This window comes from Lissotriton vulgaris, chromosome 12 (assembly GCF_964263255.1).
Source record: "Lissotriton vulgaris chromosome 12, aLisVul1.2, whole genome shotgun sequence".
Classification (NCBI taxonomy): domain Eukaryota; kingdom Metazoa; phylum Chordata; class Amphibia; order Caudata; family Salamandridae; genus Lissotriton; species Lissotriton vulgaris.
The window spans coordinates 628,540,239-629,093,128 of record NC_141700.1 but is presented as its reverse complement, the minus strand read 5'-3'; the positions used below and the strand labels follow the sequence as shown (position 1 = coordinate 629,093,128).

Below are 552,890 nucleotides of genomic sequence, written 5' to 3'. Positions count from 1 at the left end.
CAGTCAGTTAATGATTTGGCATGACTATGTACCGTGGTAATACAGTGAAATACACCAATATTTCGCAAACATACCACGTAAACTGATCTCACAACCTTTAAATAATTGATGAGTTATAAAACAGTTACACTATTTACTTGCACTACCCAAAATATCTGTGCACCATAATATCTAATCCAACCAAGTTTTTTGCAAATCCGAATGACGAATTTCGCAATACACACCTTGAAATAAATGTAAGCAATATGCATTGATTATAACCACCTTTTGGGACACCCTCCCCACCTTTACATGTTATAGTATATATTTTGGCGGGAAAAAAATCCATCTTTGCACACACTTTAACGCTACATTTCTTGTTTTTGCCACATTTCACTGTCTGTTTAGTTTAGGCCACTGCACTGTACGGAATTTACAGGAATGCTACTCCACTTTACAGCACTACAATATTAGCCACTACATTCTACGCTACTCCACTTTACGTCACTCTACTCGACCCAACAGGACTGCACACCTTTGCAATGGACACCACTTATACTCTGTGCTATTGTACTGTTCACTACTGTATTCTATTACACTTTCGTGTATGCCAGTTTACTGGATGCCCTACATGCTATTCCAGTATGGACCACTTGATAGTACACTATTCTCGGTTGCCTACTTCATGTGCTATATACTTTTCTGTATGGCAATTGTTTGTTTGTGGCATGTGTTGCTGTAGTTACACATGCTTTGCATACTACCGCCTTCTAGTGTTGTGAGCAGAAATTTGCAGGTTTTATCTTCAAAGAAGTCTTCAATCTCGAAAGATCTCATGACTCTTCCCATAACCCACACTGTACCAGGACAAAGAATCCACCTCAGATTGTGTTTTTTCCACCATTTAATTCACATAGTTCAGCTCATGCTCTGGGACCATCAACAAATTCTCTGTTTCTTTCGTTGCCAGATGTCGAGGATCCTGGCCCACTGATGAAAGACCTATCTACCACATCAGTGACTGCGCCACTCTGGCTCTAAACCAGTGTCCTTCCAAGGAATCACATGGAATAACAAGCATTTACAATGCAATAGGTCTCGCAGCATTAAAGTTTGAGTTACTGGCATTGTAAATGACAATGCTTTGCATAAATTTTTTTTTTATTTGCAATTGGTATATAAGCATTGTTTGTAAGAGAAGATAGAGTATGTGATGAAGGGAGGAAACAGGGAGAGGAGATCAAGCCCGCCACGGACAGAGGAAGAGTATGAGGGGACAGAGCATAGGATGACAGGAGGGTCAGGGAGATGAGAGACCGAGCCCACGGCGGAGAAAAGCATATTGCGGTTCTTTGCCGGTGTTACCCCAGTGCGTTATCCCCCCCACCGAAGCAGACCTAATAAAACAAGGCTAAGTAAGCTTGCTTTGCACAGTCTCAGTTCTGACGCACATTGGCGGTTAACAGACTAGATTTTAGACCGTTCATGATGAGGAGTCATGTCGCCTTCCACGCCACTTATTTGGAATTATATGTTGCATTACAACAATTAGTTTTCGAAATGCCAGATCCACTGGGGGCCGGTTTGAAAATGAGAAACTCTGAATTTAAAAAAAATAATGTTATCCCTGGACTTAATAAATCATAACATGTAAAATTAAACCTAAAGGTTTGCACACGTTGCACCCGCACAATGTGAAAGAAATAGTCAGAAGACAAAGACGGCAAGTTCGAATCCACATCAGTCAGTAATACAGTACTCATGCACTGCGCGACATTCTACACACCCCTAACTGTAAATTACTGGATTTTCGTGACTTAGAATGAAAGGACTGAGTTCACAATCTTCTATTTGAAATTGGCTGCAATGTTAAATAAGCAGGGGGGAGGAGGAGGCATCCGCAGCCCGAAGAGAGGGAGCCAGCGGCAGTACCAGGTGAGCCCGAGAGAGTAACGGAGATTGTCTGTTAAAGTTAAAGGTTCTGAGCCAGGGAAACGCTCATTGTCATTAAAAACAACTATTTAAAAATGCCAATTGTCTCGGCAGGGAGTGTGGAGTACCAATTTGAGCTGCTAACTTTCGAACTGAGTTTGAGTCTCGGCGTTGTCTCTCCCATGGTGAAACATGAAAGCGGGCGTGACCATTCTAAAAGCACACACGCTACCTCCTCGGAAGTAATATATAAAATGAAACATGAAACACGTCAATGAAGCTGTGCTGATAAAACAAAATAAAGTTTATTTACACACTAGTTGGAAAATGGAAGCGCGAGCACCGTGCAGATACACAAGCTGAGGGGTAGGGTATCCCTTCCTACCCCTCCGCTTATTGTAAAAGGATTTGTCTGCACTTGTATGGGCGGACAGGCATGACTGGTTTTTTTTTACATTTTTGGACGGAGCATGCGCAAAGTTGTTAACGTAACCAATTGTATCGTTGGTGCTGGAAGTACAGCTTTGTACGTACGATCTCATGTCGGTGATACTGTCCTGTAGCCATGCCGGTGAAAATACACGTTGTCTACCGGTAAGACGGCGCAGCTGTGGGTGGAACTGCAGCAGGGTGTGGTGTGAAATGCAGCAAGATTGGGTTGGGCGCGTGTGTGTGGGCAGGGGGGGGAATTGTCTGTGTGTGTGCGCTCGTGTGGCGGCGGCGCCGGCGGGGCGGGGGGGGCTGGGGAGGTGTTGGTTGGTGTGGGGTGTGTGTGTGTGTGTGTATATGTGTGCACTCGTGTATGTGTGTCTCTGTGTGCGTGCGTGATCCATTTTGTGCTTGAGGAGCAACTAAGACAGTGAAGCGAGCACAAGAGAAAATAATGCGTCAGCATGATAAACCTTGATACTGCTTACAAAGTAAGCAGCATGTTTGTCCCAATAGGTTCTTGGGCAGTGTGAAAAAAAACACGAAAAGCAAAAGGTTCAAAACTGATTTTAATGGTCCATTCAGAGTAGTTCAAGTGTCAAACACAGCCGTTAAATTAAGTAATAGTCGGTGGTTGAAGACAAATTTGAGTTTCAACGATCATTTCTAGAAAAATAACCCTCCGGCCCGGCCCACAACCCGCTTACTCGCAGCAACCCGGAACCCAGAATGGTTACCTGCGGCAGGGATTGTAGGCACTTGTGTGAGGCTCCGTGGGTCTCCGGGGTGTTAGATCCTTGCAGGCGCTGCCCGGGTGAGGAGCGAAGCAGCCCCTCCCGCCCGGCGTCGACGAGTCTTCCGTTTCCAGGCAACGGCCCCACCGGCACCAATCCCAGTGCGGCTCCTCGTCTGACGTCAGAGGAGCTGCGCTCGGGATTTCTGAGGCTCCCGAAGTTCCCGGGCTGCGGCGGTGTTTACGGGGAGGCAACTTTGAATTCCCCTACAATGCCGCTGTGGGAGTCTATACCACGCTGCCTTCCTCAATATGTGCTGGCACAGAGCTCCACAGTGCCTTCCCATGCGTAAGGGGAGAGGAGCCCGGTGAGAGTGGGGTTGAGGGTGGGGGTGTACGCGCGTGTGTCTGTTTGAGTGTGTCTGTGCGTGCGTGCGTCTGTTTGTGTGCGCGTGTGTCTGTTTAAGGGGGGGTGCGTGTGTGTATGCAGTGTGTGTGTGCCTGTGTATGGCTGTGTATGTGTGCATGCGTGAGGGTGGCTTTGTTTGCGAATGGGAATATGAGGCACGGCGACGTGCGACCTCCCGAGGTTAAATCTCGGCCAGAAAAAGCACGTGGAACTCTGCTGTCCACATTTCCCCAAAAGTAACAACATAAGCTGTCTCGCCCTAGACGCAAAAGCTTCGCTTTTGCTTCGTCTAGGCGAGACCTAAAAAATGACTGTAGACAAGTGTATTATGGAGAAAAAATCATTCCAATTGTGTCCAAACTATAATATAAAATACCCAGGTCAATCAAGATTGGGTATGTAAACTCTGCTTGTTCCCTGAGCATGGGTAGACAACATAATCAGGCTGGATGGCGTTTAAAAGCAAAAAGACTGTCTGGTATTGCAGCAAGTGCTGTTTGTCTCATAAAGTGCAGGATCGAGACCTATCCGAATTAGTGGATCTTTTTGGTGCTGAGTACGAGGAATGAAGCTCATCAGTAATCCTGCTGGTGCTAGGGGAGCAAAGCCCCAAGATCCTGTTCTCCCATGCAACAGAGGCCAAGGAGGTAGGGCTCTCATTGCAGCACACACTGGACAAAAAAAAACACACACTCAGAGGAACTATTTCTCCACACTTTTCACAAGAATGAGAGATCTGTTCAGTACCTACCTACCCAATGCTTTAAAAAAGTATGATCAAGTGCATATCTGAAAGTTTTAAGTACTCCACCCGAGGATCACAAAATCTAGAAATGTACCTCAGATGACCCACTGTACATCAGGGACATGTCCCACCAGACTCCATGGTTGTGCACACAGCCAGGAAAAAAGCTTGCACTGAGGCAACCTGCGATGACCCTCCTCCAGAGAAGCAGTGCAAGAAGGTGAGGCTGCAGGAAAGCGAGCAAGCGACAGGGAAGTGAGTAGCTGAAGGTGCTCTTTTGCTACCTCAGTTATCATTGAGAGGAGGTGTAGGAGTGAGTCAAGCACATACCAGAATAGTATAACAAAAGGGGGCAACGGTTTGTGGCAGAGAGGAATGTAATGTCTAATGTGAACATATAGTGGTCCAAATGTATCCTGAATTCTGCTGGTAATGTCTCCAGGGAAGAAATCTGCTCCATCAAACTTTGTTGATACACATGACTTCCAGTGTTTAGGTTCAAGCCAGGGGCACAACAGCATTTCATTAACATTCCATTCAACGAGAAGCAAGTATTTGGCCCTCAGGTGGGCAATATGCTTGAAAAGATCAAGAAGAACACAGACCCGGGTAAGGCCATGGACGCTCTGCAGATACATACACCCAAGTCTGCCATTAACAAGCATTAAGCAAGCGAGGATACAAACGTTGCAATCCTACTCCAGAATCAGCTTCCAATAACACCAGTCTTTTCAGGAAGGCAGGTATCCAAAGCTCTATCAGATGTGGCTGTCATGGAAACAGCAGAGGCAAGGATTGAGGCACCTCTCTCTCCAATTAATGTCTCTCCCACATACTACATATTACCTGTTTGAGAGAGACAAAGGTTATTCCTTCTGCAATGGGAGGGAATAACCTTGGATAAGTAGGTCCTTGTGGTATGGCAGAAAGTACCATGTGGAGTTCCACAGCACAAGAAATACCACCTTGTTGCCACGCAGTACGTCAGGTACGCCTAAGACTATTGAAGGAAAAAGTACAGGCGCTCTTTACCAATAGCGCCATTGAGCAGGTACTCCCCCCTCCGTGGGGTCAAAAGGTTACCCTTCCTGTAATATTTCATTCCCAAAAAAGAGGGTACTCTGTTGCCGATCCTGGACCTCAGGCTTTTGAAGCTTTTGCATCCAGTATCTAGTTCCACTCCCTCAGTTCAGAGGGAGATACCCACTTGCACCTAAATAGGAGAACCGAAAATTATGTTGATCTACACTATTTACTCACAAGTGTGCCTTACCACTTCACAACCTTATTTTACTCTGCACAGAAGACCACAATACAGCCCTTGACCTAAATGAAGCCTACTTCCATATCCGAATCCATGTAGAGCATCACATTTGGCTGCTCTTTGTTGTAAGTGGACAACGCTACAAGTTCAGGGTCAAAACAGTCCCAACAGTATTCACCAAGTGTGTAGCCGTGGTGCTGGTATACATGTCTCACAAATTGGACGAATGGCAGATAAAGAGCAGCAGCCAACAGCAACCAACGAACAGTGTCTCTGTTGTGCACAGTATGGTTCACCATCAAAGCGAAAAGTTGCATCTCCAACCCCTCCAATTCCAACCCATGTTAGAGAAAACCTGCCAAGACAACAAAAGTGCAATGGCATTTTCGAGGCTTTTGCCTCTTTTTTCCATACATCTCACATCATCACAGTCTAGATGGTAATGAAGGATTATGGCTTCATGCAAAGCAATAGTGCCTCATGTAAATTTGCACATGCGCCCATTACAGAAGTGTTTAGCGAGGCACTGCTCACAAGCAAGATCTGTTGTAGGTAGAGGAAAGTTTTAAGCAGACCCTAAAATGAGGAATAGGGAGAACTTACTGGGCAGTCTATTTCTTGACTCTCAACCACATGCTCCTCTTTTGTGGGCTTGAGGCACACGTCAAATACATTATGATTCAGCGTACCTGGTTGCCATATTTACTACCTCAAAATTACATTAATTCAATTAGCACTCAAAGCTTTTTGCTACTTTAATTTCGGATTAAACTGTTCTCATACAGACAACAACATAACCGCCATATAATATATCCAGAAAAGGGGCCAGGCCCATTCAACTCACATCTCAGCACCAGCCCAGAAAATTTTGCATTAGAGTTTCTTTGGCTTCTCTGGTTAATGCCTTCTTGGAGGCCCCCAAAATATTTATTCTTTCAGGAACTTACTTGGCTCCAACCTGGAACCTCAATGTAGTATTAACAAGACTTATGTGTGGGCCTCCATTTGAGCCACTATTCTCTTGTGACCTACAATTCTTGTCTTAGAAGGTAGCCTTCCATGCGGCCATTACCTTGCAAAGACATGTGAATGAGTTGCAGGTATTTGTAGTGGAGGCACATTTCATCCAAGTACAAAGCATTGATTGTTTTTGCAAACAATTCCAACATTTCTCCCAGAGCTGGATTTATCTTTGTAGCTGGATCAGATAGTAGATACAATTTTCTTCCCTCAGCAAGTCAGTGGTAGAGACAGCATCACACATGTGACGTCAAAAAGGCAATAATGTATTACATTGATTGGACAAAATCTTTCCAAAGATCTAAACCGCTATTAGGTTGCTTTTGTGAAGCCTCCTCTGGAAATACCATTCCTAAGAGGAGCAAAGCCAGATGGCATATCAAGTATATTTTTGAGTTGAGTAGAGTACTTTTTGAATGCTTCAGTCAGGGCCACTGGAATTATACAGCAGGGCTGTCATAATTATGCGGCAAGAAAAGGCAAATTATGCAGTGTAATGCGGCACATTTTCTCAAAGTATTACTTCATCATTTTGTTTTACACGTGTTAACATTGTCTGGGCATTGGTTGAACTCATTAGTACTAGTTTAGCACCCAAACATAGCAATACCAACAGAAAAGTGACCAGTTAAACTTTGCAAAGCGCTTTTCACTGCGTGGCAACACGTGTCACTGCATTTTTCGTAACTTTTCGAGCTAGAAACTTTTCTTTAGTTAAAATCAGCAGATTATGCAGCAAATAATGGTTTATGTGGTAGATTCCTAATTGTGCGGAAAAACTCAGCAGCCACACAATCGCATAATTCCATTGGCCCTTGCTTTAGTTTACTTAAAAATCTTTTGCAGTAAGAACATTGATTTTCAAATCGATTCTCAAAGTTAAAATGGTATCATTCCTGTGGTATACCTCTTTACATTGTACATGAATGAATATTAACATTTAATTTTTTTAAATAATTTTCTAATATGGCAAAAAAATTATTTCGCAAAACTAAATTTCTTTCTCCATAAAATACATTTGGACGACCATTCTTTAAAACCTAGGTTGGTTGCCTGTTTCACTGTTCTGATGCCACCCTCACAATATAAGGGTCGTGGGTATTAGGAGCATCATTTAGATCTTTGCAGACGGGTTACTCCGTCCCAACTGTGCCGGATATCCCATCCAACGAAATATAAATCCCATAGGATGTAATAGGATTTATATTTCGGTGGACAGGATATCAGTCACAGTTGTGACGGAGTAACCCGTCCCCCAAGATGTAAATCAGTCCTTAAGTCTTGTAATTTAGGACACAAACCTAAAATGTGATCAATTGTTTATTTGTAAGAGTGGCATAGCCTACGTAATATTTTCCTCCAATCAATATTGTTCCAATATCTTCAAATTGAAAGAGAGAATTGTATAAAAGTCTGAATATTAAGGAAAAAAAATGTGTCTGTGCATTCATGGTAGAGTCCAAATGCATTTTACATTTCATGTGACACATATATTAAAACATTTAGTGTTTCAATATTTGCACTATTTTTCCAAATCGGTCAGACTTATGCTTTTTTTAAAAAAGGTTGCTGTTTGTTGGTAATTCGTAGGTCATTAACAAGGTGGTTGCTTGTTGAGCATCTATAGATTTCAGTTGTCCAATTCCGTTGTACAATTTCTTTATGATCAAGGTTTTTAACGTCATCTTGTCTAATATGCTACAAAGACAAATGTAGCTAATACAGTTGGTATTGTTAATTACTATCAATCAACCAATCAGGGGGTTTGTATAGCACAAGCTACTCACCTGGAACGGGTCTCAAGGCGCTGGGGGAGAGGGGGGTGTGGGGGTGCTGGTTCCGCAGCTCCTGCAGGTTCACTGAGTTCCATTAATGAGCCAGGTCTTGAGGTCCTGTAAGAACTTGGGAAGTGAAGCAGTCTGTCGGAGGTGGAGAGGGAGTGAGCTCCATGCATTGGCCACAAGGAGGGAGAAGGAGCGGCCTCCTGTCTGCTTTTCTTGATCCGAAGTAAAGTTGCGAGCGAGAGCTGGGCCGAGTGGAGAGTTGCGAGCGAGAGCTGGGCTGAGTGGAGAGAGCGCAGGGAAGCATCGAACAAGAGGCGTTGGTTCAGGTTGGCGGGTCCGGCTTTGTGGGGGGCCTTGTGTGAGTGGGTGAGAAGCTTGAAAGTGATTCTCTTCTCAACGGGGAGCCAATGAAGGGCTGGTAGGTGTTGGCTGATGTGGCAGTGGCGTGGTAGGTTGAGGACTAGTCTCACAGCGGCATTCTGGATGCTCTGGAGTTTGCTGTGAGGTTCTTGTTGATACCGGCGTAGAGTGTGTTGCCGTAGTCCAGTCTGCAATTGATGAGGGCTTGAGTGACCGTTTTCCTATGTTTGGGGAGATCCACTTGATGGTCTTGTGGTAGCAGCAGGAGGTGATGGTGTTGACCTGGCGTTCCATTTTGAGGTCGGAGTCCTTGATGATCCAGAGGTTGCGTGCGTGGCTCGTGGGGGTCCCCGAGGGAGGTGGGCCATCAGGTGTCGTCCCAGGTGTTGGGGTGTGAGCCCATGATGAGTATCTGTTTTGTCCGTGTTGAGTTGAAGGGTGCTGCTTTTCATCCATCTGGTGACAGCTTCCATTCCGTCTTGAAAGTTGTGGTTGGTGATGTTGAGTTCGTTGGATAGGGAAAGGATGAGTTGGGTGTTGTCTGCGTATGATGTGATGTTGAGTCTTTATGCTGTGACAATGACTGCGAGTGGGACCATGTAGATGTTGAACAGGGTTGGACTGATGGAAGACCCTTGTGGGACTCTGCATGTGGTTGGAGTCGGTTCTGAGAGGAATGGAGGGAGTCTGACTCTTTGCGTTCTGACGGAGAGGATCCATTCGAGGGCCTTCACCTGGATACCTGTGTCGTGTAGTCTGCGTGCTAGGGTGCGGTGGGAGACAGTGTTGAAGGTTGCGGAGAGGTCAAGGAGGATGAGGGCCGCAGTCTGCCCTCTGTCAACGAGGACGTGAATGTCGTTTGTTGCTACGAGGAGTGTGGTTTTGGTGCTGTGGTCTTCCTGAAACCTGATTGGGAGGGGTCGAGGATGTTGTTCTTGTTGATGAAGGCGGCGAGTTGGCTGTTGACGGCTCAACAAAAGACGGGAAAGCTAATTGAAGGCTTAATCTAAAATGGGGTGTTAAATCTCTTAAGTTAAAAATGTCATGAATGCTTTTCATAAACAATGTGTCAAGATTGTGAACTTCCTGTTCTTTTCAGGCCAACGCTCCAAATTGAACTAGTGGTACCAACTTAGCTATGGTAGCAGTAATTGTTCAACCAATTGCTCTACATCCATATTGTCTTAGAAAAACTGTTAACTGCTCCTACTATATTTGATGTTTTTCATTTATATCTGTGAAATGTGGGCTTTCCACTTTAGACTCTAGTCTAAATCAACTTAAAGATGGGTGTAATTCATCACCTACACTATTTGCCTACCATCTAAGGGCCCGTTTTATTTTGAACTGGTACATCCAAAGTGTATTACTTCTAGTTTTAGCGTAATTGATGTTTACTTTTTTCAAATGGCAATACTCGTGGAGTCTGTTTAGTTGTCGTCGTAGATCATTTTGTTTTACAGATAAAATCTTCACGCCATAAGGACATGCAAGATGTGTAGCTGGTGCCCGAGCATTACCATCGCTGTATTTCTTGGAGTTCAGTCAAGGACAATAAAAATAAAAAAAGAGGAGGAGCCAGGATGCAATCCTGCTTTAGACTATTGCCTGTTTTATTCTGTGGAGCTGTGCATTTTCCATTACCCAGTTTTATTTGTCCATAGGTATGGGGTTGCAATTTGGCTATTTGATGGGGCAATGCTGGGTTGATCACCCAAATAGTCAATTTGGTCCAAAGCTTTTTCCTGCCTACTCTTTCAAAAATGGTTGACAGATCTATGTAACAGATGTACAATTTCTTCATCTTGATTTTCAGTGCTTGGTTAGCAATTAGAATGATCGCCAAGATGTTATCAACTGTTAAGAAGCATGAGCTAAAACCTGTCTTTGTTATCTGAAGCCCATTTTGTTATCATGTTTAAGAGACATGTAGTGAAGATTTTTCCATTGGCATCTAGCTGGGCAGTCAGACTGCAGCTCATGGGATCCGATCTTGGTCCCCATTTATCTATTGACTGTAGAATAGATCCTCTCTAAGAAAGATCTAGCCAGTAGCAAGCATGGTATAGAACAACCCTGTTAATGGGTTACTCCAGATGGCTAAATCAATTTTTATGTCTGTGATGGGAATGCCATTAGGATGGGGTAGATTGAGAAGTTTTATTTCCTTTTATTAAATGCACTGTCGCTTGCTCCCTGAAACTATATTGTTCAGAGTTTGCGTTATATGCAAGCTTATACGAGGGAACTCTTCCAGTCTATATTATTGGGCAGCTAAAGCTTCTTGTTCTTTATATGTTTTATGATAGTCAGCTTGTTTCCTGTATCTTGAGATGCCAATTTCTATTTGGGGCCAGAATTTGTGCATATCTTTAGTTTATAGCTTCCTGCAGTTCACTCCATAGTCCTTGTTATTTTCTTACGGTTGTATCCAGGATATTCTTTTTCAAATCACTTTTCAGTTGGTTGATTTCTAGTTCTCTTCGTATGTACGGGTGAATTTTTTTATCTATTATAATTTCCTCCAGTCATTACACTTTATTTTACCTGTTCTTTTTGTTGTGTTAGCAACCTCTCCGTGGGGCTTTTCATTTGAGTCCAAGGAGGATCCTAGGAAATTGAAGATGTTAATTAGCAGTGTTCTTCAATTGACTACACAAGAGCTTGATAACGCTTTTGAGGGTTTTATAAAGATCTTTGATTCACACTCTGATAGAGATGGAAAATTTTGTTTGGGTTTTAATGAAATATCAAGTGCTATACAGGTCTCTTTGTTAATGTTAATGTTAATAAAATGTATACAGCGCATGAATACCCCCAGGCGTCTTGGCGCTATCGCACCAAATAGTGCTGTGCACAACTATACTACTACTGGAATAACCAGGTTTTAAGCTGTTTCCTGAATTCCAGATGATGGGTAATTTTTCTAAGATATAGCGGGAGGAAGTTCCATTCTTTGATGGCATTAAACGCTAAACTCCTTCCACCCCAGTTCATCTTATGGATCCTGGCCGGCTGCATAAGGTAGGCATTTTCTGGCCACAGCGCTCTGTTTGGGGAGTACCATCTAAACAAGTTTTCTAAGAACCTTGGTCCTTCTCTATGTAGTGCCTTATGTGCAATGCAGAGAGTTTTGAATTTTATCTGCTGGCAAACTGGCAGCCAGTGGAGTTTTCTCATTTCTGCTCTTACTGATTGAAATTTTGGAATATCCAGGATCAGTCTTGCCGCTGCATTTTGTACTGCCTGCAACTTCCTAAGAAGGGCAGCCTGGGCCTTGATGTACGAACTATTACAATAATCAAGTTTTGGCAAAACTAAGGCAGTCCCTGCTGATTTTCTACAGGATTTAGGAATAAATGGCAAAACCTTCCTAATCGTCTCTATCATATAAAATGAAGAAGACACTACTTTAGAGACTTGGGTCTTAAAATTCAACTTTCCATCTATAATGACCCCAAGATATTTTGCTTTGTCCACAGGTGTTAGGGGGAGGTCCAGGATTATCCGGCCACCAGACGGGTGATCAGGAGGGGGAAAGATTTCCAAACATTATCACCTCCGTCTTACTCGAGTTTATCTTCAAGCAATGGGTGCTCATCCAGTGGCTAAGAGACGACATACAATTATAGAGGTTAAGTGAGTGATTAGTGTCCTTATCCACTGTAGAAATCACAAGCTGAGTATCATCAGCATATGACGTAGGGATTAGATTGAAGCTTCTAATCAGAGGTGCTAACTCTGCTACGTAAATATTAAGAAGCGGAGGGCTAGGAGGAGGAGCCAAGCTCGCGACCGTGATGGCCGCACTGTAGCTCGGCTCCGACAGCCTTCCTGCCCAACTCATATATCCTGATCAGTATCCTGCCCCGAGACGACATACTCGGGAAGACTCGGAAAGACGAAGGAAAGCTTGTACTCACCATCTGTCCCGGGGGCTCCTGCGAGCGGCTGATCCGAAGTTACACCCCTGCTTGGTCCGGGGCCTCCGCGGCGTAGAGACCGGGGACTTGCCTGTGGAGGTCAGCCAGCGAGATGGTGTCGACGGCGGCCCCCGGTGGAGAGGAGAGGTCGCCTGGGAAGGGCCGTGGTGCGGTTATGCCGATGGCAACGGATCGGGCCCGGTCCAGCGGCCGGAGGGCCCCGTGGTGAGGTGCAGCACGCCGTGGACGGGGGAAGACCGTGTAGGAGGCTCCCCCCTTTGTTGCCTTGTCCGTCCATCTTGAAGCCCTGCGCCCGGAATCGGCGTGCGGCGCCCACGTGGCGGTGGCGCTGGCGGTCCCCCTTTTGGTGGCTCTCCTTTCTGCACCCAGATTGCCATTCCTGGGGCTCGAGGGTGCTCCCGTGGTGGCCTTGCTCGAGAGCCCGCTCCAGGAGTTGAGGCGCACGGGGACGCGGCTGGATCTGCAAGATGGCGGCCGGCGCCCTGAGTCACGGACTGCTCCGAGGCAGCGAATTTGTGCCACTGAAGTGCACGGGGGTCTGGTCGTGTGAGCGGGAGCCCACGCTTGGCGATGTTCTTGATGCCTTAAAGACTTTACGCACGACCTTGGCCCTCGACACCTTTGTGCTGGATAGAAGGACGGCCGCCATTGCTGCCGGGCCGCCCCTCTTGGACGCGGCTCGGCTCCGAGTGTGTGCTGTTTCGTCCCCCTCTGTTGCCGTGAGGAGTGCTGTCACTGTGCATCGACAAGACTATACACCAGCGGCCCGGGATCCCGGAGTCGCCCTGATCGTGGCGGGCGCTGGCATGGGCACCACGTCAGGGCCCGTTCCGGCTCGACTGCTCGGGGAACAACGTGGACTGCCGATTCAAACTGCCCCGGCGAGACCCCGGTATTATCCTGCGGGGACGACTCTGCTTTCCTGGGCAGTGAGACTTTACCCACACTGTTTGTTGTTCCCGTTGTCGTCGCTGAAACGTCTAGACTGCCGCACAAAGTTCTTGCTTGGCCGCTGGTTGCTGGAGTCCTCTGGTTTGCTCCCATGGTCTGTCCTGTTTCTACCATACGGCCTCGCCACTTTGATTTGTTTGCTGCCCACTATTCTACCACGCGTGGTAGCGATGGCTAAGAAAGGACAGGGGTGAGCCGGTTCTGGACCCGGAGGACTGATAGTGGGCGGATGGAGATGATACTATGGACGATTCCTTCGAAGGTTTATGATACCCGAGACTATGTCGATTTCGTTTTGATGTTGCATTAATGTGGGTGATGGCGGGGGGTAGGGGCCGAATGATTCGATTGATGGCTCTTCTCTCCCTCTGGTTCCTTTTCCTTTTTTGTCTCTTTTGTTTCCTTTCCTTCTCTCTAACTTCTCCTATATTTCGGGTTCCTATTTAGAGCGACAGGCACGCTACTGGGGGAGTAGGCCGTAGCCTTCTGCAGGGGTGCAGGGTGGGGTGGGTGGGTATGGGTCTTTTTTTGACCGTTTCAGTTTCTATGGCTCTTTTGTGTCCCTTTCTTGGGACGCCGTGGCTGTGCCTGTTTCCCACGGTGTGATTGCTTGTGGGGGGCGGGGGGGGGGTGTGGTTCTCTTCCTTCATACGATATTGATTGCACAGATATCCTGACTTGAATGCCCCACCCCCCCAATAACGTTGTCCCCAGTCACTTTGCTCGCCCTTATCGCTGTGGGGGCGCGTACAGCAGCACGACGTTCCTTCTTTTCTTCCCTTTTTATTGTTCCCCTCTTTCTTATCTTCTGGGTCAGTATGGAGAATGACTGTAACTCCTTTTGCCGTTCTGGTTACTCAGTAAGATATAAGTACGTTAATTTGGTGGTCTGTGTGTACGTGGCGGACTACGGTGGGTACTGGTTGGAAAAATGGCCTCTCTATTCTGATTGCTGTAGACTATTGCTGATGGCCGTTTTTATTGATGCCTTAATGTCTCGCTGCTTGATACGTGGCCCGCTGTGGACACTCGGACGATTAAACTGTAACTGATCCTGTTATAATTTCTTATTATAAAATTACCCTTCTTTGATCCTGCGTCCGGTGGTCACACTCAGCTCCTCTACGATTGAACTACTGGTCCGCAATTTACTGGGTGACTGCCGTGAAGCCTCTTTACTGATTTACGTGCTTTCCAGATTGCTTCGTGGCCCGCCTAATTGGTTGCAGGCCCGTATTTGTATGCTACTATCTGCACAATAAAGGTTTAAAAAAAAAAGCGGAGGGCTTAATGAGAAGCCCTGTGGGACCCCACAAGGGAGAGAAAAAGGTGCCGACCTAAAATTCCCCAAGTGCACTGTTTGAGTTCTCGCAGATAGGAAAGATGTCAGCAGGGAAAGGGCTTTGTCTCCAATGCCAATCTCCTTTAGACTGCGAACTAAAAGAGAATGATCCACTGTGTCAAATGCTGCGGATAGGTCCAGCAGCACCAAGGCTGCTGAACCTCCGCTATCCAATGACGTACGTATTTCCTCTGTGGTCTTAATCGGAGCATCATATCTTTGGATACATACCATCTTCACACCTCAGATCTTCTGATTATAACTCTTCAGTTCTTGGGCATAGTACAGATCTCTTTGGTTTAGGCAGTTTGTCAGTAATAGTTTTAACTTTTCCACTTTATTTGATATGAGTGTACCTGTTTGTTTAGTAGGCCATTTTCCCCTTATAATTGGTGAATAGGGCAGAAATCAACTGTCATATGTTCCATGTTTTTATTAGCTTGATGGTGACTTACACCCTTGTGATTGTGTTTTTGTTGATGTGGATCGTTTCTGTAATAAGTGAAAAGTTGAATTTTCAAAGGCGTCCATCCTTCCTTATTTTAACTGGCTCATTTATGCTTCCTGTGTTCATTATTTTACTGTGCATCTATCTTCCTTATCCTTTTCCAACAGCATTTGCTATTCTTGATAATAGTTTATTACTACTGAATACATTTCTGTCGTCCATCACCAGTTTCCTATTGTTATCCTTATGTGTTGCCTTACAATAGGTGCTTCTTCATTTTTATCTGTCCCTTTCATTGTTACTTTGTATTATGACTAATAAGGCTTGTGAAGATTTGTTACTATTAAGAAAACTATAATATGATCATTGCTATCCGGTGACTTTCTCAAATCATCTGTTAATGCACTAACTGGTTTGTTGGTTTACAACGCGGGTTACTTTGTTTTTTGCAGTCTCGTTGTGCAAGTGTTCTATTTTTGAGTTGTTCGCACCCTTTTCCTCTTAAGATTGGAAATAATTTTACTTCTGGATCAGCCGGTCTTTTAGCAGGACTATTTTTTTTTACCCAACCTTTTGTTTAAGCTTTTTAGTCTGTGTTTGTTGCTATACCATTGAAAAATGCCATCTAGTTCTCCAGGGGCTGTAGCTTTTGCAGTTTACTTGGGGGATTAATCCTACATTAGTTTCATTAGTGTCCAAATTGAGTACATTTAGTTCTTCCACTGTTTCTCCATTAGTGGTTAGAGTGCAAGTCAGTGTATTTGGTATTATGTTTTCTTTGTCTTCCATTTGATATGTTTGTGTACATTATTAGACCATTCCTTTCTGGTTTTTAGGTGTTGCCTGCTTGTTTTGCATGAATATTCACAGTTTTATAAACTCCTCATTAGTGATCAATGTCCTGTTACCAACATATTTTAAAGCTTGATCTCTAATGACTTTGTTTTTTTTAAATCTGTGTTGCTATTTTACAAAGTAGTAGCTCAGTCTGGTCAGTGATATCAATAAGCAAAATAATTTGAAGTTCGTTTTCTGTATGTTTATCTGATTCTTTATTTTGATTATTCGCCCTGAATAGCTTTTATTTCTAGAGAAATATTCTTTAGTAATATTTCTTGACTTGCTGTTGTGTTGACTGTTTTAGTGTATCTGATATTTGTGTTACAATCATTGCTCTTAAGACCAGATAGGATGGAGGAGTGACATCACCCTTGGTATTGTCATCTTTACCTAGTTGTTTATAATCATTCTGTATGTCCTGTTAAGTGTGTAATTGGGTTTTCAATATTGCTTGCGCTGACAATAGTGTATCTAGTTCATGTAATAGCCTAGGATTGTGTTTGTGTCATTTAAATCTGAGACTATTGCTGTATAAATCAGTTGGTGTTGAGTCGTTTGCATAAATCGGTTCCAAGTCGAAATCAGTTGATGTCATGTTTAATCATACATTGAAGTGTAGCATTGTTATTTATTTGTACAACTACTGTCATTTTGTTGTTGAAATAAGAATTTGTAATGATAGTGTCACAATCAGCCCCCTGTCTTTGTCTTGATAGAGAGTTCAATGCTGCAAAGCAATCAGAGATTGTTTATTATTTCATTGTTTTTCCTCGCTGAGCTTTGAGTGATTGGTTTTGAGTAAGTTTGACTCCCTTGACATTACTATTCCGAAATCCAGTGTTTCAGTGTTTTCCCCTTGATTCATTATTATTTTAATCTCATTAACCTCATGTTTTGTTGGAAACATGTCATCATTTTAGACATGCTGTCCGGGATTAAATTAGTGAGATAAGATCAAAAGTCCAAAACCAGTTCCTGTCTTAGGTGTGTTTAATATTCCAGGTTGTATTTGCTCCATGTCGTTTATTGGAACTCTAATATGCGTAATGTAAGATGACTTAGTTGCCAATAGAGGCACACTAAACAATCAGTCATGAATAGTGACGTTGTCTCTGGCACTGCTCCTGCTTCTCCAGGTTAAGGTGGCCTCTTTAATCTCTGGTGTGTTCTGTGGCTCACTCACCACCTCTATCTTTCCATGGTTCAATCCCATGGCTCAATTAAGTTCCAGTATTATTGGGGCTAGGTAGGCAGCATCCTGGACTCAACTCCCTATGATGATTTCTGCAAACCTGAAACAGAAACATAGTTTACATTTTTAGGTCTGACATTACACCTCAGCTGTCTGCCAAGTGAATTCAAATGTGTTGTGCTAAAGCAGAGAGTACATTACATTCAGTAACAATGGCACGTTCCATTAGCAGACATCTGCCAAGCTGCTACATGGTCAAAATCACATGTTAAGAAAGCAATACTGTTTGGCTAGTCAAGGTTGTCAACAGGCTTTTTTCGGCCTAAGGTCTGAAGAACCATGTTTCAGACATCACTCTCTGCTCGCTAGTTACTGCTTATAGGAAGTACTGCTCTATAATTTATGCAAAGCATATATCTACAACAATGGCACTCATTAACGCGCGCTCCCTGAGCAAGCACTGCCAGGAAATAGCCGATCTCATCAGCGACCTCAACTTAGATGTTCTCTACATTACAGAGACATGGTCCGATGAGGCATCTGCCCCTGACTATGTTACGGCAGTTCCCCCAGGCTTTAGTGCCTATCGGCAGGACAGGCCTAAAGGGAAAGGTGGTGGGCTAGCCATTATAGCACGAGACCAATTTGAAGTCCGCTCCTCGCCTATACCCATTACTTCATGCGAAGCTATGCATTTTAATATAAAGTTGTCCTCGACTTACAACTTCAAGGGAGTACTCCTTTATAGACCCCCTGGGACCAGATCTGCGTTCCTTGCTAACCTTAGTAACATCACTGAGTCTATAGTTACAGAAGAGTCCACCACAATTATGGGCGATTTTCACTTCTATCTGGAGCAAAGCAGTGATAGGGACACTATTTCCCTTACATCAGACCTAGAAATAATGGGCCTCAGACAACTGGTTACGACCCCCACCCATCAGGCAGGTCACACGCTAGATGGAATCTTTTCAAATGTGGAAGGTCTGTGTATAACTTCAGTTCTCCCCATGACATGGACTGACCACTCAGTCATTCTTAGCAGCCTCACTATTAAAGACTTGCTGAGGAAAAAGGTTGCTCACACGAACAGTGGCACCTTCAAAGCATGGAAGGACATTAACTCTAATGACCTAACGTTGCTTTTAAACAATACCATCCCGGATCTATCCACTGACCCCAATACTGCTACCAACCAATTCCAGAAATGGCTGGGTGAGGCCACAACTCAGCTGGCACCTACCAAATCTCTCTCAAGAAACAGAAATTTGCCTAAAGCTCAGTGGTATACAAAAGAACTGAAAATTCAAAAACAATTAACTAGGAATAGAGAACGGCACTGGCGAAGAACTTATGACAGCGAAAATAAGGAAAAATATAAACAAGCTCTTGCTTCTTATAAAGCTATGATAGTAGCAGCTAAAAATCAAATCAAATTAAAGGCATAGTAAAATCGATTAAAGCCGGGTCAGCTCTGGATCCCTGCCCAACCTATGTGATCGCAACCGTACCAGACACAGTCATCCCCATCATCACTCATGTCTGTAACACAATACTGACATCTGGAACTTACCCTGACTCATTAAAAAATACGCTGATTAAACCCCTGCTAAAAAAGCCTGGTCTAGATAAAGGTGAACTAAAAAACTATCGCCCCATCGCGAGCCTCCCTTTTTTAGCAAAAGTCACCGAAAAGGCTATGAACCAGCAACTTTCGGAATTCATAGAAAGTCACAACTTGCTGGATGATACTCAGTTCGGTTTCCGTAAACACCATGGTACGGAAACCGCTCTCATCAAAGCAGCTGATGACATAAGAGTCATCCGTGATCAGGAAGGAACAGCTCTGCTTGTCCTTCTTGATCTCTCAGCAGCCTTCGATACGGTCGACCACAGGATCTTGGTCGACCGTGTCGAAAGGATGGGTATTCAGCTTACTGCTAGGGATCTACTTGCTTCTTTCCTAGCCAACAGAACCCAGGCGGTCACCTTGGGCCTTTTTCAATCAGCTGATTTGTCGTTACCGTGTGGGGTCCCTCAAGGCTCATCCCTAAGTCCGACACTATTTAATATATATGTGTCGGACCTTGCTAGTGTCATCAAAGCACACGGGATGAGCCTAACCTCATACGCTGACGACACTCAGCTGGTACTGGCCATAAAGGGCGATGGACAGGAGGTGGCAGAAAGATTCCAAAGGGGGATGATTGCTATCGGTGAGTGGATGGCAAGAAATTGCCTGAAGCTCAACTCCGATAAAACGGAGGTGGTTATCTTTGGCAACCTTCTGCCAGCCTGGTCTGCAGCCTGGTGGCCATCGGCTCTTGGTATCCCTCCTACCCCCACCGTTAGGGTCAGAAACCTAGGAGTGACATTCGATGACCAGCTCAGCTTCATGGCCCATGCAAATAAGGTGGCAGCTAACGCCCATTTTAATCTTAAAATGATAAAAAAGATCATACCTTATCTACCAGATTCAGCAGCCAAGACGTTAGTCACCTCCCTGGGCCTGACATCGTTAGATTACTGCAACAGTCTTTTGCTTAATGCACAAAGCAGAGTCACTAAAAAACTACAGACTGTGCAGAACGCAGCGGCACGCGTGCTGTCCAAAAAACCCAAATTTGCACTCATCTCGGACACTCTGAAAGGTTACCATTGGTTAACCATCCAAAATAGGGTAAAATTCAAATCACTGTGCATAGTCTATAAAACTCTGCAGGATCAAGGACCGCGCTTTCTTAAAGAGCAACTAATTGCTTATAATCCGCCCAGAATACTTCGCTCTACCTCGCTCAACCAACTAGTGGTTCAACGAAGCAGAACAGTCTTTTGGGGTGACCGCCGCTTTTCTATTGCGGCCCCTAAAATCTGGAACTCCCTACCAAACCACATAAAAACAAGTTCCACACTCCTTCAGTTTAGAAAAAAATTGAAAACGTGGTTATTCAACCAGTAAAACTAGCCTCCGAATTATCTGATCAGGGAGATACAGCTTTGCATACTAGCGCCGAGACGCCTACGGGTAATTGTACGCGCTCTACAAATGTCATTAAATAAAATAAATAAATAAAAATAAACACATGCTACAAATGGGAAATTTAACTTAACCCTTAACCTTCTATGTGTAGCTTATAATGCTATAGGTTCAGAGATATCCTCCCGCCTCCCCGAAGGCAATTGATAATTCAGACTTTTTCACATTAACTGTTGGTACTCACAGTGTACAGTGCATATATTCGATCTACCTTCACTACACTACTCTTATAATACTCACCTGCTAGGGGAAAACACGTGGAGTCTTTGTCCTGGTACATTGTGGGCTGTGGGAGGAGTAACAAGATATCTGAATAGTCAAAGACTTATTTGAAGGAAAACAACTAACAAACATCCACTCCCAACACTAAGGGCTCGATTCTGATCTCGCTAGGAAAGCCCTACATACGACTCTGATCTGGAGGGCTTTCTTAGCGAATCGTGCTGTGCGAGTAGGACTGAACTAATACAATGCAGCCATATGCTGACTGACTCAGTTCGCTCGGACTCCCATTGATCTCTGGGAGCCTGTATACCGCCGCGTACAAAGGCTCTCATAGCTAAAATGTGGTAGGTGGGGAAAAGCGTACACCCTGTTGCAGGCATCCCATGTTGCCCGCCACATTGTACATGCTTGGATCGGGGGGGTCCATGCTCATCTCCCGCAACCGATTCGGAGGGTTCCAGTTGAAGGGGGGCCTGCTACGGCCCCACCCCGAAGTTGGATTCCGACAGCCATTTCGTCTAGCTGAGACTGAGTAGATACAACTGTACGAATCATGCATCTTACTCCCCCGTTCGGAATCTGGCTCCATTGTGCAGTATAATTCAGCTCTGAACGAGTCGGATTCGGAAACGATTCGGTCGACACGGATGAGATCTTCACATCGTATTTGGTTCGGAACGGGGGATGATTCGGTCGGAAACATAGGCTCCGAATTGGATTTGCACATTCCGGAAACCGTCTGGAGGCCTTCTTAACGGCGTCAGAATCGAGCCCTAAATGTCAAGATTATGCAAAGCATGTGAATATCCAGCACTAAAAGCTACAAATAGATGGTTGCTGTGTAAGTAACATTTTCCTTTTCCCTTATACTTCAAGCTTTGTGTAATTTATTTGCTGCCTTTTTTTTTTACAATTTTAATGTTTATCATCTGTCTCTGTTGGTTGTGTTTCATATATTGACTGGGCTGTGGCTAGTTTTTGTTTTTGCCTATTAATTATAGGGCGTTTGCTACCTAAATTCATTATAGGACTGATACTTTGGTAAGCGGTGATTTTGTCAATATATTATCCTTTCTTTGTAGAATGGAGGGCTGCAGTGGACAATCATACCAGTAGGAACTAACAACTAAGATGGTATATGCAATGCTTAACTTAATTTCAGCCACTGGCATTCAGGCACATTGTTTTTTACCCACTGTGCAACTCTCACCTTTGTTTTCCTCCATATGAAACCCTAAGCGCACCTGTTGTGCCAAAGGTTTCAGTTAATACCTTAGTCTACACCTCATTGATGAGGCTTAACTAGTCCAAAACTGGTTTGGGGTTTGCTTGTGTTCCTGTTCGAAGAGGACCTGACCTTGCTATTTGCCTGGGCTGTTGTTTTTAGGAGGGGACCTAGACTCTGGGCCAGATGTACGACCCGTTTTTGCATGCACAAACGGGTTTGCAAACCCGTTTGCACATGCAAAAACCTTTTGGGGCATGTACATAGCCTATTTAGCGAGTCGCAATTTTTTGGCGACTCGCTAAATAGGTTTTGCAACTTGCTATTTGGAAGGGGCGTTCCCTTCCAAATAGCGAGTCTCAAAACCATGTACTAATGTTTTGCAACCGCAATTGAGGTTGTAAAACACTCGCAATTACCACCTACTTCAAGTAGGTGGTAATGCATTCACATTTGCAAATGCATGCAAAATAATTTTTTAAGGCAGGTAGTGGTCCCTGGGACCACTGCCTGCCCTTAAAAAAATTTATGAAAACCTTTCTTTTTTTTTTAAATGCATCCCGTTTTCCTTTAAGGAAAAGGGCTGCATTTAAAAAAAAAAAAAGCTGGCTTATTAAAAAGCAGTCCCAGACATGGTGGTCTGCTAGAGCCCGGCAGGCCACCATCCCTGGGAGGGCTGGCATTCGCAATGGGCTCGCAAATTGCGTGAGGCACATTAATATTAATGAACCTCGCAATTTGCAACCCCATTGGGAATCGCAAAACAGTGTAAACACACTGTTGTACATTTCATTTAGCACCTCGCAATTTGCGACTCGCAATGTGTCGCAAATTTCGATGCACTAAATGAAATGGTCGTACATCTGGCCCAAATGTGCATATAACTAACTGGTTTCTGTCTGCAGTGGCATCATGGGCAAAAAATGTTGGACTGCGATGTGGCCCAAGCTATTGCCAGTAGCTGAAACTTTTGCAAGTATTCCACACATCCCTTTTATGGCTTCTTCAATTTAAAAAATGGTTTACCTTTAAATTGCATGAAATTGACTCGCCCCCATGAGCACTTTTCAGCTTGATCAAGTATGTACAAAATGTAATCTCAGCTAAGTGAGGTTGCGTTTAGAGGTTTTTTTTTGGTTCCACATTTGCTTTACTTGTTTGCTTTACAGTGAATATGGTCCTCTAGACCATATCACTATTACCATAATCTTTCTCATGATTCACCTTGTTTGCTGTTTTTGTTTGCCCTTACAGCGATGCCAGGCCAAAGGCTTTGTGTGTGAACTCTGTAAAGAAGGTGATGTCCTCTTTCCATTCGATAGCCATACGTGCGTTTGCCAGGAATGTTTGGCTGTTTTTCACAGGTAAGTAGAGGCAACTACTGTGGAGTCTGTTAAGTGTGTAAGCTTTTGTGTTTTTAGTAATCTATAGCTTGAATGAGTTTTGATTTATGATCTTTGCTGAGACAGTCAGATAGGTGTGTGATCAGGCAAAAGGCCATAATTGCTCATTGCTTTCATTTAGGTTCTGGTGATTCCTTCTTTTAACTGCAATATTGCAGCTCGGGTATGATACATCTGGGCCGTTAGTACCATTTAATGAGGCCGACACCCTGATGACTTCATGGACAAAGTTGTGCTTAGCTCACCTAGTTAGTCACCTGGTAGCTAGGTGGCATAGGCCAGCCCTACGAGTCGCAGCCTTTCTAACTCACCCGAATACCTGAGAGCTTGGTGGTCCAAGTTTCACAAATAAAGTCACCTCTACTGCGTTCCCTTCTATGCCGCTAGTCAAGGAGTCAAACAGCACTGACGCTTTTGACAAAAGCATGCCTCTTATGCCAGCTTGGCCCTTAAGTCCCTGAATTTGGTCTGTCTCCTGAGCCTATACAGAAACACCCTTTTAAATATAGCATGTGAGATCTTGAAGCCCATGTCTGATGCATTCAGAAATTTCCTTGCATAAGCAATTCAAGCCAAACAGTACACTGCAAAATATGTGTTGAAGGCCAGCCTTGACACAAGGTAATGTGTTGGCTGTGTCATGGTCAACAGTGTCCTTATCGGACGTCATACCTTCATGTGTGTGACAGGCTTCTCCGGTGACATATTGGCAAGCCATAGACGTGCCTTTGGTGGCCCCAGACTGTTTGGAAAAATTCCAAATGTTGTGGGTCGTTTCACATTACAGTCTGCTCCATCCGATACCGGCACTGAGAATTACATTCATAGGAGCTATCATAGACACAGTGGTGTACGGGGATTTACCACCTCTGCAGCGAGTTTGGGACAATCAGGAAATGATCACAACATTTTGGATTCAATTATGGGTTCCAGTGTGAATGATTCTGAAACTTCTTGAATTTCTTGCTACATGTATCCTTCTTCGGCTGTTTGACTCATTAGACTTTACAGAGAAACCTCCGCTTCTAGAGGGCACAAAACCAGAACTGCCTGTCAGACAGGATCTGTATTATGAAAGAGTCAGCCAGGAACTTTCACTGGTGGCATGTGGACATCAATCTGCCATGCGGAAGGCCATTTTCTCTACTTCAACCAGAGCTTACAGCAGTAACAGATGCATTGGCTCTGGGTTGAGGTGGTCATCTGGGAGAAGTGGAAATCGGGGGTCTGTGGTTCCCATTGGAGAGAAAACTCTGCAGCTTTGTGCCCCTGAAAACCTTTAACCCATCCATGAAGATAAGACCAGTTTATATACTAACAGACAAAAATACTGCTATGTGTATTTTCAACAAGCAGGGAGTGGTGAGTTCTTGGATCTTGTGCCAGGATTCACTATGTCTTTTGACACGGCTGAACTGGCAGGGGATCTCCCTAGTGGTCAGCCATTTGCCAGAACTGCTCAATGTCAGGCAGAATAGCCACTTCTTCTGGAGGTGGCTCAGGGCTGTGATAGTGGGATGGCTCAGGGCTGTGATAGTAGGATGTATCCTGATTGTATTGATTGGATATTTTCCACACCGTTTTTTTCCACACCTGCACAGAATGTGCTCCGTCAAGATTGCAGGGCACTAGTGTCCACATAGAGGACAGCATCTGTAGTGGGATGCAATTATCCTGTTTGTCATTTCACTGCTACCTTTCCTGCCTCAAGTTCTTAAAAAGATCAGGACACATTGGGCTCCGATCATCTTGATAATTCCAGTTTGGAAAAGAAGAGTGTGTTACCCTGAACTTTTTTTTTTTTATAATTCTTTTTTATTAAACAAAGTCAGCCCATCACAGTACAAGAGTAATGTCTTAATTACGATAATACATCAGGAGGAAAAAGGGAAAGGCACATAAACATGTAATTAGGGACATCATGGGCAAGAGGGCACATTGAATTCAACATTTCTGGGTGGCACACAAATATCTCCTCTGTGGCGATTCCAGGGACCTCACACCTTTGACCATTTCCGAGGGTGACCCTCGCTAGATAGACCGTCTTTATCCTAAACATACACCAGTCTAAGTTATTTTCCCATACTTCCATGGTGGGAGGCTGCGCGGAGCCCCACAGCTGGGCAATGTTCCTTTCAGCTATCATGTAGCCCAACGTAGCCCACTGCGTCTGTGCCGAGTTTAGGTTGGTTGGCTCCCATATATTCAGGAGACACCTCCTCGCCTCCCGCAACAACGAAATCCCCAACACCCTACGCATAATGTCATGGATTTTACGCCAGTTTTCAACTATGTGTGTACATTCCCAAATGATGTGGAGAAAGGTACCAGTCAGACCACTCTGACGCCTACAAAGACTAGAATCCGACAGCCCCATATACACCAGCCGGGGTCCCGTTACATAGACCCTATGCAGCACCTTTAATTGTACCAGCCTCAACCGAGCCGGAATAGCAACCTCTTTAGGGGAGGACACTGCCATCTGCCAGTCCTCATCATCCAATTCTATCCCATCTTGTACCCACTTAGTCCTCAGCACTACAAGGGGATCAGCTCTATGATTAATTAGCTTCTTATATATTAGTGAAATCGTTTTTTCGGGGATATGGCAGTCGAGGATCCTATCTTGAAGCGGGGAAGCCACTTTGGGTTCAACATCTCTGGATAGAGCAGCCAGGAGCGAATGGCGGACTTGCGCATAACAAAAGTATTCAGAGTTCGTCAATTTATATTCCTCCTGCATTTCTGTGATCGATTTGATCTTCCCTTTAGCCCAGACATCTCCTATGGTAGAGATCCTTATTAGGTCCCATTTGTCGAATCTTTTGTACGGCAAAGCTTGCCCAGCTTCTCTGAGTCCAAGAGCGGGGTGGCCAAAGTTAGCTTATCTCTCCACCCTAAGGAACTGGTGGCATCATGCCAGATCCGGACGGCATGCTTGGTTGGTCCCGTCAAGTCCAGTCTCGTCGGCCTTGAGTACAGCGCTCAGCTATAACTCGTCTTCCCCCCCCACCCCCACTCCCCCGGGGGAAACCAGTTATCCATGGCATAGGCCGGGTCTGTCCCTGGAACGTACGTACAGTGATTAATCGCTGCCAGCTGGGAGGCCCAATAATACCGTCTGATATCCGGGAGGGCAATGCCTCCGTCATACCAGGGAAGAGTAAGCCTATTTAAGGCAATACGGGGTCTGCCCTCCCAAAGTAGACTACGCTGCAGCCCCTCAACCTCTCGAAAATAGCTGGCCGGCACGACATCCAATGTGTTCTGAAGGGCATATAGGAAACAAGGCAGAGCCATCATCTTGAAGAGGGCCGCCCGACCCAAAAGGGAGAGAGGAAGTCTCTTCCAGTTCGCAATATTGCCCCTGAGCCTCTGCAAGGGGGGAAGAAGGTTCTGGGCATATCTTGGTGCGGGGTCCAGAGAAATGTGGATTCCTAGATATTTTAACCCATCCTTATTGATTTGTATGGGACAGTTACGAGGGGGGACCAGTGGGTCTCCCTTCAACACAAACAACAGGGACTTCCCCCAGTTAATGGAGAGTCCCGAATTCTTGCCAAAAGCTGCCAAGACGTCAAAAACTACAATAAGGGACTTCCCGGGGCGAGGTCAGATATAGCAGAATATCATCTGCGTATAAGGATATTCGATCCTCCCACTCTGGGAATCATCTCAGACCCCGAATAGATGGCTCCCAACGCAGCCAGCCGCTAGCGGCTCCAGAGCCAGTGCAAAAAGGAGGGGGGAGAGGGGGCATCCCTGACGGGTGCCCCGACCGAGCAAAAATGGTGCCGAAACCCTATTGTTTACCACTATTTGGGCCATCGGTTTGGAATATAGCAGACGCACCCAGCTAATAAATCTGGGGCCGAGCCCAAACTCAGACAATACCGCCCACAAGTAAGACCACTCAATAGTATCAAAGGCCATAGTTGCATCGAGTGAAGCAATTGCCGCAGGTTCACTCAGTGTATGTGCTTTAGCTATTACCCCGTGTAGCCTTCGCAAATTTAGGGCCGTGTTTCTGTGGGGCATGAAGCCCGACTGATCCGGGTGAATCAAGCTGCTAACAACTTTTACCAGTCTGTTCGACAAAAGCTTGGCCAGAATCTTCGGCTCGGCATTAAGTAAAGAAATAGGCCTGTATGAGGAACAATTAGTTTTGACCTTACCTTCTTTGTGGATTACGACCACCGACGCCACCCTCTGGTCCACAGGCAAGGTCCCTCTATCCCGTGATTCAATATACATGTCTTTCAAGTAGGGAGCCAGCTTATCCGGCATAAGCTTGTAGAGCTCAATTGGGAGCCCGTTTGGGCCATGTGCCTTCCCATAATTCAGCTAACGAATTGCCAGTGCAACCTCATCTGAGGTTAGGGCACTATCCATGAAGTCCCGATCTTCCGAGGAGAGACACGGGAGCTGAATATCCCGGAGTAACAAGTGAGAGTCGTCCTCAGACCGAGTAGAGACCGCAGTGTAAACTGTCTGAAAATGAGCTGCAAACCTATCAACTATGGCCTGTGGGTCTGTAAGCGAAGTGCACTCCTCGGAGAGGAGGTCAAGGACAAGACGGCTGGCCCAGTCCTTTTAGTCAAACCATGCAATGAGTTTACTAGCCTTATCACCCAAGTCATAAAGCCTACCCTGCTGTTCCCTAACCAGAGCCTTGGCCCTGTCTGTTGCCAGCGATTTGTTATCATGCTGCTTAAGGCTGAGGAGATGCAATTTGGCCTACGTCACTCCGAGTTCTAAGTCCCTTTCAAGCAAACTAATTTCAGCCTCCAGATCTACCAGCTCTCTATTCTTTTCATTCTTTGACCCCGCTATGAGTGAGAGGGCCTGCCCCCTAAGAACCGTCTTAAAGCTCTCCCACAAGGACACCGAGGAGGAGACCGATTCCTCATTTATGAGGAAGTAGTCGTCCAATGCTTTAATAAGGTCCTTACGGATTTTGGGATTTCGCAAGTACCATGGATTAATAGGGGCTGCTTTACCAGCTGTTCCCCGATTAATAGTCATACGAACCCACAGCGGAGAGTGGTCTGAAATGCCTCTAGCCAGGTGTGTGACATCAGTGATGTAAGATGCTTGGGAGGCAAGAACTAAACAATAATCGAGTCTAGAAAGGCTATTATGTGCCCCCAAGTGAAATGTGTATTGCTTTTGATCAGGGTGAAGTAATTCTCAGCTATCGACCAGTCCCAACGCCTCCATAAAATCCGGCAACCACTGCTTAGCTCCTCCCATATCCCGTGGGGGATGCCTATTAAGAACCCCAGAGACAACCGCATTAAAGTCCCCCCCCCAGTATCAGGAGACAATCTGGAAGGTCAAGCAAAAGCTTCCCCAAATCTGCGAATGTGGTGCCCTGCAGCCCCGGGGGAACATAGATCGACAGGAGGGTAATGTTATGTCCTTCCCACATGCCTGTAATCCCAACATATCAACCCTTCTCATCATCTCACACAGAAGTAATTACCAATGGCAACGCCCTGCGCATCAAAATACCCACTCCTCTGGAGCCTGACGTGAAACCTGAATTTGCCACCAGTTTATACCCCATTCTATGAAGAGCTGTGCACGAGTTACCCACAAGATGCGTCTCCTGGAGCAGAGCCACGTCTGGCAATTGCCTCTTGAGGTACTGAAGGACCACCCCGCGCTTAATCTTGTCCCCCAACCCATTCACGTTCCAGCTCAATAGCCTAATTTCCTTACCCCCCCCATCAATTACATAGACAAATCGACAGTACTCTGTACGCTGCATAACCATCAAGTGCAATGTGCTGACACAGCTGACAAACCCCCAAACAATAATGCAATTAACAACCCACCCAAAAGGTGAAACCACCTTTCTTCCCTAACTCCCCCCCCCCCCCCCCCCCCACCCCGCTGCCCTGCCCACTAGGCTTAGAACTGCCCATTGAAAAATGCAGAGTGCCTGTTGCCCCAAACATTCAAAAGAAAGAACAAAAAAGGTACTTAGGGGGATAGAGTCCAGGAGAACCGATCTTCACCCACGTGTCCATAGTATTTAGTCCGAAGAAACAACCATTATGAAGCTACCAAGTCCCACACTCCTCCAATCAAACCTAGGATAAGTCACACTTCCCCCTTTCCCCCCCTCACCCCCCGTGCATCATCATCTTCCCAACCGGCTGCTCACTTAAGAAGGCTGGGCGTCCACACCACCATCTTTTCCCTTGTTCGCCAGGGCCCGAGCATTCCAATATTCGAGCCAGTCCATCACCGCCTCCGACTGATCAAAAACCCAAGCCCGGCCGTCCGCCTCAACTCTGAGACGGGCCGGGAACAGCATCGAGTACTTCATGCCCCTCTCACGCAGGTCTCGCTTCACTGAGAGCACTCTTCGCGTAAAGTCAGGGAAGAAAGAGATGCCCGCATTCTCGTACCTGATGGGAGCACCGGCCCTCGAACTCTGAAGTATAGCATCTCTGTCACGGTAGTTAAGAACTCGGGCCAACATGGGCCGCGGGGGAGCGCCCGGTCTGGGGCGGCCGGGCGGCCGGCCGGCCGGGATCCTGTGCGCCCTTTCAATGACAAAAAACTTGCTGAGGCCCTTTGGTTTCAGATGCTTAAGGATGAGATCCTCCACGAAGAGGTCCAGGGCCTGTCCCTCTGTCTTTTCAGGCACGCCCAAAATGAGGTTATTGCGGCGAACATTGCCCTCATAGTCATCCAGCTTAAGGTCAAAGGCCACTCAGGAGTCCCACAACTCCTTGACTTCCGCCTGCAACTGGGAGACATCATCCACAAGACTAGAGGCCGTGAGCTCAACCTGCTTAACCTTTTCGTTTAGTTTCCCCAGGTCCGGCCGGATCAAGTTTATGTCTATAGCCATGGAGTTACCCTGAACTTTTGAGCCTGAGCATTTGTCTCCCGATCCATCTGCCTCTTCGAGAGGTAGCCTGATCTCAGCAACAAGGCAGGGTCCTGCCCCAAATCTCCACAACCTACACCTTCATGCATGGAGATTTAGCAGCAACAGCTAAGCAGTTTTGTCTTAAATGCTAAAGTAGTTAACATGATTCTTGGAGCTAGATGCCCTTCTATCAAATCATCTATTCTGGTAATTGAGCAAAATGTGTGGCCAGGTGTGTGGACTGTCAATTTGATGCTCCAAGGACCAGTTTATCTGTTTTGTTGATCGACCCATCTGTGAGTTAGAGATTTTTGGTCTTTTACGTTTCACAGATCAACCTTTGTTATTCAAGTCACCTGTTGTGATGAGATTTCTGAAAGGACTGACATACATCTTCCCACTGAGGCCTTGCATTATGCCTCAATGGGACCTTAACTAGGTCCTTACATTTAATATGCATGATTCGAGCCCATTGACAGCTGTTTTGTGAGACTGCTCACCATTGACAATGTTTCTTATCACAAATACTTTGGTGCACCGGGTCATGGAATTGCAGGGGTTTTCCAGTCATCACCCATACACCACTTTCTTTCCTGACCAATTAGTGCTGAAGATTAATTGCTGTTTTTTCTTCTGAAAGCTGTATAGGACTTTCATGTGGATCCATCACTTGCCCACCCACATTATTTATCTCTGCCATATCTATGTAAGAAGAAAGAGAACTTTCAACAGTAGAACCAAATAGAGCTCTGGGTTTCCACTTCAAGTGTACCGAGTTGATGGCCAGCTTTTTGCGAGGTGTGTTTATGGTTAGGGCAAGGTGGTGTGGAAACTAATCTGGTCCATGTGGATTGTCCTGTGCACAAGAAGTCATGCTATGCCCTGGCCTAGAATAAGGGCGTAGGAGCTCAATCCACCATGCTGCTTTGACAGCATTGGCGAGGACTGTCCCAATAATGTATAAATTGCATGCTGCTACATAGGCATTTTTGCATTTGTTCACCATGCACTAATGCTTCAGCAGTCAAGTCTGCAAAGGCAGCCACTTTGCTTGCTTGGTCCTGCAGCACTTCTTTGTGTGAGTCCATACCTCCCGCATATGTGAAATATCTCAAAAATATCCCACTCCCGTCCATCTCTGAGCAAGAAAAGGCTAGCCTAAACTCTCCTTTCTCTTTGGAAGAGATAGACTTAGCAACTCGCTCGTTAAAAACTAACACGGCTCCCGGCCCAGATTGCTATACGGCCAATTTTGATAAATCCTTTGTCGATATACTAAAGCCAACTCTTCTGTCCATTTTTCAACCTTTTGCTGATTCCAGCACCATTTCCGGCACCACCAGTGAGGCCACTATAGTTGTAATCCCCAAAGAAGCGAAAGACCCGCTCGAGTAAAGAATTAAAGGCTAATCTCCCTAATTAACCTGGATGCAAAGATTTACGCCAAAATTCTCTGTAAAAGACTGGAACCTCTTCTTCCTCGACTAATCGGGAAATCTCAAGTGGGCTTCATGAAACCTAGATTATCGAATGATAACACCTGGCTCCTTCGCCATATTATTGAAAAGGCTAAATTTGCCCCCTCTGAAACAGTAGCGGTTAGCCTCGATGCTCAAAAAGCATTCAATAGGATCACATGGACTTTTCTCCGTGAAGCTCTTAAGCAATTTAACTTACGAGATACCGTCTCCAAAATGGTCATGGCCCTGTATAGTGGCCCGTAAACTAAGGTCAGGTCAGGTGATTTACTCTCCTCTGCATTTAACCTACAAAGAGAAACGAGGCAAGGCTGTCCTCATTATTCATCCTACGCCTCGAACCCTTACGTCACAAAATCATATCTAACCCCCACATTCATGGCATCTCCTTCAATAATCTCAATGAGAAAGTCGCTGCATATGCGGATAATATCTTTAGAATGTCTGAAATGGCAAATCTATCCCTTCCCTACTCCAAACCATTGAAGAATACGCCCACGTCTCTAACTACAAACCTAACAAACCAATACAGGTCTCACTTGGCAACCGAAATTGACTAAATACTTGGGTTTGGGGTGCAACTCCGATTTACTGGAATCCCTCAAACGCAATTAGGCACTTACTTTGAAGAAGATTGAAGCCCTTCTCGAGGGCTGGAACCCTAAAGTGCTGACTTGGTGGGGCCGAGTTGAGACTATCAAAAGGATGATCCCCCCCACAGTCAATTACCTTGCAAACATGCTTCCTTTAACCCTGTTAGAGTAATTTCTAAAAAAGATTGACAAACCATTAAACAGGTTTCTGTTGCCAGAACAAAAGAACAAGAATTTCGATAAAAAAACTTGGCCTCCGAGCCCACCTTGGCGGTGTTATTCTCGGGGACTTCAAGAACTATCAAACCGCCTTCCTGGCTAGACAGGGTTTACTTTGGTTCACCCAATCTTTGGACTATACTCCCACATGGCTAGTGGTAAAAAGGGAGATCTTAGGTGAGTTTCATGCCTTTCTCTCTTTCCAGCAATTCCAAACCCTTGTCCTAGGGCAAATACATCTTCTATAACACCAAAAGGGCCCTCTTGAAAATTGACAAAATCCTAGAAATCCCGATCTCTAATTCGAATATGGCCTCCTATGGAACAACTCTAAAATCTGAATCCAAGGCTCCCCAGCCTGCTGGTCTCACTGGGCTTCTAAGGGCATTCACTTCCTGAAAGACCTAGGGCCCTCCCAAAATCTGCTATCCTTTAGAGAAGTAAAAAAAGCGCTTCAACCTGCAAAATATAGATTTTTACTATTTTTTGAAACTTAAGGTTGCTCTATCCAAACTAAATCCTTCAAACAACGACCCTTCCCTCATCAAGATCATCCTATCCTTTAATAAATCTGGCCACCAGGCCTCCAAGCTCTACCATCTTATACAACCGAAATCCTCTACCACATCCTCTAGACTACAATTTAAATGGATTCCTAACGAAATGATCACACCACAAACTTGGCATCGGATTTGGAGATCAGTTGTCTCATATAAGACATCCCCATCCCTTGCACAGACGAAATTCTGACTTTTGCACAGGACCTTTTGGACCCCGGCATGCCTCCATAAACTCTCCCTAAGAGACACTCCAAGTTGCTGGAACTGTAATGATCCTATGGGAGATCTTCCCCACCTTCTCTTTTGCTGTAGAGCAGTTGGTCCATTTTGGGATTCAGTGTTTAACTTTATCCACTCTATCTGCGGAGTCCTTCTGGGGCGATCTTTTTTAACATTACTTATGGGTTTTTTAGATCTGAACATCAGATCCCGCAAGGACAGTCTACTAATTGATTTACTTCTTACGACTGCCTGCAAATCTATTTTAACTAACTGGAAGAATAGTGCTGCCACCTCCTACCGCCCTTGGCTAAATTGGAGAGGGGCTGATAACACCTCGTTACAAAACTCCCCATGGATTAAACGCAATACATCTATCTGGAACTCCCTTGATAACTATTTTGCCACTCCTAAACCACTGTAATTCTTTATTGTCGACCCCCTATACTCTTATACACCTTTCCACTGTCATATGGGTACAAAAATGAGAGATACTTAAAACTGATACCAACTCCTTTCAAAACCATGGGTTGGGGGGCGTGGCTTCGAGGGCGAAGATGGCGGACGCTGCTCTGTAGAGCTCCTGCCAGCCCGCTATTTATCCGCCTAATTATCCTGGCCCCGAACCCTTCACTCCCCTGGCAGAAGCTGTGGTGACGGCTGGAGACCGGGGGCGCCCGTTGGTGTGGTTGCTGGGGCCCCGGACCGTGCCTGGAGCGGCTGTTGGTGGCGGCGCCCGCCGGGCCTGCTCACCGCGTGGTGAGCCGGGATCTCAATTTTTACCCCGCCCGCCGGCTGGCTCTGGGCGCCGGGCGGTCTGCATGCTGCCGAGCCCGCTTGACTGGTACTGGGTCGCCGGAAGGGGGACGACGGAGCACCCTGCCGCTGGTACACCCGGCGGTGCTGCTGGGGGTCGCGGGGCGGCGACCCCATGAGAAGACTTCGCGGACCCGGAGGCGACACCGATCCTGCCAGACTGCCGGTGGCGGGGTGATAGCTGAGCCGACGGAGTCCTGCCGACGGGGGAAGGGAAGCACCCAGCCCGGTTTGTGGACAGCAGCGGGCCCTGTGGCGAGGCTCCGGGGGTGTTGATCCGGCAGATTGGCTGTGCCCTTGGTTTCCGCCGATTCAGTGGCTTGGGCGTCGGCGCCCTTCTAGCCCCCTTGACTCTCGGCCCGAGATTGGCGGCTGCTACGCCCTGGAGGAGCGGCCTTGCCTGGGTGCCGCGGCCTCGGGCCCCCATTGTGCCTGCTCATCGGCGGGGGCGAGGTGCCCGGCGGCCTGGAGGTGTCGGAGACGGCTGGCGTGGATCGGCGGAGCCCTGGGACGGTAGGGTGCTGAGCTGGCTGCTGCTTCTGCTACTGGAGCCCGGTGTCCCGCCCGGTGTGCCTGCTTGGAACTTGGCGTGCTGGTGGCAGGTGGTGAGGACCCGGGTACCCCGGTCTGGGCCTGAGTGGCGGACAATCTAGGTGTGTGGTGTCGAGACCTCCTATCTGGGTGTGTGTCGCCCCGCCGCAACTGCCGGAGCCGTGACTAGAGGCGGGGGTGGCACGAACGCCACCAAGCAAGGGCCCATCGATAAGTTCACTGGCCCCGGAGGAGGCGCGGGGACTGCCGGGGGAGGCCAAAGTGCTGGACCTGACAACGCGGCCCTGATGGCGGCCATCACGCAGTCCCGCGACATGTTGGCTGCGAAGATTGGCGCGGTCGGTGCAGATGTGATGCTGCTGCGTCAAGATCTCCGCAACGCGGTCGCCCGCATCACAGAGACTGAGACCAGGGTCACAGAGATGGAAGGCGACGTCGGCACCCTTAAGAAGAAGGTGGCGGACATGGAGAGGATTCAGAAGGGCCTGGCGCTTCGCGTAGAAGATGCAGAGGGGCGGGCGCGAAGGAATAACCCGCGCTTTGTCGGTTTTCCGGAGGATTGCGAGAAGGGCCCCATGGATGCCTTCTTGGCACGATGGTTGGAGGGCTGGCTTCCCCCGAACACCCTGTCACGTTGCTTTGTGGTGGAGCGCGCACACAGAGCCCTGACGCAGAAACCACCGGCCGGGGAACGGCCTCGCCCAATCATTGCCAAAATCCTGAACTTTCATGACAGAGATGTCATACTCCGGGAAGCACGGCTCAAAGAGACTTTGCTGTTCGACAACCACAAAATTATGATTTTCCCGGACTACACCAAGCAGGTCCAGCAGCAGCGACACTCCTTCCTGGCGGCGAAGGCCAAGCTGCGTGGCCTACAAATCCAGTACTCGCTGCTTTATCCAGCCCGTCTCCGGGTGATCTTCAATTCCAGAACTCACTTCTTCGACTCCCCGGAGGCCGTCTTCCAGTGGACGGATGAGACAGTCAAGATTCGACCGAACGCCCAGCCGGGGCTGAGCTCCGGGCCCTCACGCGGCTCATCCCAAGAAAGGAGCGACCCACCCAGTAAAGGGAAGCGTCATCGGAAGTCCCGCTCACGACGGAGGTCCTTGTCCCGAGACCCCCTCTTGGGGGACACACAGCCCGACACGGACCAGTCTGGCAAGGAATCCTGATCATCCTATAACATTGACACTTGTCGATTGCCCTTGGTCCATTGCTGTACAATGTGGCGGACCGGACCTTGATGGTGGAGCAGACATTGACTGGTGCAGTATGGACTTATGTTTTGGCAGGGTCTGAGGGCCCTCAGGGGGCTGGTATATATCTGCTGTGCCTTACTTGTGATCCAGATGCTTGTGGGATTAGGGTTTGGGGCACTGTTTTTGGGCTACCTACTCCTCTTGGGGTTGGGGGGTGGTCCTGGGGGCGTGCCCTGTTAGTGGGGGGAATAATTGGGATCCATTGGTATGGTTGGCTTTAGGCGCTCTGTTCTGGGCCTGAAGCTCCCCATGCCGCGACAGATACTTCAATGTTCTCTGAGGTATAGGGGTGGGGGGTGGGGCTGGGGTGTTTGGTTGTTTGGGGGTCGGGGCTGGTTGAGGGGGGTGGAGGGGGTTGGGGTTGCTCTGAATGGGGTGCACGTGATTCTTGCGATATGTGCTAATATGGTGTTGGTGACCTGGGTCGGGTCCTGGGGGTCGCAGAGACTTGCTCATCGAGACAATGGTTGATATCCCGCGACCGGTACCTGCTGGTGCCTCTATGCGGATTCTGAGCTGGAATGTCCGGGGGCTGTTGGACAAGATCAAGCGTGGGGCTGTGCTACGCTGGGGCAAAAGGGATTTGGCGGATGTGATGCTCCTTCAGGAAACGCACATGTTGGGTACTAAAGCATTGAGTCTACAGCGGTTTGGCTTCCACCAGGTGTTCCATGCGGGGTTTACTAGGGGCTCGAGGGGGGTGGCCATTCTTGTTCACAGGCGGCTGTCCTATACTCATGAGCGTCACTGGCTTGATCCTCAGGGTCGGTTTGTGTTTGTGCGAGGGAAGATTGGGGCAGAACCAGTAGTGTTTGGCAGTGTGTATGCCCCTCCCCCGCTGCAGTGGTCCCTGGCGGAGAAACTATTTGACTTGTGGACTCAGATTCCCCACTCCCTGGCGGTGATTGGAGGTGACTGGAATGATGTTGTGGACGTGAGTCTGGACAGGCAGAGGGTACAGGGGGTCGCGGTTGCGGCCACGCCTACGCGGCTGAATGCAATGATCGATGGACTGGGATGGGTGGACGCGTGGTGGCATTTGCATGCCAGGGAGCGGGAATACATGTATGTTTCAGCAGTGCATGGCTCCCTCTCCAGTTTGGATTGTGTGTTCGTGCCGGGGGCCTTCCTTGACAGGGTGAGGGGGGCTGCGATCCGGCCTCGCGGGCTGTCCGACCACTCCCCTGTAGCGGTACAGATTGACCTGTGCAAGGCACACCAACCGTTCCGGTGGCGGATGTCTTCGTGGCATCTGCAGCGACCGGTCTACACCCAGCATATGCGCAGTGCAAATGCCCACTATTGGCAGGACAATCTCACGGAGGGGGTTGACGCGGTGACGGTATGGGAAGCCATGAAGCCCGCCCTGAGAAGTGTTGACATTGCTTGGTGTGCTTCTGCCCGCCGGACTCGACAGGAGAGCATTGTTACAGCGGCAGAGCGGGTGGAGGTGCTGGAGACGCGTTACCGGGGAGGGGGTGATGACAGGGCGCTGCGACTGCTTCTACAAGCGCAGCAATCCTACGCTTCGGTGTTGATGGATGAGGCTCGCCAGGCGTGGCTGGCTACACGGAGCCGGGTGTACCAATGGGGAGACAAGTCCTGCACCATGCTTCATAGGCTCTGTCAGCAAACGATGCAACCGATCACCTTGCCTGGGCTTACAGACGAGGCAGGAGTGGTAATAACGGACCCGGCGGTTCTGGCGGCGAGCTTCGCGCGCTACTATGCGCAACAGTACGCCTCTCGAGAGAGTCTTACACCCGAGGCGATTGAGGGGTTCCTTGTGGATGTCGCTCCTCGCGCGGTCTCAGACAAGGTACGGGACGCCTTAGATCTCCCCCTGACGGCAGAGGAGTTGGGTGATGCGTTGGGTCAACTTAACGTAGGTAAGGCGCCGGGACCGAGTGGGTTCCCCAGCGAATTCTATAAGAAATTCCACTTGCAGCTTGGGCCGCACTATAGGCGGGCGTTGGAACTGGCGCGGAAGCGTGGCAGCCTGCCCTCAGACTGGCGTCAGGCCGAAATTGTGGTCTTCCAGAAACCGGGTAGGCCCGCCACGAGTCCTATCGCCCAATATCCTTGATCAATTTTGAAGCCAAGCTCCTGGCCAAAGCGCTGGCGAACCGCCTGCTCCCGCAAATTACAGACCTCGTCCACCCGGACCAGGCGGGTTTTATGCCGCACCGGGCGACGAGACACAACATCCGGCGTGCACAGGCCGCGATAGACGCAGTGGGGGCGACCGGGGATCGGGCAGCGCTGTTGCTCGCTGACATTGATAGGGCTTTCGATTCGGTCAGCTGGACCTACCTCTTTGCCCTTCTGCCGCTTCTAACTTGGGGCCGGTGTTCATCTCCTATGTGAAATTGCTCTATACAGACATAACTGCCTCGGTACGCGTCTCTGGGGCGGTCTCCAAGAGGTTCCCCATTGCCAGGGGCACTCGTCAGGGATGTCCCCTCTCCCCTTATCTTTTTGCGTTGGCCATGGAGCCACTAGCCGTATGAGTGCGCCGGGACGCTTTGTATCGGGGCTTTGTGTGGGGGGCGAAACTCTCAGATCGCATCGCTTTGTATGCGGACGATGTCCTTTTCTTCATGACCGACCTCCACCGCACAGGCCCTCGTATACTAGATATGATGCAGGAGTTTGGTGAGGCGTCGGGGCTCTTTCTCAATCTACGCAAATCGACCCTGTGGGTACTGGGGGATGACCCGGTGACATGCCCATGGGCCGCGACCCTACAAGTGGCAGTCGGTGGCCTGAAATATCTGGGCGTCTTCCTATCGGCCTCGGCCGCGGTGGCGTGGGACCGGAACGTGCAGCCGGTGTGGGACAAGGTTCAAATGGATGTTAAGACTTGGACACGCATGCCCCTCAATATATATGGTAGATCCGCCATTTTTAAGATGGTTGCCCTGCCACGGCTTCTCTACCAACTACAGAATCACCCGTACAGGATTGACCCACAGTGGTTCCGTCGTGTTAACTCGGTGCTTGGCCGGTTTCTGTGGGCCGGGGGTGCCTCCAGGGTGGCACTGCGGACATGCTTTCTCTCCACATACTGTGGCGGACTAGCTTCCACTGATCTTCTGTCCTATTACCAGGCCTCCCACCTCCTGGTGCTCAATGAGTGGTGGTATGGAGATCATAGTGACCCGGCTTATGCATTAGAGCACTCTCTGATGGGGGATGCCACGCTCCATACCTTACTATACTCGGCCGGGCGGAGGAAGAAGCTGCCGCGGGCCACCCAGGTGGTCTTCGCGATTTGGAGACAAGCTTTGCGCCGCATGGGTTGGTGGGGCAGACTGACCGCTGAGACTCCGCTGTGGCATAATGGACTGCTTCCGGCACTAGCTTCCCTGTCAGGCTTTGGGGGCTGGGACTCGATCGGGATTTCCTCCCTCGGTCATGTCCTCACCGGGACTACACTTAAATCCTTCCAGGACCTTAGCTCCGAATTTCATATGCCCAAGTCCCAATTTTTCAGGTACCTCCAATTCCGCCATGCCCTCGGCCCGAGCCTGGTGGGTTTGGACCAACTTCCCGACTTTAGCCCCATTGAAGCCAAACTTTTTATGGGGGACCTGGGCGACAAGAAGGTTTCTCAAATATACCGTTCCCTGGTTACGCACTGCTCCTCTTCCCTCCTGACACTGAAGGCCTCCTGGGAGACTGATGTTGGCCCCTTGGATGAGGATGACTGGCGTGAGGCCCTTGAATCCCCCCGTGGGGCTGCCATAGCTGTCCGCCTCAGATTTATTCAGTTTAAATACCTTCACAGGGCATACTACACTAGGGAAAGATTGTGGAGAGCGGGCCTTATTGCCGCCCCGGAGTGCCTGAGGTGTGGAACTGAAAGGGGGACACTCTTACACACGGTGTGGTCTTGTGGGTGCCTGACCCGGTTTTGGATTGGGGTCTGGAACTGCCTGTCGGAGGTGCTGGGGTGGGACCATCCTCGTACGCCTAGACTGGGCCTCCTCCATGTCCTGGAGAACGTTGGGGGCAACATTTACAAACAACATCTTTTGTTATTGGGGCTGGTGGTGGCTAAACGGGATTTGGCAAAGGCTTGGAAGAGTGTCCGTGCCCCCCCACTCAGCGCCTGGAAGGCGGGACTAGACTTTCTCATGGGGCTGGAATTACCTGTGTTTGAGGCCAGGGGGTGCCCCCGGAAACACTATAAAATCTGGAAGCGGTGGGCGGACTACAGGGGGCTTACCCTGGACCCTCCGATTGACATTGATGATGTGCTACCTCCGGATGTGGACCCTGGAACTTAGGTTGCTGACCGACACCTGCATTGCCTTACATCTGGCGTCGCTATTTTGTGGACACGTGCACTGGGTTAGGGTGGGATAAGGGGTGGGTAGTTGGGGAAGGGTGTTGGGGTATGTTTCAGGGGATTGGTGGGGCAGGGGTGGGGTGGTTTTATGTTTTCTAAAATTTGTGTTCCTGGTCATGCTACTACCTGCATATTACTGACAGTATCCTCCTGATTATGGAGAACTGTATTGATGCTTGCCTGAACTCTCAATAAATACGGTTATGAAAAAAAAAAACATGGGTTGAACCCTTTGTCTGATTAAATCTTATAACCTGGATCGCACCGGCACTCCTATACGCTACATCCTTTATGTAGTTTACAAACTATTACAAGTGCTCTGTCTCTATACCTACTAGTGCCCCCCGTTCTCCTTGCATTTACTTATTTTGCGTTACGCCATCTCACACATCTTTGGGTTTCTTGAATATTCATATTTTGTATACACTTATTTTTCATCAGTTTCCTGGATTTAGCTTTGCAACTTAGACCCTCAGATCACGATCGACCCTCCAGGATGTTATGCACTTGAATTGTAGATCTTAAACTGGACCCTTGTATTCTCTGATAGCTCTTTTCTCTCTGTTCTTTGTTTTTTGAAAAATTGCTCAATAAAATTCACATGAAATCAAAAAGAAATGCACTGCATGGGGAATCTGTTCAAAAGGGGAGGAATCTGCAGTTAGAAGTATCCCATCCAACAACAAGGTACTTATCATTGGGAACAGTCTGTCTGGTGGATAATCTAACTTCAGATTCCTCACCGTCTTCCCGCCTCCCCGTTTTGTGGAGTGGATTCCTGCGATTATAAAAGGTCCGAAGTCAGATTTGGCACAGTGTCATCTCCAGTCTGTCTGCGCATGAGGGGGTGAACGAGTTGATGATCCACTGACGTCAGTGTGCAGGGGTGGTGCCTCTATCTGGCTCCTCTTCTGCAATTTCTTGTTAAAATCCAGATCCAGTGTAGCGCATGGGAAGATTTACAAGATAAGGAGTCTGTGGTTAGATAGTGTCCATCAGAAATAGCTTAACTGAAGATCATTTTTCTGGTTATGATTTTGTGTTCTATTAAAATAGTTAATGTTGTTGTTATAAGCAAGTGTCACATCTTAAATGATTGGAAAATATTTTGTGAAAAATATTACCAGACACTTCTCTATCGGGTAAAATATTAATTTTATAAAAAAGGTTTCACCTCTGTAATAGACACACCACCAAGAGCTTTCGCCCCACATAGGGCTACGTGAACCTCTGATACACCCCTGTAAATACCTGCACATTCGAATAAGGGCAATATCGAAGATATCCTAACAATATATTTAACAAAAACACATAAGAGCTAAATTTAATAAAAGCCTGCGATCAGTACAGAATGGTAATACTTAAAATACTGTTTCCACCTATATGTTGAGCAAAACAATAAGAAAGTATTGTCTTGCACTCCATTGCCAGGTTGGGGGAAATAAATGACTATATAATTGAATATTCCAATAATCATTTGCCTATATATACTTCTTGGTGGAGCTTACTTTATGCTGCTGTTTGCAGGTGCTGTCCTTAGGCACTTATTTTGGGGGATGGGGACTTATTTCTCATCATCAGACTTTGATCCAGAATTACAAAGAGAAAGACAGAGAAGGGAGAAAGAAAGCGGAAGGTCCTAAAAAAACAACAAAAGAGAAAATAAGGATAAAAGAGAACCTACAATAGTTTGATAAAGAGTCCAGAAATTGTAGGATGGTGGAATAAGATTGAAAAAAGCCTTGATATTCAGTACCGTGGCATTTCCTAGTGCCACGTTAGATTCCCAAGAAAAACTCTGGGCCCTTCCACTTTATTTATTTTACAAATTAGGCGGTTCTGTAGGCAACTGCTTGGAGGGACAGATATGCTATCAGGGACATATAAAAAGAAAGGCAATATACTACCCTGCACTCTTACATGGTTACTATAATTGTCACACTCCTACCTTTCATGACCCCATCTTCTCTGACTTGTGGAATGCTAAATTGTGCTCATGTGAAAGACTTCAAACAAGGGTCATTTAAGGGCGCCAAGAATAAGTCTACCCCAAACTGCTTTACGTAACGTAGCCTGTAAATCAGGTTTACTTACGCTAAGGTACTGTGTTTGGTCATTGGAGACTCTTGCTCTCACTTTGCAGGATTTCTTGCAGGATTTTGAGTGATACTCTTGTGATGTGAGGATGTATTGCATACAGTACTGAGGGGCTAGGAGTTTGGGGGGTCAGCCCCAAGCTGGCAGCAGTTTATATCATTACAGTGATAAAAATAGGGCCTTCTTTCATACATTTTTTAAAAGGCTGATGCATGAATATTAACCTTCTCCTGCAGGAAAATAAGTATATATATGTGTGTGTTCAAATATGTGTCACTGAAAAAAGCATATGTAGTTAGTTGACAGTCTGTCAAAATAGCCCAATCACCACTCCGCTGATACATTAATTTAAACAAAATTCTTATTTGTGTTTATGCATTAGCTAATTCTCCCAAATTGAAGTTCTCTCTGAATATACTGTTGATCATTTGGAATTTTCCGGCATGAACTCTAATGCAAACTACAAATTGAAATTGTTAAGTGATACATTTGACGCTTATCGTGTTTCTTATCCTTTGTGGGCAAACAGCTGTGGTATTTCAACCTTTTATACCAGTCTAAGGTTTCCACTGTACCTGTCCAATGAGGCCACATCTTTTATCTAGAACAAATGGAAGGGATCCTTTCTCTCCCTCACCTTAACTTTATTATTACTTCTTGTAGACAAAACCATTTTTCAGTACTTTTCCATTAGTGTTGGCCTGTGTATTTTGTAACCGAGCCTACAGCAAGACTTATAGATAGTTTTTCAACTTAATACTAAAGTCCTCAGAACGTTGAAGAGAGACCCATACTCTTCCTGTTACTTTAAAAATCCTCTTTTGGTTTAACATCTACAGGTTTTTTTCTGTTGTGACCAGGCGGTATTTCAAAACTCCCATCTGTCTTCCACAGACAGTATCTGGCCTTAATGGCTGTCGGAGCATAACTTACCTTTTATTTTACCTTTCTTCCAAACTAGCAGCCTTATGTTTTCTTAATTGAATGATAAAAGGACACTCTAAAACTCAGAAGCGGTCTAAGAATACAGCACCTCTGATCCGGCAGCTGCTCTAAATTATACCACTACTTTAGTACCAGAATTGTTGGAGCCTTTTACAGATATTCTTAGCTCTAGCTTTCAGTATCTTGTCAAGGCTCCGCCTGTGGATCAATTTTTGTTATGAGATCATGTGCCAGCAGTTCATGTGTCACCTAAAGGAAAGGATCTTTGCTGGCCATGCATTCAGGACCTCAGCAGAAAGAGAGGACACCCCTTTCCGGATACAGTCAACAACTCAGACACTGCACTCTTACTTCTGCAGAAGTAGCAAGGATTAAGAACAATTTTAAAATAAAACTCAAGGTTACAGCTGGTAATCTATGAATGTACCAATATATGCTCTCTGTGATCTAGAAATTCATTGCATCCTTACTCCCGATATAACTCAGTTTATATGTTACATTATCAAATGGATTTTAATTGTGGGCATCCATGCAGTGTCTAGTCAGCCAGTTTTGTACCTTTATGTGCCTTTCGTTGTTCTTATTCTGTACCCAGAGATTCTGTAGGTACTAAACACGAGGATCTACAACCTTCCAGAGCACAGAAGAATGTACATCAAACTTTCAAATAAGCAATGGGTTTACAGGATCACAAATATCAAGGGAATTTGCTCTTTTCGTTGAAGATGTTGCAAATACTTTGTTTTTTATTTTTTGGTGAGGGAAAATCATTACATTTCGCTCTTGTTAAATCTACATTCTTTAAGATCTGTGTTTTATCTTTAGAAATATTACAATGGTAGGCATTGGTAATATGAAATTTGGAGATTTGGGTTCAGTTCTTCGTGCAATATATTACAAATGGCATTCCATGTTTTGCAATTACCTCTGTCGGGCATTCTGAAGAAGATTACAGTCTCTATCCTTTCTTGCTTTTCAAGATATTTTCACAAATCTAGTTTGATATTTGATTCACACATTCTGTGTGAACGACTTATCTACTTTTGAAATGGATTTCACAGCAGCAGCCCTTTCATTAGAGCGAAGGAGTGCCGCCCCCCCACCACATTCAACCCCCCCCACCCCCGCCACCACATTCAACCCCCCCCACCCCCGCCACCACACTCAACCCCCCCCCCCCCGCCACCACACTCAAATAAAACAGGTTTTAAACCTGTTCACCTGTTTTATTATCGGTCTATTTTAATCCCCCTGGACCCGCCCCCAGGACTCTGACGAGTCTTTAGCCGGTCCAGAGAATTACACTGTGGTGGGGGAGTGGTAGTGCACTCCCTTCACTGCACATGGCGGTTTGGTCGGCCGTCTCAGGCCGACCAAACCCTATGTGCAGTGAAGCTCTCTCCAACCCCAGCTGAGTTGCTAGAACCGGAGAGAGCAGGCACAGGCTCCCCGTCTGCCTGGGGGAGCAAAATCCCAGCGCTCAGGCCAATCCTGATGCTGCTTTCGTGCAGCGTCAGGATTGGCTGCAGTTCATTCTGGGAGCCTGTGCCCAGAAGAAGCCTGGAGGAGCGAGATGATCAGAAAAGTTTACCACCTTCTTACCCCCTGCCCAGCTCCCTCCTCTGGCACGCCTCACCACTTTGGCAGGGGACAGGCCACTACTCAGATTTTAATGTATTACTAACTACTTTTTCTTTGATTTAAAAAAAACACGTTTTCTTCCATACAATATACATTATTTGGGTCAATGAATTGCACAAGTTGTGGATGTTTAAATTTGTATTCCAAACAAAGAATTTGAGTTGCATCCTATCACACTCTAGATCAACAGCATTCCTTTCTCTCTCATCTTGTATTTTACCTTTCAGAGACTGCTACTACGACAATTCTACTGCATGTCCAAAGTGTGCCCGACTGAACATGAGAAAGCAGACGCAAGAGCCTGCTCCAGTGGCACTAGAATAGAAGATTGGGTAATGCACATACTATACCCTACTAACCTACAGGATCGCTTGTAGGACCTGAGTATTGCCAACAGTCTGGGGTCTAGAAGCAGAAAACATTTGGCATCCAGTTACTGGAATCTGCGAAGTTGATAGTGATGTTTAATAGACCATGGTGTATAATTGTAGCTTGAATCATGGAATGTAATTTCATCAATGAAGGATATAGACATCTGAGACCAAAGAGAATTATAAAGCTAGGATAACTGTAATCTTTGGGGCCAGCTAGGCACAAATGTTAGTCACCTCATTGTACTGGGGTGGCCTGTTTCCCCTGTTGAGATGGACAGCTCCTAACTTTGAGCCAGACCACTGCATCTCGTGAGTTGATCAGTTCCCAGTGTGAGAAGAGCGGCATCAAACTTTAAGAAAGTCACCTCCTAGAAAACAGATTGCAAAGTTCCACCACTGAAGGGTATAGTAGCTATTTTAATAGCTTTTTATGGGAACGGAGAAGTTAAACAAACGCTAGGTGCCTTTGTTGTGCCCTCTCCCTGGAACAGGCATTTGCAGCTATAGTGCCTTTCATTTCCTTTCGGATATAGGGATAATGTCTTGTCTCTTTGTCTTTACTAGAGAGCTTTAGAAAACCCAGAAGTGCATCACTGTCATTTTCTTGAATAGCTTGAGCTCTGTATTATAAGCCAGCTCATTTATAATAGCGTCAGCACTCCACCTTCATTGGTATTCATAAGTGTTAAAGGTGTTTTGGGATCTTGCTGTGCCAGTCTCAGATTCGCCTACGTTAAAAGATGCTTCTTGCTGGGATGGGTAACTCCTCTTTTGAAAATGTCAGATTCAAGGGACGTTAGTCTTAAAGCAGGCCTTGTATCTCATAAATACACTGGAGCTGAGGCGACTGTGATGACTGTGCCTTAAAATGTTTTCGGCATAGAAAGGCCTCCATGAGTAAAATCAAATGGACAGTAGGATGGGCATGACCTACCTGACAAAACAGTGGGGAACAGAATTCGGAGGACTCAAGAAAGAAGCTTGTTCTGGTTTTGATACATTGCTTGTAATTTTTCCAGCCCTTCAGTCCGCCATACAGGAGTACAAAGACGCTCACGCTCTAACCAGAATTATAAAAGAAGACAGAATTATTGCTGATATTTTCAAAGCTGCTGTGTGGAGATATGTTTACACATGTCTAGGCTAGCTGCAGGCCACATACCTAAGTAAATAGAACTTGTTTGGTTGACTGCCATTTATTTTCTCTTGTCCCCTTCTTGTTCACTGTCCTTTTTTTTTTCTTGAGACAGTGCGAAGGGTCTTGCTGTTCTGAGAATTAATGAGTAAATGTCCCATGATGGAAATGGAAGAATTAATTATTTGTAACCCTAGATCTTTATCATGGGAGGCTTCACTCAATTTATGACACCCTGTCAGCCTGCTTGGGAAGCCATGACAGTGCCCTGATTTTTAACTGCAGAGCAGCGTCCTTTGGAGTAGGAACACCGGCCTAACTAGCCTAAAGGCACAGACAGTTCTCCCCTGTAAACTTGTGCTGTCCACTTTCATTTGTTTCATTGTAAAGAATTACAAAAGATGCTTCCACTGATGTGTCATTTTAAAGGTATTCTTTGTTGCCCTTTAAAAATAAAAGAAAATGTGTGCCATTAAATAGACAGGTGTTAAGGACCAAGAGCTTTTGCTGTTAGTGTTGTAAGATGCCACACAACAGTCTGTTCGACCCACACTTCTAACAAATGAACTCAGTTGAAGACTTTGTTTTAGATCTTCACCTGGGATAAGCTACTCACAGTTGCCAAATGGGGACATTCATTCCTGCGAAGATTGCGCCTTGTAGGTGGTGTTTGGTAATCCCTTTGAGATCACCGAACTTCCTATTGGACATAGTGAAAATATTCTGGTATACTACCTAGTCTTATGGTGGTCTTGCTGCATTATTAGAGCCAATGTGTGTCTCTTGCTGAATGCAGTCAGTGCAGTCCTTTATAACGCCTACACTACAGATGCCATTACACAGTTCGAGGGAGTCCTTAGTCTTTAGTGGAAATACAGTCCAGGGTTTAGATGACTCGAATACGTTGAACTTCAGCATAAGCATGCTGCATTCCCAAGCACAAGAAACATAATGGTTCACCAAGGCTATTTCTATAGTGGCAGTGCAATCCTTACTGTCTATACATTGGAAAGGACACTACAACCCACGCCTTCAGGAGATCGGAGACTGCTGTAGGCAAGGGCAGAATGTCAATCTGTAAAATGTTTAATGTGAGTTTGTTGTATCTCCTCTTAATAGTTACATTCAAGCTGTTGCCACACTCTGTGTTTTGTGGCCCTCTTGCGACTCGCCAACCCATTGCCAACTGTATTATATGCTCTGACCACGTTCATTGGTAAGACCGCCTCTACCCAGAGGATAAACTTGCACAGGGCTACTTAGGAGAATGATGCAATGCAAAGTAACATGTACCAAGTCATTTGGCTTTCTTGCAACACCTTCAATAGTCTGATGGGCAATTTGTCTATTTCTGTTTGTTAAACACCAAACAGGATTGTATTTGTGATAGAAATTAATGTTTATTTAAGTTCTGGAGAAAAACAAACATTTATCTCTAAAGTATACATCATTCTAACCACCGAGCTTTGCAGCAAAACCTGGAAAAAGCAGTATTTGAGTGGATTGACTGCATGTCAGACCTTAATCGCCAAAGACAGGCTGCTGTCTGCAACTGAATCGGTCTGTGGCCTCATCACATTGTCTGGAGTTTGATATATCAGAAAAACTGGAATGTGTTGAAAAATAAAAAAGCATTGTCTTTGCGTAATAAAGACCCTCTTCTGACACCCACCGCTAATTCAGAAAAACATGCTTTCGTGATGTCAAACACCCCATGGTCTGTCCACTGTTACACAAGCATAGAGGTGTTTTGGAGAAGCTGTTAAAAAAAAAAAATCAAAGTATGTCAGATCACTTAAAAAAGGAGAAGATATCTCTGTTTTCCCTCGCGAATGGTGACTTTGGAAACCACTGTCCTGTCCCTCAGAGTGTACATTTAGCTCTTGCATCGCATGCTCTGGACATCAATCTGCCCCAAGAAGTGTTATATTCGCATTGAACTCTTCTTCTACTAACCTATCATAGGGACTTTTTCAATGAATTTGGATTTCAACAGTATCAAATCTATGAAGGAATACCAGCCTGACGAAGGATTTGGTGTGCAGCTCTTTTTTAATGTATTGTTGGTGTTAAATTTTAATTAATTTTTGGGACCATATATGAGTAAGAATTAGTTTACAGTGTGTAAATATGTTTATAAGTGGTGTTTAAGAGCGTCTCTCTTAATCACAGTCAAGACTTTCCAGTGGGACGTCACACGTGCTTATGGATTCTATGGGATGTCACATCCGATCACAGCTGTTGATGTCTCCTGCATAATGTCACATCGGCTTATAGTGCTTATGGAATGCCACAACCAATCACAGCTCCTGATGAAACAGATGCAATTTTGCATACTGGCGTAGCTGCTAACGTCTGTGTGATGCCAGATCCAGGCTGGTAGACGGTGAGCGATGTGGAACAAAAATGTTATGGGCCATCAAATCTTAATTAACGATGCTTGGGTCTGTATTCTGTTCCCCATATTAGGGGTATATTTGTAATGACAAGTGGATGCCTGCACAAAATTGTCATTCTGAATATCGTACAGAAGTGAAGTATACACAAGAAAATTATGTTTTAAATTATACACATAAATCACTGGCTCAGCTTGATAATCCTTACATTGAAAAGCTCTTAAGGTCCTGGAAACTGAAGCTGTAGAAGTGGGAATGATTTTCAACAAAAGCCCTAACACTGTGCTGCCAGTTTAAATGTGTTCAGCTGTCCAATTGACGTCCTCAAAATGCCAACACCCAACTGCATGACATGGCTTTGTAAAGCACAGCTCTCCCAAACAGCATTGTTTGCTGTTATGTATGTCACTTACTTGCTTAGCAGAAAGAGTGGAAAAGCAGAGGAACAGGGGCGTAACACAGGCCCCCGCAGCCCCTGCAGTGCGGGGGGGGCCCCCTAGCTCTAAGGGGCCCCCTCGGCACTGCACTCTGGCCGGAGAGCTCCTGATTGAGCCCGGAGGGGACCCCTCTAAGTACTGTGCAGGGAGGCCCCCTCACTTTTCGTTACGCCAGTGCAGAGGAAGCAGTATACCCTCTTACAAGGGAAAGCAGACTGATGACTTGCGGTAAAAGACTTGTCATTGCAGTGGTGCCCGCTTCTTTGGAAATACCTGCTAAAGCTGTGAGATTGGTTACTTTCTACAAGTGTACTACACCTATCACCAGTCCGCATGCGTGCACAGTCGCCATCTTGAGAATCTTGTGCTTGTAATGCCAGCGTACGCAGGGGATTGCCATAATACACCATCTCTGATCATAACAGCTGGTTTCAAATCTGTTGAACATGTCACTGTTCCATTAGGAAGTAATTCTTTTATTTTTGGCAGTCTGTCTTTTTATAACCTCCCCATCCGCCAGTGAAAATACATGCGGCTCTGTACGAGTATGTTTTTGGAATCCATTGCACTATTAAATAATCCCTCGTTATTACTACAGGGCACAAATCAACTTCCATGTTATTACCTCAGTACACCGCTACTAATTAGAGAAATCATTGCCTACTGTCTCACACTTTTCCCACTAACACATACTTAATGTATTTTATCTCACTGCACTGACTGAGCCTTTGCTTATAACTGGTATACATGGGAAAAAGCTTAACATTAACCATAAATGCAGATCCATTCATCAATTGTATTTATTGACATTGGACATGCTGTTCCACTTGAGGACCCACCTCTCCTGAGTTACGCCGGTCTCTGCAACATTAGAAATAAAAAGTGTATTAAATGTGGCGGGCACATTTGTACAGCTATATTACATGTGTTCTAATGGCAAATATATATTTCGCAATCTTACTGGTGCAAGACACGTGGGAACAAGCCTGTGATAATGTAGGTGGTTTTCTCACATGTAAGTACAGGCTACCTTCTGAGGGTATACAGGACAGTATAGCTGTAGGTTATAGCTATAGTTATTTTTGTTTCAAAACCCGTCACATGATTAAGCAACACATTTCAGCCTGGATCCTCAGAGTGCAGGCTGTATTTTTATATAAGAATGTCAGCATATTATCCCGGCTTGGTTTGCACCAGTCAGATTAGCTGTGCGCAAAAGACAAAAATCGCAATGCCAATTAATAGGTGTGTGTCTATATGTATGTTCCCAGGGATATAACGTATGTGTGTATTTATAAATGAAAGTATAAATCCTGCTAAGCTAATTTTTGTATATACAATGTAATTAAATAATATATGCACAGATAAAGATACTGTTTGTTACATCTGCATATGAGTTCAGCCTTTTAGCATTTGTCATGTATGTGCAATATTTGTTTCGAGATTTGTTTTTATTTTTTGAAGCTAATAAATATTTTTTTCCTATAAGCATCATCTATGCTGTTTCTGAAAATGCATTAGAGTTGCGCAAGTGGTATTTCATGTTAAACATTTAGTTTGGAAACGAACTTTAAGGCTGCAATGTTTCTAGGGATATTATGGCAAAATGACTGTGAAAACAGAAAATATTCACGGAATGTCATTGTGTGTGGTTATGACAGGTGTTCGTCTAGACGTCAACCATTAAGGTTGCATTTTCGTGGGTGAGGGTATTAGAAAAATGTAGTCAATTGACATCAATGATTGGGTTTACTTGTATGCATTCTGCTGGGGTCCTTTTGAGGCTGTCACTCTCAGAAGGCCACTATTATTGCTCCTTGCACGAAAAGATTGAATATCAGTCACACATTCTTCCTTTTGTAGTGTGGGGCTCCCCATCACTAGGGCAAGTCTTCTTCCTCTCAGTTTCTCTCCCCCAGAATGTCAAGAGGCAAGGATTGATAACTTAAAACAAAAGATGCTGCAAGAACCCGGAGCAGAGACCTAGTCAAAATACACTCTTCTGTGAACCCTCATCTATTCCTGACTTGGACTACCCTGGCATTTCCTTATGCTGTTGGTCCCCAGCCACACCTGCCTGTTGGGTTTCTATGATTATCCCTAAACTTCCCCTGATCCTGCTCCCAGACAGAAAGAGACTGTTCCAAGAATGCCTAAACCAGCCGGAACTACAGCTGCTTTCTTCCTTAGGTGACCGTCCCAATTGTGCGGCCATACTTGGTAAGCAGTTGTGAGCCAGAAACCCCCACTGCCACCCTCAAATCACAAGGAAGCCGGCAACAAACTAAGGACCTCATGATTGCGGTGAATCCGCATACTCTGGGCCGGCGGAAGCCACCGCCGGCCCAGAGTATGCGGATTCACCGCGGCAGACACACAAATGACCCCCAGCCAGATTAGGATGGCTGGGGGGTCATTTTTACGTCCGCCGCTTTTCCGCCGCGGTCGCCTTCCGACCGCGGCGGAAAAGCTCTAAAATGGCTGGCGGTGTCTATCAGACACCGCCAGCCATATTAGGATGTGAATTTTGTAATGGCTTTCCGCGGCGGCAATGCTGCCACGAAAAGGCATACAGACTTTTCTTTGGGGACCCGTTGCGGGCCCCCCGGGTGAAGGGGGGGTTGGGGGTGCACATGGGGGGTACCTATGGTACCCCCCTGCATTTGCATGCACAAAGCGGCAGGCACCGCTCGGTGCCTGCCGCTTTGTGCATGCAAATGCACTGATTGCATTTTTAACATTGCGGCGGTTGCTGCTTCAAGCAACACCTGCCGCAATGTTAAACATACTGGATGTGACGGCCAGGGTGGCAGTCACATCCTAATTTGTACGGAGGAACCACCGCTGCCCCTGCGGACAGTCCCTCCTCCAATGGGGTGGCGGACGGACGCAGGTCCCTCCGCCATCCTAATAGGGCCCTAAGTGTGGCATCCTAAATTGTGGCTCTTCCTCATGCTTCTCTGAACCTCTGAATCTTGAGGGATTGCTTTGGGCACGGTGGTAATCCGACAACATTGCTGACCCCCTTTTGGTTGATTCTCGTAAGCAGTGGCATCTGCGTTGAATGCTATCACTACTTTACATTTCACTATCTTACTGGGAATACTTTGGCCTCAAAATCAACTCCACTATTGACTGAAATACCGCTACTATGAAATTTTCTCTCCAGTATTGCTCTTAATCTTTTAAGGTATCTGGTATACAAGAAGTAAAAAATCAAGCTTCCTTAGCCGTTTAACCCATGCTCTTTTGTCCTATACTCATCATGGCTACCTTTTTCAGTGTTTTCCTTGCCCCATTGGTCATACAGCAGTACGGTTGTCTTACTTCATTTAAGGGACCTTTATTGCTTACTAGCCATTGTTGTTGTGGAGCAAATACAGGTTCCTAAAATATATGTATTATCTTTATAAAAAAAATGAGAAAGGGCTGGACACCATGTGTCGACTATTGGCAGCTAAACAAGATGATCGTTCAAAACCATTAAAAAACATTTACCCATTAACTTTGTTTCATGTCTTTTTGGAAAGATCCAAATAGACATCGTTTTGGGGTCATGGCTGGATGTCAGCCAAGATGCCTGTGTACAAGTGGAGCTCTGGGGCCGACACCATACTCTTGCATCATCCAGACTTCCCCGATCAAATAAGGGCCTGCAGTAGATCAGAGCGGAGGAAAGATAGAGGGGCACTGCTGAGCGGTGGAATGAAATAGAGGTTCTCCATTACTTGATTACATTACAAGTGACGTTGTCGGCCGTGGCCCCGAAAACGAAAATAAATGGCCATTTGATTTATTCCACACCACGGTCTCCAAAGACCTAACTGCTGAACACCTGAAATACCAAAATAAATGTAAAAATGTAAAAAAAATGCTTGATTCATCTCCGTCTTTGAGGTGGGAGCTTCATAGTATTATAATGAAAAGCAGTATACAGCTAAGCTTAAGCAATTGTGAGAGGCCTCATTGGTAGCCTATCCACAATTAAACTTTAGTCAACCAGAACACAGCACAGCTAACACCTCTCCCCTAAAGAGCCACTATACCTGATTATTTGCCACACACAGTGTGAAAGGATTCTCTGAGCTCAGCTCAGTTTTTTTTCATCAAGAAAGACATTTTGTACCTATTTGTGGTTTGTGTTTTAATTAACTACTCTACAACAGCTTCTATTTCACCTCCGTGTACGTTTTTTTCTGACAGGAAATATGTCAGACAATCCTAAATAAAAGAAAGCATTTCCAACCTTTTGGTTCTTGTGGGAAGATAGAGCTATACTCAAAAGATCCCCACAAGGGGTGTATCTACTGCTTACGTCCAAACCATAAACCCAAGAGTGCAAGATCTGTCGCACTTTCTCTACCAAGACCCTCAAGGACAGGAAACCTAGACTTTTACTTTGGCTCCAGAAGTCCAAAGCCAAGGACATTTCTTCTTGAGAGGTTCAGGATACTTCAAAGAAGTCTAAAAAAGCACACAAAAGACATTCTGAGAGTTACATTTCTAACGATGAGGTGAGAAAAAGGCACAGAGGTTCCTAGACCTCATTCTTCAACTTCTGAAGGTACCCAACGACATAAACCCAAAAGAGTCCAAACACCACAAGACTCATTCAGAACCTTCAACATCATCAGTATACCAAACTGCTGAAACATAGTCCATTTTTAAAACGTTGCAACAATGAGTTTTCATTAAGAAGAAGAAACTGATTATAAAGGATCCTGCAAGGAGCTAAAAGCAGTTGATGTGGAGAGATAACTCGTTCTGGGACCATCTGCCCCCTGTCCTTAGCTCACCCACATTTTGTACCCCAGTCAAAGCGGCTGCCATCCGATTCGATCACCATGTCCTGAACAAGTCCAAAAAGGGCCCTTCCGTTCCATGCCTCTCCGTGTGATTGAGCAAACACTAAGGTTTCTGGTGTACCTCTTATGACAACTGTATTTGGTCTGAGTAAGAGAGGCCTTTCCACAAGTATAGGATTTTAAATCTGTATAGCAAACGGTAGTGTAATGGCCTGGGACAAAACTGCCTGAATGGAGGAGGCTAGACAGCCTATCAGTGTGGCTACCCAAAAAAGTGGAGCTTTGTTCTTTGCAAGAACCTTCAGGATCTCCTTCCTGATGTGCAGATCTCTTGAACTGCTAAGACAGGGAAATTTGAAATGGGAGTCTATGGCAAACCCGATAAAGGTTTTCTGATTGGAAGGGTTTAGATCTGATTTGTTTTGGTTAATCATAAAACCTAGATTCTGATAAACAGAGATTGTCACTTCTAGTTGCTGTTTGAGAAGGAGAGGATCTTGATGCATAAGCAGGCTATCTTCTAGATAAATGATTAGCTGAAGCCCACGTGCTGTCAAAAATTCTACATCTAAATTCAGTAACTTGGTGAAAACCCAAGGCACTGAAGAGAGCCCAAATGGCAGTGCCAAAAGCTTGTGGGTTATCTATACCCATTGAAACTGTAGGAAGCAGCAATACAGGGAAAAACTGGAACAGCGAAACTGCCATCCTTGAATTCCAACCAGACCATGAAGTTACCTTCTCTTAAGGAGACTTAAAATAGTTGGATCCTCTCCATTTTGAAATGTCTGTAAATAATCCAAGTATTGAATTCCTTGAGACTGATCACCAGGCGGAAGCCTCTGCCCCCTCGTGTCCTCAAGGCAAATATTGACAATGTGGTCATTGGGATGAGTGGTGCTCAGTTTGATGGACTGTTTTAGAATCAGTAAAGAGATTTCTTGTTTTATGTTTTTTCTTCTGTGTTGAAAAAAGATCTGTTTGTGGGATTGGTTTGGATAGGAGTCGAATAAAAGAGACGGACACCCACCACTGTTTGAAGTATCCATGTGTCTTGTGTGATTTCCTCTAAGTTGTGAAAATAATGACTACTTGTCCTACCTCAATCAATCAATGACACTTATAGAGCGCGCTACATACCCGTAGGGTCTCAAGGCGCTGGGGGGGGGAGGGGGGGGGGGGGGGTGCCGCTACTGCTCGAACAGCCAGGTCTTCAGCTTCTTCCTGAAGGAGAGGTGGTCTTGGGTCAGGCGCAGGTCAGTCGGGAGGGAGTTCCAGGTCTTGGCGGCCAGGTAGGAGAAGGACCTTCCTCCTGTAGTCGCTCTTCGGATGCGGGGGACGGCGGCGAGGGCGTGGTTGGCTGATCGGAGGTGGCGTTTGGGAGCGTAGAAGTTGATCCGGCTGTTGAGGTAGCTCGGGCCTTGGTCGTGTAGGGCTTTGTGTGCGTGGGTGAGGAGGCGGAAGGTGATTCTTTTGTTGACGGGGAGCCAGTGAAGGTCTCTCAGATGTCCGGAGATGTGGCTGGTTCGTGGGATGTCGAGGATGAGTCTGGCTGAGGCGTTCTGGATCCGCTGGAGTCTCTTCTGGAGCTTGGCGGTGGTACCGGCGTAGAGGGCGTTGCCGTAGTCCAGTCGGCTGGTGACGAGGGCCTGGGTGACGGTCTTCCTGGTCTCGGTGGGGATCCACCAGAAGATCTTCCGTAGCATGCGTAGGATGTTGAAGCACGCCGAGGAGACGTTGTTGACTTGCCTGGTCATGGAGAGGGAGGAGTCCAGGATGAAGCCCAGGTTGCGTGCATGGTCTGTCGGTTTGGGTGCGGTGCCCAGGGCGGGAGGCCACCAGGAGTCGTCCCAGGCGGAGGGTGACCTAGACCTAGAGGACCTAGATCTAGAGAAGAAAGTTGGTAGCTTGCATTAAAGTAATTATTATAGGTCCCTCCAAAGAAGCCTCCACAAGGAATTGCCACTGTAACCTTGACTTCTTGATGGGGAGAACTTATTTACTGCCCGTTATGCTGACTGGCATATAGGGCAGTAACAAACAACCTCCCCTTCTGGTGTCTTGGGCAAGTTTCTGTACGATTATTTTATTTTCTCTAAAAACATGGGAGAGGCCTTTCGTTTAGCAAAAATCAGTGTAGAAATGCTGTCAGTATGGACACCTGTACAACTCAAACTCTTTCTAAAAAACTTTTCTCCCAAATTGAGTTATGAGACTGATCACTCCCACTGTACTAAACTCCCTATGTACAAGACTTATGCTGACTCTAAAGAATATAAGCAAAAACAGCCGTACTTGGAATATACTCTTACTCATGGTGCAAGGCGCACGATTATGATGTTGCGCTTGGGTATACTTCCCGTATTATCTTTTACCTCTTCCTGGAGACAAAACAGTTCCTCTCAATGTAACCTGTGTCAGGGGGGTAAACAGAATTTAGAGCATCTGTTTTTTATATGCCCAAATAAAAATGTCGTTAATGCAAGGTTAACATGTTTAGAGCCCATATATCGGTCTTGCAGGATTGTTAATGCAAAGGATTTTATTTCTGTATGTGTTAAGCCACCTAACGAATATGTCTGTTATAGAATTTTTAAATTTTTGAAAATTTCATTGAAAATTTATTAATTTGTATGTATTTTTATACAATTTTGTGGTCCTCGAAAGAGTACCGAAACAAAATAAAACACTTTGACTTGACTTGACTGTACGATGCTCAGGCTGTGTTTCAGAGACTTCACTTCTGTCTCCACGGTTAGTCTCAAAAAATGGTTGCCTCTTTAGTTGATATTCCAAGAGCCTCTGCAGCAAGGATTTACTCTTAGTAGCCCCTTGTAGGACAGGCAGCTGGAATAGTGGCCCCTGCCTCTCCCAGCCCTGGCGAAAAGGTGCGGTTGGAAAACCTTTTCAAGTACAGCCTGGGGCTTGTTGAGAAGTAAACATGTAAACAGAGTTTGCCACCTCTTTTACAAAGGCACTGTGGTAATGGGCTTATGTTAAGTTGTCATGGTAGAATGTAGAACATTAGTCTGTTCTCCTATTTAAGGTGGGGGGGGTTGAAATGTTCAGAGGAGCTGCAGAGCTCGAAAAGTACATTTATTTACTCATGTCCTTTGAGGTTGTATGTTAATGAAGGACTTGATTTACCTGGTGGTTCATCATTACTACGCTGAGTTTGTGACGAGCTAGGACAACCATGAGTTGCTGCTGCTGTTTCGACGACTATGCTTATGTCGAGCCACTGCAAGAGCTGTTTCCATTCTTCATGCTGTGATCCTCAGCAGTTGGAGGCGGGAACACCGCTGCCATCGTCTTCACCTTCTATCCTCCGATGGTGGAATTCCAGTTAGCAGTGGCGGCTGGGTGACATTTGAAAGTGGTGAGGCGTAAAAGTTTGGTGTGACTTTTATGTGGTGAAATACGCCACAAGCCTAATGGACAAATGTGGGGTCCAGGCTGGATCCTTCTCCAAAGAAAAAAATGTAAAGCAAGACTGGCAAATGGTGTATTTTAAAGCAAATTAATTTAGTGATAAAGCAAGGCTTATAAAGCAGTGGGGTAGTATAGTTTTGAAATACTAAACACAAAAAAACTGCCATATATCTTACTGCATTAATATGTTGAACAGTTACTGTAATGTGCAAATTGTACAACGCAACAACTTCAGCCTTTTAAAGTGTGTGCTTGCCCAGTGTCTTGCACTGCAAGGAGCATTAACTTTGGAAAACAATGCTCTAAGCAGGCTTCGGGAAGGACACACAGCTGCTGATTGCAATCAGTCATATAGAAATATGTGAGGACAGGTCTTCAAGTGGGATGGAGAATATGTTGACTCCCTAAAAGCGAACACTTACAATAAATTTCTGTGATTCCCATAGTGTGCTACCTGACCGGTATTTTGGTTTCTCTTTGAGATGCAATTGCATCCAGATATATAACACAACTGACCTACACCTAGAACCTGTCAGTACGGTTGGCTTTGTCAATGGTTGTTAACTGTTTCACATAAATGAGTAACAACAAGGATTTGTTATACGTAATTAACCTTAAAAAAATTCAATTCAGAAATTTCAATAGTATTGAGGCCTGTGGAAGGAGTTTTGGCCTTCAGTTATGTGCGCTTTATGTTAGATATATGTCCTTTTTCTTTGCACATTTCATCCATCTGTGCATCTTCAACCATCTTTCTTTCCTCTTCAGTACCCTCTTTTCACTCTTCCCCAAATGCACTTCCTTGCATCTCTCTCACTTCACCACTTCCAAACACACATTGCACTCACTCACATTTAAGCAATTTATTTACTTTTGCCCTGAAAATATTTTGCCATCTGTGCACCCGCTTCACACACATTTTCACAAAATTGCAATTACAACTGGAAAGCGTGACCATTGTTCTGTGTGCTCTGAGGAGAGGCCAATCCACTGACAGGCACTTTGCTTTGGCTTCAGCGTAAGCGCTCTCAATCAAAGACCCTAATAAACACTTGCACAGCTCAAAGGGAACTGAAAAAAAATATAGAAAGAAAGACAACATGATTAAATACCTAACTCTTGAGGGAGGCAAGATTAAGTAAAACTTGAAATTAGAGAGGAACTAAATCGCTGACATGTATTGGCTTAACGTTTGTAAATCAATCCATGTTTTTGGCATTAATGTTGTTAAGGGTATGAAGATAGGGCCAGTTTTGATGTCATACAGCAGATAACTATCTACAGTAAGCACATATCTTTCCTTTTGCACTTCACTCTGGTATTTGGGTCAATTTCACAAGCGAGCAAGAACCCTGGCCGGCTTGTCTTTTGGATCCAGTTTGCAAGGGAACAAATGTAGCAGATCCACTACTAACAGGGCCAGCGACGTGCAGCCAGGGCCTTGGGTGTCATAGATGAGGAGGATAATGTGGCGAGGGGTCTTAGAACAATATACATAAGAGAAGATTAGCATTCTAACACTTACCATTACTGAGGACAAGGCACCAAAACACACACGCTTGCATCCACTCCTATGTGCGATGAATGGGAAAGGGTGGATCTATGCCTGTAAATGACAGACAGCTGTTTTCACGGAGGGATGAATGTAATGTAATGATGTCTTGTAAAGCGCATGAATCACCCCACATGGGGTATCTCCGCGCTGTAGACCGCTGGGGAACCCGTCCTGGCTTTCCCTGTGAGATGGTCCCTACTGGGTATCTCCAAGGTGAAACCAGGCATCCCCGGCGTATGTGGGGGGCCGTTGTGGAGATGAGGCAAGCTAATGCCCAGAGTTGCCGAGTGTGATCCCTGGTTAGAGTAGGCACCGAGGCGAGAATTATCGAGTCCGCTGACCCTGGTCCACGACCCTGCCGCGTCGGGAATTGAACCCTGGTCCCGGGCCGTCCTCTGCTTGCGGGTCTGCCGCCTCTAACCAGTGAGCCACACCACTCCAATGAAGACTCCAGCGCCTGAATCCATGGGGTCAATGGCCTGTAGTGTGTAAAGGCAATGATTTATTATGAAGGGCCTTAACACAGTTAACCCTACGTCATGCGTCACAGTTCAGAAAATTGATTACAGTTTGGATTTCGTCTCCTGTTTGAGAGCGAGGTGGTGCAGGCAGCATGGGACAGACAGCCCAGACTTTGTTATGTTATGTTATACCGGGGTTTTATAGAGCGTACGGCTACTCGGAAGAGTGTCCCGACGCTTTGCATTGCGCACCAAACTCATAACATAACAGGAAAAAACAGATAAAAGGCAGAGAAAAAGGGAACCAGACAGGCCAGAGAACTAAGAGGTAAAAAGCCAGGTTTTGAGCCCCTTCCTAAAGGCCAACAGGTTTGGAGTGCTGCGCAGGGACACAGGCAGCTTATTCCACAACTGGGGCGCCAATAATTTAAAAGAGCGGCCTCCAATACGTGCTCTCTTCACACGAGGCACCGCCGCAAGAAAAAGGGATTCTGACCTCAGCGACCTGGCTGGATGGTAGAAGGTCAGCCTTTTTTGGAGGTATTTCGCTCCAGAGGCGTGCAAGGCTTTGTGTGCCAGAGTAAGGGTCTTAAAAATTATCCGCTTCCCGACAGGAAGCCAGTGCAGTGCTTCCAGGAGGCCCGAGGCTCTGGCACGGCGAGATAACCCAAAGATGGCCCGTGCTGCCGAATTTTGGACCACCTGTAACCGTTGAAGCAGGTATTCTGGCAGGCCGAGATATAGAATGTTAGAGTAGTCAATTCTCGAGCCTATGATCGCCTGCACCGTGATCTTCCTGTATTCCTCTGATAACAGCACGCACACGGCTTACGACACTAACCAGTCTGGGGACCGCACCAGGTTCTCATGGTATTGAATTGATGTGGCATACTTCTAACCAGAGAAGTTTCGAAAGTCTGATGAAAAATTTCGAGTGATTTCCGAGCCCGTCCTTGAAAGTATATACTGTCATAACAGATATACTAGGATTTTCACCGCTTCTGGACGCACTCACACTAGTGCTAACAGGGAAGGCCCGGCTGGGTTGGAATTATCACCAGCTAAGCGACCTTCGGATGTTGACACGGCCGTCTAGCCCTGATGAATCGCGAAGGCGATGAAACACGTGTCGGCTGGCTGTAATCTTCATTAAAGACGCCAAGATTTACTCATCTTGTGGAACTTGTCAACTTCTGTCATTTTGTGCTCTGGAACATGCTTGTATATTGTCACTGTACAAAACGTCTTTACTTTATAGAGTGCTACGGCAAACCAATTACGTATTAGGAGTATTTTCTTGCTCACAGGAGTGGTTTGGGTTTGTCCACTCGCCGTCTAGCACCTAAGAAACTCTTGTTGTCTGGAACTATATGCGTCTAAACAGGCAGTGCACCCTTTCACTGATAAAAAACCTTCGTTCTTCTAGAGCAAAGGCAAGGGAATCGCAATCTCTAATCACGTCAGAGGGAATGATGGTACAGGTGGCACTTTTGTTTACTATCAGTGCAACCCCACCTCCGCGCCCCTTCGGCCTGTCCTGCCTGAAGATGTTATACTCGGGCGGAATAGCAGTGGCAATATCTGGGTTGGATGCCTCACCGAGCCACGTCTCAGTGAGCATCAGAAACAGTAGTTTTTCTGACTCCAACAGGTCGTAAATATCCAGAGCATGCCGGCCGAGAGATCTAGTATTAAGCAGTAAGCCCAGATGTTTGACGCTATCTGCCGCCTTCTGCGGCGCCCCGACCAGATGTTTCTGCGGGCGCCAGCCACACTCAGGACAGCAATGCTTGCCTTTGTGGCGCGCAGGAAATACCGTACGGCATGCGCCATTACAATGCTGCCAGGAGCGAAGTTCCGATCCCGAGTAGTGGAGCATAGTGCCCACATATACAAGCACAATGCAATATGTAGCCCAGTCCTGCCCGCCGCCTCGTACGCCTCCGGGACGCTGACGGGCGCAGACGGGCAGGACTCTGGCACGACTCCGGCTAAGCGACGGCGTCCCACTGCGCGATCCCGCTGCGCGGGAGAGGACGACTTTAAATACGCGTCTCCCAAAACCACTCGAGCGTCGGGACGCTCCAAGATGGCGCCCGCGCACTAACACACTCACCCCAAACAAAGATGGCGCCCACGAATGATCAGCCCCGGGACCCGGACCCGCCAAATGGCGGTGAGTTTTCCAGAATTAAATGCGAGTGAGGGGACAGGAGCCCAGTGGAGCGGTGAGTAAAAACAGGGGTTAAAAAACCTAAAGGAACCAAAATAGGCAAAAGGTAGTTTTAAAATATCCAGTAGTCAGAGCCAGATGGCATCGCGACCCGCGCTAGTGCCGCAATGAACAGGACGCCTGATACATTGATTTGTTTAGAGATGCGATCGTATCTTTAATTAAATTATTCTATTTAATATTTCTACAGGAATGTGAAGGAATAGCAGGGGGGCGCAGCACCAGAGCCCTAATGGAGAATCCGCCCCTGACAGTAAGGGTGAGGAGCGGGCAATTCATTTTTATGAACAGCACATGCAATGGGGTCGAGAGAAGCTGTTGGGAAAGCACCGTCATTGCATGCTGAGGAGGTTTGCACGAGCGTATTTTGAAAGACGCTCACATGTGCACTTTCTACATGCTTTATTCAGAGAGACGCATCCTGGGAAAGGTGTCACTGACGCGAAGAAACACGCTTAACTCAGACAGACATCTTGGGAAAGGCGTCTCTCGTGAGAAGAACAACATAATGTTAGGTCAAAGGGCAATACCTCTATATGTGGCCATTTTGTTTACCTATCATCAATGTCTTCGGTCAACTTCAACTAAGAAGCACAAAGAAATGCACGGTTGTCGCAATTTTTGGTCAATTTCCTCCGAGTTTAGAAGATTCTTGAGAAAACTGACATTTTATATGTACTTTGATTGGTATCTAGTTGAGTGTTATGTAAGCGAGTGAAGCTGCTTAATCAGTGGGTAATTCTGCTTTACATCTCAGTTCTCCCAAGGAGTTTTTGGCATCCCCGGCGGGGACATGCCATTCAGTGGGTTGAATCGAAAGAGTATTTCCTCAATTCCATAGCTAATATGGAGGATTCTAATCAGGATTTGTCTCTTGGAAGGAAAAAAATAATTTAATGTACTGTCTAGGCCCGGAAGGTTTTCAAATGTACAACCAGTTACAAAAACACGAAAGGAGTGATGGTGATATGGATGTATGCAAGTCTGCTTTATTGGGTTTGGATGAGCACTTTTCTTATACAGTGTGTATAGCTGTTATACGACGCACATTATTCCAGAGTAAACTTTTGAGACCATTAAGGATAATGTTCCAGCCTCAAAGAAACTGGCTATTATGTGTAGATTTGGCAACCTGCACAATGAGTTAGTACAATATCAAATAGGTATGCATGCCAAGAACAAAGGTATACAGGAAAGGTTGTGGGTTGAAGGAGAAGTTAACCTCAAGGACATTGTGGCATTAGGAAAGCAGGCTGGCTGAGCTCTCTGAAAGGTGTGCCAATGCAACCCTATCTCAAGAGAGTAAGGAAAGTAGTGACTTGGTGAATACAATATCCACTGGCAAATCCCAAACTATTCAGAATACAGGGAAATACAACAACTAGAAGAAAGATAAATGTAAAAGTGATAGTACTGATCAAGCAAGGAATGTAAACTTTACTTATTACCATTGTGGCAGTAGTTTGCCTTCAGAAAGAAGCAACAAGTGTCCAGCAAAGTCTGCAAAATGGAAGCCGGGTTGATTGGCCATTTTGCAATAGTCAAAAGGAAAGAAATTTAGTAATGTAGTGTGTGTGAGGGAAAGTGAGATGATACCTCTTCTGATGAGAATAACGATGATTTGAGTGCAAAGTGTGAACATAGAAAGAAAACAGTTTTAAACATTTCAAGTGCGGGTGATAACAAACCACTATGTTGGGTTTCATTTGAGGGAATTTGTTTGCAGACAGCAGTTGACCCCAGGTCACCATTTACCATTATTGCAGAAGGTTTGTGGGGAAAGTATTTTTTGGCAACCACTGTTAACCATTTAGAGCCGCCAGATGTAAACCCTGAAAGTTACACGAGGCACAAGATTGATATGATTGGGTTTAGACATCTTATGTTTAGATTCGAAAATAGACATACGCTTTTCAAACTATATGTAGCTAAAGCAGGACCATCTCTTTTGGGATGGAAAGATAAAAAATGTTTATATAATTATGGAACCCAATAGTTTTGAGTAAGTGGCACTCGACGGGGAAGAGACATGAAAATTGTGTTGGATGAGTTCCCAGTCAGTTTTTAAAGGGAAAATTAACCCATCAAATTAGTAATGCTATTTTCAAAATGAATCCATCGTTTCCTTTATAGTGAGAGAAGAAGTGAAGAAAGAGTTGGAAAAACGTATTGAGTCCCGCATTATTGAATCTGTGGAGACATCAGAGTGGGTATCACCATTGGATGTAGTCGGACTGTACAATGGCAGGGTATGTTTACGCGTGGAGTTGAGGGTTAAACAATATTATTGCTGTGGATCAATTCCCTTTGCCAAGGATAAATTACATTTTTGGTCAATAACTAGAAAAGCAAAATGGTTTTCAACATTGCACATATCAGCTGCGCATCATCAGATAACCCTGGATCCCAACAGTAGACACCTCAATGCGATTTGTACATCGTTTGGCTGATACCAGTTTTGAACAATGACTTTTGGCTTAGCGTAGGCGGCATCAGTCTTTCAGAGGCTCATGCCACAAATATTTGGAAACATGTATGAAGTAACATTCTTCCAGGATGACATTTTAATAATGGTAAGATTAGGGAGCATCATGATGAGGTTTTAAGGAACGTACTGAACTTTCTCAAGGAAAAAGGATTGACAGATGAGATTACCAAATACAAATTTGCTGAGAGAAAGGTGACATCCCTTGGTCATGAAGTTAGTGACAAGTGAATCAGGTCTAATGAAAAACTTGTGGATGCCATCATTAAAGCCCACCAACCAAATAAAAAAATGAACTAAGATTTTTCTTGGGTTTGGCGGACTTTTATTAGATGTTTGTAGAGAATTTTTTAGAGAAAACATATATGTGACTGTTATTACGAAACAAAAGTAGATTTGAATGCTCTATTGCATGGCATTGAGCATTTTTAGAGATCAAACAAGCAATTGATAAAGTACCCATGTTACAGTGTTTTGACCCCACAGCAGAAACATTTCTAAAAACATTAGATGCTAGTGAGAAGGTCTTGGTAGTGTTCTTACGCAAAAGAACGAGAATGGAAAGGAAGTAGTAATAGCTTTTGCTTCCCAGTCTCTTTTGCCCGCAGAAGAGAAGTACTCCATAATAGAGAGAGAGAGAGAACTTAGCATGTGAGTGGGCATTAGAACATTTTAGAAAGGTTTTGTGGGGACACCCCCGCGCCGCACGGCCACCAGCTGCTGCGTGTGCCCCCAGTGCCTGCCTCTGCATCAGCGCCGTCCTCGCTGCTGCCCTGAGCGCTCCCCTTTGGTTTTTGGCCGTTTTGTCTATAATTTGTGCTTGTTTTTCCTGGTGTGTCCGAGATCGTGTTTCCACTGTTTTGCCCCGTTTTGTCCTGCATTAGTGCCTGCTTTCTCTGTGACGTTTCTCTTCGTTTTTTTGGCCGTTTTGTCTGTAATTGGTGCTTGTTTTTCCTTGTGTGCCCGAGATCGTGTTTCCACTGTTTTTGCCCCGTTTTGCCCTGTATTAGTGCCTGCTTTCTCTGTGACGTTTTCTCTTCGTTTTGCCTGCCTCCTTCCTCCTTGCCCGCCTACCTCGCCGCTCTCCCTCCCCGCTCCCGCTTCCCGCCACTGCCATTAGCCCCGCCCCTTTTTCTTCTGTACCCTCCCCGCTCCCGCCTCCCAGCTGCTCCGCCCACCCGCGCACTTCGCCTTAAATGGCGACCGTGCGAACGCGCAGCGGTCACGCGCAGCGGGCGCGCCGTTTGTGCGCCGAAGGCGCGCCAAAGGTAAGCCCGTCTGCGCCCGTCCGCGACCGGATCGCGACCAGCGCCAGGACCCCTGGTCCACGAAGACCCCGCCCGACCCGCCTGACGTACTCCGCCGCCACCCTCATCGCTCTCAACTCCGGCCGACTCCCTGAATGCCATCAAGCCACACCACGACACACCCACGGACCTTTCAGCTGCCACGCCTGCAAGTTCTCCTGCATCCGGACCAGCCCCGCACCAGCACCCGCCAAGTCGAACTCCAGCAGCACCCACCTCAAGTGCATCCTGCTCAACACCCGCTCCGTCCACAGACACGCCATCGAACTCTGGAACCTCCTGGATGCCACCGCCCCTGACGTTGCCTTCCTCACGGAGACCTGGATGAACGCCTCTTCGGCTCCCGACATCGCCATCGCCATCCCAGAGGGCTACAAGATCGTCCGGAGGGACCGAAACGCCAACCAGATGGGAGGAGGCATCGCCATCATCCACAGGAACACCATCCGGCTCACGACCTGCACCGACAACACCCTGTTCAGCGCCGAACACCTGCATTTCCAGATCCACACCAACCCGAACACCACCCTCAGAGGCACCCTGATCTACCGACCCCCTGGACCACGCACGCAATTCAGCGAGGACATCGCCGACTTCGTCAGCCCGCATGCCCTCCCCTCCGCTGACTACATCCTCCTGGGGGACCTGAACTTCCATCTGGAGAACAACAACGACCACAACACCAGCACCCTGCTCGACAACCTCGCCAACCTGGGACTCAAGCAACTGGTGTCCACCCCCACCCACCTCGCCGGACACACACTCGACGCCGTCTTCTCATCCAGCACAGACATCAACTTCAGCCACACCACAGAGCTTCAATGGACGGACCACAGCTGCGTCCACTTCACCTTCAAGAGAACGACGACCCACCAACACCAGCAACAGGCCGCCCGCAGAAGCTGGAACAAGATCACAGCAGACCAGCTAGCCACCTCCCTGAGCCAACACCCTCCTGCCAGCTCAGCGAACCCCAGCCAGGCCGCCGACAACATCACGAAGTGGATCAGCAACTGCGCGGACGAACTCGCCCCGCTGAGGACCCCGCCCAGCAGACCCGGCAGCAAGAAGGCCCCATGGTTCACCGACGAACTCAAGAGCTCCAAGAAGAACTGCCGAGCCCTCGAGAAAGTCTGGAAAAGGGACCCGACACCGGACAACAGGACCTCCTACAAACTGGCCACCCGGAAACACCACCAGCTGATCCGCGCCGCCAAGAGAACAGCATTCAAGGACCGGCTGGACAACAACGCACACAACAGCAAGGAACTCTTCAACATCGTGAAAGAGCTTTCCAACCCCAGCGCAGGAAACAACGACATCACCCCATCGCAAGACCTCTGCAACTCCCTCGCCTCATACTTCCACAACAAGATCACGGACATACACAGCAGTTTCAACAACCAACCAACGCACACCACGACCGACCTGCCACCCCCCCCCACCACCACCCTCCACGCCTGGACCCCGATCAGCACAGAAGACACCATCCGCACGATGAACTCCATCCACTCCGGATCACCAACCGACCCCTGCCCTCACCACGTCTTCAACAAGGCCGACGCTGTCATCGCACCCCACCTGCGAGACATCATCAACACATCCTTCGACACCGCCATCTTCCCCGAAAGCTGGAAACACGCCGAACTCAGCGCTCTACTCAAGAAACCAACAGCGGACCCCACCGACCTCAAGAACTACCGCCCCATCTCGCTTCTCCCGTTTCCAGCCAAAGTCATCGAGAAGACCGTCAACAAGCAGATGGCCGCCTTCCTCGAGACGAACGGATCCCTCGACCCCTCACAGTCCGGCTTCCGAGCCAAACACAGCACCGAGACCGCCCTCATCGCCGCCACCGATGACATCCGAGCCCTGATGGACAATGGAGAAACAGCGGCCCTCATCCTCCTAGACCTCTCCGCGGCATTCGACACGGTCTGCCACCGCACCCTAATACGGCGCCTCAGCAACATCGGAATCCGGGACAAGGCGCTGGAATGGATCATCTCCTTCCTCGACGGAAGAACACAGCGAGTCCGCCTACCACCGTACAAGTCAGAGGCCTCCGAAGTCATCTGCGGCGTCCCCCAAGGATCATCACTGAGCCCCACCCTCTTCAACGTCTACATGAGCCCCCTCGCGGCCATCGTACGCAAACACCACCTCAGCATCATCTCCTACGCCGACGACACCCAGCTGATCCTCTCCCTGACCAACAACCCCGCCGCCGCCAGAGCCAACCTGCACGAAGGGATGAAAGAGGTAGCCGAGTGGATGACGACCAGCCGCCTGAAACTGAACTCGGACAAGACGGAGGTCCTCATCCTGGGCTCTTCACCCTCCGCCTGGGACGACTCCTGGTGGCCTCCCGCCCTGGGCACCGCACCCAAACCGACAGACCATGCACGAAACCTGGGCTTCATCCTGGACTCCTCCCTCTCCATGACCAGGCAAGTCAACAGCGTCTCCTCGGCGTGCTTCAACATCCTACGCATGCTACGGAAGATCTTCTGGTGGATCCCCTCAGAGACCAGGAAGACCGTCACCCAGGCCCTCGTCACCAGCCGACTGGACTACGGCAACGCCCTCTACGCCGGGACCACCGCCAAGCTCCAGAAGAGACTCCAGCGGATCCAAAACGCCTCAGCCAGACTCATCCTCGACATCCCACGATCCAGCCACATCTCCGGACATCTGAGAGACCTTCACTGGCTCCCCATCAACAAGAGAATCACCTTCCGCCTCCTCACCCACGCACACAAAGCCCTACACGACCAAGGCCCGAGCTACCTCAACAGCCGAGTCAACTTCTACGCTCCCAAACGCCACCTCCGATCAGCCAACCACGCCCTCGCCGCCGTCCCCCGCATCCGAAGAGCGACTACAGGAGGAAGGTCCTTCTCCTACCTGGCCGCCAAGACCTGGAACTCCCTCCCGTCCGACCTGCGCCTAACCCAAGACCACCTCTCCTTCAGGAAGAAGCTGAAGACCTGGCTGTTCGAGCAGTAGCGGCACCCCCCCTCCCCAGCGCCTTGAGACCCTACGGGTATGTAGCGCGCTTTATAAGTGTCACTGATTGATTGATTGATTGATTGGGGAAGGAAATGCGTGTTTAAATCGGATCACAAACCCCTAACCAAACTTTTGACTACCGAAGGATTATCTAGAGCGTCGGCTAGAATTGCTAGATTATCCATATGCCTACAAGACATCTTGTATGAAGGTCAATATACACCAGGCATAAAAAATGTAGCAGCGGATTGCTTGAGCAGAATGTCATTGCTTCTCGAAAAATTGACCAGGATCACTGGAATTATTTTTGTGTAGCAGGTATTTTTCATGGTGAGTGATGTCAATAGCCTACAGAAGGATAAATGGATGGAGGCATACAGCAAACATAATACTTTAAAGAATGTTAAAGAAAATGTTGTGAGTGGATGGGGGAAATGTGTGAAAACCGAGCTGTTGGGTGAAATGAAAGCATATTGGGATATTCAGGATGAATTAAGTGTTGATTATATAATTGCACTGAGAGGTGATAAGATTATCCCACCTAGTGATATCAGAGAAAACTTTTTATCTATGTGCAATGAATGACACTCAAGTATAGCTCTTACCAAACAAAATGTGAAGAATGTATATGCTGGCTCATAGTGGATTTAGAGATGTAAAGATTTGTATGATCTTGTGTAAATGCCAGCGTGCTGAAAAGTCACAAGAAAAATGTAATCCTCCTAAGAGTTCTTTAGGATGTCCCAGTTTACTGTGGGAAGATGTTGCACTGGCTATCATGGAACCTATTACATGGAGTGATGGATCTTATAAATACATTGTGGTATTAGTGGGCAAGTTTTCTAGATGGATGGAATCAAAAGTGCACACTAGTACAGTGATCAAATTTCTAGATGACGTTTTCTTGAGAAAGGGTTTCCCTGTCCATTTTCACAGAAAATGGCGTGCAATTTAAATCTGAGGAAATGAACTTTATGAAGTTTTCAGGTATTGAGCAGAGATTCACAGCCTTCTTTCATCCTGGGGGGACGTGTTTTAGGAGAGAATGAACAGAATGATTAAAGGTATTTTACAGTAGACTAATGAAAGGAGAAAAATTGATATGTGGAATTAAGAAAAATGTTGTGGCCTTATAAAGTGACTCCATATTTCAATGGGTGACGGTCCTTCTGGGTTGATGAGAGGACGCACACTCCAATCCAAAGTGAATCCTGGTTGGATGAGAAGAGGGAAGAAGGTAGTCTGAGATACTGAAGAAGTAAGGAAAAGCATATTGGCGTCACAAGAGAAAAACAAGGGTTTACAGGTGCTAAACTTGAAAGTGGGACAATGGGTCTGAGTCAAACCAGTTGGAAAGATTACAAAAGGAAGAAGTAGATTTAGCGGTAAAAAAGATTGTGAAAGTTATACTGTTGAGTTGGAAGAAGGCAGTATTTGTCAAATGAGTCACATAGCACTCGCAAGACATAACTATAGTGGAGTTGAAGATACCACAAGTACGAAGGGAAATGATTATGCAGACAGGTTCTGGTGGTTGACTGTCTTGCCCAAAATGGTACATGAGGCGGACATTATAGAAGATGAAAGTTGCAATGATTGTGATAATTGAAGTGTTTCTAGGGGAGATTATAAGAGACAAAGAAGTGTTATTCACGAGGGTATTGACAGTAGACACACATAAAATATACATGAAAAAAAAAAGTTATAAAAATATGGAAAAACATATAGAAGATAGTCGGAAGGCATGTAGCGGTATTTTAAAAAGTATTAAAACATACAGGCAGTGAAATAGGAGGGTTTCAGGGCTGAATGTTCTAAAACTACTTGAGTTGGTTGGCGGATTCTACTTTGTCCACTTCTTTTGCCGCAATTTTCAAAAAGTTTATGGCACTGCAGTATTGACAGTAGTGCGTTGGGTAGTATGAAGACCACCACTTTTGGTAAAAGCATCAAGAAACCTAAGATTTTAGAAGATTATGATTGTAGTACTTAGATTACTCTAGTGCTTGGGGTTTAACATGTTTACATTTTATATTGTTTTAGTTTATCAAAGGGTGGGGATGTGAAGTAATGGGCTTATGGTATGTTGTCATTGTAGAATGTAGAACATTAGTGTATTCTCCTATTTAAGGTGGGAGGGTTGGAATGATGGGAGGAGTTGGAGAGCTGGAACAGGCCATGTATGACTTGTCTTTATTTATGGCCTTTGAGGCTGTTTATGAATAAAGGACTTTGCTTACATGGTGGTCCATTATTACTATAGGGACCTCTGAACAATGCGCCTCCAGCAGAAGCACCTGCCTCATTTGGTGACTGCTCACAGGGGTTGTGGTCTATTTGTAACTGGAGGATCTATGGCATTCTGAAGTCAGTGCACAATTAGCACTGCCCAGGAAACAAATGGTTCTCTGTACTCATCCTGCCTAACTTCTGGGTCAATAACGTGGCCTGTTCCTTGGCCAACAAGTGAACCAGACACATTAAGTTTCTCTTGGCATGCTTTCAAGGCCTTATATAAACACACAGGAGCGAAGAGGGAAAATAGAACCCAAGCCGTCCTCCACTCATAAAGTCATCAATACAATATGACCAGGTTCTTAAAGGCAATACTATTTAAACTCAGATGTGCACAACATATTGCAATTTTACAATTATCTCCCCTCTTCTTTATATTAGGGTTAGAGAGTACCACGTCTAATTGCCAACTACCATAAAAACCACCCCAATTAAGACAGTCTGTATGAATGTACACACAACTAGTGAGTATCTAATGTGAAAAAATGTGTGTTGGCAAGATGACCCCTCACGGGTGGACCACCATCGGGATAACTGGTAGGTACTCACCAGATAAGCCCTTTTATCATCATTGGCGGTCATCAAGCCAAAGGTAAACGTGTCCAAACAAACAATAAGTGCAGTGAGTGAGTGAGAAAATAAAATATTTCTCAAAACGTGTAGTAAAAATGAATCGGTATGCACGTCACTGTCACACTTTATTCTTTAACTTTGTGTAACCTATCTGTTTAAAAAGCCAGGCTGGCTGCTAAACATGCATACCTGGAGACACCTGGAGACAATATGCTTTGCATGGCTCATATCGATTTATACAACGATTGAGAACAGAACGGAGACTCACAGGAGGGGCTCTGTCTACTAGTTGTATTTTCAACCTTTCGGCCGGTAGGAGACACCGTGGCTGAGTACGGTCTCTATGGATGGTGTGTCCAACTTTTGATGCAGTGGCAAGATAATCTTGGCCCTGAAGAAATTGCCTAAAAGTTCCTAAGGCAATGAAACATGTTGGCTTGCGGTATTGGTATGCATGTTTAGCAGCCAGCCTGGCTTTTTAAACTGATAGGTTGCACGAAGTTAAAGAATAAAGTGTGACAGTGACGTGCATACCTATTCATTTTTAATACACGTTTTGAGAGTGTTTTTATTTTCTCACTCACTCACTGCACTTATTGTTTGTTTGGACACGTTTACTTTTGGCTTGATGACCGCCAATGATGATAAAAGGGTTTATCTGGTGAGTACCTACCAGGTATCCCGATGGTGGTCCGCCCGTGAGGGGTCATCTTGCCTACACACATTTTTTCACATTAGATACTCACTAGTTGTTTGTACATTCATACAGACTGTCTAAATTGGGGTGTTTTTTATGGTAGTTGGCAATTAGACGTGGTACTCTCTACCCCTAATATAAAGAAGAGGGGAGATAATTGTAAAATTGCAATATGTTGTACACGTCTGAGTTTAAATAGTATTGCCTTTAAGAACCCGGTCATATTGTATTGATGCTTTCAAGACCTGTCAATATTCTTTTAAGGGTGCCTAATAAACTTGATGAAAAAAGTGGTAAGTTGGACATCTATGTCTGGTGTCCGAGCTATCAGTCCCTGAAGAGTAGGACTAGGGCATTAAGCTCAAATTCTATTGCAGGCTTCTTTCAGGAATGATTTTCGAAGTCTGTTTGGGACCTTCAGAGACGTTCAAAGGTACCAAAGTACTGAAAACCATAAAACTGCACATCTGTCTCTCACACTTCATCATCCAATTTGCTGTGTTCCATAACTTGATAATCGCGCCTCAGTGATCACAGCCCTATCAAGTTTCCCCGGTTCCAGTATGATGTTCTACTTCAGGGCAGATTTTTTCTTTGAATAGGAGTCTTGTTGATTCAGATGCAGCCCAACCCCAAAACGACGCTCCATGGAACACTCGCCTACAGACCTCCTGGACCCCTCACCCCCTTTACCAATGCCATCGCCAACCACATCGCACCTTACGCCCTCGCCTCTACGGACTACATACTACTCAGAAACTTGAACTTCCACCTGGACAACCACAGTGATCCAAACACCACCGCCCTCCTGGAGAACCTCATCCACATAGGACTGAAGCAACTTGTCTTCACCCCCACCCACACAGCAGGACAAACACTCAACCCCATTTCTGCCAGAGGAAACAACTTTCGCATCAGCCACACCACGGAACTGCTCTGGACAGACCACCACTGCATCCATTTTTCCTTTACGAAACCCACTGCACATAAGTACATGTGCCACCTCCCACGCAGCAGCAGAAACAAAGTCTCCAAAGAACACCTCACCTCTGCCCTCACCTGCACCCCTCCCCCAACTACGACAGACGCCAACTCAGGGACAAGCAACTTCCAACAATGAATCGCCAACTGCTCCAACACTCTCGCCCTCCTCCAGAAGACCACAACAAGAAAGCCAACTGGTTCACCACGGATCTTCGAGAATCCAAGCGCTCCTGCTGACGACTGGTGAAGACATGGAGAAACAGCAAAATCCCGGAAGCACACCCAGCCTACAAAACAGCACTCACAGCACACCACCAACTCATCAAATCAACAAAGAAAAACTTCATCCAAGACAGAATCCTCTCCCAACGCCCACAACTCCAAGGAACTCTTCACCATCATGCAGGAACCGGCCAAACCCAACAGTGAAACAACCGATGTCGCCCCATCCCAAGGCCTCTGCAACAAACTCAGTTCCTTCTTTCACCTCAAGATCAAAACGCTCTACGACAACTTTGACGACCAAGACCAAGACACCGCCTCAACTCCCACCCCCAACGACGCCATCCAACAGACCCTTCTCACCTGGACCCCTCTCACCACAGAAGACATCTTAAAGAGAAGTTAAGATTATACACTCCGGAGCACCTTCTGACCCCTGTCCGCCTCACACCTTCCACAGGTCTGGCACTGCCATTGCATCCCAGCTACGCCAAACTATCAACTGCTCCCCTGAAACTGCTACATTCCCTGACAACTGGAAGCGCGCCAAAGTCAACTCCCTCCTAAAGAAGCCCTCCACAGACCTGACTGACCTCAAGAACTACAGGCCCGTCTCACTGCTCCCTTTGCCGCCAAAGTCATCGAAAAGGCCTTCCTAGTAATCTCTCAATCCGGATTCTGCAGCAACCACAGCACCGAGACTGCCCCCCTTGCCATCACTGATGAAAACTGCGCCCTCCTTGACAAAAGCCACACTGCAGCCCTCATCCTCCTGGATCTATCTGCAGCCTTTGACACCGTCTCCCACCGCACACTAGCCACCAGACTACACGACGCCGGCATCCAAGGAAAGGCCTTAGACTGGATAGGATCTTTCCTCTCAGGCAGAACACAGAGAATAAGACTCCCACCCTTCTTCTCAGAACCGACAGAGATCAGATGCGGAGTGCCCCAAGGATCCTCTCTTAGCCAAACACTCTTCAACATTTACATGGACCCGGGGGCGTGGCTTGGACACCGATCGGGATGGCGGCGTGAGCTTGCAGCTCCGCGCATGGTCCCGCTATTTCTCCTGAAAACTACACCTTTGGCGTTCCCTGCACGGCGATTTTTTCGTGCAAAGTGTTGAGGGAACATCGGAGAGCAGCTGGGGGCTTTCGGGAGACCGATCATAACGCTGAGACCAGATGGTGGAGGCTGGAGGTGCTGCGCCGAGAGGGAAGAAAATGGCGGCGTAGAGAGACGGCGATCTCTGCTAAAGGGGCGCGGCGGACCGGAACCGAAACGAAGTGTGAGCCTCTTTCAATAGGGCTGGTGAAGCTAGGGCCCGCCTGAACGGGTCTAGGGAGTGGACTTGGAGGTGCGGGGGCCCGCATTGGACTGGGGTACGGCTGACACGACATCCGCCTCTATCCTCCCCTGCCCCCCAACCTCGGCCTTGGTGATTGTATGACGGGCGGCCCCGGCTTCCAGTGGCTATCGGCACCGTCGGAGAGGGTCACGGCTCGGCAGCCCAGTTGAGGTGTTTGCACTAGGACCGACAAAAGAGTGCAAGGCTCCCGAGACGGGGATCACGAGACCAGGAGGAAGGCCTGCGGCGGCCGTATGACGACGCCCGAAGCAACTAAGATGGCGGCTGCTGGCGGGGCCGCCGTCGTGGAACAGGGCCGGGATGACTCGACTGCGCTGACCCGAGATGGCGAGGCCCGGGCCTCCCCGTTGGTGACGGAGCAGGAACAGAGGCTGCACCAGCGACTGGACAACATTTTGGATGCAATAACTGCGACTAAGGAGGCTTTGCATCAGGACATTGCGCAGGTCGCCACAGGGCTGGGTCTCCTGAGAGCGGACCATGCCAAGCTATCGGACAAAGTAAAAGATCATGAACAATTGCTTCAAGAACTGAAGCCGGCGGTGGTGAGCGCGGAACATAAACTGACGGATATCCTCAGCCGCCTGGACACACTAGAGAGACGAGCAGAGGATGCAGAAAGTCGTAATCAGAGGAACAACGTGAGGGTTGTAGGCCTTCCGGAGAAAATCGAAGGGGATGACGTAGTGGGCTATATGGAGAACTGGTTCAAAACGGTGGTGGCGCCAGAAGGTCTATCTCCCATCTTCTCCCTGGAACGGGCACACAGGGTGCCAGCTCGCCCACCGATGCTAGGCCGACCACCTAGGCCGATGGTGGTGAAACTCCTGCACTATAAAGATCGGGACCTGTTAATACAGAGGGCTCGCACATTGGGCCCCTTTCAGGTGGACAACAGCCGGGTTACGGTCTTCCCGGACTACACATAGGAGGTCCAAAAGAACAGAGCGTCCTTCCTAGAGGTGAAAAAGGAGCTGAGGGAGGAAGGCATTCAATACTCCTGGCTAAACTACGTGTTATCCTGGATGGGAACACCCAATTTTTTCAGACCCCGGATGAAGCGTGGTCGTGGCTTGAGTTGTATCGAGCCGGCACGGACCGGACTGGTAAAAATCAACAGGAGAGACATAAACCGCTCCAGATCCGAAAATCGCAACGAATCCGCTCACGAAACAAGCTCAAGAGAGCGGAACGGGAGGGTCAGATGGCCGCGGACAAGAAGGGGGCGCTGGCTGCAACAGCTAGTATCACGAGGTCGCAACAGGAGAAGGTGCTGGTTGAATCGGACTCTGGTGAGGACGGAGGCAGAACTGGAGAAGAACTATCGGAGGCTGAGAGTTCGAAGGGCCCAGCGGTTACCTCACAGACATCAGATGGACTCTTTAATGAGTGACTATTGATTGGGCTTGCCGATTTCGTTGTTTCTACGGGGGCAGGCTCTCCTAGTGGTTGAAGGGCCAGCAGGTATGGTGGTGCACAAGCAGTGTGGGATGGGAGGCGCGGGGCGGGGGCTCCGCCTGCCCTGGGTCGGCGATAAATCACCCCCTTGTGGCCCTTAAGGCCTTCTGTGGTGGCGACCACAGATTAGACTGATGTGTGTTGTGTTACAGGTTTGGAACAGGGCTGAAACTGGGTTATTCGGCTCTGTGCTGGGGAGTGGGGTTTGGGGAGTTTTTTCAACAGTTATGCTGGGGGGAAGCAACTGCAACGATGTGGGCGGCAACTGGTTGCTATTGAACTGGTACAGTAATGATTACCATGGGGACGTTACCTAATTTGAAATGCTTAACATGGAATGCCCGGGGACTGCGAACAATGGTCAAACGCCACAAGGTGCATGCTAATCTGGTGAGGCGGGGTGTCCAGATTGCAATGTTACTGGAAACTCACTTAAATAAGCAAGAATGCACTGCACTACAGAAGAGGTGGCGGGGTCAGGTATTTGGTACCACCTATTCAGCGTTTGCTAGAGGGGTGCTGATATGGGTAAGGGCGGGCATACCGTTCCAGGTTACGAACCAGTTGGTGGACCCTGAGGGTAGATATGTGGTGGTGGAGGGGAGGTTATATGGCAGGGATGTGGTTTTATGCAGTATATACGCCCCAAATGTTGATCAGGCTCACTTTTTTGATGGCCTTACGAGCTCACTGGCCTATTTCCTGGCAGGCCCCATGATCCTAGGAGGTGACTTCAACTCGATTACTAATGTGGCGCTTGATAGGTCGCACCCGCCGCTGGCTGATTCCCCGGTACGCAGGTTAGCCACACATAGGAAGGACTGGCAAGAGAGGTGGGGATTGCTAGATGTATGGAGGGAGCAACATCCTGATAGTAGGGATTATTCCTTTTTTTCGGCTCTCCATGCGTTACACGTCAGGATAGACTTGGTTTTGTGTAGTAGCTCCCTGGCTGCCATGGTCACCCACACGGAATACCTGACTAGGACCATCTCAGATCATAATCCCTTGGTGGTATTAGTGCAGTGGCAACGTGCGAGATCAGCGGTTCCAACATGGCGGCTACGGCCTGACACCTTAGAGGATTCGGTGTTTAGTGACACGGTCCAACAGGGCATAGACCACTACTTTGAGGAAAACAAGGGTTCAGCTAATACCAGATCTACAGAATGGGATGCGATGAAAGTGGTGGTGAGAGGAGTGTGCTGAACGACCGGACTTACAAGACCGGTTATTAGAGGCTAAAGAGGTAGTGGCGACCGAAACTGAACGGCTGCGGAGTTATGATTATAAGCAATACGCCATTAAAGCGCATGCAGAGAGGGATAAAGTGGGTACGCTGCTTGCCAGGATTGCCAACCCGGAACTTAGAGGCTGCCCAATTATGAGCATAAAAACTGAATCAGGGGAGATGGTTTATTCGCAGGCGGCGGTGATGGCGCGTTTTCGCTCTTATTACGCGAAGTTGTATGAATGCCACTTAGAGGTCGAGGCCTCGGAGATCAGAGCATACCTGGACTCAGTACCGCTCCCAGCGCTGGATGACGAAGATGCGAAGGAGTTGGGAGGGCCTATAACACTAACGGAAATTAGAGTGGCCATTAAACAAATGGCAAGGAACAAAACGCCTGGGGTAGATGGCTTGCCGATCGAATTTTATCAGAAATACGTGGATATTTTGGCGCCCAGACTATTGGTGGTGTATGCTGAGGCTGGAAGATTGGGGTACCTGCCCAGATCAATGAGGGAGGCGCTGGTAGTACCGCTGCTGAAACCCGGTAGAGAGGCATCTGATGTAACGTCCTATAGGCCTTTGTCCATGCTGACTGTGGACTATAAGATATTGAGCCGTATCCTGGCCACCAGATTGGTTCCACACATGACCAGACTGGTGCACGGGGACCAAGCAGGGTTCATTCCTACTAGGAACACGACGCTAAACATACGCCGACTGATCAGGATATTGGACGGTGCTGCGGACACTGATGGAAGACCGGCGGTCTTATCAGTTGATATTGAAAAAGCTTTTGATACTCCTGTTTGCTCTAGCACTTGAGCCGTTGGCTGCGTGGATCCGGATGCATCCCGACGTTGCAGGTATCACGTGGTCGCCGGGCTTTGAAGATCGAATATCGCTCTATGCAGACGACATCCTTTTATATCTTACCTCTCCCTGCCGGTCCTTGATTATGGTGTTTGATTTACTGGGCACTTTTGATGGTTACTCGGGCCTGGTCATCAATTGGTCCAAATCCTCCCTCTACGTGCTGTGTGGCGATACTCCGCGCCTCCCTCGAGGCTGCTCTATACAGATTACGCAACATGGTTTCAAGTACCTGGGCATTTATATTTCAAAGGATGCCCGTGCTCGTTACACTAACAACTTGCTCCCTCCTTTGGTGAGGCTGCGGCGAGACGTGGAGGGCTGGAAGAGACTGCCGATATCTCTGCTGGGCCGGGCTGCATTGTTTAAAATGATGTCCCTGCCGCGGTTCCTCTATGCGCTACAGAATACGCAAGACCCAGTGCCGGCCAAGTACTTTGGAGAGGTTGAGAGCCTGCAGCGTAACCTGCTGTGGGATGGCAGGCCGCGGATCTCTATTGCCAAGCTAACTATTCCATGGTATGATGGAGGCATCGCCTTGCCTGACATGCGCCGCTACTATTGTGTGTCTCAGCTGGCGGCAGTTAACCACGGTTTTTACGGTCCGGTGGTCAATCCTGGATATGCCATGGATCGCTGGCTTACGAATGATGGGAATTACTACAGGGCATTGTACTCTAGGTCTCTGGATCGGAAACTGACTGGACCCACTAAAACGGCGGTGCACCTCTGGAGGGCGGTGACCAAGACTCTGGGTTGGCAGGGCAAACTCACTATGGCTACTCCCCTGTATGATTCCGACCTGCTTGGGAAACTGTGGCATTCCAGAGGGTTCGACAGATGGGATCTCATCGGTATTTCAAAGGTGGTAGATATGATGGCTAGGGGGGAGGTTAAATCTTTCGAGGCGCTACAGGCGAGTTCCAATTGGGTACAACGGAATACTTCCGTTATGCACAGCTTCGGCACGCTCTCACATCTGCTATACCCGTGGGGGAGAAAGTGCCTGAGTCATCTCCGCTGGAAGACAGGGTGTTGGACGGCCATATGCCGGATAGCGCCACCTCCATGACCTTTAAAAGGCTTATTAATGTGCGGACTGACCTGCTGGTGAAACTGAAAGACCTCTGGGTGAATGACGGGATTGAGATGGATGAGGAGGAGTGGCAGTCAGCAGTTTCTTCCCCTAAGGAGGTGGCGATCTCGGCCAGGCTGAGACTCGTTCAGTTGAAGATACTCCACAGGGTTTATATCACGGGCCCAAGGCTGATACACATGGGACTCTCTCAGGATGGACTGTGCAGGAGGGGATGTGGCGTAGTGGCAACTTTTATGCACGTAATCTGGGAGTGTCCGGTGGTTGCCTCGTACTGGGGGCGTGTGCATGAAGTGATGAGAGCTGTGACCGGCGTGACTCTGCCTGCGGAGGCCCGGCGCTGCCTTCTGAACGTTTGGGGCCCGAACGACTACAATGTGGCTCAGACCCGCTGGGTCACCCTGGGTAATATGATAGCCAAAACGGACATTGCCCAGAAATGGGGTGCGTCCGCGCCCCCCACTGTCGACCTGTGGAAGACCAACATGGATTGGTGCATGCTCCGAGAAAAGACTGTTTACTTGGCTCTGGGCAAACCCAGGATGTGGGGGTCGATATGGGGAGCGTGGAACTCGTACAGGGGAGACATCTGTGCACCCCCTGAGATGACGCAGCCTGAGGTCCGCCTGTCACCGTAGCTCCCCCCTCCCTAGGTTCCAAGCCTTGTATCCTGAATTTCTGCTCCCCGTCCATCTGACTGTCATGCATCCTGTTGTTGATGGGATGTGCGAACCCCGCCCCCTCCCCGTGATATATGCCTAGAATATCCTCTTTGTCCTCAGCCTTGTTTCTTTTTTCACTCTCTTCTTCTGTTCTTTCCTCTTTTTCTCTCTTTACGTTTCTCTCTGTTGCCTTTGGTCATATTTATTGTTATTTTAGTATTTTCTATCGTAAAATTAAACCTGACCACTCCTGTGCCTTGTTTTTGTACATGTTTTCGAGTTGCAGTACTATGCTGCCTGGCCTCCGGGATGTACGGCTGAATAGCGGTGTACTTGTTTTGGTAAATAAAGGTTTTCCAAAAAAAAAAAAAAGAAAAAGCTTTTGATAGCCTTGAATGGGCTTACTTGGATGAGGTACTGGGAAAGTTTGGTATAGGTGAAGGGTTTGGCAGATGGACGAGAGTGTTGTACTCATCGGCCACGGCAAGGGTACGCCTGGGCTCGATTGTATCTTCGGATTATCCGGTCCGTAGAGGGACGAGACAGGGGTGTTCGTTGTCCCCGCTGGCAGTGGAACCATTGGCAGCGCGGGCTAGGTCGGGTGCCATGTATCAGGGGATCGAACGGGGTGAGCAATCACACTACATATCTCTGTATGCAGACGATTTGTTGTTATACCTAGCGGATGTGGAACAGGCTCTAGCGGGGGCGATGGACATGTTGTCCAGGTTTGGTCTGTTGTCGGGACTTAAGGTGAATTGGAATAAAACTTGTATCTTTCCGCTTAGGGCGGACACACAATGTCCCCCTCGTGAGTTGGGTGTGGTCTGGGAGCCATCTTGATTCACGTATCTGGGAGTTCGCATCTATCACGAGGTCGCGAATCTGTTGGAGGGTAACATAGGGCGTTGTATACGTTCACTGAGAGGTTGTATATCCTTCTGGGCCTCTCTCCCTTTGTCAGTGCTGGCCCGAGTGGCGCTACTGAAAATGGTGGCGCTCCCGAGGTTGCTCTATTACTTCCGCACACTGCCCATCTGGATTCCTCAGCGGATCTTTAAGGAACTAAGGATGTTGACAACGGACTTCCTCTGGGGTCACGGACGACGCAGAGTAGCATTGAATACTTTGCTTAGACCCAAGTTCGAAGGGGGGATGGCAGTCCCCGATTTTGAGCTGTACTATTTGGCGGCGCAGCTTCAAATATTCACACAACACGTGGCCAGGGAATTTAGAGGGCCGGAACACGAACGAGGGACTGGTATACAATGTCACGTCCTGGCCTACATAGTTATTCAACAGAAACTAGAGTTAAGGGGCCTTACTGTGGAAGAAAAGACGATCAGGTTGTGTTGGCACAGGACTTTGAAGAGAATAAAGAAGGCCCGGCCGTATGCCCCAGAGATATCACTGGGAATGTTGACTGCACTGCCGCATGGGGGTGATTGGTCCCCGCTGTCGGAATGGGAGGAGTTAGGTTTACAGATGGTGGGAGATCTGTATGTGGATGGAATGTTGGTCCCCTTTCAGACGTTGCAGGAACAGTTTGGTCTACCGGACGGGAGCTTCCTTTTACATGCGGCAGTGGTGGCGGCGATACAGAAACACTGGAAAGGAGGGCTCCTCGAGCCAGAAACGACCATGGCCTGCCAATATGTAGGGATGGCCGCGGGTACGTTTAAAGCGGTGACCTGCCTACATAACAGGATGTTACATGAGGGATTGGAACCGCTTCTGGTGCTGAAATCGAAATGGGAGGATAGTATAGGTAGGCCCATTCCAGACACGGTGTGGGGACATATTTTGAGTCGAACATGGAAAGGGACAAGGAATGCACGTTTACAACAAGTACACTTTTACATCCTACACAGGGCTTACCTGACCCCGGAAAAGATCAAACGGTACTTCCGGGTACCTGAAGCACTGTGCCCGAGGTGCCTGGCGCCAGAGGTTGACATAGACCACCTGTTGTGGGGTTGTCCAAAGTTGGGGACGTACTGGCTGGAAGTGGGGGAACTCCTGAATGTGGTGACTGATTGGGAGGTGGACTTTGACATGGCGGCGTGTCTATTGCTCTGGTTTCCGCACACAAAGAACACAAAAGTAACGAGCAAATTCATTGATCTAGGGCTCATATTGGCGCAAAGAGAAATTACCTGGCACTGGAAGTCAAAGGAGGGACCGTCGGTGAGGAGATGGGTGAATGAACTGCTGAAATGGTCTGAATGTGAGAGTGTGCTCCGGATGAGACAGGCTGTCAAGATTGATACTGACAAGAGTTTGGAAATATCGAGGGCGTGGGAGACGATAGTCCAAGCGTTGCGTGACCACATGGTGGAGGACGAAGAATAGACAAATTGCATACCTGGGGCTCCATGAGGCTTGAAAGAGCAAAGGCACCACTCGATCTGTAGCGTGCTCCACTGTAGTGTTAGCAAGACCAAGCCCACATCAGCAGCGGTTGCGGGGAGGGGAGGGGAGAGGGCGTTGTTTGGGGACGGGGTTAGGCATCGAGGCCATGTTCAGGGAGACACTGTAGTTGAACCTAGGGTTAGGTACGCTTCCAAGGGTACCGAGAGGGCCCAGACAGGCTGCGAGGGTGATAGTAGAGGTACCCTGGGTCGACACGATAGGCGTCCACTGGAAGATAGGTATGGGACCAGGATTACAAGTGCGAAGTCGCTCAAATGGATCGCTGGAGCATGCTGGCTGGTGCAAGGGGAGGGGCGGGAGTTTAGGGGGGTAAAATGCAGATACAGAATGATGTTATTGACCAGATATCCCTCCGGGGTAATCACTGTGATGTTCTTGCTGGAAGTACGGATCGATGCGCCGCCCGGCCTCCGGGTTGTGGGCTAAATGGCTGTGTACGATATTCTGCTTACTTTGTCTATGCATTGGAACACCATAAGTGTACTGGTTAATCTATTTTGTGAATTGGTTACTAATTCTGCAATAAAAACAAATTTAATAAAAAAAAACATTTACATGGACCCCTCGCAACCATTGTCAGAAACCACAGGATCAACATTGTCTCCTATGCTGATGACATCCGGCTCATCCTCTCCCTTACCAAGAAACCCAACACCACCCGGCACAAATTCCATGAAGGGATGAAAGCTGTTGTGACCTGGATGAGCAACAGCTGCCTGAAGCTCAACGCGGAGAAAACAGAACTCCTCATCCTCTGCTCCACCCTCTCCGCATGGGACAACACCTGGTGGCCCCTTGCCCTCGGAAACCCATCCACCCCACCGGACCACTCCTACAACCTCTGCATCATACTCGACTTTTTACTCACCATGAATCGCCAGATCAACGCCCCAGCCTCTGCGTGTTTCAACACCCTCCGCATACTTCGCAAGACGTTCAAGTGGACCTCCTCCCCGACTCCAGGAAAACCGTCAGCCACGCACTCATCACCAGCAGACTGGACTACGGCAACGCCCTCTACGCTAGAATCAACAAAAAACTCCTCTGCAAACTCTAGACCGTCCAGAATGCCGCAGCAAGACTCATCCTAGACATCCCACGGCACAACCACATCACCCATTACCTTTGAGACCTCCACTGGCTCGCCAACGATAGAAGAATAACCTTCAAGCTGCTCACACACGCCTACAAAGTCCTCCACAACACCCGACGCCAATACCTCAACAACTGAATTTCCTTCCATGCCCACAAGAGAAACTTCCGCTCAGATGACCTTGTCCAAGCCACCGTCCCTTGTTTCTGCAGGACCAGAGCAGGTGGAAGATCCTTCTCCTACTTCGCAGCCAAGGCCTGGAACGAACCCCCCCCCCTTCACCTCCAATCAAGCCTGACATTGCACCAATTCAGAAAGGTCCTCAAGACCTGGCTCTTTGAATTACCCCAAAGGAGCTGCTCCTCCCTCCACTCCCCCCTCAGTGCCTTGAGACCCTCACAGGTGAGTAGTGCCCTTTACAATCCTGATTGATTGTTCTGTTTAATCAGGCGAGCAGGCGAGCGAGTCGCTTCCACCCGCTTCACCCGCACCGCGCCTGCCGTGCATCGCAGGGAGCAGGGGGGGTGAGAGGCGTGAAGCAGCAGAGAGGGTGACCGCGAGCTGTATATACGGGAGCAGTGTGCTGCAGTGAACTGCAGCGAGCCGCCACCTCTGACCACTACCGGGAGCAGCCACTATCAGGAGCTGTATATTGTATACTGTGTGGTCGGCGCAGCGGCTCGGTTTCGGTCCTGCACTGCCTCCACTTTCCGCATCTGCTTGCTTCACCTTCACCACAGACGAGAGCCACGAGAAGGGAGAAGCCCCATGCATATTGAGTGTACGTGTAAACCCCATGCAGTGTAGATAGCAGCTGTTGCACGGTGAGCCCTCCTCCCCCCACCCCTGTTGCTGCTGAGCCTGATGAGCCTGTGTTGTGGGTCATCGCGGACTGCGTGGCAGGGGAGACACGGAGGGGAAGTGGGAGTGGGAGTGCGGCTTGAGGATCACAGTGCACAAGGCGGAGCTCAACCACCGCTGCTCCCAACACTGTGACTTAACCACCATTGACATTGACATTGTTTTACAAGGGGCAATTTCCCAGGAACTTTTCTAGGAATTTTGGCAAATCTTGTAACTGTCAGTGTGCTAGCGCTTGAGTCAGTGCAAGACTGAAGCACGTGAATCCCGCCAGGGCTAGAGTCAGAAGTCATAGCCAGAGCCCGAGCTGCAGCACCAGCACCGCAGCACCTATACCAGCACTGCAGCACCGGCAGCGCCAGCAGCCCCAGAAGCAGAGGCAGTAGAGGCAGCTCCCTGTAGCTCCCGGTAGCTCCTGGTACCCGACCTCAGCGAGGGCAGAACAAGGGAATCTGTGCTGTCCCACTGACCTACTGTTAGCTATTTCTGCGCTATCTCTGAGCTGTGGACGCGAAGCCTGTAACAGAGCTGCGAGCGGGACGTGCAGGGGCCTCAGCATCCATAGTTTGGTCTTTTGGAATTTTCCGGTGTGTGAACTGGAGCGTGAACCGGGGCATCCGGAGAGCCTGGAGCCTGGAGTTTCAGAGGCTAACCGAGTAGCTAGCGTGGAGGTAAGTGGCAGTGGCAAGCGCGGCAGCCATTAGAGGCAGCTGCAAAGTAAGAGCCGAGGGTGCGGACCAAGGGGCTGCTTGACTAGGTCTCCCAGCCCGCGGTCACCCTGTGTGCTCCGCTTGTAGCTGCCCTCCCCCCTTGTAAAAGAGGCTGCCCAGTATAGCACGGCTCACGAGGAGAGCTAGTAACTCTCCCTAAACTCACACAACAAGCTCAATAAGCTAAAGGTTCCCACAGGGCAGTCACCTCAATAACCAGGAATACAAGTAAGCGGACCCTATCACCCTCCCACACACACATCACACAGCCCCAGCTCACAGTGTCTAAAGGCGCTCAAAGGATGATGCCTAAAAAAATCAAGCTGAGCACGAAGGAGGAGGAGGAGGAGGTGGGGGCAGAGGCGAACCCTGAAAATACGGTATTAAGAAGGACCACTAGGAGCACTAAAGGTACCAACCTCCAAAAGTTTCAGGACTCAGTCCCGGGCAACTTCCTCCCACAGGGTCTCATCACCCAATTCTTCCAGGCCCCCAGTGACCCGATAACCATGGATATGAGTATACAAGGACCCGAGGGCAGTGGTACACCGAGGCTGCCAATATCGAAGCAAGATCATCCTTGCAGTTACTCTTGCGAGCCTGCAGACTCCGGAAAGGCCCAAAGCCTGGAAGACGTCCGGAGCCAGGTAGCCCTACTTCATTCCACTGCCAGAGCGAAAAGCCCGTTAAGGATCCTAGCAGAAGTTCACAGGAGCATCACCGAGGGTGTACAGGAGGAGACAGGTAGCGCAAAGCAAAACACGGGAACCGCACCCTCTCCCCCAACGAGCCCTGGGACGAACCTGTGCACGCCTGTGACACCCCGGGCAACAACGGAGACGACCACTCCGGGCAAGGCAGCGCACCTGTGCATGCCTGTGACACCCCGGGCAACAACGGAGACGACCACTCCGGGTAAGGCCGCGCTAACGGTATCGTTCTTGCAAAAACTAGAACACTCAATAGAGCGGACATTAGAAGTCACCCCCATATACTCAGCCAGAATTAATCCCAGGCATCCGCAGCAGACGGAGGCATGGAGCCCCTTGGGCCTAACACAACATCAAGACTCAGTCGATGAGGTCATGGTCAAAGAATTAAACCTGTCCATAATAAGAGAAGTGCAAGACACCATGGCTAGGGCCTTATTATGGCAGTCAACGAAGATGGAGGTTCAAGTTGATCTCCTGCACTCAATTGCCCAGCACTTAGTGCGCCAAGACGACAAACTAGCAAAGTTAGAGGTGCTATTTGAAACCCATGCGGCCAATATCAACTCGGGTGCCGCCATTATAGAAAAATGGGCAAGCCTACCCGAAGTTCTAAAAGATATGCTCGCATTAGCCAAGGGCCTTGGAGAGAGGCCCCCTCAAACACAGTTGGCGCAAAAGCCACCAGCTTTGACGAGAGTGCATGAAGTAAAGAACGATCCCTGCACCACGGTCACCAGCTCATCAAAAGGTTCGCTGGCAGTGCCATGTAGCAAGCTCACCATGCCAGAACAAGGAAGCGGGGACTTTGAGGTTTTGGAGCCTGACACCGAAAGCGACGATTCATCCGTCAGCATTCCTCTCTCGGAACAGGCCAATTGCGCATCGGCTGGTGCAAACGGTCCGCTGTCACGGAGAGCAAAAAAAAGACTAAAGAAACAACTAAAGAAACTTAAAACCAAAAGCAGGATCATACCATCAGCCATAATAACTTCTGCCGCCACCATAACTGAAAGTACTTTCAAAACACCCTTTCCTATCTTCACCTCAAACCGTGCACTGAAGTCTGTCAAGCCCAGTGACGCATCACTTGTCCCTAGAGAGGCTCCCAGACACTCAATCCCTCCTCCGGAGGGCCCCAGTAATGTGGAGGATCTTCCACGGCCCTCACAAGTGGTTTCCGGAGGTCTTTCCAGCACCAATGATCCATCTGGTTGGGTCCCCCAACATAAGACAGAATCAACCCGCCCCTCGTATTTGGGAGCGCAGCTGGGACTGCCTTCTCTGGTAGGTCCACCAACCAAGGTACCAGGTAGCTAGCAATTAGGAGCTATATACAACAACCTCCCTCCCCCGAACGCCATCAATGATGAGTGGCAAGGACTGTCAAGAGAGGCAAGCCCCCCATTCACGAACTCCGACAGACAGTGCCCAGGTGACCGTCACGCAATCATTGCACACCCAATTCATCAGAGGCACGTGTCCCCTGGTGAAGGGCACAATGGCGCTCCTCAGAAAATAACAAACCACTAAAAATTTACGAGCTGTTGTTCACCCCCAGATTTACAGCCATGGACTCCTTCGACATCCTGAACAGGTCCAATATCGTACGACTCTTCGGCCACATTGAACCCCTGGCACACATCACCTCGGGGATGATCGAGTGGGTGAAGTTCAAGAGCCTGGAGACAGATACTCACGGTGATTCCACCATAGTCGGACTAGCAAACCAGCATGCCCAAAAAGCTGTCCTCCAAGAAGCATCACAACTGGCAGAATGGGGTATAGAAGTCACCGCCCCCAGGGTTCCAAAATATCCGCACGTCCTCAGACCACACTATGGTCTACAACATGCCATCTCTGTTCTCAAAGGCACAAATTCCACGTGTTCTGATTGGGGAGTGAAATCCGGGAGGCCAAGATCCCCGCTAAAAATAAAACTCTTGCTAAAAGAAAAGCAGCGCATCGTGCAGCGTCCTCAGCAAGGACTGGCCCTTTCGGAGGACACATGGAGACGGGGCTCCTAACCCCTCCCACACATACGAAAACATCAGTCGCGTATGCCCACCAAGATGCCAGGATCGCAACCATAGCATCATCTCATGGAACATTGCAGGGTTAAATAACATCCGCAGGGTTACAGCCACCCATGACTATCTCGCACAGGGGGACATACTATGTATCCAAGAGACCTGGGCGAGGACCACTTCACCAATCGCTGGCTACCACGAATATTTCAAATCAGCAACCAAAAGGACGATCTTTGGTCGCCCGTCAGGGGGTCTCTCAATCTTTGTAAGCCACGCCTGCAAATTAAAAGTAAAAGAACTATCTCTGGAGCCACCGGACCTACAAGCTATCTCAATGGAAGGACTGAGAGCGGACCAAACAACCCGACCGCTTGTATTAATCAACTGTTATCTCAACCCTGCAAAACTTCACTCTCCACACGGCTTGGAATCATTCACCACCACCCTGGAAGATCTACTAATAAGCCGCTTGCACCATGATGTAATCATAGTCGGTGACTTTAACCTGAGAGGCCTGGATCTGCTACCCATGAAACCACCTAGCAGGAAGTCAGCCCAACTGATTGAACTTTTAACAAATTACAACTTGCAATCCACCCACAGGATACAAAAAATGCGCTACCCCGCATGGTCTGCCTATCCGACCTTCAGAAATGTCTCCACTATAGACTATATCTTCATCAATGCAGGACTGGCTAACAAACTTCGCAACTTCACTGTGGACGACAGAGTCGAAAGCGACCATAGACCCCTTCGTGTCACATTCAACCTGACACGAGAACAGGCGGACTCCTACGCCGTAATTGGTATGACAACAGGCGAAGAACACCATTTAGTCCTTAAAAGAATAAAATGGTCGACCAATCTTAGCCACAGTCTTAATGCATTCATAGCTAATAGGGCGACAGTACCATGGCCACAAGAAAGAGAATGTATATTACACCTATGGGAAACACTGACCAATGACCTACTGAAGTGCCTGGGCAATACCTACCAATCAAGAAACGGACAAAAAAATCTCATCCCAGGCCACCAAAAAACCCACAGTCTTAAGCTTGACAAGCATGCACTCAGCAAGGCAGTGAGAGCAAAAAAGAAAGGTATCTACCTGCCAGGGGGGCTCCCCATTGCTGTTTTGCGAGCCAAGTACAAAAAGAACATCTGGGATCTGAAAAGAAAACGGATCGAACAGAATTGGCTGACAGTGTTTTCCATAATCAAAGGCAAAGATAATAGCAAGCTCTGGCGCTACATCAACAGTTTGTCATCAGGTGGCGTACATTAGGTTAACAGTGTTGGAGGAAAAGTGTGGGAACAATATGCAAAGGGGCTGTATACTTGTGAGTCAAATCGGACGTCTCACGGTATCACCGGGTGGCCCAAGGCGGCGGCAGCTACCATCAGCCCTGAAAGTGCCTTGAACGATGTCTCAAGTCTGCCCGTACCTGGAAAATTCTCGGAGGCGAAGATAGCAAAATACATCAAAGCCATCAGAACCGACGGTGCCCCAGGCCCTAACGGAATCCCCGCACAGGTTTTTAAGAAAGATCCTGCATTCTTCGCTTCCAAACTTACTCCTCTATTTAACCACGCATTCGCAACTGCAACCCTGCCATTCTCCTGGAAAGGCTCAATTCTCTTTCCTATCCATAAAAAAGGTGACCACTCGAATCCGGCTAATTACAGACTGATAGCCCTCCTTGACATTGAAGCCAAGATCTATGCCCGCCTGCTACTTAAGGACCTGGAAACTTGGGTGGATAAGAACGGCATACTCCCGCCCTCACAGACTGGCTTCAGGGCTAACTGTTCCACGCTGGACAACATCATAGCGCTCTCGTACCTCGCTAAGAAGGCCAACATGCGGATTAAGCTGCCCCTGTTCTGTAGCTTTATAGACTATTCAACAGCCTTCGATCGTGTGAACAGATGGCGGCTCTGGGCAAAACTAGAGTCTTGGGGGATCCCTAGAGATCTCCTAAAGGCCATAAAAGCACTTTACGAGGGGACCTGGGTTCAGGTGAAACTAAGCGCCACATCTGTAACCTCAAGAATTGCCACTGACTCTGGATTAAAGCAGGGGTGTGTTCTGGCCCCCCTGCTTTTCAACCTGTACACTGCAGACATGGGGCACGCCCTGAAAGATGCCAACCTAGCACCGCCCAGACTGGGGAAGCTGGTTCTGGGTACGCTCCAGTACGCAGATGACACAGTAATTATGGACCACACCAGGGTAGGCCTCCAAAGAGCCTTAAACAGTCTTGCGACGTACAACAAGGAGAACGAGTTACACATTAATGTGAGCAAGACCAAGATAATAATCTTTGGTAAATATCCACACAAAACTAAATCTTCATGGTCTCTGGGGGAACACCGAATCACCACGGCCCCATCCTACAACTATCTGGGCACATGGGTATCAGAGAGGGCCACTGCTGTCAAACATCTGAAGGCGCTTAAACCAAAAATCGACAAAATAATTACATCTCTAAGACGTCTAAGCCACAGCCTGGTCAGTCCCTCTGCATATCCGATGCTGACAGTACTCAGGGCCAAATTGATCCCCGCTATCACGTATGGCCATATAGCCTACCCAGGGGCTTTTGAGAAAGTGGTCCAAGCGGCACAGGTGAAAGCATACAAGATGGTGCTACGGGCCCCCAAACAGGCTAGGAATAACAGGGTGAGACTGGAAATAGGCCTGAAACGTCCTGAACTGGTACTATTGGGGGAATTGCTAAAATACTACATCAGAGTTCTGAAGTCGCCCGAAAACACCTTAAAGCACGCGCTAAAAACCATCTTTGGCGAAGCAGGCTCCCCATGGCAAGTCAAGGTGGAACTAGCTATTGAACTTCTGAAGATCGAGGGGCGGAGTCTGCACTTACACGAAATCCCATATTCCGCCTGGGCAAAAGCCGTCAAGCGCCAAGTCCAGTCTATTTCCTTTGAGCTAGACCTTTCCTCGCTCCGGCCCAACCCACTAACGTTGGCCTTGGACAAGTCCTACACTTCCGGTAAACCTCAACCATACTTACAAGACTCACTAACAATCGAAGCAAGACAGAAAATTCTGTTTATGCGCCTCTTGGCCCTCAGGATAACGAACTTCAATCCACGTTGGGCACGCTCGGACGGAGCCACTGTCTGCCGACTTTGCAATTATCGCAGAGAATCCTGGCTACACCTGCTATGTTGCTGCACCAAGCTGGCCAGCGACCGACAGCGTCTGCTACGTCCGGCACTACGCATCTTGGGCCACAGAACTTGCAGAGAGGCTTCGGATTGGTGTTTCTCTGAAACCACAACATGTTTACTAGCTAGGATAGGCAAGTTCATCCATCAAATTAAAATGGCACTCGAAAACCAATTAAAGGATACCATCCCGAAGAGCCCTGTGACCCGCCGCCCCAAAGTTGGCAATCCACAGATAACACAGGGAGTCGCCGAAAAGAAAAGGGTTCCATCGGTCAGAGGTATCCAACCGGGGCCGACCCAGGGTCCGATGTAGTCCACAGTGCAACTGAGGATGTCGAACTTATATACGCCTTCCAGACTCTAGTAAGCAAGGTCTCACGATGACTCTAAATTTTTAATTCTTTTAATAATGTATAGCACCAGTGAACATAGTCAGCACCGAGAACAAATATCGGTACTAATGGGCCAGACCAGTGTATACCGAGCGGGGGGGCATTTTACTGCATTTTACTGTATTTTATTGAACCAAACTGTATTTTTCTATACTGTAATGATTTTAAGTAATCGCACAGTTCATAAATAAATAAAAAGACTGGCCTAATCCATTTTAAAACAGGACTACAAATCCCCAAATTCAAAGAAAAAAATAACTGTTCTGGACCAGCACTTCATGCGTGGACCTGGGAATATGGACAGCTATGTAATCATCTCACTTGATATGTAAACACTTCCCACATAAGAGCAGTACAAGGATAACATCCTAACAAGCACTCACCCTACACCGTGTAAAGTGCTACTCACGTAGGCAGGCGCTTCAGCACTCCCCTTGAGGGTAGTAAGCACTATATATATATATATATATATATATATATATATATATATATATATATATATATATATATATATATATATATATATATATATATATATATATATATATATATATATATATATATATATATATATATATATATATATATATATATATATATATATATATATATATACTGCTATACAATACCACCTGGTTTATTAACCACTTTGGTATAGTATGCTGTTGTAAGTAGTTCAGGACACTTTCATTTAAGTTACAAGTAGTTTTATTTAAGAGCACAGCTGAGCGCACACCTCGCCAGCTGACCAGACCATCAACTGACCAGGGTGGAGCACTCTAGTACAAGTTAGAACACTCACAGGTATTAATCAAGTATACTGCTATGAAAAGTACAATAAAAAAACTGGGACCCCAAGATAATCAAGTATACTGCTATCAAAAGAACAATAAAAAAAAACAAGTCCGCTTTTGCTCTCGCACTTCAGACTTGGAATCATTGGAAACAGGAGGCTTTCACGAGTCCCAAAGCCTCCCACACACAGAATACAACCCCAAACTTCATCTCACGCAGGCGGTGGGGAGACAAGCCCTACACAGGATCGTAGCGTTTAGATTACATCCTCTCCCCCTTAAAGAATTATACCCCTCATGTTGACAAAAACGGCAATCATGGGCGTCGGCTCTGCAAATACAAACGTGAAACCTTGGCCCATATCCTACTTTGCTGTCCGGCCTTGCGCCTAGATCGCAGTCTTTACCTCAGGCTCATCTTGCTACAACGGGGGACTAGAACTGTAAAGGAGGCTGTTCATCAACTGTACATTGGACACAGTGAGACATATGGCTGTGTTTGGTAAATTTGTACAACAGACTCGTATGAAGCTGATGGTCCCTCCCAGCTAAGCAACCGGGCAAGTACCTGCGTTGAGCTTCTATACCGTCTGGAACTAATGGCTTAGCTCAATGAGAGCATGCATAACTGCTGGCCGAGTTCAAAAAAGCTTTCTTGGACTTAATGATCATTGAATTTTAGACTTCAGATTTTATTCACAATGTTCATGATTTTAAATCTTTCAATTTTTTTTTATAAATAGAATGTCCTTTTTCTACTTCGTTGTTTTATTGTAATGGTTTTGAGTAACCACACAAATAAATGTATTCACTCACAGGTATTCTGGGAGGCTGAGGAGGTGGGAACAGAAAAGAAGGTCTAATGACTGCAGGTGGCAATGTTGAGAGAAGCACAAATATACATCTGCCCTGTTGTGTGAACTCATGAGAATGTTGTTGTGTCGTGTGGGGGTCCACAGGTAGGGCAATGGGTCACCCTACAATCGGGGGCACTCTGGGTCACTAATTACTTCGCACGTGGCGCAGGCCTAGAATAGAATGGACGGACACTGTGGGCTATGTTTAATTGCTGGTCACGTTGTCGCCAACTGGCGTACGTACGCTCACAGACCCCTTTTATTTGCAGTGTCACGTGGGTCCACGCTGTGCGCCTATTGCGCCACTAGCGTAGGACAACTAGAACACAACATTCCTCACCAACCATAAAATAAAGCAAAACAAAAAAGTCAGAAGGTTCTGCCTGGCACTGTTCAGGACACCATCGGGTGAGGCGTCTCGGTCACATGGGTTTCAGAACACAGTCTTGGAATGTTCATTTCAACAAGCTCAAAAACAAAACAGTGGAACAGTCTTACGTGAAGTAATCCCGCAGACGGCGGGATGGCTCTGGATTCTTCCTCAGTTGGTATCGGCTGTGACCCCTGTTCGGCGTGGCACCAACCCCGGCCGGGGAATGTTGTCGTTGGTCACTGGCCACAGGACTGTTCCCACTTTGGTCCACGACACTGCTCTCCGATGGGTTCTGATGAAGGTCTTCCCCTCCAGTGACGTCAGTGGGATCTTCTTCGTGGGGTCCCTCTGATGCCACCGGCGGGGGAAGAGTCTCTGAGTTGATTGACGTTGGGCTCGCCAGATGCTCAGAGTGAGAGATCGCCTCAGTCTCGGGATGAAAGATCTTGAAATGAGATACGTTGCGAGTGACTACTTCTCTACCTCGGGTGGCTATCACTCGAGTTCCTTTTACATTGATCACCTTCCAGGATCGTGCCTCGTAGGTGAGTCTGAACTTCCCGCTGGTGACCCGATTCTTGAGTAGTACTAGATTTCCTTTGACAATCTGCGGGACCTTGGCGTTTTGACGTAGACTAATCTGGGTGTAGGCTTTCCGCCATGGGGCCTCAATCTGTCGTTCATCGGACAGCGTTGGCTTCCAGCGAGGGTGATGAGGTATCGAGTCCACCACTACTCTACCCATGAGGACCTGTCCAGGGGCGACCCCCGTAGTCGTGTGAGGTGTTTGCGGATAGCTCCTTAAGAATGTAAAGATGGCAAATTCTATTGACTGTCCTTTCTCATGAGCGATCCGGATCACCTTGTTGAGGGTCCTCATGAATCGCTCGGCTTCTCCATTGGCTTGGGGCCAGCGGGGCGTTATCCGGCGATGCTGTATGCCCATTGTACTCAGATAGTTGGCAAACTCCTGCCCTTGAAAGGGAGGGCCATTGTCAGTTCGCAATTCTTTGATCAGACCGTGGGCTGCTATTAGTTTCTCTAGTTTAGGGAGGACCTCCGCTGCACTGGTAGTCAATAGGATTTCTACTTCGGGATACTTGGATTGGTCATCGATGGCCACCATGGTGTGCCTCCCGTCCGGAAGGCTGCCGAAATCCAGACTGACACATTCCCAAGGTGTTGTGGTCGTGGCTTAACGACTATGGGAGCTTCCCGTGGTGTGTCCCCTGTGACTTGGCTGGTGGTGCATGATCTCACTGTAGCCTCCACTAGATCGTCCATAAGGGGAAACCAGACCTTGGTCCTTAGTCGGGATTTTGTTTTCACTATTCCCTGGTGGCCCACGTGCGCCAGCTGTACCATTCGGGCCGTCAGAGCAGATGGTATTACCAGTCTGTGTCCTCGCAGCAGACATCCGGTGTTGTCCTCGTTGAGTTCTTCACGCACATGGTATAGACTTTCCAGGATACGCTGTGCTTCTGGTGTCAGTATCTTCCAACTTTCCCTGGCCCGGCGCCAGTTTCCACTTTGCAGGGCTGCTCGGGCCTTTTGCAGGCATTCATCCGCCTGGGTGGCTGCAGCGATGCTCTCCAAAGACACCGGCACGGGGCAGGACCTGGCTGTGACGCACCTCATGTAAGCTTCGGTGTCCGCGGCATCTTCCATCTCTTCTCTGGTCGCAGCTCTCGGGTGTCGGGATAAGTAATCCGCGGGATTCCTTGATCCTGGCTAGTACTCCAGCCGGCAGTTGTAGTCTTGGAGTTGAAGCATCCATTTCTCTATGCGCGGGGGAGGTTTTGCGGATGTTTCGGAAAAGAGTGCTACCAGCGGCTTGTGGTCCGTGGCTACTGTGAATGGCTTTCCATATACATACAGATGGAAGTGCCGGCACCCCCAGTGAATCGCTATTGCTTCCTTCTCGATTTGCGAGTATCTTTGTTCAGCCTCGGTGAGAGAGCGACTCGCGAATGCTACTGGGGTCCAATCTTCATCCGCCCTTTGTCTTTGCATCAAGACTGCTCCCAGCCCCACTGGGCCTGCATCCACGGCGACTAGTGTTAGTTTCCGGGGGTCAAAGAAGGCCAGAGTTGTGGCGTCTGAGAGGGCTTCCTTGATGTCATGGAATGCCTTTGCTTGTTCGGTCCCCATTTCCACGGCGTGTTGTCTTTGGTGAGGTCTCTTAGCGGCAGTGTGAGATTAGCCAGATCTCGGATGAACCTCCCGCAGTAGTTGACCATCACCAGTAAGCTGTGGACTTCAGTGACAGTTGTGGGGGGCAGCGGCAGCTTTAATGTCCTTTACCTTGTCGGGTCCGGATTGACTCCCTCGGCTGAGAATGTGTATCCAAAGAATTGCAGCTTGCGTTTCAGAAACTCACATTTCTCACGATGTAGAGTGAGGCCCGCTTCTCTGAGTCTTTTAAACACTTGTGTTAGTCGGGCATTGTGTTCCTGTCCCTTGCTCATTGCACCATCAGGTTTCAAGCAAGCCGGGCCGAAGACGGCTGTTATGCCAGAAACCGGTCCCCGGAAGCTTGTTTCCTTCCCAGTATAAGAATAGGCTTGGTAGTTTGGTCTGCCCTGTTCCCATGATGCACTGGGCCAGGGACAGACTAATTTGCATGTAGCCAGGTTCTGAGCTGGGATGGTGCAGTGAGCTAAAAAACGGTGATGGATCAAGCCCTGATCTGTTGACTGGGTATGAGTGTTCTGTTTAATTCAGATACTCTGTCCATCACCACCCCCTTTTCTAAATCGTTTTGTCCACCATAAGCGTGGAAGGGTATACTCAGATGTGAGTCCCTTGCTCATTGCACCATCAGGTTTCAAGCAAGCCGGGCCGAAGACGGCTGTAATGCCAGAAACCGGTCCCGGGAAGCTTGTTTCCTTCCCACTATAAGAATTGGCTTGGTAGTTTGGTCTGTCCTGTTCCCATGATGCACTGGGCCAGGGACAGACTAATTTGCATGTAGCCAGGTTCTGAGCTGGGATGGTGCAGTGAGCTAAAAAACGGTGATGGATCAAGCCCTGATCTGTTGACTGGGTATGAGTGTTCTGTTTAATTCAGATACTCTGTCCATCACCACCCCCTTTTCTGAATCGTTTTGTCCACCATAAGCGTGGAAGGGTATACTCAGATGTGAGTCCCTTGCTCATTGCACCATCAGGTTTCAAGCAAGCAGGCCGAAGACGGCTGTAATGCCAGAAACCGGTCCCGGGAAGCTTGTTTCCTTCCCAGTATAAGAATTGGCTTGGTAGTTTGGTCTGCCCTGTTCCCATGATGCACTGGGCCAGGGACAGACTAATTTGCATGTAGCCAGGTTCTGAGCTGGGATGGTGCAGTGAGCTAAAAAACGGTGATGGATCAAGCCCTGATCTGTTGACTGGGTATGAGTGTTCTGTTTAATTCAGATACTCTGTCCATCACCACCCACTTTTCTGAATCGTTTTGTCCACCATAAGCGTGAAAGGGTATACTCAGATGTGAGTCCCTTGCTCATTGCACCATCAGGTTTCAAGCAAGCCGGGCCGAAGACGGCTGTAATGCCAGAAACCGGTCCCCGGAAGCTTGTTTCCTTCCCAGTATAAGAATTGGCTTGGTAGTTTGGTCTGCCCTGTTCCCATGATGCACTGGGCCAGGGACAGACTAATTTGCATGTAGCCAGGTTCTGAGCTGGGATGGTGCAGTGAGCTAAAAAACGGTGATGGATCAAGCCCTGATCTGTTGACTGGGTATGAGTGTTCTGTTTAATTCAGATACTCTGTCCATCACCACCCACTTTTCTGAATCGTTTTGTCCACCATAAGCGTGAAAGGGTATACTCAGATGTGAGTCCCTTGCTCATTGCACCATCAGGTTTCAAGCAAGCCGGGCCGAAGACGGCTGTAATGCCAGAAACCGGTCCCCGGAAGCTTGTTTCCTTCCCAGTATAAGAATTGGCTTGGTAGTTTGGTCTGCTCTGTTCCCATGATGCACTGGGCCAGGGACAGACTAATTTGCATGTAGCCAGGTTCTGAGCTGGGATGGTGCAGTGAGCTAAAAAACGGTAATGGACCAAGCCCTGATCTGTTGACTGGGTATGAGTGTTCTGTTTAATTCAGATACTCTGTCCATCACCACCCCCTTTTCTGAATCCTGTACTGTGCGGGCGTGTATCATGATATCGTCACTGACGTTAATTACTCCGGATATGTCAGTGATCAGCTCCTGTATTACGTTTTGGAATACCTCCACGGCACTGGACACACCAAAGCTGAGGCGTGTGTATCTTCTGAGTCCCACATGTGTAGAGAAGGTCGTAATGTTACGCGACTCTTCGTCAAGCACTAGCTGGTGGTAACCAGACCAGAGGTCTAGCTTTGAGAACCAACTTGCTCCCGCCATTTCACCTATCAGATCGTCAATGGTGGGCGTTATGTGGCGCTCCCTTTTGATGGCGGTGTTGGGGAGGCGCATATCCACACAGATTCTGACAGCTCCTGGTTGCTTCGGTTTCCGTGTGACCACTATCGGAGAAACCCAGGGAATGGGACCAGTTACCTTTTCTATGATGCCTGCTTCTTCTAGTTTTTTTAGTTCCTCTTCCACGAGCGGTCTGAGATGAAACGCAATCCAGCGATGCCTTAAGGCTACAGGCTGGACAGTGGGGTCAATTTGGAGATATACTTTGTTTCCGGTGAACTTTCCAATGCCCTTGAAGATGTTGGCAAAATCCGTGGTGAGTTGTTGGATGGATTCCTGGTGTACCCCAAATGCAAAGGTGACAATCCCCAAGTCTTCAGCCGCCCGGCATCCAAGCAGCATGCTTTGCCCGTCTTCCGCCACAAAGAAATTGGCCGTGATGGAGCGATCTCCGTGTGAGATGGATGTCCTGAATTTACCTCGGATTTTCAACGGAGTGTCTTGGCCGTACGCGAAGACGGTGATGGGTGACGGGCTGAGCAGAGGGGGTGGATCCATGGTCTGGTACAGAGAGGCAGCCAGGAGGTTGATGGTCGCTCCGGTGTCTACCACAGCCATGAGTTCCTGTTCTCCCACCTGGATGCCACATTGCGGTAACCGCCTGGTCCTGCTGACGGCCGTGCCAATCATATGTACTCGGTGGACGACCCTTTCTTTGTGTTGGGGCACACAAAATAGTTGAAACACTAGATCACCTACAAGAAATTTCCAGTGTCAACAGCGTGTGTTATGCTAACGCTTTCACTCCGCCGCTTAATACACACAGACATTTCACTGAATAGAAGGTTGCTGCACACCGACACGGCTGGTGCATTCTTGCCTCTTCAAAAGATGCGAGTACAGCCAGGCTCAGATTGGCAAGGGGGGCAGCAGTACATGTGCCGATGGACCTGTTGCTAAGGCCAGTTGGTGGGCCGTTTTTTTGGGTAGTCTAAGCAGTCAAATCAGCCTGGGCCATCCCTGCCTCCACTACGAGTACACAACAAAAGTCTGTTATTACAGCCATATTCTGATCCTGACCCACCTCAGGCCGCCTAATTGTCAGAGGCAGAAAGACAATGGGCTGCTCCTTCTGTCACAGCATGAGGTGTGCCCCCCTCCCTTCCAGGTGCGACAGAGGCCTCAAGAACCTGCTGATGGGTAGCCATTAGCACTCGCTTTGCTGATTGGGTAAGGAGGAATGTAAAGTTAGGGTAGTGGGGGGCTGGATAGGGCCAGCGAGGGTGCTCCTATATTTCTGTCCCTCTCTACCCTCATGAAAGGGGGTAGGGACATAAAGCAGTCTCTGTTGTTCTCCTCCTTTCCCTGCCAGTATATACAACAAAACAAAAAATGTTCGATTCTGGAAAGCGGGCCACTTTTTGGGGGTATGCCGGGGCCTATTTGTGATCCCAATCCGACACTGGGTGCAGCACTGCCTACAAAACTTGCCTAAATTCCAATTCCGTCCACGATGCAAAAAGACTTTGTTTCCAATAAAATAGCTATTCCATGGATTCTTTGGTGTTTCAACTGTGCTCGTCGGCAAATTGTAAAGATAGTCTACACAAGTTATACGTAAACCAAGATGTATTCATAGTTGAAACAGATGAGGAATAAAGCGGATCGAAGATAAATACAGCCTTCCGTGCACCATCCTCCCGTCGTACCTCCAACAGGAATCTAGAACACAATGAGAGGCACACACTGGGGATGCCCCTTTAAAAATGATAACAATGTACCATATTACCATAACAACATGGCATAAGCATGTTGTGGCGTCTGTGCATCATTTCTCAGTTCACTTACTTTATATAAAGATGTTAGAATCTTACTTTGTACTTGTCAATGTATTCCATGTAAGTACTTTTTTATAATGTTTGGGTCAGGCATTGGAATTGCTTCACAGGCAGTTGGAGCTACCACCTTGAGCCCTCTATACCTGTATACCTGTGTATCCTGTTGACTTCAAAGATTGAAGGCTCCTAGTCCATTCGTTGCTGTACAACTTTATTGAAGAGACCACACTTCACATGTGCCAAAGAATTACACTAAATGGCATAAGCAATTGTATTAGAATTACACTAAACACTACAGTAACGAAACGAGCAGTGAAGAACTACACGAACTGTATGAAGTTTCATGTACTACCGGTCGCATTCGGGTCCTGGAATGTCTGAAAACGAAGGACCTCTGGCGCTAGTAGCTGCCCAGCGCGCGCCTGTACAGAAATATAACTATTAAAAAAATCTAATGAAGCTATAACACCTATCAGAGGATAATTCAAGCATGGAGAATATGTTGTACTCTGTAACAGCGTAGCACAAGGGCGGGCGGAGGGTGAGGCGCTGCAGGGGCAGTTTTCCGCACTGGCACTTGTTTGGACAGCTTTCACGCTAGTTTCTCGAGTGAATGACATTGAATATGAGCAACACTTGCCACTTACTTGCATAAGATGCACGATGCAGTGATGCAAAGGAGCAGGAAATAGATGAACTTGCAGAAGCATACGACCGATGGGAGCACGATGCTCTGACAGGAAAATGGACCAGTGACTGGTGGGCCCGGGTCTGCAGAGGTCGCTCGGGTGCTAGGTGGGGCCGGAGTTGGTGGACCTGCAGCCCGGCAGCACGAAGCCCTGCTGGAGCCGTCATGAGTTACCGGTTCAGGTGGTTGGTGGCCTCGGGTGCCAGGGCTATAAGGCTGCCCCTGGCGTCTCCTCTCCTGAGCGGTCGTGGCGGGCTGGCTCTTTCGGTGGGGACACGACAGGTGAGCGTGGCTACTGTAAGATGTTGTTGAAAAGTGGGTGTCTCGTGTGGGGGCAGGGGTAGGAGTGTGATGTTTCGGGGCAAAATACCTCGCACCTCTGGCAGGGCGTTAATGTGAGGCTGGGGGTGCTCTTTGAAGGGCAACGGGCACAGTTGCCCACGTTTTCTGTTTGCTTATGTGTGCATTTTTATGTATTTTGATTATGCCTTTGTGTGACATTTCAGTGCTGTGTTGTGTCACAGGAGTGGAGCAAAATGGTTATGTCCACGGAATGAGATAAATTACAGGAATGTAACCCTTTTGTTGGATGGAATGTTGTAGAAATCGCCTTGGCACTGTTCAAAAGCCAAGAAGTGCATCTGATCAAAATCGACTTGGCTTTTTAAAGGGGCCAAAATGATTATTGTTTTTGAGATCGGACGTTAGTGGTTTGTGCCCCTTTCCCCAGAAATTGTCCTCTAACTGATGCAGTATGGGGGCACAGAACTTAAAGGGTTCCCACAGTAGAAGTATTCCATAGCTGACAGAACCACAGAGAGTAGCTTTAAAAAGTAGAACCATTCCATGGGGTACAAAGAGCCAAGACTCTGCCTTTACACAGTAGTACTATTCCATTGTTTCACAGAACCACAGACTTTAGCATTACACAGCAGAATCATTCCACAGGTGATCCAGAACCAAAAGCTCTGACTTTACATTGCAGAACTATTTATTCCACAGGTGACACATAACTGGAGACTCTGGTTGTACACAGGAGACCGTTCCACAGGTGATCTATAACCACATACTGTGATTGTACACAGCAGAACCGTTCCACAGGCGATGTATAACCACAGAGTCTGGTTGTACACAGCAGAACTGTTCCACATGTGATGTATAGCCACAGACTCTGGTTGTACACCGCAGAACCGTTCTCAGGCGATGTATAACCACAGACTCTGGCTGTACACTGCAGAACCTTTCCACAGGTTATGTATAACCACAGACTCTGGCTGTACACTGCAGAATCGTTCCACAGGTGATTTTTAACCACAGACTCTGGCTGTACACCACAGACTCTGGCTGTACACCGCAGAACCGTTCCACGGGTGATGTATACCCACAGACTCTGGTTGTGCACCATAGAACTGTTCCACAGGTGATGTATAACCACAGACTCTGGTTGTACACAGCAGAACTGTTCCACAGGTGATGCATAACCACAAACTCAGGTTTTACACAAAACTGTTCTGTGAGTGACATATAACCACAGACTCTGGTTGTACACAGCAGAACTGTTCTGCAGGTCACCTAAAACCACAGACTCTGATTTTACACAGCAGAACTGTTCCGTGAGTGACATATAACCACAGACTCTGGTTGTACACAGCAGAACTGTTCTGCAGGTCACCTAAAACCACAGACTCTGATTTTACACAGCAAAACTGTTCCGTGAGTGACATATAACCACAGACTCTGGTTGTACACAGCAGAACTGTTCTGCAGGTGACGTATAACCACATACTCTGGTATTACACAGCAGAACAATGTCAAACTCATCAGCCTTCACTCTTATTAAGCTTCCTTCCCTACCCCCATATGAAAAAGTGGGAGAGGTGAGAAGAGGAATTGCTGCATCTTCCAACCTCAGACGCTTTCCTCTTTCTCTACACATGAATGCCACATAGTGGTTGGATTTCCAACCTCTCCAATCCAACCCATTCATTTTGCAAAGCAGGTTTCAAGATAGCGCATCCAGAGGTTTAAATATTATCTCCCCCCCCCCCCCCCCCCTGCATTGGTACATGATTAGTTCCGCAATTATTTTTGAACACTGCTGCCTACTACTCTGTTCCTTTCTTCCTCACTGTTTCACTTCATCATTACATTAAAATACCTGTTTAATTTTCCCAACGAGCACCCCACCAGTGTTAACTCAGGTCACCAGCTGCCAATGTTCAGGACTGCATGATTTGAGGTTCTACAAGTTCAGAACCTCAGGCACAGAAATCTCTACAGCAGTCTGGCTATTGAGGTTGCGCAGAATCATACCATGATCCGAAATGCTGTTGCAGACGCCTGGGCTCTGATGTGGATAATTATTTCAACTGTGGCCATGATAATATTCTAAAAATAAAGGAAAACCATTGATACATAAAGACATTTAAAGGTATGCTGTAGAAGTATTTTACGAAGAAGGCTGTCCTAAACTGATGCTGGTACGTACTGTCTAGCTTTTGGGATGGTAGATCAACAAGTGGAACTGTTGATTAATCTATTTGTTATAGCCCTTTGGTTTTGTATTGTGAAATTGATGGACACACCTGTTTGTTTTGTATACTTGTTGGGCATTGACTAAACAGCAAGCAGGAGCGGCATGTGTGTAGCCACAAGCAGATTACTTCACATTAAGTGTGTTAGCTTGGAGCGTGGCTGCAACACTCAGTTAGTGATTTAGTTAAGAGTTTGCTAACAGCAGATGTGGCAGTTTTTTTTTCTTTTGTGTGAAACAGTCGATTTATGTGAGACTCTCTGATTTAGGGATAAGTAACGGTGGACAGGTGGATTTGGGTAAAATAGTAACACGCTCTGCCCCCCAGATTAGAGAAGAAACACATTGGGCAAGAAAATCAAATATTTATTCTTACCCAACGCACATACAAATTGCTTATTCAACGTTTTCGACCTAATTCAGCAGCTAATGGTCTCATAATTCCCATCATTCCTTAATCAAAATATATAATTTTAGGGAAAATGTGGCTAGTAGGTTACTATTCAGATGATGGTTTTATATCTTTTTAAAACTCGGCAATCAGTTTAAATGGTAGTCGGCTTTAAGGAGGCTTGTTGATGTTAGTTTGCTTGGAATTAAATGTAAGATTAAAGAAATAGGAATCAAAATCACCCTGGGCTATCACAATTTTTATTGATTTGATTGATCTGCACATTAGTCATCAGCAACTTGCTTTGGTGAATGTCTATTGAAGATTTGAAAATATATCTGATGAATTGTATATCCAGAAAGCTGATTGAATTCTGAGGGAGATCTAAATCTAAAATTAGATCTTAAAGAACTTGAAGACTTCTTACAGAATTGATGGCAGCCTAAGTTCCCCCCCTCCCCAGCTGCATTTCTATAAGTTTTTTAAAAATCATTTTATTATTTTCATCAACATCAACAAACGTGTAAGGTTGAGCACGGACTTACAAAGCATAATTGTCTTGTATAGCTGACCAGTTACGATCCCTTCAAGTCCGTTACCCAGGAGTAATCAGCAAGAGTATACAGCTCAAGTATCCAATATATTCATCAATATAACTTTCCAGGCCTTCGCAGAATAGAAAGTAACAAGCGTTCTTGACGGAATATTCCATGCAACAACCCATCCACCTCCCAACCTGAGCCCTCCCCTACCCTCCCTCCTGCCGGCGTGGTCTAAGATAGTGATCGGAGCCATAACAAAGATATATTTGTACCAAGGGATCGGTTGTTGACACCATCAGGGCGTCCACGTAGTTCAGAGTGACAAATTACGGAATCAGGGAATCATAACATTGTTCCTATTCCAATCAGCTAGGTGAGTGGCCCACTAGTCTCCCTCCACAGTCATGTCACTCAGCTCTGAGTCAGTAGCCTCATCCTCCTTCCTCAAGTCCACCACCAATGCCTCCCATGCCCGAGCTGCTTCTAAAGCCCTATCGTTGTGAGACCTATGAGCCTGCTGCATACGCACCGCACCCTCACTACTGGCCCACTTAAGCATCTCCGCCCTCCATCTAAGAAAGCTAGGCCCTACCTTATCTTTCCAGTGGGACGTGATTTCACGTTTGGCGAGCAGCAGCCCCAAATCTAAGAGCTTGTTTGTCACCTTTTGTTTTGCTTGTGTGTGGAAACCAATGCAAGGGACTTTTCCAGGTTAATCTGCCTCTCAGTCGCCTTGCAGAGTGAAGTGAGGACCTCCTCCCAATAGGTACCTAGTTGTGGGCGATCCCAAAGCATATGCACTAAATCTGCATTTCTCAATCTACATCTGGGGCATTGCGCAGAGTCCGTGTGAAAATACATATTGATCTTTTCTGGTGTGAGGTATGCTCTGTGTAAAATAAAAAATTGAATTAACTGCAATCTAGCGTTCCCAGTACCTTTCCATGCCCTCCTTAACACATGTGACCAGGCTGAGTCCGGGATCTCTCTGCCTATATCTGCCCCCCACTGCGCCTGCAGCTTCTGCAATGGGGTCGACCCTTCCCCCAGCATGCGTCTATATAAACAAGTTACGGCCTTAAAGGTGCCTGCCGCCATCGCTACGTACTGACACGCTGCATTTACCGGAGGCTCCGACAGGCCCGCCCCCCAGTGTTTCTGAAAGGCAGTAACTAGGGCTGCATGAATTAGGAAATGCCCCCTTGGGAGTCCAAAAGTCTCCTGTAATGCACCGCACCGTAGAGTAGCAGTGCGCCGTCAGCGAATAGGTCCCCAACCATCTGCAATCCAAGCATCTCCCACTCCGCTAGGGCTGAACAATCCCCCCCATGTGGTAGAGCTGTGCACATACCTAACGGTATCTCTGGAGCATAAGGTCTCTGCACCCCTATCCTGTTGTGATAGCGTTTCCAACAGTGCCTTAACGCACATTCTTCAACAGACAGTCCATCAACTCTCAACCTGAGCTGTAATACCACAAATGACAAGACATGCCGCGGCACATCAAATGAATGAAATGAAATGAAAATTGCACTTATATAGCGCGTAACTACCCGGAGGCCTCGCAGCGCTTTAGACTGAATACTGGTGGCGAGCTCAGGGTGGATCAGCACATCTTTGCAAACAAGTGCGTTTTTAAAGCCTTTCTGAAGGACAGGTGGTTATTGATTTCTCGAAGGAAGAGGGGGAGGGAGTTCCAAAGCCTAGCCGCGGTATGAGAAAAGGAGCGACCACTCCAACGGGCTTTGTTAATTTTGGTGGCGGTTACCAGTTGCAGAGAACTAGAGCGTAAGGCTCAGGAAGGTGCATAGGGTGTAGCTATAGGGTGAAGGATTGCTGGGCCAGTGCGGTGAAAAGATTTGTGCACAATGCACATGGCCTTGAACTGCACTCTGGCCGCTACTGGGAGCCCATGAAGCTCTTTCAGAGCTTTCTTAGCTGACTGCCAGCGGGGGATGTTGTACAGTAAGCGGGCAGCACAGTTTTGTGTGACCTGGTTCAAATTCCCGCTCCGGGCCATGAAATTCCTGCACCACTGCCTGGGTGAAGCACTGAAACTGCGCAGTTAGATAATACAGTTCAAAGTCAGGGACTGCGAGGGCCCCCCTCCGCCCTAGGCCGTATTAGCGTGTCCAATGCCACTCTGCGCCTCCCCGCCCCCCAGATAAAGCCACCCACCGCTGAACGGTGGGTGGCTGTATTTCAGTGGTTCCAACATTAAAGCCTCAAGTGCAACTCTGACAAATCCGAGGTCCTCTTTTTTGGGTGCAGTTCGGATCCGGACTGGAAAGTGTGGTGGCCTGAGAACATGTTTCCACCAGCAAGTTCGTCCCAGGTGGCAAAAAACCTTGGGATTAAGATCGACAACGGCCTCTCACTGCGCTCACAGATAGTCGGCCTCACGGGCACCTGCTTTGGTTTGCTCCGGATGCTGCGTAAGTTTCTCCCTCTGTTATCGGAGGAACACAGGAAGATCACAGTGCAGGCGATAATTGGCTCGAGAATTGACTATTCCAACGTTCTGTATCTCGGCCTGCCAGAATATCTGCTTCAACAGTTACAGGTGGTCCAGAATTCGGCAGCACGGGCCATCTTTGGACTATCTCGCCGTGCTAGAGCCTCGGGCCTCTTGGAGGCATTGCACTGGCTTCCCGTCCGGAAGCGGATAATGTTTAAGACCTTAACTCTGGCACATAAAGCCCTGCACGCCTCCGGAGCGAAATACCTCCAAAAAAGACTGACCTTTTACCACCCAGCCAGGTCGTTGAGGTCAGAAGCCTTGTTTCTTGCCGTTGTGCCCCGTGTCAAGAGGGCACGCATTGGAGGCTGCTCCTTTAGACTGTTGGCGCCCCAGCTGTGGAATAAGCTACCAGTGACCCTGCGCAGCACTTCAAACCTGTTGGCTTTTAGGAAGGGGCTTAAAACCTGGCTTTTTACTTCCTAGTTTCCCAGGCTCTGTTGGTTTCTTTTCTGTCTTTTGCTGTTTTTTTTCTTGTTATGTTATAAGATTGGTGTGCAAATTAAAGCGTCGGGACACTCTTAGAGTAGCCGTACGCTATACAAAATACAGTTTAACATAACATAACATAACGGAGTTGACGAAACAGTGCAACAGGTATTCGTATTGGCAGGGTGCGGAAAAAATGCAGCAATCGTGGGAGCGCCACCATCTTCAATAGCGCCACCCGACCTGCCACAGAAAGTGGTAAAGTACTCCAGAAGTGCATGCTGCCCTTGAGCCCCCTGAGCGCCCTACCAATGTTACCCTAGAGTAGGTCGTCTTGTATATGGTAGATATGCGTCCCCAGATAGGGGAGGCACCAGGGTTCCCACGTCACATCAGGCATGTGCAAAGGCGGGTCGCGAGCCCTGGTTACTAGAAACACGCAAGTCTTTGCCCAATTGACTCGCAGGCCTGAAACCTCTCCGAAGCGAGAGAGCAGTTCCCGCGCTCCTACCAAAGCCTCATTCGCATCGTTCAAGAAGAGCACCAGGTCGTCCGCATACAATGAAATATAATGCGTCCGCCCACGAAGCTGTATGCCCGGGTATGCACTCCCCATCCTAGCACGCGCTGCTAACAGCTCTATAGCCTGAGAGCAAATAACAACGGAGAGAGCGGACAGCCCTGCCTGGTGCCTCGTCCCACTGGGCACGAAGCGGAAATGACCCTACCTACCTTTATCCTAGCGCTCGCAGCAGAGTATAATATTTCTGTCCTGTGGATATACCCTTCTCCAAGACCAAACCCCCTCATAGCCGAAAACAAATAGGGCCATTCTAAGCTGTCAAACACTTTCTCAATGTCCACAGAGAGGACCACTGCCTGGTCAGTGTCGCCCGCTCACCCCCCAGCACTCGTATAAGCCTGCAAATACTGCCAGCAGTGTTACGGGTAGGGATAAACTAAGCTTGATTGGGGTGAACCAACTGCGTCATAAAAAGAAGGAGCCGAGTGTCCAGCACCCAACATAGGATCTTATAATCCGTAGTGAGCATTGACAAACGACGTTACGCCGCTGGATCCGTGGGATCCTTCCCAGGTTTGAGGGGAACGATAATATCCTTCCTAGTGGACGCCGGTAACACCCCCAGCAACTTGGCCTCGCCATACATCGAAAGCAGTCTAGGAGCCAGCTCATCAATGTAAGCCGAGTAAAATTCCACCGGCAACTCGTCTCCTCCTGGGATCTTATTCCGCGCCAGCTGTTTAATTGCACATCGGATTTCGGCGAGCGAGATATCCCGTCCCAGGGAGTCCGTCTGCTCCTCCTCTATCATAGGCAGCTCCAGATCCGCCAGAAATGCTGAATGTCAGCCTCCGCAGCGGGCAGGCGACTCGTATATAGGTCCGCATAGAAAGAGCGGAGCCGGTCATTAATTTGATGCTGCGTATAAACTAGGTTCCCCAATGGGGACGCCAACGCCAAGACTGGGATGCATCTAGGTATAGGATTAGCCAGCCACGCCAACAACGTGCCAACCTTATCTCTCTCAGCATGCGCACGGGTCAGATATGCTCTATGGTCAAAAGACCTTAAACGCTCCACTACAACCGCCACCGCTTCCTTCTTAGTTTGGACCTTGTCTCGCTCATCAGAGTTAACCGAAAAGGCACGTTCAGCCTCCCTGAGGGCTCTCTCCGCAGCCTCAATGTCCTGCAATAACTGCTTCCGCACCCTGACCCATGAGGCGATGCAGAACCCCCGGGTCACCACCTTAAAGACATTCCACTCCAAAGCAGTCGTCCCAGCCATGCCCTCGTTCTCTGCAAAGTATTGTGTAATACCCGTTCCCAGCTCCGTTCGGAAGGCAGAATCCTCCAGTAATTTCGGGCGCAGTCTCCAGGTCGAGATAGCCAGGCGCAACTCAGTCCAGCAAAACCCCACCAACAGGGGGTTGTGGTCCGAGATCGTGCGGGATAAATATTCGCAGCTTGATGCCATAGTAGCCAGACCAGGACTACACAAGATCACATCAAGTCGTATATGCAGCTCATGGAGCGCCGAGAAAAAGGAATAATCACGTTCAGCCAAGTGCTGTGCTCTCCAAATGTCCACAATTTTATTTATTTATTTTATTTTAAGAATTTATAGAGCGCGACTGTCACCGTTGCAGGCATCCTGGCGCTAATAGAATCCAGACTACAGAAGGCAGCGAAGTATGCCTGGGGAGCGAAGGCTAGCCAGGGAAAAGCCAAGTTTTTACCTTTTTCCTAAACTGCATAAGTTCATTAGTGGCCCTAATCTCGATGGGGAGAGTGTTCCAGAGTCTGGATGCAGTCACCTGAAAGGATCTGCCACCAGCTCTGAACTTCTTAAATCTGGGAACAACTACCAGTTTAGCATCCGATGAGCGAAGGTGTCTGGAAGGGGTGTACCAGACAAACTTGGACCTGAGGGGGACTGGGCCGCATCCGTGAAGAGCCCTAAACACAATGCAAAGGGCTTTAAATTGAATCCTCTGTCTAAGAGGAAGCCAATGTAGTTTTGCAAGGGCAGATGGACCATGAGATCTCCTAGGCAGCCCCAACGCCAATTTAGCCGCCGCAGATTGAACCCTTTGGAGTCTGTCCAGTAGATACTCAGGGGACCCGAGCAGGAGGGCATTACAATAGTCCAACCTGCTCAGGATGGTACATCTAACCACCTGGACGCGGGCATGAGATGGTAGCAGGGGCAGAACCTTCCTGAGTGAGCGAAGGATGGAGAAACAACAGGCCGATGTTTTCTGAACATGGGTGTCCATACTGAGCCCATGGTTCAATGACTCCCAGGTTACGGACAGAGTCTGAAGGCCGGACGCTAGAGCCGGATTCCGGGGGCCAAAAATTGTTCGGAAACGGGCGAGGGATCCTTGTTCCAGCGCTAAAAAGCACTTCAGTTTTCCCGGCATTAAACTGAAGCGAGTTTGCCTTTAACCAGCTGGCCGTATTCCTGAGGCAGTTGTGTAAAACCTCCACAGAGATGGACTCCTCTCCTTCCAAGGAAAGGATCATCTGCGTGTCATCGGCATAATTAATAATTCGAATGCCAAAGCCTTTGATGAGCGAGATTAGTGGCCTAAGGTAAATATTAAAAAGGATAGGGCTGATGGCAGAGCCCTGGGGCACACCATGCAGGACGGGGGAGAAGGGGGATTGAAAAGGAGGCATAGAAACCGCCTGCTGCCTGCCCTGCAAAAAAGAGTGGAACCAACTCAGAGCCGAGTCTCTCACCCCTGTCTCAAACAACCGCCTTAACAAGATCTTATGATTAACCGTGTCAAAGGCGGCAGACATATCAAGCAGAATCAAAAAAGAAGCCTGATTTCTGTCTGCACGCCTCTGAAGTTCATCCATGGCGGTGATGAGGGCTGTTTCGGTCCCATGGGCCGGCCGGAAGCCAAATTGGTCCTCGTCAAGTAGGAGAAGTTGTTCTAAGTGGGTGGAAAGAGTGTTACTAACCACTCGCTCGACTATCTTGGCGGGAAAAGGCAACCGTGAAATGGGTCGGTAGTTTTTTGAACACTCTGGGTCCAGAGAGGGTTTTTTCAACAGGGGAGAGACAAGCGCACGCTTCCAGTGGGCAGGAACGGTGCCGGTTATCAGAGATTGATTGCAGATGAGATGGAGGGAGGGAAAAAGCTCGACAGCAAACCCCCAAAGATCTTCCCATTGGGCTCTAAATTTAGCTAATCTGTGGATCGGAGCACCAGGCAACGGCGGGTGCGATCTATCCATGTCCACGTCCGTAATGGAGTTGAAGTCTCCCTCCCAGCAACACCGGCCTCGTAAAATAGTCCACCAGAGCGTCAGACAAGCGCTTCAAGAACGGTATCTGCTCCACATTGGGGGCATAGACACTACAAAGGGTTACCTCTCGTTCATTCAGGCGGCCTTCAACCGCCACATAAGTCCTTCCGGGTCAACTACCTGCACGGTCATCTGAAACGGGACCCCAGCTCTAACCCAAATCAAGACCCCTCGCGCAAAAGCAGAATAAGTAGTGTAGTAAAGTTGCCCTCGCCATCTTCGCTGCAGTGCTGCCCCCTCTGACTTGGTCAAATGTGTTTCTTGCAGGAACGCTATCTGCGCGCCCCTTCTAACTAAATAGCAGTGGACCTTATACCTCTGCTGCATTGAGTGTAATCCCCGCACATTCCAAGTCACACATTTCACGTCAGGCAATGGACCCATGCTATAGGTGTGAAATCCCCCCCAGAACATCTCCTTCTTCTGCTGCCACGCCGGCAGGTTCTGTAGTAGGGGATCTCGGTGTATAGTCATAATCTAGTGAATAGTCCCGCCCATGTGCGTGGACCCCGGCAATCAAAAATAATCTCTTAAGTTGTCAAAATAATGCAGAAACTGCAAAGACACTTAAGAGAGAATTTAAAGACAAATAATGCAGCCTATATCCACAGGCTACACTGTCCAGTACTTCAACTAGAAATTCCACCAAAAAAACACCACACACAGCACAGCCTGCTAGTTTCTACCATAGAGAAACCTGCCTCCCCCAGTCAAAGACTCAGGAATGATAGAGAGGAAGGTAGGGACAGACAAGCCCCATAGGCTGCCATTATGTGGCTTAAATAGGATACTGTGCCTTTAAGAGAACTTTTCAGAACTTCTCCCAGTATCCCAGAATGCATAGCAGGTCCCTCTACTTTCTGTTCTTTTTTCCGGCTCCTGCTTACAGGACCCTGGCATTGAGCTCTCCCTTTTTCAAGGGTTTATTGGAATTTTTTGGCACTTTTGAATTCTAAAAGTGTTGCAGTTTACTTCTTGGTGTTCTCTTCTCCTGTTTTGTGCTGTTTTAGGCGTTTTAGGGCTCTAGAATGCCTGGCCTTTTTGTTAAGTGCCCAGCATGTGAGAGGAAGAAGGCCAAGACTGACCCCCATGATGTCTGCATCGTGTGCCTCCCAGAAGATCATGTCCCTGAGGATTGTGTCATCTGCCAGCAGCTTTCTGCTCGGACTCTGAGGGACAGATTGAAGATCAGGCTGGCTGGCCTGGAGGAGAGGCGTCTGCAGGCTGCAGGTGGGTCTGGGCAGGCTGGGAAGGTTCCCTCTGCCTCTGCTGAGGCCCCTGGGGGGCTCCCCAGGGGCAGGAAGTCCAGCAAACGGTCCCGGTCTCCGTCGACGTCGATTGCATCGACGACGACGTCGAGCGGGATGACGGCGGTGTGCTCCCCTTCTCCCCGGGGCTCCGGGTCGAGACGGCGTGACGGCTCGACGTCTAAGGAGAAGCCGCCGTCGACGTCATCGTCTTCGTCGAGGTCTTCCTACCGACGCCGAAGGCAAAGTGACAGGCATCGGCGCTCGCCGTCGAAGGGACACCGACGCTCGCCGTCGAGGCGACACCGTCGATCGCCGTCGAGGCGACACCGTCGATCGACGTCAAGGCACCGGTCGACGTCGAGGGGCTCCTCGACGTCGAGAGCATCAAGACGACGGCGACGTTCGTCGTCTAAGACGGAATGCTCGACGTCGAGAAGGCGGCGTGCGACGTCACGGAAGAGGAGATCGACGTCGAGGAGTCGACGGTCGACGCCGAGGAAAAGAGGGTCGACGGCGAGGAGACGGCGATCGACGCCGGAGTCGAGGAAGCGTCGTTCGACGCCGGAGAAGCGTCGCTCTGCGTCCAGCAGACAGCGGTCAGCGTCTAGGAGTCGGTCAGCCTCTCCAAAACGGCGCAAGAGGGATTCTAGTCCCAGAAGTCACGCTGCTTCGAGTGGAGGACGCAAGAGGAAGCGGACACCTGCTAATGGGACTGTCTCTCCGCACCCTTCGCCGAAAGGGTCACCGGGCTCGGTGTACTCAGAGGTGTACACACCATCTTGGCCCAGGACTCCGACTCCTCCTCCTGTTCCTAAGGAGGATCCTCCGCCCAAACCGCCACTGCTTTCAGGAGATCCTCCTCCGCCTCCGGTCCCTCCGCATGGGCCCACCCCGCAGCCGAAGGTTCCTCCTCCGAGGTCCACTTCCCTGCCGTCACTACCTGTTCCTGCTAAGGGGACCCCAAAACCGAAACCCCGTGAGGAACCGACGAAACCCCGTGAGGAACCGAGGAAGACCCCTCCACGACAACCGAAGGAGCGGCCACGTGCAGGCAGGTCTCGCTCTCGCTCTGGGAGGAAGGAGAGATCGCGACGCAGATCATCCACGAGGTCGAGACACCGCCGTAGGAGGCACGAGTCTCGCTCACAAACGAGGTCCTCTGGGACCAGGGACTATTCTCCCACCCTATCGGGGTCACCGGACACGAGAGTGTCCCCGATAGATGACCTGGTGGCGTTCCATGACGTCCTTTTACGGGGCGCGGCGAAGTTGGGCATATCCCTGACGGTGCCTACTCCGAAAACATCAGTCATTTTTGAGACTTTACATCAGAAACATCTGTCTCGTCCTCTCCTGCCTCTGGTGCCGGGCCTGGAAGAACCGGCTATGGCCCTGTTTCTCACCCCTGCGGTGACGAAGGCGGCCCCATCAAGATTACTGAAGAAGTACCGGGCCCCCGATTCGGATCCAGCCTTTTTAAGAACGGAACCTCCTCCTGACTCGGTCATTGTGACGGCGGCCCGCAAGCAGCATGCCACCACTCCGTCCTCCACGGTTCCCCCGGATAAGGAGTCAAGGTGGATGGATTCGGCGGGGAGGAAAGTCTGTGGCACTTGCGCTACCTCCATGAAAGCGGCGAGTGCCACGGCACTGTTGGGCCGATACGACCGCGCCCTCTGGGACTCCCTCGAGCGCTTTGCGGAGCATTTACCTCGGGAGCAGCGGGAAGACTTTGTGGAAGTACTGAGTGAGGGGATGTTGGTGGCCAACCAGATTATCAGCGCGGCAGCGGACTCTTCCCTGTTGGCTGCTCACGGATTTTGCCACGGAGTCAACCAACGGCGCCACGCATGGCTCCGGCTTACGTCCCTGAAGCCGGACGCTCAGCAGAGGGTAGCCAATCTACCGTTCTCCGGTGAGACCCTCTCCGGGAAGCATGCGGACGATGAGATGGCCCGCATGAAGGCGGAGGCCGAGACGCTGACGGCTGTAGGCCTGGAGAAGCCTAAAGAGACCAAGAAGCAGTACCGCCCTTTCCAACGGCGGATCGGCGGACAAGGCCGAGGACGGGGACAGGCTTCGGGGCAATCGCAACAGCAACACCAGTTCCGTAAGCCGTTCCAGAAGCGCCAGAAGGCCAGGGGAGGCCAGCAGTCGGCCCCAGCGCCCAAGGGCCAGGCGGGGTCTAGGCCCTAGGAACCTACTTCCCCCGGATCTGTTACCCACTCCGGTAGGGGGAAGTATTCAATTTTTTCTGGCAGAGTGGAGAAAAATTACTCAGGACAAGTGGGTGCTGAATATTGTTTGCAATGGATACAGTCTTCGGTTCACCAGCCCTCCTCCAGCTATTCCCCCGGTCAGCTCGCGGTTTCAGCTGCGCGAGCTTCAGGCGGAAGTGGCTATCCTGTTGGGGAAAAGGGCGATAGAAGACGTACCTCGGTCTCAGAGAGGAAGAGGTCTGTACTCCCGGTTCTTTCTGGTTCGCAAGAAGGACAAGAACGAGTTCAGGCCCATTCTGGATTTGCGACATGCAAACAAATGGATTCGCAGAGAAAAGTTTTGCATGCTGTCGTTGCATCAGATTTACCCTCAGTTGCAACAGGGAGACTGGCTATGCGCTATAGACCTACAGGATGCTTACTTCCATGTGCCCATTGCACACAAACACAGGAAGTTCCTGCGAGTCGGCACCAATCACTATCAATACACAGTACTCCCATTCGGACTGAAGTCTGCGCCGAGAACGTTCTCGAAGTGCATGGCGGTGGTAGCAGCGCCCCTGAGGAAGCACAAGGTGTTCGTCTACCCGTACTTGGACGATTGGTTGATCAAGGCATCCTCCTTCTCGGAAGCGCGAGCACACTTCCAGAAGACGTGCGTTCTCTTGAACAAGCTGGGGCTGCACATCAACATGGCCAAGTCTGTCCCGACTCCGGTCCAATGCATACAGTACTTGGGAGCCTCCATCAATACGCTGTCAGCAAGCGTATCTCCTTCGGAAGAGCGACGATTATCACTCCTTCGGAAGGCTCAGGCTCTTATGACGACTCCATCTACAACAGTGAGGACGGTGCCTTCTCTACTGGGATCGATGGCCTCTTGTATCGTCCTGACGCCACACGCACGGCTGCACATGAGACCGCTGCAGGAGTGCTTGGAGGACCAGTGGGATCAGAGGAAAGGATCTTGGGACGACAAGATTCGCCTGTCACTGCATGCTCTTCAGTCTCTGAAGTGGTGGTGTTCGGCGTAGAATCTCCTCAGAGGGGTTCCCTTTCACAAGGACATTCCCACGCAGACTGTCGTGACGGATGCGTCTCTCCTGGGATGGGGAGCGCACTCCGGGACTCTACAGATTCAAGGCACGTGGTCACCGATGGAGTCCACGTATCACATCAATTTCCTGGAACTCAGGGCTGTTCACTTGGCGCTGAAGGCTTTTCTTCCGTCCTTCCAGACCAACTCTCTGCTTGTACAGACGGACAACACCACCACGATGTATTACCTCAACAATCAGGGGGGCTCGAGATCGCGCACTCTGTCACAGGAGGCGCAGACGATCTGGCACTGGCTCCTAGCCAGAGGACTGACGATAACGGCCACCCATCTACCAGGTGTGCAGAATGTTCAGGCAGACGCACTGAGCAGGCTGCTCCAGGAAAACCACGAATGGGTCATAAACGACGAAGTACTAGGAGAAGTCTTCGCAAGGTGGGGAACTCCAGACGTAGATTTGTTCGCCACCGCCGAAAACAGCAAGTGCAGAGACTTCGCCTCCAGGTACTTCCAACAAGGGACTCTGGGGAATGCGTTATGGATCAACTGGACGAACAGCTTTCTGTACGCCTTTCCTCCCATTCCCCTGATACCGGCGGTGCTCATCAAGCTGGCCCGGTCCAGAACTCGGATGATACTCATCGCCCCGGAGTGGCCCAGGCAGTGGTGGTTCACGGACCTGCTTCACCGGTCTCTCCTTCCTCACATTCGGTTGCCGTGCAGGCCGGACCTTCTCATGAAGTTCGGGGGACGGATGTTACACCCCAACCTCTCGTCTTTGAGTTTGGCGGCATGGCTCCTGAGATAGTGCAATATGGCCATCTGAATCTGCCCGATGATTGCATGGACATACTGAAGGAGTCTAAGAGACCTTCCACTCGGACTTCATATGCTTACAAGTGGAAGTGGTTTTGTATCTGGTGCCAGTCTAAGAACCATGATCCTACGACCTGCAAGGAAAACGTCATCCTTCCTTACCTTTTACATTTGGCGCAGTCTGGCCTTAATGTCCATTCCATTAAGGTACATCTTGCTGCATTGACTGCCTACAGGAAATGCCCTTCACAGACTTCCTTTTTCCAGATCCCTGTGATCAAAGATTTTCTGGAAGGTTTGAAGAAAGTATTCCCTCCTGTCAGGCTTCCCTCGCCTTCATGGGAGTTGAATGTGGTGCTGTCCAGATTGATGAAGGAGCCTTTTGAACCTATTCATAAGGCTTCATTGCAGCACCTGTCCTGGAAGGCGGCGTTCCTCGTGGCCATTACATCGGCCCGCAGGGTGAGTGAAATTCAGGCGTTGTGTTGTAATGAACCGTATACTGTATTTCATGCTGCTAAGGTTGTTATGCGTACTCACCCTAAATTTCTTCCCAAGGTTATTTCTGATTTTCATGTCAACCAGACTATAACTTTGCCTACGTTTTTTCAGAACCCTTCATCCCCAGCGGAGAGGTCTCTCCATTCCCTGGATGTTAGGAGGGTGTTGAAATTTTATCTGGATAAAACCAAGGTTATTCGTAGGTCTGACCAGTTGTTCATCAATTATGGGTCGGTCAGGACGGGTCTTGCGACCTCGAAGCAGTCCATCTCTAGGTGGATTGTGTCCTGAATACAATTGTGTTATCAAAAGGCTAATAAGACCTTAGGAGGTAAGCCTAAGGCTCATTCCACCAGGGGCAAAGCTGCCACGACGGCTCTGCTCCGTAACGTGCCGATTGCTGAAATCTGTATGGCAGCCACTTGGAAGTCTGTTCATACCTTTGCTAAGCATTACTGCCTGGACACTGACGCCAGGGCAGACGCTCAGGTTGGCCAGGCCTCGCTGCGGAATTTGTTCGCACAGTAGTGGCGTTATGTATTTATTCTCCACCGCCGCTTTGGTGTGGGGATGGGCTTGCCATTCTATTCACTAGATTATGACTATACACAGAGATCCCCTACTACAGAAGGAGTAGTTTCTGTCCTGTAACTCCAGTTCTGTAGTAGGGGTATCTCTGTTATAGTCATAAGCGCCCGCCCTCCTCCCCGGTGGAGATTTTTCATCATGTAAAGAATGCGACAGGTCTGGCGTGCTTCGCCTTCAAAAAGAACTGAAAGTAGAGGGACCTGCTATGCATTCTGGGATACTGGGAGAAGTTCTGGAAAGTTCTCTTAAAGGCACAGTATCCTATTTAAGCCACATAATGGCAGCCTATGGGGCTTGTCTGTCCCTACCTTCCTCTCTATCATTCCTGAGTCTTTGACTGGGGGAGGCAGGTTTCTCTATGGTAGAAACTAGCAGGCTGTGCTGTGTGTGGTGTTTTTTTGGTGGAATTTCTAGTTGAAGTACTGGACAGTGTAGCCTGTGGATATAGGCTGCATTATTTGTCTTTAAATTCTCTCTTAAGTGTCTTTGCAGTTTCTGCATTATTTTGACAACTTAAGAGATTATTTTTGATTGCCGGGGTCCACGCACATGGGCGGGACTATTCACTAGATTATGACTATAACAGAGATACCCCTACTACAGAACTGGAGTTACAGGACAGAAACTACTCCTTCTTCCCTGTAACCAAAACAAACCCTTCCCCCAACAGACCCACCCAACCCAGCACGTCACCCTCCCAGAACAGGCACCAACATAGTAAATCCCATCCAAACCAACCCAACAATTGCCTCAACAAAGCTAAGGAAGATAAACTAGGACCATCCGGTGGGGCTGGATAGAGCCTAGCAAGTACTCAGTAGTAAATCAGCACATCGCCCTATTTCCAGCTCAGAATCCCCCTGAAACGAACCCCCCCCCCCCATCCCCCACCCACTCAGTAGCTCGTATAGCGAATCATTATGGAATCCCATCGTGCCACGCATCTAACTGTTCTTAGGAGGTACTACCAAGCCCTGCATTGTCCCTAACTAGTGCCAACCCCCCCACATCACGTTAGAGTTATCAAGTCTACTCATCTAACAGACCATCCGCCGTCCCAGGAGTAACTAGTGCCAGATGTAAACTGTCCGATGCAGACTAGTCCGCCTCCGATTGCCCCTTGTCAGTGTCCAAGTCTGATCCTTTCGGGGAGGACTGCAGATCTCCGTCACCGCCTGCAATGCTCCCCTGCGCTCCAGTTCAGTCTGCGAAGTTGATGGTCTTTGCAGGTCCCTCCTACGGCGCCTCAATCGCCGGGATCGACTGGGCAAGGAATCTCTAGCCAGTTCTCGTGCTTCCGCTATCTGTCCATCTGTACCTGCCTTATAAGATTCCAGTCATGTCCATGCCTCCTCCGGTGTTTCATAGAAATGAATTTTCCCCTCCAGAGCAATGCGCAGCTTGGCCGGGAATAGCAAGGAGTACTGAATCCCCTCCGCGCGGAGTTTCTTCTTGATGGCCTGGAAAGACATACGGCGCCGCTGCGTTTTAATCGAGTAACCTGGGAACAGAGTAACTCTGCTATTGTCTACCTGGAATGGGCCATCCACCCGGGCCTTCTGTAGCAGCAAGTCCCTGTCCCTAAAGTGCAGCAAACGCGCCACCACAGGCAGAGGAGGGCGCCCCTGCTGCGATGGTCTTGCGGGAACTCGGTGCGCACGCTCCAGGGTGTAGAAGGAAGATAAGCCCTCCGGGGCCACCACTGTTCGCAGCCAGGTTTCCAAGTAATTCACCATGCCGGATCCCTCAATATTTTCCGGCAAGCCCACCACTCGAATGTTATTCCATCTATTCCTCCCTTCCGCATCCTCCACCCGCTTTTCCAGCACTGCGATCCGTTCCAGAACACTCGCCATGCCTTAAGTTAGTGCGGCTTGATCTCCTGAATCTTGATCTCTGCCTGTTTCACCCTGTGTGCCAACTTCGAGTAATCTACCTGTAGTAGGCCCAGTCCAGTCGCCACCTGTGCAATGTCCTGTTGTAGAGCAGTGCGAGATTCCGATATGGCGGTCAGGATTTTATCGAGCTGTAGTTGAAGTCCCTGGTCTTGCGATGGCCCGGATGCGTCTTGTTCGTCTCGGGCTGAGCCCTCTGCATCGGAGGGTTGCGGGTCACCATCTTTCCTCCCTCTGGGCTTGCCCATATCAGCGGCCTCCAGGGCCCCTCCGCAGCCCATCGGGACGCAGGACAAGCTAATGCGTAGCAGGCCCTCAAAATGGCCGCCCGGTCCGTCGATCGTAGGCCCCACCGTTCCAGCACCTCAGGCTTCCGGTTGTCGCCAACCCAGCGATCACACGAGCACTCTCTCCAGTTATCGTATGCACCTAGTTGGTCCTCGAGGAGATCTGCCCCACACTCTAGGCCAGCATCGTCACTCACTACTCCGCCGGTTGAGTGGGCGCTTACGAGGGTAACGCCGCCATCTTAAGTCTTCTATCCACGGCCGGCACCGGTCGAAAATCGCTCCATATCTCCGGATTTTGCCATCCAAAAACACTGGTTCCCTCCAGGGCAGCTACCAGTCACATTCATGTCCCCCATGGCTACTCGGGGGGGCCAAGGGGGTCGATTTACAGGATAATTGCGGGGTTCACGAGCGGAGCTCGGCGCTCACTCTGCCATCCGCCTCGGCATCCATGCCATGCCCCCTGAATTTCTATCAGTGTAGTCTTCCCTGCTGACTGAAAAAAAAAATGGGGAAAGTCTTCCTAGATCTTTACTTGCTTCATACGAATGGTCAGTTGTTGAGTGACTAGCCACAGGCACTTGCTTAAAAATGGAAGGATCTGTACCCAATTCATTTTGTGCTGCTTCCCCTTAAATGTTTCTCCTTTTTCTACTTAAGTGACTTTGATGATGGTTACCGTCTATCTATCTATCTATCTCTTTCTTGTCATTGAGCTGATACTCACTGGTTACCACAGTTTATACCCTGAAGCCTGGGGTACAATTCCCAAAACACCACTCCGTGCAATACTCTGAGTCTCATATCAGAATCTGATTAAAAGATATTTAGTTGGCGGGGTTATGAACCATCTAAGCTGGTATGCACAAATAATATTGTTAGTTGTGGATTGCTTTTAGTGACAATTGATTAGTGATCAGATCACTTATCACTTGGGTTGCACTCCTGGCAACAGGCATAATATTTGCTTTGACAAAGCGAGAAAAGCATTAAAAAGAGCAAAAAAAGTCAGACTTCAAGGATGTTAGGAAGGGGAAGCAAGCATTGGCAAAGCCAACAAGTCTTGCCCAAGCGAGAGTGATTGGCTGTGCCAGTATGTTGTAGTCATGTTGTACACGAGCATGGCTAAAAGTTAGTGGGGTAAAGGGGAGTGGAGTGTCGTAGAGTAGTGTTGTGGAGGGACTAGAGGGTCAGAGTAAAGTGGAGTGGCATATTGTCGTGGAGTGGCGTAGAGGGTGTTGCGTGGAGTTGAGTGCTCTGGATCGGATTCAATTGTCGTGGAGTAGTCTGTTGCAGTACAGAGTGGAGTAAAATGGTATGGAGTGGCATAGAGGGAGTTGACTAGAGCGTCGTATAGTGGAGTGGTGTTTGTAGAGTGGTATATAGTGGAGTGGTGTTTATAGAGTGGTATAGAGTGTAGTATCTTGGAGTGCAGTGGCCTAGAGTGAAGTGGCATAAAATACAGCGCTGCAGAGTGGTGTGGCGTAGACTGCATTGATTTTGAGTTTAGTGGTGTAGAGAGAAGTGGGGTAGAGCAGTAATGTAGAGTAGATTGTTGTGGAGTGGAGTGGAGTAGGGTAAAGTGCGGAGGTACAGAGTAGAGTAGCATAGGGTGTAGTGGTGCAGAAAATATTATAGTGGCGAAGAGTGGCGCAGAGAGCCGTGGCATAGATTATAGTGGGGCAGAGTAGAATAGAATGGTGTAGAGCTGGATGGCTTAGAGAAGTGTGTAGTGCAGTGGCGTTCAAGTGCAGTCTTGTAGAGTGCTGTGGCATAGAGTGGTGCAGAGTAGAGTGGCACAGGGTAGACTAGAGTGGTGTCGAGTGCAGTAACTTATAGCTCTATGGTGTAGAGTGTTGAAGAGTATAGTGATGTAAAGTGCAGTGGTGAAGAGTGGTTGGCGTAGAGTGAATTGGTTTTGAGTAGAGTGGTGTTGAGTGAATTGGCGTAGGTTACAGTGGTTTCGAGTAGAGGAGTAGGACATAGCAGAGTGGGGCAGAGTAGAGTGGCGTAAAGTGGTGGCACAGGCTGGAATTCAGCGACTTAGAGTGCATTGGCGTAGAGTATATTGTTTCAGAGTGGAGTGGTGCAGGGTAGGGTGCAGTGGCATAGAGTAGTGGCATAGAGTGCAGCAGCGTAGAGTGGAGTACAGTGGCATAGAGAAGATGGTTTCAGAGTAGAGTAGAGTGAAGTGGAGTGCAGTGCAGTGGCGCAGGATAGAGTGCATTGGCGTAGCTTGCAGTGACATAGTTTGGTGTATAGTGCAGTGACCTATAGAGCAATGGTGTAGAGTGTTGCAGAGTATAGTAACGTAGAGTGCAGAGTAGTTGGCATAGAGTGCATTGGTTTTTAGTAAAGTGACAAGGGCACTGTCATAGAGTACAATGGTTTAGAGTAGAGTGGCGTAGGGCACAGTAGAGTAGAGTGGCTTAGAGTAGAATGGGGTAAAGTGGAGTGGCGCAGTGTGGAATGCAGTGGCTTAGAGTGCAGTGGCATAGATTAGATTTTTCAGGGTAGGGTGCAGTGGCATAGAGTAGTGGCGTAGAGTGGCGCAGAGTGGAGTAGTGATGTAGAGTGAAGTGGAGCACGTAGAGTGCAGTGGAGCAGGATAGAGTGCATTGACGTAGAGTGCAATGGCATAGATTGCAGTAGAGTATAGTAGAGTGGAGCAGCGTAGATTGCATTGGTATAGAGTGCTGTGGTGAAGAGTAAAGTGCAATGGGTGTAGAATAGTGGCGTATAGTGCAGTGGCATAGAGCTTTTCAGAGTATAGTGGCGTAGAGTGCAGTGGTGCAGAGCAGATTAGAGTAGAGTGCCGTGGCGTAGTAAAGTTTGATTTTGAGCAACGTGGCGTTGAGTGCAGTAACTCAGAATGGAGTGGCATAGGGTAGATTGTAGTGGTGTAGAGTGCAGTATTACAATTCAGCTTATCCAATGCACTACCGTATTTCTCACCCTATACTTCTCTCAATATGTCTTCTAACCCAACTTTCTGACTCATCGCAAACTTCTTTCTACTACTCTTTCCAATGCACTTACCTATTTCTCACCCTATACATCTATCAATATATCCTCTACACTCACTCTCTCATTTATCCCAAACCCCATACCTCTACTATGATCCCCAAAATAACCCTTTCTAGACTCGCCCTTACTGTACCCCTCCTTGCATCATCTGACACCTCTTTTACTATACCGATCCCCAAAACAAACCTTTCTAAACTCTTTCCTCTGACTCTTCCCCTCCACAACCCCTTTTTACTCATCCAAAAGCCTCCTCCTACTGCTATGACCTCCAAAAGCGTGCTACTCGACAAAAAAGCGCTTCAACACCTCATCAGAGGTAAGAAAGCATTATATAAATGCAAACCTTTTTCCCTCTTCTATCCCTCCGCTACCTTTCTCTATCCAACTAACATATCCACCACTCAAATTACTTCCATATTTCGCTATACTAATTCAACACTAATCCTTATGGGTTCCAGAGTAGCGTGCTACTCGCCCCAAAATGTGCTTCAAACCCTATCGGGGGTAGCAAGCGATATATAAATACAAACCTCTTTACCTCTTCTATCCTGCAACTACTCTTCTCTGTCCAAATAAATGAATAACCTATCCTCACTCAAATTACTTCATATTTCACTATACTAATTTTCAGCACTAATCCTTTATGGGTTCCGGAGTAGCATGCTACTCGCCAGAAAAGCGCTCCAACACCCCTTCAGGGGTAACAAGCGCTATATGAATGCAAACCTTTCTCCCCCTTCTATCCCTCCGCTATCCTTCTCACTCCAAGTAACTGACTAATATCCACAACTCAAATTACTTTCATATTTCACTATACTAAGTCATCACTAATCCTTTATGAGTTTACGGAGTAGCGTGCTACTGCTCCCCCACCCCCCAAAAAAGGCGCTTCAACACCACATCAGGGGTAATGAGCGCTATATAAATACAAACCTTTTTTCCTCTTCTATCCTTCCGAATCCAAATAACTCACTAATCTATCCACCACTTTAATTACTTTCATATTTCACTAAACTAATTCAACACTAATCCTTTTTGGGTCCTGGAATAGCGTGCTACTCAACGAAAAAGTGATTTGACGCCTCCTCAGGGACAGTAAGAGCTATATAAATGCAATTACAATACAATGCAGAGCCGATTAAAGTGGATTGGTGTACAGTGTATTGGTGCAGAGTGCAGTAAAGTGGTGCAGAGTAGAGTTCAGTGATGGAGATTGCAGTGTTGTACAGGGAAGTAGAGCAGGGTAGAGTGTAGTGATGTAGAGTTCAGTGCCAGAGAGTGCTGTGTTGCAGAATAGACTGTCTGCGAGTGCAGTTGTGCATAGTAGCATAGAGTGCATTGGTGTGAAGTGTAGTGGCGTAGTGTGGTGTTGAGAGCAGTGGAGTAGAATACAGTGGTACAGAGTAAAATAGAGTGGCGTATTTAGAGTATAAGCGTAATGTGCAGAGGTGCAGATTAGATCGGAGTAGAGCGCAGTGGCCGAGGAGATTGTTTCTGACTAGTGTAGTGGTGCACGGTAGAGTACAGTTGCGTAGAGTGGCTCAGTGTAGATTAGAGTGGCGTAGAGTAGATTAACATTGAGTGCACTGGTACACAGTGGAGTGGTGTAGAGTGCAGTAGAGTGGAGTGTTGCTGAGTACAGTGGCATAGAGTGGAGTGGCGAAGAGGGCAGTGGTTCCTAGTAGTGTAGTGTAGAATACATGGCGCAGAGTAAAGTGGCTTGGAGTAGAATGGTGCAGAGTAGAGTGCAGTGACGCAGTGTGAAGTGGTGCAGGGTAGACTGGAGTGGTACAGAGTGGAGTGGGGTAAAGTGACATATGCATGGTGTGGTAGCGTGCTGTCATTTTAAACAACCCATCTTCAATTGAAACAACCATTACAATTGCACAGACATACAGTTTTATCGGTATACAGCACATGAATGATAATTTGTGGAACTTGCATCACCTAGTGTATTGATTTGTTTGTTCGTATTAAAATATTTGTTTCCAACACAGTTCAGAATTACCCTAAATGTGCTTCATTTGTGCTTTTATAATTCTAATATATACTAAAATATCAGCAGAATTCATTAACAGACAATTAAATTTAGTTGTGTGCCTGAAAAAAATAACATCATACAGTCTTCCTCAAAAACACCCCAAGTAGCCAGCATGATTGTCACATAAATCATCTCACTTTGAAGTCAGAGAAAGAAAAGTAAACACCAAGCTCCCTGGAAGATTTAAAGGCCTTTATTCAGAAATCCAGTATCAGTGAAAGAATACAATAAATAGGGTTTGGAACGGAATGGACAAACTCAAGCTGGACAGCCTAAAACAGATGGAGCCAGGAAAAAGAAATCAAGCATATGTGAGATACAAAGCAGTGGTTGGAATGCATTCTGAGGAAAGCTTTCCGAATGTCCCCAAGATGTTGCTAACAAACCAGACAACTGTGCTGTCTGGCAGGCTTCAACCTAAAAATTAACCAAATATTAAACTCTTTATGGAAAAAAACAGTAGTGGTGCCAAACCATAAAAACTAAAAGGATAGTTTTTTTAAAGTAGAAATTGGAAAGAGATGATGCTCCATACTGTTCGATTATGGATCCTGGTTTGCCCTGGGACAATACACATATGGCTATCCAATCACTTCATGTAACAATGGAGTGTAACATCCATTAATCCATATATTTCCAATATCTTCTCTCCAATATTGGGGGTTTGGAGCGTCCTAGGCAGATGCCTAGTTATGTAACTATAAAGGCGGTCTTTAAACATATAACTTTATGAACCTCTTCAGAGCAGCCTGCTTTGATTGTTTTCTTGCTTTTGTGTAAAGGAAAAACCCTGGTTGTCGGCTCAACACTTGTACATATTCTATAGATGGATTATCTTGAGTGGAACAATTCCCTATTCTTGCAAGGGTGCTGTAATCAAACCCTTTAAAAAAATAGAGATGATCCTGCATCTTAATATTTCATCTCATTAACAGATGTGTCCAATAATATTTTTCTTTTCTTAATTTGTTCAGAGAAGTTTCAATGATTGGCGTGCTAAAAAGTGCCTGATGCCCTTAACAACAAACAGGATTTCAGTAGGACCAATTCACAGTTGGCCAGTGTTCTTGTAGCTGGGTATGGCTCAATGATTTACATGTCTAAGCACCCTTATTTTGGTTCACATTACAAAGGTGGTGCATTCCAATGGGCTTTTGGTAATTTTACAACTGTTTATGTTCAAATAATGGGTCTAAGCAGGAGGAATTGAATAATGGGAGATTAATTGATGACATGACAATCATAAATGCTTAAAACAAAGTCTTCTTGTTGGCTCCCAAAATTGTTCTACTTATTTTTGGCCAATCTTCCACCCACATTTGCTAAATCACATTCTTTTTCTCGCAAAGTTTAACGTTTTCAAATTGGACGTTCCGTTTTTGTTGATAATCCAGTCCTAAATCTCAGTAGGATTTCATAAGAAAAAGTATGCTCTAAAAATATACTGTGATATCAACAAAACATTTTATTTGCTGTGGTCATAAATATGCCATAGGCTCTTGGAGGTTAGCAAGAAGCATACTGGAAGGAATTAAGGAGTTCAAATATTTTGGTCTGACTTTGACTTCTGTCTCTTCCTGGTATTCACAGCGGAGGAAAACAAAGATGGGTTTCTAGTATACTGACAACTTTGATCTTTTTCAATATTATACATGGGGGTTATCAATTAGCCCTCTTTTTTTAAAAGCTATTCCCGGTAAAGTTGTACCAATGGTGTTATATGGTTGTGACATTTTAATGCTGAATGATAGATTTAAAGTATTCCGAAGCTGAGGGTATTGAAAAAGTATTGCTCCCAGCCTTGACAGTAATACAAACCATTAGGTTAGAGTTGTAACTATCCTCTTGAGATATACTAGCAAAAGTCAGGCGCTGAATGTTTTATTAAATATAAAGGAATTTGATCAGACTAAACTTTGCAAAACATTCCTTTTGGATAGGGACCTAATAGTGAATATGATCTAGGACCTAAAATAATAAAATCCTATTGTGACTGAATATCACTTCTTTCCGGGATAACTGGACTCTCTAGAAACTAGTTTGTTGAAGGGATAAAAGGATTACTGGAAACTTTGAGTTTGGATCCCACTTATTTGATTGATAAATCCTCCTGGACCCTGACACAAGATTATCTGAGACCTCCAAATATCTTAAAATACATGATGTTTCCCAAACCTATCATTAGGAGATGCCATATTTAGGTTAAGTATTCAGTCAATATAGGGTGTCAAGTGGGTAATTTTATGTCCATATTTTTTAAAAGTCTTTTTGTTCATGTCAACTGTTAAGATTAATGAAACCGTTATTTCAAGGTGGCTCATATCAGGCTGGACTGTAGTTTGTTTTTTTATATATGCTGTATGTTTTTACTTCCTTTTGTTTTTAAAATAATATTAACTAACACTGAGCAGGTTTAATGTAGTTACATGCCATAGGAAAGTTTATTTGTACAGTGAAAAAGAAAACACTATGATGGGAGTTTTAAGAGATTTCTCTATAAATAAAACATATTGCCACTTTTAAGCATGTCTTAAAGAGAATATCTTTTCTAAGTTGTGTTGCAGAACTTCATCTAATGTGTCTGTGTGGTTTCTGCATAGGGTTGTGTTGGAGCAAGATCACTGGAAATGTATCCTGCCTCCACCCCTTAGATTGGTTGTTTTTAGGGTCCTTCTCTCATCTGAACTATGTAATGCACAATGACAAGTCATTGTCATCATAATGCAAGGTCTCACATTCCGCTGTAACCAATGGTATAGTTCTGGAAGTTTGAAACCTGTAATCTACTGAGTTTGACGTATGACCTTTTTAATAAAAAGCTGTTCGGATAAGGTTGACAAATTCGGTGAAGCAGTGTAAACCCATGTAAGTTACTGTCCTTTTATCATCAGTAATGCTTCAGCCCTAAAAACACATGTAGTCCTCTGTTAGCATTTGTCTATCTTGATGTACAGTTACAGGTATCTACCTAGATTTTACTGTTTGTTGCTTTATCTTGAGAACGTCTTTCGTTTCTCAAATTGGTTTTCTCCAATCTCTAAAACCCAGTTTATAGGACTGCCTAAGTCTTTGCACAACTTGTAAGTTCTCCTATTCTCCTTAACTTTACGCATTGGAGCTTGGTTGGACTGTAGTACACCTACTGTGATGTGCTGAAAATGAATATTCTGACTAGCCTGTACGCATTTTTCCTTAGCACTATCAATCTCTGTTTCTCTTTATTCCTGATGAAAGCCCACAGAGACCTTTTGCCACACCTATTGCTACCATTGGATTTACATAGAGCATTGTTCCCAATTAAGTGATATCAAAGCTTGGTTACTTTGCATGGAAAGATAATGCAGCGGCAGGTTTGGAGATGATTGTTTCGCTAATTTAACAAGTGGTTATCCCAGGGGCGGGACAAACAAATCTCCCTCAAGCTCTCTTGTGTGTTAAACATGCTGTGAGAGATTGAGGTAATGCCAAAATTCATCACATTTTCAGAAGTCAACGCCAGGGAGATACTACCCCATGTGTTTTTATTGCAGGACCAAATCTTTGTGTGAGGAAGGGAATGCTAACTTGTATCACCTGTTTTACAGCATTGCCAACTCCTCTAAATAACTTGGCCCTTTAATATTTAATTTTATTTTGCTCTTCAGTATTTTAGAGGGAGAGGTCCATTACAGTTGATTGACAGATGGAAATTGGCACCATCCTCTGTGTGGTTCTGCGCCAATCAACCAAAAGGTGAGTCATTTTTTGATGTTTCTGAACAGTATGTGTTATGGAGGAGTGCCATCTTTATAAGTGTTAAGAATTGGATTCTGAACTTGATAGAGCGAAGTAGGATTTTTACTTCTCTCGCTCTCCTTCTCACTATGCTTAGAGTCAATGATCATTTGCTTCCTTCTTTTCAATATAGATTTTCCCTTCTCTTTTCAACTCCTATCTCCACTCCATCATAGATTCATTTTCCTCCCCTCTGTCTTTGGAATGCTGTTGACATTGGTAATAATTCCTTTTTTAATGTAAAACTTCATCAGCAAAGAAGAGTTGGAGAGAAAATGAATATGCTGTTTTTCCCCGCATACCATTACCCCCGCATTTTGTTACAATGCAGCCATCACAACGACCACGTTGTAACAACGTATTCCATTACCCCGCAAGTCGGAGCAATGACTTGCGGAGGGGGGGGGGGGGGGGGGGGGGGTTGGCGCTAGGTGTTGCAATAGTAAAATGTACTATTCCAACTCCAGTCTGTGCGGACTGTAGGGAAGATGTTGGATTTTATATCCAACACCTTCTCCCCCGTCCGCAAGTGATTGTAATGACTTGCGGGGTAATGGTATGTGTTGTTATAACGTCATTGTTGTTACAACGGCGTTGTAACAGCATGCAGGGTTGCGGATGCGGGGTGACGGTTGTTTACCCCAGAAAATATGTACATTTGCCAATGCTTGTTTTTGTGGGCGATAGTCTTCCAATTATTAGGTGAGAGTTGACCCTGAGGTGCTGCCGTCCTTTCAATTGATCTAATCTTCCTTTCACAACTTTCCGTGGGAAGATTATCATTTGTTGTTAAATGTGTATGGAAATGGTGGCTCATCAAGTTTAACACTTTTTATTTGTGTAATCGAAAGTTTGCACATTTTAATGGTTTCCTGATCTTTTCTTCTACCTAGCCTAAGGTCTAGTAAAAAGAAATGATATGCTTTGATGTCTGACTGGTTTACTTCACACCTACAACTTAAGTTTTTTCAAAAATGTATTCTTCCCTCTTAAAGTTCCAGAGTTGATACGTTTGTGATCTTACTTGTGTAGTTTGTACCTGAGGCTGGGACCATAATTCAGCCCCTTTGACGATTATGGAGTTAGCCATTGCTTGAAATAGCTAATTAATTCACTTATTTCCCAAGGATACTTTGAGAAAGATGTCTTAGTCAGTAGTTAGGCAATCCTGAACAGCACTGACTAAACCCAACTGACTAAAACCCCATACATGTTCAGTTAGAAGTAGTAAAATTCAATTCTGAGTAGCCCCGGCTGAGAGACTAAAGTAGCGAAAGTAGAATGTTTGTCTGGTCTCATATGACAAATGTTAAAATCAGTTGCAGCTTGACCACCTACTTCTTGGAGAGTGCTACAGAAAGGAACTACTGCTAGAGTTGTTTAAACCACTTGGCAGATCAGACCTGCCAACTCACAAGGCACTGCGGGGTGTCACACGATAACCGCTCCTTTCACACTGTCAAAGAGTGAAGAGCCGATATCACATGGTGGTAGACAGTGTGACACACAAATGGTATTTACTGAGCATAAAGAGGTTTTGGGCGAGCTCAGTGTAAGATTTGTATCTAATTTAGCATAATAGTAGATGGAAAGTGGGGACTGGCTCCCCTAACGCAAACATCCTGGATGGTGCCATCTTCAGAGACTGAGGATCAATAGTTTTAACACCCAATGGAGACTTGTGAGCTCGGCCAAATAGTTCCCCTATATTGTCAATAAGCTTCAATACAACCAGAGCAGATAGGAGGTTGTTAAAAGACTTCTTATAGTTTCTGAAGTTCATTACTTCTATGATGAATGTGGTGCTAGACGGTCAATGACCTATGAATCCTGGCAAAATTAGCGAAGGGAGACTTTTTTGGGTGACCTTGAGTTTAAGAACTGGGTGCATGCTTTAACACAATAAAAGGTATCGGTTGCACTCCATTTCATTGTTAAACATTTAACATCCTCATGCCTTCAGTTGTTGTGCTCTAACTTGGAAATTCTAGTGCAAGGACGTTCCCACATCCTGCAGTACTGTGACTTCCAGGATGCGTGTTTCTGGTTCAGGGAAGACCTGGCTTGGCAGTTCAAGCTGGACTGTTACCCAGAGGCACAGGGTCAAGACTGATATGCGTATTACTGGGTCTGAACTGAGGTTGCGAAGTGAGCTTAAGAACGATGATGGATTCAACCCAGATCTGTGACTGTGGGTAAGTGTCTGAAAAGTTTCAGCGCTCTGTCCATCATCTCCTTGCGTTTGCTTATTTCGCCCTAAGTTGGCAGGGTATGCCCAGATGTGGGCCCCTTGCTCACTTTGCCACTGGATTCAAGCTAGCCTAGCTGATGAGGGGTGTTACCCTGAAACCGGTTCCAGGATGCTTGTTTCCGGTTCAGGGAAGACCTGGCTTGGCAGATCAGGCTGGACTGATACCAAGAGGCACGGGGTCAAGACTGATTTGCATATAGCTGGGTCTGAACTGAGGTGGCGAAGTGAGCTTAAGAACGATGATGGATTCAACCCAGATCTGCGACTGTGGGTAAGTGTCTGAAAAGTTTCAGCGCTCCGACCATCATCTCCTTGTGTTTGCGCAGTTCAAAGTAGAGCCAGCTTACTTTCAACTTGCTTTGTTTAAGGAAGAAATCCTTGAATGTTGCAGTGGTTCGCCAGAAGAGAGCTTCAGGACATTATATGCAGCTGTGAATGAAAAACAGAATGTTTTGAACCTCAAGCCAGTAGTACTGAAAGAGCTAGTCTATGGTTCCGTGCAAATAAAGGGGCGATTACACAAAAATGTAACCGACTCGTACATAAGTGGAGAAAAACAGACAGATTTTACCACTAGATTAAGCCTGGAGGCAATGAATTGATTCATTACTTGTGAAGTCGTAGATGATAATCTCACACAAGAACTAATGTTACAATTCTACAAATCTAGAATGGACTAGGTGGTCCCACCAGCTGGAACTGTAAAACTCAAGTACTCCACTACTTTCAGACCTTATATCATACTTTCAGACCATATATCATCTCCTTACTTAAGTGAACATAAGTGAATTTGACTCAGAACTCCGAAATTAATCCAGTATTATGAATGGCACCCTTACCCATGTGAATTCTGTATCTCCATTATGGTTGCGGATGTCCATTTTAAGGCAAATGCCCCAGACCCTGTGAGTAGTTCTTCACTTGCTCTCTTTATCACAAGAACATCCGGTTTGATCCCAGTCTATTAACCAGTAATTATTTGTGACAATGAATTATAGATGGACTTATTAGCACACACTCCAATAAGTTGACAATTATTTCAACAATTTCTACCTGTAGTGACCTGAGTGCACTGCACCTTGGCGCCTGTACTTCATTTTGTGATCTTACAGACCCAATCTGGCAACCATATTTATCTAATCTGTAGAGGAACTTGTAGGTAGCACACCCTTTAGGTTATAAAATAATGCTTACTAAAATTGTTGCGAGCCTCCGCTCTAGTACGCCTAGCAACATGTAATTTGCTAATTCTATAGTAGTGGAACATCCTACAGGTCACAGCATAGATAATGTTAAAAAGCTTCTTACAGTTGAGTATTGGATTATAATTCCCAAATGTATGCGTACTGTCAGATCCAATCAAATAATAAATCTTCTATCTTCACTACTTTTATGCAATAATATGTTCATAGTACTGCTTGAAAGTATATTCTTTGTGTTTTAAGTTCCATTCCCATATTTATCATTAGCCCTTTAAGCTACGTTGCTATCACTCTGTGGGTTAGGCTAATAAACAACTAAAACACAAACCCAAGGAGGTAAGCTACATCTTCCCATAGAATAGTAAAATCTCAGTAGTCAATCTTAGTAATCACATTATGAATACATGTGTCTACGTTGATGACCAAAGAAGTGCAGGGACATGCACAAATCCTGATTTTAGGTAAATACGTGAAAAAGGTTAAAGTTATGGTGTTAACCATTCAGGATCAAGGTACTGCTAGAGAATGCTCATTTGTCGAAACACCCCACAGGACCCTATTTATTACTATTGGAGGAGCCATAGACTGAACCTCTATGAGACCACACTTACTAACCGATTCCGCTGCACTGTTGTCAACACCATGCTTTTCTATTTGCTTACAAAAAGACCTTGGGGATTGAAACTTGCTAACCTGGAGGCCCGTGACAATGTTGGGGATGAATATACATATAAATGCACAACTCTTCCCTCACACTTATGAACATTCATGGTTGAACAAAGTGTTACTGCATGCTAGGTAGGACAGTGTCTTGAACCTTCCTTCCAACACTAAATCATTCCCTCAAAGACCACACACTCGTACACTCTGACCTCTAATTGTGTGTGCTTGCACTGATCTGCAATAAATAGACAATGTTAAGGACACAAAAGACCACACAAATGGTAGCAATATACTGTACAAATGTTTAGTAACTGTAACACAGCAGGTATTTTTTTTGTTCTGATGAGTTCAGAAGGGAATGTATAAAAAAAAACCAGAAAATAAACTTTGAGATCGGAAACAAAAAGGTGCATGGATATGTGCATTTGTAAATGCAAAATGTTTTCTTTTGTAGGTTTTGAGAAGTATTTTAAGAAGAAGAGTGAAAAACCAGACCCAGAATCAACTCCTTCCAAATCGAATGGTAATAATTATTTTCTGGTGTTCTTCTGTGGAAGTTGCTTTGCATAACTTATTATGATACTTCACATTATGCATTATATAACAAAATAACATTTTCTACATGCCTAGTTAGTCTGTCCAAGCCATTTGCTTACTACATCCGTTAGCCTGTGAAATAACTGCTGATTGGTTATTGAACTGGCATCTCATTGCATCAGTTCAGTTCAGTTCAGTTCAGTTTCACATCAAGTGAAGTATCACATCAGTGTAAATGCTGCCAGTAAGTTTCATTGCTCAGTGCACCATTAATCGAGTTGAATGTGATAGTCGTAACTCCTCTGGATCCTTGTCAGCTATAGCAGTACATCCTTTTTACTGATATTCTTTTGCACCCTAATTCCAGTACTTGAGCCACTATTGACTCCTTATTTTAGATTTTCAAAACTCAGGTAGTTCAGGTTGTTAATTCCTTGTAGCTCTGCCCTTATTTCTCACTCCTGATGTCTACTAGACATTGATATTTCAATGCTGTGTCCCTAAATATCTCATTATTGCAACTGAATACTAACCTGCTATGCACCAGCCAGTGTAGTGCTTGAACCAATATACTTGAGTCTGAATTTACAATAATCCGTAACACCTCCTTACTCCTCTTCACATATCTTTCTCCTATATGTTAATATATAGTATCTCATACTTTGTATTGGAGTTCTGACCTTGAAATCCTGATTTTAATGTACTGTTTCTCTACTTTTATCTGTTGGTACCTGTTGCACCAAGCAGCTGCCTCGCCAAGTTTACAAATTCAGTTATTTACGCTGGGTTAGTCCAATATTGCATTTCACAAAATGGTGTACTGGCTTAATGGTGGTGCCTACACCTACCAAGGTATCTGATGAGCCTGCTGTTGTCTGGGTAAGGAAATCTCACCCGTTTTTTTTGTGCCATTATCCATCAAAGGCAGGGCACACGTATCCTATGCTTGAGGGACTTGCCTTTTAAGATACACAGGATCTCAATGACCAAGCAAGTCAACGCCGTCTCCTCCTCCTGCTTCAACACCCTCCGCATGCTCCGCAAGATCTACCGATGGATCCCGACAGATACAAGAAAGACAGTCACCCAGGCCCTCGTCAGCAGCAGACTACGGAACAACCCTCTGTGCAGGAGCCCCGAACAAGCTCATCAAACGACTACAAAGCATCCAAAACGCCTCGGCGCGACTGATCCTCGACGTACCACGCCACGGCCACATCACCCCCCACCTGAGAAACCTGCACTGGCTCCTCGTCAACAAGAGGATATCCTTCAAGCTCCCCATCCACGCTCACAAGGCACTCCACAAGACCGGCCCAGCCTACCTCAACAGACGGCTCTCCTTCTACATCCCTAACCGCCAGCTACGCTCCGCCGACCTCTCAGCCCCCTGAGCACGTAGAAATTCAGGAGAGATTGTTGGAAAGGGGCGTTCCCCAAGCAAGGATCCGCCCACTAGGCACCAGGGAGGGGGAGCGGCCCCTTGGGCAAGGGCCTTTGCTCCCCCATAAAAATGTTGGCATAATTAGTCTTTCTGCCCATCTGCCCCCCCAGGGGGGTAGCAAGCCCACTAGACACCAGGGATTTTTTATGGGATATTTATTAAGGGTGGGGCTACCCAAAACGGGCATGCCGATGCCCCCACCCCCCAGGCCACAAAATTACAGTCTTTCTGCCCGCCCTGGGGGTAAGATGGGGCAGTAGCCCACTTGACGCCAGGGATTTTGTTTTTGCACCATTTTTCTTAGAGTGGGGCTGCCCGGCTGGCATGTCAATGCCCCCGCCCCCAGCACCATTACAGCCTTTCTGCCCCGCTCCCCCCCCCCCCTCGAGGGAGTAAAAAGCCCACTAGACGCCAGGGTTATTTTGGGGCAAATCTAAATTAGGGTGGGTACTGCCCAAAATGTGTATGCCCATGCCCACACCCTCTCCCTGTCACGGGTACTTGGGCCTCCCACACAAGTGAGGCACCATTTTTATCGGGAGACCCGGGGGAACGCTGAGTGGTAAGAAATTTGTGTGAGCTTGGTGATGCCACACTTTCCCACACAAAAATGTGTGAAAAAAGAGATATTTTTTTTCCAGCTAAAATTAAGGTTTGCAGGGGATTCTGGGTAAGGAAATGTTCGGGGATTCATGCAAGCCATACCTCCTTGGAAGCCCCGGGGTGTCTAGTTTTCAGAAATGTGTGGGTTTGGTAGGTTTCCCTAGATGGCCGCTGAGCACGGGGCCAAAAATCCAGGTAACCCCCTTGCAAAATCAGGTGGTTTTGAGATAGGCAATTTTGATGTCGCCTCACTACGTTTTGGGCCCTTGCCTGTCGCGGGTACTTGGGCCTCCCACACAAGTGAGGCACCATTTTTATCGGGAGATCTGGGGGTACGCTGGGTGGTAGGAAATTTGTGTCAGCCCAGTGATGCCACACTTTCCCACACAAAAATGTCTGAAATAAGTGATTTTTTTTCAGCTAAAATTGAGGTTTGCATGGTATTCTGGGTAAGGAAACGTTGGGGGATCCATGCAAGCCATACCACCCTGGAAGCCCCCGGGTGTCTACTTTTCAGAAATGTGTGGGTTTGGTATGTTTCCCTAGGTGCCGGCAGAGCTAGGGTTCACAAACTACAGCTAGGCACTTAGCTAAAAACAAGTCATTTTTCACTGCGAAATTAAGGTGTGACCACGTTGCGTTTTGCGCCGTTTCCTGTTGCGGGCACTAGGTCAACCCACACAGTGAGGTGCCATTTTCCTCGTAAGACTTTAGGGAACTCTGGATGGGTGGAAATTTGTGGATCCACGCAGATTCCAGAACTTTCCACCACAGAAATGTGGGGAAAACGTGTTTTCTTTTGACAATTGTTTAGGTTTGCAAGGGATTCTGGGTAACCGAACCTGATGGGAGGCAGTCAAGTCACACCATCCTGGATTCCCCTGGGTGTCTAGTTTTCAAAAATGTATAGGTTTGCTAGGTTTCCCTAGGTGTCGGCCGAGCTAGGGTTCAAAAACTACAGCTAGGCACTTTGCCAAAGAAAGGGTAATTTTTCACTGCAAAATTGAGGTCTGACCACGTTGCGTTTTGCGCCGTTTCCTGCCGCGGGCACTAGGCCGACCCACACAAGTGAGGTACCATTTTTCTCAGAAGACAGGGTGGGTGGTAATTTGTGGATCCACGCAGATTCCAAAACTTTCCACCACAGAAATTTGGGGGAAATGTGGGTTTTTTTGACCATTTTTTAGGTTTGAGAGGGATTCTGGGTAACAGAACCTGGTGGGAGGCAGTCAAGTCACCCCATCCTGGTTTCCCTGGGTGTCTAGTTTTACAAAACGTATAGGTTTGCTAGGTTTCCCTAGGTGCCGGCAGAGCTAGTGTTACAAAACTACAGCTAGGCACTGCGCAAAAAAGGGTACATTTTCATTGCTAAAATGTGGTGTGTTCACGTTGGGTTTTGAGCCATTTCCTGTCGTGGGCACTATGCCTACCCACACAAGTAAGGTACCATTTTTATCTGGAGACTTAGGGTAATTCAGATTTGTAAAGCAACTGTTATTACCTATTGATTTTTGATGCATTTCTGCCTTCCAAATGAGACATTGTGTAAAAAATAAGTAATTTTGAAAAATGACGATAATTCTCATGCTAGTAGGAGTATTCCCAATTTCGAAAAAATGCAAATATGTACTATTTCTAAACTCTATAATTTGTTCCCATTTCAGAAATACATAGGTGTTTTTCATACCGATTTTTTTTTTTTTTTTTTTTTTTTTTTTTTTTTTTTAAATGTATGCATTTTCCCACAATAATTGCTATATACCCGGCACATAATGCTGCTCAGTTTTTGACTCTGGGTTCGTCAGGTTCTTGGTGAACCTACTAATCCTATATATCCTCACAACCAGGAAGGTCCAGCGGATGTAACGGTATATTGCCTTTAAAGAGCTGTCATTATTATAAGAAGTTACAGGTGAAAACGTTGACACAAATGCGTTTTTTTTTTCAACTAATTTTCAATTTTTCCTATATTAACTGTTAGTTTCTATAAAGACACCTTGATGGATCTACACAAATGACCCCTTGCTGAATTCAGAATTTTGTCTACGTTTCTAAAATGTATAGCTTTCCAGGATCCATTATTGCTCTCACACCCATTTCTACCATTAACTAAGGAGGTTGAAAGCACAAAAAATAGCAAAAATAGGCTATGTCCCAGAAAAATGGCAAAACGGTATAAAAAATGTTGGTTTTCTGACAAGTGTGTCATTCCCTAAACGCAGGGAAAATGGTGATTTCAGCCCCACAACCCCTTTTTTGATAACATTTGCAGGGAAAAACCCAGACGCTTTAATTTGCAGCCCATTTAAAAAAAAAAAAAATGTTGCTGTACTTTTGCTAATTTCTGGGACCCCTCCAAGGGAATCCACAAACCCTGGGTACCTTTTAGAATCCTCATGATGTTGGAAGAAAAGGAAGCTAATTTGGCGTGGATACCTTATGTGGTCAAAAAGTTACAGGGGCCTAAGCGCGCACTACCCCAAATAGCCAAAAATAGGCTTAGCACAGGGGGGAAAGGCCGAGCAGCGAAGGGGTTAATGCGATGTTTGGCATGTTTGCCAGGGCATCCTACCCTACAAGTATACCCTCTGGCCCCATGGGTCCTCTTGCCTTTAACTTGGGCATCCCCCAACAGAATGCCCAGGCACCTTTTGTACCTTTTATGCCGACCGCTCCATCTTGGTAGGTCCCTGCGCCGAGGTTTTCGACTCCGATACCTCAGTCACTGGGGCCGTCTGGTGTTGGATTGACGTTGACCGGGATTCGATTGGCGCCGCTCCCCGCGTTGGAAGGCCCTCCTACGATACTGGCGCCGTTGTCTCCGGTGCCACGGCTGGCGACGCTGACACGATCCGGAAGCAGTGTTCCGAGAGGGAAGCGCAAAGGCTGCTGGACGAAGATGAGTACCAGCAGGAGCAAGAGGAAGGAAAGATTCTCAACTCTGTAGACTAATTTGAGGGGCTGCGTGAGGCTAGTGGACTGGACACTTCCCCGGAGTGGGAGCTTTCGTCACCAAAGGCTCTACCCTCTCAGGATGTCACTCCTTATCATGCGGTTATCAGGAAAGCTGCAGAATTGTTGGCATCAGCTGAGGTGAATGCTAACGAGAACAATGGTCCCATAAAAGTTAAATTAATACAATATCACAATTTAGTAATCAGAATTGGAATTGCGAATGTATCGATGAAAAATAAACAGTTAAATTAACAATTAAGTTCAACGCAGAGATAATATACAAAAAAGTGAGTGAGCAAGGCGTGACAGGGTAAAGGTAAATCAGCCAATTTCCTTACCGCAGGCAACTGACTTAAAAAGTGACTTTTCAATTTGTGAAAATGTAGGTAAACAAAGTCATAATCAGAGTTACATCTCTCACTCTTTTTCATCGATACATTCTTAATCCCAATTTTGATTACTAAATTGTGATATTGTATTAATTTAGCTTGTATTGGGCCATTGTTCACTTTAGCATACGTCCACCCTTGGTCCCTTCAGGATCTTCTTGTTCCTTTTCTGAACATCAGCTGAGGTGAAATCAAATATCCTGAGTTGCTTGATTCTACTTCCTCTTCTAGTGAACCACTGCTGCCTTTTAATGTGGCAATGATGGAGCCAATTATGGAGGTGTGGAAGAAACCCTTGTTTGCCTGCAGTTTCTAGATCAGTGGCAGGGAGATATAGACCTGCTCCTGGTGATCCATCTTTCCTTTGCCCATCCATCTCCAGAAAGCTTGGTGGTTCAGGCTTCTTACTCCAAACAGTCAACTGGATCCTTTCCTACCACCCCGGGGGATAGAGATTTGAAAAATGAAAACAGTCGGACAAAAAGGTGTTTTCCTCAGCAAGTATGGCTCTCAAGTCTACAAACACCACATTCTTGCTTGTGAGGTACATTCATGCCCTTATGGATTCTGTCAAACAATTGGCCCCTAAACTTCCTGAGGATGATAATTTCTTGAGGCACTTTCAGATTCAACAAGTGGCTGCCCGTCAGGTCATCCATTTGGGTTTAGACACTGCAGACTCAGTTGCCCGAGTAATGGGTTCTTCAGTTCTTACGAGAAAACATGCCTGGCTTAGATCTTTAGGTTTCTCGGTAGAAGTACAGGCTACCTTACTGGATCTAGTGGAAGAGGTGTAGCGCAGGTCAGGTCACGGGGTTCACGGTTCGATCCCCGGTGTCCGCGGCAGGTCAGTCCAGCACCATGTGACTCTGGACAATAGCTCGCTTAATCTTCCTGAGGGCCCCCAGCGCCGGAAAACGACTTCAGAGGTAGCTGTGCGCTTTACAAATTTAAGGTTATTATTATTATTATTATTATTATTATCTTTCCTTCGATGGGTCAAGATTGTTTGGAATAAGGCGGACTCTGCGCTGCAGAGATTCAAGGACAGTAGGGCTTAGGCAGATCCTTGGGCCTGCAGTCCCAGCCCAGGGGCTATGGATACAAGAGGTATTGAGGTTTTGTGAAGGCGGCTTACTTTAGAGTACATCAGCAGCTGCAGCAACAGCAGCAGCAGAATCCTCTGTACCGGTCGTACAGAGGAAGAGGTAGAGGCCGTCTTCGGGGAGCTTCCCGGCAGCAGTCTTCCTCCTCCTCCACCCCTGTCCCCACCACTGGTACCACGGAAAAGTTGCTCTGTATCCCCCATTTTGGAGCATGTTGATCCCGTAGGGGGTCGGGTGTCCCATTTTCTCCAAGATTGGAAATCTGTTACCTGAGACCGTTGGGTTTTGAATCTTGTGGAAAATGGGTATGCGCTACCTTTTCTAGGGTTTCTACTTCCTTACCCGCCTCGCCAAGTCTGGTGTTCAGAGGATCATATGCTGCTTCTGCTGCAGGAGGTTCTCGACGTACTGCAAAAAGGTGCGATAGAGGTTGTTCTGGAGCGGGAAAGTAGTCCGGGCCGTTACTCCCGTTATTTCCTGATTCCCAAGAAGGATGGTCGGCTAAGACCAATTCTGGATCTCAGGGTTTTGAATTTTTACCTCCGGCAGGAAAAGTTCAAAATGTTGACCATGGCTCAGGTTCTTCTGGCGCTGCAGCAGGAAGACTGGATGGTGTCGATCGACTTACAGGATGCATATTTTCACATTCCCATCCTGAAGTCACATCAGAAGGATCTTCGTTTCACGGTAGGGTCACAACACTGCCAGTTTGCATTCCTTCTGTTCGGCCTTACTTCGGCACCTCAGGGTTTTGAATTTTTACCTCCGGCAGGAAAAGTTCAAAATGTTGACCATGGCTCAGGTTCTTCTGGCGCTGCAGCAGGAAGACTGGATGGTGTCGATCGACTTACAGGATGCATATTTTCACATTCCCATCCTGAAGTCACATCAGAAGGATCTTCGTTTCACAGTAGGGTCACAACACTGCCAGTTTGCATTCCTTCTGTTCGGCCTTACTTCGGCACCTCAGGTTTTTACAAAGGTTATGGCGGTGGTGGCGTCTCAGGAGATCGGATTCCTGTTTTCCCCTACCTGGATGACTGGCTGCTCAAAGCAAAGTCGCCAGAGATGGTGCTGAGTCACTTGCATGCAACAACGCAGCTGTTGTTCAACTTGGGTTTCTCGATAAATGTGCCCAAATCTCACCTGGTGCCCTCTTAGTGCAACCTGTTCATAGGGGCAGTACTGGACACTACTGTGTCTCGAGCTTTCCCGCCTCCGCAGCTGATTCTCGACATTCAGGGGATGATTCCTTTATTTCACGATGGAGCATTTGTTCCAGTCCTGAAGGTCCTACGCCTGCTTGGTCTGTTCGCTTCCTGTATACTGTTGGTCATCCATGCACGCTGGCACATGAGGGCAATCCAGTGGTGCCTCCACAGGCAGTGGTATCAGCACAATGGGGATCTCGGGGAGAAGATCAGAATCTCCAGAGAGACTGCAGTGGAGCTGTCTTGGTGGAGTGTACAGAGCAACCTGTCTCAAGGAAAGCTCTTTCAACCACCTCAAACGGTGGCCATAGTGATCATGGATGCCTCCACTCTAGGGTGGGGTGCTCATCTGGGTGATCTGGAGATCAAGGGTCTTTTGTCTCCAGAAGAAAGGTTGTTTCACATCAACCTTTTGGAATTGCGGGCAATATATTTGGCTCTCAAGGCCTTCCTTTCCTCCCGTCATGGTCATTCGATTACAGTCCTGACGGGCTACACTACCGTGATGTGGTATGTAAACAAACAGGGAGGGGTAGGGTTGTATCATCTCTGCAGAGAGGCTCTGCAACTCTGGTCCTTGGCCGAGGGCTATCAGATTTTTGTGATGGCAAGTCATCTGGCAGGTGTGCTATATGTGCGTGCAAACAGTCTCAGTTGGCATTACTCTGCCAATCACGAGTGGCGGCTTCATCCAGAATTGGTTCAACACATCTTCAGAATGTCGGGGTTTCCTCGGGTGAACCTCTTTGCCAATTAGGAGAACGCACACTGACCGTCGTTCGGCAGCCTTCAGTTTCCATTGCAGGGAGCGTTGGGGGACGCGTTTCAATTGGATTGGAGCTTGCAACTCCTTTATGCTTTTCCTCTCATCCCTCTTGAGTTCTGAGGAAAATTCGCCAAGACCGGGCCCAAGTTATTTTTGTTTTTTTTTGGGTCCTCATCCTGTCAGTTAACTTGTAGGCGATACTCCATTTCCAAAAACGGAGGGCAGGATGGAATGAAGTCTTTCCAGACAAGAAATAGCTGCTTCCATTCCCACCCTTCATATCACACGAAAGAGGGGGAACAGGACCAACAACCATAATTGACTTAATCATTGAACCCCGTTCTCTGGCACCAGTCAACCAACAAGGCCCAAACCTTTTCCTGACTTCTAGGATCACATGCTATATCTTATTGGCTGGTTCGTATGATATTTTGTTTACACTCAGAGAAGAGGGGTTGAGCAGCCAATTTCCAAGCTTTACATATTTCTCGTCTTCCCAATAGGTTAACATAAAAAATTATGCTAATGGCCCTCTTATCAAATGTTGATACATTATCCTGACATAAACCAAAAAAAATAAGTAACGGCGTATCGTCTAACTGAATTCCTGTAACATCCTTCAGAAAGTCAACAATATCTGACCAAAATTTAGCTAACACTGGGCAGGTTAAGAACATATGGCAATCATTCGCCAGAGGATCCTTACACCTTGAACATACATATTGAGTTCCAGAAAATGTTGTTAACTTCGCAGGGGTCCAATAAACCCGGTAGAGGGTAAATAAGTGATTGCGCTTAAAATAAGCTGGTTTGACTATTTCACGCAGCAGTGAAAAGGAAGCCAGCCAGGCATCGTACAAATCAATTTCTTCTAAAACATTTTGCCATAACTTTTGAATATCGTCCTTAACATTGTCCACTGCTCATTCGATACCACCAGGCAACCTCTTTATTAATTTTCTCTATTTTCATAGCCTAAATTAACCACATATCATCCTGGTGTTCTACCCAGTGCTGTCTGGCCCACCAAGCGGAAAGTTGATAATATTTAAATCGGGTTAATTCTCCTTGGGTTCATAGAGACAAAGATTCCCACGTCATCAAGATGCTACCTGATTCAGGACTCCCCAACGGAAAAAACCTGCATGCTTCAGTGGCAAGCTAAGCACATCATCCAAACATTCTGGCATACCTGGTGAACCCCATATCGGAGAATAATACGTTACTCCCATCTTATTCCGTACAAAAACCCAATTTTTCACTGCCTGTAACAAAATCTTAAGTCGAACCTTTTAAAAGAAATTTGGATCCCCAAACTTGAACAAAAATTGACACTGGTCATACCCATGTTCACTCAACATTGCTCCATAAATAGAACCCAATACAGAATCGTCTGGCTTCCTTAATAACATTCTAAAATTTTTAAAGTGAAAGACATGCACGTAAACCCATAGATCCGGTAATGCCAAGCCCTCCTTCTCCAACCTCCTTCTAAGCCTTTTCCAAGAGATACGGGCACCTTTTGATGACCATATAAAACTACCAATCTTACCCTGTATCTTAACAAGATCATTCTTTTCAAATGGAAGAGGTATATTATTGAAAATAAACATTATCTTTGGAAGGATGATCATTTTGATCAAGTTCACCCGCCCATATATATTCAGAGGGAGATCTGCCCACCTATTCAATAGTTTCCCAACCTCATTACTGATCTTTCTCCAGTTTATGATAGGAACATCTACTAATTTTTGAGTAATTTGAATACCCAAATATCGCATCTGGCGTTTAGCCCCTGGGGTCGCAGATGTTTGATTCCACTCCATTACTTCAGTTTTATCCCTGTTCACACTAAAGCCAGAGACCTTCCCAAAAATCTCTGCTCTAGCGAGGAGCTTAGGAATAGAATGTGCAGAATTTTTTGTTTATATAAAATGAGATCATCTGCATCTAATGCCAATTTAGCCTCCAAATTATTATATGTAAACGGGAAAATAGTAAGATCTTGTCTAATTGATGCTGCGAATGGTTCAATGTAGATATTAAATAACAGTGGAGACATCGGACATCCCTGCCCAGTCCCTCACATGATCTTAAACTAATCAGTTGGTTCCCCATTAACTAACACTGCAGCTGTAGGAGCTCTATAAATTACCTGGAGGGACTTAATAAAATTCTTAGGGAAACCAAACTTTTCCAAAGATACCCATAAATATGGCCAATGAACTTGATCAAATGCTTTGGCAGCATCTATTGCCGCCATAGTTACTGGAAGTTTATAGCATTCTGCCAAATCTATTATTCCCAACATTATAGCAGTGAGGTCATTGAGCTGTCTTCCAGGAATGAATCCCCTCTGATCCGTTTGGATAATGTTTTTTATAATTTTGGCCACCCTGGTCGCCAATATCCCCATGTACACCTTGTAGTCCGTGTTCAAAAGGGATATAGGCCTGTAAGATTCGGCTACGAGTGGGTCCTTATTTAGTTTTAAAACTAAAACTATTGTTGCCTCATCCCATGATGCCGGGGGATCATCCCCGTCCCTCAATATGCTATCAAAGAGTTCTTTAAATACTGATATTAAATTATCCTCTAATATTAAATATAACGCTACCGGAAGGCCATCTGGGCCCGCTGCCTTTCCTCTTGCCATCCTTCTCAACTGTGTCCGAATTTCTTCCTCCGTTATTCCAGAAGCTAAAGAAGAGAGATGGAATCCCCACGCTTTCCAAAAATTCCTTAATTTTTTCTGCCTCAGGGTTGATCTCATTATGTAATTTGGCCATATATCTCCAAGTCTGACCCGTACCGCCCTCCCTCAGAATACTAATTTGATTTTGGGCTCTTTCTGTTTTAGCCTTCCAAGCTAAGAGCCTTCCACTCTTCTCCCCATAAGAAAAGTTCTGAAGTTTGCTGACCTTCCATCTATTTACTAAGATATTATCCAAGAAGCTCTTATATTCTACTTGAAGATTCTCTAGCTTCTTGGTAAGAAGTGGAACCTTAGAAAAAGGTTCTAAAGAAGCCCTTTGTAATTCCTGCTCTTTACTTTGAATATTCTCAAGGAGGGCCTTCTCTCCTTCTATGGGTGCGATTCTTCCCAATCACAATAGATCTCTGACCTTAAAAATGCCTTAAAGGCGTCCCAAATAAGCTGCGTCTTAGCTGACCCTCTGTTAACCTGGAAAAACATCATAGCTTCCTGTCGTAACTTTTTCCTTAAAATTCTTTTTATTAACATTTTCCAAGACATAGCATGTCTAATACGAACAAACATACAGACCATTGTACTACCGCATCCCACATCCAGATACAGTAATTGTGCATTGTCATCGTACAAATAAATTACCACACATAACAAAGATGGTGAAAACAGGTGATATACGTAGTTAATCAATCTGGTTTGTGCACGGATATTCAACCAGATATTTCCAGTAGTCTCTTGGTCGTGATCCATCCGGCAGCTCTTCTTCTTAGGTCTTTAAAGTGTCCTGACAATATGCCATATCACGGAGCCATTGACAAACCTTAGGAGTGTCCTTACTATCCCAACATAGCAAGACCCTACGTTTAGCAAGAAGTAAGGCAATCATGCAAAATTTACGTTTAGTTGCTCGAACATTGTACAATAGCCCCAACAGACATGTAATACTTGAACAGTCAATTGCAACACCTACCATCTCACTCAGTGTCTGAGTAACCTTTTCCCAGTATTCCCGTATTGGTGAACAGCACCACGCAAGATGCAGGATGTCTGCTGATTCAGTTCCACAACTTTTACATTGCGCATCCTGACGTAAACCATATCTATGGAGCCTAGCTGGAGTTAATCGGTTTGATGCAGGTATTTGTAATGCAGTATTCTCAGATTTGCATTAGGCGTCCACATTTCTGTAAGAGAACATGCTATCGACCACTATTCCTCTGTGAGCAAAGGATCCAGTACCTCGTTCCATCTCTCAAGTGCTCTGTGTGTCGTGTCGGCTATTTCCTCTTGGACTATATTGTATAGTCGAGATACTAAGTGTTTGTTACTAGGGCTAGTTATTATCAGTTGCAGTGCATTTAATTGCGGTGGTTACGCCGGGTATGTGGGATATAATTTCTTAATCGCCCCTTGGAGTCTGTGGTACGTAAAACGAAACAATAGTGTTTGATTGCTTACATAAGCAAGGTCATTTGGCATTTTAAATACCCCATCATGATAGAGATCTCCCATAGTGTCAATGCCCACCTGTCGTAACAGTCCCATGCCCACCTCTTCTCGTGTGACTGACAATTCGGGATGATCGTGCAGTGGGAGAGCAGGGGCATACAACAGTAGTTTACGTGCCAATCTTCCCAATTTACACCAGGCAGCGTTTGTTGTGTCTATAGTATTAATATCCTTAGATTGCAATGGTGGCCTGTGATGAGTGATTACCACTGTTAGTGGGACAGGTAATGCGTCCCCTTCCTCTATTGCCGCCTGTGTGAGATGGGGGATCTGGTGGTACCAGTAGCGTGCATACTGCGCTTGCGCACATAGGTGGTAGTAGAGCAAGAAATCAGGCACCTTGAAACCTCCCCTGGAATAGGGTAATGTTAAAGCTCGCAGTTCTATGTCGGCCTGTTTCCCCGCCCAGATAAGTTTGGTCACTAACGACGATAGTCTTCGAAAAACTTCTGTTGGAGGAGGGATAGGTATGTTATTAAAAAGGTTGAGGAGTTTTGGCAGTATTACCATTTTAACTATAGCTAATCTATCCGCCAATGATAGGGGCAGTTGGATCCAGCGACCAATTTTCTTTGTCTAGTGTACTTATTGCTCTACCATAATTAGTGCGAATGACAACCTCCGGATTACGATGGTACGATACTCCGAGATATTTCACCGGCTCTGACTGCCACTCTAAAGGAAATTCTGTAGTGTGATGGTGTGTGGAATCTGTAAGAGGGATAATCAGAGATTTTTCCCAATTGATTTGGAGACCGGATTGCCTCCCGAATTGATATATTCACGCAAAAGGGGGACCAAATGTTGCTCCGGGTCTCCCACATAAATCATCATTTCATCCGCGTATAAGGAAATATGCAAGGGGCGTTGCGGGAACTGCAGAGCCAAATAGTGATGCTCTTGTCGAATTTTACAAGCCAGTGGCTCAACACAAATAGTAATGGGGACAAAGGACATCCCTGCCTCGTCCCCCCTGCTATGGGCATACCATCAGAGATATAGTTATTGACTCGGACACTGGCCGTTTGTTTAGTATATAGCAACTGGACCCACTGTAAAAAAAACATGGGGGGGAAACCCTTCCTCTGGAGCACCGTCGGTAGATATGCCCATTCTATAGAATTGAATGATTTGGCAGCATCTAGCATAACTGCGGCTGCTTTGGTTCTAGGTATTAAGAAATGGGAGAGCGCAAAAAGCGTCCTGGTATTGTGTGCTGTTGACCTTGCCAGTATGAATCCCGACTGATCCGGGAGGACCAAGTTGTCATGAGGGGCTGCAATCTAACTGCCAACAATTTAGCCAATATTTTGGAATCTATATTAAGTAGTGACAGTGGCTGCTAGGAGTCGCAACACTCAGGAATTTTAGCGAGCTTAAGGAGGGCAACCAGCACGGCTTCTCTTAAGGAAGGAGGAAGTATCATCTTATCAAATGCATCACCATACATAGCAACCAAATGCGGAGCTATCAAGTCCACGAATGCCTTATAAAACTCGCACGTAAACCCGGGGCCTTACCATTAGGCAGCGACTTAATAATCTCTGTGACCTCATCTACAGTAATTGGCAATGATAGCTATTCTCTTTGCGCATCCGATAGCCATGCTACAGCTGTGTCTGCTAGGTACTCCACAATCTCCTCTGGTAAGGCAGTAGGTTGGGATTCATATAATATGCCATATGTTTTCACAAATTCCTGCAATATACCCTGTGCGTCAGTTCGTACATCCCTGTTGGCATCTCTGACCTGTCGGACAGTTTCAGGGGCACGGCCGTCACAAATTTTCGATGCGAACTCTCTACCAGGTCTTCCCCCTTCACCAAAGACCCTAGCATTAGTGAGCCTCGCCAATTTAAGTTCGTCCTCTGCAAATGACTGATATTCTGACATGACAGTCCTAATGTTCCCCAGTATCTGTGGGTTCTGTGTAAGTTCATATTCACACTCTAGTGATTTCAGCTTGCCTCACACATAGATAGTTGTCTGCGTATATCTTTCAAGATTCCTACATTTGTACTTATACATACACCTCGTAACGTAGCTTTAAAAGCCTCCCACAGTAAACTAGGGTCATCAGTGGTAGGCTCATTTAGCAGAGAGTAATCTGATAAGACAGTGGTAATCGTTTCCAAGTACACAGAGTCCGACAGCGCTTTCGCGGTGTAGCACCAGCTATAGGGGGCGGCACATAATACGGTATATTAATAGATAATAGTATGGGATTATGTTCAGATAGAGTCTTGGGTATGTGTTTTATAACCTTGGTCCAAAGCAATATGTTGTTGGACCTTATCCAATAATCAATACGTGACCAGCTATTGTGTACAGCAGATGTATGTGTTGCTTCCATACGCGCCGGATTTTGAGCTCTCCAGATATCATTTAATTGCATTTCTGACATAATATCTAGCAATTTAACCATCTCCTTCCGGTGTGGCTCTGTGATGGAACCCGATCTGTCGAGGCACTCATTTAGTATTAGATTAAAATCCCCTCCCCATAGCACGGTCTTACCCACCACACCATGTAACTGCTGCCAGATCTCATGATAAAAGGTCAGGAGCATCCATGTTTGGGCCATATGTATTGATAAGTGCAATTTGCTGCCCCTGAAGCTTGCCCGTAACAATGATATATCTTCCCTGAGAGTCAGCAATGGTAGCATAGCATCAACAGCAAAATGTGTTACCTATTTTATTAAGACTGTAACCCCTCTAGAATACGAAGAGTAATGTCGAATTATGAAAAGTGTCAGCCCATTTACGACCAAAGTTACTACCTGAGTGCGGGGCGATATGGGATTCTTGTAAAAGAGCAATGTCAATATGTAATCTATCAAAATAGGCAAACATTTGCCTAATTTTTTGGGGGTTATTGAGCCCCCTGATAGTCTAGGTAAGTAAGTTTAAGTGTGTAGACCTCGATTCAGCCGCAGCCATTTCGTTTATAGACCATCATACTCCAGCGCATTGTAACTATCATAAATTGCACTTCCCCAATGTGAAACAGTTTGTGTGGAAAAGTATATACCATGTTATGTATAACATAATCAGTGCAGATCGTAGCGATGCATCTCAAGCACTCTGGTCTGCATAACAGTTTCCCTCCCTTACCCACCCACCCACCACCCACTTTAGCATCCCAATTATGCCAAAGACAAATCCCCTCCCAAAAATACAACCAAACCATAAACTTCATGGGGAACTCCCATGCGAGGGTCCGCCATGGGCACACAACACCTTCCTGACGTAACTTTGATTGAACCACTTCGTCAAGTAAAATCGTTCGTTCTAATGTCCATCTTATAGCTCCTCTCTTTCCTTGTAGTTTCATGGATAATAAAACAGCAGAGTGAACAGAGAGGATAGCAGGCAAATGGTCAACTCTATCAACTTCTCCATATAGGCCCTGATCAATCAAAAAGTAATCGATGCAGGAATGGTGGCCATATTTTTTGCTGTAAAAAGTATAACCCTTCTCATTCCCTTTTTTAGCTCTCCAATTTAATTCATGCTTCAGAATTGTAAGTGCATTCATAGAATTTAAAGGGGTCTTATGAATTGTCCCAGAGGTCCTATCTAACTCTGAGCTTTGAACCAAATTAAAATCCCCTCCGATAACTACTGGAACATTAACTAACAGGAGGGCAGTCTCCAATTGAATCAAAGAGTCTGGGTTATCCTGATTTGGTCTGTAATAACTTACACATACCATAGCCCTATTCTGGATTTTAATTTTAGCGATTACCCACCTCCCAGATGAGTCCGTAGAATGAACTTCTAATTTAATACTACAATTAGATCTTATAATAATAGCAACTCCTCTTGTGCTACCTCTCTGTTTTGAACTGTCAATGTCCTGGACCCAAGACCATTTTGTAAACCTATTTAAATACTCCTTCTCTTCCAAATGTATTTCCTGCAATAGTATAATATTAGCCTCGGATTTTTTAAGGAACTTCTTAACACAGGGCAATTTTATCCTGGATCTCACCCCATTCACATTCCATGAGATGAGATTTACTAAGTTCTTAGACATTTATTATTGTAAAGACTCTGACCCTCTCATTATAAACCAAAAGCAAATTAAACATATATATATTAATAACCTGACAGGTAGAGGACCCTACTTTTTTTCCCTATTTTCCCAAATGCTCCCAAAACCCGTGCCCTCCCCCCCCCCCCTCCCCCCCCCCCCCCCGGGAACCCACTCAACTATCTCTTAAGGCGTAAGCGCCGTTCGAGATATCCCCATACTAACAAGGTGAGCCGGGCATCCTAGCACATGATTCCAATATTAACATATTTACACAAATAACCACTATTAGTTTGGCTTATAAATCGTTATTAATTGCCACCTTTGCTGCAAATAACCTATTACTCTGGGTAGCTCTAAATAGCTCTCATGGCTTGGCCCCATATCTTGACTTATCTTAATCTTTTATCATACCCCAAGACCATCTATCTATACATATAACAAATTACATTCTCATGAGGGCCTGAGGGAGGCACCCTCTACGAAGCCCCTCCCATCTTACTTAACAGGGCATCGACTTCCTCAGGTTCCCGGAAATTATACATTTTGTTGTTCCACATAACTTTCAACATAGCCGGAAACTTCATATGCACCTGCGCTCCCTTAAGCCTTAATTCATAGATCGTTGAGCCTAGCAGCCACTGACGTTCCGCTGTTCTTATACCTATATCTGAGCGAATTGAGTATGTACAATCCCCATACGTAGATATCCTTTCTTTTAATGCCTTAGTTAGGACAAGCTCCTTAATTGTATAGGTATGAAAAGTGACAAGGATCTTCCTCGGGGCTTTCCTTCCCGGCTGCAACCTATATGGATCTCTATGCACCCTTTGAAGTTCGTTCGCCCAATCAATCTCCGCCCGATCTCAGAGTAACTCCCCCAATAGACGAGACACAAACCCCTTTAAATCTGCCCCTTCAGCATTCTCCTCAATACCCAAAATACGTATATTATTTCTCCTAGCCTGGAGTTCCAGTCTCTCCAAATCTAGCTGTTGTTCCTTGTTTCCTCGTTTTAACTTCATTTCACTGAGATTAGAGGCTGTGGTCTCTCCCAAGACTTTCACTTCATCTTCAAGAGACTCAGTTCGTTTGGCCAATCCGTCAATCTTCTGCTCCAAGATCTCCCCCCTATCCTGAATTTCTCTCTGATTGTTTTCAGAAGTCACAAATTTAGCTAAAATCTCTTCTCTGAAGCTGGCTAGAAAGGCCCCCAATTGACCATCGGAGGGAACTATATTTCATCACCTTGCATAGGCTGCAGCTCAACAGCAGAAACGGCAGCATCAACATTTACTAGTCGGTCTGATATGGGGAAGTTAAGCTGGTTAGTCTCATTGGCCTCTTTTTTAGAAATAATCTGGGGTGTCTCCACAGACCCTTCTGATCCACTTGACCCATCATGAGGGGAGAAAAAAGATTTTCCAATGACAATGGTGCCTCCAACTGGTCAGAGGGGGCGGCATTCCCCACTTTCTCTGCACAGTTTGATAGAGATTTATAAGCTCCACCTATTCCTTGATTTGCTTCCTCTGTCAATAATAATTGGGACCCAGCGACCTGCTCCATTATCTTAAGATAGGACCTTAAAGAGGGTACTGGTTTTGGAACTATTTGAGATTTATTCCCACCACACTTTTTAATTGATGATTTCTTAGTTGTTTTTTTTTAAGCGGAATTTTAGGAGATACCACTCGAGGAGAAGCAAATCCTTTCTCCTGAATACTGTCTTTCTTAAGTTTTTCCAGTTCGGACAGGAGTTGATATCTACTTCTTACTGTCACTGATCTTCGAACTTTTGTGTTTAGGCCGGTGTCTCCTTGATTAGGCTTTATAACATCTGATGAGAGAGAAACATGGACAGGTGCCTCTCTATCCTCTCTTTCCATCCCAGGTAAGTCTACTGAATGTTGTACCTCGATATTCGCTCCCCGGGAATGAGAGTCATTATCCATCCAGCCCTCCTGATTTAAGAGGCACACCTTAGGTCTGGCTCTGTTTAAATTACGCCCGAGCAAGGGGGCATTACTCTTTTTTGTCTTCCCTGAATCCTCCAACTGACCTTTGAACTCGGGCCTTTTAAATATCACCAAGTTATAAGCTCCGGAGTTATTAAAATTGGTATTCACGGGTCCCTTCTCAAAAGGCAATTTAGTAAGGATCCTTCTATTATTACCCGTATATAGCGCTGTAACCCGAAGTCTCCTCCAAAACTCAGCTGCCCGGCTCCAACACCCTAATGGGGTGGAGTCACGTCTCTGAACGGGTGATGTAGCGAAGAAATTCTCGGAACCAGGACCCATATGTCCTTACCGGTCCTAAATCAATGTAATCCTCGGTTCCCAAAAGATGTCAAAGGAAAAAAAAACTGTAAAGGCAGAAACAAGTTTGAAAATTCCACCACTTTTTCCCAATTACGGGCAGAAAGCCACTGATAAAATACCGATAGAATTCCTCTCCTTGATGAAAATAGCGCGCAGAGAAAGCGAAAGATGAGGAAAACCTGTCAGCGATGGAATTCTGCCAGCAATGGAACAGCAACAGAAGCTTGCGAACCGCCGACTTTATCGTGCGTTCGACGCCCATGACTAAGGTTCTCCTCCTAACGGCGGGTTTTTCTGATCGCAGGAGGAAAACCGCCGATCAGATACCTCTCCTCGATATAAAAATAGCGAGCAGAAAAAAGTGTAAAGTGAAAAAAAAACTTTACAGCGGAGGAGCAGTGACTGGAGCTTACAAGCCCCCAACTACATCATGCGTTCGGCGTCCAGGACCAAGGCACTCTCCTCCTCACACAGGGTGTCTCCCGAATGGCGTTAGCCAGCCGCCATGTTCCCGGACCACGTGGGCCCAAGTTATTTTGATCGCTCCGGATTGGCAAAGAAGGGTGTGGTATACAGATCTATTTCACGTCTCATCGCACCCTCCGCTCCGTCTCACTTTCAGGGCACACCTCCTCTCGCAATCGCAGGAGCAGGTTGTACACCTCCACCTCCAGAGCTTGCACCTTCATGCCTGGAGATTGAACAGGGTAATCTGAGTTCTTTCTCTCTCCCACCAGATGTGGTTGATGTCATTTTATCATCTAGGAGACACTCCACCAAATCAGTTTGTTTATCTAGGTTGTCCAAATTTGTGAAATGGTGTGGAGAGAGGCTCATTGACCCTTTGACAGCCCACTTACCTGACCTTCTAGGATTTTCACTTTCCTTGTCCCAGCAGAGTTGTGCTGTGGCTACAGTAAAGGGTTGTCAGCTTTCCTCTGTTTGCCTGCCAGCCGTCTTTATTTAAGTCCCCCATCGTTTTGAGGTTCATTAAGAGACTAACCAATACGTTTCCTCCCACTCCCTTCATTATGCCTCAGTGGGATTTATTTCTAGTTCTTACATTTCTGATGGGTTCTCCTTTTGAGCCTCTTCATATTTTATTTTTATTTTTAATTTTTATTGTATTTATTGAGTTTTAGGCACCAACAAAACATAGCAATCATATAACCCACCCTCCCCCCCTCAAAAGAACATACGCAGTACATCACTGAGGCGTCAAGAGACGCGGTACCTTCTGTCAGCCTATACACAGCCTTATAGCCAACAACCCAACCACGGGCAGGCGGCGCACAATTCACTCTTCGTTATCAGTTCTGACAGATGATATAACCCACCCCCTAAAGCCACCCCCTCTCGCACACCCCTCTCAGAACTACCCATGCATCCCTTCACACAGCCCCCCTCCCCATCCCAGCCCTACTAGTGTGTAACCTCTCTAACCCCATCTCCCCCCGCAGGAAAGAACTCCCTTTGGGCGTCTCTGTGCGCTGCCAATACCTCGCACGCTAGGGGGGAGAGAGCTCACTCCCCATCCTCTAGTCGCTCTTCCTCCTCCTCCCGCTGGCCGACTTCATGCCACCGCCACCCCGCGAGTCAGATGCGTCTGAAACAGCCCCCAGAAGTTTTTCGGGCGGCTTCTAGGTGGTAATCAATCAATCAATCAATCAGTGACACTTATAAAGCGCGCTACATACCCGTGGGGTCTCAAGGCGCTGGGGGGGGGGGAGCCGCTACTGCTCGAACAGCCAGGTCTTCAGCTTCTTCCTGAAGGAGAGGTGGTCTTGGGTCAGGCGCAGGTCGGTCGGGAGGGAGTTCCAGGTCTTGGCGGCCAGGTGGGAGAAGGACCTTCCTCCTGTAGTCGCTCTTCGGATGCGGGGGACGGCGGCGAGGGCGTGGTTGGCTGATCGGAGGTGGCGTTTGGGAGCGTAGAAGTTGACTCGGCTGTTGAGGTAGCTCGGGCCTTGGTCGTGTAGGGCTTTGTGTGCGTGGGTGAGGAGGCGGAAGGTGATTCTTTTGTTGACGGGGAGCCAGTGAAGGTCTCGCAGATGTCCGGAGATGTGGCTGGTTCGTGGGATGTCGAGGATGAGTCTGGCTGAGGCGTTCTGGATCCGCTGGAGTCTCTTCTGGAGCTTGGCGGTGGTCCCGGCGTAGAGGGCGTTGCCGTAGTCCAGTCGGCTGGTGACGAGGGCCTGGGTGACGGTCTTCCTGGTCTCGGTGGGGATCCACCAGAAGATCTTCCGTAGCATGCGTAGGATGTTGAAGCATGCCGAGGAGACGTTGTTGACTTGCCTGGTCATGGAGAGGGAGGAGTCCAGGATGAAGCCCAGGTTGCGTGCATGGTCTGTCGGTTTGGGTGCGGTGCCCAGGGCGGGAGGCCACCAGGAGTCGTCCCAGGCGGAGGGAGAGGAGCCCAGGATGAGGACCTCCGTCTTGTCCGAGTTCAGTTTCAGGCGGCTGGTCGTCATCCACTCGGCTACCTCTTTCATCCCTTCGTGCAGGTTGGCTCTGGCGGCGGCGGGGTCGTTGGTCAGGGAGAGGATCAGCTGGGTGTCGTCGGCGTAGGAGATTATGCTGAGGTTGTGTTTGCGTACGATGGCCGCGAGGGGGCTCATGTAGACGTTGAAGAGGGTGGGGCTCAGAGATGATCCTTGGGGGACGCCGCAGATGACTTCGGTGGCCTCTGACTTGTACGGTGGTAGGCGGACTCTCTGTGTTCTCCCGTCGAGGAAGGAGGTGATCCACTCCAGCGCCTTGTCCTGGATTCCGACGTTGCTGAGACGCCGTACTAGGGTGCGGTGGCAGACCGTGTCGAATGCCGCGGAGAGGTCTAGGAGGATGAGGGCCGCTGTTTCTCCATTGTCCATCAGGGCTCGGATGTCGTCGGTGGCGGCGATGAGGGCGGTCTCGGTGCTGTGGTTGGCTCGGAAGCCGGACTGTGAGGGGTCGAGGGATCCGTTCGTCTCGAGGAAAGCGGCCATCTGCTTGTTGACGGTCTTCTCGATGACTTTGGCTGGAAACGGGAGGAGCGAGATGGGGCGGTAATTCTTGAGGTCGGTGGGGTCCGCTGTTGGTTTCTTGAGTAGGGCGCTGAGTTCGGCGTGTTTCCAGCTCTCGGGGAAGATGGTGGTGTCGAGGGATGTGTTGATGATGTCTCGCAGGTGGGGTGCGATGACAGCGTCGGCTTTGTTGAAGACGTGGTGAGGGCAGGGGTCGGTCGGTGATCCGGAGTGGATGGAGTTCATCGTGCGGATGGTGTCTTCGGTGCTGATCGGGGTCCAGGCGTGGAGGGTGGTGGTGGGGGGTGGTTGTTCGGTCATGGTGTGCGTTGGTTGGTTGTTGAAGCTGTTGTGTATGTCCGCGATCTTGTTGTGGAAGTATGAAGCCAGGGAGTTGCAGAGGTCTTGCGATGGGGTGATGTCGTTGTATCCTGCGCTGGGGTTGGAAAGCTCTTTGACGATGTTGAAGAGTTCCTTGCAGTTGTGTGCGTTGTTGTCCAACCGGTCCTTGAATGCTGTTTTCTTGGCGGCGCGGATCAGCTGGTGGTGTTTCCGGGTGGCAAGTTTGAAGGAGGTCCTGTTGTCCGGTGTCGGTTCCCTTCTCCAGACTTTCTCGAGGGCTCGGCAGTTCTTCTTGGAGCTCTTGAGTTCGTCGGTGAACCATGGGGTAATAGCTCATTGTAATGTTCGGATTGTGTGCAGCAGTATAAAATATCTCGTGTCCATCGTTGGATCGTGGGAGCTGGTCCTCTCATCCAGCAAAGGGCAACCACCCTTTTGGCTATGAGCATACCCATATCCATTAGCCTTTGAATAGCCCTGGGCAGCTTCCTAGAATGACCCAGGAGCGCCAGCGCAGGGTCCTGGTCCAACTCGACCTCCACTATCCTGCTCAACTCTTTAAGAATGTCCTACCAGTATGCCTGCACGCCCGGGCACCCCACGGCAGGTGTATAAAGTCCGCCATTGGCGCATGGCACCGCTCGCACTACGCTACAGCGCGGAGGCCGTATCTGTGCAGGCGCTCGGGGGTATAATACACCCTGTTAATGAACTTAAAATGCACCAGCCTATGTCTACCGTTTAGCGAAATCCGCCGAGTGTTCATACAGCAGTAGCGCCACATATCATCATCTATCACAGTCTGCAGGTCTCTTTGCCATGCCAGTCTTGCCTTCGTAAATTGATTCTCCCTGTGGGACATGGCAATTTTATAAAGATTGGTCAACATCTTGCAGGGGGTCTCCGTCTTAACTACATATGTGAGTTCCGCAACCTCCGGGGGTTCTGCCAGGTCCTCACACAGCTGCTCCAGCAGGGCTCTACGCACCCTGTGAAACTGGAATCTCATCAGTAAGTGGGCCGCTCCCTCACTCTGTGACCTGGCCCCAGGTCTTAACCTTCTCGTCCCGGAATAGGTCCCCTGCCTGCCGGAGGCCTAACTTGTGCAATGCTCTAATCACTGCTTCATCTCTGCAGGGCGCCAGCCATTGGGCCCACTCCACTGGCATACTGGGCGAATACAGCAGTGCTCCTCCCTGTAGCTGCAAGAGGCAGTGCCATGCGTGGTTGGTAGACGTGAAGGAGTCTAGAATCCCCGTTGTGCGTTCCGCAGGCAGGAAAATCGTTGCTGGAAGTGGATCTGCAAACGCCCTTTCCATGCGGACATGGGAAATCCAAGTGCAAGTGTGACCCCCTGCGCCACCCGGTAGTAAAGCTCTAGATCTGGGGCCCCAAGACCCCCCCATACTATACGGCAACGTGAGAACCTTCCATCGCACCCTCGGTTGCTTACCCGCCCACGCTAGTTTTATCATGAGTTGAGACAACCTTTGGAAGAATATACAGGGTAGCACCATCGGAAGGTTCATGAACAGAAACAGCATTCTAGGAAGTACTACCATTTTCATGACTGAGGTTCGGCCTAAACACCATCTCAGAGTCTGTATGTAACCGTACTCCCAGATATCTGATCGATTTGGTGGTCCACTGGAGCGGTAATTCCATGTCAAATTCCTGTGTGACCGGAGTTGGGGGAAAGGCAAGGGACTTCGTCCAGTTCACTTTCAATCCAGAGAGAGCGCCATAGTGCACTACTTCTCTGAGCACCGCCGATAGATTATTTTCTGGGTCCCGGACGTATAGCAGAGTATCGTCTGCGTACATGGAGACCACTATCCTGTAAGTGGGGAAGTCTATGGCCTCGTGACCGTGGTATTCCCGCAGGGTGCACGCCAAAGGCTCCTCCACTAAGGCGTACAGCAGAGGGGACAGCGGGCACCCCTGGCGGGTCCCTCTGCCTATTGGGAAGGAGTCTGTGACCTGATCGCCAAGGCGTATTCTCGCCCTAGTTCCATTGTATAGTGTCCCGATCATTTGCAGGAACGGCATAGCCAGACCCATTCTCGTTAGCACCTGTCTCGTAAACGGCCATTCCACAGAGTCAAAGGCCTTCTCCATGTCAAGGAACACCGCTACAGCCTTTGTGTCCTGTTTAACATGTTGCATGGTGCCAAAGACTGTACTTAGATTATATGTGAAGTTCCTGCTTGGTATGAATCCTGCCTGCTCCGGTGCCACTAACAGCGGGGCCAGGAGCGCCAGCCTATTCGCCAGCACTTTAGAAAATATCTTTGTGTCAACATTTAGTAATGACAGGGGTTGGTACGAGCTACACTCATCAGGCGCCTTTCCCGGCTTGAGGATGGTCACCATGATCGACTCTCTCATTGACTGTGGCATGCATCGCTCCACGCAAAGGTTTCGATAAGTGAGGAAGCAGTAGGTCAAGGAACGCTTTATAGAAGCTGACTGTAAGCCTATCTGCTCCCGGGGCACTACCTGACCGCATGCTCGCAAGGGCCTCCACAATTTCGTCCTTTTCAATGGGAAGCATCAGGAATTCCCTATGTGTGTCCGTGAGAGTGGGGAGCGCTACATGTTCTAAATATTCTAATATTTCGCTGTCTAGATTGTCACTCTTGGAGGAGTACAAGTCTGTGTAGTTGCTCCTGAACCTCTGTGCTATGTCCTCTGTAAGGACAAATCCCGCTTCCGACTACACATCTGCGATCTGCCTCGACCACCCTTTAGGACTCTAGCTAAAACCGAGCTCGGTCTATCTCCCTCTCCATACGTGCGGGCTGTTGCGTATTTCCCCATGTATTTGACCTCCCTGTCCGCCTCCTCGTAGAATTCGGAAAGCAGTGTTTTAATTTCATTGTCCAGTGTTGTGTCTAGGCCCCCCGTTGCAACTCTTCTAACTGTGCGAGTTGTATCTCTAATTCAGCCAGCCTTTGTCTGATGGACTTAAGTACCCCTGATTGCTTGGGCATTGCAACGCCCCTGATGTAGACTTTAAATGCCTCCAATATAGTTTGGAAGCTGTCAACAGATCCTACGTTTGTGTCAAAGTACGTGTCAATAGCCTCCGCTAACTCCCCCCTAAACAGCTGGTCCAGGAGCGAGTAGGGTGGGAAACGCTATGTGAATGGTGGTATCCTTTTCTTAGGGGTAGCAAGCACCAACAAAACAGGCGAGTGATCAGAAAGGGTGCGCGGGAGCACCCTGCAGTCCCTGATCTGCCCCATCAGTGGTTAGGACGCTAGCCAGTAATCCATGCGAGTGTGGATGTCGTGGTAGGCGGAATAATGTGTGTACCCCCCCCTGCGTTGGGCTGTGCGCTCTCCATAAATCCTCAAGGTCCAGGGTGGTGATAATACTATTTAACATTTTCGTGGCTGCAGCAGGTCCACGGGACATGCCCGCCGATCTGTCCAGCATCGGATCCAGAACCAGTTAAAAGTCCCTGCCCCACAAACTGTGCATTGCGGAGGGCGCGGGCCACTTTCGACAAAGAGGCATAAAATTCTGGACAGTCATAGTTTGGGCCTTACACATTAACTAATGCTAAGTCCAGTACCCGACCCCTGCACTTTGCCATCACATACCGGCCTGCTGGGTCCGCGCTCACCAACTCTTAACGTACATGTCGATTTAAGGTTAACCCGGGACAGTACCCCCTGTGCGTGTGTCGTAAAGCCCGCTGAGACTGAATTCCCCTCCAACCCCCTGCAGCGCAACATTTTACTCTCTTGTGGGAGGTGGGTCTCCTGTAGGAGTGCCACATCCACGTTGTGTCTTTGTAAATAGCTCAGGACCTTCCGTAGCTTCTGGTGGTCATTTAGACCATTAACATTCCATGTAAGTGCCCTCAACGTGTCCGCCCTCTTCTGGTCTTCTAACTCTGCCATAGCCGGACTCTTTTAGCTTCTTGTGTGCATGCTTTCTGGGTTGTTCTGCGCTTTGCTCTGTGTACTCATGCCAAAACTGTCCCCCCAAACGTCCCCACAAACTCGCCCAACATTCAAACACCCCACCCCAACCCTCCTCCCCCAACCTGGCCACGCAGAGTCTAAACCCCCCCCCAACCACTGCCCTTGGCCCTTGACAGCTTGACCCCCTGAGGGTCATGTAGGTGCGTAGCACGCGGGGCCGAGGTTGCTTCGCAACCAACCTGTAGTGTGTCATCTCAGGTTGTTGAGCGCAATCCTCCTTCCAACTGTTGTGCCAAGCCTCTCACATCATAAGGACTAAGTAATACTGTCCACCGTTACTCTCTTCCATCCTACATTTCTCCATCTTGCACTATTACTCCTCCGCTATCTGAAATGCCCCAGGCGAACGAAAATGTCCTCGCGCAGCATTTCATCACCTATTTACACATTTAACTAACGCATATTGTGAAGATGCACTGCCGAGCTACTCTCTCAAGCCGTCAGTTACCTCTTCTGACCATCTCTCTAAATCCCCCTCCCCGGCATAACATCACAAGCCCATCAGTGACTGCGACTCTTCACTCAAAACCTGTCCAGTCAAAGCAGCTCTTACCTCCTCCAGCAACCAGAGTCTAAAAGGTCAGTCCTGTTTGTCCTGCTGGCTCACACTTGCGTGTGCTTGGCAGCGTCTCTGCGTTGCTCCTTAGACCACCCCTTGAGCGCTAGTTGCAGTGCCTTTGGGTCCGTGAACAAATGCGACTTCCCTTGTCGGTTAACACGCAGTTTTGCAGGGTACAACATGGCTTAATCCAGGCCCAAGTCTCTCAACTGCCGCTTAAACGGGATGAAGTGTTTCCTAGCTTCCTGCACCCTGGCAGTGAAGTCTGACTGGAGTGATATCTCAGAGCCTTCAAATTGTAGCGACTTCTTTTCCCTTGCAATCCTCAGCGCCACATCCCTGTCTCTATAGTTGAGCAGCTTTGCGATTATGGGGCACGGCGGGGCACCTGGACGCGGACTCGGACCCAGTGAGCGGTGCGCCCTCTCCACCACGAACATTGGCGAGAACGTTCCCCACCCAGCAGGGTAACCAGTAGCTTTTCCACAAACAGTTCCGTGTTCCCTGTGGGGGTCGTCTCCGGCAATCCCGTGATGCGCAGGTTACATCGACGCGAGCGTGCTTCCAGGTCTTCAGTCTTGTCCTGCAAGGCCTGCATTAATTTCCCGAGTTTCTTGTGGTCAGTGTCTAATTCCGTGTGCGCATCTTCCACTTCGGTGATCCTCCTTTCCGACATGTCTAGTCTTTCCGCGTGCTTGTCGATCCTTTCCGCCATTCTATACATCCTATAGGTCAAGGCGTCTATCTTCATGCCTAGGGACACCATACTGCTCTGCAGGCCTTTCTCCATAGCCATAAGCAAACTTTTTATGTCTGCACCTGCTGCGTCGTCTTCGTTGTCCTGCGTGCTTTCTCTATCCGCTCCTGCCGCATTCTGCGATTTCGAGCGTCGTTGTTCAAAAGAGAGCTTGCTCTGCATCTTGTCTTCTCTGCCCATGCTGCCCAAGAGCCCCTGCGGGACGGCTTCCAAAACACCAAGGAGAAGCGTATTAAGTCTGTCTACGAACTCCTGGGGCCCACCAGTTAGTGGGTGTGCGATAAGTGCGCTATTGGCTGGCTGCCTCTATTCTGCTTCAGTACAGCTGTAAAATTCTCATCGCCAAGAGGTCGCTCACCAGCCTCTGACTCTGTGTATCCTCGTTCCCTAGCTGTCGAGTCCGCACCGCCGGTCGGACTTCACTTTTGCTTTGTTACCCAATGCTTTGTGTCTGTGCCTCAACCCTCCGAGCACCGCCACGTGTTGCGCGGCTCACACTAGTAGCCCACCGCACAGCTCAGTCCCCCCGGCAGCTCAGGTATTTGCAGATTCTCTGTTCGCCCCCAACTGCGGGGCACACGTTATCACGCCGCGGGGCACAGCGTCTGCCTCGGTTGCACAGTCCGCAAGGCTATGTCCCCCACAGGCTGTCCGGTGTCTCCTCTCCTCCACCACGCTGAGTTTGCCCCCACGTAGCCTCTCTGCCTTGAGCGCACTCTCCTGCAGACGTTACGCACCCCACACGTCTAGGAAGCTCCCAGCGTCCGCAGTAGTCTCCCAAGACCGCTCTCTCCCTGCTCCGCAGCTCACCACTCACGCCCGTGCCGGGCGCCCCATCGCACCGTTCTCAGTCTCCCGACCCCGGGGCTGTGGGGAGGGGGGGGCGATCGTGAGGTCTCTCACTCACCGCCGCTGCCAGTCGATTATCCGGTAGGGCTCTCAGCCCCAGTCGCACAGGCTCCGTCGTCGGGTCAGCCTCAGCCTCTGCCGTCTCCCTCAGGCTACGGTTACGTAGCGCCGGCTCGCGCCTCACTTTAAGCCGCGGTCTTGCGGCCCTCCGCACCTCCCCTCTCCTCCTCTGATTTTCTCCTGGCGCAGGTCACCAAACTCAGTCCGCCAAGCACCCGTCCGAAGCTCCTTGGTTTCCTTCGTCTCAGAGGTGCATCAGTTTATCAGTGGAGTTGTTATGATGCAGGATAATTAAAGGATCTTTTGCACAACAGGACAGAGCCCCAGGCTCAGGCGGCCATCTCCCTCTTCATAGTTGTCAGTTGAGGCTTCTTTCTTTCAAAACTGTCTTTCTGATCGCTACTACCTCGGCCAGGAGGTTAAGGGAGCTGCAGGCTCTCGGTTCTAAACCTCAGTTTTTAACCATTCATGCAGACAAGATGGTGCTCAGGACCAGGGCTGCTTTACTGCCTAAGGTGGTTACTCCTTTCCATTTTGGACAGTCTGTTACTTTACCTACCTTCTATCCTCCCCCTCACCCTTCCAAGGAGGAGGAGAGACTTCATTGCTTGGATCCTAAGAGGGATGTAAGCTTCCACCTGGGCAGAACTAGGGAAATAAGGCTGGATGATCAGCTCTTCGTGGGCTACATTGGAAGCATGAAAGGCAAAGCTGTGCACAAGCAAACACTCTCCAGGTGGATCATCTTGTGCATCAAGATCTGCTACGCCCTGGCAAAGAAGGAGCCTCCTGAAGGTATTCAAGCTCATTCCACCAGAGCTAAGTCTTCTTCTGCTTTGGCTAGAGGTGTTCCTGTTGTAGACATCTGTAAGGTGGCAACTTGGGCCTCCCTCCACACCTTTGCGACGCATTACTGCTTGAATTCGGAGGTTAGGAGGGATGGCCATTTTGCACGCTCTGTTCTGCAAGATTTTTTGATATAGGCAGGTGGACACCCTCTTCTGGGAGAGACACAGCTTTGGGATTCAATTAAAAAGGTGAGGAATCCACAGGCAGATGTATCCATCAGAAGAAAAAGTTACTTACCGTCTGTAACGTTTTTTCTGGTTGCTACAGTATCAGCCTGTGGATTCCTCAATGACCCATCTGCCTCCCCGTCATCAGGCTGTTTGACATATTCATTTTCTATATGTCATTTTCATGAATACAGTTTGTTGCTAGGAAAGTCTTTGGTTATTGGCTTTTCCTTTCTTCTTATGTATATACTATTTGTATATATATCGTGAAAAAGCAGGTTTCACCTGCGAAACGCATCGAGAAAAGCCGTTTCTTGGATTAAAAAACGCGTTGCAACACTCAAAGTGGCCCGGATTTCTTTCTTACACTAGGAGAGTGTTTGGCTTGACGTCTTCTTATGGTTCCGATGATGTCATAGGGTGTCGCAAGCGGAGACGTGCTATTATGACTTACTCGTAGACGTGGAAGAGCGAAGAAAAGAATTTCCGTGGAATGCTGGTGCAGGGATAATTCAAAAGGTGAAGCATCCACAGGCAGATACTGTATCCACCAGAAAAAGCATTACTGAAGGTAAGTAACTTGTTCTTCCTGCCCTATGGGCACTTAGGGCTTGCATTAAACGGACTTAAGAGTATTAAATTGGAAAAAAGTTAATTTTTCAGTTTTAAAGGGGCACAGTTGGGCTGCAGTGGCAGGCTTAAAGTCATATTTAGGTCTCGCCTGCCGATGCGCTTGCGCATTCGAGCTGGCAAGAGATATAGGGGCTTATCCAGAGTTTAACCAAACTGGCGATTTGATGCTGTGCCCGTGCGCTTTTAGGTCAATGCGCAAGCGCATTGAGCTAAAATGCGCGTGTACAGCATCAAATCGCCAGCCATCTGTTCCCCAGCTTAGCCTTCTACGTCACAAACCACCATTTGTCTCTTCAAAGGCTCCGCTCCCTGCCCCCCCACCACTCTCCTACTTCTCCTCCCACGTGCCCCTAGCGCTTACATCCCTATCACTCCCCCCTCCCAAACAGCATCGAGCCAGGAAGACAGTAAACGAGGCCCCATCGTCTCTCAAAGCTGCTACTAATAAGACTACGTGTATGTTTTCTATCCTATATTTCCATGTTTATTTCCCTTCAATTTACTGAAACTCAGTTCTTCCAAGAAACACACGGATCACAGGTCGCTCTCCTTTCATGTACCGTGTGACGCTTTTCATGTGCCATGTGACGCTTCTAGTTAGTACAAGCTCGGTAGGAAAGGCCTAGGAGGCATTGTAAAACAGCACACTTTAAATGCGCCTTTTGGTTTAAAGAACTTGTCCCGCACAAGTGCACTTAACTTATACAGCTGACACATGCAACATGTAATCATATTTTGTAACCTAAAAAAGGCACTTAGGCACTCTGCCCGGCGGAGTTTGGGCAATCTAAACACACACTCAACGGCTTTGTTACTATCAACGGGTGTGAAAAACACACTTAGAGCTTGAACCGCGATACCCTGTTGCTGTACAGCATCCAGTCCCAGCCGCATTTTGCGTGCTTTGTAGTTTACACCAGTTTGTCATCGCTCTGGAAATAATGACGATATATGTGGGCGGTATAATGTATTTTATGTAAGCACGCACACTGCATGTGGTATTCATTTCGATAGTACGGGGTCCACATTAGATATTAGAGCCACTAGCTGGCCAGGTTGACCTAATGCGTTTCAGAGAACTTTTATGTAAAACAGCCCTTTATATCACAGAGGCCTCCTTTAAGCTGCAGCAGTAACTTCTAGCCGCAGTGGATTAATGCTCTGTGCACTGTGGCCTGCCAAGAATGATGGCTTCCGGTACAGTTTATTGACATTGTTTGGAGTAACCTCGGAAAGTTCACTTTGTTTATACATGTAATACAACCCATAAACGGTGTAATGGGTTTGAGTAGACTCGGAATGAATAGCTCTGTGTTTATGAAATGCGTTTATCTTTTATTTCTGTGTTTTAGGTAATCATATCATCGTGTATTTCGCATTTGTTTCTTAGTTTTTTCTTAATAAACAATACTGCAAACGTGTTGATAAAGTATAGGTTGGCTCGGTGTGGGGTAAATACGTTTCATTATCAAAGATTTTGAAAACTGCATTACGAGTACAGATGGTCCTTTGAATGATAAAGAACCAAAGTATGAATATATTTTTATTCTTAAATGTCGCGAATAGTAAATGTAGGATGTTGGGTTGACATAATGAGTTACTGCAACTGTGTGCACATTTAGACCAAAATTACAAAAAAACTTTCTTTCCCAGTTTTATATAGCGCGAACTCGACCCAGAGGTATTGGAGCCTTTACATGAGCATCAGTTATATTACACAAGTCACATTTTAATTTAGGCACGGGAGATTAAGTGGTTTCCCCAGAATCGCCGAAAGTTGAGCCGGCGCCTAAACTCCAGGCTTGTTCATCTGTTTCAAAGTCGACAGCCCTCCCCAACACTTCAGAATTCGTTTCCAGTCGGATCTTTTTTTTTTTTTATTTAAATCGAGCAGCACCTCACACATTTCATGGTGGGAATTAATTAACACCACTTAGGGGGAGTTCGAGGCACCAGGCTGTTAGCTCCAAAACACAGCAGGCTTATTACGCTAACCCAAGTAAGTACATGCCCAGTTCGCCAGTTACAAAGGGTCTCTGACATTCAGTTGTGGCATACAGGCTTTGGATGCTGGCTCATGTACGTTCCTCATAGTTAAAATAAAAAAGTCTGAAACTTTGCTGTTAATTACCTATTGTAATCAACAGATACCGCGGGTCATAATTAACAAGCATCGAGGAGCACTTGAATCAACTAAAACGTCCCTTTAGAAGATCAGTTGTACTTCCAGATTCCACGTGCCACTCTGCACCACTAAACACCACCACTAAACACCACCACTAAGCACCACCACAGCACCACCACAGCAGCACCACAGCACCACCACAGCACCACTCAGCACCGCCACAGCACCACTCAGCACCACCACATTATCAGTCAGCACCAACACAGAACCACTCAGCACCAATACAGCACCACTCAGCACCGCCACAGCACCACTCAGCACCACCACATTATCAGTCAAAACCAACACAGCACCACTCAGCACCACCACATTATCAGTCAGCACCAACACAGCACCACCACAGCATCACTTGGCACCACCACAGCACCACTCGGCACTACCACAGCACCACTCGGCATCATCACTCGGCACCACCACTGCATCACTCAGCACCACCACAGAGCACCACCCAGGACCACCACACAGCACCACCCAGCACCATCACAGCACCACCCAGCACCATCACAGCACCACTCAGCACCACCACAGCATCACTCAGCACCACTCAGCGCAACCACAGCACCACTCAGCGCAACCACAGCACCACTCAGCGCAACCACAGCATCACTCAGCGCAGCCACAGCATCACTCAGCGCAGCCACAGCATCACTCAGCTCAGCCACAGCATCACTCAGCTCAGCCACAGCATCACTCAGCGCAACCACAGCATCACTCAGCGCAACCACAGCATCACTCAGCGCAGCCACAGCATCACCACAGCATCACTGGTTCAAATATGTTCTCTCAATGTTTCAAGCTTTATTACAAATGTAAAAAAATATGTTAATATTTCACTTCTGTTCTTGGATTTTCGTCACAATAAAATACACTGAACATATTCTTCACTAAAGTTATTTACAAAAGTTTAAGCTATTGCCATTATAAATTACAATAACTTTTATTTAAGTATTAATTATTTTAAAAAGTTAAAAGCCATTGTTATTTGTAATATCAATACATCTAAGTCACGTAAATACAAAACACGTTGCATTACAAATGCTATAGGTGTCACATTTGCGAAAGTTATAACTATTGGCATTGTAAATGACACGCCTATTAATTTAGCTATTTTAAAAAACAACACATAAATAAAAAAAAGTCATTTATAAGACCAATAGCTCAAACTTTCCTAATGCGAGACCTATTGCATTTCCAATGCTTGTTTTACTTTGTTACTGTAGTGGTGGCACAATCAGTACTGCAGTCCACTACTGACATTTAACTTGCAGGCCCTGGGTACACTGAGTTCTACATACTAAGGATTATAGGCCAGTTAAATATGCCAATCGGGTATTAGCCAATTGCACACGTACTTTAGGGGTCAAAGCACCTACAGTGGGTGCTTAACGTTAGTGCCTCATCGTTCAAAGTCCATGAACCAGTATTATAACTAGCAAAATAGTGGATGTGATCATACATAATGGGCATTTCTTCAAAGGGAGGGAAAAACTTGCATATGATCCTGCAATTTCTCATTTCTAATCTTGCTATCACAAGAAATCTTATGACTGCTGTCTTATAACCTTTGGTAAACCCTACATCTAATTCTTTACTAGTAATCCATTGTTATCTGTATTCTTTAACTAACATCCTTGCCTCCTACAAGTGTTTGACTACAGAGCGTATTGCATCAAGCAATGACCATGTGGACCTAAATTTCCCTACTGGGAGTACTTAGTATTAGTTAATGTGAGTGTGGCCAGTTTTTTCATGAGTGCAGAACTGTTTTCCCATGTTATCACCCTCTGTCACATAGGAAACTCACATATCACCAGTTTTGAATTACTGTGTTAGTAGTGCATGAGATACAGTACTTTTATGCATATCTTCTAATAATGTATCTATTTAAGTTCCTAGTTTATTCCTTTAATAAGGTAGGAGATCCTTGCATTTGAGAGTCCCATGTATGAATATATAAATACACCATTCAGTTGGTGATCTGTTACAGCCCGTATGAAAGCCTCTGACCCTATGGTAATTTACATTGACTAAAGCGTGTCTGCACTCATGGGGATGTCTGATCATTTTACTTTATATCCATCCCCGTTTTATATTTTAATCTTACCCCTGGTGCCTGCAATAATAAATAGAAGTATTCTTGGGTACAGCTAGAGATACTTTTAGGAATCTGGATCTCTTTGTATATCCAGTAATTACATATAAGGTACTCCCTCAAGTAGAGGTTGAGTCTACCCTGATAGTATTATCTTTTCAGGATTGGATAAAGTTGCCTATGATAAAGCATGGCGTAGGAAGGTGGAATCTGACTGCATGGTTACCCCCACTTTTTTCCTGGTGTTTTGCTGGTTTTCGACTTAGTTTGACTGGGATCCTGCTATTCAGGACCCCAGCCCCAGCCTATTTGCGTTCTCTTCTAAATTGATTGCATGTACTTTAGGTACACTCCAGATTGGATTCTGGGGTACCTTTATAGGTCTCTAGTTGGTATACTATGTACCTAGGGCATAGGTACCCCAGAGGTCTCCCTCCCATGGGCGGCAGCATGTATTGTGCCACCCCTGAGAGGTCACTCAAATTGACACCACAGGTCTGCTACCACAACGTGTGTAAGGTGGTGCATGCACCCCTTACTTAGATATAGGTTCACTAGATCTACCTTATCACTGCACATATAAACCTATTAGTCACCCCTATGGCAGGCCTTATCAATCCTGAAGGCAGGGTGCTGGGTTTTATGTGATAGGGTTCCCATGCATGAGCAGAGCCCCTCTGCAGCCTTCGGAATCTATTCTCCAGGGTTGTTCTGTGATGCAGCCAACCATATACTCTTAAGTGCATTATAACCTCGAGGTAAATGCTAACTTTAAAACGGCTGCACAGAAATCTGTCGTGTTTGGTGTCAAACACCTTGGAATCATACCTCAACACCAGTAACTAGTGTGGGAGGTATGATTCCACCCTCCTAGAGGGAGAAATATAACTACACCGGTACAACTGGTACCAACTTTACAGAACCCTGGCATCACAAGATGGATGCTGGCAGCCTCAGACACAAGTCTGCCCTCCTGCTGCTGGTCGAAACTCCGGCAGGGGAGGCTGGACAATAGGTTTCCTGTCACAGGGAGGTGTAACCACCTCCCAAACAGGCTTTAGTGTTTTGGGGCTGGGTGAGTGCACTCTGAGTGCTTTGATGTCTGCACTGGGGGCACATTTGGTGTCCCTGTGTATAGTCCAGCTCAAACCGGTTGCAGGGGCCATTTGCTCCTGCTCTGGCGCAAAACTGGACAAAGGACATGGGTGCAGCCACCCCTCTGTCCTGACCCTCCCAATGGTGGGTCCCCAGAGTTTGTCCCACCCCTTCCTTGGGTATAAAGTAGGAAGCCCTGGCTACAGGACTTTAGATTTACCTGGACGAAACTCTGCTACAGAAACCAAGTACTTTGACGATCTACACTTCACTAGATGACGGAAGAATCTCCCTTGGAGTAAAGGAGTTACTTCCCTGCTAAGGAGGCACCAAAGATGCGTTTGATTTGTTTGCATCTCCGAAAGCTCCTGAGGACTCTGAAGTCTTTTGCAACACAGTAGGTGGGTATCTAAGTGTCCCCAAGGTCGACAAGTGTGCTCAGCAAACCTGAGATCCATATCCCTCGTGGGGACCGTGCAACCCGAACCCCTGGGCACCGTGTACATTTGCCGAAGCATCTGGTTTCTGGCGACCCCTGAAGCTGTGCTTTGGGCTACTTGTAGTCCAGACCCCGAACAGTGATTCCGCAGAAGATTACCGGCCTACACTCCACGAGTGTTCCGTGGGCTAGTATTTTGTGATTCCTCTCGAGGTCCCTTCGCGATCCCTGGTCCATTGGCCTGTGGGTCCCTGTGAAGGCAACTTTAACTTTCAGTTGGCTTTCCTGGTTGCTCCAGACATGCCCTGACTCTCCATCACTTGGGGAGTCACCAGGACCTTGCTGGTCCTCACCAAAGCATCTTTTCACTGACCGCATGGGTTGCAGTTGCCAAGGCTTCTTGATGTTTAATCCGGACACTGACCCCCTGCACTTAACATCCTTCAGGGGACAGCTCGCCTGCAGACTTTGGTCATCCTCAACGTCTCCTGGTCCCGTGGCTGCAGAGTCAAGCTTCACCTCTTCTCACCTGAAGCACCTGACATCGGTGGGCATTCGTCTACCGAGCCCCTGGTCACTGGCAACTGACCCAGACTCTGTCCCTTCTGCTTTCAGGTTCTTCTCCGCTTCAATCCAGGCATTGGATCACACCCGACACTTTTCCACTTCATGGCAGCAGCACTTTTCAGCATTACGCCATTGAAAACGACAAAGATTCCAGATACCATTTGACACCTATTCACCCGGCTTCCCTGGGTTAGGTAACACGAGAACTCCGGTGCTAACATGGGTGCTGGCCTTAGAACCTTCTATGTTTAAACGGGTTTGCTCAAAGTCCTCTCCTAAGTGTCCTTAAACTTTAAAATTCCAACCGCAACCTTCCCATAGAGTTGTACGGAGCTCGTGGCTGTGTTCTCACACTGCATGCGTACCCTGTGGGTCCCCTGTGTCACTACCTTGGGTGGTTCCTTGGGGTCCCAGCAATTCTACGTGCTCTAGGCACTGTCTAGTCAAGTTGTGGTTATTATAACACTTTCTTAGTATATGGTTTGGTCTCCCCCTGGAGCCCACTGTCTATTGTGCTCTTTACTGTCCTAGTAAATTAATATTGTGTGCTTTGTTCTCTAATCTCATAAAGAGGTTAGTAGAGAGTGTTAAATAATAAATACATATATTTTTTATATTCCTTGTGTGGTTCTCCTTTCATTTGTTCATTCAGGTGGTTATAGACTGGTAAAACAAGCTGCTTTACATTCCTTCGAGACTTAGCCTGAAGGCTGCTCTCCACAGCTACCACTAGGATAGCTTTCTTTAAAGTTTGTCATTGACCTAATCATCAATAAGAGTCGTTTGGACTCGTGCAAGGTGCCTACTTTAATTAGTGGACAGCGTATAGCAGGCCAACTTCTCACACATGGCTCAAAAATGTGGGTGAGTTTTTGTATTCCAGTAAATGGGTATTTCGTCAGATACCTTGGTTAGTGTGGGTACTACCTTTGGGTTAGTGCTCCTTTTTGTGAAATAGTGTCTTCATAAGGGAATGTGCAATGATTTCTTTTCCCCTCTCATTTGCTGTATGAGATATATATGCTCTTGCACCTCAATTATGTGCGGTTTTCTCACACCTTTAGGCTGTCTCTTTGCCTATCTCATCCACAAGGCCTGATAGTAAATCTGCCAATCTGTCCATTATGGGAACTATTCCTACTATTGCCTTTGCTCTTCAAGTCTAATCCAATACATACAGCTCTGTTCCAGTATTAGGGTGTAGGGTGGCTTGAGGGCATCATGGCTCCGAGTATGGTGCGTCAATTCTGAAAATCAAAAATATTATTTTTTGATTGGTCCATGTTAGGCACGTTGTTTATATGCCATTCCGAGTCTTGCCATATGTTGACAACTTTAGCAGAACCTGTGTCAACTGCAATCCTCAAAAATGGGCTTAGATGTTTCTCATCAATGAAATGTACTGCACTTTTGGAATCATTTGATTGTAAAATTATTCCAAACCAGTATTGTCTCCTTATGCTGTATATAGACTGAATACATGAATGTTTAGTTTCACCTCTTATTCCTGGAGTCCCTCATCTGCATATCTTTGTGCTGCTTTGCAAAACTTCAAGGCATTTACATGGTAGCTCTGTCCTTTCATCTCGGCTGTTAAATTATGTGGGATATACTGGATCTGTACTTCCCATTGGGGTCCTGTTAGTTGAATTTTATTTTGATTTGTCTTCTTAGTCCAAACGTGATATGGATAGAATCTGCATTTCTAGTAGTTGTGCAAATGGCTCTTTCTGCTTTTACAGCAGTAAAGGCCATCTGCTAGTTTGAATGTTTGAAAAATGTTATGTAGCACACTAGTGTTTGCCTTTGGTTGTATCTACTTTAATTTTCACTATGCTTGTTTCAGTTTTATGAATATGCTCATTTCATTACTTTAAGTGAAACTTTGTTATTCCTGCAGATGCTCAAGAAACCAAAGATTCACAGTCCGATGGGACAGGAGGAGGTACAGGAGGAGGAGGTGGCAGCAGCAGCAGCAACAACAAAAGAGGAGGGAGGAGAGTGGATTCTCTTTGGTGGAAGCGTTTGCAAAAGGTTTGTTGATTAAGCCTCTTTAAGATATTTAGTAAATGAACACCACTTGCACAGCCATGCTGAGTTTTTGATCTGCTTGACGAAGATACCTGTTCAGATTTTTGAGTTCGGAATATACCCATATACAAATAGATCATGAAGCAAAGCTTTTGGCCCCTTTTTAGTAAATAAAATGATACTGCTTGATTCATTTATATTTTTCCAAAACCGTACTATTGGTGGATTTTGAAACATTCACTACACACCTTTGTGTACAGCCTCTGTGTGTGATGGACTCAAAAACTTAAGCAAAAAATGATTTAAAAAAGAAAACAATTTATAACATTTAAAAATTCAATTAGTTTGATCATTTAAATCTCAATCAAAATCAACCAGTAATTGTATCCTAGTCATTGAAACTGAGTGGAGTGATGCTTGTTCTTATAAGGAAAAGCAGTTGTAGATAACTTACACATAAAGTATATTCCAGTGCCATTTAATGTCTGTAGCTGAGGAACACATAATATGGTTGTCTGGAACAGGATAAGGGTTACACAATCTAGAGCATCAAGCCTCTGGCAGCAAGGGGGGAACGGGCTCCAAAGAGATCTGGCAGGTGTAGGTTTCAGATTTTAGCCTACTTGTAAATAATTAGAACATGTTCTAGAGGTTAAGTATTTGAGGAAGAGGAGCATGCTGTGGGTAGTTTGAAGTATTTTCTGATCCTGCTTCAGATCTCGGCATGAGAGAATCCGAAGATGATGCTATTAAAGGTTCAAACTACGTACTCTCTTCAGAGAATGTGAGGATAGTAGGTTCCAGAGGCTTTACCTACTGCATGATGGAATGCTGTTTGTGTGGTAAATGGGTAGGATGTATTGGGGACTGCTCTAAATCTGTAATTATAGAAAAGGTTCTCCGTAGATTCTAGGTCTAAAGGAAACTGCAGAAACAGGTTCTATGTTTAAGTTTATTAGTAGGTACCCTACACAGATTCTGGATCTTATGTAAAACACTGTGACCAATTCTACATGTAAGTGTATAAATTAATAATCCACCCTGGTTTGTGGTATGGAAAGAAGTGGTATAAGCCTGTGCTTCAATTTCTAACCATCACAGACTTGGAATGTGATGTAAAGGCTTATGGTCAGGGTATAGGTACTTGTGTTGGTAGATGAGCAGCTTTGTTTTAAGATCAGGAAGTGCTTTTTTGCCTATGATGTGGCTGTGTGCAGAGGTAGATGATCCTATAGGCTCTAGTCTTAAGGAAAGAATCTGAGACTGTGTGGATACATAATAGTCAATGGTTCTGCATTTTCAGATGTAACCCCAAGAGGTTGTAGGCTTTTATGTCTGTGGTATGACACTTGGCAGGTGATATGCTCTGTTGAAATTGTTTTTATCTGTTGAACAAAGCCAATTTTGACCATGGTCTATGTTCTGTCAGGAGTCGAATGTTTTTCCACAGAAGAGAAAGCCGGTTTCTTGTTTATTTCCTTGGTGTGATAACTGTGCATGGCCCTTTTTTGTCTTATCCTAAAATCGACGTTATTCTTAACGCTTAAGCCAAAGCAGCTAGTTTATTTATTTTTACAAAAGAGATGACTGCCATATTTGTTTTGCAAACTGATAGTTTGTCCTATATTTCTATTTACAAACAATGTGCAAAGGGATTTCCAGAATTTAGCTGTAAATTTAAACAGATAAGTAACCTGCTATCTATGTGGGGTTCTCATTATCCAGTCGCATAGCGAATAAGAGTTACTTTTCTATAGAAGCCAACCTTCATAGTAGGCCCTTGTAAAGTGAAGTGTAAACTTGTAAGTCAGAAGATATAGGCAAAGGAAATCATTTTCTTACTAGGGACTGAATACGTAAAGCTCCCATTTACAGAGGCTGCTCTGTATGTGAATCCATATGTGTGGAATTTATTTATGCTCCTCTGTGTTGTAGAGATAACTACAGGTTAATACAATATAAAGCTTTGTTCACCATGAGCAAATGTAAACACATTGTTCAAGGCATTTGTAGCTGTAGATACACATGCTGTGCATACTCCTGCCATCTCGTGTTGAGCCCATATGTGTGCGATTTGTTTTTCTTCAAAGAAGTCTTCTCGAGTCACAAGGCAGTGTGCCTCCACTTCTTGCTGGTAATGTGCATGGGCATCAGCTCCATTGTTAGATTGTTTTCTTTCTGCAGCCGGGGTCAGACTTGTGTTCCAGTGCTCCAGGTTGACTCCAATCTCGATGTCTATTTTTCTTTCCACAGTTACTCTTCCTCAATGAGGGTTACTGTGAGTGAATTTTCCTTCGTCTTAGGTTGACATCTGAAATTTCGTCAGGTCAAATCTCTGACCAACTTACACCCCGGATGGGGGACCTCGCCCTTTGGGGCCTTCCTCTGTCTGCTTGCTCCGCTCTCACCGAATATATGATTTTACATCGCATGAAACGACTCGGCAGACAATCGCAATTCATTTTTTAGTCCGCAAATACCATGACTCCGCATTTTTTTATAACGAAACAAATACAACTATAAATGTATTTAAACATCCAAAACTACATTTATCACACATTTCTTAACGTTTGCTTTCACGAATAAAATAAGTCAAACAAATGCTTTTTTAAAATTGTCACTTAAACGTTCTTTATTTCTAAATCAATTACTGTAGATAAAACCTAACTTACCTTATCGCAGATCTTTCCTGCATCCGTTCCCGTAGAAGTCACTCTGTATTGTTATAATGAATTACTGCTTTCGTCAAAAGTATTACTAAAGATAAAAAAAGAGACTAATTTTATCATCGGTGCCCTACGCTTACCTTATAAACTGCTTCACCATCTGTAAAATTCTGCAGCCTCTCCACTTCATTTTTCTCTCGCTCCGTCTATTTTTTTCAAGAAATACGTTTCGTCCTAGTTTTTTTTTTCTCATGCAAATAATTCATATTCGCCATCTTCTATCGTGAATGCAGTGCACCGTTCAGAGTCCAGTTTCACCCTCAATTAATTCAGTAAGTCTCTTTTTTTAATTTTGTTCTATTGCCTTTGTTTTTGAAAAAATGTAAAGCCGTAATCCTCATGCACTCTCTGTCAATAACAATCACCCACCTTGCTCAATCCGTTGTGATCAATGTAAACGAAAAGTTACATGTTTTTGAGCACAGAAAGGTTTCTCCGTCGACTTTAGGCCCGTAGGTTTCTCTTGCTGATACCTTTACAAGGTTTCAGGAACACTGACACAAACTATGGTGGACTCTTGAGAAGTTCAACTGAGAGGATGGACCTCCGTTCTGGACAAGCATCCGCATGCTGTCTTCAGCATATAGGTTGGTGGCAGTACTGTTGATTGGGCATTACGTAACACTTCTGTCAATTCCTTCTGGGCTGCTTACAAACTGTGTAAGTAAATTAATGTCACTGACATCCAATTTTACCTTGCGGAGTGATAGTATTGCATGCAGAAAGTATGCGGAAGGAATGTGGTTGCGGAGTGAAAGTATGCGGAATGAATGTATTTGCTGAGTGAAAGTATGAGTGATAATAGTATTCGTTATGAAAAATTCGTAGTGAAGGTTGAATACTGCTCTCACCATGGTTTGACTGTGATGGAAGAGATGCCCTTTAAATACTGCTCTCTGTATCATTTGAAGTACCCCTGGGCCGACCAAGTCTTCAATCTTTCTCTCTCCTGGACATACTTTAGTTCGATAAAGACTATGAGATGTCTAAGCCAGTCATCTCGAAATGTTGCACAGGAGTGGAGATGATACCCCAGACCTCTACGGCATCCAGGATCTCGAGGGGGAACATCATCCAAAGCCATCGGCTGCTGATGATGAGGCCTACTTTCCTGATGCCAGCTCCAGCTCCCACCTTGAGATCAAAGACATACCGGTTGCTCAACTGATCTGGAGTACAGTCCTCCCTCCTTTTCCCCCTCGACACCGCTCGCACTCCGAGGGCCTACAGCTGCTCTGAACCCACAGAGACAGACTTTCAGGTCACCACTGCCTTGAGGTCACGGTTGACACTGATCGTCCACTTTGGATTGCATGCCTGGCCTGACCTTGGCTCGGAGCCGAAAGATATTGAAGCCGACCCATTCCGTGCGGACTTGACTGTCTTATCCAAAGCCATCAAGACCGAAATCGGCGTAAGTGCTGACAGGGAAGTTGATCATTGGTTCCGTCGAGCGGGTCCTCCAAAAACTGCAAGACAAATTGGACGCAGGCTAGAGGCAAATAGTACTCCACCCCCACATGGGCCAGATCCTCACGCAGTCACTGGCATCCGCCACTTAGACTTTCAAGAGACTGCTTAACTTTGAGTAGGGCTCCCACCACTGGCCAAGCAGAGGATAAGACACAACAAGGCCACCAGTTCGGTTTCTGAGCCTCAACTACCTATCCCCTCCACAGCACTTCAGGCCTTGAGTCTCTCCATCTACACCCACTTCCCCTGCTGACCCACTTTCGTACACACCATATGGGTCACCACACTCTTGAGATTGAGGAACATTGCGGAAGGGACCCATATGACATGCTCACGCAGCAAGACCCTTGGTATTCCTTGGACGTGGACTCTCCAGGGGATACAGACCTTGACCTCTACTCTGCCTTTCCCTCCCGTCCTGACAACACAACCTCCTACTATGAGGTCCTAAGTAGGGTCCCCTCGTACCATAAGGTGGACATGTACAGGGAACGTATTGAGGAGGACTTCCTCTTTGAAACTCTCTCCTCTGCCCACTGCTCTATGCAGTACTTGGCCATGCTGAAGCACATGCACAAACCAGCCACTGACATTTTCGAGGAGCTGGTCAAAACTCTAGTAATCACCGTAATAGAGGGCATGAAGTAGACTTGGATGGAAGCTCATTTTGAATACTATCCTTCGCTGTTCCCTTGATGCCGCTGTCACTGTCACGCTTGGCTCTGTTTCTGGCTTCAAGCTGGGCGTTCAATACCATCTCCTCAACCGGATCTTTGATGAGGAACCTCTTTTTGGGCCCGAGGTTGATGAGATGTTGGAGACAATAAAAAATGACATAGTGACAGCCAAAGCAGTGGATGCCCTGCAAACACCAATCCCTCATGAGTCCTTTCTCCAATCGGCCTACTATGGAGACTCCAAGACCACCTCCCTTGATGGCTGCACATCTGCCCAGCTTCAGCACGTCTCCCAAACTTCCATAAGAGGTTACTTCAGAGGTTCCTACCATGGTAACAGTATCAAGGGTAGAGGCAAAGGCGGTTCCCAAAAGGAACAGTGCCCCGCACACACCTATGCCACCATCCACCTCCTATATGACCTGGGGTTTACAGTACATGCCGTCAAGTCCCACCTCCAACCCATGCAGATACAACCTTACCTAGGGGTGAGTCTCAATTTCAACGTGGGCAGGGCCTATGCCAGCCCTGCAAGAGTGCAGTCCTTTTATGTGTTGCTCCCTCTTTTCCAGCCAAATCGTCATGTCACAGTGCGGACAGTAATACGCCTCTTAGGTATGATGGTCTCATGTATAGCCATAGTTCACTCACGTCAGGTTACACATGCGCCCATAGCAAGAATGCTTAGAACATCAGTGGTCCCAAGGATAGGTTTACTGTGATGATCTAGTGTTGATCTGCCACTACATTCATCGCTGTGTATTGTGATGGAAAACCAACAACTTGCTGCAGGGTCGGCCTTTTCTCGGTCCCGCTCAACAGGTAACAATTACAACGGACTCCTCTCTCACCTAGTGGGGCGCACAACTAGAGGACCTGACTGTCAAAGGTTAATGGGAGCCAGCTCACCAGGGTCTCCACATCAACTAACGAGCTGGTAGACCTCTATCTAGCGTTGAAGGCCTGTGAGAAAGTGAGTTTCTATTGCAGTCCCCCCCACTTTTTGCCCTCCTGATGCACTTTTCCTTGGTGTGCCCTGGGTCCCTGCCTATCCGGTACCCAGGGCCTCTGTTCCTTCCCTAAAAACTGCACTAAAGCCTAACCCAATTGGCATCTCTGGCCACATGTCAGCCTCTTGTAAATGGTACCCTAGGTACCCAGGGCATTATGACCAGAGAAGACCCCTAAGGGCGGCAGCACTTATTGTGCCACCCTTAGGGGCCCTGTTCCCTAACACACACACACTGCCTTTGCAGGCTGAGTGTCATGGTGCAGAACTAAACAAAGAGTCGACATGACACACATCCCTGTGAGCCATGCCCACAAACCCACTGCACTGGCATACATCAGCCACCCCCTAGCTGGGTGCCCTATGCCAGTGGTGTGGGCACAGGTGCATGAGCCCTGTGCCCCTACAGTACCCAGGGCCATTCCTGGGTACTGTAAGTGCAGAGCTGCGATTAAGAGTATATGGTGCTGGGAGGTTGTCATTACGAACTCCACAGCACCATAATGGCTACACTGAAGGCTGACTAGTTTGATAGCAAACTTCTCAGCACATTAAACTCCCACTGATGCCAGTGTGGGATTTAATGTAAAATGCACTACAGAGGGCATTTTAGAGATGCCCCCTGAAACCTAACCTACAATCCACGTCTTGGCTGAGAGGCTGCCTAGGCTGCCACACATCAGACATGTTGCTGAACCCCTGATTGGAGCGCCCTCGCTCTCCTGGGCCTGCAACCATGCACATCCTGGGACGTGGTGCCAAGCCTCCTCCCCCAGGGTGGGCAGGGGAAGCTTCAAAGGCATTCCGCCTCTGTGAACTTCTCCAGACCACTTGCTGTACTCAGCAACTGGCCCCCACCAGTTCTGACCCCCACTCTGGCAGGAAGACTGGCGGGAAACCCTACGTCAGAAAGGGGGGTGTGCCAGCCTGTGCCAACTCAACACCTCAGGTGGGAGAAGCGAGGTGAAGCACGACCCAGGGCTCCGGCCATCTTGAAGATGGGGAGCCCTGCCCAATCACAGCTAGGCTCCTGCCCCCCTCCCACAGGAGAGAAGCAGGCTAGGGGGTGTACCCACCCCAGGACAGGGACCCATTAGTCCCTGCCCTTGCCCTACCTCTAACGCCCCTAAACGTAGTATGTAGGGGCACACTGAACCTTCCTTCCTTAGATCCAGATTCCGAAACAAGAAAGAACAAGGAACAAGAAGACCTGCCGTGCAGCTGCTAAAAAGAGGAAGACACCAACTGATTTGGCCCCAGCCCTACCGGCATGTCGACCCTCGAACCTGCGCCTGCTAAACCCTGGCGTCTCCAGTGGTCAGCAACCTTAACAAGCATTGGAAATGCAATAGGTCTCGCACCATTAGAGTTAGTGCTTTTAGAATTGTTTATGGGTTTTTTTTGTAAATGTTTAGCATTTTTGTTTCCTGTAGCCAATGCTAAAGAATTACAAATAAAAAAAGCCATAAACATTTCTTAAAGCTGTAACTGAAATGGTCTGAGACCTATTGCACTGTGTGAGGGTGAGGGGTTGAGGGTGAGGGGTCGAGGGTGGGTGAGGGGTTGAGGGTGAGTGAGGGTGAGTGAGGGTGAGGGGTTGAGGGTGAGTGAGGGTGAGGGGTTAAGGGTGAGTGAGGGTGAGGGGTTGAGGGTGAGTGAGGGTGAGTGAGGGTGAGGGGTTGAGAGTGAGGGTGAGGGGTTGAGGGTGAGTGAGGGTGAGTGAGGGTGAGGGATTGAGGGTGAGTGAGGGTGAGGGATTGAGGGTGAGTGAGGGTGAGGGATTGAGGGTGAGTGTGGGTGAGGGATTGAGGGTGAGTGAGGGTGAGGGGTTGAGGGTGAGTGAGGGATTGAGGGTGAGTGAGGGTGAGGGATTGAGGGTGAGGGGTTGAGGGTGAGTGAGGGATTGAGGGTGAGTGAGGGTGAGGGGTTGAGGGTGAGTGAGTGAGGGTGAGGGGTTGAGGGTGAGGGGTTGAGGGTGAGTGAGTGAGGGTGAGTGAGGGTGAGTGAGGGTGAGGGGTTGAGGGTGAGTGAGGGTGAGTGAGGGTGAGGGAGGGTGAGGGAGGGGGTGAGGGTGAGTGAGGGTGAGTGAGGGGTTGAGGGTGAGTGAGGGATTGAGGGTGAGTGAGGGTGAGGGATTGAGGGTGAGTGAGGGTGAGGGATTGAGGGTGAGTGAGGGTGAGGGATTGAGGGTGAGTGTGGGTGAGGGATTGAGGGTGAGTGAGGGTGAGGGGTTGAGGGTGAGTGAGGGATTGAGGGTGAGTGTGGGTGAGGGATTGAGGGTGAGTGAGGGTGAGGGGTTGAGGGTGAGTGAGGGATTGAGGGTGAGTGTGGGTGAGGGATTGAGGGTGAGTGAGGGTGAGGGGTTGAGGGTGAGTGAGGGATTGAGGGTGAGTGAGGGATTGAGGGTGAGTGAGGGTGAGTGAGGGATTGAGGGTGAGTGAGGGTGAGTGAGGGTGAGGGGTTGAGGGTGAGTGAGTGAGGGTGAGTGAGGGTGAGGGGTTAAGGGTGAGTGAGGGTGAGTGAGGGTGAGTGAGAAAAAAATAAGAGCAGACAGTGCTGGGGCTTGACTGGCTATTAGCAGAGAGCGCCCGAGGGTCAGATACAGTGCCTGGAAGCGAGGACATCACAGCCTGCTCGACTTCAAACCCAAACGCAGCGGCAGGCTTAGCATTAGACTCCCACTGCTATATGGTGACCAAAAGAGGAAACTGTATGTTCCTGGAAGCGGATGTCCGAAGAGATGGGAAACCTGTGGAAGAGAGCGACGGTGGGGCGACAACGATTATGGCTTCGTTTGCTTTTGGTATCCGACTGGCTGCTGCGTTCCGGTTCTGAGCCGTGGAAGTTAAAGGGGTTCTCGCAGAGTCAACGAGGCAAAACGCGAAGGAAAGAACCATGGCTGAAGACGGGTAACATTATATTAAATCTACATCCGTTTGCAAGCGCTAAACGAAGCCTGACATGGGCGAGCAATAATTCAGTGCAAATACTGTAGCGGGGCAGCCAGGATTGGATATAGTATAATTGAGCACGTGTTTTTTTTATCAACAATGACGCGAGATTTGCTACGTAAATTCAAGAGGCACGCGCTGTAAAAGTTACAACTATTTGCGTGTGTGCGCGTGAGTGAGCTCTTCTTTGCTTTAAATCTTTTGGCGCGATATATTTAAGTTGGAACGTAAACGACGACAGCGCGTTCGCCTCTTTTAACTCTGCGCCAGTCAGACAAGGATTTTACTTCAGGAAGGTCTGGAGTTGTGTTAGAGTAAGTTTGCTCTCGTTTGCATGTACCTGACAAAGCCCCAGCATATACTTAGTTTCCAGCTAACTTCGCAAACCGTGTGAAATCCCGAATGTGAACTGTAAATCAATTGGTCAGAATAAACTGTTAAACAAACACAAGAAACAGTCGGACAGGAAGCAATCGCAGGAGCAGGCTCATGTGTGCAGCAGTTACAGAGCGCACACACACACAACTGGAGACCAGTTACAGTCAACGAACAATCGCAGGCAGGAGCAGTCACAGGCGGAGAGAAACGATGCGGTCACAGACATGGAGCAGTAACATGTAAGGGAGGGGTCGCCTGCAGGAGGCAGTCGAATTCGGAGAGCTGCTGCAGGCACGCGGTACTCACAGGCAGGGCTGGCGCAGGCAGGGGCTTCACTCGAGGAGGCTGCGGGGACCAGTGGAGGGGGGAGGAGAAATGCGACACGGCGGGAAGGGGAGGGACAACCAAAGAAGACGGAGGGAAGAGAGGGGAGGGGGAGGAGAAATGCGACATGGCGGGAAGGGGAGGGGGCGGAGCGGGTAAACCAAGACGGACGTGCACGCGCTTTTAAGCTCAATGCGCATGCGCATTGAGCTTAAAAGTCACGGGCACTGCAAGGAATCGCCACGATTCCTTGCAAGTTAGATAAAGAGTAGATAAGTCCCAATACTCTCGCCTTGCTCGATGATATTTGATTGGAGTAGATCTTCTTAGCCGCCTAAGAAGATCTACTCCAATCAAATATCCTGAGCAGAAAGGGATATTTTTAAAGGTATGCAATCTTACTGATTGCGTGGCATCTTAGTTGAGGGAAGTGAATGGATGCATGAGTAATTGAGCTAATATACCCTAGTCCATATTGATCATTAAGGGGGGCTGGCTCCAAAGGTCACCATAGGGTTGTAAGTGCATAGTGGAACCACAAACAATGATGTACAAGCACAGAAAAGATCGATAAAGAAGGGATAAAAAAGAGAAAAAATTGTTAATTACACTATGAATGTATTCTTATATTGGTATTTTCTGTTTACAGATAGATGTGTACATCAGAATTGTCCTGAGGAAGGTGGGGCACATTGCCACAACCACCGAAACGTGTCGACTACCCCGTAGGGGATGTATTGATTCTGTACATTTTATAATTATGTGCTAATGCAATTGATGTCTTTGAAAGTATGTTGACCTTTGTATTTTTGGGTCTATAGATCTGACCAAAAAAAACACTGCAATCTAGGTACCAGTGGGTAGACTGATATTGTTTTTAACCAATTGTGATGAATTCATGTTTTATAATGTTTCAAATACTTTTTTAAACAAAATCTGATTTTATAATAAAAATTCTGATGTTTTTGTACATGAAATAGCTTATGTCTTTGTGGTTCTACTAGAGCATATTATTGGTGAACAGGCTGAATGAAATCTGGTTGTGATGAGTGAATGACTTAGTTCCCCATTGAAATCAAGAACCCAGGGAACATTCAATTCCTTTTTTTGCAGTTTCCCAATGTACACCTCTTCTCCATAGTAGAAAACGCCAAAAGCCCAAACTTTGCCTCTAGGTTCCCACAATGCACTATGGATGAATTGATCAGGGATATTTGCCTATGCTTTTCTGCCTCTACCCTCTCCTCCTGTTTGTGATGCGACGGCTTCTGCAAATGTCTCTCACGCTCATCCTGGTCAGTCCCTCTTGAGTTTGCTGGCCTTGACTCGCCACTCTCTCATAACCTCTTGGTGGTCCTGCACAAAAGGCTCCCCCACAGGCCATACCTTCTCACAGTGAACCATGGAGAAATTGGGCACTCCATCCCAGGCCGCTCAACCTTGCAATCTGGTGTGTGAGGCTGTAGAATTTGGTTACCTTAACCTACCTCCTGGGTGCCTTAACATTAACAATGAAGGATGCAGGCCTACTACTCACGCCTGCTATGCTGCCAAAAGGAAAAGTCAGTTCACTACTGTCACTCCATACACATTGGTCAATTGGCAGCCAGTGTCCAAGACACTTTTACCTGTTGCACTTGCAGACTTGTAGAATAGCCTCACTCCCATCCACCTTCACCTAGCCGCTATAGCTGCCTACCTCCAGAATAGGCAACACGTTTCCTTCTCATGTCGTTAAAGACTTTTGGAGGGTCTCAAGACTGTCATTCCTCCATGGGTTCCCCAGCTCCAGTATAGAATCCCAACATTGTCCTTTCAAGACTTATGGGTCCTCCTTTCTAACCCCTACATTCCTGCCCCCTTCAATTTCTCTCCTGGAAGGTAGCGTTTCTTGTTGCTATCACTTCACTCAGGAGTGTCTGTGAGCTTCAGGCTTTAACCCTGAAGTGCCTTTCTTTTAGATCCACAGGGATAGAGTTGTACTGCACACTAACCCTAAATTCCTTCCTACGGCGGTCTCTTCATTCCACCTCAACCAAGTTATAGAACTCCCAGTTTTTCTTTCCCCAGTCTCAATCCGTTGCAGAACAGGCTTTCCGTACCCTAGATGTAAAACCACCTCTATTGTACTATATAGATCGGTATAAGCCCTTTCGAAAGACACAACCACTCTTTGTTGCCTTTTCCAAACCTAAAGGAAGGGCTCTGTCTAAATCAGACAGAGCTTGATGATTATCAAATGTACCCAAATGTGCTACGTGTAAGCCAAGAGAGCTTTGCTTACTCCTAGAACCCTCTCTACATGGAAAAAGGAGGCTTCTGTGGCCTTCCTTGTAAACATTCCAATAGCTGATATCTGCAAAGCAGCAACCTGGTCAACACCTCACACTCTCACAAGACATTACTGTGTGGACATACTAGCCTGCCAGCATGCCAACGTTGGCAAGGGTGTATTCCATACACTATTCCAATATACTGCGACACCCACAGGCTAGCCACTGCTTAGGGAAGGACTACTTTACAGTCTGTGTACAGCATGTGCATCTACAGCTGCACATACCTCGAACAGAAAATGTTACTTACCCTGTAAGGAGCTGTTAGTGACTTATAGTGCTGTAGAGTCTCATTCGCTGACTCTCTTCCTTGGAAGCTTTTGGCCATGGCAGTAATGTTCAATCCTTAGTCTCACTCTCACATAGTCCTCTCTCTCCTGTATCACTTCGCTCCACCTCCTTCCTCAAACGCTGTGCGGGAAAGCAATCTAACAATGTAGCTGATACCCATGCACACTGCCAGGAAGAGGTGGAGTCACACTACCTCGTGACTTGAGAGGACTCTCTCAAAGAAAAACACCTTGCACACATCCGGGCCCAACACTAGATGGCAGGAGTGTGCACCTCATGTGAATCTACAGCACTACGTGCTTCGAACAGATGCTTGCAGGAAAAGAACCATTTTCATTGTATATTGTCTGCACCAGTGCAGAAAGGCACTTGGGTTCAACACATAGACAATCTTCCTTTATGGGCAAAGATAGAGTGCATCGCCCCTTGTGTAGGAATGCATTGGCAGAGTATTGACCTGCTTCTTATTCTGTCCAGTTAATCATAGGCACTACATAAAGAAGGCTTTCCTTCATAGGTCACAGCTATTTTGTTATCTTTACAAGTTCCAACAATTTGCATACAGTCATTTGCAGATACAGAGTACAATAACTGACCCCTCTTTTGGAAGATCTCCACAGGAAGATCTAACGTGTTGAATTAAGCAAACACAGAATTTAGTGTCATTTGCATTGCACTAGTGCATTGGTGCTTTAACAAAAAAAGCAGCACACATTGGTATTACCTTAGGCAAAGGTCTGAATTGGAAACCAAATCCGACCCTTGCCAAAATGTTTAAAACAGTCCCTCAAACAGCAGAAAGTGTAACTAGATTGGGATGGGAGGGGGGATTGGTATCCTGGGCCATGGTAGCCCATCGTGCTCCGAAACCAGTCCACTAGCCTGCAGCATACCCAGAAAAGTGCCAGAGAGGCAAAGTTGCCCATCGAGCCCTGGCTAGGTAGCCCCTGTCTAGCATCTTGGTACTAGTTATACATTTACTTTGAAACAGTCACTCTAATGGTGAGCAAGCGTTGTTGTGAAGGAGTAGTGGCTGCTTCTACAGGTCTGTTTGCATATCATATGACAAAACAATTCCTAAGTTTGAAATATAATATATGATTTCTCTGAAACATATGAATGATAAATCAGTTTTGATTCATTTCGAATGGTATTTTACCCCCTTCGCTGTTTCTCTTTCAGGGAGATTTCCCGTGGGATGACAAAGATTTCCGGTACTTGGCTATCTTGGTTGCAGGGTTTGCTTCAGGATTTCTCTATTTGTACTTCCGAGACAATGGCAAAGAGATCACTTGGAAGGATTTTGTACATTACTACCTTGCCCAAGGACTGGTGAGAGAGCCATTTATTATGTTTTGGAGTGTAAGAGAATGGTTGAGGTGGTGCATAATGTATAGAAATTGTGGGTTTCTGTTTTTATTAAAATATCCTTCTGTAAATGATTTAGGGAAGCAATGTATGCTACATTCTTTTGTGCTGACAAGGTCCTACTATGATTATTATAGCCTAGGGTGAAAACCTGTGACCTAAAAATTGAGCTTTTCATTTAGGTGGTTTGTGCTGCTGTTTGTGATATCTCCAGTTACTAAGCTGGGATTATGCACCCTGGACTTGGGATCCCATGTACATGTGATGTGGTATCAGCACTATGATCCTCTCTTTTGTTCATTAAGGGAACACTCAGCTGTATATCCTTGAATTGTCTCGGCATGCGGCTCAAGATTAATACACCTTTATGAAATTCCAACATTTCCTTTAGACAAAGAGATCCCACATATATATTCTGTATGAAAGAAGAGTCTCCAAACCACATCCTCAACTCTTGAATGAGTCTAGCTTATCAGAACCTCCTTGGCAATAAGCGCATTAGGAGATCTGTTAGCGCATGCACAGACCTTCTTCTGAGAGATTTGAAGCAAGCCATGTTGCACGACCTGCACTATTTTTGGGTACCATGTAATAAGCTCAGCAGGCTCTGAGACTACAATGGACTTGAGGTGCACACATGTTGACGGTCAGTAGTGCTAGCCAGCCTTCTAACAAAATTTTATATCTGAAAGAGACAGTTAGTGATAGATTCCTTACCTTAGAATATCCCCAGGCGTCAGACTGGATCCGGAAATTTTTGCGTAGCAGTACCCTTGCGCGTCGGTAGGCGTCGTCTGCGGTTCCGCGTCCGTCATTGGCGTCGTGGGTGCCGTGATGACGTCATCAGAATACTTAGACTCCGCCTCCGCGAGCTGACGTCTGTTCTTCTTTTTTCCGCGCCAGCAAGCGCAGATCTGGAAAATGCAGTACTTTAGTCACTTTTTGACTAGTCTTTTTGAGCTCTTTTGATCATCTTTTCTTGAGTCTTGCGACTCCGGACGGTGCCTAGGGATGCCTGGCTTCAAGCCCTGTGAGGATTGCGACAGACTGATGTCGGTCACGGACCCTCACCATCTGTGTCTCCACTGTCTTGGTGTCTACCACGACGAGAAGGCCTGCCTCGACTGCTGGGCCCTTACTTCGAAAGCTAGGCGGGAGCGGTCCCGCAAGCGACTCGAACTCCGGCAGTCGGCCCCGCGTCGTGAGAGGTCCCGGTCCCACAGGAGGTCGAGGGACAGGTCGCGGGGTCGGAGCCATCACAGCTCCAAGAGTCGGCATCACTACTCCGGGTTGAAGTTGTCGTCAGTTAAGCACAAGAAGTCGAAGAGACGTCATCGCTCTTCCGACTCCCCCCCGACGCTCGCGCCACGACGGGTTCCTCGGCACCTTCGGGCCCAGCGGACCCGTCTGGGGCCCCTAGCGGGTCGGGGGCTTCGACCCCGACGCCGCAAGGCCCCACTGGATTCGCTTCGGGATCCGGGTCGTCGCCGGTTGACCTAAGGACTTCACCGGCGCCGGTCCCTCAGGTGTCACCTCCGGCGCCGTCCTCGGGCGGCGCCGTCCCCGATGCCTCCCTCGCTCCGGTTCCGGCGTCGGAACGGCGCCGCTGGGCGCCGCTTTCAACGCCGCTTGGGGAGTTTAGCTTCTATGAACCGGCCTCATCGTTTGACAACCCTGACTATCAGGGGATGGGTGAAGAGGAGTATTGGGAGGGGTCTGAGGACCCTCTGACCCGAGAGTGTCAGTCTCAAGAGGACTGGACAGGTGGACTTGGGGATGCCAGTGGTCTGGACACATCACCAGACACTGGCTTTGTCTCGCCTCCTACCGTGGCTACGGAGGAGGGGGCAACCTACAGTGTGGTGTTGATGAGGGCAGCCAAGGCCTTGGGCCTTGAGCTCCCCGTCGCGGCTGTGAGGACTAACCTCCTCACTGAGGTCCTTAAACCGCAGTAAAGCTCGGCCGAGCCTCTGCTGCCGTTTAATGAGGCCTTGACCAACGTTCTTTTGGGCACTTGGTCCAGGCCCGCTACGGGTTCGCCCGTAGATAGCAACATGGCCAGACGCCACCGCCCGGCCCCGGGCGACCCATGTTTCCTGTCCACCCACCCCACCCCGAGAGCCTGGTCATCCAGGATTCAAATTCTCAGACCGCATTCCTGTCGGCTCCGCCGGACAGGGAATCCAAGAGGTATGAGCAGTACGGCAAAAAGGTATTCTCCTCCCTTAGTCTGGGACTGCGGTCTTCCAACACCGCATGCCTCTTGGGCACCTACACCCACTCTCTGTGGGATACGGTCGCGGAATTGCTGCCCGAGTGTCCGTTGGAGGTACGGGCCAAACTCGGCCAAGCCCTTGTGGAAGGCCGGGATGCAGCAAAATATTCTATCCGGTGTGGGCTGGATACCACCGACTCACTAGGTAGAGCGATGGCAACGACAGTGGCGATTCGTCGGCACACCTGGTTGAGGTCCGCCAACTTTTCGGCCGATGTCCAGAATACACTGATGGACATGTCCTTTGATTGCATTCGCCTTTTTGGCGACAAGGCAGACCATGCGCTTTAGCGCTTTAAGGACTCCAGGGCTACGGCCAAGTCCTTGGGCCTCTCGGCCCGCGCCAGCAAACGGGTGCCTTTCGCTCCTTTCGTGGCCAAGGAAGGGGCGCCCCCACACGTGCTGCCAGCCACGCACCGCAGACTGACGTCCAGCACGATGTCGGCCGTGGAAATCGCCGTGGAGGCGGTCGGGGACAACGGCGAGACCAGTCCACACCCTCCCCTTCAGCATCCTCCTCAAAACCCTCCTAGTGAGAGGAGGAGCCAAGACGGCGGCCAAAATGGCCGCATAGACGCCCGGCTCCGCAGCTCGCCCTCACCTCCGGAACTATCCTGGCGATGATCCTACACCCCAGCCACGGCCCAGTGAAGCGGAATCTCGGCGGAGCTTGACCGCGTTATTCTGATCTTTTTGCGGCCTCTGACGGCCGAATAAGACCGCCTGCAAGTTTCTGGCCTTTCCTCCAGCACGAGCCGGGACCTCGCGTAGCGAGGCAGCCGTCCCGCACAGCGTCCACACCGGCCTCCATTGGCCATTGATACCCGGCGACCCGAGTGGTGAAACCGAAACCGCTCTTCTATGATCCTGTGACTGTCGCCGCAACGCAGCACTGACTAACGCGGAGTGCACATTCTGCTGGCCCCAGCAACCTCGCGCATAGGATCGGACAGCAGATTGGCTTGCCTGACCGGACTCTGACTACACCGTGGTGAGAGGTGTGTAGCGCTTCACATCTGAAGGAACCTGAGTGTGCCTCATTTTGTTTCTCCACACACCGCGACTTGCTGATGTAGCCGTGACACCGGTAAGAACGACTTTCTTTGGTGTGTGTGGCTTGAAGTCCTTGGGCGTTGGAGATACAACATGGCGCCCACGCTAATGGATGTTTGGCTGGCCCTCCGAGACTGGCGCATTGAGTGGCAAGAACTGCGGACGGCTGCACATGTTTCTCACCCTACTATCTCTCCTGCTGCGAAAGACTTGGATGCGGTACCGTGCATTGTGGACTGTGAGCCCGAATGCTCCCCGTTGTCATAGCCGAGGTCTCCCAGGCGTGCAGGAAGCGTGTTGGAGGTTCCGGGGAGCACAACGACAAGATCAGTGACTCTGTTTATCCCTTTTCCTTCCTATTGCCAGCCTGCCTGCCTGAATGCCGAAACCCTGCCTTTGTGTGGAACGTGATTCTACCTCGGGGGGACCCTCCTGGACTATTCCTTTGGTTCTTGGCTCAATCTGAGATTGCCCCTCCGGGTACTACGTGTTTGCTGATACCACCTGTATGCAACTGTGACTCATTTTTGACTCTTTTCCGTACTGGCCAGGGCTGACTCTTGCTCACTCATGTCGCTTATTCGTGAATTGGATGCTGGAGTGGATTATGGATTGCACTGGTGACCGCGGGTGGCTGGGGTGATTGTATATTGATGCCCGCGTACTATTTCAGTGGGCCCTTGCTTCTGGGGTTGGGGGTGTACGAGGGGCTGGTGCTATGGCCCTCCTCCGCTTCTCCCTCTTTTGGGGTTTCTTGGGGCGACAGGCATGCCTAATGGGGGGGGGGGGTGGGCCGTGGCCTTCCGCTGGTATGCAGGGTGGGGGATGGGATGTGTTGTTTGTACCTCTGTGTCTCCATGGCCTTCTATCTTCTTCTTCTTTTCTTGTTCTTTCTCTTGTTTCTCTTCTTCTTCTTATATATCTTGGGTCAGACGGGTGGTCAGGGTTTAGTCCTTTCCGGGACGATTTTTGCGCTTTGCGTTTATGTCTTTATCGCATGGTTTATTGATTCTATGGCTAAGATCTCAATTTTACTCCATATTCGCTGAATGATTGCATATTCCGCTTTTCCTTCCCTCCTATACTTCTGTTTGAGGGCGCATATTCTGTCTACGAATTGTTCCACGTAATATATGCTTTTTATAGGTCGTTAGATCCTTTTATTGATGCTATAGAATGAACCCTTTGTCCATCCTCATATACCATAGACTTGTTAGATCGCTACTCCTGAGGTGATATATTGATTGGGCGGGCGCTAACTGGGGCGACATGTACTTCCGCGCTTGTGTATCCTGTTTGTAATGACTTGCGCCAGTATTTTAATAACGCTGCTTCACTTGTGGATACCTTGCTATGTGGCTCGCCCTCTCAGCTACCCGGTCTGACTTTAGGACGATTCGCCAAAATTACAAAATGAAACCCTCTTTATCCTTTTCCTGTAGTTCCTTGCCAGTACATCGTAGTGTTGTTACTTCTGTCATTGGTTGCAGCGCAAGGTAACCTGGAATGTTTTACAGTGTCATAGCGGCCGGCCCGCAGTGGTTGTAGGCAGACGCTGTGTACTATATTTATGATAAATAAAGGTTTAAAAAAAAAAAAAAAAAAAAAAATACCCTCCTAGTCCGTGCTTTTCGGTCCATGTGACGCCAGTAGGGGGCAGGGTTCGCCATCACCACTCCCGCTGGCGCACTGTCACGTCGGACAGGTGGGTGCTGCAAATCGTCCGAAGGGGCTACTCCCTCCCCTTCGAAACAACCCCTCAAGCCATGCCACCACACCACCACCACGTATCAGGGGATCATTTGCGGCTTCTACAGGAGGAAGTTACCGCCCTCTTGGCCAAGGGGCCATTGAGCGCGTTCCTGGGCCAGAAGTAGGATGTTGATGCAACTCCCACTATTTTCTGGTACCCAAGAGGGGCAAAGGGGGCCTACGCTCTATCTTGGACCTACGGAACTCCTCCGGAAGGAGAAGTTCAAAATGCTGACTCTGGCTCAGGTCTTAGCTGCTCTGGACCCAGGAGACTGGATGGTAGCTTTGGGCTTGCAGGACGGTTATTTCCACATCCCCATCCTGCCGGCCCACCGGCGCTCAGGGCCGGCCTTAGGCATGTGCAAGGTGTGCACCTGCACAGGGCCTCCAAACCCCAGGGGCCGCCACGACCAGGATCGGATACATGAATCATACATATTTGTGGCGGCCCCTGGCAGGATTTGGCGGCCTCCGACCCCGGCTTCCACTTTTACTAACAGTTCTAAAGCCCTGACAGTGAGTGCTGCCAGAGCTCACTCAGACCCAGCAGTCAATAAATAGTAACTTTATTATTGTCTTAAACTAAGTTTACGGATAAAACCACCGATCGTCTTCACAAGAATGACTGTAAAACTCTTCAAAACGTGTCAGCGGCGCCGGAATTCATATCATGTTTTATTTGATATTGTAATCCATGAGAGCCTTTGTTTTTCCTACATGGTGTGTTTCTGTAGCTGTGTCCGTGCCACATATGACTCTTGTAGGATGCACTCTGAACTGAGTCTCCGCTAGGTCCCTGGGGGAGCTCTGGTTCTGGGTGGGTGTGGGATGAGTGGGTTTATAAAGGGCCACGACTGAGAGCTCTGGGATGGCTGAAGGCAGAGCGAGTGTCTCACCGGGCCTGCCAGTGGAACACAGGTGTACAGTCTCAGACGACTTGCTCATGCAATCCTTGGCCTCTCGGCAGAGCGTGCTGAGCGATGGTTGCGTATATACATTTAAATGTAATTCTAAAGGAACGTTTGAGAAGGAGGTACAGCAAACGAAAATAAAATGCTTTATTTACAGGTGAGGAGGGAGAAGGCATGAAGAGGTCGGTCGTGGCACACGCGTGACTTGCACAAGAGAGCAGAGTGATGACGGGGACGGTGTCACACACAGCGAGAGTGCACAAGGCAGTGTTGTGAAGGGGGGAGTGATTGTGTGATGTCTGGACGCACTGGCACAAAACTCTGCTGCTCTGCAGGGGGCCTGCGTGTGTCGAGGAACAGGACTTCAGGTCTTATATTGTATGTAAGCCATGGCATGAAATGCACAGATCCAGCCTCTTGGGAAGAATTTCTAGTAACGCTTTTTTGGCCTCGGCCGTCTCACGGACACCCTCCCCCCTTTTCAACCATCTTTAGGCACCGAGTGAGATTGCACCCAGTGGGTGAGCGGGCAGAGGCAGTGAGGGGGGGAGACCAAATTTACCACGCAGACTTTAAAACCACCAGCCTTTACAACAAGGTTACAAATGCAAAGAGAACAATTGATGGACAGCCACACTCTCTGTCCCTTCACACACGTGTACAGCACAAACTCTGCCCCCTCAAGCTGTCCAGGCTGATGAGGGATGGCCAAGTCTAAACCGGGGTGGCATGGTGAGCAAAAGAATGATGGGCGCCTGCTGAGAGACTGCACAAGATGCTGGACAGTGGCAGCGCAAAAGCAAAGGCAGCGCTCCTTGCAAGTCGCTCATGCAGGCCATGATTGTGCCAGTCGAGGGTAAGAGTGACCTACAGCTTTGCCCTGTGAGGTATGGTGTTTCGGCAAAGGGGGGGAGGAAAAGCGTGGCACTGGCAGACATCAAGCACCTGTACAAATCCCTACAATCACCCGCTAGTAGCAGCACCCATCATGTCCTTTACCGTCCGTCATCTGCATGAGCCTTGCCAGTTGCTGCAGTGCTGAGCCCCGGCCCGACAGTCACTTGTGAGACAACAGGAAAAGTGTATCAGCACAAGCAATTATTAAAACACCTTCCTGAGCTCCGCCCCGCCCGGACCCCCTCTTCCGGGGCCCCCACCTACCCTCCCTGCACAGGGCCACCATGAGCCTAGAGCCGCCCCTGCGGCGCTACCTGCGGTTCACGGTAGGCCACAAGCACTTTCAGTTTACCGTGCTCCCCTTCGGCCTTACCAGCGCGCCACGGGTGTTCACGAAAGTGATGGCGGTGGTCACAGCTCATCTGCGCAGGTTAGGGGTTTCAGTCTTCCCCTACCTTGACGACTGGTTGTTGAAGGCGGGCTCGCCCCAGACAGTCGTCAGCCACCTCCAGACGACGGCAGACCTCTTGCACCAGCTGGAGTTCTCCAGCAATGTGCCGAAGTCACACCTGTGCCCCTATCAGAAGCTCCTTTTCATCGGAGCGGTTCTCGACTCGGCGCAGTTTCAGGTTTACCCACCCGAACAGCGGGTTTGGGATGTTCGAGGCATGTGGGCTGATGAATTCATATCTGTGCATAGATCGCTGCCTAGTGTTGGGTCCGGATGATCGCACATTGTTGTCCTGGAAGAGTCTTCGAAGTATCACGAGATAGGTGGCTCCTCCCCTGGACTACAGTGCGCATGGGCATCGACTCCATCCTCAGATTGTTTTTTTCCGCCATTGGGTTCGGATGTATATTGGTTCCCTCTAGTCGGAATCGATAAAAAACTTTCCTAAGGCCAAAAGGTCTTTAGTTTTCTTCGGTATAGTCTTGCGTTCGGTGCCTGATTCTTCCAGCTCGGTTCCGAAACGGATTCCATAGAACCGCGTGCTTTCGGCGCGGAGGGCCCAGTCGACGCCACAGACCTTAACGACTACTCATCATGGAACGGAGCCCGTTCAAGAGATTTCCCGTCTGCAACTCCAAGTATCCCCACATCGACGTCCACCCGGTGTGCAACAAGTGTCTGTCGCCGGATCATGATGAAGCCAGTTGCATGGCTTGTTCCCGTTTCAGGTCCAAGAAGACGCTTAAGCATCGACGCACTGCGCGCCAGGAGGCCCAGCAAACTGCACCGGCGCCTGTGGACATCTTCGATGCCTGGGACGATCAGGAGGGAGCTGACCGGGAAGTTGGTGAAAACCTGTCGAATCCCGCGTCGGAGGTCGACTATAACTACGACGCGAACGCTGAAATGTTCGAAGCTGAAGAAGTCATCGACGAGGTAGGAGACGACGACGGGGCCTTTGGGGCCATGGAAGATGGCTCGAGCGAAGAGCTAACGCAAACTGACGTTGGGGCCGTAACGCTTCAGAAGGCTCAGGTCGAGGGATCGCCACTAGGCCTTACCCAAGATCTTACAATGGGTTCTACGGCCCCGCCTTCGGGCTCTGCTACGGACATTACTATTGAGCCGCACCCTGCAAAATTGAAACCGAAAGTAAAACCTACGGTCTCGACGCAAGCAAAAGCACTGGTGCCACCCTCGAAACCGAAAGTGCGCATTACTTTGGTTGGATCGAAGGCCTCGGAGCCCTCAGCGCCGACAAAGCAGAAGGGTGTTGTGGATCCGAAGACACAGGTCAAGGGCGTCGAGACAAAGTCTGCCACGCCGAAGACAAAGGTCAAGATGGTCGAGCCGAGTAAGACGGCGCCGAAGACGGTCGACACCAACAAAGGACTCGTGATCCGAAGTTTCTCGAGACTCCGCGTCAACAAGACAAGGCCAAGAGCGGCGCAACCCGTGAGTCCACACCTAGTGGTGCCTCGAAGGATCCCGTTGGCTTGACGCAACCGTCCGCCGCTTTCTCCAAGCAAGTGGCGGACTCCCTAAAGTGCATCAAGGAGAAGGGCTCGGCTGTCGGCCCGAGAGATCCTCCACCTTCGAAGCCGGTCGAGAAACCTCACAAAGCGTCGATGCCCATTCACTTCACGTTGCCGCCGAAGGTGGCGCCGAAGGCTTTCACCCCTAGGATGGGCGCCAGCGTGCCCGAGAAGCTGCCCTCGGTGCCAAAGTCGACGACGGTGGTCCCCACCTTGAAGCATCGGCAATCTTCATTGAAAGAACAACAAGAACACTTTATCGATGCCGAAACGGGCAGACTTTCCCTCCATAAACGGAAAATTGCCCCGGAACAGCCAATGGAGTCCTACAAAATTCCTTTAAAGAAAAAGGATTCCACTTCGACTCCTGTTCTTGTGGAACCACTTTCTCCACATGCCCATGATGTCTCACCCACTTACTCTGACGTGGACGCTGGGGAAGGCAATGATGAGGATGAGTACAGCTATCCCGTCTACACAGACCCTTAAGATACTAATGAACCCTGGGCAGCTGGTGCTGACCCAGGTGATCCTCAATCTGCCCCAGACACTCAACTCTATTCTGTGAAAACGTCGCCTACAGAGGATTCAGCAGCGTTTTATGCCCTCATTGAACGGGCGGCTAAAAATCATGACGTCTAGCTCCATGCTGACCCCATTGACGTGGACTTTCTTTTTGATGCCTTTTCCGTCTCAGAAAGAACTGTCAAGACTCTACCAATGTTGAAAGGTGTCTTAAAACATGCTGGGGAGATCTTTAAGGAGCCTACCAGAGCCAGGGTGATAAACCCTAGGATTGAGAAGAAATATAAACCAGCGCCTACTGATCCTACTTACATCAAGGGACAGTTGCCTTTGGACTCTCTTGTTGTTTCAAATGCCTGGAAGAGAGCCAATTCTCAAACAACGGGTGATGCTCCTCCCCCCGACAAAGAATCTAAGGTGTTTGAGGCATCAGGGAAAAGGGTGGCAGCCCAAGCGGCCAATATCTGGTGCATTTCCATAACACAAGCACTTCTAGCGAGATATGACAGGGCACACTATGACACACTGGAGACCCTGTTGCAGCACCTGCCAGACGAATACAAGGAGGCAGCTGAGATGCTCTTTCAAGAGGGGAAGCTGATATACAGTGCTTCAATTAAATGTCCCCTGGACGCGGCTGACACCGCGGCCGGAGCAGTCAACACTAGCGTCATGTTGAGACGACATGCCTGGCTCAGAATCTCGGGGTTTAAGCCAGAGATACAGACCACCATTCTTAATCAGACAGTAAATCCTGATCATCTGTTTGGCCCAGAGGTGGACACCACCTTGGAAAAGATTAAGAAGGACACTAAAACTGCTAAGTCCATGGGGGCCTTGCAGTCCCAGCAATTCGGGGGTGGGTCTTTTCGTCGCTCAAGCACTAGAGGCGTTTCCAGAGGCCAGCTCTCCCAAACCATGCAGTACTACAAAGGCAACACGCAGTCCACATACACCAAACAAAGTCGAGGTGGATATCGTGGTAACCGCGCCAAAGGCAGGGGTCGTGGAAACAACCACTCCAGATCCTCTGCTACCAACAAACAGTGATGCCTTGTCACTGCCCCCCGACCACGCAACACCGGTCGGGGGGAGACTTCAGCAGTTCCTGCCGGTCTGGAAATCCATCACCACAGACAGGTGGGTCACACAGCTCATACAGTACGGTTATTGTCTGGACTTAACATCCACTGCACCCAACTTGCCTCCAAGACACCGTCCTATGTCCGACGAGCACTTGCACTTATTGCAGCAGGAGGTCATCGTCATGCTGCAAAAAGGGGCAATCGAGCTCATGCCTGTGGAAGAAAGAGGCACAAGAGTTTACTCACTGTACTTCTTGATACCAAAAAAGGACGGGTCCCTCAGACCCATACTGGACCTCAGACCCCTCAATCAGTACATTCTGTCGGAGCATTTTCATATGCTGACCCTGCAGCAAGAACTCCAGTTGCTCAGTCAGGGGGATTTTCTCGCAACTTTAGACCTAAAGGATGCGTATTTTCACATTCCGCTGCACCCGTCACACAGAAAATACCTCCGGTTCACCATCCAAAACCAACATTACCAGTTCAAGGTTTTGCCTTTCGGGGTCACCAAGGTGTTTACAAAGTGCCTGGCGACGGTGGCAGCGCACCTAAGGAGACAAAACATTCACGTCTACCCTTATCTGGACGACTGGCTCATTCAGGCAAAGTCAGCCCAGCAGTGTGCCGCCCACATGTCCCACACCATTCACCTTCTTCACGATCTGGGATTCTCACTGAATTACCCAAAGTCCCACCTGCAACCCGCCCACATACGGCAGTATCTGGGTGCGACGATAAACACTCTGGCAGCCACAGCACAGCCAAATTCAGTGAGGGTCAACAGCATTCAATCGCTGATACAAAGATTCAGACCCCAACACTCGCTTCCAGCGCGAGTGTTCATGCAGTTGATAGGCATGATGGCCTCCTGCATCTCCATAGTCCCGCACGCGAGACTACATATGCGTCCGCTTCAGGAGTGCTTAGCACGTCAGTGGACTCAGGCTCACGGACAGTTGAAAGACCTAGTGTTGGTGAGCGGTCGGGCATACAACTCTCTGCATTGGTGGAATCCACAAAACCTTTGCAAGGGACGACCGTTCCAAGAGCCTGTGCCACAGATCATCCTGACGACGGACGCTTCTCTCCAGGGATGGGGAGCTCATGTACTCCATTACACTGTGCAGGGACTATGGACACCACAGCAAAGGAAGATGCACATCAAGGTTCTGGAACTGATGGCGATCTTCATGGCACTAAAAGCCTTCAAGGTACATCTGTGCAACAAGGTCGTGTTGATCCGGACGGACAACATGACGGCCATGTACTACATTCAGAAGCAGGGAGGAACACACTCTCCACAGCTGTCTCATCTGGCTCAGAGCATGTGGAAGTGAGCCATTCAGAGAAACATCTTCCTCATGGCAGAACACCTCCCAGGCAAAGACAATCAGATGGCGGACCTGCTCAGCAGGTACAGCCACCAAATGCACAAGTGGGAGATACATCCATCGGTACTCCACCCGTACTTCCAAAGGTGGGGTCATCCAGAGATAGACCTGTTCGCCACAAAGGAGAACGCAAAATGCCGAAGCTTTGCCGCCAGGTTTCCACACCCACAGTCGCAAGGCAATGCGATATGGATGAACTGGTCAGGCAAATTTGCGTACGCTTTTCTCCCAGCACCTCTAATACCGCTGGTGGCACGCAAGCTGAAGCAGCACTCGATGACTCTCATCCTGGTTGCTCCGACGTGGGCTCGCCAACCATGGTACACCACGTTTCTGGAACTGTCCGTGGTACCGCATCAAAGGCTGCGCCTCACACCCAGGCTTTTGACGCAGAGCCATGGCGACATTCAGCATCCAGATCCGCAACAGCTCCACCTGGCGATCTGGCTCCTGAGGTCTTAGAGTTTGGCTACCTCAACTTACCTCCTGACTGTATGGACATCATCTGGGAGGCAAGGAAGCCCACCACCAGAGCATGCTATGCGGCGAAGTGGAAGCGGTTTGTCATTTATTGTGCAGACCACAACATTAACCTGCTGGATGCATCCATTCAAAACATCATTTGTTATCTCTTACATCTGTACAAATGTAATCTGGCCTATGCTTCCATTCGTATACATTTATCCGCAATGGCTGCTTATGTCCAAAACAGACAGCACCTCTCACTTTTCAGGGTGCCTGCCATTAAAGCCTTTCTGGAAGGACTCAAACGAGTCATTCCTCCGCGGACGCCACCAGCTCCGGAGTGGAACCTCAATGTGGTCCTCACCAGGCTGATGGGTCCCCCTTTTGAACCACTGCATTCCTGCGAGATTCAATTCTTAACATGGAAAGTGGCTTTCCTTATAGCGATTACGTCGCTACGACGAGTTAGTGAACTCCAGGCACTAACTATCCAAGAGCCATTTATTCAAATTCATTCTAATAGGGTGGTGCTTCGCACTAACCCTAAATTCCTTCCTAAGGTAGTGTCTCAGTTCCATATCAACCAGACTATAGAACTACCTGTGTTCTTCCAAAATCCAGAGTCACTGGCGGAGAGAATGCTCCACACACTTGACGTCAAAAGGGCCCTAATGTATTACATTGATAGGACCAAGGATTTTAGTAAGACTAAACAACTCTTTGTTGCCTTTGCGCCACAGCACAAAGGTAACCCCATTTCCAAGGCTGGTATAGCCAGGTGGATCGTTAAATGTATTCAGATCTGCTATCAGAAGGCCAAGCGCACTCTCACCATTCCACCACGGGCCCACTCCACCCGAAAGTTGGGGGCCTCCATGGCTTTCCTTGGAAATATTCCTTTGGAAGACATATGTAGAGCAGCCACATGGTCTACCACACACACATTTACAAAACATTACTGTGTTGATGTGCACTCCAAACAGCAGGCAGCTGTAGGGCAGGCTGTTCTGAAAACACTTTTCCAAACTGCTGCAGCTGGCACGGGCGGCCGCCGTTAATGGAGGGACTGCTATGTATTCTATGCACAGATATGAATTCAGCAGCCCACATGCCTCGAACCGAATATGCTACTTACCAGTATGCATCTGTTCTTGGCATGTAGGGCTGCTGACATTCATATCGCCCACCCTCCTCCCCGGCGCCTGTAGCGGCTGCAGCATTCACACATACTTCTAGCATGGTCATCATTCACTTAGTTTCACTCCATCTTGGCCACAATGGCTAAAAACAATCTGAGGATGGAGTCGATGCCCATGCGCACTGTAGTCCAGGGGAGGAGCCACCTATCTCGTGATACTTCGAAGACTCTTCCAGGACAACAATGTGCGATCATCCGGCGATCTATGCACAGATATGAATGTCAGCAGCCCTACATGCCAAGAACAGATGCATACTGGTAAGTAGCATATTCGATACAGGCTCTGATTCCAATCTTTCAGCCGTTATCCCGAGCCTCACTCAGGTTGACGCTGCGGCTTCTGGGGCTGATGGCTTCCTGCATCCTTCTGGTGTATCACGCCCGTTGGCGGATGCGGGCTCTGCAGTGGGACCTGAAGTTTCAGTGGGCCCAGCATCAGGGCAACCTGTCCGACCATGTCCTGATCTCGGAGGGCACTGCGAGACAGCTGCAGCGGTGGCTCACCGACCGCGATTGGGTCACCGGCAGATCCCTCTCCCTTCCCCAACCGGAGCACGTAGTTGTGACGGACGCGTCCCTCCAGGGCTGGGGAGGCCACATGGGAGAGGCGGAGATCAGAGGCCTCTGGACTCCGGCGGAGTCCCGGCTCCATATCAACCTTTTGGAGCTGCGGGCGATTCGTCTAGCACTGAAGGCATTCCTCCCCTCTGTCCGGGGGAGTGTAGTGCAGGTGTTCACGGACAACACTACCGCCATGTGGTACTGCAACAAACAGGGCGGGGTGGGGTCGTGGAACCTCTGTCAGGAGGCTCTGGGCCTTTGGCAGAGGCTGGAACATCAGGGTGTGACCCTGGTGGTTCAACACCTGGCAGGTTCTCTGACCTCCAGGGCGGACGAACTCAACCGCGGGTGCATGATGGATCACGAATGGCGTCTGAACTCGGACGAGGCGCAAGGCCTCTTTTAGCAGTAGGGAGAGCCTTGGTTAGATCTATTCGCCAACGCGCAATGTCATCAGTTCTGCGCGTTGGAACTTCCAAGCGGCACTCGCTCGGAGACGCTTTTCGTCGCGAGTGGAGTTGCGGTCTGTTGTACACCTTTCCGCCTATACCACTTCCGCCCAGAGTGCTGATCAAGCGCGACCGGGCACAAGTCATCCTTGTGGCTCCGGACTGGGCACGAAGGTACTGGTATCCCGAGCTACTCAGTATGTCAGTCGATCCCCCGGTTTGTTTGCCTCTTCAGGAGGACCTTCTGTCACAGCAGCAGGGGACGGTCCTCCACCCGAACCTGTCCAGTCTCCACCTCCATGCTTGGAGATTGAGCGGCGACAGTTGAGGCCATTTGACTTGCCTCCTGAAGTCTGTAACCTCATTCTGGCAGCCAGGCGTCCCTCCACAAAGTTGGTATACGCCTCCAGGTGGAACAGATTTGTGGCATGGTGCACAGCAAAGGCTGTGGATCCTCTCTCTGAGGTTCTTCTCTTCCTTCTTTTTCTAGCCCAGCAGGGCTCTGCTCTGGGCCCTATCAAGGGCTACCTTTCTGCCCTTTCAGCCTTTTTAAGGCTGCCTGATCAACCTTCTTTGTTCAAGTCCCCTGTTGTTAATCGATTCCTGAAATGCATCACACATACGTTTCCACCTGTTCCCTTTGTGATGCCTCAGTGGGGCTTGAACCTGGTTCTTACTTTTCTGATGTGCGCTCCCTTTGAGCCACTTCACAATTGTCCTATCCGCCTTCTTACATTGAAGACTGCCTTCCTGGTTGCCATCACCTCTGCCAGGGGAGTGAGTGAGCTCCAGGCTCTATCTTCTAAACCTCCTTTCCTTTCGGTCCATCCGGACAAGGTTGTGTTGAGAACGAGGCCCTCTTTCCTGCCCAAGGTAGTCACACCCTTCCACATCGGGCAGTCCATCACCTAGCCCACCTTCTTTCCGCCTCCGCATCCCTCGAAAAGAGGAAGAGAGGCTCCACCGTCTGGACCCAAAACGTGCGCTCTCTTACTATCTGGATCGCACACGCCACTTCCGGGTGGATGACCAACTCTTTGTTGGTTATGTGGGCGCTAAGAAGGGAAAGGCGGTACACAAGCGGACCATCTCGCGGTGGATCATCTTGTGTATCCAGGCGTGTTACTCCTTGGCTAAGAAGGAACCCCTTGTTGGACTGAGGGCTCATTCCACTCGGGCCACGGCGACAACCACTGCCCTGGGCCGGGGAGTGCCCTTGCCGGACATTTGCCAGGCGGCTACGTGGGCCTCGCTGCACACGTTTGCAAGACACTATTGCCTGGACAGCCAAGTCCGGAGGGATGGGTTCTTTGGCCTCCAGGACTTTCTGGTGTAATTATTGGTTCGCAGACCCTCCACCGGGGTTAGTATTGCTGGGGTATCTATTCTAAAGTAAGGAATCTATCACTAACGTGTCTCTTTCAGATGCACAAGTTACTACTTGTGTAACGATATATCTGTAAGAGACATTAGTTAGTGATAGATTCCTTACCGACCCACCCATCCTCCCTGTTCTGCGAACCGATATCTAGGGTTATGGTCATCCCCTTTCAGGGCCCTAGTTTTAATGGCAACAATGTTGGTTTTTAGCATAGCTCTGCATTTCTGGTGCGGAAAAGCTGCGTCTAAGAACTGACGTCAGCAGGCGGAGGCGGCGTCTAAGTACTCCGACTACGTCATCACGGCGCCCACGACGCCGATGACGGACGCGGAGCCGCAGACGACGCCTACCGACGCGCAAGGGTACTGCTACACAAACATTTCCGGATTCAGTCTGACGCCTGGGGATATTCTAAGGTAAGGAATTTATCACTAACTAATGTCTCTTACAGATATATCGTTACACAAGTAGTAACTTGTGCATCAGCAACACATGGGAAAAGAGTGCACTACTGGTTTGTTGAAGGATCTCCATAGTTTACCCAGATATCGGATCAAAACTAAGACTGCTTTACGAGTTGCATGTTATATTTGGTGCAGTGATATCATGGGGCAGAAAGAGGATTATGCTATTCTTTCTTCACTTTATTGAATAGCAGCCATTCAAAGAACTGGTAAAAACTTCTATTCCCATGAAACATAGGGAATAACCAGTTTTAACAATTAACATGTAGAATCACCAAACGCAGAGTTCCATGGGTGTCATAGTCCTCTGTCAACCTCTATTCCTCCCTCTTTCGTCGCTCGTGGTCAGCCAGGTCGAATGCTTCAGGAATCCTGTTTGTTGCAGTCTCCTGCTGGAAGCAAACAACATCATTAGGTGACAGCATTGGCTAAGGATTAGCTCTGTAGGGGAAAAAACAGGAAACTGCATTTGACAGTATGTGCAATCAAGTCAAACCTGAGACCGCTAAACAGTTTACTTACTCTATTACGGGGGAGGGAAGTTACAAGAAGTTGTACCCTGGGCGAGGATTATGCTTGTTTAAAGCTTACTCACCACCAAGTAAGCCATATCAATCACCGGTTTGAAATAAAACCGCTTGAAGGTAGTCTGAAGACCAATCTGCTGCATTCAGAATGTCTTCAAGACTAGCTCCCCGGGTAAAAGCTTTAGAGGCCATAGCCCCCCTAGTAGAGTGAGCGCTGAAGGCTCTAAGGTCAATTCCAGCCTCTTGCATCACCCACCTTACCCAACGGGCAATGGTGGGAGAGGAGACCGCCTCATGGGGTTTCTTGAGCGCAATAAGCAACTGTTGTTCCCCTGGCGGGTGGAACTCCTCCGACATTTCCTCGTACGCTTTGAGGCACAAGACCACAAATAGCTTTGGAAAATCCGGGTAAGAAATAGACGCCGTTCCACACTTCATCCAACAGCGAATATTGAAAGTAACCCCGGAGGGGGAGAATATCCTGCTGGTAATATCCAGGGCTCTAACATCAGAAACCCGTCTGACGAAAATAAGGCAGAGAAGCATGGCCAACTTGGCCGACAGCTCCTTCCGAGAGAGGAAACTGTTCGGCTGCCAAGGCAGGAATAAATTCAAGACCTGATTGACATCCCAGAGCTGAGAATAACGAGGCTTGGGAGGTAAGGAGAGGCGGATGCCCCGAAGAAGACGGCAAACCAAAGGATGCTTACCCACTGGAGAACCATCCACAATAGTATGACCCGCTGAAATGGCGAAAGGGAAGGTATTGATGGTTCTATAAGCCAAACCGTCCTCCGCCAAAGAGGTCACTTTCTGCCCAAACCTTGGACATGGATTTCTCAGCCGCTCCCGAAAGGCCTGGGACCGCCAATCGTCCCCTGTAATCCTCCACGCCATCAAGGTTAAGGAGCCTTGGGTGATCAACAGGTGAGGCCCTTGTCCGGACTTAGAAGGAGGGTTGGAAACTAGGGCAGTGGGATTGGAGAATCCCAAGAAAGTTCCAGAAGAACTGGAAACCACACTTGAGATCTCCAAATCGGCGACATTAGAACCACGACCGCTCTTGGGCGACGCACTTGAGCCAAGACCCTGGTTATCATGGCGAACCGGGGAAAGATATAGCCCGTTTTGCCCAGCCAATCCTGAAGGAACGCATCTGTCCATACTGCCAAGGGATCTAGTCTCGAGCTGAAGAACCGGGAAGCTGGTCGTCTAGACGAGAGGCAAAGAGCTCCACCGAAAAGGGGCCCCAGACACTCTGCAGGTCCCCAAAGATGCCCGGATGAAGCTTCCAGAGACTCGTGTCGTGGAAATGACGAGAGTGGAAGTCCACTACCTGGTTGTCCTGACCCGGAAGGTACTCCGCCGTAACAGAAACGTGGTGATCTAGGTAGTACTGCCAGAAATTTGCTGCCAAGTCCGAGAGTGCTCTTGATCGCGTGCCCCCTAGATGGTTGATGTATCGGACTGCCGATACGTTGTCCATCTTGAAGAGGACGCAGGACGCAGGACCGGATCGAGTCCTTGGTCCAACACTGAATCGCAAATGATCCCACTTAGAGCTCTAGACAGTTGATGTGCAACTGTTGTTCCTGAGGTGACCACACACCTCCTGTAGTGTAGTCTCCACACCTCGCGTCCCAGCCGGACCTGCAGGCGTCTGATTGGATAACAAGATCTGGCGCGGAACCGAAGATTGCACTTCCATTCCAGGCTTCCATGTTGGCGAGCCACCAGTGAAGTTCCTCCCTGGGGTCCGCAGAGAGGCTCACTTTCTGTGAGTACGAGAGGCCTCTGCGTGAACTGTGCGCCTTGAGGAGCTGTAGGGCTCTGTAATGGAGCGGCCCCAGGAAGATAGCCTGGATTGAGGCCGAGAGAAGACCCACTATACGGGTTAGCGGTCTGAGAGAGAGTATGGACTGTGTGAGAGCTCTTGTGACGAATTTTCACCAATTTGCGAGCTGGGAGACGGAGAGTAGCGTTTACAGAGTCTATTGAGAAACCGAGAAAAACGACCTTTTGGGATGGCACAAGAGTGGATTTTGCCTCGTTGATCACAAAGCCCAGACTCTGAAGAAGGTTGACCGCCGTCTAGAGCTGATGTGCTAAGGAATTGGGGCACTGGGCCATCAGAAGGATGTTGTCCAGTTAAACAATAAGTCTCATACTGGACGTCCTCAGTCGCTCTATGACTGGCTTGAGAACCTTGGTAAAACACCAAGGGGGCAGAGGAAAGGCCAAATGGTAGAATGGTGATCTCGAACACTTTCCCCTGCCAGAGAAATTGCAGGAATCTCCTGTGAGGAGGGTAAATGGGTATCGTCAGATAAGCGTCCTTGAGGTCGAGGCGCGCCATCCAGTCGTTGGGTCTGAGAAGATCGCGAAGGAGATGGATCCCTTCTATCTGGAAATGGCGGTAAACCAACCACTTGTTGAATTTGCGCAAGTTGATGACGGGCTGTTGGCCCTTGTCCTTCTTGTCCACGACGAAGAGGTTGCTGAGGAAGCCTCTGGTTGCAATGGTTCCTAGTGAAACTCTATGTGGAACCCTTGGACGGTCTGTAGGACCCAGGCGTCCTGTGTGACAGAAGTCCAGGCCTGAAAAAAATGCGCCAGACGGCCCCCCAACTTTAGAAGGGAAGAAAAAGAAACACTCACCGGAAGAGTTGGAGGTGCCACCGCCGCCTCTGTTCTTGATCCGGCGTCCTCTTGTCGGATAGAAATTTCTGAATCTGGCCTGATCTTGATATTGTCCATGGTTGGAGCCTTGCCCTCTGTGCTGATTAGGACAGCCGGACGAGCGGCCCCTGCCTCGCCCAGCCCCTCCGAAAACCCGAGTGTAAAACTCCTTTCTGATGGAGGCTTAAGCCTTATCTAAAGACGTGAAGGTGTTAACGAACCTTCCTAATCTTTAATAAATAGCTCGGCAAAAAGGCCACATTGCGCCATAGCACCCGTTTCAGATTCGGCTATATCGCCAAGTTTAGGGTCCACCTTAATCAGCAAAGACCTGCGCCGCTCGTTGGAAATTGGCAGTTGGCATTACCTAAAAACACCACCACATGCTGGGCCCAGGAGAGGTGTTCGGGGGAGATCAGGGACCCTGGCCGCTTGGCTTCTTCTGTCATGTCTAGGATTTTGGTTATTGGTCCTAGGATATTAAGGAGCTTGTCTTGGCAAGCACTCCAAGACCTGTCTATACCCTTCTTCGGGTCCTTGATGAATTTCTGAAGAAACGTCGCCCTCCGGGGGTCAATCTCGGGGGTGGCAGCTACTTTCCCCTCCAAGGAGGGCCGGGGGCATTCCACCCTAAGGCAGTTGCGGGCTGTAGCCTCTTACAGCCGGCAGATTCTGCTTGCAGCATATTGGGCAACCTTATCCGAAGGGGCCCAATCCAAGGATCTAGGATGAAGAATGTCATCTGGATCAAACATGTGGGCACAGATGTTTTGGGTGTCAGAACTAGGTGCCGGGTGGGAGGGGCGCCATGAACTGGAAAGGCCAGCGGCGGCGTCCTGATCTCCTGTACTGTCGTCCCCTGAAGCAGTGGGTGTCGCTGGTGGGGGATTAGCCTGCTTAAGGGAATTTAAAAGCATCCATGTCCACCCCAGTGTCCCTAGGACGTTTAGGAGGAGGTGGCTGGGGTCGGCGGGGGATCCGCTGGGTGGTGGTGAGTTGGTTTGGAAGGCCTGAGAGGCCTTAGCAAGCTTATCACTTGGCTGCCCAATCCGGCGGGACAGGCGGTCTTCTAGGGGCACCATAGCCTGTTCCACTGCCTTATGAATGAACGCGTCTACCTTTTCCTAGAAGTCCTCGTCCCGTAAGGGGATCCTCCTCCCACTGGTCATCCTGGTAGGCATCATCCTGGAAGGACTCCATTAGGGCAGGAAAGATAATGCCACACAGGTAAGTGGTTAAGTATAGGGAGGGTGTACCTCCAGGTATGGGGGGCTGGGTGTCAGCCTATGCTTTATGCGGGCAGAGCTCACGTTAGTTTGAGCAGAAACCCTGGGACCAACAGCCCTGGTGCAGAGTATTAAGAAAGGGCAGCCTTCCAGAAGAAGGTCCCAGCAGGAAGGACACCTGCAGTGCAAGACTCTGGTCCAGAGCATAAACGATGCCTATACAGACCCCCAGGCAGTTATAACAGCTCAAATCACTGCCTAATGGCAGGTACTGACCCACTGCAGCGTGGACGTTCAAGAGGGGGCGTACGCCAGGAAGAATTGCCTAACAGCAGCGAAAAAGACCCAGAGTGTGTCACCGGCAGACAGGGCTCTCTCGGCAATGCTTCTTGACTGACAAAAAATGCGCGGAATGTCAGGAAGCATGTCGCCGTAGCGAACACACAACTGCGCCCTCTACCAGTGGGAGGTGAGCACTGCGAGCCCGCACCACAACGTAAGTGGCTGACTCGCGGGAGGAAACCTAAAAGGGAAAAACACAGCGCACAGCAAAGTCCGCACAGAAAGACTACAGGCAGTGGTCGAAGTGGGGAATAAAAAGTAGGGGAACTGTGAGTGGAGAATCAGGGGGTGGGAATAACCGAAGATTGGATCAGTGGGCGGAGTCAGGGGTGTGGCTAGAAATTGCAAAACATACCAATTTTTTGTACGTTTTACATTTCACTGACCAGTTACAGCTTATAACGTTATTTAATTCAAACAATGGATAAACATTTTATTTGAGGTTTAATTCAGGAAAAAGCAAATACTCATAGGGAATACAGGTTTATGTGAAGCGTGCAAAATATAAGCAGGAACAATGGCATAGGCGCAAATTCAGGATGGTGAGTGTAAAAATTCAGGACAAGGGGTCAAAATTCAGGACAAAAATTCAGGACAGGAGGTCAAAATTGAGGACAAAAATTTGGGGTAACAGGTATGCTTTGCAAACACATCAGTGGATGTCATGCAATAGTATATAAATAAATAGGCAAGGAACATAAGTACAAGTCACTTCTCCTACCCCCGTCACCGCTCCTTTCCTGTAATTTCCCCTGCCCCGTCATCACTCCTGCCCGTTCACTGCTTCTGCCCATTCACACCTCCTACTCGTTCACTGCTCCTGCCCGTTCACTGCTCCTACCCATTCAGCACTCTTGCTCCCGCCCAGTCACTTCTCCTGCCTCGTCACTTCTCCTGCCTCGTCACTTCTCCTGCCTCGTCACTTCTCCTGCCCCGTCACTTCTCCTGCCCCGTCACTTCTCCTGCCTTGTCACTTCTCCTGCCTTGTCACTTCTCCTGCCTTGTCACTTCTCCTGCCCCGTCACTTTTCCTGCCCCGTCACTTTTCCTGCCCCGTCACTTTTCCTGCCCCGTCACTTTTCCTGCCCCGTCACTTTTCCTGCCCCGTCACTTTTCCTGCCCCGTCACTTTTCCTGCCCCGTCACTTCTCCTGCCCCGTCTACCGCTCCTGCCCCGTCTACCGCTCCTGCCCCGTCTACCGCTCCTGCCCCGTCTACCGCTCCTGCCCCGTCTACCGCTCCTACCCCGTCTACCGCTCCTTCCCATTCACCGTTCCTACCCATTCACCGCTCCCGCCAAGTCACTTCTCCTGCTCCGTCACTTCTCCTGCCCTGTTACTTATCTTGCCCCGTTCACTGCTCCTGTCTGTTCACTGCTCCTGTCTGTTCACTGCTCCTGCCGTTCACTGCTCCTGTCCGGACAGCGCTCCTGTCCCGTTCACTGCTCCTGTCCCGTTCACCGCTCCTGTCCTTTCATTGCTCAAGTCTGTTACCGCTCCTGCTCATGCCTAATCACTTCTCCTGCCCCTCACTTCTCCCGCCCCGTCACCTCTCCTGCCCCGTCACCTCTCCTGCCCCGTCACCTCTCCTGCCCCGTCACCTCTCCTGCCCCGTCACCTCTCCTGCCCCGTCACCTCTCCTGCCCCGTCACCTCTCCTGCCCCGTCACCTCTCCTGCCCCGTCACCTCTCCTGCCCCGTCACCTCTCCTGCCCCGTCACCTCTCCTGCCCCGTCACTTCTCCTAACCCGTCACTTCTCCTGCCCGTTCTCTGCTCATGCCGTTCACTGCTCCTACCCAGTCACCGCTCCTGCCCGTTCACTGCTCCTGCCCGTTCACTGCTCCTGCCCGTTCACTGCTCCTTTCCCATCACTTCTCCTGTCCCATCACTTCTCCTGTCCCATCACTTCTCCTGTCCCATTCACTGCTCCTATCCGTTCACTACCCCTATCCATTCACTGCCCCTATCCGTTCATCGCTCTTGCTCGGTTAACGCTCCTGCACATGCCTAATCACCGCTCCTGCCCTGTCACTTTTCCTGCCCCATCACTTCTCCTGCCCCGTCACCTCTCCTTTCCTGTTGCTTCTCCTGTCCCATCACTGCTCCTGATCCTTCACCTCTCCTGCCCCTTCACCTCTCCTGCCCTGTCACTTTTCCTGCCCCGTCACTTTTCCTGCCCCGTCACTTTTCCTGCCCCGTCACTTTTCCTGCCCCGTCACTTTTCCTGCCCCGTCACTTTTCCTGCCCCGTCACCTCTCCTGCCCCGTCACCTCTCCTGCCCCGTCACCTCTCCTGCCCCGTCACCTCTCCTGCCCCGTCACCTCTCCTGCCCCGTCACCTCTCCTGCCCGTCACCTCTCCATCCCTGTTGCCTCTCCTTCCCTGTCATTTCTACTTGCCCCATCACTTCTCCTGCCCCACACTTCTCCTACCCGTCACCTCTCCTGTCCCTTCATTGTTCCTGCCCAGTTCACTCTGTGTATAACATTGACACATTTCACATGGTGGCAAGTTCCCCACAGTACTGTGTCTGGGGAAAGCTCTTCTGTAATCACTAACTCAGCATGATATGCTAAAGGCAGAAGGCGGCGCATTGTCATTCGAAAGGCGACAATCAGCCTCAATCGGAATGACAATGGAGTTGCCCTCAGCCTGTGAGAGCTCAGGGAGGGGCTGCTGCAGCCTCTGACATTCAACAGAGAAGTGCGAGCCGCCCCTGGAAGCTGAAAGAAAAAGTTATCGTTTTTAAGTTGGACTATTCTTGCCTTCCCGGGATGCTTTTTTGAATGAAAGAAGTAGGGAAACGGACTAAAATTATTTTTAAAAGTAGGGGCACGCTGTGCCCTTCGGATCCCGCCCACTTTTACCACTGAACTGACTCCAAGTGAAAACGGGGACGGGCGGGCGCCGGCAATGAAACGTGGCACACACGCCCAATCCCGAACGTTCGTGAGGCACAATGTATTTACAGAAAAACACCTCAGCAAATGCAAACAGGCAATGAAAAATGACTTATCAGTGCGAGTAGTGGCCAGAAGGCGGCAAAGTAACAAACGAAAAACCAATAATGATACAAACTGCAATCAACTGTGAGAGAGGCAAAAACAGTCACTTATCTGGCTGCAGCAGCGAAGAAAGAGGGGAAATAGAGGTTGACAGAGGACTATGACACCCAGGGAACACTATGATTGGTAGATCTACATGGACACTCTGTACTTGAAATCTATCTATTGTTAAAACTTTGTTATTCCCTATGTTTCATGGGAATAGTAGTCTTTACCAGTTATTTGAATGGCTGCTATTCAATAAAATGGAGAAAGAATAGCATAATCCTCGCCTCTGGTCCTGACATAGAATCATCAACTCTGGCTGGCATTCCAATGGGTATCACAAGATAATCTATCCCGAGTGGGTAATAATATACTGACCTGGAACCTCATGCCCTTTTCCTCTTCTCATTCTCCATACTAGATAGAGTAGAATATGACATGGGGAATATTTTAGGTGGAGAGGGTGTAGGCCATACCACAGCAGGACAGTTATGGAGTGAGGGTTATCTTTTCCTCCGAGTGGTGAAGAAAAGGTGCATTAAGATTTCATGATACACTATCACGGAACGTGTCAGATACTCAATGTACGGTTGACAGGCTATTACTTTCTGACGGGGTGCCCCCCCTTTCTGTCCCCTTCCACCTCCCTTCCTGTAAGGTTGGTCAGGTGTGGATGTCATTGCAGGTGCAGCACACCCTCCTTTGGGTTGTTCATTTTAAGAAGTAATAGGTAACACTTGGAATAGTCTCTCACTCTTGGTTTTGTTCCATAGCAGGACTTGTGTTGAAGTCCTGCTCTTCAGTCCAAATTTCGTTCCTTAATGATGGAGGAGGTGTGCTGGCTCTAGTTGGGTCAGTCAATTACTCAGTTCCTGATGGGCAGACATGGGCCGTACAACAAGTTCTGGAGGCAGTGGTAGGCTGTGGCTGTATTCGGACAGAGGTCATCTTCTGAATGCGCATCAGGCCTGCCAAACATATTGCGGCCTCACACTGCAGCGCCACCATCCGGGATTACGGATCCCTGGTGGTTGCGGCAGTGCCATGGAGGTCTGACCGTCACAGTTGTAATACGGCTGTCGGACCTCTAGTATGGCAGCCCCTGACCGTCACCGCACCTCCACAACGTGGTCCGGCGGCGTAATCAGGCCATTAGTTTTCACCAAACCTCTATATTGCAAGTTTAAGTTGGGTATGACACTGATTAGCATAATTTAGTACTGTACCTGTCACAAATATTGGAGACTTTGGACTACAAACCTCATAGACTCCATGCACAACTCAAAGGAAGTGAAATATTTTGACTTGCTCCCTTTAGGTGTCCTGTAAAATTTGAAAAAGTACATTCAGTCTGACTCTTCTGCTGCTTGAGTTTTTTTTTTTTTTTTTACAAACTCAAGTAAAAGACATCTGCCTTTATACACAATACCTGGTTCTTTCTGTATTAGTTCAATATTGGGATCCAGTCACTATTTTGTTAAAGTTACTAAAATATCAGATTAAACAGATGTGTCAATGTGGGGAACATCGTTTACAACACGGTGTTTACACCGCACTACCTTCACCATGCGGCCATTACAGCGCAAGTCGTTACTACGACTTGCGCTGGATGGCGCGGTTGTAGAAACCGCGTTGTCAAATATCGTGATCTAAAAGATCGCGTAGTACTGACATACATCCGTCAATGTAGTTTCATATATACTGAAACCTGAGATTTACTTTCAACCGTAACTTCAACATGTATTCCTCACTATTTAGCAAAATGAATATGTTTCTTGCACTATGACAGGAGCAGCTCTTGAATCCTGCTAGCTGGATATTCGGGTGATCTAGTTCTCTAACATTTAGCGCCATGCTTGCCGGAGTAATGACTAAGGAAGTTGGTAAAAGTTTCTGCTTTGGTCTTTAGCAGCAGAGGACCATTCTGTTGCACAGTGCTTCTTTTTTTGAATAAACCCGTAATCTGTTGAAATGTCTGAAAGTTTTACAGTTTTTTCTTCCATGTTCTCCTATAGGTAGATCGTCTTGATGTTGTGAACAAGCAGTTTGTGCGTGTGGTTCCTGCTCCAGGAGTCTCCTCTGATGTAAGATCCATGAATAAGTTACATTTTGCATATTTGCCCTCTCAGAGAATATTTGGTTTAAAATGTCTTGAAAAATAAATACTTGGGGCTTTATTTGAGCTCTTTCTCTGCTTTTGGAAGGCTATGTATAATTTATTGTTTTCATTGTTCATACAGAAATATGTTTGGTTCAGTATTGGCAGCGTGGACTCATTTGAACGGAATCTGGAGACTGCTCAACAGGAGCTTGGCATAGAGGGATCCAATAGAGTATCTGTCATTTACTCTACCGAGAGCGACGGGTATGTGAGGCAGAAATAAAAAACATCTGTACAATAGACATGAGCATGATGCTAACTTGGCCATGGCACAAAATCGATTGACATTGTATTATTTTTTTAATATTGTTTTAACCGTATTTGTATATAATCTCCTTCACATACTTTTGTAAATTTGCTCATTTAGACCTTTGTGCTAAAGTTGTCAAAAACATGATTTGCCCCATTTCCGCACAAGCACCTGTTGAGGTAAGACCGGTCCTGCTGGTGGTACTTGCCTATACAAACTAGAATGCTAGTGGTGGCAATGCACGCAAAACTGGCACAATAACATTGGTGCACATATTTGCCATTTTCAGGCCGTATCTATAACTTGATTTGAAAACCCTTGGGAGCATCTGCCACAGTTGTGATGCTTTGTGGATGATATTACCAGTCTGGCTCTAAATGACCATTACAATTGCAAGACTAACTTGTACAGTCAAATATAAAGAAAAGAAACTATGCCAGTCTAGTCGTAGTGCACACCTACCCTTCAGGCGCTCCAATATTGATTGAAATACTGTTTTTCATGTGTGCTACTAGCTTCTACGATTTGCGGCAGTCTTGGACTTACTAATCTGTGCTAAACATTTTCTAGTAGTGCAAGCATATTGGATCTCGGGCAGGAGGAAGTTTTAGGCCTGTAAGACTGTCTACCTATTTCTGAGCCCGATACAGCATCCTCCGTCTGGGGATGTATAGCCTTAGGTCTTAAAATGAAGTCAGACAAAGTTTTTATCTTTGGTCTTCTCCTACGTCAGCATTCAGAGCTCTTTGAGTTAAAAAGGTGAGAACTGGGGGCGTGGCTTAGCGGGCGATCATGGCGGACGTGGCTTGCTAAAGCTCCCGCCGGCCCGACGATTATCCTTCGATTTTTCCTGGCCCCCGGACCCAGAAAGCACATCTTACCTGGGGCAAAGGTGGCGGACGACTTTGGGAGCCACCCGGTGCCGGGACCGGCGCACCGTAACCCTTCCAGGCGGCGAGACGGACTGAAGCAGCGGGCGGCCTATTGCAGCTCGGACAAGCCGGGGCCTCAATTTTGGCGCACCCAGACCAGTGAACTCGTCCTGGGGTCTGCGGCGCCATTTTCGGTCCACGATCCGGGGCTGTCTGCTGCGGGCGGGCCGCTGCGGGCTCCCCTGCCTTTCCTCGTCTTGTAAGCGAGGCGGGCCAGTGCCCCGGGGACGCCTCGGAGACCCTGCGGCCTGTCTGGCCTTGGCGGAGCCGGGGCCTCGAGTTTGGCGGCCCCTGCCCGGAGACACCAACGCAGATCCTTGGGCCCGAGGTGCAGGAGCATAGGAGCACCGGGAGCTGGGGGATCGGTCGTGCGCCCGGCCCAGTCGGCAGCCTTCCCCATCCCTGAGGTCGCCGGAGCGGTGGTCGGAGGGCCAGTGAACTGGACAGGAGTGGACCGTGCAGAGTTGGGGGTGCCGGGGGACCCGGTGTGAACTTGGCGCCGACCCGCGGTGGGGTCCTACGAACTGTGAGTGTTGCCCCCCCCCCTCTCAAATCGAGCTGCGGTGCTGCTGAGAGACACTGTGCCGGGGGGGGGGGTCATTGGGGGCCCGGGCAGTTGTTGGGACTCGCGGGGTGCACCGAAGCAGGCAGACATTTAGGGAGAGATGCCCCGGGCGGAGCTAGCACGCGCTGGGCCTTGGCCTGCGAGGGTCGGTGGAGACGAACTTGGGGACCCCCCCCCTCCTTATCCTTTGGAGTGAGGGGCGGCGAGGGGTGAGAGGAGGCCATTACTTGTGAGGGTACCTTGTCGGTGCCCTGCCCTTGGTAGCTGTTGGAGTGAGGGTTGCCCTACCGCGGGGAGCAGCCTGCGCTTTGAAGACGCCCTCGCCGGACCCAGCCTTGACCATGACCAGAGGGGGAGGTGGACCTGCTAAGCAGGGGCCCATCGACAAATTCACGGAGCCACAGGGCGGCCCCGGAGCGCAGGGAGGCCAGGGGCCGGGGCCGGACAACGCGGCGCTGATGGCAGCTATCACCCAATCGAGAGATATGCTGGATGCCAAAATTGGGGCTGTTGGGGCTGATGTGACACTCCTGAGGCAGGACCTGCGCAACGCAGTGGCGCGCATAACAGAGGCTGAGTCCAGGATTTCTGTGGTGGAGGATGATGTCGGGACCCTGAAAAAGAAAATGGCGGCGATGGAGAGTGTCCAGAAAGGTCTAGCGCTCCGGGTGGAGGATGCCGAAGGACGGGCGCGCAGGAACAACCTTCGCTTTGTGGGCTTTCCGGAAGACTGTGAGAAGGGGAACATGGGACGCTTCCTCGCTTGATGGCTGGAGAGTTGGCTCCCTCCGGATACCCTGTCCCGATGCTTCGTGATTGAACGCGCGCACCGGGCCCTGACGCAGAAACCGCCGGCAGGTGAACGACCCAGGCCGGTGATCGCCAGAATTCTAAATTTTCATGATAGAGACACTATTCTGCGGGAGGCAAGGACCAATGACTCCCTTATGTACGAAAACCACAAAATCATGATCTTCCCCGACTACACCAAGATGGTGCAACAACAGAGACACTCCTTCCTGGCCGCCAAGGCTAAACTTCGGGGTCTGAAGATACAGTACTCCCTACTCTATCCGGCCCGCCTACGAGTGGTCTTTCAGTCCAGAACTCACTTCTTCGAAACACCAGAAGACGTTTTCAGATGGACAGATGAGGCGGTGAGGGTCAGGCCACATCCCCAACCGGGCCTTGATCCAGGTCACTCGAGTGACTCATCGCAGGCCCAGAGTGACCAACACGCCCGGAGCCAAAGGAGTAGGAAGTCCAGGTCCCGGCGCCGCAATGCCTCCAACGCAGGGCGTAAGAATGCTGAGCCAGCTGATCCGGACAACTTGGGTGGAAGTGGCTGAGGTGCAATGGGTGGTCCAGCCCGCCTACGGATACCGACCGCTCCAGCAGTGGGGGTTGGTCCGCCGGTGCCTTGCATAGCGGATGACTACATGCTGTGTTAACTGTTACGTTTATTGACTGTCCCATTACAGGTTCGGACTATGGGACAGGTTCGGGGTGCTCCGATATAGGGGCTGCTAGCCTCCTGCATGGTTAGGAGTGGTTAGGGGGGGGGGGGAGCTTTAGCGTCAGTGGGTGTTCGGGATCCATTGGTATGGTAGGCTCTGGGCGCTCGCTTTTGGGCCCGGGGCCGCCCATATCGCGACAGATACTTCAATGTTCCATGAGGTATAGGGGGGGGGGGGAGGGAGGCAGTTGGGGGGCTTGGTTGGGGGACAGGTTGGGACAGGAGTTGGGGTTGGCGGGGTAGCTGGAATGGTTGGGGGGGGTTGGGGACGGGAGTTGGGGGGAGAGACGGTGGGGGGGGAGGGGGAGGGTGGCACAGTGTCTGCGCTACATAGGCAATTCTCTTGTGTGGGTGTGTGGCTTCAGAAGCACAGGACCTTTTATCTCCTCCCTATTGACAATGGTTGATCCCCAACGGTCAGGCCTACCAAGGGCAAAGTTACGAGTGGTGAGTTGGAATGTCCGGGGGATGCTGGATAAAATAAAGAGAGGGGCGGTACTGCAGCAGGGGAAGAGGGAGGGGGCGGATGTTCTCCTCCTCCAAGAGACACACCTTCAGGGCACCAAGACCCTCAGTTTACAAAGATATGGCTATCAACAAGTATTCCATGCCGGGTTTGCGAGGAGGTCCCGGGGGGTGGCGATCCTGATACATCGTAGGATTTCCTATGTACATGAGACGCACTGGGTCGATGCTCATGGTAGATACGTGTTTGTCAAAGGTCTGGTGGGAGACGAGCCGATGGTCTTTGGTAGTGTGTATGCTCCGGCCCCGTTGCAAGATGCCCTTATTGAGAAGCTGTTCGAAGTGTGGACTGACGTCCCGGATGTGCTGGCGATTGTGGGGGGGACTGGAATGATGTGATGGATGGACGGATGGACCGATACAGGCCCGGTAGGGAACCCCAGACCACGGCGCCGACGAGGCTTCATGGCCTGGCTCAGGGCATGGGTTGGATTGATACGTGGCGCTACCACCACGCCTTGAGCCGAGAATACTCTTATGTGTCGGCGGTGCACAAGTCCTTCTCCAGGCTGGACTACCTGTTTGTACCGTCTCCCTGGCTGGCGAGGGTCGCTTCCACGGCCGTACTTCCCCGTGGCATCTCTGACCATTCCCCTGTGTCCCTGGATTTGCTGATGGACAAGAGGCGACAGCCCTTCCGATGGCGCCAGTCCGCGTGGCACCTACAGCAGGATAGCTATCGTTCACATTTGCGCGAGTCCATCTCCAATTATTGGACTGAGAACGACGGGCCGGAGGTTGACGCCGTCACCCAGTGGGAGGCGATGAAGTCGGTGCTCAGGGGGGTGGACATTGCCTGGTGTGCGGAGTCCCGCAGGACCCGTCTGCGCGAGGTGGATGAGGCGGCGGGCGGGTTCGGGACCTGGAGAGGGACTGTGTCGTGGGTGACACGGACGAGGCCGTGGGACAGCTCCTGCAGGCTCAGCAGTCATATTCCTCCCTATTACACAATGAAGCGCGCCAGCTTTGGCTGGCCACCCAGAGCAGAATATATCAGTGGGGGGACAAATCCAGCACCATGCTCTATAGACTCTGCCAGCACACCTTCCGGCCTCAGGCTCTACCGGGCATTCTGGATGGCCAGGGAGACCAGTTGGTGGCCCCTGAAGACATAGCTGCCAGTTTTGCACGGTATTATGCGGATCTCTATGCCCCCCGGGAGGTCCTCCCTGCGGAGGAAGTGGAAAAAATGTTGGCGGACATCCCGCCGCGCGCACTTCCGGATGAGGCCAGGGATCAGCTGGACCTTCCCCTCTCATTGGAGGAACTAGGCACGGCACTTGGGGAATTGAATACTGGCAAAGCCCCGGGACCAAACGGGTTTCCGTGTGAATTTATGAAGACCTTTCACCTCCAGCTAGAGGGGCGCTATCGGTCGGCACTGGAGGCAGCCAGAGAGGGTGGTCGCCTACCAGCGGATTGGCGACACGCGGAAATTGTAGTTTTCTGTAAGCCCGAGAGGCCCCCGGAACACCACTCCTCGTACAGGCCGATATCCCTTTTGAATTTTGAGGCGAAGATATTGGCCAAGGCCTTGGCTAACCGCCTTCTCCCATATATAACTGATTTGGTACACCCTGATCCGGCAGGGTTCATGCCCCATAGAGCAACTCGACACAACATTCGCCGGGCACAAGTGGTGGTGGAGACGGCCCGGGCCGCTGGGATCTCGACGGCGCTCCTTCTGGCCGATATCGACCGGGCATTCGACTCTCTCAGTTGGGTGTACCGTAGGGCACTATTGTCCCGCCTCAATCTCGGGCCAGTTTTTCTCTCGTACTTGAGCCTGCTCTATACAGACCTGACCGCGTCGGTGCGGGTGGCGGGAGCGGCGTCTGCGCCCTTCCCCATCGGACGAGGCACCAGGCAGGGATGCCCTCTCTCCCCCTATCTATTCGCTCTGGCCATGGAGCCTCTGGCGGTGTGGGTGAGGATGGATGCACAGCTCTGGGGGCTGGAATGGGAGATGGGCCCCTCTGACCGTATTGCGCTCTACGCCGACGATGTAATGTTCTTCCTCACGGCCCTAAATAGGTCCGGACCCAGGGTCCTGGAGATAATGAGAATTTTCGGGGAGGTTACAGGATTGCATCTGAATGTGCGGGAATCCAAGCTGTGGGTCCTGGGCGACGGCGAGGAGCTGGGCGACTGGGCCTCGACGTTACAGAGAGCGGCGGGTGGCCTCAAGTACCTGGGCGTCTTTATTACGGATGTCCCGGCCTTGGCATGGGAGCGCAATGTGGTGCCCGTTTGGGACAGAGTGCGTTCTGACATTAGAACCTGGTCCAGAATGCCACTTAATATATATGGCCGCTCGGCGATCTTTAAGATGGTGGCCCTGCCGCGCCTTCTATACCAGCTGCAGAACCACCCATGCCCTATAGCGCCACAGTGGTTTCGTCAGGTGAATGCCGCACTAAGTCAGTTCCTTTGGGCCGGGGGAGTGGCGAGAGTAGCCCTCCGCACTTGCTTCCTCTCTACGTACTGCGGGGGCCTGGCCACCTCAGACATTTAATCTTACTATCAGGCGGCGCACCTGCTGGTGCTTAACGACTGGTGGTATGGGGATCGGGGTGACCCGACCTATGCCCTGGAACGGTATTTGATGGACCCGGACACAATCCACACCATTCTTTATTCGGCGGTTATCAGGAAACGGCTCCCCATGGTCACCCAGGTGGTCTTCCGAGTGTGGCACGCCGCCTTGCGCCGCATGTGGTGGTGGAACACGTTGACGAGGGAGACCCCGCTGTGGCAGAACGGACGTCTCCCGGCGCTGGCGTCCCTGCAGGGATTCAAGGGCTGGGATGATATTGGCATCTCCACGCTCGGCCACGTCATGAGGGGCACCACCCTTAAGTCTTTCCAGATGTTGAGGGAGGAATATGCCATGCCCAAAACCCTAGCAGGCCACGTGGCTGGGGGAGCTAGGCTCCTGGTCACTTGCTCAGGGCAAAGGGGGGGAAGTAAGATGGGGCAAAGGTTGCACAGCCAGAAGCACTTGGGCGGCTGGGTGCAGGGTGCTTTTGAGCCGTTGGGTGCTCAATGTTATTCAATTGGAAAGGCATAAAATGAACAAAGGCTGCAGGCTCAGGAACGGAGACTCTTAAGGGGCGACCACCACTTCAAGAGGTAAGTTGGGATCTTGGAGCACAGGTAGGTACCCCAAAGGAAGGCACAGGGGGCTGCAGGGCGCCAGGTGCAGGGGTGTCTTTGGGCATCGGGAAAGCTTACCCTCAGCTGGTCGGGGTTGGAGGGGCCCCTGGTTCTCAGTCTGCAGAGCTTCTGCTTAAGGGAGTTTCAGTCTTTAAAAGGGTCAAGGCAGGCAGGTCCTCCGGGTGTCCCAAGGTTGTTGTCCGCAGGAGTCGCCAATATTAAGCAGGAGCAGGTTCCAGCATCGACAGGCCGGTAGGGCTGGGGCCAAGTTAGTTGGTGTCGTCCTGTTGTTAGCAGCTGCACGGCGGATCTTCTCCTTCTTGATCTTCTTTCTTCGTTTCTTATCGGGATCTGAGGAAGGAAGGTTGAGGGTGCCCCTAAATACTAAGTTTAGTGGCATTACAGGTAGATCATGGGCAGGGACCAATGGGTCCCTGTCCTGGGGTGGGTACACCCCCTAGCCTGCTCCTCTCCTGTGGGTGGGGACAGGAGCCTAGCTGTGATTGGGCAGGGCTCCCCATCTTAAAGATGGCCGGAGCCCGGGGTCGTGCGTCACCTCGCCTCTCCCACCTTAGGGGTGGGGATGGCACATGCTGGCACACCCCCTTTCCTGACGTAGGGTTTCCCGCCAGTCTTCCCGCCAGAGTGGTGGTTAGAACTGGTGGAGGCCAGTTGCTGAGTACAGCAAGTGGCCTGGAGAAGCTGACAAAGGTGGCATGCCTTTGAAGCTTCCCCCTGCCCATCCTGGGGGAGGAGACCTAGCCCCTCGCCCAGGATGTGCATTGTTTCAGGCCCAGGAGAGCGAGGTGCTCTCCACCCAGGGGTCCAGCAGCATGTCTGCTGTGTGGCAGCCTCGGCAGCCTCTCAGTCCGGACGTGGATTGTAGGTTAGGATTCAGGGGGCATCTCTAAGATGCCCTCTGTGGTGCATTTTACATTAAATCCCACACTGGCATCAGTGTGGGTTTAATGTGCTGAGAAGTTTGATACCAAACTTGTCAGTCTTCAGTATAGCCATTAGGGTGCTGTGGAGTTCGTAATGACAACCTCCCAGCACCATATACTCTTAATGGCATCATTGCACTTACAGTGTCCAGTAATGGCCCTGGGTACTGTAGGGGCACAGGGCTCATGCACCTGTGCCCACACCACTGGCATAGGGCACCCAGCTAGAGGGGTGACTGAGGTATGTCAGGGCAGTGGGTCTTATGGGCATGGCACACAGGGATGTGTGCCATGTCGACTCTTGGTTTAGTTATGTACTTGGACACTCAGCCTGCAAAGGCAATGTGTGGGTGTCAGGGTACATGGCCCCTGAGGGTGGCTCAATAAGTGCTGCCGCCCTTAGGGGTCTTCTCTGGTCACCATGCCCTGGGTTACCTAGGGTACCTTTTACTAGGGGCTGACAGGTGGCCAGAGATGCCAATTGGGTTTTAGTTTCAATCAATCAGTCAGATTTATATAGCGCGCTACTCGCCCAATAGGGTCTCAAGGCGCTGGGGGGGGGGGGGGGGGGGGGGGGGGGGAGAGGGGGGGGGGTCTGTTACTGCTCGAAAAGCCAGGTCTTGAGTTGCTTCCTGAAGGAGAGATGGTCCTGGGTCAGTCGTAGGTGTATGGGGAGGGAGTTCCATGTCTTGGCCGCCAGGTAGGAGAAGGATCTTCCTCCGGCGGTGGCTCTGCGAATGCGTGGTACGGTGGCGAGGGTGAGGTTGGTCGATCGCAGCTAGGGGTGGGTGTGTAGAAGGTGAGGGGGTTGTTGAGGTACTTGGGGCCCAGGTCGTGGAGAGCTTTGTGTGCGTGGGTGAGGAGTCTGAACGTGATCCTCTTGTTGACGGGGAGCCAGTGCAGGTCTTTCAGGTGGGCAGAGATGTGGCTGTGACGGGGGATGTCCAGGATGAGTCGTGCAGAGGCGTTCTGTATGCGCTGGAGTCTTTTCTGTAATTTGGCAATGGTTCCTGCGTAGAGGGTGTTCCCGTAGTCCAGTCGGCTGGTGACGAGTGCCTGGGTGACCGTCTTCCTAGTTTCGGTGGGGATCCATCGGAAGATCTTACGGAGCATGCGCAGGGTGTTGAAACAGGATGATGACACAGCGTTGACTTGTTTGGTCATCAAGAGGGAGGAGTCCAGGATGAAGCCCAGGTTTCGTGCGTGGTCCATTGGCTTGGGGGTGGTACCCAGGGCAGGGGGCCACCAGGAGTCTTCCCAGGTGGAGGGGGATGATCCCAGGCTGAGGACTTCCGTCTTGTCTGAGTTCAGTTTCAGGCGGGTGTTCTTCATCCACTCGGCGACGTCTTTCATTCCTTCGTGTAGGCTGGCTCTGGCGGTGGGGGGGTCGTTGGTGAGGGAGAGGATCAGCTGGGTGTCTTCGGCGTAGGAGATGATGTTAAGGTTGTGTTGGCGTGCGATGGCTGCGAGGGGGCTCATGTAGAGGTTGAAGAGGGTGGGGCTGAGCGATGATCCTTGTGGTACTCCGCAGATGACTTCGGTGGCCGCGGATCGGAACGGGGGGAGGCGGACCCGTTTGGTTCTTCCAGCGAGGAACGAGATGATCCAGTCCAATGCCTTCTCTTGGATTCCGGTGTTGCCGAGGCGCTGTATCAGTGTGCTGTGGCAGACTGTGTCGAACGCTGCAGAGAGGTCCAGGAGGATGAGGGCAGCTGTTTCCCCGTTGTCGAGCAGGGATCTGATGTCGGTGGCTGCGATGAGGGCGGTCTCAGTGCTGTGATTGGCTCTGAACCCGGACTGTGAGGGGTCGAGGGATCCGTTCGTCTCGAGGAATGCGGCGAGCTGTTTGTTGACGGTCTTCTCGATGACTTTGGCAGGAAAAGGGAGGAGCGAGATGGGGCAGAAGTTCTTGAGGTCGGTGGGGTCTGCTGTCCGTTTCTTCAGGAGGGCGCTGAGTTCTGCATGCTTCCAGATCTCCTGGAAGGTGGCGGTGGTGAAGGAGATGTTGATGATGTCTCGCAGTTGGGGTGCGATGATGGAGTTGGCCTTGTTGAAGACGTGGTGGGGGCAGGGGTCGGTGGGGGATCCGGAGTGGATGGTGTTCATCATGCGGGTGGTGTCTTCGATGCTGACTGGGGTCCAGTTGCAGAGGGTGGTGGTGGGGGGCGTTGGTTCAGTGGTAGGGTGCGTGGTCTGTGCGTCGAAGCTGTTGTGTATGTCGGCGATCTTGCGGTGGAAAAATGAGGCGGGGGAGTCGCAGAGGTCTTGCGATGGTGTGATGTCGTTGTTTCCGGCGCTGGGGTTGGAGAGCTCTTTGCCGATGCTGAAGAGTTCCTTGCTGTTGTGGGAGTTGTTGTCCAGTCGTTCTTTGAATGTTGCTCTTTTGGTGGTACGGATCAGCTGGTGGTGTGTGCGGGTGGCGTTCTTGAGGGCTGTCATGTATTCTGTAGTCTGGTCGTGGGGCCATGTCTTTTCGAGGGTGCAGCAGTTTTTCTTGGAAGTTTTGAGTTCGCTGGTGAACCACGGGGCTTTCTTGCTGCTGGGTCTGCTGGGTGGGTTCTTCAGGGGTGCGAGGTCGTCGGCGCAGTTGGTGAGTCATTGTGTGAAGTTGCGGTCTGCTTCGTTGGGGTCTGTTGTGCTGGCGGGAGGGTTCTGGCTGAGAGAGGTGGTGAGCTGGTCGATGGTGATCTTGCTCCAGCTCCTGGGGGGAACCTGTTGTGGGTGGTGGTGGGTGGTGGTTCTTTTGAAGTTGAAGTGGACGCAGCTGTGATCAGTTAAACGAGTCCGGTGGAGTGGCTTCAACACAGTTTTAGGGAAGGAACACAGGCCCCTGGGCACCTGGTTGGCAGGAGCCCAGGGCACACTCAGTCAAAGCACATCAGCAGTTCAGCAAAAAGTGGGGGCATACCAATGCAAGAAATATGGCACTTTCTCACATGCATCTAAAGTGATCACCAGGTACATAGCAGTGGTGTCAGTACATCTCAAGAAGTAGGAACTATTCATGTGTCCTTATTTGGATTTTTAGTAATTGAAGTGAACTACTTGCAAAGGGACTTGCAAGTCTATGTGGATTACAGCGTTTCTGTTTCAGCTGTCAGGGGTCTCGGTCAAATGAAATAAGGCTGTTCTTGTTCCAGCGTGAAGTGGAAAGAGCATTTCCTCTGAATGAGGAGCTTTCTTCCCTTGTAACCCTGTATCACTTTAAGGGTTTCTGGTGATATCGTAAGACACAAAGCCAAAGGCTAAGTGGGGTGCAAAACTCACCGGAAAATTGAGATGGTAATATGAGTATGTTACAGGTTACCCGTTGCATATTTTTTTATTTTCTTGGTTATTTTGGCTTAGTTAACGTAAACATGATTTTCCAAACATGGAAATGTTTATTGAAAACAGTAATTGGCACACAGCTGTGCTGTTTAGTTGCCTATAGCAAACTAAAGACAAGTGTTTAAATATGTAGTTACAAATGTATATCTTTTACAAATACACTTTCCAGAAGTGAGAGTTTTATTATATCTGCTGCCTATATAAAAAGCTAAAAAATAGATCCTGATTCGAGTTTGAATATTCAGGTTCTGATTACATTTCAGGAAGGGGAAGCTGATTAAGCAAAATATAATGAAAAAGCTTAGTTGAATGGATGGGACCGGTCCCTAATAAAATATCCCACCATGCTTGGAGACTAATTAGCCAATGGCAATAATCCTGCCATGTTTAGAGACTAATTAACTGATGGCAAGAAAATCGAGTGGAGACTAGGGCTCATAATGGACAGAATTAATATTTCATAGGAATAATGTAAAATTTGAGGAATACATTTAACAAGGTATGCTGGCATCTGTTATATATGGGGCTGGAAATTACTGCTTTTTGTTTAAAAAGAGGAGCTAAACATTCAGTATGTTTTTTTGTTTTTGTATCGTCCTTCCTGATTTGCTCAGAGACCATTGTTGTAGCCCATGATTATTGCAAGTGGGGTAGGAAGACAGTGGTGAACTACCTGAAATGTTAGGCACCTAGGTGTCTTAAGTTTGAGCAGAAGTTTGACATTTTCTTCCTAAAATTCTTTTTCATCCCTGTTCTTGACAAAAGACTGAAAAATAGTGGAGGAGAAACCAATGAAGAAAGATCATTTAGATGTAATCCTCATTGTAATAAAACACAGCAGTAACCAAATTAGGTCATGGACATCAAACAAGGATTTACCAGGCTCACAGCGGTCATGTAGTCATTATAGTAAACTGCATTACAAACATATTTTTAAACAGTAATGCATGAAATCCAGTTCTGCAAAGCATCTGCTGTTTGGGGCAGGAGGAGGGGTTAATTGGTGTTATTAGTGCAAAGCCCTTTGTATTCGGGGTGAATAACACTTCCAGGGTCGGTCCCTGGTAGAACACTGGTCTTCCCTGACCTGGATACCACCTTATTTTACCCTTCAAAAACAAAACAAACATAGTTCTGCACATGGTCCATGATCTACCACAGTCTGTTTAAACTCTTCATGAACGTAGAGGCATTTCAATTCTTAAGCTTTGCTTTTTTGCATGTTAAGGTCTTCAGAAAAAGAGTCGTTCCATCTCCAAAACACTCAAATGTCAAAGTGCCAGAGCCACCTTTTTATGATGTGATAGTGGCCACACATAAGCAGTTTTTGCCCTTTACCTCCCCAGCAGGGATTTAGGTATTTTGACTAGATTAAGAGAGACTATAGACTGCCAAAGAGTGAGACGTATCACTACTGGCAAGTCACACTGGGGGATGCAGTCTGGAATCATTTTGAGTGCCAGCCATTGCCTGATGAAATTCGAATGGTGGCTCATTCTGTAGGAGGGTGACACAGGGTTAATCTCAGACATCTGCGAATTTCATATAGAATCTTAAGATGTGGGGAGATGCCCAAATCCTAGCAGATGGGGTGAGGGTGGAACTGGGTAGATGCCGGTTGGATGAAGAGTGTGATTTAATCCACACCAGAAATCTTTAATTGAGGCCTCTACATGAGAGGCCAGGCTAAAAGTTGTTAGCTAGTGGTGTCCACATGCAATACATTTCACACTTGGGAGGTAAACAATAGTGGTAGATGCTGGAGGAGATTTAGGAAAGTTGGAACACTGTTACATTTGCTCTGGCAGTGTCCATGGCTTCGGGATATTGAGAGCAAGTCCTCGCTGTCGTGCACCTGATGTTTCATCCAACTATCTCCAGAGATATAGGCAATACCCTTTCTAGGTTTAGCTTGCGGAATATAGTATGCCAACAAGCAAGTAGGAACTCTGGGTAGTTCCCAGGTTTTAGGTGAAGAACAGCTCCTTTATATGGAGTACAGCACCACTGTCACTTTAAAACTGCTCACCTCAAATGTCTGTCACTTTTTGAGCTCTGCATGAATGGCACAGTTTTTCCCCCTTTATCCATCACTCTGTTGCCCGATCGGTGCTTTCTGTTGTTCTGTCACCGTCCCACCCCCCCTTTGGGGTATGGCTGTGGTATCTATTCTAAGTTAAGGTATCTGCGGCTAGATGTCTCTATCCGATGTACGAGTTAGTTACATTTGGTAACGATGTATCTTGTAGAGACGTTGTCTAGCCGCAGATTGCTTAACGCTCACCCAGCCTACCCGTTCTGCAAGGACCTTGTCTAGTGGTGTTCTCCACTGGCCTCTTCGGTTGCCATTGGGTTATCTCTCAGGGGTGTTCAGATTGTTGCACTCCCCTGAGTGTTTCCATATACAGTTACATTTTGCTGAGGATCTTCTTTCCTGTTATATGATGCCTTTGATTCACAAGGAGGTTTGTTTTCCTCTCCAGTTCCCTTCCCTTCATTTCGTCTTCTCTGCTACCTCAGGGTCCTGGTCTCCTCGTGGTCATCCTCTTTGAGGGTCGGTTGTGCTCGGTTTCCTACCTCTGTTTTTAGAGGGGAAAGGCCAGTCTTTTCATACTTTCCTAAAGTGGACTCTTGTTCTTTCTATGTTTGGGAAGGGTCTTCGCTTAGCTTGCGGGGCTCTTTCTCACTGCTTCCACTTATATGTGGGCGATGTCTAATTCTGTCTTTTACGATCGTGTCTTCCACCATCCTCCTCCTTTATTTTTCGGATTTTCATCCCTTGCACACTGTCTCCATACTTTCACAGACATTTGTTGGTGGCTCTGAGTTGTGCCGCGGAAATGTTTCTCTGAAGAAAACTGACGTCAGCGCGCCGGGAGGGACTTATATGACCTCGCTGACGTCACATACGTGGACGACGTCAAGGCGGGGTCGTGTGGCACCGTCCCTCAGCGTGCAGAGGAGCTGCAGCGAAAAATTCCGAATCCAGTCTCACGGCTGGGGATATTCTGGGTTAAGGAATCTGTAGCTAGACAACGTCTCCACCAGTTACATCGTTACCGAAGGTAAGTAACTCGTACTACGCTACCATGTAAAGCATCCGGGTTCAGCTCTTCATTAAGCTGTTCAATAATTGATGTAAGTGTGAAATGATCAATATTACTAGATGGATCCAGGAAATATGGATTGGGTGAATAAATAGAAAGAGAGGTGTATATATAGCAGCCGTGGATTTACCCCTCTTATGCCTTTTTTCAAATTTTATTTTTGGCTTTCTACGCCAGCTTCCAAGCTGTATGCATTGGTATTCGTACTTGAAACTCAGTAAACATATTTGATCCATAATACATATGGCATAAGAGCTAGTATTAAAATAAAACGGGAAAACATTGTGATGGACTGTAAAATTTATTTAGCGGGTCTTTTTATTTACTATATATTAGGTTGTGTACTGCCCATAGGCTCAATGTTGTCTACAGGGGCTTCAACATTGCGTACGTGATGCAGCAGTTGGAGCCCTAGGCTCCTTAGCATATGTAGTGTACTTTATACACCTTCTACATTTTAAAACTTTAAAAAAAATTCAGTCTGATTTTTTTTTTTTTTTTTTTTTGTCACCCAGTTATTGGTTGCACATGCTCATTGTTGACGTTAATTGACTTAAGATCTAGATTTATCTCCAAGGTTTTTGGCCTGCTTGATTAGGATGAGTCTAGAGGAACTTTTTAGTGTCCCTTTTTTAGCTGTGTGTTTTATCAGACTGTGGAAAATCATCTGTCAATAGTAGGAAGTAAAGAACATCAACCATCCGCCAAACAAACATGTAGCTATTTGAGTGGCAAGCAGGAAAGCTCTAAAGCCCAACCTCTCGAACAACACGCTAGGTAGGGAAAGGTTCACCAGGCCAGTTCCTTATTTTCAACTGCAAACAACACTGCTGTAGGTCTACCTTCATCACCACTTAAGGACATTGATTGACTGTCTGGTAACCACCCGACCAGCCCTACCACAAATGCAAGGATTGTTCCCTCATCGAACTGTTAACCTGTTTAACAAGCACATTGTGCTGATGATATTCAAGATAAAACATTATGTCCATCACTGGTCCCAAACTTGGAAGGAAAATAGAGCATTCTATCATGGAATGTTGCTGGGCTAAAAGCCAAACTCCTAGATACAGGTTGAGGTACTTTTATTGACCACTATGGAATCTGGGCTTTCCAGGATACTTGGGACCCTGAGACTTGTTTTAGATGTGTCTCATTTTTGCTGTCCAGCACAGGCCCATGCAAGAGGACGCCCTGTGGGGGGTTAATAATATGGGTGAAGAACTCTTTAAATTGTACTATCAAGGCATTGCCAATCTCCTCTCCGGACATACATGGTCTTTCTCTCCAAAAAGGCAATAATTGTGTTTTTCTTTATAATGTTTATAATAGACCCTTGGGTGTGAATAGGGAATCTCCTACTTTGGCGATTTTAGATAACCATCTTCGCTTACTACCCCTGGAAGTCCTAGTGATAATTGCAGGCGACTTTAATGTGACGTACAAACCCTTGGATAAATATGACCAGTCCTTAACTGAGGATGAAGATATGGTTTGGCAGGTTCCCAAAATAGGCATAACCTCCGTAAAGAGAATCTCTAAGCTGGCACTCCAGCTTTATGGTATTACTCTGCGATCAGGATTGAGGGCATGCAATGGGAGGTCCCAGTCAGATCAGGATGGTGCCATGACCTTCAAGTGCCCCAATAGTGCAAGGATAATCGATTATATATGATTATCTCTGCATGTTTGGTCTTTCATGGTCGACATGATGGTAATCGAGAGGGACCACAGTGACCATAATACACTGAAACTGGTTCTGAAAGGCCTTATTGGACTGAGGAAAGAGGTCATTAAACCCTGTTTACTGGGAGATTTAGCGATCTCCCGCAACAATAAGGCCCTTAAGTGGGAATTTGTGGAAGCACCTCCAGATCTCTTGAAACCAGTCTACTTAAGAGTGGGACATGCTTTGGAAAACATGAGCAAAGACATAGAACCCAACTCTGTAGTAAAAAATCATGAGAACCTGTTTAATAGCTGAGGGAGTTGCTCTATTGCGAACCTAAAAAAGTGAGAAGGGAGTGCCCCAAATCACACTCATGGTTTAACACTAGTGCAGGGCAGCAACGTTTCTACTCTTGTATCATATAAAAAGCAGAGATCAGCATAATATGCCTGAGACCCGTAGGAAATACAAGGAAGCCCTACTGTAAGCCAAAGCTGATTGGGAAGAGGAGGTTTGGTCTGATCTGACCCAAGCAGCAAAATCAGGAGTTACAAAAACATTTTGGAATATTATACCACATGGTAGTTGCCCTTCAGCCAGCCATCTAGGCTTCAGTGTCCAGCCCCAATTTTCTTTGATCATTTTGGGAAGCATTACTCTGCCTCGTCGATGTGGGAAGTAGGCAAGACTGTAGTGACTTCAATCATATAAACGTTTACAGCCAACTAGACCACCAGGAACTAAAAAGTCTACACCATAGGGGGCATGGTTGGAGGAACGGCGATACCGGCCCCATTAGTACTCTAGAATACCAAGACCTAGCCTAGACTCCCTAAGGGCCTTGAAATTGATCATCCAAACAAATGCCCCGGGCCCAGACTGTATTCCATATGACCTCTATGCAGCTGAAATTGATATCTGGACAACTTATCTAAACCTCCTAATGAGGGTAATTCTCAAAGGGCGTGACGTAAAGCTGAAATTGTCCCAATCTATAAAAAAGGGCATTGTGATGAGACTGCGAATTAAAGGCCAATTAGCCTTTAAACGGTCTCCAGAAGCTTTTTTGCCGTCAAGTGAAACTGAGTAGGCCGATTTAAATAATACGTTCTCAGACTTATAAGCAGGTTTTAGGCTAAAAACTAGCACCCTTGACCACATTGTAAGATTTTTAACAATATACTGGAAAAACATAGTCCTGAATGTCTGTCATCTTCGTAGACTTAAAATTTACTTTTGATATGGTTCCACCAAGAAAACTTTGGGAAGTCTTAAAAAACATGGTAGTCCCATCTAATAGTTTGGCTATTCTTATTAGAATTCACGAGAATAATACGGCACGAGTTGGGTACGGCAAGAATGGGGAATTAACAGATGCACTTAGTATAGAAAGGAAAGTACTCCAGAGGTGCGTGCTAGCTGCAACTTTCTTTGCAATATTTGTAAATGATCTGGCTGACTTTTAAATGTCCAAAAAAAGGATGCCCCAAAAATTGGTTTTATAAAAATTCCGGTACTAATATTTGCAGACGACATGCTGTTAATTTCCGAATTCACTTGCGGCCTGCAAGCAACTTTGAACCGCTTTCTTCAGTTCTCTACTGATCGGGGTCTAGCAATACCATAAGTAAAACAAAATATATGATATTAAACTCCCATGGGACTTCCCAAATGAATGTATTGGTAAACAACTCCATCCTTTAGCGAGTTTTTGAGTTTGTTTACCTGGGGATAACTCTGTCCAACAAATTAAGCTGGAAGGCCGAGGTGAGCAAGTGTGCTCTTAAACTCCAACAACAGTCTGGGGCAATTCTCAAGCTGGCCAAAAGACTGAAATCTAAAAATCTAACCCCAGCTATACAACTATATATATTCAGTGCATAGAGTGCAGCGCTCTATGGTGTGGAACTGTCGGATCATTCAAACATAAGGGAATTAACTGTGGCTGTGAATTGTTTTGCTTGAGTATTTACTCAGTCTCCCCCAGAGTACCCCAACACTTTCTCTATGGATGGACCTGGGTCTGTATCCCATTTTTCTATGATACAATTGAGGCCCTTATTATTCTGGTATAGACTCTGAACAACCCCTGAATTGGAGCCTTATGGACTAACCTTCAAGGGTCCTTTGAACACACTAGGCCATTAGAGGATATTGTGGCAGTTAGACCTACAAAGCATGTTTAAAACTCTTGCCCTGGATTCCCTGTGGGACAAAACAGAAAAAGCTTTTAAGATATCAAAATGCCTGATAACAGTGGTGCAGAGACTACCTATGGGGTGAAATGATTAAAAACCATTCCTCGGGTTGTCTAACAGACAACTTTCTACATCTTAAGATCAACCCTAATTACGAGACATGCCTAGAAGTGATGCAAGGCTCTTTGTCTAGGCAACTCTATTGAAGTTTAGATATGGTACCCTCCCCATAGCAGAGTTTACTGGGATATGGCGGACCAATACTAGTTCTAGCAAATGCTGCCCAGTGTGTAACATAACTCCCGATAACATTACTCACTTTGCATTCTTCTGCTCTGCCTACAACAACCCCTGTAATAATTGGATTATTCCTGTATTTCGCCTTAGGGGTGTAAGAACAATTGGGGGTAGCCTTAAGGATATTGAAATCTGACACAAGGCAAGTGGTTATGGTCGCCATGGCAAAATTTCTCCATGCAGCTTGCTAGGCTTATACGTATACGGACTGTAAGCACCACTTGGCAACAGGGAACGTGTTGCAATTTTTACATCGAGAGAAGGGGTGTATAAAGCAAACTAAATGAAATAAAGGCTCCCAAAAATAATAATAATAATAATAATAATAAAGACATTTGTAAAGCGCCTGGTTACGCCATCTCTGCTTGTCCCTGCGCTGTGGAGAGAGGACTGTCAGAAAACAGATCAAAGCTTAACAGAAACTAAATAGTGAACAAATGTGTTTTTAAGTAATCTCCTAAAATTTGTTTCCGACCTTTCTAGACTTGGCATCTGGCTAGTATACTTTAAACGGTGGGTAGTAATATTAAAGATCTTATATAAGAGAGGAGTATAGTAGTGGTTGACCTGATTCCGGATGAATTATGATTCAGAGGGGAATTGTAACAACATTCATCCCGTAGAAAGAAGATATGCATCTGAAGGGTCATTACCCCCTCCCCCTTATTTTCTCTAATTTAGTTTCTTATGTGGTTTTACATTTAAAAAAAAAAAAAGATAAATTAAATTTTCAACTGACAGAAATGTTAAAGTGACTCTTGTATATAGGAAATGTTATTTGTAATAGTTATGTGTTTTATGGTTTTTATCCGAAATAAAGAATTTAATAAACTGTGGAAATGATGTTCTGATCTGCCGTAAATTTGTTGTAACAATCTATTGTTGCTTGTTTTTGCAGCTCGTTCCTTGTAAGCCTTGTGCCCACTCTCCTCCTGGTCGGCTTTCTTCTCTACAGCGTCCGGCGGGGACCAATGGGAGCTGGGCGTGGTGGACGAGGCGGAGGACTTTTCAGTGTTGGTGAGACAACAGCAAAAATGCTGAAAGACAACATCAATGTGAAGTTCAAGGATGTTGCTGGCTGTGAAGAGGCCAAGTTAGAAATTATGGAATTCGTAAACTTCCTGAAAAATCCGAAGCAATACCTAGATCTTGGCGCAAAGATTCCCAAGGTAATTTGTGTAGGAGTATTAGATTACAGCCTTGTTAAACCGAGGTTACCCGTTGAAGGCCAGTGTCCAAGAATTAATTTACAGATTTGTGTACTTGGGCATGATTTCTTAAGCATATTAATGACTAAATGTCTGCTGGCCCATTTGTCAGACCTGAATGGTGATATTGCCCCTGTCCTGCCTAATCCCTACCAACACTCTCAGGATTCCCCTGACACGCCAGCAGTGGTAATTGTCCTCTGTTAACAGACGGCTGGCCCATTGCAGTAGAAATGTGGAACGGTGCAGGCTGTTTACAACAAAAACCACTAGGCTGAAAGTAGTTTGTAAATGTCAATAGAATCTGGATTTGGCAATATAGAACTATATTCAACATGTTTTATATATCATGCTTATTTTGGGATAGCTTGAAAAAAAATATTTTGCAATGTGTAAATAGTAAGTGGTCTGCAGTAAAAAGAGAACACTATTTAATTATGGAAAATGTGGAATTTTATAAGAAAATTCCCTTCATTAAACCCGTAACTGCTGAGGCTTTTCCCACACCAGTGCCGGGGCTTTATTTGTAATGTTTCGGTCACTACATGCTTAAGCCTTCGTTACTTTTCCACAGAAGGTATTCAGACCAAACTTGTTATTCCCACATGTTCTGGATTCTAAAGGTGCCCCGGGTTTGTGTTACCCCGAGAAGTGAACTGAGAAAAAGCTAAATTATAGTTTAATGTTGGAGTTTTCTGTATTTTGAAAAATGGTAAAGAAATGCTGTGCAAGAGTGTGTATGTTTGTTGAGCTGCAATTAGAATCTTCCTAGTTCCAGGAACAAAGAGAGATGTAAAAACCAACCAACTTGGGGGAATAGGGAAAAATAGAAAGGCTCTCCCCATATATGTGGCTTGCTTTGTCCTTGGACCCTGCCAGCGAGCACTGGGAAGATTCCTTATGTGTTGTCTGGCAGTTGTAAAAATGCACAAGTGTGCAGAGTTTACTGGAGGACCTGTCTGTGTGGTTGGAAATGTGTAGGTTTGTAGTATGAATATGTGAATAGTAATCAGTGCAGTGTTCTGTGTATCGCTCCTGCTTTGACCATCTGTTTCCTACCTACACAAGATCTCTATGAAAACGAGCCTAGGATAAGCTTTTATAATCTCTTCATGTGTCTCTCACTTGGAGTTCTGACTAATACTGTGAGGGTGCTAGATGAACCTTTACTAATTGCTCTCCATGGCAGCCTGCTTCGACTCTGGAAAGCTTGTCTTTCATGCGCCTTTTGTGCACTCACTGCAATAAATATTGCTCCTTCTATTTTGTCTTAGTAAGTTGGGGGGTGGGGAGGGGGGTCTAATGATGTCTTGTAACCCATCTGTCTCACAGTGGGAGTATAACTGCATTTAAAAACTATTGTGAAAATGTTGAGATAGACTCTCCTTAGTTCCCTAATGAGCACTTTCATAAAGGACCTTGCAGAGAAGGGTACTTTGTCAAATTGTGGCTGATGTCATGTCTTCTTTTAAGTGCAGTGCATTAACTGTAATGCATTTGAAATAAGGCAGGCAGAACATCATCCATGTTTTGACCGAGGATGAACATGGCAAGGAGGCCACTCGTGAACAATATGTACATATTTACTGGAGTCACTAAGGACACAATAGGTTAATAGTAAAAAAAATGTAATTAAAAAAAAATACAAAAGCTCTCACTTGCATGTATTGGCTGTTGATTAAGTGTTTACCACTTTATTCATCATTCTGTCATTGAACAGGAACATCACCAACAAACAAACCCTATCTCTCTTCGGCCTATTTTCTGCCTTTTATTGTGCAATTCACAAATAGTCTTTCAGGGTGTTGATCCTACAGGATAGATGGAATTCTGGACAGTGCAGTCACAAGTGGAGCAGTATAACTCATTGGCTGCAACCTTTGCAGCACCTGTCAACTCTGCACCTATCATCTTCTGTGCACTTCAAGTGTGTAGTTGGTATGGTATATAGTACCACTATGGAGAGATTCTTTGTATTACTCTTTCGCCGAGGCTGACTGAGGTGTTTTGGTAGCTCAAATACCAATATTTCTCACTCCATTCCTTCTCAGAAAAGCTTCAGTCTGGTTCCTGCTCCCATCTTTACTGGCCTGGTTTTCGATTGAAGGACTGGGTGTTGTTCATGTTTTATACATTTAAATGTCTGTTTATTATCCCTTTTGGTGAATAATCCCCTTTCGTAAGTGGTGAGATGACTAGTAGTGTGTGGATTAATGAAGGCCTGGTGTACCCAGTGCCATATTTGATTGTATTTGAAGCTGTCTGTTTCTTCAAGCTTGTATTCTTGTTTTTGTGTCTTGAAATGATATAATGCCTGTGATGGGTTCCCCTAGCCTCAATTTCTGCTGTTGTTTCAGTTTCCTAATTGAAAGGGTTCATACTCAATTCTAATTTAGGATGAAAACTAGTGTGCAAGGGATCAAAGTTCCCACCTAAAAGTTCAGGGTTCAAACCATGATGTTCTTTAGAAAACAGATGTCTGTAACGGACACGCACACGGTGTGCCTTTGGTGTTTGCACTCAAACACGACTCCAAGTTATATGATGTGTGACCTCATGCGATTCTGGAGCCTGAAATAAAGTTGTACGTCACTGAACTTTGAAAGAAGTCACCCACCTTGTTTCCATCGCATTCCTACTATAGGCCGTGAATTCACTCCTGCTCCAGAGGCCGTTCTAGTGATGGGTCTTTTTCCTGGTTAAAGTCATCAGGTAAGTCAAAGTCCAAATCCAAGAGGAAACCTAAGAAGGTGAAGCAGGACTCAATACATCTCTAAAGATAAGTCCTGCGGGCATGCAGGTGCGGATCTTGCTCCTGATCCCCAATCGAGAAGCATATTCCGAAATTGATTCCAAAATGCCCTGAGTTCCCTGGACCATTTTCAATGCAGCAGAAGGCCGAGGCCTTTCAGGCGGATATGCTGCATATTTTGGCAAGCATTCGCAGGTGTCTCCAATTGGGTTACGGCTGGCAGATGGGTGCTTGGCGCCATCTGAGCCCCCTGAGTCCTTCTCGGGTTCCTCATCGACTCTGGTGCAGGCCTCCATTCTGGCTCCAAGATTTGCGCGAGTCCCTCTTCCAGTGAAGCCAGTCCCACCGGTGCTGGTCGGGGATCCGATGTCTTTAGCCAAGTCCATCTCAACCAAGGTTGTGCTCTGACAGTATTCATCAATTACAACTATGTTTTAACCATACAGAGCATTTACAGCATATGTTTTTACCTCTCATATACCTTTACTACGCACCTCTCATATACCTTTACTACGCATGGTAAGTATAGTTAAGGTAAGTGTGTGTGTGTGTGTGTATGTATGTATGTATATATGTATGTATGTATGCGTCATGGCGGCGTGTTCTATGCACGAAGGATGGAATAAATTATAAACTTTTGCAAAATATCCATGTGGGTCCGGTTTCGTTATTTTCCTGGAGTTTTCTTTGGGACTTGGCGGAGTTCGTGGTATGTATATATGTATGTATGTATATATGTATGTGTATGTATATATGTATACGTATATATGTATATTAATGTGCGGGTATAGGGTGATATGGGTTGTTTTAAGGTTTAGGGAGGTGTGTAAGAGTTTTGGGTTGTAAGAGTGTTTTTAGGGTTAAGTGGTTGGTTGAGGCTTTGAATGGGAAGGGTTTCGGTGTGGGTAAGGGTATTAGGTTGTAGTGGTGTTTTTATGGTTTTGGGGTGGGTAAGGGTATTGGTTGTAAGGGTTGTTCTAGGGTTCAGGGCTGAGTAATGGTATAGGATGGTAAGGGTATTTCAGGGTTTAGGGGTGGTTAGGGATATAGGGTAGTAAGGGATTGTTTAGGGGTCAGGGGTGGCTTGGGGCATAGGAGGTAAATATATTTTTTAGGGATTAGGGGTCGGTAGGGGGTATGGTGTGGTAAGGGTATTTTAAGGGGTTAGGGGTAAGTAGGGGCATACGTTGATGAGGGTAATTTGGTATTCAGGGATGGGTAGGGCCATAAGGTGGTTAGGGTATTTTTAGGGGTTAGGGTGGGTAGGGACATAGGGTGGTAAGAGTAATTATTAAAGGGGGTTGTAGGAACTGGGTTCGCCAGATCCCCGGGGGATAGCATGGACCGAGCCGGCAGGCACCCGAAGCTTAGGTGTTAAGTGACTGCACAACACACGCATCCACTGAGACAATAAGTGCACGCAGAGACTGAGACCACACCAGTGGGTTTGATTCAAATAAATAAGTTTTATCTAAGATCAAGATCAGGGCAATCAAAAATCACAGTAGTAATAACTCATTAACTTTCCTTACAACTCATATTTTTCAGTACTTGGCCATAAATACATAAATAAATAAATATAAAATAGTGAATACTGTAGGCCCTTCAGAAAATACTGCCTTTAGACAGGACTAAAACATTTCATGAAGCGTTGGTAAAATCTTCCAGTGAGCATCTGCAAGGATTTTGTTAAGGAGCCATGCACATACATTTCATTTCGCAGGAATAAAACATTTCCTTATACCCTTGTAGGCATCTGGTCAACCTTTCCTTATGTAGGAATAAACATTTCATCGGAGGGATAACGTTTCGTTACTCAGCAATAACATTCCCTAGCTGCAGGAATTAGCAGGTCATCAAATGAAGGTGAACATTTCATTGAGCGCAGGCAATGTATTTCATCAAGCCAAGTTAAACCCTGCATCAAGCAACAATAAACAATCCCTCAGCCCATATACCTAACCTCTGGGCTGGCCTAGGGTGAGTGGAAGCAACTAGTTCTCCCCAATGGTTGTGGAATGAGGATTGCCGGATCCGGCCCAGTTTCGGTGTTTTCAGGGTCAATTGGTGCCAACGGGGCCCAGTCTCAAGTTCTCCAGGGGAGCGGGGCGGTCACGGGCCTCCCCCTCGCTCCTGGGAGGTCCCGCGTGTGTGGATTCTCAGCCCTCCCCCGGGGATTTACCTGTAGTCTTCGGGCCTTCCCAGGGCCCCTTGCAGTGATCTCGGCAGGCAGAAGAGGGCTGCGGTCCACCGGGGCCTCACTCGGCCCAGTGCGGTGTGGTGGCGGGTCGGGGAGGCTCTCGACTTCTGAAGAGCCCCACGCTCCGCGATGCAATCGGTCCCGGGCCTCGTGCTGTAACCTCTGCAAGGGCGCGTCACAACGGGCCAATGAGGGTGCGGTGGGGGTGGAGTCCAGGACGCGCCCCCGTCACGTCAGGCTGGTGTCGGGCTTCTTCGGCCTACTGAGGCCTAGGGTTGCCTCCCGGGTGCAGCGGCGGCCCTCCCCTGGCTCTGAGGGCCGCCGGGGTAAGGCGATGAGGCGCGAGGATCTCCTCGAAGGGGCTCTGGGGCCGCGGTCGTGAGGACCGGCCTCCAGACACAGTTTGTATGATGCGAACAGTGCCGGGCCTCGGCGGTGAGTTTCGCCCCGCTACCGCACTTCTTCACCTCAGCGCCTTGGAGGCCGGTCAGCGCTGCTTCTCTCTCCGGGCGCAGCGCAATGGGGCAGAATGGCGCATGGCACCTTTAGCGCCTCAGGGGGGTCACCGCGCTCACTCGACACCGGCGCATCAAGAGCAATGACAGCAGTTCTTGGCAGGCTACAGCACTCAGGGGGGAATGTAGTGCTTCAGAGCACAGTAGGGGAGCACTGGGCAGGTGGGGCAGGTCCGTGTTCCAGCGCTAAGGAAGAGCGCTTAGCAGGCAGGTTATCACTTCAGGCAGGACAGCACTGGGGGCACAGGTTGATACGCGGGGCGCAGAGGTGGCAAGGCCCAATACCTGGTTGATCTCCATTAGTCCTTGGGGGCACAGAATGGGGTTCTTCTCGACGCCAGTTGAGTTCTGCGCCCTTCTGAGGTAAAGTTCTGGTTTCCGGAGGGGGGGTGGGGTGGTTGTGAGTTGAAGGCTTTCTTCAGCAGGTCACTTCAGGTGGTCCCTAGGTTCCCCTCCCGCTGGGCCAGATCAGTGGGCTAGTTCAGTGTTCCTTACTCAGCTTGATGGGCAGCGCCTAATCCCTGTCACCCCTAGTGGTATAGGTTCCTGACTAGGCCCTACCGCCTAAGTCTCCTGCATAGGGTCCCCCAGGTCAGTGATGCCCCAACTGACTAGAAAGTTTCCCTCCCTTTTCTATTATAGTGGCAGTTGGCTGTTGGCAGTGGGCAGTTGGTGACCACTCCCCTATTCTGGAAGGTTCCAGGAGCTTCCTCACTCTAGCTATGGGCAGGCAGGCAGGCTGGCATTCTTACAATGTTTAGAGGTTCCAGCCAGCTCCTGGCTACTAGAATTCGTCTAAAAAGACCACGCTGCAGTAGCAGGGGTCAGTGGCAGCCATGTTGGGGGAAGAGAGCACCTGCGCATTGATTAGCAATGGGAAGGTGCCCAGAGACCTAAGGCCAACCAAAAAGAAGGTGGGAAAAATGAGGCAAAAGCGAAAAAATAGGGAAAGAACACCCTAAGGCTGACAGTTCTAACAGGGGTTTACAGGGATTTCACCTAAATAAAAATTCAGTGTAATTATAAAAAAGTGTGGGGGGGAGGAGTTTGAGGGTCACCCCCAAAAAGTTTTTAAAATATATATTTTTCTTTATGTAACTTATTTATACTTAACCTGCATAATAAAGGCATATTTGTGGTAAAGACATGCATCGTAAAAAATGTGTGGTAAAAGCAAGCACTGTAAGGTCATACAACCTGCTCTGATGCCACTCCAGCACACCATGGTTTCTGTACAGCCTAATTCAGACCATATACTCCCACTAACACAAAGCTATCCTCCGAGGCCCCATTGTTTTGGTTCTGATTCAGACCAGAGTTTGCCACCACCCAGACATGACCATGCAGATTATTTACCCCCACATTATGATGATGAAAATGTATGGGGATGATTTCCTATCCTTGGGGAACCAACGAAAGAGAGTGCTTCCATTGCTTTGGTAATTCAACATGCTTCTGAGTTCCCAGACTTAAAATTGCCTTCTTCTGAAGTTAAGGCAAAAGTCCTGATTGAGGTCCTGCATCCTTGTCTTGTGTCCTTTGAGCCCTTACTACCATTGGAGGAGTGTGGCTCACTGATTAGAGCGGCAGACCCTGATGCAGAGTATGGCCCGCGACCAGGGTTCAATTCCCGACGCGGCAGGGTCCTGAGCCCAAAATGTCCACGGACTCGATAATTCTCGCCTCGGTGCCTATTCCAATCATGGGGTCCCACGCTGCAACTCTGGGCAATAGCTTGCTTAATCTCCACTACGGCGGCCCACCCGCTGCGAGATGCCTGGCTTTCACCTTGGGGATACCCAGTAGGGGTTATCTCACAGGGAAAAGCCAGGACGGGTTCCCAAGGCAAGCGCCTTGATGCCTTCGGGTGATACATGCGCTATATAAGTCGCAATACATTCAACAAAGCTGTAACTGATACTCTGATGGGTACTTGGTTTAAGCCGTGTTCTTGCCCATCGGTGAACAGGCAGGTTGTTAAACTCCACACACAGACAGCCCCTAGTGCCCATAATTTTATTAGGCAGCATCCTTCTGAGCATTTGGTGTTCCGTGCTTCCACCATCAGGGTGAATCCTAATTAACTTTCCTCGTACAACTCCGCATTCAAGCTGGTTTAGTTTGCCCTTAGTGTAGCACAACTGCCCTGTGGGAGGCATGATCTTACACTTTCTCCCAGGGGGCAATCCATCATATCAGACAGATTGCAGACTATTTGCAGGACTATGCGCAGCCATTCCTTTCAGACCTGCAGCAGTGTCTCCCACATCAGAGCAGCTGTCAGAGGCGCACCTGTCCATCTTTTTGCAAGAGGTGCAAGCTCTACTGTCCAATGGGGCCATCAACCGGGTTCCAGACTTGGGAATATGGATGGGTCATTATTCCTGCGCTTTCCTCATGCCAAAGAAGGTTGAGGACCCTAGTCTTATTTTAAATCTTTGTTCTCTGAATGCCTCCCTGCGTAAAGACAATGTCAAAATGCTGAAACTGGCCCAAGTTCTGTCTGCCCAGGATCCAGGCTACTGAATGAAAGCTTTGGAACTGCAGGATGCTTACTTTCATGTCCTGCAGTCCAACAAATGTTACCCGCAGTTTAAAGTTGGCCAAGAGCATTTTCAGTTTACTGTGCTCCCCTTCTGCCTTACCAGCGTCCCTTAAATGTTCACAAAAGTGATGGTGTTTCCTGGCCATTTTAGAAGGTTTAGGACGCCAGTTTTCCCCTACCTTGACAATTGTTTGTTGAGGCGTGCTTAAGGCTGCTCTCCACGGCCTGTTGAAGAACACCTCCAGATGACTGCAAACCTGTAGACCTTGTTTGGGTTCTCCATTAACGTGCTGAAATCACAAATTACTGCTTCGTAGAGACTTCCTTTTATAGTAACAGTCTTGGACTGTAGTGTAGTTCCTATATTCCCAATAGGCTCTGCGCATTGGAATAATATATTCAGCAGTGTAGACGTAGGACTGTGGTCGACTAGGTCTCTACTGACTATATTAGACTTAAGGTTTGCCAGCTAGCTCAGAGGTCACTAGAAACTTTCTCGAATAAACGAGGAGTTTAACCTCCCTGGATAGACAAGAAGGGATTAGCTTCCGACAACCATATAACATGACAACTTTGCTCCCCCAGAATAAGAGTGTATCTCTAGAGTCGTGTGAAAACAATAGACAGCTATTTCACTCAGTCATTGTGCGTTCTTAGTTTCACCAGAGTGCAGAGAAGAGAGAGACGGGCGTTTTCAATAAAAGGTATAATTTATTGAGCAGTCTTCCTTCTCATGCAAGAGAAATCAATTGCAATACTTAATGTAAAGTAAAGTACGTACAGTAAAAGGAGTATTATGAAATAATACTGTAAAAGCATTGATATGGTTTCTTAGCCATAAGACACTTTAAAATGGATAAAATATATACATACATATATACATTGACTAACGTACTCAACTGGTGCTTCTAAAATACGCCTACCCCGGTTTACCTGACCTAAGCCTAATACGTGGGAAGGAGTAAGTAATAGCAGTTTAAGTTAAGTTGGTTTTGCCAAGAATCTGACTCAAGAATTCTCTTTAAGGGTTTAGTCAGCACCGTACCTTGGGAATAGAATGTAGGAGGTCTGGTATCTCTTTCCTCAGGACTCGATATGCCAGCAACCCGCAAGGGTAGGCTGGAAACGCCGGAGCTGGATTTTCTCGGCTGGAGAAAAAGACAGCGTCTTTCTCAGCGCGTCAAAGAGGAGGGACAGCGTCCGTGGGCTCTCGCATCAGCTGGGCTCTTGGGCAAGTAGATAGCTGCTCTGCTCCAAAACCACCACCGTGTGTTTGCTTAAGGCAACGTTGGTATATTTATACCTGAAAGGTGCTGAGTTTGACGTAAGGTTTGGACATAAGACGTCAATAAAGATGTCACTAAGAACTGACTGTTCCTTTAGTGTTCGCAGGAGTTTTAATGACAAATCAAAACAAAAGCAAACGGGGATTTCCCAGGTTGCTGGAGGTTTGGTGTGTCGAAAGAACTCGTTGTGCTTTCTAGGAATCCAAGGAAGTAGCTTCTGCTGTGCTTTGGACTGCAAGGGCTATTTACTAAATATGGATCTGATTCTTTATGCCATTATAGGGATATTATTGATTATAGCCGTACAAGGGCATAAAATAGCAATATTGATTCGGGTTTCTAGATAAAACACATCAGGACACAGTGCCATTCAGGTCCTTTTCTCCATGCAGTGAGTCTGGGACAATTGGACTATAATCCCTATGTTGGGTCTTGTTCCTGGAACTCAGTGATAGCAGTTCTGAGGCTTGTTGACCTTATGCATCCTGCTTGTCTACTTTGACAGGTGACACTTGTGCTCTGCAGTGGGATCTGAAGTCTCAATGGACCCAGCACCAAGGAAACCTGTTGTATGTCATACAGGTTTTGGAGGCGGCTGCAAAGATCTGCAGTGGTGAATGCTCAACCACAATCTGACCAGAGACAGATCCTCTCTCTTTCCCACCCAGAGCTGATTGTGGTGATGGATGTGTCACGGCTGGATTGTGGGGGGTTGTCTGTGAGAGTTGAAGGTCAGAGGACTCTGGTCTTCAGCGGACACCCGGCTTCATAGCAATCTGTTCGTCTGGAGTAGAAAGATTTTCTATCATCTAGGACAACACCACTTTAATATGGTAGTGTAATAAGCGGGGCGAAGTTGTGTCCTAAGCCCTGTGCCAGTGTGCCTTGCACCTTTTGAGGTAGTTGGAGCGAAGTGTCATCTTCCTTACTGTGAACCGCCTGGCATGATCCTTCAACGTCCAGGAAGATAAACTCAGCTGGTGAATCACAAATGGTGGCTGCACACCAAAGTGGTGTAGGGTGGCTGTGACCATGGGGAGAACCCTGGCAAGGTTTTTTCGTCCCTGTCAAATGTCCAGTGTCCAAACCTTTGCATGTTGAAGTTCTCTTGAAGGCTGTCCTGCACATACATCCGAAGAATTTCAGGCACTACTGTGCCGAAGTCCTCCTAGAGGCCATGGATTGGGCCAGGAGAGTGGGTACCCAGGCCATCTGAGCTTGTATGTGTACCATCCAATCTGGCTACCACTTCAGGAGGATCATCTATAGCAGCAACAGGGCAGAGTTCTCCACCTTAACATGCACAATCTACACCTCTATGTATGTGGATCAAGTGGCCGCGGTTGACTGTTTTATTTGCCAACTGAGGTTTTAGATGTCATCCTGGCTGCCAAGCACCCTTCCTTGAAGTCTATTTACGCCCAGTGCTGGGACAAGTTTGTGGCCTGATGCGGAGTCTGCTAGACAGCCCCTTTTCCAAGCTAATCTCTCAGCTATATTGATATTTATTTTGTCTTTGGCTCAGCAAGACCTTGTAGTGAGCACTGTTAAAGATTATGTACAGGCTCTCTGCGTTTACTGGACCTTGTTTAAATCACCAGTTGCTTTTTTTTAAAGTTTGAAGGTTTGACACATTCCCTCCCAGACCGTTTGTGATGCCATGTTGTGTCTGTAATGGGGTGGGAGGGGCAGAAGGAAGGGAGTCGGAGGTCTTAAGTAGGGATCTCAAAGAAGGCTTTATTTTTATATAGGATTTTCTCTTCCGGCTTGTCAGTCTTTCCCTGGCGAATGTTGCTGGATCCGTGTTGATATCGGGGCAGAAGCCACGGGAGGTGAATGGCTTGGTCTCTGGCAGCACAGATGATAACAGGTTCTCCGCTCCGTCCGGCAACCAGGAGAGAAGAAGACAAGTGGAGGTATTAGAAGGGAGACCGGGAGCTTGTGAATAAGACCGTGGGTGAAGGAAACCCAGTGGAGGAGTGCTATCTACAAACTCAACAAGTGCTCAGAGTGCTCGTGAAAGGGACGGGTTGTTAGGCAATCTGTACACGGAGTTTTACACTATTTACACTGGTTACTGGTATCAGGCAGGCTGTTTCGCCCCACCCAACCCGCCACTCTGCCCCGTACCTGTTGGAGCCACGCTCCTCCTGTGGGAGCGTGGTGGGGTGCCTCGTGGTGACGTTGGCCTCCGGGCTTGCTGGTATCACCGCGGGGATCTTCTACCGTCTCGTCCTCCTTCGTAAAGTTTCGCTCCTCTCCTGTTCTCTGCTCTCTAACGCTGCTCTCGTCCTCCGGGGAAACGCCGTCCGCCGACTTCCTGATTCCGCTCGCATTTGTTGTCAGCAGCGTGGTGACGTCATTGGGAGGAGTCTCGTCCTGTTCAAACCCTCCATTAAAGGACCCGTCTTTGATAAATATACCGCTGGACCAAAGGGGCTCGTTTTCTTGCTCGCACCATTCATCCTAGGGGAATTGAGGGGACTCCTGGTGAGAGGGGACATAAGCAGGTGAGAGGGGGGTAGCTAGCCACCAGTCTCGTGTTTGCTCCACGTCCCCTGCAGGGGTATTGAGTCCAACACCATCACAGTGTCCTTAATTAGGCCCTGAAATTTCTCATGTGTACTTCCTTCGACCCAAAGCACATCTGCTTGTTGCGTCATCTGACCCTAAAGACGGTCTTCCACATCGCAATTACTGCAGCTGATCGCATGAGTGAGCTGTAAGCTCTATCAGTGCAACCGAACACCACTGTTTTCCTGGCAGTTAAGTGCTGAAGACAAGGGAGGCCTTCTTGACAAATGTGACTCCTATTCACATTGGACATCCATCCCCTCCTGACGTCCTTTGACCAGCCTCTCCACTCTAAAGAGGAGATGAGACAATATTGGCTGAATCCCAAAAGAGCTTCAAGGTTTTACATTGATTGCACCAAAGACCATTGGGTGAACGATCAGTTTACTTTTAGGGTTTCTGGGCCAAACAAAGGTGAGGCGGTGCAGAAAAATGATTCTGTAAAGTTGGATTGAACTCTGCATTAAGATCTGCAACACCTTAGTCAAAAAGCAGCCTCTAGCAGTACGGAGGGCCCAGGGGCATCAGTGCACACATTCACTAAGCACTAGTGCCTTGATAGCCATGTCCAGCAAGAAAGTAATTTTCCCTTTGTGGTCCTGCAGGACTTTTGGGTCTGAGCACAGTCCACTCACTGCCCATCCTCGTCACCATTCTGTGGAGTAGTCTCTTGCCATCTAAAAAGATGCCAAATTTGAGATCTGTAACTTCAGTCCTTCTGAACTCTGTATTCGAGGGCACGAAGGTAATCTCCACCTTTAGCAGTCCTCTTTTGCAGGAGGGTCTGGCAGCTGGTGACTAATTACAGGATACATAAGGTCTGGAAAATGTGTTGCTTGAAATTTCTGCAACTTCTGCTGATGTCTCACTTCAGCACTTTTCAGGCAGCTTTTATGCCCTCTGATGCCGTGCCCTGCTGCTGGTGTGACTGGGGGGCCTTCGACTTCTGTTTCTCCTGCATCAGCACCTGTTGACCCTCCTCAGAGCTATAAGACACCGGTACTTCTGCCCTTAACCTAGTCTTGGAAGTTCCTCTGCACTCTTTCTCAACTGAGCTGGTTTCGGCTTAGGTTTGAAAAAAGGTCCAAGCTTCTTATTAAGCACTTTCCAAGACCACAGTAGATTGCTCACTTGCAAGCTTTTTTAGTTGATACTCCGATACCTTTGCCACGATTGAGACTGAACTCCTACTTAGTGAAGATTGGGAAATTGAGGCAGACAATTTGTGTTCGAGGCATGTGTGCTGTGGATACACATGCTTTGCATACTCCTGCCATCTAGTGTTGGGTCCGGATGTTTGCAAGTTGGTTTTTTTCAAAGCAGTCTTTTCAGTCACAAGGTAAGGTGACTCCTCCTTCCGGTGATAGTGTGCATGGGCATTGACTCCATTGTTAGATTCCGTCATCCGGTTCAGACGTGTATTGCTGGGCTCCAGTTCAAAACAGTTCTCCAGGTTCCCCTCGGTGCGTAATCCACTCTACCCTCAACGGTATTCTTTCGTACACGTTTCCTTGTTCCCCACGTATTAAATCGCTTGACAAATCATCTAATTTTCGATCAAAAACCTCTTGAGCGGCCATCAGGCCAGCCTTCTGCCGATGGAACGGACTCCATTCCAATTCTGTCCTAGGGGGCCACGCCAAGTGCCCTTGCACCTACCTACATCAAGTCTGTAACTTGTGCGTGTCTCCGGAGCACAAGGAGGAAGACAGCAACGTTTGTAAATTGTTTGGATCCAAGAAGACTCTAAGCGATTATTGGGCTCGACGATGAGAGATGCAATATCAAAGCATCCAACATACTCCGGATATCTTCGGGGAAGAATCCAAACAAGAGGAAATTGAAGCGTCCGCCGTAGAGGATGAAGAGGCCTTACCTGTTCCAGATTACGAGCTCGAGATCGATCTGGAGTCCGAAGATCTGCCTCCGGGACAAGGTGCCGTTAGTACCGAAGACCCCTTTCCCCCTAAATCTTCCAAAACGCATATGGCTACGGCACCACCTCTGACTTCTGGCCCAGGTCGGCACCCAGACAATGCTTTCGACTCCCCGCCTCTCGGCTTGCCACAAAACAAACCGTGAAGCCTTTCGGCTCTGGACCAAGTTACCCGAAACTTCCTTCGGATCTGAAACAATTAGGCTCAAAGGACAAATATAGTTCAGAGCCAAAACCCTCGGCTCCAGAACAAAAACAGGCTTCAGAGTCAAAACCTAAAGACAAGTCCATTTCCTCGCCGAAATCTAAAGACAGAGTCTCCGAGCCTCCGGAACAAATTTTAGATGTTTTTAAGGCCAAATTGGATCCTAAGCAGAAAAAGATTTATATTAATCCTGATACTGGACACATTTCTACTAAAACAGCAGCAAAACACTAACTTCCTTTACATGACCGGCCAAGATCCCTCTAAAGAAGAAGAAAGACTTGGCTACCAACCCTGTTTATCTTGCCCCACAACCCTCTCCACCTTCTTCTCCATAGTTAATTGAGGATCCCTTGCATATAATACCTCAGGGATCTCCACATACAGATCCAAATGGAGATCATGGTGATGATGATGGTTCTCATTTGCCTGTAGACCCATGGAATGATTACACCATTGACCCTCTAGTAGACAGTGACCCAGACCTTTACAGTGCAAAACCGTCCGCACCAGGCGATAGCATGGCTTACCAACAGCTCATTGCTAGAGCAGCAGATTATCATGGGGTGGCCTTGCATAAAGACACATTATAAGAGGACTTTTAATTTGAAACGCTCAAGACCACACACAGATAAAGTCACACACTCCCTATGATTAAATTCATGATGAGTCAGCAGATGATATTTTTAAAGACTGTGTCCAAGCACGTATCTTAACTCCTAGAGAAGATAAAAAATACAAACCCTTACCATCAAATACTTTATTTATCAAAGGACAATTACCTCTCGACTACCTAGCCCTGTCCACTGCTCGTAAAAGAGGTAATTCACAAACCTCTGGGGATGCACCTCCTCCAGACATAGAATCTAAACTTATAGATGCCTCGGAAAAATTAGTGGATGTTCAAGCTGCTAACAACTGACGCATCGCAAACAGACAGGGCCTACTAGCCAAATACGACAGGTCACACTGGGATGAGATGGAGCAGCTGCCCCAATATCTCCAATATGAACACAAAAAAAAAGCACAGCAGTTAGTTGAAGAAGGGAGACTCCTCTCTAACTCCTCAATCAGATGTGCTTTAGATTCCATACCAGCATTCTCCTTAGAAGGCATGCATGACTTAGAATCTCTGGGTTTAAGCCGAAAGTCAACAGTCCATTTGGAACACCCCTTTTGACAAGGAACACTTGTTTGGTCCAGTAGTCGACCAGTCCTCAGAGAGAATGAATAACACTGAAGTAGCAAAATCCATGGGAGCGCTCCACTCCCCATCCAATAGAGGCTTCTTTCGCTATTTATTTTACAGGGCAGGGTCCAAAACAACGTCCTCTGACCCAAATACTTCCTCCTTTAAATGCAACGATCAATCCTCTCCCTCTAGAGCTTTCTAAAGAGGAGGATATAGAGGAAACAATTCCAAAGGTATGGGTAAAGACGCCACAACTTGTAACACCCCTTCCCCTAACAAACAGTGACTTGCCCACACTTCTACCCGATCCCTTACGACCTGTTGGGGGAAGACTTCATCCGTTTCTCCCCATTTGGCAATCTATAACAGACCAATGGGTGCTCGACCTTGCCTGGAGTTCCCCACCATTCCACCTAAAATTCCACCCCGTGTTCACAAACTGTCGTCAGACCGCTTACAGTTACTCACACAAGAGGTGCAATCTCTCATAGAAAAGGGAGCTATTGAACCAGTTCCATTACCACAACCAGGTTCAAGGGTTTACTCTCTTTATTTTCTGATCCCCAAAAAGGACGGATCATTAAGATAAATTTTAGATCTCGTAGAGTAAAACCGGTACATACTATCAAAACATTTCCATATGGTAGCGCCTCAGCAGGTCCTTCAACTTCTACAGCAAGGCGATTTTATGTCCACACTAGACTTAAAAGACTCCTATTTTCACATTCCCATTCATCCAGCGCATCGTAAATATTTCAGATTTGTGATAGCAGGAAAAAACTATCAGTTCAAAGTACTCCCATTTGGAGTAACTACTGCTCTCAGAGTGTTAACAAAATGTCTGGCAGTAGTGGCAGCTCATCTCAGGAGACAAGATTCACGTAACTAGACGACTGGCTCCTCAAAGCCAGCACACACCAAAAGTGTTTAAAAGACACTCAGACCACACTAAACTTACTCCACAAATTCGTTTTCACAATCAATATTCAAGTCTCAACTACAGTCTTCCCAGATACAATTCTATCGGGCAGCCACTCTCAACTATCACACAGCTCTAGCCTTCCCCAGTTTAGCCAGAATTTCCAATATCCAAACTCTATTGCTGCGGTTCCAAACCAGCCAAACCTTGACAGCCAGGACTTTCATTCAGCTACTGGGAATGATGGTGTCATGCATTGCAATAGTGCCTCGTGCAAGACTACACATGTGATATGATATGATATGATATGATGTAGTTTTTGTAAAGCGCGGCTTACACTCCAAGGAGCATCTTGGCGCTAGTGGTGAGAGTGTCATTGGAAAAGGAAAAGGGAAAGTGCTGACAGAAAGAACTAAGGAGAGTTAGGTTAGATTAGTTTTAGGACTAACGTGTCAGGCGCATTAAAAATCCAGGTTTTGAGGGCCTTGCGAAATAGGATTTCAGAGGGGATCTGACGCATCTGGGAGGGGAGTTTGTTCCAGGCTCTAGCTCCCAGAAAACCTAGCGATTTGCCACCTTTGGTTGCGAGCCTGAATCTAGGGACCACCAGTAGGTTCAGGTTGGAAGACCTGAGTGAACGAGAGGGGGTGTATTTTCCAAACCTTTGGGACAGGTAGGAGGGACCCGACTGGTGGTAGGCTCTGAAGGTGATGAGCAGGATTTTAAATAGTACTCTCTTATGAATGGGCAGCCAGTGTAGGGTTCTAAGTGCAGCTGAGGCAGATGACCTCCTGGGCAGCCTTAGTACTAAGCGGGCTGCGGTATTCTGCACCATCTGCAGTTTGTGCAGGACGCTTTTATTGGAACCTGCATAGATGCTATTGCAGTAATCCAGGCGGGATGTGATGAGGGCCACAGCGATTGTCTTCCTGGCCGCCAGGGGAAGGAGGTCGAAGAACCTTCTTAAGCCCTTGATGATGTTAAAGCAGGACCCTGCCACGGTACCTGCTTGTTGCTTGAAAGAGAGGGCTTCATCAAACCTAATCCCGAGGTTGCGGGCTGATTTGATTGTGTTTGGCGGGACCTCAGCATCTTGGGGCCACCACTGTTTCGGGCAGAAGAAATTATCTTGACCGAAAGGGAGGATTTCCGTTTTTCCTGAGTTACACTTGAGGTGGTGGGTTCTCATCCATTCAAAAGTGGCGGTAAGACAGGCTTTCAGATTTTCTTCAGCTGAGGTAGTGTTGTCTTGGACCAGGATGAGCTGCGTATCATCAGCATAAGATATTGTGCTGATGTTGAAGGAGCTGATGAGTTCTATCAGGGGGGTCATATATAAGTTAAAAAGAATTGGGCTTAGGCTAGAGCCCTGTGGCACCCCTGTGTTTAGTGCCTTCTCGCCTGACCGATAGTTTCCCAATAGGGTGACTTGCTTTCTATGGCTAAGGAAGTTTTTTAGCCAGTTTAGGGCGGTTCCTGCAATTCCCAGGTTTGCCAGGCGGCCAATTAATACGGGATGGGAAACCGTATCAAAGGCCGCCGACAGGTCGAGCAAGATCATGACGGCTTTTTTGCCTTGGTCCATTGCTGTCTTGAGGGTCTCTACTGTATGTAGGAGGGCTGACTCCGTGGAGTGTTTTGCTCTGAAGCCTGCTTGGTTAGGATGTAGTAGATTGTTTTCCTCCAGAAATGCAGTCAACTGTTTGTTTACAGCTGACTCTGTGAGTTTAAACAGTAGAGGGAGCAGCGATATAGGGCGGAGGTTGGAAAGTGTGGTGGGGTCGGCAAGGGTTTTCTTTTGAAGGGGTTTCACGGCAGCGAGTTTCCATTCAGAGGGAATGGCAGCGGTAGCAAGGGAGGAATTAATAATATTGTTTATAGTGGGATTCACAGTGTCCACTATGGTTTGGAGTAGCAAAGGGGGACACGGATCAAACGGGGAGCCTGACTTGGTAGAGAGGATAGCTTGGCGAGTTTCCTCCATGTTGACCGGGGCAAAATTGCTTAGCTGCGGGTTTTTGTTGGTTGTTGGTAGGTTTTCGTGTAAAAGGGATTCGGGGGGGTCTGGAAAATCTTTAATTAGGTTTTGAATTTTTTGTTCGAAATAGTCTGCAATTGAGTTGCACAGGGCGAGAGAGGGTGGGATCTCTTGCCTAAGAATTCTGGGATTCATGAAGTCATCGACTATTTTGAAGATTTGCTTTTGATTGTTGTTAGACTTAGTGATGGCTTCAAGGAAATGTTCTTTTTTGGCGATTTTTATCATTTCGTGATAATGTTTCCTAGCAGTTTTGTAATGTAGGAGTTCAGAGTCGCTATAGGTGCGACGCCATTTCTTTTCGAGGGTTCTAACCTCTGAGCGCTTGTCTTTGAGGTGGGGGGAGAACCATGGGGCACATTTTTTGTTATGCTTTTTTCTCACTATTTGCGGATTGGGGGGTTTTCCGAGATTTGTGATCCATGTGCAGAAATTGCTGTAATCTGTTTCAGTGCAACCAGTGGGGAGGGGTTTTAATTTCTCGGCAACGAGGTGCAGATTGGGGGAGTTTGCTAGTTTTTTCCAGTCTGTCTGTGCCTGAGTATCAATTCTTGGTTTGGGAATATTTGTCCTTTTTTTAAGAGCGAGGTTAAAGGGGATTAGCCAGTGGTCAGTCCACGTTTGCGGCAGAGGAGTTGCTGTAGTAAGGGTAGTGAGATTGGTGCAAATGCAGTCCAGGATGTGGCCTGCTTTATGCGTGGGCTTCTTGGTCCGTATTTCCAGTCCCAAAATATCGGTGAGTTCATTGAGCCATATTGTGTTAGGGTCATTGACTTTGTCCAGGTGGAAATTTAAGTCGCCCAAAACGGTGAAGTTGGCGTATTTCATGGCGAGAGTGCTGAGTGCCTCTTCAAAACTAAGTGAAAAACCGTTCTGTGGTCCTGGTGGGCGGTAGATGAGGGCACCGGCAAAGGTGTTTTCATCATTTATCTGGATGCGAAAACCTATGCTTTCTGCTCCCTTAATTTCCGATATCTCGAACGTGGAGCATTTTATGGAGTCCCGGTGGATAATGGCAAGGCCACCACCTCTTTGCTCCTGTCTGTCAGCACGTTGGATGAGGTATCCATGTGGAACAGCCTGGGCTATAACAGGGTTGCACCATGCTTTTAGCCAGGTTTCAGTTACAAATAGTAGGTCAAAGTCGTTTTCTGTGATGAGGTCATAGATATGAGCTCCATTTTTACATATTGACCTAGCGTTGATTAGGGCTCCTCGGATCAGGGTCAAGTCTTCCGTAGCGGGTGACCATTTCTCTGGGGTGAGAGTGGTTTTACATGAGTGGCAGCTTAGAGGCCCTAACCAGTTTTCGACATTGATCACATTATGACAGTTTTTACAGTTGTTGTTTAGGGAGAGGATTTTTTCTCTCGTTAGTGTAGGCATTGGGTTGGTACATACCTTAGATTGGGCAGCGTGGCGTGCCCTAGGCCCGGTCGTGGCGCGGACGGGCGCAGACGGGCTTGTCTTAGGCGCGCCTTCGGCGCGCAAGCGGCGCTCCCGCTGCGCTCGTCCGCTGCGCTTCCGCTGGCAACACATAATATAGGCGGGGGGGCGTGGCCTCGAAAGTGGGCGTGGCCTGAGCGTCGCCGGGGAGGCGATCAGGGGGTTGTTGCAGTCGTCCAAGGACGCTGTTTGGGTTTTAGGGATTAAGGTAGCGTAGGCAACAGGCTACTTGTAGGTTACACACAGGTAAAATCAATTTCACACAATTTTTAAAAACGAGTCTCCCGGCGTCTGCCTGCGGAGCTCTGACACTTCAGGCGGCCGCTTTCCAAAGCGCGCGCTCTAAATACTGTCACGGAGTGGGCGTGGCCTCGAAAGTGGGCGTGGCCTGAGCGTCGCCGGGGAGGCGATCAGGGGGTCGTTGCAGTCGTCCAAGGACGCTGTTTGGGTTTTAGGGATTAAGGTAGCGTAGGCAACAGGCTACTTGTAGGTTACACACAGGTAAAATCAATTTCACACAATTTTTAAAAACGAGTCTCCCGGCGTCTGCCTGCGGAGCTCTGACACTTCAGGCGGCCGCTTTCCAAAGCGCGCGCTCTAAATACTGTCACGGAGTGGGCGTGGCCTCGAAAGTGGGCGTGGCCTGAGCGTCGCCGGGGAGGCGATCAGGGGGTCGTTGCAGTCGTCCAAGGACGCTGTTTGGGTTTTAGGGATTAAGGTAGCGTAGGCAACAGGCTACTTGTAGGTTACACACAGGTAAAATCAATTTCACACAATTTTTAAAAACGAGTCTCCCGGCGTCTGCCTGCGGAGCTCTGACACTTCAGGCGGCCGCTTTCCAAAGCGCGCGCTCTAAATACTGTCACGGAGTGGGCGTGGCCTCGAAAGTGGGCGTGGCCTGAGCGTCGCCGGGGAGGCGATCAGGGGGTCGTTGCAGTCGTCCAAGGACGCTGTTTGGGTTTTAGGGATTAAGGTAGCGTAGGCAACAGGCTACTTGTAGGTTACACACAGGTAAAATCAATTTCACACAATTTTTAAAAACGAGTCTCCCGGCGTCTGCCTGCGGAGCTCTGACACTTCAGGCGGCCGCTTTCCAAAGCGCGCGCTCTAAATACTGTCACGGAGTGGGCGTGGCCTTGAAAGTGGGCGTGGCCTGAGCGTCGCCGGGGAGGCGATCAGGGGGTCGTTGCAGTCGTCCAAGGACGCTGTTTGGGTTTTAGGGATTAAGGTAGCGTAGGCAACAGGCTACTTGTAGGTTACACACAGGTAAAATCAATTTCACACAATTTTTAAAAACGAGTCTCCCGGCGTCTGCCTGCGGAGCTCTGACACTTCAGGCGGCCGCTTTCCAAAGCGCGCGCTCTAAATACTGTCACGGAGTGGGCGTGGCCTCGAAAGTGGGCGTGGCCTGAGCGTCGCCGGGGAGGCGATCAGGGGGTCGTTGCAGTCGTCCAAGGACGCTGTTTGGGTTTTAGGGATTAAGGTAGCGTAGGCAACAGGCTACTTGTAGGTTACACACAGGTAAAATCAATTTCACACAATTTTTAAAAACGAGTCTCCCGGCGTCTGCCTGCGGAGCTCTGACACTTCAGACACTTCAGACACTTATGCTTAACACGTCGGTGTATCAGTCACAGGGTCAGTTAACAGATCTAGTGTTGGTAGAGTGCCGCACCCATCAGTCTCTGCAGTGGTAGAACCCACAAAATTTATCAAGAAGGCGGTCTTTCATAGACCTTTTTCCACAAGTCGTGTTAACAGCAGACGCCTCTCTCACAGGTTGGGGAGCACATCTCAAACATTGCACAATTTAGGGTCTCTGGGACGACAAACACAGACTACTCCACATCAACTATCTAGAGCTTCCAGCAGTATTTCTAGCACTGAATGCTTTTCACTCTCATCTCACAGCCAAAGTTGTCCTAGTCCGCACGGATAACAAGACAGCGATGTACTATGTACAAAAACAGGGGTGTACTATGTACAAAAACAGGGGTGTACTATGTACAAAAACAAGGGTGTACTATGTACAAAAACAGGGGGCAACACACACTCTTCAATTGTCACAACTGTCTCAGATAATTTGGAAATAGGCAATCCATCACAAGATTCACCTTCTGGCAGAACACCACCCATGACTGAACAACCAAATTGCCGACCTCCTCAGCAGAAAGAGGCAACAAATACACAAGTGGAAACTTCATCCCCAAGTCCTCCTTCCATTCTTTCATCAATGGGGAGATCCTCATAGATATGTTCACCAAAGCAGACTACGCACAATGCCCAAACTTCGCCTACAGGTTTCCACACCCTCTATCCAAAGGCAATGCCATATGGATGAATTGGTCAAGGATATTTGCTTACGCTTTTCCGCCTCTCCCTCTCCTTCCATTTCTGGTTCAGAAGCTCAGGCAAACATCCCTCACACTGATTCTAGTAGCTCCCACATGGGCCCCTCAGCCGTGGTACACCACCCTGTTAGAGCTCTCAGTAGTTCCACATCAAAAGCTACATCTCCCTTCCAGTCGCCTCACTCGGAACCATGGAGAAATCAGGTATCCAAATCCCAAGGAGCTCAACTTGGTGATTTGGCTCCTGAAGTCAGAGTTTGGATATTTAAATTTGCCACCAGACCGTATGACTATTCTGAAGGAAGCCAGAAACCTAATACCAGAGCTTGCTATGCAGCAAAATGGAAACGATTTGTTGTCGATTTGTTGTCTACTTTAACAACAACAAAATTCTACATCTGGATGCTTCTGTTTAGAACATTGTTTGTTACCTTCTGCACCTACAGTAATGTGGGCTAGCTTACACATCAATTCGGTTGCATCTTGCAGCAGTAGCTGCGTATTTGCAAAACAGACAGCATTTGTCTTTGTTCAAAGTTCCTGTCATTAAAGCCTTTATGGAAGGCTTAAAGAGATTTTTACCACCAAGGATACCCCCCGGCACAAGTTTGGAATCTTAATATTGTACTTACAAGGCTTATTAACCTTACCATTTACCTTAGAAGAACCCTTCTTTCAACTCCATAAAAATAGGGTCATTCTTCGCACCAATCCCAGATTCCTTACCAAAGTGGTTTCTGCTTTCGCTAATAACCAATCAGTTGAGTTACCTGTGTTCTTTCCTCAACCTGATTGAGTAGCAGAATCAGCTCTTCACACACTTGACGTCAGAAGAGCTGTATTGTATTATACCAAAAGAACAAAAGATTTTCGTAAAACAAAGCAACTGTTTGTTTTATTTACACCACCTCTCAAAGGCAATCCTATTTCTAAATCTGGCATTTCAAGATGGATTGTGAAGTGCATCCAAACTTGCTACGCAAAAGCTAAAAGAACTTTATCTATTCCCCCTAGACCGCATTCCACTCGTAAAATAGGGGCATCTATGGCCTTTTTTGGTAACATCCCTATAGCCGACATCTGTAAAGGAGCGACATGGTCTACGCGGATCACTGAAATAATATCGACTGACAAAATATCGACTTGCCAAAATATCGTGGACAAAATATCGACAGTCAAAATATCGAGTTTGTATCTACAAACAGGTAAGTACAAAAATATCGAGTACAAAATATCGTTAACAAAAATATAGATGTAAAAAATATCGACTTTATTAAAAACAGTGTTAAATTAAATTAATATAACATTTTAATTACTAAAATATACTTACAACGACTTAAATTAAATTATAATGATAAAATAATAAATGAAAATAATAAAAATAATTTTTTAAAATCTTATTTGTTGACCCTGAACCCTAAAAATACCCCTTTACCCAAAAACCCAAAACTGACCCTGAACCCTAAAAATACCCCTTTACCCAAAAACCCAAAACTGACCCTGAACCCTAAAAATACCCCTTTACCCAAAAACCCAAAACTGACCCTGAACCCTAAAAATACCCCTTTACCCATGACCTGAAAACTGACCCTGAACCCTAAAAATACCCCTTTACCCATGACCTGAAAACTGACCCTGAACCCTAAAAATACCCCTTTACCCATGAACTGAAAACTGACCCTGAACCCTAAAAATACCCCTTTACCCATGACCTGAAAACTGACCCTGAACCCTAAAAATACCCCTTTACCCATGAACTGAAAACTGACCCTGAACCCTAAAAATACCCCTTTACCCATGAACTGAAAACTGACCCTGAACCCTAAAAATACCCCTTTACCCATGAACTGAAAACTGACCCTGAACCCTAAAAATACCCCTTTACCCATGAACTGAAAACTGACCCTGAACCCTAAAAATGCTCCTTTACCCAAAATTTATCAATATTATTTAATTACCAATTAATTATTAATTAACAATAACAATAAAGTAAATATATTAGAACATTAGGTGTAATTATTTTAATAATTAATATTATTTTATCAAAATTAATTACTTAAAAATAACACAAAATTATATATATAAATAATGTACTCTAATTAATGTAATTAACTAATTACAATTAATTAATTAACAATTATTTACTAATACAAAATATATTCAAAATTATATTAATTAATTAACTAATTAATATTAATTAATTATCAGTTAATTATTAATTAAAAATATTAACAAACATATATTAATTAATTAATTATTATTAAATTACTTCCCACCCTATTCCCCTATAAACCCACAACCCGCTACAGAATTACATTACGCAATTATTATTCATGTAATAAAATATTTAATAACATTAATACACACTATTCACACATATTATTACATAAAAATACACTATAAAATATTATATATTATTAAAAAATCGATATTTTTGCTATCTATATTTTATACAGTCGATATTACTTCACTTACCTGAAAAACGATATTTTTGTAGTCGATATTATGTCCAGTCGATATTTTGTCCAGTCTATATTTAAAACTCGATATTATGTCCAGTCGATATTTTGGAGTCGATATTTTGTCTCTATACCGGTCTACGCCATACACATTTACCAAACACTATTGTGTTGATGTATTAGGACGCCAGCAGGCAAACGTAGGCCAAGCAGTGCTAAGGATACTTTTTCAGCCAACTGCAACATCTACTGGTTAGCCTCCACTTTGGGAGGATACTGCTAAATAGTCTATGCAAAGCATGTGTATCTACAGCACACATGCGTCGAGCGGATTATGTTACTTACCCGGTAAGCATCTGTTCTTGGCATGTAGAGCTGTAGATTCACATGTGCCCACCCGCCTCCCCGGGCAACTGTAGTTGTTGCACTTCTTCATTATATATTCATATGTGTAGAAATCTCTATACTACACTTACTTACCCCATTCTCACCCTCTTGCGGGAAAACAATCTAACATTGGAGTCGATGCCCTTGCGCACTATCACCGAATGGAGGACACCTTACCTCATGACAGGAAAGACAAAACAACTTACAAACATCCGGACCCAACATTAGATGTCAGGAGTATGCAAGGCATGTGAATCTACAGCTCTACATGCCAAGAACAAATGATTACTGGTAAGTACCATAATCCTTCCTCCTCCGTATACAGATGCTGGACTTTATACATCCAAAACAGTAGTCGTTACACATCCACTGAGAATGATGTAACATACTCTACTAGTTCCTTATTGTTAGAAAAGCGGAAGACCTACTTGAACTTCACCACCATTATTGGAGGTCAAATCTAAATATAATATCATCCTACCATCTCTGCCTGTTGCAGTGCTATTGGTCCAATTTAACCACGCTCTCTTAGATCCCATGTTCACTGCCATTAATAGACACGTAGTAAGGTGTCATAGCCCCACCTCAAAAGACTCAAAATGTTTGCTGACCCATCTTTTGTCTTGCAGTTAGACCTTGGTTGTCGAAGATTCCGCTACTAAGCTTTGTCCTAATTCCCGATTGACTAACCCACCCAATAGAGAATCCAAACACACTGTGCAATATAGTTTTGCCTCTTTGCCTTGTGAACACCACCTGTCCTCTTACCTGTTACTTGCATGTCTCCACGACTTGTGTAAAATGATCTTACTGACTACTCCTAGCCTAATGGACCGCATGATGAGACTGAACGCTCAGTTAATCAACTACAGCCTTACGTTTGATCTTAATTTAACAGACATACTTGGATGCATTTCACATGGTTTTCCGGAAACATACAGGCTATACTCATGGACATGTTTGATGGGGAGCTGCTTCTTGGTAAAAAGGCCAAATGCTCATTGTAATGATTCAAGCAAAGCAGAGACATGGCTCGATCAATGGTCTGGCCACACCTGCCAGATGATTTTCTCTGAACAGAAGTACTCTACATTTTCGGTTACTTTTGAGTCTCTCCTACCAGACAGAAACACCTTTCCAGCTGTTGCATTTCCCACAACAGAGGTTTTGTTTGCTAGAGGGAGACCGCAACAGCAGTGGTCTTCCTCCTAGCAACACTTTCATCCAGTAGGCAGTTAGTTTCTCCATTTTCTGTATCGTTGGAAGACCACAACTAGAGATCAGTGGGTACTGCAAGCTATCCAACAGGAGTATACTCTCCCTTACCTGGCAAACTAATTGCCTCTGGTCTCTCATTGTACTGTAGTGCAGTCGCTTGCTGTTAAAAGTGCAATCTCTTGCTTTAAGTATGGTGCAATTTCTATCTGTGTTGTTTTTTTGGCTCAAACTTCTGCTGTTCAGGTCCTCTCTCTTCCATGGCGTGGTCTCTCAGTGCAATGTTTGATGTGTGCCAACAGTGCACTCTGTCATTGTGCAAAGTGGCTCAGTCAATCCCTTCTCAAGTAAGCTCTATCAATGGCATATTGAAAGAAGTTCCCATGGCAAAAAGTTTGCTGATCTTATTTCATGGAAATGTAGGCCTTGCTGCTCTGATGGTACATGGTGACATCCTGTGGCAGTATCTTTCACAAGGAATAGGCAATTCCTTTGTCATTGTCCGTCCTTGGTGGAGAGCAGCATATGAGAAAGGATGTCTCTTCAGTATATCCCAAATACACCCAAAGTAGCTGTCTACTCTTGTGTTTATTTTATTTGAGCGCTCATAAAATAATGCAAGGTCAATCAATTGTTACATGTGAATGGAACATTGTAAATGGAGATAATGATTTTTTAAATGTTCTCTCCCTGTTGCACATAGTGGTCTCTTGTACACAGTTGAAATCTGACCTAACTTTCCTTTACAGTTAAGGGCTTATTGTAATTTTCTTTTCACCAGGGAGCAGTTCTCACGGGTCCACCTGGAACAGGAAAGACTTTGCTAGCCAAAGCTACAGCAGGAGAAGCCAATGTCCCATTTATCACTGTGAATGGTTCGGAATTCTTGGAAATGTTTGTTGGTGTTGGGCCCGCGAGGGTAAGCAAACTGTGCATTTGATGATGTGTTACTCATACACACTGAACTACAGTAGTAAAACAGATTAACATGTTTTAGGGATGGATTCTCTTTTACATTATTATCCCTCACTGATGGTGGTTGAATTGCCAAAATACATTTTCATGGGTACTTTTGGTTGAAACATACTTTTTGAGTTTTACAACACCATATCTTTATTTTACTTATAGAAAATTCCTTAAATCTTACTTACTCTGTATAGTCCTCTCAAGACCGGCCTGTGCTTGCTCCTCCACCTTAATTGCTAAAATAACATTCATGAGCAAGAAAAATTAGATTGTATGGTCCCGAGGAACAATCTGGGTTATAAGATGAGGGTATTAATAGGGATGACTTTGTTTTTTTAACTACTTATTTCAGATTGTGAAGCGCTTCCAATAATCCAGTAGTGTTTTTGTGGCTGGGAAAATATTACTGGCCAACATTCAGTGATGTGCAGGAAGCCATAACAAAGGGAGCAGAGTATAGCCTGGTGAAAGGATTTTACGGGGCTGCTCTTAATTTTCACAATGGCCATCTTGTGGAGAAATACAGGCTTGAAGTTGTTCTTCTTGGAACTCTTTTAGTATTGGGGGAAAGTTATAGCTTATGGTAGATCTATTGGAGTCTAGCCCGGCGAACAGGAAACATTTGTTTTGGGTCAAGGACATCAAGTTTTCACACTTATTTTGTCCTTTGAACAAGTAGGCCCAACCCTCTGCAGCACAAACCCTTTGGTTGCCAGTTTATAGTACCGCATTATGGATCAGGGAAGGGCATTGTCTGAATTTAAGGTAATATTTGTGTCCATATTTTAATGCTGAGTGGACTTGTATTTATAGTTCTATAATGCAAAGCTTTTATTATTAGGGTGAGCAAAGTTTAATAATATGCTGCTACATATAATGCTCCCAGAATGCTCTCTGATTAGATGTAAACATTTTCAAAAGCTTGAAAGCAAGATTGCAGATTCTTTGCTTTAAAAATTAAATTTTCACAAACAATGCAACTAGGAAAAAACATTTTGCTAAACTACTGTGAAATTTGAGGTACCATTACTTTGAAGCATCATTTAGTCAATTATGTTGATGCACGCTAGTATTTAACGAGCATTGAAAATGCAATAGGTCTCGCCTTTGATTAAGTTGAAGCCATTTTCTTTGCTAATGGTATTCTATAGCAAAGCAAATGGCTTTAACTTGATGAAAGGCGAGATCTATTGCACCAGCATACATATTGCGCGAATAGAGCCACTGGTTGTGCAATGCACTAGCCCTGCGTTAATCTCCAAGCTGAGCACAGCACCAATGGCAGAGCCCGATAAACAGCAGACCAATGAGAAAACTGCAATGTGTTAGCGGTGCGAAGCAGCCTTCGGGGCACATATGTGTGCAGGTGGGACCTGGGGAAAGGCTAGGATGAAGATAACAACAATAACGACAAACCTCTCCCTATAAATTAATTAGTACATTGGTGGTGCATCCTAAATTAGAAACCACATCATTGTCCCACAAGCCATTGTTTTTTTCATATTTTATTTTATCAAACAAGCTCTTTTTTTAAATAAATTTGTATATAAATGCATTTGTATAAAAAATCTTTACTGTACAAAATTCAAGTAGAACAGCCCCAAAGTAACATTGAAAACGATATGCAGAGAAAATGACACCACAAACACACGCATCAATCATACCATACATCACTCAATTGAAAAAGACAAAACTACACACAACTATATTGCATAAACAGTTATAAAGCATGCAATTCACAAATCGTTTTGAAACAGAAAACAGCGCAGACCTGCATTTCGGAGTTGAACTTTTGCCAACAGTTCCTTCATCAGGGCACAACAGATACAATTCACTGGGGACCAGTGAATTGTATCTGCTGCTGGGTCTAATATTTTTCAGCCCACTCCGCCAGGTGTTCCGTCACTTTCTCTTTTCTTCTTATCAACTTAACACGCTGTTCGTCTGCCAACGTTCACTCCTGTAAATCCGTGTGCCTCTTCCCAAATTCAGGTGGGGTTGGTGCTGCCCAGTGAATCGCTATGCGATGTTTTGCCAATACACTCCCCAGCACTAAAATTTGCGACTTCATTTTATGACTTTTCTTGACAGAAAGTACAATCATTAAATATTGTTTTGACCCATGGCTCAAGTGCCACCCCAGTCACATTTGAAAGACTTGGTCACAAAAAGTCACTACACTTGGGAAGCTCCAAGCAACATGCAGAAAAGATGCAAATAATCCTCTTCATTGACAAGACACATCCAGCTATTTATGGTCCATTTCAATTCCTACTAATTCTGCTAACTACTTAGTATTATCATCCTCAAACTTTTATGTAAAACTTTTTTTTATATATAACTTGTTTCACAGTGGGTACTTTATAGTTCAGTTATAAATAAGAGCAGCTTCTAACATAACAGTAGCACTTACTTAAAATCCTCCTAGTTTTTAAAGCTCTATACAATTCTGCCATCCTCCAAGTAATAACCACAATACATAGCTGCAATATAATAACGAGCATTGTCATTGGTATTAGGCTTTTTTATAGTGTCAAGACATAACAAGCATACTAAGTGGAAGAAAGTTTTTCACATTGTGCAACATGAACTTAAAGAAATTGCCAGTAAACCGATGATGTTAGAGTCTAGGTGAAGGTAAGTGAGGTGTGCTAGACTGATCCTTCGTCCTCAAACTCCACCATTGCCATGGATTTTTACCAAATGCAAGTTATAACTGATGGATTCAAATCTTCACATTTACGTGGACAACCATCTTACAAATAAACCTTTGGTTTCATGTTGTGAGGCAAGCAAATTTAGTTGCTCTACCTCTTTTCGAGATCTCAGGGCACTTTGCAAAGAGGCCCCATCGATTCAGATTCAAAGGCACATGGATGAGAGAACGGTGTTGGTAGCAGTGTCCTCTTCAAGTATTGGGTTTTGGTGTTTTGATTGATGCCCAGGAACTGTGCTCCAAACTTGATGTGGAGGCTTGTGAGCATTTTTTTCTTGTGAAAAGCAAGTGTGGTTTTGTAAGTCTATACAAACCTGTTAGGTTAGCTTAGGGGGTACATGTGTCTTATGGGAAAATCCAGAACCTTTTGGCTCTCTGAATTGCAAATGATAGCTGATGATTTAGACTTGTGTGCCAGTGTATCTTGTATTTAATATTTTTGAAGAAAACTAACAATTTCCTATATATATTTTTTGAAGAAAAGAAATTATCAGCAGCGTGGCCATCAATCGAGGTTCTCCTTTGATTGTGTAGTTTTATTTGTAGGAAGCCAGGTGTCCATCCGTGATTTTCACAAAGCGCAATGCAAAGAGCTTACCAGGGATATCATGGTAAGCAGGTAGTGTGTTGCAGGCAGGTGTAATATGATGCAGTTAATTTAGGTGGAGGACTTGTTTAGCTTCATTGTCCTGTTTTCTTAGTAGCTTGCTGATTCTTTTTTAAATTTTGTATTTTTTTTATTTGGTCAGACCAACTTAGTGTCCTTTTTAGGTCTTGCAGACCTGAGTTGCAGCGCGCACGCACTGCTCGCTCTGCAAGTCTTTTTGTAATCGAGCAGATTCCCGAAGTGGAGTGGAAACCTTGTCCATTATTTTCATTGGCTGGCGTCATCCTTTATGCTAAACGCTGGCCTCCGATTTAAAATTAGGCTTGTTTGTTCCCGCCCTGTCTCCTTTTGGGACGGCCCATCCAGACTTGATTGTTTGCGGCGTGACACAGTCTCCTTCAAGATGTCAGTAAGCACTATATTTTTTAAGCTGGCTTCGGCTCAGAGGAGCTCCCCAACCCGCCATTGCCTTCCGTAACGACCTGGGCTCCAACATCAGTGTCCTCAAGACCCTCAACCTGACCTTCCGCTGCTTCCTGGCCAAAGTACATGAGCTGTACCGCCGAAACAAGCTCCTCGAAAAACAGCTGGCCCAAGCGCTAGACGAAGGTCGGCACCGGCGCGCTCTCACCCGGGACCAGTCGGTCCAGACCAGCTTCATTGGACCCATCCGGCCGCTTTTTCATTACGGTTGTTTGTTAAAAATATGTAGTTACTTTCGGTGTGCGTTTAACATGTTTAGTTACTGTTTACTTTTAAATGGAATGTGTAGTGCTGCGCACAAACCCCACCTCTCCCACGCGCACAGCTACGGACGTCCCGGCGCTCGCAGAGAATTGAGAGGCGCAAACATTTAAAAAGATCCATGAGCCTACTAAAGCTGGCCCGTTTGACGATTTGAATGGGTGATCCCGGACACCATTGATGTATGCTGCTTCTGAGCACAGTCATGCACATCTGCTGCACTCGGTAAACAGACCGCCCGAATGGCCTCCCGCCGTTGTCCATGTTAAGTACCCTGTGTGCTGCCTCCCACCCGCAGAAAACCTTAGTGGTCTCACATGCCTAGCACGGATTGCTTTTTATCAGCCGCGCAGCTGTTGTCCATGTTGCCCGTTCACATGTTGCCTTCTGTTTTCCCCCGGTGTCCTGCCAATCACCAGTCACCCCAAAAACACGACTTTTCAAACTAAAGACATCATCCTACCCATAAACGTTGTTGAAAAAGCACAAGGGGCTACCTAAAACTAGCACTGTCCTTCCGTGAAGAGCCCTAAGTACCTGTAAATATCAAAGTGTGCCCATGCTTGTTGAACAAGCATTTGCAATGCAATAGGTCTCTATTTTAAGCAATTATAAATGACAATGCCTTTTATTTATCTGTTTTCAAAATCAACACATAGATAAAAGGTTTGTCATTTACAATGCCAGTAGCTCAAAGTCTCATGAATGCTAGACCTATTGCATTGCAAATGCCTGTTCCTTAACTGTCTAGATATCCATAGGGAAAAATGTGCTTCCTATATGAGAGCCATAAACGGCAAAATATATCATAGGATTCTCATAAAGTGGAATGAGCCTTTTGTTGCCTTATGATTGATGAGAGAGATTGAATTTCATTACCACTCCAGTAATAGTGATACGAACAAGTCTGCACTATTTGCTAGGCCAAAGAGTGATGCGGTGTTGTAGTTTTGCTACGAATCATAAATGAGTATTTCTGTTTCTGAGGAGTTGATTTTAAGAGGATTCCCCATTATCCATTGGTTTACAGCTAATAGGCATTGGCTGAGCCTTGATGTTTTTATTTGTTGGGCATGTTTGAGTTGTAAGATGATCCCAGCCTTGTTGTAGCGGGTAAGGCTGAAACAATTCATGAGCTCCAGAAGAAAGACTAGATAAATATGGAAGAATTAAGGTTAAATAGTTGAGCACAGGGGACACCTAACGGACTCAAGTGAGATGAAGAATTTAATGACGGTATGGAGACTTTACGCACATGTCCATAAGGACGGATTTTACTCAGTTAAGTATTTACCCTACCCTAGAGCCACATTGCCCTTGGACTACCCTACCCTAGAGCCACATTGCCCTTGGACTAGTAGCAGGTGGTCATTTGTGTCAAAAGGTGAAAACTGGTCAAGTAGTTGTTAAGCAGCAACTCCATTGTTGTTTATAGCCCTTATGTTCACCCCCAATAGAGATCACTGCTGCTTCTCTGCTTCCTCGTGGTCTGAATGCATTCTGTCTGTCTGACAGATTGTTTTGTTTGATGAAAGTTGATACCTTACTGAAGTCTTCCTTTGCAATTGCTTAACCTAAGAAAGGTCCATTAGTTTGGTCTATATTTCACTTGGAGCTGGATTTCTCAGCCAGAGAAAAGACAGCGTCTCTCTCAGTGCGTCTGCTGGAGGGTCGGCTTTCTTCGGAACTTGCTGTAGCAGGATGAGTCGGGCAAGTAGATAGTCGAACAGCTCTAAATCACCATGTGTTTGCGAAGGCAAGTGTGGGCATATTTATACCTTGAAGGTGCTGAGATTGACGTAAAGGTGGACATAACATCATCAAAGAGTCTCAGTTCTTTGAAAACTCCATGAGTTCTTCGATAAATCAATATTCAAGCACGGGGAAGTCACTAGCTGCTGAAGCAGTTTTCAAAGAAATCATTGTGGATTTTCGGAACTAGTGGAAGTAGCCATGCCGTATTTGGACTGCATGAGCTATGTCTAAATATGGTTATGATTTCTATGCCTATATATGGACATGGTGATTTATACCTATATAAGGGCATGAATCTGGAAAATTACACTAGGGTCCTAAAATATTCTACAACAACGCCACTCTATGACGCTCCCCGTGCGTCACTCCCCCGTATACCACGCCACTGCATGCCACATCACATCACTGTACTCTACTACAGCCTACTCTGCTCCACTCAATCCACTGTATGCAACTCTTCTCTCGCCACTACAGTCTACGGTATTCCACTTTATGCCCGTCCATTGTACGCCACTCTGCTATATGCTATTCCTCTCTCAACACTACACTCTGTGCCACTACACTGTACGCCATTACACTATGTGCTCTACGCCACTCCACCGTCCGCTATCCCACTGTACAACACTCCATTATACTTCACTTCACTCTACGCTTCACCACTGTACCCCACTCCTCTATACGTTATTCCACTGTACGCAACTACGCTCTACGACACTCAACTCTATACTACTCAACTCTACACTATTCCACTGTACCCCACTCTAAGCCTCCGAGGGAAGTAATTAGGCTGTACTGAGATCGTAGAGAAGAATTCTGTTCTGCGAGTATTGAAACTCTTGTTTTTGGAACTTTGACAATATGGAAACAGTTGTATTATACGCTGCATTTGTGTAAATAGCCTTGAGAAAGCCCCGGCGCAACTCGCCATCAGGGGGCGAAACACGTGTCCACGTGTCTGCTGTCTATGTCTCACAACACAACAATAAAGATGTCAAACTGCAACTCGAAGTAGTCGTGTCTTCTATATGAAAATCTGAAAGACCGGGCATTCATCCCAAAAAGCACAATACTGACTTTTCACGGATTACACACTCCCCTTTTCTCAAACAATACTCCATTATACTTCACTTCACTCTACGCAATTGACTCTGAATCACAGCACTTTACGCTACTACATTCTGCTACTTCACTGCATCCACTGTAGGCAACTCTACACAGGCTACTCCACTATGTGCTTTTCCACTCTATGCGATTGTACTGTATGCCACTAGACTGCACTGTACTCCACTCTACTCAACTATACTCTACTACTCTTTACCACACTCTACTCTACTCCGCTCCACTCTTTTCCACGCTATTCTACTGCTCGCCACTCAACTCTACAGCACTCCACTGTACCCCACTCCACTATACGCTTGTCCACTACACAAAACTACACTCTACACTACTCCTCTGTACCTCACTCCACTCTACGCCACTCCACTGTATGCTGTTGCAATCTACAGCACTCCCCACCCCTCTAATGTATGCCATTTCACTCTATGCTACTCCACTGAACGCATTTCAGTGTATGCTAGTATACTGTATGCAACTGTATGCCATTCTACCCTATGCCGCTTCCCTCTACGCTATTCCACTGTATGCTAGTCCACTGTATGTTATTCCACTCTGCCACGCCCCGCTATGCCATGCCACGCTCGGACCCGTCCTGCGCCGCTCCACTCTGCGCCGCTCCATGCCATTACACTCTCTTCACTCTATGGCACTCCACTCTACAACACTCCACACTACAACACTGTAATCTACAACATTCCACTGTATGTCACTGCACTCTGTGCTAATCCACTCTGTGCCATTCCATTCTCTGCTACTCCACTCTGTGTCAATCCACTCCACGCCACACCACTCTGTGGTAATCCACTCTACGCCACTCCACTCTGTGCTAATCCACGCTACGCCACTCCAATCTTCGTAATTTATCTGTACTCTGTTGCTTTGTATGCCACTCCACTCAACCTCACTTCACACCAATCCAGTATGCTTCGCTCAATAATACTATACTCCATAACAGTCCACGCCCGCCACTGTACACTATACTACATTCTTCATCCATCTACTGTTCTCAATGCAACTGTACAGCACTCTGCTTTACTGTAAAGCACTTTGACACTCGACCTCACTCTATGCAGCGCCTTCTACTCCACCCCAGTTAATATACTCTCTTCTATCACACTACTCCACCACTGCTCTCTATGCCATTCCACTATACACTGCAATATGCCACTCAACTGTAAAACAGTCTATCCCACTCCACTCCACCAATAGTGTAACACACTCTACTTCACAATACTTTAATCCTCTATGTGACACTCTACTGTACTCCACTCTGAGACACTTTTGAAGTCACTACAACACACCAGTCCACTCCGCTATAACACACACCGCTCCACCGTATTCTACGCCACACCACTCAACTCCACACTGTGGTACTCTAGAACACGCTATTCGCCTCTATGCTACGCATCCCACTGGGCTCTACTATATTATACTTAATTGCATGACACTTTACCCCCACTCTACCATGCTGTACTCCACTCTAGGCAACTCTACTAAACTCTGACACTATACAACACTGTACTCCACTCTGTGCACCTATTTCCCAGTGTACTACCCTCTACTCCGCTTTATGCCCCTACTCCCTGGGGTAAAAAACTCCACAATGCTTTCCGACACACCACTCCACTGTACTGTACAAGGCACAACCCCAATTTATAAGTTTATTCAACTCTACACTATGCCTGTCTGCTCCACGCCATTTTACTAGATACAACATGCCACTACACTGTATAGCAATTCGCCAGCAGCGGCTCCTCCATTATGGTGGAAGAGCGTAGCACCCCTTCCCGCGCCAGCAGATGTAAAACTTGAAAAATAAAATGATAATAAAACAGTTTATCATCATTTTATTTTTCTTCATAGGGTCTAGTCTTTGGGGTGGGGTAATCACAATACTACATGGTACAACACTCTTCTCCACTCTGCTGTACCACACTCCACTTAATGATACTCCACTCAATGACATTAAACTCTACAATTTGAAACAAACAATTGAAATTAAATGGAAAAAACGTAAATTAAACCTTTGTTATAGTTAAGAAAGCTTTATGTTCGAGGCGTGAGAGTTGTGGATCACATGCTATGCATAGCCTGCCATCTCGTGTTGGGCTCGGATGTTTGCACTTTGTTTTTCTTTGAATAAGTTTTTCCCAGTCATGAGGTACGTGACTCCTCCTTTCGGTGATAATGCACATGGGCATCGACTCCATTGTCAGATTGTTTTTTTTCTGCCATCAAGTTCAGATGTGATTTGCTGCGCTCTGGTTCTGCACCGTTTCTCGGGGTCCCTTCGACGCGCAATCCACTACCCTCGAGGGTATTGTTTCTCAATCGCATTCCCATTCTCCGCATATCGTCTCGAACCAAGAATTTTTGATCAAAAAACATGTGGAGGGGCGTTGGGCCTAACCGCGATGGGCTCGCTAGCAGTTGATGGAACGGACTCCATTCAAGCTCTGTCCCGGGTGTCGCGCCAAGTTTCCGCACCTCGACCTGCATGAAGTGTGCAATCTCTGTTTGTCCGTGGAACACGACAAGAAAGCGTGCAACGCATGACGATCGTTTCAATCAAAGAAGACGCTTCGTGACCGTCTGCCTTGATGTCACGAGATGCAACACCAAGGCAGCTCCATACTGGACATCTTTGGCAAAGATTCTGACCAAGAAGAAACACACCCTCAAGGAGCCGAGGAAGAGGAACATGTCTCTCTGTCCGAGGCTGACTCAGACATGGAAGAAGAGGAGCAAGTTACACTGGGTCAGCGTACCGTGAGTACAGAAACCCCCTTGCCCCAACAACCAAAACCGAAATAGGCTCCAGTCCTTCCTCTGCCTGCGGGGCAAGGTCGGCACAGAGAAAAAGTTTTGAGCTCCCCGCCCGTGGGCCCGGCGCTGAAACACAAAGAACAGCCTTCCGGCTCGGACTGTAGTCATCCCCATGCCGGCGCCAAGCCGGAATCCAAACACGTTCATTTTCCATCTTTATCGAAGCCTAAATCCTCGGTGCCGAAGAGTTCGGAGCCAAAACCTTTGACGTTGAAAACTGTAAGTAAAGATAAAAAGACTCCGACAAAAGAACCTCGGTCCGATGTTCCACCGTCTGATCCGAAACAAAAAGAACTGGTTATTAACCCAGATACTGGACATATTCATGCCAAATTGCCTGAAAAAAGGAACTTGCCCATCAGGATGAGCATCACATACCCCTGAAGAAAAGGACTTTGGGTACAAACCCATCGCCACCTTATGTGCCACCTCTTACACCTACTAATCCTCAACTACTCATTACACCCACTAATTCACCACCACCATTGTCACCCGACCCACAGGATGAAAGGAATGGAGATGGGAATGAGGGTAGGCCACATGATGTTGACCCCTGGGAGGGTTATGATACTGATCCATGCACAGACACTGACTTATATCCGTCCAGGCCATCACCTCCTGACAACAACATAGGTTACATTGAGCTTTAAGTACACATACATTACCAATGCTTAAGGGGATTCTTAAGCATGCAGATAAAGTTTTCAAGGACCCTGTCAGGGCAAGAATCATCACGCCCAGGTCTGAGAAAAAATATAAGCCAGCACCTACTGACCCTGTCTACATCAAGGGTCAACTGCCCTTAGACTCTCTTGTGGTCCCTTATGCTCGTAAGAAAGCGAACTCATAGAACACATGTGAGGCCCCTCCTCCTGATAAGGAGTCTAAGTTAATTGTTGCCTCTGGTAAAAGGGTAGCCTCAAGGGCAACTAATCAGTGGCGCATTGCCAATGCTCAGGCTTTGCGAGCCAGATATGATAGAGCTCATTATGTTGAGCTGGAAAAACTTTTACAATTTCTGCCTGAGGAGCACAAATCTATGGCAAATGATCTGATCCAAGAGGGAAAAATTATCACCAATACTTCCATCAAGTGCACATTAGATGCAGCAGACACCGCAGCACTCGCAGTAAACACCAGCGTTTTGCTACTCAGACACGCATGGAGAATTTCAGGTTTCAAACCTGAGGTACAGGCCACCATTCTCATTCAGCCCTTTGATAAGGAACACCTCTTTGGTCCAGCAGTTGACTCGTCTCTGGAAAAAAAAAAAGACACAGAGGTCGCAAAGTCCATAGGGGTTCCTTTTGCCGCTCCTTTTAAAGGGGTGGCTCCAAAAACGTTACCGCAGAAAATCCCTCCGCCTCCTACAAGGGCAACAACGAATTGCCCTCATCAAGAGGATATTTTAGAGGACAAAATGGTAAGGGAAGAGGCAGAGGCAACTCCATGTGTACTTCCCCGCTAACAATCCGTGACTTCCTTCTGCTACCACCGATCATTCCACTCCTGTCGGGGGACGACTGTCAATTTCTGCCTGTCTGGAACAATATCACCTCAGACAAATGGGTTTTACAAGTTATCCAATATAGTTACTGCCTGGAACTTACAGACACTCCCCCAAACATTCTTCCAAAATCACATGCAATGTCACAGGAACATCTTACCCTTCTAAATAAAAAGAAGTTCTCTCTCTGTTAGAAAAAGGAGCATTAGAGATAGTCCCATTAAAACATCAAGGTACCGGAGTATACTCCCTGTACTTCTGAATTCCCAAGAAGGACGGCTCTCTCAGGCCTATACTAGATATCAGAGAACTAAATCTATACATTCGATCGAACCACTTTCGCATGGTCACTCTCCAACAAGTTCTTCCGCTGCTTCAACAAAACTACTTTCTGTCCACTCTGGAATTAAAGGACGCCTATTTCCATATATTTCCATATCCCAATAAATCCTGCTCGCCGCAAATACCTAAGGGTCGTAATAGCAGGACAGCATTATCACTTCAAGGTGATAATGCCGCACCCGCTCTTCCAGTTTCAACCTCATCACTCATTACCAGCTCAAGTGTTCATGCAGTTACTAGGAATGATGGTGTCTTGCATACTAATAGTCCCTTACACAAGACTTTCAAGAGTGCTTAGCACGTCAGTGCAAACAGGCTCAGGGTCTCTTATCAGATCTAGTGTTGGTGGACGGCCGCACCCATCGATCTCTGCAGTGGTAGAATACACAAAACCTTTCAAAAGGGCAGCCCTTCATCAACCCGTTTCCACATATAGTGCTGACAGCAGACGCATCGCTCACTGGTTGGAGAGCTCATCTCCAGACTGATACAATTCAGGGCATATGGAGCCTGCAGCAAAAGCAGCTCCACATAAACCATCTAGAGCTGCTAGCAATTTTTCTAGCGCTCCAAGCGTTTCAAGTTCATCTAGTAGGCAAAGCTTTCCAGATCCGTACAGACAACATGACCGCAATGTACTACATACGAAAGGGGGGACACAGTCTCCCCAGCTGTCACAACTTGCACAGACCATCTGGAGATGGGCCATACATCACAGAATGTTTCTCCTGGCAGAATACTTTCCAGGAGTCAACAATCAGATTGCAGATCTGCTCAGTCGTCAAAGACAAAAACAACAATTGATGGTGGGGTGGCGTAGTGGGCAAAAAATCGATGGATTTAACCCAGATCTTTTGACTGGGGAAGAATGTTAGGCATTGTCAGCATTCCGTCCATCAATTGTTTGCTGTAACACAGTCATGAAAGACAACAGACCCACGAATGGGAAATCCACCCTCAAGCTCTCCTCCCATTTTTTCAAATGTGGGGCTTTACAGACCTGTTCGCCACAAACCTAAACGCAAAATGGCCAAACTTCGCGTCCAGACATCCACACCCATTGTCCAAGGGCAATGCACTTGAATTGGTCAGAGATATTTGCCTACGCTTTTCCGCCTCTCCCACTCATTCCATTAGTGGTTCGGAAACTCACAGGTGTACCTGACATTGACCCTAGTAGTTCCCATATGGGCTCGACAACCCTTGTTCACAACCCTGTTTGAGCTCTCAGTAGTTCCTCATCAAAAACGACACCTCACTCCCAATATGCTCACTCAGAGCCATGGAGAAATAAGACCTCCAGATCCCAGCCATCTCAACCTTGCGATCTGACACCTGAAATCTTAGAGTTTGGCTACCTTCTGCCAGACTGTATGAATATTATCAAAGAGGCTAGACGTCCTACCACAAGAGCATGTTATGCAGCAAAGTGGAAACGATTTGTGATATACTGCAATAACGAACAAATAGATCCACTGGACGCTTCAGTTCAAAACATAATTTGTTATTTTCTACATCTGCAGCGTTGCAATTTAGCGTACTCTTCCATACGCTTACATCTTGCTGCAATAGCTAAATACCTACAGAAAAGACATCTGTCTCTTTTTAGAATGCCTGTCATCAAAGCATTTATGGAGGGACTTAAAATAATCATTCCTCCAAGACTTCCGCCTGCTCCAGTGTGGAATCTCAACATTGTCCTCACCAGGCTAATAGGTCCACCCTTTGAACCATTACATAAACGTGAAATACAATTTCTTACTTGGAAGGTAGCTTTCCTCATAGCTATCACATCTCTGAGGAGAATGGGTGAGAAGAACCATTCTAACAAATACACCAAAACAAAGTGGTTCTGCCGACCAACCCTAAATTTGCTACCAAAAGTAATTTCTGCTTTTTATATCAACCAAGCTGTTGAGTTGCCTGTGTTCTTCCCTCAACCAGATTCTGTGGCAGAGTGCTTTACACACTTTAGATGTGAAAAGAGCTATTCTTTACTATGTAGAAAGGACAAAACCTTTCCGCAAAACAAAACAACTATTTGTCGCTTTTGCTCCACCAAATAAAGGCAATCCTATTTAAAAATTAGGCATTGCAAGGTGGATAGTGAAGTGCATTCAAATATGCTATGCAAAAGCAAAAAGAACTTTAACAATTCTCCTACAGCGCACTCCACACGCAAACTAGGGGCCTCTATGGCATTCTTAGAAAATATACCCATAGATGATATATTCAAAGCTGCAACATGGTCTACACCTCACACATTAAAAAACGCGATTGTGTAGATGTTAGCAAGACAGCAAGCTAGTTTGAACCAAGCAGTTTTACGTACACTATTTCAGATCACTGGAACAGCTACAGGTTAACCACCGCTTTCGGAGATAACTGCTTTTTAGTCTATGCACAGCATGTGATCTACAGCTCACATGCCTCAAACAGAAAATGCTACTTACCCAGTATGTATCTGTTCTTGGCATGCAGAGTCACATGCACCTACCCACCTACCCGGGTACCTATAACTGTTGCAGTTACATCTTATTTGGATACATATATACATGGACATCTCTTACTAACGCCATTATCGCCCTCTGCGGCAAACAATCTAACAATGGAGTCGATGCCCATGCGCACTATCACCGAAAGGAGGAGTGACCTACCTCATGACTGGAAATTACTTCTTTGAACAAAAACAACGTGCAAACATCCGGACCCAACACTAGATGGCAGGCTATGCACAGCAAGTGACTCTACAGCTCTATAAGCCAAGAACAGATGCATACTGGATAAGTAGCATTTTCCTTATTCTTTCTATACAAGCCTAATTTAAAATACATACACGTTGCAAATTCTTAAATTATAGTTATACCTTAAATGTGCCATTTACACACTACCTTTAACTTAATATAACTCTGTTTATTCTTTATCTGCAAACCAAATGTTAACCACACAAAAGAAAATGTATAAACCTTTGATTTATAATTTACGCCACACCTTCATATTCGTGCACATCCATACACAGTGTATTCACCTCTGTAGCCACACTACATTAACTATAATTCGCCACTCTACCGTGCACTGTGTTCTTACAAAGATTTGATTTGTGATGGCAAAACTGTTCTTGTAAAAACACCTAATTTACATGGTATTAAGTGAGATAATATAAAACGGTATAAGACATGCATGGAAAAGTCATGAGTTATAGTTAAGTAGTATGGAACCAAGCCTTCTTTTCCATTGAACCGTATCTCAGGTTTCATAGAGACAAAGCATTCCTGAAGACTAATCCCCACTTCATCAAATAAAATTAAACTTACCATTTCTCTGATGGACACTACAAAAAGTGGCACAGTCTATTCAAACAGTAGCATACTCAATCCCAGCAATCGTCACACCTGCCTTAAGAAAGAAATATGTGAGACCAATTTTTAAGGAAGGCCAAAGCACATTCCAACATAGTAATGGCGGTATTGATGGAGCTTTAACTTCTGTATTAATTTGAGACCTATGGTAAGCAGCAACATAAAAAAAATCATGTCATATCTTCTCAATGAATGTATGAAAAACCATTTGTATAGTATGATCAGCTGCTTCCAATGGCAATTTCCAGGCACTAGAGTTATCACCCTGAGACGATGCCTGCTACCTGGACTTCCAGACCATTTCTGGTTGTTCAGTAAGTTTGTCTAATAAGGTGAGTCCTATTACCCCCCTTCAAGTGTTCTTTTTGTACTGCTTCCCAGTCCACTGCATTTGTATCGATGAATGATCCCTTGCTGGAGAAGAAAAAAGTAGCTTAACCATGACTGTGTCTCTCCGGCATTGACCTCTTTCAAGGATTTAGATTAGACTCCCCCTCTTCATCGAGGCTTTGTTATTCCTCACACCCATTTGGTATGTATGTCTGAGCAATAGTAGACCTTTTTGGGAGTAGAGCGAAAACCTTGCCTAGTAGACCACAAACTGAAGAGGCAGACTCCTGGCAAAGCTGTTTTAAAACTATGTATTCCAACACTGTTGATTTCATGTTTACTCCCACCATGAGGGAGCAAATCAAGCATGTTACTGTAAGAAAATAACTGGAGAACTCTAGTTATGTCAGATAGGAAAGTTTCTTAATTTAAGTGGATTTATGATTGCATCATTATGTGCAGGTCCGTGACATGTTTGCAATGGCCCGCAAGAATGCTCCATGCATCCTGTTCATTGATGAGATTGATGCTGTCGGCAGAAAACGTGGTCGTGGAAATTTTGGGGGTCAAAGTGAGCAAGAGAACACCCTAAATCAATTGCTGGTAGAAATGGACGGTAAGAGAAGTTGGCTGTTTGTGACTCATGAACTTCATTGTTTGTACTAGTTTTGTTTGTGGTCTAAATGTTCACTGAATGACACATGTAGACCCATTCTATCTCCCTCTCTTTCTCTCTACACACGTACATAAATATATATGTATTAATTTCCCTGAAAAAAGCAAACATTAAAGGGATGTTATAGTTGGGGGGCGGGGGGGAGGTCAGTTAAAACATACCATTTTAAATTAACAAAACCACCAAAATTCACCAGTTATAGTTAGGTCAAGTAACTAGAGCTCCCACAATGCACAGTTTTATCAATGATGTTGTTTCAGATCTTGCAGTGATGTTATCAATAATGTCATGGAACATGTAATGCATGATGTAATATGTGAGGTAAGTATTAGGGCATGGCGATGCCTCGAGTTATAGTTACTTTAAGGCACAAGTTATAGTTAAATGGTATGCTTTAACTGACATTTTCGCCAAACTAGGAAGTCCCTTTAACCTTTTTCTTCAGTGAATTTCTAAGATTTTGTTTTTTAAAGTAAGATATTATTTTCCTAATTATGACATTACTTTGACCTTTATATATATTTTCTTTAATTCCTATCTTTAAAAAAAACTAAAGTAAGATGTCTATTGCCATGCATGGCGTGGGGTTGAGTGTAGGAACTGTTGCCAGGCCCAGCTCCCAAATCCCCTGCGGGCGCCCAGATGCACATTTATTTATTTATTTATTTATTTATTGAATTTATAGAGCGCGCAATCACCTGACAGGCATCCTGGCGCTAGAGAAAGGGTGGGACGGTGATACAGAGGGATCAGAAATGACAATACCACAAGACACAACTGCTGAGACTAGGCTATAGTGTGGGAAATAGCCATGTTTTCAAGCTCCTCCTGAACTGGAGGAGTTCACTGATTTGCCTGAGTTCCAGCGGAAGGGTATTCCACAACTTGGCTGCTGCAACTTCGAAGGACCTACCACCAGCTCTGACCTTCTTAAATCTTGGTACCCTCACCAGCTTTGCTTCAGCCGAACGCAACAGTCTGGTAGGAACATACCAGTCAAACTTGTTCTGCAGGGGAACCGGGCCAGCTCCATGCAAGGATTTAAACAATATACAGAGTGACTGAATACGCTGCTTCACTGGCAGCCAGTGAAGCTCAGCAAGAGCCCGCGAAGATGATCTCCTAGGCCAACCAAGCGCCAGTTTCGCCGCCGAAGACTGGACTCTTTGCAACCTATCCAAAAGAGTTCTAGGAGACTCGAGCAGGAGGGCATTGCAATAATCGAGCCTACTGAGGATCGTGCTCTGAGTAATTAGCTTACGTGCGTCGGGGGGGGGGGGCAGATGGAGAATCTTGCGCAAGGATCTGATGATGGACAGACAGCAACCCACGGTTTTAGTCACTTGCACCTCCATGGTTAACTTGTCATCAACCATCAACCCCTAAATTGCGCACGGTCTGTACAGGCCGGACCGCATTGGGGATCTCCGATGGCCAGAAATTGGAGGGCAACGTCGGAGGGATCTTTTGCGTCGAGCAGTACAACACCTCCGTTTTCGAGGCGTTAAATTGCAGCGAATTTTCCCTCAGCCACACAGCCGTATCACGCAGGCAACTATGAAACTCCTCGACCGAAGTTGAATTCTCTCCTTCCAGGGAGAGAATCAGCTGAGTATCATCAGCATAGTTAACAATGTTGATGTTATATTGTTTAATTACCGTGATCAAGGGTTTCATGTAAGCGTTAAAGAGAATAGGGCTGATAGCCGAGCCTTGAGGCACTCCATGCGAGACATTGGAGAATGCCGACTGAAACGGAGGAAGAGATACCGCTTGCTGTCTACCCATCAAAACCGACCCAAGCCATTTCAAAGCACAATCCGTGACTCCCAGTTCATGCAGTCTATCTAGCAAGGTGAGATGATTTACCGTATCGAATGCGGCAGACAGGTCAAGCAGTACAAGTACCGCTTCCTGCCCTTTGTCTGCACGCATCCGAAGATCATCCATTACCGTCACCAGGGCTGTTTCTGTGCCATGAGCAGGCCGAAAGCCGAATTGGACATCCTCCAACAACTTATGATGTTCCAAGTAGTTGGAGAGGGTACAACTCACAGCTCGCTCCACAATTTTCGCTGGAAAGGGCATCTGAGAGAAAGGCCTATAGTTCATGGCACATTCTGGGTCCAGGGAGGGCTTTTTCAACAATGGCGTTACCAGAGCTTGTTTCCATTGTATAGGGACCTGTCTTTCACTAAATGACTGGTTACAGATCCGAAGAAGAGAGGGGAACAACTCGTCCTCGAATGCTTTCCATATTTTGCAAGGTAATGGATCCAGTTAGGAGCCCGAGGATATAGCCATCGCAAGGCTACGGAACTCTTTCATATCAAGCGATGGAAAAACATCTAACTGAAAGTCCTTGCCTCTCTCGGCACTGGTTACAATGTTCGTTGGGTTGACTGCTACCTGGTCACCCACTTCTAAATTAGGCACCCTTCCTTCTTCCTTACACCCTTAGGTACTCTCTAATTCCTCAATAATTTTATTGACTTTCTCCTGGAAAAAACCCCGCCAAATCATAGCTGATTATGTCATGTGGCAATATGAAGGATGCCATTTTGAGGCAGACAGATCTACTGGCTTTGTCAAAGGGTCAAAATACAAAAAGGGGCGGGCCACATGGCTTTATCAAGGGGTCAGCACATAAACATATATAAAACAGACCTATTGGCTCTTTCAAAAGGTCACCAGTAATTATAATTACATCTATATTTCATAAATTCACATATTGGAATGTTTAATAGTAGTGATTATACTTTTAATAAAACATTTTTAATACAAAACATTACTATATGAATGAATCAAAGGATTTCTAGAGTGCTTGGCTACAGCGAGTGTCCCAGCATTGAAGCAGACTGCCATCAGGAGGATAACAACCAACTTACCTTTTAAACATATGGGTTTTCAATTACCTTCTAAACAAATAACTTTTTTATCCGGGATGCATCTGAGGGGTCGGGGCGCTTGTTCCAGTATTTGGCTGCTAGAACTGAGCAGGTTGATCTTCCCCACTTCTTCTATTTGGTGTAGAGAATGATTATCAGTCAGGCAGACTGTGAGTGCAGAGATTTTTAGGTCTCGTGGCGTTAACCGCGCGAAAGCGCGGTCTCGCCAGAGACCTATTGTGAGCGACGCAGCTTTCGAGGAGACGAGATGGCCATGCAAATCTTCAAAATGCGGATTGGAGCGGGCCGTGCGCGCGAACGCGCTCGCTGTGGCCATCTCCTATCTCCTGGGAAGCTCCAACACACATGCATGCGCGCACACAGACACACACGAGCGCCCACGCACGCACACATACAGAGAGGACAACCCCGCCGTCGCACACATACACACACACGCACACGAGCGCACCAACCCCCCCTACAATTAAGGCCCACTTACCGCCACTTCGGACTTCTGCAAGTCTCTTCAGTGTACCCCGTCTAAACTGCTGTCAATCGCCTCCCTTGATGTGTACTACCTCTCCGTTGTCACCCTAATCCTACTGTCCGTCTTCATGTTTACCATCTGAAAACTGCCAGTCAATTTAAAAAAAAGCCCAGAGACCGACTGGACGACTTGAATCGATCGTCTCGCCCACTCCCAGTCAATCGTCCCCGCGTCACCTGTTGATCCCCCAGCACGCGCATGCTGCCTGCAGGCTTGTCGGCCGCCCGTCGCACTGCACCATGGGATATGTAGTCCGAGCTCGTGCGAAAACTGGGACTACTCTCTGACTCATGAACAACCACTCCCGGCAAGCCCTGAGGCGGGGAGCGGCGCACTGCTAGGCTGTGTTCCTAAGGCCTGAGAGCTGCGGTGGTACCTGAGGGGCAGGAGGTAAGGGAGAAGGGGCACGAGAAAAGGTGGAAGCTGCCCGGGTCTGTGGGGATTGCAGGGAGGGGCGCGGCTGTGCATGGCTGGCACCGAGCGGGGTTGGCACGGGGCCCCACTTCCAGCCTAAACCGCTGCAGAACGGCATGTCCCTGGGTGAGGGCGGCTGCAAAGCCCGGGAAGCAACACGTAGGACAGTTACACAGACAGTCATTGCAATACCATGGTAACCCTTTAAAATGAATGCACTCTGTGCATGTCAGTTTATTATTTCTGGATTTAGTGCAGGGCGATATACTAAATGTGCCTGCCGATTTGCAGTGTTTTGCTGCAGACACACTCACTTTGCCCAACTGTATCAACATTGTTGAATTTAATTTATTTTTGCTTCATTCTTATAACGAGGCTGTACATGTATTCGAATTTTTTATTGCTTCAGTTGTACACAAGATAAACTGTAGAATACTGTGTACACAAGCGGGTAACCTAAAGTGTGTGGTTCCATTCCTTTCCGTTCGTTAATATGCAAAGTTGTGGTTTTAGACGCGATATCTGTGCAGCGTGTCTAGCTCAGCTGTTTCAATATTCACTGTTGCATGACAGTTTGTTATTGACTCTGGAAACTATGTAGACGTTTAGCTGAAATACAGGCACTTTCAGGAGGCATCAGCCCCGTGCGTGAGGTGCAACATCAGAGCTGTGTTAATAATAACAGCTGTAAGCCCCGTGCTGAGGTGCATCATCAGAGCTGTGTGAATAATAATAGCTGTGAGCCCATGCATGAGGTGCATCATCAGAGCTGTGTGAATAAGAACAGCTGTGAGCCTGTGCCGGAGGTGCATCATCAGAGCTGTGTGAATAATAACAGCTATGAGCCCGTGCCTAAGGTGCATCATCAGAGCTGTGTAAATAATAACTGCGTCAGCCCCTTGCCTAAGGTGCATCATCAGAGCTGTGTGAATAATAACTGCGTCAGCCCTGTGTGTGAGGTGCATCATCAGAGCTGTGTGAATAATAACAGCTGTGAGCCCGTGCCTAAGGTGCATCAGTGCTGTGTAAATAATAACTGGGTCAGCCCCGTGCGTGAGGTGCATCATCAGAGCTGTGTGAATAATAACAGCTGTGAGCCTGTGCCTAAGGTGCATCTTCAGAGCTGTGTGAATAATAACTGCGTCAGCCCCTGTGCGTGAGGTGCATCATCAGAGCTGTGTGAATAACAACTGTGAGCCCGTGCGTGAGGTGCATCATCCACATTGCTCAGGTCACCCAAATTCCTGCACTCTCTACCACACTGCTTTCAAGAACAGCATACTCTTGCACACACTCTCACTGCTCACCAATTCAAAGTTTGCTAAAAAATTTATGTAACGCATTGTCCTACACAATGCCAATAACTCAAACTTTAATGCTGCGACACCTATTGCATTGTAAATGCTTGTTTAGGCCAATAATTGGCCATCCTTTTGTGGAGGTATTTAGGACCTGTCTTCTAGAAGGCCGAATATGGCATCATCAGGGCTTTAGAAATTTCCTTTTTTTACACTGGTAACCAGTGCAACTGCTTATGATAATGGGAGATTGAGTTATGTTTGGAAAGATTGAACAGAAGCCGGATTGCCATATTTTGTACCATTTTCAATTGCAGGATAAGGTAGTCTGGGACTCTTAGTAACAAAATGTTAATGTAGTCCAGCCTTGAGAAAATCGGTGCATAGACTACTATTTTATGGGCTTCTCGGGACAGGAGTTTAAAGAAATTCCTTATTATCTTTAGTAGTATGCATGAGGTCTTAACCACAGCTTAGATCTGGAGTTTAAAGGATAGTTGTGTGTCGATAAATTGCCCTAGGTTCATGACTACATCTGCAGAGGGAGGAGGTAAAGTGCAGCTGGCTGACCAGGCCCCTGACCATGTGGGCAGGGGTCCAACACCAAACAGTACCTCTGTTTTCTCTGGGTTACATTGTGAATCGTGTCTGAGTCTTTTAACAGCTTTCAGGCCACAAAGAATAGCCATAGAACCAACCACAAGGGGGCTTTGCACCCCAGCTGAAGAGAATACTGCTCCAGCTTGGAGTGCCTTTAAAAATTGTGTTAATCTTTACTGGGGTCATGAAGTCAATGAGACAGGAGATTTACTGTGTTTTTTTTAAATATTGCTGTGGGGGCTGCTGCCTTCCCTGCAGCCCTGCCATAACATGAAAAAATCAAATGAAAGTTGGTTGTGGCTCTTCCCCTCCTTTGGGCACCACCAGGAATAAAAAAGAATATTGAAAAAAGCCCTAGGGCATTGTGGGGGCACAGCCAAGTTGGAGCAGTGAAGGTGAAATGAGGGGCTACTTAGCTCATATCACATTCACTTTGCTTTTTTAAATTTATTTATTTGCATTGGGGGCGCATGCAACCCCTTCCCTGAGTCTTCTATAGGCCACTGGGACCTCATCTCCTAGGCCCAACGTTTATTTTTTGGGCAAGTGCATGTGGCCCCCTCCCCAAGCATTCTGCATGCCCCAGGGACTCTATTCCCCAGGGCTGTGTTTTAATCATTTGTTTTTAATCTTTTATTTTTTAAGGGGAAGGGTGTGTAGGGACATCCCTAATCTAGCCACTTGAGTGCCCTGGGAACCCCATCACCATGGGCAGATTTATTGTTATTGGGGAGAGTGGCATAGGGTCCCACTCCCCAAGCCTCTCATGGGCCTCAGGGACCACATTCCCTGAGGCAGTTTTTGTTTTGTTCGGTAGCAGGGACTTATGCTGCCCCACACTTCACCTTGCCATCCACTAGCCCAGGAGATCCCCTCCCCTGGGGCTGATGGCAGCAGTGTCCCAGGGACCCCAAACCCCAGAACGCTGCATTTCCCTGCCTGTGCCTGAAGTTTTCCCTGCCCGGAAGGGAATACAAGATTGCTGCAGAAGAGAAAACACTTGACATACACCACACACAACCAGTTAGTTGGCCAGACCAACCTGACACACAACCAGTTAGTTGGCCAGACCAACCTGATAAAGAAGTGAGAGTAAGAAGGCCTTCATAGAGAACCAGGAGTGCAAATTCAACAAATATGTATACCTGTAACATAGGCCTCTGGTGTGGTCTGCTATGCATAATTCTATCTGTGCCTGTCAACTGAATAAAGCTTCCAGACAAACTTCAAGATGTCCTTGAGTTCCTGCTCTACTTGCCTGTCAACATAAATCACCACATCCTTGCTCACCCTTGCACATATCTCCAAACTGCCCACATTTCCCTCCACTGTCTGCTAACCTAGACTGCACTTTTAACCCTCTAATACCTCCCTGCCAGATGACACTGCCACCTATCATGCAGCCATCCAGGGGGCATCTCACCGCCACAATTCTAGGATGCACATGGAGCAGGAGATTAAAGGCTACCTCATAGAAACACTGTCCAAGATAGAGTGGTCAGTGCACTAACTCTCTATGATGATGGGCATGGTGAAAACTGTCACCCAGAACTTCAAAGAACTAGTGAAGGCAAGGGTGGTTACTCCTTTGCTGGAATAACAAATTCAAGCCAGTGGCTGAAGATCCCATATACATACGACGTGAAGTTCCACCTGACCCCCTTCTAGTTCACAGAGCGAGGAAGCGTGCCTCAGTGCTGGCAAATGGGGATGCCCTCCCACCACCCTCTAAGGGAAGGAGAGCAGGAGCTGTGATGCAACAGGGAAACGTGTGGCAGTTGGGCCTCAGCACACTACTGAATTGCCAACTCTGTTGGCTTGCTCGCCTGACATGACCTCCACCATTATGAACACACAGGAAAAGGGTCGGGAACTGATAGCCAAGGGAAGGTAATTTCAAACATAAATATGTTGGAGGCGCTGGACTCCTCCTTCCATTGGATGAACACCAGTGTCTGAAAGAGACAATTAGTTATAGGTTCCTCACCTTAAAATTACTCCCAGGCTTCAGACTAGATCCGGAGAATTTTTTGCTCAGCAGTAGCCCTGCACGTCGATAGGTGGCGTCGGTCGACTCCACGTTCGTCGTTGGCGTTGTGGTTTCTGGAATGATGCCGCCCTCTCGCGTTGACGTCAGTTCTTTCTTTGTCCGCGCCAGCTAGCGCAGATCTGGAGAGGGCGGTACCTCGAGTAACTTTTTGACTCTGTTTTTGCAACTTTTGTCGACACCTGTTTTGAGTCGCTCGACTCCTGGTGCAAGGAGAGATGTCACGTTAGACCGGCTTCAAGGCTTGCTACTCCTGTTCCAAATTGATGTCGGTCATGGACCTGCACTTCGTGTGCCTTTGATGCTTGGAATGCGACCACGACCCGAAGTCGTGCTATGACTGCCTGGCCATGAATCCGAAGTCTTTGTGGGAGAGGTCCCGAAAGCTTCTCGAGGCCTGGCAGTCCGCTCCACACCTTTCAAAGTCCTGGTCCAGAGGGAGGTCGCGGGACTGGTTGCGGAACCACCACCACCACTCGTCATCGAAGTCTTTGTTTTCGGGTAAGTCGAAGCACAAGAAGAAGGCGAAGAGGCATCGGTGCTCTTTGCGTTCTCCCCGTCCGTCGGCTGGCGCGGGAAGCGGAAGGTAGTCATCCGGCTCTCCCTGCGGGGCCTGTTTGGTCGAATCTGGCCTTCCTTCCCTTTCCGGGAGCCGAAGCGACCGCTGCCCAGCTTTGAAACTTTTAGGAAGCCTTACTTTCCATCTTTGGGCAGCCAGACTCCGCTGGCGCACCCTCAGACCCCGCGGACAAGCCTGGGGGCAATAGGGCCTTCAATGCTGGTGGCTTCGGCGCTGCAGGACCCCCAAGAATTCAGGCCAGGATCCAGTTTGACCTGGTGACACCTCCTCCGATGCCGAATCCAGTGTGATGACACCTCTGCCCCCTCCGACCCCGGTTGTGTCAAAAGCCGACGTCGACCCTAGCCTCCCCCTCGATGTAGACATGGAACCGGACCGACGTCAGGGCCAGTGCAGACCAGTACTTTTGTACCCTTGTTCTCCCCTGGTGTTTCCTAGCGCCCTGAGTGGCTACCAGAGGAGGGTGAGGAGGACTGGGAGGGGGGTGTGGACCCTCTAGCAGACCAGTCAGAGGAACCGGCCTGGCGAGAGGAGTTTGGTGATGACCGTGTTCTGGACACCTCCCCAGACCATGGCATGCTTATTTATTTTTTATTTTTATTTATTTAAATGTTTATGTAGCGCGCAGTTACCCTTGGGCTTTCTCCCCCTACCGTGGCTACGGAGGAGGGTGCATCTTACGCAGTGGTGTGGCGTAGGGTGGCCGAAGCCTTAAACCTTGAGCCTCCTACGGTGGCGGTCAGTACTAACCTCCTGACCGAGGTGTTTCAGCTGGCAGCTGCCTCTTCGGAGCCTCTGCTTCTGTTCAATGAAGCCCTCACGGACATTCTTTGGGCACTTGATCCAAGCCCAACACAGGGGCTCCTGTGGATAGGATGATTGCCCGTCCCCACCGCACTGCTGACCCTATTATTCTCTCAAACCCCCCCCCCCCACCCCAGAGAGCTTTGTAGTCCAAGCCTCGACTTCCAAGGGCACATTCCCTAATGCACCACCTCATAGGGAATTCAAGAAGCTGGACCACCTTAGGAAGTAGATGTTTTCTTCCTCCAGCTTGGGACTGTGGTCTGTGAACACTGCATGTCTATTAGGCCGTTAAACCCACTAGGTGTGGTACACAGTTGCGCAGGTGCTGCCACAGTGCCCGGAGGAGGCCCATGATGTGCTCTCCCGTGCAGTTGCTGAAGGTAGAGACGCAGCGAAGTTCACCATCCGATGAGGGCTGGACATCGCCGACTCACTAGGCAGGACAATTTCCACGTCGGTAGCCCTTTGACGCTATGCCTGGTTGAGGTCTACTGGCTTTTCGGGTGATGTCTAAGCTACGCTTTAGGACATGCCCTTTGATGGCCGTCGCTTGTTTGTGACAAGGCGGACACCACGCTCGAGCGCTTTAAGGACTCCAGGGCTACGGCCAGGTCCTTGGGCTTCACATCCACCTCCCACCCAGCGAAGTCTGCCTTTGTGGCTACAGAAGGGGTGCCCCACCGCGTCCCGCCCAGAGCCACAGGCCTGCGCATGCTGTCCAGCCTCTGTGCGGCTGGGGACATGGGACCCACCGTCGTGGCTCTGGGGGCCAGTGGACCGGTCAGCCCACCAGCGTCCCCTCTGCAGCACCCTCCAAGCCCTCCTAGTCCAACCTTTCAGGGCCACCTTTTGCCAGTGGGCAGCAGGATTCGCCATCTCCTCCCCCACTGGCTCAACATCACGTTGGACAGGTGGGCTTTGCAGATAGTCCAAAGGGGCTACTACCTCCCCTTTGAGACTACCCCTCCATCTATGCACCTCAGACCCATTGCATGTCAGAGGATCTTTTGGCCCTTCTCCAACAGAAAGTTACGGCTCTCTTGGCCAAGGGAGCCATCAAGCGCATTTCTGAAGCGGAAGTAGGTTGTGGTTGTTATTCCCACTACTTTCTGGTGCCCAAGAAGGACAAGGGGCTGCGTCCTATCTTGGATCTCCGGAACAGCAGTTGCTTCGTCCGGAAGTCAGGTCCTGTCTGCTCTCAACCCTGGTGACTGGATGGTAGTGTTGGACTTGCAGGACGGCCCATCAGCGTTACCTACGGGTCATGGTAGGCCATGAGCACTTTGTTTACCGTGCTCCCCTTTGGCCTTATCAGCACTCCTCCGGTGTTCATGAAAGTGATGCCGGTGGTTGCAGCTTACCTGCGAAGATCAAAGGTTCCAGTCTTCCCCTATCTCAACGACTGGCTGTTGAAGGCAGGCTCGCCCAGGCTGTCTTCTCCCACCTCCAGACTACGGCTGAACTCCTGCATTTGCTGGGTTTCACCATCAATGTGACGAAGTCACACCTGATTCCCTCTCACAATCTCCTTTTCATCGGAGAGCTTCTGGACACAAACGCAGTTTCGGGCTTATCCTCCTGAGCAGCGAGTTTGGGATAGTTGGGCTATGATTCGGATCTTTCAGCCTCTATCCCAGGTTTCTGTCAGAATGACCCTAAGGCTACTGGTGGACTATGCCAGGTGGCGTATGCCGGCTCTGCAGTGGGACCTGGTGTTCCATTGGGCACAGCATCAGGGGAATCTTTCCGATTGCGTCCAGATCTCGGAGGGAACTGCATGTCAATTGCAGTGGTGGCTAACAAACCGGGATTGGGTCAGTGGCAGATGCAGATCCCTCTCCTTGCCCCAACCAAAGTTCACAGTGGTGACTGAAACATAACTGCTGGGGTGGACCGACCACATGGGAGAGGCAGAGATAAGAGGCCACTAGTCTCCGGCGGAGTCTAGGCTCCATATCAACCTTCAGGAGCTTCAGGCAATTTGTCTTGCACTAAAGGCACTAAAGGCATTCCTTCTTTCTGCCAGGAGAAGAGTAGTGCAGGTGTTCATGGACAACACTACTGCCATGTGGTACTGCAACAAACAAGGCGGGTGGGGTCGTGGACCCTATGTCAAGAGGCTCTCCGCCTTTGGACCTGGCTGGAACATCCGGGCCTATCTCTGGTGGTTCAACACTTGGCAGGTTCTCTAAACGCCAGGACGGACGAACTCCGCCGCAGGTGCATGATGGACCACTAATGGCATCTTCACTCGCAGGTGGTGAAAGGTCTCTTTCAGCAGTGTGGAGAGCCTTGATTAGATTTATTCGTCTCTGAAGAGAACGTGAAATGTCAGCAGTTCTGAGCATTGGAATTTCCAAGGTGGCACTCGTTAGGCGACGCTTTTCGTCGCAGATGGAGTTGGGGTCTTCTGTTCACCTTTCCACCTATACCATCTCTGCCCAGAGTGCTGAAAAAGATCAAGCGCAACCTAGCCCAAGTCATTCTTGTGGCCCCGGATTGGGCACGATGTGTCTGGTATCCCGAGCTTTCACACATGGCAATCGATCCTCCGATCAGACTGCCTCTTCGGGAGGATCTTCTGTCGCAGTAGCAGGGGATCATCCTCCACCCGAACCTGCGTTGAGATTGAGCAGCGACATTTGACAGCTTTCGACCTTCCTACTGAAGTCTGAAAGGTTATCTTGGCAGCAAAGCGTCACTCCACCAAAACGGTGTACACCTGTAGATGGAACAAGTTTATGGCATGGTGCTCTGCTCTGGCCACTCTCAAAGGCTATGCTATCTTTCGGCCATTTCGGCCTTCCTTCGGCTGCCTGAACAGCCTTCTCATTTCAAGTCCCCTTTTGTAAATCACTTCCTTAAGGGCATTACTCACTAGTTTCCTCCAACCCCTTTCATAATGCCCCAGTTGGACTTGAGCCTGGTTCTCACTTATCTTATGTGCGCTCCTTTCGAGCCGCTACATAACGGTCAAGTCAGTCTTCTGACCCTTAAAACTGCCTTTCTGTTTGCCATCACCTCTGCTCAGAGGGTGAATGAGCTTCAAGCCCTTTCTTCTAAACCTCCTTTACTATCTGTTCATCCAGACAAAGTTGTCCTTTGCACTAGGCCTTCTTTCCTTCCCAAAGTGGTTACCTCTTTCCACATAGGACAGACTATCACTTTGCCCATCTTCTTTTCGTCTCAGCATAATCTAAAGAGGAAGAGAGGCTTCACAGTCTGGATCCAAAACTTGCGTTTTCGTTGTATCTGGATCGCACAAAACAATTCCAGGTGGATGACCAGCTCTTTTTTGGTTATGTAGGCTCCAAGAAAGGTCTGGCTGTGCAAAAATGGACCATCTCCCGATGGGTCGTTCTTTGCATCAAAATCTGCTAAGCCTTAGCGAAAAAGGAACCTCCAGTGGGGTTGCATGCCCATTCCACCAGGGCGACGGCAGCATCTACTGCTTTGGGACGTGGAGTCCCCCTTCTTGACCTCTTCCAGGCAGCTATTTGGGCTTCACTGCACACATTTACCAAACACTGCTGCCTGGACAGCCAAGTCCGGAGAGATGGCTTCTTCGGCCGTTCATTTCTCCAGGACACTCTGGTGTGAACTTGATTCGCAGACCCACCACCGGGGTTGGTATTGCTGGGGTACCTATTCTAAGGTGAGGAATCCATAACAGTCTCTTTCAGATGAACAAGTTACTTACCTTTGCTAACAATATATCTGTGAGAGACATAGATTAGTTAAGGATTCCTCACCGCCCCACCCATCTTTCCCGTTCTGCGAACTGACTTCTAGGGGAAGGGACTTCCTTTCAGGGCCCTAGTTTTTTGTGCACCAGTGGTCAGTGTCTTGCATGGCTCTGTGCTTCTGGCATGGAATGTCGTGTAAAGAACCGACGTCAGTGTGCGAGGACAGGGTCTAAGTAGATACTGCGACGTCATTCCTGCAACCACGACGCCAACGACGAACGCAGAGTTGACTGGCGCCACCTATCTACGCGCAGGGGTACTGCTGAGGAAAAAATTCCCTGGATCCAGTCTGATGCCTGGGGGTAATTCTAAGGTGAGGAATCTATAACTAATCTGTGTCGCTTACAGATATATCGCTACCGAATGTAAGTAACTTGCTCATCCTTTTACCACTTCATGCTTGGCTCTGGACTTCTCGCTTCTGTCCATAGTGTAACACTTACTTAATGTGCCCTTCGATAGGGAACATCTTTTTGGCACACAGGTCAATGAGATGTAAGAAAGGATTAAGGACACCGCAAAAGCAATGGGTGCCTTTCAGACATCAACACCTAGGTCTACTTTCCATAAAAACCAGCATTTGTGCCAAAACACCATCATCTACCTGGAGACAGGGCCCTCATCACCAACAGCAGTCCTTCAGGACACACAACCCTCCAAGACATTTATTTGGCAAAGGTGGATGCGGAGCAACTGATAAGGTAAGCTGCACGGTGGCTTCAATCAGGCACCTCTGCCTTCAAACAGTGACTTTCCTCATTCCCCACTGACCACATAACACCTGTCGAGGGAAGACTGGGTTTTTCCTCCCCCAGTGGGAGGTAGATACCTCTGTCAAATGAGTTCTCTTGTGGTACAGGAGAGGGGTACAGCCTAGCCGTCCATCCCCACCAGACATTCCACCTTGATGCAACGTTCATACTTGTGACTATCTTCGGCTGCCCAAGGAGGAAGAGCTGGCGCTACTGGCCAAGTATGCCATCAAGGTGGTACCCCGCACCAGCATAGCAATGGTGTGTTGCCTCTCTTCTTGACCCTATGGCTAATGTTAAACCTCTAGCCCTTAAATCATTAAATCCTGTCGGAGTACTTCTTTATGACCACCCTGCAGGACATTATCCTGCTGCTCAGGCAAGTGGATGTCCTGCTGGCCTTCAATTTAAGAGACCTACTTGCACATCCCTATACATCCAACTCCCCACCACTACCTGCGCTTTGTGGTAAGTCAACAGTACTACCAATTCAGAGCTGTGCCTTCCAGGTCCCTCCGACTCCAAGGAAGTTCAGGGAGAGTTTGGCGTTGCATTGCCACTGAAATACCATTTACCTCCTTTCTGTACCTAGGTGGCTGACTTATCAATTATACGTAATTGTATAGAGGAACATATATTTCTAACAAAAAAATATGGAGATGATTTTGCCACTAGAATCTCATGGCTACTACCATACCAGCATAACAGTCTACAAAAAGCCATGAAGGAAATCAAGAAAAAGAAAGTTAATCAAAATTCTGAAGCCAAAAGCCAAAGCTTGCATCCCAATCATGATACTGTGCGTTTTATGACGGAGTTTCACAATGGTCAACAATACATCAGAAGAACTCTGCCTGGCCATTGGCACTGACTAATACAGAACCCCAGCATATCTCACTGCATCAAAACCCATCCAGTTATTGGCTTCAGAAGAGCACGGAACCTGCATCGCCTACTGTGCAAGTCTGAATTAGTTAACGAGAGAACCTCAAAATCAACGTTCCTAGACAGACCACAGGGCTTTGATATGTCACACCGGCAACATTTGCAAACTAGGGCCCAGCAAATCACAAAACATCACCCTACCAACTGGACCGACAACAAAAATTCCAACCTGGATAGACTGTATTAGCAAATGCACTGTCTATTTCATCCTCTGTCCTTGCAACCTACCTTACATTGGTAGTACAGTGAGAACATTTCGCACCAGAATCCAGGAACACTGCGGACACATTATTAAATTCACCACTGGACATCCCTTAATTGAACACTTCCAGAATATCCATCCACACAATGAAACATTTTTCTTTGCAGGGATCGAGATTATTGTCAAACTACCTAGAGGATGTAATAGGGAGCGACAGCTCCGCAGAAGGGAAAGTAAACTGATAATTAAATATCCGACAACCAAAAAAGGACTAAACAAAGATGCTGAAATGCACCACTGGCTCCTTGGGGACTAATTACTTGCACTGACTCTCTCCGTTTACCCCACAGTGTGGTTTCTGCAACATCTGTAGTTGCTAGACAATCTCTGGTGTGTCTATTTATGCATCCTTCAGCCTATATGATAATTAGTGAGTCCTTTGTTGCTTGATCTATGTTTGCATAATCACATTTCCACATAATCATGTAGAATTGCATATGGGTTTTCTCGACAACTACTATGGGAGGCCTCGTAATTGCCTTTCGAGACATTCCCTGTACCTGAGACAGATTTGGCCTCTGTTCCCCGTATAGTCGTATTCTCTATATGTCAGGCCACAACTCTGTCATGTTTAATTATACAATTGGAAATACATTTACTGTCTCAGGCACATACGGGTGCAGTTGGGATTTATACCAGCCTGTACTGGGTTTTCTTATCTTTCTTTTAGCACGCACCTGACAGTATTTAGGCTATGCCCGCTGAACTCTCACGGTGCTTCCCTTTTTGAATCTCCTCTTTAACTTTCTTCTTATATACACCGAGACCTATCATCCATGCATCTCCCCGCCATTTTAATATGGTGCCTAATCTCACAATGATGGCCAGATATTCTATGTTCCAGGGCACGACCCTGCATATTTATTTATTAATTAGAGGTGCTATTACTGTCCTACACTCGCATGCATTTGGAGCGTATGCTAGCCTCCACCGGGTTTCCTTTCTTTTCTATTTTAGCACTGACTAGACCGCCTTTCAGGCGGTGCCTGCTGGACTCTTTGTGCTCCTCATTTTAATGTCTTCTTCACCTCTCTTTATACCCATTGAGCCCCAACGCCCACACCAGGGCCGGCGCTAGGCATGAGCAGTGTGGGCAGCTGCCCAGGGCCTCACACTCAGCCCTCCAGCATGGGACCCCCCACTGGTGGTGTGTCCTGTTGTTTCCCTGGCGATCCATTTTAAAGAAAGATGTCGCCTTGCAATTAGGGTCCATGGGAGGGCCCCCCTCGCTGGGCCTCTCAGGGATGGTGTCTGGAGGCATAGAGGAGGGAGACGCTTCCTCTTGTCCCTATTGCAAAGAGACCCATTCACAGACACTCCTGTAGGCCCATTGTCAGCACTTTAGCGCCCCCACGGTTTTCACTTTCAGCCCCAAGCAATTCTCACACGTATTGGACTGAAGGTGTGAGACTTGCTTGTGGGCTAAAAGTTAAAACTGTGGGGGCTCAAAAATGCTGGACCATGGGCCTCCCACAGTGTCTCTGAATGCTCTCCTAGCAAGGGGCCACTAATATAAATCGGAGGGGCCTCGGCATTCCCTTTTAGCCCAGGGCCTCACAAATCCTAGAACCGGCCCTGGCCCACACACCCCCTTCCGTATTGTAATATGGCGCCCAACTTCACAATGACAGCCTGATTTTTCAAACCTCACTTCACTTTCAGTTGAAGATCTGGCTTTTTTTCCAACTGGTTAGTTAGGCTGCTTCCAAAGTTGTTTTTTATCTTGTGGGAGGTTTTTATGGTCCTTTTATAGCACAACGACACCTTCGGATAATTGCGCGCTTTATTAAGTTATTTCTTTCATTCGTTGTGTCTAATCATAGGAGCACTTCCGGCATGTTCACAACCTTAACGTCTCACTCCCGGCTGCGCCTATAGAGACTGCAGAGACCTACTAACGAGCAACCTTGCAGACATACTCTTTGCACTCTAGGTATGATTTACAACCCTTGAAACCACCAACCCCGCAGCTCTTTTGTACACTCAAACTCTACATGCTTGTTGTGTTTTATTTCTTTTATAGCCCAGGTCCGTATTTCCGCTCCTCCCAATTATTGGGGACGGCACACTTGTTGCTCTCACATTGAGTACCCTAACGCTACATTACTTTTTAAGCTGCGACCTAGTTTTAGAATGTGGTACTTATCAATTGTACCTTACAGGTTAATAATTTCTACAATTACCTATGCGTGAGCCCTACTGTATTACACCACCTATGGGGGCGTGGCCAATGTGATTAAGGGTGGGGCACAAAAACACGTAAGCTAAAAATCTGTGCTTAGCATAGTGCGTCGCCCAACTGGTAAATTGCCGTTTGTGCTGTTTCTCTCATTGCATCTAGATGTATGATACAAGTAACATCATGCCTACCACGACTATTGCCTTTGTTAATGGTTGTTAGTTGCATAAGCAGCAACTATGGCTTGTATATAATTTTGAAAAAGCTTCGATTTAACCACATCACTGCTGTGGTTATTTTTCCCCTGTGCTGGAAATTGTTATTTTGCTTTATTCATGACGAGCTGAGCTCGTCATCAGCATGGAAGGGGTTAAAGCTGTGGTGACACCACAACAATGTTGCTGCTCCTGAGTTTTAAAAAGAGAAGGGAAATCCAGAGAGAAAATGTCTCTCTTTAACCCCTTCCATGCTCATGCCGAGCTCAGCTCGTCATGCAGTACAGTGCTCCTGTGCTCATGACGAGCTCAGCTCGTCATGACCACACCCGTTTTTATTGCTGTCCAGCACAGGAGGGTAAACTTGCAAGCAGCGATGTGGTTAAAGGATTTCCCTTCCTCTACAGCGCTCACCTGGCATGACGTCATGACGTAACTTCTCCACCAGTGAGAAGAGAGCAGTGTGAGCAGCGCCCATCGATGTGCCTGCTGTCACTGCAGTCCGGGAAAAAACGGACCGCCTGTGCCAGGGCACAAAACCGAGCCCGATAGAGACCCGTTTCGAGGCCCCCTTTAAAACACTTCCGGTGCCCGGCCTCCTTAAAGCCCTGACCTATGGTAATTTCCAAGAGCGGCCCGTGCAGGTAAGAGCGGTTATGGGGTGGGGTGGGTTGAGGGGGCATGGGGATTGAACAGACTATGATGAGGGAAAATTAAATGATTAATTTTCTATCTGTTGAATCTCGCCCACCGCTCCTATATGCACTGGCTGCTCCTGCTATTTTCCCTTTGTTTTAATCATATTTAACGTTTATGACACCAGTCGAGGTTAGCCCAACATACCCTCTATCACTTGCACCCTAAGCTCCATCTGACACTAATGCCGAACTTTGCGGGGCATGTTTTTCTTCTCTCTCTTTTTAGGTCTCGGGTGGCGATAGCTGCTCTTGGCATTCAAGAGCTTCTTGAAATCACTACAGATTCAGAAGTTGTGTTTCTTCTCCGCCTGGAGTTTTCATTCGTGCGCGTCATTTGGCGTCGCAAATTATGCAAAGGCGGGTGCAATGATTGCACCCGAGGTATTTCAATCCCTCCTGGTTGCCATCTTGTCCACTTTTGGCCCGCCACTCGAGACTGGATCTTTTACTGGCGGCAGAACACAGTGGGTTTTATAATGACTGTTGGCACTTTTTTTTTATCTTTGATTGCGTGTGGGCTGTGCGTTTACTCGGGGTGACATTTAATAATGTGCTTTACATGAGTACCAGTTATCTTACATTGGAGCGCTTTACATGAGACCCAGTCACGTTACACAAGGACACATTTGATTTTGGTAGGCACGGGGTACAAAAAAAGTCATGCCCCGCTATTGGTGTAGTTTGGCACATTACCCGTTACCTTTACTATGAACGTCACATGGTTCTTGACCAATTGGAACAATCTGCCTGAAAGAGGCACAAAAGCACCAGTAAACACAGTTTGTATATACAGTGTGACATACATTCAGGATACAAAAGCACTCACAGCGCACTCAGAGCGGTCATAAGGGCTCGCGGGCAGCCATACAATCGGTGCTCAGTGAGACCAGCAACACAACAATCCATAATGAATCGCGCACGGCCTCTGAAGGTTAGTCTGGGCGCCAATACCGCACTTAGAAACTGAACCATTTTAGCGAATCTATAACCCTATTCTTTCACTCCGTCCACCACCACCACGTCCACCACCCCCACCACGTCCACCAACACTCCACCACGTCCACCACCACCACCATGTCCGCCACCACCAACACATCCACCACGACGTCTACCACCACGTCCACCACCAACATGTCCACCACCATGTCCACCACCACCATGTCCACCACCACCATGTCCACCACCACCATGTCCACCACCACCATGTTCACCACCATCACGTCCACCACCAGCACGTCCTCCACCATCCCGTCCTCCACCATCCCGTCCTCCACCATCCCGTCCTCCACCATCCCGTCCTCCACCATCCCGTCCACCACCATCCCGTCCACCAACATCCCGTCCACCAACATCCCGTCCACCAACATCCCGTCCACCAACATCCCGTCCACCAACATCCCGTCCACCAACATCCCGTCCACCAACATCCCGTCCACCAACATCCCGTCCACCACCATGTCCACAACCACCACCATGTCCACCATCACCATGTCCACCATCACCATGTCCAGCACCACGTCCACCACGTTTACCACCACCATGTTTACCACCACGTCTACCACCACGTCCACCACCACCACCACGTCCATCACCACCACCACGTCCATCACCACCACCACGTCCATCACCACCACCACGTCCATCACCACCACCACGTCCACCACCACCACCACGTCCATCACCACCACCACCACGTCCATCACCACCACCACCACGTCCATCACCACCACCACCACGTCCATCACCACCACCACCACGTCCATCACCACCACTACGTCCATCACCACCACTACGTCCATCACCACCACTACGTCCATCACCACCACTACGTCCATCACCACCACGTCCACCACCACCATATCCACCGCCAACAGCACGTTCACCAACAGCACGTTCACCACCACCACGTTCACCACCACCACAACGCCCACCACCATGTCCACCACCATGTCTACCACCACCACGTCCACCACCAACAGCACGTCCTCCACCACCACCATGTCCACCACCACCAAATCCACCACTACCATGTCTACCACCACCATGTCCACCACCAAAACGTCCACCAGCACATCCACCACCGCCACCACGTCCACCACCATAGCGCCCGCCACCACTGCGTCCACCACGTCCACACCCACCACGTCCCCCACCACGTCCCCCACCACGTCCCCCATGTCCACAGCCACCATATCCACAGCCACCATGTCCACCACCACGTCCACCACCACCAGCACATCCTCCACCACCACCAGCACATCCACCACCACCATGTCCACCACGTCCACCACCACCACGTCCACCACCACCACGTCCAGCACCACCACGTCCAGCACCACCACTTCCAGCACCACCACGTCCACCACCACGTCCACGACCATGTTCACCAACACATCCACCACCACGTCCTCCACCACCACGTCCTCCACCACCACGTCCTCCACCACCACGTCCACCACCACGTCCACCACCACCACGTCCTCCACCACCACCACCACGTCCACCACCACCACGTCCTCCACCACATCCACCACCACATCCACCACCACCTCTATCACATCCACCAACACGTCCCCCCCCACCACCATGTCCTCCACCACCATGTCCTCCACCACCATGTCCTCCACCACCATGTCCTCCACCACCATGTCCTCCACCACCATGTCCTCCACCACCATGTCCTCCACCATGTCCTCCACCACCATGTCCACTTGCACCACGTCCACTTGCAACACGTCCACTACCACCACGTCCACTACCACCACGTCCACTACCACCACGTCCACTACCACCACGTCCACTACGTCTACCACCACGTCCACCACCACCCCGTCCACCACCACCCCGTCCACCACCACCCCGTCCACCACTACCACATCCACCACCACATTCACCACCACGTCCTCCACCACCACGTCCTCCACCACCTCGTCCTCCACCACCTCGTCCTCCACCACCTCGTCCTCCACCACCACGTCCTCCACCACCACGTCCTCCACCACCACGTCCTCCACCACCACGTCCTCCACCCACCACGTCCTCCACCACCACGTCCTCCACCACCAGCACATCCTCCACCACCACCAGCACATCCACCACCACCATGTCCACCACGTCCACCACCACCACGTCCAGCACCACCACGTCCAGCACCACCACGTCCAGCACCACCACTTCCAGCACCACCACTTCCAGCACCACCACTTCCAGCACCACCACTTCCAGCACCACCACGTCCAGCACCACTACCACCATCACCACTTCCACCACCACCACGTCCACCACCACCACCACGTCCACGACCATGTTCACCAACACATCCACCACCACGTCCTCCACCACCACGTCCTCCACCACCACGTCCACCACGTCCTCCACCACCACCACCACGTCCTCCACCACCACCACCACGTCCACCACCACCACCACCACGTCCACCACCACCACGTCCTCCACCACATCCACCACCACATCCACCACCACCTCCATCACATCCACCAACACGTCCCCCCCCACCACCATGTCCTCCACCACCATGTCCTCCACCACCATGTCCTCCACCACAATGTCCTCCACCACCATGTCCTCCACCACCATGTCCTCCACCACCATGTCCACTTGCACCACGTCCACTACCACCACGTCCACTACCACCACGTCCACTACCACCACGTCCACTACCACCACGTCCACTACGTCTACTACCACGTCCACCACCACCCCGTCCACCACCACCCCGTCCACCACCACCCCGTCCACCACTACCACATCCACCACCACATTCACCGCCACGTCCTCCACCACCACGTCCTCCACCACCTCGTCCTCCACCACCTCGTCCTCCACCACCTCGTCCTCCACCACCTCGTCCTCCACCACCTCGTCCTCCACCACCTCGTCCTCCACCACCACGTCCTCCACCACCACGTCCTCCACCCACCACGTCCTCCACCCACCACGTCCTCCACCCACCACGTCCTCCACCCACCACGTCCTCCACCACCACGTCCTCCACCACCACGTCCTCCACCACCACGTCCTCCACCACCACGTCCTCCACCACCACGTCCTCCACCACCACGTCCTCCACCACCACCACGTCCACCACCACCACCACGTCCACCAACACGTCCACCACCACCGTGTCCTCCACCACCACGTCCTCCACCACCACGCCCTCCACCACCACGCCCTCCACCACAACGCCCTCCACCACCACGCCCTCCACCACGTCCACTTCCACCATGTCCACTACCACCACGTTCCCCACGTCCACCACCATGTCCTCCACCACTTCCTCCACCACCACCACGTCCTCCACCACCACCACGTCCTCCACCCCCACCACGTCCACCCACACCACCACGTCCATCACTTCCACAACAACCACGTCCACCACAACCATGTCCACCTCAACCATGTCCACCACATCCACCACCACGTCCACCACCAAAATGTCCACCACCACCAGGTGCAACATGCCCACCACCACCACGCCCACCACGCCCACCACCACCACACCCACCACCACCACACCCACCACCACCACACCCACCACACCCACCACCACCACCACACCCACATCCACCACCACCCCCACATCCACCACCACCCCCACATTTACCACCACATCCACCACCACCTCCACCACCACCCCCACAACCACCACCACACCCACCACCACCACCACACCCACCACCACCACCACACCCACATCCACCACCACCCCCACATCCACCACCACCCCCACATTCACCACCACATCCACCACCACCTCCACCACCACCCCCACAACCACCTCCACATCCACCACTACCCCCATGTCCACCACCACCACCACCACCATGTCCACCACCACCTGTTACAGGTAAAGTGTAACTGGAGGGCAGGGGTAATAGGAGTGTCAACCCCGGCTGTACATGAGACATTTAAGGATGCATTGGGTGCGAGAAGACGGGAATAGGGGCTAGAAGTATTACACCAGGCCCAAGATATATTTTGAAGAGCCGCAATGTCACAGGGGCTCCTGTAAAAGCACTCGCAGCATCTCTACCTCACAGTGGCATACCTGCACGAGCCACTCACTCAAAACAAGCATTGGCATAGCCAATATGTCTTGTTGTTGCACAAAGGGTATTGTGTTGGATAACTAAACACTTATAAGATCCAAAAGGCGAGACCTCTTGGCTATGCCAATGCTTGTTTCTCCCGCTACCCACACTACTCTCTGACTTTATGGTACGCTTGCTTCTGGCGCGGTCGCAAAGGACTCTGTGGGGACTCATTCCTCTTCACTATGATGATTTGCATCCACTAATTGAGAAGCCTCTTTGCACCTTTCAAACTCCACAGCTTTTTAGCATTGGTTATACAGATCTCGCAAGGCGCCATAACTAAGCTGCCTTTCGTTAACCACGCATGGCTTTACACCGCAAATATTACCACGTGTACCGTTAGTTCGTATTTGTATTTACTCTAACGGAAAAATACTCCACTGCGCAAACAACTAGCACGCAAACATTCACCACACATTATTGCATCTATTTTTTCGGGAAATAGCCTTTATTTCGAAGTTTTTACTTCGGAGTACATTTACCACGCATGTTTTCCTTCAAATAGACTGTTTCCATGCAAGTCTAGACAGCGAAAGCCTTTACCACACATTTGAACAGTAGGTGGCAGTGTTTCTCTATGTAGTGATTCTCTTTTTATTACAATCTTAGTGCGGATAGAAGATTCTTTAGTGAATCAATTGGGCTATGTGCATCCGGGTGGCTAGTGCAATAGTACAAAGATAGTAGAACCGGACATCCATCTCCTTGCTTGACCCCCCTAGTGCTTGCTGTTCAAGTGAACTGGCTCAGCTTCTAAAAGTCCTTCACCAGGCGTTGACTATTTCGTATCGTCTTTGCGTGTCTGCTGTTGTATGCATTTTAGTGTTTTCGTGGGTCGTGTAGCTTCTTCTAAACACTTGTATCCTCTTTCTGTCTGTAGTTCTGTGAACCACCCCTGATTCCTGTAAACTGCTCTTTAATCATTTCAAGTGACCCGTCCCTTATTCCTGGGTACTGCCTCTCATTTGCGCGAGCCCCCCACCCCTCATTCCTGCAAGCTCCTCTTCATTCCGTTAAACTGTCCCTCTTCCTCGCGAGCCTCTCCTCAGATCTGTGAGCCGATTCTCATTCCTGTGAGCTCCTCTTCAAAACTTGGAGCGTATTCTCATGTTTTCCAATACAACAGAAGAACAAAAGTAAATTAGACATAAAATTAAATTTTAAAAAACGATGTAATGGTATGTGTGGTGAATGTTTGCGTGCTAGTTGTTTGCGTGCTGTTGTTTGCGTGCTAGTTGTTTGCGTAGTGGGGTCTTTTTTCAATAGACTAAATACAAACGCGAACTAACGGTATGCGTGGTAAACTTCCCGTTGGACAGCAATGCGTGGTAAAACCATGCATTGAAATGGCATACAACCGTCATTTCTCCCCTTCCCTATTGCTTCTGCTCTCTGAATTTATTACATATACCGTGATTGGACCACTCGACATATCTGTGAAAAACCCTGGACTATCCATACACCACCTGAATCCTGGATGCATCATTTTATACAATTGACATATATTTACTGACGGTTCCATATTACTGACCTCACCATATGCTTTAACTTATTGCTTGTTAGGAACTCTAATGTGACTACTGTTGCTGAACATGCAATGCGTATTCCAAATTGTACTGGTTGTAGTTCATGTTGTATGTATCTTCTTACCGTGCATACAACTAACCCTGATCTCGCCATATGGATGCTCATCTCCTTTGGAACTGTACTTTTTTGTTGTTCTTGGTTTCAAAAGTTTAATTTGCTTTTCTGAATTAGTATTGCATCTGGGTGTATTCTGGCCCCTTGCCCAAAATGTCTACATGGCTGGTTTAGTTTCATTATTTAGGCTATGATTTCTGTTCCTTTTTTCACTTTGATAATCTTTTTTTTCTCATTCTTTGTTTCTTTTGGTTTTTCACTTATGATGCACTTTCTATGTATTTAACCTTTTAAAACTGGTGACCTAGGAGGCTGGCATGATTGTGGTATTCAAACTTGCTAACATTTTCAGCAAAGGCGAAGTATGGTTTATAAGGAACTGTGGGCTGCTTCTGATGTCACAAAATGTATTCACACAAAAACAGCAACCTCCGAAAGCTCATAAGCTCCAGAGGAGACATTTTTCCTACTTTATTTGTTATCCCCCTTAAAGGATATCCCTTATACATAGGCTCAAGTCGCTTGGTGGATACTCTCTTGCAGTCCTTCCATAAGAAGGCAATGTACAAGGCAAGGAATAAGAGTTAGAAAAAGATAATCTGTTCTTTGCGCTTTGTCTTCATTTACCAACCATTCTTCCATGTCTTTTGATCCTCACAAGGCATATCATGTTAAAACTCTAGAATCTAACATGCATGTCCTGTATACTGGAACCCAGGGTAGAGAATTTGGGGATGAAGAAAGGGGTTTAGACCTGGGCGTGAATGCAGAGTTCTCATCTGTAACTGACCTATATGTGGTTATATACCTCCTATACAGAAATTGAAAAGATCTTGGCATAAAGAGAAGATGAGTTATTAGACCGTGGTTAACATTACATTTTCATGCACAGGTTTTAACACCAGCACAAATGTTGTGGTGCTTGCTGGTACTAATCGACCAGACATCCTGGATCCAGCATTAATGAGACCTGGCCGCTTTGATCGTCAGATTTTCATAGGTAACTTTTAATATCTACAGCTGTACTGTTGAATCTTAAAGGTATGTCAGATGAACACACTGAGTGAATCGGTGAAATAGTATCTGAGTTTTAATAATGCACTGTATTATAATAATTCACTGTATTACGTTCTTATTTTAAAATATTGCACAGTAGAATTATGACACTGTCTCAGATTGCATCAGTGTGATGCATACTTTAATCTTCTTTTTGTTCTTTCCCACTTTCTGGTAGTGGTTTTCCTGTGCCACTGTTGAGAGGCAAATCTTTTGCAGATAGACTTGTGCTCTTTTCCAGACAGGGCTTGTACCATCAGCCTTCTTTGTTCTACCAATTTTCTGCCTCACATAGGACATTATCCTGGTCACTCCCCCATACGTGTTATTCAGTATAAGGATTTTACAATATTACATTCTCTGTATTTGATTGCATTTTTTTGACAACCCGATGTATTGTACTCCTGCAGAAATAAACAATTTAACAAAAATGTCACTTTTCTCACATTTCTGCTCCTTTGTAGTAGTAATCAGCATCATAGTAGCATAGAATACAGTCCAGTTCATAATTCGATGTGGTGTTTAGTTGGTTATACTCCTCATCCGTGTTTAACCTTTTTCCTCCCTCTTACTAGGACCTCCAGATATTAAAGGTAGAGCATCGATCTTCAAGGTACATCTGAAACCTCTAAAATTAGATGAAAATATTGATAGCAATGCACTGGCAAGAAAACTGGCAGCTCGTACCCCGGGATTTACAGGTGACTCAAAATAACAATTTGTAGCTCCTTTGAGGCAGAAATAGTAAAACTGTTATCTTTTGGAAACAAAGTTCATCCAAAGTACTGCTTCTTGCAAAACAAAGCTGTAACTGTTGTTTAAAGGCTACCTTTACTGTAAAAAATGCTAATGCTGTGAATAGAAAAGGAGAGCCATCTTTTCCATCCTGAGATCTTCCATGAAATTGTGTGTGGGGTAGCATGTGTACTTTGATAATACTAAACCCCTTTTACTTTTTCCTAAGAGGCAGTGGTTGAACTCCATCTCCACTGTAAATGCCCCCATCTAGCCAAGCCTTCTTCTGTGTCTTGTGTGGACCTTAGGGACTGAAAAGGAAATTTTATTGAACAATAGAATTAACCATTTGGATGTTGAAAGTGCCAACCCCAGTATCAAGGCTCCGCCATTAGCACACCCAGTCTTTCTCAGCTAGTGGAGGGTTGATACAGAGTTAGATTCTTTTTTATTTTGGTTTGTGTTTTTGGAAGGGAAAAGTACAAAATCACTACACATTAAATACATAATTGATAATTTAAAAAGAGAACTTCAATACACATAGTAGTCGTTGAGTATTATTATTAGCAACTTGCAGTGCTCACAGCTACCCAAGAGGGTTTACCGGCGCAAGGCGGTCGCAGAGAAGCTGTCCCACTAATGCAGATTCGGAGAAGCTACGTTTTCTCCATCTTACTGAATGTGAGAAATGATTTACAGTTTCTCAGGTCGTCATGTAACGAGTTCCAGAGCTTAGTAGGACCCACGTAGGCCAAGGAATGGCCCTTCATACGGGTTAATCGAAACCTGGGGATACCGGATGGGGCCTGGGTTGAGGATCTTGGTAGCCGACTAGGCTGATAGGGAGATACTAGTTCCTGAATGTAACGTGGTTCGAGGCCAAATTTGGCCTTAAACATATAGCACAATGCTTTGAATTCAATGTGTTCGGTCACCTTAAGCCAATGTTCTTTTAGTAAGTGAGATGCCGAAACATATCTGGGTAAGTGATAAAGCAGCCTGGCAGTGGCGTTCAGGGCAGTTTGCAGGCACTGTATAGATGACTAATCAGTGCCTAAATAAAGCACATTGCTGTAGTCCAGGCAGGAAATAACCAGTGCCTGAACAACGGCCCTCTGCCACTAGCGGAATAAGCAACAGAATCCTTTTCAGTGATTTAAGAAATGCAAAACAAGTGGCAGTTACCTTAGCTAGCTGCGGCTCATCCTCCGTAAGAAAGCCCAGGTTGTTTACCTTTGATACTAGAGAGGGAGGGGTCCCTAGCAATTCTGGCCAGTGTTTGGCACCTCAAAGGGACGAGGAGTTACCTAAAACTAGGACCTCCGTCTTGTCACTGTTAAGCTCGAGAGTTTCAACCAAGTTGCAATTTTCGTCATATTCATATGCACAAAAGATGGATCATTTCTCTGTGCCAAAGACAAGGAGTTGATGATCTGGGTATCATAGACGTATGAAAAAAGAGGAAGTCCACAACTCTTTATTAGGTTCGCCAGAGGGCGTACATAGATGTTAAACAGTAAGGGGCTTTGAATGGATCCCTACGGGACACCAGAATACAAGGCTTGTGTTTGGGACTTCACATTGAATGAACAAACTACGGTCCTTTAAGAAGGAGATAAGCCATCCAAGGGCTGAATCTGTTCTGCCTTTTCGCTCCAGCCTATGAACTAGGATACAGTGGGACACCGTGTTGAATGCTGCGCTCATGTTCTCTCACCCCCAGAAGGGTGGATTCATTGCTGAAGACAATAGCATGCTTCTATCTCTCGGGTACCAGCCCCTCTTCTAAAGATGTATTTATAACCTCCATAATTGACATCATGATAGGAGGGTACATCAGGCAAAGCTTCTCTGGGTGAAGAGAGTCAAGTGGCGAACCAGATTTAATTGATCGCAAGGTACCAACAAAGGATGATAAGTCCAGAAGACACCATTCGCTGACGTTGGCAGTACATTCGGTTTTAGATGCCAAGTTGTTGGGAATTTAATTTTTTGTCCATCAGGAAGATCGTCATTGGAGTTCGCCGCTAGCAGCAGCAAGTCTTTTGCCAGCTCAGGGTGAATATTTTCCACTTTGTGAATGGAAGAAGAGAGCTAATTAATCACGTTGTTTTGAAAGAGAAGGCTTGGGCAATGTGTTACTGACATCCGAGAGTTCTTTCACCACTTTAAAAAGGCTCGTCTGGTATTTCTGGGCCTTAGTGATTTTAGCTGTATAATAAAAAGAACGGGCAGACTTACAAGACGATTGGTGAGCTTCAAGTGATTCTCTATATTCTGACTTCGCATCTGCAGCGTACAACTTCCACCAGCTGATTTCCAACACCTTGCAGTGTTTCTTGTCAGATTTAAGTGACTCATAGAACCAAGGGGCAGGATGGTAGGTTCGAGCCACACCTTTGGTGGACCCAGGAAGTGCGATATCAATTGCTTCCTCCAGCTAACAATAAATAATAGTTTGAACCGAATCAAGATGTTGTGGGAGGATGGGCTTAGTGCTGAAAAGCTGCTTCAGTACTACGCGGTTCAGCTTAAACCTAGTTCATAGCTTTACATTTCTGGGAAGGCCATGTGATGGAGAGGAAAGAGGCCACCCTAATCTTAAATGGTACTGCAAGAGAGGGTTTGTCAGTAAACTCTTGATATTAGAGCAAATGGGATCTAAGAGGTGCCCCAGCATGTGCATGGGTGAGGCGTTGCGCAGCGTCAGATCAAAGACACCAAAGTCCTCGATGACGGATCTGGTGCGAATGTTATCCAGATCCTCTAGATGACGTTTGAGGTACCCAAGCAGAGTAAAATTAGAAGTACGTAAGATATGGGGGAGCCAGATGGTCTGGTAAAGAGGTGCACCATTTTCCAGGGTATCCAGGGGAGCAGTAACTCTTCGCCGCAGAGAATGTGAACTTGGGAGTCTGAGTAAGTGTAAATGTCAAAGCTTCACAGTCCGGAATTAGAAGTTCATCATTTTTGCAAGTGTAGTCTTTATTAAAATAATAGCAGTCCCTCCACCAAGTTTGAGCTGTCTGTTTTAACCAGGGAAAAATTCGCTGGCAAGGCCGCAGTAATATCCAACGGGGAGCCTGCAGGAAGCTAGGTCTCAGTAAGAAATAATGCATCAGGTTTGTAGTCACTAAGAAAATGTAATACATGTTGCTGTTGTTCGGGAAGTGAGTGACAATTCAAACTAAAAAAATGAAGTTTTAGCAGGGTGGCAAAGAACAGGAGACCTTACCTCAAGAAGGTCATCAATACCTGTATTCTTTAGAGAACTGTGTTGGGCCGCATCAGCAAGCCCTACATTAGGGGAACTAGAGCAGGCAAACTTACAGCAATTACAGGTCAGCGAACCAGCCCCAGGGTCAATGATCTGACAGAAATTATTGGTTGCAGTGATAACAGAAATGCTGTATTGTAACGCTTACCCTTAGTCTCTGGTTCTTGCTGAAAAGTATCAGGGCCCCTTTCTCCGGACGGGCGCAGACAGGCTTGCCATTGGCGCACTTGCGGCGGGTCCAACCAGCCATTTCTTTTTATGTGCCCACACCTGCGAGAGACTAGCCTGCTAACCGGGCAAGAAGTGTAGGAATGACGAGAAAGTTCCGCCTTTCCTCCGCTCAATCGACAGAAGCTATGTCGGACCAAGGAAGGCGTGGAAACGCAGTGCGTAGGGAGAAAGCAAGTAAGTGGCAGTGAAAATTAAAATTAAAATTCAGAGCAGTTCGTAACATTAAAATCCAAAGGTTGAACTAAGGCTGTCGGAGCAGCATCCCGGCTAATGGCCACCGTAACAATCTGTATGGATTTAGTCATACATTAAACTATAATTGATCAATCCACTGTTCTAGAGGGCCCGCATATCATTTACCCTTTCCCTTGCCGACTTCCCCCTGCACATATAAATTGATGTTTCCAAATGAAAGGTAGATGGAGAACAGACTTTCCAGTGTTGAAATGTTGGGGTTACAGCATCCAGCCATGCTGATGCTACACAAATACTGGCAATAACTATGGCCACAAACAGTGAGTTGTGATGTGCAGGTAAGCCGTAAACTGTGTTATCTATTCCAGTTATGATTAATTCTGAGTTTGCGGCAATCTGCTTATGAAGCAATGTTTCCATAAAGCCCAAAGATTTCATTGCAGTATGTCTGCAGTTTAGAACAGGCCGCAAACTTGAGTACGATGTCCGCAGCTGGCTCTTGATAACTAGGGTAGTTGTCATCAGCCCGATGCCCCCACCTAAATAGTTTAACAGGAATGTAATAAAGTCTATATAAAGTTTTGTAATGCTAACTTGTTAAGTTAAAAGGGTGCTGAAGCAAATTCTTTAAGAGGTTCAGGCCAGAAGCTTCTCTGATGTATTCCAACTTGCTGTTGATAGAACAAGGCAAAAATAGCTGCCCATTCACCAAGTGACCTTGCAGTGCCCTTCATGTCACGGAACAGAGCCCAATGCTAGATGCTTTCTGGAAGTGCCGGTGCCTTAGAGGGGCATATATGGCTGGTGTAGAGTCAATCAAATGGCAAGATTGCCCCATTTTGTTAGCCTGTAAGACTTTCTATATATGCCTTGGTGGACCATTCAGCGTGCCATCTCCCTCCCGCCACTAAAAAGTTCTTGATACTTAAAAACAAAAGTACTGGTGTGAGTCCAGGGAGAGAAGGGAGTGAACAGAGAGGAGGTCCCACCAGTTGTCTTTCGGAGACAGTTTGGTCACTAAATGTTGTAACAACTTTAAAGGCAGGTTGCAGAAGTCTAACGAGGAGTTAGGTACCCACAAGATGCCACACTGGCTTCAGGCACCCGGTTCATTCCAAAACTGTGCACCCCAAATTAGGATTCCTTCCAGACCCCAGCAAAGTTCGCTTACCTTGCAGCAGTCCGGGTTGTCAGTAAACATAGGCTGGAGGCTAAAAACAAGGGTAAGAGCTGCTCTGGTTCACAGACACCACACGGTGCAAACATTACAGGGAGGAAGACCTCTTTTGCATTTAACGTGAATGTCTTCGAGGAGTGGCAGGGGCGGCTATGGACCCAGAAAGAGACTCTTCCCGACTTACTAGCCTGTGGCCAACCTCAAGCAATAGCAGGAGTAGGTGAAAAGTTACTTTAGATATGTAGAAATAATGAGCTGTAATTATACAACAACAAAAATTTGCGTGCAATTAAAGTTCGGCAAACCCAGACAAGTTTGAAGACCTGGGCAAAGTGGTTAATTTAGCATGGCCGCCCACCTTCCAAAGCCCCCGGTAAAGTTAACTTTCCTTATATTAGATTTTTGTCTCTACTCAGGTGATCGAATGGTTTTGGGAGTTCAGTGCAAGACCTATTTATCTGTTTTTGTGACCCTGTTAAAATGTAACATACATTCAGCACTGTTTGGTATTATGCAAGCTTGAATTAGCAGGAAATGGGTAATACAAGTAAAATTTGTTCCCCACAGGGGCCCCCAAAATAAGTATGCATAAGGAATTAAGAAATAAATCCTTAAATAGTGACAACTTTTTTTGTTGTAGTAGGTCTGAAGTAGGTACAATATTGTGTATTTTGTTGGTGTGAGAAGACTGGATAGCGCCCTAGATACACTTCTGACCTCCGATGACAAGATACGAGATATGATACTTGTGGAAGCTTTAGTTGTCTTTTCCTTGATTAAATATTCAAATCGAGGCTGTTTTACAGTTCGGATGTTTTTATTTGATTTTGAATTAAGGGGAAATTGTGTAAGAAAGTGGACACTAAATTAAGACTTTTTTTAGCAATATAATGTAATAATGAATTTGTGTTTGTATTGTGAATAGTTAATGTGTGCATTTGCTTAATGAATCAAAATAAACTACCTTATTTTCTGGAGCTCCTAACATCTTATTTTTTGTGTGTAGATGTTTTGCTTGGCAGTGCCAACTCCCTTGACTGACACTAAGCATTTATCCCCATAGTGTCCAAAAGTGATACCTGGTAATATTCTGGTAATTTGAAACGTTAGCGAGTGCCCCAAAACCTTTGTGATCGTGTCATTTTTTTGTGTACTTTTAGTTTAACAAGTCAGGTAATATGTTTGGTTATAGGCTTTACTGAACAGTACTATTAAAACCACCATTTTTAATGCCTGGTTTTAATTGTGTATTGTTTTGGTTGTAGCCGATGCAATATAATGAAAGGCACTATAGGACAAGTTAAAGGTGCCAAAGTAAAGATCTTGGATAACCGGTAGCAATGGTAAGTGTTTTCTACTTGCTATCCATGAACAGCAAGCACATTATCTGATTGACGTATTGTGTAGCTACTGCAAAGCCATTTTACGTTTACGATAAACTGCTCTTTAGTAAATTTAAGCACATTAAAAGTCTTGTTAACTAGAATCCTGGTTTGGGATTGTTTTATTCCAAAATTCTACAATGTGTGAAATTGAACTGGTCCTGATTCCATTGAGTGTAATAATTAAAGGGGATCACGAGCATAGTTTCTTGTATTTCATTTCAGAAAATCTGTATCGGAAAGAGACCCGTTAGTGATAGATTCCTTACCTTTGAATATCCCCAGGCGTCAGACTGGATCTGGAAAGTTTTCGCTAGCAGTACCTCTACGCGTCAGTAGGTGGTGTTGTGCTGCTCCTTGTCCGTCGCTGGCATCTTATGCGCCGAGAGGACATCACAGAGACTACCCAGGCTCCGCCCATGTGCGCGGACATCAGTTCTTTTTCCGCACCAGGAAGCGCAGATCGGGTTAAAGCACGTACCTTAGTCACGTTTTGACTACCTTTTTGAGACTTTTGTCTCCTGTGAGTCTACTCTGGTGCACGTAGGGATGCCTGGGTTTAAGTCTTGTGGGGCCTGCCGTCGCAATATGTTGGTGTATGACCCCCAAGGCGTCTGTCTCTACTGCCTGGAGTGCGACCATGCCTCTCGGTCCTGTATGGACAGTCTGGTCATGGCCCCGAAGGACTTGAGGGACCGGCGCTGGAAGCTGCTTGAAGTCTGGCACTCATCCTGGCAACGCTCGTGGTCCAGGGGCCGCTCCAGGGAACGCTCGCAGGGCCACCATCATCGCTCCTCGGGCTCCAAGTCTTCACCCTCGGATTCGGGTAAGAGACGACACAAAAAGAAGTTGAAGAAGCGTTGTCACTCTCCAACGTCCTCCTGTCGGTCCCCGGAAGTGGACAAGGAGGACAGGGGTTCTGCCCCTGCGGCTCCTCCGGAGCCCGGGAGTCCCGCAGCCTACAAACCTTACCTGGGTCAGTCGGCCACTCCCGCACAGGTGCAAGAGTTTCTTGCTACCATGGACCGCGTGTTTAGGCCTTTGGCTCCTGCTGGCACGCCTTTAGGCCCCGCGGTCCTGTGTCAGGATCCTGTCAAACCTTCGGCTCCACCGGCGGCTCAGGCGCCGCAGAATCCTGCGCCGCTGACTCCCGCCTCGGCGCTACAAGGTCCCATGTTGCCGGCTCCGGCCCCAGCGCCGCCCTCTGCTCCACCTCCGGCGCCGCAGTGGATACCGTTTGTTCCACCCCTATCCCGGTTCCAGGACACTTTTGTTCCTACCTGGGATCTGCATTGGGACACGGCGCCTTTCCGGCCCCGTCCAGCGCCGTTACCGGTGCCATTTGTTCCTTCCCCAGTCCCTGCCCCGCCGCCACAGTCTGTACCACATATGGCAGAGGTGGAGGACAATTGGGAGGGGTCCAAGGTTCCTCTTGCTCGTCAATGTGACTCTGAGCAGGACTGAGCGGACGACTTGGAGGAGACTGGCGGCCTTGATGTCTCCTCTGACCCAGGGTTTGCATCTCCCCACCTACCATGGAGGTGGGCGCTTCTTACACAGTGGTACTCAGTCGGGCAGCTGAGGTCCTCAACCTTGATCTCCCTACCGTGACTCTAAAAACTAACCTCCTCACTGAGGTGCTCCAGACGGCGTCCACCTCGTCGGAGCCCCTGCTGCCATTTAATGACGCCCTTACTGACGTCTTACTGGGCTCTTGGTCGCGGCCTGCCACGGGGGCCCCTGTGGATAAGAACGTCGTGCGGCGTCATCACCTGGCACCGGGTGACCTTCCTTTCTGACTACTCATCCTACGCCCGAGAGCCTAGTCCTCCAAGCTTCATCCTCCCAGAGTGCCTTTCCAACGGCTCCGCCGGATAAGGACTTTAAGAAGCTGGAGCACTTCGGCAAGAGGTTGTTCTCTTTGGCCAGCTTAAGGCTGCGGTCGGGGAAAACCGCATGCCTATTGGGCGGCTATTCCCACGCGGTGTGGGATACAGTTTCACAGGTGTTACCTCCGTGTCCTGAAGAGATCATAACTGTGCTGTCCCAAGGTGTTGCCGAGGGCAAAGATGCGGCTAAATTCGCTATTCGGAGTGTTTTGGACACTGCGGACTCACTAAGTAGGGCAATCTCTACTACTGTGGCGCTTCGTCGCCATGCCTGGTTGAGGTCTACCGGGTTCTCGGCAGATGTGCAAAGCTCACTCATGGACATGCCCTTTGATGGCACTTGCCTGTTTGGCGATAAAGCCGACAGTGCGCTGGAGCGTTTCAAGGACTCTCAAGCTACGGCCAAGTCCTTAGGTCTCTCCACCACGCGCCCGGCCACGTCTACCTTTCATTCCTTTTGTGACCATGGAAGAGGCGCCCCTGCCCGCTCGTTCAGGCAGAAGCCTGCGCAGAACCAAACTCAGCGTGGGCGTGGAGACCGCCGTGGCCGCACAGGGGGCCAGCGTGCGGGTCAGTACACCTCCGCTCCCGCAGCATTTCCCTCAAAGCCTAGTCCGAGCTTTGGGATGCATCCCACGCCAGTGGGCGGCAGGATTAGACATCACCTTCCCCACTGGTGTTCTGTCACTTCCAACAAATGGGTGCTGCAGCTCGTCCGAAGGGGTCACTCCCTCCCCTTGGAGTCTACCCCTCCAGCCGTGCCACCTCAGTTCCACCGCATGTTGGGGGATCACTTTGCGCTTTTCCAACAGGAAGTTATGGCCCTCTTGGCCAAGAGGGCCATTGAGTGTGGTCCTGGGCCAGAAGTAGGACGTGGTTGTTATTCCCAATACTTTCTGGTCCCCAAGAAGGACAAAGGGGGCTTGCGCCCCATCTTGGACCTCAGGAATGTCAATCGCTTCCTCCGGAAGGAGAAGTTCAAGATGTTGACTCTGGCTCAAGTCTTGGCTGCCTGCGACCCTGGAGACTGGATGGTAGCGTTGGACCTGTAGGACGCGTATTTTCACATCCCTGCCCTGCCCAGTTTGTCGTCCTCCCCTTCGGCCTTTCCAGCTCCCCTCGGGTGTTCGCCATAGTGATGGCAGTGGTTGCAGCTCACCTGCGCAGGTCAGGGGTGTCAGTCTTCCCCTACCTCGACGACTGGTTGTTGAAGGCGGGCTCGCCCCAAGCAGTTGTCACCCACCTTCAGACTACGACCGACCTCCTGCATTTGCTGGGATTCTCCATCAACAAACTGAAGTCGCACTTGAGTCCCTCTCAGAAGCTCCCCTTCATCGGAGCTGTTCTGAATTCAACGCGGTTTCAAGTTTATCCTACCGAGCAGCGAGTCTGGGATATTCAGGCTATGATTCCGATCTTACAGCCTCTATCCCGGGTTTCAGTCAGGATGACCCTCCGGCTCCTGGGTCTGATGGCCTCCTGCATCCTGCTAGTGCAACATGCCAGATGGCACATGTGGGCTCTGCAGTAGGACCTGAAGTTCCAGTGGACGCAGCAACAGGGCAGCCTGTCCGATCACATCCAGATCTCAGAGGGCACTGCACGACAATTGCAGTGGTGGCTCACATATCGCGATTGGGTCAATGGCAGATCCCTCTCCCTTCCCCAACCGGAGCACACAGTGGTGACAGATACGTCCCTCCTGGGATGGGGAGGTCACTTGGGAGAGGTGAATATCAGAGGCCTCTGGTCTCCGGCGGAGTCCCAGCTCCATATCAACCTTTAGGAGCTTCGGGCGATCCGACTTGCACTGAAGGCATTCCTTCCCTCTGTCCGAGGGAGTGTGGTGCAGGTGTTCAGGGACAACAACATCACCATGTGGTATTGCAACAAACAGGGCTGGGTGGAGTCGGGGACCCTATGTGAGGAGGCTCTGCGCCTCTGGACATGGCTGGAACATCAAGGAATCACCTGGTGTTTCAACACCTGGCAGGTTCTCTGAACGCCAGGGCGGATAAAATCGGACGCAGGTTCTTGATGGATCATGAATGGCGTCTGAGCTCGGAAGTGGCGCCAGGTCTCTTTCTGCTCTGGGGAGAGCCTTGGTTAGATCTATTCGCCACCGAAGAGAACATGCAATGTCATCAATTCTGCATTTTGGCATTTCCAAGGCGGCACTCGCTCGGCAGCGCTTTTCGTCACCAGTGGAGTTGCGGTCTGTTGTACGCCTTTTCACTTATACCACTTCTGCCCAGAGTGCTGAAGAAGATTCAGCGCGACCTGGTCCAAGTCATTCTTATGGCTCTGGATTGGGCACGAAGATACTGATATCCCAAGCTACTCAACATGGCGATCAATCCCCCGATCAGACTGCCTCTTCGGGAGGATCTTCTGTTGCAGCAAACGGGGATGGTCCTCCACCCGAACCTGTCCAGCCTCCACCTCCATGCGTGGAGATTGAGCAGCGACAGTTGACAGCTTTCGATCTTCCTCCCGAAGTCTGTGATGTCATTCTGGCAGCCAGGCGTTCCTCTACTAAAACGGCATACGCCTGCAGGTGGAACAAGTTTGTGGCATGGTGCACAGCAAAGTCTGTGGATCCCCTTTCTGCCCCTCTTTCCAAAGTCCTTTTGTTCCTTCTTTCTTTGGCCCAGAAGGGCTCTGCTCTGGGCCCTATCAAAGGTTATCTTTCGCCATCTCCGCCTTTCTACGGCTTCCAGATCAGCCTTCTTTTAAGTCCCCGGTTGTTAACCGTTTCCTGAAAGGCATTACGCACACGTTTCCTCCCGTGCTGTTCATTATGCCTCAATGGGACTTAAACCTTGTCTTTACATATCTGATGTGTGCTCCCTTCGAGCCCCTTCATAACTGTCCTTTGCGTCTTCTCACTCTCAAAACAGCTTTCCTGGTAGCTATAACCTCTGCCAAAAGAGTGAGTGAGCTCCAGGCTCTTTCTTCCAAACCTCCTTTCCTTTCTGTTCATCCGGACAAGGCGGTTTTAAGGACCTGTCCTTCTTTCTTGCCAAAGGTTGTCACGCCCTTCCACATCGGGCAGATCATCACTTTGCCCACCTTCTTTCCACCTCCACATCCTTCAAAAGAGGAAGAGAGGCTCCACCGTCTGGACCCAAAAGGTGCGCTCTCGTTCTATCTGAAGAGCACACAACAGTTCCGGGTGGATGACCAGCTCTTTGTTGGCTATGTGGGCGCCAAAAAATGTCGGGCCGTGCACAAACTGACCATCATCTCTCTGTGGGTCGTTCTCTGCATCAAGGCCTGTTACTCGTTGTCTAAGAAGGAACCTCCTGTGGGGCTGCGTGCCCATTCAACCAGGGCAACGGCAGTCACTACTGCCTTGGGACGTGGCGTTCCGTTGCAGGACATTTGTCAGGCAGCTACGTGGGCCTCACTGCACATGCTTACCAAGCATTATTGCCCTGACAGTCCGGTCCGGAGGGATGGCCTCTGTGACTGTTCAGTTCTCCGTGACTTTCTGGTGTAATCTTGTTCGCAGACCCACCACCGGGGTTGGTATTGCTGGGGTATCTATTCTAAGGTACGGAATTTATCACTAACGTGTCTCTTTCAGATGCACAAGTTACTACTTGTGTAACGATATATCTGTAAGAGACATTAGTTAGTGATAGATTCCTTACTGCCCCACCCACCCTCCCCGTTCTCCAAACTGATTTCTAGGGTTAAGGTCCTCCCTTTTAGGGCCCTAGTTTTATGCACCAATGGTCAGTGTTTGCATGGCTCTGCGTTCCTGGCGCGGAAGGTCATGTACAAAACTGACGTCCGCGCGCATGGGTGGCGTCTAATTAGTCTCCATGACGTCATCTCGGCGCATACGAAGCCAGCGACGGACGCGGAGCCACATGACGGCACCTACTGACGCGCAGAGGTACTGCTAGCGAAAACTTTCCCTATCCAGTCTGGAGCCTGGGGATGTTCTAAGGTAAGGGATCTATCACTAACTAATGTCTCTTACAGATATATTGTTACACAAGTAGTACCTTGTGCTTCACCGTGGATATCTAAGTTATCTACTTTTTAGTGTAATACTCTTTCAAAACCCACTCTTGAAGTTCTGTCTTTCACAAAACCTAAACTAGAAATCGTTTTTTTTTTTTATTAAAGTCTTCAAGATATGCCTTCGATTGTTATGTTGCCACTGTTTGAAAATCCATCTACATGCTGAAAACCAGGCAACTGCACAGTTACGTCTTCCCTTTTACTTTTTTTTTTTTTTTTTTTTTTAAATCTGTTTTATTGAAACTCTTGGTATACAAGTACAGTTCATTATGTGCATAACTCAAAGGGGAAACAACAATCGGAGTGGTCCGTACAGTATCAAAGCAAATACAGTCGATGGTTAGAGGTCCGATAATTGTACATATACATATAAAATCACCACTTATCGCCTCTTGGGTGGGCGCTGTATGCGTCAGACCATTCATTCCAGTGTCCTGTCTCGGAGTGCCTCGCAGCGTCGTTCCCACCTGGGCAGCCAATCCTGCCCGCCCAGATGGGCAGCTTGGTGTCCAGCCTTCCCCCCGTGTGCGTAGCCTTATGGGCAGTGGTGAAGTGTGGTGATTCCCTACAGTTTGGACAGCCATCCAGGTCTGACTCCGGGCGGCATGTACGAGTGTTGTGGACCACTAGACTGGTCAGGATATAGGCACCATGGGGTGGAAGGTCCCGGTAGTGGTTCGCCTATGTGCTGCACTCCTACGTGTAACCTTTGTATGCTAGTAGCGAGGGTGCGAGTGGGAAAGGCAGGTCTGGTGTGGTCAACTGGGGGGCGACCTCTGCCGTGTGTGTCGCTATTCCGATCTAGGGAAGAACAGGAAAGAGTGTGCGGGTGCAACTAACCTAAGCATAGGGGGGGGGTGCTGCAGTGTGGGTTTTGTCTCGTTGGTTACGAGCGGAGTAGCCGCATAGGGTGCTGCTCCGTGGTGCTCGCATGAGGGTGCTACAAGTGGTGCGTGATAACTTTGAATCCCGGGGTGGGAGTGCATTAGCGGGGTCGTCTGTGTGTGTGTGTCCCCCACCGGCAGGTGAGGGGGATGATGATGGGGGGGGCGCAAGGGGCGGAGCGGGTGGGGAAGGGGAAGCGGGGGGAGGGGGGGGGGGTAAACCGGGGGGGGGCGGGAGAGGGCGGGCGTGGGGGGGCGGAAGGGGGGAGGGCGGTGGATCACGGGGGCGGCGTTCCTCGTTTATCTGCGCGCGTCATTCGTTGCTCCCCTTCCTCTCTGCCCCCCTTCTACATCACCCCTTTGTCATGGCAGGCCCTGGTGAAAGCTCGAAGGAAACCCTCCCACATCTGGGCTATCGGTATGGCCCTCCGCCCCGCTGTTTCCTCCCTGCTTAGTACCGTGCCCTCTGCGGTCGCCCAGTAGGTGAGGGAGGCACTCCAATGTTTTGTCAGCGGTGGTGCTGCTGCTTTCCAGTGCCGGGTTATGAGTCTTTTGGCGGTTATCAGCCCTAAATCCCAGAACCTCATATGCGGTTTGTTGTGTTTCGTCCTGGCGAGGAGGCCCAATACACAGGCGTCCCAGTCGTGTCGAGCACTTAGTCCCGTTCCCTTTGCCAACAGTGTGGTGACATCATGCCAATACGTCTGTAGTTTGGGACATGCCCATAGCATGTGTAGGAGATCCGCATTCAGTAGCGCGCAGCGTGGGCATTTGGACGTGTTCAGGCCAAAATAACGATTAATCTTGTCTGGGGACAGATATGCCCTGTGTGTTATGTAGAACTGTATGATTCTGAATCTCGAGTTGCGAGGAATGTGTTGTGGCCCCTCTAAAATCCTTTCCCATTCCTTATCCGACCAGTCCTCCCCCCTGTCCGTTGTCCACCTGTCCCTGAGTGATCGCAGGGAGCATGTAGTGTGGGATCTCAGCGCCTGCGTTAGCCAATGTACGACGTGTGTGCCCGCCCCCATTACGTGCAGGTATTGTATTAAGAGGTGTGTCTCGGGTTCCGCTGTCATATCTCCCCAGTGTTCCGTTAGGACCCGTATCATTGATGCATGCGTCAGGAATTGACCCGCTGGCAGTCCTGGATTCTCCACTAGTCCCTCGAACTGCACCAGGGCCCCATCGTCATAGAGGTCCGCCATCGTTTCAAGTCCCACCTGTGCCCAGTCTTGCAGGCGCGCTGCCGTCACCACTCCCCCTGGTCTGGGCAGTCCTTCCAATGGTAATGCTGGGGCTTAGGGTGTAGTCTCCCTGGTTAACGTCAGTGCACGCTTATAGCACCTCAGTGCCACCACTACATGTAGTTGCGTCTCACGTGTCGCGCCTCTGAGGGGGTGGAACAGTGCGAGAGCCTCCGCATGGGTCAGTGCCGGGGCTGTTGAGGCCGTATCGCTTAAGTTTCTGCCCGCGAGCCACGCCACCACCCACTGAAGCTGTGCGGCGAGGTAGTAATGCTCGTGGTTCGGGACCGCTAGTCCCCCCGAGGCCGTTGGAGCATATAATTTTTTCAGGGCCACCCTCGGTCTCCCCGCATTCCATATGAGGGTTCGTGTTAAGGACTCCAGGTCTTTGAAGACCCGGGCTGGGACATATACCGGCAGGTTCGAATAGTAGTACAGAAGTCTGGGCAAGACTATCATTTTGGACAGGGTAATCCTGGCCGGGACATTAAGCGGGAGCGTGCCCCAGAATCGGATTTGCGCCCGCAAGGAGTTTATGGCTCGAACCAGGTTGCCATCCAGTATATCCGCCGCGTTCCTGTAAATGTGTATGCCCAGGTACTTAAAGGTGCCGGCATACCACGTCAGCGTCGTGTCTCCTAGCCGTACTGCGCATTCTTGCATATCTGGGTGAAAGGGGAAAACCCCAGACTTACCCCAGTTGACCCTTAGACCCGAGTGCGCCGCGAATTCGCAGAGGGCACTGCTGAGTTCCGGGGGTATCCGCGTCAGGTCCCGGACGTAGAGGAGTAAATCATCGGCATACAAGGAAACCGCGTGCTCCCCGTCTGTCAATGGAATGCCCCACTGGGCGCCCTGCATCCTCAGAATCTCCGCCAGCGGTTCCATGGCCAAAGAGAAGAGTAGGGGCGATAACGGGCAACCTTGTCGCGTGCCCCGCCTCACCTTTATAGTATCCGAGATCAGGCTCCCTATTCGTACCCGGACGGTGGGTGTCTGGTATAGGAGTCCTACCATTTCCAGATAGTCGTCTCCCAGACCAAATTTTTGCATAACCGTCCTAAGGTACGGCCACTCCACCGAATCAAATGCCTTTTCCAGGTCTAATACTATGCAACCCGATCGTGGCCAAGGGTCTCTCGCGTACTCTTGCACCCTGAATAACCGGCGGATATTGAGCCATGTGCTGCGTGTGGGTACGAACCCGTTCTGGTCAGGGTGGACCAGGAGGGGCGTATATTGGGCCAGTCTCCTCGCTAAGGTGGAGGCTAGTATTTTATAGTCTGTGTTTAGGAGGGCGAGTGGCCTGTATGAGCCCATAAGCGTCCCCTCCTTACCCGGCTTCAATAGGGAGATCAGTGTGGCCTCGTTCAGTGAAGGGGGCAGGGAGGAATCTTCTAGAGCCGTCTCATATAATTTGACGAGTTCAGGAATCAGGAGGTCCTGGTAGGCCTTATAAAACTCCGACTTGCACTGAAGGCATTCCTTCCCTCTGTCCGAGGGAGTGTGGTGCAGGTGTTCAGGGACAACAACATCACCATGTGGTATTGCAACAAACAGGGCTGGGTGGAGTCGGGGACCCTATGTGAGGAGGCTCTGCGCCTCTGGACATGGCTGGAACATCAAGGAATCACCTGGTGTTTCAACACCTGGCAGGTTCTCTGAACGCCAGGGCGGATAAAATCGGACGCAGGTTCTTGATGGATCATGAATGGCGTCTGAGCTCGGAAGTGGCGCCAGGTCTCTTTCTGCTCTGGGGAGAGCCTTGGTTAGATCTATTCGCCACCGAAGAGAACATGCAATGTCATCAATTCTGCATTTTGGCATTTCCAAGGCGGCACTCGCTCGGCAGCGCTTTTCGTCACCAGTGGAGTTGCGGTCTGTTGTACGCCTTTTCACTTATACCACTTCTGCCCAGAGTGCTGAAGAAGATTCAGCGCGACCTGGTCCAAGTCATTCTTATGGCTCTGGATTGGGCACGAAGATACTGATATCCCAAGCTACTCAACATGGCGATCAATCCCCCGATCAGACTGCCTCTTCGGGAGGATCTTCTGTTGCAGCAAACGGGGATGGTCCTCCACCCGAACCTGTCCAGCCTCCACCTCCATGCGTGGAGATTGAGCAGCGACAGTTGACAGCTTTCGATCTTCCTCCCGAAGTCTGTGATGTCATTCTGGCAGCCAGGCGTTCCTCTACTAAAACGGCATACGCCTGCAGGTGGAACAAGTTTGTGGCATGGTGCACAGCAAAGTCTGTGGATCCCCTTTCTGCCCCTCTTTCCAAAGTCCTTTTGTTCCTTCTTTCTTTGGCCCAGAAGGGCTCTGCTCTGGGCCCTATCAAAGGTTATCTTTCGCCATCTCCGCCTTTCTACGGCTTCCAGATCAGCCTTCTTTTAAGTCCCCGGTTGTTAACCGTTTCCTGAAAGGCATTACGCACACGTTTCCTCCCGTGCTGTTCATTATGCCTCAATGGGACTTAAACCTTGTCTTTACATATCTGATGTGTGCTCCCTTCGAGCCCCTTCATAACTGTCCTTTGCGTCTTCTCACTCTCAAAACAGCTTTCCTGGTAGCTATAACCTCTGCCAAAAGAGTGAGTGAGCTCCAGGCTCTTTCTTCCAAACCTCCTTTCCTTTCTGTTCATCCGGACAAGGCGGTTTTAAGGACCTGTCCTTCTTTCTTGCCAAAGGTTGTCACGCCCTTCCACATCGGGCAGATCATCACTTTGCCCACCTTCTTTCCACCTCCACATCCTTCAAAAGAGGAAGAGAGGCTCCACCGTCTGGACCCAAAAGGTGCGCTCTCGTTCTATCTGAAGAGCACACAACAGTTCCGGGTGGATGACCAGCTCTTTGTTGGCTATGTGGGCGCCAAAAAATGTCGGGCCGTGCACAAACTGACCATCATCTCTCTGTGGGTCGTTCTCTGCATCAAGGCCTGTTACTCGTTGTCTAAGAAGGAACCTCCTGTGGGGCTGCGTGCCCATTCAACCAGGGCAACGGCAGTCACTACTGCCTTGGGACGTGGCGTTCCGTTGCAGGACATTTGTCAGGCAGCTACGTGGGCCTCACTGCACATGCTTACCAAGCATTATTGCCCTGACAGTCCGGTCCGGAGGGATGGCCTCTGTGACTGTTCTGTTCTCCGTGACTTTCTGGTGTAATCTTGTTCGCAGACCCACCACCGGGGTTGGTATTGCTGGGGTATCTATTCTAAGGTACGGAATTTATCACTAACGTGTCTCTTTCAGATGCACAAGTTACTACTTGTGTAACGATATATCTGTAAGAGACATTAGTTAGTGATAGATTCCTTACTGCCCCACCCACCCTCCCCGTTCTCCAAACTGATTTCTAGGGTTAAGGTCCTCCCTTTTAGGGCCCTAGTTTTATGCACCAATGGTCAGTGTTTGCATGGCTCTGCGTTCCTGGCGCGGAAGGTCATGTACAAAACTGACGTCCGCGCGCATGGGTGGCGTCTAATTAGTCTCCATGACGTCATCTCGGCGCATACGAAGCCAGCGACGGACGCGGAGCCACATGACGGCACCTACTGACGCGCAGAGGTACTGCTAGCGAAAACTTTCCCTATCCAGTCTGGAGCCTGGGGATGTTCTAAGGTAAGGGATCTATCACTAACTAATGTCTCTTACAGATATATTGTTACACAAGTAGTACCTTGTGCTTCACCGTGGATATCTAAGTTATCTACTTTTTAGTGTAATACTCTTTCAAAACCCACTCTTGAAGTTCTGTCTTTCACAAAACCTAAACTAGAAATCGTTTTTTTTTTTTATTAAAGTCTTCAAGATATGCCTTCGATTGTTATGTTGCCACTGTTTGAAAATCCATCTACATGCTGAAAACCAGGCAACTGCACAGTTACGTCTTCCCTTTTACTTTTTTTTTTTTTTTTTTTTTTAAATCTGTTTTATTGAAACTCTTGGTATACAAGTACAGTTCATTATGTGCATAACTCAAAGGGGAAACAACAATCGGAGTGGTCCGTACAGTATCAAAGCAAATACAGTCGATGGTTAGAGGTCCGATAATTGTACATATACATATAAAATCACCACTTATCGCCTCTTGGGTGGGCGCTGTATGCGTCAGACCATTCATTCCAGTGTCCTGTCTCGGAGTGCCTCGCAGCGTCGTTCCCACCTGGGCAGCCAATCCTGCCCGCCCAGATGGGCAGCTTGGTGTCCAGCCTTCCCCCCGTGTGCGTAGCCTTATGGGCAGTGGTGAAGTGTGGTGATTCCCTACAGTTTGGACAGCCATCCAGGTCTGACTCCGGGCGGCATGTACGAGTGTTGTGGACCACTAGACTGGTCAGGATATAGGCACCATGGGGTGGAAGGTCCCGGTAGTGGTTCGCCTATGTGCTGCACTCCTACGTGTAACCTTTGTATGCTAGTAGCGAGGGTGCGAGTGGGAAAGGCAGGTCTGGTGTGGTCAACTGGGGGGCGACCTCTGCCGTGTGTGTCGCTATTCCGATCTAGGGAAGAACAGGAAAGAGTGTGCGGGTGCAACTAACCTAAGCATAGGGGGGGGGTGCTGCAGTGTGGGTTTTGTCTCGTTGGTTACGAGCGGAGTAGCCGCATAGGGTGCTGCTCCGTGGTGCTCGCATGAGGGTGCTACAAGTGGTGCGTGATAACTTTGAATCCCGGGGTGGGAGTGCATTAGCGGGGTCGTCTGTGTGTGTGTGTCCCCCACCGGCAGGTGAGGGGGATGATGATGGGGGGGGCGCAAGGGGCGGAGCGGGTGGGGAAGGGGAAGCGGGGGGGAGGGGGGGGGGAAACCGGGGGGGGGCGGGAGAGGGCGGGCGTGGGGGGGCGGAAGGGGGGAGGGCGGTGGATCACGGGGGCGGCGTTCCTCGTTTATCTGCGCGCGTCATTCGTTGCTCCCCTTCCTCTCTGCCCCCCTTCTACATCACCCCTTTGTCATGGCAGGCCCTGGTGAAAGCTCGAAGGAAACCCTCCCACATCTGGGCTATCGGTATGGCCCTCCGCCCCGCTGTTTCCTCCCTGCTTAGTACCGTGCCCTCTGCGGTCGCCCAGTAGGTGAGGGAGGCACTCCAATGTTTTGTCAGCGGTGGTGCTGCTGCTTTCCAGTGCCGGGTTATGAGTCTTTTGGCGGTTATCAGCCCTAAATCCCAGAACCTCATATGCGGTTTGTTGTGTTTCGTCCTGGCGAGGAGGCCCAATACACAGGCGTCCCAGTCGTGTCGAGCACTTAGTCCCGTTCCCTTTGCCAACAGTGTGGTGACATCATGCCAATACGTCTGTAGTTTGGGACATGCCCATAGCATGTGTAGGAGATCCGCATTCAGTAGCGCGCAGCGTGGGCATTTGGACGTGTTCAGGCCAAAATAACGATTAATCTTGTCTGGGGACAGATATGCCCTGTGTGTTATGTAGAACTGTATGATTCTGAATCTCGAGTTGCGAGGAATGTGTTGTGGCCCCTCTAAAATCCTTTCCCATTCCTTATCCGACCAGTCCTCCCCCCTGTCCGTTGTCCACCTGTCCCTGAGTGATCGCAGGGAGCATGTAGTGTGGGATCTCAGCGCCTGCGTTAGCCAATGTACGACGTGTGTGCCCGCCCCCATTACGTGCAGGTATTGTATTAAGAGGTGTGTCTCGGGTTCCGCTGTCATATCTCCCCAGTGTTCCGTTAGGACCCGTATCATTGATGCATGCGTCAGGAATTGACCCGCTGGCAGTCCTGGATTCTCCACTAGTCCCTCGAACTGCACCAGGGCCCCATCGTCATAGAGGTCCGCCATCGTTTCAAGTCCCACCTGTGCCCAGTCTTGCAGGCGCGCTGCCGTCACCACTCCCCCTGGTCTGGGCAGTCCTTCCAATGGTAATGCTGGGGCTTAGGGTGTAGTCTCCCTGGTTAACGTCAGTGCACGCTTATAGCACCTCAGTGCCACCACTACATGTAGTTGCGTCTCACGTGTCGCGCCTCTGAGGGGGTGGAACAGTGCGAGAGCCTCCGCATGGGTCAGTGCCGGGGCTGTTGAGGCCGTATCGCTTAAGTTTCTGCCCGCGAGCCACGCCACCACCCACTGAAGCTGTGCGGCGAGGTAGTAATGCTCGTGGTTCGGGACCGCAAGTCCCCCCGAGGCCGTTGGAGCATATAATTTTTTCAGGGCCACCCTCGGTCTCCCCGCATTCCATATGAGGGTTCGTGTTAAGGACTCCAGGTCTTTGAAGACCCGGGCTGGGACATATACCGGCAGGTTCGAATAGTAGTACAGAAGTCTGGGCAAGACTATCATTTTGGACAGGGTAATCCTGGCCGGGACATTAAGCGGGAGCGTGCCCCAGAATCGGATTTGCGCCCGCAAGGAGTTTATGGCTCGAACCAGGTTGCCATCCAGTATATCCGCCGCGTTCCTGTAAATGTGTATGCCCAGGTACTTAAAGGTGCCGGCATACCACGTCAGCGTCGTGTCTCCTAGCCGTACTGCGCATTCTTGCATATCTGGGTGAAAGGGGAAAACCCCAGACTTACCCCAGTTGACCCTTAGACCCGAGTGCGCCGCGAATTCGCAGAGGGCACTGCTGAGTTCCGGGGGTATCCGCGTCAGGTCCCGGACGTAGAGGAGTAAATCATCGGCATACAAGGAAACCGCGTGCTCCCCGTCTGTCAATGGAATGCCCCACTGGGCGCCCTGCATCCTCAGAATCTCCGCCAGCGGTTCCATGGCCAAAGAGAAGAGTAGGGGCGATAACGGGCAACCTTGTCGCGTGCCCCGCCTCACCTGTATAGTATCCGAGATCAGGCTCCCTATTCGTACCCGGACGGTGGGTGTCTGGTATAGGAGTCCTACCATTTCCAGATAGTCGTCTCCCAGACCAAATTTTTGCATAACCGTCCTAAGGTACGGCCACTCCACCGAATCAAATGCCTTTTCCAGGTCTAATACTATGCAACCCGATCGTGGCCAAGGGTCTCTCGCGTACTCTTGCACCCTGAATAACCGGCGGATATTGAGCCATGTGCTGCGTGTGGGTACGAACCCGTTCTGGTCAGGGTGGACCAGGAGGGGCGTATATTGGGCCAGTCTCCTCGCTAAGGTGGAGGCTAGTATTTTATAGTCTGTGTTTAGGAGGGCGAGTGGCCTGTATGAGCCCATAAGCGTCCCCTCCTTACCCGGCTTCAATAGGGAGATCAGTGTGGCCTCGTTCAGTGAAGGGGGCAGGGAGGAATCTTCTAGAGCCGTCTCATATAATTTGACGAGTTCAGGAATCAGGAGGTCCTGGTAGGCCTTATAAAACTCCGCTGGGAGTCCGTCGGGGCCAGGGGACTTGCCGTTCGAGAGCGCTGCTATGGTCTCCCGGATCTCCTCAGGGGCGACGGGTGCCGCGAGGATTGCTCGTTGGGCGTCGGTGAGTGTCGGCAACGTCAACCGACGGAGATATTCCTCCGTGTCCGGGGCGGGTGTTTGCAGGCAAGAGCGATACAGCGCCCCGTAATGAGTAGTGAATGCTCCATGGATCTCTGACTGTGTGTGTAGGGGCGTCCCATTCGCATCTAGCACCTTTGTGACCGGTTTCGTTCGGTCCTCACTGGCGATGAGCCACGACAGCAACTTTCCGGGTTTATCGCCCCTATCATGTGTGCGCGCCGCATGAGCCGCAAAATTCAGACACCGGAGCCTCTCCAATAGTCGTTCGTGGGTCGCCTGCGCGTGTCGGAGGCCAGTGACATTTCCTCCCGTCGAGTCCCGCTCATGTCGACTCAGTTCCTCCTCCACCCTCAGTAGGTCCCTCTCCACCTGGCGCTTGAGGTTCCCCTGTGTACCTAAACACTGCCCCCTAATGACCACCTTAAACGCCTCCCATTCCAGTTGCAGAGAGGTGGCCGAGCCTGCGTTGTCCTCAAAGTAATGTACGATATGTGCAAACAGCGAGTCGCGGAAGGGTGCGTCTAGGAGGAGGTCTGGTTGTAGCCTCCAAGTGGGGACAGGGGGGCGGGCACTCTCCCTAGTGATGGTTAGCATATGTGGGTTGTGGTCTGAATGTGTCCTACCCATGTAATGCGCGTCCGTCACTAGCGGGAGTAGGTCATCCGTGAGCATGAATCTGTCCAATCGGGTGTGTAAAGTGTGGGCTCCCGAATAGTACGAATATATCCTGGCCGTGGGGTTCCGATGTCGCCACACATCATGCAAGTTCCAGTGTGAGGCCCAGGCTATAAGAGCTTTCATGGCGCCCACTACTGGCGCAGTGGGTAGTGGTGGGAATGAGCGGTCCAGTGTGGTGTCCAGTACACTATTATAATCCCCTCCCAGCACCCATGGGACCCCATGCCAATGTGCCAGTGCCGCGGAGGCCTTCTCGAGGAAGCCCTGTTGGTCCGTGTTAGGGGCATAGAGCGACGCTACCACCAGTGGTCGCCCGTCTAGGCGCCCCTTCACCGCCACAAACCTCCCCTCCTTGTCTATGTGGGAGTCCTCTACCTCAAACGGGAGCCCCGGTCTGATCCATATCAGTACCCCTCTAGCGTACGAGGAGAACCCAGTTGCATAAATCTGTCCGCGCCATCGCCTGCGCAGGGTGTGTACCTCAGGGGCTGTTAGGTGTGTCTCCTGGAGGAGCGCTATCTGTACCTTGTGTCTCTTTAAGTAGGAGTAAATCATGTATCTGCGTGCAGGTGTGTGTATTCCGCGCACATTCCAGGTACACAGTACTACTTCAGCCATCAGCATATAACAAGTCAGTCACACCCACTCTCCCCCCCACACCAAGCGCCCCCCCAAGGAGCCCTCCACCACCCAGCGTCAGAGCATCCGCAGCTTTTTCTCGAGCAGCACCCAGGAGAACCCAGTGAGCACCCCCGTAGGTCATGTATGCAGCATTGCACAGTAGGGAAAGGGGGAGTAAACGTTAACTGGGAGGAATACCATCGGGTCGGCTGCCAAACGTGCAGCCGTCCAAACTTTTTGCAAAAAGTACGAACAGTCCATGCTGGGGGGTTGCTGCCCATCGCGCAGTCCAAGTGCCCAGTGAGAGTTCGTCGAGCGTGAAGGCGTGAGTGCCCTCCCAGGGGGGTGTGTAGTGTAGGCCCGATCGGCCCTCTGGTCAGCCCACGGGCTGGATAGTTATATGTCCAGAAAGTCATGGGGTGTCCGCCCCAGCTGAGCCTGGAGCCGCCAACTATCTCCCACCTATAGGGACCCCGCAGTGTAGCGGCCCACGTGGCAAGGGTGCCACTGGGCAGCTGCTCCGTAACAAGTTACTGCAAACATGACATAGTCTCAACTTACTGCGTGTTCCGTGTCTGTCTCCGCCAGGCCTCGCTGCGTCTTTACCTCTATCACTGGTGGCCCCGTGGCATGGCACTCCTCCGTTAGCCAAACAGGTCCGATGTCTGTGGGGTGATGTCGGGCAGTCCATTCGAGAGCTGCGAGTCCGGGAGTCCATAGATCGCTTCGTCGTCGCTTGGCGATACTCTGGGGCTGTGGGTTGGCGGGGAGCGTTGTGAAGGGGAGCCGCTGAGCTCCGAGACCATTCGCAGAGCTTCCTGTTGTTCCCTGCGCACCTCCTCCTCTGGTGGGCTCGCGCTGTGTTGGGTACTGCTGGCCGCTGGAGAGGGTGATCTAGCTCCACGTCTCCTGTTAGACCTCCTGCGTTTCCTTGGCCTGTCCGGGCGTCTCGACCTCCCGGTGTTTTTATCCGTCCCATTGTCCAGCCAGGCTTCCACCTCCTCCGAGGAGTCAAAGAAGTGCGTTTTCTCGTTCGCTACCACCCTGAGTTTTGCTGGGAAGAGGAGGGAGTACGTAAGTCCCAGCTGTCGTAGCCTCCGCTTCACCATTAGGAATGATTGTCGTTGGCGTTGCACCTGGATCGTGTAGTCTGGGAAGAACATTATATTTGCGTTCTCGACCTGTATGGTGCCCAGTTTCCGAGTCTCCCTCAGGACAGCATCCCGGTCCCTGTAATTTAGGATACGGAGCAGGAATGGGCGCGGGTTGGAGCCGGTGTGCAGTGGTCTTGACGGGACTCTGTGCGCCCGTTCCACCACGAAGTGCGGTGAGAGGGTACCTTCCGGCAGCAAGGTGCGTAGCCATTCTTCTACGTGGGTGGTCGGATCCTTGCCTTCCCATTTTTCGGGCAAACCCACTATGCGGACGTTGTTGCGTCTCGCCCTCCCTTCTGCATCCTCTGCCCTGTCCTCCAGGATCTCCACCCTGTTGAGGAGATCTTTAATCTGCTTGTCTGACTGGGCAACCCGAGGTTCCATGCCCGTCACCGTGGATTCCAGGGTTTTGGTGCGCTCAGCCAGTTTCTTGTGATCTTCCTTCAGGTGTGTTAGGTCAATGGCGACTCCGTCTATCTTCGCCTCCAGGGACGTCCGGGTGGACTGGATGGAACTTTCCAGGCGTTCCATGGCTGCCAGCACCGAGTCTAGTTTAGTCGCCACCGGATCCGCGTCCGATTGCTTCTGCGCCTTATCCATTTTTCCCTTTTGGGACGTGGTCCCCGCTCCTGTGCGTTTTCCGGCACCTCCGGACATGGGCGGGCGCTGGCCTTCGGGGGACCCCGGCGAGGTGTCGGTTTATGGTCGTAGTACTCGTCAGTGCCACAGGCTGGGGTTCCGGCAATGTTCCTAGGTCGGGGAGTGAAGGTATGACCACCTTGGAGTCTTCCGTGAATTTGGGCGGGTCGGATTCCGGCCCAGGCGACGTGTGGCTCCCTGTGGGTTCCGCTTTGTCAGGCGCGGTGAGCCCCCTCTCTGCGCCTGTCAGGTAGGCACTGCCGTGGCTACGTCTCGAGGGGAGCGGTGTTTCCACACGTCGTGTCCGCCGGGCATGTGTGTCTCCTGGGGTGTCTCGCGCTGCGGCACTCACCCTCAGGGCCACAGCAGGTGGCGTCGGGGGTCCGGCCTCCAGTCCGGGGGGCAGCTCGGGTTCCTCCGGTCTTCGCACCGCCTGAACCCGGTGGGGGGCAGCTCAGCAGGCGATCCGGTCACACCCGGGTCCGGTAGGCGCAGCGCCGGGTGGGGGATGGGCTCCAGGTCCGCCGCAGTAGACCCGATGTCGGCCTCAGTTTACCGGTGGTGCGCCGCCTCTCAGCCCCTTGCGCGCACTTGGTTGGAGCGGTGTGCCCACGCTTAGTGCCCGCTGGGCATGCGTCTGCAGTTGGGGTGCCTCGCGTCGCGGCACTCACCCTCAGGGCCACAGCAGGCGGTGTTGGGGATTCGGCCTCCAATTCAAGGGGCAGCTCAGGGTCCTCCGGTCTCCGCTCCGTTGGGACCCGGTGAGGGGCAGCTCAGAGGGTGCTCCGGCCGCACTCGGGCCGCTCCGCAGGTGTAGGCAAGGTGGGGGATGGGCTCCAGGCCCGCCGCTGCAGTCCCGATGGCGGCCTCAGTGTTCCGGCGGTGCGCCGCCTCCCAGTCCCTCGTATTGTAGTAATGGGGCCAGGTACTACTCGTACGCCGCCCGTTAGGTCCCCACTGCCTCCGACGACCTGTTGGGGACCTGTCCGTCGTGGTGGGTCTCAGCGCCGCTTTCTCCACTCGCGCCTCTCGGGCGCCTCGTCCCCGCGGCCCTTGCTTCCGGTCCCAGCACCGGGCTTGCCTGTCGGGTCTCGCCGGGCCTGTGTCCACTTCCCCGGCCACGAAAGCCCCGTTGACGTCGGTGCGGTCCCGGTGCTCGTCGGAGCGTCAGACTTGGTCCGATGCTGTGTTGGCGGCTCGTTGTCACTCGCTGCGAGTTTGAGTCGCCGATGTGGCCATTTCACCGGATAAATTAACCCCTGAGTTGGGGATCACGCCGGAGCTCCGCTAGTGTGCAGCCAGTCTCGCTGCGCGCGTAGCCACGCCCCCCTTCCCTTTTACTTTTATGGTACACTACTCATTTACATTTACTATTAATAAGAAGCACACAGTATAGTCGCTATGAAAATCCCATTGTTGTAAGTCAGTCTGTGCAGTGGCATATCCAGTTTTTCCTCACTCGGGTGGATCCAAAGGATACAAATGGCCGGCTCTCCTTCTAGAGTGATAAAGTAATTCAATCTCACCAATAATTGACAGAATAGATAATCACAAACCTATCTGAAATCGATTTCCTTTATCAATTACCTCACTTACTGTCTGTTACCCTTTCAATCCAATACAAGCAGGGTCAATGATTTATGTCCCATTAAAATGGGTAGCATATGGTGGAGCTTAAACATTCTTCATTTGCTGTCACATTACAGCACAGTGTAATAAAGAGAAACACACTTGTGAAAATATTTTAAGATCCGAATAATGTATTTCGTCCTGTTTAGAGCTTTTTCACTTAAATTCGAATCAACTTAAGTGGAGATGTATGTTTTCCGGTCCAGCATAAATAACACTTAATCTACCTGGGGAAATGAAAGTTCCTTGCACTCGAGCCGGGTTGCCTAGCAAGGGTCTTGCAGGCCCTGATGCAAGCCCTCCTTACCCCATATGGAAGGGGTAGACTTAATTGCAGTACATTGAGTCACTTACATTATTAGGCGCCAGTGCCATAGAATCTGCTATGCCCTAAGGCCAGAAGCCTTTTCCTTGTGCCCAGTAATTCTCTTGGCCTTATCATAGTGCATGTTCAAAGGATATTGTCATCTAGTGCTTTGAAAGGGGATCTGACTGTTTGATTTTCCTGGACACCACTTTTTGTACAGTATTCTCCTTTCAGACTTAAGTTCCGTCTTTCAGGTTGGTTTTTGTGAAGTAAAACTAGCTATATTATTTTCGGAGGCATTTTTTTTTGCACTAGGAAGTTTTGTGGAAGGTGCCATGTAAGGGGTGTTGCCAGCCTTCTGTCACCCAGTGTAGTGCCTGATGGTGGAGACACAAAAGCTAATCATACATTAGATGAAATGCTAAGAGAGGGCATTATTAAATCGGTCCTTGCTCTACCTGTGGAATATGGCTTGAATAAGCGAGTGTTGGAGAAAAAGTACAGCAGGCACACTGCTTAGAGGGTGGCTGGGTCATGTCCCCTGTGCTTTACTGATTGCTCAGTACTCACGTACCTGGATGCATAGGTTCAAAAAAGTGGTGTTGTGCCTGGACTGCATGGCGCATATAAGCAGATCAAACTACTCACTTTAGCTGTCAAACCTAGATCTCGCACGACTACACCGTGAAGGAATGGTCTGCTTTTGATATTTGATGAAGGACTGGGAAAGGGAGGCCACATTGATACTTTGCACTTTCAAAAGGGTTCATGTCTGGTGTTGAACACCACTTCTGCATGCCAAGGGTTACTACCAAGGGGTACTACCCTGAGTCGAAATGCTCGAGATGTTATTCGCCAAGCAGTGACAAGGCCCACACTTGCTATTCTATATGAACTTTCTGGTGTGGTCATCATGTATACACAATGTAAGATATGGATTTCAGTATTTTAGGCTGTGGAAAAGATGTGTATCATCAGACGCAGGAGGTTGCCAAGTGCCTGAATCACAGAAATTGGCTAACTGTTCTGCTTAGCTTCATATAAAAGACAAATTTACATACTAAATGATTTTCGCTGTCACACAGCATAAACACATTTTCACACTCCATACCATCCATTGTTGGTGGGTCTCTGCCTGGTGGATAACACAATACTGCATTCATTTTGCCATGTTTCCCACTTTTGTTTCATTTGTTTCTGCCCTCCTACTCCCCCTTTTTATTTTATCTATATTCCTTTTCCATGTCCTACATTTTCATTTACAGGATTAGGGTGGCATTGTCTCATGTTTTAACACGATTTAACATATTGATTTATTTCTCTGTATTTGTTTTGGTTTGGCACCAACAAATCTGTCTTTTGCAGTATGTTGTGTAATATGAAGGGTTATTTAATGATGGCCTCAGTTTGTTTTCCCCATCAGTAAATCAATCCTGACTTGGGGTTTAAATGTTCCTTTCAGTTCACTGATTGCTAGTCCTTTTGAACCCGTGACCTCCAGTTGAAATTGCGGCAATTGATATTAGCTGCTTAGTAGTGGTTAAATTAGGATTAAACATTATGAGTATTAAATCCACTCTCTTCTAAATAGCAATCAATCAATCAATCAAAGCATTTGTATAGCGCGCTACTCACCCGTAGGGTCTCAAGGCGCTTGGGGAGGGGGGGGGGGGCACTACTGCTCGAACAGCCAGGTCTTGAGTTGCTTCCTGAAGGCGAGGTGGTCTTGCGTCTGGCGGAGGTGGGTCCGGAGGGAGTTCCATGTCTTGGCGGCCAGATAGGAGAAGGATCTTCCCCCCATGGTGGCTCTTCGGATGCGGGGTATGGCGGCGAGGGCGTGGTTGGTCGAGCGGAGTTGGCGTGTGGGAGTGTAGAAGCTGAGGCGGTTGTTGAGGTATCTCGGGCCTTGGTTGTGTAGGGCTTTGTGTGCGTGGGTGAGGAGTCGGAACGTTATTCTCTTGTTGACCGGGAGCCAGTGCAGGTTTCTCAGGTGTCCGGAGATGTGGCTGTGACGGGGGATGTCGAGGATGAGTCTTGCTGAGGCGTTCTGGATCCTCTGGAGTCTCTTCTGGAGTTTGGCAGTCGTTCCGGCGTAGAGGGCGTTGCCGTAGTCCAGTCGGCTGGTGACGAGGGCCTGGGTGACAGTCTTCCTGGTTTCGGTGGGGATCCACCGGAAGATCTTACGTAGCATGCGCAGAATGTTGAAGCATGACGAGGAGATGGCGTTGACTTGTCTGGTCATGGAGAGGGAGGAGTCTAGGATGAAGCCCAGGTTGCGTGCGTGCTCCGTAGGTTTGGGTGCGCTGCCCTGGGCGGGGGGCCACCAGGAGTCGTCCCAGGCGGAGGGTGATGATCCCAGGATGAGGACTTCCGTCTTATCTGTGTTCAGTTTCAAGCGGCTGTTCTTCATCCATTCGGCTACATCTTTCATCCCTTCGTGAAGGTTGGCTCTGGCTGTGGCGGGGTCGTTGGTGAGGTAGAGGATCAGCTGAGTGTCGTCGGCGTACAAGATGATGTTGAGGTTGTGTTGACGTGCGATGGCCGCGAGGGGGCTCATGTAGACATTGAAGAGTGTGGGGCTGAGCGAGGAGCCTTGAGGGACGCCGCAGATGACTTCGGTGGCTTCAGATCTGAACGGGGGTAGGCATTCTGCCTTCTAAATTCACTTGCCGCTTTGTGCTCTGTGTCAGCTAATTAAGCAGCTTTAGCTCTGCCTTGCTTTGGACTCTATCTGCCATTGTTTGTGGTCAGTTTGCGCGTCTGTTTACCCCCCAGCGCTCCGCTTCCATTTTGATTGTTGTTGTGCTTTGTGAACCCGCCCCGCCTCCCAGCTGAGACGCCCTCCCACAAACTACTTCCAGCGCTCGTTCCCCTCCATGCGCTGTGACTCGCTCTCAGCTCTCGAGCCGAGTGGTCGCTCCCCTGCATTTGGTATTGTTAATTGCATTCTGCCTTCTAAATTCACTTGCCGCTTTGTGCTCTGTGTCAGCTAATTAAGCAGCTTTAGCTCTGCCTTGCTTTGGACTCTATCTGCCATTGTTTGTGGTCAGTTTGCGCGTCTGTTTACCCCCCAGCGCTCCGCTTCCATTTTGATTGTTGTTGTGCTTTGTGAACCCGCCCCGCCTCCCAGCTGAGACGCCCTCGCCCCTCCCCCTCCACTATCCATATATGACAGTAGTTCCCGCGCGCAGCGTCCACGCGCAGCGACCGCGCCCAACCCGCGCCGAAGGTGCGCCAAAGGTAAGCCCGTCTACGCCCGTCCGCGCCTGGACCGCGCCCAGTGCCAGACCCCCTGCCCCTCACGCTGCCCAGCCCCCCGCGTTACCTACGATGCCGCCACCCTCCTAGCCCTTAACCCCGGTCGCGCCCCCACCTGCGTCCAAGCCGCTCCTGGACGCACCCATGGACCGTTCTCCTGCTTTTCCTGCAAATTTAGCGGCACCGACAACATCTCCGCTTCGACCACACCACAGATTCCCGACCCCAACCACCTACAATGCATCCTTCTCAACACCCGCTCGGTCCACAGGCACGCCATTGACCTTTGGAACCTACTAGACACCATCTCTCCTGACGTCGCCTTCCTAACAGAAACATGGATGAACGCTTCCTCCGCCCCTGACATCGCCATCGCTATCCCTGATGACTATAAGATCACACGCAAGGACCGCACCGACCATACAGGAGGTGGAATCGCTATCGTCCATAAGAAATCCATCCGCATCTCTACCAGCTCCGACGCCAACCTCGCTAACTCCGAACACCTTCACTTCCAGATCCACATCGACCCCAAGACAACTCTTAGAGGCACCCTCCTCTACAGACCACCAGGACCCCGCGCAAAATTCAGTGAAGACATCACGGACTTCATCACCCCACACGCGCTCCCCTCCAAAGACTACATCCTTCTGGGAGACCTCAACTTCCACCTTGAAAAGATCCACGACCGCAACACCGCCACCCTCTTAGACAACCTCGCCAACCTCGGCCTTAAACAACTGGTCACCTCCCCCACCCACATCGCAGGTCACACACTCGACCCCATCTTCACCTCCAGCAACCATGTCGCCTTCAGCCACACTACTGATCTCCTCTGGACTGACCACAGCTGCGTTCACTTCACCTACAACAAGCCGAACCCCATCATCCACCTCCAACCAACTCTACAAAGAAACTGGAACAAAATCACCACGGATCAGATCTCCACATCGCTCCTTCGAACCTCCCCAGCCCTCTCTTCTAACGCCAACGAAGCCGCCTCCAACCTCACCCTTTGGTTATCCAACACCGCCGACACCTTAGCACCACTGAAAAAACGTCAACACAAACCTGGCAACAAAAAGGCCTCATGGTTCAACGATGATCTCAAGAAGTCCAAGAAACTGTGCCGCTCCCTTGAAAAGGCCTGGAAAAAAGACCCATCCACCAGCAACAAGGACACCTTCAAAAGCGCCACCCGTACTCACCACCAACTGATCCGAAAAGCCAAGAAAACAGCATTCAAGGATCGACTTGACAACAACGCCCACAACAGCAAGGAACTTTTCAACATCGTCAAGGAATTTTCCAACCCCTCGGCCAACTCCAACGACATCACCCCCTCTCAAACCCTCTGCGACTCCCTAGCCTCTTTTTTCCACAACAAGATTGCTGACATCCACAACAGCTTTGACAACCAACCCGGAAGCCAACCCACCCTACCATCTGCTGACCATCTTCCCCCCCGTAAACACCCTTAACGCCTGGAACCCTATCTCCACTGAGGACACCATCCGCCTGATGAATTCCATCCACTCTGGATCCCCCACAGACCCATGCCCTCACCACATCTTCAACAAAGCAGACTCCGTCATAGCTCCGCACCTCCGAGACGTCATCAACTGCTCCTTCAACTCCGCTACCTTCCCAGAAGACTGGAAACACGCTGAACTCACCGCCCTTCTGAAAAAACCCACAGCAGACCCCACCGAACTCAAAAACTACCGCCCCATCTCGCTCCTTCCATTCCCGGCCAAAGTCATTGAGAAAGCCGTCAACAACCAGCTCGCCGCCTTCCTCGAAGCCAACAAATCACTCGACCCCTCACAATCTGGCTTCCGAGCCAAACACAGCACTGAGACCGCCCTCATCGCAGCAACAGACGACATTCGAACTCTACTGGACAATGGAGACACAGTCGCCCTCATCCTCCTCGACCTCTCTGCAGCCTTCGACACAGTCTGCCACAGCACCCTTTTACAACGCCTCAGAAACATCGGAATCCAAGGAAAGGCACTGGAATGGATCACCTCGTTCCTCACCGGAAGAACGCAGAGAGTCCGCCTCCCACCATTCAAGTCCGAGGCCTCTGAAATCATCTGCGGCGTACCACAAGGATCCTCACTCAGTCCCACCCTCTTCAACGTATACATGAGCCCCCTCGCGGCCATCGCCCGCCAACACAACCTCAACATCATCTCTTACGCGGATGACACTCAGCTAATCCTCTCTCTCACCAAGGACCCCAGCACCGCCAAAACTAACCTACACGAAGGAATGAAAGAAGTCGCCGAATGGATGAAACAAAGCCGTCTGAAACTGAACTCAGACAAAACAGAAGTCCTCATCTTAGGTAAATCCCCCTCTGCATGGGACGACTCCTGGTGGCCGGAAGCCCTCGGAAAAGCACCCATCCCGACAGACCACGCACGGAACCTTGGCGTCATCCTGGATTCTTCACTCTCAATGAACAGACAAGTCAGCGCCGTATCCTCTTCCTGCTTTAACATTCTTCGCATGCTCAGAAAAACATTTCGCTGGATCCCCTCCGAAACAAGGAAAACAGTCACCCACGCTCTAGTCACGAGCCGACTGGACTACGGAAACACCCTCTACGCAGGTACCACCGCTAAACTCCAGAAGAAACTACAACGAATCCAAAACGCCTCAGCCAGGCTCATATTAGACATCCCACGCAACGAACACATCTCTGGTCACCTTAAAGACCTCCACTGGCTACCCGTCAATAAGAGGATCACTTTCCGACTGCTTACCCACGCACACAAATCACTTTACGACATCGGACCAGATTGCCTCAACTCTCGACTGTCCTTCTACACCCCCTCCCGCCAACTTCGCTCTTCCAGCCAAGCCCTCGCCACTGTACCTCGCATCAACAAAACCACCATGGGAGGCAGATCCTTTTCATACCTGGCTGCCAAAACATGGAACTCACTCCCCGCTTACCTTCGCCTCACCCAGAATCACCTAGCGTTCAGAAAGCAGCTAAAAACGTGGATATTTGACAAATAATCCTCCTCCCCTTCCTAAGCGCCTTGAAACCCTCTGGGTATGTAGTGCGCTATACAAATTTTATGACTTGACTTGACTTGTGTCCCTCCGGCGAGGAAGGAGATGATCCATTCTAGCGCCTTCTCTTGGATTCCGCCGTTGCCGAGGCGCTGTACTAGGGTGCGGTGGCAGACAGTGTCGAATGCCGCGGAGAGGTCCAGGAGGATGAGGGCCGCGGTCTCCCCGTTGTCGAGCAGGGCTCGGATGTCATCGGTGGCTGCGATGGGGGCGGTCTCGGTGCTGTGGTTGGCCCGGAAGCCAGACTGCGTGATGTCGAGGGATCCGTTCGTCTCGAGGAAGGCGGCCAACTGCTTGTTGACGGTCTTCTCGATGACTTTGGCTGGAAACGGGAGGAGCGAGATGGGGCGGTAGTTTTTGAGGTCGGTGGGGTCTGCCGCTGGTTTTTTCAGTAGAGCGCTGAGTTCGGCGTGCTTCCAGCTCTCCGGGAAGGTAGCAGTGTCGAAGGAGGTGTTGATGATGTCTCGTAGGTGGGGTGCGATGACGGCGTCGGCCTTGTTGTAGATGTGGTGGGGGCAGGGGTCGGTTGGAGATCCGGAGTGGATGGAGTTCATCGTGCGTTGCGTTTCTTCGGTGTTGATCGGGTTCCAGGCGTGGAGGATGTTGGTGGGGGGTGCCGTTGTGATCGTGGGGTTCGTTGGCTGTGTGCTGAAGCTGTTGTGTATGTCTGCGATCTTGTTGTGGAAGAAGGCGGCGAGGGAGTTGCAGAGGTCTTGTGATGGGGTGATGTCGTTGTTACCGGCGTTGGGGTTGGAGAGCTCTCTGACGATGTTGAAAAGTTCCTTGCTGTTGTGTGTGTTGTTGTCCAGTCGTTCCTTGAATGCAGCTTTCTTGGTGGCGCGGATCAGTTGGTGGTGTTTTCGAGTGGCGAGTTTGAGGGAGGCCATTTTGTCTGATGTTGGGTCTCTGCGCCAGGTTCTCTCGAGGGCTCGGCAGTTCTTCTTGGAGCTCTTGAGTTCGTCGGTGAACCATGGTGCTTTCTTACTGCCGGGGCTGCTGGGTGGGGTCCTCAGGGGGGCGAGGTCGTCGGCGCATCTGCTGATCCACTTCGTGAGGTTGCTGGCGGCCTGGCTGGGGTTCTCTGAGCTGACGGGGGGGGTCCTGGCTCAGGGATGCGGCGAGCTGGTCGGCTGTGATCTTGTTCCAGCTTCTGCGTGCGACCTGTTGCTGGTGGTGGTGGGTCGTGTTCCTTCTGAAGCTGAAGTGGATGCAGCTGTGGTCCGTCCAGTGAAGACCGGTGGCGTGGCTGAAGACGACGTCCTTGCTGGTAGAGAAGACGGGGTCGAGAGTATGTTCGGCGTAGTGGGTGGGGGTGGTCACCAGCTGCTTGAGACCGAGAGTGAAGAGGTTGTCCAGCAGGGTGGTGGTGTTGCGGTCGTTGTTGTTCTCCAGGTGGAAGTTGAGGTCCCCGAGGAGGATGTAGTCAGTGGAGGGGAGGGCGTGCGGGCTGATGAAGTCGGCGAAATCTTCGCTGAATTGTGTGCGTGGGCCCGGGGGTCTGTAGATGAGGGTGCCTCTGAGGGTGGTCTTGGGATCGGTGTGGATCTGGAAGTGCATGTGTTCGGCGGCTATGCGGGTGTCGTCGGTGGTGGTTGTGATGCTGATGGTGTTCTTGTGGACTATGGCGATGCCTCCTCCAGTCTGGTTGGCGGCGCGATCCCTCCGGGTGATCTTGTATCCGTCCGGGATGGCGATGGCGATGTCGGGAGCTGAGGAGGCGTTCATCCAGGTTTCCGTGAGGAAGGCGACGTCTGGAGATGTGGTGTCGAGGAGGTTCCAGAGTTGGATGGCGTGTCTGTGGACGGATCGAGTGTTGAGAAGGATGCACTTCAGGTGGTTTCTGTTGGTGCTCTTCTTTGCGGGTGTGGGTGTAGTGCAGGTCCGGATGCAGGCGAACTTGCAGGCACGGCAGCTGAAGGGTCCGTGGGTCCGTCTCGGGGTGGCTCGGTAGCAGCCCGGGATCCGGTCGGTGTTGAGTGCGTAGAGGTCGGTGGCGTCGTAGGTCAGGCGGGTGGGTTGGCGGCGGCGGAAGGCAGGGGGGTCTGGCGCTGGGCGCGGTCCAGGCGCGGACGGGCGCAGACGGACTTACCTTTGGCGCGCCCGCTGCGCGTCAACGCTGCGCGTTTGCCACTCTTCCATATGAGGAGAGTGGGGGAGCGGAGCGAGGGAGGAGCCGCTGGGAGGCGGGAGCGGGGCTGGCGAATGGGAAGGCTCTCAGGTGTAAGGGGGCGGGCCGCAGGGGGGGAAGCGGCGGGGAGCGGGGAGGTGGCGGGAAACGCGGCGGGGTCACAGCAAGGGAGAACAGCGGCGAACAGTTACAGGGCAAGAAGGCACAGAATAGCCGCATATATTTTCATTAAATGTAGGGAAGGCTTCAGAACACACACCAATGTTTTACCAAATGTTGTGATGGAATTCCATCTATATCAGGAGAAATGTTTCCTTAATTTCTTTGTGAACCTGTTTTTCAGAGTTTGAAAGGGCCCTTCATAATCTGAATATTGGGACCTCGCGCTTGTTCTGATCATACTGTACTATGGCCCATTAATTCCCTAGAACCATTTCACAAATGGCAGCCCTCCTCCTGGCTAGGAGGCAGTGGAAGGTATACTTGCTCATTGTTTACATTGGAGTGCTACACAGTGCAGGAATCCTTCCTCCATTATTATTCAAGGTTATGCTGTGAGGGCTGCGTTAGTACCAGTGGGCTGAAGAGTCATATCCTTATTGACCACCTGTGCTGTTTCACCTTCCTTTTGTTCACTCCATTTATTAGAGGGCTATTTCAGGACTGAACCCCAGTTCAATGAGCCAGTTTGCTTCAAGTCTAGCTGGACTTTCAGCTGCACCGCCTGTGCTGCAGGTCCATCTTGGCAGGTGTTCTACATAGATGATTGAGAGAGCCTAGCCACAAGAGAAACTTCAAGGTACTCCTCATATTTACTGTAGTAATCTGTTTTTGTTATATGACCCATCTTCCAACCCTATAAGTGTGCTTTTAATAGGAACTAACTAATGTGGGCTGAGTGGGAGTTTGGGGGTGGAGTTTTTAATGTGTGTATTTAGTACACTCTCCCGCCCAGGTCTCTTTATGCTCCCAAACCGCTGTGCGCCTGATATCTGTAACATTAACTGATATTTGACCTTCCCTGACAATAATAACTGACTGCTTCATTTGAGCTTCATTGATCAGGTCTGGTCATCAAAAGAACATTAAGTAGTTCCCACATGTTGCTTTATAACCATGGGGTTGGGATGAGAATGTCCCCTGCAATAATATACAAGTGTATATGACTTCCCTGAATGCCCAACTAAATGTGAACCTGGTATTCTGACTTTTATTTTGGCCCTGCCATCACATTAAACTAACGTGAGGACAGAGACTTAGGCATGTTCTAGACTATGGGAGGTCCAAGATCTGTCCTATAATCTGCAGGAATGCACCGTAAGTGCCCTCATAGTTGACAGTGGACTACGGCCCTTGTTGTCTAGGGTATAAACCTATAGCATTGGTGGCAGCCTATCATGTTTTGTGAATCTTTTGTCTGACAAGACCTTTTTCTGTGTCACTGGGAGAGTGTGGCGTAATGACCCCTGTTGTGTAAAGTGCCACTCTTATGTAAAACCCAGAACCTTGTGCTAACATCCTGTGTGTACATGGAGTGTGTTTGTATAGTGAGACTGTGGCATGGGTGGTAGTTAGACTTGTGTTGTGTGTGAGTGAGAAAGGGAGAATGTGGGTACTGAAATCAGTGGGATCTATTGTGATACCCCTGTTGTAGCATGGCATACAATAGAGGATGAAGATGGCTTCCTAAGACAGTGGACATCTATTGTGTGCTTTCCTGTGGCTAGAGGATGAAGATCTAGGCTCTGAAGTGAGTAGGATAAAGACAGCTCTACTATCACAAATTCCATGAGCACTGCCATTAGGCAGAGAGTTTGAGATGCAGTTTCTGTAGTTTAAAGATGCTAGGCCATGCATGTGCTTCTATCTGTCTCTGATTGCTGTTCAGGAAGGCTGATGACAACCAGGTGCAGGAAACTCACACCACTTTGCTTCTGTGTTATGGGTGCTCTTGCTTGGGGCCAGCCTTAGTTCTACCGGTTGTGAGTAGCACCAATTTACGCAAAGTCTATGTCTGGAGAATAGCCCTAGAAGTATACGTGAATGAGAAATAACCTAAATAGGTTATGTATGAAACTTGTGACAGTGGATCCACTTCCCCCTGGATAGAAAATTTGTATAAAAGTGGGATACAAATCCCTCCACTTTGCTAGGGTCCCAAGTTGTTCTTTTTGAATGAGGAAGTGCTCGAAGAGCTGCTGTGAAACCAGTGCTGGTGTCTTCCTGACAGCCAGTCTCCCAGAGATGGGAGGACATCACAGGAAGTCGGCACTTTCAGTTCGAGGAGCTGAGTGTCTGCTTTAAAGGCTGAGACGGCTGTTTGAGAGAGTGAACTGGTGTGTTTGGCCCTGTACAAGGAAAATGTGCAGAAGGAGAGGCTGTAGTGTGTCCATCTGGTGAGGGGAACTCCAGAGAAGGCTGATGACCCAAGAGAGTGTTCCAGGAGAGGCTGTGAAAGGGTGTCTAGGTCTCCTGGAGTCAGCTGTGACAAGTTAATGTCAGAATCTCTCTACCCTGCAGCCAGCCAGGGTTTGATGGAATCTGGTGCTGCTGCTGCTAAAGAGTGAGTGAGTCACCGTTGAGGAGAGTTCCCGATCTGCACATGGGCACGACTGTCCAAATTATTACGGTCATAAGATTTGGCCTGGAGGCTCAACTGCCCCACTGAGGGCCTACTCTCAGCTGACTTCAAGAGTTGATACTGCTAAGCAGGGGACTGCCATAAAGACCCACCTTCCTGGGTCCCCCCCTAGCAAGCCGGAAAAGTCCCTGTCTTGTCACTGGCCCCGCGAACATGGTCCGACACCTAGCATATCAACACTTGCAAAGAGGTTGTCTCACTTATGCTCTTGCATAGAGATCTTTTGAAGTACATAACTTCCTATGGTACTAGAAGAGCATTATGTCTTATACTGACCATTTTATCTGAGAGCGGGACTTTTAATGTATCAGGTGTGACAAGATCCTCACTGACGTAACTGTTATTATAATTGTAGCCCCACTCTCTTGTACTCTATAATTTACGATTACACGCTCATTTTTGTATTCTTAGTTGAAAAGGTCGCATGGCATCATGAGCATTTAGAACGTTTGATATTGCAGTTGGAGTCTCTTGCCTTCGAGTTTGTTGAGTTGCAACAGTTTCTTTCACTTTTCTACGGTCTGCCACTGACAGCCATGTTTCAGGTATCTGAAAACTGAGTAGATTTAAGATTCCAGTTGTAATTTAACTGAAAAAATACATAGGCCCTCATTATATGAACTGATGAAATCCTGACTTGGGCAAACGGGGGGGTTCCATCAAATCTGGATTATGAGTGTAATAGGAATACCCAGACCTCTGGTATTTTCCCCCTTCACTTTTAGTCAGGGAAAAAATGGCTAAATGTGAATTTGGAAAAGTGCCCACATGTTGGCGAAAAACGCTAGTTAATAAAACTCTTCCTCATTCCAAGCACTCATATTTGTATGGCGATAGACCTGAACACTCTGGAATTACCTCTCAGTAGGATATTAGCTCATATGGTGTGCAGGAATTCTGACCTGATTAGTGATAAAGCTAGGAGCATTTCAATAAGTGTGCTTTGGCTTGCACACAGAGAGATTTTTCATGATTACACGTTTGGAAACAGTAGCTTGCTTCTTTTTTTATATTAAGCTGCCTTTTAGCTAACTAGAACTTTTGTAGTACATTTCTCAATTTGGCCTGATAGTGATCTTAATGTGAAGGATCAATGCACTTCAAATTGGTATTTCTTTTTTAACCTTGTGTAGTTTGTCCAGGAACAAGTGTAAGTGATGCTGGTGGTACAGTTTTTCCTTAGAATTTTCTGAATCCATGAAAAATTAACATTTGTACATTTCCCTGAGGCTTCATTCCATCCTTAAAGAGGTTTCTTAACCTCAAATCAAAAGCACTCATTTCCTGCACTGTTTATTTTATATCTAAATTGTATTGTGTTTAGAAAAATACTGTTCGGTATGCACAATACAGTTACAGTATGAATTCACCTGTTGCTACTGACATGCGTTAAGATTCCTTCACATTGTCTCAAACTATAAGAAGCCCACCATTTCTCTCTAACTTTGTTTTTGCTGCCAGCCCCTTGCCCAGTATATAACCCCTCTTCTTGCTTGGCATCCCAGTCCATTCCCCGAGCGCCACGGAGGGAAGGAGGGCTTACAGAGTTCCAGTGCTTGGCAGTGCATCATTTCTCAATCCGAGTTCTGATCCCAACCAGCTTGTGTTTTTTAAGGCAGCCCTCCCCCCAGGTCTTCAACAATACCTAACAATGCAAACCAAGGCAAAGGGTTTCTTGGTCTCCCTAGAGCACTCTAGGGAGAGAGAAGTATGTATCCCTGCTAATATGTTGTTATGACTGGTATGAGGTTCATATCTTTCAGAGCATCCTCTATCTCTGCCTTTGTTAAGTGTTGTTCAATATCCACTCAATCAGTGGGAACCAGCCTCGTCAAGGAAAAGTCCACATTGAGAGTTTCATTGTATTTCCAAGTAAGGCACCCCCTTTTCGCCTATAAGGAACAGTAATAGTCCAGAAAGAGAGCTGCAATATTCTATGCAGCAAAGACTTGTCTCCCAGTGCCATCTGTGAGGTGGGGAACCATGCGATCCACAGAATCGTTTTCTGGTAACCAACATAACAAGCTAGCCATCTTATCCTCCCACTCCTAAACTCTTCTAGTCCAGGCCATCCAGCATTGCCTTACGTCTTCCAAGGAGAGCTGTCCAAGGGAAGCCTTGTCAATTTCCAGGCAGAGTCTCAACTGTTAAGTCTGATGTCCATAATTTCCACTCATTAGGGTCAGAATATTATTTTCCAACCTAATGGTCTGGCTGTACTTTGACCTCTCTATACCTTGCAGATAGAACATAATGATCCCCACATGGTAGGCTTCCCAGTGGTCCACAGTGTGACAGGTGAGTCTACCGTTCCTTTGTTCAAGTCTACGAAGGTCTGTAGTTCTTTCTAGGAATTGTGTGAATTGTTTATCTGCCAGTTACCAGGTGTTGTGGTGCCATAATAGCCAGTGGCACTCCCCATACACTTCAAACCTCAACGTGACCGGGGCGTGGTTGGCTATCCCTTGGGTAGGATGTGTACAGCCTTTGTGTGGAAGTCATTGGCAGGGAGTAGTAACGGGTCAGTTTAGGATATTTCATATGGGCTGCCAATACAGATATATATATATATATACACCCACAAGCCTGTGGATTCCAGACTCTCCCGCCAATCCCCTAATTCCTCTACGTCTCATCCTCAGGGGCCCAGTGGAGTCTACTCCAGCCATAATGTCATTTAAATCACCCCCGTAAGGATGATCCCGTATGGTAGCCCTAGCAAGAAAGAAGGGACCCCCTCAAAAATTGATTTTGGTCAGGGAAAAGAGGGGAATGAGTAAGAACAAACATACAGAATTTCCCTCATTGATTATAGCACTTCACTAAAGAAATGTATCACAATCCATTTTAAAGTGCACTTGTGACAGCCAAAAAACAGTATATTCTATTTTTCATTTTATCAAAACATTTCTTTTTTTCATTTTTGTAAGAAACTTTTCTTGTTAAAATATTTCTTTCAGTCTTTTTCTGTATCAAAAAATTATTTCTTTCACATTGTGCTATATTCCATCATAACTATATATACTTATGATGGAATATAGCAAAATGTAGCCCTACCACGAACCCTCAAAGGACCTCAAGGTTATGACGTGGCAAGAAGTTGGGCAAAGTAGACTCTCAACTGGTTATACCGGTGGTCCAGGTTGGTTTGGCAGCCAACAAAGTGAAATGCTTTATGCAGGAGGCTCTCCACTCCTCTGGGCCCTCTAGTGTGCCCCACACTTTATACCCTATCGTAGCAAGGAAGGAGCACCTATTATCCATGCGATGTGTATTTTGTGGCATCAGGAGAGTTGGTACATGGTGGTTCGCAAACCTTAGGACTGCTTCTCTTTTAATGTGGTATCAAAAACAGTGGTCCAACACCATTGATCATGTATTAAACAAATTCACACTTTCAATCAGTATTTACAATTTTTTTAAACTTCTAAACAGTAAGTTCATATCGTATATATCAAGGTACTTGGTTATGGACATATGCAACAACCGACCAGGGGTAGTGTTACAGAGATGGAGTTTATTGAATCACTCCCTTCTGTAGGATCAATTATACGTAATTTATACTTGTTAACTTTTTAATTTTTCAATTATCGGTACAAAAACGAACATAGTGTGTCCAGGAAAGTGCAAAAAGGGGGTGCTTAAGTGATCAGAAGAAGTGGTGTGAAGGCATCAAAAACATAGTGACATAAGGAGAGTATTTACAATCATTTTGTTTTAAAAACTGGCCAAACACTTCCAGTTCTGAGGGCACCTGGCCACTGGACTCAGTAATATCAATTCAGCATCATTGATTTACAACAGAAATAAATTCATTATTTGAAAATTGGCATGTACAGGGAATGGTCCGGGCGCAAGGAAAAAGTGTGTGTCGACGTTTCGACCCTTTTGGGCTCAAGAGTAATTGAGGACTTCTGCCTGCGGGTCTTCTTCGGGCCGGGAAATGGGGTAGCCTGGGTATCGAAATGTGGCTTGATAACATATCTGAGGGTAAATTAATTGAATGCGGTTCAGGGTTGCATATATTACATTTATAGTAGCCCATCATATATATCAGATGGCTACAGGGTAAAGCTTACCCGTATGCCTTCATGAGGGCCAAGAAGATCCATGGAGAATAGTTGTGATGCAGCCGATCACCGGGGGGGCATCACGTTTAATCTTCATCTAATGGGGAAGGGGAGGTATGATTGTAGGAGCAATTCGCACAATTAAAAACATTTAAAAAGAGGTCTGTCTCTCCAACACCCGCAGGGGTGTAGGCCATGACGAACACTTACCCGGAATTCGTGGGTAGCGTTCAGAGCGGGAGTTAATCGGTTGTTCCTTCCTCCCTCGGTTGGGGTTGCCAAACTGTAGGGACAGGACAACATAAGTATGGCCGGGGCCACTGTTTGAGGCAGAGAGGCCGCGCTGGTTGCATGGCGCTTACCTATCCGATCGAGGCAACGGCGTCAATGGATCTCTTGAGCCGAGGTGAGGGGCTCGTTTACCGAACCGCGAGGACGTTTTAACGGAAACATCCGACGCATGGCGCACGTTGTTGGCAGTGAAGAGAGACTTACGTGGGAAGTGAATTAGCTTGTTCCCGATGGGTGGCATTATGATTTATGGATTACCAGCATTAGAGATTTGAGAGGCACAATTAAAGTATTAGAACATCGTAACAGTACATTAACATCTTTCCAACAATTTGTCAATTGAAAAGCAGTGTATAAATACATTAAAAACACAGACATAGTTAGACTTTGTGTGTCGATGTGGAACGAAGTACAACATAAAATGCAGTTCTAGTGTAAACATATCTACAGTAGCTATGTTCCTATAGCAGGTCTTAATTCATGTTGCACATAGACTCATATATAGTAAGTACAGTGGCTATGAGCCTATAGGGGATCCTAATTCATGTTACACATAGACTCATAGGGCACCTATTCTAATTGGAAACCAGAATAGGAAGTTGCCATATAATGGCCTGAGGACTTACTCATTGGAGTTATATACGATGTAGCTGCAATTTATCCATTGGTCACTTCAGCTACATGTTTGTTGATTTCTTCATATTCATTTAGCCCTTGGTTAATGGTGTTAAATAGATGGATATATTTGCACTCCCTAGTATTCAAGATCTTACTGAAGTTCCCACCCCTGGGGTTGGGTTTAACCTCTTCACCCACCATTTCAAACTCTCTGGTGCATGATTGAATCTGGTGAAGTGGTCAACCAGTGCGGCGCCAAACTTAGCCATTATTTTTATGGATGCATTCGAACATAAATATGTCTTAACTAACACCAACCCCTATTTTTAGTGCATAGACATTTGGCATCGGTATATAGACGATATCCTCATAATATGGAAAGGAAATGAGGAACAACTTCTGGCTTTCCACACTTGGTTAAATATGTGCTCAAGTGACATTCAGTTCAGCCTTTAATTTGACAGATCCACCATTCATTTTCTTGACATTATCATCAATGCGGAATCTGAGACCCTATATACCGGTCTCTTTCTCAAAAGCAGTGAACGTAACACCTTACTAAGTTATACCAGCCATCACCCACGCAACCTCAGGGACAACCTCCCCTTCGGGCAATTCCTGAGGCTGTGGAGGAACTGTTCCAAGAAGGAGGATTATTTTAATGAATCTGCAGGACTAGTAAGCACGCCTTCATGAAAGAGGGTACCCTGTCAGAATGTTAAAACAAGCAAGAAAACGGGCATGGCATAACCACAGGGAACATCTACTTGAACCCTGAACAGACAAAAATAGGAATGAGGAGCGTCTAGTATGTGTGACAACTTTCTCCACTAAAAGCAATGCAGTGAAGAAGATTATTAACCAATACTGGCACCTCATCTCAGATGATATAGGAAACATACCACCACCCATCCACGCGTTCAAGAAGGCCAAAAATGTATGAGATCATGTGGTTAAGGCACTCCTTCTCACAGTAACTACTCCTAACTAAACAGTACTCTGGGGCATCCCCCCCAAATACAGGGCATGTGAAATGTGGCCATTGTAAAGCTTGCTCCCTAGTGCAAGAAACAAAGCAGTTTACATACAATAACTACACCCATGTATTACAGGATCACTCTAACTGCAATTCTTCAGGGGTAATCTATGCAATCAGCTGTCCGTGTAACTTCTTATACATAGGGCAAACCATCCAAAAGGCAAAATGCTGCATGCTGCAACACTGTAGCCGTATCAGATGCCGGACACAGGGGGGCCCCACTGGTTGACCACTTCACCAGATTCAATCATGCACCAGAGAGTTTGAAATGGTGGGTGATAGAAAAGGTTAAACCCAACCCCAGGGGTGGGAAATTCAGTAAGATCTTGAACACTAGGGAGTGAAAATATATCCATCTATTTAACACCATTAACAAGGGCTAAATGAATATGAAGAAATCAACAAACAGGTAGCTGAAGTGACCTATGGGTAAATTGCAGCTAGATCGTATATACCTCCAATGAGTAAGTCCTCAAGCAATTGTATGGCAACTTCCTATTCTGGTTTTCAATTAGAATAAGTGCCCAATGAGTCTATGTGTAACATGAATTAGGATCCCCTATAGGCTCATAGCCACTGTACTTACTATATATGAGTCTATGTGCAACATGAATTAAGACCTGCTATAGGCACATAGCTACTGTAGATATGTTTACACTAGAACTGCATTTTATGTTGTACTTCGTTCCACATCGACACACAAAGTCTAACTATGTCTGTGTTTTTAATGTATTTATACACTGCTTTTCAATTGACAAATTGTTGGAAAGATGTTAATGTATTGTTACAATGTTCTAATACTTTAATTGTGCTGCTCAAATCTCTAATGCTGGTAATCCATAAGTCATAATGCCACCCATCGGGAACAAGCTAATTCACTTCCCACGTAAGTCTCTCTTCACTGCCAACAACGTGCGCCACGCGTCGTATGTTTCCGTTAAAACGTCCTCGCGGTTCGGTAAACGAGCCCCTCACCTCGGCTCAAGCAATCCATTGACGCCGTTGCCTCGCCATTGACGCCGTTGCCTCGATCTGATAGGTAAGCGCCATGCAACCAGCACGGCCTCTCTGCCTCAAACAGTGTCCCCGGCCATACTTATGTTGTCCTTTCCCTACAGTTTGGCAACCCCAACCGAGGGAGGAAGAAGCAACCGATTAACTTGTGCTCTGAACGCTACCCACGAATTCCGGGTAAGTGTTCGTCATGGCCTACACCCCTGCGGGTGTTGGAGAGACAGACCTCTTTTTAAATGTTTTTAATTGTGCGAATTGCTCCTACAATCCTACCTCCCCTTCCCCATTAGATGAGGATTAAACGTGATGCCCCCCATGAATCGGCCGCATCGCAACTATTCTCCAGGGATCTTCATGGCCCTCATGAAGATATACGGGTAAGCTTTACCCTGTATCCATCTGATACATATGATGGGCTACTATAAATGTAATATATGCAACTCTCACCCGCATTCAATTAATTTACCCTCAGATATGTAATCAAACCACATTTCGGTACCCAGGCTACCCCACTTCCCGTCCCGAAGAAGACCCGTAGGCCGAGGTCCTCAATTACCCTTGAGCCCAAAAGGGTTGAAACGTCGACGCCCACTTTTTCCTTGTGCCCGGTCCATTCCCTGTACATGCCAATTTTCAAATAATTAATTTATTTCTGTTGTAAATCAATGGAGTTGAATTGATATTACTGAGTCCAGTGGTCAGGTGCCCTCAGAACGGGAAGTGTTTGGCCAGTTTTTAAAACAAAATGATTGTAAATACTCTCCTTATGTCACTATGTTTTTGATGCTTTCACACCACTTCTTCTTATCACTTAAGCACCCCCTTTTTGCACTTTCCTAGACACACTATGTTCGTTTTTGTACCGATAATTGAAAAATTAAAAAGTTAACAAGTATAAATTACGTATAATTGATCCTACAGAAGGGAGTGATTCAATAAACGCCATCTCTGTAATACTACCCCTGGTCGATTGTTGCATATGTCCATAACTAAGTACCTTGATATATACGATATGAATTTACTCTTTAGAAGGTTTCAAAAATTGTAAATACTGATTGAAAGTGTGAATTTCTTTAATACATGATCAATGGTGTTGGACCACTGTTTTTGATACTATATAGAACCCAGGTCCAAACCGGATATTGGGAAACCCCATTTTGATAATGGCTCTCTTTTAATGTGGTCATTCAGACCATTGACATTCCATATTCTGCACTATTTTTTAAATTTCATCCCACCACCTCTAATGCAGCCTCAGTGGTAGTTCCATGTCTTTTTCTTTAAGAGTGTGTTTTTTAGATTATTCTTAAGTTTATTTACAATCCTAGAAATCTGTTTCTACAAAATTCGAACTGTATATCGCAATACTATATTTAAAAGCCAGTCATTAAGTTAATGTGGCGCATTACAATATTGCATGAATTCATTTTTGTTCATCAATTCATTTGTATTAATTGCCCAACATATAAGACACAATCTTGACAAAGATAATACCTGCCAAACATCAGCATGCAGCATCGAAAAGCATTGTTTCTCTTTTGAAAAATGTTGAAGAAATAGAACATGTAGGTAGTTTAGATAAAACTGGAAGTAAGTCACTAAACCAGTTAGGTCCATTAAAATTCATCTAAAAATGTCCGCATTGTAAGGAAAGGGATATATTTGCATGTTCACCTCCCAACTTTTGGACTGATGCTGCTATCTTTTGGACTCTGAAGTGCCTTGGGCCCTGCTGACCAGCGCACAGTGCTTGTACTTTGGATCCCTCAGTATGTATCTGTAATTGGCCAATCCCTGTCACCAGTGGCCGCCAGATAAACCAGAAAGTGAGACAGTACGGTTTTCTGCAATGTTCACCTATTATCGAATAAGAGTGGCATGTGGCAAACTACACAGCACTTTTCCCACTCTGCCGCCCACACCACAAGCTCTGGAACACTTAATTACAAACACATCGCTGAGGAAGCTAATCACTAGACTATATAACACAATGCAGACATCCACGCCAAATATTAAGCCTAAGGCATTGTCGGGCTGTAACTCCAAACTACACCCACAGCTTACAGAAGAGCAATGTACATTCTGCTGTGGACAATTGCAACTACTATCCCCTTATTATAAATTGCTTCTAATTCATTTTAAATTTCTGCATAGATACTATAGGACGGCAATCCAAATAGATCGCATGGGGCGCAGGTCAGACGACAAATGTTGGAGATATAACATAGACTCCGCGACATTTCTCCATATGTCATGGCATTGATTGCCCCCCCATAATGAATTATTGGGCAGACATTTTCAGTAAGATAAACGCTGTATTGGAAACGCACACAACCCCATCACCAACAGTTAGCATATTGGGTTATGTCAAAGACACACCTGCGGAGGTAAGGAAACTACACGCACTAATGCTCCTGTTAGCAAAGCACAGAGTAGGAATACATTGGGGAGATAAACGAGCACCCTCTATCAAGGCATGGGTACAAGATATTAGCTTCAGTCAAAACCAGCTGTCACCAAAAGACACATGGGAACCAGTTCTAAATTGGCTCCGTACACTTCAGCCCAATAGTAATACTCCCACAAGAGGGAATGTGGACCACATATAGCTATACATCCCATTTTCAGATCAGACGCTCCATGAGTCAGATTCAGAGAAACTCAGAAATAGGGGAAAAAACCGAAGGAAATGTAACCAACAGCATAACAGGCCTTGAAATGTCAGGTTTGTCGTCCTCCCGAGGCCCGACTAGGCCCATTATAACAGGATTGGGACATACAGGTGCGATTCGGGTATGGAGGCCCATTGGCAGTCTCGATATTTAATTCTTCAAAATGGATGGTGGTCATTCAATGTCCCTAATATCATAACGGTACATACATGTATATGTGTGTATTACTCCTGTATATTAATATAAGGCTGTGTTGCGAACATAGCTAATCAAGATTTTAACATGCCGACCAGTTCTTTTTGTGTTCTTGTTATATGGTTCTAAATTGTAAGGAGAGTCCTGTACGTTTGATACAAATGTATAACCAACGTGTACATTTTGATGTGTGATTATGTACATATTGATTAATGCCAATAAATAAAATAAAAAAATAAAAATGTCACCAGTGGACTGTAGCACTTGTGCCACCACTGCTGTGACAAAGGGAAAATGTGGCTCTAGGTCTGACATTTAAGCCTAGTCGGGCAGCCTTTAAATTGCCAATTCGACATTGCAAAATAAACGTTTTGCCATGCCCACACCTTGCTCCTCCAGCAGGATGGACATAGGACTGGCTCTGTCACAGGGAAGAAGGGTCCCAACAACGTTGATTTGGGCAGAGATGCACTTTTGATTTGCCTAATGCCAACCACACAGGAAATGATCTACAAGTGAGTAGGGTTGACCTATGTGAATGGTAGCCCCATTGGCTAGTGAGTCCTCCCCACCCACAAATATGAAAGTGGCATAAAAGTGGCACCCCTTGCTTAAAGCCTCAGAACACTGCTGGACTCAGAAAGAACAGAAGGACTGCACCTGCTAAACCTATGGACCTCAGAAAGAAAGGCTGCACTAAAGAAGACTGCACCTATTAAGCCAGCAAAAGACTTTGAAAGGAGATGGTCTGCTCCTGTTGTTGAACCAGTGGAGAGAGACCCCAAGGGCTAGACTTGTTCCTTCGTGTCAAGGACCAGTGAGTGGCCTCCAAGGTCTAGTTGGCCAGACTCCTGTTTAGCTTCAGAGACTCAAAAGCTAGAAGCCCTGTACAGTGCCGAGCTGACAAGTTCATCCTATACTTGCCCTGGGTTCAGCTGGAGTAGCCCGAGAGATTCAGTTCTAGCCCCCAAGAGGTACCTCTCTGGTCCTGGACGCTTGCTAGTGCTGGAGTGTACTCTTTCTCGCCATAGAACTGCAGCTTGACAACTTAAAGTCAAAGATAATGGTTCCTGAGCTAGAGGCTCCTAGACTACCGCTACTTGCGGGTTTGTAGGTAGCTTTGAACACTGTTGAGAACCAAGGCTTTCATTGGAACCAAGGACTTTGCTAAACTGTTTTCGTCAAACACAAGGGTGAACTCGGGCTGCAGCAGACCCTGCTGACCCATCCTTCAACAGTAAAATCTTGACTGGGACAAACCCCTTCACCCCCCATCTGACCCTGACTTCCACCAGGCGGTCTGAAACTTTGACTTTGCCCCCGGACCCTTGAGTTTTCTCTCTAAGAGTGAAAATTTGTGATTTACAAACTTCCTAAAACTCTTCCAAACTGTCTGGAATAAAAAGCAGTGATTGATGAAAATCGTAACTCCAACTCCCTTCATGTGATTTTTGAGATTTTAGTGTCTATTTGATGATAAAATATGCTCTATTTTTATAAATGGGAGTGGAGTTTTACTGTCTAGTTTTTAGGTCTCGCCTTTACCATTCCGCAGGAATGGGAAATGGGGAGAATTCAAGTCGGCAAAATCCTCTTCAAACCAAGGGCTTTCAGCCCCGCGGTTTTCTTGCAGTTCACGTGAATCACGTGAGCAAACATGCACGAGCATTCACGGCCAGGGCTTCTCCTCCCCTAGCAGCACTCCTCCCACACCAGCAACTCCCCCCTCCCACACCAGCACCTCCCCTCTCTCTCCCCGCAAACACAGCCTTGCCCTAGCAGCACCCCTCCCACACCAGCACCTCCCCCCTCCCACACCAGCACCTCCCCTCTCTCTCCCCGCAAACACAGCCTTGCCCTAGCAGCACTCCTCCCACACCAGCACCTCCCCCCCTCCCACACCAGCACCTCCCCTCTCTCTCACACCAGCACCTCCCCTCTCTCTCCCCGCAAACACAGCCTTGCCCTAGCAGCACTCCTCCCACACCAGCACTCCCCCCTCCCACACCAGCACCTCCCCTCTCTCTCCCCGCAAACACAGCCTTGCCCTAGCAGCACCCCTCCCACACCAGCACCTCCCCCCTCCCACACCAGCACCTCCCCTCTCTCTCCCCGCAAACACAGCCTTGCCCTAGCAGCACTCCTCCCACACCAGCACCTCCCCCCCTCCCACACCAGCACCTCCCCTCTCTCTCACACCAGCACCTCCCCTCTCTCTCCCCGCAAACACAGCCTTGCCCTAGCAGCACTCCTCCCACACCAGCACTCCCCCTCCCACACCAGCACATCCCCTCTCTCTCCCCGCAAACACAGCCTTGCCCTGAGAGCAGCTTCCTGGGGTTCAGAATATGTCACCCGTCAGCCTCTGCCAGCACAGTTCTCAGACTTACAACCGTCAGGGGGAATGGGTAGCTATCATCACCCTACCATGCAAGACGGGCATGGAAAACTAAAGAAATATGGATTCATTTCTACTCTTTATTACCATCAGAGACTTGGGCGGGGGCAGGACTGTGTAGCTATCACCACCCTACCATGCAAGACGGGCATGGAAAACGAAAGAAATATGGATTCATTTCAACTCTTTATTGCCATCAGAGACTTGGGCGGGGGCAGGACTGTGGCATTGTTCCTGCGCGCACAGCTGCGTGTGTGTAGTGCAGACTCAATAACTAGATCATTGCTGCTTCCAGGGTTTCCGTAGCTCGCATTGATTGACTGTTCTTGGCGCTCCTCAGACGTGAGTGCGCGGGATGCACCACGTCGAGCCGCGAGACCGCTCTACAGGGTGAATGAAGCGGTGCCAGACGTCAGCACACGCAGCGTCACTGATAATCGATAGGTCCAGTCACAAGCCTGTGACAGTGCCCTCCTCCTATCCATTCATACCGGGCCTTCCCGAGACCAGGGCCAGAGCGCGCGACGGGGACAAAACACAGCCTGCCCGAGGGCAGGAAGCGCTTCGAGGCGGAGCCACGCATGCTGCGCAGAACTTTCAACTTCCCCTCGCCCACCACTGAGTGCCCCCGCAGCAGACCTCGATTCTCTACTGCTATCCACTCTCGAAGCCTCCCGCCACTGGCAGTATCCTCCTTGTGCAGCCCTGGGCAGTGAAGGGTTAATGCTTATCTCCGGGACGCTGGCACAGCTCATCCACAGCAGTGACTCATCTGCCCATCACCGGCAAACCCCTCCAGGCCCACACTCCCCACCCTCGGGCCATTCCGATTTCCAGAGTAGGTAGGCAGCGACACGGCCACATACGATTTCATGACACCTGCACCTGCCCGCACACCTACCAACCAGATAGAGGCCGGTATCTATGCATCAACCACACCAACCACCTCCTCACGCAGGCTGCACCCCACCCAGAACTCCACATGAAAGCCACACACACTTCAAAGGCTCCACTCCCCGCCCCCCCCCCCTGCACTTCGCACTTTCCGACTTCCCCTCCCACCTCCCACGGCTCTTCCCATTCACGCGCTCGTTACCATTTGCTCCCGAGCCGCATTTCTCCTCCCTCCCCCCCCCCCCCCCCCCCCCCCCTAATCTTAGCAATGCCAAGAGCTTGTTTTCCCCAAGGTCTCTGACTCGATTTCATCTTGTTCTCGTGCTCGCCAAGGATGTTTCACCGTGATCAGTTTGTGCCTTTGATTTCTCCAAAGAGAGATCCGAGTCCAAGGGCTCCCTCATAGTATTCTGAAGCAGGCAGGGATGTCTTTCGTATAATCCTGCAGCAGCAGCTGAATGACCCCTTAGTCGGCGGTGCCTGAAGATCTGCCAGTGTGGGGAAGTCAACTGTCCTTTGCTGTGCTGAAGAAGCTGACTCAGGGCCGCCTCTCTTTTCAGGGTCTTTCTAGAGCTTTATTCTTCGCAGACGTGTATTTGTTGTTGTCTCATCATCTGTGCAGCACCCACCACAAGTGAATTAAATTATTAGCATCTTACACAGTTGTTTTTGACACCAAGACTCAATCAGCCAGTGTTTTCGAAACACCACCAGACCTGGCGCTCATTCATCGTAGCACTGCATTTGAAATAAAACCTATGCTGGGAATATATGTTTATATGCCAGAATTAGGAGGGAACTTCACTCTGCCTTATGTAAATATAATACCACCGAACTTCCAACTTGCCACTCACCCACGCAACGCCACTCACCCACGCAACTCACCCACGCAACGCCACTCACACACGCAACGCCACTCACACACGCAACGCCACTCACACACGCAACGCCACTCACACACGCAACGCCACTCACACACGCAACGCCACTCACACACGCAACGCCACTCATCCACGCAACGCCACTCATCCACGCAACGCCACTCATCCACGCAACGCCACTCATCCACGCAACGCCACTCACACAACGCCACTCACACATGCAACACCACTCACACATGCGACGCCACTCACCCACGCGACGCCACTCACCCACGCGACGCCACTCACCCACGCGACGCCACTCACCCACGCGACGCCACTCACCCACGCGACGCCACTCACCCACGCGACGCCACTCACCCACGCGACGCCACTCACCCACGCGACGCCACTCACCCACGCGACGCCACTCACCCACGCGACGCCACTCACCCACGCGACGCCACTCACCCACGCGACGCCACTCACCCACGCGACGCCACTCACCCACGCGACGCCACTCACCCACGCGACGCCACTCACCCACGCGACGCCACTCACCCACGCGACGCCACTCACCCACGCGACGCCACTCACCCACGCGACGCCACTCACCCACGCGACGCCACTCACCCACGCGACGCCACTCACCCACGCGACGCCACTCACCCACGCGACGCCACTCACCCACGCGACGCCACTCACCCACGCGACGCCACTCACCCACGCGACGCCACTCACCCACGCGACGCCACTCACCCACGCGACGCCACTCACCCACGCGACGCCACTCACCCACGCGACGCCACTCACCCACGCGACGCCACTCACCCACGCGACGCCACTCACCCACGCGACGCCACTCACCCACGCGACGCCACTCACCCACGCGACGCCACTCACCCACGCGACGCCACTCACCCACGCGACGCCACTCACCCACGCGACGCCACTCACCCACGCGACGCCACTCACCCACGCGACGCCACTCACCCACGCGACGCCACTCACCCACGCGACGCCACTCACCCACGCGACGCCACTCACCCACGCGACGCCACTCACCCACGCGACGCCACTCACCCACGCGACGCCACTCACCCACGCGACGCCACTCACCCACGCGACGCCACTCACCCACGCGACGCCACTCACCCACGCGACGCCACTCACCCACGCGACGCCACTCACCCACGCGACGCCACTCACCCACGCGACGCCACTCACCCACGCGACGCCACTCACCCACGCGACGCCACTCACCCACGCGACGCCACTCACCCACGCGACGCCACTCACCCACGCGACGCCACTCACCCACGCGACGCCACTCACCCACGCGACGCCACTCACCCACGCGACGCCACTCACCCACGCGACGCCACTCACCCACGCGACGCCACTCACCCACGCGACGCCACTCACCCACGCGACGCCACTCACCCACGCGACGCCACTCACCCACGCGACGCCACTCACCCACGCGACGCCACTCACCCACGCGACGCCACTCACCCACGCGACGCCACTCACCCACGCGACGCCACTCACCCACGCGACGCCACTCACCCACGCGACGCCACTCACCCACGCGACGCCACTCACCCACGCGACGCCACTCACCCACGCGACGCCACTCACCCACGCGACGCCACTCACCCACGCGACGCCACTCACCCACGCGACGCCACTCACCCACGCGACGCCACTCACCCACGCGACGCCACTCACCCACGCGACGCCACTCACCCACGCGACGCCACTCACCCACGCGACGCCACTCACCCACGCGACGCCACTCACCCACGCGACGCCACTCACCCACGCGACGCCACTCACCCACGCGACGCCACTCACCCACGCGACGCCACTCACCCACGCGACGCCACTCACCCACGCGACGCCACTCACCCACGCGACGCCACTCACCCACGCGACGCCACTCACCCACGCGACGCCACTCACCCACGCGACGCCACTCACCCACGCGACGCCACTCACCCACGCGACGCCACTCACCCACGCGACGCCACTCACCCACGCGACGCCACTCACCCACGCGACGCCACTCACCCACGCGACGCCACTCACCCACGCGACGCCACTCACCCACGCGACGCCACTCACCCACGCGACGCCACTCACCCACGCGACGCCACTCACCCACGCGACGCCACTCACCCACGCGACGCCACTCACCCACGCGACGCCACTCACCCACGCGACGCCACTCACCCACGCGACGCCACTCACCCACGCGACGCCACTCACCCACGCGACGCCACTCACCCACGCGACGCCACTCACCCACGCGACGCCACTCACCCACGCGACGCCACTCACCCACGCGACGCCACTCACCCACGCGACGCCACTCACCCACGCGACGCCACTCACCCACGCGACGCCACTCACCCACGCGACGCCACTCACCCACGCGACGCCACTCACCCACGCGACGCCACTCACCCACGCGACGCCACTCACCCACGCGACGCCACTCACCCACGCGACGCCACTCACCCACGCGACGCCACTCACCCACGCGACGCCACTCACCCACGCGACGCCACTCACCCACGCGACGCCACTCACCCACGCGACGCCACTCACCCACGCGACGCCACTCACCCACGCGACGCCACTCACCCACGCGACGCCACTCACCCACGCGACGCCACTCACCCACGCGACGCCACTCACCCACGCGACGCCACTCACCCACGCGACGCCACTCACCCACGCGACGCCACTCACCCACGCGACGCCACTCACCCACGCGACGCCACTCACCCACGCGACGCCACTCACCCACGCGACGCCACTCACCCACGCGACGCCACTCACCCACGCGACGCCACTCACCCACGCGACGCCACTCACCCACGCGACGCCACTCACCCACGCGACGCCACTCACCCACGCGACGCCACTCACCCACGCGACGCCACTCACCCACGCGACGCCACTCACCCACGCGACGCCACTCACCCACGCGACGCCACTCACCCACGCGACGCCACTCACCCACGCGACGCCACTCACTCACTCACCCACCCACCCACGCGACGCCACTCACTCACTCACCCACCCACCCACGCGACGCCACTCACTCACTCACTCACTCACCCACCCACGCGACGCCACTCACTCACTCACTCACTCACCCACCCACGCGACGCCACTCACTCACTCACTCACTCACCCACCCACGCGACGCCACTCACTCACTCACTCACTCACCCACCCACGCGACGCCACTCACTCACTCACTCACTCACCCACCCACGCGACGCCACTCACTCACTCACTCACTCACCCACCCACGCGACGCCACTCACTCACTCACTCACTCACCCACCCACGCGACGCCACTCACTCACTCACTCACCCACCCACGCGACGCCACTCACTCACTCACTGTGCAGTGCACAATAGGTCTCGCAGTAGGAAAGTTGGAGCTATTGGTTTTGTAAATGACAAAGCCCTTTATGTTTTTAAAATGAAAACAAAAATAAAAGGCATTGTTATTTGCAATTGTAATAGCTCCAACTTTCCTACTGCGAGACCTATTGGCAACGCCAGTGCTTGTTTTACTTGTTGACTGTTCTGGTACTGATAAATGCTTTACATTTGTTCTCCTTTGAGTGAAGCCTGACTGCTCTGTGTCACAGCTATTTAAGACTGAGCTAAATGTTTGATTTAAAGAAACCTAACTGGACCTGATATAATGTGTGACATTATTACTTGATGACGCCTCCCGACTACCCCAACCAAATATCCACTTTTTTCACAGGTATCTATCCATAGTGTGGGGAATAAGACTATCTGCAATGAGGTTCATTCATTTAGAAAGGACCCATTATACATTCTCAATCAGTTGTTTTTTGCCTCCTTCTTAAAACATGTTTGCATAATACTTTTATATAGAAGAGATCAAATACTTGTAGTTTCTTTGGCGAGAGCCAGCACAAGTAATCAAGGCACTTATTTTGTTCCCCATGGTCTTCAGGATTGGTTCTAAAATAGTACTGCTCACTGCATGAACGACATACCAAAGCAATCAAAAACAGGAACTTTTAGACTCTTGCTTTGCTACTACCAGTCCTAGTTCATTCCTGTTAGTTGTTAAGAGACACTGCAATCACTTGAACCTTTCCACTAGGTGCCATCTATTTGATTTCTCAGATTTTTGTGAGTGCCATATAGGTGCCCTATATGACCACTTAGAACAATCGTAAAGTCTTAACAAGCCAAATTGATGTTTTGTTCCGTATTTCTAGTTGAATGTTTCCCTGTTGTTTTAGCCAGATGGATGTTTTGGTTTGTCTGTTTTCCACCACTCTATCATTTTATTCTGTAAATGCTTTTCTGATAGGCTAGTGCTCCTAAAAATGCTTCTTTTGTCGTGGTGTGTATCATGTGCTGGTTATTGTATCTGCGTTATTCTTCTCCTATATTTGTGTTTCTTAATTTGTGTCAAAATAGTAGGTAGCTGCAGTAATTCGCCACTTAGATGTAAACTGGTTACATTTGGTTTTTTAATGAAATCTACAGATTTTTTTCAGCTTACCCTGATCTTTTCTTCCACCCATACTGGGTAAGTGTTTCATCTGGTAGTCTTATCACAGCTTTCATAGCCGTTATCAATATCACTCAACGCACCTGTATTGGTGGACTAAATCATTCCAGCTTATTTTAAATCTTATTACGTGCCTAAAGTAGCTAATATACAAGTAACAAACCAATAACCTCAGTTGAGATACAACCACGTTCAACTCAGTGAGAAAGAACCCAAGAAAGTGCAACCCTTTCCAAGAAGGTCGTGGGCAAAGTAGCTTGCACAAAAACCTGATTCTCACCTTGTTTAAGGACCTTTTCCAATCCCTGGTATTAGCACCAGGAGAGACAAATAATAACCTAGTCTCGCAAAACATTCGCTTTTTCCTTTGTGTATCACACCAGTCCTGAGACTGCACTAGCACCATCAGCACCAAGCAGCAGTCTTGTTTCTGTGGTTTCTTTCACTATGGCATTCTGTATACTTTCTGATCACTATACAAGCACTTCCACCCTGCAGTCACTCATAAATCACTTCCATTGAGGCTTGAACGGAGTCGGGCAAGATCTCTGGTGGAACTCCCATGACCCAGACATAGATGGCGTCCCCCTCAAATTATCCAACAGCTCAGTCTTTGCATCTAGTTTAAACACAATATCAGTCAGTTGTTTAAAGGCGGTCATCTCTTTCAACTCTGCTACAGGCACATTAGTCATATTCTCCAAAGCATGTGTTTATTTTCTCTGCCTTATGTTTCATTCCCAGCACTGGACCACTAAGGGCCTCCATAGTCTGCCTTCTGTAGCATCTCATCATTGTCACCAGTCTTTTCTGCCAAGAAAGCTGCAGTTGAGTGAAGTAAAGCCCATGGTCCCTTTCATTAAGGGACAATTGTGGCTGTTAAGGGAAATGCGCTTTCGGTACTGTGGCAACTGATGTAAAATGGTCTTCCTTTGTTGTCCTCGTCATAAACTTAGCCATGGTCTCCAGAAAGCACTGCACTCATAAACATTGCCACATTCGCCTTCTGAACTCACAGTCCCACACTCCAAAATGCTGCCAGGTCAAGGGGCACCTTATCCAGGGGATTGGGGACAAGGCAAGCAATGCAGGGGCTCAAGGGCCAGGTCATGTACTGTGCCCCATAGTGCTATGAAGCCATGGGGGAACGGGCCTTTGCCCATAAAGGAAATGTCTTCTTCCAGCTTATCTCCCTTCTCACTCCACCCCTAGGTGTTCATTGGTACGACTTGATGCTCCAGGTTTGGACAACAACTTTATAAAAACAGTCTTCACACTTAGAAACCCAGCCTTCCGTGGCTCAGCGGCACCCGGGGTCCATGAACAGTTGGGAAAATCCCTCTCACTAATGTGTACCAGGATTACAGGCCCAAATTGGAACCTGGTTGGCCTCATCTCCTGGGATAGAAACATCTGGACATTTTTTTATCGTATAAATCCAAGCTCTGTCTTCACTAAGGGTTCCCCAAATTAGATCTATTTGTGTTCAGGTATCATAAAGAACCTACATTGCAAGTAAATAGACAAAGCTCACCCAGTCTGCACATATAAAGATGGTGCCAAACTAAAGGCATTTGGGGAGATTTTTAATTGTGAAAATGCATTTGCGGCATTCTTTTCTTGGAGACTGTACAAGGAAAACCAATTCTGATCCACGTCTTCTAGCATTGTTTGTTTTTGTTTTGAGAAAGCGTTAAATTACTTCAAAGGAGGAATATGGTAAGCTTTAACTTACCTGAATATTGGTTCAGCAGTCTTATTTTAAAACCTGCATAGAGGTGCTTAATATGCCATGGGAACCTAGAACACAAGCAGAAGGTAGACTTGTTTTATACTCTTTCTTTTGGTTTATTCACTGTCATGTTTTCTCCTTCTCAGGTGCTGATATCGCCAATGTCTGTAATGAAGCTGCCCTGATTGCTGCTCGCTATTTAAAGGCATCTGTCGGCGAGAAAGACTTTGAGCAGGCTATTGAGCGTGTTATTGGAGGTGAGGTCAAAGTGGAGTTACTAGCATTTTATCTTCTCTTGCACTTTAAACATGGTTCCAGGGCGAACCTTTATAGCTAAGTTGCATTCTATACACAACAGAGAATACTTTAGCTTTCATGTTGGTTGTCTACTTTTAGAGAACACGAGAAAGAGATTAGCCATTTTACACATTCTGAAAGTGGAATTGCATGAATGTAGGAGAGCATTTGGTGGAGGCACAGCAGAAGAGAATTTTATTCTTACATTCAAAAGGTCACTGGAAAAGAAGCATTTTGTTTCTGAAGGCGGACTTTTCGCATAATAGGGAAAAGACGAAATGTTTTGTTGGTGAAACAGGAAGGAAATTAACATTAAAGCTCATCAGGCAGCACCTTTTAACAGTCTGACGTTATCGCTGAGTCCTGAAGTGTAAGTATCCTCTGTTGCGAATGGATGACATACACCAGCGGCTCCACCAGCAGTCGGGCCCCAAAGATGGATTCAGGTCGGCACCGGTCGTACCACCTCGACCTTCCCTGATGCCAATCCTGGGGCTGACATTCCTGGTGCCACTGCCGGCGCCATCCCCGACACAGAGCCAGAGGAGCATGTCCGACACTGGATCTGGTGCTAACTGGAGCCATACCTTCCCGACCGGACCCTGAAATCCATTCTTACGAACTAGGACTTGGGGAGGATTAAGAGGGGTCACTGGACCCTGAAGAATACCAGCCTTATGGAGAAAAACTGGACTTTGCTGAGGATCTAGGTGAAGCCAGTGGGCTGGATACTTTTTGAGTTTTGAGATACTGGCATGCTTTCTCCCCTGACCGTGGCTACGGAGGAGAGAGCTTCATCCACAATGGTGGTGTGGTGGGCAACTGAGGTTCTCCCCCCCCCCCCCCCCCCCTCCCCCCAGACAGGGAATCCAAGAGGCTGGACAATCTTGGAAAGAAGATGTTTTCTTCCGCCAGCATGGCACTACGGTCTGTAAACACTTCATGCCTTTTGGGCTGCTATTCCCATGCCCTGTGGGATACAGTTGTGCAAGTGCTGCTGATGGTCCCAGAGGAGGCCCAGCCGTGCTCTCTCAGGCTGTTGCCTTCAGAGGTATGCAGGGAAGTTCACTATCCGTTGTGGGCTTAACACCACTGACTCACTAGGCAGAGCAGTTTTATCTACAGTGGTCCTGTGACGCCATGCCTGTATGAGGATGACTGGTTTTTCAGGGGATGTCCAGTTCTTCTCACTCATGGACATGCTCTTTGATGTTTCCTGTCTCTTCGGAGACCAGGCTGATTCAGGCGCTGGGGTGCTTAAAGGACAGCAGGGCTAAAGCCAGTTCCTTGGACCTTTCTAAGTTCTTTGGTGATTTCTCAATCTGCCTTTTGTGTCTACGAAAGGTGCGTGCAACTGTGCCTTTATCCAAAAGACCCGCAGCATGAAAGTGAATAAAATTAGATAGTGTGTTGGATGGCTCAGGAAAGTGTCTTATTATTAACTGTTCTTTAAAAAAAGAAAAGATATGCTTTTGAATCTGTGGAGGAAACCACACCTGCTGTATCATTTGGAAGTAGCATGTTCCTTCTAGAATGTGCTGCGAACTTGTGACCTACTGGTTCCACTGGATTGTTAGGTTCACTGAGGTAAGAGTGCATTGGGGGGTTTGTCTGTATATGGCTTTCATTGCCTCCTATAAAGTTGATAAATCATCCTCTCCAGTTTCATTATGCAGATGAAATTCTTTAATTTGTCTTAGTATTGCTTGTTTTGCCACTGGGTCACACAATAAGGTGGGACTCCGTTTTGAGGCACCCCTCCCCAGTATAAGGTGGAAATGGACGGTGCATGATCGGAAATCGAATTGCCCGTGTTTCGCATCTACCAGGGTCACCAGTAGTATTTTGTTTACCAGTTTCAAATCAGTTCTGGTGTATGACTTATGTACCACTGAGTAATGGGAGTAATCTATATCCTCTGGGTGTAAACTGTTCCAGTTTATCTACCATCCCTATTTCTACTGCCACCTAATTTCCTCCTTAGACAGCTTTTAGGCAGACAGTTTTAGGATTCAACTAAAAACCAATGCCATCAACCAGGTGTTTATTTTTATATTTTTGCTGGTCTAATCTGTATACTTCCTTCCATTTGGTATAAATCTCGTTCAAATAGGCATTGTTTTATGTTTAACAAGTTTACATAAAAGAAGCTCATATTACATGATACTAGTACTTGAAATATGTTTTTTTTCTATTATCAGGTTTAGAGAAGAAAACCCAAGTTCTTCAACCTGCAGAGAAAAAGACGGTGGCCTATCATGAAGCTGGGCATGCCGTGGTGGGGTGGTTCCTAGAGCATGCTGATCCCCTCCTAAAGGTTTGAATCCTATTTGCTCTCTAGAGTGCAGATGACACTTTCATTGCAAATCTCTGCATAGAGGCTTATTAAGTCAAATTTGTCAAGGTTGTTTTCCAACTTCCTGTATTCCTGTAAATAAATACATTATTCTTACCTATGTATGTTAAGAATAGACTGTGTAAAACATATTCAGTGTAGAGTGCCGAAGAAAGGGAATACAGTGGGAGTGTTTTCAGTCGAATACATGTAGCCCTGATGCATCTTCATGTAAGACAGTGTTAGATGGAATCATTGAACCATGGATGTTGAAGTGTCACAGTAGGGCTGCGTCAAACATGATGAATTGACAGATGAGAAGGGTGCAGTGGGATTTGTTTGGCTACAAATATTCGGAATCCTGTTATAGTGTGAATGTTCAGAAACATCTGTGAATGAAGTACATATTCTGCTGCAAACCAAAGCAGCAGAGTCGAATGTTCACGACTCAATCTCCATTGAAGGAAAGTGTAATTGAGGTTAAAAGTGCCTTGTTCTGTTGAAGGGGATACTTTCAAATAATTCTGGTGGATTTTAGTAGGTTCCAGTACCTGCTAATTGATCATCTGATTTAAAGGAATGTGCCAAAGGTTCACAGCAGCTGCAGTAGGATCACTGTTTATTATATGCACTCTCTTCCTATAATCCAGCCTACGGTTCTATTAATGGGAAGTTGTCCTTGCTTAGGTAGTGGAGTATAGGTACCCTAACCGTGAGCGTTTTAGTCTAAACTACAAGACGCCTGGGTGTCTGTGGTTTAATCCACCCGGAGGTTCAGTTCTTATTTCACTTCCACACAGTGGACGTGTAATATGTATGGATTCTATTTATTAAATATATTTTATGTGGCTATATTTTAACAAAGCACTCATCCTATGGATTTCTCACTTTTAATCAGTGATCCTAGTAAAATGTCTACTGTACTTTTCAAGTCATTTTAAGTGCCGTGTGTGCCACCTTTTGGGCACAGGAAAGAGAATTTGGTAGAATTAAATTGGTGGAGTGACATTTCTCTGAGTTACATTGAGGTTGAGCATGCTTGATGGGGAGAAAGCTAAAATAAAGCATTTTTTGCCTTTACGAATCTCTCGCCTACATTGGGGAGTGTTGGCATGCATGACTTTGTCATCTTTTCATATTCACGTATCAACTCCTCTGTGATGTTTCTTTAGGTAGATGAAGTGTTCTAATATATTTTTATATTTGCAGAACATATTTAAAACTTCTTGAAGGGTTTCTACATTTGCTGAAGAAGAAAAACATGTAGTACATTCTTTTAAAAATCCCCGAAGTTCTAGGTTTACTTATCCCAGACTGTTTGCACAAAGTGTAAAATTTTCATGGCTACATCTGAATCAAATAAATCCAGACCTTGTACTGTGGGACCTGTCTATACACCTGGAGGATCACCCACGCTGTTGCTCTAGCTTCATAAAAACGTTATAGAATTGCTATAAGTGAATTACTTGATACTGGGATCTTTCACCTGTGGGTTTTTTGGTGCTTTTTTCCCTTGGTACCATTAAGTGGCTTCCTGACGACTGTCATAGTCACCAGAATTGTTTCCTCCACACATCTGAGTTGTACCTTGCTCCTACCCCCTGATTGCTGATGGAGTGTGGTATTGGTTTTACTGTGTTTATGAGCAATTGGCCATTGGTGGTGCTTCTGTTACACAGACACAAAACTGTTAATTACTTCCTGGTATTTTCTCAAGAAGAGATCTGTACAACCACCAGCTCCCTTGGTATTGACCTATTTTCTTAAGTTTCACAATGGTCATAATAATCTCTGAACCACAATATGACATAAGAAAATGAAAGCTAGAGTTCCTATTGGCATTAGAGGAATATTGAAATAAGAGTTCCAAGATAAAAATGATCTAATGACAACTGAAAGAGAAAAACATCAAAGAAGGAATTCTCCTATCAGTTTTGAATCTCCATATGTGTTTACAAAAATAACAGCACGTGGTATCACCCCAGACATTTTTAAATCCAGAGTGATTCAAATCTTAAAAAACATGGTGTCAAATCCTTTACCTCCTGGCTCTAGTGTTGCCTCCCTCCTTCTATCCATTAGTAATCTGGCGAAATTCTAGTATTGCTTTGTTTCGCAATAAGGAAACAGAAAAGCTCTAAATTGTACCTAAAGGTGCTGTTTATACGCAATTGCAGTCCCTGACCTTTGCAACTTTGTTACTGCACCACCTGCTTGTTTCTCTAGTTCTAGCTAATCCATCGCCGCTTGTAAAGGCTGTATAGTTCGGACTTCCACCCCTGAATATTAGGCTAGGTAAGTTCCTATTGCTGCTTGTCTGCCAAAGCTTATCATCATTCCCACAGAATGACAGAAGAGAAATGGGGATGGTGACACATATGAATTGGATTTGGTCAACAATCTCTTTTGTAAAAATGTTTTGTAACATTGCGGTTAATGTTTGACCTTATTTTGTTCTCAAGCCACAAAGGGAGCTTTTTTTCAACAGACCTCTTGGTCTCTGTCTTGCCAGACAATAGTTGGAAGACAAGCATATCATTTCTGATCACTATAGTTAATGTTGCCAGCAATTGTTTTAAGGAACCACCATCTTATTCCAGTGCTTTTAAAATAGTAGACTTCAAGTTTAGAGTGCCAATAGATGAACGAAGGTGTGTTTTCTTAAACCCGCCTACTTATTCTGTTATGCCTGTAGGCAAAGAGTGAGGTCCCTTTGCTAAAGTGTCTACTCCAATTGGATAAACAAGGAGTGCCTGTAGATTTAGCTGGGAAAAACATTTACTTGGTCAATTTTTGGGTAATTTCTCAAGCAGTTACAGTTAGATATCCTTTTCAGAAGTATGAAGAGCTCAGGTAACTTAAGAGGAGTTTCTTTTGGCTAACAGATGGTTAAGACTGATCAAATCCACAGAACCATATGTAACCGGAATGAGCGCACAATTTATTGGATGACTGAATTACAAACTTGGCTCAAATTAGTGTATTAAGCTGAGTATCGGTTGATGCACCTTCCTTATGATGCTCACTCCCAAATTGTGGGCAGTGTCCTTGTCCCATGAGTTCAAGACTACATTCAAAACTAACCTTCCCATTGTCATCTTTTACCAACCACCAAGTCAGTGACCTCATTCATGCATATTTACCCAGTATGATACCAATGTACCATTTTTGGGTTTAGATTTCTTTAGTTGCATTTTCATTTAACAGTTTAATTTACATATGGGGTGAAATACAGTATACATGTTGGCGAGTATTTGATTGCATTTGTGGGCATATAGGTTTGTGTCTAAGCAGGACAACTCGATCATTTGTAGCTGGTTAAGGAAATACCTCAGTACTCAAATATTGCATATTGGTTACAGCCCAATTTAAGTGTCCAATAGATGTGATAACATTTGTCTCTTGCGCCTGATGTTTACTATTTTCCAGTATACTAGTGTGTCCATTTTTTAAAATTTTTACTCAACCCCATGACCTACATTGAATAGGACAATATAATGCACATTTAACATAAATTCAATAAAACAATGACATTCCGTCACACCAAGGTCGTCCTATGATACCAATGTATCATTGTAGTCATTTGCATATATACTATTTCACAAAGCAAAGCTTGGTGCTCTGATGCATTAGAACAAATGAGGTACCATTGAGCAGTTACTGGATCAGTGTAAAATTTGGACAGTTGAAGTTTAATTCTCATTGATGATTTGAGCCAGGCTCAGTCATAGAACTACCTCACCTTTCGGTAACTTTGAATCATGGATTCTTTTCTCCGTGTTCATTAGATGGCAAGCTCCTGAGAGATGCACATGCCCTGAATGTAAATCCGATCGGTCTCTCAAAGTTCAGCTGTTCATTGAGTTCCCTTAAAGAAACTCTTTGTCCTAAGGATCCAGTATCTAAATGCAGCATCAGAACAAATCTGCCTGCAAGTGCCATCTTCATTCGGTGGAATCACTGGTAATATGCAATCGAATTGGAGAAAGATTAGATCATGTCCAGAGTTGCATGCTACACGTAGCCATTGATCCTATACATCCCCAGAAAGTAGTGCACAATTGATCCTTGATGTGCAGAGTTGTGGACCATGGAGTGAACAATGCACTCCTGCATCTATGTTCAACAGTTTCTAAGAGTTCACAAAATAAAAAAGGCGTTTTCTAATAATTTATGGGCACTACCAGATATACAGAACAGTATGCAGGAAGGCATTACAATTACTGCCCTTGATAATGTATGTTTGTAGAAGAGAACAGCAGATACCAAATACTTTTTTATAGTTTGGGAGAGTCCGCATTGGAGACATAGAAAGCTTATAAAATCACTTTGAGACTATTCAAGTGATTGATGATGACGCCTCCCCTGTGAGGTTCGGGCCCCTCACCATTGGAGCAATCTGCCCCTAGGATAGCAGAAATCCAACTGCTTTGTGGTTTGACCTGACCATGGGTGTGCTTTTGTATGAAAATGGAGGTGTAAAGAGAACAAACCCAGTCTTTTTCACATAGTTTGCAAAATGCGCTGCTGATGAGTTTGGATTGAGCAGCTTTATTGGCATAAAGATGAAGCAGTCTCTTGATGCATTGTGCAAAATTTAACAAAACATCTGTTTTCTGTTTTTTAATTCACTTAACAGGAAGCCCTCTTCTTCCAGTCCTAATGCTGATATAACATTTAAGACCCTATCAATGCATTTGCCGTCAAATATCAAACACCTAAATGTAAATTTAGTAAATCCACAGGCCACAACCAAGACACTTTTCCTTTGCTTGTAGATGCCAAAGGCCACTCTACAAAATAACGTGTTGCATAGTTTTATGGTATCCAACTTTGTACTCTGAGATACCTTCTTGTGTGATACTGGGTTGGATTTCAGAAAGACCAGATTGCCAAAGCTGTACCTCAGTACAATGTGATGGATTAGAGAAATGAATTGCTCACCCTCAAACACATTTTAAATAATTAATTATGTTCAAGGCCAGAGTAACTTTATAGGACAATACAGTCTTACTTGACTAAATAATACCGATCTACAGTGTATGCTGAAGTTAGCTAGAGTCTAACCAAGTGCCACCTGTGAGCATGGACTTGGTCACATGAAACAATCCATAAATGATGCTACCCCCTTCAAGATCAAGTGCAGTGTTAGTCACTTTAATACCTAGTTTCTTAGGCAGCTTGATGTTAGTACCCTAAAAAAGGGAGGTGTGTGATAATTAAACGGTGTGACTCTCCCTCGTCCCCACATGCATGTAGACGATGAAACAACCTGCTTGAGAAAGACCGGCAGATTCCGTGTTGGACAAACCCCCAACAAGCCTGCCGTGTATAGGCACTGATAGGGCGTGGTAATTAAACCATTAAGATAAAAAATGGAGATACAATGGACCAATCCTGAAAGAAATGCTGATGAGCCTCATGTTGCAAACCAATAATCCTGGTAAATTTCAATATCCAACAAGAAAATTTACAATCGGACTCTGATACCAGTACCATGCAAGTTTACCAGTTGTTTGTTTGTTATTGAGACTCTAAACAGAATCAATATCTGGCACTGCATACTTACAATGTGTAACAACAATTTAGCACATCAATATACTCTGAATACAATGTAATATTAAATGTGTGGAAATCAAGATAGGGTGACTAACAAAAATCTAGACGTGCCCCCAGTTTTTTGCAAATTTGGCATGTCCAGTGGATGTACTGCAGAAGAGCCTCATTAATCTCCTGTCTGCTCGAATAAGCGAAGACATTCTGGGTTTTGGTACAGGAATTACCCATCTAACATTCCATGGCATAAGACTTACCCAAAATCTAGACACTTGTAACACCTTTTAAATATCGCTATCTGGATTCCATTGTTGCAAATAATGTGCATCTTACCAGTGAGGACCTCCGCCAGATGTATGCCATGATGTCACCTTGCTCTCACGGGCAAAAGCTGAATAATCATGACCAGGTCCCTGCATGAGACCATGCCTCGAGGTCATGACCTCTATAGTTTCCAAGATGTAGCGTTGCTGATTCCATCCCTGAGTGGTCTTCAGTTTTCAGTTATTTTCTGCTTTGCTGCATCTGATCCTTTCCTACCTATCCTTACCCGAATTTGATTGACCGTGCATACCAGATGATCCAGTTAGCACCAATATTTTCATTATCTACTTCTCTTGCATAAAGTAATTCACCTCTACCCTCTGAGTTGGGTATAGAAGCTGGTTACTGTGGTACAACATACCTTCTTCATCTTCCCTGTTATGTCAGATTCTTGTGTCGATTTTAGGTTTTAACTAATTTTGTAGTTGAGACAGGGGCGCAACTAGACCCGAACTTCGGGGGTGGGGGGTAACAGGGGTGGCCGGCATAGCTCGCGGTTGGGGGGCTGGTGCAGGGGTGTCGCCGGACAGTGGGTCACGCATAGGAAAAAATTAAAACGTACCTTTCTGCTGGCCGTCTCTGGTGCTGCTCCTGCTCTCCTGCAATGCAGCGTTGTGATTGGTCTGAGCACTGTAGTGGTGGGCATTTTCTCCATACAGGCTGTAATGCAGCCTGCATGGAGAAGGGGAGAATGCTCATGACTGGTTTGGGCGTCCCGAGAGTGCAAACCTAACAGACGCACACTTGGGAGCGGGCATACTACTCCTCCCCTGCTCCCTGAGCAGAGCAGCCCCACCCACTCGCCCGCCCGCAAAGGAAACATAAAATGATAATAACTTATAGTTATCATTTTATATTTCCTTTACACTGCTCGAAAGCAGTGAGGCGACGCTTCTCCACCATAGCGGAGGAGTCGCCACCGGGGCTTACACTCCCAGCCAGTGCAGACCCAAGCACTAGTCGCACACGGTGCAACAGTCTTTTTTGTCACCTCTCCCCCATTTCCTACTTCTCTATGAATTCCCTCACTTCCTTTCACCAGCAGTGCACCTCATCTCTCTATAGCACCTTTCTGACAAACATTTTATTTTTTTATAGTGCGACTCATAGTTCACTCACACTCAGTTCTGTGATTTGCATGGTACACGTTCTTTGTAGCAGACATATTAACACTCTGTGCTGTGTGGGTGGCAGGAGTGCCCATGTGAGTGTACGATGAGCAATGCAACATTGTGAGAGTAGGGTAAGAGGAGTGACTGCAGGGTGAGTGAGGTGACCATATGAATTTGGGTGCAAATGTAAGAGCAGAGTGGGCCGAATGAATGCATGGTTATTGATGGGCTTCTTTGAGTGGGATTGCAGATTGAACAGTGAAGGGAACAGGTGAGTGAAGTGCCACATGAGTACAGGGTGAGTAGTGTGCTCGTGTGACTGCAGGGTGAGGTGCAGGGTGAACAGCACAAGTGCATTTTGAGTGCAGAGTGATCAATATGAGTGCCGGGGGAGCGTGAAAGTGAAGGGTGAGCATGAGGAGTCTGAATGCAGGGTGCATTCCCAGACACTTGAAGTAACGCAGCACGTTATTGATGGCAGCGTAGGGTATAAGACAGAAGTTAAACTATTGCTATTATGGGAATAATCCGGGATCGGGTTGGAGGAAATATATAATGTGCTGATCCTGTAACAAACGTCCAGTCTTATGATTAGGGTGCCAGCTCATTATTTTGATGTTCCAGACGGTACAAAATTAAGCAGTCCCCTTAAGCCGTATTTTCAGCACTTATCTGTGCATACTTTGAACAGCAAATATAAATAAAAAGCACTTTTAATTGTGTTCTAGGGCTGGCTGTATGATCCATAACTGATAATTGAAGGGAACAAAGACAGAAAAGTCACATTACAAATGAATACATACGTTTTTTATTTATAGCCCTACCTAGTGTCAAGACAGGTCTTTTCAGGCTCTTTAAAGAACACATGGCTGGTATTTTTCTTTTGGCAACCCTAATTTATATTCCTTTTCATGAAATGCATTCTCACATTACGGCAAAGGAATAGGCAGAGTGGGGGCACAGGGGGTATTGGAACCAGAAAAAGAACTAAGCCTCGGTAAGCAGTTTACAAAGGTATGTAAATATGCAAATGGTCTTTAAAGTCCTGTGAAAAACGTGGGTGTGCCTGGCGATCAGACTCCAGACATTGCCCAGCCGAGCCCCCAGTCGCCCCGTTTGAGACACGTTGAAGGAGGGGGGGGCGGAGGTGCAGGAGGGGGGGGGGTGGGGGGGGGGGATTCAGCCCTTTCAGCCCAATCGGCGTTGTGCGCCTGAGTTGAGCTATCCACTTGAAAGAAGCAAGCCAATTCAATCCCAGCTACAATGTCTACTGGATAGAAAAGCAGTGAAAATATGTTCAAATATGGTGGCTTTAGAGCCGTTTGTAGTTTAGGTCTAAGTATCCAATAAATATACTGCAGTCTAATATTTTTGAGGTGATTTGCAGTTCACAAAGTGAAATATCATCCCTGGCATGTTCCTATTGCATTATCAGCAAAGCTCCCACCTCATCACAGAGGGCAGCTCCAGGCGCAGGGCCAAACTTGCCAACTGCCAAGCCAGTCCAGCCCAATTACTTTCAACATTGACCACAAGATGATCGCTAGAACCAGGGAGCCGGAGGCCAATATTTTAATCAATGCCACACACTGCCAGCTGCTTACATTGGCATTGTTGTAATGTTTTGTGGCCGATTCTAAAAAGATAGATTTAGTACTGGGCCACTTGACAGGATCCTATTTAAGTTACAACCTTCTTGCTTCAGGCACATTGGCACCTTCGGGTGTTACTCAAGATGTGGTATTAAGACAGAGTAGCAATAAAAGGAACATTAACAAACGTAACTATTTCATTTATATGAAGATAAGTGCCAGAACTTGATGATCGTCCAGCATTACAGCATTTGCAGTCTAGACATTTCTTCTGTCAGAAGTAGAGCTGCTCTTTATTAAGATTAAGGAGGAGAGACTCATCTAGGTTTCATTGCCTGATTGAGGAGGAAAGAAATTGAGAAATAGGGTGAAGAGAAGGAGTAGCCAGCTGTGAGCCGCTTATTGCAGAGGGGTGTATCCTCATTTTGCGGTGGTCTTGAATATTGGTGTGGTCACTTTGTGTATTATGTACGCTTATGTTTGTTCAGGTGAGTTGAACCAAGCATAATTAAGAGTTTTGCGCTTAATTTTCTCTTTCGCTGGGAGCCAACAAGGACCCTAATGGCATGGTTTTGCTAGCTCCCATCCTTTCTATTCTGTGAGCAGGTTCTGTTGTGGTGGTATGTCTAGCAGACCCCGCCCCCATCTCCCTCCCACCCACTGTTGCTCCAGACTCTAGTAATGACCTTCCTGCATGCAACGGGAAGAGAGTATATTTCATAACAAAAACACACTTTGTATGTGTGAAGCAGCCGCATGAATTCTCTCCATTCCTATTTTAGGTCTCACGCCTAGCGGTGCACTGCGCAAGACATTTAGTAGGTGAAAAAAGGGGTATTGAGGGTGACCTAGGAATCACACACGCTTGTGCGTGTGCGATTCCTTTTGTGCTATGTGATTGGCCTTTGCGTGCATCTTTTTATTAAAGACTGCACGCAGTTGGCCAGAGGCGGTGCATTGCTCAGCCCACGGCCTATTTGTGTCTATTACGCGCTTGGTGCGCGTAATAGACACCAATAGGCCATGTGGTTTCAATTATCGTGCCCAGACACGGACGCGATAATTGAAACTGGCTCCTAGTGGCACGCGCGCTTCTTCGTCTTTATTTTTGGATCCATTTCACACCGAAGCAACAAAAGCCATTTCTTTTCATGGTGAAACTGATGGCTGCATATCTCGCGTTGTGCACGAAGGCACAAGTTCTTGGGAGGGGGTGCCTTGTCCTTTGTGTTGTTAGACAATGCCTCCCTCTAGATTCTGTCATGACCTCAACAAAAATATAAGAGGCTTGAAACTTGCTAGGTTCTCCAGCCCCATCACCATCAGATCTGCCCTCAGCGCCTCCAGGGCAGCTTCTGAGGGCGTCCCAGCTGTCCCATAAAACCAATTTCCAACTATTATTATTTTTGTGATCAAAAAGCCATAACAGCGGCAGGTCTCACAAGGATTCTGACATCGCTGCAGCCATGTTTGTCCAGTCCAGACACCAGGCGTGATGCCTACATTTCACAGAGTGGGGTATGTTCGCTCCTAATTATGATAAAAGTAATTCTTTTGGGACCCAGACTGGACAGGCCTTTTATTCTACTGTCTAGTATCCGCCTTCCATGGAAATCCGCGCACCATAGGCCTTTACGATGAAAGATTAATTAATTTCCATTTCTTTCGCGTTAATCATTGGTGCACTTCAAAGAGCGTGGGTTTGCTGCCCACCAGCACGGCCCCCCCCCCCCAGTAATGATTTGCAGCCTCCCGGGCCTTTCTTTCAGCGTCACTTCCAGGGGTACCCCTCGCCTTGTTATCCCTGTGGGTGCACGCTATCGGCAGAGGGGCCCTTTTTAACGCGCCCTGATGATGCCTTGATGACCCGCCGCCGTTTATGTCGGTCGTTAAAGGACATTAAAAGCGGTAGCTGGCGGCTGGTCCTAAAATGAGTGCAGAGGCGGGTGGAACCTGGTGACATGGAATCTGCCCACCCAAGCTCGGCCCAGCGCCTACAGATGCGTGTCAGCTTGTGTAGGCGCATTAGTTACAAGTTGGAAAATTCTGTCGACCTACAACATCCCCTCTGGCTTCCTGGATCTGAAATAAATTACCAATCAGGTGGAGCTGGGGAATAAATCAATACAGATCGTAAAAAGTTGACCGCAGAGCTATTTATGTGGCTAGTGATGGTGGATAGAAAACAACATGCGTGGACACCAACCCCTGCACATCACAGGCACATGTTCAACAGGGCCACACTCAATTTACTTTCACATTAACCAACACAAACCGTTACTAAATCAGACAGTGAACAGATCTCTACCAACCACAGACAACCAAACACTACCAAATAACTATGCACACAACCTTTGGGTGGAAATCCCAGAAACAAATCCAAAGATCACAACTTTAAGAAAGCGCATTGATGCCAAACTAATGATAGAAGGAGCTACACAATTGGTGGTAATTGCATTATTTAATAAAAACACGAGGTTTGCTAGGTAGATATTCAGTTCTCTTTGCACAAAACCTATTTGGCTGCATTTTCTTTTATATCCATTTTATAATAGTGCATTTTATATAATACTGTGATTGTAAATGGTGTTGTTTTCCCAATTGTTATCAATTACCATAATAAAGGTCTTGCACACTAAAAAAAGTAGATATTCTATGTTTCTATTACGCAAACGTTCATCTCCTGAAGAACAGCACCAAACCTGAAATGCATGTGTATGCTCCTGGCCAAGGACCTCCCTGTCGACCCCCCCACCGCCCCCAGGTAGATCCTCAGGGTACAACTCAACCACAGTCACGTGTTCCGCACCATAAAGCACTAAGGTGCCCAGAACTTCGTGAATATGCGCTTTATAAAAACCATGTAACTTAACAAGCATGGATTAAACAACAGCAATGACACCTTATCTCACCATCTTAACTCAATTTATATCAAAATATTGATTAACAGTATAACGTAGGTATCAAAGAGCTTTTGGGGCATTCTGGATGTAATGCAGCTTTTCTCTGACACGTGCAATTTGCTTCCAGGTGTTGCCGAGGATGTTGTGTTTTTTGTGTAGCACACTCGCCTCATGGCACAATAATGGTTGGAAAAGGGGGTTTTGATGAGGTAACATTTTCCGTCAAGATTTTGCTGAAAATATCTTTCCATTGTTTAAAAGACTGTTCCTGAAAAAAGGACGTTTGTAGTAAAATGGCCCAAGTGCTGGTCTAAATATAGTTTGTGTGTCTGTCTCTCACTCCGCTATCAGCTTTGTCCCATAACACAATAACCACCTGGGGGGTCATCACACGCAGCATGCAAACAGTTCGTGAATAGGCTACAATGCCCAGCACCTTTCCAACCATACACACTACACAGGGGGGCTTCCTATTCATGTGTGTAGGAGTGCTCCACACAGGAGTAATAAGCGCTATATAAATGATACAATACTACGAGTGAAGAAGAGGCTCCTCTCCTAAAAGGGGCAACTTGAGCAGGAAAGTCCTGACATCTGCACCCTCTGACGCCCCTGCCACCAATAAGTCAAAGTTAGACATGTGTGAATTTACCATGAACATAGTTCAATGTACTTCTACTTCAAACACTGACACCTGCAGATTGTGGAGGGCATCTCTCCACTGCTGAGGGTCAACAAGACTGGTCCAAGTGCACAGGAATCAGCAAAACTCTCCTAAGACATTGCAACCAGCCTTCAAGTGGTAGTGGGTAATCTGTGCAGCGTACTTTCACCTTCTAAATCTGGTAAACGCAGACTGTGGGTCAAGTCTTCATAAAAGGACAAGTCAGCAGGATGGGACCAAATGCCAAAGGAATCAACAAGGCTAGCCTGACAGTTCGTGACCATTCGTAAAGTGTTGGGGGGTAGTTGACTTTTTCCTGGCTGGTTGGGCTCGGCATAATTTCATCTTCCAATGCAGATAAGGCCAGATTATTGATCACATCTTCAAAGAGGGGAAGGGTTATCGGGTTGAGGGCAAGAATCCAGGAATCAACTAGGTTGGCCTGATACCTGGCAACCAGGCTTAAACTGGTAGGAGGTAGTTTGATTTATATCTGACTGGCGGGGCTCGGTGTACTTTCATCCTCTAATGCTGATAACGGCAGATTACGAATCACATCTTCTCAGTGGAAAGGATCAAAAGGATGTAGCCAAGTGCTCTGGGATCAGTCGTGCTAGCCCAAGACATTGTGACTTGCCTGAAAGTAGCAAGGATGGTTTTATTATTTCCTAACTATTGCCTAGAGAGCCCAAGGCCAAAGTTCTTGGATGAACAAGACAGGCAAAAGCTTTGCTCTCGCAGGGCAGACTTGAGCAAAAGTATCCAATACACTTATTCAACAGACTCTGCTGTCTGGAGCCGGGATTCAGAGGGGCTGAAGTATGAGTTGTCTAGAACAAGAAACAACACACCTCCTGGATACTATTGGTTAAAAAGGCCTCTCGATAGAGGTGAGAGCAGAGTTAATGGGGGATGGAGGGTGAGAGAGAGTTGGATGGAACTAGACAGAGGACATCCAAAGGAAAGTTAACATGCCCAGACACATGTAAAAGGTAATTTTGCAAGGCTCATAAGCCACAAAAGACCTGTGCTAAGATTGAACCAAATAAGAAAACAATGGAAGTAGGGCAAACATCCTTTCACCACGGTGTCTCTTTTTTTTATCCTGAAATGTCATTCACTACTAAGAAGGAAAATGGAACGTGTCTGGTTTGTGACTGGGAGTGCGATAACTTGGTATGAATACCTCCGCTTGAGGCTCAAAGGCTTTGTTCAGCTTGGCCGCGAGCATGTTTTATGTGAAGGTGTCCTTTTCAAACAAGGCGGCGCCTCGATCACGGGTTCTAAGCAGGGTGGGTTGTTTGTCTTCCACTTGCTCAATTAATTCTTTGTTGGATCACAGCTGGTAGAACAGAATCTAATGGCAGTATACATAGTCACCGACTCCATGTTATTTTTTTCCCCTCCATCTGATTCCAACATGGATTACCAGGACTGCGAGTTCATCGTATTCTTCATGCTTCTGTTGGACCAGCGCAGTGAAATTCAATTCCATTTGTCTGCGTTCTCCTCAGCAACAGCCTCTGGAGACTGACTTAAACCTTGACTCCTGACATGAGGGCCTGAGGCCCTGAGGCCCTCTACAGGGCCATGTGCCTGCATCTCCGACTGTTTCTCCACAGAGAATGCACTCAGGGTGATAGAACGGACTCCATTCTAATACTGTCCCTCAGAACCATGGCAGATATCAGTGGTCTGATCACCAGTAGGTGTCCTATCTCTGCCTCTACAACTGACTAAGACAATACTATGTGCCACGCCTCCCTCACCATGTGCCCGAAAAAGACCACCTGTTATCTGATAACAAAGGTGTGCTGACCAGAAGATGGGGTTGCAAGCCTCCGACCATACCAATTACCTCTTCAGAGTAGAGACCCAGCTCGACGTTGAAGAAGGTGAGGACTCTGGACCCTCAGGCTTTCCACCGATTCAGACACCACCCAGCCTGCCTAGAGGCGGTGTTTTCCCCGACTGTGACCAGTGGGAAGAGGAACAAGAAGTCTCATCACCTTGACAATCTGCAGGCCTTGAACAATGGGGTCAGGAGTATGGTCGACACCCATGCCCAGCCTCGGAGAAGGGGTCAGACAGAGGCATTGCACCGCCAACAAACTGGTCCGGCATCCAGTCTTCCCACCACGAAACAGACTTAGGGGCTTCACCATTTTTAGGTTACAGTCCGCTCCGAACAGCTTTAAAACTGACGCTGGTCCCGGCTCCGGCCATTGACCCTCTTGGGTCACCGAGACCCATGGTCCTCTACAAGCTTGGAGACCTTTGGTGCAGGTACCTTAGGTGCCGGCACCAAGGCCAATCTCCAAGCCGAACTCGCAGTCTAATCTTAGATCACGACTGATGCTGAAACTGTCATCAGCACTGAGGCTGACTGGAACAATCAGGAGCAACCATACCAACAGAGTCTACAGGAGCAGCTGGATGCAAGGAAAAAGCAACTGTTCATCCATCCACAGATAGGGAGGATTACCACGAAGCTCCCATCAACAACGCTCTTGGAAATTTTGTCTCAGAAATAAAAGAATGACTTTTTCAAAATAGCTGCCATTGGAGCCGTCTCCAACTCCTAATCCTAAGACACAAGGATAGGCACACCATCCTTCAACCTTGTATTCAAATTCTTCCTCCTTTTCCATCTCCTTCACAGGCTCCACCACCTCCCAGGTTACCACCTTCATTGCCTCCGCAGTCACCAGTGGGGTCCCCCACTCCGCCTCGCATTAATGAAAGTTTTAACTATTACCGTTGCATTATTATTTGCAATCACAATAGCTCAAACTTTTAATAATGCGGGATCTATTGCATTGCAACGCTTGTTTTCCCATTGCCTTCAACCTATTACGTCCATTATGTGGTTAGTTTTTGCTCTGTTATTAGTATCTCAACTTTTTTCTCCCCTACCTATTACAATTAGTGTCCAACTGTGCTGTTCTGGTATAGTCTTTTAGCCATAGATTATTCATCTTTTTAATACTTTTCCAGACATTAAACTGGATCCATAAACTTTAGAGCAGTACGTTTGCATACCAATAGGTGGTGCTGTGTGGCTCTGCACTGGTGTCATCCCTGTCAAGAAATGAGGTGTGGAGCCAATATAGGCACCACTCTTGCATGCTAACGTCAGTTCCTTTCTTTCCGCCACTGAGCCGGAGCTACCTCTTGTCTTGAGAAGTGACATCTTCCCTTGCACAATGGAGTTTTAGAGATTTTTAGAGATGATACTGTTTAAACCCTGCAGGACTGTTTCAAGCAAATGTCTTTGACAGATCTCATTCAGGTTAGCCTGTGGTCAGCTCACGACTCTAAGTCCTGTAGCGACTGAGCGTCTATGAATGTGATTTTCATTGGACCGCGAGGCGAAGCTCCACGCCTCCCTTCAAAAGATGCTGCTTCAGTATTTGTCTATGGGTTGGTCTCAATTCATTTCCTGGTCCTGAAGTTGGTCCTGCGGTCGTTTGTTGTGGCGCTCTAAATCCTCGGGTACATCCAAGATAAAGTATAAGCAATCCAAGCGTGAATCTGCCCCTTCCTGTCGCTCTCATACACCTGAGAAAATGCAAGGGTGTTGTCCTGCCTCTTGATCTCCACGCCGGTTCTCGATACTTCCACACAGATGTAGACTATATTGACCCCAGAAGACGATCACTACTCTTTGTGCTCTCCGAGTCCACGCTGCCCTGACCTCAACTGAGGCCATGCTTAGTGCCCATTGAGCCACAGCTCTTGCCCACTCCACTTGAGCCTCTCAACATCCATGAACCACAGCATAAGTCTCACACTTTCCATTCCCGCTTTGAAACAAACTCTGAGAACAAGTATGATGCGGAAGATTAGTTTGGGCAACTCTACCATGAGAAGAATTGTTATCGGGGCCACCTGAGGATACCGTTTTCGCCCGAAATACCTTTGGGGATGCTGACGGCTTTGCCCCATGGTGGCGATTGGTCACGGTTGGCGAACTGGGAGGACGCAGGCTTACAGCTGATAGGTGACCTATACGAGGACGGGGCGCTCTTGCCCTTTCAGGAGCTCATTGATCGCTTCGAGATTCCTCGCGGCGACTTTCTGTTGCACTCGGCCCTTGTCCGAGCGATCCAGGCGCACTGGAAGTGCGGACAGGAGGAACCCCCTTTATCTCCGGTGTGCCAATACGTGATGATGTTTGCGGGCACGGTGAAGGCGGTCACTTGCCTCTACGGCAGACTGATCAATGAGGGGCTTGCTCCCCTCACTACTCTGAGAACCCGTTGGGAGGGGGACATTGGCAGGGAGATCCCGGAGACGACCTGGTCCCAACTGGTGCGGCGAGCCTGGAAGGGCACACGCCACGCCCGCTTTCAATTGGTCCACTAATACGTGCTCCATAGAGCATATCTGACCCCGGTGAAAATCAGGCGATATTTTGCTACGAGTTCGGCGGAATGCCCCAGATGCCCGGCCCAGGAGGCGGACCTTCTCCACATGTTGTGGGCCTGCCCGGGATTGTCCTCTTATTGGGTAGAAGTGGGGAAGACCCTGGAGGAGGTGACGGGGAGATCCTTATCGTTCGACGCGGCGGTGGGACTCCTGCACTGGTTCCCTCATACCCCCAAGAACAAAATAACTAACAAGTTCATCGATTTGGGGCTGCTCCTTGCTAAACGAGAGGTGACCAGGAACTGGAAGGCACGAGCTGGTCCGACAGGAAGCCGGTGGCACAGCGAACTTTTGAAGTGGGCAGCGGGGGAGAGCACACTGAGATACCAGCTAGCATGGAGGCAGCGTAATGAGAAGGCACAGGAGGCAGCGCTAGAGTGGGAAACGTTAGTGCAGGCCCTTAGGGATTATTGCGCCCCCAGCGACTCTGAAAGTGAGGAAGCAGCTCGCCCCAAGTCCCGATAGACGATTGCACATTTCAGCTCTGTTGCTTTCCCCATGGGTCCTTTCGCAGATCCTGCTGCGGCTGTTACCGTGCACTGATGGCGGGGTTGGGTAGGGTTTGCTTTGGTTCATAGCGTTTTGAGGGTGGGGTTTTCTTTCTGGGTTTTATAGGCTTGTTTGGAAAAGCAGATGACGGACAGTGGATTATCCGGACCAGCTTCACCTTCCTGCTGAGCCCCCATTGAATTTCGCCGCCACACCCCAGGGTTGTGGGCTGAATGGCTGTGTACGAGAACTACTGCTGGGGGTCGGAGGGTTGTGTTTCATTGATTTTGCTTGTGCTATACTGCTGGTCGATTATGTAACGATTTACTGATTCCTGCAATACAAATATATTTGATTCTGGGCACAGCTAGCCTCCAGGCCTTGCCTCTGAGAAAAGTGCCACCTTTGCAGTGGTTGTGCAAAGGGCGGCCAAAGTTCTCAGCATCCAGGTCCTCACGTTGAATGTCAAAACTAACATTCAAACTGATGTTCAACAAAAAGGGAAGAGAAAAAGTGCACCTCTGTTGCCTTTTAATGAGTGTCTTAACGATAGGCTCCTGCCCCAAACCTTGTTCTGGTCCCCCAGTGAATCTCCAAATTGCACAGTGCCCCTGCAACCCTGTTATTCTGAACCAGCACTCTGCCCCAGAGAGCTTGGTGACGCAAGCTTCCATCAGCAGGACAAACCCGTATTCCTTTCCAACTGCTCCTCGAGATAGGGAGTCTTAAGATAGTAGAGATATTTGGGAAGAGTATTATTTTCTTCCGGTTTGTAAATGCCACCTCTTTTAGGCCGTTATTCTCACACTCTCTGGGACTTTGTTAATGAAGCTCTCTTAGGTGTTCCAGAAGACCATTGCCCTATGCTAACCCAAGCCATACATGATGTTCTTGACACTTCCAAGTTTACAATCCTTTGCAGCTTGGATACCACATATTCTAATGGGCGAGCCATTAGCACTAGCGTCACTGTCCGTTCCAATAAGATGAGGCACAATTCAGAAGCAAAAAAAGACAATTGTTACAGTCCTAGTACATACAGCAAGACTCAATTGAGCATTAAAGCAATCCAGTACTCACATGTAACTTGGGTAATATTCCTTAAGTAACATATAATTTCATGATCCTCTTACGTTGGATGAGTAGAAAAAAAGACCTTAAGGGTGGGCTAATACCCTCACCTCCTTGTCCTTAATAAAATTGAAGATTTGTTACAGTAGCTAGGAAATTCTTCATTATATGTCAGGACAGGGGGCGAGGATTTGGCTGGTTTAAAGCTTTCCTACTATGAGCATTGCCAGGTTTTGGAGTGCTTTAAAGTAAAACCTCCTAAATTAAGAATCCGAGGACCAGTCCACTGCATTAAGAATATCTTCTAAGCGGGCTCCTAAAGAAAAGGCTGTAGCCTAATTCTCGTCTCCAGTCCTGACATAGAATTAGCTAACACAGATAGACTTGGGGATAATGACTGGTACAGCAATATCTTCCTAGTAACAGACCCAATGATACGCCCTCCAGTTGAGTCACGCGAAGATGACATCAGTAAATTTCACAGTCTAGTGGAGAGAGCTGCAAAGGTTTTGAGCTTCCTATATCGGTCAGATAGAAGAACGATTTTTTAAATATTATTTTAAAGAGTCAATGATCTGTAAAAAGCATTCCTCTGGTATACTACTTGTTGCAGGACGGGGTTAAGGTCATGAAAACTCCAGCTACATTCGCTCAGGTAGTACCCAGATGGACTTAAGACAACTAGATCGGTTTCTAAAAAACAATCATTTAGAATGATAAGGCTTCAAGAGGTACTACAGCTACTGATGAGGTAAGAGTACAAAGTGTCGTTACACATCAAGGATTCCAATTTCCATATACCTATCCACACAAAACTTTGCAAGTACCTCAGATTCAAGGAAGCCAGTTCCTGTCAGTTTTGTGAGCTCCCTTTCAGCCTCTCATCTCCTCCCAAGATATTTTGAGGAGCATCAGTTGCAGCCCACCTTCAATGTCTAGGCCACCAAGTATACTCATATCTGTACGACTGGGTGGTCAAAGGTTCATCTGTAACCTCTACAAAAACTTGATTAAAGCCTGTGCTAGTACTTTTCCGAGCTATGGGGCTTCCCATCACCAAGAGCAAATCCTCTCTAAAACTGGCCCAAAGCTTCATTATTTAGGGGCAGTAATAGGCATGAAGAGGGCAAAAGTCTACCCATCCATGGAAGGACAATCCGCTCTCAAAGTGCCAGTGACCATGATTAACACAGACCGAATGAAAGGGCACTTGCTCAGTTAATCAGGCATGATTGCTTCATGAACAGGACTAATTCTATTCTGCCTTTTCCACATGTGACATACAATACTGGAAGAACTAGACAGGCTGTAAGCACAGGTGAAAATGTATTTCGAGGACCAATTTTTAATAAACTCAAAAATGAAAAAAGCTCTCCCTTGGTGGACATTACTAGGGAACACACAAATAGGTGTTGCATATCTATCTCCTTAATCTTACAGCATTGTCACCACTGATGCCTCAAGAGATGGGTGGGGCGCCCAATGTAAAAGTTGTCAGCGAGGGGGCATGGATCCTCCCAAGAAAAGAAACGATATATCACTTTAATCGAACAGAGAGATGTCAGAAGAGCCCTGCTATCATTTCCGCCATGCATTCAAAATGTAAAATGTTGATACCGATGCTATTGAAAAAAAGAGTGGGCAAATAGTGCATCTACAAGCAAATTTGCGAAAGCAAGAAGGTTAATAAACCAACTGTGAAATTGTAGTTATGACATCAATAAAGAAATTGTATATGATAATGACGTAAGTAGCTGCTTACTCATAAGAACTAGAACATTTTTAAATTGTGTATGTGCGTGTCTCCGTGCTGTATAGCACTGTCATTTCAGAAAGACTAGCTTTGTTCGGAGCTTAATGACCTTTGAAATGACCAGTCTATTTATGCATATTTATTTACAGATGCTGTAGCGCCTGCATGGCACTTTAAACCACCTCAGAGTGCTTGAGGGCTATGGAGAGAAATACAAATGCTTAGACAATTGTAGTAGACGTCATTGGTCGTTAGAATGATGTGCCAAAGCCGCGCGTATGGCAGGGAGCTTAGGGAACCCAATGAAAAACCCTACCGTAACCTACAGGTGGGCCAGTGGCCGAGCACAGGAGTGAGGGCACTGCCAATAAACAGGCATAAAGAGAAGGTCTGCGTTATGTCAGTCGGGATCTGTGGTGCGACCGCCTCATTGTCGGTTTACAAAAACCTCCTGCAGGGCACCTTTGTTACATGCTCCGTGAGGGGCCTTTGTTGTGCGTCGAATGTCGTGCTCTGTCGCAGCGCACTCTGGGACGTCCCGCTGTGCCTTTCTGACCTGTCAACGAGGGCCCTTTGTTCACGTCCACGTGCCAACACGCGGAGCCCAAAACCCCAAGAGGAAATGATTCAGCCGCTCTGCCTTCGAAAAATACTATTTGTTAAGTCGTAATTATTTCCGCCTCTTCTTCGGCCTGCAATTATTTGACTCACATGTTGATGCAGACGGAAAGGCACAGTGTTCAGAGGCGCTCATTTATTGTCACTTTAGAGATAGCTGCTACGCCACAGCTCCCATCGCCTCACAAATCCGCGCACACATCTGGACTCACTAGAAACTACTAACCACTTCAGGCGAGTCAAGCACGAACAATCATCACCAGCCTCACACCAGTGTATTCGCATTTACTTCACATTCCAATATAGACTACAAAAATAAACGGATCAAAAATAGTCCTAAAAGCACATTTTCCAGACCTTTCCAATGAGAAATAATAACCCATGCAGCGATTACTAGAAAAAATAACGTGCCAACTAAAACATGCATTCGTCATAAATAAATCAGCTGATCAGAAGAAGGCATATGTTTGTAAACAAGCTATTGTTGAATAACAAGTTAAAAATAACATAAACGAAACACCTGCAGCATTACTATCAAAGCACGATAATGCACACACCTCACCATCAACAACGCGTCCCTCAGGTTTAGACTTGTATAACAACCAGAAGGGATGCAAAACCGACCCCTGGGCATCTAGATGAATTGCAGCGCCATGAGGGGCTCATCAACACGATTGTCTGGGCTTTGACCTGACGTGGCCTTGGATGTGAGAGATATTAAAACCCAGGTGTAGGAGCTCAGCAATCTTACTCACTTCCATGTACATACTTAATCACGCATGAGTGTAGGAAGTGTGGGGGACGCGGGGGATATATCCCCCAGATTTTGTAGTGGGGGGACACGGGGGACAAGGGTGGGGAGGACAAGGGGACACAAGAATTTCTCCTCCTTCTGTCAGTCGCAGGGCCATTGGCACCTCAAGCACTTGTTTCTGGTGTTCATCACTAACACCTCATATCTGAGCTTTGCCACACAATTCATTCTGCATATCTAACTATATCTATCTTCTGTGAGAATCTCATTTATGTCTCTCACAGCAGGCTGTTTTACATTGGTAAGCATCTCTCTTCCACACAAACACTGTAAATCTCATTTTTGTGACATCCCACACAAGGATAATTCTTATTGCAAACTTATCTTATAGGGTGTCTTATATTCCTATGCAAGATAATGTGGTTTGAGTGCACTCTACACTCAGGTCATCCAGCTGCAATAGCGCTTCTCACAGATTAGACAACAAATGTTTTTGTATTGCGTTGTACACTTTGCGAAGCATTGAGGGTTTCTTCACCCTTCAGCCTCAGGAATGCGGGCAATAAACTTACAGTGTTTGAGAAACTATTCTCGCTCTCCTTCTAGTGCCCTGCTAAACCTGGGACTTCCAAAAAGGATCCGAATGACTTCAATACCCAAACAGACACACAGCATCCTACACCATACTGTTAGACCTGTCAGCCTTAGGATGGACTTCCCCCAAACTTTTTTGCTTGCTTTCCTCCTTTTTTTGTGATTAATTTTGTTGGCCTTAGGACTCTGAGGAGTTTACCTCTGCTCACCAGTGCTAAAGTGCATGTGCTTCCCCCTTAAAAATTTGAACATTGGTGTATACACGATTGGCCTTTTTAATTTACTTGTAAATACCTTGTACAGTGTTACACCATGTACCCAGGGCCTGTAAATTAAATGCTACTAGTGGGTCTGTAGTACTGATTGTGTCACCCACACAAGTAGCCCTTTAAACATGTCTCAGGCCTGCCTCTGCGGAGCCTGTGTGTGTAGTTTTACTGCCAGGTTGACTTGGTATTAAACTCCCCTTGCCAAGCCTTAAACTTCCTTTTATTATACATACGTCACCCCTAAGGTAGGCCCTATGTAGCCCATGGAGGAGGGTACTATGTTGCTAAAAGGTAGGACATGTACTTTTATGTTTTGCATGTGCTTGTAGTGAAAAACATCTACATTCATTTTTCACTAATGTGAGGCCTATTCTTCTCATAGATTGACATTGGGAATTCCTTATTACACTCTTTTAAGGTGGAGTTCCTGGTTAGAAAGGAGTAGCAGATGCATGTTTTATAACTTTGGAATGACAATGATAAATCCTTTTTACTGGTAAGGATGGATTGCACATTACCATTTAAGATATGCCACTTTTAAAAAGTGGACATTTATCTGCTCTTACAGCTCTGTGTGCATGCAGCCTGTCTCCAGTACACTTCAATATTAGTCCAATTGCATTTTGAGAATAGGAATGTTGCAAAGAGCATTCAGTTTATTTTTCCTTTTTTTCGTCCCACCTTTGTTTGCTTGATGCATGATGGTGTAAGATTCAAAAACATGCTTTTTCACATTTGGTCTAATTACTTTATGAATGTAAATAACAATTAAAGCATAGTTGCAAACTGTGACTACATGCCTGCCATTATCAAGGTTACACTACAAAACTATGCAATTGTATGTTTTTAACAGAGCGTACGGCTCTCAGACAATGGCCAATTTGTAAAAGGTCACTGGAAAGTCCAAAAGGTTGTCCCTGTCCCCCCCAGAATTTCAGTGTCTCCTACGCCCCTGTAAGCACGCATGCACACTTCAATCCCTCGGGGCTCCCTGTTTCCATCCCACCAGTGACATCAACTAGTCACTGGTTATAATGACCTACAACCAGCTGGGGGAGACACAAGCCAGAACATTTCTGTACACAGTGGAGCATCGAGACTGCCAATGGTACATTCAAACAGTAAATTGAGTGTGCTTATATAATGAGCTCTGCAGTAGCAAAATGCTGCAGGCACGGGCCCGGCCCCTCTCATACATTGTGACATAGTCCTCAAAAGAAAGCGCCCTCCCCTTTTTTTTTTGTTTATACGATTTTTATTGAGCAGAGCTTTCAGGAAAGACCATCCATATTTACATATTGGAAATAAAGTAATAACAGGACAACATTTTTTCCCTTAGAGACAGTTCAAAAGACCTCATTGGTTAGTATATCTCATTATTATACAGCTTGTTAAGAAAAATACTCAGCCGCCAGTGCCTGATGGATCGCGAATGGTGTCTTCACTCGGAGGTTGCGCAAGTTCTCTTTCGACAGTGGGGAGAGCCTTGGTTAGATCTATTCGCCACCGAAGAGAACACGCAATGTGAGCTGTTCTGCGCGTTGGAATTTCCAAGGCGGCACTCGCTTGGCGACGCATTTCATCGCTAGTGGTGCTGCAGTCTTTTGTACGCCTTTCCGCCTATACCACTTCTACCCAGAGTGCCGAAGAAGATCAGACGCGTCCGGGCCCAAGTCATTCTTGTGCCCCAGACTGGGCTCGAACAGTTTGGTGACCCGAGCTACTCAGTATGAGCATGGATTCCCCGATCTGACTGCCTCTTTGGGAGGATCTTCTGTCGCAGCAACAGGGGATGGTTCTCCACCCGAACCTGCCCAGCCTCCACCTACATGCGTGGAGATATAGCGGCAACAGTTGATTCCATTTGACTTGCCTCCTGAAGTCTGTGATGTCATTCCGGCAGCCAGGTATGTCCCTCCACTGAATGGGTATATGCCTGCAGGTTGAACAAATTTGTGGAATGGTGCACAGCAAAGGCTGTGGATCCCCTTTCTGTCCCTCTTTCAGAGGTCCTTTTGTTCCTTCTTTCTCTATCCTGGCAGGGCTCTGCTCTGGGCACTATTAAGGGCTACCTTTCTGCAATTTCTGCTTTTCGCAGGCTCCCTGATCAGCCCTCTCTTTTCAAGCCCCTGTTGTTAAGAGATTTCTCACAGGCATTACTCACCTTTTCCCTCCTATTCCGTTTGTGATGCCGCTGTGGGACTTTAATCTGGTTCTTTTCTCATGTGTGCTCCTTTTGAGCCGCTTCACAACTGTCCTCTTCGTTTATTAACTTTGAAGACTGCTTTCGTGGTTGCCATCACCTCTGCTAGGTGCGTGAGTGAGCTCCAGGCTCTTTCCTGTAAGCCTCCTTTTCTGTCGATTCATCCGGACAAGGTTGTGCTTCGCACTCGTCCTTCCTTCTTGCCAACGGTTGTCACTGCCTTCCACATTGGGCAAACTATCACCTTGCCCACTTTCTTTCCGCCTCCGCACCCTTCCAGAGAGGAAGAGAGGCTCCACCGTCTGGACCCAAAACGTGCGCTTTTATTTTATTTCAATCGCACACAACAGTTCCGGGTGGATGACCAGCTCTTTGTTGGCTACGTAGGCGCCACAAAAAGCCGGGCTGTACACAAGAGGACTATCTCCCGCTGGGTCGTCTGGTGTATCCAAGCCTGTTATTCTGTGGCTAAAAAGGAACCTCCGGTGGGGTTGCACGCCCATTCTACCAGGGCTACTGCATTTGGACGTGGTGTCCCCCTGCAAGACATCTGTCAGGCAACCCACGTTGGCCTTGTTGCACACTTTTACTAAGCATTATTGCTTTGACAGTCAAGTCCGGAGAGACGGCTTCTTTGGCCGTTCGGTTCTCCGTGACTTTCTGGTGTGATCTTGGTTCGCAGACCCACCACCGGGATTGGTATTGTTGGGATATCTGTTCTAAGGTAAGGAATCTATCACCAACGTGTCTCTTTCAGATGTACAAGTTACTTACTTGGGTAACAATATATCTGTAAGAGACATTAGTTAGTGATCGATTCCTTACCGCCCCACCCATCTTCCCCCGTTCTGCAAATTGATTTCTAGGGTTAAGATCATTCATTTTAGGGCCCTAATTTCAATGCACCAGTGGTCAGTATCTTGCATGGCTCTGTGTTCCTGGCGCGGAAAGTCGTGTACAGAAGTGACGTCAGCGTGCGTGGGTGCATATAAGTAGCTCCAGCTACGTCATCTCGGCGACTATGACACCCACGACGTACACTGAGCCGTCGTTAAGTAACTTGTGCATTTTGCCAATACCTTTACTGCTTGGACCAGCAACATTTGGGCCCTTGGTCCAATGTAATGATGCCTTCCCAGATACATTGATTGCTACCTTATTGGAACCAAGTTTTCTCCCGCCTGTTACCCAAGAGGTGGCCAGGTGACGTAGGTCGGCCCCTGGTGACTGGGATTTTGTCACCAAGCACCCTGCCTTTGAGTAAAAAATGGCCTGGCTTTTGTAACAGAGAGTTTAAATTCTATTAAGGATACAGAGGTGAGATAATGCTATCCTGTCTGCACATTTTATTTCCAGCACCTATATTTGAACATTAACAAACTCTCTTTCCCATGAACAATCAGGAAATCAAACACAAAACTGTACCCGGTCACAGAGCAGTCCATTTCCTATATCATTTGTTGGTGGCCATACACCTCTTTCTTTGTGCAGCAGTAGCCGGTTCATGTCTGTGGCTCACTCTACCTAAGATGTCATTCTCTGCAAAAAGAGTAATTTTATCTCCTCCGGTTTCTAAGGAAAGATGCATATCCGAACAACATCGTTTGACAAGTTCAACATTTCCCAAGTATTTTTCAACTCCAAGAGATATTTTCAAATAAGACATTACTCCATGTAAAAAGTTGAATACCTACCAAATAAATACCTTTATAATCTTGTGGACCTTTAAAGAAAGGTCTCTGGGTGGGAAGGCTAATTCCTGATTGTCGTTGGGAATAATCCTTTCCTCCGTCATAGAACTTTCGTTGCATTATCTAGGAAATGTTTTATTCTAAATGAAGGACTGGAGGCGAGGACTATGATTGTTTAAAACTGGCCAACCACAAGAGTATCCATGTCCGAGACTAGTTTAAATCTAAAATTGCTTAAGTCTACTCTGTTGACCAATGTTGTGTTTAAGATGTCGTCCAATCTTGCACCCAAAGCGAAGGTCTTGGCATCCATGTCCCTCTCATCGAATGTGCACCCAAAACATCTGTATCAATTGCAGCTTCCTGCATGACCCACTTAACCACCTAGCAATTGTGGGAGAAGAAACTGCTTTATGTGGCTTTTGACTGACAATTAGCAATTGTCTCTCACCTAGAGAGCAGATTTCCTCTGTCATGCTCAGGTATGCCTTAATACATTTTACCAAACATAACTGTAGCACATCTCTAAAGAAAGTGTATGAGACAACTTTAGCAGTAAACGTTGTCCTCCTAGATATGTTAAGTGACGCATTCTAGAGTGAACACCCTACCTGTTATATCAGTACTCTGACGTTTGAGACTCATCTGCAGGAAATTAGTCACAGGAACATGGCCAGTTTTCCAGATTGCTCATTCCTTGAGGCATATTTTGCTATCCTACCAGGTAAGGAAGAGTGAGCACTCGGTTTACACCCTAGAGGACGGAATACAGTGATTCTAAAGGAAGAGACCATCTAATACCCCTGAGTAATTTCCTGACCAAGGGGTGTTCACCATCTTGGAGTCCCTCTATATGGAAGTGTCTGACTGAAATTGCCATCCTGAATGTACTCACCGACTTAAATGCTGTGCCCTCGAATACTATGTTAGCTAGGGAATTTAGAACGTGGTCTATGTCTGTCCCAATTGGATCCAGACCCCTATGCACTCATCAGCCCATCCATCTTGCCCATGCCGATATATAACTCTTGGCGGTGCTATCCACCCAAGCTTTTGCAAGCAAGGTCTCCATTTGCCTCAAAAGGCCTTCCACAGACCTTTCATAATTTGGGGTAATCCTCCACCTCATGAGATGTAATGTGCCCTCCAGTGTCAGATTGTGAGGTTCCCCACCGGAACCCCAAGGAGATCATAAAATAGATGTTGTCGGATTGGAGACACCCAGAAAAGTTCCAGCAGAACTGGAAACCAGACTTGAGATTATCACAGTGGGATCGCCACCTCTATATCTGCTTGCTGCCTCTGTACCTGTGAGGCATATTATCATTGAGAATCATGGAAAATCATAACCTGTCTTCTTCAACCAGTATTGGAGAAATTAGTCTGTTGCTGCCACCTTCAGCTATGGCCTCCAGCTGAAACACCTGTCCAGCTGGAATTCCTGATGTGATAATAAGAGGTCTCTTGTGATAGTGAAATAGCCTCTGTTCTAGTTTCCACGATTTGATGCCCTGCATGTGGCGAGAATGCCAGTCCATCACTTGGTTGTATTTCACTGGAACGTATTCTGATGGCACACAGATCTTTTTTTCCAAATAAAAGTCCCAGAGTTTCTTTGCGAGTTCCAAAAGAGACCGAGATCTCATCCCACTAGATGGTTTATATATCGATCACATGTAATGTCCATTTTCAATAGGACATATTGTATCTTGTCTTTCGTCTGGTATTATACTGTGAAGGATCCCCACCAGCAATCCCAGGCAATAGATGTGCAAGACTTTGCCTCGTCCATCTTGGGAATATATGATATCCTTCTGAAGTTGAGTAGCTTTCAGGCGTTGAAGGGCTCTGCAATGGTGAGGGCCCAGGAAGATGGCCTGGATGGATGATGATAGTTGACCCAGTAGGCATGCACTCTCACATAGTGATATTCTTGGTTTGGCAATGGAAGACTTAGTGTTGCCTGGATGGAGTCTATAAAAATCCCCAGGAAGATGATTTTCTTGATGGGTGTTAAGACTATTTTGTTTCGTTGATTATACCGAGGCCCTCAAGGAGGCCCACAGTCATCTGGATTTGTTCTGACAGATTCCTCAGGCTTTGATCAATTGGATACATTTTATTGACCCATGCGTCCTATGTTAACACATGCAAACTGAGGAGAAAATCTGCCAATATTCCCCCTAATCTTGACAGGAAAGAAGGGTGAATGCTTACCATGTACAGCGGACTGGTTGGTGGTTCTTCTGAATCCATCTCTGGCGCCCTGTTGACATGAGAAGCCTACAGAGGGGGATAAAGCCCCTGAACCTAGTCTGGTCCTGTCCTACCCCCAATGCAGTTGTCCCCGGAAAATCCTTGGGATTGAATATTCTTTTTGTGGAAGCTTGAGCTTCGACTAAGGAGATGAAGCTTTCTTCTCTCCCCAGAATCTCTCTTCCCCTGCCTACTTTGTTTATCTTTGTGCTTGTGCTCTGCTTAATCTCCCTCCCTGTCGCTCTTTTACATTACCCCTTACCCTTCTACACGCCATGAACTAACGGATGTAACTTGTCATTGATTTACCTTCAGTAACAATGTGTAACTTGTAACCTATTTAACTCTCCTCGTGTAAAGCGCTCTGATACCTCCGGGTCTAGCCAGCGCTATATAAAAAATATAAATAAATGAAGGTTGAAACAAACTTGCATTGTTTATTTATGAACGGATCTTCAAATCGATCTCCCTGAGCAATCGCTCCAGCCTCAGAGGTAGCCAAGTCCCCCAGCTTTGGGTCAACTTTAATGAGAAGACACCAGCGTCTCTCGTCTATATGGCACTATTAGCATGTGCCCAGTCTCATAGGATTTCTGGGAAGATTAATGATCCTGATTCGCTGGCTGCCTCAGCCATGGCAAGGATTTGTGTCAGTGGGCCATTATCTTTCAAGACTGTGTCCTAGCATGACCTCCAGAAACAGTAAATCCTCTTCTTGCAATCTCAGATGTACTTGGCATGGACGTTGGCCATTTTGGTGTCTATTTTAGGCCACTTTGCAGTCCAAAGACAGGGGCAATTTGCCCAAAGGTGCTTGTCAATTTCTTTTTGTAGAGGCTTTCACAGCCTGCCCGCCATTTAAGTGGCAACTTTCTCACATGATACACATTCAGATGATGGGGTTGGAGGATATCCTCTTGTTCCAGCATATCAGACACCGTGTTAGATGTATTCACCTATGGAGTGGCCTCTGGCACCAGAGGTGGGGTACTGGCTGAATGACGCCAATATCCGTCCTGCCCCAAATCACTGTCTGAGTCCCTTTAGGAATCATTTGCATCAGCCGCTATGGGGAATTCGCCCTGAGAGTATCGGGGAAAAGCCTGTGCTGCCCAAGGGTGGGGAAGGGCACTGTATTATGGGTAGTAGTGAGTTCCTCTCCAGGAAAAATATTATATGACAAAAAGGCCCCTTTAGCCTGTCAAACGCCTTTGACGTTAGGGACAGCTGTGGATCCAGGTTGGCCATTCATCTGAGGGAAGGGCCCAGAGCACTACTGTGCCAGTTGCATTAGCCTTTTCTCTGGGGTCGCCAGCACATCAGATACAGCATTATGTGTAGAGATAACTATGGCTTCGCAAAATGCATCATGGAAGGGGCGGTAGGACAAGTATTTGTCCTCGATGATTCCGATATCTGCACGATTGGGCCTTGGTTTAATGCGGGGGATGTGGGAATTGGTGATGTTTAAACGGCCCAAGGAGCACAGTCAGGTGGCTCTGATATCAGGGGCACTTCACAAACAGTCTATTCTCAGAGGACCCGGTGTAACCTATAAATCAATGCCTGTGTTAATATCCCTTAAATGCAGTAGTTATATACTGGTTGTATTTTTGTATATGGACCCCTTAAAAGGGTGTTCAGAATCCAGGCAAGCAGTTAACTGCCAGTAATTGGATCAAAGGTCAGGTGCGCTGCTCCCATTCATTGTATGTAGTCCTGTGGAGCCTTTATCTGGCGACCTTGATTAAAGGGAGAGCATCCTCCATGGAGCATTCAAACTTAGAATGCAGGTGCCCTCTTGTCATTGAATGACTGCCCGACGTCGGCATCCCCGAACTGCAGTGAGGAAAGGCCATGTGAGGAGCGCCAAGAGCGTTCCTGTGGCCCACTGACAAAACAGTTCTTAGTGACAGTACATTGATTAACTGGTAATGGCACAAAGCAAAGCATCTAACAAATGTCTACTGTAAGAAAAGAGCCCATGCCCCATATGGAGTGCAGGAAACACTTAACGGCGGCTGCTGGAACAGTGAAGAAAGAAGGTTTGACGTTGATATGGTTATATGAGAATGGACTGTTTTATGAGTGTCTACAGTTTTGTGTTTACTGTCCTGTGTGTTCATAGGAAAGAGAGATTGTTGATGTTCATATCTGGCTGCTGGGAAAAAAACATGAAGAAAGGAGGGCATAATCCTCGCCTCCGGTCCTGACCTAGAATATCAGCGTACAGTCCTTATTCATATCCAACCTATCCCCAAGATAGAGGATCCTAAAGGATTGATTCCTTTGGCAAACATGTTTTCTTCTGCCAGCCTAGCACTGAGATGCACAAATGCTTTCTGTCAATAGGGATCATTTTTAAGGCTTTTAGGACATGGGGAGTGAGATCGTCCGCGGTGTCCTGGAGAACTGTAGGACTTTTCTGGCTTGGACAAACCATGACGGGCAGGATGTGGCCAAGTATGTTATCTGCGCAGGCTTGGATACCACGGACCACAAAGGTACTGCAGTCATTACCTAGGTTCTGCTTTGTCAACACACTAGATCAGGGGTCTCCAAACCGGTCCTTGAGGGCCAGATCCATGCCAGATTTTTTGGATATCCCCATTGAGATACATGTAGTTATTTTAAAAATCTGGCATGGATCCGGCCCTCCAGGACCGGTTTGGAGACCCCTGCACTAGATTCTCTGTCAATGCCCAGCATCACCAATGGATATGCCCTTAGATTCAGTCTTGTTTCTTCAACCTTCGCAAAGCAATTACAGGGGGTCGGCATATAGGCTGAAACATGCCTCCGAGCCAGTGATGCAGACAACCTGGTTCTTTGAGGGCTGGAATCGATAAACAATGTGCAGGCCTACACAGGCACCTGTTCTGCAATGCCTCTTCCCCAGTACTGCGGCCTTCAACTCAGAAAGGGGGCAGGATCAATCACTTCCTCCTGGGTTGGTGATCACTTCTGACAGTTAAGTTTTTCAAATTTTCAAAAAGGTTACATCCTGGCTTTTCTCGCTTCACTGTCCATATTCCTCCCACATCTGAACAAATTTTAGAAGAGCATGCCCATCCTGCCATAGCCTGTTGCTCCCCAAGGGTGCGCCTCAGAGGGTACCACGATCTCAGAAAGAGGAGGTGCACGGAGGTATTATTCTTTCTACTTACTCAACCCTAAAAAGGACCGGGGCCACAGGCTTATCTTGGACCTCAGACCTCTGAACACCTTTCTGTAGAAGGACAAGTTCAAAATACTGACATTGGTTCAGATCCTCTCTGCCTTGGACCCAGGAAACTGGATGGAATTGCATAACACATATTTTCATACACTTGTATTGCATTTCCGCGTGTGTATCCAGCCGTTCAAAAGTGGGCAAGAAGCATTTTCTGTTTGCCATGCTCTCCTTTCACCTCTCTAGCACCATCCAGTGTTCACAAACATTCTGAAGGTGGTAGGTACTCCTTTTCAGAGGTCCAGGAGTTACTTTCCTGTACCTTGAAGACTGGCTCGCCACATTCAGTTGTGGACCACCTGTGGACAACGGCGCATCTCCTCACATCATTGGGGTTTACCACAAACGAGCCTAAGTTCCAACTGATTCCATCACAGAGGCATTGGTGCAATCATAGACATACAATTCTGTTTTTTTTCCAACTGCAACAAGTTTGAGACATTTGGGCTATGATCCCAATGGTTCAGGCTTGACTGTGCATCCTGGTGAAGGCGGCTTTGAGGCTTTTGGGCCTCTTAGCGTCATGCATTTTTCTTATCAAATACGCCAAGTGGCACATGCGAGCCCCGCATTGTAACTTGAAGTTACACTGAGCCCCAGCACTGAGAATCCTAATCTGTCTTGTTGAGGCACTTCATCTCTCCCCTCACCCCCCAAAAGCTGACATTGGTAATAGACACTTCAGTATTGGGTTGGGAAGAGTCATCTGGGGAAGGTGGAGATTACAGGACTGGTAGTCTCCAGGTGAGGGCTTGCTCCACATCAGCCTGTTGGAGTTGCGGGCCATTCATCTGGTTCATTCAGGGGGAGGTTGGTGCAGTTTCTTACGGATAACTCTTTTGACATGTGCCACTGCAACATGCAGGGCAGTGTGGGATCCTGACTCCTTTGCTGAGATGCTTTGCTTCTCTAGAGGTGGCTGAAGCGCCAGGGCATCATCCTGGTCATCAACCACCTGGCATGATTCCTCAATGCCAGAGCATATGAACGGAGCAGACAGTCAGGAAGAATAGGCATGGTGCCTGCAGCCTGGGGTAGTGCAGGGCATCTTCAACCGCTGGGAAGAGGCCTGACTATATCTTTTTGGACCATTGAGAATGTGCAGTGTATATACAATTTTGCAAATTGGAGTTTCTGCAAGAACACTCATTTAGTGACATACTACAGTTGGAATAAACAAGGGGCTTCTCTACGCCTTCCTGCAACAACCTTTCCTGGCCTGAGTTCTGAAGAATATCAAGAACGACTTGCCAACGTAATCCTAGTGGACCCAGATTGCCCCAAGCAAATTTGGTACTCTGAAGCATGAGCATCTGTCCTCGGATCAGTCTACAGTTTCGGGAGGACATCCTGTCTCAGCAGCAACGAAGGGTGCTCTATCCGAATCCATGCAACTTACACCATCATGCGTGAAGATTGTATAGTGTCAATTGGTTCCTTTTGATTTGGTGCCAGAAGATGTCATCCTCAAAGCCAGATGCCCCACTGCAAAATCCATTGATGCTGGGCACTGGGACACGTTAGTAACCTGGTGTGGTGCCAGGGACACTGACTTCTTCGAGGCAAAGCTGTTTGTCATCCTTTTGTTTTTTTGACCTTGTTGCAGCAGGCCTTGCAGTGGGCACCTTGAAAGGTTATTTGTGGCCCATTTGGCCTGTCTGACTGACAGACCAATTGTACTTGCTTAAATCAACTGTTGTGATGATATTTATTAAACGTTTAACAGATATGTTACCTGCCAAACTGTTTGTGATATATCCTGCCATCCCTTTCTGGCTGTGGTGTTGCAGAGAAAATATAATTCATATATCAGATTGGCTGCTTGCTCTGCTACTGCTGTAGAGTTACTGCTCAATATCCTGACAGTAGTAGGTGGTGACTGTCAAGGTCTAATAATATAAGCACTACTAATATTGTCTTCCATGAGTGGGATGCCCTCCAAAGAGCAGAGCAGCAACATCCTAGGATCATATTGTGGGTGGGAGACTATCTGTAAGGGAGGGTAGCACATGCCTAGAGCTGGAAAATAAATAATAATCTCTGACATTTGGCTGATGTAGACCTTTTATAACTAAGTTAAACTTTTTTGGACATGTCTTCCATGAAAATTATCATCATAGAATTAAAAAAATGAATCTTGACAATAGTCCATTCACTTTCCATCTTTATTCTATCATAAACAATCATAAAAGACACATTAAGACGATTACAATATAATATACAAAGGTATAACATTTCATACGAGAATATTTTGTTAAAAAGCGTGTCATATAAAATCCCTAGGCTGTTACAACAATGATTAGGTTTAAAAGGGAGAATTCAAGGTCAAAAGCTATTAATGCATAATTACATAGGGCTTGGTTACAGTCTTCAATATTGGACTGAATGGCGTGGGGCAAACTTGAGTACACCAATGCATAAGCAGATAGATTACATAATGCCTTGCCGATTTTTCCTTCTAAGGACCCAAGTCCAGCTTAGAAACTTAGCCGTAGCAACAACAATGACTTCAGAATTTTCTGTTTTTAAGATACGCAGGGCCGTTTGATAAGATCTAGTTCCAAACTTTGCACAAACCGGCTTGAGCCATTTCAGCCGAGGGCTCGTGTATGCAGGGCACACAAACAGGACATGCGATAGAGTCTCGTCCTCAGTTAAACAAGTGTCACATTTTAAATCCTGGTCATCCCGCCACTTTTTAGTAAATGATTTCAGGGAGAGCGTTCCCACTCTAAATTGGTGGAAAAGTTTTCTATCACCAGGACGTGTGATCATATGCCAATAGGCCTCCAGCTTATGCTCACACTTATATTCAAGAAAGAGGCCTGGGAGGGAACCACTAGTAACCAAGGACAGCGACTTTACATAAACCTTGTCCCTATATAAGGCTTTAAGATCTTTTAGATGGAAAGGAATTCCCCTCTGGGTCCTCCCACCGGTAAATGAGGCCCATTTCAGATAACAATGCCTTAATCTTTTGTAGCCAAGAAATTTTGTTTGATTTATCTGCTTCTCTAATGTACTTAACAGCTTTTGCATAAGGTGCTAGCTCCGGGGTTATCTAAAGCACAGTTCTTCAAACTGTGGGGCGCCCCCACATGGGGGAGCGTGGATGGTTTCCCAGGGGGGCGCAAAGGCCTCTGCAAGAACATGTAAATGAAGACCCCAGGAAGTGCAGCGATGTTTATTTGCTGTATTTCCAGGCTGTCTTCATTTACTCCGAAGCCCTCAGAGTTGCGTGTGGCCAGATGTCAGTGGGGGCTCGGCTGGGCAGTGTCTGGAGTCGTATTAAGACTCCAGCACAACCGAGTATTTCACAGGTCTTTAAAGACCATTTAAATACCTTCAGGAACTAGTTACCGAAGCTTAGTTTTTTTTCTTTTTCCTGGGCCCCGACTCGGTCTATTCCTTACAATTGTATTATAAATTTACTGCTGTAGTGAGAAAATGCATTTCATGAAAAAGGAGTACAAAAAAGGGTTGCCAATAGAAAAAATGCCAGCATTGTATGTTTAAAGAGCCTGAAAAGACCTTGCTTTGACACTAAATATGGTCTTAAATAAAAAAGTATGTATTCATTTGTAAAGTGACTTTCTGTCTGTTCCTTTTATGTTCAGTCCTGAATCATTCAGGCAGCCCTAGAACACATTTAAAAGTGCTTTATATTTGCTTCTAAAAGTATGCACAGATAAGTGCTGAAAATAGGGCTTTTGGTGAATGTTTATTTTTGTAATGTCTGCAACATCAAAATAATGAGCTGGCAACCCTAATCAGAAGACTGGAAGTTTGTTGCGGGATCAGCACATTTAACATGCTGATTAACTTCAAGTGTCTGGGAATTCACGCTGCATTCAGACAACTCATTCTCACCCTTCACTTTCACACTCACCCTGCACTCTCAGCACATATTTCTAGTTTTTCCGCATTTGCCACATAATCCATCATCTGCAGCATAATTTGCAGATTAAAAAATGCAGCAAACCATGTTACCTTGCAGTGGAAGGCCCTTTCTAAAGGTAGACTGGTCACCTTTCAGTTGTTTATTGCTATATGTGGGTGTTAATGTGGTACTTATGAGGGGCAATAAAGACCAGGACAATGTTAACAAGTGTAAAAATATCAAAATAGTGCAGTAATGCTATCACAAAATATGCAGCATAATTCGCCTTTGCTTGCTGCAGAATTGTCAACCATGCTGCATAATTTGGCCTTCTCCTGCCACATAATTCCAATGGCCCCGTTTATAGTGCTATGAGGTCCCAGACTGTAGCAGAAAGCACTGTGAATATGTAAGTCATTATTTTAAAACAGTATTTACATACTCTAAGCTAGGCTGCTGCAAAATGATGCAGTGATTGAGATAAAACAAGTTCTTACAAAATATACTTTTTAGTAATAAGTAATCAAACTGTATCTAATGCAGACATTTTTGTAAGTGTCTCCACTACTCCAGATACCAGCTGATAACTTCTTTACATTACATCTTAAAAAGAATAGATCTTTGCCACCATAAAGCTTTAAGCAGATCCACTCGAATTATTCAGCAGAAGAGGACAACATTATGTGGCAGGTTTGACTAAATTATGCAGCAAGAAATGGTAACTTATGTGGCACAATGTGCCACATTCTATGGTTAGCATTACTTCATTATTTGTCATTTTAACTCACGATAACAATGTAAGGGGAAATATTTCACCTCATTAGTACCAGTTTAACAGCCAAATATAGCAAAAAGCCACTACAAGATTATCAGTCAATCTTAGCAAATGGCCTTCCACTGCTCCGGAACATGTAGCAAATGCACTAAACTGATAATTATGTGGAAAAAGCTGCTGCTGCAGAAACTCATAATTCCAGTGGCCCTGCCTTTAAGTGACTCAATCAATTAATGGCTGGTAAGAAGGCCGGTTTCTTTTTTAACTTTCTGCACTACCGCCACACACTTAGTTTAAGGCAAAGGCATCTCAAAGTCCGTATTAACCATTCAGGGGAAGTTTTTTTGTGAAAGCCGAGTCCATGGGGTGGCGAGGAAGAAGGCCTGCAGGGTTGCATTCAGATGCAGAGCCCTAATCCTCTCGATCCTTGGGGCCTCACAGAAATGGTCTAGGAAAAGCGCGAGGTTCAAAGATATTGTCAAAGAGGAGGCCCAGAATAAGGAGCACTGTATGCAGACTCATTTTTATGTTTACAAATGGCCAGAGACCGCTTCTTCAGAGAGATACCCCAAAGAAGGTGACAATATAAATTTGTTTTTTTAAAAGGGTCATTCATCAGTGAAGCTGGTACTGCTGCCAAGTGTGTAAGTGGCCACTGCTGTTTATCATAAAGGAGCAGATGCAGCAGGACTGGGGGGCAGGAATTTGGGGGGCCCACTGCATCTCAAGTATGACTGTCTACCTTAAAAAAAAGAGGAATCAGAGCCTTTTGTTCTTTCAAGCATTAGGACAGAGGTGATGATCCATCATGATGGGGACGAGGTAAAAGAGGCAAAGGAGATAGCCTGCTACTCAGGACTGCAGTTATCATAAGTGCTGCAGGTATTGTTGCATTGGGGTCAAAGAGTATGAGGGGCTCAAAACGCCCCAATTATGGGGAGTAGTTTGTTTGGGATATCTGTTTTTATTTGATGCATTTGCTGTTTTATAAGTCTCATATTTGGTGCGGTTCATAAGCTATAGAAAAAGTATTCCTGAAATCATCTCATAAGCCCCGCTCCCTGCACGCAGCCATGTCCCTTCCGCTTCCCCAATCCTTCCCAAAAAGTTTTGGAGGGGGGCCGACCTCAAAACATATTGCTTAGAGTGGGCTCAGAGTAAAAAAGTTTGAAGACCTCTGATCTAAAGTCTTTGCCAATAGGCAAGTGGTCTAAAACCTGCAGCCTCCTCAAAGGAAATACATCCTAGATCAAAAAGTAGGGCCCTCAGAGGAGAGACTTGAGGAAGGCTGGTCAATGCCCTCAGGAACTTGTTCTGGGCTAAGACTAATGGTAGTAAGTTTTGGACATGTCTTCCATGAAAATTATCACCATAGAATTAAAAAAAAGAATCTTGACAATAGTCTAAACTTTGTTTCTCAATCATTATATCATTTTACAATTTACTAAATGAAATTGGCACGTGACTTACCCTCACACACCTCTGCTTGTCCCTCTTTATTTCTAAAAGTGAACTCTATTCTTAGAGACACTTTTGTCTGTGCATCATCAAATTACAGTTCCTATTCAAATCCTGATGAATTTTGAGCCTTAATGTGGAACACTATTGAAAATAATTGATAATAATAATAAACTTTAATAATATTTTCCAGAGAGCCGATAAAGGGTGGTACTATGGAACTTGATCCAGTTTGTTTAGGGATAAGAGAAAAAGATCACACAAATTTGTACAACAGTTTCTTTGAAACCCTACTTTGTATTTACTAAGCTGTTTATATTAAACTTTTTTCCTCATTCCCATCTTGTAGGTATCTATCATTCCAAGAGGAAAGGGACTGGGGTATGCTCAGTATCTACCTAAGGAGCAATATCTTTATACACGAGAGCAGCTGTTTGACCGCATGTGTATGATGCTGGGTGGAAGAGTGTCTGAGCAGCTCTTCTTTGGAAGAATTACAACAGGAGCCCAAGACGACCTAAAGAAAGTTACACAGAGTGCATATGCCCAGGTAAATCAGTATGCATTTATTGTCCGCATGCAACTGAAGTGCTAATTGCACAAGTAGCTCATGTGTTTGTGAGTTACGTGAGGATGTGCAAAATGCTGCCGAGCAATGTTGTTAATGCCTCTTTTTTGTATTTCACAACTCTAGGTTGTCCAGTTTGGGATGAGTGAAAAGCTTGGTCAGATTTCATTTGACCTTCCGCGGCAGGGAGAGTTAGTAACAGAGAAGCCGTATAGCGAGGCCACAGCAGAGCTCATTGACCAGGAAGCCCGTAACTTGATCAGCTCTGCCTATGAGAGGACCTTAAAGCTTCTGACTGAATGCCGTGAACAAGTGGACAAGGTAAAATGCTCTCTCCCTTCTTTTCCATTACAAATGGTTTTATGTCTTACTGTTTTAGTTGCTGCGGTTTTTACATCAATTACATTTGTTACATTAGTGACATATCTGGTATGAGAACCATTTGTTCTTTAGGTTTCTATGGCTTTTGTTTTCCCCCTGCTTAGACTCCTTGTGCATTATACTCTTTAGCAGGTTTTCTGGCTTCAAGCAGCAAGCCCATAAATGTTGCTTCTTGAGAAACTCCTCCTGATCTGCTGCTAAAAGCACCTTTATGGCCATCAAGTTCTTTACATCTTTAGCTGCATTCAATCTGCTGTCTTGAAAGGAATTGTGTCATTAGCTCCACCTTTGTTTTTGTGCATCAACCTCCCCTTTGTCTCCGTTCCCCATCATGGCATGTTGTTTAGTATTCAAAACCACGGTATATCCTCACCCATGGGCAGGCTCTCAGAACACTGTTGCCAGACGGAAGTATCATTTTTAAGATAACAATGCCTATATGTATTTTTTGTTGAGCGAATATGATTAAGAACCCCGTCTAGAAGCTCAACTCTACTGCTCTTGTATTTTCTCTAATCCTTATTATAAATAGTAAAATATAAAAGTAAAGGAAACTGATATGAATTAAATTATAAGGGAAGTACATGGATACCCCTGCATCACATGATACAAGACAGTGACTGTTAACTTTAGTTCTTTTACTAAGGCTTTTTTCTTTATTTTTGTTGTTTAGCAAGTATCCCTCATAACAAGGATACAGCTATCTTTCAAACTACATTTTTCAACTTCCCAAGCATCTCTTGGCTTCCCTCAACTTTTTTTAAGCCCTTTACCATTTGAAAACGTTGCTGTCTATGAATAAAACTTCTTTAACAGTCTTTTTCTTTTTAGACTCTAACTTCTCTGGTTTTCTTTATATTCTGAAATGTAGCATCACTGAGGAATTGATGTTGTTTCAGTACCTACAATGCCACAATGTCTGTAATACCCAAATCTTTCCCCTGCCTAGCGTAATCACCGTTAAGTAATCCTTCGACCACACAGCAGATTCTTGATACGGAGCCATTCTGGATGAGTTGAAGTTGTTCCTTGATGCTCATAACCAATCTAACTTCATTTTGTTGATATTTGCTGTTCTTGATCTGATTAATCACCTCACCTTGATCTAGAAGCAAAGCCTTTTTTAGGGCTTTCAAAGACTGTGCCAACCATATCCCACGACCTGCTATCCCATCATCAGCCAACAAATGCAGTGCTATCAGCTACATCTTCATGGAGAAAATAATCAAAATCTAATCTGGCATCATAAATTCATCATTGTCATCCACTCCTTCACCTATATCCAGCTGCCACTCCGCTGCTCGGTTGTTATTAAATGGTGTCTCACACAGACCTCTGCAACATTCTGAATACACTCGCAGCCACTTCCTACAAAGATGACTTGTTTTCGCCCCTCGATTATCAAGTGTCAGAAATTAGAATGGCTCACATTCTCCCTCGCCAACCAACAGCAATTCTTTCCGATAGGAGCAATCAGATCACAGACTCTCCTTATCATCTGGAAGTCCCCCTGGGCACCATTGTCTCACCCGTCATTTTGCATCTTTTTATGGAACCCTTTGAAGACCACTTACGGACATCAAGATACAACAGTATGTCGACCACTCTCAAACGTAACCTCAAAATCTTCTCAACCAACAATATACAGAGACTCAAATGCTGCCTCAGACACATCCAAACCAGGATGTTAACAAACTATCTTGTTGCCCACAGTGCAAGGCGTTGTCTGATTCAGCCGTGGCTCTCCAGCCTAAAGCTCCGATGGGCTTTACACCCCAACTGAGAGAACAGGATCAATCCCTTGGGTGCATTCTCTGCTCCATCCTCTCACTCCAAGAACACGTTGCTAAGAAGACCAAAAAGCCTGTTTCCAAATCACTCTTCTGAAAAAAGTGACCTTTTCTCCCAGGCTAAAACCTTAGAGCTCAAGCCCAAGCCCTCTCCCCCTTAAATGATGGCAATTCCTTAATCACGGACATCCTAGAGACAACTCTTGCTACCCTGAGAGGGTCTCCTTCATTCAGCAGCACAGCTCATCAAGGAGCTGAAGAAATTGCCCCCCCCCCCTGATGTTAAAGAATATACAGTGACTCCCCTTGAAAGCCCAGATCATTGTTACAGTCAGCTGTATTACTTATACAAGATCCTCTAACCAAGAAACATGTGCACCTAGCTAAGAAACTAACAATATCTGGAGGTCGCCGCCAAATGAGGAGCTCTTACATTGCCAGAATAGAAATGAAAATCTTCTAGAAGGAGTAAACAGAATTTCGCAGCCTATGCCCCTAGGATCTGGAAGAACATCAGGGCAGCACCAAAACCTACAATTGTGGAAGGAAGTAAAAACATACCTCTGTAAGCAGCACTACCTCAGATAGGCTGTATTCTCAACAGCTCCACTAGCTCTACCTCCTCTCTCTGTGCCCCCCTTATGTGTCCTCCCTGAGACTTGCCCCTATCCAGCACTCAATTGCTTTCCAACTGGGTCCATGCTTTAGAAATGTAAAAACACGCATACATAGATACATAAATCCATTGTCTAGTGGTCATCAACCTGCAGGGTTCATTCTTATCCTAGTGTTCCTCCTTTTAGTCTAAACCCTGCATGTCTCCAACTCTCCTGCTACACCCTTCTAAACAGATCGCTGTCCACTGTACAGTCCCACAGGGCTTCTTCGTCTTCCCGTGTTAATTAAAATATTTATGCAGCAACTTGTATACATTATTCAATCATTTGGTGTGGTGTCATGGGTGATGCGGATACTGAGCTCATTCTGCATTTCCAGCAACCACTGTCTGAGCTTCATCATTAGCCAACATCCTGTGATCCCCTTTATTCCCAGACGTGGGTGAGTAGTAATCTGTTCAAATACATTGCAAACAAGATGGACAGAGATAATGGACCATGAAAAACTGTGTAAACATTCCTTCTCACCCAAGAAAATAGGACCTTCACCAATTGTTATCTTCAAAGTACACTGGTTAGTTCATCATACTTTTAAGGACATCTACAGTTGCCGTGTTACCTCCTCAAATTCTTTAACATGTGAAAGCTTATATTTTTCTTTATATTTTTCCTCCACAAGTACCCTCTCTGGAATTCTGGTCTATCGACCACCGGGCTCTCCCGGCAATTTCATTTCCGACATAACAGACTTAGTCGCTAATTCTGTACTTTCCTCAGCCAACTTCACTCTGTTAGGTGACCTAAATTTGCATTTAGATAACCCTTGTGATGCCGCTGCCAACAATCTTCGCTCAAACCTTCAGGCTATTGACCTGACTCAAAAGGGGTTTCAGGGGACACACAACAGGGGTCATCTTTTGGATCATATTTTTAGCAACTTAGATATGCTGTTAGTGGAAACACCGGTGCCACTGCCTTGGTCGGACCATCTTTTAGTCCCCCTCACTTGGTCTATTAACACTCCTATCACTGGTCAAACTCACGCCAGACATTGGGGTAGGAAATGGAATGCTCTCTCGATTCCCACATGGGAACAGGCCCTCTCCGAACAGCCGCCCCGGAAAACGACGAATCCTGATCTAGCAGTTCTCAATTTCCACAATTGGATTTCTAGTACACTTGATTCAGTCCTCCCGAAGTGTTCTTTACAAACAATAAAAAAGACCCAAAGTCGCTCCATGGTACTCTCCTGCCCTCAGGCTGCTGAAACAAGCCTGTCGGAAAGCAGAGAGAGCATGGAGGAAAGATCGCTCTCAACTTAAGAGTTCAGAGTACAGATCAGCTATAAGGCACTATAAGAGCCAGATAAAACTCGCCCAGGCTGACTTTTATGAAACCAAAATTAGCTTGGCAGCCAACTCCCCGAGGGAAATTTTTAAAATTGCAAAATCTTTGATATCCCCTCCACCTGAAAGACCACCTTCAGAGGGTTCACAGGCTCGCTGTGAGGATCTCGCCACCTTCTTCTCTCAGAAGATTCAGGCAATTTACTCCCAACTTGCGATAATTGGCAATGGCATATTCTCCCCCTCTATCTCGGACCCAGACGCGCATGTACCATGCTCTCTGGTCATGTTTCCGCTCCTGGATTCTAATGCCTTAGATACTCTGGTCCAGAAAGTCACCTCAGGCTCACCTAATGACCCAGCCCCACCCCAGACCCTAGTGAAAGCAATGGACGCCATTCGCTCGTCCATGCTGGAGGTTCTGAATACCTCCATTACCTCCAACTCTGTCCCTTCTACGTGGAAATGTGCGCTGGTTAGGGCTTTGCTGAAAAAGCCGAACTTGGATTCCAACAATCTATCCAACTTCCGCCCTATTTCGCTACTCCCGTGGATGAGTAAGTTGTTGGAGAGGCATATCAATAAAACATTAGGGGACTATCTGGAGTCCAATAAACTTCTACAGGTCTCCCAAACAGGGTTTCGTCCTCAGCATGGCACTGAGACCGCACTCCTGGCGGTCACAGAGGCTGCCAGAACAATAATGGACCAAGGTGGAAAAACTGCCATCATACTGCTGGACCTCAGTGCCGCGTTCGACACCGTTAACCATGCCACATTACTACACCGTCTGAAGGGCATGGGGGTGTCGGGCGCGGCCCTGAAGTGGCTGACTTCTTTTTTAGAGGAACGCTTTTTCCAAGTATTTGAAGGCGAGGTGGTTTCATCTAAGCATCCGCTCAGCTGTGGGGTTCCTCAGGGCTCCTCCCTGAGCCCCACACTATTTAATGTTTATATGCAGCCTCTAGAGAAGATAGTCCTCCCTTTCGGTGTGCGGATTGTCACCTACGCTGACGACACCCAACTTGTGGTCTCTTTGGACCACAAGGAGGGCTCGTCTAACACCCTGGGTCCGTGTCTAGAGGCTGTTGCTGAGTGGATGCAACTCTCCCATCTCAAACTCAATGGGGAGAAGACCGAGATCATGTTACTAGGCAATCCCTCTCCTACCTCCCTGTCGCTGAATTGGCCTTCGTGTCTCGGTGCTCCTCCTCCCCCAAAAGACCAGATAAAGAGCTTAGGAATCTGGCTGGATAGAGCACTGGATTTCTCGGTCCAAGCCACAAAAACAGCCTCTGTTTGCGTGGGGCTGATGAAAATGCTCAGGAAAGTACTCCCCCCTGTAGGAGAGTAGGGTCTGCAATCCTATGATCACCCAGATTTTTTTGCTTTTGTTTCACTGGTTTACGACTTTCTCTGGCTGTGGGCCTGCCAATCAGACCCACAGCCTGGCTGTTCTCTTTCTAAATTACCTCATGTACCCTAGGTGCATCTACCAATTGGTACTGGGCCACCTTATCAGACCCTGTAACTCAGGGCATAGGTGTACCCAGGGCTGCCAGGGGCTGCAGCACGTATTGTGCCACCCCTGGCTGGCCTCCTAAATTTGACACAACTGGCTGCATGACAGCTGGGGCAAAGTCGTGTAATCACCCTTTGCTGTAGGTGTAGTATACCTATACCTAACCCTAAAATGGACACACAGATTCCTATCAGTCACTCCTATGGCAGGCCTTGACAATCCTGAAGGCAGAGTGCTTGGAATCGTGTGAGATGGTGCTCTGGCATGAGCTGAGCCTGTCTGCAGCTTGCGGAATCAAGTCCTAATAGCTGTTCCATGATATCGCATACCATATACTCTTAAGTGCATTATAATCCTCGCGGTTAAATGCTATCTTTGGTATTGCTTTATCAAAACATGTCGAGTAAGGTGTCATACGAATTGGAATACTAACCCCTCGCCAATTCTGGCGACGGGGTTAGCATTCCACCCTTCTAGAGGGACACGACATGTATGTAACTGTGAACCCCGGTTAAAGTTAACTGAAGCCTCAGCTCCACAAAATGGATGCTGCCACCACAGACACGAGTCTGACCCCCTGCAGCTGGGAGTCCTTCCAGCGAGGGGAGCCTGGACAAAGGGTTTCCTGTCAGGGGCGGTGCTAGCACCGTCCCAGACATGGTTTTGTGTATCCTGGGTAGGCAGGGCTTTACAGGAAGGTGACTGCTGAGTGGCACCCCGGTGCTCACTACGCATAGGCCGGTCTGAACCAGTTCCAGGGGCACACCAGCCCCTGGCCTGGGGAAGTCCGGCATGGCTGAGGGGTGTAACCACCCCCCACCTAGTCCCACCCATAGGCAGGACCTAGTCACCGGGTCAGCCCCCTTTTTTAGTATAAAGATGGGAGCGGGCCCCCTGTTAAAATTAGATCATCTTTGGAATCAAGATACCACTTTCTTCGAAAGGACTTCACGATTTCTTCTTCAAGATTCTCCCTTGTGGCTAAGGAGTAGTCACCCTGCATCCGCAGGCACCATCCTAAAGAACACTGCGGTCTGCTGCAAGTCCTTCATCACGAATCCGACGACCCAGCTCGACGAGACCCGGCTTCCCTGGCCCCTCTGACCTCTACTCACCTCTACAGCCCAGCTGAGAACCGTGAGTGCGACGAGACCTCAAGGGACCGACGATCGCCAAGACTGCACGACATCTTTACTGCAAGCCCACCGTGTCCTCCACTGGTGAGTGCTTTGGGGTCCGAGAAGCCCCGACCCTGCGCAGCTCCAGCACCCAAGATCAGCCCCCCTGCATCTCCACGATCTGCGTGGGGCCCTTCTGCTGTTTGCTGTGCACCGCGTTGTTTGGCTACTAGCCGGCTGGCTTGTGGCCCTCTGAACGACGCCCAACGACTTCACGACTGCTGGTCTGGTTGCTCCAGGCTGGCCTTTGCTTCCTTCTTCAAGAGAGGCACCCCGGACCCTCCTGGTCCACTCCAGACGCCATTTTAGGTCCACCGCGTGGGCTTGAATTTGCCAAGGCTTTGTTGCCCAATCCTGGGTCCAGCGACGCCGACAGCTTCTATCTTCGTGGGACAGCTCGATCCTCCATCCTGGTCGCCGACAACGCCTCCTGGTCCGTGAGATCTTCGAGTCAAGCGTCACCCACTCACCTAGTCGAGGTGGCTACCATCCGGTGCCCTCCTGGTGCCCACTGACTACTGGCTAGTAGTCTCGAACTTGGTCCCCTCTGCTTTCAGGTGTCATCTATCTTCAAGATCCAGGCTTGGATCCGACTGAACTTTCTTCACTGGTCACCGGCCAGCATCTTTTCTTCCGGCTCCTGGTCCGTCTACGAGGATTCCCGACGTCTTTTCAGACCTATGCAGCTGCAGCCCCTGGGCTAGGTAACTTCGGCATTTCGGTGCCCCAGCATAGCCTCACTATCCAAGGGTCAGAATCTACTTTCGTTTTCTCCCTACCAGGTCGGGTTCGCCCGAGAAACACTAACTTTCTAATTCCTAGCTACCATAGACTTTTGTCCCGCATCTCGCGTGAGAGTGCACACACTGCACCCGAGTCCCCTAGGCCTCCTAGACATAATCTAACGATTCCCTAGTCAAGTCCTAGCGATTCCAAAAGCTATTAGTACTGTACTTACCTGCTAGGAATTTCGCATTCCACTTTCAGAGTATATGGTTTTCCGTGCCCCTCGGGCATTTGTATATACTGTGCTAACTTAAGTATTTTTGTAAGAGTTTTGGTTTGTGCTTAGTACCCTGTCCTCATAAAGAGTACAGGGCTGTTGTGATCTTTAAATAAATAACTGTTTATTTTCATAACACTTGTGTGGTGTCCTTTCACTTGGTATTCAAGGGGTATATGTGTGGTAAACAGCTGGCTTAACGCGCCCTCTCGAGTCTTTAGCCTTAGACTGCTCGTATCCACGCTACTAGGATAGCTGGTCTATAAGGTTGACTTACAACCAATCATCAATAAGGGTTGCTGGACTGATACATAGTGTTCACTAGAATAGTGAGCACTGCATATCAGGCCACCTTCTCACATTGGTGAGCAGCGGTTGGGATTTGAGCTTGCTGTTGTTTTACCACACGTATCCTAAGAATATCTTGTTGAAAGATCACATAAGTACTGTTAGGTACACATAACTAAAGCTTAGAATACTCTGAGTTCTACTGAACCAGCTGTTGTAGCTCCTCAAGGCTTAGCACACCTTGGCTGCAACTCTTAGCAAGGGATCAGTAGGTAAACACATAGTGTAGGTAGGTGCATCACTTACACCACACTAGAAACAGTATGTCGGACAAAGGAGGAAACACTGAGGTTCCCCTTGTGTCAGTTGACCCTCCACAGGTCATCCCTTCAAGATATACTGCGCTTAGCTTCCATGAGTTACGACAAGTGTGTACCTCTAGGAAGATTAAGCAGGGGTCTAACCCCACAACTGCCTTTCTGATTGGTCTCTTAGAGACTCATGATGCAAGGAGGGCTGGTAACCCAGACCCTTCTAATTCAGATGGCAACATGCCCTCCTTACAGGGTCCCTTTGATGCCCAGGACCATCCTCTTCAGGAAGCAGATGATGCTGATGATGAGGATGATGATTTGGTATCAGGGGATGAGGCAGAAAAGGAACAGGTAGAAGTCAGCAGACTAACCAGGTCCAACTTAAGCAGACATGAGATGGGCACTAGGGGACCCTTGGGGCCACTCTCAGGTCAGCTTAACATTGGGAATGGACGAGATAGATCTCTATCAAGAGGCTCTATCAGATCCCTTCATACCAATGGCTCTCAACGTTCCTCTCAAAGGGGAATGACATCTCCCCAGAGGAGAATGTATGAAGCTAAGGAAAAGGCAGCCAATCTGAGGATTGAAAGGGAAGAACTTGCCCTGGCCAAAGAGAGGCTTGCCTTTGCTAGAGAGCAACAATTGAGTGGGACAGTCCCCACTGGTGGCAGCATTGTACCTAGCAATAGGGAAAGGAGTTTTGATACAAAACACCTTGGTAAGATAGTGCCCCCCTTTAAACAAGGGGATGACATCCACAAATGGATTACTGCTTTGGAGAGGGCCTGCACTGTGCAAGGTGTTCCCCCAAGTCAGTGGGCAGCTATCTTGTGGCTCTCCTTTGAGGGTAAAGGAAGAGACAAGCTCCTCACCACAAGGGTGGAGGATGCTAATGATTACCAAGTCTTGAAAAATGCACTGGTTGATGGGTTTGGCCTAACCACTGAGCAGTACAGGGTGCTGTTCAGGGATACCCAGAAAACTCAGTCTCAAGATTGGGCTGACTTTGTAGATTGTGCCACTAAGGCTTTTGAGGGCTGGTTGCTGGGCAGTAAGGTTACTGATTATAAAGGATTGTACAATTTGATGATGAGAGAGCAAATTTTAAACAATTGTCAGAACCAGTTGTTGCATCAGCATCTTGTTGACTCAGATCTGACCTCTCCCCAAGAATTGGGAAAGAAGGCAGACAGATGGGTTAGAACAAGAGTTAAACAGAACCAGGGCCAGAATCAAGGTGGTCAGAAGAAAGCAGACCAGAAGGGTAAGGATTCGAAAGGGGAACAAAATGACCAGAAGTCTTCGACAGGTCCCCAACAACCCAAAGAGGGTGGGGGTCAGGCTCCCCAAAAGAAGAAAGAAGGCCAATCTAAAAGGTGGTGCCAATACTGCAAAAGTAAAACTCACTGGTTTAGTGAGTGCACCAAGAAAGGAGGAGGGCAGACTCCTGCCACTGCAGCCCCTAAGGCACCTGTGCCCCCTAGTACAGCCAGCAGTGGTAGTGCACCTCCCAAGGGTTTAGTAGGGTTAACCCTGGGTTCTGAGGGGAGTGACAACTTAGTTGGCACCCTCACTCAGGCTGTCCTTGTCAGTACAGGGGATATGGATATGTCCCCTGACATAAGTCCCAATACTTTGGGCAAATACAGACAGACACCTTTTATTAATGGAAAAATGGCTCAGGCCTATAGGGACACTTGTGCCAGTGTCACAATGGTGACACCTAGCTTTGTGGACCCTGGACAGATCATGCCAGGTACAGAATTCCTGGTGACCAATGCAAGCAATGTCACTACCAATCATAGTATGGCAATTGTAGCTTTCTCCTGGGGAGGGGTAACTGGCCACAAGAAGGTTGTAGTTAGTTCAGACCTCCCAGTGGATTGTTTGTTGGGCAATGATTTGGAGTCATCACAATGGTCAGAAGTGGAGCAGAGGACTCATCTGGAAATGTTAGGTTTGCCAGCACATGTGTTTGCTGTGACTAGGTCACAGGCCAGAAGATGCCCCACTGAACAGGTGCTGGATCCTGGAACAATGGACCAGACACCTTCCAAGAAAAAGAGCAGTAGGGTTAAGGCTGTGCCTTCCCCCTTGCCCCAGGTTGTGGATCAAGTCTCAGAGGAGGCTGACCTGCAGGAATTGAGGGAAACTGAGCCTAGAGAGTTTGAACTTGATCAAGTTGAATTCTTGGGTTCAGGGGGACCCTCAAGGGAAGACCTGGGGAAGGACCAGTTAGGCTGCCCTTCTCTTGAACCCCTCAGACAGCAGGCTGCTGCTGAGGCTGCTGGGAACGCCACAGGTACCCACAAGGTATACTGGGAAGATGGACTCCTGTACACTGAGTCAAGAGACCCCAAGCCTGGCATGACCAGGAGGCTGGTTGTACCCTTGTCTCAGAGAGGTTTCCTACTTACCTTGGCCCATGAGATTCCCTTAGCAGGACACTTAGGCCAGACAAAGACTTGGGACAGGCTTGTCTCACACTTTCACTGGCCTCACATGAATGAGGATACCAAGGAGTTTTGTCGCTCCTGTGTCACTTGCCAAGCCAGTGGTAAGTCAGGTGGCACAACAAAGGCCCCCCTTATACCAATGCCTGTGGTGGGGGTGCCCTTTGAAAGAGTGGGGATTGACATTGTTGGTCCAATGGAACCCCAGACAGCATCAGGGCACAAGTTTATACTGGTGGTAGTGGATCATGCCACCAGGTATCCTGAAGCTATTCCACTTAGGACCACCACAGCCCCTGTGGTGGCAAGGGCCCTAGTTGGAGTGTTCTCCAGAGTGGGCTTCCCTAAGGAGGTTGTCTCTGACAGAGGTGCAAACTTCATGTCAAGCTATTTAACTGCTATGTGGAAGGAGTGTGGTGTCAATTACAAATTCACTACACCCTATCACCCACAATGCAATGGGCTTGTTGAAAGGTTCAACAGGACCCTAAAAGGGATGATTCATGGACTACCTGAAACACTCAGGCGTAGATGGGATGTCCTGATGCCCTGCCTTCTGTTTGCTTACAGAGAGGTCCCACAAAAGGGGGTTGGCTACAGCCCTTTTGAACTTTTGTATGGGCATCCTGTGAGAGGCCCCTTGTGTTTGGTGAAGGAAGGATGGGAGAGACCTCTCAAAAAGCCTGCAACCAACATAATGGACTATGTACTTGGTCTCCGCTCCAGGATGGCTGAGTATATGGAGAAGGCATCAGAAAACCTTAAGGCCAGTCAAGAACTCCAAAAAGCTTGGCATGACCAAAAGGCTGTCCTGACTGTTTATCAGCCTGGACAGAAGGTGTGGGTGCTGGAGCCAGTGGCCCCAGCAGCACTCAAAGACAAATGGTCTGGGCCCCACACAATCCTTGAGCAAAAGGGAGAGGTCACCTACCTGGTGGACCTTGGAACTCCCAGGAGTCCCCATAGGGTACTCCATGTCAACAGGCTCAAAGCATATGTCGACAGGAAGGACATGAGCTTGCTCATGGCCATAGATGAGGGACAGGAGGAAGAGAGTGACCCTCTCCCAGACCTGCTCACTCAGAATCCTGATGATGGGTCAGTAGATGGTGTTGTCTTTTGTGGCAGCCTCTCTGAACATCAGCAGAAAGACTGTAAACAGGTTCTTCAGTCTTTCAGACGTATGTTCTCTCTGACACCCAGTCAGACCAATTGGTGCACCCATGAGGTTGACACTGGTGACAGCCTGCCAGTCAAGAGTAAAATCTACAGGCAGCCTGATCATGTTAGAGACTGCATAAAAACTGAAGTGCAGAAAATGTTGGAATTGGGAGTCATTGAACCCTCAGATAGCCCTTGGGCTAGTCCAGTAGTTCTAGTGCCAAAGCCTCACACCCAAGATGGTAAGAGAGAGATGAGGTTTTGCGTAGACTACAGGGGTCTCAATGCAGTCACTAAGACTGATGCCCATCCAATACCAAGGGCAGATGAACTTATAGATAGATTGGCTTCTGCCAACTACTTAAGTACATTTGACTTAACAGCTGGGTATTGGCAAATCAGGTTAGCTGAGGATGCCAAGCCCAAAACAGCATTTTCAACCCCTGGTGGGCATTATCAATTTGTGGTAATGCCCTTTGGTCTGAAAAATGCACCTGCCACCTTCCAAAGGTTGGTGAATCAAGTCCTTACTGGGCTGGATGACTTCTGTGCAGCATATCTAGATGATATTGCTGTCTTTAGCTCCACCTGGGAGGATCACCTGGTCCACCTGAGGAAAGTGTTAGAGGCTCTGCAAGCAGCAGGCCTCACTATCAAGGCCACCAAGTGCCAGATAGGGCAGACACAGGTTGTATACCTGGGCCACCTTGTAGGTGGAGGCCAGGTTCAGCCACTGGAGAGCAAAATACAGTCAATCAGGGACTGGGCTCCTCCAACCACCCAGACTCAGGTTCGAGCTTTCTTGGGCCTGACTGGATACTACAGAAAATTTGTCAGGAACTATGGTTCCATTGTGACACCATTAAATGAACTGACAAGTAAAAAAATGCCAAAAAAGGTTCAGTGGACAGCAGGCTGTCAAAAAGCATTCGATGACCTAAAGCAGGCCATGTGCACAGCACCTATCCTTAAGAGTCCAGACTACTCCAAACCATTCATTGTCCAAACAGATGCTTCTGAGTTGGGTGTGGGAGCTGTTCTTTCTCAACTGAATTTTGATGGTCAGGATCAGCCCATTGCTTTTATAAGCAGAAGGCTGACCCCCAGAGAGAAGAATTGGTCAGCTATTGAGAGGGAGGCCTTTGCTGTGGTTTGGGCCCTGAAGAAGCTGAGGCCATACTTGTTTGGCACTCACTTCAAGATTCAGACCGACCATAAGCCCCTCTTGTGGCTAAATCAGATGAAGGGTGAAAACCCCAAACTGCTTAGGTGGTCCATTTCCCTACAGGGGATGGACTTTACAGTGGAACATAGACCTGGTACTGATCATGGCAATGCCGATGGGCTCTCCAGATATTTCCACTTAGAACAAGAAGACTCACCTGGTCAAGGTTAGCTTATTGTCCCAAAGTTTGGGGGGGGGTCATGTAGGAGAGTAGGGTCTGCAATCCTATGATCACCCAGATTTTTTTGCTTTTGTTTCACTGGTTTACGACTTTCTCTGGCTGTGGGCCTGCCAATCAGACCCACAGCCTGGCTGTTCTCTTTCTAAATTACCTCATGTACCCTAGGTGCATCTACCAATTGGTACTGGGCCACCTTATCAGACCCTGTAACTCAGGGCATAGGTGTACCCAGGGCTGCCAGGGGCTGCAGCACGTATTGTGCCACCCCTGGCTGGCCTCCTAAATTTGACACAACTGGCTGCATGACAGCTGGGGCAAAGTCGTGTAATCACCCTTTGCTGTAGGTGTAGTATACCTATACCTAACCCTAAAATGGACACACAGATTCCTATCAGTCACTCCTATGGCAGGCCTTGACAATCCTGAAGGCAGAGTGCTTGGAATCGTGTGAGATGGTGCTCTGGCATGAGCTGAGCCTGTCTGCAGCTTGCGGAATCAAGTCCTAATAGCTGTTCCATGATATCGCATACCATATACTCTTAAGTGCATTATAATCCTCGCGGTTAAATGCTATCTTTGGTATTGCTTTATCAAAACATGTCGAGTAAGGTGTCATACGAATTGGAATACTAACCCCTCGCCAATTCTGGCGACGGGGTTAGCATTCCACCCTTCTAGAGGGACACGACATGTATGTAACTGTGAACCCCGGTTAAAGTTAACTGAAGCCTCAGCTCCACAAAATGGATGCTGCCACCACAGACACGAGTCTGACCCCCTGCAGCTGGGAGTCCTTCCAGCGAGGGGAGCCTGGACAAAGGGTTTCCTGTCAGGGGCGGTGCTAGCACCGTCCCAGACATGGTTTTGTGTATCCTGGGTAGGCAGGGCTTTACAGGAAGGTGACTGCTGAGTGGCACCCCGGTGCTCACTACGCATAGGCCGGTCTGAACCAGTTCCAGGGGCACACCAGCCCCTGGCCTGGGGAAGTCCGGCATGGCTGAGGGGTGTAACCACCCCCCACCTAGTCCCACCCATAGGCAGGACCTAGTCACCGGGTCAGCCCCCTTTTTTAGTATAAAGATGGGAGCGGGCCCCCTGTTAAAATTAGATCATCTTTGGAATCAAGATACCACTTTCTTCGAAAGGACTTCACGATTTCTTCTTCAAGATTCTCCCTTGTGGCTAAGGAGTAGTCACCCTGCATCCGCAGGCACCATCCTAAAGAACACTGCGGTCTGCTGCAAGTCCTTCATCACGAATCCGACGACCCAGCTCGACGAGACCCGGCTTCCCTGGCCCCTCTGACCTCTACTCACCTCTACAGCCCAGCTGAGAACCGTGAGTGCGACGAGACCTCAAGGGACCGACGATCGCCAAGACTGCACGACATCTTTACTGCAAGCCCACCGTGTCCTCCACTGGTGAGTGCTTTGGGGTCCGAGAAGCCCCGACCCTGCGCAGCTCCAGCACCCAAGATCAGCCCCCCTGCATCTCCACGATCTGCGTGGGGCCCTTCTGCTGTTTGCTGTGCACCGCGTTGTTTGGCTACTAGCCGGCTGGCTTGTGGCCCTCTGAACGACGCCCAACGACTTCACGACTGCTGGTCTGGTTGCTCCAGGCTGGCCTTTGCTTCCTTCTTCAAGAGAGGCACCCCGGACCCTCCTGGTCCACTCCAGACGCCATTTTAGGTCCACCGCGTGGGCTTGAATTTGCCAAGGCTTTGTTGCCCAATCCTGGGTCCAGCGACGCCGACAGCTTCTATCTTCGTGGGACAGCTCGATCCTCCATCCTGGTCGCCGACAACGCCTCCTGGTCCGTGAGATCTTCGAGTCAAGCGTCACCCACTCACCTAGTCGAGGTGGCTACCATCCGGTGCCCTCCTGGTGCCCACTGACTACTGGCTAGTAGTCTCGAACTTGGTCCCCTCTGCTTTCAGGTGTCATCTATCTTCAAGATCCAGGCTTGGATCCGACTGAACTTTCTTCACTGGTCACCGGCCAGCATCTTTTCTTCCGGCTCCTGGTCCGTCTACGAGGATTCCCGACGTCTTTTCAGACCTATGCAGCTGCAGCCCCTGGGCTAGGTAACTTCGGCATTTCGGTGCCCCAGCATAGCCTCACTATCCAAGGGTCAGAATCTACTTTCGTTTTCTCCCTACCAGGTCGGGTTCGCCCGAGAAACACTAACTTTCTAATTCCTAGCTACCATAGACTTTTGTCCCGCATCTCGCGTGAGAGTGCACACACTGCACCCGAGTCCCCTAGGCCTCCTAGACATAATCTAACGATTCCCTAGTCAAGTCCTAGCGATTCCAAAAGCTATTAGTACTGTACTTACCTGCTAGGAATTTCGCATTCCACTTTCAGAGTATATGGTTTTCCGTGCCCCTCGGGCATTTGTATATACTGTGCTAACTTAAGTATTTTTGTAAGAGTTTTGGTTTGTGCTTAGTACCCTGTCCTCATAAAGAGTACAGGGCTGTTGTGATCTTTAAATAAATAACTGTTTATTTTCATAACACTTGTGTGGTGTCCTTTCACTTGGTATTCAAGGGGTATATGTGTGGTAAACAGCTGGCTTAACGCGCCCTCTCGAGTCTTTAGCCTTAGACTGCTCGTATCCACGCTACTAGGATAGCTGGTCTATAAGGTTGACTTACAACCAATCATCAATAAGGGTTGCTGGACTGATACATAGTGTTCACTAGAATAGTGAGCACTGCATATCAGGCCACCTTCTCACACCCCCTACTTCCATTCCAGGCGAGAAGGGTCATGGTTCAGGCCCTGATACTCTCTCGCCTGGACTATGGAAATGTTTTATATCCAGGGGCTCCGGCAACAGTGACAAAAAAACTCCAAGTCACTCAAAACTGTGCCGCGCGCTTACTGTTTAACATCCCTCGTTGGCAGTCAGCGAGAACTGCCCTAAAAGAGCTTCATTGGCTCCCAGTGGCTGCCAGAACACTGTTTAAGGCCATGTGTATTCTGCACAAATCTTTTCATCAAACTGGCCCGGCAGTGCTGCACCCCTTAGTATCGCCCTATGTGCCACATAGAACTCTTCGCTCGGCCTCTTTGCACCTGGCAACTACGGCAAAAATCAAGAAAGCCCGTTGGGGTGGCCGTTCATTCACCTGTTTAGCGGCGAAGGCATGGAATTCACTGCCTCCACCCCTTAGACAGAACGACAACCTGATTTCATTTAGGAGAGACTTAAAAACTTACCTTTTCTCAAAAGCGCACTAACTCTGCCCGCAGCCTTACACAGTAATCAATTATAAGCGCTGCGAGGACTCCGGGTAGTTATGCGCTATATAAGTGGAATTTTTCATTTCAATTCATTATGGGCTCAAATCTAAATGTAGCATGTAAGACTTCATTCTTATGTTCCTTCATGATTTTTGCTCAGATTTGAATCACTTCATTTGTTCTCTGAATCCAATCCAAGTGCCTGTAATGGTTGTAAGGCCTTTTCAATTAAAACATAGCAAGCAAAGGGTGCTCGAATTAGAAGTAGTCGAGAAGGAACGATCAACCAGAAAATGACAAAGAAACTCTGCTTACTAATAGACATACTACACAAGGATGAAAAGAAACTGAGCTGACGTCTGTTTCAGGGAGCTTTACATTACTCAAACACCAAAATTTGTAATTGCAACTTAAAATGACAGAAAAAATGCACCAAAACTAGTTATTTTATTTTTAAATATGAAAAACAATCTTTTTTCAAAGAGTGCTGTATAAATAACTATACAGAAATGCTAAAACACTTACATTTCAATCGAAAACAATTATAAAATCCCTTGGAACTCTCACAAAAACTTTAAAAATGGTCCCTGGTCAAAGATTGAGTCTATATAACGAATTGACCATCCCTACTGGATTTAAATGCATGTTGTCATGACCAGTGGCACCAGTTAACAAGACGTTATGTTCTGGCATGTAGATTTGTAGAGTACAGTAGTCCCCCTTGAGGGTGTCCAGGGTCTTGAACAGGTGAGTGAGCGTATGGTCCCAGCTGAGTTATTGGAAGAGCTAGGTCTTCAGCTTCTTGAAGAAGTCAGGAGGAGGCCCTGATATGCTGAGGGAGGTTGTACCATGTTTTGGGTGTGATGTATGAGAATGAGCGACTTCCTGCTCTGGTTTTATGAAGGGGGGGGGGGTGATAGTGAGATAGAACAAAGGTGCCTGGTTGGCTGGTTAAAGAGTAGGAGTCTGTGAAGGTATGCTGGTTCAATGTTGTGTATGGCTTTTTATGAGTGAGGAGTTTGAATTTGGCTGTGTTTGTGAATGGGGAGCCAGTGGAGCTCCTTGAAGTGATGTGTGTGTGGCGCTGGAGGTCCAGTGTGAGACTTGCGGCAGTGTTCTGGATGGTCTGGAGTCTTTGTACGAGTTATTTGTAGATTCCAGAATATAGTGTTTTGATGTAGTTTAGCCAGGTTCAGTGGCGGTCCGTCTGGTGTTCTGGGGCAGCCACTTAAAGCTCTTTTGCTGCATACGTAGGATGCGAAATTAGGAATTGTGTTCACTTATGCTGTCATGGTAACTTTGTCATCTAGGATGATCCCAGGTTTCTTGCATCGTTGGTGGGTGTTGGTCCTAGCTCCAACAGCCATGATGGGGAGTCCAATGGGTAGTTTTTGTTTCCAAAAATCAGAACTTCCTTCTTGGAATCTGGAAAATCTCGGAATTGAGCTTCAAGCAGTTTGTTCTCCTCCATTTTGCGACCATGGGCATGCAGATGATGAAGTTGGTTCTGGAGGTGGTTGTCTTGTCTGTCAGAAAGAGGATGAGTTCGGTGTCATCGGCATACAAGATGACATTGAACCAGAGTGGGGCTGAGGAACAATCCCTCAGGGTGTGAATGGTGGCATTCTAACTCTTTGGGTTTTTCCAATGAGGAAGAAGCAGATCCAGGAGGGTCTGGGATCTTGGATGCCTATGTTGAGGAGTTTTCTGATCAGAGTGTTGAGGTAGACTGTGTCGAAAGCCGTTGACAGGTTGAGTAGGATGAAGTCTGCTGATTCTCCGTGGTCAAGGAATGTCCTGATGTCGGTGGCTGCAATGAGTGCTATTTTGGTGTTGTGGTTCTATTGTTGTATCAACCAATGTTTTGGTGGATCAAAAGTGATTTGGGCCTTCATCTGGACATCAGAACACACCGACAAATGTTAAAGACAAAGGGATTTCACCAATGATTTCTGAGGAATCTAAAAATAATTATAACAGTTGTAGAGTGCTGAGCACCTTGGATTATTTCACTCTGTTTGCTAATCTAGGGTTGTTTCCCTTAATGCTTCATTATCTTCATTAGTCTCAGAGCTCTCAGATTAAATGAAAAAAACTAATAGTAGTAGGGTTGCTAAGCATTCTACACCCTGTATACCTGCTACCCCGAGGAGGAGGAGGCCCTACCCTCATTCAAAGTGCATTTGACACCATATGAATTGATTAAGGCCCTATATGTATAGCATACTTTGCAAAGCCTCAAAACTCCACACAACTGGGAAAAAACGACTCGCAGTCAAAATATCACAGACCCCAAATTAGGTCATTATTAAAAAAACACAGAATCACGTGTTATTTTTAATCAAACATGTAAGTATATTTAGTAACCAAACAAAGAAAAGAATCAATGAAAGAACATAGCATGGATAAAGAATCCAGAATATCCAAGTAAACCATAATAAAATGAGAGATGGGCGCCAAACCAAATGAATGAAGCATAATCCGACTCACAACAGTGTGATAAAAACTCTATATCCATACAATCAAAACAATTAAATAGATATATGGGGCTTGCATTAAGTTCATAAACAAAATTTGCACTACTTGATTTTTGTAGTTAGTTACAGTGACTCACAACAGATACCTCAATTCATATATCGTGACCCTGGAGTTTATCGTTTCAAATCTCACTGCCGCCTCAATTTTTGTTTATTTAGCCAGATTTGTAATATGAGATGATGACAGAAGCTCCAGTCAGGTGACATGCCAAGTCCCAATGTTCGTAGCCTAGGTTCTTCCTTCTACTTTGACAGAACCCAAGACCAAAACTTGTGAGACCTCTTGCTTTATTTTGATTTCAAAATAAAGTAACATTTGTAGAGTGGAGGGTTCTGAATTAGAAGTGGAAAGCTATTTAAACTTTAATAAAGAAGTCAGTATTGTCTTCTTGCTATAAACATGCCCCAATAATTTCTGGAAAGGCTTTGTGCTTAGAAAGTTGGGCATTTTATTTATTTTCTGCTTGCTTTAGCATCTGTAGTTTTATAATAATCCCTCAGTGTTATTTTTTTCTGTCGCTAATAATCCTTCAGTGTTCTTTTTTTCTGTCGCTGAAGTTTAATGGTTGAGCTTTTTTTTTGCCTTTGCTGGCTTTATATTATGAGTAGACCTGCAAATCCCTGAATCTAGGGATCAAGAACCAGGCCCTTGGATGACTGGTATTCACAACACTCGCTGGAGTTGGAATAGTTAAGTGTCTGAAAGAAAAAGTTTTCTTTCTTGAGTTCCCTCACTCACCAGGGTTTCCCCACGGTGATATGCTTCATCATTTGGGCCGTCCCAGTCCTCTACGGACTGAGGCGTGCTACAACTTGCGGAATTACGTAGGAACGCTGAAGTGATGGACTGTGTGTTTTGCAGTCAGTGTAGTGAAGTGGAGTGGGTTTAGAAGTGAGTTAAAACTACCTATCTAGTGGGTAACAATGATTTATTCTTGCTCCTAGAAGGTATGATTAAAAATGGGGTAGAACACTAGGGGTCCTAATTACAATGAGTTAAGTGTACCTAGTAATTCGAGTCAACATGTTTTGAGCGTTCCCCAAGCTCTTCGTCAGGACTACACAGGAACCAGCCCTGTGTTCGCCACTCTTGTTTGTGCTCAAGTGAGGTAAAATCTTAATAATTAAATGCTGCAACAGTAAAGCATGCGTTAGTACATACGTATATTGATAGTCACGTAGTATCTGTAGGGTAGAAAACACACACAATTTGGTTAAGGGGTTTCAAGGGCCCCTTCGCATTTACATTGTAATTTCTGTAATCTTAATCTCTGCACACGAAAGACACAGAATGTGAGGTTTTTAAAAACATTCCCTGTGCCTTAGTCCATAATAAAGGAGGCCGATTGGCGTGTTTTAGGATAAAGTGTCTTTGGTTAGGAACCGTGAAACTGGCACTCTGTGACACAACACACACACACAATGCAAAAAACAGACAATTACATACATTAATGGGGACCTAGCTTTGCCCCATGGTCCTGGAGAGTTGTTGGTATCTCTTGAATTTAGTTGTGAGGGAGAAAATGCGGGGGGAAATATTGCCATGTTAGTGGCTATTTAGGTAGAAACTCAAATCAGATTTTTGCCGGTTCTGCCTGGAGTCCGCCGTCTCTAGGCACCTGTGGGAGTGAAAACGGGCACTTACTTGCTCATAAGATAACGCTGGCTCAGTCACCTACACTGCAACCTCAGGACCACATAGTGGGGAGTGCGGGTCCGGTTCCTGCTTATAAGCTATCATTTCCGCATTGTCATTGCGGAAGGCATAGTCTGCTTGGGGGGGATCAAAAATGGCCGTCAACCTATGGCAATGACTGCGGACATATTGGGAGTATGTCACACACTGTTCTGGGCAATAAGTGTGCAAATACTGCTCGGTTTTTCATAAAATTAATTTATGGGAGTTGTCGTTAATGAAACCCTCCTAAAAAGTTTATTTAGAAAATTAAATGAAAAATCCGAAAAACTTTAGATTAATATATACATGGTGTAGTAAATCCAGGTCTGCCTCTATATTATACAAAAAGAGGAAATACATTCTATATATGGCCCCTCTCATTGGAAATGCACTCTCCCCTGAAATTAGATAGCACAACCATATTCATGGCTTTAGTTCGCATCGTGGAATCATTTCAAAACTAAGACATTAAAAGACACACACTCACAGGGCCTGACGTATTATTGCTGGATATCCAGTTGGTAAACATGTGGCCCATCCTGATAAAACTGAAGGTTTTGACTAAAGATGAGTGTCCAGGGTAATTTGTGAGGAACAGCAAGACAGTGTATCATGGTTGTTTTTATGAGAATTGTCCCCACGGTTTGTCATCATTTAAGCCATGGGTATCAGAGCGCAATTTGAAAACCCAACGTTGCTCTTTTTGAAGCAGTTTCTTGTCAATGTGTGTGCGATTCTGAATGGTTTCGAGCACCACCCACCTCATGTCGTTCGGGGTATGTTGTTTTTCCAAGAAATCCGTAGTCATTTTTGTGTTGGATCTTTTGCACCTAATACTGCTGCTGTTCTCTACTATGCATGTACTGACCTTCCTAGTGGTCATTCCCACATAGTGCAGGTTGCATGTGCAGGTGATTAGGTAGACTACACCTGTTGTGTTGCAGTTGGAAAAGGATCTTATATTATGTGTGTAATATGCTCCCTCATTCTAATTTTTTCTCTTACATCCTGGATACAGACTACTGTAGCTGACTCTGAGTGTATAACACTACCACATGATATAAGAGGGCAATAGTCTGCTGCTGACCATTAGTAGTTGTGTCATTAAGGGTTAATCAACACATGGACCAACCATTGGTAGTTGAAGCTGCCGGTTATAATGTATGTCGTTTTTCCTCTTTACTGTATGAGTCTGCGAGTACCACAAGACAAAGGGGTCTGTCTCTGGAGACACCTTCATGGCCATTGCAGCTGTTGTGTGAGCTGTAGACAGAAGTGTCAGCACAAGCAACAAGGCTTGGGACTCCACTACCACAGCGTGGCTGGACTGACTCTGCACCAGCATCTGTGGTGCTCTATGATACCAAGTTCTTTCCGCCTTTACTAACATCATGAAGAATACTAAAATGCTTTTGTTTTGGAGATGGACGCACATGCTGGGGACTCGTATGAGAGATTATTTTCCCTGTATGCCACTTGTTTTTGTCTGTTTTTCCTTTAGTGCATGTTTGTGCAATGATGCAAGAATTTTACAGAATCTCTTTGAGCCACAGAAGCGGTGTTTATGCTGTACTGAGTGGATTGGCCACACTTGTTCTAAGTCTTAGTTCATGACCCGAAGGGTCCGCTTAGTCCCATTCTGTTCTCTGTCGACATTTGTTCAGTTGCTACAGCCCGTTCTGAGGCTGCAGTGACTGGGGCATACCAGGACATTACAATCTGTGCTTAGATTGTAGTTTCATTGGTCTTATGTAGCACAAAGCATACCTCTTATGTCTTGTTATATGAATGAGTGTGTGACCAGGAGGGTTGGTGGTGCTACTATAATTTAGGATACCTAAATAAAAATGCTAAGCCTTATTATCGCCAGGTTTTATGTTCTTGCCTCTGCTGCTCCAGAATTAATGCCCCATCCTATGTAACAGATCTATGACCCAGAGGTCTGAGGGAGGACTTTGCTCGGTTGCAGGTTTCTGTGTGTCTATGAATCCTGACGTAGTTTGTTTCTGTGGCTAGCAGATTTTAACCAAATCTCAAATATCCTTGCAGAGCAGCCATTGGCCCACCATTGTAGCTTCCACTGGCTTCCCATCCCAGTCAAAGATGTGGGGAGTCCAGCTGCACTATATCACTGCCTTGACATGTTCTGTTCTGTACATGGCTGCTTGAGGAGGGTGTTCGTGTATAAACTTCTCAAGTGCAGCCCAATGGCGCCGGCCAGTGGATTTAAGGTGCCTGCTTTTCCTGCTGTTTTATAGGATGAGTAAAGCTTAATTTAGAAGACAAGTGTTCAGAGCAGGCAATACTTAGAAAGCTAGTGCAATACCAAGAAATACATTAGCCAGAAGAGATGAAGTAAAGGATGGGCGACAATGAGCTTGGTCTACTGTTCTCATGTAGTAACTGTTATGCAGTTGTTTAAGATGTTTTTTTTTTTTGTTGCATTTTAAATCGTTTAACACAACATAATGTGCATGGTCATAGGTGTCCGTATAATAATCAGAAAATACAAGTATACAATCATCCCTCCAGCGGAGTGAGTTACAACCCAGGGTTGTTTAAGTGAAAATGTAGCCTTAAAGATTACCTTCTTTTTGTGCCAATAGACTGTTCCAGCCCAAGTCTGAGATCTCACTGTCAGTTTTGCATTTACCATGATGTAAGCTTTTATCCATTTTCTAAAGCTATGTTTAACTATAATCGATTCTACAACCTCCTTTCCCCACTCTTACTTGAAGGTTTAAATACTGATCTAGAAACCAAAACGGGAGATGGAAGCTTTGGGTGTGTTAACTCCGCTTCTGAGTATGTAGCTTTTTTAATTCTCGGCTAGCGAAAGGCTGCGCTTGCGCAGTCTCGTTCCTAGACTTTGTTTTAGAGAGTAGGGTTTGAACCCGCCCCTCTTCTCCTTTGGCTGACTTCCTAAACGGAGGCCAGCCATTGAAGGAGAGGGGCGTCGGCCGTTTAAGCACCGTCATTTTGGGATTCGGGGGCGTGTTTTTTCTCTCCTCTTCCCATTGGCTGGAATTTTACATTCCAGCCAATGGGAAGAGGAGAGAAAGAAAAACACGCCCTGAATCCCAAAATGACTGTGCCTTTCTCTGAGGCATTTCCGCATGACCTCGGAGAAAGATGGTGGTCTTATTCTGCCCTCCTGATGGCTTGCAGCATCCTCCCGCCTCCCTCGCCGCCTCTCGCTGGGCATTAGGGCTTTTCATGGGGACTTTTAGCCCTGAAAGGTTGGCAAACTCTGCATTTTGTTTCCCGAGCATCGGGGTGAGCGAGGAGGGGGTTGAGAAGAAGCTTTAGGAAACTTTTGCTTCAAGTTTTTCCGTTTTCCAGCCCCCAAACTAACAAATAATCTTTTTTAAACATTTTTAGCTTAAGCAAAAATGTCGGTTTTAATATTCCCAGCGGCGCTATGGTGCACGTTTTGATTGCGATGTTTACACGGTGACCGTTTGAAGGCTGTGCTCGGATGTGTACTCTGGCTTTCAACAACATTTTTTTTTTTTTTATCCAAACCCCCAAGTGTGAACCGAAGCCTCTTCTGTGTGCTTCCAGTCTGGAGAGCAACCTACCCGTCATCAGTTCCTGCAACAATGCAAAGTTTGGGGGGAGGAGCCAAGATGGCGACCTGAACGGACGTGCCGATTCCCGGCTCCGCGAGCCTGTACATCCAGCACCGACATCCTGCCTTTTAACCGCAGCGGAGCGATGCTGTGACCGCGCTGAATCTACCCGTGCTCTTCCGAGGTCCCTGCGTGCCGTATTGGGAGAGTTATCGTCGTGCTGACTGGACGACCGCCGTAGCCCTGGCTCTGGGACCCGTTTAGCTCCTCTCCGCCGACAGTCGCTGGCCCGGCAACAGTCTGCTGAACCCGAGGTGCGCCGGTGCGATCATCCACGCCGCCGTCACAGGGGGAGTCTGACGGAACCTTGAACACCCGAGTGCCTCGCTCCATGAGAACGACTCGTCGTGTAGACGTGTACCCGCTGTGGACAACTCCCCTGGGTGGCACTGGGACTATTCTAAGCCGCTCCATCTTGTGGGTCGCTCCTGTGTTTGCCTTTGCCTAGTGACGGAGCGGCAATGACATCCCCCGTGCGGCGCTCCAAGGCCGTGTGCTGTGCCTGCAACGGCGACCTGGATTGCGGTCACTCGATACCGCGCTCGCCCCCTTCTCCGTGTACGCATCCCGAGGAAGAAGAAATGGCGGCTGCCTTCCCCGAGATGGCGGGGGCTATCTCGCATTGCAATTATACCACCCTGCCCGATGACGAGCTGGGGGCTACGCTCAGTGAACCATCCCCTAATGTGGAGCTAGAGTGCCTGCAATCGAAGCCAACGTACAGGACCATTCTGGCCGCACTTGACGAGCTCCGCCGTGACTGGCGTGCCCTCTTCGGTGAGCTGGGTGAGCAACTTGACGATGTCCTTCTCTCGGGTCGGGGGAGACCGGCCAACTCTCAGGACTGTATTGGTTTGCCTTTGTCAGTCTCTGTGGGGGACACCAGGATGCAGAGCGAGTGCGGGGAGGTGTTGACTTTCCCTATTTGCCGTTATGCTTGTGAACGGCCGTCCAACAGCTTCAGTGGCGCTACAATGTTTCCCCTTTTGTCGTGGTCTAAAACTTTGTCTACGGAGAGGTTAGTGTTTCAAACTTTGCCTTTGCTGACATCGGTCCCCTTTGAACCTGCAGCCTCGCAAGCATTCTTCTCCAGGCGATGGATCGGATATCGTCTCATGTGTTTGGGGGTGATTATCCCGTGTGCCTGCGGCTCGGCAAGTGCCTGGAGGCGCCCATTTTGTCTCTGCCTCCCTTTTCTTCATCGGTGGTGGCCATTTTGTCCTCCGGCTTTGTTTGGATCGGACCTCCCCCGGAGGCCATGTTTGAAGAGACGGTCACGATCTGGCTAGGGCTGAGGGGATCTTTATCAGTGCTCGTTATGGACTGGCTGGCGGGGACTCGACTCGGACTGTTTTTATGATATATTCATTGGAACTGTATGTGCCTGATGTGCCAAATTGCCTGAGTCGTACTGGTTCTCTCTCCTCTTGTTTATGTTCCCCTGGACTACCTAACTTTGCGCTGATTTTATCTACTTGGCTGGCGAAGACCTGAACTGGGACGCTTTCCTGGAACTTTTATATGCGCTATTTGCAATGGTCTTTTACCATTTCAGGTTGCAATTGATGTGTCCGGTTTTTGATCCTTCCTAACGGGGTGGATGTTTTTGCGGGCTGGGGGTCCGGGGGTAAGTGTTGCTGCTGGCGGTCTCGGAATTTGTGTCTGATCGGCTGGTGGGGACCCGGGTTGGAACGCTATTTCGGTATATTTAGGGGCTCTATTTGTGATATCCCTCCCCACTTGCGGTTACAACTGCTGTGTTCTTTCTGACCTTGTGGATGGGGTGGAGGTTTTGTGCGGGCTGTGGAGTCCGGGACTCAGTGATTATGGCCCTCCTCCGGGGTTAGGTGTTTCATGGGAGTTTTAGATTAGGTTACTCTTTTCTTGCTCCCTATATCTTAGGTGTTATGGTACTTTTTTCTTTTTTCTTTCTCTCACTTTCTTCTTCTATATTTCGGGTTTATTGGGCGACAGACACACTGCTGGGGGGGGGTAGGCCGTAGCCTCTGCATGCGTGTAGGGTGGGGGTTGGGGGATGGGTTTTTAGTTTTCTTTTCTGTTTCTATGGTGCCTTGTTTTTCTTCTCTATTTTATTTCTTCTTTTCCTTTTTACCTTGGGTCCGTGTCGATGTTGCTGGTGGGCGGGTGGTGGTAGACAATTGTTGGGATGTTGGCTCTGATACCCTTGCTGCACACTTTATGGGCCGCCATGTCGCCTGGGAGGATTTGACATTTGGGTTGCTGGGCTATATGTGACTCTGTCGCTACTGTTATATCACGCCTACATGGACCCTGCTTTCTTAGTTTATAGTTTCTATTCTCAATTAAGGCGGAACAGTTGGACTTTAATAGTTGCTACAGAAAACTTTTAAAATTAACCTTCAATGCTCCTGAGGCGTGATTGCACGTGATTTACGGTGTAACTGCTGAATGCTCGCTTATTGATATTGATGTGCTATTGCGTCGCCGTATTGCATGCGCTGGTGCTTAAACAGTATTCGTGGCCGGCCTGAGGGTTGTGGGCCCGTATTTGTAGTTTTATGGATGCACAAATAAAGGTTTTCAAAAATTTAAATAAAAAAAAAAAACAATGCAAAGTTTTAAAACATAAACATAAGGGGCGCCCCTTTATTTAGGTCCTTTATAATTGCGAAGAGGGAGAGTTTAATGTTTCTGGTTGTGTTAAAAACAGGGAATAAAAAAAGCAGCGCGCGTTAATTTATTTGCAAGAATAGCATATTTTGGGAAATGGAAGAGGTACCTAAGAGATTCGGCAGGCGAGTGGACTCATAAGAAGAGATTTTAAGGAGGGTGGTGGTGTAACAGAACGAGGGGTCGCCCCAACCCACAGAGTTTCACGTTGTCAATTAACCTTTTCAGGCGGTTGACCAAGAGGGCTTTCTATTACACATACGGGTACAACCCTCTCCCCCTATTTTATTACCAGCACTTTCCAAACAGTGGGGTTCGTTCTAAAAGGGCACGGTTCTGGGGTCCACCTGAAGAACATGGCACACCTTCTTGGACAGGCACGCACAAAAACACGCACCCCTTGTCCTGCTGCTTCTGCGCCGACAGTAGGGACACAAGTTACCCAAGGGGTCCCAGGTGAAGTGAGGTGGCACGCCGACCCATGTGCAACAAACAAACACACACGTGCACACGTCCATGACCCGTCCAGACAGAGTTACGCACTCAGGTGCAGCTAGGTGGGGGTTTTGGGTAACGTAAGGTAACACACACGCACTTTAACCCCTTTGATGCGGATGACAAAGCCAGCTCGTCATGGGCGTTACCTGCGCTGCGCGCATGACGAGCTGGCTTTGTCACGTAACCCGCGATTTTTAAATTTCAGCGCGCAGCGGGGAAAGCCGCTAGTGCGCACGCGGTTAAGTAGTCTGTCAGCAAGGCAGTTGGAAGACAATCGTACACTCACACAACGAGAAAGATGCCCCTACGGCCACTTGCCATCGAACCAGAGTTAGACACACAGTAGAGCCAGCTGCAGCCCGGGGGTCGCAGGTAACGCGAGGTGTCCGACCTAACCTGGCGGGCTTAGCTCCTCGGAAGGCAGCGACGCAGACCTGGGGTGAGGACCCCTGACGTACATCACTGCGGAGGGGTCAGAATGTACCGCTACCGCAGCCAGGTGAAGAGGGCACGACACCGGGGCTGCCCGCCGGAGAGGCTCCCCTGCTGCAGCCGCCGAGCAGTACTCGGTGCGCCTTCTCGAGCCAGTGTCCCGGTAGAAGCTTTTCCAGTAATTAGTTGTATAATCCGATAAGTAGCCTTCAGCCTCTTTCTGTTGTGTAAAGGGTCCTCTGGCTGGGTGGGTGGCTTGGTGCTCGGTCAAGCTGGGGGTTCGTATTTGAAGTTGGTCCTTTTTAGGTCGAGCCTGGAATACGCATCCGAAGGATGCGGTCCAGGGGAAGAACTATTGCTAGCTGACTCGGGGGAATGAAGGACAAGAAAGTGCCACGCGCTTGGATTTCGCTGCGTGCACCCACACTCACGCATGCGCACATACACAGCCACACGCATACACAGCACTCACGCATGCGCACATACACAGCCACACGCATACACAGGCACACCCCCTCCGCCGTCGCACCTACACACACACTAGCGCACCTACACGCACACACAGAGACCCCCCCACACACACCAGCGCACACAGACACACGCGCTTACACCCCCCTCCCCTCTCCTCCCCTCCCACTCACCGGGCTCTTTCGGCAGCCCGTTCCGTGTCTCCGTGTCTCCTCTGCAGCGCTCGCGGCACCAGGGGGCAGGACTTCATTTCCTCGGCGGTGGGCGGGACTTCCTGCCGGATTGCAGGCCCCGCCCCGTCTTGTCCAAAAGTGCCTGACTTCCGGTTTTCACGGAGCAGGGCTGCGGCGGTGATTTCTTTCGGGGGGAGTCTGGGAGGAGTCAGCTAAACTTGCACGGGTGTTTCGGTTTAATTTCTCATCCCGAGTAAAAGAAAGAGAAACTAGGGCGAGAGGCGGCAGAACAGATCTTGAACGCGGCTGAATATGGAAGCAGAAACACAGTTTTGCGGCAACTGGTAACAGCGACGTCAGTAGGGGGGTGCGGATTGCACCGGGTGTCACCCCATCATGGGGTGACACCAATCTGGTTATGCTGCTCTGGCTCGCTGTGTAATAAAAACACAGCAGGAGTACCGTAATTCTCACGGGCAGCATCATTCAGCAGCATGGCACCAGGCACCTGAGTGGCCTCGGGCGCTGCCGAGTCACCGCCGCCCCGAATTGCAAATGCCAGGGAAGGAAACTGTGCAACAAATATTCCAAGACAGTACTCCAGTCGAATAACTGTGCTTAGGGGGCTGAAGGGTAGTTGCGCTGTGCTGATTGCGCGGTATTACCCCAGCCGGCACTGCAGTGCCGGAGTTCCGAGAGGCCAGATACTGTGTGGGTCAGTGGTTTCTGCTTTGTTTATTTTGGCTGCCTGCAGGCCTTGCTGGGTCTTATGCACAGGACGGTGTTTTCACCGATATTACACGAAAGTGGGGGCTGTTTGGGGGCACGTTGAATGGTTGTGCAGCATTTTGTTTTATTTGCTGCGCTACAAGTTTAAATGCACAATCGCCATCACCTGTACCTTGCAAAACCTAATTAGAGCGTATCAGGCGGCAGCTTTCACACACCAGCGGTCGAAGGGTGCAGGCAGCGAGAGCAACTGACCAATCTCTACTCAAAGTGGGGCAGGGCACCGTGGCCAAGACTGCAGAAAAGGGGCATTACAGTTAATGAATGGAGCCAGGAAAGTGCTTCCTTGCCTGGACGCTCCAGAGACGTTTTTTTTTACAGTACATTGCTCGAGCAGGTTTAGCTGCACCTTCCTGATCACCTTGTCTGGCAGTAGCTAGACCAATTATATACATTAATAGCTTCACGTGGACAGCTGTGCTTGTGTCCTGAACGGGGTGCTAAAGTCAGCCAGGCTCGATGGCAGCTTACGGCGCCCTTTCGCCCTCCAGAGACGCCTGCACAGGGGCTCTGGATCAATAAGGCCTCTTGGTGCTATTAGCATACAGAGGAACTAGTTAGACTTATAAAGTGTCAGTCCAAACGTCTGGGGTAGCGGAAGTAACATCATGCACGCTTTGATCCCAAATGATGCCACATGGCTAACCCGTTTTACCACTGTTAACTTTTGAGTGAGGAAAGAGAAAGCAAAAGTTTACTAGAGACGAAAATGAAAAATGTGACAATGGGAAGGAGGGAAAAAGCAAGCAAGAGGATAAAAGGGGAGAAGGAAGGAAAGAAAGAACATGAACCACACGTTCACAAAACTGTATTTTATGAGTATTATCTGTGAGCTACTGCTTTTTACTAGGTTAGTGCCCTTCCATTTCTACCACTTTACAGCACTTTCAAGATCTGAGTTTTTCATTGCCCAAATGGGTGTAATGTCTGTTATTTAAATGTTTTGCACTTCTTCATTGCTTGATTTTGCTTGCGAGAAAGTGTCACTCATAGTCGTTGAATGTCACTCATAATTACACTTCAATTATGAAAATGTCACACGTTAGCAATCAGAAACCTTGGCAGCTATGGTAATGTGCATTCACAAGTTAGACCCAGTACCGGCTTGCAGAGGTATGAGCAGGGGGCGGGTGGTTGAAGCCGACAGACTACGAGTTAAGTAATATTACATTTTATTTTTTTATTTTTGCAGAGTTTTATATAGCGCAAACTTGACCCGAATCGGGTATCAGAGTGCTTTACATAGCACAAGTTGCATTACATGAAGACACATTCATTTTTTGATAGGCACGGGGAAATTAAGTTATTTGCGTATAATCACAGGATGTTCAGCGTCATTGCGGAGACTCGAGTCCATGCAGTAAGTCGTAAGGGGGTGACACCATGAGTTACCCGCACCGGGTGACACCAACCCTAGTGACGCCACTGACTGGTAAGACTATTTATTGCATAGCTTTGTGTTTTAAATTAGATCTCAGGAAATTGTGGCAGCAATGCAATGATCAAACATAAGACGACAGCTCAAGAAATATATGCCTCTTAGAAACTGCCATGGTGAGGCTCTGAGATGGTTTATTTAATTGTATTGTTTGTGAGTGTATTTATATAGCGCTGCTTGTCACCTGTGTGCGTATCCAGGCACTGCCCATGGGTACGGGGATCGAGTGATTCGCCTAGCATGGCAGGTTGCTGCGCTGACGCCGAGGCTGGAGCTCGGGTCTGCAGCTCCCAGTCGGCAGTTCTGGTCGCTGCGCCACATCTCAACTCCATTGTGACGCTAGTCGTAGCTTCCTTTCGTGCAGGTGGTGCATTGTCACCTGGGCACAGAGTCCCGAGGGGCCAAAAGAACCCTGATTATACCTGTATTTTATAATTCATGCAACAGCCAGGGGGCATTTCCTTCCGTTCCCTAGTGCCCGTGGCCCACTGTCTTCGCACCTGTTTGTGATCGGTAGGAGTTTGGCACTTTGTCCATTTTTTGGCGAGTGGCCGCTCAGTTACGTATTTATTGCCACTAGTGCCACTGACTTCGGAGCCTGCTGACAGCTGTCTAGCACTCGAACGGCGCATTTCTACATTCCCCGCAGGAATGAGAGTAAGAGGACTTTGACACACCTGCCGTTTGCATTTGTGAGAAATCTAGTCATGCTGTTGCGAAACTTTATTCCAAGAGCCGGGTCTCTCAGTAAGTGCATGAAATGAAAAAATGGAAGTGCAGGTATCCTCTCCCAGGGTAAGTACTTGCTTCTGAGAGGCGCCGGTACTCTCCAGTTTAAAGTACTGTACCTCTGGTGAGAAGTGCGGGTACTCTCCCAGATGGACCCTGAGAAAGAATGATGTAGATGCCTCTCATTGTGCGTTTGATTATATTTTGATTATATATAATTTACATATGGCGGCCGCCGACAGAGTAGGATCTGACAGTCTGTTTTCAATTGTTTTTGCTCTAACAATCCAGTATGAGTCCCGTGATACCAGCAACGGTATTCACGGTACAAACGCGGAAGCTAGGTGGATGCGTCAAGGATAACCGGCAATACAGGTACAGTCCTGGAGGATTACTGAGACCGTATGTCTCTTCACGCTTCAATATTCATTGTAGTACTGAGCACAAGTGCTCACCGTCTGTTTCTTTCGATCTTTTTTAGATGGTGACCAGGGGTTTTAGCAGGAGGTAAACTCTTTAGTTGTGGAACTCTTTACCTCTGGCTCTGCGTAGTACTCCCAATTTGCTCCTGTTTAGGAAGAGCCTTAAGACCTGGCTTTTTAACCTCTAGGATGTCTTTCGTTCCTTTTTTCTCTGTCTTATGCTGTTATGTTTTTTATCTGCTGAGCTGCCTAGATAAAGCGCCGGGACACTCTTTCTGAGTAGCCGTGCGCTATATAAATAAATATATAACATAACATAAGCGCGACTGAGAACCGCACTGGCATAACTAATTGCAATTCTGATATTTTACGGTTATTGACGTGGGCTATTGATGTTTGTTTCAGCTTACGCTGAATTATAACAAGCAATCTGAGGTAAGAGGCTTCAAAATTCCTGTCACAGTAATACAAACCATTTGACTAGCTAGCGAGTTGTCCAGTACTTATGGCGTTTTTGGTCAGTTTCAGTTTATGGAATGTGTACACTGGATGTCGAAGACTGCTTTACATAGAGGAAGGTAGGGCAACCCACATACATGTACACACAAAAATGGGTTTATGCAACAAAACATAAATACAAATTGTGTAATTTGCAATACCAATAGCTCAAACTTTCCTAATGCGAGACCTATTGCATTGCAAATGCTTGTTTTTTATTGTTGGGCGTGTTTTCCTGTTGCGGTTTGGTCGAGCTAGTTGTGGGTCTGGATAGGAACTGAGAGGAGATCTAACCGGAAACATCCCGCTTGTGATAGCTTGGTATATGTGGTTATAATTAAGGCTGCCGAGTTTCTGACAGATGAGGGGCTCAAGGTAGAGCCTTATTTCATGAGATCTCCGTTTCACCTAATCTCTGTGATGTGGCGATATCATATTTTATTTTAAGGTCACTTGAACATAGCAAACAGGGCACACTAGTCGGGAGGTCGACGGACCCAGGCGCCCACTATTTTTGGAAAGCGGGCTACGTTCCCCTTAGACCGAGGCTGAGCTGCGACACTTTAGCCCCAGCACTGCGGCTGTTTGTATTTCCAAAATGTGTTTGTGTATAACTGGACCTCGGCAAGAATGCTCCAACAGTGAGTTATGTTCTGTCTCTATGGCGCTGTGTGTGTGTGTGTGTGTCTGTGCTCTGTGTGTGTGCTCTGTGTGTGTGTGTGACTGTGTGTGTGTGTGTGTGTGTGTGTGTGTGTGTGTGTGTGTGTGTGTGTGTGTGTGTGTGTGTGTGTGTGTGTGTGTGTGTGTGTGTGTGTGTGTGTGTGTGTGTGTGTGTGTGTGTGTGTGTGTGTGTGTGTGTGTGTGTGTGTGTGTGTGTGTGTGTGTGTGTGTGTGTGTGTGTGTGTGTGTGTGTGTGTGTGTGTGTGTGTGTGTGTGTGTGTTTTTGACTGTGTGTGGCTGGGGGGTACATGATGTATTTCTGCAGTGTTGTACGTTAATGTTGTAAAGGTTCTGGGTCTCCAGAACATCTTTTTTCGTAGGGTTATTTGCAGTTGAGGGACCATTTCTAGACCTGGGCACTTTTATCCCCATAAAAGCCTAGATAAAGTGTGCGTCACTTTCTTTAAATATTTTCACCAGATAAAACATGAAAAAGCAGCATCCAGTACTCAGGGGTTGTTGTGATTGAATAATGTATGCCTCGTCAACACATGCTTTAACCACGCGGTCTAAACCTCAACCGTGCCTTTCCCACTCATGCCGTTACCATGCAATTTTGTGGTAAAGACATGTTTCGTAAATAGACATGTGTGGTAAATATCATAATCCTGCCCCTCTGCTCTAAATCCTAAAAACACCCTAAACCTAAAATCCCTATCGCCCCCCTACCCCAGCTTCCCCCTCGACCTGAAAACTGCCCGATCCTGTCCCCTATCCTGAGCCCTACAACTCAGCCCACTTAAAACTACTCCGATTCCAGCCCCCTCCCTGAGCCCTAAAACAAGCCACCACCTCCTAAAACCTAACCCCACCTACCCCAGCCCAACTGCCCCCTCAGCCTTAAAACTGCACCGTTCCTGTCCGCTGCCTTGAGCCCTAAAACTCCTGCTTCCAGCCCTGAAAACTACCCCAACCTGCTCCCACTTCCGTCCCCTGCCCTGAAGCCTAAAATTCCCAACTGCCCCTCCACCTGAAAACTGCCCCTATCTTGTCGCTTGCCTTGAATGATGATCTTGTATAGCGCAAATTTTTCCCCAAGGCGCTAGGGATAGAACAAACGGTCCTGAGTAGTAGGTATAAAGCTTCACATATTAAATTGTGAAGAGCCATGTTTTAAAGACTTGTGGAAGGGTAGATGCGACTCTTGACAAGAGATCGTTCGAGGGAGAGTGTTCCAGAGTGAAGTGGTGGCGACGGCAAAGGATCCCCCCTCTTTCCCCCCCCCCACACACACTCTTAGCCCTGGGGACTACCAGCCAATTTTTAGTGGCAGACCACAGCTGTTTGGTGGGGATGTACCGTTGGATGAGTCTTTTGATTCCTTCAGGACCGGAATTATGAAGATCCCTTTGGACAATGCACAGGGCCTTAAACTGAATTCTCCTTCCTAGAGGATGCCAATTTAACTTGTTAATTGTTGTGGAGACCGAGTGGAATTTAGGAAGATCTATCACGAGTCTCGCTGCTGCATTCTATACAAGTTGCAGTTTATGAATGGATCCCTTGGTAATGTTCAGGTAGAGAGTATTGCAATAATCTAACAGGATCAGGGCAACGGCTGCCTGCTTTCGAGAAGAGAGAAAGACCTAGATAAATCTTCCTCACAATCCTGATAACCCCAAAACAGGTCGATCCAGTTCTATTGACCTGGGGGTCGAAAGAGAGTGTTAACTATAACACCCATAATCTTTGCTGATACAGCAGGGCAGGGGCATGATCCAAGGATTATAGGCCACCACGAGTGTGACCATATAGATTGTTGGCTCCCATAGACCAGGACCTCAGTTTTGTCTTCGAGTCATAAATAGTTGTTCATCATCCAGTCTGCCATGGCCCAAATGCAGCTTTTAAAATTTGCTGTGGATGCTTCAATGCTTTTTAGGTCTCGCCTAGACGAAAGCAAAAGCAAAGCTTTTGCTGTCTATGCGAGACAACTTATGTTGCCACTTTTCTGGGAATATTGTGGACATCAGACTGTTACGAGCTTTTTCTGCTGTAGTCAGGCTGTCACGAGCTTCTCCTTTGGAGATTTGACCTCGTGAGCGCGCCTTGACTGCATCTAATGGGCCGCTTCCTTTAGTCAGTTTCACTTTGACGCCTGCACTTTCAAAGTGAAATGAAACAATGTGTCTGGTAGTTGTTCATGTGGAGTGCCTTCTGACCTCGTGAGCGCGCCTTGACTGCATCTAATGTGTGTGGCTTTTTTTTTCAACGTGGCCCGGGCGCTTGCTTCAGTCAGTTTCACTTTTAAGGTGCAGGCGTCAATGGGTCTGGTACTTGTTTTATTTCCATTTAATGCTCTTTGGAACAACAATTTTATATTACTTGTGTGTATTACCACTGGCCAGAATTTCAAAGACTTATATTCACGCAGGTGAAATAATACTATTGTGATTAGGGCCGATTTTTGGAGTCTGACCGTTCAGAGTGGAGCTTCAGAGTGGAGCTTCAGAGTGGAGCTTCAGAGTGGAGAGTGGAGCTTCAGAGTGCAGAGTGGAGCTTCAGAGTGGAGCTTCAGAGTGCAGAGTGGAGCTTCAGAGTGGAGCTTCAGAGTGCAGAGTGGAGCTTCAGAGTGCAGAGTGGAGCTTCAGAGTGCAGAGTGGAGCTTCAGAGTGGAGCTTCAGAGTGCAGAGTGGAGCTTCCGAGTGGAGCTTCCGAGTGCAGAGTGGAGCTTCCGAGTGCAGAGTGGAGCTTCAGAGTGGAGCTTCAGAGTGGAGCTTCAGAGTGGAGCTTCAGAGTGGAGCTTCAGAGTGGAGCTTCAGAGTGGAGCTTCAGAGTGGAGCTTCAGAGTGGAGCTTCAGAGTGCAGAGTGGAGCTTCAGAGTGGAGCTTCAGAGTGGAGCTTCAGAGTGGAGCTTCAGAGTGGAGCTTCAGAGTGGAGCTTCAGAGTGGAGCTTCAGAGTGCAGAGTGGAGCTTCAGAGTGGAGCTTCAGAGTGGAGCTTCAGAGTGCAGAGTGGAGCTTCAGAGTGGAGCTTCAGAGTGCAGAGTGGAGCTTCAGAGTGGAGCTTCAGAGTGGAGCTTCAGAGTGGAGCTTCAGAGTGGAGCTTCAGAGTGGAGCTTCAGAGTGGAGCTTCAGAGTGGAGCTTCAGAGTGGAGCTTCAGAGTGGAGCTTCAGAGTGCAGAGTGGAGCTTCAGAGTGCAGAGTGGAGCTTCAGAGTGCAGAGTGGAGCTTCAGAGTGGAGCTTCAGAGTGCAGAGTGGAGCTTCAGAGTGGAGCTTCAGAGTGCAGAGTGGAGCTTCAGAGTAGAGCTTCAGAGTGCAGAGTGGAGCTTCAGAGTGGAGCTTCAGAGTGGAGCTTCAGAGTGGAGCTTCAGAGTGGAGCTTCAGAGTGGAGCTTCAGAGTGGAGCTTCAGAGTGGAGCTTCAGAGTGCAGAGTGGAGCTTCAGAGTGGAGCTTCAGAGGGGAGCTTCAGAGTGGAGCTTCAGAGTGGAGCTTCAGAGTGGAGCTTCAGAGTGGAGCTTCAGAGTGGAGCTTCAGAGTGCAGAGTGGAGCTTCAGAGTGGAGCTTCAGAGTGCAGAGTGGAGCTTCAGAGTGGAGCTTCAGAGTGCAGAGTGGAGCTTCAGAGTGGAGCTTCAGAGTGGAGCTTCAGAGTGGAGAGTGGAGATTCAGAGTGGAGAGTGGAGATTCAGAGTGGAGAGTGGAGCTTCAGAGCAGAGCTTCAGAGTGGAGCTTCAGAGTGCAGAGTGGAGCTTCAGAGTGCAGAGTGGAGCTTCAGAGTGCAGAGTGGAGCTTCAGAGTAGAGCGTGGAGCTTCAGAGTAGAGCTTCAGAGTGCAGAGTGGAGCTTCAGAGTGGAGCTTCAGAGTAGAGCTTCAGAGTGGAGCTTCAGAGTGGAGCTTCAGAGTGGAGCTTCAGAGTGGAGCTTCAGAGTGGAGCTTCAGAGTGGAGCTTCAGAGTGGAGCTTCAGAGTGGAGCTTCAGAGTGGAGCTTCAGAGTGGAGCTTCAGAGTGGAGAGTAGAGCTTCAGAGTGGAGAGTAGAGCTTCAGAGTGGAGAGTAGAGCTTCAGAGTGCAGAGTAGAGCTTCAGAGTAGAGCTTCAGAGTGCAGAGTGGAGCTTCAGAGTGGAGCTTCAGAGTGGAGCTTCAGAGTGGAGCTTCAGAGTGGAGCTTCAGAGTGGAGCTTCAGAGTGGAGCTTCAGAGTGGAGCTTCAGAGTGGAGCTTCAGAGTGGAGCTTCAGAGTGCAGAGTGGAGCTTCAGAGTGCAGAGTGGAGCTTCAGAGTGCAGAGTGGAGCTTCAGAGTGCAGAGTGGAGATTCCGCTTCAGAGTGCAGAGTGGAGATTGAGCTTCAGAGTGCAGAGTGGAGATTGAGCTTCAGAGTGCAGAGTGGAGCTTCAGAGTGCAGAGTGGAGCTTCAGAGTGCAGAGTGGAGCTTCAGAGTGCAGAGTGGAGCTTCAGAGTGGAGCTTCAGAGTGGAGCTTCAGAGTGGAGCTTCAGAGTGGAGCTTCAGAGTGGAGCTTCAGAGTGGAGCTTCAGAGTGGAGCTTCAGAGTGGAGCTTCAGAGTGGAGCTTCAGAGTGGAGCTTCAGAGTGCAGATTCAGAGTGGAGCTTCAGAGTGCAGAGTGGAGCTTCAGAGTGCAGGGTGGAGCTTCAGAGTGGAGCTTCAGAGTGCAGAGTGGAGCTTCAGAGTGGAGCTTCAGAGTGGAGCTTCAGAGTGGAGCTTCAGAGTGGAGCTTCAGAGTGGAGCTTCAGAGTGCAGAGTGGAGCTTCAGAGTGCAGAGTGGAGCTTCAGAGTGGAGCTTCAGAGTGCAGAGTGGAGCTTCAGAGTGGAGCTTCAGAGTGCAGAGTGGAGCTTCAGAGTGCAGAGTGGAGCTTCAGAGTGCAGAGTGGAGCTTCAGAGTGCAGAGTGGAGCTTCAGAGTGCAGAGTGGAGCTTCAGAATGCAGAGTGGAGCTTCAGAATGCAGAGTGGAGCTTCAGAGTGTCAAAAGCAATGCCAATAGCTCTAACTTTAACAAAGGCAAAACCATTGCATTGTAAATGCTTGTTATTTTACCGAATCACATGCTCATGCTGCTGCCTGGTTTGTCTACATGCACACAGGCAGAATCACTCGGTACAAAATGGCTCCTGTTCACTCGTCAGTACGGTCTTGCGCCGCCCCACCTTCCCCCTGCCAAATACATTCATTCCAAATACTGCTTATTTTCATATCAGACTGACTTCTCACATCTGGGATAGCAGGGGCACCTTCCACAGTGATTAGTGCTTCACAAAAAATAATTCTCGGCTAGCGCTCAGAAGCCTTGAAGCTTTGATTGAATGACACTGCAGTTTGATGCCCCGCTCGTTTTTTGATGCTATGCGTTCCAGACACTGATTTTATTAAGACTCACTTGGAGCTCTAAACTGTCACTTGATCTTTCTTTGGGTCATTTCGTTTGCCCGGAAGGACTAACATATCTGTGAAACCCTCTTCTTTTATAGTTTGAGCATCGTCTTCGTTTAGCAGGATAACATTATACATTTGAAAATACAAATATCCGGGAAGAGCAGAGAGCAAATCTCCGCGATGTTGGGCATTCTCCTATCATAAAGGAAGCGTGTTGGTGGGACCTGTGGCATCTAACGCATCATTTAACCCTATATGCGTGGGCACCTACCACAATAATGTATAGGATGAGTTTGTTCCGTTCCCGTTTTTAATTTGATGTAAAACTCAAATCACTGCACACTCTCTACTACACACTCTCTACTACACACTCTCTACTACAGTCACTACTCTCTACTACACACTCCCTACTACAGTCACTACTCTCTACTACACATTCTGCTACACACTCTCTACTACAGTCACTACTCTCTGCTACGCACTCTACTCTCTACTACACTCTACTACACACTCTCTACTACACACTCTACTACACACTCTCTACTACAGTCACTACTCTCTGCTACGCACTCTACTCTCTACTACACTCTCTACTACACACTCTACTACACACTCTACTACACACTCTCTACTACAGTCGCTACTCTCTACTACACACTGTACTACACACTCTACTACAGTCACTACTCTCTACTACACACTACTACACACTCTCTACTACAGTCACTACTCTCTACTACACACTCACTACACACTCACTACTACAGCCACTACTCTCTTCGACACACTCTATACTAGACACTCTCTACTACACACTATCTACTACAGTCACTACTCTCTACTACACACTGTACTACACACTCTACTACAGTCACTACTCTCTACTACACACTACTACACACTCTCTACTACAGTCACTACTCTCTACTACACACTCTACTACACACTCACTACTACAGCCACTACTCTCTTCGACACACTCTATACTAGACACTCTCTACTACACACTATCTACTACAGTCACTACTTACTACACTCTCTACTACACACTCTACATTACACACTCTACATTACACACTCTACATTACACACTCTACATTACACACTCTACATTACACACTCTCTACTACACACTCTACACTACACACTCTACTACACACTCTGCTACACACACGCTCTACTACACACTCTACTACACACTCTACTACACACCCTCTACTACTCTCTACTACTCTACTACACATTCTCTACTACTCTACTACACACTCACTACTTTCTACTACACTCTACTACAGACTCTCCACTCTCTACTCCACACTCTCTACTTCAATCTCTCTACCTCAATCTCTCTAATTCAATCTCTCTACTTCAATCTCTCTACTTCAATCTCTCTACTTCAATCTCTCTACTTCACATTCTGTATTACACACTCTCTACTACACACTCACTACTCTCTAGTACACACTCTCTACTACACACTCTACTACACTCCCTACTACACACTCTACTACACACTCACCACTCTACTACACACTCACCACTCTACTACACACTCACTAGTCTCTACTGCTCACTCTCTACTACACACTCTCTACTACACACTCTCTACTACACACTCTCTACTACACACTCACTACTCTCTACTACACACTCACTACTCTCTACTACACACTCACTACTCTCTACTACACACTCACTACTCTCTACTACACACTCTACTACTCACTTACTACTCTCTGCTCACTCTCTACTACTCACTACTACTCTCTCTCTACTACTCACTACTACTCTCTCTACTACTCTCTCTACACTACTCACTCTCTACTGCTCATGACAATGCCATTTATTTATCTGTTTCCAAAACCAACACATAAATAAAACATTTGTCATTTACAATGCCAAAAGCGCTAACTTTTGCAAAGGCGAGACCGTTGCATTGTAAATGCTTGTTATAATAGACACTATTATTTGCGTGTCCTCCGCATAAGACAGAGCCTCCAGCCCGAAAGATCTGATTACCTTGGCCAACGGAGAGAAATAAATGGTAAATAAAGTAGGATTCAATGAGGAACCCTGTGGAACTTCACAGAAGGTGGAAATGGAATCAACATAAAATTGGCCCATCTTTACTTTTTGGACCTATCTATGAAAAACGAGGACAAAAGCTCCAGAGCTGAGCCTTATACCTCAATTTCTTGAAGACGGTTAATCAACCTTATTGGCGAGATGGTATCAAAGGCCGCAGATAGGTCCAAAAGTATTAGCAGAGTGGTATACCCAGCATCTACTTGGGTACGTATGTTGTTTACTGCAGATGTTAAGGCAATCTCAGAGCTGTGGCCACTGCTGAACCCATATTGCTCTAGGTAGGTGCTTAGTTGGGTATTTAGATTCTTCTCCAGAATCTTGGCAGAGACTGGTAGCAGCGAAATGGGCCGATAAGTTTTAGGTTCTAAAGGGACCAGGTTGGTTTTCTTTAGTAGAGGCTTAACTACAGTTGTTTTCCAGCTAAGTGGAAAAAGCCCTGATGAGATGGCCAGATTAGGCGTGGACGTTAGGTGAGGGACAATCATCTCCCTTCATAATTTTCATTTTCATGGGGCAAGTTTTCAAAGGGGACCCGTATGTAATTCCGCCTAAAAGATGATAGGTTTACTCATGGGACAGGGGAAGAGAGGCAGGCAATTTGACTGCCTTTTCGTCTGATTTAGGAGGGTTATAAGGTTCAGAGATGGTTATATGAGCCGTGTTAGTGAGCTCAGAGTTGAGATTGTCCAGGGAAGAATAGATTTCTAAGGTTTTTGAGTGAAAATATTTGACCATCTTGTCACAGAAATCCCACAAACTGTCATTGTAGTAATGAGCCCTACAGCTCAGCCCCCTAAAAACTACTCCAACCCCAGCCCCCTCCCTTAGTCCTAAAACAAGACCCCCTGAAAACGACCCCAGCCCAACTGCCCCCTCAGCTTTAAAACTGCCCCTTTCCTTTCCCGTGCCGTGGACCCTAAAACTCCCGACCCCCACAGCCCTGAAAACTACCCGACACCCCTAAAACCAAATAACCTACCCCCACTTCCGACCCCTGCCCTGAGCCCTAAAACTCCCGACCCCCTGTCGTCCCTGTAAACTACCCTGATCCTTTCCCAGCCCTGAAAGCTACCCCACCCCCTCAAAACCAGACTTACCTCTCGGTCTCTTCCCGATCCTTCCTCTTCCTGCTCTTCCCCTGAGCAGCAGCAACTAGACCGTGCATATGCCTGTGCTACCATATGCAGGGTTAAGGCATATTCATGGTTTAGATGTTTTGTACTGCCTGCGTAGTTCAGCCCTGCGTAATTCGCGCTCTGTGGTTAAGGTTGTTTCCCGTTCTCAGGATATGAAATAACTACATCTTGGATGTTTTTGGATGTGCAATTCGATGGAGCACAATTCACTGGCACTGGTTCCAGTGGCAAACAGTGCCTTCGGCTGGGGGCAGTCCTAGTGCGTTTGTCACCTTTTCCACTGTGTCTCATTAGGCACATGTTGTAAGACTTTGTAGTAAAATGGAAAATCACTCTACCGTATTGCCTGGCATTGATGCTCTATTCCCTGGATCAACAGTGCGTTATTAGTGAGTGCTTCTCTCTGTCTTAATGAGAATGATCTACTGATTATAATCAGGATTGTATATTATTTTATAAGTAGAATTGACATTTATACATTTCCAATACATTTAAGAAGTCTCTTGCGGGGTCAAGGCCAATGATATTTTAGGTGATATTTATTAATGGATATTAGAATTGTTCTGGAAGCTATTAACATGAACAAAGAACAATAATAATAAAAATCTCTAAGGTTGGGGGGGCGGAGCTTGCCAGCGTCGATTTGAGACACGTGTGTGCTGAGCTCCGCGCCAACACCCGAAATATCCTGTAAAAATATCCTGAAACAACACCCACCGCCGGACTTACGGGGTGGGGACCTGTTCTGGGGTCACTGCTGCAGCGACCGGCGAAGCCGCCGGCGCAATCGGAGGAAGACCCACGGAGCTCCCGCAGTGTGACGACATCGGCTGACCAGGCCTGAGGCGGCGGACTTGCCTAAATACCTGGCCGCCGTGCGTGCCTGTACGTGCGGCCACTGGGGGAGCTGAGACCCGGTGACCCCCGCAAAGATCCGCGCCTGGCTAACAGTGCGGTGGGGCCCCCTGCGACATCCTGCGCCTCCCCCCCCCTTCTTAGGGGGGGAGTGCACTGAGTGGCACCGTATTGGAGATCCTGCAGGCCCACAGGCAAACTGCCTCGGTGGCAGTTTCGCGCGCATTGCGCTTGGGCCCCCGACTCGTCTACGAAGCGCTTAACGGCCCGCCAGGCCCCCCGAAGGTGAGCTGCGCCGCGTTTGCTTCTGCTGTGCTCGGCACCTGGGACACCTTCTGAGGCATAATCCCCTTCCTTGCTCGTCTGCTGGACAGTCTGCCTGTGGTGCTGCGCACTCTGGAGTGCTGGGGATGCTGGGGCCGAGGTAGAGGCCAGACACTTGTGCAGGCCCCCCCGCAACGATACATGCCACTGGCCTTGATTGGGTGGACATGAGAGTCTGCGTTTTTTCGCCTCCGTCCAGGTGACTCGCAACGGGGAGTCGGGGAGGACAGCCTGGGTGATTGTGTTGCAGCACCGGGAATTGTGAGACAACTTGGGGACCCTGATGTGCATGGGACTGCACCCTCCTGCATATTGGCGACGCGGATTACAGCGCTGCTGACGCCATACCTTGGTGTGATTGTGGGTCTGTGTTGAGGTCCTTGGCCCTGGACTGTGTTTCTGCAGCTGCACCCGGTCGACACCGAGTGTGGGCCTGCACTACAGCCTGGGGGAACTTGGATGTGCCGCTCACTGATTGGGGGTCCCACGCTGCGGTGATCCCTGGGACTGGCGTCTGCAAGCTCCGGAGGACATAGCGTAACATGACCTGTAAGTGAACGCAGGACTGGAACACCGAGGTTGACTATAACCACTGCCTACGCATCGGAGACCATACACAGAAGCGGGTCGCTCCCGGACTTCCCTGCGCACTATGGGCAAGAACGATAGAACCCAGACCAAACTGGCGTTTGACCAGCGCAAAGCGAAGGCCCTGGAGGAGCCGGCACCGGACGTTTCCCCTAGGAACAAGAGCGCGGACAACACAATGTACACTGATATTAAAGAAATGCTTGTGTCCATGAAGAAAGGACTGCAAGAAAGTATGTCGTCCATCGGCACGAAAATAGACGCACTCACTTACAGCATGGACCGCATGTCGGAAAGGGTGGATAAACATGCGGAACGCCGCGACATGTCAGAGAGGCGCCTCACGGAGGTGGAGGAGGCGCAGACCGAGTGGGACAAGGACCGCAAGCAATTTTCCAGACTCCTACAGGTCATTCAGGACAAGTCGAAGGACTTAGAAGCCAGGTCGAGGCGCTCCAACATCCGTATCACGGGGGTTGCAGAGACGACCCAGACAGGCAAGATGGAGCTCTTCGTGGAGAAACTTCTGGTCTCCCTGCTGGGCGACGACGTCTTCTCTCCGATGTTTATAGTGGAAAGAGCCCACCGCACTCTTGGGCCGCGGCCTGGAGCTACCCCTAGGCCGATAATTGCCAAACTCCTCAACTACAGGGATCGTGACACAGCTCTACGTGTGGCCAGAGACAAGGGGAGGCTCCAGTATGAGGGTATGGAAATTTCCCTGTATCCTGATTTCACGGCGAGGGTGCAGGAGGAAAGGCGGCACTTCGCTCCGTATAAAAAACTGTTGCGAGAACTAGGCCTAGACTATGCGATGCTATACCCGGCGAAGCTGCGGGTCAACAGACATGAGCACTCGCACTTTTTCACGAACCCCAAGGAGCTACAAAAGTCGCTGAAGGAGTGGTCCAAGGAGCAGAGGAACAGCCCCCGCCGACAGACTGAAGAGCACGAAGACAGCAGCCGTCTGGATGAACAAGAATAGCACACTACGAGCTCCTGGCCTTGGGGAGTGAATGTCCGTATCAGACTCAAAGTGGTGTCGAGACGGTGGCACTACTGCTTCGAGATAGCACCTTGGGGACAAGCTGGATGGCTGCCTTGCGATTGCTGTGACCGGTGATCGGACTGCGCCAGGCGCTGGGTGAGATCAATCCAATGTATATTTGTTAGTCCTTCGCTGAGTGGAGCTCGAGACAAGGCTCGTGGCCCTGTACTGTTGAGTGCACTGCTGTGCACCATTACAGTCCTCTGTAGTGTTGGGGTGTGCTGTGGATGAGACTGTAGGGGAGAGTTTTGGTACTACTGGTCACTATATTCTTTTGAACCTTGAATAGTCCTTCCGTTGTTACACTCTGACTTGGGTGTTGGTGGCGGGAGCCATGTTTGCACTAGTTATCTCTGATGCACTGTTTGGTGCCACTTATGGCGACCTCTGCCCTAGCGCTTTTGGCTCTAATTGTCCTTGTGGGCAGAATGTTGGGGACTGGGCGTGACGACACCATAAGTTGGATGTTGTTGGGAGGGATTGGGTACTGTCAGGCCAGGTTGGGGGAGGTCGGCTGTGGGCGGGGGGGGGGGACTATGTTGGGGATTGTAATCGCTATTTTGACTGTGGGGTTTTGAAAACAATGCCATGCAACGTGTTGTTTGATTTAAGTTTAAGGAGACTGTACGGCTTAGTAGTACAGCTGTCTGCACCCTATTGTTATCAATGCTAGGATGACTAATACTAATGATGGGAATGCTCCACGCCATTTGCAGGAACTGAAAATGCTGACGTGGAATGTGAGAGGGCTCAATGATTACTGTAAGCTACGGAAGGTACTCAGTTACTTACACAGACACCATGTTGACCTCGCTCTTCTGCAGGAGACCCACCTTCCACTCACTAGCAGGATGCTACAGGCCAGGGGGATGGGGGACACTGTGTAGCTGCGGGGTTCACAACACACTCCAGGGGGGTAACCACTTGGGTCAACCCTACCTCTCAGTTAAAACTGGTACCACTGGTGTCGGACCCGGAGGGTCGATTCGTCATTACTAGGTGTGTGGGCAGGGGACACGATTTGGTAGTGGTCAATGTTTACGGGCCGAACTATGATAGTCCTGACTTTTACACATCACTAGCGGCGCATTGCAGAACACACGTTTCCTCTAGAATGCTGTGGGGAGGGGACTTCAATTTTGTTTTTGACCCTGACCTGGACAGGTCGGCAGGGCCGGCCCGGAGGCCAATGGCCTCGGCTTTGCACATGAAGGCGGAGATTCTTAAACTGGACCTGGTGGACGTATGGAGAAGTAAGCACCCCGCGAAAGGTGGTTTCACTCACTACTCTGCATTCAACAATATCCACACTAGAATAGATTACTGGCTAGTGTCTCAGGACTACTAGATAGTATTAAGAGCTGTGTGGTGCTGCCTCGCACCCTCTCTGACCACTCCCCTGTATTGCTCCACCTAGTGATCCCAAAGAAAACAATTCCCCCCTAAACCTGGAGGTTCCCCCCCCCCCCCCCCTACTCCCTCCTGGACGATGCGTTTCGGGGTGAACTGGCCGAAGATATAGATACGTTTTTTGAAACAAACCTGGGGTCCGTTGACAGTTTCCAGACAGTGTGGGAAGCCTTCAAGGTCTTCATCCGGGGTATGGCAATGTCCAAACACTCGAGTGTGCTTAAATCTATAAGACGAGACTTGAAACAACTTGTTGCCCGCCTGTCCGATTTGGAGAGGCGCCTACAGAATGGCTCCGATACCGCTGCTGAGTCCCAAACCAAACTCCTACTAACTGAATACCATGACCTGGCTGACAGGGAAGTACAACACATGGGCAAATACGCTACAGCGCGTACTTACGGGGAGGGGGAACGACCGGGTGCACTACTGGCTAGAATGATACGCAGTACCGGGAGGCCCCTGGTGGTGGATGAACTACTCACACCAGATGGTGAGGTTATTTCTGACGAAGAGGAGATCCTCCAAACGTTTAGACAGTACTATGCAGAATTGTATAAATCCAGATCGCTGCGGGTAGAGGAGGAGATAGACGACTACCTAGAGCATATTGCCATGCCATTTTTGCCAGATTCGGACAGGGAATTCTTGATGTCTCCAATACAGGAGGATGAGATTCTGGAGGCACTGGCAAGCATGTGATCTGGTAGTGACCCGGGAGCGGACGGTTTGACGGTAGGCTTTTATAAGTCATTCAAGGATAAGCTGGTCCCACACCTGATCACCCTATTTAATGATATATGCGAGGAGGGTAGTATGCCCCACTCCATGAGGGAAGCCCTACTAATCACCATTTTAAAACCTGGGAAACCCCCGGAGTCTTGCAGCTCCTACAGGCCGCTCTCCCTGATAAATGTGGACACTAAAATATTTGCTAAAGTTCTGGCCACGCGATTGGCTCTCCTGGTACCGGACCTGGTAGTGCCTGAACCGGCCGGCTTCGTACCCAACAGGAACCTGACATATAATATCCGAACGGTACTGGGGACGATGCAGCACGTGCGTCAGGAAAACACAGCCCTAACAGTTTTCCTGGACATGGAAAAGGCCTTCGACTCTGTGGAGTGGCCTTTCATGCTCAGAGCCCTGAGGAAGCTGGGGTTGGGAGAGCCGTTCTTGCAGATGCTGGGAGCCTTGTACTACCGGCCTACAGCGAGGCTGAGGATAGGGGATAGAGTTACGGACCCGTTTGACATAAGCAGAGGTACTAGACAGGGATGTCCTCTTTCGCCCCTCCTGTATGCGCTGGTGGCGGAACCGCTGGCATGTGCAATCAGGGAATACCACAGCTTGGAAGGTATTAGTTTTCCAACGTATAAAATTGGCATATCAACGTATGCTGATGATACACTCCTCTATGTTCGCGACCCGGAAGGGAACCTTTCAGCAGTTTTGCGGGAGGTTGTGCAGTTTGGCGCCCTCTCGGGGCTCAGAGTGAATTGGGACAAATCAATCGCTTTTCCACTGACACCCGCGACTCAGCCCTTTGAAATGGAATACCCCCTGAAATGGACCACTGACTCAGTTAGATACCTAGGCATACACCTTCACACTGATCCGGATATTCTAGTCAGGGAAAACTACGGAGTAGCGTACGCAAAACTGGTTGAGGATGTGGACGCATGGTGTAAGCTCCCGCTGTCCCTAATGGGCAGAATAGCCATCATGAAAATGGTGGTACTGCCTAGGTTCCTATTCCTCTTCAACAACATACCGGTAGTACTGTCAAAGGCGTTCTTTAAACAGCTGACGCAGGTGCTTATCAGGCTAGCATGGGGGGGTAAACAGCCTAGAGTTAAGTGGACGACACTATTGCTCCCTTGTGAAATGGGGGGGCTGGGGGCGCCCGACATGGAAAGATACTACCGCATTGCGCAGGCAGCCCATTTACACTCTTGGATTCATGGGGACCCGCGCATACCACACGTGACATTAGAGCGATTGTTTGCGGAGCCTCTTCCCCTTCCGGCAACACAGTCTGTCTCCCGGTAGACCGAGCTATTGGTCAACTGGACTCACTTAAATCTACCAATCATGCGTGGCACGCGTTGACCCGGGCGCGAGACTGTAGATTTCTGTACTCGCCTCAGATGCAGATAGACTGGGCACTCTGGCTGGGCCCGCTAAGGGAAAAAGGAATAACGGAGGCACTGCGTGAGCTGGGACTCACTAAAATGGAAGACCTGTTTGTCGAGGGGGTTTCCAGGTCCTGGGAGCAGCTCTCCGCCACGCAGCCGGAGGCTACGCTTCTACAGCGCTTCCAGCTTCACAGGGTACGGAGTGCGTTAAAGGACTTGTTGGGCCCTGAGATGGCGGAGCCACCGGAGGTCCCTGAACTCACATATGTGATCAACTCCACGTCATCCCGCAAACTAATCTCCACCCTAAACAAACTGGGTGTTGCACATCAACAGCTCCAGCACTCAAAAGCTAGGGCGGAATGGCAAAGAGATCTGCAACTTCAAATTGATGACGACATGTGGCGATACTGCTGCACCTAGGAAACAAAAAGGGTCTTGGCTCCTAAACTCAGCAAGGCTGAGCCAATATAAACTTAACAGAACAACACATTAGCCAGTGCTGAGGAATTAATTATAGAAACTCTTTAACTGGTGTGCACGACATTGACATGGACACATGCTTTACAAATTGCAACTTTTTAATTGTTCTTTTTTGTATTGTATCTATTCAATTATGTATCTTTTTGCATGGGAATACAAAGCATTTTATGTACAAATATTTACACACAACCATGAAATGAAAAGACCAACTCACAAATAATACAATATATACAATGGGTTAACAACTTACATGCAACACATTCGTGGCCATCCATTCATCCAAAAACATATATACACACACACTGTGGTCCCAGTGTCAAAAATAAACTTTTTTACAAATTAATGAATTTTTTGTTTTTGCTTTTTCTAACTTTCAATGGTTCAGATTGTGAAAAAAGCAAGACTGTCTTTGCGCTAGTTCATCATAATTATTGTAACGCAATCAAGGAAATGACCCGGGACCTGGTCGACGCGTTTCGAACCCTGTAGTTGTTAGGGTTCTCTTCAGGACCAAATTACAACTAAAAGAAAGAAAAGGGAACAATCATCACTACTCGAGTTACTTGAGGGCTCAACACCTCCTCTACTCCCTCACCACTAGCAGCCTACCTTCAACTTTGGGTTATGGCTCCAAATTGTACTGGTATTCCCATAGTACCAAAACTGATTCAAAGTACGTGGAACTAGAGAAAAGCGTAGGAAAAACATACAATAAGTGTGCTGTCCTCGCAACCAATCGTGCTCATTTACTCGGTTTCACTCGTTTCTAAAGCAGATGCATTTACCTGCGCTGGTGAAAGCTGGGGCAGTTCCGGGGGTGCCTGGGATGCTATTCTGTTTCTGCAGGAATGAAAGCGTATGTTAACGCTCCTGTCTGGCAATTTATTAACATCTCAAAACGGACTCTTATGCGGGTAGTGTGCTTCTTACCTTAAAGTGGAGCTACACGTCCGTAATATGATTTCATGCGTGTCTGCGCTGGCGGGGAAACATCCTCCGTGTGCGCGGTTTTAAATCCAATTATCTGTATCTACTGGCGTACGAGAAAAGAAAGGGAGCGGGTGTCAGCGCTTAAAGCTCCACATGTCGTTCTGTGAAAAGGGGCCGCATCCAACACGTTCTTACCTCCGGTTTTGATCGGTAACAGTCGTCCATGTGAACTGCTTCTGGCACCGAGCGCTCCAACCCTTTCGGTCTGTTGTGGGTAGGAGTGCGTGCTCTCTCTTCCTGTTTGTGGGAGTGGTTCCTAGAGAGAGGATTATGGGTGATGTAGTCCAAACTGGAAACGTGTAACCTAAATTACATATTAGGTTTATACATTTCTGACATTTCATTCAATCCAGATGTTGCTGTGTTAAACTTCATTATAAGCAAAGCTTCCCTTTGGTTTAGTCTTGCTTCAATGTTACCTCCTCGTGGGTCATTCTCAATTTTGGACAAGACCGTCCATTTCAGCTTTGTCTTATCATGTTTCTTGGCTAGCCAATGATTGACTAGTGGTGCATTTTCCACTTCTCGTCGGAGTCTGGATTTGTGTTGGGTAATTCGCTGCCTGACTTCTTGAGTGGTTCTTCCTATATATAACATAGGGCACATTACACCATACACGACATTTCTGGTCTTACAATTAGTAAAACTGTCATGTTTCCAGTTAATGTTGTTGAATGTGAAGACTGACTCTTCTATGGTTTCCTCGCAGCAGACGCATGTTCCGCATTTATGATGGCCAATCGTTGGGGGGGAATCCAAAAAGGCTTCTTGTAGTTGGACTTTTCTCAATGGGCAAAGCGGCTCTTACCACATGGTTGGCCACACTTTTGTCCTTTTTGTGTGCGAACAAGGGAGGTGTACTGAAGTCCTCGTGTAAGTCCTTTATTAAATGCCAATTTGATAGCATTAATTTTTTCAGTTGATTGGTGGCCGGACAAAATGTCGATACACAAACCAATCGTTTCTGTTCCACTTTGTGCTTTTTTTCTAAGAGGGATTCCCGTGGTGTCCACCACGCCCTCTTGAGTGAGGCCTTAAGTATTTTATTGGGGTAACCTCATTGGAGGAGTCTTTCTTTGAGCTGGTTAGCCTGCTCAAAATAGTCATCTTTTCGCGAACAATTCCTACGTACTCTGAGGAATTGTCCAAATGGTAGGTTCTGTCTCAGGCTGCGTGGGTGGTTACTCGAGTAAAGTAAAGCTTTATTCCTATCTGTCTTTTTCCTAAAGAGAGTGGTGGCTAAGCCTCCCTCGAAAGGTTCAATTTTGACATCCAAGAAAGTGATGGAAGTGCTGGATGATGTGCAGCTGAACTTGATGTCATTACTTCGAGAATTCAGCCAATCGACGAACTCATTTAGGGTTGTAGGGTTGCCAGTCCAGATGAGGAATACATCGTCGATGTATCTCATATAGTGGGAAATCTGTTCTTTGTAAGGGTTGTCATTGTGGACAAATTTTTGTTCATATAGTCCCATGAACATCACTGCCAATTCTGGGGCAAATGGACACCCCATAGCTACTCCTTTTATCTGCAAAAAGAATTCCGAATCGAACACAAAGAAGTTCTTTTTTAAGGCCAAAGTGGCCAGTTCTACTATGAAATCGGTGGGCACCTGGACAGGTCGATCACGTGTATCCAAAAAATATTTCAATGTCTCCAGAGCTTGGTCTTGGGGAATCTGTGTATAAAGTGAGACCACATCTAGTGTGACCAATAGTTGTTGGTTGTGGTCAAATTGTATTGTCTCAATTCTCTGTAGGAATGCAGTAGTGTCCTTGAGATGAGCTGGCACCATTTCAATAAATGGTTTTAAAAAGAAGTCTATATACTTCGCTATTGGTTCAAAAAGGGATTCACAGCCTGACACTATTGGGCGACCGGGAGGGTTGTTGTCATCTTTATGAATTTTTGGCAGTATATAGAATACTGGGGTCCTTGGGTGTTTGTTCTGCATAAATTCAAATTCCTTAGGGCCTACAAAGCCTTGTTCATATCCTTTCTGAATTATTTGAAAAAGTTGGTTTTGGAATTCGATTGTTGGATTTTTTGAGATACGCCTGTAGCAGGTGACATCATTCAGCTGACGGAGAACTTCTGTTTTATATTTATTCACGTCCCAGATTACCACTGCTCCTCCCTTGTCAGCTTGTTTTATGACAACTGATTTGTCATATTTTAATGCAAACAATGCTTCCTTTTCTGTTTTAGGTATGTTGTATTTAACATAGCTTCGTTTTTTCTCTAGGGATGAAATACCAGATAGAATGGTGCGTTCAAAAGTTATCACTTCTTTGGGGATCTTAGACCCCGCTGGACAGAAAATTGATTTTTTCTTTAGACCTGTTATTTCGAGATGGTGATCTTCAATGGTGTCCAAAAAGAAATTAGGCTGAAAACATTTCATCCCTAGAGAAAAAACGAAGCTATGTTAAATACAACATACCTAAAACAGAAAAGGAAGCATTGTTTGCATTAAAAAATGACAAATCAGTTGTCATAAAACAAGCTGACAAGGGAGGAGCAGTGGTAATCTGTCACGTGAATAAATATAAAACAGAAGTTCTCCGTCAGCTGAATGATGTCACCTGCTACAGGCGTATCTCAAAAAATCCAACAATCGAATTCCAAAACCAACTTTTTCAAATAATTCAGAAAGGATAGGAACAAGGCTTTGTAGGCCCTAAGGAATTTGAATTTATGCAGAACAAACACCCAAGGACCCCAGTATTCTATATACTGGCAAAAATTCATAAAGATGATAACAACCCTCCCGGTCGCCCAATAGTGTCAGGCTGTGAATCCCTTTTTGAACCAATAGCGAAGTATATAGACTTCTTTTTAAAACCATTTATTGAAATGGTGCCAGCTCATCTCAAGGACACTACTGCATTCCTACAGAGAATTGAGACAATACAATTTGACCACAACCAACAACTATTGGTCACACTAGATGTGGTCTCACTTTATACACAGATTCCCCAAGACCAAGCTCTGGAGACATTGAAATATTTTTTTTTTGGATACACGTGATCGACCTGTCCAGGTGCCCACCGATTTCATAGTAGAACTGGCCACTTTGGCCTTAAAAAAGAACTTCTTGATGGGCGTGGCCAAGATGGCGGGCTGAGCGGTCGCACTTGCCGAGAGCTCCCGGACCCCTGAATTCCTGCACCGCTTGGAACCGCTGATTCCCCCCCGGATCAAGCGGCAACTGAGCCTGGTGCTCACGGTGGAGGTGTAGAGAGCCTGCTGAGCCTGGTTTGCGCCGTCGGGGATGAGATTTTGACCGGTAAAGCCCAGGACGGAGCCCGCTGAACGGCCCGAGTGAGAGCTGGAAGCCGCGAGCCTCCCGACCCTCGGAGCGCGACGGAGCGACCGGCCTCCGAGGTGTGAAGCCCGCAGCGGTGCATGAGCTATCGGAGTGGGAATCGGCGACGGCTCCGCGAGCGGCCCGGAGTTGTCCGACGGCGGCTGTACGGAGCGGAACGGAGCGGAGGTGCAGTGCGGAGGCGGAGTCGGCATCGCCTCACTACGCCAGCCCGTGGCTCGGGGAGGCCCGCGGGAAGAGATCGCCTCGGCTGGTTATCTGTGCGGGACTTTGGAACGAGTCTCCCGGGGAAGATCTTTCCCTGAAGCAGTGGACCCCGGCGAACGTTGCACTGTGACTTTGCCCACTGGCCGGATTTCTGGATCTCAGATCGAAGAAGGAGAGAGAGTCTCCATCTTGGGCGTTGCCCCCTCGACACTACTGAGCGGCCATTTTGTGAAGCTCGGCCGGGCAGCTCGGCCCTTCTGGTGCTCTCGGTGTGGGCTGCTCCCGGCTGGCATATAGCTGCTTTCTTCGCTGTCCAGTGAGCCTCAGTGTCCGTTATTGACCTACAATGTCCAATGCCAGGGGGCAGCGACGGGGCGACCGGACCTTGCCGGAAATGCTGGGCCGGGGCGCCCTACGCAGCGGAGGTGCCCAGCCTGCCGCGACTTCCCCGGCACCAACCAGGGGGGCGGACGGTGGAGAGCCCCCGGTGACGAGATCATTTCTCGAGTCGCTGTTTAGCTCCCTCCGGGAGGACTTTCAAACGCTCAAGCGTGAGGTGGCCGGGGAGGTCCGCGAAGTGAGAAGAGAGATGGACTCCCTAGGGGACCGTGTGAACACAGTGGAGGAGGCCGGTCATTCCAGGGACGAGGAGATCACCCATCTGCAGCAGGAGGTCCTGCGACTACGGGAGCAGCAGATTGAGTTACAGGCCCACGCCGAGGACCTTGAGAATCGGTCCAGGCGGAACAACATACGGGTCCGCGGTGTGCCGTCTGGTGAGGAGGGTGAAGACGTGACTGCATATCTGGTGGCCCTCTTCCGTGCGATCCTGGGAGAGTGAGAGGACTTTCGGATTCGCATTGACCGGGCACATCGGGTGGGTCGCCCCCGCAGAGCCACGGCGCCCGCTCCGGACATTTTGGCCTTCCTCCCGAACTTTCCCTTGAAGGAGCGGATCCTCCGCGAGGCACGAGGGCAGCAACCTTTCCGATTCCGGGACCACCCTGTGACCCTGTTTCAGGACTTATCCACAGTCACGCTACAGAAGAGGAAATCCTTCAAGATCGCCACGGACTTCCTTCGTGAGCATGAGACACAGTACTCCTGGGGGCACCCCTTCCGTTTGATCTTTAGGTGGAACGGCGTCTTGCATCAGCTTCGGTCCCTCCAGGATGTCTGCGCTGTGTTGGGCCTCACTGCATAGGACACAGATACCCCGGCCCCGCGGAGGAGGCGCAGCACTCGTGACGGATGGCAGCAAGCTGGGGGGGGGGCCTCCCCTCCGGCGGAGCGCCCGGGCTCGCCTGCAATCCGGGCAGAAATGGCGGCTGCCATCCAGGAGGCCTCCAGAGTGGCGGCGAATGGCGAGGTGGCCTTGACGGCCTGAACTCACTCCGGGGGGAGTCTACTTTAGCTCGTTCTTATTGCAGGTGCGGGGATCCGGGGGGTGGGCTGGGAGGAAGGGCGAGTGCTGGAGGTGGTGGCTGGACGTCCACTAAGTTGACTTACCACGGCCTTGCCCGTTCCGGGCCGGACTGGGACAATGTCTTTTTTGAAAAGTTTGAGAAGCGAGGGAAGGGGTTGGGGCGGGCGGGCAGATGTTTTGATTCTGGGACCTAGAGGGGGGGCCAGTAGCGGGGGGTGGTGTAGATTTGGTGGTGTTGGGGCAGGGGGGGGGTTTCTTGGTTGTGGGGTGTTGGGGTTCGGGGACTGTACTGTGCCAGTGGGTGATTCGAAGTTGCTTTGTTTTGAGGCCCCGAGGGGGGTCTTCTGTGTTTGCTGGCGGGGCTTTGCTTCTTGATATGTGCTCCTTGAACTCCCTCTTTGATGGCTCTTAAGGTGCTTACTCTCAATGTGAAAGGGCTAAATAATCCGGTTAAGCGGCGGGCAGTGTTGTCCCTGTTGGAAAACTCACAAGCGGATATCTGCCTGTTGCAGGAGACCCATTTGCTGGCTAAGGATTGCTCGCGGATGCGTACCCCCAAGTTCCCCACACAGCTCTTCTCCTCTAGCACCTCTAAGACGGCAGGGGTGGCAATCTTGTTTTCTAGGGGGTTCAGGGGCGAGGTCGTGAGCAAGGTGGCTGAACAGAGAGGGAGACTTCTAGTATACAGGATTAAGGTGGGGGGCATAGCACTGACTGTAGGCACCGTTTATTGCCCCAATGATCATCAGGACCAATTTTTACACAAGGCTTTGGACGACGTTGCATCCACCTCTGATAGGCACATAGTGTTGGGGGGAGATTTGAACCTGGTTTTCGACGCGGCGCTGGATAGGTCTGTGCAGCGGCGCCATCAGTTGGGTGAGCTCTCGGGCTCGATTCGAACTCGACTTGAGGAGCTAGACCTGCATGACATGTGGCGCCGCCTCCACCCCGCCACCCGTGCTTACTCTTACTTCTCACACGCCCATAGATCTTATGCGCGCTTAGGCCATCTCCTAGTGTCGGGCCCATTGCTCCTTTTGGCTTCGACTGCGGACATGGGGGTCCTCTCTCTTTCTGACCACGCTCCGGTGGAGGGCGTTTTTACTCTTCCACCGATAGCTCGGACGAGGGGGGTGTGGAGGCTCCGAGACACGCTTTTGCATAGGCGGTCGGTGGTAGATCAGATCAGGGCGGCCATTTTGGCTTTCCAGACCGTGAACGATAATGAGGACACTTCCCGCGCGACGCAGTGGGCAGCCCTAAAAGCCGTGCTCCGAGGCGAATTTATCGCGATTTCCGCGGCCGAGAATAGGGACCGACAACTCAAGAGAGATGAGCTCACCCGGCAGGTGAGGGAGCTGGAGCGGGTTCATCACAGGACGGGGGCCCCCAGGGTGTGGAGGCAGCTGAAGGCGGCGCGGAAGCTCCTGGCGGCCCTTGACACAGATTGAGCGGAGTACGCGGTGCTCCGCCTGAAGCATAAATATTACACGGGGGGCGATCGGTGTGGGCGGCTACTGGCTAACAAACTCAGGGTGCAGCACCAGCAGCACCGAGTGAAGGAACTATTGGACCCGACCGGAGGCAGAGTCACGACCGATGAGCACATAGCGGACGTCTTCCGCGGCTTTTATGCTGACCTCTACTCCGGGGAGCCCTCTTCGGCCCAGGCGGAGGTGGACTATCTGGACTCGGTCCTGCTCCCGTCGCTGACACAGGATCAGGCTCAGTATTTGGAGCGTGACATACGTATCGAGGAGGTGGTCACGGCGATATCCCGGCTCAAACTGGGCAAAGCCCCGGGACCGGATGGCTTTATCCCGCTGTTTTACAAAACCTTCTGTCAGGAGCTGGCGCCTTTGCTGACTCGCCTCTTTAACTCCTTCGCAGAACCGGGAGCCATTCCCTCCGAATTTCTCCAGGCCACGGTTTCAGTGATCCCGAAGCCGGGCAAGGACAGGACCGCCTGCGGGTCCTATCGTCCCATTTCGCTGCTGAACACTGATTTGAAGGTGTTCACCAGTATCTTAGCCGCACGCCTGGCGTTGCACCTCCCCGGCATGGTTGATCCGGACCAAGCGGGCTTCGTACCCGGTAGGCAAACGGTAGATAACACGAAACGGGTGACACACATTCTCGAGAAGGCTTCCAGGATACCTGGAGAGAGGATGCTACTGTCTATAGACGCGGAGAAGGCTTTTGACAGGGTGCACTGGCCCTACCTTGAGAAAGTCCTGAGCAAATTTGGGATAGGGGAGAAGTTCCGTCATCTGATTTTTAATTGCTACCGGTTCCCATCTGCGGTGGTGCGGGTGAACGGCGGCAGCTCCCGACCCTTCCCCATCGAGCGGGGCACGAGACAGGGGTGCCCGCTCTCCCCTTTGCTCTTTGCCTTGTACATGGAGCCATTTGCCCAGAGGGTTAGGCAGAACCCTGACATTATTGGCGTCCAGATGGGTGGGTTTCGTCATGCGATCAGCCTGTACGCGGATGATGTCATTCTGACGCTGGATGACCCGCGGAGATCGCTACCGGCCTGTGTGGAGGAACTGAACTTATTCGCTGGCGTGGCGGGCTTCAAGGTGAACCTGGGTAAGTCAGCCGCCCTGGACATCTCGCTCACTGCTGCCACTAGAGTGGAGCTGCAGAGGCTTTACCCTCTGAGCTGGTCCAAGGACCGGATCCCGTACTTGGGGATCCTGTTGGCGCCCTCCCTCCCGGAGATGGTCACGGCCAATTACGCAGCTCTAGGCACGAAAATCAGGGAGGAACTGGGCCGGTGGGATAGGGGTACGCTGTCGCTACTGGGTAGGGTGGCCGCGGTGAAGATGACCCTTCTGCCTCAGGTGCTTTACCTCTTCAGAGCGTTACCGCTCCAGCCCCCTGCGGGGTGGCTTGCGGAGACTCAGACTGCCATTGCACGGTTCGTGTGGCAGGGACGCAGGCCGAGGCTCAAGAGGGGCATCGCTATGCTGTCACCGGAATCCGGAGGGCTGGGGATACCGGACTTGCGGAAATATTTCCAGGCCGCTCAGCTCCGATATCTCGTGGAATGGAGCCGGTGGGAGTCTGATAAACATTGGTTGTTCCAGGATCAGGCGGTGGCGGGTAGGACGCTGCAGGAAGTGCCATTCTTGAGGCGAGCCCATCGCCCCCCCAATCTTTACGCGTCTTTGGTAACGCGGGTCCCGCTCCAGACGTGGGACTCGGTGGCTGCCAGATGCGAGCTAACTACCTTCCCCTCTCCCTTTACGCCGCTCATTGGCAATCCGGACTTCGGCCCGGGGATGGAACAGGGTGCCTATGAGCGCTGGAGGGTGGCCCGCTGCTGCACTCTGTACCACTTGTACTCCCCTGAGGGGGTTGTCCCCTTCCAGGACATGAGGAGGGATTATGGCCTCCCCGAAACGGAGCGCATGCGATACATGCAGGCGCGCCACTGGGCATTACAACCCCAAGTGCGCGACGCGGCACACCGGGAAATCACGGAGTATGAGCGTTGGTTAATTACTCGCACGTCGGACGCTAAACTGATCTCGGACCTGTATAAAATGCTGCAGCCCCCCTCATTTCACATTCACAACCCCGGTCGGGAACGATGGGAGCGAGAGCTCGGGCGCGAGCTGAGTCGTAAAGAATGGGACCACATCTCCTACCGCGCGCGCCACTCGGCCTACCACACGGGTCTTACTGAGACTTTTACTAAAATCTCGACCTACTGGTACCGCACTCCGGAGAAACTGCACGAGATGGACAGGGCGATACCGGGGACGTGCTGGCGCAACTGTGGCAACACTGGTACACTAACACACATACTATGGGAATGCCCCATGCTGGCTCCTTACTGGGAAGAGGTCCTGAGCGAGGTGGACAAATGCTTTGGGATAGAACTGCCTAGATTCCCGGCCTATGTCCTGCTGGGGTTGCCGAATGGGTTGATGTATCCCCTTAGGTCTAAGAGGGGTAGACAGATCGCAATAGCGCTGGGATCAGCGGTGCAGAATATTCTCATACACTGGCGCACTACAACACTTCCCTCTGTAGTTGGTTGGCTGCACAGATTATGGCACGTTCTTGGAATGGAGAAGATGTCCTTAGTGGCCCTGGGGGATACTGATACCTTTGAGGAATTGTGGGAGCCCTTTCATAGCCTGTTATGTTCCGAGTTTCGAGAGATCACCTGCCCTAGATATCTTCGGTTGTTGAGACTGACGCCGCCACCGAACCCGCCTGCTTGATTGGGTGGGTCGGTATGGTATAGTAGAGATTCATGGAGAGTTCACAGTAGTGGAGATTGCAGATACTGGCACAGTACAGGGGGTGGGTTGGGGTATGGTAGTTGGGGGTTCGGTTTGGTTAGGTAGGTTTTTGGAGCGGGGTTGCTTCTTCTCCCTTCACCCCTTCCCCCCCCCCCTTCCTTCTTTTCCTCTCTTCCCTTCCCTTCCCCCTCCCCCCCCCCCCCCCCTTTTTGTCTGTCCGTGCCCACAGGTGCGAAAGCTATGCTCCCGAGTCGGGTGGAGCCTCTTGCAAATTGTAACTGCATTATTGTACTGGCTGTATGATGCGCATTGGAGCGCGGATCTTGTGGTTCACCTGTTCCCTGCCCCTTTGTGTCCTACCCCACCCTGCTTCAATAAAATACTTTAAACCTAAAAAAGAACTTCTTTGTGTTCGATTCGGAATTCTTTTTGCAGATAAAAGGAGTAGCTATGGGGTGTCCATTTGCCCCAGAATTGGCAGTGATGTTCATGGGACTATATGAACAAAAATTTGTCCACAATGACAACCCTTACAAAGAACAGATTTCCCACTATATGAGATACATCGACGATGTATTCCTCATCTGGACTGGCAACCCTACAACCCTAAATGAGTTCGTCGATTGGCTGAATTCTCGAAGTAATGACATCAAGTTCAGCTGCACATCATCCAGCACTTCCATCACTTTCTTGGATGTCAAAATTGAACCTTTCGAGGGAGGCTTAGCCACCACTCTCTTTAGGAAAAAGACAGATAGGAATAAAGCTTTACTTTACTCGAGTAACCACCCACGCAGCCTGAGACAGAACCTACCATTTGGACAATTCCTCAGAGTACGTAGGAATTGTTCGCGAAAAGATGACTATTTTGAGCAGGCTAACCAGCTCAAAGAAAGACTCCTCCAACGAGGTTACCCCAATAAAATACTTAAGGCCTCACTCAAGAGGGCGTGGTGGACACCACGGGAATCCCTCTTAGAAAAAAAGCACAAAGTGGAACAGAAACGATTGGTTTGTGTATCGACATTTTGTCCGGCCACCAATCAACTGAAAAAATTAATGCTATCAAATTGGCATTTAATAAAGGACTTACACGAGGACTTCAGTACACCTCCCTTGTTCGCACACAAAAAGGACAAAAGTGTGGCCAACCATGTGGTAAGAGCCGCTTTGCCCATTGAGAAAAGTCCAACTACAAGAAGCCTTTTTGGATTCCCCCCAACGATTGGCCATCATAAATGCGGAACATGCGTCTGCTGCGAGGAAACCATAGAAGAGTCAGTCTTCACATTCAACAACATTAACTGGAAACATGACAGTTTTACTAATTGTAAGACCAGAAATGTCGTGTATGGTGTAATATGCCCGTGCCCTATGTTATATATAGGAAGAACCACTCAAGAAGTCAGGCAGCGAATTACCCAACACAAATCCAGACTCCGACGAGAAGTGGAAAATGCACCACTAGTCAATCATTGGCTAGCCAAGAAACATGATAAGACAAAGCTGAAATGGACGGTCTTGTCCAAAATTGAGAATGACCCACGAGGAGGTAACATTGAAGCAAGACTAAACCAAAGGGAAGCTTTGCTTATAATGAAGTTTAACACAGCAACATCTGGATTGAATGAAATGTCAGAAATGTATAAACCTAATATGTAATTTAGGTTACACGTTTCCAGTTTGGACTACATCACCCATAATCCTCTCTCTAGGAACCACTCCCACAAACAGGAAGAGAGAGCACGCACTCCTACCCACAACAGACCGAAAGGGTTGGAGCGCTCGGTGCCAGAAGCAGTTCACATGGACGACTGTTACTGATCAAAACCGGAGGTAAGAACGTGTTGGATGCGGCCCCTTTTCACAGAACGACATGTGGAGCTTTAAGCGCTGACACCCGCTCCCTTTCTTTTCTCGTACGCCAGTAGATACAGATAATTGGATTTAAAACCGCGCACACGGAGGATGTTTCCCCGCCAGCGCAGACACGCATGAAATCATATTACGGACGTGTAGCTCCACTTTAAGGTAAGAAGCACACTACCCGCATAAGAGTCCGTTTTGAGATGTTAATAAATTGCCGGACAGGAGCGTTAACATACGCTTTCATTCCTGCAGAAACAGAATAGCATCCCAGGCACCCCCGGAACTGCCCCAGCTTTCACCAGCGCAGGTAAATGCATCTGCTTTAGAAACGAGTGAAACCGAGTAAATGAGCACGATTGGTTGCGAGGACAGCACACTTATTGTATGTTTTTCCTACGCTTTTCTCTAGTTCCACGTACTTTGAATCAGTTTTGGTACTATGGGAATACCAGTACAATTTGGAGCCATAACCCAAAGTTGAAGGTAGGCTGCTAGTGGTGAGGGAGTAGAGGAGGTGTTGAGCCCTCAAGTAACTCGAGTAGTGATGATTGTTCCCTTTTCTTTCTTTTAGTTGTAATTTGGTCCTGAAGAGAACCCTATCAACTACAGGGTTCGAAACGCGTCGACCAGGTCCCGGGTCATTTCCTTGATTGCGTTACAATAATTATGATGAACTAGCGCAAAGACAGTCTTGCTTTTTTCACAATCTGAACCATTGAAAGTTAGAAAAAGCAAAAACAAAAAATTCATTAATTTGTAAAAAAGTTTATTTTTGACACTGGGACCACAGTGTGTGTGTATATATGTTTTTGGATGAATGGATGGCCACGAATGTGTTGCATGTAAGTTGTTAACCCATTGTATATATTGTATTATTTGTGAGTTGGTCTTTTCATTTCATGGTTGTGTGTAAATATTTGTACATAAAATGCTTTGTATTCCCATGCAAAAAGATGCATAATTGAATAGATACAATACAAAAAAGATACTGCTGCACCAGCACAAGAAGACTCTCCCTTAATGGAAGGCATAGACTATTGCACTTTAAGTTTCTACAACGGGTATACTATACCCCGGAGAGGCTGCACCGTTACGGGCTTAGGCAGACGGCGGAGTGTGAGAGGTGTCACACGCAGGTTGCAGATTTTATCCACATGGCGTGGTACTGTCCGGGAATTCAGAAATTCTGGGTGGAGGTTTTCTCAGAGCTCAATACGATTTTGGGCTCAGAGCTGACTGTTGGACAGGAATTGGCGCTTCTAGGATTTTCTAAGCCACTTCCGTTATCCCAGCGACGACTCGTGGATATGGCCCTACTGATAGCCAGAAGAGTGTTTGCCATGTGTTGGATGCGGGGCCCGCTTCCCACCAAGAAGAGATGGGCAGGCGACTTACTTTACTGCTGCACGCAGTCCGAACACTATAGCGAGCTACTTCCGCCCAGGAGCAGGCCCAAAAATTTCTGGGGCTTATACCAGGCATACATACAACAGCGCGAGGAGGAGAACCCGGACTGTGCCGGGGCACTGGACCCCCCGGAATCCCCAGAGGGACAGGAGGAACAGTAGACGCAGGATCTTGGGTGGGGGCGGGTGGAACTTGGTGATAGCACACGTAGCGTTTCTCCCAGTCAGCATAGTTCTAGGATTAGGGTCACCACAGTAGTGTTCTGTAGGCAGCAAGGTATGAACTAGCTGGTAGCAACAACTCGGGCACATTACTAGACACATGGTTGCTGGCACTTGGGGGAGGGCGAGGGTTGTTTGGGGTAGTTTTGTTTATTGCCTTTTTATAATCACAAGATTTAGATACACATGAAGATAAGACCCCTGATGTGTGACTCACAGGCACAGCCAAGTCATGTGTATGGTGGAAGCGACACAAGAACCCAAACACATACAGAGCTATCTATACTCCTGCATTGTTATGACTAAACGCTATTGACTTTGCACATCTGTTGTACTGTACGCCGCCGGGCCCCCGGGATGCCGGCTAAACGGCTGTGTCCAACATATTTACACTATGACGCTAAGCAATGCTGCTTTGACCACTTGTGCGAGAAACTGAGACATGTAATGTGTACTATGATATATGAAGAATAAAGGTCTTTAATAAAAAAAAAATTAAAAAAAATCTCTAAGATTGACTTAACATTATGCATCGAAGAAATACAGAAAGAGGGCCTCCAATTTATCTGCTACATCATATTTCTTCAAGTCATATTTATTGTGATTGAGCTTAATTGCTAAAATATTTAACCCAGACTGGTGAAGATGGGACAGCTCCTTCCCACTTCCAGAGGGATTACATTGAATGTATCTTACTTTGCAAAGTGTGATTCCATAGCAGTCTATTTTAGTTAAAGTGTGTGCTTCCAATTATCTGTCATTAAAATGATTCTACAGTGATGTGTATTTAGAGTGCCTGGCAATTAGCCTTCCATTTAATCAGTGGCACATCACTTGAACTTGTTGCCCCCCCTGAGAATTCTCAACTGACTCTGCTCTTGTGCATTATAACTTATTCTTTATTCCCCATTTTTAAAGGAACGCAGCATCTCACATAAATAGATCTTTTTAACTTAGCCCTTTTCAAATAGTAGATGATTTTCTTTGCTAATGGACTTAAGTCTTCTGGTGTTAATCAGCCCACATAAAAACCATAATTGCTTTGATTTTTTTACCATTGAATTACCTATACCGTGCACTAAATATGTATCTAACATTATAACCATTATTATTTACTAACTTTGTTTTCCCACATACAGGTCGGGAAGCGTCTACTGGAGAAAGAGGTGCTTGACAAAGCTGACATGGTTGAACTTTTGGGTCCAAGGCCCTTTGCTGAGAAATCCTCGTATGAGGAATTTGTTGAGGGGACAGGGAGCTTTGAAGAGGACACCTCCCTTCCTGAGGGCTTGAAGGACTGGAATCAGGAGAGAGAAGACACCACTGGAAATAAAGCTGTGGAGAACCCATCTTAACATCGGGGGCATCAGAAGGCACATTTGGAGAGATAGTGGAGATACAGATGTTGGCTTGCATTTAACATCATTTGTATTTCTTGGGCCAGTCTCATTCAACTGCCCTTTGCTGAAAGTATGGACATCAGACTGAGCAATCACAGTGACTATGTCTCAGTAGTAAGCAGTGCTTTGTAGATGTATGGCTTGGTTGTGCACATACCTCTTGACAGAAAAGCAAAGCGATTTTACCATTGCAGAGTTGATAACGAGACATCGGCAGGGAGCCCTTGGTTCCTACAAACTGCAGTATTTCACAGCTCTTTTTATGCTGTGTGTACTATTTTTTGAGTAGATCACTGTGAGGTCCAAAAGCCTCCTGAAAAAAATGGGTTCACTGCAAATCTTCTTATTTTACAGATTGTGAAACATACTAGGATTGATTGGTAAATATTAATTATAGTGGAACAGCAGGCCAGCTAGTGTGTCATGCTCGACTAGATTGGCAGTTCTGAGCGTAAGCGCAATTTGAAACTACTTTATTGAACAAATTGCAAGCACAGCCTTATAGGATGTTCCTGAAGAGCTTTTGAGTTTTCTTTGAACGGACTGTATCCTTGCACTTGGGACCATCATCCCCGTGTGCCTATTTTGTTAACTCTACATTCCAATGAGAGATCAATCCTACCATTTTGTTTCCTCCAGTCTGAACAGGCAGATATTCTTTATTGAATCAGAGTATAAGTGTGTGTCCCGAAATATGTAATAGATGTACCTTTGACTGGAGTATATGCCTGAGCTTTGGTCATCAACATTCTAGAGTATTCATTTAAAGAGCAATTTTATTGCTCGTAGTAGCAGTTCTCCAGCAAGCTTAATTTAAAAGTAGTTATACCAACCCTCCATTTTGGCAGGATAACTGCTGTCTGCACCAGAAGAAAATTAAAATTGAACATTAGGTGTTCTTTGTTTTATTGGACACATGCAAAATAGTACCTAGTACCTTTAATCTAAAAACAGAAAATCTAATCTAAAATCTAAATCTAAAAATATAAAGTGATCACACATCTTATTCTCACTATATTGGCTATATAATTGCATATTGAAACTACAGAATATACTAGAGCTGGGGAGCAGTTGTAACAAGTAAATATATATTTTCCGTACTGCAGGTTGATAAATTTTTATCTGAGCTGCCGCCTTAATATACATGGAAATATGTTCTCAGAATTTCATAATTATATTTATTTCTTCAATGAGATAAACTATTAGCATCTCAAACAGATACCCTAAATCCTACTCAGTTTGTTCGAACCAATCCCAGAATGTTTAGCAAACTAGTTTGGCTAAGCACTTCCTCTTAATATGGATTATATTCCATTATGGAAAGAACGCATAGACAACTGTGTGATTAAAAAAAAATGTAAATCTTCACTTACCCTGCCTGATACATACTGGTCCAAGAACTATGTTCTAAAATTAAAGTCATGCCATATCAAAATGAATGCCACAAATCTTGTATTCATGATTACACACTAAGTAATCTTTCACCAAAATGAATTTGGACGCTGTCTTGAACATATATCTAATCTGAGAAGCATCTGTAATAACAAAGTTCACAGAAGGCAATTAATTCGTTGGGGGTCTTGATGTGAGGGCATGTTTGCTCCACCTAGCATTTCACCGTTTTAGGTCCTTTCTGGCCAATTGTAGGTGGTTTATGTATTGCTAATTATCGGGGAGAGAATATCTGTAAAATGTTAATACTAAAATTCTCTGTTAAATTACATTTTCATTACCAATATGAGCGGCAGATGTCATTAGGAAACATTAAGACACTTGCTAAGAATACACTTGACCTCATATTTAAGATTAGATAATACAATCAGCTGAATGTATATGACCAGCCATATGCCTAGTTTATAATTGATGCAGCATCAGAGAAATTATTGCCAAACATTATGGTCTTCTAGCGCTGCTATAGAATAGCATAGCACTTCAGGTTTGGTAAATGTGAGTAGAACAGATATGAGAGTCAAGCTGAGCCAAGTGTGTGCCTGCCTTTCCTTCTCGCTCTCACTCCTCACATGTGTAGCCTTCCGACATTGTTAATATTCCAACTGTTTTCCAGTTCTGCTGTGATCAACTGTGACACTATTTCCACAGATTTTCTGAAAATTATTGACATACATGTATTTCAGATTTCTCTAGATCCTTTGACTGACCGTAGTTACACCAGGCTGAAACAGCTAAGCTCTCCTCTTCTGCAGGGATCCCTGATTGACATCTGCTTTAGATTCCCCTGTATGCAATTTGAAAGTATTTTTGTAACTACAATCGCTGCAAATATTTATTTTATGTAAATGACTTATTTGAATAAAAGTCATTTATACTAACCCTGTGATTTGACAATTGTGCTTTTATTTTGAATTCTAGCTGGAATAAATATGGTCTCCGTGTCTCACAGCTTTAGCGGTTTTAGAAGTGACTTGGAAGATCACAATGGTAGGATGTAGACATGGTATTAATAGCCGGAATGATCAGGACCTCTTCCCTGGAAGGAACACTTTTTCTTTAAAGTTGATATGGAGCTTCACCTTGTGAACCTCCCTCTGGTGACTGAGCCTGCCCTCACCCATTCTTGAACCACCATCTCCAAGCACTGCCTGTTCTTTTGGTGTAAGGATAGCTGTCTATCTGCTGCCTAATCTTTCTGTGAAGGGGTAGTTTCTCCAATTTGTATGTTCTAATTGACAACAAATTAACCCCCTGCTTCACTGGCCATTTACAGCGTGCTTCAACTTATGTATAATTCGGGGCAAGCAGTCCTTGATTGCTCACCCTCAAAATTCTGTTTTTGGGCAATCTTCATATGGTAAGGTGCCATCCAGTTATTAAAAACTTTCTTGAGTTGGTGTCTGGGAAGGGACTTGGGAAGAGGCTGGCACCAAATGAGACAGGGGACTTCATCTCCGGAGGGAAGGTGTCACATTAAGGAAGGATTGATTTTATATCAGCAGCACCACCCCACATCGTTCCTTTTTAAAGCCTGGCTGGACAGCACAGCTGTCTCCAGACCTTATGTGATCAACAGAAAAAGGTTTTAGAAGCATTACTGAAAGAGGGGCGAAGCTTCGCCCGCATGTTGATTGTCTTGAGAACCATTCAAGATCATAAGTCAAATTGTATGTAATACAAAATTCATTCATTGTACGACGCCACACGTCCTGAAGAGAAAGAAGAAAAAGGGATATGATCACAATACATCATCTTACACAAAGGTATTATCCATTTCACTTGTAATTAAATGCAACACGTGATTTTAAAAAGAACAAGTAGTGTAACAATCTATGCAGAAGTTTTGTTGAATAAAAAGAACTTTGACAAAAAAAAAGACCAAGTGAAATGAGTGCTCAGTGTACTGCGGACACACCGTGGTGCGACAGTTTGTGCAAATGACAAAAAGAAGAAGGTAGTCACAATAAAATTCCCAAAACAGCAAAAAGAACTCAGTAACATGCAGATTCTTGGGTTGGATTACCATCTGTGGATCTTTCCTCAACATAGTCCGAGCCTTTCGCACCTGCTGAGCAATTGAAAGGCACCACAGTCCACACCGGTTCCTGCCATGTTGACACTGGCCCTGATGCTGGAGGAAAAGCTGATTACTTTATTTGACTCCAAACCAAAGCCAACTCAACCTCAGTCGAAGTCCCATCGTATACCAGTCCTGACGCAACCAGTCCAACCTCATTCTGATTCAGAGAGGACAGTGTCCCAGCCAGGCATGCGCCCACAAGTCCTCCAAAACGTATTTAGATCCGTTAAAAGCCAGAATAACCTGGGAGATGATGATGGAGATGATTCTGAATATTAAGATGACGACAACCTAGACCTAGATTTGCAGGAGGCAAGTGGATTGGACACCTCCTTTGACATTGGGTTGAGTTGTCCTTCAACAGAAGAATAATTCTCTTTTGCTGTGCTCATTCCGCGTGCGGCCAGAGTTTGGGACCTGCAGATACCTCCCACTGAAGTCAAGACTAAAGTGCTCACAGAGGTTCTGCAGTCGAGGCTGGCAGCTATGAAACCACTTTTTTCCTTTCAAAGAGGCTCTCACAGATCTGTTAAGGGGCATCTGGGCCAAACCTTACTCTTGCCCTCTGATAAATGAGCAGGTGGCTAGATGTTATTTCCTAACCAGCTGAACCTACATTCCTTACTCGGCATCCTACACCTGCAAGCCTTGCTGTCCAAGTGTTTATGAGCACGCAGAACCTAAACTCATTTACCTACAACTCTACCTGACAAGGAATCCAAATGTAAGGATGCATTTGGAAAATAGATACTTTAATCTGCCAGCCTCATTCTTCTGTCAATGCCAGCTACCTCTTAGGAAGATACTTGTATGACTTATGGGACTTCGACACTGGGATCTAGCAGACAGTCGCTGATGAATTTCACAACAGTTTAGCACACATCATCGAGGACGGGAAAGATGCCGCAATGTATGTCATTCATTCTGAGGTGGACACTACTGACTGCTTATCCAGGTCACTTGGTACCAGTGTGTTGCTTTGTTGCCTTACGTGGGGAAGAACCACCATTTTTTCCAGTGATGTCCAAGCATCATAAATGGATACCCTATTTGAGGACACCTGTCTCTTTGGATATAAAGCAGACTTGGCACTAGAGCGCTTCAAAGAAAGCAGGGCCACAACACGCTCCCTAGGCCTTTCTGCAGCCATGCAGCAGTATCCCCTACAATTTCGCAAATTTCGAGATTTCTGAAGGAATTTAGCTAAAAGACAGCTACAGGGCTCAGCACCCCAGCAACAGACGTTCCAGTTTTTCGAGTACGGGGTCGGAAATCCTACTGACAAGTTCCAGGCCATTAGGGGCAACACACTGCCCAGTCCCCAGCCCCTCTCACTTGAGCTTCCAAGTCACTGTAGTTTTTCCAAGTGGCACATGGCCACCTTATAGGTGGCATAACAAGTTATTACCTGCAAGGGTGGCAGAGGATTACATCTTACAGGTAGATTTTCCAAGTAGTCCAGCAGTGTTACGGCCTGCCTTCTTGTCCTACTCTCCGTACATGCCACCTACATCCACATTGATTGTTAAAGGACCATTTGTACATTGTGCAACAGGAGGTCTAGTTTTTTTGGACAAAGGAGCCATATAGAGGTTTGAATCTGAACTTACAAGAAGGACTATATAGTTGGAGTGTTCGATCTATAGTCGCCACAAACCCTTGCTCTTTAGTTTTACTAAAAATATAACTTTTCTGATGACTGTCCTGTATAAGAAGCTGGCCTTTATTCATTTTCAGAGAGTATTAAAAAACATAAATAAATAGACTTCAACATTATAAACCCTTGTTTTTCTGGTGGCACTACCTCAGGCATTGAATGTCATATTTTACAACATGAATGGGTTGAACATTTCTTGCAAATCTTTGATCGGTAACTCTTATCCAAAGCAACCACTCCTTACAGACTGTTCTGTGCTACCCCCACTTGCAAAATTATCTTTGAGTGAATCCATTTCTGTGGCACACGTGTCCAAAGCAATCTTCAGCTCTGTGGATGGGGAGACGGGGTCCCTGTTGACCTGTTTAAGTATAATACTGTCTTTCGGGGCCCCCCAATAAATAATGTCTTCAGAGCCATCATTAATAAGGCGCTTATTGACTCATGGAGGGAATAAATAACATTACTGATTTTTAAGAAAGGTGATAGGAATTTACCCAGAAATTACAGCCCTATTTCATTATTAGATTCTTCTGTGGAATTACTTGGGCGAGAGATTTTGACTAAACCGGAATACTCAGGGGAGACCAGCACCTCTTTTTCAAAGGTCCAATGTGGATTTCGTCCCTGCCTCGTCACGGTCGATGAGGCGCTTATCTGTCCCTAATCCTAGGAAAATATGTCAAGGCCAATAGAGGTGCCATTCGCATGACCTTTATGGACCTCTCCTGTGCCTTTGACTTAGTGGACGGAGGAAACAATGGGAGTTGATGGAAGTAGAAGGCACTGGCCCTCCCTTATTGGACCTGTTGAAGCATCTCCATTGGGACTCATCTATGAAAGTGCATTACACCCAAACTGGCGATTTTGCCTATCCTATACAGGTTACACAAGATGTTAGACTTGGCTGCCCTTATTTTTATTCTGTATTTATGCTTCACATTACTTTTTAACTTTCCATGTCATAGACATCCCAAAAATAGTTTCCTGTTTTGTCCCCTTACTTTTGTGCACAGAGGATTCTGTTATTATTGCACGTACAGCAAATCGATTACAGGCTATTTTAGATGGTTTTATTGATTTCATGAGCAATTGTAACCTGCAGATTAACCAAAACAAATCTTTTGTTTTGACCTGCAGTCCATAAATCGCTCTTTCTAAAAGATTTTATGTTGGGGGGGACCCCTATCACTAAGATTTCAATTTGTAATTACTTGAGTATCCTTTTTTTATGCTAACCTGACCTTGGACTGGTTAATTACCCAACAATCACAGAAAGATGATGGCTTCTTGTGAAGCAATCTCCAGCTTTGCAAAAGAGCAAGGCCACAAGCCATTTAAAGAGATGCGTATGCTCTATAGGAGCAAATGCCTCTCAGCTAGTACATATGGGGCAGGGGCTTGGGCAAACGCAAGACTGGGCTCTCTGCAAGTTGCCGAAATTAAATTCCTGTGTAGACTTTTGACAATCCCCAAATCAACACCCAGTCTCCTTTCCCCATAGTGAACTTGGTTTAGGCTTTTTAGAGGATGATGTAAGCCTGACTCCCATCTTACTATGGCTAAAATACGAGCCACTTCTGAGATGAGCTTCTCACGTGAGGCTTTAGAGGACTGTCTTAATTTAAGTAATATGGCAGCTATTCCTTGGCTGGCATATGTTAAGAGTTCCCTCTGCGATCTGGGTTTAAGCCAACCTTTTGATGTCCCATGGAACATCAGTACTCATGCTAAGGAGTTGGTAAAATGAAGGTCCCTTGCACACAGAGAGAAAGAGAGAATTACAAAATCACTTGATATTGTTTCTATTCTTCAATATATGCCCGTCTCTACTTCCTTAGGTATGGAACCATACCTAACTTGGATAGAGAACCCAGAATTAAGATTTGATCTCACTCGTTTAAGACTAAGCACAATTCATTATCTAATGGCTTTTCGGGCACTTGGTTTGCCTCACTTCCATGTTTCTCATGTGATGGAGTTTCCATTCAGTACACAAGGCACTTTATGCTTTTTGCACATTGTATAGCACCTTAATACCCCATTTTATATATTCTTTTTTTATATGCCATGAATTTTAATACACATTAAGTAGTATTTACAGCACTTAAATTCACCTGTGTTATGTTTTTCAGTTAAACTTTTTATATCTACTGCTTTGAAACTGTAAAAGAAATACGCCAGATGGTCTTGATAAAAAGTATTGTACAGTCGGGTATAACGGTCAAATGATGATACGTATGTAAATATGTATACTTTTTAATGTTTGGTCCGAAATCACTTATTTACAAAGACGTATTCTGGTATTTGAAAAACCCAGTTTCACTGTTCATAAAATTTAACGTCCTCTTTTTTCTGCCATTATGGGGATGTCTTTTAACAAAGTTTGTATCAGTTTTTTTATTGGAGCATGTACCTTTGCATCTATGGAAATGATGCATGTATTTTTTATGTGGTTTTTGATCATAATTTTGACTGACTGACTTCAAGATCCGTCTATAAATAACAGCTATTTCTCCCTCTTTTTTGACTTTGCTGACTCGATAAACAAGTTCACTAACTGTTACAGGAAATTGAAGGGATTGATAGGACGCAACACGTGCACAATAACATCTCCAACCGCACTACACTGAGTGGGAGGGATTAGTGACATCCCACATGCCAACTATTTAAAATCAGTGTAGTACCACGCCATTCCTTTTTGGATGTTGAGAGCAGGCAAGCATGAATGACCCGGAAATCTAGATCATAAAGGGGAGATCCAGGTACTTCGATGTGAGGTTGCCTACTTATAAAAAAAAATATTTAAAAATCGCCTTAGCAAAGTAAAATATCCTATCTTTCCATTTTTAGGGACAACAAATTAGGGGACAGATTTTACCGAGATGTGGGCGGATGACGTAAGTTATTCAGGAATGCAACAGGATTAATTCATTAGCTCCTTGGAAGATATTAAGGAAAAAGGTGAGACCAATAACTATAGAGGTGAGATTCATTTAACCATGAAAGATATAAGCCTCATATTAAAAACGGAATGTTGCATTTTATTTATTTATATATATATAACGTTTTATATAGCGCAAACTTGATCCCGAAGGATATCTGAGCGCTTTACAATTTGATGCGTTTAACTTGAGGACCCAACAGGAAGAAAGAGTCACACTCCCTTGATAACCTAAGAGATGGAATAAGTATCTGCACACCCGAGTGTAGGAAGCTGGCTCTGTACATACTACACCAAGGTAAGGTATAGTGAGCACAGAGTCCAGTGAATCCCAGAGGCTAAAATAGATAATGCTCGCTTTTGTGTTAGTGTGGGTGAGCAGTTAGGCTTATCAGAGGGTTGTGTTAATCATTTTTTGTACATACACAGTCAAGAAATGGGGCACACACTCAATTACTGAGTCTGAATCCAATATTTGTATAAAAGTGTTACTTTGTTACTTTTATTTTAGAACTCCGTTGCAGGTAAGTACCAGTTTAATAATGGCAATACTTCCAGATACAGTAGGAATGTGCTGCAAACCGCAATAGGAATTCTTTACAGTAGTACTGGAAATACTTTGTGGTATCAATGGACAGTAGCAATGTAGACAATAGACACTTAGTGCAAATAGCAAGAAATACAAAGTACACATTTTCCACCTAAACCCTTGATAATGCTTCAATGGACCTTCATTTGGTTCTCACGCTCCTTATGTATACTCCATTGGAGGCAATGCGCAGCTGTTGATTACATCTTGTACCTCAAAACAGTGTTTCTGTTGTGATAACTTCCACTCGTTGCATGAGTGAGCTTCAGGCACTTTCATTCCAACTGCCCTACAACAACTTTTTACTGGAAAAACTGGTGTTATGGACCGGAGCAGTGTTCATGCCGAAGGTTGCGACTCTTTCATGTCAGACAATCCCTTACTCTTCCGACATTCTTTGTCCCGCCTCATCTCTCAAAAGAGCAAGAGAGGCTACATTCTTTGGACCCGAAGAGTGTTAAGCTTTTCCATTGATCATACTAATAACCATCGGGTGGACGATCAGCTCTTTGAGGAATTCTCTGGGGCAGAGAAAGGTGCAAGGCTGTGAATAAGTGGGCCATGTTGAGATGGACAGTGCTCTGTATTAGGCCATTGGCCAAGAAGCAGTCTCCAGAATGTCTGTCGGTCATTCTACCAGAACCAAGCCTGCTACCACTGCATTGGCATGTGGAATGGTGCTCATGGATAATTGTCAGTTGAGTAAGTGTACATCACTGCACATGTTCATGAAGAACTGTTGCCATGGCAGTTGGGTCTGTCAGGATGAGCATTCCACCCGTTTGGTCTGGCAGGACTTGTTGGTCTGAATCATTCCACAGATCGACCACTTTGGGAGGTGCTGCTTTGGAATCTATTTACAAGTTTAAGATGGTTAGATTATCCATCAGAAAGCCAGGTTACTTACCTCCAGTAATGCGCTTTCTGGTAGATACTCTATCAAAACGCAAATTACTCTGCCCTCCCACTTCACTGTTCTGTCAACTGGTCTCTTTTTTTCTATAATTAAAAAGGTTTTGATCTAGACCTCTGCACACTGCCACAATTATTGGCCTTTGCGTCTGAGGGTGCAGGCAGTTAAGAAAGAAACTGATGTCAGCGCCCGGGTTGATGCTTAATCAGCTCTGAGGTCACTTCTGGGGCGGGATGAAGCAGACTCCGAGCCAAGCAACGTCTCTAACGAACAGTCTCTGGATCCCGTCTGGCGCATAGGGGTATTCACTAGGTGAGAAATCTGCAATTTAGAGAGTATCCACCAGAACAAACGCTACCAAAGGTAAGTAACTTGTTCTTCAGTTCAATGTTCGACCTACTGGCATTGTTGAGGTCTGGCCTGGCTACAGCTTTAGACGCCTTGCTGGCTTTATGTAATAAAACAAAACTTAATTAAAATAACATACTTAGAGAGGGGTTTTCGGTGACTCCTCTAAATCAGTCTTTCAACTGTCATTAACATTTTGCTTCTGCCCACCACAAGATACAGTAAGTGAAGTGGTCTGCCCACTTAAGCCACTGAATCACTTACACTGTGAGAGGTGGAATTTTGACTGATACATTGTGCACATCCATCTAAAAAAGCCAATGCCAGTGTCTGGCCTGGTGTACCAATGCTTTACTTTATTAATATATTTTTCTTTGCCTCAATCAGAATTGTATGGTTACCTGCTCATGTTCCTGCCCTCCTGTGAGACAGGTGGCCTGAAATCACAAACCAGCGCCTGGTGACTTGGTCTTTCTCACCAAGCACTCCACTCCATAAAGCCTTATTGTGAAGCCTTGACCAGTAAAGTAAATCCTACTTTATTCCCACCTCTCCGCCGGATAGGGAATCTTTAATAGAATTGACACCTTTGGCTAGCACATGTTTTCTTCCGTCAGTCTGGCGTTGTGGCCCGTCAATGCAGTCTGCCTGTTAGGTTGTTATGCCCAAACCCTCTAGAACAAGGCCAGAGCAGCCTCAAAGGATCTGTGTACTTTGGCCCAGAAGATAGATGATGCACAATACAAGGCCAAATATGTTAACCATCCAAGTTTGGATACCACTAATTGCCTTGGCACGGTGGTGGCTTTCAGAGTGCTTCTTTGTTGGCATGCCTGGATATGGTCTACCAGGTTCTCCAGCGTTGTGCAGGCTTTGCTGATGGGCACGCCCTTTACAGGCCCTGCCTCTTTTGTGGAAGGCAGACTCTGCTTTGGAATGCTTAAAAAAACAGTAGAGCTACAGTGTGCTCCTTGGGACTTTACACTCCTCTAAAACTATTTCCTTACCACTTTCTAGCAATTTAGAGGCTATTTTTGGGGAAGTCATACGGACAAAGACAGCCTTTACCACCAGTGATGCAGCAGGCAGAGATGTCCTTCAGGGGCAGCAGACGCTGGACCAGAAGATAATGTGTATGGCAGAAATCTCCAAACTCCTCCCATGCTACAATAGCCAACAAACCGTTTGCCATCAGTGGCTCAGGCCTACCCAGTAGGAGGCAGGTTTCAACATGTCCTCCCGTGTTGGTGATCCATCACTTTTTTTTCCCAAGACATGGGTTTTGTAAATCCATCAAAACAGCCATGCCTCACCCTTTCTTTCCTCCTACAAATCAAAACGGATTTCAGAGGAGAACTTGTCCATCCTCTGACAGGAGGTGCGACTATTGCCTTCTAAAGGTGCAATAGAGAATGTACCAGAATCAGAGGAAAGCAGGGTTTGTAACTCTTACCACTTACTCAGTCCAAAAAAGGATTTAGGCATCAGCCCTCACTGCCTTGTTGCAGAAGGACAGTTCCTGTCTGCTTTGCACCCAGCTGACTGAATGGTATCCCTGAACTTGCAAGACATGTTTTTTTCATATACAGGCCCTGCGGTCGTCGAGGTGTTACTTGTGGTTCAGCGTTATTTCAGGAGCATTTTCAGTTGACTGTGCGCCCCGCCTCAACAACACCACTCAGTGTTCACAAAAATTATATTGGTGGTCGCTGCTTATCTTCGGAGTTCAGGAATCTGATGTGTTTCCGTACTGCGACAGCTGACTGTTGAAGGTGGACTCACCGTTGTTCGTCATGGACCACCTCTGGACTATGGCAAAATCCTGGCTTCAGTGGGGTTTAGCATCAATACCTCTCGGAGGCTTCCATTCATTGGGTCAGTCCTGGAAATAGTAGAGCTCATGGCATTCTTTCCACAGCAATGAGTCCAGGACATCGGGCTACGGTCCTGATGTTTCAGGCTGAAGTCTGGATCTAGGTGAGCATGGTTCTGAGGCTTCTTGGTCTCTTACCCTCAGGCATCCTCCAGGTCAACCACTCCAGATGGCACAGGTGGTCCCAGCACCAACGCCTCTTGTAGGAAATCTGCCTTTTCTGTGTGGTCACCCCTGATTGCTTTTGCCTTTTGCAGGACCCTATATTTTAGCTGACTTTAAAACTCGAAGCACTTTACCCTTGCTAACCAATAGTACAGTGCCTGCACCCCCACCTCCTCATCTAAACATGGTTACATTCGCTAGTAAATGGTACAATCTCTAGTATATGGTCTACAGAATGCAACTACAGCCTGGAAATTAAATGCCACTTGTGGACTGAAACACCTATTTTGCACCTAACATGGCTTCAGTCCTACCCTGTGTAGCCTGCCTTCTATTGTGTAAAACCTGCAGTGCGTTCTGTTAAAACAACCCTTTTAAATATCAGTAGGTGCTCCCTTTTAAATATCAGTCAGTCACCCCTGTAAAGCCATATTTTTGGCTTCAAAAATCAGGATTTTCCCTCCTGAATTTGGTCTATTGGCATGTCTGATATGCATACACTGTGTTTCACCGTCTTTCGGGACTAAGGTGGCCACCTTCACTTTCTGCAGTGGAGAGCTAACAGGCTCAGCTTTTAGGCCTATCTGTCTAACAGGCTTCTCTGACGAGTAGCTCGTGAGCTACTGGTAGCTCTCATCTACCTAAAGTAGCTCTCCTGCATCCAGTCCAGCCCACTAAATTCGAAACTTTATCTTGACTGAATTAGTATATGCATGCCAAAACTGAAATGTGTATTCGAAACGAAAATGTGCCCATTTTCAGAACTGATAAGCTGATGGTTGAATTTTCCCCAAATTTTTTAAAGCTAATATTTGAGTGATAAATTATTACCTTGGTGCCAGGGGCATTTAATCTATGGCTATTATGTGTTATCCACGTAAAGGCATTCCAAATTGAGAAAATACTTTTTTTTTTTTTTACTTTACTGCTAGCAATACAGGCAAGTGGTGATGCCTGGCTGCAGGTAATTTTAAATAGGTAGGCGACTACTTTAATTTTGTCTGGTGTGATCACTAATGAAACATTAATGGTATTAGCAGCTCGGGATGACTTTTATTGATCAGAAGTTGCTCTCATAACAGAAAAGGATGGATACCTCTGGGACTCCTTGCCACATTTTGCAGCTGACCTCTTCATGTTGCGGTGGCCCCCTATTACCTACGCCTGTTTCTCACTACGTTCACGTGTAGTGTTGGTGAAAAGAATGCTGGCCAGAGAGCTTCCATTAAACCTCAATACGGATTAACATTTTGTAATTCAATTAAGCACCTGGGGATTCCGAGCCACAAGCTTTTAAGCTGCGCGTGCCCACACACGTTCAGATTCAAAACAGTGTTTTAAGTAAGTCCTAAAAAGTCTGCAATGAATGACCAGAGCGTCCAACATACTATGGCATGAATAGGGCCTTCTTTTGGGTGTGGCGCTTCGACAACCGCAAAAAACCGTCTTTCTAGACTCTTCAACTTCTGACTTTGGATAAGTCACATTTTCAGACGTGTACATGGGAGAAGAAAATTTGGAAGAAGGGTGGGTATTTCGAATGTTCAACTTCCACCTCCTGTTTACCCATACAGTTACTTTGGTACAATGCCAAGAAGCTATTTGTTGCTGTATGCTAGGCTCAACAAATGAAGAATTCAAACGAAATCATCCATGATGGTTATCTTCAGCCTCTCCTTGCTTTTAGCCAAGGGGACTTTTGTAGGATGGGACTTGAGCTTGTGCTTTCCACATTACAACTATAGGCCTTCAATCTGAGATTGCAGACCACGGGTTATACTTATAATACACCAAGACCATCCACAATTTTGCCACATAGACAAAGTTTTGCGGAACAAAATGTGAGATTTTATGGCACACAATATTGAGCTTTTAGCAGGATTTTCACACTACATTATTTAATCATCATTATTTTTTGCTTATTTTGTTTTGAATTTTAAGTTTAAAGCACGAGTCACCATAGTAGAATAAACTAAATCCTGATAAAACCGAAGCTCTCCTCATCTCGAGCAAAGAGGAGAACCCCCAAATTGCTGAATGGCTTAAAGCTATCGATGCGCTCAAAGGGAACCTCACCCTGGCCGACTCTGTCAAATCACTAGGTATCCCGCTAGACCCGAAACTGGACATGACCTCACAGATCAAGAACTCCGCTAAGAGGGCCTTCCTTAACCTAAAACTACTGAACAAAATAAAACCTTTCATCCCGCCCAATGATCTCAAACAGGTCACCCAAGCATTGATGTTGTCAAGACTAGACTATGGGAATGCAGTCCTCACAGGATTAGCAAAATCACATCTTGCTCCCCTCAAAACAACGCTCAACGCGGCGGCCAGAATGGTCACCGGAATCAAGAAATGTGATCACATTTCTCCGGCACTCAGAGAACTTAAGTGGCTCACAGTGGAAATGCGGGCTAGCTTCAGAACAGCCTGCCTCACACACAAAGCCTTGCACACTGGCAAACCCGAATATTTGGTAGCCAAACTCAAAAAAGCCGGTCAGACCAGGAATCTCAGAAGCTCGAACTCTCTTCTACTCAGAAAACCTGAAACAAAAAACTGCAGATCGATCCTTAGCCAAGAGCGTGCCCAAAATTTGGAACTCTATTCCCCCCTCATCAGAACTACTACCTCTTTTGAAAAATTCAAAAGCCAGCTCAAAGTCCTGTTCCTCGACCGCTCCCTAGGGAACCGATAGGAGCAGCCACTGCATGGAAGCAGACACCTCTCACAGCTTCGACTCTGTCAGCAAACCTCAGAACCGAACTCGCCGCTAATTGACCTACACTACTACGGTATTTTGTGATTCTCTGCATTGTAACTGTTGTAAAACGCTCCGATTCCCTTGGGTCAGGCAAGCGCTATATAAAACTTCTTAAATAAAAATTATATATATATATATATAAACGTTCTCCAATCCCTTTAGTGTGTGTGTGTGTGTGTGTATATATATATATATATATATATATATATATATATATATATATATATATATATATATATGTGTGTGTGTGTACACACATACATAAACACATAGTGTGCACTGTCACTAACAAAGTGGTTATATTATGTATCTGATAGAGACTTTTAGCTGCAGATATCTTACCTTAGAATTATCCCCAGGCATCAGACTGGATGTGGAATTCTTTTAGTGGGCAGCACCCCTGTGCGCCGGTAGGTGACGCCGTTCAGCTGCACGTGGTGTTGTCCGCTCCAGAAGTGACGTTCACGGTGCCTTTATAGGCACCACCCAGGCACGCTGACGTCCGTTCTTGTCTTTCTGTGCCAGTCAGTGCAGAACCAGGAACAGCTACCCCTTAGTCACTTTTTGAATGAGCTTTTTTGGAGGATTTGTAGAAGTCTTTTGAGGTCTTATCTCATGGTGTGGCAGAAATATCATCTAAGAAAGTCGAATTCGAGCCCTGTGACGCCCGTCACTGACAGATGACTGTGACTATCCTGCATCGTGTTTGCCTCTGGTGCCTCGAACGAGACCATGACCAAAAGGCCTGTCCCAACTGCAGCGCCTTGCTTCTGAAGGCCTTTAGAGAGCAATCCCTCAAGCTGCTGGCAGCTCGACGTGCCACCCTGTGATGGTGGAGGTCCTGGTCGAGAGGAAGATCCTTGGAGCAGTCGAAGAGTCTGAGGTTTTCGTCGCATTTCAAGTCAAGCTATTCGGGTACGTCTCGGTCCCACAAAAAGAGGTAATTGAAGCGTGCTTTGAATTCACCTCATCAGTTGGCCAACGAGATGAGGGAGCATCACTCGAGGCCTGGCTCCGCAGTTGAGCCAGTGCCTTGGCCGACTCCACGTTTCTCCACGTTTCTGGGAGTCAGAACAACCCATGGCCAACTTCAAGAGTTTTATGAGACCATGTGCCTCATATTTGAGCGGCCTGTTTCTTCTGGCATGCCTTTGGGCCCACCAGGTTCCCGAGGGCCCGCCACTAAATCCATGCCGGCGGCTCCAGCACCGGTCGTGCCTCAAGGATACATAAATGGATCCGGATCAGCAACGGTCATGCCATGTCAACCTTCTCCTGCGACGTTTCGGAGGCCGATGCTCCCAGCACCGCCAGTGCCCACCAGCAGTGCTATCCCCACTTACATCACGGACTCTGACACAGAGTTGGAGGGGTGTTGCCCGACCCCAACTCAAGCCGTGCCTTCCAGGTTAGAGCCAGTGTTCTTTTCCTGTGGAATAGGACTTGTGAAAGAATTTAAGGGGCCGCTGGACCCTGAAAAATACTAGCCTTATAAATCTTGGACTGGTGTGAGGATCTGGTAGAAGTCAGTGGACTGGACACTTCTCAAGATAATGGAATGCTTTCTCCCTCTACTATGGCTACAGAGTAGGGAGCGTTATTGGCTATGGTGGTGTGGAGGGTGCCTGAGGTCCTGGATCTTAGTTTGGCCTCTGTAGCAGTCAAGACTAATGTCTTGACATAAGTGCTTCAGCCGTGAGCGTCCCCTTCCTAACCACTTCCCTCATTCAATGAAGCACTTATTGATGTCCTGCTTAGGACCTGGTCCAAGCCCAACACAGGGTCTCTTGTGAATAGGACAATTGCCCGCCGCCACCTCCCTGCTCCAGGGAACCCCTAATTCCTCACAGAACCCCTTACCCCGATCCCATGGTGGTCCAAGCCTCGCTTTCACATGTAAATCCTGGCTCATTCCCAACCACTTTTCCGGTTGTGGAATCCAAGAGACTGAACAATTTATTCAAGAAAATGTTTACTTCCACCACACTGGCATTGTGGCCAGTGAACACTGCATGCCTTTTTGGCTGCTATTTCCACGCCCTGTGGGATACCATTGCGGAGGTGTTGCCAACGGTCCAGGAGCAGGCCCGAGCTATGCTCTCCCAGGCTGTTGCAGACGGGAGGATGCAGATAAGTTCACCAGTTGATGTGGACTAGACACACTAGGAAGAACGCTTTCATCGACGGTGGCACTGCAAAGCCATGCTTAGTTGAGAGCTACTGGCTTTTATGTGGGATGTTCCGACATCACTCATGGAGATGCTTTTTGATGGCTCCCAACTATTCGGAAACCAGGCCGATTAGGTGCTGTATCGCTTTCAGGACAGCATGGCTGCATCAGGTCGTGTTGGGTATTACCGCTACTTCCTGGTGCCCAAGAAGGACAGAGACCTTAACCCTGTCCTCCACCTGCACTCTGTCACCTTCCTCTGCAAGAAGAAGTTCAAAATGCTCACTTCTTGCTCAGGTCCTACCTGCCCTAGACTGGTGGACCATATCGTAGTGTTGAACACGTTTGGCCGACAGCTTGATCTCGGGTCAGAAAGTGTGATTTGGTGTAAATCATTCAGTAATTTGTGAGAAATGAAGGTTAAAAAAAATATAGGTATTTCAGGCCACGGAGTATCTGGAAAGCAACCAGATCTTGATCTAACATGAGATTGACTGCAACCACATCAACAAAGATGTATTGCCACCAGCCATTTTAGGACTCAGAAACTCTGATTTAAAGAAACCTATAGGGGAACAGGGTAGAGAAAACCTGCCCTCCTATGCCTGGAGGGTGCGGGTCCCAGAGGGACCACACCCTGGGCCAAATACCCATGTTTCTTTCTCTGCACTGCAGATCAACAAAGGATCTGCGGCACAGAATTAATTTAAAACACAACCTTATATAAGTTTTAATATCAGCCCCCGCCAGTTGGCAAGGGCCTGAGGCGTAGCTTTTTATATTTTTGTTGGGGAGGACGTCCCCCCTGTGCCTCATTAAGAGTTACATTTTGGGAAGGAGGCGTGTGGCCCGGGTGGGTGCAAACTGACAGCTGGCTCCTGCCGGCACCCCAATGGCTGCTGGCTGGGAAGCCAGCTGGGGCCCAAAGGGGCCCTAGGGCCCCCCCGCAACCCTCAACATAGAATTTTCTTTTTTTTTATAAAATATGGCGACCCTCTCCATGGTAGTGGCTGGGAAGCTGGCAGTGGCCTTGGGGCTCCCAGCAGCCCTCAGCTTTTGGAATTGTGGGCTCCAACTTTAAAAATAAAATTGCTGGCTCCTGCAAGCACCCAGTATGGGTGCCGGCCATGGAGCCAGCAAATGCCACAGAGGCTTTGCGGCTTCTCTCGCAGCCCCAACGTATAAAATAAAATATTTTTAAAAAGTGTGGGAAGGACCAAAAAAAACCTTTACAAATAATTTTTAAAAAATGAGCGGCAGCAAAGTTGTAATGCAAACTGGAAAGCAATACCTCTGAGATAGCCACACTGAAGTTGCAGAACCAAAGAGGGACTTGAGAGGATGGAGAATTATTCATGTCGCAATAACTTGAGAATTGATTTTGGAAAAGGGGGTGGTGATGGACAGAGTTTCTGAATGATGCAGAATACTCCTACCCAGTCAAGAGATCAGGGCTTGATCCATCACCGTTTTTTAGCTCACTGCACCATCCCAGCTCAGAACCTGGCTACATGCAAATTAGTCTGTTCCTGTCCCAGTGCATGATGGGAACAGGACAAACCAAACTACCAAGCCAATTCTTATACTGGGAAGGAGACAAGCTTCCGGGGACCGGTTTCTGGCATTTCAGCCGTCGTCGGCCCGGCTTGCTTGAATCCTGATGGTGCAATGAGCAAGGGACTCACGTCTGAGTATACCCTCCCACACTTAGTGTGGACAAAATCGATTTTGGAAAAGGGGGTGGTGATGGACAGAGTTTCTGAATGATGCAGAATACTCCTACCCAGTCAAGAGATCAGGGCTTGATCCATCACCGTTTTTTAGCTCACTGCACCATCCCAGCTCAGAACCTGGCTACATGCAAATTAGTCTGTTCCTGTCCCAGTGCATGATGGGAACAGGACAAACCAAACTACCAAGCCAATTCTTATACTGGGAAGGAGACAAGCTTCCGGGGACCGGTTTCTGGCATTTCAGCCGTCGTCGGCCCGGCTTGCTTGAATCCTGATGGTGCAATGAGCAAGGGACTCACGTCTGAGTATACCCTCCCACACTTAGTGTGGACAAAATCGATTTTGGAAAAGGGGGTGGTGATGGACAGAGTTTCTGAATGATGCAGAATACTCCTACCCAGTCAAGAGATCAGGGCTTGATCCATCACCGTTTTTTAGCTCACTGCACCATCCCAGCTCAGAACCTGGCTACATGCAAATTAGTCTGTTCCTGTCCCAGTGCATGATGGGAACAGGACAAACCAAACTACCAAGCCAATTCTTATACTGGGAAGGAGACAAGCTTCCGGGGACCGGTTTCTGGCATTTCAGCCGTCGTCGGCCCGGCTTGCTTGAATCCTGATGGTGCAATGAGCAAGGGACTCACGTCTGAGTATACCCTCCCACACTTAGTGTGGACAAAATCGATTTTGGAAAAGGGGGTGGTGATGGACAGAGTTTCTGAATGATGCAGAATACTCCTACCCAGTCAAGAGATCAGGGCTTGATCCATCACCGTTTTTTAGCTCACTGCACCATCCCAGCTCAGAACCTGGCTACATGCAAATTAGTCTGTTCCTGTCCCAGTGCATGATGGGAACAGGACAAACCAAACTACCAAGCCAATTCTTAGCTTGGTAGTTTGGTTTGCCCTGTTCCCATCATGCACTGGGACAGGAACAGACTAATTTGCATATAGCCAGGTTCTGAAGCTGGGATGGTGCAGTGAGCTAAAAAACAGTGATGGATCAAGCCCTGATCTCTTGACTGGGTAGGAGTATTCTGCATCATTCAGAAACTCTGTCCATCACCTTTTCCAAAATTGATTTTATCCACACTATGTGTGGGAGGGTATACTCAGACGTGAGTCCCTAGCTCATTGCACCATCAGGATTCAAGCAAGCCGGGCCGACGAGGCTGAAATGCCAGAAACCGGTCCCCGGTAGCTTGTCTCCTTCCCAGTAGAAGAATTGGCTTGGTAGTTTGGTTTGCCCTGTTCCCATCATGCACTGGGACAGGAACAGACTAATTTGCATATAGCCAGGTTCTGAAGCTGGGATGGTGCAGTGAGCTAAAAAACAGTGATGGATCAAGCCCTGATCTCTTGACTGGGTAGGAGTATTCTGCATCATTCAGAAACTCTGTCCATCACCTTTTCCAAAATTAAAAAAAGCAATAACTTGAGAATTCTGAATGTCATTTAGGGGGCGGAGGGCAGCTACCTTAGGAGTTTTGTAATAAACGCTCTTAAAGAGGGAATACTTAAGGGTCACTCAAGGATCGACCTGGAGAAAGAAATTCCGAGGGCCCATCTAGATCCATTTAGACTTGAGGCATAAGAAACCAATAGAAATGTGAATTCATTGTTATTATACACTGGTAAGGAGTAGATACTGGACCTGGCATTAAGCGACAAAACTTTAACAAGCAAGGGCTTCACATACAGTGTCAGATCCGATATCTGTAGATCCACAGAACAGCAACAGTGGAAGCTCGAACAAAGGATAACCTGCCTACAGAAATTGGGGGCCAAGGTGCACTTAAGATTTCCAGCTATGCTTAGAATTATGTGGATGAATGAAATGTATAACATCAGAAAGGTGGAGCTGGCAGATGAGCTTAAAGAGACACTATGCAAAGCTCAACTTAAAGTGGGGCAGTGATGTATTTGCATACCTTTAACATTTTATGACTTAGGAAAGGTGTAAGCAATCAGTTGAATAGTGGGAAAAGGGTGTTGTTAAGGGTTTCTGGTCATAGTTACTTTTTAATTTCACAATTACGCATTAACCTTCATGAAGCAGGAACCTGAATAGGCTTAAAGGGATATGCCACAGTCGATTAGTGGCGGAGTTCCCCGTGGGGGGCCTTATGGAATATATATATATATTTTTTTAAATATCTTCAGTCCCGATATAGTCACTGCACTAGAAAGGTGGGGCAGAAAAGTAAAAGCAATCAAGTCACATGGGGGCAGGAGATAGAGCAGTAGAAATTACTTTTGTCCTGGAGTGTAAATGTACTAGGGGGAAACAAAGATTGGTATGCCAGTACTTGAGGGTCAGTCCAGCCCGGGTCTTAATTCTGCAGGAATCGCATCTCACCTCAACTGAGTGGACGGCTCTTTTCTGCAAACAGCGAAGGGTACCCCTGGTAGTTTATTCAGAGGGGTCGAGACGGGTGGCAGGTGTTAGAAAGAATGCAGTAGTTGAGCTATTAGAATATAAACTAGATCCTTCTGGTAGATGGATAGTCGTGAAGTTAACTTGCGCCCATGGGATTTTTACATGTGCTGGTTTTTGTTTGGCCAAATTGCAATGAGGTATCACCACAATTCTGTACCAGCACATCATTTATTTATTTATTTATTTATTTAATGCACTTTTATATAGTGCAGACTTTACCCAAAGGTGTCAGAGTGCTTCACAATAGAACCAAGTAAGTTACATGAGGAGACTGTTACAAAATTGACATGTTACAGAAACAAACTAGAAACAAGAAGAGGTAAAAATAAAGCAATAGATGGCAGTCACTCAAAAACACACAAAGCAAAAACACACTAGGATGACGATTTTCCAGGCATAGATTACAGATTTACAAAAAAGAAAGAACCTCCATGAGGGACTTGAAGATGGGTGTATTAGTTCTGGAAGTGTCTTTGGAAGAGAAGAGATTTGAGGTCAGTTTTGACTTTGGACTACCTGGCCCCCATTCTTAAAGGGGAGGACTCCAATGTTTTGCTGAACGAGGTAGACAGATCTTTTAAGGGACGGGCAATTGATAACACTAGAAGAAGGAGGACCCATAGGAATGTAATGCAGGACTTGTGCTTGTGATACCTGGCGTAAGAAAGATGGCACAAAGAGAGGGTTTATGTTATTTACCAAGAAACAAAAGCACTACTTAAGAATTGAATTTTTGGGTTGACTGTACTCTAATAGACAAAATATGTGAAGTCAGTCACATTCCATAACATTGCTCTGAACCCTTAGCTGTCTTGTTAATAGTGCACTACCCTGGTACCAGGTCTAACTCTAGATCAGGGGTCTCCAAACCGGTCCTGGAGGTCCGGATCCATGCCAGATTTTTAAAATTACTACATGTATCTCAATGGGGATATCCAAAAAATCTGGCATGGATCCGGCCCTCCAGGACCGGTTTGGAGACCCCTGCTCTAGATGGACGGTAAATTGGACCCTCCTACTGGACTCAGTTAGAGGAAGAGCTCATACAGTACTATATATATATAATGTTGTCACCGCCAGTTCGAGTATGGTCTGGGGTGCCTATAAAGTCTGTATCCTAGAGGTATTGCGCAAGCTGGGTAGCCATAAGCATAAAATGCCGTGAGAAGAAGAAACAAAGCTATTGGGAAACTTGAGAAATCAACCCAGGAGGATTGCAGGAGATATTGCAGAAATTGGTAGAGCAGCAGGAGTCTTTAAGCAGCTAGTGAAAGAAGAAGCAGTGAAAGGAGGCAGAAGAGAAAGTTGATATATTTTGAATATGAGGAAAAATTTAGCCGACTACTAACTGGGAAACAAAAGACCGATAACGTGAGGAATGTTATCAGTGAGGTAATTATTGACCATGAAAACGAGATCTATGTTCTCAACCTATTCCAGTTACTTACTATACACAGAATCAGTATCTGCAGATCCTTTGAGGGTAAGAGGGTCGTTGGAAAATAAACAGCTTCTGAGTTCCTTGAGCATTGACCAACAAGATATACAGGAGGAGATTACAGCAGAAGAGTTCCCTGTGCAAGTAAAACAGCCCTGCAATAGGTAGGCAGCTGGCCCAGATGCCCTATACACTGGATTTTATAAGGCACTATAAGATATCATCGTACCAATATGGCAAGACTTGTTGAAATGTTGAACGAAATATACTTGAACAAAACAGAGATCCCACCATCATGGGATGCAAATAGCAGCGTCTTATAGATCAATCTGACGGCTAAAATGTATGCTGGTGTTTTCTCGGGGCAACTCACAAAAACAATTAACCTCGTCATACACATGGGGCAGAAAGGTTTTATCCCAGGTAGGCAACTCCACTATTTAGCCCATCTCCTAATATCCTCAATAGATATGGCCACCTCAGACGCCACCCTGCTGCCAAAAATAACTATTGATGCGACCAAGGCTTTTGATAGGGTGACCTGGGCCTGTCTGCGGAAGTTGATGTCCGCTTTTAGCCTATCTGCAGTATTCATAGATGGAATAAAGCAGCTATGCAAAGCACCTTGTGTACAGGTCCTGGTTAATGGGATCCTTACCTGTAAAATAAACATCACCACAGGAACCTATCATGGGTGTCCCTTTTCTCCTCTTCTAATGGGCCTTTATATTGAACCCCTAACCTAGGCTTTTAGAAGAGATGGAGGCATAGTACCCTTTGTAAGTCAGAACGTTGAAAATAAAATTGCTCTATATGCCGATGACATTATATTCTATACCAATAGAACTGTACTCCAGATGGAAGAAGTAACAGAAAATGTCAGGGTGCTCTCTGGTATTTGATTAGCAAGTCTAAAACAGGGTTAATTGCATGGATTTAAAAGGATGCAAGCGTACAGACCCAGTCCAAGCTTAGATATCTAGGCATAGATGTCAGCCAAACCTAGAAGAAATTCCCAAGGTTAACTTGGGCAGGATAATGAAGGAAATCAACATGCAAATGGGAGAACTTGACATTGACGATTTACAGCAGGGTGAACTTAATAATGATGGCCAACATACTTAAGCTGACTCTTTCTTTTTGACAATATTCTACTAATCTTTCCAAAGGATTCTGTCGCTCGGATTTGGGGGAGACTTGTGACTTTTATCTGGGCCTCAAAAGGTCAAAGATTGGCATAAAAAACAAGGGAAGACTGGATAAAGCAGATTTAGCCCTCCCCAATGTACAGATGTTTTGAACTGTAGATCTTTCCTTTCAAATCTTGACAATTCCTATAGGGGGAGGAGGTGGGGAGGGGGGGGATTAGAGGACGAGAACATTTTACTAAATAAGTCTGGAAACCCAAACGTTTTCAACAGGGTGCGCCTGAAAGTACTTGCAGCCTGTTCAGTAGGATAGTATAACATAAGAATGTTAGGCACTTAAATATTACTCAACATTTGCCCATATTTGGAACTCTCCATGGACCCCTGCACTTCTGGTGATAAACTTAGCTTCCCATTGCTGACAGCTGGTCTAAGATAGTGGGGACAACTGCGAAGAGGCCCAGACCTTATCTCATGGGAGGCCCTCGGGGAGATAACCAATGGAGAGATTTCGAGGTTTAAGTTCCTCCAACTAGTATCATGATGGGCCACCCAAACCTGGACTCTCAAGGAAACCTGGGAGTGTGAGGCGAGAGAACAGGACCCAAAGCATTAACCAAAGAGGTATCAACTTGGTTTTGGGAGCGAATAAATGTGTATTACCAGAATATGAACATTACAGAGTATTCTTGGGGAGGATACTTGCCAACACCCCAGCAGCAAAGCTTATGGCAAGTATCTTTGATTTTTTTTAAATTTATTTCGTTGTGAAAGCTGCCTTCATAAAACAAACTAATTTCTGCACTACATACAGGATCTATTTGACAACAGAAAAATTGACGATTTGCCAAAGAGAACTCATTCAGTTGTGATAACGGGTGCCAACGACGTCCACATGTTTGTAAGCTGCCCAATGTTAGAGAAAATCTGGAATGATGAAAGTTTTATATCAGAAATCCTGTTGCTGAGAGTTAAGGTAAACCTCTGCTTTGTTATCTTTGGCACTGATACACAGCTGACTGCATACATCTCTGCAGCCCTTAAGAGGCTACCATTTTACATGATGCTTATTGCAAGAAGGGAGATTTGCGTAAAATAGCTGCAGTGCATCTTCCGTACTGTTTATGAATGGCTGAAATCCGAAAGTAAGGTATGTAAAATGCATCGGGAATCTCACCCAAATCAAAAAGTAGATATCGGAACTGGTGGTTAGACAACCCAGCAATAAAAGTCCAATGAGGAAGCCAATAGTTGCTGGCAAAGATCTGGGTACAGGAAAGATCTGGCAGAAGCAAATTCAGATAGCAAGGGCACCGTCTGGAAGAAATGTAATCTGCTTCTGAAGGCGAATGAGGAAAAACGTAATTAACATTTATTGTCTGTGCAGGTTGAGCACAGGGCCTGGCCCTGTGCTCAACCCCATAGACAGCCGGAACCCGTGGTTTGTCACAGAACAGGCACTGCGCGCAACGCTGAACATGGCAATGAATATGGACTTTCATTGAAAAACAAAGGTAAAAGTGACATTATAGTTAGGAATTGTAATAACATGTTATTTTAGATTTTTTTTTAAACCTTAGAAATGTACTGAAAAATCCAAAGGTTATAGGGACGTTATAGTTAAGTGAAAATGTCAGTTAAAACATACCATTTTAAATTAACAAAACCACTGAAATTCAGCAGTTATCTCAAGTAACTATAACTTGCACCTTAATGTAACTATAACATGCGCCATCGCCATGCACTAAACATTAAGGGCCAGATGTAGGTAAATACTATTTACCTATTCTTAAATACCGAATTTTACCGATTCGGTATTTAAGAATAGGTAAATAGTATGTAGGTAATTTTTCAGTAAATTTTACAGAATCTGTAAAATTCGGTCTTTACCAAATCGGTATTTACCGATTCGGTAATTGCCATTCATTCCTATGGGCCTCCAGACCCATAGGAATGAATGGCAATTACCAAATCGGTAAATACCGATTCAGTAAAAGGGGGAAAACATTGAAGGGTGGCAGGGTGTCACTTTGACACCCTAAGGGCATGTATGTCTGCAACATGGCACTGAAGCAATTTGCATAAAATTGCTTTTTGTTTTTTTTTCGTTATTTACCACCAACATGTAGTTGGTGGTAAATAACAAATCCTAACATGGGATAAGCACTCATTTAAGTGCTCCCTACTTTAGGAATTCGGTAATTTACTGAATCGTTCTTTAAGAAATCGGTAATTTACCAATACCTTAAATCACCGAAACCTTAATTTCGGCCCCTACATCAGAAAAGCCTATTACCGGTAGGTAACGGCCGAAATTCGTTAATTTCGGCCGTTACGGACCTGTAATCCTTCCTACATCTGGCCCTAACTCACTTATGACTTCACTCATGCCATATTCTAAGACATCATTGATAACTGTAACATCGGAAATAACGTCAATGATAACACTGTGCTTGGCAAGCACAAATTGCTGTTTCTCTAGGGCCCGACTTACAGTTACTTGAGATAACTGTAACTGGTACATTTCAGTGGTTTTGTTTGCCTAAAATGGTAAATTTTAACTGACTTTGTCGCCTAACTACAACATCCCTTTAATCTCTGTTTTTTTCAGTGAATATATATATATATATATATATATATATATATATATCCAAAAACACAAAGCAACCCTTGCTGAGGCTGCCCACACGAACCACCAAAGCCTCTTCTGGCGAGGACAGCAGCATTCTCAGCTCACAGCCAGCATCAAAATCTCATGGCTTGACGCGTTTTGGGTTCAACACCCTTGTTCACAAGCCCCATTAAAGATGAAATACAGCAACACTTGTAATGGACACCTCTGCTATTTATTAAGAGCCTTGCCTCTGTGGGCGTGTTCTCCCGCCTGCTTGGGCAAAGCAACCCTTGCTGAGGCCGCCCACACGAACCACCAAAGCCTCTTCTGGCGAGGACAGCAGCATTCTCAGCTCACAGCCAGCATCAAAATCTCATGGCTTCACGCGTTTTGGGTTCAACACCCTTGTTCACAAGCCCCATTAAAGATGAAATACAGCAGCACTTGTAATGGACACCTCTGCTATTTATTAAGAGCCTTGCCCCTGTGGGCGTGTACTCCCGCCTGCTTGGACGTCGGCCGCTTAGCCTTCTGGTATTAGAAGTCCATATACAACATCAAATACCCAAGTGGGTTGCGCTGAGTTCAAAATTAAAATGTTCATAAAACCCCAGTGGGTAGATGCAGTCACGTTTTCTGGGATACGCTGACAAATTAAACAGTATCTCACTCGTAGGGATGGTCCATCCTGATTTCAGCGACTTGTTACAAACTGAAGCTGCAGGTCTACGTTCAAGCAGTGGTTCGGCCTCGCGAATGGGTTCAGCCGCTAACATCCAAAAACACAAAGCAACCCTTCTTGAGGCCGCCCACACAAACCACCTAAGCCTCTTCTGGCGAGGACAGCAGCATTCTCAGCTCACAGCCAGCATCAAAATCTCATGGCTTGACGCGTTTTGGGTTCAACACCCTTGTTCACAAGCCCCATTAAAGATGAAATACAGCAACACTTGTAATGGACACCTCTGCTATTTATTAAGAGCATTGCCCCTGTGGGCGTGTACTCCCGCCTGCTTGGGCAAAGCAACCCTTGCTGAGGCCGCCCACACGAACCACCAAAGCCTCTTCTGGCCAGGACAGCAGCATTCTCAGCTCACAGCCAGCATCAAAATCTCATGGCTTCACGCGTTTTGGGTTCAACACCCTTGTTCACAAGCCCCATTAAAGATGAAATACAGCAGCACTTGTAATGGACACCTCTGCTATTTATTAAGAGCCTTGCCCCTGTGGGCGTGTACTCCCGCCTGCTTGGACGTCGGCCGCTTAGCCTTCTGGTATTAGCAGTCCATATACAACATCAAATACCCAAGTAGGTTGCGCTGAGTTCAAAATTAAAATGTTCATAAAACCCCAGTGGGTAGATGCAGTCACGTTTTCTGGGATACGCTGACAAATTAAACAGTATCTCACTCGTAGGGATGGTCCGTCCTGATTTCAGCGACTTGTTACAAACTGAAGCTGCAGGTCTACGTTCAAGCAGTGGTTCGGCCTCGCGACTGGGTTCAGCCGCTAACATCCAAAAACACAAAGCAACCCTTGTTGAGGCCTCCCACACGAACCACCAAAGTCTCTTCTGGCGAGGCCAGCAGCATTCCCAGCTCACAGCCAGCATCAAAATCTCATAGCTTGACGCTTTTCGGGTTCAACACCCTTGTTCACAAGCCCCATTAAAGAAGAAACACAGCAGCACTTGTAATGGACACCTCTGCTATTTATTAAGAGCCTTGCCCCTGTGGGCGTGGACTCCCGCCTGCTTGGGCGTCGGCCGCTCAGCCTTTGGGTATTAGCAGTCCATATACAACATCAAATACCCAAGTGGGTTGCGCTGAGTTCAAAATTAAAATGTTCATAAAACACCAGTGGGTCGATGCAGGCACGTTTTCTGGGATATGCTGACAAATGAAACAGTCTCTCACTCGTGAGGATGGTCCGTCCTGATTTCAGCGCCTCGTTACAAACTGACGCTGCAGGTCCGCGTTCAAGCAGTGGTTCGGCCTCACGACTGGGTTCAGCTGCTAACATCGAGCTGAAAAATTACAAAAGGTATACCTCTCTGGTGAGCTCTAATCAGAGCAAAACACATGCCAAGAGTTGCTTTTATTAATTCCAGGTTGGCTTGGATGGTATTTTACCAATACAAAGCTGTAATACCGTGCCTGGAGAGTTAAAAGCCTTTTGTCCTTTTTCAGATCGGGAGGATGGCCCATGCTAATCCTACAACTAAGCCCTTTGCTGAAAAACTGTGAAAGGATTTGTTGCTTTCTAGCTCAGCATTGAAAGTACTGGGCTAATCATATGCTTAAAAACTCTGCTAGAAAAACAGACAACACAGACATTTGAGGTGAGCAGAATTGGAATGTTGATGGTGTTGTTAAGTGTTCCTTACAAAAGAGCTGCTCCCCACCTAAAACTTGGGAACTGCCCAGGGTTCCCTGTTCTTTTTTGTATGTTATGTAAATATTTGTTAAGTGTCCTTAGAAAAGGTCCTTGCATTGAACTTGATTACGTTCAGAACGGGCAGACATCTTGGAGTGTTGCTTCAACAAGTTAACAATGCTCTATTTACATATTTATAGGGATGCCAGTTCCTTTATATCACATTTTAACGCTAATGCATATATTTCTGCATCTCTTACGATATAATTACAATATATTTCATTAAATTCATGAAATTGATATTTCACCAAAAAGATGCAGCACTGACGTTTCTTGTGATAACAGGTGAGTAAATTGGAATTCATCGTTCGGCAGAATTTACAGGAATATTTTGCTCAATAGTGAAGGAAGGGGGCGGAGCCTGAGGTAACATGTGTGCAAACACACCCTATGGTGCGTTTTAGATTGGGGAATTAATTCCTCTTCAACCCTGAGGTCCCCTGAGAGCCAACTAGCCCACCAGGTACCTCCAGTATGCGCCAGGCAGCTGTGTTGCAGAGAGGTGTTCAAAGGGCACGCCCCCTTTTTACAACACTCTGCAACACAGCTCCGTGACGCTTACTGGAGATACCTGTTGGACAAGTTGCCCCCTAGGGGACCTCTGGATTGAACAGGAATTAATTCCCCACCTTAAAACGCGCCTCATGGCATGTTTGCACTCACATCAACTCAAGCGCCGCCCCCTAACTTCACCACTGTGCAAACGTGCCCTGTAGAGTGTTCTAAGTTGGTGGATTAAGTTCCCTTGCATACTGGGGGTACCTGGGGGCCAACTAGCCCACCAGGAACTTCCAGTATGCATCAGGAGGCTGCGTTGCAGAGAGCTGTAATGAGGCCACGCCCCTTTTACACCTCTCTGCAACGCAGCCCCCTGGCGCGTTTGCAGAGGGTGAACTAATTCCCCTTGCATACTGGGGGTCCTTGGGGGCCAACTAGCCCACCAGGAGCCTTCAGTATGCGGCAGAGAGGTGTAAAATAATGACTTTGCCCCGGGGGTGGCGGTCCCCGGGACAGTGTGTAGGGGATTGGGGCCCCCCACAGTTCTTTTTCACTATGCCCCCAGGATTTGGTCCTCCCTCCGGGTAATTTGAAAATAAAACAGACTGTTTTGTACCCCGCGATTTTTGTAAAAAAAAAAATCCTTGTGGGACCCCCTGAGCACGCCTAGTGGGGTCAGGGTGTTTCTACCCTGCCCCCTTTTTGCGTTCTACACGTTTGTTTTTCTGCTTTCTTGTGCCTCAGTCTACTGAGGCACAAGATGGCTGCCAACACTTTCTGGTTTGGAGTGTTGACAGACAGTTGACAGCCAATGAGCATGTAGCTCGTGCTCGGAAAGGTACGCGTACGTACGAGTACCGTACTCTTACTGTACAGAGTACGGTAGGCTTTTATAGACATACTTATGATTTTACTTATGATTTTCTCAGGAACTACTGAACGGATTTACACCATTTAACAAAAAGCGTGATCTGCGAACCGAACTCTACCTCTCTGCCAAATTTGGTGTAATTCCATTCAGCCGTTTGGGCTGTAGCCCTGGCTAAAGGTCCTATGCATGGGGAAAACACGTTTTGGGACCCCACTTTTTTCTCAGCCCCCGCTTCACGAATCACCCCCAAACTTTCAGGGAAGGAGCGGAGCCGAGCAGGCCATTTTCTTGGAGAAATTCACGAAGATTCGTCCACCGGCGCCAATGTTATTCCAAATAGAATGATGCGGATTTCCTATGGAAACTAAGTTTTAACTATAACTACCTATATATATATGCAGTACGTTGTCGTCCAAACAGCGATTCCAGCCGTGAAAAAAGACGAGGCAAACCCAATGATGGTGCGTGTTAATTTATTCAGCGTAACACCACTCCGCCATGACGCGTTTCGGCCTAACGAGGCCTTGATCACATGACACTGTCATGGGGTCGGACTTCCCATTTTTAAAGTGCAAAGTGCCATTGCAAGATGAACATAGAGAAAATACTCGCCATACATTCACATAGTGTGAAAATCTCGCGAGTGGGGATTTATCAAATACCCAAGTTTTCCTCATAGGTATCAACCCCAACAAATTGCACAATTAATTACAGATAACATGGCCTCAGCAATTTAGAATAGTGATAAAACATATAAATATCTAAGATGTTTTAAAATATAAATATTCCATGTCATTGCTAAAAACCAACTGATAACATCCATAAAAGCAACAGTAAAATAAAGCATGGCTAACCGTATACAAATGTCAGCATCATAAGCCTATTTCATTGTTTATATGAAACATGGATGCTAGGTAAACATTTCCATTCATCTACTATAAGCAAATGCTTTATAAAGCCCAAGTGGGCAAAACTATCCGTGTGCAAGTAAATTTGTGTACATGTTAAGCAATGGTTCTTAAAAAATAGTGCTACCAGTGAGATAAAAACATAAGTGATCTAAAATATCAAATACTGTATATGGTTGTGGAAAACAATTGTTACATTCTATAAGTTAAGTACTCTTTCTATAAATTCATTGTTGCTGTCTAGTTGCAATTTCATAAATAAGTATGACAGTCTTTACTGGCGTTGAGACCATTCGGCATTTTAGTATCGAGCAATATAATATGCCTTGTTTCCAGTTTGCGTAACTGGGCTTCACGGTCCCCACCTCTTCTTTGGGGGGGTGGGGGGGGGGGGGGGGTGGTACGGTGTCAATAACATAATACTTAAGCCCAGTTGCATTCTTTCCATGCCGTTCCTCAAAGTGGCGCGCCACAGGGTACGCTGCATCTGCATTGGAAATGGCCCTTAGATGTTGCAGGATCCGTTTGTACACCTGTGGCCTGGTACTCCCCATGTACCTCAGAACATATACAGCGTACTCCGTCCTACAAGAAAATTTCTGTCTAATCTGGATAGGATTTGCGCTGAACGGAGTCATGTACTCCTTCCTGCTCACACCATTCCTGCACGCCTTTCAGGTTGAGCATTTAAAAAAAACCCTTACTGCTGTTAAGCCATAGAGTAGTAGTTCTGATTTCAGGGCTGCTGGAAACAAGGCTGTCCTGCATCGATCTAGCTTTCCTATATGTTATACTTGGCATTCCTGTAACCAACTGGCCAACAACCGGATCACTAGTTACGAGTGACCAGTTGTTTTTCACAATCCTGTGAATTGCCTGATGTTGGTTACTAAAGCCAAAACTGATGCGCATCTCGCTAGTTACTGTTAGGTTCAAAACATTCTTATTAACAGCTGCAGAAGCCAGTAATCGCTGTCTGTCTTGGGAATTAGCTCTACTGATAGCCCTAGCTATAATTTCAGTGCTATTCCCTCTGTTCATGAACCTCGCCTTGCACTCCATTTGCGCCTTGTGGCATTCTGTGTCGCTGCTACAGATTCTCCTGATACGAAGCATTTCCCCGTAGGGAATGCTCCGTATCGGGTGCACTGGGTGGTGGCTAGTAGCATGCAACAACGTGTTGCCTGCTGTTGGTTTTCGATAGAGCTTAGTCTTCAAATTGCCATTGTCAATAAAAATCTCAACATCTAGGAAGCCAATGGACGTGGCACTTATGCTGCTAGTGAACTTTAAATTGAGATTATTGACATTAAGTTCATCTATAAATTCTGCAGATTCACTGTCTGACCCATCCCAAATCAAGAAGAGGTCGTCTATATACCTCATCCACTTTTTTACTTTGGCGTTCATGATGGTACTGAAGTTAGGCATGAGGACCTGCTCCTCCCAGTAGCCCATATGCAAGCAGGCATAACTGAGGGAGATGCAGGCCCCCATAGCCACTCCCCTGGTCTGCTGAAACAACTGATTCGAGAAAAGAAAGACATTGTTGTCCAGGCACATATTAATCATAGCAATAATCATTCTTGAATGTTCATAACACCAAGCTGGTCTCTGGTTTAAATAATGCTTGACTGCCTTGGTTCCATCCCTGTGAAAATGTTTGGATACAAGGATGTTACATCCATTGAGACCAAGAGGTAGCCAGGTTCCCATTTGAAAGTTGTTAATTTCTTGAGCAGATCTCCTGTGTCCAAAATAAAGGAGGGGAGATTTTTAACATGCTCCTGTAGGAAGTGATCTACGTACTTGCTTACATTCTCAAGAATGCTATTTCGGGCGGAAATGATGGGTCGGCCTGGTGGCTGTATACTATTTTTATGTACTTTGGGGATAAAGTATATTACAGGTGTTGTCGGACAGTCATTTTTCAAATACTTCTATTCCTCCATAGTCAACAGCCCTTTGCTCCTCCAGGCCATTAGCTTGGAGTAGATATCGTTGTAGGCCAGTTGAACCTCATTGGTGTTAGTACTTCTGTAGCATTCACGGTTATTCAACTGGCCTAGTGCTTCTTCCATGTACATTTTACGCGGCCAGAGCACAACGTTTCCGCCTTTGTCTGATTGCCTGATGACAATATTCACATTAGTCTTAAGTTTCCTAATCAGTTTGTGATATTCCAAGTTCCTATAATTGCGTCTTCTGGTGGCATTAGAGATTTTAAGATGCAAGGTTTTTAGTTCAAATGCAACTTTATCATGAAACAGGTCCAAATTGTCCTTTAACATTAGAGGACAGAATTTCGATTTAGCTTTGAAGATACTAGTGGTTGGCACTACTTCCAATCCCCATCCGTGAACCGGCTGTGTCAGTGCTTCCTCCGGTTGCAATTCAAAAAGGTCTTGAGTCAATGCTAGTCCTGTACTAGGAGGACTAGACAACACTGGGTTGGGTGGAACCGTTGAATCAGGTGCTTTGTGTGTACAGTGATATTTTTTGGGTTTCAATTTACGAACATACTTAAATAAGTCAATTTTGGTGCTAGTGTAGTCGAAATCCCCCCGAGCACTGTATGAGAGTCCTAAGGAAAGAGTGGCAGTTTCACTAGGTGTAAGCACTATGTCCGTCAAGTTCACCACTGTATTTGCTTCAATTAATATTATTTTTTTTTTTAAAACCTTTATTGTACCTTCATATAGTTACACAGCAAGTCGCCTACAACCCGAGGGGCCGGCCGCTAATAAAGAGCAGTGATGGCCATGTATAAATGAAGTCCACACAGTAGTTACGCTGCTACTGTAAAAAGGCACATCACGAAATCGAGTTGAAGGTATTTAGCCAAAATCACAATGCAATTAAGTAAGGTTTCATTTTTTGTTTTTTTGAAAATAACAAGAAGAACAATCAGGAAATCACAATGCGGTCAATGAAAAGTAATAGTGCAGTTTAGTTGTACGGAAGATTCATATGACAGTATGTGTTGCTATTTATTGTCCGAGGACCCCACCCGAAGTGAGAGAGGACAACCCCCCACCCCCATTTTCACCCGTATGGTATTCCTATTCCTCCTATCTCTCCTCACTCCACCCCCCCCTCATCATCCGATTCTAACTGGTCATCCTCTGGCAGAGGGTCACATATGTCACCACGGTACACATTCCACGGGGACCACACCTTATTCCATTTGCCTGGGCATGCACGGCTTAAATATACCGCCCTCTCAGTTATCATTATCTTGTCCATATTCATGCACCACTGCGACTTCGTTGGTAGTTCCGCCGCCCCCCAACGCTGAGCTATATCTCTCTTCGCCACAATCATTCCCAACGTCACCCAGAGTTGGCTATGTCTGGGTAAGTCTGTTGGTTCCCACACGTTTAAGAGGCATCGCCTTGGTTCTGGGAGGAGCGAGGTCTCTAGGGCCTGTGATACAGTGCGCAATATTTGCCGCCGTAATTTTGTATGCGTGGGCAGTCCCAAAACGTGTGAAAAAAGGAACCCTCCTCTCCACAGCCACGTAGACAGAAGGGGTGCTGTATTCTGTGGATGCGATGTAATAGTGTTCTTGTATAATATATTCTATGTAGGACCTTGAGTTGGACGAGTCTCAGCCTAGCTGAGATGCCTACCTCTTTTGGCGACGCTAAAGCCTCATTCCATTCGTGTTCATCTAGGGTGTCTACTTCCCTCTCCCATCTTTCCTTCAGGGGAACCAGCGGGTCAGGCAAGTTGTTCAGGAGTTTCCGATAAGTCAGTGATGTCGCCCTTTCTACCATAAAGTCCGTTAAGAGGCGATCCTCCAGCGGGGAGGACTCTGGTAGAGTCGACCCAGAGGGAATGGCCGCGAGCAGAGCATGGCGTATCTGTACGTAACGATATGATTCGTGTGGCCCTAGTTCATATATTTCCCTCAGGCGGGTAAACGAAATAACCTCGCCCCGCTCCCACATGTCGCCCACTGTGGATATTCCGATGGAATCCCAGTGGGAGAAGCCTTTGCTGTATCTCAGGTTTCCCAAGGCACGCGTGTCCCAGAGCGGGGTGAGTTTGGTAATTTTCCCCTTCCAGCCCAACGCAGCCGTCGCCACATGCCAGATTTCCACAGTGAGTTTGGTGGGTCCTGTTAAGAGTCTTATTTTACGTCGGTCATAGAGTGGGGCCAGTATGTTGTTAATGCCAAGCTGCGCCCTATCAGTTTGAAAAGCTGGATCAGATTGTGGGGCATGTAACCAGTGATTAATGGGCTTAAGCTGCGCCGCCCAGTAATATAGGTGCAGATTTGGCAATGCAATGCCTCCATCGTACCAGCCTCTGTGTAGTTTGGCCTGTGCTATGCGTGCCGGACGATTGCCCCATAGCAGCCCAGAAACAACTGCGGCTACCTTTTTAAAGTATCCCGGCGCCACCGAAAAGGGCGTGTTATCTAGGATATACAGAAAACGGGGCAACTACATCATTTTATACAGTGCTGCTTTTCCCAACATGGTCAGTGGTAACCCCGCCCAGAATTTGACGTCTTGCTTAAGACGTTCCAGTGGTGGTGCCAAATTCAATTTCGTATATTCCAGTGGATCCCTCGTGACATGGATCCCTAAATATTTGAATGAGGAACCAGCTAATCTCAGGGGGCAGTCCGGCCCGAGCGTCGGGACCTGGCCTCTCTGCACGTATAACTCCGATTTGCTCCAATTAATTGTGTATCCAGAAACTCTGCCATGTTCGTCACATAGGTTCAAAAGAGCCGGCACGCCTTGTTCGGGATCTGTTAAGTACACCAGCATGTCGTCTGCATATAGGGACAGGCGGTCTTCCCACCCCTCCTTCCATTGTATCCCTTTAAGCAAGGGTGTTTGTCTTATTTGATTAGCCAGTGGTTCCAGGGCTAGCGCAAAAAGCAAGGGAGATAGGGGGCAGCCTTGCCGGGTGCCTCTCCCCAGCGAAAATGTTCGTGAAATGTGGCCATTCGCTACCACGTGTGCCACCGGTTCCGCATACAACAGCCTAATCCATGATATAAAGTTTGGGCCAAAGCCCATGCAAGACAACACCTCAAAAAGGTAGTTCCATTCCACCAGGTCAAAAGCCATTTTCGCATCCAGGGCCAGTATAACTGCGCTGTCCTGAATTTGGTCTGCCCTCGCCAGCACCCCATGAACCCTGCGAAGATTTAGCGCCGTGTTCCTATGAGGCATAAATCCCGATTGATCTGGATGGATAAGATCGGGCAGATGAGCCATCAACCGGTTAGCCAGGAGTTTAGCCAAGATTTTGCTTTCTGCATTTAATAAGGAGATGGGGCGGTATGAGGAACACTCTTCCTGTGGTTTACCGGGCTTGGGTATTGCCACTATAGTGGCCGTTCTCTGGTCTAGTGGAAGCACCCCCTTCTCTCGGCATTCTTCATACATATCAAGCAAGTACGGACCAAGGTCTTCGGACTGGGACTGGTACCATTCCACCGGAATGCCGTTTGGACCGAGAGCTTTTCCGGGTTTGAGCGCTCGTATGGCCAGCTGTATTTCATCGCTAGTTATGGCCGCATCCAGGTCGGCCATTGCTTCCAGTTGTAATACCGGGATTTCCATTCTACTCAATGCACCCTGGGCCATGGCCGCGGTCACCTCCCTCTCTGGAGTATACACCTGTTCAAAATGTGCCGCCAGTGCTTCCACTATCTGTTCAGGGTTGATGTGCGTCACGCCATTTCTATCTTTCACCTGTTGAATCCCTCTGGAGCTACCCCCCTTTTATCAAGCCAGGCCAGCATCTTTCCCGCCTTATCGCCTACGTCATATATCCGATTCTGTGTATCAGTAATGTGCCCCTGTACCGTGAGACGAGCGTGTTCTGTGTATAATCGCTGATGGAGTGCAAGGGTATGTGCCGTGTCATCTGTAGGGTTAGCCTCGTGTAAAGTTGTTACTTCACGCAGTTTTAGCTCAAGTGAAGACTGTTCAGCCGCCTGTTCCTTTTTATGTATCGCGATGGAGTGTATAGCTTGCCCCCTTAGTACTGTCTTGTAGGCCTCCCATAGCACCTCGGAGGAGGCCACAGTTGCCACATTTTCATCGAAATATTGCGCTGTAGCCTTCTGGAGAGCTTTCTTGATTTTTGGGACTTTGAGGTATGATGCTTGAATGGGGTATATGCGAATACGCGATTTTGCCTGGGTGGAAATGGTTAGAGTTATCGGGGAGTGATCTGAGATGCCTCGAGGGTGTATGTCTGCAGTGTCTACGCGCTGTAATCCTTCACCTAAAGCCAAAAAGTAATCTATCCGGGAGAGACTGTTATGGACAGTGGAGTGGAACGTGTACTGTTTGTCCAGTGGATGAACGTGACGCCAAATATCTACTAATCCCATTGCAGCTAGGAATCGCTGAAACCGAGAGGGTCCCCCAGGAGAAGCTGCCGCTGGAAACCTATCAAGCTGTAAATCCACCGTTGCATTGAAGTCCCCACCCAAAATGACATCACTCTCGGGGAGAGACAACAAAAAGTCACCAAGGGCTGGAAGCATTATTGAGTGAAGGAATGGCGGGATATACACCGAAACCACTGTCAGAGGGCGACCAGCCCATTGTCCCAGCAATGCTGCAAAGCAGCCCTGACTATCAGTTTTCGTGCTTATTGGAATTAAGTGTGAGGATTTTTTAATCAGAATACCCGTACCCCGGGAGCCCGATGAAAACTCCGAATGCACCATCATCTTGTACCCTTTCCTATCTAAGGGCTTAGTGGCCCCTCCTATCAAGTGTGTCTCTTGCAAGAGTGCCAATTGGGGTTTGTGCCTTTTTATCTCGTTTAGTACCTGGCCGCGTTTCACCTTATATTCAAGTCCCCTCACATTCCAAGAAAGTATTCTAAGGGAGGAGCCATTTGACCGTGACCCAGCATTCCCCGCGGCAACTAGTTGTTCATCCGCCATCTTTAATCACGCAGCCACATGCAAACCATCCAAAGAGGATCAATCGTACCTGCAGTAATACCATTCTAGTTGCACCACGCACCATGTAAGCACCAGTTCCTGACCGACTTAGTGAATTTCCAACGAAATAGGAACAACCCCCCCCCCACCCCTTCCCTCCCTGACTCCCTGCTTAATGGACCTTCAACTGCCCGCCACCCCGACTGAGCAGAGCGCTTGACCCATCCCAAAAACAGAGTACTTGCACGTTGGGGAGGAGTGTCTCCTAAAGCAGGCGGTTCCCTTGCGGCCCTCGGAGTACCCAGGCCGGCGTCCATTAACGACCTGCATGAGCAAACAATGTGTCAGGGACTCACTGTCCAAACATTTCACGGTCTGATGACATTACTTGCCCCCGGCAGCCCCGGACAGGTCCTGCGTCGGTGATGCACTCGCGCTTCTTCCAACTGAAGTCTGTGAGCCAGGCCGGCTATCATTCCGTTGTCTGTTGCGCAGTCTATCAGATTTGCGTTCCACTGTGCGCCATCCTTCAAGCCAGTCTCTCGCTGCCTCAGGGGAGTCAAAAAACCAAACTTTCTTGTCGGCGACCACCCGTAGCCGGACAGGGAACAACATAGAGTACGGCAATTCCTGTTCGCGCAGTGTCTTTTTCACTTCCAAAAAAGTTCTCCTCCGTCTCGTTACCTCCGCTGTATAGTCCGGGAAAAAGGATATCCGCGAGTTTTGAATTTGAATGGCTGGTGCCACTCTGGCCGCCTGGAGGATGGTGTCGCGATCTCTAAAGTTGAAAAGTCTCGCTAGGATCGGACGTGGTGGGGCCCCTGGCTTAGGCGTTCCCCCAGGTACCCTATGGGCCCGTTCCACGGTGAAGAAGTTTGAAAGACCCTTGGGGGCTAGATGGTTCTTTATCAAATCTTCCACATACAAGTCCATGGCTCCTGTGGTTTCAGATTCCGGGACCCCCAAAATGCGAACGTTGTTCCGCCGGGAGCGACCTTCATGATCGTCCAGCTTTTCTTTGAGCAGCTTATTGTCGGCCTGCAGTTTCTCCATTGCGACCTGTAGATCCGAGACATCCTCCACCAATGACTTAGCTACCACCTCCACCTGCTTCACTCTTTCACTCATCTTCTGGAGGTCCGCTCGTATCAGGGTCACTTCTGTTGCGGTCGCTCCCACCGTTGCCTGTACCTGGGCCAGGGCGTGCAAGACGTCCCCCAGGGTAGCCTTCTTCACCCCGTCTCCTTCCGTACCTTTGCCCATAGATTTGCGCTGCTCCGGTTGGGAGAGTGATTGTCTATCGTAAGCGAATTTATCGAGCTTAGCCTGAGTGGTGGTGTTTCTGAGTCCTTTCCCCGCCCTAGTGACACGCTGGCGCGTTCAGGCAGCCGCGGTGTGCTGCTGGTGGGTCGTTCGCGGCGGATGGTCTGTTAGGCCGCCCGTAGGTCAGCGGTGTCCAGTCTTCTTAGTTGTTAGACGCACCAGTTATTCAGGATTGAGCTCCAAGGATGGCGTCTAGTCCCTTCGGTGAGAGAGTTCGCGCCTACAATGGCGGACAGGATGTAAGATGGCGGTGATTACGCACTTACTCTCCCACTTCAGTTACACTTAGTGCCGCCTTCGTCCATTGTAGTGCCTTGACGTTGGAGCGATAATGCAAACCCTCATTCGATCTGAAAGGATCCGCAGACTCCCAGCTCCGTTGTCGTGGGTCTGCGCTCGCCACGGGCACTTCCGCTTTACAGCGCCGACAAGGCTCCACTTCCGTCCGGGCAGGTCCCAACCCAGCCACCGCGGCTGTACACGCTCCACCAGGCCGCACTCTGAGGTTGATGTGTCTTCCCGTTCTCGGGGCGTCAACGCTCCCAAACTTCTCCTCCAAATGTCGTTCGGTCACCGGACCTGGGGCACCCCTTCTGGGATCATTTTTGAGCGGATAGGCATGCGGATTGATGCGGGAAGCCGCCTTGCTACGAGAGCCTCTCTAGTTTGCTGCCGCCATCGTCGGCTGCTAGCCACACCCCCTGCTTCAATTATTTTGGCACCTGATTGCGTGGCCAGTTTCCCCGTTTCTTCTTTTGTTTTCCGCCGGCATTTCCTGATTTTATTGCACTTTCTCCTTTCTGTGCGTTTCCTGTTGTTAATTTGTTTGCGTCGGCTCCCCGGGTACCAGAGCGAAGGGTCTGTTTCCTGTCCTGCTGCACCACTTCTAGCTCCTGCGCCGGGGTAAATTTGCGAAACCCCAACCTTTGGCCGCGTTTTAACTCATTGTCTGATTCGCTGTCTATAGCTGAGCTTTCCCCAGAGACTGAAGAGACCTCTGCTGGTGCAGTGCTGGTGGGTTGCCCCGATGTTTTAGTGCTAGTTGTATATTTGTTTTTGGGCCTTGGGGGGGTCCTTGTGGGACCCCCTGAGCACGCCTAGGAGGTCAGGGTGTTTCTACCCTGCCCCCTTTTTTGCGTTCTACACGTTTGTTTTTCTGCTTTCTTTTGCCTCGGTCTACCGAGGCACAAGATGGCTGCCAACACTTTCTGGTTTGGAGTGTTGACAGACAGTTGACAGCCAATGAGCATGTAGCTCGTGCTCGGAAAGGTACGCGTACGTACGAGTACCGTACGCGTACTGTACAGAATACGGTAAGCTTTTATAGAAATACTTATGATTTTACTTATGATTTTCTCAGGAACTACTGAACGGATTTACACCATTTAACAAAAAGCGTGATCTGCGAACCGAACTCTACCTCTCTGCCAAATTTGGTGTAATTCCATTCAGCCGTTCGTGCTGTAGCCCTGGCTAAAGGTCCTATGGAAAATTGCATGGGGAAAACACGTTTTGGGACCCCCCCTTTTTTCTCAGCCCCCGCTTCACGAATCACCCCCAAACTTTCAGGGAAGGAGCGGAGCTGAGCAGGCCATTTTCTTGGAGAAATTCACGAAGATTCGTCCACCAGCGCCAAAGTTATTCCAAATAGAATGTTGCGGATTTCCTATGGAAACTAGGTTTTAACTATAACTACCTACTGGCGACCGCCAGTAGGTAATATATATTATATATATATATCATGCATAATGGGGGAGGCAGAAGAGTTAAAGGGGACCATCTCAACTTCTGGTTGGAAAATCTATTTGTATCAACAGAGATAAGGCCTACTTAAAACTACTACTGCTGATTGCTATACACATTACGCTTTGATCCTAAATATTCTGATCAACTTTTGTTTCTCAAGGTTTTCTGTATATCCCTTTACCAATCATGTCTTTACAACAAAATTGCGTGGTAAAGGCATGCATGGTAAAGGAATGTGTTGTTCAGATGCATTCGTTGTTTGAGCAGTGTTGTAGATGCACACGTGGTTTAGCCATGCGTTACACTGTCCTACAACCGGATCGCTTTCTTCCCAGCCCGCCGGTTCAACCAGCACTACTGGAAATTGAGAGGTTACTTCTGTGACCAGGTTTCCCATTTGAGCCCTCTACCTCCCGCTTTTCTGCAGCCCCTATGAGTATTTGGAGACTCCTGGGAGTGTGGAGGTGGCAGAGGACTGGGCCACCATTATCCTGGCCAGTCCTCATCTTCCTCTGCCCCTGCACTAAGCGACAGTGATTTCCTCTTTGGGAGTCCTCTTGAGCGAATAGGGGACAGAATGTTTTTGCCTGTCAGATGGTGTGCAATTACCTCATAGCAGTGAGTCCTGTAGGTAGTTTGTCGTAATTACGTTCTTCCTTTTCTGTCAACCCCTCCTCCAGTTTCTCCTATTTTTGCTAACACTTCGCAAAGCATACCCCTATTCTTGACAATGAGATTCAGTCCCTGTTAGCTAAAGGGAAATTAGAGTACTTGAGTACTAGAAGAGATGCACAAAACCCTCACATCCTTTAGATACTTGCAGTGTTCACTTGGGGTGAATATAATGAAGGAGTACATCTTTGTATGGGGTAGCACTCGTTGTCATAAACGTTTTATGAGTTTGCATGGTTAACAGCATATGAAGAAGCAGCTTTTTTAAATGAGTTGAATATTTTCTCATAAGAATCTATGTAGTTTGTTCCTACAGGGTTCTTTACAGAACAAGAATGGATTGGTATGTGTGCCTTTAGCTCATTTGTGTTTTCTGTATGAAATGCAAGTATGAATAGAGTTGAGAGTTCTTTGGCCCTGAGAAGACCTCTGACCAGCTTTGGCACTTCGTTAGGTAGAAACATGTTGGCGCTTTGAAGTGTTCAGGTAAAACATTAATTTCTACCTTTATACCACATGGTTTGATTTTAACCTGTATCATGGGTGCCCACTAATAAAGAAATGTTCTTTGGATATATAGCCTTAGGTATTTTTAACTTATGATCTGGACCTTTAAATTTGTCCTGTGAAAAAATATCTACAAACTCGTAATTTTGGTTGCGTTCACTGGAGTGCTACTATCTTACTCCAATGTGGGAGGTCGCCTATGATTAAGAATGCAATGAAAAGTTATGGGTGAGGCAACCTCTCAAATATCTCATTATGAGCCTGTAGGTCAGGACTGTTTCCACGTCTCAGAATAGGATTTTGTTCACATGAATCTCTTCCAGTACTCAAGTACCTTGTGTGTTAGTATGTCGTAATCAGGAGGATGTACTTGTATTTTTTCCTCTTAACTCTTCTTGGGGATTAGAAAACATTTGAGAGGGTCCCTGAGAGGGTCAGAGTATGCTACTGCCATTACTTCTTGGTGTCAAAAAAAGATGGTGAGCTCAGACTGATTTTGGACCCTCCGCTCTTGAACATCTTCCTTCAGAAGGCCAAATTCAAGATGTTGACTCGTGCTCAGGTTCTCCCCGCCCTAGATCCTGAGGCTTGAATGGTGAACGGGGACTTGCGTACTTTCATGCACCCTTCCAGCAGTCCCACAGGGGTTTCCTCCACTTCATTGTGGGGAAAGAAACTCTTCCAGTTCGCTGTCCTACCCTTCAACCTGACATCTGCTCCCCTACTGTTTATAAAGATGGCAGTAGTCACAATCCATCTTCACAGTTTGGGGTACCCGTATTCCTGTACGCCTATGACTGGCCATTTAAGACTTGTCACAGCCGGAGACCACCCACTGCAGACCTACATCTTCCTGCTGTATTCCATAGAGTTCTCAATCAGTGAGCCAAAATCCCATCTTTGGCCAATGCAGAGAATCTCCTTTATAAGGGTAGTTCTAGACACAATGGAGGTCAAAGCTTTTCCATCAGGCAGCACGTCTAGGACATTTAGAATAGGATCCCGATTTTTTGGGATCAATCCTGTGTTCCAGCACAGACGGTGCTTAAAGCTTTGTGGTTTCAGATATCCTGCTGGTTCTTCCTGCCACTTGGCACATGCAAGCTCTGCAGTGAAACCTCCACATTCAAAGGGCTCAACACTGGGGATGCCTCTCGGAAAGTATCCATGTTAAAATAGTTGGTCTGGGACTTTTGATGGTGGATGAAGGATGCCAACTTAACTTGAGAGGACCGTTCTCCCTTCCCCACCCAAAGTTCACAGTGGTGATGAATGCTTCAGTGCTGGGCTGGGGAAGCCACCTATGATGATCTGGAGATCAGAATTTTCAGGTCTCCTCTATGAGTTTCCATCTTTGCCACTGCTTCAGTGGGTTCTGAAGATCAAGAGAGATGGGCTTAACTGATTGTGATAGTCCTGGACTGGGCTTAGAGGGTCTGGTACTCCAACTTACTGAGTCTGAGCATCTTCCACTCCTCTGTTTGCCTCTTTGGGACAAAAGGGCAGGGTTCTACACTTGATCCTCCACAATCAACACCGCTATGTGGAGACTGAGTGGATTCGATCTGCCTGAAGAATTATTGGATGTCATCTTGGCTGCTTGCCATCCACCCACAAACTGTATCAATTCAGTTGTTGGCTTACATTTGTGGCCTTGTGTGAGGACTGTTGAGTCCATCGGCTGCAAGTTAAACTTTTTGATGTACTTCCATTTATTCTGTCTGTTGCCTACTGAGGCTATTCTTGGGCACTGTTAAAGAGTATTTGAGTCCTCCCTGTCCAAGTCGACAGTTATAATGCATTTATTTAAAAGAGCCCACATATGTTTCCTTCTGCACCTTTTGTTATGCTGCAGTTAAACTTTAATAAGATTATTACTTTCCTAATGCGCATTCCATTTGAGTGGTTTGTATCCTTTACCACGCAGCTCCTTGACCACACAGGTAAGTACACCACAGCGGTTTTTAGGTACTTTACAAAGCCGAACTTTACCCTGCAGGTACAGGTAAGTTATTTTTGTATATTTAAATGTGTGTGTGTGTGTATATATATATATATATATATATATATATATTCATTTAAAAAACAACAAAGGCGAAACGGGCGTTATAGTTAGAGGAAAATGTCAGTTAAGACATATCATTTTAACCCCTTCACTGCGGCGGCTATTCCGCCGCAGTGCTAAGGGGGTGGGGCGGCAGCATGCTGGTGATGGAACCGCTCCGTCACCAGCCACCAACCGCGGCTGATGATGGAGTGGTTACGTCACCAGCAGGGGAGGGGTTAAATTAACAAAAGCACCAGTTCTAGTTATTTCAAGTAACTATAGCTCAAGCCCTAAAGTAACTACAACTCAAGGCCTCACCATGCATAGTGTTATCAATTATGTCATTTCAAATGAGTCAAAGAACGTGTCTTCCTGAATGTAAGATCGGAGGTATTTAGCAGTGAATGGCTAGGGCATGAGTTATAGTTGCTTGAAATAGCTATAACTGGTGAATTTCAGTGGTTTCATTTTCACCCAACTATAATGTCACTTTAACCTTTATTTTTTTTATAATGAATTTCTATGTTTTTTTAATGTAAAGCAAGATGTCCATCGCCGTGCCTGGGGTGGGGCACAGGGCCTGGTCTGATGCCAGATCCTACTCTCAACCCCTCGACTGAAACGACTCAACTGAAAATCCCGGCCTTGCCACTACATACTGAGGTCCGGTGCCCTGCGCTTTGCTGCCCACTCTTCCATTCAAACCCCATTGAACCAAGGGGAGATGACCTAAGCTGCGGTTAGCTCATAAGCCTGGCACGGCATCTAGATTAGCCATGCTTGGTGGGGACGCGGTCAGCCAACATAGTGTGCTGCGGTCCCAACAAATGGGGTAATAGGATGTCAAGCACAATGGGCTACTATTGCAGACAGCGCGCGTTGTTCAAATCAGACAGATTCTCCAATCGGTGATTCCTAGGGGGTTTCACTGCAGGGGGAGCCGAGCAGGCGAAATTCCATAAGGAACAAGGGTTGCAGGGTAAGTGCTGGAGGACAGCCTTGCTCATTGCACTTACTGCTAGTTTTGAACATCCTGTGCGTCATGATTTCATAAGCTCCGGGACTGTTCAAATGTTAAGGACAACCCTTCCCGCCCTAATAGCCAAGGTAGGCAGGTGGGATATGGGAGTGGTCACCCAGATGTGGGCTGCAGTACCATGGGTGTTCGACACAGGTGTTCAGGCACACTCAGTGCTAGAAGGACAGCAGCTGGGTAAGAGCAGCAAATAGTTGGGGCAGTGCGAGCCAGGGTGTCTGAAACAATCCCGCTCAGAGGGGCGCTGGGCTTAGTCATCTGACACAGTGGAACTTTCCCGAAGAGGGTGATTAGTTCTCGGCACAACTTCACAGGCCAAAAGGTCCTTTTGTTGCATCAGACACTAGCTGAACCAGGCTAACATCAAGGGCTATTGCCATATAGACTGGGTCTTCGATAACCAGTAGGGATGGTTAACGGTCATCTAAAATTGCAGGAGGCTCTAGACAGGAGAGGTGCGGGTAAGACTATGGCTGTTTTAGTGGGGGGCTCTGGCGGCGACTGTGGCCACCTCCAGAGCTGTGGTGGCGTTACAGGGCGATCTGGAAGCAAATGGGTACAGAAGGGTACCTCTGCACGGCACATAGGGGTGCCAGAGCCTAACCCCAGTAGCCTCATGGGAGGTTCCGGGAATCTGTGTCGGCGCCCCATTAGTCCTTCGGGCGGATGTGGGCCTGAGCAACCGGGGGCTTGCCAAGCTATGCTCCGCCCTGAAAGGGGCGTTGAGTATAAGGGACCAATGGTCAGGGGATCCTGGGAGGGGATCACCAGAACGTGCAGTACAAAGGTGGTTCGCCACGGTGCTGCTTGGCTCGTCAGGCGGGCAGGTGGCGAGAAGGTTGCCTGCCCTTGGATCGTCCATAAGCTAAACCACCAGATTACATAATGTTGTATGTAATAAACCTGCAGCAGTGTTTCCCAAGTCTAAAACTTGTGTGGTGTGTAATTATTTGCGGGATGCATGATAAGGGGAGGGGGGAACAGTTGCCATGATGGTACTATGCGGCTGCCCGAGGCCACCGCAGGGGGCCACTCAGGAGGGCGGCCCTGTAGTTTCATCGGGCTTCTCCCCCTCCCCCCGAAGGGGGCAGGATCTGTGGAGGAGTCCCCTCCGAGGTCGCGGGCGTCCGCGTCATGTCCGGGGTGCCAGGCAGGGTGAGGGGTACATATGTGCCCCTCGCCATGTTTTCAGCCTCTTTGCTGCGCCAGACACGCCGCGGACGCCTCAGGAGCTGGACACGCTGTCTCTCACCCTACTGCTTACCCGGCGTGTTGGCATAGGGAGAAATGGCAAGAACTTTGTAATTTTCTAATTTTCGTTGCAGGCGGAGTTACAGGGCGATCTGGAAGCAAATGGGTATAGAAGGGTACCTCTGCGCGGCACATAGGGGTGCCGGAGCCTAACCCCAGGAGCCTCATGGGAGGTTCCGGGAATCTGTGTCGGTGCCCCGTTAGTCCTTCTGGCGGTTGTGGGCCTGAGCAACCGGGGGCTTGCCTAGCTACGCTCCGCCCTGAAAGGGGCCTGAGTATAAGGTACCAATGGTCAGGTGATCCTGGGAAGGGATCACCAGAACGTGCAGTACAAAGGTGGTTCGCCACGGTGCTGCTTGGCTCGTCAGGCGGGTAGGTGGCGATAGACTGCCTGCCCTTGGATCGTCCGTAAGTTAACCCATCCGATTACATAATGTTGTCTGTAATAAACCTGCAGCAGTGTTTCCCAAGTCTAAAAGTTGTGTGGGGTGTAATTATTTGCGGGATGCATGATGAGGGGGGAACAGTTTCCATAATGGTACTATGTTCCTACCCAATCGGGCTCCTGAACTACGCTTCAGTTCTTCTCCCCAAAACTTACTCAAGCAAGTGTGCAACTTTGCACGCTGTGCACAGTTTCTTCCTAAGGGCATTCACGCACATTGCATGTAAACTTGCAAATCTGTTGCAACAATTAGTCTTAATTTAGGTTAAACGTTAATTGAAACAGATATTTATTAAAAGCGATACAGGGTTGGTACGGATAGTGGCCGCCGAAGCAATGCGGGGTATACCAATCCTACACTAACGTTTACTCATCTGGCTGTTCTCCTCAGTCTCCCCCCTCCCCCCCCCCCTCATGGTCTGTTGCAGTGAAGAGTAATTGGACAGTTGAGCGAAATCACATTTAAAGTATCATTACAGGCAATGCCTGCAATGAGCTTATGGTGTGGTTTTTGTTTGTACTACCTTTAATGTTTCATGGCATGTGCAGAGTTTATTTTGGTTCAGTGTAAAGTATTCGCTCATAGAACAAACATGTAGTACACCCCACTACCCTTCAGGTATTCGGTATGGTGTGTACCATTGTGTGCTCGTCACTGATTCTTGCATGACTTGCCCGTTCATTTTAACCGAAAAAAAATGCCCTGTCTTGTTTTTGTAATCAAATGCATTTTCTTACCTTGCAGCAAATGGCGAACAACGCCGGTGAAAACAAGGGAGGCTTCCGAGGCGGCTTTGCCGGCAGGGGGCGCGGCCATGGAAGAGGACGGGGTGGCGGACGAGGCAGTGGGGCCCCCTGGAAGGCAGATGAAAAAGAGGTAAAGTTGTTCAGGGATCCCGTGGCTGAGGTTATTATTGTGAATCTTGCTAGTGGAAGATGTGTGGCGCAGCGGCCAGGGTGCCCGACTCCGGACCACGAGGTTCACGGTTCGATCGCCGGCGGCAAGTCAGCCCAGCACCATGTGACTCTGGGCAATAGTTCGCTTAATGTTCCCGAGGGCCCCCAGCGCCGGGAAACCTCTTCGGAGGTAGCTGTGCGCTCTACAAATTCAAGGTTATTATTATTATTGCTCCCACCACAGATTTGTATTGGAAACTGCAAAAGTTCACAGGAGCTGATGGGGATATTCTTTGGTGGTAGACCTAAGATAAACTGTTAAATTTCTTTTTTATACTGTTACACTGATCTAACCTTTTCTGTGTAGTGTCGTTTTTCAAGTAAACAAGTGTTATGTTTTTTCTAAGTGGGTGACTAAACTAGGTCGGCTGTTCAAGGACATGACGATCAAGTCTCTGGAGGAGATTTATCTTTTTTCGCTTCCAATCAAGGTACCTGTGAAAGAGGAATTGTGTGGTGAAAGCTGCATCTAGTTAATTGGCCAAGAGCAGATGTTTGAACTGTGGGGAAAAGGATGGGGTGTGGATGAACGCTGTGGAACATCAAAGTGCATTTTGTCGAGTGACCCTTTATTAGAGCTTATGGCTAGATATGCACACCTCTGCGCAGAAGGGTGTTCATGCAGGGGTACTAACATTCCAACCACCTCGTACGGATGTGATGTCACAGCGTTACCATACAGACTCTGAGCTACCAGGGTGTAGCGGCAGCAAGTTTGCTTTTGCCCTGCTGCTAGTTTTTGCATTTGTTTAGCCCTCGTAGACATTTAACATCAGTGATGGGCATAGTCTATAGAAGACACGTTGGGCTTATGCACAGGACGCAGTTGGACCAGAAACTCCTCAGCCGTAAATACATACAAGTTTGGGTCCGCCATTACATACATAAATATATAGAATATAATCAAACCGAATGAATTATCTGGCCAAGTTCAGTCAAATGGCAATAAAGTCTGGTTTGAAGTTGGGAGTCTGGGGACAAGAATATTACATCCTGGCACACATTTGTGTGCTAGGTGCATTGCTTGAAGGTTTCCTACCATCATTGAACTGACTTGAAGCCTTTCCTTGCAGGAGTCTGAGATCATTGACTTTTTCCTGGCCTTTTCTCTGAAGGATGAAGTTCTGAAGATCATGCCGGTCCAGAAGTAGACCAGAGCCTGTCAGCGTACCATGTTCAAGGTATATCCGATACTTTGCTTGCAAGATTAGTAATGTCACCTTCCTTTATTTTACTCCATGGAAGCATAAAAACTTCTGTTGAGTAATGGTTTGATGCTATTACTGGTATAAACCAGTGGATATTGTGTTCGCAGCTGAGCTTTGCTATCCGCCTCCAAGATGTGACAGCTAAATCTTTCGAAACGCATTCTAGCATGCTGGTGCCATTTCGATTTGAAATGTTAACTTCGTTCTGCAGTGAATATTGGGCTGTACTTTGAGTGCATCTGAATAGTGGTTGGAGCTGTGCCGCTTATTAGACATGCAAATGTAGTTGGTAACTTCATCTTTATTTTTCAGGTTTTTGTTGCCATCTGAGACATCAATGGCCATGTTGGGCTGGGTGTTAAGTGCTCCAAGGTGGTTGCTACTGCTATTCGTGGGGCTATCATTCTTGCCAAGTTGTCCATTGTACCTGTGCGACAAGGTTACTGGGGTAATAAGACTGGCAAACGCCATACAGTGCCGTGTAAGGTAAGCGAATTGGGTAGTGTAAGGTACAGAATTATTTCCCTTTGAATACACTTTATTACGAAGGCAACGGTAGATGGCAAGTTTGTAAAGTACTAGTATGTTCTCTACTGCGAGAGAGGTTCTTATGCCCTATGGAACGCATCCCAAACCTGCTTACAACCTGCGGAGGTCAGCTTTGAACGCTCATAATCCAGGGTTTCCAGTACTCCTTTCATCCACTTTGATATCCGCTCTCCACTGGGTGAATGACTGAAGGCAGCCGATATTCTGCCACTGCGACTACTTACATCCACAGAGCTATCTTTTAGCAGTATCTGCATAAGGGTGTGCAACATTTGCGCAGTTTCTTTTTGTGTAATTACATGAAATTTCGGGAAAAAATATGCAAAACGAAAATGTCATTTTGTTGTTTTTTTGGGGCATGAAGTGCATTGCATCCTAATGTCTAGAATTAATGCGAGGACACACTTTGGGATTAAAAAAAAATGCTAAAAAAACCTAAGTGCTGCTAAAAACCGTTCACATTTTTCTGGAGCTTCCGCGATTATCTTACCCGAGCGAGTCTCAATTACACCATGTGCCACTGATGGAAGTTTGTAGAATTTCACATAAAAATCGCTTACATTTGCACGCAAACTCAACCTATCAAGTTACCTTAAAAGCAGGAGTTATACCTAAAGTGTACATCTTAGAAAACTATGTTCCGTGGTTATTTATAATAAATCTATATATGGAGTTAAAATTTGGTTATAAGTGAAGGAGTAAAAAATACCTAAGAAGATATATTTCGCCCAAGGCATCTGATAAAAAAAAATGTCATTATTAACCTTACTTTTCCTCATATTAACAGATTTAACATTTCAAACACTGCATTGGTGTTCAGCTTTCCCTTTCAAAAACATATTTTGCCAATTATCTGGGCCCAAATGCTATTGGTTTTCAGAAACACTTGCCTGGGGAAACTTTAGTCCTCTTTGCAACAGCACACCGGCCCCTAGAACACCGATTTACCCCCGGAGGGGACAGGGGAAGGCTAGTTTAGGGACTACTGCTTTAAACAGTCATGCAAAGGTAAGGGCAGGAGAAGGGCATCCTGGTAATTTCCCTTTCACACCGGAACTGTTTGCTCGGTGTGCTTCCTGCGCTATGACGTTGTATTTAAATTGCTGCGCCATGACGTTGTATTTAAATTGCTGTACTGTACCAGCTTGCTAGTGAGAGGAGGCGCTGGGAATTGCAATACCGGAGCCTAGGTTTCCAGCCAAAAGAAACAGAAGGCCAGGCTCAATTTAGATCTGACGATGAGCGAGGGAAAAGGCTGGTGGGCGGAGGGAAATATTTGTGAATAATCTGGCCTTGTTGTGACTGGAGGCGCCGCAGACTGTGACAGCTGGTGCGGGCTCGTAACCAGCTGAGGGTTGTGGGAAGGCGCAGACAGCTTAGTGTTTGACATTGCAAAAAAGCGACAGTAACTCGTGGGCAGCAAACCAGATGATCCATTAGGGATGTTCTCACTTAGGGCGGATGGCTGTGCGCACGTGCACCTCGACGACACACAGCCAGGGCCTCGCGCTACCAATTAGTGCAGTGAGGCGAGCGAAATCTGAAGCCCGCTTTAGGAATTAGTGGAAACGGTCTTCTTGGAAGATTCCCTGACACTCAGGTTGGTGTGAGGAACGGGTTACTGTCAGCCTCTGATACTTGACACTGAATGATCTGACTGACCTGTGTGTGCTGGTCTTAGTGTTTTCTCTTATTTAGGTTTGTCAAGTTGGGCAGGGTTTGTGCTTGGCCTAGATATTCTGTACATATGGACTTTAAAATAATATTATTTATTGTATGCAAATGACAATCTGGTGCATCCAGTTAAGTATTTTTGAATTTAACTGCATGCGTCAGCATATGTACACAGAACTTTAATTAAGTACTTCTACTGAAAGACTTGTTTAATATCATGGTTACGCATTCGTTTACAGTACAGTCAGGATACAGGAGGAAGCACGAGGGTTAGTGCCCTTCCATTTCTGGAGCTCTGCAGCAGTTCTTGGAGTTTCTTGTTGCTCAAATGGCTGTAATTTCAGATATTTAAAAGTTTCCCTCGTCTTCGTTGCATGATTTTTGCTCGCGAGAAAGTGTCACTCATAGTTGTTGAAATGTCACTCATAATTTCACTGAAATTATAAAAATGTCACACATGGCAATCTGAATCCTTGGCAGCTATGCACTCTGGTCCTCTACAGACGATGCTACTCGCCTGGAGTAGGCTTCCTTAACTTATGGTGGGTGTGGCCAACTATCTGTAAGTTTTGTTACGAAGTTCAAAGATTTGTTGGCAAAATGCTGGGGTTGATTGACCTTACAATACCAATGGTTGCTTCGCAGGGAGTTTGAAATGGTCCCACAAATTAGGGTGTGGCATGTGGCTAGCCGAAAGACGAGTTGCAGTGTACTTGATGATCTGTCTCATAGGAACAGGATAAGGACCACTGTGTGAGGCAGTGATGTAGAGGAGTCGTGCTCAGTGGTGTTAGTGAGGCTTCTGAACATCCAGGGGACCCTAGAATCTAGGGTTGTGAGATGAGGTTGGATACACATCTGTTTACAAAAGTAATTCAAGAACGTTATCAAGTCTGGTGCAAACTAGCAACAATGGGGACTGCCCTGCCTTGCACCAAAAGTTAGTAAATTTGACCCAAAGTGTACTGTTTAGAGGTGAAAACTGAAAACTAGCCATTTTCCTCTTGTGGCTTGAAGAACAAGTTGCTTACCTTTGGTAGAGCTCTTTCTGGTGGCTAATCTAACTGCAGTTTCCCCACCTTTAGAATATCCCCTAGCAGCAGTCTGGATCCGGAAGATTTGAACAGCATTGCTCCCACTCTGAAAGTGATAAACTGTGCTGCATAAAGATTCTTCCCTGTGCACAGTCATCAGTTTCTTTATTGGCTCTGTCCACGTCTTCAGAGCCCAACCAGATTCCTACATTAGGGCCTTTTTAGATTAAAGAGGACCCCATCCACAGATCAGGGAGGAAATCAATCAGAGAGGAATCTGCGGTTAGAGAGTCACCCAGAAAGAGCGTTACCCAAGGTAAGCAACTTTTTCTTTTAATGTATACTTCAAACTGCACATTACTCGCCTTTTAGAATAGATACCAAAGCAGTACCTTTCAAGCTAGTAGGCCTGTGGAATGGCTCAGATCCTAAAGTCCTGCAGGACTGAACATGGGAAATGCCCTTACTGGCAGACCTGGCTGTCAAGGCAGTAGTATTTTGTGAAAATGTGTATTGACGCACATGTCGCAGCGTGATAGGTGTCAAATGCAGGCACTCCATGTGCCAGTACAGTGGTAACATCCTTGGCCCTAATGGAATAGGCCTCGGGGAGCTGCTTATGGGCTAGTGCATAGCAGATCTTGATGTAGAGGACCATGCACCTTGACCAAGCCCTTTTCCGCACTGGTTTGCCTTTCTTTGCCCCTGAGACCCCTAGAAAGAGCTGATTGTCCACCTTATGGTCTTTGGTGCTATCAGTGCCAAAACTCAAAGCTCTTTTAGGATCCAACTAATGGAGTTTCTCCTCCTCTTTTGAAGGGTGAGGTGGGCCAAAGAATATTGGTAGAGTGACGGATTGTCCACATTGAAAATCTGTAACAATTGTAGGCAAAAAAGCTTTCTTAGAAAAAAAGGTGATTTATGGTGGCTGCACTGACAGAGCTTGGAGTTCACTCATGCGGCAAGCCGAGGTCAGTGCGCCCAGAAACAGAATCTTCAAGGTCAGGAGGAGTAGTGTATAGCTGTTGAAAGGGCCTGCACATGAGGAAAGTGAGAAGCAAATTAAGATCCCACTGTGGCATCAGAAACAGTTTTGGAGGAAATAAGTAAATCAAACCTTTCAAACATCTCATACAGTGGGTGATTTGTACAGGGCCAGTTGGTCTGGTAAACGTAATAATGCGGAAAAGGCCGGCAGATAACTTTTAAACATGTCCAATGCAACTCCTTGCTGGGCCAGGGATAAAATGAACAATAGGACATCTGACAGCTTGGCATGCAATGAGTCATTATTGCAGCTGCCACACCAGGTTACAAAGTGGTCCTAGCATAGGCAGCCTTAGTAGAAGGACTCATGGGAGCCAGGACGACATCCACAACTTCGGGAGGAAGATTGAATACCATTAACTGCTGCAGCTCAAACGCCATGCATGGATGTGCAGATTTGGGTGAAGACCCTGTTCAACTACTCCAACACGAGGGTCTCTTGAAGCTGTAGTCTGATTAGAGGACAGATGTTCATGCCGAGTTGTTTCGGGTCCCATACTTTCCTTGCCCAATTCAGTCCCACTAGGATGACTTGGGCCTGGTCTTTCCTGATCTTCTTTAGAACTGAAGGCAGGAGAGGTAGCTGCAGAAAGGAGTACAGAACAGCCAGATGTTAAGGCAGGTAAAACTGGCATCCTTGTCCTTTGAAGTTGTGCTGCAACCACCACCATCGCTTTCATGAACACCTGAGGGGGCACTGGTTAGTAGAAGGAGAGCACAGCAAATTGAAAATGCTCCTAACCCTCTTGAACCGCAATTAGCTTTTGTGGTTCTGCAGGACAGGTACATGAAAGTAAATGTCTTGCAGTTCCAAAGTCGTCATCCTGTCTCCTGGATCCAGGTTCAGACAGAACCTGGGCCAATGCGAACATCCTGAATTTGTCCTTCCACAAAGAGACAAAGGTCTCTGACTTTCTTCGGCACGAGTACTTAAGAGGAGTAACAGGCAGTCCCTGTTTCCTGGACTAGAACCTCCTCTATGGCTTCTTTGGCCAAAAGAGCCTGTACTTCTTGGAGAAAATTGGAAAAGTGCTTCACTGAGAGATATTTGGATGTGCATGGGAGGAGTGGTGGGTCGAAAAGAAATGGCAGGGCATTGGCTCGTTTAACGATCTAGGGTATCCACCTGTCAGATGTTATTTTTTGCTTCCCCTGAAGGACATATCTGAGCCTGGCTCCCACAGAGTGGTTATGTGCAGCTAAGAGCAAACTAAAGTTTCTTGGAGGTGGGTGTTTTGGGGGGTGGGGCTGGGGAGTGGGCCCTGGGAAGTTTGCTTCCCTTGATGGCCTGGGTGTTGTTTGCTTGATCCCTGCCTAACCCCAAAAGGAATGGGGTACCTTTTACCCGGTTGTGGGCCTTGGTGCAGGTGGTACGACAATTATCTGGAGTAGCCTCGAAAGAAGCAAAACTGGGCAGGATGCTATCTCTCAGGCATAGAAAGGGCAACGGAACGTGCTGCGGCTTAATTTTCTTTAAAGCGTTCCAACACGGAATCAGCCTTTTCATCAAACAGGTGAGACCCATCAAACAGCATGTCCATTAAAGTGGCTTGCACATTTCCAAAGAAGCATGTGAATTTCATCCAAGCATAGTGCCAAAGCACCATGCTAGTGCCAACTACTCTACCCAAGCAATCAGTAGTGTCCAGCCCAGAGCGGATATTGTACATTGTGGTATCCTGCCCATCCAGAATGGTTGGAGCTAAATTGGTATGACATTTCTCTGGGACTGCTGGCAACATCTTGCCAACTATGTCCCATAACATAAAGCATAGGTATTTCTCCCCAGCAAGCTGCTGGCATTGATTAACCTGTTGGCAAGGCTGGCAAAAGAGAACATCATCGTCCCAAAGATTTCAAGGCATTTCGACTGCCAGGAGGAGTAGTGGGGAAAGAACCGGGGCTTGAATCATCAAACTCTCTGGTGTAACGGGTGTGTTAAAAACAATACAACTAATCGGGGTCCTGATTGCTTTCAGAGGACTGAAACTGTGCTTAGAACAGGTGCTTATAAGGGTTTCAGCCAGGGCCAGGATTCCCTCTAATAATGTAATAACCTTGGTGGCCGCAAGTACAATGGTTAACCTCCTCGCAGGCGGCCTAGAACAAAAACAGTTTTCCCTGCTGAGCTATAGCATAGTGATATATTTGCTAAATGGTAAATTCAGACCTGTACAGGAAACAAGAGGAATACATTTTTTTTCCCTATTCTATATACTTTGTAAATACTGCATATATTTTTTTTCTCTCGCTTCTTTCATTCTATCCATACTTCAATCATCCTTTTGGTATCTCCTTTTTTCACCATATTTTATATGTCTACAGTGATTTCTCTTGACTTTGTGTAGAGTGCTGTCATGCCGCTCGGGCTCCCTGATTAATTTCTAGCGACTGGGGAGAGAGCAGTGAGTTCCTGGTTTTCCACTCTCTCTTTTCCTGTGACCGAGACTTACTTCCCCCTGATTGGTGTCTCGGGGTTTGATGGTCTGGGTTTCCATCATTTTGTGCTGAGGGTCAATGTGAAGATGACCCTAGCCCTCCATCTTGATGGCGTGGATTTGATTTTCTGCTCTCAGCTTGTTGCCGATCTCTGACTTTGTTTCCCCAGCCGGACTGTCCCCCTCATGACGATACCCTCTTAACGGGATGTCTTCTCTCCTTTTGACAACAAGGATCCATCTGAGACATCCACTTCGCCCCCCACACCCCCCACTCTTCTGACCCTCTCCACAGCCAGGTTGCACCAGCATGGTGTTTGAGGCCGGCCAGGGTGTTGTGTATTCCTCCTCCCCGACCTGTCTGGGTTATTTGTTGACTTTGACTTTATGTGACTCATGATGTTTAGTTGTTCCTCACCGCCGATTTGCCTGACTTGTCCCTTGTCCAGTTTCGGGCTCATTGCCGCTCCCCCTCCACCTTTGTGTTGTCTTCTGACCTGTTCTTGCGTTTCTTCTTTCCCTGGAAGCCTATGAAAGGCTGTGTGTTTTGTGCTCTGGTAACTGATGTAGTTCTTTACTACTGTTTGCTTACTGTGACTTTGCAATGTTCCCTAGAAGTGCTATCTCTTTGGCCGGTCTGCCTGACCCATTCAACATTCAGCCGGGTCAGGTGGCTCAGTGGACTAATGCAGCCACTGCAGGGGCCTGTGTCCGATCTCATGGTCACAGGTTCAAGTCCCGGCGGGTCCACTCAGCCTTTCACCCATCGGAGGTCGATAAAATGAGTACCATTGAGTTGGGTAACAATAAACATCTGTTATTCAGCGCCAGGACACCTACAGGTAATCGTGCGCTGTACAAATACACCTATTATGTTATGTTATGTTACCCCTTCTATTCCCCCACTACCCTCTATGCTCCACAGGACTGTTTCTATGTTTAGCTTCGCTTTGTCTTTGTTTTTGAACTGATGTAATTGAAGTAACTCTGTCCCCATGTAATGGGCTCTGGTACCTCTGGGTTGAGCCAGCCAGGGCCAACCCAAAGCGCAAATCTCATGTAGCAGTGGAAGGATGTACAGGGTTAGCTCCCAAGAGCTAAGTGAGTTGCAAAATTGCAGTCAAATGAAAGCCTCTAAAAATGTAACATTACAAACACATTTCCATGCATGTATGAGACTGTGCAACATGGCCGATGCCTGGTGGAGCTGCCTAGACGGCTATAGAGGAGATTGGCTCTGGTTTACCCCCTCAGACACCACCCACCCAGCCGACATTGGACACATTTTCTGCGATCACCTGCCCTCCTTATTCCTGTGGCTGCCTCCCATCTCAGTGACTCTCCCCTTGCTGGTCTGCCTGACCTGAGCTGCATTCCTTATCCCTTTTTCTTTCCTCCCTTACCTTTTATGCCCATAGGACATGTGTCTCTGTTCTGTAATGCTCTATTTACTCAAGTGACCGTGTAACATTGATTTATTATGTGATGGTGCTATTCTATGCTCTAGTACAATCTGTGTAACATGCTCTTGTAACTGATGTAATTTGTAACTTGTATCTCACTTATCCTCATGTAACGCTCTGATGCCTCCGGGTCGAGCCAGTGCTATATAAAACTCTTCAAATAAATAAACGTCTCTGGAGGTGGCTCGACCAGCAACACATCTTTTTGGACAATTTGAGCAGACATCTGCTGGTAGACCACAAGTGATGTTTCCATCTCGAGGTGGCACCGGGCATCCATCTGTGGTGCATAACCAGGTTAGATCTGTTCACCAACTTTGAGAACAAGCTATGTCCAAGCTTCTCTGCACTGGAGTTTCCTCCAAATTGTCACTTAGAGATGCATCCAGTCATCACTTGGACACAGGTCTCCTGTAGGCGTTCTCACCACTACATCTCATGCCTCAAGTTTCCTGGAGAGTGTGATACCATTAGGTACTGAGCCTGTGCATTTACCATCTGTCTACCCCTTTGGGAAGTCCTCCTGTCTCAGCAACAGGGTAGAGTCCTACACCAGTCTCCACAACCTACAACTCCATGCATAGAGATTAAGTGCCGAAAGGTATATTCTATTGACAAGCTCCTTGAAGTGGTAGATGTCATTCTTATAGCCATATTTCCATCCCCAAAGTCCATCTATGCCAGGTGCTGTCATAAGCCAGTGGCCTGGTGTGAGGTACATCATCTCGACCCTCTGCAGGCCAACTCTCTAATGTATTATTTGATTTGTCACTGAACCAGAATAGCCACGCAACGGGTCAAGTTAAAGGGCTACTTGTTGGTCCATGCTGCTTTTTTTAACGTTTTACTAATAAACCCTCACTTTTTAAATCCACCTTTAAGATATATTTTTCTGAAGGTCCTGAAGCATATGCACCCTCTAAATATATTCACCAAGATTTAGTAGGACCTAGATCTAGTCCTTACATACTATTCAAGCCTATGCAGAGTTGCTTGCTATGACTTCAGACAAGATGGTCTGTCTTATCACCATCACTTCTACACACAGCTTGAGTGAACTACAAATTCTCCCTATGCAACCTCCATACACCACTTTCTCCCTTGACAAACTCGCTGACGACTCTGGCTGCCTTACTACTGGACATGGCTTTCCCAAAGGATTCTTTGCTCCACCACACCCCTCCAAGGAGGAGGAGAGGCTCTGCTGGCGCAACCATAAGAGAGTAATGTGTTTCCAAACAGACCATTCGAGAGGCTATTATGTGAATGATCAGCATTTTGTGGGGTTCACTGGGGCCAAGAAAAGCGCTCATTCCCGCTCTCAAGACCCCTCCCACAATTGGTCCTCTTCGCAGTCGAAGTGGTCTGGTAATCCAAGAAGAAACCCAAAGTCTTGAAGCAGGACTCTTCGTTTGGACAGATATTGGTGGGATAGCGAAGTCAGGAGGGTGTCAAGGTTCCAATGACATCGCTCTTGATTGCTAAGTCAATTCCTCATCTCGTCCCTTTTTGCTCAAATTCCTCAGGCCATTAGCGATGCCTCAGCAGGTTGAGATTTTAAGAGGTTATGCTGCATATTTTTGGCACTCTTCCAACTCCCTTGTGCACCCCTTTGGGTCTCAAAGGTCCGCAGGGGCTTCCAGTTGGGTTCCTACCAGCGAGCCCATCCACTGCACCATCTGTGCACCTCGAGGCCACCTCGGCTACTACACTGATTCTAGTGCTGACTTCTATTCCTGCTCCAAGATCTGCACCAGCCTCAACATTTCCAGCGCTGGAGGTTAAATCCTTGCTGGCTTTGGTGTCCGCCCTCGAGTCAAATCTGCTTCGAACCTGACAGCGGTCACTCCTGGACTCCACTCCAACGTACCCTGTCCCAGTATACTGTGATTCTGACAAATGCTTCCATTAGAACGCTAGGGCTGATAAGTTCAGCCAACAACGATTGCTGGATCACAAATGCTGGTTGCATTCTGAGGAGGCACGTCTTCTGACAGTCGGGACAGCTCTGGCTGAAACTTTTCGCCACCATCAAGAACGCAGAGCGTCATGGCTTCTGCACATTGGAGTTCCAAAGAACGCTGTCTAGGAGACGCTTTTAGGCTAGAGTGGTGCATGGAACTCCTATACACATTTCAGCCACTTCCTTGCCTGGCCAGAGTTCTGAAGAAGATCAGGAATGACTGGGCCTACGTCATCCTAGTGGACCAGGAAAGTGTGGTACCTCGAACTTCTGGGCATTTGTCCTCTAATCTAGCTAACACTGCAGGAGGGTCTTATTGTTGCAGCACCAGGGATGGGTTCTGTACCTGAACACCTCCATGCAAAGCGATTGAGCTGCAGCAACTGACTGTACTCGTTCTGCCACCTGAGGATTTGGATATTCTCCTTGAGTCCAGGTGTACTTCTACTAAGTCAATCTATGCTAGGACAATTTTGTGGCCTGGTGTGTAGTCCTCTTACAAGCTAAACTGTTCGATGTATTGTTTCTGTTGTCCTTATCTCAGTGGGTCTTGCAGTGAGCACTCTTACAGGTTAAATATCAGGACTTCTTAGGTTTGCTGGACCAACCATTCTTATATAAATTACATATTGTGATGTGTTTTATTAAAGGTTTGACACCCATATTCCCTCCCAAATTGGGATGCCACATTGGGATTTCACTTAGGCCATGACTCTCCTTGTGTGTATTCCCTTCAAACTCATGCCCAGCTGCTTGCTGCACCTTTTCTCTCTCTCGCAACAGTCCTCATCATGATCACTTCAGCTCAGTGTATCCGTGAGTTCCAGGCTCTATCTGTGCAAATCCCCTACACCACGTTTTCCCCTGGTTAAGCTAATGTTGAGGTCCACATCGGCTTACTTGCCTAAAGTTATTACTCCATTTCACGTTGGACAATCCTCTGCATTAAGATTTACCATGCACCGGCCAAGAAGCAGCCTGTGGAAAGTCTGAGAGCTCATTCTACCAGACCAAGGCTGCTACAACTGCGTTAGCAGAAGGAGTGCCTGTTCTTGACATCTGTAAAACCTTGACTTGGGCATCAGTGCACACGTTCAGGAAGCTCTACTCACGTGACAGTCTGATCCAATGGAAGGGCATTTCCCCTGCTCAGTCCTTCAGGACTTTTTGGTCTGAGGGCACTTCATAGACATTCCACCCTTCTTAAGTGCTGCGTTAGTATCTATTATAAATGTGAGTAGTGGTTAGAAGTATTCACCAGAACAACAAGTTACTTAACTTCGGTAAGACTCTTTCTGGTGGACACTATCTAACCGCCGAATCCTCACTGCACTCCCACCTTACCCATTCTGTGGCGGGGATCTTTCTTTGCCACCTAAAAAGGTCCTAAATTAGAGATCTGTACACTGGTACCTCTGACCATTTTTGTGCTGTATGTTCAAGGGTGCGAAAAGAGTCATGCAAGAATCTGACGTGGGTGTGTAGGAGTGGTACTATATGTGGCTCCACTCCCTCACTCCAGACTTGTACAAAACCAATTAGTACTATGACAACTTCCGAATACAGTTTGGCACCTCAGGAATATTCTAAAGGTGAAGAATCTGTGGTTATGTAGAGCATCCACCAGAAAATGCATTACCAATGGTAAGTGTCTGATAGAGACTTCTAGCTGAAGATTCCTCAACTTTTAAATATTCCCCAGGCATCAGACAAGATCTGGAAACATCTGAGCAAAACCTCTGAGCACGGATAGATGTGCACCTGAGGCTCTGCACTGATGCTGTTCTGCCCTGGAAATGATGTATAGAGTCTACATATGCGCCACTCCCCATGCTGACATCAGCTACCTCTTGTCTCTTTGAGACTCTTACCACAATCAAAAAATTGTTTTACAGTGTGCAAGGAATGTCGCCTCCCACAATTTCAGGTTTTAAGCCCTGTATGTCCTGTGACAGATCCTTATCAGATGTGCTGGGGGTGCCTAGGGTCGAGCCACAACTCTAAAGCCTGCATTGACTTTGCATTGATTGAACCGAAGACCATATGAAACCGCAAGGCAAAACTCTACACCGCCAAGCACCAGAAGGCTCCACGACACGACGGTCTCAAGTAGAAAGTTCGGTCCGTCTCTCATTTGAGATTCAGAATTCGCAGGAGTTGATTTTCATCTCAATTAGTCTTTAGGTTGGTCGAAGAACAAAACACAAGAAATCTGAGCGGGACTCTGCCCCTTCCTGCCACTCACACTGTCTTGAGAAGACATGGGGCAGCACCATACATCTCAATCTTGTCCGGAAGTAGTTCGACCTCAGAGTCGATCCCGCACAGCCCAATTTGTATGGCCGTCCGCTGCTCCTAAACAGATCGAAGAGTTTCCCAAGTCCATGTTCCGACTCTTTGGATCCTTGCTGACTTCCTCTGACGTGCCTGCTGGACCCATGGAGATGCGAAGTTCTCCACCTGGATTACCGCCAGTGGGTTTGCCCTCTGCACCAGCTGGGCCCTCCGAGCTATCTAGGGGGCTGCCTCTGACTGCAGCCTCAACTCCGCCTCTAATGCCATGGTCCACTCTGGTTCCTGGTGCTGACTCCATTGACACCAGCAGACACGGCCCAAAAATGTTCTTTGTGACACTGAGTCAGTGCCAGTTCAACCTCGACCAAGCCACTCTCAGCTTCCGTGGATGACCCGCTTCCTCTGTTCTATCGGTCTCCAACAAGACGAACGCACACCACGCATTCCCTTTTCGGCACTGATTAATTACAATGACAACAGTGCGAGTAATGTAATTCGCCAACCTTATCACTGGCTCCCCACCTTGTAAGTCAAGAACAGTGTTCTTACAGAAGTACCGGTCAAATCTTTCTCTAGCCCCTAGGTCAACTGCCAGATAGCACAGCACAATGCCACCGCCTGTCCCCAGGTTACCTTGCATTTTTATCAAAGCACCCCTCTCCTGAAACCTTGGTGGTTCAGGTGTGTGCAAGTAAGACTAACTCACTTTCCCTACTACTACCTTCCTCCGCTCATCAGAAGTCAAAATGGACGGAACAATTTGTTTTGATCATTGAATGCAAGCTGCCTGCTGGTTTGCTATTCTTCCCACACCCTTAGAGATTCGTTAGCTCAAGTCCTCTGGGGGAGGGGAGGGAAGGGGGTGCATGGCTGAAGTTCTTTGACTAGTTGTTGCCCAGGCCATGCAAGACTGTTGTGACGCAGCCAAATTCACAATTTGTTTGGACGCCACTGATTCCATCGAGCAAGCCACTGGCACCAGTGTCACCATTTGCTCCCACACTTGGCTGCGGTACACCGTTCTTTCAGGCAATGGTCAGTTGTCCCTCTTGGACATGCCTTTAATGGGACTCGCCATTTGGGGACAAGGCAGACTCTGCTCTCAAGCTGTTCAAGGAGAGCAGGGCCATGGCACGCTCCATGGGCTTATCTGTCCCACCTCGCCAACCGCATCAGTTCTACCGCTCCTTTTGCAGCCTCAGAAGAGGTACCCTATGCCACCAACCATTCCAACCTCCACAAGGCACCCAGCAGTTTTGTGGTCAAGGCTGTGGTGCCCACCAACAGTGGTCAAGGTCAGTGGGCCACCAAATCCACTCCGTCTGCAGCCGCACATTCCAAACTCAACAGAGCACAGCCACCTGGTGGGATGCTGCAGGTAAGTGCCTCTTTTGACATGGTTAGCCCTTTTGTCTGGGAAATTATATAATTTCGACTGGAAGTGCCCAGGGTCCCTGCCAACCAGGTTCCCTGTGTGAGATCTCCTTCCCTAAAACTGTACCTTTTGTTTCCACAATTGGTACCCCTTTATCTCACATATACGTCCCTACTAAAAGGTAGTCCTGGTACCAAGTGCCTTGGGGTTAAAGAGGGTCTCCTAAGGGCTGCAGCATGAATTGTGCCACCCTGAGGGGCCCCTCACTAAGCACATGCACACTGCCACTGCAGCCTGAATGGCTTGGTACAGACAAAACTGAAGAGTTGATATGGCACACATCCCTGTGTACCATGCCCTCAGACACAATAATTAAACAACAGGGGTGGTGATGGACAGAGTTTCTGAATTAAGCAGAATACTCTCACCCAGTCAAGAGATCAGGGCTTAATCCAACACCGTTTTTTAGCTCACTGCACCATCCCAGCTCATAACCTGGCTATATGCAAATTAGTCTGTCCCTGGCCCAGTGTATCATGGGAACAGGGCAAACCAAACTACCAAGCCAATTCTTTCACTGGGAAGGAAACAAGCTACCGGGGACCGGTTTCTGGCATTTCAGCCGTCTTCGGCCCGGCTTGCTTGAATCCTGATGGTGCAATGAGCTAGGGACTCACGTCTGAGTATACCCTTCCACGCTTATGGTGGACAAAATAATTAAACAACAGGGGTGGTGATGGACAGAGTTTCTGAATTAAGCAGAATACTCTCACCCAGTCAAGAGATCAGGGCTTAATCCAACACCGTTTTTTAGCTCACTGCACCATCCCATCTCAGAACCTGGCTATATGCAAATTAGTCTGTCCCTGGCCCAGTGTATCATGGGAACAGGGCAAACCAAACTACCAAGCCAATTCTTTCACTGGGAAGGAAACAAGCTACCGGGGACCGGTTTCTGGCATTTCAGCCGTCTTCGGCCCGGCTTGCTTGAATCCTGATGGTGCAATGAGCTAGGGACTCACGTCGGAGTATACCCTTCCACGCTTATGGTGGACAAAATAATTAAACAGGGGTGGTGATGGACAGAGTTTCTGAATTAAGCAGAATACTCTCACCCAGTCAAGAGATCAGGGCTTAATCCAACACCGTTTTTTAGCTCACTGCACCATCCCAGCTCAGAACCTGGCTATATGCAAATTAGTCTGTTCCTGGCCCAGTGTATCATGGGAACAGGGCAAACCAAACTACCAAGCCAATTCTTTCACTGGGAAGGAAACAAGCTACCGGGGACCGGTTTCTGGCATTTCAGCCGTCTTCGGCCCGGCTTGCTTGAATCCTGATGGTGCAATGTCCCTTGCTCACTTTGCCACTGGATTCAAGCAAGCCGGGCCGAAGACAGCTGGAATGCCAGAAACCGGTCCTCGGAAGCTTGTTTCCGGTCCAGGGAAGACATGGCTTGGCAGTTCGGGCTGGACTGTTCCCATGAGGCACAGGGTCAGACTGATTTGCATATAGCCATGTCTGAACTGGGGTGGCAGAGTGGGCTAAAGAACGGTGATGGATTAAACCCAGATCTTTTGACTGGGTGTGAGTGTTTGATTGATTCAGATGCTCCGTCCATCACCACCCCCTTTTGTACCGCTTTTGGCCGCCATAAGTGTAGCAGGGTATGCTCAGACGTGAGTCCCTTGCTCACTTTGCCACTGGATTCAAGCAAGCCGTGCTGAAGACGGCTGGAATGCCAGAAACCGGTCCTCTGAAGCTTGTTTCCGGTCCAGGGAAGACATGGCTTGGCAGTTCGGGCTGGACTGTTGCCATGAGGCACAGGGTCAGACTGATTTGCATATAGCCATGTCTGAACTGGGGTGGCAGAGTGGGCTAAAGAACGGTGATGGATTAAACCCAGATCTTTTGACTGGGTGTGAGTGTTTGATTGATTCAGATGCTCCGTCCATCACCACCCCCTTTTGTACCACATGCCCTCAGACACGGCATGGGATATTGGTAAGACACCCCTCTAGCAGGCCTTAGCCCTAAGGCAGGGTGCACTATATGCCCTGTGTTGGCATACGCCCCTGCAATATCCTTCTAGATTCTTGGATATTGTAAGTGACCAGGGAAGCCATAGTAATGACATGGGCTGGGCTGGGCTCCATGATGGCTTCACTGAAGTATGGCATGTTTGGAACCAAACACCTCAGCGTAATAAACCTGCACTGATTCCAGGGTCAGATTGATTAAATATTGCACTCTGAGGACCTCCTTAGAGGGGTCCCTTGAAACCTACCAAATTTTATTGTGGCCACTGACTGGCCTCACCAGCATGCTCTCACCAGACAGGGTTCTGATTCCATAGGGAGAGTGCCTGCACGCTCTGAGGTCAAGAGCAATGCCTTTCCTGGGTGGAGGTGTTCACACCCCGCCCTGGTCATGAAGATCATCTGTGGCGGGGAGCTTCAAAGGGCTTGCAGCCTTTGTAATGCCACCCCAGCCTCTCCTGTTAGAGGCAGCCGGCCCCCTTCCTGTCCTCACCCTCTTTTGGCGGGAGGACAGGTGGGAAAACAGAAAGAATAGGAGGTGTGCCACCCTCTGCCAACTCCACCCCTCAGGTACTGGAGGCGAGGTGAAGTACACATTCCTGTGCCCACCATCTTGAAGATGGTGGGAATTATCCAATCAGGGCTAGGTCTATGGCCCCTCCCACAGAAGGTGGGCATAATCGAGGGTTTAGACACCCCATTGGCCACTACCTGTCACTCCTTTGAAATGCCCCTAAATCTAGAATTTAGTTGGCATCCCCAGACCCTGAACTTCAGTTCCTGATGACCTAAGAAGAGCTAGACACTACAGTCGTGCCAGCAGAGAAGACTGCAGAGAACTACTGACTTTACCCCAGCGCTACCCAATTGTCGGCAGCCCTCGACGAACCTGCACCAAAAAATGACTCGTCCTACAGCCCAGCAACCTCCAAAGCCTTGGGAGGCCTGCCTGCCTTCGACAAAGACCTCCAAAGAACAGCGGACTTGTTCACAAAGAAACCATCTTCAAATAAAAGACTCTGTAACCTGAAGAACTGCAAAGCCTGCTCCCCGGTTCCACCTCTGCACTTGACGCCTCCAGGCTGAGTCTAAGTCGCCCACATGTTCCAGCAAGGTTCCCCAGTGCTCCACAGCCCGAGTCCACCATCAGCTGACTTCTCTCAGACTCCTCGACGTCGCATGTAACCTCCATACGGAAACACCCCCCCCACCACCTCAACCGAAACCTGCTCCAGTAAGCTGTTTCCGATGCTAAAAAACACCCCTGCACTCATCCGCCCTGGGCCTTGGTGAAGAAGACCAAAGGTGTCTCTACCTCCCTGAGCATCGTAACTTACCTCTGCAGCTGTTGGTTTTCTTAGCCCGACCTCCTGGCCTGAGCCTTCAGCCTGTGTCCGATTTTGGCTGTCTCCATTGCTTTACAGTGGGCACCTGGCGATGTTTTGACACCCTGCATCCAGCCTCCCCTGTGCCGCAGTATTGGCTCTGTTTTGGGCCCCACCAGTGCTTGCTTCAACCCCTGGAGACTGCCTCCCCCCCCTCCAAGCCACTGCTACCTACCAGTGGGCAGCCTTTGTCTGATTGCCTCCAATCCCCATTGATTTGCTTTTGGCACCTGACCTCGAACTTGCAACCGGCCATCTCTGTGCCCCAGGCGGTGCACTGTTGGTGCTGAACTGAACCTTGCCCAATACTGACCGTAACTTACGAAGACTGGTCTTGTAAGTCGATATTATACCTATGTATGCTGAATGTTTTCTTCCTTCCATAGTCTGAAAATTGTCTATTTTTGAAACTGAAAGGTTTTCTATTGAAAAACGTATTTTCCTATGACAAAGATCTGTGGCTCTGCAAAATAAATATAACCAAGTATTTTTATAAATTGGTCTCGGATTTATTAATTGAGTGTGTGTCTCATTTATTGCCACTGTGTTTACAACAAATGCTTAACACTGCTCTCTGATACGCCTAACTCCTCGCCTACACTACCACGAAAGAGAGCATTAGTATTATCTACTTTCGCCTCTAGGGGTCCACTGGACTCTCTGCACACTATACCTCTTTTTGGTGTAGTAAAGATAGCCAGCTTCCAACAGAGGCACCTTCCGAAAATTCTTACTGGGTTAGCAGCCCATAACACCAGGGAGGTAGGTCCTACAAATTGTTCAGAAGGCCTCTGCCCCACCTTCTTTTCCGCATTTCCACTCCTTCCACCGTCCCTCTCAGTGACTAAGGGAGGACCCTCTCTCTGTTGTGCAGCAGGAAGTGCAAGCCATTCTGACCAAAGGGGCTATTGAGAGGGTGCCCATGTCAGAATGAAACGATTCAGAAAAGGGGGTGGTGATGAACAGAGTGTCTGAATTAAGCAGACCACTCTTACCCAGTCCAAAGATCAGGGCTTGATCCATCACCGTTATTTAGCTCCCTGAACCATCCCAGCTCAGAACCTGGCTATATGCAAATCAGTCTGTCCCTAGCCCAGTGCATCATGGGAACAGGGCAGACTAAACTACCAAGCCAATTCTTCACCAGAAAGGAGACAATCTTCCGGGGACCGGTTTCTGGCATTTCAGCCGTCGTCGGCCCGGCTTGCTTGAATCCTGATGGTGCAGTGAGCAAGGGACTCATGTCTGAGTATACCCTGCCACACCTATAGTGGCCAAAAACGATTCAGAAAAGGGGGTCACCACCCCCTTTTCTGAATCATGCAAGAATGAGGGCATGGTGATAGTCACCCTACTTTCCGGTGCCCAAAAGAACGGAAGCCTTCATCCTATTTTAGGCCGGTGCCCTCATTGCCTTCCTCCTGATGGAAAAACTCAAAATGCTCACTGAGTGGTGGTATTGGACCTGCATGATACCTATTTCCATATACAGAACCTGCAGGCCCTTCAGCGCCACCTGAGGTTTGTGGTGGGACAGGAGCATTTTCACTTCACTGGGCTTCCCTTTGATCTCACCAGAGCCCCTTGGCTGTTCACGAAAGTGATGACTGTGGTGGCAGCACATCTTCGGAGGTCAGAAGAGCTAGTCTTTCCCCTCACTAGACAATTCGCTGTTGAAGGCGGGCTTGCCCCAGGCATTCATCAACCACCTCCAGATTACCGCAAACCTCCTATCATCTTTGGGGTTCATCATCAATGTACTGAAGTCACACCTAATGCCTTCTCAAGCACTCCCTTTCCTTGAAGCCATTCTGGACATGGATAATTTTTCTGCCTTTCCCCGGAGAAGAGAGTCCACAACATTCAGGCTATGAACCCGATCTTTCAGCTTCTACTCTGGATTTCAGTGAGGTCAGCTCTGAGGCTGCTTGGACTGATTGCCTCCTGCATCCTACTGGTCGAGCACGCCAGGTGGCATATGTGGACTCTGCAGCGGAATCTGAAGTCTCAGTGGGGCCAACATCAATGGGACCTTTCCGACCAGGTTCAGATTTCGGAGAAGACTCCAAAAGATCTGCAGTGGTGGCCACTGGACTGCGAATGGGTCAGCAGTAGACCCCCTCTTCCTTTCCCACACAGAGCTCCCAGTGGTGATTGATGCATCACTCTGCGTCGGGGGTGATCTTCTGGGAGAGTTGGAGATCAGAGTCCTCTGTTCTCCAGTAGAGCTGTGGCTGTGGCAGTCATAACAAAAGCGGGCACTTTTGTTATGACTGCACAGATGTTAGAAATGAGCCCCCGTGGGCCAGCATACATCATGAATAGCTTCTACCACCTCATGAGAGTTCTACTCGCTGGTGATTTCGTCATGGGGTAGAAAACCCAATGACTTAGCTGGAAATTACTGATGCAGTTGAGCTCCTGTAAATTGCAGTTCCATTTACATTGGGCAAAATCTCTAACTGTATTCTTCAGGAACAGGTCTTGTAACATTATGCAATGACTTTCGTACCAGTGGTTTGGGCCCCTTGTGAACTTCCTGGGGTGAAATCTACATTGCCCTGTATAGTGGTAAAGTCGGAGGGAAAGGTGGAAGCAGCGGTCCCTCATATCTCCATGACCGCCCTAAAAGATGTCTGAAACATAGCAAACCTAGTGCCTGGCATGTCTGGTTATGCACTTTTTGAAAGGTTTTCAACATTTGTTTCCTCCCTCTTCCTTTGTCATGCCAAAGTGGGACCTTAACCTGTTAAGTGTGGGTGTCAGCCAATGACCAACACTCGTACTGCCTCCCCACTGCGTATGATGCCCACTGGCCGACACTAGGGAGGGCTTCAAAGGATCCTCCAGTGCTTGCATCGGAGGATTCACGTTTTAAAAATAAAAAGGCTGGGGGCGAAACAGAATAGCTTCCGCTTCAGGCCCAGTCTTAGCCATTAGTGACGTCGGCGTGCTACTAAGGTGGCCTTCTTAGTTTTGAGGGAGGCATTGCTGGAAAGGGGAGAGTCTCTCCCTTCCTGCAATGCCTTTCTCAAAACATTTCTAGATGTGGATCGCGGAGGGATAGCGTTCCACGAGCAGGAATCACTAGACACCAGGGATGTTCTGATTTTGAGGTTGGCCCTCCTGGTATATGGGCTGTACCCTTCTGGGGGCATTTATATTTTGAAATGGTACATTTTTTTCTCCTGGGCTGTGCGAATGTGCCCCCAGGGTGTTGAAAACATGTTTTTTATTGGAATTTTTTTTAATTGTCAGAGCATCTGCTTTTCTGTCATACGTGCCGACCCCCTGTTGGCCCCATATTTTTGGGGGAAATATGTGTTTTCTATGGGGGCCTATTGCGGCCCCCACGGGAAACCATACAGTTCCAAAAAATAAAATGAACTGTAGGTATTGGGTCGACCCCCTTTGTCAAATGTGTGTTTTTCCTGGGATGGTAACCGTGCCCCCCAGGGGAGAAAACACATTTTTTAAACAATGCAGTATTTGCCACATAACTATCCACTGCATAATCTGCAGATTATTTATATATATATATATATATATAAAGAAAAAAAAGAGTTGTAGGTCAAAAGTGACTGAAAATGTAGCAATATCTCTGCATGCAGCAGATGGCCCTGCACAAACGTTGTCTGGTCATCATTCAGTTGCTTATTTCTGTATTTAGCTGTTATACTGATGCTAATAAGGTGAAATCTTTGCCCGGCGGTATTAGCATGTTTTCAAATCATAAAATAATAAAGTAATCCTATGGTTCCTGTTTGATATTGGGCGCAGCTCCCTGCTACTTGCATCATTTTCCCTTGGCCGCCGTTCTGTTACCTGTTCTCCCTCCCGCCGCCACTGCATACCATCCTGTGGCCGCCGGGTGGAGGGAAGAGGAAAACACCACAAGAACCGGCATCCTTTGCGGCCGCAGCCGCTGACTCCGCGCCTGGAGGCGCTTAAAAACTGAGGAGAGCCCCGGCAGAGCGGGCGCTCTATGGTTCATGTTTGATATTGGGCGCAGCTCCCTGCTACTTGCATCATTTTCCCTTGGCTGCCGTTCTGTTACCTGTTCTCCCTCCCACTGCATACCATCCTGTGGCCGCCGGGTGGAGGGAGGAGGAAAAGACCACAAGAACCAGCATCCTTTGCGGCCGCAGCCGCTGACTCCGTGCCTGGAGGTGCTTAAAAACTGAGGAGAGCCCCGGCAGAGCGGGCGCTCTATGGTTCCTGTTTGATATTGGGCGCAGCTCCCTGCTACTTGCATCATTTTCCCTTGGCCGCCGTTCTGTTACCTGTTCTCCCTCCCGCCGCCACTGCATACCATCCTGTGGCCGCCGGGTGGAGGGAGGAGGAAAACACCACAAGAACCGGCATCCTTTGTAGCCGCTGACTCCGCGCCTGGAGGCGCTTAAAAACTGAGGAGAGCCCTGGCAGAGCAGGCGCTCTATGGTTCCTGTTTGATATTGGGCGCAGCTCCATGCTACTTGCATCATTTTCCCTTGGCCGCCGTTCTGTTACCTGTTCTCCCTCCCGCCGCCACTGCATACCATCCTGTGGCCCCCGGGTGGAGGGAGGAGGAAAAGACCACAAGAACCGGCATCGTTTGCGGCCGCAGCCGCTGACTCCGCGCCTGGAGGCGCTTAAAAACTGAGGAGAGCCCCCGCGACGCGGGACCGCGCGCAGGATAAGCCGGGGAAAGGGCGGGCCGTCTTAAGCCGAAGTAGGCCGGGCTGGGCCCCCCCCCCCCCTGACATTTCTGACGGGACATTGGCTACCTGACCTGGAAACGAACTAAGTAAGGTGTCATTACCCCGTTATTGTGATAAAGTTTAAATCTTAAACATTGTTAAGTATTTAAGTCTATCCACCTTACTTAAGGGCACTACAGTAGCCATTGTGAGCCAGATAGAATACTGCGGTACTAATAATGAGTCCCGGGAAAAACCCACTGGCGGGAGGGTCTGTCCAAGGGACTTTGGACCTATTTATAACCAGGGCTGCAAGTGCCTTAGAACGGGAAATAGCCCTTACGGAACGTCATTTATCCATTGAGCTTTTGTACAACAAGCGCTCGTCTCTAGGCCTTATACAGCATACTATCACTCCCCCGAACACACTTATAGAAAGGGACTCCATGGGAGACATTGGTATCCCCCAACAACTACAAGATCGTAGTGCTTCCACTAACACCAGTAGGGTGTCTGTTATTGACGATTCGTATCTAGAAACCCCTACGATAATTAGCACTAACGCGGACACACACCCCACGTCTACCACAGTGTCTAGTGTTCAAAAATCACCCGGCCTAGGACAAACAAACAAAAGGAAACGAGGGGGAAACAGACATAAGGGCAGGTGCGCCAAGACTCTAAAAACGACTTTAACAGTCACAAGTCCCTCTAAGGGCTTGCAGGTTAAAGCAGAAAATGTAATCCAGCCACAATGTCTTGCTTCTTCCATTGATGTTTATTCAAAATTACAGGGAAATATTGAACATTTAATTAGATCTCTTATACTACCTCTAGTAGAGCGGGTTAAAAATATGAACGAACAGCTGGGGGGCATGGAGGAGGTAATTACATCAAATACCAAAATCCTACATGAATTGGCAGCCACCAAAGCAAGTCCTATTTAAAGAATGCCAATTTCGGATGGGCAAAATATCAATCAAGTAATCAGTAATGGCATTACATCTCAGACACAGGTAATTGACACCCCCCCTCCCCCCACCGAAACAAACTAGTACATATAAGAAAGACAGGGAAGGGAGGGAAGGAGGACCTATTAAGCCGAAAAATCTTGTCCCAGAAAGTAAATATGGGAAAACCGCTAGATCCCAAGATAGGGATGAACAAGGTATCTTTCGTAGAATAGACTTACCACCTGAATCAGCAGCCTACGTTATAGTCCTCACTGGGGCCCCCGAATCAATAGATGGAAGGAAAGAAGGGCACCCCGAACTCAAAAACAAGGTTGTCCATTGGCTTACACATAACAGGCCTCTACCGCCCAATATAAGTAGAGAGATTTTACATGTTAGAAGATTGGGATGGGTTGGCCAGAGACCAAAAGATGTACTAGGGGACGTGGTTGTCGTAAACTTCAGGGACCGCAGGGCAACCGCGTATTTAAGAGACTGGTACTTGGAAAGTGGAGGGGGAGGAATATCCACTAAGGACTTAACATATTTCTACCCCCAATATCAGATGATCAACACACAAGTGCCAAGGAATAATGCCGTAAGGGAGGCACGAGTCCCAGGCTTCAATATTTTAACATCAAACCGTTTTGCATTGTTGTCTGGACTCGAAGGGGTGGACTGACGCACAAACAGGATAGCTTGTAAAAGACAGGTCCCCGGAGGAACCGATTTGTCAATGCCCACCAAGGGAATATATGACAGGGCCAAACAAACCCCTTGAAAGACAGAAGGGGGGAACATGGGAAAGGAATTGATGCCCATCATAGTATGATTCAAGCAGAAAATGGGAGGGATTTAGATACTGACGATAACTCAAGAATAGAACACAGCTCAAACACAAACTACCCTGCACCCACAAAGACTAAAGCTATCTCCAGGAACACTGTCATAGGGAGGTACGCACAAACTACTGAGTGCATTAGTAATAACAAATCTGCCCAACTATTGGTGTCCTGGAACATAGCAGGACTCAAGAACAAAATGGTATCCTCGGAATGGCTAACCTTTATTGATAAGTATACCGTAATAATACTCCAGGAGACTTGGCAGATGGCACCCCAGTTTAGGCAGGGTTACTTGAATTTTTTCGTACCTGCAACACACAATATAAAGCAGGATGGTAGGCATAAAATTAAACAAATAAATTCTAACTGTAGTGATATTCTTATTGTAAAGCCTCAATCTCCTGACTTTAGAGATGTAATTGTTTTCAATGTCTATGCCAGGGGAAATCCAGGAGGCAAACTGTCCGAGATAGTCACCCAGTTGGGCCAACACTTGGATATATATATATATAATGGCAAGGCAAACTTATTGGTAGCAGGTGACTTTAATTGCTCGTTCGAGCCCCTGGATCAATATGATATTGAACTCACCAGGGCAGAAGACCGCAGCTGGCAGATTCCCGAATTAACCATCCCCCCCCATAAAAAGGTGGACACAGGCTGCTCTTCAGCTTAAAGCCCTATGCCTCGAACAGGGCCTCAGAGCAGTAAATGGCGGGTCAAATACAGACAAGAAGGGGAGACCTACTTTTGACAATGGGTTGAGCACTAGTCAGATAGACTATATTTTAGTCAACCTAGAGTTCTGGTCATCTATTCATGACATGGCTTTCATAAAAAGAATAGAGAGTGATCACAACCCCCTTAGTTTAGAGCTAGAATTATTTAAAGCCAAGGATGCTGTAGCCAGTCCGCCCATCATTGATATTTTTCCTACAAATAATACCAGAAGACTAAAATGGGCCAAGTGCCTTCTCAAACAGGAATATATTATTGAAATGGACAAATTAGTAGTAAGTGCAACCACAGAACTCCAGGGATGTACATCTAATGACGATCTCATGTCCAAGGTCGTTCCAATTCACATAACACTTTTTACAAATCTTAGTAAATATTTTATTAGAGAGGTAACTGGCCCACGACGTAATAATAGAAAGTGGGCAGAATCTTGGTATGGTAAAAGCTGCAGGGCTGCATACAAATTACTTGCTGCAGCGGTTAGATCGAAGAACAGAGATCTTTTACAAGATGCAAGACGTAACTATAAAACGACCCAGCAGAAAGCCAAAAAATCCTGGGATGAAAAATACTGGGAAGAGCTTTTTGAAGCCAGCAAATCGAGAAATATCGCAGGTTTTTGGGACCTAGTAAAATGGGGCAAGGGGTGTTACAGGGCCCACCCGGAAAATGTTGTCGCTCCTGAAATGTGGGTGTCGCATTTTAAGACTCAGTTTGCACACACAGATTGGGAAAAAGGGGCAAGCAGTAATACCATCCCTAATTATGTAACTATCACTCCACTGCAATTCAGCCTGAAAGAAGTTGAATATGCCCTAACTACTGTCCCTAAAGGGAGAGCTCCAGGGCCGGACATGATACCCGCGGACCTCTTCTTGCATGGTAGAGAGGTCTGGGCACCGTACATACAGCTACTTGCAAATGCCATTGCCAAAGGCTCCCCAATTCCAGACATTTGGAAGGGAGCCGAAATAATCCCTATCTTTAAGAACGGAGACCGTGCTGACCCCGCCAACTACAGGCCAATCAGCTTGATAACCTGCATCCAGAAGGTGGTGGCCAGGCTCGGGCTCTTCAGGATCCAGAGTTGGATAGATGACGCTGAGGTCATGTCGCCACTGCAAGCTGGTTTTCGCCCATTTACGAGTACCGTGGACCAGGTCTTCAGATTTGCCACTATTTATTGGCAGTGGGTAGTTCTTGGGGGAGGCACACTATATGCAGCCTTCGTCGATCTGAAATCGGCCTTCGACCTAGTGCCACGCACTAGGTTGTGGAGAGTTCTTCAGGCGCAAGGCATGCCACCGGAACTCCTCGCCCTTTTAATAAAATTCCACGAAAATAATTATGCACAGGTCAGGTGGGGGGAGTTAGGCCAGGCCACTGATAAATTCCCAACTGAGAGAGGAGTAAGACAAGGGTGTGTCTTGGCACCGACACTGTTCACACTGTAGATCAACAGGGTTATTGAATATTATAAGGACTCATAGACAGATGCTCCCAAGTTAAATGGTGTCCCGATACCCCTGCTGATGTTTGCCGACGACACCCTTTTAATTTCTAAAACACAACAAGGGCTCCAGAGAGCAATTGGGTGTTTTGAGGCTTTCTGTACGAATTATGGTTTAACCATTAATGTATTGATAACAAAATTTATGGTCATGCACAGACACAAGACCGTGAAAGGTAGGGCATTAATGAATGGAGAGCTCCTTGAACGGACCCAATGTTTTAGTTATCTTGGAATTCCCCTGGGGTCTAGACTGTAATGGAAACCTCATATGAATTACCTATCCACTAAACATGCACAGTTGGCAGGAGTGCTCTTAAGAGAACTACGATCCTCGGCTACACAACCAATAGCTCCAGCCCTAAAAATATATGACACTAAAATACGGGCCTCTGTGCTATACGGGGCAGAATTGTAGGGGCCATTTAACATCTCGGCCCTGACAATTGCTCAAAACAAGTTCATGAGGGGCTTGGCGAGGCTTCCCCCATCTACACCGCTGATACCCCTCTACTTAGACATGGGCAGTCAGAGAATTCAGGACGTTGCACGATTCAGATCGATCGCATATTGGCGGAGGATCTGGGTCACCCCTGAACTTTCTCACTATGCCCAGGCTCTATTAGAAACCAGAGACATGGACAAAGGGAGTAGAATACCCTGGTTTAGAGAAGTTAGGCTGATCTACAAAGCTATGGGACTGGGGGACGTATGAGATAACCCATTACAAAATACTTTCCCGTCACGCAAGACCCTAAAGGAGCTCTATTGGGCCATGGTAATTCAAAGAGATTTCCAGAAATGCACTGCCCCCTCAACAACTAGGGATTTCCTGGAGCAAAAACACATACCGGCCTACGAACCATACTGGGATGTTATTACCATCCCTGATGATAGGAAACTGTTCCACCAGTACAGGGTGGGAACTCTCCCAATTAACACATTCACCAGTAAATGGTCAACCAATAATGATGTCTTGTGCCCCTTCTGCACTACCCAACCAGAAAGCCTAGCCCATGTCCTTTTCATATGCCCCAAGTACAAATTTCCACGTCCCAAATGGCTGAGGCCAATATGTATTCAGAAAGGCATTAAAAGAGGCACTGAAGCGCTAAGGATTTTAAGAACGGATGGTTCTGAGAGCTTGGTAATTGCCGTGGCCAAATTCTTGAAATGGATGTGGGCAATTCGTAGGAATAAATTAAAATTATTGCACACTCCATCAGTTTAATCCTGTTTTAAACTTTGATTGTCTAGAAATTACAAATGTATTGAAAATCTAATATTTTTTTTTTAGTGTGTTTTAATCCTAATTCTATAATATTTATTCTCTTAACTAATGTGTATGGAACAATCAGCAGATTGGATCATTTTAGAAGCAAAAATAATAACATCCTTTAGATCTTGTAAAATATTAGATGAAATAACTATCCATTATTGCATTATGGATCTGATGCTGGGATTTTATCTTTATTCCATGTTGTTTTTAAATATGTTGTCTTTTATGACTTGCAGTTGAAATAAAGACTTATTTTGATTTGAAAGTAATCCTATCAAAAAATGTGCTTCATCATGCTGCATATTTTGCCTTTTTCTTGCTGCATAATTTAGTCAACCATGTTGCACAATTTGCTGCTCTCCTGCCGCGTAACTCCAGTGACCCTGGTGATAGCACTGACTTTTCACAAGGCGCATGCCTGTGCACAAAGTTGCAAGGGCTTTTATGTGAATGTGCGCTTCTTAAGCTCAAAGGTAGATTTCTGATTTCAGGAAATTCATTTTATACTGACAATGGCCCAGCAGCTCCCCCAACAATAAAGTTTTGCATAAGCTATGATAAAAGTATGCTGTGTTATACGGTACGTGGCAAGGTTAAGTAATACTGTGTTTTTGTCTTATTTTAGTGTCTCTGGAGACTTTGCAGCTGAATTGCAAAAGATAAGTGTATTTTTGTATATTTACTGTTGCACACTTCACATACGCACACCTACCGACGTATTTAGAATCCTACTTCTGCCTTTTACGTAGGACATTGTTTTAGAAGGAAGGTTTTAGTCAGTCAGCATAGATGGCATCTTGGTGGATGACTGCTGCCCAGGCCCTAACTTGAGCTATGGAGGACAACTCTGAGGCAGGATCAGATATTGTTACAACATCTGAGAAAGAGGAAAATGGAGCAGAATTTAGAACTGATTTTTCAGTTGGTGGAGTTGCATACGACAAATCATCTTCCAGCGATTCTGAGGGGCATAATGGTGGCAGTCGTGATGTCATTCGCAAGTGCAGTCTGTGCAGCAGAGTGACCTTAGCAGTGTAGACCAACCCAGAGGCACATGGGGCGGCAAGCACAGGTAGTTCTCTCTTGTCAGCCGTCCAATTCAGTGCAGCCCCAATTTCCCCCCGTTCACTGGCGATGTAGGATGTAAAGTTGATACAGCAAATTATTTACAGATTGACTATGTCCATCTATTTTTAGATGTTGACTTCCTTGAGGAAATTGTGAGGCAAACAAATGTGCGTGAAGAACAATTTCTGAGGGAGCATGGAGGCACTCTAGGGCACACAGGTGAGGAGTTGAATCCATTTTTGAGCCTTATACACAAAATGGGTTTAGAGCACAAACAAAGCTTGCTGTCCTACTGGTCTACTTGCGTGTATGGGGTAACATCCATCTTCACACTGTACATAAGCAGGGATAATCTTTTGCTATTGCAGCGTATGCTGTATTTTAATGATAATTCTGCAGCATTGCCCTGGGACCATCCAGACCATGACAGGATGTTCAAAATTTGGCCTGATGTAGAACATTTGTCTGCCAGATTTTCAGAGATTTATACTCCTGGAAAGATTATAGCCATTGATGAGTCCTTGATCCTGTACAAAGGGTAACTGCTATTCAGGCAGTACATTACAAGCAAAAGAGCTCGATATAGCATCAAGTTGTATATGCTGTGTATGAGCTCTACTGGCTATGTATACAGCTTGAGAATATATGTAGGGATGGACTCCACTCTGAACCCTGCAGGTTGCCCTCCCATGCTAGGAATCACAGGAAAGATTGTATGGGAGCTTGTCCAGCCACTGTTTCATGGTTATAACCTTTATGTGGACAACTTCTATACAGGACTAGAGCTGTACAATCTTGCACTGCGGCATGCAGTACAGTTTGCTGTCGCTGCAAAGGATTCCTGCAGGATCTTGTTTGTAAGAAGTTCCAAAAATTCCAGAGCACTATGTTATATTCCAAATAACTGCTTGCAGTCAAGATCCCTGATAGGCATGATGTATATGCGCTCATTACAATTCATGATGAGAGCACTTCCTCTATCACGGTTTGGGGTCAGATGGCCAAAATTCACAAGCCCACCTGCATACTTGACTACAAGTACATAGGTAGTGGATAAGAAAGATCAGGTTCTTCAGCCATACAATATGAGTTGTAAAACTCACACTCTGGATAAGAAGCTCTTTACTCACCTGCTCCAGATGTCAACATACAATGCGTATGTTGTTTATCATCAGACTACCATGGGAAGACTCATGTTTTCCTTGACTTTCAGTTGATCGTCATTGGAAGTCTTACTGCTACCGAAGCAGCAGCCTCCACTTCATATGCGATGCAGGATGTGGCAAGGCTGCAGGTTCAACACTTTGCCAACCACATTCCTACAACAGCTGAAAAGACTTGACAATGTCGCTGTTGCAGAGTCTGCTCTAAGCAAGGAAAGAGGCAGGAGAGGTGTTGTTACTGTCTCCACTGCCCATCTCAGCCAGGCCTGTTTTCTCCTACTTGCTTTATGTTGTACCATACAAAAGTGAAGTATTGGGAAATTGACTGAGCTCTTGCTAGGGAACGCCAGTTGACCTTGGTTTGATCCATTCCAGTTGTGGTCACTTGGCCCAGCCACAGAAGTGAAGTATTGTTTTTATTGGCACAAGTGGGGTAACGCTAGGTGGTATGAATGTTGTGCATTTCTGAAGATTCTGAAAGTTTCCATCACAGAAATGTAAGGTAAATGTGTGATTTCGGGAAAGGTTTGAGGTTTTCATGCCATTGTGGATAAGAAAAAAACCATGGCATCCACGAAAGGCACATAACCCTGGAATCCCCTGGTTGTCTAGTTTTCTAACCTATGCAGCTTTGCTAGGTTTCTCTAGGTGCCCGGTGAGCTAGGGCCCAAAATCCACTACTACCCACAATGCAAAAAAAGGGTCCTTTTTCAGTGCAAAAATGTATCTGATGGAGACTTTTAGCCACAGATTCCTTACCTTTGTATTTCCCAAGCATCAAACTGTATACAGATTTTTCTAGCAGTATACCTTATGCACCAGTAGGTGGGGTCGATCAGCTCCACCTCAGTCGTCCGCACTAGAATGCTGTTGCGGCACCTATATAGGCACCACCTAGGCGCACTAATATCAATTATTTTGTTTTTGCGCCACCAGCACTGATTGGGAGAAGAGCTACCCAAATAACATTTTTTCACAGAAATGTTGTGACTTTTTGGTCAGGTTATCTCCTGGTGCGGCGAGGATGTCATCATGTTGGACAGGTTTGAAGCCCTGCGGAGACTGCCACCTAGTGATATCGGTGACTGATCCACACCATGTCTGTATGTGGTGCCTGAACCGCGACCACAACACCAAGTCATGCTCCGATTGCCGGGTCATGGCATCCAAGGCTTTGAGGGAGAAGTCCCTGAGGCTGCTAGTGGCCCGGCACACAACTCTGCAAAAGTTGGGGTCCCAGTCGAGCAGAAGGTACTGAGATCGTTCACATAGTCCAAAGTCCTCTTCGTTCCATTCGTGATCGTTGGGACATTCAGGTAAGAGGTACAAGAAGACGAGTAAGAAGTCAAAGCACTCTGACTTCTTGCCCTTAGGCCGACTTGATGAAGGCGCATCAGCATCCAAGGCACGGTTCTTCGGAGCCTGTGCCTGGGTCGGCTCCACACCTCCCTGAATACCCGAGAGCCAGAGCAACCTCTACTCAACTTAAGAGTTTTATGCGGCCTTGTGCCTCATATTTAGGCAGCCCGACCCAGTCGAGGACCCTTCAGGCCCCTCAGGGGGTGGGCATTTGGTTCCACACTGGCGGTTCCGGCCCCAGTGCATCTGATAATGGATGCAGGTCGTACCACTTCAACCTTCCCCGACACCGGTCCCAATGACGATGCTCCAGGGGCCGCCGCACCAGCCTCATTTTCATCCCCAAACCTGACACGGAAACGAAGGGGCGAACGCCGACTCTGACGCCAGTAGGATCCTAGATCCGATCCTGAGCCCTCTTCCTATGGGCTAGGCCTCGGGGAGGAGCCACTGGACTCTTTAGAATACCAGCCATATGAGCCCAATGGACTGGTGTGAGGAACTGGATGATGTCAGCGGATAGGATACCTCTTAAGATACGGGCATGCTTTCTCCCACTACCATGGATACGGAGGAGGGAGCTTCTTATGCTGTGGTGGTGCAGAGAGCAGCTGAGGTCCTTGACCTCAGTGGTTGTCAAGACTAGTCTCTTGACTGAGGTGCTTCAACCAGGAGTCTCTTCCTCAGAACCCCTACACTTATTCAATGAGGAATTCACTGACGTCCTTCTGTGAACTTGGACCAAACCCAGCACAGGGGCTTCTGTGAATAGGACGATTTCCCGACAGCCCCGCTCCTGGGGACCCAAACTTACTCACCTAACACCCACCCTGGAGGCTTGGTGGGCAGAGCTTCCTCGTTCCAGGGTGCATTCCCTACTGCATCCCTGGACAGGGAATCCAAGAGGCTGGGCTACTTGGGGAAGAACATTATTTTTTCTGCCAGTCTGGCATTGCAGTCTGTGAACACCGCATGCCTATTGGGCCGCTATTCACACAAGCTGTGGGATATGGTTGCGTAAGTACTGCCGCAGGTCCCGGAGGAGGCGTGGGTCATCCTCTCCCAAGCTGTTACAGACTGGAGAGACATAGCAAAGTTCACGATCCATTGTGGTCAGGACACAACCGACTGGGCAGAGTGGTTTCCTTAATGATGGCCCAGAAGTGCCACGCCTGACTGAAAATGACTGGCTTCACAGGGATATCCAAGCTTCTTCGGAGACAAGGTAGAGTCGGCGCTGTAGCACTTAAAGAACTCGCGGGCTATGGCCAAGTCTTTGGGCCTCTCGGCTGCCTCACGTTATCCCCAGCCTGTCTTTCACAGCTAAGGAAGGGGCTTTCAACTGCGCCAGCCCTATCCTGGCCACTGAACCACACAAGCTTCCCAGCCCCTGCGTAGATGAGGGTGCGGTTCCTAGCAGGCTTGTGGGTTGGTAGCCAGCTGTCTGGTCCAGCCACCACCCCCCTGGCAGCTGCAGCCTCCAAACCTTCCTAATCTTGCACTTTTAGATCATGAGTATCCAGTTGTTGGCAGGATCCGCCATCATCTCCACCACTGGCAGTCCATAACATAGGACAGGTTGGTTCTGCAGATCGTCCAACGGGGCTACTCCCTCCCCTTCGAAACCACCCCTCCCTACCAGCCTCTCATCTCACAAGCGGCTGGCGGAGGGTCATTTGTCCTTGCTCTGCGAGGAAGTCAAGACCTTCTTGGCCAAGGGAGCCATAGAGAGGGTTCCGGGGCCAAAAGTAGGCTGTGGTTGTTATTCCCGCTTTTTATAAGGTGGTTCTGACCATTTGAGCCGCCCGGATTTTTCGCTTTTAGAACACATAATTGTTGAGCTTTTACTGTGGGAAAGCCTCATAAGTTGGGACTCACCCACAGTGAACTCATGATAAAAGAGACTACATGTGGGTTTTACCAGTGTCCCCCTGGTGAGAGTATGCCGCTGCAGCCGGAGTAAGGGGCACTGGGCTGGTCACAAGGAGACACATGTGTACATGTGTGTAGGGGCTGCTTAGAGGCGATTCCTGGCGTGCACAGCCCAGGAGCAGGTATAGATTGAATGGTGTGGCAGGAATTATGCAGAGCTGGGTGGTGTCATGGAATGGGCTTTAGACAATGGGAAGAAACATGAAAGGGAAAGTAGTGTGCTTTACTGTTTTTACTGAAGGACCGCTCCATTATTCTCCTATGAGGATGGGGATCACATGGGATAGTTTCACTTCCCTAGGGCTTATAAATTCCAAACACGCACTAAGGTACACTGCAACTTGTGTGAAAATGAGTATTCTGCTGGGTCCAAAACCATAACTGTACTGTTTATGGGTCATCCAGAAATGTCATCTTCCTCTGACTCAGCTCATAACCAGAGCTGGGGCTGACCCTGCCAGGCTGGCTCAATGACTTTACCCCCCAAGCTGTAGCATCAGAGGCCTAGCCCTTCACAGCAAGCATTCCAAGGCCGAAGGATTACTCTCCAAGAGGGAGAGAAGATGGGTGGAGCTACAGGTTAATCCATCAGCAGCTGTCACCTGGTGCCTGGCACAAAGCTGCTCTGGAGAGAAGGCAGCAAGGGGGCTTTTCAGAGACCATGTAGCATGAGACCCCTGGACGACGCCATATTGAACTAACCCAGAGGCCTGGGCAGGAAGGAGGAGCAGGGGCAGAGAGGTGAGGTGTCGCTGCCTGATAGGGCAAGAGCCTTTCTGCCAACCCCCAAATGCTTTAAAAAGAGCTTGCACAGAAGAAGGTAGGCAACCTTTGACCTCTAACTGGACCGACAACGAAGCACGTGGGGCTTCTCCGGTCTCCTATGCCCCCGGGGTGTGTCAGGGGCCAGGGACGGCCCCCTGAAAAAGACAAGTCAGGGAGCACCATCGCGCTCCCCCTGAAATTGCCCTTGAGGGTGCCACGAGCCCACCCTGGCCCCCGAAGACATCGGGGGAGGGGGGAGAACCATCATGCCCCCTCGAAGTGAGGTCTGGGGCCCAGGGTCCCCAAGTCCGGGCCTCGGAGATGGTGGTCATGAGGAGGGGGGCGTGCCATCGCACACCACCTCTCGCGGCTGAAGCCAAGCCGGGGAGCACCGTCGCGCTCGCCGTGAACGATGTCCTGGGGCCGGGACTCCAACCCCGGCCCCCAAAGCCAAGCCGGGGAGCGCCATCGCGCTCCCCGTGAAGAATGCCTTAGGGGGCCCGGGACCCCAACTCCGGGCCCCGGCGTAGTAGTGGAGGCGGGGGGAGTGCTGTCATACTCCCCCGCAGCAGTGGGAAGGCGGGGGAGTGCCATCTCCCTGCCCCAAGGACCCGCCAGACCAGAGGCAGCCTTGTGTCTGCCCACAGAAGCAGGCAGACCAGAAAAAAGGTGCCGGCTCCTGTGGCAGCACGCAAGGATGCTGGCCTGGCAGGAAGCGGGTGGGGGGAACCGGGGGTGGGCTCCTCGGGGTGACCTCCAACAATCTGGCCATGCCAGATGCCCGGGTGGGACCGGGCCCCCGCGAAGAAGAAGAGAGGCTGAAAGAGACGATGGGAGCAGCCGGAGGTGTGCTCTCCGAGCTGCCATAACTCACCTGGGGGTCCAGGTGCGAGCGGGTCCTCCAACGAGGCCTGCACGCCGCCAGCAGCGCGTCACGGCTCTCCCCGGAGCAGCGGGGGTGCCGCTGCTAATCATATTCACCACAGCAAGTGAAATACCCCAGGACAAAGAGGAAAGTCCCCCTTAAGTTTCTGGGGACTCCATAGAAGTAACCTCTCAAGGGCTCAGCCAGCAATCAACATTATCCCGCGGCTGGAACTTTTGTTCTACAGCTGGGGGTGCCTTGAGGAATGCATCAAGGTTTGGAGGGCTGTGCTGGGGATGTCTGGAGAAGGGCATCCCCTGGAGGTGAAGAGGTGCAGTTGCACGAGAAGTGCATTTACCAATGCTATTTCTATTGTGGGAGTGTAAGTCACATGAATATTGTGAAGTCTTAAGCAAAGTTGGGTTATGTTGCTGGACATTCCTGCTAAGGTGTCTGGCTGTAAATACTTAATCCTGTGATTATAACTGTGATGCCTTTTAGGGGCTGTGATTGCAATCCATTATAATTGTTATCAGCTATGATAAGTACCTCATTTAAAGTGATGCCTAAACATGTAAACTTGCTGTTGTGTTAGGTGAAGAACAACCCAGACTGGTAGCCCTTAAGATGTAGAGGTGTATACTGTATGGTCAGTATGAGATGCTCAGTCAAGGTTATGTGTCACCATGGCAGGTTTGCCCCTTTTAAATGCTTGTTGAGATAAAGGGGGTGGGTTGCCACTGAGATGGTACCAGTGAACAAGGCCCTCGCTCTAGGTCATGTTCAACCCACAGCATTAGGGGGCAAGGTGATGTGCATACATGGAAGGGGTGGTAGTAAACCCCCCGCGGGAGGGGTGGGATTGTTATGCAATGTCACAAAGTATTTCCAACAGCTTATGTATATTTATAAATTGGTGCATAGTATTGAGGAGAGTGTGTGTGTGTGTTTAATAAATGTACTCTTCCTTTTATAAAGCAAAGTACAGACTGGACAATCAATTATTGAGTGATATTTCTGTGTTCTAGTAAATGGCAATTACTAGCCCACACCACCTTCCTTGAGTAACCTTTAGACTGCTCTGCAACGCTACCCTCTGAAAGTCAAGCGCTACAAGGGGGTGTTTGTTTTCCAGTGAAGGACAAATACTGCCTCGTTTACCAACACCACTACTTTCTGGTCCCCAAAAAGGACAAGGGCCTTCGTCCTATGATAAACCTCTGAGCCCTTCACCTCTTCCCCAAAAAGGAGGAATTCAAGATGCTCATGTTAGCTTAGGTTGTCTGCCCTGTATCCAGAAGACTGGATGTTCGCGTTAGACTTGCAGGATGCTTATTTCCATATCCCCACCCTGCCTGCTCACCGGTATTATCTGCGGTTCATGGTCGGCCACAAGTACTTTCAGTTTACTGTGCTCCATTTTGGCCTTACCAGCACCCCTCAGGTGTTCACAAAAGTGATGGCGGTGGTTGCAGTTCATTTGCGGAGATCAGTGGTGTCAGTCTTCCCCCCATCTCAATGACTAGCTGTTGAAGGTGGGCTTCTTCCCAGACTGTTCTCCAGGCTACGGCAGACTTCCAGCATTTGTTGGGGTTGACTATCAACATGAAGAAGTCACACCTGACTCCCTATCAGATGCTTCCTTTAATCAGAGCTGTTCTGAACACAGTGCAGTTTCGGGCTTATCTTCCAGAGCGAGAGTTCATGATATGATTCCGATGCTTCAGCCTTTAGTCTGGATTTCGATGAGACTGGCTCTGAGGCGGCTGGGCCTCATGGCCTCTTACATCCTGTTGGTCACACATGCCAGATGGCATATGCAGGCTCTGCAGTGTGACCAGAAATTCCAGTGGGCGCAGCATCAGGGGAATCCATCTGACCTGGTCCAGATCTTGGAGGGGACTGCGAAGGCTTTGCAGTGGTGGCTAAAGAACTGCAATTGGGTCAGAGGAAGACCCCTTCCCAACTAGATCTCACAGTAGTGGCAGATGCGTTACTCCTGGGATGAGGCGGCCATCTGGGAAAAGAGGCGATCATAGGACTCTGGTCTCCGGGGGAATCTGGGGTCCACATCAACCTGTTGGAGCTCTGAGCGATCCGATTAGCATCAAGGGAAGGCTGCTACAAGTGTTCATGGACAACACCACCGCCATGTAGTACCGCAACAAACAGGGTAGGGTGGGGTTGTGGACCCTTTGTCAAGAGGCCATGTGTTTTTGAACATGGCTGGAACAGCAGGGCATTTCCCTGGTGTTTCAACACCTGGCAAGTTCCCTGAAAGCCAGGGCTGACCAACTCAACCGTTGATGCCTAGTGGATCACAAATGGCATCTCCAACCAGAGGTGGTGTAAGCCCTATTTCAGCTGTGGAGAGAGCCTTGGTTAGATCTGTTTGCCTCCCCCAAGACCGTTCAATGTCAGCAGTTGTGCGCACTGGAGTTTCCCAGGCATCACTTGCTGTTAGAGCTCAGGCCCCCTGTACGCCTTTCCGCCCATACCTCTCCTGCCCAGAATTCTCAAGAAGATCAGGAACGACAGCGCCCATGTCATCCTTGTGGATCCAGACTGGGCATGGAGACTCTGGTATCCCGAGCTACTGAGCATGGCTATGGATCTTCCAATCGGGCTGCCACTTTGGGTGGATCTTCTGTCACAGCAGCAGGGGAGGGTCCTCTACCCGAACCGCTCAACTCTCCGCCTTCTGGCGTGGTGATTGAGTGGCGGCAGTTGGTAGCTTTTGAACTTCCTTTCGATGTCTGCATTGTTCTTCTAGTTGCCAGGCATTCCTCTGCCTAGCCTGCCATTTGACGCCATAGGTATCATATTGTACAGAAATGTTCACTGACTCACTTTCTGCCCCCCGTTCTGATATTTTGCTTTTTACCCTTGCCCAGCAAGGCTCTGCTTTGGGCACTCTGAAGGGTTTTCTTTCTGCTCTGGCTGCCTTCTTGCGGTTGCCTGATCAACCCTCTTTTAACTCCCCTATTGTAAATAGATGTTTAAAGGGCCTTTTATGTATGTTCCCCACTTCACCTTTTATTATGCCTCAGTGGGACCTTAATTTGGCCCTCACATTCTTGATATGGGCTCCGTTTGAGCCTCTTCACAATTATCCTATCTGCTTACGATTAAAACAGCCTTCCTCGTGGTAATTACATCTGCCCGGCAAGTTAGCGAGCTGCAGGCTTTGGCATCCAAGCCTTCCTTTTTCTCGGTTCACCCTGACAAACAGGTGCTTCGCACTAGGGCCTCTTTCTTGCCAAAAGTAGTCACACCAGTTCATTTGGGCCAATCTGTCACCTTGTCCACCTTCTCTGCTCCTCCACATCCTTCCAAAGAAGATGAGCAACTCCACTATGCTGACCCAAAAAGAGCATTGCCATTCTACACGGACCGCACACAAGCGTTCTGGGGGGACGGCCAACTTTTTGTGGGGTATGCTGGCGCAAAGAAAGGTCAGGCCGTGCAAAAGTGCACCATCTCTTGATGGGTTGTACTCTGCTTCCTTGCCAGTGTGTAGCAGATCTTGATGCAGTCTCCTGAAGGCTTAAAAGCTCCTTCCACCAGAGCTAAAACTGCAATCACTGCGTTAGACGCGGAGATCTGGTCCTGTATATCTGTCAGGCAGCAACATAGGCATCCCTGCACATGTTTACTAAACATTATTGCCTGGACATTCCGGTCCGTAGGGATTGACACTTCGCCCGTTCGGTCCTGCAGGAATTTCTGGTTTAAATTTGTCCGCAGAATCTCCTTTGGGGATAGTATTGCTTGCGTATCTATTCAAAGATAAGGAATCTGCGGCTACAAGTCTCTATCAGATTGGTAACACCTTTTCTGGTAGAGACTATATAGCTACAGTTCCTTACCGACCCACCTATCCTCTCCGCTCTGTGGACAGATTCCTAGGGTCAGGGCTGATCCCTTTCAGGACTCTAGTTTAGACACATCAGTGTCAGTGCACTTCATGGCTCCGCGCTTCTGTCATAGAAATTTTTTACAAAGTAACTGAAGTCAGAGTGCCTGGGTGGCACCTTTATAGGTACTGTGATGTCCGTCCGGTGGGGACGACAGAGGCGTAGCTAATCAACGCCACCTACCCGTACGCAGGGGTACTGCTAGAAAAATCTTCTGGATCCAGTCGAACGACTGGGAAATTCAAATGTAAGGAAACTGCGGCTAGATATAGTCTCTACCAGATAAGACGTTACCGAAGGTAAGTAACTTGTTTGTCGCATTTTGGGTAGTTTCCTGTCACGGGCACTAGTCCTACTCATACAAGTGAGGTAGCATTTTTATCCTAAGACTTGGGGGAATGGTGGGTGGTAGGAAATGTGTGGCTCCACACACATTCCAGAAGTTTTCCTCACAGAAGTGTGTGAAAAATGTGTGTTTTTAGTAAATGTTTGAGTTTTGCAAAGGCTTATCTGTAAAATTACTTGGTGAAAGCCACACAAGTCACCCCACCCTGGACTCTCCTTTTGTCTAGTTTTCAAAAAGGTACAGATTTGCTTGGTTTCCCTAGGTGCCAGCTGAGCTAGGCCCCAAAATCTGCAGCCACCCACATTGCAAAAAAAAGGGGAATTTTTCAGTGGAAAAATAGCATGGGTCCATATTGCATTTTGGGCTGTTTCCTGTAGCGGGCAGTAGACCTACTCACACAAGTGAGGTACCATTTTTAGGTCGAGGTAATAGCAGACCGGAAGTCCGAGATTTAATGTTTCTTAGTGTTGGACTATTGTCCCGCCTCTGTTTTTGCATCTCTCCCATTGGCTGGCTTCCTAAACGGAGGCCAGCCATTGGAGGAGAGAGCTGTTCCTCCGAATAGGCTCCGTCTTTTTCGGATTTGGGGGCGTAAGTTTTGCTGTTCTTTAGACAGTGACGTCGTCCGTCACTCAGGACAGCAAAACCACGCCCCCAATCCGAAAATTTTGTAAGCTTTTTGCCCGCCATTGTTGCCCAGCCGGCGCAGAGTACGGTGATGCAGGTCGCACATGCTCTGGCACAAACGGCGGATGGGGCTTTTGCCCAGCGCCTCGGAGCCCAGCTGCAGTCTTTTCCTCCCATACGCGATGCAAGGAGAAGCAAATTGCTCCTGCCGCTTCCTTGCACACATGCTGTGCTGAATCAGAGGCTATCAGCTCCTGCCGCTTTTCCACCCACAAGCGGTGCACACACGCTGTGTTGACCACAAGGCCCATAGCTCCCGCCAGTGCCGAAGGGTCCCAGCACAGGAAAACAGCCGAGCCTCCAAAGCAAAACCTCTGATGTTTCTCCCACTGCAGTGGAGCCCAGCCGGGGGTAGAGCCTCCGAAAAACAGCCGGCCCTACGTGCAGAGGATCTGGCGCTCACCCCGCCCACACATCGCCATGGCTGTGTCTCTAGCAGCCAGTCTGGGGACCCCTGCTGGTGCCCGCTCCCGTGCTCTCCCCGCTGCTCCCCAACGTGCGGACCCCATCCAGGATACAATCTCCGTCCACCTCAGTTTCCTCGGTTGACGACGAAAACAAGAGCCGCTTCCTCTGCTCTGGCGCGGACACAGGCAGTCAGGTAAGTTTTCTTGTTTTTTTAAAATGTATTTTTAACCCCCCGCGCGTCTGCAAGAGCACCCTTTATGACAAAAAAGAGAGCTTGTACATAGGTAATATTTTAGAGACCCATTGTTCCAGGAATTTTTCAGAGTGGGCTCCTTCGCAGCATTCTGGAACCAGCCAAGCGCAGATTATTTCTATGAACTTGCTCCATAGTGTCATCCGCCCTCACATTCACACCCTCTAACATCATTGGAAGGTTTGATACTGTTTGCCACAGGGTTTGAACGATGCCTTACGCAGCTTGAA

At 47.7% G+C, this 552,890-nt stretch overlaps 2 protein-coding genes and 1 pseudogene across 2 annotated transcripts in view; all 3 read left to right on the top strand.

Moving 5' to 3' along the window:
* DEF8 (differentially expressed in FDCP 8 homolog) overlaps positions 1-50,726 on the top strand; it is a 185,271-nt gene extending 134,545 nt beyond the window's left edge. The window contains exons 12-13 of the mRNA XM_086945782.1: positions 23,114-23,223; positions 45,118-50,726. Of these exons, the coding sequence (XP_086801908.1) occupies positions 23,114-23,223; positions 45,118-45,214 (207 nt within the window). The 3' untranslated portion in view covers positions 45,215-50,726. The remainder of the gene's footprint in view (positions 1-23,113; positions 23,224-45,117) is intronic.
* Positions 50,727-100,118: 49,392 nt separating this feature from the next.
* Positions 100,119-465,790, top strand: LOC147677886 (mitochondrial inner membrane m-AAA protease component AFG3L1-like). Its single transcript, XM_086945781.1, has 17 exons — positions 100,119-100,648; positions 127,954-128,041; positions 132,654-132,722; positions 171,280-171,413; positions 184,755-184,904; positions 211,172-211,240; positions 211,397-211,521; positions 230,705-230,975; positions 257,816-257,953; positions 273,765-273,918; positions 299,604-299,711; positions 300,343-300,468; positions 358,897-359,007; positions 361,249-361,364; positions 399,357-399,557; positions 399,702-399,896; positions 463,200-465,790. The coding sequence occupies exons 1-17, from the start codon at positions 100,532-100,534 to the stop codon at positions 463,413-463,415; spliced, it is 2,388 nt and encodes a 795-aa protein (XP_086801907.1). The 5' UTR covers positions 100,119-100,531; the 3' UTR covers positions 463,416-465,790.
* Positions 465,791-511,214: 45,424 nt separating this feature from the next.
* On the top strand, positions 511,215-542,307 carry LOC147677885 (small ribosomal subunit protein uS5-like; annotated as a pseudogene).
* The last annotated feature ends 10,583 nt before the right edge of the window (positions 542,308-552,890 follow it).

Excerpts from the sequence above, each read along its gene's own strand:
- LOC147677886 (XM_086945781.1), top strand. The coding sequence starts at position 100,532 with ATGAGTTACCGGTTCAGGTGGTTGGTGGCCTCGGGTGCCAGGGCTATA. Across the intron at positions 300,469-358,896 it reads TCGTACCCCGGGATTTACAG|GTGCTGATATCGCCAATGTC; the intron begins GTGACTCAAAAT and ends TCTCCTTCTCAG. Across the intron at positions 361,365-399,356 it reads ATGCTGATCCCCTCCTAAAG|GTATCTATCATTCCAAGAGG; the intron begins GTTTGAATCCTA and ends CCCATCTTGTAG.